The 509487-nt window shown below is 47.3% G+C and overlaps 9 protein-coding genes and 2 non-coding genes across 11 annotated transcripts; 6 read left to right on the top strand and 5 right to left on the bottom strand.

Annotated features, from left to right (window-relative positions):
* The first annotated feature begins 35731 nt into the window (after positions 1-35731).
* NAT8L (N-acetyltransferase 8 like) lies at positions 35732-103140 on the top strand. The gene is made up of 3 exons (XM_060236291.1): positions 35732-35996; positions 59472-59636; positions 102751-103140. The coding sequence occupies exons 1-3, from the start codon at positions 35732-35734 to the stop codon at positions 103116-103118; spliced, it is 798 nt and encodes a 265-aa protein (XP_060092274.1). The 3' UTR covers positions 103119-103140.
* Positions 103141-129490: 26350 nt separating this feature from the next.
* Positions 129491-171583, bottom strand: MXD4 (MAX dimerization protein 4). The gene is made up of 6 exons (XM_060236750.1): positions 171333-171583; positions 170425-170512; positions 165977-166006; positions 149168-149282; positions 137489-137648; positions 129491-132459 (listed from the first exon to the last, which is right to left on the bottom strand). Exons 1-6 carry the CDS (start codon positions 171394-171396, stop codon positions 132311-132313), a joined length of 606 nt encoding a protein of 201 aa, XP_060092733.1. The 5' UTR covers positions 171397-171583; the 3' UTR covers positions 129491-132310.
* Positions 171584-178454: 6871 nt separating this feature from the next.
* ZFYVE28 (zinc finger FYVE-type containing 28) lies at positions 178455-232399 on the bottom strand. Its single transcript, XM_060236749.1, has 13 exons — positions 232286-232399; positions 223162-223302; positions 221243-221380; positions 217998-218200; positions 210126-210215; positions 208492-208581; positions 206275-206376; positions 196555-197874; positions 190406-190560; positions 189555-189671; positions 185299-185403; positions 181529-181632; positions 178455-178784 (listed from the first exon to the last, which is right to left on the bottom strand). The coding sequence occupies exons 1-13, from the start codon at positions 232328-232330 to the stop codon at positions 178653-178655; spliced, it is 2742 nt and encodes a 913-aa protein (XP_060092732.1). The 5' UTR covers positions 232331-232399; the 3' UTR covers positions 178455-178652.
* Positions 229604-229676, top strand: TRNAG-GCC (transfer RNA glycine (anticodon GCC)). The gene has a single exon. It is a non-coding gene; the product is annotated as a tRNA-Gly (tRNA).
* A 13591-nt stretch (positions 232400-245990) lies between the features above and the next one.
* On the top strand, positions 245991-310221 carry CFAP99 (cilia and flagella associated protein 99). Its single transcript, XM_060236329.1, has 16 exons — positions 245991-246121; positions 248093-248235; positions 251675-251819; positions 257841-257935; positions 260528-260640; positions 262364-262532; positions 267945-268025; positions 275383-275451; positions 284516-284575; positions 286227-286315; positions 289835-290039; positions 294060-294201; positions 296331-296482; positions 297866-298071; positions 301096-301267; positions 309826-310221. The coding sequence occupies exons 2-16, from the start codon at positions 248125-248127 to the stop codon at positions 309982-309984; spliced, it is 1968 nt and encodes a 655-aa protein (XP_060092312.1). The 5' UTR covers positions 245991-246121; positions 248093-248124; the 3' UTR covers positions 309985-310221.
* A 3315-nt stretch (positions 310222-313536) lies between these two features.
* Positions 313537-345599, bottom strand: TACC3 (transforming acidic coiled-coil containing protein 3). The gene is made up of 17 exons (XM_060236290.1): positions 345351-345599; positions 340413-340507; positions 336211-336373; positions 334170-334312; positions 331145-331693; positions 329217-329298; positions 326816-326945; positions 325698-325750; positions 324194-324318; positions 324025-324118; positions 321402-321563; positions 320671-320747; positions 320106-320149; positions 318952-319112; positions 314455-314561; positions 314240-314360; positions 313537-313668 (listed from the first exon to the last, which is right to left on the bottom strand). Exons 1-17 carry the CDS (start codon positions 345597-345599, stop codon positions 313603-313605), a joined length of 2421 nt encoding a protein of 806 aa, XP_060092273.1. The 3' UTR covers positions 313537-313602.
* Positions 345569-363377, top strand: TMEM129 (transmembrane protein 129, E3 ubiquitin ligase). Its single transcript, XM_060236748.1, has 4 exons — positions 345569-345802; positions 352555-353029; positions 357068-357227; positions 362541-363377. Exons 1-4 carry the CDS (start codon positions 345598-345600, stop codon positions 362787-362789), a joined length of 1089 nt encoding a protein of 362 aa, XP_060092731.1. The 5' UTR covers positions 345569-345597; the 3' UTR covers positions 362790-363377.
* A 9758-nt stretch (positions 363378-373135) lies between these two features.
* Positions 373136-390466, top strand: SLBP (stem-loop histone mRNA binding protein). The gene is made up of 7 exons (XM_060236747.1): positions 373136-373513; positions 377719-377847; positions 378792-378896; positions 383728-383787; positions 385396-385527; positions 386609-386761; positions 389988-390466. The coding sequence occupies exons 1-6, from the start codon at positions 373482-373484 to the stop codon at positions 386742-386744; spliced, it is 594 nt and encodes a 197-aa protein (XP_060092730.1). The 5' UTR covers positions 373136-373481; the 3' UTR covers positions 386745-386761; positions 389988-390466.
* A 9330-nt stretch (positions 390467-399796) lies between these two features.
* On the bottom strand, positions 399797-427713 carry SYDE1 (synapse defective Rho GTPase homolog 1). Its single transcript, XM_060236289.1, has 8 exons — positions 427632-427713; positions 419554-420228; positions 414492-415205; positions 409383-409600; positions 408361-408487; positions 407289-407440; positions 401629-401872; positions 399797-400247 (listed from the first exon to the last, which is right to left on the bottom strand). Exons 1-8 carry the CDS (start codon positions 427711-427713, stop codon positions 399814-399816), a joined length of 2646 nt encoding a protein of 881 aa, XP_060092272.1. The 3' UTR covers positions 399797-399813.
* Positions 427714-434578: 6865 nt separating this feature from the next.
* On the bottom strand, positions 434579-505223 carry ILVBL (ilvB acetolactate synthase like). Its single transcript, XM_060236746.1, has 16 exons — positions 505134-505223; positions 496797-496955; positions 494711-494912; positions 494509-494636; positions 485032-485170; positions 479444-479555; positions 475620-475719; positions 473237-473334; positions 472430-472566; positions 470346-470480; positions 470064-470178; positions 443397-443566; positions 440265-440335; positions 439954-440025; positions 438225-438330; positions 434579-435245 (listed from the first exon to the last, which is right to left on the bottom strand). Exons 2-16 carry the CDS (start codon positions 496929-496931, stop codon positions 435067-435069), a joined length of 1899 nt encoding a protein of 632 aa, XP_060092729.1. The 5' UTR covers positions 496932-496955; positions 505134-505223; the 3' UTR covers positions 434579-435066.
* Positions 474918-474992, top strand: TRNAN-GUU (transfer RNA asparagine (anticodon GUU)). Its single transcript has one exon. It is a non-coding gene; the product is annotated as a tRNA-Asn (tRNA).
* Positions 505224-509487: the final 4264 nt, after the last annotated feature.

Here is a 509487-nt window from a genome sequence, read left to right as displayed (position 1 = left end):
GATCTGAGTCCAACGGTAGCAAGATAAAGAAATTTTACTTAGAAAAATAGAAGTACATTTTACATGCCATATCCACATAGGTACGTTTAAATTATTGTGAACAGATTAAATTTCAAAAAAAGTTAGCTTGCTGCAGCTCCAAGCCCAGGTAAGAGAGAGAAGAAGAGAGGTCCCATATAAGATGAAACAGAAGGCAAGCAAGGGCCAAAGGGGCTCCGCATCTAACCGGTAAAGAGGGTGACGAGGCCAACTGCCAAGTGTACCCGAGAGAGAGAATTCTCCTGGTCCTTTCCTTTCCAGATCCTTGTCCATGCAGAGTTACAGCATCCAAGAGCTTTGACTCTTGACATCTCATACTCCGAAAATTGTCTCCAAGCTGCTCCTGGGACTCCAATCTAGCTCTAGACCAATCTAGACCAGCACAGCTCCCCTCTGGAACGATCTCAACTGAAATAATTGTATATTGATTGAATTATACAAAGTACAGGATAATAAAGTAACGAACTTAGAACAAGTAAAGCAGTCAGCCATTCACCGATGTGAGACTTTTTCTTTTTCTGATTTAGGCCAGCATAGTTAAGTTTACTAGCGCTCCTGAACTGATTTTAAAGCTTCAGTTTTTGATGCTTTTTATGTATTTTATTTTGTATATTTCACCCACCCTGTAAGCCGCCTTTAGTTCCATAAGGAAAAAAGTTGGCTGCTAAATGTTTTAATTCAATAAGAGTAATGAATGAAATAAATATATTAAGGGAAGTGTCAGTATACAGACGCAGAACGGGGCAGAAGAAAAACATACGAATTTAGCAAACGGTTTCTCCATTTAAGAAAAATCCCAGCATTTCAGTAACTGTTGACGTTCTACTGACTAAGGCAGGGGTCCTCAAACTACGGCCTGCGGGCCAGATGCGGCCCACTGAGGACGTTTATGCGGCCCGCCGGGTTATGGCAAAATCAGACCGGAAGTGACGTTCGACCTAAACTCGCGTTAGCAACGCACACTTCCGGCACTGGGCTGAGGCGGCGGAGACAGAGTGTGAGGCGATACCGAGGTGAGGTGAGTTCCCAGGCCGGGGTGTGTGGTGTGGGGAAGGGAGAGAGATGCAGAAGACGGAGAACTGACGGCCCGCGGCCTTGTACAGTAACGGCAGTCCGGCCTTCCAACAGTCTGAGGGACAGTGAACTGGCCCCCTATTTAAAAAGTTTGTGGACCCCTGGACTAAGGGGTCATTGGAGCACTGCTGATTGTTAAAATCAGCTTTAGCCACCGACAACAAAAAGAAGTCATATTTGGCTTAAAAGGAGCTGAGAAGTTCTGAAATTGTTTCAGCCATCACCTGCAAGCCCTCTGGAATGGGCAGTCTTTTGGAAGCTCACTTGCAGGTTCTCAACACAGGTGTCTGCGGATTGGTTTGTGGCCATACCTTTATCTTACCTCCATATGGTGTCACTTGCATGATGTCTGATACCTTTTGGCTAACTTGTCTAGAGGGACACAGAAGACGTCCACTTCCCAGTTTTGGTAAATAACATTATGGAGGGACACTGCATATTTCTCTAACCCAGATGGCCTAGGCTAGCCTGATCTTCTGAGGTCTAAGCAGGGTCAGCCCAGGTTAGTACAAGGAAATCCAGGGTCTGACCACAGAGAGAAGCAATGGCAAAGCCACCTCTGAATGCCTCTTTTCTTGAAAAATCCATGCTATGTCAGCTTAGGCCAGACGGCACTTTTGACCGCTAAATACTTTTTTTTTAAAATGTCAATATCTTTAGATTGCTGTGAGCTGTTTCTAGGAATTTGTAAAAAACTTTTGGTAGCAATTATTGTCTCTACTGCTTCCAGCACTTACCTCCGTTTTCTTTTCTGACTTGTGGTATATTCTCGTTCTTCTACATTTATTTTCAAAAGAACCAGTTCAGCGGGGAAATGTCCACCTTTGTGTTCAAAGTGGAAATGAGATTGGAACCAGGGTTGGCAAGGCAGTTAGCAGCAGCATCATTCAGCTCCTTCATCCGTCGTTATCTGTTCTTCTAAAGAAAGACTCTGCAAGCTTCTAAAAATGTGATTGTCTAAAATGTAAAATAATCTGCTAACATCCTGCTAGGGTTGCCAATCCCCAGGTGGGGGCAGGGGATCCCTCGGTTTGGATGCCCTCCCCCCGCTTCAGGGTCATCAGAGAGCAGGGGGAGGGGAGGGAAATGTCTGCTGGGAACTCTATTATTCCCTATGGAGATTTATTCCCATAGAAAATCATGGAGAATTGATCCGCGGGTATCTGGGGCACTGGGGGGGCTGTTTTTTGGGTTAGAGGCACCAAATTTTCGGTATAGCATCTAGTGCCTCTCCCCAAATACCCCCCAAGTTTAAAAAATATTGGACCAGGGGGTCCAATTCTATGAGCCCCAAAAGAAGGTGCCCCTATTCTTCATTATTTCCTATGGAAGGAGGGAATTGAAAAGGTCCCTTTCAATGTGATGGCCAGAACTCCCTTTGGAGTTCAATTATGCTTGTCACAGCCTTGATCTTGGCTCCACCCCTAATGTCTCCTGGCTCCACCCCCAAAGTCCCCAGATATTTCTTGAGTTGGACTTGGCAACCCTTGTTCCTGGCTCCACCCCAATGTCTCCTGGCTCCACCCCCAAAGTCTCCTGGCTCCACCCCAAAGTCCCCAGATATTTCTTGAGTTGGACTTGGCAACCCTTGTTCCTGGCTCCACCCCAATGTCTCCTGGCTCCACCCCCAAAGTCTCCTGGCTCCACCCCCAAAGTCCCCCGATATTTCTTGAGTTGGACTTGGCAACCCTTGTTCCTGGCTCCACCCCCGAAGTCTCCTGGCTCCACCCCCAAAGTCCCCCGATATTTCTTGAGTTGGACTTGGCAACCCTTGTTCCTGGCTCCACCCCAATGTCTCCTGGCTCCACCCCCAAAGTCTCCTGGCTCCACTCCCAAAGTCCCCAGATATTTCTTGAATTGGACTTGGCAACCCTTGTTCCTGGCTCCACCCCAATGTCTCCTGGCTCCACCCCCGAAGTCTCCTGGCTCCACCCCCAAAGTCCCCCGATATTTCTTGAGTTGGACTTGGCAACCCTTGTTTCTGGGTCCACCTCAATGTCTCCTGGCTCCACCCCCGAAGTCTCCTGGCTCCACCCCCAAAGTCCCCCGATATTTCTTGAGTTGGACTTGGCAACCCTTGTTCCTGGCTCCACCCCAATGTCTCCTGGCTCCACCCCCAAAGTCCCCCGATATTTCTTGAGTTGGACTTGGCAACCCTTGTTCCTGGCTCCACCCCAATGTCTCCTGGCTCCACCCCTGAAGTCTCCCGGCTCCACCCCCAAAGTCCCCCGATATTTCTTGAGTTGGACTTGGCAGCCTTGCATCCTGCCTACAAAGCTCTTGTCTTGCTGGTGACACACATCTGGTCGGAAGGTGCCCGGCTCCGGAGCCTGCTGGTAGCTCAACTCCGCTGTTGTCTGGAATCAGAAATGAGAGTATGTCTAAAGACACCTGCGCATTTCCAAGTCAGGGGGACAGCAGAGCTGAGGTTTGAATCATATTGTTCTGTGCCACAGCCCCAATCTTTACTTTGCTTTATTTTATTTATATCTGAATTGAGCTCCCTTGGAAAGCGCAGAGCGCTGCAATTTTGTAAGAAAGTCAAATCCAAAACCTGTGCTGTTAGGACATAACAACACTCTGTATGTTCTCAGAGTCTCCCATACTTCATTTTTTTACTTTGTTAAGTGCTGTCAAGTTGCTTCCAACTTCTGGTGACCCTCTGAATTAATGACCCACAGAAGGTTCTGCCATCAACAGCCTTTCTGACTGAGAGCACTCGTAGGGTTGCCAAGTCCAAATTAAGAAATATCTGGGGACTTTGGGGGTGGAGCCAGGAGACTTCGGAGGTGGAGCCAAGATCAAGACTGTGACAAGCATAATTGAACTCCAAAGGGAGTTCTGGCCATCACATTTAAAGGGCCATCACCTTTTCAATGCCTTCCTTCCATAGGAAATCATAAAGGATAGGGGCACCTTCTTTTGGGGCTCATAGAATTGGACCCCCTGGTCCAATAGTTTTGAAACTTGGGGGATATTTTGGGGAGAGGCACTAGATGCTGTACTGAAAATTTGGTGCCTCTACCTCGACAAACAGCCCCCCCCCAGAGCCCCAGATACCCACGGATCAATTCTCCATTATTTTCTAGGGGAATAAATCTCCATAGGGAATAATAGAGTTCCCAGCAGACATTTCCCTCCCCTTCCCCCGCTTTCTGACGACCCTGAAGCGGGGGGAGGGCCTCCAACCCGGGGGATCCCCTGCCCCCACCTGGGAATTGGCAACCCTAGGCCCTCGTGGTTTTGTCGATCAAGTCATCCCCATCTCCAGTTGGGCCTGCCGCTTCCACTTTTCCCAGCGTTCTTGTCTTTTCCAGCGACTCTTGTCCTTTCATAACATGACTGAACTACAATCGCCTCCGTTGAGTCATTTCGGCTTCTTAATTTGATGATGTAGAATTTTTATTGTATGTATTCCATAGGAAACGTTTTTACTTTACGTATTCCATATCTGAGATTTGCCTTGGGGATGAGTAAGTTTCCTTTTGAAAAAAATCCAGTCTCAGACCCTGATCTTTGCTAGACTTCCATAGTGTTCTGCACACTCACAAATATGTTAAAGTCACGAGAATCCCTCCAGCACATTCCAAGTATATTTACTAGGAAGTAAGGCCCACTGAACTCAGTGGGGCTTTACTTCAGAGTAAACGTGTTTAGAATTAGGCTCCAAACAAACCGGGCCCCGCAAAGAACTCACAATGGGAAGGGAGTGCTCATGGCTTCCTTATCTTCTCCGTCCTGGTTACCACCTGTACCGGGGCAGGGGTGGCGGCTGGGGAAGGAAGCGGAAAGCAGTGCCGTTCTGCAAAAACACAGTATTCTCACTAGTTTGTAAGGAGTTTCCTTGTAACTGGTACCAATACATGAGTGCAGTCTTCAGGGTATCACAAGATGAGCTGACCATTGTTTTGTTGTGAAATAAATGTAAAGTTTTAAAAGAGTCTTGTGTGCATGTTCTCTAACCTGTGGTGCACGGTGGTGTAAAGTGGGGTCTCAGCAGCATTTAATGGCTAAATCAGATTCTAATTTTTCTTGTTCAGAAAAACTGGGCAAAAAGGCATGAATGACAGCACGTCTGCTTATTTCTTCATGTTGGAATATCACCTATAAATCAATGGAAAGAGAAGAAATTACTACCTTGCTGTAGACATCGTTTCTCGTGATTTCAGTAGACTTTTGATCCAGTTCCACATAATATTCTTGTTGACAAATTGGTAAACTGGTTTGAATATTATTACTGTTAGGTGGATTTGTAACTGGTTGACAGATCGCACCTAAAGAGTGCTTGTGAATGGTTCCTCATCCTCTTGGAGAGGAGTGACAAGTGGAGTGCCTCAAGGATCTGTCCTGGGACCTGTTTTGTTCAACATCCTTATCAATGATTTGGATGAAGGAATAGAGGGAATGCTTATTACATTTGCAGGTGATAGTAAATTGGAAGGGGTTGCAAACACAGTAGAAGACAAAGATGGGATACAGGGTGGTCTTGACAGTAGACTTTTCAGTAGACTTTTGATCCAGTTCCACATAATATTCTTGTTGACAAATTTGTAAACTGGTTTGAATATTATTATTGTTAGGTGGATTTGTAACTGGTTGACAGATCACACCCAAAGAGTGCTTGTGAATGGTTCCTCATCCTCTTGGAGAGGAGTGACAAGTGGAGTGCCTCAAGGATCTGTCCTGGGACCTGTTTTGTTCAACATCCTTATCAATGATTTGGATGAAGGAATAGAGGGAATGCTTATTACATTTGCAGGTGATAGTAAATTGGAAGGGGTTGCAAACACAGTAGAAGACAAAGATGGGATACAGGGTGGTCTTGACAGGCTGGAAAACTGGGCTAAAACAAATAAATTGCATTTTAGGTAGGAAAAACCAAATGCATAATTACCGGATGGGGGAGACTTGTCTTGACAGTACCATGTGCAAAAACAATCTAGAGGTCTTAGTGGACCATACACTGAACATGAGTCAGCAGGGTGACCTCACTAGAGTATTGTGGTAGCTCAAAAAGTGAATGTGAGTTTGGGCTGCATTAACAAAAATATGGGGTCCAGAGCAATGTTCCCTCTAAGCTGCAGAGTCTTATGAGCAAAAATTCTACTTTGTGAGCTACTGTTATCCAAGTTGTGAGCTACTGGCATTAAAGTTGTGAGCTACTGCAGAAATTATTGTGCTCTGGGGCAGTGTTCCCTCTAAGCTGCAGAGTCTTGTGAGCAAAAATTCCACTTTGTGAGCTACTGGCATTAAAGTCGTGAGCCGCTGGCATTAAAGCTGCGAGCTCCTGCATGGATTTTTGTGCTCTAGGGCCATTTTTTCTGAGCTAAGACAAAAATGTGTGAACCAGAGGCTAAAAATCTGTGAGCTAGCTCACGCTAACTCAGCTTAAAGGGAACACTGGTCCAGAGCATGCAAAATGATTTGACATTGCTTTACTTTGCTCTGATTTGACCTCACTAGAGTCTTGTGTTCCATTCTGGGCACCACAATTTAAGAAGCATATAGACAAACTGGAATGGGTCCAGAGGAGGGCGATTAAGAAGGTGAGGGGTCTGGTGACGTCCTATGAGGAAAGGCTGAAAGCACTGGGAGAAGAGATGACTGAGAGGTAATATCACCATCTTCAGGTACTTGAAGGGCTGTCATATAGACAGCGTGGAGTTGTTTTCTGTGGCCCCAGAAGGTCAGAGCAGAACCAATGGCTTGAAATTAAATCAAAAGAATTTTCAGCTAAACATTAGGAAGAACTTCCTCACATCGTGGTTCCTCAGTGGAACAGGCTGTTGGAAGAACAGACTGGCGATGGCTCTTAGTCCTCAAAGACTACAAACACCATAGAGCAAGCTAGAGAGGTAGGTTCAATATCAGTCTCCTTCATGTCTGCTTTCACTCACCCTCTCTAATTGGTAGAATGTGATCTCAGGGAACTCCCTTCCTGTTTGTTCTCCTCTTCCTTCTTCTTTCCTGCATGCATCAGGAGGAACAGCATGGTGTCTCTCCTCCTGATATGAACTAAGCAGATGGCCTACTATAATTCAAAGCCATCCAGTTAGCTAGAATAGTTTAGTCACGCTCTCCACTAGTTATATGTTACGTTTCTTTTAAATAAATCCACAAGTATTGGTTTCTTAAATTAAAGCAAAGTCTCTCTGTGAATTGCCCAGCATGAGATGGATGGACTCAGTCAAGAAAGCCACAAAGGCTCTTAGTTTGTAAGACCTGAGCAAGGCTGCTAGTGAGAGGATGTTATGGAGGTCATTCATTGAGTCTTCGTAAATTGGAAGCCACTTGACACCACAGAAGAAGAAGAAGAAGAAGAAGAAGAAGAAGAAGAAGAAGATGATATTGGATTTATATCCCGCCCTGCACTCCGAAGAGTCTCAGAGCAGCTCACAATCTCCTTTACCTTCCTCCCCCGCAACAGACACCCTGTGAGGTAGATGAAGATATTGGATTTATATCCTGCCCTCCACTCCGAAGAGTCTCAGAGCGGCTCACTATCTCCTTTACCTTCCCCCCCACAACAAACACCCTATGAGGTGGGTGGGGCTGAGAGGGCTCTTACAGCAGCTACCCTTTCAACGACAGAGTCTCAGAGTGGCTCACAATCTCCTTTACCTTCCTTCCCCACAACAGACACCCTGTGAGGTGGGTGGGGCTGAGAGGGCTCTCACACCAGCTGCCCTTTCAAGGACAGAGTCTCAGAGCAGCTCACAATCTCCTTTCCCTTCCTCCCCCACAACAGACACCCTGTGAGGTGGGTGGGGCTGGAGAGGGCTCTCCCAGCAGCTGCCCTTTCAAGGACAACCTCTGCCAGAGCTATGGCTGACCCAAGGCCATGCTAGCAGGTGCAAGTGGAGGAGTGGGGAATCAAACCCGGTTCTCCCAGATAAGAGTCCGCACACTTAACCACTACACCACACTGGCTCTGCCTGCGTGCTGGTTATGAAAAGCCCATTTGTTAGGGGCTTTTGGAGGAAGAGGAACCTGAAGATATAAAGCTAAAAATTTAAAATATTTTTCATATTTAATAAAAAAAATATTTCAACCTCCCCACAAGATTTACCAACCAGAATGTAATATGAATTTATATCTATGCTACACACACCTAGGAAACATACCTCTTAATGTATTCTTATATAATATCTTCTGTTACCTAGCAAAGAAATGCGTGGGCACCTTGAATAAAACTTCGTCGATCTTAAAGGTGCCACTGGACTTTGTTATAGTAAAGAACAATTATTTTATTTAGATTTATTTGAGAGCCAGTGCGGTGGTGCGGCTAGAGTTTTGCACTAGGATCTGACGCCTACAAGTTCAAATCTCTGCTCTGTGATTGAAGTTTGCTGGGCGACGTAGAGCTTTTTTGGTAGAAAAATCCCAGCAGGGACTTATTTGCATATTAGACCACACCCCCTGATGCCGAGCCAGCCGGAACTGAGTTCCTGTGCATTCCTGCTAAAAAGAAAGCCCTGTGGGTGGCCTTGGGCTAGTCACTCTCTCTCAACCTAGCAGAGAGGAGAATGATGTAAGCTGCTTTGGGTTCTTGTTGTGGGAGAAAGGGAAGGTATTAAAGTAAGTCGGTAAGCAAGTATGTTTTGAGGCGTGTGACTGGTACCATAGAGTTTTCCCTCCCAAAATGCTAGAGCGTCCGGGAAAACCATAGAGTTTTCCTGGAAATGCCTAGAGCAGCTGGCACACGACGTCGCTGGCAAGATGACTGGGGGGGGGACTTGGCAACCCTACATAAAGTCCAGCTTCCAAAGCAGCAATTTTCTCCCAGGGAGCTGATCTCTTGTCGCCTGGTGATCAGTTGTAATTGCAGGAGAGGTTGGAAGCTGGCAAACCCTACCGTTAGGTGTGCCAGTTGTAGGTTTACTTCCCCTCGAGGTTGGCTCAAAATTGCCCCCCTCCCCACATACTGTGTAAGGAAGGTCTGAGCGCCTGCTCCGGCTGCAACACCACTGAGGATGTTCTCCGCAGCTGAGAACGAAACGTCTGGAAGGAAAACTTTCTCCAGTAGAACACGGCACTTGAGCCCGAAAGATTCTACAAACCCTAATGAAGGATATCTTCCCTACCACAGGGCAAAGCAGTCCTAGAGAGTATCCCTTAGCTACCTGAGGGCCAGGCAGGCCACCTGTGACTGATTTGGGCAAGTTACACTGCAGACACCCCAGGTCCCCACACCCAGGGCAGTCAGAAGGTTCAGCCGGCAGACAGAACACCTAATAAATGTCAGCAAAGGTTCATTGAAGTTCCCAAATGAGCAGACTTGTTATTTGAAACAAAGTTGCATTTATTGTATACTCCAAAGTTACTCCAACATGACAGGGATTGGAACTGATGGCGAGCAGTTCACATCAGTGATATTTAACATTCTACATCAAAGCAATCGCATCTGCCCCCCAATTTCCCAAACAAAGGCTGCCTTTGCATGTGTGAATCTTCACACAGCTTTCCCCTTATCTTTTTCCGTTGGTGGTTACGGCGGCAATGTCCTTGCTGCCTCTAGGGGGGAGGTGAGAATCTAGCAGACTGCCCAACATTCTTGGGAAACTACTCCTCGGCTATTCCCTACTTGGCCGCCGCCCCCCCCCCACGGTTCTGCTATCATAGGTTAGTGAGCATATAGGTGCTTGATCCATATGGTTAGTAATCAGCATTTAGCAATAGTATCAATGAACAGAGTCTAACATACTGCCCCTCCCCCAAGCTCAATGAACAGAGTCTGACAATAAGAACATCTCAAAGGGGTCAATATCCCTGTTAGTAAAAATGAGGATGATGCAGGTTGCTAGCCCCATCTACTGGGAACTTCAGTATATGGTCTGAAAATGGGTTCTCATGCAAATGTTTGTCTGTATGGGAGATGATGTATGCTGTAGTGGTTAAGAGCAGTGGACTCTAATCTGGGAGAACAGGGTTTGATTCCTCACTCCTCCACATGCGGCTGCTGGTGTGACCTTGGGTTAGTCACAAGTTCTCTCAGAGCTGTCCTTTCAAGAGCAGTTCTTTCAGAGCTCTCTCAGCCTCCCCACCTACCTCACACTCAAAAGGGCAGGGTATAAATCCAGTCCCCCTCTCCTCCTCCTTCAGCAGAGTTCCCCACAAACACCTTTGCTGGTGCCCAAGAATTGTTTTCAGAAAGTGAGTGGGGCCCGGTGAGTTTTTCGCCCAACAAGGCTTTGGATTGGCCACTGGAGATTGATTGGCTGCGTAGATTTTTTTTTTTTTTAAATGTTGCTTTGGAATCAGCTGATTCCACAGCACAAGGATTTTCACAGCATGACTGAAGGTAAGCTGTGGTGGCCATTTTGTGGCCGGCTCTGTCTCCTGTGGCAACCATTTTGTGGCTGTGCCCGCCATGCTGCGTCAGAATTCCAAAGATGCCCACAGGCTAAAAAGGTTAGGGATCCCTGCTCAAAAGGAAGACAAACATGCAGATTTCTGCTTGACTCAGATTGAGAGAGATGGGGTCACAGAAGCGTTTGGAACTGAAATAACTTGTGCTGTTTTTTATTCTTGATGAAGTGGGGGGAAATGGCGATTGTTCCAAAATCATACTTCTGCTTGCAATGTATATGCGGGCATTACTCCTGGAACTGGGGTTGCCAGATATCCCCTTACTGGGAGCAAAGCGAGGCTTAGGTTGGTGCAACTGGTGATGTGGCAACCTCAATTCCAGCACGCTTCAGAGGTGACATCATCACATTGCCAGCAATGTCGGAACACTCTTGTATTTTGGTAAAAACTCTATGGTGGGAGTAATTTTTACCATAGCGTATTTGCCCAAATAGCACAGAAGAAGAAGAAAGAGATATTGGAACAGCCAGGGCCAGAGCCTACGGAGGCTAAAACAGGAGGAGGAGACAAAACAGTTTATCTGCAGGCATCCTCAACTTGGAAGCAGAGACCAGTCATTCGTCTTCTAGGGACTGAGATTCTGTGAGGGGCGTAGTACCCTATAACTGTTGCATGGTGCCTTGACACTGTGACCTTTCACAAGTATGGGAGTATCACGAGTTTAGCTACCCAGACAAAAGCCCAGCTGGGACTTTCGAAATGTGGGGAAACAGAGATGTTCTTATGTCTGTCACCTTGAGACAAGTTATTTCTGGATAATTGCCATGGTAGATTTCGGTAAATGTTTTGCATGTCCCTTGTGCGAGTCTTGTGATTGTGATGACAAAATCTGAGACCAAAATCCTATAAAAATAAAGACTGCTGGCTTGCAAGCTGAGCAATTGTTCCTGGACACGTGTCTTGTGTGGTTGCTTCCTACAGAGGGGGGTGATTGCCCGAGTACCTCGTAAAACTACAATTCCCAAGGTTCTGTGTGGCACAAAACTACAATAAGTTTAGAGTGCAGATGTAACAATAAATCTGAAAAGGATAGATTCAGGCAGGTAGCCAAGTTGGTTTGAATTTTATTTTATTTTTATTTTATTCGATTTTTTAACCTGCCCTTTCCATTGAACAAGCTTAGGGCCGGTTACATCATAGAAACAGTCAACAGTAAAAACAATAAAAGACCGGTTTAAAATATATAAAATAGATAAAACTTGAAGCAACAGAACAAATTTTGAGTCCCGTGGCACCCTTAAGATCAACAAAGTTGGGGCGTGGCGTCGCGCGCGGAGGAGATGGACGCCTGAAAACAGAGCTCCGTACTTACCCGCGCTAACCCCACTCATTAAAGCACCCAGCGTTGCTTTCACTTCCTTTTTTTTTTCTTAAAGTAGTATGGGAACAACAGATGGTCAAAAATCCAGACCAAAAAGAAACACAAAGAACTCTGTAAAAGATTATTTCCCGAAAAAATCTAAGGCTAAGGCCTCGAGAAAGACAAACTTCCCAGCAGGCAAGATGGCGGCGGAAGGCGGGAAAACCACAACGGATGAGCTAGCCTCATTTCGTTCGGAGGTAATGGAAGCCTTTCAAAAACTTGAACAAAACACGACTGATAAAATCTCTGCCATGATCCAGCCTTTATCTGCCCAAATGGTGGAATTTAAAACATCTTTGGAGAAGGTGGCAGAGACGGCAGATTCTGCTTTTAATGTGGCGAGTGTGTCGCAGAAGGATGCACGATATTTTTAAAAACGAGATGAATGGGCCACTGATAAGATCATTGCACTGGAAAATCAACTGAAAATGGGGAATGTTAAAATTCGGGGTGTCCCTGAGAATTCTGCCTCACCCTCTGACCTCAAAACCCTTATATCCTCCTGGCTATCAAAAGCAATGGGTTTTTCCGAAACTGACCTTTATGCCTTGGAGGCTGCATATAGCATTGGTCCAGTGCGCAGACAAAAATCGTCGCTGCCTAGGGACATCCTAGTTCGATTTGCATCCAGCTCCGTCAAAGCTAAACTTTTACAAAAAGCCCGGGCTATAAATCCACTTATGCTGGGAGACCACAAAGTGCGACTCCTGCAAGATCTGTCGTCGGAAACCTTGCAAAAGTGAAGGAATTTGAAACCAATCATAGAAATTCTGAGCAAGGAAAATATCAGATATCATTCGTTTGCTTTGTACAAACTACAAGTTACACTGCAAGATCAGTCGTTTTTGGCTGGGGATCTAGATTCAGGAATTTGTATGCTGCGTCACTTAAATCTTCCTATTTCCAACAGTCTTCTGGAAACAGCCTCTCAAGTCCAATCATTATCTTCTGACACTAGATGGCGCTGTGTGCCTATGAATCGTCCTGATCGGCCTGTCCGCCCTAGAAACTAAGCGGCTGGATCTGATTATATGCTGAGAACTGTCTATTTGGCCCCTTTTCTCTGTTTTTTTTTTCCAGGCAAAGACTGAACTGCTGTTACACTAGAAGTACCTAAGAATAATCCTGCCATGTCCTAAATAATGGTGTTGGTTATTTTGTATTTGTTGCATAGCATACTTATGTGAGAACGTGTCTTGTTTTTGGGGGGGGAGTGAAACACTATAAATGAGGGGGAAATGCTATTTTAAACCAACTAGCTAAATTAAATTTTCTTGGAAACATGTGTATGCTTGGGTTGCATAGCATGCTTATGTGAGAACGTGTCTTGTTCTTTGGGGGGGAGTGTAACACTATAAATGAGGGGGAAATGCTATTTTAAACCAACTAGCTAAATGAAATTTTCTTGGATACATGTGTATGCGTGGGTTGAAAGATGGTGGGATCTGGAATGCAGGGTTTAATCTAGGCTTCCCAACCCTCACGCCCTGGTGGGGGACCCCAGGATTTCCACCCTCTTCCCCCGCTCCCCAAAACAATGGAAGCGAGGGGAGGGGGGAAACGGCGCCGGGGAGCATGGCGAGCCGCCCGATCCTGGAGCGGGCGAGGCCGCTGCACCGCTGCCGCCCCCTCCCCGCCCACCGCAGCTGCTCCTCTGAGATGGGCCCAGGCTGAGCCCATCTCGGAGGAGCAGCCAAGAGGCGGCGGCAGCGCAGGCAAAACCAGCGAGGCAAAACCAGAGAAGGGGAGGGCGAGGCAGGCCAGGAGCATGGCGAGGCGCGAATCCGGGCCCTTCTAGGACCCGGACTCGCAGCTCGCCACGCCCCCGGCTCGCCTCCACCCCCCCTCTGATTCCACCCCAGAGGCGGAGCGGGCGAGGCCGCCGCACTGCTGCAGCCCCCCCCCCCCCCGCAGCTGCTCCTCTGAGATGGGCTCAGCCTGAGCCCATCTCGGAGGAGCAGCCACAGCGAGCAGAGAAGAGGCAGCAGCCGCGCAGCAGCGTTGCCCGCTCCGAGACGGGGCGGCTCGCCACGCTCCCCGGTGCCGTTTCCCCCTCTCCCCCCTAGCTCCACCCCAGTGTCTTCTGGCTCCACCCCCAAAGTCTCCTGGCTCCACCCCCAAAATCCCCAGATATTTCTGGGATTGGACTTGGCAACCCTAGTTTAATCAGTGGGTGGCATTAAGACTTTGATTGGGGAAGTTTGGCTGTGGGTGTGTGTGAATGAGAGAGAGAGGAATGAAAGGTGTGACTGGGATTGTATAACATCATAGTGACCTAATGAACTTCTAGACCCTTATTTAATGCTTTATTAATTCTTTACTAATTGTTGGTAGTGATTGGATGTGTGAGACAGATTAATAGTAGGGTTGGTGTGAGTGAGACAGATTGTGTACTATTCTCTGAATGCTTGGAGATTAGTTTCCCTCATTATTATTTCTGGCTTTATATTTTTGCAATTGCTTAAATGAAAGTGTGGAGTTTGTGTAAGTTTGCATTTGAATGTGGTTGTGTTACTGTCAAATGTATTGGAAGGAGATATAGTATTCCCTTTTTTTTTGGTCTTAGGGCAGACTTTTAGTAAACCTGACGTTGTAAAGGTATTTCTAAGTTATTATTATGATTTAAGATGTACTCTATGTTTGCTTTAGCCTCTTAAATTTTACAATAATTCTGAGGGAGGGACTAGAGGAGGATATATAAAATACATCAATCTGCCTATTTATATTTTCCCAAATATCTGTATTTTTGTTGGTAAGAGGAACAGATCATACCGTATGTGGCCTTTTGGTTATTTTAATCTTGATTTGTTCACCTCTTAATTGGCCAGTTATTATGAAAACCTTTATGCTAGGCTTTGCGTAATTATGCCTACAAATTTCAATTACGCTGGGTTGAAATTGATATTTATTATCACTTTTGGTGAGGTGGGGGGAGAATGGAGTTGTTCGGTTTTATACAGAGCTCCTTTTGGTAGTTGCTGTCTCAAGTAGTTCTGCGGTGTCTCAAGTTGTGAGACTTACCGCTTCAAATTCATTTTTCTATGCAAATATTTGTTGTTTACCCAGTCTTGGGTTAACAGAGCTGGTGGGTGTGTTAGTGGCTAGTGACTGTAAATGCTAGACCACTGGAGTTGGTTGTGGCTGATTTTTATGTTTTGGGCAGCGTAACTGTACAGTATTACTATGCTTTTGTGTTTAAATTCTTTGACTTAAATTTTGTCCTTAGGACTTTGAAATGTGATCTACAAGGTTTGTCTCGTTAACTTTGTGGCGCTCCAGATAAAAGCTATGGATTGTAAGATTTTTGAGATTCATGTATATTTCCTCTTTTAAGTATGGCTGAGTGTCATCTGAAAGTCTTATCTTTAATGGGCTAAACAATTTAATTAAGAAAAAACGGGTTTTCTCTGTTATTTCACGTCAGAAACCAGATATATTTTTTCTGTAAGAAACTCACCTTAAGGGTAATTAGCCCAAGGTCTTCCAATCAAATTTTTTTGCTTATCAATTTCAGGCTTACGGGTCCTCCAAAGCAAGAGGAGTGGCCATTTTGAAAAGTAAATTATTTATATTGGGATTTGGAACGTGAACGTGAACGTGGGATTTGGAACGTGACGACCTGGCAACAGTGATTCATGCTACGGTCACCTCGAGGTTAGACTACTGTAATGCCCTCTACATGGGGCTACCCTTGTGCCGGACCCGGAAACTGCAGTTGGTGCAGAACGCTGCTGCCCGGCTGTTATTAGGGCTCCCAAGATGGGAGCACATTCGGCCGGGGCTCCGGGATCTGCACTGGCTGCCAGTAATATTCCGAGTCCGGTACAAGGTGTTGGTTATTACCTTTAAAGCCCTATATGGCCTAGGACCTGTCTACCTTAGGGACCGTCTTTCCCCACACGTTCCCCAGAGAGTACTACGCTCGGGTTCACAAAACCTGTTGGTAGTCCCCGGGCCAAAGGAGGCCCGTCTAAAATCCACCAGGGATCGGGCCTTCTCAGTAACGGCACCTTATTGGTGGAACCAGCTGCCGGAGGAGGTGCGGGCCCTGCGGGACCTAGGGCAGTTCCGCAGGGCCTGTAAGACAGCCCTCTTCCGGCAGGCCTATAATACTGACTGACAAGGAAATCTTTTGGATGGAACAAAATGCATCTGTAGACCGCCGGTTTTTATCTATCTTGCTTTTATTAATTTATGGTTTTAATTTTACTTGTAAGTGTTTTAAATTGTAGTATTTGAATTATCATGTTGTAAGCCGCCCTGAGACACTTCGGTGCGAAGGGCGGGGTATAAATCCCAATATAAATAAATCCCAATATAAATTAGTCCGCTTCACTTTGGAAAGTTCTTCAATTGACCCTAGGGGTCGATATATTTTTATTAATGGGATCTTTAATTACAGTTTTTACACCCTGGCATCGGTGTACGCACCAAATAATGGGCAAATTGCGTTTATTGAAGACACCCTGTCACAACTTCAAACTTTTCACACAGGTCCCATTATCTTGGGAGGAGATCTTAATTACGTTGTCAATCCTTCTTTAGACAGATCTCAAACATGTCCTTCACTCTCCTCTGCCAAAAAAGGCTCTCAGCTTAAAGGTTTGAATGGTCATAAGGACTTTGCTCAAGTTTTTTGTTCTTTCAGCCTGTCGGATATTTGGAGAATTAGGCATCCAACTGAAAGGGACTACACTTTTTTTTCCTCTCGTCATCAAACTTATTCCAGAATTGATTTTCTTCTAGTTTCAGATTCCATTTCTAACGTTTTTTCTAACGTAGAAATTGGCCCAATGATTTGGTCTGACCATGCATGGATGGAAGGTTCTATGTCACGAAATACTAATAGGACATTTTCTTTTAACTGGAGACTGGATAGTAAACTTCTTTCTATGAAGTCAGTTATGGATTCTATTGAAAAAGACATTAAAGAATTTTTTCAGTTCAATTCGGACTGTGGTGTCCCCCAACACGTAGTTTGAGACTCTTTTAAGGCTGTCATTCGTGGCAGATTTTTGGCTATTGCCTCTTCGTATAAAAAAGAAAAGGAACAGATTAGATCTAATTTGGTTGCCAACATTACTAAACTGGAGGGAAAATTTAAGAAATTCGATAGGGAAAAAATTTATTCAAAACTTCTTATTGAAAGGAAAAAATTAGACTCCATTGAAGTCTCCAATATTCAAAAACAAATGGCATTTGTCAAGCAAAAATACTGGTTTTGAACTCCTCAATCTCTTAAACTTTTCTCATGGAAGGTAAAAAAAAGAATATCCTCAATGACTATACCTTCTATTCGTTCCAAATCTGGTTTATTGAAGCACTCAACTAAAGACATAGTAAGAGTCTTTAAAAGTATTATTCGACCCTTTATACTTCTCGGCACCCATCATCAGATCTTATATCATCTTTCCTAGACTCCCATTCAAGCCTTAAACCTATCTCTCCTGAGATTAAATCCTTTTTGGACCAACCTTTTACAGCACTTGAAATGCAGGAGACTATTAAATCTTTGAAATCTAATAAATCTCCAGGCCGGGACAGCTTTATCCCAGAATTTTATAATTTTTTTAATGTCTTGCTAGCCCCCATCTTGGCTGATGCCTGTAATCAGTTTGCACAGTCTGGCTCTTTTCCTGATACCTGGTTACAGGCAAAAATTATAGTCCTTCCAAAGAAAGGTAAGGACTTGTTGGATCCTGGTTCTTACAGACCGATATTGCTCCTTAATTGTGATTATAAGATTTTCAGAGCAGCGTTGGTGTCTAGGCTTAATACTTTTATTGGGAAATATATTCACCCCAACCAATCGGGATTTATCCCACATCAGGAGTTAACAGACAACACTAGAAAGGTCCTTAATATAATTCAATATTGCAGGAAATTCAATATAGAATCTTCTTTTATCTTATCCATTGATTTTGCAAAAGCCTTTGACTCAGTTGAAGTTCCTTACCTTATCACTTTATTACAGAAAATGGATTGTGGCCCAAACTTCATCAAGATAATTCAATCCTTGTACAAGTCGCCTTCAGCTATTCTGAATATTAATAACTTAGATTCAGAAGAATTTTATCTCTCCAGAGGGACTAGGCAAGGTTGCCCCTTGTCTCCTCTTCTTTTTGCGATTGCAATTGAACCTCTTGCAAACGCTATTGGTAATACTACTACTATTGCAGGCATCCCTATTAAAAAGAATTCCATTAAGTTGTCTTTGTTTGCTGATAACGCTTTTTGTAACAAAACCTGACTCTTCTCTTCCTGCTATCTTTGATTTATTATCTGCATTTTCTTCTATATCAGGCCTTCGAGCTAACCCATCCAAAACTATTCTTTATCCCATCACAATTTCAGATACTCTCCAAGATTCCATCTATTCCAAGTACCACTTTAAAAAAATTGATAGGTTTTGGACATATTTGGGGATTAATATTCCTTTAAGATTGGGTGATATTTTTAAGGTCAACCATCATCTTTTATTTTATTTATTTTTATTTATTTATTTTATTCGATTTATATCCCGCCCTACCCCACCGAGGTTTTGATTAAAGACATCCTTAACCTGCAAAAGAATAAGAATTCTTCCATCATTCCCTGGAACGAAAAAATTCAGATTATTAAAACTTTTATTTTCCCCGAATTTTTTATTTTATTTTGAGCCACTCCTATTCTTATTCCCAAGGATTTATTCACTGATTGGCGGCGTTCGTTCTTAAGATATATTTGGAATAAGGGCTTATCTAGCATAGGGTACTATACCCTTATTCGTTCTAAACTCTCAGGTGGCTTGGTTCTTCCCGACTTACACAAATTTTATGAAGCTGCCATTTTAGGTGGTCTTATCAGATACTATGATTTTGCTTTGTATCCAGATTGGAAGGTTCTGGAAGACACTTATCTAGGCAACAAATCATTTCACTCTACATTATGGGAATCTCTGAAGAACAGATCACCAAATATCCCATCCAATCTTTTTCTTAAAGCTATTTTTCAGATTTGGGACAAACGTCGCCTTTCTTTAGCCCCCCGGGGTCTCCGCTTTCTCACTTCCTAGATATTTCTTGGTTTCAGACCGGGTTTTTATACAAGTCTTTTCCAATTTGGAAACAATCTAATTTATGTCGGTTTGTAGACATTTTGTCCAATGGAAATATGCTTGATAAGAAATCCTTGGAGGACAAAATTGGTGGAAAAGCAATCCCATGGTTTGAATATATGCAAACTAATAATTTAGTGACATCACTTTCAAAGAAATATAATTTCAATCGTCCTCTCACTTTTTTTGAACATTTGTTATTCTCACCTTCTTTAAACCGGAAGGGATTGATTTCATTTATTTATAAAGGACTGCTTGAAATTGATACCATTGATTCGCTTTCTTACCAGGAAATTTGGCAATGGGATGGCTTAATCAATTTTAAAGAGGAGGTTTGGCAACAAATCTGGTCTTCCCCTTTGTACACTTCAAATGCATCTAACACCCCAGAGTTTGAGTCACATTGCGATTAATCAATCTTCCAAATGTTGGAAAGATTGTGGAGATGAGGGCACGTTCATTCATTGTTGGTGGTCGTGCCCGGTGGTGCATTCCTTTTGGGGCAATGATTGTAGCAAAAATCAAAGCTATCACGGGCTACAGTTTACCCTTAAGATCGGAACTCATATTGTTAGACTGCTGGAAAGGTATTCCTATCACGTCACTCAACAAATCCCTGATATCTCTCTTGCTAACTGCTGCTAAAATGGTGTTGGCTCAATTTTGGAAATCTCCCAATATTCCTTCGGTTAAAACCTGGTATGCAAAAATCTGGGAGGTTTATGCAATGGACAAGATAGCTGACGGCTTACGTTGTACAAGTGACCCAGAAGACAACAATTCCCTGATGTACAAGTGGCTTCTATTTCTTGAGTTCTCTTTTGGCCCAGTAGATCAAGCGCGTTCACATATACCTTGTAGATACTATGATATTATCAATCTGATGTAATCTGGATATGATCAAAATAGTTATCTATTAATTCAGCTGCCAATTATGTATTTGTTTTGTTTTTATTTTGTGTATATTATCATTTTATTGTTTTTGCTTATTCACAAAGATTGGTCATTGATTGCCTTGTATATGCTTTTATTAAGCTCAATAAAATGTTTTTGAAAATTAAAAAAAAATCAACAAAGTTTAATTCTGGGCACAAGCTTTTGTGTGCAGACACACTTCATCCCTTCATGGAGAGCCAGTTTGGTGTACTGGTTAAGTGTGCAGACTCTTAACTGGGAGAACCGGGTTTGATTCCCCACTCCTCCACTTGCACCTGCTAGCATGGCCTTGGGTCAGCCAGAGCTTTGGCAGAGGTTGTCCTTGAAAGGGCAGCTGCTGGGAGAGCCCTCTCAGCCCCACCCACCTCACAGGGTGTCTGTTGTGGGGGAGGAAGGGAAAAGAGATTGTAAGCTGCTCTGAGACTCTGTCCTTGAAAGGGCAGCTGCTGTGAGAGCCCTCTGAGCCCCACCCACCTCACAGGGTGTCTGTTGTGGGGGAGGAAGGGAAAGGAGATTGTGAACCGCTCTTAGACTCTTCGGAGTGAAGGGCGGAATATAAATCCAATACCTTCATCTACCTCACAGGGTGTCTGTTGTGGGGGAGGAAGGGAAAAGAGATTGTAGGCCGCTCTGAGACTCTGTCCTTGAAAGGGCAGCTGCTGTGAGAGCCCTCTCCAGCCCCACCCACCTCACAGGGTGTCTGTTGTGGGGGAGGAAGATAAAGGAGATTGTGAGCCGCTCTGAGACTCTTCGGAGTGGAGGGCGGGATATAAATCCAATATAAATCTTGTGCTGTAACTTGCAGTTTGTCCAATATCTTCTTCTTCTTCATGAGGTTGACGAACTTCTATTCCAAGTTCATCTGAAGAAGTGCGTGCGCGCACATGAAAGCTTGTACCTTGAATAAAACTTAGTTGGTCTTAAAGGTGCCACAGGACTGAGCCTTTATTCTTTTAAAAAGATTACCACCTTCATTATCACAGTGTTCTCAAAGGATGTCTTCAATCCATGCATGTCAATTCAAGTTCTCAAACAGAAATTATCTATTTTTTTAACTGTCAGGGCAGTTGCTCCCTTGAAACCCCCCTCCTCCCAGGATCTACCAGGACAAGCTGCCCATGGGATTTTGTGGTATGAAGATAACCTACATGCACCGAGGCTTTGTCTATACAAGTCCCAAACGATGTTCTGTCTAAGCTGCAAAGTCTTGTGAGCAAAAATTTTACTTTGTGAGCTACTAGTATTAAAGTTCTGAGCTACTGGCATTAAAAGCAGTGAGCTGCTGCATCAATTAGTGTGCTCTGGGGTCATCCTTCCTGAGCTAAGACAAAAATGTGTGAAATGGAGACTAAAAATCTGTGAGCTAACTCACGCTAAGTCAGCTTAGAGGGAACACTGCTCCCTACCAATAACAGAGTTCTATAGATGTCTATAAGTGTTGGACAAGAGCGCATTCCCTTTGTTCGTGAGGCACAGTGGTTTGGAATGGAGCAGGTTTACCAGCACATGAAAGAGCTTCGCTGCTTCTGTGTGGTTTGTTTGTTTTTTTGCTTAATCAGCCTACTCCCCCTCCTGGAAGACCTCCAAGTACGAATCAATCTCCAAGTACATAGGATATTTGTTTAGAAGACGACGACATTGAATTTATATCCTGCCCTCCACTCCAAAGAGTCTCAGAGCGGCTCACAATCTCCTTTATCTCCCCCCCCCCCACAACAGACACCCTGTGAGGGGGGTGGGGCTGAGAGGACTCTGCCCTTTCAAGGACAACCTCTGCCAGAGCTATGGCTGACCCAAGGCCATGCCAGCAGGTGCAAGTGGAGGAGTGGGGAATCAAACCCGGTTCTCCCAGATGAGTCGGCACGCTTAACCACTACACCAAACTGGTTTAGACCTTTTGTACCGATGTTACCATCATATATTAAGAACACCATTGATTTTATGAATGAATTAGCTCATCTGAAATATGTTAGTGCCAATGTTCTAGTAGGTCTCCTTGTATACAAACTTCAGGTCTCCTTGAACATCCCACAACAAGAAGCACTGTCAGTTATAGAAAATACATTGATGAAAAAACAAGATTCACTATCCACCTATATTTCTTGTGGCAATGTCTGAATCAACGTTAACTAAGAATTATTTTTCATTCAGTGACACTGGGGAGGGCAGATTCAGGGTACTGCCATGAGGTCCTCTGTGGCTTTGGAAACTGCTAATTTATATATGGGTAAATTTGAGGAGGAATTTGTCTATTCGGAGAGGAACCCTTTTCAAATATTTGTATCTGTATGTTGGAGATATACTGATGATGCCGATGTCATAGTATGCCTAGGGTAAAGGTAAAGGTAAGGTAAATTTATTTTTATATCCCGCCCTCCCCCGCCAAAGGCGGGCTCAGGGCGGCTCACAGACATGGAATACCATGATTTGGATAAAATACAATGTAAACAGCAATTTAAAATACAATTCAGTTACATAAGTTAATTAAAATGAATAAAACAGGTGCTATAAATCACAAGCATGCATAAGATGGCTAGATGGCTACAGGTCAATTTAGCCAGGTTCTGTCTTAAAAGCAAGCTGAAAGAGAAAGGTTTTGCAAGCCCTGCGGAACTGATTCAGGTTCCGCAGGGCTCGCATCATCTCTGGAAGTTGATTCCACCATCGAGGGGCCATTGCTGAAAAGGCTTGCTCCCTGGTTGTCTTCAGTCTAGCCTCTCTTGGCCCAGGGATTTTTAAGATTTTGAGAGCTAGATCTCAGTGCTCTCTGGGGAACATATGGGGGTCCAAAATATCTTGGGCCAGCATTGGGTCACCATACTAAGTAACTTTGGACTTGGGGATGGCCATACTGAAAAGGTTGGGAATCACCGCTCTGACAAATGGCTCACATCGTTTAAGGGCCTCAAGATCTGGAGAATGACTCAGGGCAGCCAAAGTTCAGACAGGAGATTTGCACGAAAGTCCCTTGAGTGAAAGAGAACACTTCCCTCCTCCCGTACCATGAATAGAAACAAATGGGACAGCAGCTGACATTATCTGGGATGCTATTTCACACAAGCCCAGCTGCTGCAGCTGTAGGCCTCTTCTTCCAGGCTTAAATAAGAGTCAACGACAGACTTACCCGATTCCTCCCAAGATATCCCATGTCCACTACATTCCAGAGCTCAGGGAAGAATGTGGCTGGGCCGTTCACGGAGGCTTTCAGCTCAGCTAACAACGGGCTCAGGACCAAACTGGATGATATGTCTGATGCGACTCCGTTTGGGGGGTCCCCAGACCGAATTTGCAGTCACAAATCACATTGGAAAACTAACATTCTTTTGAGCACCTTTGGAATTCTGACACAGGGTGGTGGGCACATCTGCAAAATGGCTGCCCCGTACGATGGAGCCACTCTCACAGAGGAAGAAGCCCAAGTGCTGGGGAGAAGAGGGGTCATTAAAAGAATACACTGGGAAAGAGAAGAAAACAAACACTGCGGTGGTAGCTGCCACTGAAACGTTCTTTCAATCCGCATAGCTGAATAGTGGCCAATCAGCAACACAGCTGGCCAAGGGTCCCACCCTTTATAAAAAACACTCGCGGGTTCAAGAAACATGTCAGCAGGTGCCATGGTGCCCACAGGCACCTAACTGGGTGGGGACCTCTGGGCTAGGGAGTTTCAGTGATGGGCTGCCTGGCCTCATGTATCTCTTGACCTTATGACCTCTTGCAGGTCTCAATGGAGCTAATGGGGCTTACTCACATGCATGTGTACACTGGATCGCAGTCTTGAATACAAGAAGCTGCCTTATACAGAATCAGATCCTTGGTCCATCCAGCCATGCACTGTCTGCTCTGATTGTGAGCGGATTTCAGCTATGGACTTTTCTCAGCCATCGCAAGAACCTTCTGCAATGGGAACACGGACTCTGCCAGTGAACATACCCCGATATCTGGGGAAAAAGTGGATCTGAAAAGGTGTGGGGTGGCTCATATGAACTCAATCTTGTCAGATCTCAGAAGCTAAGCTAGGGCTGATCCTGGTACTTAAATGGGAGACCACCAAAGGAAGTCCAGGGTTGCCAAAGCAGAGGCAGGCAAAGGCAAACCACCTCTGACCTTCTTTAGCCTTGAAGACCCTGCAGGGTCACCATAAGATAGCTGTGGCTTGGTGGTACTGTCAAGTCTGTGTTAACTCTGGTCAAGCCTGACCTCAATCTTTGGTTCAGGAAAGAAGCATCCTGGGTAAAGCCATACTGTATGCCAATGCTGCTAGCTTGAACTCTCCTCTCCCCCCTCCTTTCCTTTGTTATGTAGCTTTGCTTTGAAATGGGAATATGTGAAAGAGATTATAGTGCCTTCTCAGGCCGGGCATCGGGGGAGGTTGGCGACGCTCAAGGCCAAAGCAGGCCTGAAAATGAAATTGTAACATCAATGTGTGAATGTGCCTTGCATAGTACCCCTCCCTCAAGAATCCTTTTGAAGTGTACCTTATATGATTGCATTTTACTGTATGATCTTTAGTCTTTCAATCTCCTCGTAGTTGAGAACTATGATATCAATAAACTAGCTACTTTGTATCAACAAAGCCTCGTTATTGAATCTGCCGACTTGACAGGTACTTCCCAACACTGCCATAAACTCTTTCCACCCAAACTGTGTCTTTAGGGTTCCACCGAGCTCCTTGTCCTTGGAGAACCTGCCAATCCTCCTCACTTCTGAAATGAATTATTTGGGACAGGGACTCAAACAAGTCTTGCATCAGCCCTTTACCGGCAACTGCACACGGTTTGTGGCAAGTGGAAATTGCAGTCTTTGTTGCACGTCACCACCCAGCTTGCACTGCAACGTCTTCTGACTTGTAATTTCACATCCTGCAAAACAGCACGAACAAAGAAAAAACCATCTAGGATTGGTGCATGTCAGCCCTTAGCAGCTTCTGGTTTGCATTCTTCCAGTTCTGTAATCCAAATCATAATGCACTATTTAATTTAATCTGATGCTGGCTGATTGAACTGTCTTCTGTGATTTGTTATCCGCTTTGAGTCTTGGTGAGAAAGGGAGACTACAAATTGAACATATGAAGCTGCCTTATACTGAATCAGACCCTTGGTCCATCAAAGTCAGTATTGTCTTCTCAGAGTGGCAGCGGCTCTCCAGGGTCTCAAGCTGAGGTTTTTCACACCTATTTGCCTGGACCCTTTTTTGGAGATGCCGGGGATTGAACCTGGGACCTTCTGCTTCCCAAGCAGATGCTCTACCACTGAGCCACCGTCCCTCCCCCAAGATTATGAACATATGAAGCTGCCTTATACTGAATCAGACCCTTGGTCCATCAAAGTCAGTATTGTCTTCTCAGACTGGCAGCGGCTCTCCAGGGTCTCAAGCTGAGGTTTTCCACACCTATGTGCCTGGACCCTTTTTTGGAGATGCCGGGGATTGAACCTGGGACCTTCTGCTTCCCAAGCAGATGCTCTACCACTGAGCCACGGTCCCTCCCATAATGAAGCAAGTAAAATACAATTTTGGTTTTGAATTGCCCCATATTTATTTGTATTTTGTGAGAGATTTTTTCACCAGAGGGTCTTCCTGTAACCGTCTAGTTTAGCTGCAATTTAACAAATCTTGCTTAAAACAATTTTATTGGTAACATACGGTAATAAATCTATTTCTTACATCTTTAAAAACTTCTTTTATCTACCCCATATATTACTTTCTACCCACCCCTCCCCCCGTTACTTGACCCCCGCCGGTGTTATTTACTTAAAATGCAAATATTTAAAGGTACCCTTAACTATTAAAGCAAAAATTTATATTCTTTTTTTAAAAACTTAATCATTATCAAAAATTGTCCAATGTCCTTTTATTTTCCACATATCTTTTTTCTACATATCTTCTAAACTTTTTCCACTCTGTCTTACAAACTTCTAAATCATAGTCTCTTAATATTCTTGTTAATTTGTTCATTTCACTCCATGTCATAACTTTTATAATCCAATCCCATTTCTCTGGTATTTTTTCTTGCTTCCACAACTGCGCATATAATGCCCTAGCAGCTGAAAGCAAGTACCAAATTACAGTTCTATCTTCTCAATTTAACAAATCTTCATCAGCCTACAGATTTCTCCGTTGACAGTGAGACATTAATTTTCTCAGTTGTAACTGTCAAGTTCCGATAGTCCCAATAACGATATCCTTTGTTTATTCCAAATAGATTCATTTATTAAGACCTAGAGATGCTTACAAGACAGGTAACTGAGAGAACTGAAGAACCAAACTACATACAGGGATATGTAATATGGGTTCACAACCATTACTACTTTGGCGGGAACTTTTACCTTAAAGGTCAAATGTTACCATAATAAACAACAAAGGGGAAAGAGCGACGTATCAAGGAGATAAGGGCTTTGAAGCCACTAGAGCATTCCTTCTCACACTCATGAGACAAAACAGTATTTCGTGGGAATCTAAACATTCCATGGCCCGATGGCTATGGCTATTATGTAGTAAATACCAAAGATCGGCTTTTAAGGGAAAGATATATCCAGGAGCTTGACAGTAACCTCCGCACCTTTAACCCCTTAGCATCCCTGAACAGTTTCTTCATCATGAACAATAATTCCCTAAAAATTCAGGAGAATGTCTGGGATGGTTGTATGTGCTGCGGGCACGCTCTTGAACATGAGGTAGCAATGGTGAACACCTACATTATTGGCACAGAGTAAATTGACTGGGAACTGTGGAGTATTCCAAGAATCCTCTGTAAGGCACAGCCATTCTATGGCCAATATGCAGACTTATTTGGTGTGCGAGTTATTATAGAAATAGCAGCTCTCCAGCAGCCCTGGCCCCACTCAATGCACAGCAGCCAAGAAGGTCTGAGAGCCTGCTCCGGCTGCAACGCCACTGAGGATGTTCTCCGCAGCCGAGAACGAAATGTCTGGAAGGAAAACTTTCTCCAGTAGAACACGGCACTTGATCCCGAAAGATTCTACAAACCCTATTATAGAAACTGTTTCCAAAGCTTTAAATAAAAAGATCTATTGATGCAAAGCATGCATATTGGCTGTGGGACGCACTTCTGGGTGGCGGGGTATGTGTGAATAAGATATTGGGGAGCAGGTGGAACATAAGTTAAATATGAGCAGCCAGTGATGGTAGTGGCAAAAAAAAAAGCTAATGCAGTTTTCGGATATATCAACAGAGCATAACATCCAAATCACCGGAGGCCGTAGTCCCGCTGTACACTGCATTGGTCAGGCCGCACATGAAGTATTGGGTGCATTTCTGGAGGCTTCGTTTCAAAAAGGATTTGGACGGAATGGAACAGGTACAGAAGAGGGTGATGGGGATGATCAGGGGCCTGGAGACCAAACCCTATGAGGAGAGGCTGAAAGACTTGGGAATGTTCAGTCTGGAAAAGAGGAGGCTGAGGGAGGGACCTGACGGCTCTCTTGAAGTATTTGAAGGGCTGTCACTTAGAGGGCAGGGAGCTGTTCCTTTTGACAGCGGACTCCTTTAGTGGGTTTAAATTAAGGGTGGGAAGGTACCGGCTGAATATTAGGGAAAACTTTTTTACCGTAAGAGTAGTTCAATAGTGCAACTCAGTGCCTAAGAAAGTGGTGAAATCCCTCTCATGGCAGTCTTCAAGCAGCAGGCTGATCCTGCATTGAGCAGGGGGATGGACTGGATGGCCTCGATCGTGCACTTCCAACTTTATGGCACCTTTAGAATTCTGAAACAAAATGGCTAACACAGAAAGATGAAGATACTGGATTTATATCCCACCTTCACTCCAAATCTGAGTCTCAGAGAGGCTCACAATCACCTTTCCCTTCCTCCCCCACAAGAGACCCTGTGAGGTGGGTGGGGCTGAGAGGGCTCTCACAGCAGCTGCCCTTTCAAGGACAGAGTCTCAGAGCAACTCACAATCTCCTTTCCCTTCCTCCCCCACAACAGACACCCTGTGAGGTGGGTGGGGCTGAGAGGGCTCTCACAGCAGCTGCCCCTTCAAGGACAGAGCGGCCTACAATCTCCTTTCCCTTCCTCTCCCACAACAGACACCCTGTGAGGTGGGTGGGGCTGAGAGGGCTCTCACAGCAGCTGCCCCTTCAAGGACAGAGTCTCAGAGCGGCCTACAATCTCCTTTCACTTCCTCCCCCACAACAGACACCCTGTGAGGTGGGTGGGGCTGAGAGGGTTCTCACAGCAGCTGCCCTTCCAAGGACAGAGTCTCAGAGCGGCTCACAATCTCCTTTCCCTTCCTCCCCGACAACAGACACCCTGTGAGGTGGGTGGGGCTGAGAGGGCTCTCACAGCAGCTGCCCTTTCAAGGACAGAGTCTCAGAATGGCCTACAATCTCCTTTTCCTTCCTCCCCCACAACAGACATCCTGTGAGGTGGGTGGGGCTGAGAGGGTTCTCACAGCAGCTGCCCTTCCAAGGACAAAGTCTCAGAGCGGCTCACAATCTCCTTTCCCTTCCTCCCCCACAACAGACACCCTGTGAGGTGGGTGGGGCTGAGAGGGTTCTCACAGCAGCTGCCCTTCCAAGGACAAAGTCTCAGAGCGGCTCACAATCTCCTTTCCCTTCCTCCCCCACAACAGACACCCTGTGAGGTGGGTGGGGCTGAGAGGGCTCTCACAGCAGCTGCCCTTTCAAGGACAACCTCTGCCAGAGCTATGGCTGAGCCAAGGCCATTCCAGCAGCTGCAAGCGGAGGAGTGGGGAATCAAACCCGGTTCTCCCAGATAAGAGTCCACGCACTTAACCACTACAGGACAATGGCCAGCCACAAAATGGCTGCTGCAGTTTACCTTCAGTCACACTGAAAAGATCCTTATGCTGTAGTGAAAGCTGCTGCCATCAAAGCAACATTTTTAGAAAACCATGCAGCCAATCAAATCTCCAATGGCTAATCAGAAAACTCGTTGTGCTAAGCCTCATCTGGCTCCACCCACTTTAGAAAAACACTTTGTGGGTGTTAGGATTGGTGTTGATGGGCACCATGATGGAGACCCCTGGGCTAGGGGGGGAAATCTCCAGAAATCTTATGAGCTTAGACAGGCCGCATAATTTCTTTAAGTAGTTGTACCTTGTCTTATGCCATGGTGGCTTCACTTCCCCTGGGGTTACAATTACTTCCCCTGGGGTTACAAGGTGATGTATGACGCATTTGGAATGAATAAAACCTTATCTTAAAAAGCAGAAATATTTGATAGGAGTTTCAGCACCACTCAGAATTTCACAGATTGTTTTAGGTAGGCAGCCATGTTGGTCTGAAGTAGCAAAACAAAGTCTGTCCACTGTTCTAGTAGGAGACAACATAAGACGAAGAGCCCTGCTGGATCAGGCCAGTGGTCCATCTAGTCCAGCATCCTGTCTCACACAGTGGCCAACCAGTCCCTCTGGAGGGCCAACAATGGGGCAGAGAGGCCAAGGCCTTCATAAGAACATGAGAAGAGCCTTGCTGGATCAGATGAGTGGTCCATCTAGTCCAGCATCCTGTTTCACACAGTGGCCAACCAATTCTTCTGAACAGCCAGCACCAGAGCAGAGAGTCTGAGGCCTTCATAAGAACATGAGAAGAGCCTTGCTGGATCAGATGAGTGGTCCATCTAGTCTAGCCTCCTGTCTCACACAGCGGCCAACCAGTTCTTCTGAACAGCCAGCACCAGAGCAGAGAGTCTGAGGCCTTCATAAGAACGCAAGAAGAGCCTTGCTGGATCAGATGAGTGGTCCATCTAGTCCAGCCTCCTGTCTCACACAGTGGCCAACCAGTTCTTCTGAACAGCCAGCACCAGAGCAGAGAGTCTGAGGCCTTCATAAGAACACAAGAAGAGCCTTGCTGGATCAGATGAGTGGTCCATCTAGTCCAGCCTCCTGTCTCACACAGTGGCCAACCAGTTCTTCTGAACAGCCAGCACCCGAGCAGAGAGGCTGAGGCCTTCATAAGAACACGAGAAGAGCCTTGCTGGATCAGATGAGTGGTCCATCTAGTCCAGCATCCTGTTTCACACAGTGGCCAACCAATTCTTCTGAACAGCCAGCACCAGAGCAGAGAGGCTGAGGCCTTCATAAGAACATGAGAAGAGCCTTGCTGGATCAGATGAGTGGTCCATCTAGTCCAGCATCCTGTCTCACACAGTGGCCAACCAGTCCCTCTGGACAGCCAACAAGGCACGAAGGTCCAGACCTTCCCTGGATGTGGCCTCCTGGCTCTGGGATTCAGAAGCTTAGTGCCTCTGTGCCTCTGAACGTGGAGGTCCCCCTCAGGTACTGACAGATCTATCCTCCATGAATCTATCTAATCCCCTTTTAAAGCTATTTATCCCTGTGGCCACCACTTCATCCTTTGGCAGCAAATTCCACATTTTAATCACTTCAAGCATACGCTCTCCATCATTAGCTGTTACCTAATTACTAACATCACACACTTTTTTTTTTGCTGAACTGCAAATTAAAAATGCTAAATATATATATATATATAAAGACAGTGGGAAAAGGAGGGGAAACAAGAGGATTCATGCCTTGTATAATGTTTTTTCGCCTCAGCACAAGGTGCGGTATCTGTGATTTATACTGGGAAGGAAATAACCACAGGCAAGACAGATGGTTTTCGTTAAGAAATAATACCGATAATCAGGAATCCCTGCCAATCCAGTTTTCGCTGCTGATCACACACTCTCTTCAAATATATCTACCCCATGCTCTCCGTAATAAGCAGTTTGGCTTGCAATGGCAAATTAAAGCAAGAATAATACATTAAAAACCCCAAATTAATTGACCTGCAAGAAGTATTATATAAACAGCTGCGTAACATTTAAAAAAACACCGGTCATTTATTTTCAGAAAATAGATCATTATAAAAGGATAGCTTCAAGTAAGTATTTCTACTGTCGGCACACTGATATATTACAATATGTATTGTTTTTTAAAAAGTATTCTTAACATTTAAGAAAAAAACAGCATACCAATTAAGCATAGCATAGAAGCAGCAAAACTATCTTAAAAGTCAGTAACAATAAAAATCAATTTCAATAAAAATCTCAGTGAAAACCTTCTGGAGGGCACCTCAACAAAGTCTTCAGAGAGCAGAAACCTGCTCCCTCGGCGCCTTTGGCCGATCTGGTCAGGCTCTGCAGGCAAAGAGTCCGATTTCGCACCAGGGCTTGTTCTGGGTGGAGAGCCCCTTTGCCCCCCCCCCCACAAGCTGCCCTGGAGCTGCGGCAAACAGAAACGGTTTGTAAGAGGATCTTACTTGCTGCAGAAAAGCGGTGCAAATAGAGCTACTTGCAGCTCCGGGGCAGCTTGTGAGAAAACCAAGAAAAGTGCCGGGAGCAAAAGGGCTCTCCACCTGGAACAAGCCTAGTGCGAAATTGGTCAGAGTTTCAAAGAAAAGCTCTCTTTTGTCTTGTCTTTCAAGGCACACAGAGTGGCGCCTCCTAGGATTCTGACCAGTCCCTTCATCTCAGGCAATGTAAGGCTTTAAAGGTAAGAAGCAGCACTTTGAATTGCACCTAGAAGCACCTTCACAACTGGTGAGAAGCTTTCAGAACCATCCGTTCCAGTTTGAACCAGCTGACTCTTCCAGTCTTCAAGGGCAGCCCCATCCAGAGTGCACTGCAGTGGTCCAGCGTGGTCGGGACCAGACTCTGGCTAACCATGGTGGAATCACTGCCTCAAAGAACTACACCTGCACCCAGGCAGAAGCTGCTGAAGGACACTATGAGCGGCTGAGCGAATCCCCACCTCCCTCTTGCAACCCTTTGCTGTGGAGCCGCTGCCCACTGGCCGAAGGCGGCTAGTTGCGTTCCTTCTGCGGTAGGCATTTGCTCTGTTCTAATGAAAACTCCTTGAGCGTGGAAAGAGAATCTCTCTCACACTATCAGCTGCAAGCCCAAGAAAAGGGGCAAGCAGCTACTGAGAAGCCTGTGAGGGCGGCGTGCCGCTAGGTATCCCGTGGCATTTCCATATTTGGGGAGGGGCCGTGGCTCAGTGGCAGAGCATCTGTCTCGCAAGTAGAAAGTCCCAGGTTCAATCCCCAGCATCTCCAGTCATAAAGGACCAGACAGGAGGTGAGGGGAAAGACCTCAGCCTGAGACCCTGGAGAGCCGTGAAGTGGGGCCGTGGCTCAGTGGCAGAGCATCTGTTTGGCAAGTAGAAAGTCCCAGGTTCAACCCCGGGCATCTCCAATGAAAAGGACCAGCGACGTAAAAGCGCTTTGTCTGAGAGCTGCTGCCAGCCTGAGTAGACAGTTCTGACCTTAATGGACCCCGGGGGGGTCTGATTCAATAGAAGGCAGAAGATTCCTGCGTGTTCATCCATAGCCAGCCAGCATTGGGCTTTCTTTCCTATCGAAAGCCTAGGCGTGGAGACTGGCGTTTTCAGAGGGGGGGGGGGCAAGCCCTGGCTGGGATCCTGCAAACAGAGCTGGAAATCGTTTGGAAGACGAGAGGGATCACTTCCTCTGGAGAAAAGGTCTGCTTTGGAGAGTGGCGTCTAGGCACTGTGTGTCCTGCTGAGCGCCCCCCCCCCCCCCGCCGCCCCCAGCCTCCACTCCCAAGCAGCGTCCCCTCTAAGCCGAGTCGGCGTGAGCCAGCTCACAGACTTTTAGCCTCCGGCTCACACCTTTTTTGCCTTGGCTCAGGGAAAAAGAAGCCCCAAAGCTCACTTCATTGATGCAGCAGCTCGCCACGTTTTAGGCTTCCCAACCCTCCCGCTCTGGCGGGAGTCCCCTGGGTTTGCAGCCTCATCTCCCGGTCTTCAAGAAGTGGGAAGCGGGGGGGTGGGGGGTGGAGAGAACATACCTGTAGGCTTCATTATAGAGCTCCTGAGCCGTTTGTAAAATGTCTGCCGCTTTAAGGCTGGGCCGGGAGCAGGAAGGGCTTGGGAGAACAGCCCCGCCCTTTCTTTTGCTTTCACTTTCACAGCAAGAGTTCTCTGGAAGAAGATCTGGTAAGTGTGTGTGTGTGTGTGTGTGTGTGTGAGGGAGGGGGCAGGGGATTCCCTGGTTTGGAGGCCCTCCCCCCTTTTAGAAAGCGTGGGGGGGGGGAGGGAAATGTCTACTGGGCATTCTATTATTCCCTATGGAGAACGATTCCCATAGGGAATAATAGGGAATTCATCCGTTGGTATTGGGGGCTCTGGGGGGGCTATTTTTTGAGGTAGAGGCACCAAATTTTTAGTAGAACATCTAGTGCCTCTCCCCAAAATACCCCCCAAGTTTCAAAACGATTGGACCAGAGGGTCCAATTCTATGAGCCCCAAAAGATGGCGCCCCTATACTTCATTATTTCCTATGGAAGAAAGGAATTTTAAAAGGTGTGCTGTGATGTGATGTGATGGCCAGAACTCCCTTGGAGTTCAATTATGCTTGTCACATCCTTGTTCTTGGCTCCACCCCCAATGTCTCCTGGCTCCACCCCCAAAGTCTCCTGGCTCCACCCCCAAAGTCTCCTGGCTCCACCCCCAAAGTCCCCAGCTTTTTCTTTAATTGGACTTGGCAACCCTACCACGTTTATTGCCAGGAGCCCGCCCAAAGCAGGATTTTTGGTTCGCAAGGCTCTGCTCCCAAGTCTCCAGGAATTGCCCGAGCTGGAGCTGGCAACCCGACGAGCCGCAAAGCACCTGCTCCCCCCCCCCCCCCCGCGGCCGTCCAGGCGAAGCGGGTCGTCTGGGCCGAGCAAAGCTCCCCCGGCCGGGCCGCCCTTCCAGCAGCCCAGACGCCGCTCCCCGCCCCCTTTGCCTTCAGCCCTCGGGCAGGCAAGCCGCCTTCCGTCCGCGCCGCGCCGCTCCCTGCAGAGCCGCCGGCCTCTCTCTCTCTCTCTCTCTCTCCCCGGGCCCCGACGGGCGCCGCTGCAGGCGCTCCCCGCCCGGCCACCTGCACCGAGGCGCCAGGGCGCATGCTCCCGTCGGAGGGCGGCGAGAAGGGGGGATCCCGCGGGAGAGGAGCCGAGCCACGCGCCCCCTGCAGCCTGGCTCCGGGCCCGGGCGCGGCACGCGGGAGGGGGAGCGGCGGCGGGCCCGTCGAGCGGCCAAGGGCTCTCCCTCCGCAGCGGGGAAGCCGACGGGCGGCCCAGCCGAGCAGCTGCACGAGGCGGCGGGCGGGCCCGTCGAGGCCAGCCTCCCCAAAGGCGCTGCGGAGGCGCCCGAGCCAGCGGGGCTCGCCTCGGCTCCTTCCCCCGGGGAGGTGGCACCCGGCCGGCCCAGCGGACTCCTTTCACCCCCCCCCCCCCTCCAACCCGGGACGCCTTCTCGCCCAGGCTCGGCGTCCCTTCGCCCCCCCCCCCCGAGGTCGCGGCGCCCTCTTGCACCAAGGCGCAGGCCTCCCCCCCCCCTCTTGGCCTAGCCTCCGGGGGGAGGATAAAGCTGGGCCGGGCGGGGGGGGGGGGCGGCTTGCAATGCCCGAAGGAAGCCTCGAAGGACGCCCCAGAGGTCGACGTCCACGCCTCGCCAGCGAAAAGCCGCAACGGGACGGGCAGCCGCGGCGCGGGCGCTTCTCTTTGCAAGCGGGAGCACTTTGCAACAGCGCCCGAGCGCGCGCATGCCGAGCGCTTGCTCAGCACGCCCGCCGCTGCTCCTCCTCCTAGGGTTGCCATTCCCCAGGTGGGGGCAGGGGATCCCCCGGTTTGGAGGCCTTCCCCCCGCTTCAGGGTCGTCAGAAAGCGGGGGGGGGGGGGGGGGGAGGGGAGGGAAATGTCTGCTGGGAACTCTGTTATTCCCTAGGGAGATTTATTCCCATAGAAAATCATGGAGAATTGATCCGTGGGTATCTGGGGCTCTGGGGGGGGGCTGTTTTTTGAGGCAGAGGCACCAAACTTTCAGTATAGCATCTAGTGCCTCTTCCCAAAATATCCCCCAAGTTTCAAAATGATCGGACCAGGGGGTCCAATTCTATGAGCCCCAAAAGAAGGTGCCCCTATCCTTCATTATTTCTTATGGAAGGAAGGCATTGAAAAGGTGTGCCGTCCCTTTAAATGTGAGGGCCAGAACTCCCTTTGGAGTTCAATGATGCTTGTCACAGCCTTGATCTTGGCTCCACCCCCAATGTCTCCTGGCTCCACCCCCAAAGTCCCCAGATAGTTCTTAAATTGGACTTGGCAACCCTACCTCCACCCCTAATGCCTCCTGGCTCCACCCCCAAAGTCTCCTGCCTCCACCCCCAAAGTCCCCAGATATTTCTTGAATTGGACTTGGCAACCCTACCTCCACCCGTAATGTCTCCTGGCTCCACCCCCAAAGTCCCCAGATAGTTCTTAAATTGGACTTGGCAACCCTACCTCCACCCCTAATGCCTCCTGGCTCCACCCCCAAAGTCTCCTGCCTCCACCCCCAAAGTCCCCAGATATTTCTTGAATTGGACTTGGCAACCCTACCTCCACCCCTAATGTCTCCTGGCTCCACCCCCAAAGTCTCCTGGCTCCACCCCCATAGTCCCCAGATAGTTCTTAAATTGGACTTGGCAACCCTACCTCCTCCGCCCCGGGGCTGCCCAGACGCCCCCTCGAGCAGCAGCAGCAGCCGCGCGCCTCCCGAGGCCACATCAAAGCGGCGGCGGCGGCGAGGGGGCGTTCCTCTCTCTCTCTCTCTCTCTCTCTGCGGCCACATGGCGACCCGGGGCAGCCAATGGCAAGGACGCTAGGACCCGGCGGGACCCGGCGCCGCCGCAGCGCCTCTCTCTCTCTCTCTCTCTCTCTCTGCCGCATTATAAATACCTCTCCGAAATGCGGCGCCGCTCCTTCCTGCCGCCGGCTCCGCAGCGGTGAAGCGCGCAGTCGCGGCTCGGCGAGGGCTCCCGCTGCCTGCCCGCCCTCCCCCCCCCTGCCCCTCGCCCGGCCCGGCCGTTTGCATGCATTGTCTGCCGCCCGACATGGTGTGCGAGACCAAGATCGAGGCCGGCGACCAGGAGGGAGGCGGCGGCCAGCAGCAGCAGCAGCACAAGCAGCCCCCCGCGACGCCCCCGGAGCCCCGCCGGCCCGCCCCGGACGCCGTCTCCATCCGCGACTTCCACCCGGCGCAGCGCGAGGTGGCGCGGCGCATCTTCTACGAGGGCATCCTGGAGCGCATCCCCAACACGGCCTTCCGGGGGCTCAAGGACCAGCCGTGCGCGCAGCTGCTCTACGGGGCCATGGCCGGTAAGTGGGGCCGCCTCCGCCGGGGCCCCGGGCCCGCTGGCTGCATGGCTCGCAGGGAGGGAGGCTGCCCACCGACGGCGGCGGCGGCGGGATGCCTTGCAGGGAGCGGCCCTCTGGTGGGCCCCGTCCCAGGCCTGAGCCTCTGGAGGGCGCCCGGGGAGCCCCCTGCTTGCAAGAGGAGCTGCGCGGCTGCAGGACGCTGACCCAGCCGGTCCAGCGCTCTGTGGGGCCCAAACCCTCCCTCCAGCCTCCGGCAGTTCAGAGCGTCGCTGCTTAGGCTGAGCGTTCCGGCTAGACCTTGCGGCTAAGAGCCGCTGCGGGACCTCTGCTCTGCATGCGGGCCGGCCCTAGGCTGTCTGGCGCCCTGGGCAGGGTACCCCCATGTGACTTCTGGCGCCCCCCCTTCCCCCGCACTGACAATGCCATAGAGTCGCATGGGGGTACCCGATTCAGCACCCCCAGGAGGCCAGCGCCCTAGGCGATTGCCTAGCGACAGGGCTGACCCTGTCTGAAGAAGACCACCAGAGAAGCCATGTTGGATCAGGCCAGTGGTCCAGCCAGTCCGTGGCACACAGTGGCCAAAACTCAGGGGCCCTCAGATCCACCAGTGGGGCCCCGAACTCCAGAACCTGCCCCCCTGTTGCCCCCCAAGCTCCGGGAAGACAGAGCATCACTGCCCCAAAGTGTTCCATCTCTACCTTGTTTCTGCTCCGTAGCCAGTCCCTTCGGGAGCTGTCTGTGCCTGTAGTCACCGCCGTTTCCTGCAGCAGCGAATTCCAGGTGTTGGGCGAAGAAGGACTTTGTTGTCACCTTTATAAGCCCACTTTCTCTCTTTTTACATTCCGGGTGATTCTGGTTTGGCCTGGAATGCCAAACCGGAATCACTGGTGCAGCTGGCCTCATGTTAGAGCAGACCCCCAAGGGCCTGGCCTGGCCACATGAAACCAAAGGACGGCAGGGAGGAGGAGGAAGTCCAGCCTGCTGGCCGTCTCAAGACCATGGAGAAGGAGGGGTGGAAGCGACCTCTTGCTGCTTCTTTTGTGGCAGGTTTAGTGCCTGCCTGGCACTTCCTGACCTATTTGGGGCAAGTACTTACAATTGAAAAGCCCCATGGCACAGAACAGTAAAGCTGCAGTACTGCAGTCGGAGCTCTCTGCTCACGACCTGAGTTCAATCCCGGCGGAAGCTGGGTTCAGGTTGCCGGCTCATGGTTGACTCAGCCTTCCATCCTTCCGAGGTTGGTAAAATGAGCACCCAGCTTGCTGGAGGGAAAGCGTAGACGACTGGGGAAGGCAATGGCAAACCACCCTGTAAAAAGTCTGCCGCGAAAATGCCGTAATGCAATGTCACCCCAGAGTCAGAAACGACTGGTGCTTGCACAGGGGACTACCTTTACCTTTTTTACTTACTACTGATCTGTGGGGAGATCCGAGGTCTCCGGATCAGGATCGCCTCTGGCATGGCAGGGGAAGCGTGCCGTGCCAGAGGTGAGCAGGGGGGAGGGGGGTGTCTCTAAGACCTGAGCTGCCTTCAGCTGGTTTGGGGAAGGCAGGAGGCTCCGAAAGGGAAGAAGTGCTGTTTGTCGCAGCTTGGGATTGGTGGCACCCACGATCCGCAGAGGCAACCCTTTCTTGCTGACTGCTGCTTAACATGGCTCTTGCTGGGGAAGTTTCTGCAAAAGTATGAAGTCAGCGTGGATGTCTTCCGGTTTTCATTCATGCCCGCACCACATCCACTCACAAAAAAATAAGCCAGGATTGCATGTTGGTAAAATGAGTACCCAGCTTGCTGGGGGGAAAGTGTAGATGACTGGAGAAGGTAATGGCAAACCACCCTGTAAAAAATCTGCCGTGAAAACGTTGTGAAAGCATAAAAGGAAGTACTTCTTGACCCAAAGGGTGATTAACATGTGGAATTCACTGCCACAGGCTACAAGCATAGCCAGATTCAAGAGGGGATTGGGTAAAATAAGGAGCAGAGGTCCATCAGTGGCTATTAGCCACAGTATATATATATATGTGTGTGTGTGTGTGTGTGTGTGTGTGTGTGTGTGTTTGTGTATATGTATATATATACACGCACACACATATATTTTGGCCACTGTGTGACACAGAGTGTTGGACTGGATGGGTCACTGGCCTGATCCAACAGGGCTTCTCTTATGTTCTTATGTGACACAGAGTGTTGGACTGGAGGGGCCACTGGCCTGATCCAACAGGGCTTCTCTTATGTTCTTCGGTAACACAGAGTGTTGGACTGGATGGGCCATTGGCCTGATCCAGCATGGCTTCTCTTATGTTCTTATGTGACACAGAGTGTTGGACGGCATGGGCCATTGGCCTGATCCAACATGGCTTCTCTTATGTTCTTCGGTAGCACAGAGTGTTGGACTGGATGGGCCACTGGCCTGATCCAACCTGGCTTCTCTTACGTTCTTCTGTGACACAGAGTGTTGGACTGGATGGCCACTGGCCTGATACAACCGGGCTTCTCTTATGTTCTTCGGTAACGCAGAGTGTTGGACTGGATGGGCCATTGGCCTGATCCAACAGGGCTTCTCTTACGTTCTTATGTTCTTAACATCTTAGAAAACCTTGACTGATTCCCCACTAGCCTTATGCCGCTCTCATGCGTCTCTTCTCTGCGGGGCTCCCGTCAGATTTCACGCTGTCTGCCCCGGGACTGCAACTCACTCCGCCTTTTTCATGCGACAAACAGAAAAAAACTGGTTTTTAGAGGTTTCTGTTTGCCATGTGAAAAAGGTGAAGCGGCCCCGGGGCAGATAGTGTGAAATCTGACGGAAGCCCCCCTGAGAAGAGGAGCGCGAGAGTGACATAACTCTAGTGGGGAATCGGTTTCTTGTCTAAAACCTTACCCTTTGAAGGAAATGTACAGAAACAGGAATCTCGCAGGATTTGAATTTTGATGCTCAGATGGGAACTTTGATTAGCATATAAGCAAAATGTTGGCCACTGTTCTGCCCCCCCCCCCCTCCCGCCATACCTGGCTATGCAACCCTACGAACTCTTTCCTCAGAATCAGCCACATTGAATACAGTGTCGGACTAGGTTCTGGGAAACCCAGGCTCAAATCACCACTCTGCCGTGGCAGGTTGCCGGGTGACTTTGGGCCAGTCACGCTCTCTCAGCCTAGCCTGCCTTGCAAGGTTGTTGTGAGGAGAGTGTGGGGAGAGAAGGAGAATGAGGTAAGCCACTTTGAGTCCTGACTGGGGAGAAGGGCGGGGACTAGCCTGGCTTTGTCAGATCGTGGAAGCTAAGCAGAGTCAGATCTCGGAAACTAATCCAGGTCATCCCTGGCTAGTGTTTGGGTGGATGCGAGACCTCCAAGGAATACCAGAGTCGTGCTGTGGAGACGCACAACTGCAAGCCACCTCCTAGCGTCTCTTGCCTTGAAAGCACCAGAAGTCCGCTGCGACTTGAGGGCACTTCCCACCACAAATGAATAAACGGGGACATTTGCTTAGGATTGCTGTCTGGATGCTCAGAGTCGTTGGGCAGGAGCCCCCCGGTCTTAAAAGAGGCTGAATCTGGGTCCCTGAGTGGACCCCCGGCTCTCCGTAGGCACCCAGATCTGGGGAACAAAAGCGCAGCACAGACCCTGCCCTTTGCCAGAGGGTGGCGTCTTTCCCTTTTGCTCAAGAAAGGACTTGTGGGCAGGTGACAAGAAAGAGTTTACTATAAAAACGCACAGAAATAAATTCAAGCAGTGAAAGTAGCATCGCCAGCACAACAGAACGCTCAGCAGAGTTGGGGATCGGTCCCAAGCTGGATTTAGAGGGGCTCTGGGATTTATTTCAACTGCTGTTGGAAGCCACAAGAGAGAGAGAGCAGCTGGGAGTGGGGGGCTGTGAGCTCAGAGGCAAGCCCACGGAGTCTCCCGCAGCAGCACTGGGAGTGGGGGGCTGTGAGCTCAGAGGCAAGCCCACGGAGTCTCCCGCAGCAGCACTGGGAGTGGGGGGCTGAGAGCTCAGAGGCAAGCCCACGGAGTCTCCCGCAGCAGCACTGGGAGTGGGGGGCTGAGAGCTCAGAGGCAAGCCCACGGAGTCTCCCGCAGCAGCACTGGGAGTGGGGGGCTGAGAGCTCAGAGGCAAGCCCACGGAGTCTCCCGCAGCAGCACTGGGAGTGGGGGGCTGAGAGCTCAGAGGCAAGCCCACGGAGTCTCCCGCAGCAGCACTGGGAGTAGGGGGCTGTGAGCTCAGAGGCAAGCCCACGGAGTCTCCCGCAGCAGCACTGGGAGTGGGGGGCTGAGAGCTCAGAGGCAAGCCCACGGAGTCTCCCGCAGCAGCACTGGGAGTAGGGGGCTGTGAGCTCAGAGGCAAGCCCACGGAGTCTCCCGCAGCAGCACTGGGAGTGGGGGGCTGTGAGCTCAGAGGCAACCCTGCAGAATGCCTGGCAAAGTGGGCGTGCAGAGCAAGCTGGCTCCTTTAGGTGCATTTGTCTGGCTTCAGTCCTCCTCTTGCAGTCCCTAATGTAGTTAATATCATCCTCGCTCTTTTGAAGGCTGGTGATGCTTGACCAGGGCTTGCTAGTAGTGAGACCTGTCAGGTGGGGTTTCCCCGAGTGCCGTGGTTTGGCCCCAAGGGGGACTGTGGGATTCCCTCCGAGCTTTAAAATACAGGTGGGGGTGGGGGTCATGGTGGGTTCGACAGCTTTCTCTGAGTGGGCATCATTGCCGGAAGAAAAATAAAAGACAATTCCAGGTGGATCGGTGGGAGCGCACAAATACTCGAACAAATGGAACAGAAAGAAGTGTGAGTGGACTCTTTGAATACATTCAAAAGGGTGAGATGGGAGAATAAGCAGTAAATTCTCCATTGGGAAAGAAATCAGGGAAAGGGTTCTGAATATCAGAGCGAAGCGAGTTATAGGAAGGTGGGTGGAGACCTGCAAATAACCTGTGCACATTCTCACGTGTACCTATTGCACACACTTTTGTGTTAAAAAAAAAGATAAAGGTAGTCCCCTGTGCAAGCACCAGTCGTTTCCGACTCTGGGATGACATCGCATCACAATGTTTTCTTGGCAGACTTTTTACGGGGTGGTTTGCCATGGCCTTCCCCAGCCCTCTACACTTTCCCCCCAGCAAGCTGGGTTCTCATTTTACCAACCTCGGAAGGGTGGAAGGCTGAGTCAACCTTGAGCCGGCTCCCTGAACCCAGCTTCCGTCAGGATCGAATTCAGGTCATGAGCAGAGAGCTGGGACTGCAGTGCTGCAGCTTACCCCTGTGCCACGGGGCTCCTACACTTTTGTGTTAGGGATGTTCATAATTGCAGAGAGTGCACAGGGAACAAATGCCTTTGCCATTTCTCTCCATTCGCACTGGCAGTGGAAAATGCTCTCAAGTTGCAGCTGACTTCCCCTTCTTTGGTATTTTTAAAATGCGTTTGTCCATGCACGTGAGTGTGCATCTGCGCCTGGAAGTCATATTGACTTCTGGTGACTGACCCCCCTGATGGGAGTTGTAGGCAAAAAATATCTGGAGACCCAACGTTCCCTAACCCTAGAAGTCGCTGAATAGAGCCTGCCCTTCCTGCCAACTTGGTATTTCACAGAAGTCTCCCATCCAAGTCCTAACCAGAGTTGAACCTGCTTAGTTTCCAAGATCTGATGAGATCGGGCTTGCCTTGGCTATCTAGGCCAGGGCAAATCACAGCTGACTTTTGGGGACCCCTCATGGGGTTTTCAAGGCAAGAGGCATTCAGAGGTGGTCTGCGTCGTGACCCTGGATTTCCTTGCTGATGTCTCATCCAAATACTAACCAATTACTGACCCTGCTCAGCTTCCAAGATCTGGGTCAGGCCAGGGATAGAATTCTAGCAGGAGCTCCTTTGCATATTAGGCCACACATCCCTGATGTAGCCAATCCTCCCAGAGCTTACAAGGCTGTTTTTTGTAAGCTCTTGGACGATTGGCTATATCAGGGGGTGTGGCTTAATATGTAAAGGAGGTCCTGTTAGAATTCCACCCCTGGTCAGGGCTATAACAAATGGTGGGATGTAAAGAAAACTGGACTTCTCAGAATATTAAAACAGTAGTAAACACTCTTAGGAAGTAAATCCTGTTGCCCTATATCAAGCGTACTTTTGAGCAAGCATATTTGGGATCTGGCTAAGAGAATCACCACCAAACTAACTTATTGCTTAAAAAAATTAAAAAGGAAGGCTGTTGAACCCTATTCTCGTTTTGGTCCCCCAGTGAAATGAAGAAACCTGAGCTGCACCCCAAAGGGGCTGTGGTTACCCATTTATTCACAGTGTCTTCCGAAAGGCTCTCTGGGACTAGAAGGGCAAGAGATGGAGAAAAGGAATCAAGCAGTTGCTGAAAGTGTTAGTGTTTTGTGAGGCTCCAATTTCCAGGCAATTCAGCAGTCAGCGTCCCTGGGTATTTAGGCTGTGTGTGAATGGCACTGAAACAGCCATTCCTGTGCAAAAACCAAGAGAAGAGCAGGAGAGCCAGTTTGGTGTAGTGGATAAGTGCGCGGACGCTTATCTGGGAGAACCGGGTTTGATTCCCCACTCCTCCACCTGCACCTGCTGAGCTGGCCTTGGGCCAGCCATAGCTTTCGTAGAAGCTGTCCTTGAAAGGGCAGCTGCTATGAAAGCACTCTCAGCCCCACCTACCTCACAGGGTGTTTGTTGTGTGTGTGTGTGGAGGGGGAGGTAGAGGAGATTGTGACCACTCTGAGATTCAGAGTATAGGGCAGGATATCAAATCTTCTTCCTGCATTTTCCCCCCGTGGCCAGCTCAGCTTTCCGCTGCCTTCACATTCCAGTTCTGTCAGTCTTGCTCTTTCCTTCCCTGCATCCCTCTGCCGGGTTGGCTCCCATTAATTTTTTTTTAAGCACCTCATTCTATGTTTATTTTTAACAAAGGGGGAAAAAAGTTCCAGAATTGCTTGGGGAGGGAGGGAGGGGGCAGGGGACTGCGAAACTACTGGCTGCCCCCAGCTGTTCAGAGGAGCATCGCTCCACTTCTGCAAATGGCTAGACTTCTGCCGCACAGAAATGTGCAGAAATGATGTTCTATGAGCTAGGCTGCAACTCAGGCCGATTTTGCACTCGGGCTTGTCCTGGATGGAGAGCCCTTTTGCTCCTGCTCTTCTCTTGGTTTTTGCAGCTGCCCTGGAGCTGTGAGTTGGCCTGCTGCTTTCCCACAGCAAGGCAGAAACCGCGTGGAAGAGGATCTCGCTTGCTGAGGAAAAGCGGCGCACCAGCTTGCAGCTCCAGGGGGGGCAGCTTGCGTGGAAACCGAGAGAAGCGCCGGGAGCAAAAGGGCTCTCCACCCGGAACAAACCTCGTGTGAAATCGGTCTCGGTAGGGACGTGCTATGTGGAGTTGGTGGGTGTGCGTCTAGAGCAGCTCGTGTTGCTGGTGTGCCACCTTCAGATGGGAAGAACTCGGGTGCAGTGTGGTCCCTGTGTTACATCACCCAAAAGAACGTGGGCAATACTGTCAGTAGCCTTGACTGAATACCTTGCAGTGCAGAGCTGCCCCTCTAGCTTTGGGTCGCAATCCTGTTCAGTCAGCGTCGACAGGAATGTGTGACCAACTTCGCACTAGACCTTTAACCCTGGTTTATCCCTGTCCCCAAGCTGACATTCTACACTAAAATCATAGAATCATAGAGTCACGGAGTTGGTTTCTCTGATTCTAGTGTAGAATGTCAGTTTGGGGACAGAGTTAAACCAGGATTAAAGGTCTATTGCGAAATTGGTCTGTGTTTGGTATGTCATCCTCCTTTTCCCTTGTGAATGGGAGGGAGGGAGGCTTCCCTACACATGAGCACTCGTGAAGCTGCCTTACGGTGAATCAGACCTTTGGTCTTCTTGTCTACTCAGACTGGCGGTGGTTTTCCAGGGTCTCAGGCTGGCCCTTTTAACTGGAGGTCCTTTCACCAGCTGCCTGGTTGGAGGTGCTGAGAATTGAACCCAGGACTTTCTGCAGGTCAAAACGTGAAGCGAGCAAGCACTGTTCGGGGGCTCTTGCATCTACACCCCTCCAGAAACTAGAGTTGGAATATTCCCGCTCCTCTGGCTTGGTCCCAAACCAGTTAACCATATGGGTGGTGATGGGGAATGGCAAAGGGCGAGTTCTTCCGCAGTTTCAGTTTCTCTTTTCATGGACGATCCATGCAGGGATTCTGGATAGTTCTGATGAATGGGGAAATGCGGTGGCCTGTCTGCTGTACGTCCTTGAGAGCGAACACTTCTAAGAGATGAAGCCATGAGAAGAGGGAGGCAGGAAAGGAGAGAGAGGGCTTCCCCCTGGAGAGGACGGGAGGGATAGGCGTTTATTTAAAGGGTTATCGCCACCCACTGCCCTCATCTGGGTGGTCCCAGCTAGCCGGATCTCATCAGATTTCGGAAGTGAAGCAGGGTCAGCCTTGGTTAGTGTTTGGAAGGGAGACCACCAAGGAAATCCAGGGTTGCTACGCAGAGGCAGGCCACAGCCAACCACCTCTGTTCGTCTCTTGCCTTGAAAACCCTCTACAGGGTTGTGACCTGAGGGGACTTTCCACCCCCACCGTGCCATTCCATCAAATGACGGGTAATGCTTTGTTATTGAACCTTCTTTATCACAATTGAGAACAAGGTATACATTGCACAATATCCTGACCAGGGCTTTTTTTTAAACAGGAACGCATAGGAACACAGTTCCAGCTGGCTTGGTGCCAGGGGTGTGGCCTAATATGTAAATAAGCTCCTGCTGGGCTTTTCCTACAAAAAAGGGCCCTGATCCTGTCTAACGGCAGACCTGTTTCATGTTTCTCTCCCTTCTCATCATGGGAATGCAGGTTATGAATTTGTGGGGTCCTTGTGGATGAGAAAAGAGCCCTGTGGCGCAGAGTGGTAAAGCTGCAGTACTGCTCTGCTCACGACCTGAGTTCGATCCTGCCGGAAGCTGGGTTCAGGTAGCCGGCTCAAGGTTGGCTCAGCCTTCCATCCTTCCGAGGTCGGTAAAATGAGGACCCAGCTTGCTGGGAGGAAAGTGTAGAGGACTGGGGAAGGCAATGGCAAACCACTCTGAAAACATGGTCATGCGACGTCACCCCAGAGTCGGAAACGACTCGTGCTTGCACAGGGGACTACCTTGACCTTTGTGGACGAGAAGTCACATGGTTTGAGGGTCCTGGATGAGGGAGGGGTGAAAGAGCCCCCTCTTCTGCCTCTCTGTCGGCTCCATTGCCTCCCAGCACCAATGGCTGCTAATCCTCTCAGAGCTTTTGACTTTGGAAGAATATTTCCTGGGAGGTGGAAGCGACTGCAGGAGTGATGCAAGGGCTGATTATCTGGGGAAAAGGAACTCTCGAGAGGGAAATGAAGGAGAAACACATGGGGGGAACTTTAAACATTTGTTGAGAGTTTTGCTTCCATGAAGAGGTCCTGGAGCCCCGTTCTGTCGTGTTCCCCCAGGCAAAAAAAAAGCCCTGGAAGTGAGGACGATTAGCGTTCCTGTAATTAAAGATTTCAGGTTTTCACTGCTGGCATCATCATTAGGGTTTGTAGAATCTTTCGGGCTCAAGTGCCGTGTTCTACTGGAGAAAGTTTTTCTTCCAGATGTTTCGTTCTCAGCTGCGGAAACAGATAAGGAAACTTATCACCACCCTTCCAGGAAGCCCCACCAACAATGGGCACATCCACAAACCAATTGCCCTCTCACCACACCCCCTCCAGCCTAGAAATAGCAGCTCCCCAGCAGCCCTGGCCTCACTCAATGCACAGCAGCCGAGAAGGTCAGAGCGCCTGCTCCGGCTGCAACGCCACCGAGGATGTTCTCCGCAGCTGAGCATGGAACGTCTGGAAGAAAAACTTTCTCCAGTGGAACGCGGCACTTGAGCCCGAAAGACTCTACAAACCCTAATGTTCCTGTAATTAACAGTAATTCAGCTCTAACCCAGTGTGCCTCATGTAGCGCGTACAATCATGGTGGTGGAAAGTGCTGTTGAGTCACAGTTGACTTATGGTGACCCCCATCGGATTTTTAACGCAAGAGACATTCAGAGATTGTTGGCCGCTGCTTGCCTCTGCCTAGCGACCCTGGACTTCTCGGTGGCCTCCCATCCAACCAGGGTTGAACCTGCTGAGCTTCTGAGATCTGATGAACTCAGGCCATCCTGCCAGGGCCACCCAGCTCAGAGAAGTCTTTCTTAGCCCAAATAACCTCCCTTTTCTTTGCGGCAACCTTGATGTGATTTCCCCAGCTGCCCAAAGCTGAGGGCTAAAGAAGCCGGAGTGACCAAGTCTGGCCTGCCTTGCCGTATTACAGCAGAGACTTGGGGGAAGTGGGGAGTCAGATTTTGCTTAAAATGAAAGGGGTGTGGGGCTGAACATTCACATGCCCACACCTTGCCTCTCTGACTCCCCCACTTTCCCCCCTACCAGTATCCTTTTGTAGCTCAGCTGAGAAGCTGAATACCTGGGGGCTGGCCTGCAGCTACAAAGGGGCCTGTGGGGGCCCTGCCCCTGGGCTTCCTGTTGGGTGCCCCTGATCTCCCCTCCCTTCCCCTGCCATTGCCTCCCCCACAACAGACACCCTGTGAAGTGGGTGGGGCTGGAGAGGGCTCTCACAGCAACTGCCCTTTCAAGGACAGAGTCTCAGAGCGGCTCACAATCTCCTTTCCCTTCCTCCCCTACAACATGCACCCTGTGAGGTGGGTGGGGCTGAGAGGGCTCTCACAGCAGCTGCACCTTCAAGGACAGCATCTCAGAGCGGCTCACAATCTCCTTTCCCTTCCTCCCCCACAACAGACACCCTGTGAGGTGGGTGGGACTGAGAGGGCTCTCACAGCAGCTGCCCCTTCAAGGGCAGAGTCTCAAAGCGGCCTACAATCTCCTTTCCCTTCCTCCCCCACAACAGACACCCTGTGAGGTGGGTGGGGCTGAGAGGGCTCTCACAGCAGCTGCTCTTTCAAGGATAGAGTCTCAGAGCGGCCTACAATCTCCTTTCCCTTCTTCCCCCACAACAAACACCCTGTGAGGTGGGTGGGGCTGGAGAGGGCTCTCACAGCAGCTGCCCTTTCAAGGACAACTCCTGCCAGAGCGATGGCTGACCCAAGGCCATTCCAGCAGGTGCAAGTGGAGGAGGGGGGAATCAAACCCGGTTCTCCCAGATTAGAGTCTGCAGTCTGCACACTTAACCACTACACCAAACTGGCTCTCCCTTTTGTTTAAGTGCCTTCTGACTTTTTTACATGCCCTCCCCAACTTTTGAAATCCTGGCCTGGGGGAGGTCGGGATCTGGGAAGAGGACAATATTGATATTGGAGCATCATTTTCTCATCATTGTTGATTTGCCCTGTGATAGGTTGGCACACCTGTTTCCTTTGCTGTTCAGTCTCTGTGTCCCTTTTCATAGTTTCGAAGTTGGGCGTCATGAATGCTTTGGTGACACCCAGTTCCACATTCTCTGTATCTGAGGCGGATTCCTCACTAGCAGTTGTTCTGCCCTCAGGCTTCTGCTTTTCTCGGCTCAAGCGATCAATTCCCCACCAGTTGCTACATGTGGCTCCCTCCAGTTTCTCTCACAGCTTCTGGATCTCCAAAAAACAAGAGTAGGAAGCCACCAGGGAAATTGGATGTAGCCGCGGATCAAAATGTGGCCCCGCAGCGACTGGTGGGGAATGGATCGCTTGAGCCAGGGGAAGCGGAAGCCCTGGGGGCGGAGCCGCTGCTAGTGGGGAGGAGTCTGCCTGAATCTCCTGGTGATGCTGCGGAAGTCTTGAGCCCCTGCTGGACCGCTGTAGGCAAATGGCTAAAAGAGAACAATCTGGAGACAGCTGTGATGCTGGTTTGCGAAGACTGAGGCCTTGAGGGGCACTGAGTTTCCTGCTTACTATAGACCTCGGCTGGCTCTTGCTGACATGGTTAAAAGCCTCAGAGTTACACCAAATCCAGCATTTCTGTGGAAGAAGCAAGTTAGTGTAGCTCCATTAACAAACCAACAAAAAACTTCCTCCCGTCTTTGTCTGGCCTGGGAGATATCCCCCAACCTTAGCTCAGTTGATCTGGCTGCCTGAATTCATGTCACAGTAACATTGAGCCTAGATTGTAGTAATGAATTCTACAGATGTCTGCCCCTTGAAGTCAACTCAGATATACTCCAGCGGGTGCAGAACATCACAGCTTGGTTACTATCAGGAGCTAGATGGATCATGAGTATTTCACCCATTCTCTAGTCACTTAGTGGGCTGCCCATCAGTTACTAGGTTCAGTTCAAGATTCTAACCATCACATATGAAACCCTTTGTGGCCTTGGCCCTTCATATCTGCAAGGCTGCCTCCCTTTGTCCGATTCACCGTAACAGCTTTGCTCATCCGAGCAGGGCCTTCTACGTGTTGACCCTGCAAACGGGAGCAGGGGGCAACTGCCCTTACATGGCATCCTCTGTTGTGGCCCCCACCTTATGTAACGGCCTGCCTGATTGGTTCAGGAAGGCCGCTGTGTGTCTGTTATTCCGCAGACGGTGTGAAGCAGAATTGTTCAGGAGGTCTTTTCCGTCAGTTAATTGGGCTCCACTGTAGCAGAAGCTGGGTGGTTCAGATAGCTGGCTCAAGGTTGACTCCATCCTTCTGAGGTCGGTAAAATGAGTATCCAGAGCTTGCTGGGGGGAAAGTGTAGATGACTGGGGAAGGCAATGGCAAACCACCCCGTAAAAAGTCTGCTGTGAAATGACTGGTGCTCGCACAGGGGATTACCTTTACCTTTACAGCAGACTTGTTCAGTAAAGTGCTTGTAAGAGGAAAGGGGCACTGTGTGTAAGGGACGCGTGATCTGTTGCTGTATTTGCTATCCTGCTTTCTCTGCATTTTTTTCTACTGCTGTCATCATTTTTCTTCATATCTGCCTATTGCATCATTTCTAATGGCCTGTGCTTGCTTCAGATTTCTGTAATCCTAGCACATTGCTTATGAGAGGCCTCATCCTGCTGATTGCATTGCCTTACACTCTAATTGCCTTGAGTCTCAGTCAAAACGTTGGACTGTCAATATAGAAAATAAGCAAATTGCTGGTACTCATCCCTTGCCTCTTTTGCGTGTTCTGCACCAGTGTGGTATACTTGTTAGGGGGGTGGTAAACCACCTCCGAGCATCTCTAGCCTTCAGAACCTATGCTGACAGATAGAAATTGGCAGTGGCGTTCCACAAAAAAGAATATTGAAAAATAATTTAAAAAATCAGAGGAAGCCAGGAGAAGAACTGTGGCACTTCAAGTCTAGTAGCAGCGGCAAGCCTTTTTTGGCATAAAACAGATTTAGCAGTAAACTAGCGATATAAGTAATATAAAATCCTAGATAATAGAGTATGTAGGGAAGCTAATATACATAAAATAAGTAAAATATATATGAGTCAAGTTTAGCCAAATTAAATAATTAAAACAAATAAAATGTGGTCATTCCAGAACCATTCTCTGTCGGATTTCCATGGCCTGTTGAAGAAATCTAGCAACCGTTAAAGTTACCTCAGCGCAAGTGTCATTTAAAAGTTTGTGGACTTTGCCTGAATCAGCACAGCCCAACATATCTGCTAAAGTATCTTTCAGGTATATACAACGAATATCATCATAAAGGGGACAGTTCAATAATACTTGGGAAATAGTTTCAATACACGTGGGATTACAAAGACAATGTCTATTAGAGTACTCAATCCTGTTAAATCTACCAAATAAGATAGCAGATGGTCTACCGAACCTACGAATGTGAAAGATGGATAGCTCATATCCGAAAGGAAATTAGACCAGTTCTTTTATCATCAGACTCTATTTAGAAAGCATTATGATTTTTGGACAATAGCTGTGTTGTGCACCGGATGATTTTCTAACTGCGTTATTGTATTGTATTATAATTTTTCATGAATTGTTGAGGATTATTTACATTACACAGAGAAATTATTTTGAACACAGAGAGATTTTGTTGTTTTTCTCAGTCAATGCATGGTTCTGCTACTTGCTGAAGTCCAAGTAGACAAAACAGACCTTGATAGACCAGTGTCCTGTCTCTGCAGAATGCATTTTCGTGTGTTTAAGCAAAAGAGAGATTATTTGGGTTTAGAACTGATATGTAGATCTCAGTGGTGTTACTAATAGGTTGGAGAAAAAGCCGTTGAAATAAATATTCTTATGTCGTTTCAAGAGAGACAGTTCGGGTACTCAAGAATTCTCATAGGCTTTATTTTCAGGACCATTATGTGTGATGGCTTGTTGAACTAATTTAGGCTGGGCCTAATAAAAATGTTTAGTGAGATAACAGCATGCAAAGAAACACAGTTCAGAATCAGAAGTTTACATAATGAGAAGACTGAACTCGGCCACTGTAAAAATTAAAATATGAGTCAGTTTGCTATTGTAATTAGATGAGTCCTCTGGATACTGTTGGTCAGGATAGTTTCAGGACTTGGTCACAGTGTTTTAGGGCCCATGAAATGAATGTTGCCCCTGTTTCTGTTAGGTCTCGTGTCAGAACCCCAGAAGGAGGGTTAACAGATGCAATCCCCCCGAGCCATTCGGAAGGGTAGCCGTAAGTGGAGCCAACATATTAGACTTTTTGCTTAGCATACAGGAAAGCAGAAAAATGTGTAATAGATTCAACAACCTGAGCTCCGCAGGGACATAACTTCTGCTCCCTTGGGATTTCTCCTAAATCTATCAGTTAGCTCTGCTAAAGTGGGGGGGGGGGTGGTGGTGGTGTTAAAACAGGCTAAGGAGAACAGCATGCAGTAAGGAGGAACTGTGAGACGGGGGAAAAATGTTTATTGGGGGGAAGGGAAATGAAGGAACAAAACCCAGATAAATAGGTGAGCAGACTCACTTAATTCGAGCTAGGAGCACTTGCCAGTCCATCTCTTCATATTCAAGAATTTGCAGGTAACATTGAAATCTTCAGTCCTGTGTTGTCCTGTACAGTAAATTGTAAGTGCTGTAAGTAGAGCACTTACGATTTACTGTACAGGACAACATGTAGAGGGAATTGGTTATCATGAAATTTTTACTTTCATCCCTTGTCTTAGGGTTGCCAAGTCCAATTCAAGAAATATCTGGGGACTTTGGGGGTGGAGCCAGAAGACATGGGGGTGGAGTCAGGAGCAAGGGTGTGACAAGCATCGTGGAACTCCAAGGGAGTTCTGGCCATCACATTTAAAGGGACCGCACACCTTTTAAAATGCCTTCCTTCCATAGAAAATAATGGATAGGGGCACCTTCTTTTGGGACTCATAGAATTGGATCCCATGGTCCAATCCTTTTGAAACTTGGGGGGTATTTTGGGGAGAGGCACTGGATACTATACTGAAAATGTGGTGCCCCCCGCAGAGTCCAGATACCCACAGATCAATTCTCCATTATTTCCTATCGGAATAAGTCTTCATAGGGAATACTAGAGTTCCCAGGAGACATTTGCCTCCCCCCATCAGCTTTCTGATGACCCTGAAGCGGGGGGAGGGCCTCCAAACTGGGGGATCCCCTGCCCCCACCTGGGGATTGGCAAATAAGGGGGGGAAATCGCTTATTTGTCCCCTACCTGGGGATTGGCAACCCTACCTTGTCCCCAGCTCAGTAAATAATATATGCTTGAAAATACTAATCTCTCATTGGAACTGGTGTCTAATCCATCCCTTTCTTCTCATTCTGGCCTTCTACTTTGAGCTGCGTGGACTTTAGGAAAGTTCTGCATAATTTGAAGCATGTTTCTCAGGTCTCTCTCTTGATGCACGACAGAAGACACTGGAGTCAGTGTTCCTAGTCATTTCAACATCCGCTGCATCTCATACCAGTTCTCTAGCTCCTCTCGGAACCAAACCCAAAATCACTGTACTTCTGGTTGGCTTCATGATCTATGGCTGCAGTGCCTAGAACCTTTATTTCCTTCATTGTGCGACGGTTTGCCTGAGGCTGTTAGGAAGGCCCCCCACAGTCCTTTCAGCATGTGGCAAAGTATGCAAAGCAGAACAGCTGAGGAGGTCATTCTTGGAGAAGGAGCAAAGGTGTGATGTGATGGTTCAGCTCAGGAGGTGACTTTTATTAAGGATAAAGGCTTTCCTTTGCTGATTGTCTTGTTTCTTTAACAGCTATGCCTGTTATGCTGTACTGATTGTCTCACTGCCTGAAAACATAAACTCGCAGGCTACCATGATAGTCTTAAACAGAACTGTTCTTTTTAAAAAAAAAAAATCTGTTGCAGATCTCTGCTGTGCATTACTCTACTTGTGTGGGAAGCATCTGAGCTCTTTGTTTTGAATGCCAAAGGCTGCTTCCACGCGCTGTTTCTATAGGCAGAGAAAGTTAGAGGTATGAGGGGCTTCCAGCCACTGGGCAAAACAGTAGCTTATTAGATGTTACTGGTTGTTGAATGGGTATGCTTTCTTTTTCCATAATTACATTATTTAACTAATCTGACCAGCTGTTTCCCCTCTCCAACTCCTAGGTAAAAACAGTTATAATTCTAGATTTTTAATTAAAAGATGGTGTATAAAAATACCAAAATTCACCTATTTCTCAAATAATATCATGCTCCTTTTTAATATGTGCTTCCCAGTGCATTTGTTTTTACTAACGTGATGAAATACTTTCTTCCTTGGATTATTAAGTATGCAAACGATCTGAAGAAGTGGGCATGCACACAAAAGCTTATACCGAGAATTAAACTCTGTTGGTTTTAACGGTGCCCCTGGGCTCAGACTTTGTTCTATCCAAACCATTGTTAATGGACCAAGCCCTAGGAGGAAAGGCTGAGGGTCTTGGGAATATGCAGTCTGGAGGAAAGGAGGCTGACGGGGGGACAGGCATGCTCTGAGCATGGGTGGCCAAACTGTGACTCAGGAGCCACATGTGACTCTTTTGCACATATTGTCTGGCTCCTGAAGCCCCCACTTCAGCCAGCTTTGAGAAGGCATTTCTCTCTTTAAATTACTTCTCCAAGCCAAGCCAGCCGGCAGCTTGGAGAGTGCATTTAAAGTTAAAGTTGCTTTCTTTCTACCTCTCCCTCCCCCACCTACCTGCACTGAGCAGGGGGTTGGACCCTTCCAGCTCCGTGATTCTGTGATTCTAAAATATTTTCTTAAAAGACAAACTAAAAAGACTAATAATGCACCCTCGAGAAAATAAAAATTCAGGAGAGCAACCTCAGGAATTATTTGGTGTATTTGACCTGTAACTTAGGAATAAAGGTTCTCATCATATAACATCTACCGAATCTCTGACTTAATTGCTTCAGTCAGTATAGTTAATGAATTACAGAGTTTCACAGTTCCCCAGCCTTCTCTCCCTCTTGTTAGAGTTTCTGAAGAGAACTTCCATAATGCTCAGCAAGCGAAACTGAACTAGTTGGCATGAATACAGTGTAATGAGTGGGTCAGTTCTTGTTTATAATTCTGAATGAAACTGTTTCAAAAGACCTTCTCCCCTTACACACACCATTTCCCACGTTTTGTCACCATTCCTCAATTTTTCTATTTTAGGTCTTGGGAGGGTGGGACCTAGGGTTGCCAAGTCCAATTTAAGAAATATCTGGGGACTTTGGGGGTGGAGCCAGGAGACATTAGGGGTGGAGCCAAGATCAAGGCTGTGACAAGCATAATTGAACTCCAAAGGGAATTCTGGCCATCACATTTAAAGGGACGGCACACCTTTTCAATGCCTTCCTTCCATAGGAAATAATGGATAGGGGCACCTTCTATCGGGGCTCATAGAATTGGACCCCCTGGTTCAATCTTTTTGAAACTTGGGGGGTATTTTGGGGAGAGGCACTAGATGCTATACTGAAAATTTGGTGACTCCACCTCAAAACACAGCCCCCCCAGAGCCCCAGATATCCGCGGATCAATTCTCCATGATTTTCTATGGGAATAAATCTCCCTAGGGAATAAAAGAGTTCCCAGAAGACATTTCCCTCCCCTCCCCCTGCTTTCTGACAACCCTGAAGCGGGGGGAGGGCCTCCAAACCGGGGGATCCCCTGGCCTTACCTGGGGATTGGCAACCCTAGTGGGACCTCTCCCAGTTTTCACCTTGTGGGATTTCACCCTTCTACAAGGCTAGGATCCTGATAGTTTTCCAGTCCTGTACCTGGTGTGATAGCTACAGATACTGGGTGACGGTGGATGGTGATGGGAAGTGTATCAAGTCATAGCCGACGAGGCTACTCCACGGGGTTTTCAAGGTGAGAGACTGACCAGAGGTGGTTTTCCATTGCCTGCCCCTGTGTAGAGACCTTGGATTTCTTTGGGGGTCTCCCACCCACGTACTAATCTGATGAGATGAGGCTGGCGTAGGCCATCCATTTCAGGGTGCAGGTAGCCATGTAAATTAAGGATGGTCACAAACCATACTATGGAGCAGAATTTGTTGCGAATTTTGCCCTGTTTGCGGTTTGCAAGCCTAAGTTTTTGGGGGGTCTGCCATCACGAACCTTTAAAGCAGTTTGTGGTGGTTCATGGATAGAACATAAATTAGGGGCCTAAAATCCCTGTAAACCTTTGCTTTCTGTTCCCCATGAAAGCTGCAAAACCCTCTGAGCAGTGGGGAAGGGCTCACTCCCGCTCAGCTGTTTCAGGCTGTCTTGAGCAGTCCCTTTAAATATTAAAGGGACTGCAGAAGAAAGGCCCCCCCATCACAGTGGCAGGGAGGTGCTCTCAGCTGCTCAGAGGTTTTGGGCTGTGTTCTGCATTCCCTTTAAAGTTTAAAGGGACTGTACAAGACAGGTCAAAACAGCTGAGTGGCAGGGAGCAAGCTGCTCCCCATTGCTCTGCTGTTTTGGGGACTTTCTGCAAACCCCATTTAAAGGGGCTATAGTCCCTTTCTGTGGGGTTTGTGGGGCCACACGCCAGTCAGTTCACGGTTTGGCCATGAACTGCATTTTTCCAGTTTGTGCTCATCCCAAATGTAAATCCAGTAAACCCTTCAATGTTTCAGACAGAAGCTCTGTTTAACAGAATGTCTTTTAAAATGGAACATGTTGTTTAAAAATATTTCCTTGCCGTATGCACAGCTTATCTTCAGTCGATCATATAAATAGATCTTAGTTGTGTTAATTATTGGGGCCAGAATTCTGAAGCGGCTTCTTTCCATACTTAACTATTAGGCGCTAGAGATGTTCCCTATGCGGTTCAAGGGCACAGCTCAGAACCAGAATTCGGTGCCCAACTCTGTCATGTGGTAATAGTAATCATAGGAACAGGGTGTTTTGAATAGTGCTTGGATGTAGGCTCTCTGGGGCCTGAAGAGGCCTAGAGCCGAAAGAATTATGGCCTTAGGATCTAGTAGTACATCACCACCCTGGAGCAACTCTTCTCCACTGCTACTCGGTAGAGCAGCAGGTGGAAACAGGCTGACGCTAGTGCCATGAGGTCACTTACTGTGCAAACCTGTAAGCGATGGCGCAGTTGCATTGGCACAATGTTCTAGAATCCTAGAGGATTGCACCTGCCCAATGACATCACTTCACCCTGCTCCCAGATGCTCAGGGCTTTTTTTGAGCAGGAACACAGTTCTGGCTGGCTTGGCATCGGGGTGTGTGGTCTAATATGCAAATATTTACACTGGAGGTGACATCGTGGCACTGGTTCAGTACCGATTAGCATGACCCCCCCTACTAAACCTCTCACTGGTTGCTTCAGGGGGCGACTTTAACTGGAGGGAGGGACTGTGCCTGTATGCTCAGCAGCACAAAACCAGGCTGTCTAATACATTTAACATTACTTCATTTATTACACGTTCAGTTTAATGAAAAATAAATGGTAGCAGCCCACCGGTTGAAAATAGCTTGACAGAGCAGCAGAATAAAATACTGTCTGCTTATTTTTCCCTTTGATCTTTGTACATCGAAGTGGTAATTATATAGATGCAGAAAACAAAAAGCTCAGAATTCAAGGAAGGTCTATGCAATGTCTTTTCGTCAACCAGTAGCAGCAGCCCTGGTACCCAAATAATTTCACTGCTGCAGAATGTTAATCAACGCATCATGTTATCCTATTTTCAAGTCTAAACATGTTGTTTTAGAGGGCCTGAGTGGTGGTTATGCTCCTTGGCACCATGTTTGGCCGATATATATACTTTTTACCGCCTTGCCTTGTATCCATTTTAGACAGGGAAATGGGATAGAAAATAACAAGCAGTGAAAAGCTGGCCATGTATCAACTGAGCATTTCCTTGGGACAATGCACAATTTTGTCCATTCTTTTCCTCCGGAAAACGGGGGTCCCCAACTTTGGGCACCCTTAGAATTCTGACACGCGATGGTGAGTGCAACCACAAAATGGCTGCCACAAGAGGCAGAGCCAGTTGCAAAAATGTAACTCATCCAGGGCTCATTTTGTCGCTGGAGCTCCTCTGCATATTAAGCCACACCCTGCTGATGTAGCCAATCCTCCAAGAGTTTAGGGCTCTTATTACAAGGCCTACTGTAAGCTCTTGGAGGACTGGCTGGGCTACATCAGTGGGGTGTGGCCTAATATGCCGAGGAGCTCCTGCTACAAAATGAGCCCTGAAGTTGTCAATATTACTCTTCAACCCAAAGAGTAAGTAACTCTTTAATATTTCACACAGAAGATCTGTTTAGCAGGATACTTTTTAAAATTGAGATTATTTTTAAAAAAATTTCTTGCATAAACACAGCTTACCTTCAGTCAGGGCTTTTTTTTGAGCAGGAACACAGTTCTGTCTGGCTTGGTGTCAGGGGTAGGGCCTAATATGCAAATGAGTTCCTGCTGGGCTTTTCTCTAAAACCTGTGATGCCAGGGGTGTGTGGCCTAATATGCAAATAGGTTCCCGCATACAGTGAAGATCTTTGTTCTGGAGTGGCAGATGCTGCCTGAGCAACCTGTTAGAATTTTTCATCGCCAGTGCCATCTCCCGTGGCCAATCTGAAGCCCTGCTGGGTAAAAGCCCCCCCTGCCTCCTCGCCCCACAGGACTCAGGAAAGGTGTCAGCCAGTGCCGTTGTGCCCATGGTAGGCACCATGTTGGGGGTCCCTGGCATAGCCTCTATAGGGACAAAATGAAAGATGTACTTCATGTATTTAAGATTTCCCTTCCTTGTTCCTTTAATGTGGTGGGAAAGTGGATGCTGTGATTTTTATCCGTGCCGTAGTTGGGGGAAGGGGTACTTACCATTTCTCATGGGTAGTTATCCTGATAGAAATTGCTCCCTCCCCCAGATTTTTTTCTGCTCACAGTGGAAAAGAAATATAGGCCTTGTCAATTTGGGATCTGAGAATTCATGGCCATCCCTGCTGTTTAAGGTACCTCACCATCTGCTGATAACTAAATCTGAGCCTTTTTTATGTCAGGAGCAGGTAGTTAATGGTGGTGCTTCTGCAAAGCTTTTTGCAGATTAGAATCTCTCAAAATATGTTCTGATTAAGATGCTGGTTGCAACAGCTCTGAGATGTGTAATGCATTGTGTAGTTTGTCTACGTCTGCTCTGTTTATGGACCATTCCAACCAAATTACATCAATGGCTGGTGACAGGACCTTGGGATCTTTGACGGTCACCACTTGTGATCTGAATCCTTGCCCATTCTTGTAGCCAAAATCTTGTTCGTTAATGGGTGACCTTAGGACAATCACACACTCTCACCCAAACTTACTTAGGACACTTCTCACAACATCCCTGTGTTGTAGGTTTGGGTGAGAGTGTGTGACAAGAACTCGTGGGCATTCAATGTAATTGCTGAGCAGTCGGGTTAGAATGGATAAAAGAAAGTACTTCTTCACCCAAAGGGCGATTAACATGTGGAATTCACTGCCACAGGAGGTGGTGGTGGCTACAAGCATAGCCAGCTTCAAGAGGGGATTGGATAAAAATATGGAGCAGAGGTCCATCAGTGGCTATTAGCCACAGTATATATATATATGTGTGTGTGTGTATGTGCACTGTGTGATACAGAGTGTTGGACTGGATGGGCCATTGGCCTGAGCCAACATGGCTTCTCTTATGTTCTTACGTGACACAGAGTGTTGGACTGGATGGGCCATTGGCCTGATCCAACATGGCTTCTCTTATGTTCTTATGTGACACAGAGTGTTGGACTGGATGGGCCATTGGCCTGATCAAACAGGGCTTCTCTTATGTGACACAGAGTGTTGGACTGGCTGGGCCATTAGCCTGATCCAACATGGCTTCTCTTATGTTCTTATGTGACACAGAGTGTTGGACTGGATGGGCCATTGGCCTGATCCAACATGGCTTCTCTTATGTCCTTATGTGACTCAGAGTGTTGGACTGGATGGGCCATTGGCCTGATCCAACATGGCTTCTCTTATGTTCTTATGTGACACAGAGTGTTGGACTGGATGGGCCATTGGCCTGATCCAGCATGGCTTTTCTTATGTTCTTATGTGATGCAGAGTGTTGGACTGGATGGGCCATTGGCCTGATCCAACATGGCTTCTCTTATGTTCTTATGATTGCCCTAAGGTCACCCAGTGAGAGTTGGGATTCAAACCCAGGTCTCTCAGATCCTAGTCTGACACTCTTAACTACTGTATGTATGTGGCAGTTGACACTTTTACTCTGATTTCATCATGTTTGCTGTTAAAAGGATAGAAGGATGATAAGTCTGGTGGATGTGATGACATTCGCAAGTGCTGGGAGAAGGAAGTGGGCATATTGACAGAGGAAGTAAGAGCTCTCTTGAGCTTGAACTAAAACCTCATGTTCTCTACTCAGATTTGATAACTCCTGTTGGTAAGATTCAGGTCTCTTTTCTGAACTTGGTTATGCCTTTTCTTGGGTGAGTGAACCACCTGCTTTAACACGGCATGTTGGACTCTCAGGTGAATAAAAACAGCACACGGAATTGCTCTGAATATTGATGTCTGTGTTGAGATGATGCAGAGAATCTGATTTTTAAAAAAATAATAAAATAAAAAATGGTTAATTGGATCTGTAAAGAGTTTAAATGATTGAAGCACATTTTGAAGGATCCCTGCGTCCCAACATATCCCTGTGTCCCTGCTACAGCCATCAGGCAGCCATCTTGTTGGCTGTTCCATCATTGGGGCTGGGAGGGGAGCTGGCTGACATTGACCAAAGCCGCTGGCCTTTTCTATCATGGCTCTGGATCTGGAAGAGTTGAGGGTGGGCTCCTTGGAGATCTTCAAGAGGCCTTGCAAGGCCTGCCTTGTTTGCCAGGGTTTTTGAGGGGGATTGGCTTTTACGGTGGGGAGGAAGGGAGCTTTTGGGGGTTATTTTATTTTTGGTTTGAATAGAAAATGTTCTTAACTAATCTTGTAAGCCACCGTGAACCACAAGGAAAGGCAAGATGTATATCAATAAATAAATAATTGTTCTTTTTAAAAAAAAATTAAATACCTCTATGCAGAACAATAATCACCTATCGTACACAAGAGTCTTGCTGATATTAAAAAACTGTATAAATGTCTGTGACTTATGGGTTTGTATTCCGAAACCAACACTCAATTCTCTTTTCTGACAGGTATCGTTTATTTTTCTTCCTTATCTCCATAGTCATATGCTTTGTTGTGACCAAGTCCTTGCTGGTGACCTGCTGTTTACCCATCTTTCTAATGGGTATGAGGTACTACTTCAGTAGAAAAGTTATCCTCAGCTATCTGGAGTGTGCCCTGAATACGGACATGTCTGATATTGAGCAATATTACATGAAATCACCAGGTGAGTAAGAAGTCCACGGAAGGGGGTTGATCACCAAGCCCTGCTTTGTGAAATAAGATATTGAAACGTCTTTTTTTTTAATGTGTCATCGTGACCAAGGAGTCTTTAAATGCTAACAAAGCAGTTTGTGTAGACCGCCCAGATAAGGAGCAGAGCTTTAATTCTTAAACTGGAACGCTAAAAGGATGGGAACACTCCTTCACTCTCCTTTTTTCGTACTTGGGCTAGCAGGATAACATCAGAAGCTGGGAACTGTGTGCGACTCCCTTTATTGTATTGTTATTAAGCATATAATATTGGAATACTATTTACTGAACAATTTTTCTGTTCGATAGAACTTTCTCTCCATTCTGACAGCTGAGAGAAGTGGCATGTAAAGTTTTAAAAAGAGGCGAAATGAGGAAAACTGTTGGAACAAAAATGTATAAAGCTGCCCCTTTGCTGTTTGTTACCTTTTATATATTCATGTTCAAGGAGGTCTTCCACATCTAGCTGTATAGAAGGACTCATTAAGCCTAGGGAATACTCACCTGCTTACAAAAACAAGTGGTTTCCAAGCTCCACTGCAATAGGGGCAGGTGGGTGCAATAGGTACATGGCTCTCATTTACCTGGTAGGCAATGTTTATGTGTTTTTTCCAACAATCACTGAATAAGAATTCCTGGATTTTTTTTAAAGCCTAGGATATCTTTTAAGTGTGCGGACTCTTACCTGGGAGAACCGGGTTTGATTCCCCACTCCTCCACTTGCAGCTGCCAGAATGGCCTTGGGTCAGCCATAGCTATTGCAGAGGTTGTCCTTGAAAGGGCAGCTGCTGTGAGAAGCCCTCTCCAGCCCCATCCACCTCACAGGGTGTCTTTTGTGGGGGAGGAAGGGAAAGGAGATTGTGAGCCCCTCTGAGACTCTTCAGAGTGGAGGGCGGGATATAAATCCAATATCTTCATCTACCTCACAGGGTGTCTGTCGTGGGGGAGGAAGGTAAAGGAGATTGTGAGCCACTCTGAGACTCTTCGGAGTGGAGGGCGGGATATAAATCCAATATCTTCTTCTTTTTCTTAATGTGTAGTGTTCTTTAAAATCCGGTTTTGGGTGTAAACAAATGTGAGAAGTGCTAATGATTATATGGCCTCTTTGTTTCTTGTAAGCATATTGAACCATCCAAATAATAGGGAAGAGCCTTATGTTTAAATGTGGCATTTTGCATAAAGGAAGACAGATGCAAAGAAGTGATAATAAAATAGAATCTGAAGTTGCAGTTCCAAGTATGTGCTTCTCTGTAGGATTTCTCTCTTCTGAAAATGTGTACGGTATCATGTTGAAATAATCATAAGATTGCTCAAGTGAACCGTTATTAGATATTAACATTTGCAATTGCTTAATTAGTGACCGTGGCCTAGGGTTGCCAGCCTCCAGGTGGCCCCAGGAGATCACTCAGAATTCCAGCTGATTTCCAGGCAATGAAGAACAGTTTCTCCGAAGCAAATTGCTGTCCTGGAGGGCAAACTCATTTGGTGTTACACCCACTAAGGTCACTCCACAACCCCTGCCCTTCCTAGACTCCACCCCCCCAAATCTCCAAGAACTTCCCAGCCTGGAGTTGGCAACCTAGCAAAGCATGTTCAGTTTTTTATCCTAGGAAGAGAATAACGTCCACTGTCATGTATGACTTGGGGTATGAGAATTCGCTTTGTCCTAGTATGGACTGCTTCAGATTCTGGTTGAACATCAGCTGCAGTTAACAAGGGGGAGAGCTCACAGTCCGGGTGCAGGGGGGTATTTGCTTTTGGGAGGGCAGGGGTCATGGAGAGTAAGGGATCGTGTGTTCCCGAGACTGAATCTACTGTTAGTCAGGGGGAGGGGTCATGCTGAGGATATTGTCAATACCTCACCGTCAAGAAGGTGGAAACAGTCCATCTCAGTACGGGGAGGAGGGATGTGTGGGCCATAAAACCCCACAGTGTGGTAGGACGATCTGCTGAAACATGACTTGGAATAAAGATAATTAAGAAACGGGACACCACGGAAGGGTTATAATAAGCAAAAAGTCTGTCAAATCTCAGAGTGGATTAAGGACATAGCCTATGTAAGTGGGCGTGAGAACGTCGTCATGATTGAGAATGTTTGGATCGGGGTGGCCAGATTGTGGCTTGCGAGCCACATGTGGCTCTTCCACACATATTGTGTGACTCGCAAAGCCCCCACTGCCTGATCAGCTGGCTTGGAGAAGGCAGTTTGATGTAGTGGTTTTGTGTGTGTGTGTGTGAAAGAGAGAGAGATGTTCATCTGGGAGAATGAGGTTTGCTTCCCCACTCCTTCACTTCCAGTTGCTGGAATGGCCTTGGGTCAGCCATAGCTCTTGCAGAGGTTGTCCTTGAAAGGGCAGCTTCTGTGAGCCTCACAGGGTGATGGTTGTCGCGGAGAAGGGTAAAGGAGATTGTGAGCCACTCTGAGATTCAGAGTGAAAGAGGGGATATCCAATTTCTTCTTCTTTAAATCACTTCTCCAAGCCAATGCATTTAAAGTTAAAGTTGCTTTCTTTCCACTTCTCTCTCCCTCTCCCCTTCCTCCCCCCCCCCCCGGTTTGTCTACATGTGTGCATATGGAGTGATACATATACAACTACTGATTAATAACCCAGTACTAAGAAAAACAAATGGGTTCCCCTCTTGCAGTTTTAATATTAACGTTAAGGATCTGTTCTGGAGATTGTGCCTGGGAGAAGACATGGGGGCACCATTTGAACAGGAACTCTAAATGCCCTAGGATGCATGTGGACCTCTGGGGGAGAGGGGTGTCTGCCACCTCTTCCCATTGGGATGGAATTGCAAATGTGAGCTGGCTTTACATTATTACAGAATCATAGGATTCGAAGGAACCTCTGGGATCATCTAGTTCAACCCCAAGGTGATGTTTCTGGATAAACTGGGTGCAGAAACTCCGTGAGAAATAAAAGGTCTGTTACCACCTTGCAACTTAAAAGGCTGTTTCATGCCTCGGAACATGGAGGCAGACCCAGCACTGGCATGCGCTGAGGTGGGGCCCACTGCCAAGACCCACCACGCACCTCCCCCGCAACCTGTCTGCTCCTGTCTTCTGCACCTCACGGTGTCGCTGAAGGAGAACTTGTGGGGATACACAGTGGATGGCAGCGGCAGAAGCACTCCCAACTGCACCCAGGGACCAGTGCTCTTGGGGGAAAGGGGTGCAGGGGGTGCGGGTAGCTGGGCATGGGCAGTGGGAGAAGGGAGCATGGAGAGGTGGGGTGTGTGTGGAAAGGATGGCAAGAGGCTGGCCATGCTGGCAGTGGGCGGATGGGGGCCATGATCGCTGTCTGAGCAGGGTTCCGCAGAACCTCAGATCAGCCCTGCATGGAGGCGTCACCTGGCTGTCAAGGCTCACCCACCTCTTGAAAAGCCATCCAATTCTGTGGACATTGTTCCATCTTGACACAGTGTCTTCCATAAGTTCAGCACTGTAAGAAATACTTCCCTTGGTCTGTGGCACATTAATGGCATCAGATGCCCCCAAGCTCTAGCATTCTGAGGACAGGGAGAGAATTCTCTCTCACACACACACACACACACACACTTTTGTAAAACTTCTTACTGCTCTACTTTGAAAATGAAAGGTTCCAATTTCTTTAGACTTTTCCTTCTACAGGGAAGGAACATGGTTTGTTTTAGTTGCATTTTTTAATCCTCTTTTCAACTGTACAGTATCCTTTTTGAGACTCAGTAATGTGAGCACAGTCTTCCAAATACTGCTTCGTGATAGACTGGCACAAGAAGTGGCCAGTTCATTATTTTTATTCCATTTCCCAATAATTTGCTTCCCCCCTACCCCAGGTAGACATTCTCCATGACCTCAGTATCCTGTTCCCCCAACAGTCTCCACAAGCCTTTGACAAAGGGGCGGGGGGCTTTGACTTTTAAAAGGACATACCCCCAAAATCTTGTTCTCTAAAGTACTACTGGATTTGAATCTAGCTCTGCTATTGCAGACCAAGATGGCTACTCTCTGAAACGGTTTAAAAGTACGGCTTTTTAGGCTCAGCGTGCCTAAAAATGAACATTTACTGTTCCATTTGTCTTCATCCAGCTTGTTCTTCATAATCAGCTGTAGTCTTCTTTACTATCTTGAATAATTTAGTATCATCTGCAAATTTGGCCTACTCGCCTCAAATTGCAAATTATTTATGAACGTTAAATACAAATACATTTCCCCACTGCTTTTAAATTCACCCAGGCGCCTTTGGCGAGTGACAATCAGGCACATAACAGGTGTTGCCTTATCCACATGTTTATTAACACGCTCCAAGACTTTCAGAAGGTTGTGGGGGTAGAACTTCTTTGCAGAAGCCATACTCATTTTTCCTCAGTGGAACAGGCTTCCTCGGGAGGCGGTGGGCTCTCCTTCTTTGGAGTTTTTTAAACAGAGGCTGGATGGCCACCTGACAGCAATGCGGATCCTTTGAATTTAGGGGGAGGTGTTTGTGGGTTTCCTTCATGTGCAGGGGGTTGGACTAAGTGACCCTGGAGGTCCCTTCCAACTCTATGATTCTACTCTGTATGCTTAATAATTCTGCCTTCTGTTTATCGTTTCCCTGTTTCAGACGTTAGATTATTTGGCCTTCAATTTCCTGGATCATCTCCAAATCTCATTTTAAAAACCACCCTCCAGTTAAAACTTTCATGTAACCCACCCAGGCTTAGGGACTTGTCATTTAGCCTGGAACATCTCTATTTGATTTAAGTTCTTCCAGCAACCCCCCCACCTCCAGTATGTCAGCAAAGGATTCATTGAAGTTCCAAAATGATCAGACTTGTCTTTGTTCAAAACTAAGTTTCATTTATTGATTGCAACAATGTTACTCTCTACATGGATGCATTGAAACTGATAATGGGTAGATGTACCCCTTGGCATTTATGTATACACTTCAAAGGACTGGGCTTTAAACTACTTCTCATAATAAAGTTACATTTGGCCCTGCAAGTGACTCCTTCACACGCCCGCTTATCTGTTACCGGTGATGGCTGCCTTCTCCCCCCTGGTGATGTCCTTGCTTTGCTCGGGAGGCGCCAGAGAGGCGAGCTTGGCGCTTTGCGCTTCAAAGGCGGCGCTGGCCTTTGGAGTTCTGGCAGCTCCGTTCCCACCCTTCCTCCTCTTCTTGCGGGGCACAGGTATTAGCGCTACAATATTTTATTCAGACATAGGGTTAGTAGCATAAGGCATCAATAACTTCCATGAAACATTTCCTGACACAGAAGTGGTTCCTGCCTGAATATCCAGCTTCTGAATTTGTTCAGCTTCTCTAGTTTCCCTGTCCTCATTTGTCACTCTTTTTGCTTCTCTGTTGTCTAGCTGTCCAGCTGTGTCCATGGCTGTTTTTTTTTTATGTATTTAAAGAAAGTTACATTCTTTGTCTCAATTTTTAGCAATATATTTCTCAGATTCTGTTTAATAACATAAGAAAAGCCATGTTGGATCAGGCCAATGGTCCATCCAATCCAACACACTGTATCACATAGTGACAAAAACAAAACAAAACCCAGGTACCATTAAGAGGTCCACAAGTAGGGCCAGAACTTGAAAAGCATTCCCACTGTTTACTTGCTCGACTTACTTTCTCCCCAAAGCTCTAACTGGCACCAGACTTCTACTTTTCTCATGACACGTACCCCATCTTCTTTGGCTCAGCGGTACCTCTTCAAGTCAAGGTATCTGAGCTTCAGTTGTGTGTGTCCTACATGCTGACAATTTGCTTCCAACTTGTGGTGATTCTATGAATGACCTCCAAAACGTCCTGTTGTTAACAGCCTTGCTCAGGTCTTGCAAACTGAGGGCTGTGTCTTCCTTTATTGAGTCAGTCCATCGTACGTTGGCTCTTCCTCTTTTCCTTCTGCCTTTTCCTAGTATTATTGTATTTACCAGTGGGTCTTGTGTTCTCGTGATGTAACCAAATGACAATAGTTTCATTTTAGTCATTTTAACTTTTAGGGAGAATTCAGACCAGATGTGATGTGGAACCCGCCTATTTGTCTTTTTGGCAGTTCACGGTATCTGTAAAACTTTCCTCCAATACCATATTCTGGACCACTGAGAAGGAAGATTCACAGTGAGACAAATCTTCCATTCTTCCTGTTAGATTTCTTCCGTGTCCAACTTTCGCATCATGTCAAGCATCGATATTTCTCAATAATCAAGCTTTTGTTATTGAATCAAAAGCTGCTTTATTGTAAAACTCCATAGCTTTGTCAAGGACAGAATCCTTGGAAGTAATGACGTATACAGATTCAAATAGTTACTTTATAGTAAGGCTTCAAAAGGATAACATGCAGATGCAATTTGAGTCACGGGTTCAAAGGCTACTAGCTAGTATCTCTTTTATTGCTAAGGAATGCAAGCTAATAAAAACATCTCCCTTTCTCACACTTTCTCGGAGAGTAGATAAGACCTGGCTGTGTGAATCTGGGGGAGAGGCACATTACACTGTTACTACAAGGCTAACCTAAACATCCTCGGGCCAGATGGCTTTATTATGCACCCTTTATTGTAAAGGTGGGGGGAGCAGGCCAGAGTGGTGTTCTGCTCTGTGTCTGTTGAGCCTACATGGCACATAAAAATATGCATGCTTGACACATCAATATGTAGGAATGGGGAGTATTAAGGTATGAATTATCTTGGAGACTGAGTCGCATCATCCCCATGTGCCTTCTGCAGAAATATCAGAAATAACAATATCCTGCTCATTGTTTTTTCCAGTTCTGACAAACTCCTGAAACACCCTCTGTAAGTTATCATTTAACACCAAATACTTCATCTTGAGATGTGGTCATGCACACTAGATAATGCACTTTCCATCCACTTTCAAAACATTTTCCATCTGGATTTTGCTGTGTGAACACCAAATACGTTTGATTCAGAGCATTAGCAAATAAAACCTGTGTGTCTTCTTCCTTTTCCCTTCAGTCCTTTGCGTGATCATTTCTCAGTTACAGTTCTTGGTTCCCTTTCAGCTTTTGTCACTGCTTTCCATACATTTTCTAAGTTTAACCCTGTCCCCATTTACTTGACCTGGAATATTTACACCATCCGCCCCGAAGAGGGGAGTATTCCCAAATGAGATGCTTAGCACTTCCCCCTGGAAGTTAGTTTATGTTGTTCTCTGTGATTCCTTTCATATGAATGGTCATTATTCCAGTTCTGTTTTGTTTCAGGTAAGCCTGTCTCTTTTGTACAGGGTCAGTTTTTAACCATGCTTCCTTTAAGGCCCTGTATATCAATATTCTACTTAGCAATTTTTTCCTTGCAGAACCACACAACTGCAGGCCCAGAGTTTTCAGTGCCAACTGCTGATATATGCCACAGCCACTGACTCCCTCTTGGCACTACTGCCGTGATGCATGAATGGTACCCTGTGATCAAAACACCCATCCCAAACCCATAGGCTGTCTCTGTTCCTAATTATCAAATCTCCAGTCACCAAGAACATGCCATCTTGGCAGAATGTCCTTTACATGGAAGGGTTAATGACAAAGGATAATTTCCTGTGAGCTTTCAGGATGGGAGTGAGATGCTTCAAGAAGGCCCTTGGAGATCTCACCAGAAACCTTTGCCCCTTCCAGCCTCTTGGGTCAAATTATCTTGTCCCCAAGGCCATTCCACCAAGCATACACCACAAACCCACAATTTGTGCCTAGTAGGCAAAACGTAAGAAGAGCCCTGCTTGATCAGACCAGTGGTCCATCTAGTCCAGCATTCTGTCTCACACTGTGGCCAACCAGTTCCTCTCTCGGGGACCAACAGCAGGGCAGAAAGGCTAAGGCTTTCCCCTGATGTTGCCACCTAGCACTGGTATTTAGAGGTTGGCTGCCTTTGGGCATGGAGGTTCCCTGAGTAGCCACTAATGGACTTGTCCTCCATGAATCATCCATGACCAACTATCCTCCACAAATTGATACACTTGAGGGCCCCCATCGGCTTGCTTGCATTCTGCCTTTGTGACTGGTTCTCAGCACAATCCTACGTATGTCTACTCAGAAGTAAATCCCATGACTTTCAGTGGTGCTTACTCTCAGGTAAATGTGTACAGCATTTACACCCCACCTTTCCTCATGGTTCAAAGCGGCAATCAGTGTTCCCTCTAAAGCTGTGGAGTCTTGTGAGCAAAAAATTCTACTTCTTGAGCTACTGGCATTAAAGTTGTGAGCTCCTGCATAAATGATTGTGCTCTGGGATCATCCTTACTGAGCTGAGACAAAAATGTGTGAGCCAGAGGCTAAAAACCTGTGAGCTAGCTCACACTGACTCAGCTTAGCCAGGAACACTGGCGGCAAACATTAGCAATTAAAAAGGGGTTGAGAGCCAGTGTTGTGTAGCTGTTTGTATGTTGGATTAGGATCTGGGAGCCCTGGGTTCAAATCCATTCACTGCCATGGAAGCTTGGTGAGGGAATTTGTACCAGTCGCACGCTCTCTCCTTCACAGGGTAGTTGTGACGATGACATGGAGAAGAAGAGAACAGTGCTTTGGGTCTCCCTTGGAAAGGAAGGAAGGGTATAAATGTTGTAAAGGTGAGATATCTGGAAGTCATCTACCGCCGATCTTTTATATTTACCCAGTATCCAATTCCTGCAACAGACATGATCATCCTGTTCTTCTCCGTATGGATGGGGTTTCCTTACTTTGTGTTGGCAGAAGCATCGTTTTTAAACTGTCCAGCGTTTGATCATGCCACTCTCCCTTTTAGGCCGTTCTGGTGAAACCTGAGGGCATGTTTTGCAGGGGACAACTGAGCAGTCTTGTCCATGGACACACGTTCTGTTTTCTCTCATGCAGAGAATGAGTAGAGCTCTTGGAAGCCCTGGCTTGCCAGTGAGGCTTCTCATATGTAAGGGAAATCTGGCTTTCAACCTTTATTATTGAGTTACTCTGGATTTTATTTATCTAATAAATAAAATCTTCCCATTTCTAGGGAAATTTTTTTTGGGGGGGGGGGTGTTTTGTTTTTGTGACTCTGACCTCTTTCACCTCTTACATTTTGCAGAGAAGCTGGAAGTGTTCCCGTTTTGTTGTGTACCAGATTTTGTAATGTAATTTATTTTCCCCATCAACCCCCCCCCCCCCCTCACTGCCGTGAATGACGCTCACAGCTGGGTTTTGTGTATGTGCTCTTTACTGGAAGTCTGCAAGTGGGGTTTGAGGTGGTGGCAGGTCTTGGGGTAGCCCCTCTCTTCTGAGCAATGGGTCCTCAAGGAAATCCACTTGGTTTCCAGATTATATGTAGTTCTTTAGTGGGCCAATATTTCCCTCAAAGGAGCATCTTCATTTGTCTTGCCCCTTCCTACAAGAATTACTTGGAATGGGGGGGGGGGGGGGAACAAGTTGCTGTGAAAAAAAATGTGCTGCTGCACCTCATAATGGTAACTTCATCATGCAAAAAGGTGCGCACACACACATGAAGCTGCCTTCTACTGAATCAGACCCTGGGTCCATCATAGTCAGTATTGTCTACTCAGACTGGCAGCGGCTCTCCAGGGTCTCAAGCTGAGGTTTTTCACGCCTATTTGCCTGGACCCTTTTTTTTTTTGAGATGCCGGGGATTGAACCTGGGACCTTCTGCTTCCCAAGCAGATGCTCCAGCACTGAGCCACTGTCCCTTCCCCAAGATTATGAACATATGAAGCTGCCTTCTACTGAATCAAACCCTTGGTCCATCAAAGTCAGTATTGTCTTCTCAGACTGGCAGCGGCTCTCCAGGGTCTCAAGCTGAGGTTTTTCACGCCTATTTGCCTGGACTCTTTTTTCTTGGAGATGCCAGGGATTGAACCTGGGACCTTCTGCTTCCCAAGCAGATGCTCTACCACTGAGCCACCGTCCCTCCCCTAATGTGACATCATGGTGCTTCTGAGCTTCCATCCACCAAAGGGGAGGCGGGACTGTGAAACTCAGAGCAGAATGAGCTCACATCATCACACCTTTGGTTGGTAACAGGATGGTTCCTAGGAGCAGGGGAAGAGGTGGGGCCTTGATTGGTGGGGTGGCCTTGATTGGTTGAGGGGCTTGGCAGTCACAAGGAAGATGGAATTTGAGGGTCGGTATGTCCTTGGCAGTTGAACCAGTGTGGTAGGAAACTTCTTCCTTGCGAATTTATTTATATATTTAAAACAGGATTAATGCTGCCTTTCTACCCAATCAGAGTTCACAAGGCAACCAACATAAAAAAAATATGAAAACATTTCAGCAATGAAAAATACTATTAATGTTATGTAGCTGTGCCTGTTGTGTGGCGTTAAGGGTCAATACTGTGAATGGTAGGCATCTTTTGACACTTGTTTGCGCTTCTGTCGTCTCAGCTGCTTCCCCGAGCAGTTATTCCAGCCTCAGCCTCTTCCAGTCATTCTGAGGCGGTAAATGTGTCCCACTGTGAAACAATTGTTTTCCCGTTCTGACACATCTCAGTATGATAAACATGATCACAAGCATTTATTTATTATGTTTATAATAATAATAATAATAATAATAAAATTTTATTTATATCCCGCCCTCCCCGCCGAAGCAGGCTCAGGGCGGCTAACAACATCCATAAATATACAGTACAATAAGTATACAGGCTTTAAAATTAACATTATTTAAAAACAATTCAATTCACAGTTAACTTAATCTGACAGTAACAGTGATGTTCCTGGCGCTATTTCTGTCAGTTTACATAATAGCGAGGGTCCCTAAGCAAAATCATGTTGGCGGATCCATTTATTTAACAATCATAAATCAGCAGTCCGTAAAAGCCAGCTTAAAAAAGGGTGGTCTTGCAGGCCCTGCGGAACTGGTCAAGGCTCCGCAGGGCCCGCACCTCCTCCGGGAGCTGGTTCCACAGGCATGGGGCCACGATGGAAAAGGCCCGTGCGCGAGTGTTCTGCAGTTTGGCCTCTTTTGGCCCAAGGATGGTCAGCTTGTTCTTCCCTGCTGACCTCAGTGCTCTCTGGGGCTCATATGGGGAAAGACGGTCCCTCAGGTAGGCCGGTCCTCGGCCATATAGGGCTTTAAAGGTAATAACCAGCACTTTGTAGCGAACGCGGTATGTAACCGGCAGCCAGTGCAGTTCGCGTAGCCCTGGCTGTATAAGCTGCCACTTCGGGAGCATTATGCATAGACATGTTCACGATGCTGCTCTAAGACAACTGTTCCCCAGGAGTTAGGACTGCTGGGATGATTACTGGTCCTACACTTCTTGCCTGAAGTGTTGTCTCCTTTTCTGTTGTGACTCTTTACTGCTTTGATGCGATGCCATCTTTTTTTCCTCCAAATCTTTCCTCGTGACCGTTTTTTCCTATGAAGCTTTTAGCCTAATTCCCTGGGTTAACTGCTGCATTCTTCTCTGTTACCTTTCTTCTCTTTCCTCCATGTCAACATGTGAAAACAAAACAACACCCACAGCCTGCAATATTAGTGTACCAATGTCAGCCAGAAAGCTAAGTGACCACTCAGCTGCTCCAGTAAAAAAAAGAGTCCAGGGTGACGTCAAGAAATATGTGGAAGTGGAAGAAAGCATTGGTTTGGTGATGCTGTAATTCGCTCATGAGAAGACACAAGTAACGGTTTTACTTGCATAGACAAGAGAAAAGTCATCGATTTATCTATTGTGGGTCGATCTGCAGATATCTAAATCCACTGATGTGGCCCACACTGAAAGAAATTAGTTTGTCTCCAAGCTAGGGTCACCCGCAGGCTTGCAGAAAAATCTTAAAACTGTAAAAAATACATTTTGGGAGGGGGTCAGTCCCCCCTCAAACAAAAATGTAGTCTGTGCATGCACAGAGTGCTTGCCAGACAATGCAGCTCCTGGCGACTGGGGTGAGGAGAGAAGCAAGGGGAGAGAGAATGAGGTAAGGGAAGGTTGACATAGGAACATAAGAGAAGCCATGTTGGATCAGGCCAATGGCCCATCCAGTCCAACACTCTGTGTCACATAAGAACATAAGAGAAGCCATGCTGGATCAGGCCAAGGCCTATCCAGTCCAACACTCTGTATCACACAGTGGCCAGTACACACACACACACACTATGGCTAATAGCCACTGATGGACCTCTGCTCCATATTTTTATCCAATCCCCTCTTGAAGCTGGCTATGCTTTTAGCCGCCGCCACCTCCTGTGGCAGTGAATTCCACATGTTAATCACCCTTTGGGTGAAGAAGTACTTCCTTTTATCCGTTTTAACCTGACTGCTCAGCAATTTCATTGAATGCCCACGAGTTCTTGTATTGTGAGAATGAGAGAAAAGGACTTCTTTCTCTACTTTCTCCATCCCATGCATAATCTTGTAAACCTCTGTCATGTCACCCCGCAGTTGACGTTTCTCCAAGCTAAAGAGCCCCAAGCGTTTTAACCTTTCTTCATAGGGAAAGTGTTCCAAACCTTTAATCATTCTAGTTGCCCTTTTCTGGAGGGATGAGGGAAGATTGATAGATAAGATGTGGGTGCAGAAAGAGAGGGGGGAACACTGGCAGAGAGAGGGGAGAGAGAAGGAAACGAATGTTGGGGGGTCCCCACCAACCTCTCCCCACTCGCATATTTATGAAGTGCAGCAGCAGAAAACATTCAAGTCCACCTGAACAGGTGAATACCTGGAGCTGATTTATATTGAAGCTGAATAGAGTTATGCCGTTTTATGCCCAGGGTGCCATTCTGTTTAGGATGGCACTGGCAGTGTAGAAGTTGCACTGAAAACTTTGAGGTTCCTGGTCCAGATCTCAACTCTCTCTGGGTTGCCTTGGGCAAGTCTTCAGCCCATCTCTTTCTGCAGGAGGGATGTAAAAAGTTGTCCTGCCTCTCCAGACTGTTGTGAGGACTGCATCAAGGTAGTGTTACATGTAGAGTGTTTTTGGGAGTGTTAAGACAGAGAGGCAAAGCTGAAAGATTTCTAGCTTGGCAGCTGATGTACTGTAGCCATCAGAGTTGGAGGAGGATGTGGGAGACCCAGGTTTGAATCCTCATTGGAAGCTCACCTGGGTGTCCTTGGGTCCGTCACTCTCTTACCTACCACAGGGTTGTTGTTATTGCAGAAGTTGATGAATACAATAAGAATAAAAGGGAATGTACCAAATACATGGAAAGAAGCTGTTATTTCCTTGATACCTAAAGAAGATAGAGATGCCACAAATGTGAAAAATTACAGACCAATCTCGCTACTGAATAAATAATGACTATAAAATATTTACAAGAATTCTGGCAGAACGACTTAAAACAATATTTGATAAATTTTATATAGGAAGATCAAGCTGGTTTTCTTCCCAAAAGACAAGAGACAATATTAGGACTGTTGTAAATATTGTAGAATATTATGAACGACATCCAGAAAAAGAAGTAGCATTATTCTTTGCGGATGCAGAGAAAGCATTTGACAATTTAAACTGGGACTTTATGTTTGCAGTAATGGACAAGATGGAGCTTGGAGAAAGCTTTATAAGAATGATAAAAGCAAATTTTCTCCCCATGAAGGAGAAAACCTGGGTATGAATATCTAACTAATGATTTCTGTCAGTTACACCAAGATTTGCAGCTATTGCAAGCACATAATTAAGAATAAATATATTGTATATGATCATTTTTTGTTGTTTCAAAGTCAACCATTTTCTGTATCAGATTTGCAGTGTGAATAAACTTTTAAATGATCCATCAACATCCTAGCAAGAATTTGGGAGAATGCAAGAAGTTATGAAAGGCAGGAAACGTGGTTTGTGATTTTTAATTTACTCTTACAAAGCACAACCACTGTGCATAATAGTAATCTTAAAAAGGGATAATTGAGACAAGGAGCATTTATTAAAAATTTGCGCGCGCACAGAGAGCCCATCATAAATCTACTTGATGTATTTTCCCCTGTTCTCTAGGGGAGTTGGCATCACTTCAGGGGGGGAAAAAGACTGAAAGAAATCCCTGAATGGACTGTTCACATTGGTTGTGATGGTGGACACAGTTTTTAAAAATTTTACTGCACTGGGAAATTTGAATTTTGTAAGGAGGAAGTGACATCACACTATGCCTTCAGTTGAACTTTGACCTGGGAGTGACATCATAAAACCACACATTACAAACTGATTATATCCTTGCTGAGTTCCGCCCTCTCCCACCACTACTTCAGATATCTTAAGCAATTTTCTTAGCCTCTTTTGACATTAAGGGACAAAGCAGTATATGACCATATTAGAATATGTTAATGGCAACCATTGGGGCCTCCAAAGTAGGAACAGGGCATTTATACTCATGGGAAAAGTTATGAGTTTAAAAAAAAAAAAAAAAGACACAAGAAGGGGGCGGGGCTTAACCCAAAAGGAATTGCATTAAGAACCAAAAGTTTAAAGTTAGAATGCGAGGGCCTAATAGTTCTCTACCTAAACTTAAAACACAAATATTACCAAATATACAAAAACGTGTATTTATTACAAATTAGATAAAAACAAATGTAGGCCTAAATAGCCTCAGATCAGAATAAAATCGTACAGTTATCTCAAACATGGGCCATTTTTGACCCTGACAAACGTGTTTCGGCTGCTTGGCCTTCTTCTGCGGTCAAACAAGGTTGGAACACAACAATTTAATAATACAGTTATTTCTTAAACTTAGACCAAGCTGAGATTGTTTTATAATCAGTATCTCCTTTTGAGATGCAGTCTAGAGCCAATAGTATGCAATTGTTCTTTAAAACCATTTACCTCCCCCCCCACAGTTATCCCAATTTAAATGAACCATAGGGGATGTTAATCTGCTTGGGCAGGGGAATGTAAATATTAGGAATGGGCACAGACCCAAACCCAAGCCAAAGTTTGATCCAAACTTTGGGTGGTTTGTGAACCCTGGACCAAGGTTTGGGGAAGGTTTGGTTCGGTTTGGATGTTGGACCTTCCCTAGGGTTGCCAATCCCCAGGTGGGGGCAGGGGATCCCCCGGTTTGGAGGCCCTCCCCCCGCTTCAGGGTCGTCAGAAAGCGGGGGGGAGGGGAGGGAAATGTCTGCTGGGAACTCTGTTATTCCCTATGGAGATTTATTCCCATAGAAAATCATGGAGAATTGATCTGCGGTATCTGGGGCTCTGGGGGGGCTGTTTTTTGGGGTAGAGGCACCAAATTTTCAGTATAGCATCTAGTGCCTCTCCCCAAAATACCCCCCAAGTTTCAAAAAAGATTGGACCAGGGGGTCCAATTCTATGAGCCCCAAAAGAAGGTGCCCCTATCCTTCATTATTTCCTATGGAAGGAAGGAATTGAAAAGGTGTGCCGTCCCTTTAAAGGGGATGGCCAGAACTCCCTTTGGAGTTCAATTATGCTTGTCACAGCCTTGATCTTGGCTCCACACCTAATGTCTCCTGGCTCCACCCCCAAAGTCCCCAGATATTTCTTGAATTGGACTTGGCAACCCTAACCTTCCCCCCCCCCCCCCCCACTTCTGGGTGGTATCAGTGCTATCAAGTACTATCTTTGCTCCAGTGCTTCCTGCATCAACTGGAAGTGACATGAACATGTATTTTGACGTACTGTCATATCAAAGTTCCGGGTAATGCAGGCATGTCAGGGGCAGCACCTGATGTATGTTGGGGAGCTGACACACTTGCAACCTTCCAGATGACACAGGCATGCCTGGGGCTACACCCAGTGTAGCCTGGAAGTGATGTGCACGTTGCCAGAGGAATCCTGAACTGGTTCGGTTTGGTTAGTGTTTGCTTGGGGGTTTGATTCGGGGCTGCCCAGTTTGTGAACCCTGAACCATGCTTTCCCAGTTTGTGCCTACCCTTATGCCGTTCTTCTAATTTTTCCACTGCAAGGAAAACAAATGTGGTTGAGTAACAAATTAGAAACTGATGCGAGAGGAACCCTCCACAAACATTACAAATGCCTCCAGTGTTCCATTTTATTCCCCCACCCCTGCCATATGCAGTTGCTATTGACTGATGAGAAACAGCAGGATATTCATGGACTTTTCACCATGTCCATGTAAATTCCGGTATAATTTATTGAAGCCATGTTTAGATATTACATTTTGTGGGACTCATTACCAGCTTCCCTGAGCTAAGGAGCAATGATGAGATTGCCAGAATCTATAAAGCCCCATAAAAATAGCTGAAGAGAGAATTTTTTGCTTGTATCCATTCCTAATGACCACAGTGAATTGGATAGCTATGTTTGTTCTCTGGTATTAATTGGTTAGCCGTACCATTTTCCAAAATGGTGAATACACAGATGGGGCTAGGTAATAAATAACTCACGAGCCAACTAATTTTGAAGCCCTCTTTTGATAGCAACATTTGTGGGATCCCATACTTCAAAGGCAGGAAGACAAAATGGCCTATTACCACTGTACTGAGAAAAGATCTTACACAATGTACCAATGTCAAACAATAAAAAGCAGGATACTGTACCTTTCCTTCCGCATCGTCATGTAATCCTCGGTCCTCTGATTCCTCATATATTCCAGAGGCAGCAGTCTTAGTCATATTTTGGGCTGTATCAACAGAAGTATAGTGTCCAGATCACATGAAGTGATGGTATTGCTTTAATTTGCTCTGGTAAGACCTCACCTGGAGTCTTGTGTTCAGTTTTGGGCACCACATTTTAAGAAGGGTACAGACAAGCTGGAATGGGTCCAGAAGAGGGTTACAAAGATGGTGAGGGGTCTGGAGACCAAGTCCTATGAAGAAAGGCTGAAGAAGCTGGGGATGTTTAGCCTGGAGAGGAGGCAGCTGAGAGGTGATATGATCACCATCTTCGAGTACTTGAAGGGCTGTCATTTATCTGTTTATTTATTTATTTACCTTAGATTTATATCCCGCCCACTCCAGTAGTGGACTCAGAGTGACTAACAGGATTGTGAACATATCACCTCTCAGAGGATGGTGCAGAATTGTTTTATGTTGCCCCAGAATGTAGGATTGAAATTAAATCAGAAAAATTTTCAACACAACATTAGGAAGAACTTCCTGACCGGTAGAGCGGTTCCTCAGTGGACCAGGCTTCCTCCTTGGGAGGTGGTGGGCTCTCCTTCCCTGGAGGTTTTTAATCAGAGGCTAGATGTCCATCTGACAGCAATGAGGATCCTGTGAATTTAGGGGGAGGAATTTGTGAATCTCCTGCATTGTGCAGTGGGTTGGACTAGATGACCCTGGAGGTCCCTCTGTGTTTCTATGATTTTATATGCTGTAGTGAATACACATGCATCTTGTGTGTGTGTGTGCACAGTCTGTTTGCAACAAAGAGCCTATGCGCATTCACTGTACCATTGAAACTGAGGATCCATACCTGGATAAACAAGCTGTTTCAATCATTTGTTCAGCTGTACATGCATTGCATATAACTTGAGAATTACACGAATGCACATATAAAGAAAAAATCCAGCATGACTCATGAGCAGGGACAGTATTTCTTGGGACAAGGGTGGAGATGAAAAGTGTTTTGAGAATGTTCATTTTATTTACAAAGGTACGAAGAGAGTGTAGGGGAAATCAAAGCACAACTGCTACGCGGTATCCCGTCCCCAGAGAAAGACTCCCCTTGCATTCCAAGATCTTTCACTTTTAGCCAATTCGAGCCGCTCTGTCTGTCTCTCCTAAATTTCCAGTTTTTCTATTTTCATCCATACCTCCTCTCTCCCCTTAGCTGACAATGAAGGTGACACTCTTTCCTGATGGGTAAAAAGTTGGAACACATTGATTGTTCTCTGATAGATGGGGATGGATGGGACCTGGGTTTTCTCCTGGAAATTCAAAAGGATCCTTTCAGGGGTGTGTGCATATGCCCTTCTCAGGAGGCGTAGCTCAGACATAAGATTCATTAAAGATTTCAGGTTTTCACGGCTGGTAACATCATTAGGGTTTGTAGAATCTCCAGTAGAACACGGCACTTGATCCCGAAAGATTCTACAAACCCTAATAAGATTCATTGCTGAAAAAAACTTTAAACATCTCTCCATTTTAAAGAAAAGTTTCCAATCTTTAAAGAACCAGTACCCATTCCAGAGAGAGGTGTAAAGTCTGAACAAGTGAAGTCAAGCCAAATGGGGGGTGGAGCAGAGTATTTAGCTCAGGTTCGCTTTCAGCAAGTCCCAGAAGGAGGCTGAGCTGGTTCTAGAGCAGGGAGCCCCAGCGTTTTAGAGGCCGTGGACACCTTTGGAATTCTGACAGTGTGGTGGGCACAGCAACAAAATGGCTGCTTCCGCTTACTTTCAATAATACACTGAAGATCCCTGCGCTGTGGTGACAGCAATGTGGAAACATTTGTATGTGGGGAATGTCACATCTTGTGCTATTTGTTAGTACAGGGGTCCCCATACTTTTTCAGTCTACAGGCACTTTTGGAATTTTGACACAGCAACAAAATGGCTGCCGCAGGAGGCAGAGCCAGCTACAAAATGGCCACCACAGTTTCCCTTCAGTTGTACAGTGAAGATCCTCGTGCTACGGTGGTAGCTGCTGCCATAGCTACATTTAAAAAAAACCCAAACTGTTCAACCAGTAAAATCTCCAGTGACCAATCTGAAAAATCTCCAGTGACCAACTGAAGCCTTGCTGGATTAAAAAAGCACCCTGCCCTTACCCTGGGGTTGTCAGGTCCCCCCTCTCCCTCCCCCCCGCCCGGCCACTGACAGGGGATGTGGGGGTACGGTTGACAGTTCCAGACCAGGTTGAAGTTTCGGGAGTGGAGCTTGAGGAGTACAGAGACCTCAATGGGGTACAATGCTACAGAATCCACTGATCCACTGGAGATGAGCTCTAATTCTGGCACCCCTCTAATTCTACCCACTTTCTAAAAAAACCTGGTGGGCACCAGGAAAGGTGTTGGTGGGCACTGTGGCACCCATGGGTACCACAATGGGGACCTCTGTGCTAAGGGCCTGCCGCTAAGAACTGCATTCCACTGTTGTATTGTAATGGCAAGATGTGGAGTAGTAATATGTGAATACCCACTGAGCCATTATGCTTACTGCATGATCTAGAGCCAATCACGGCCTCCCGGGGCTAACCTACCTCAGGGTTATGGGAGGAACCACCTATGCTTGCTTCCACTCGTCGTCATAATAATCCATGCAAGCAATTCTAATACTCACACGTTGTTTTATCACATTTATATCCTGCTCTCTCTCTGCAAGCAGACTCAGGGTTGGTACAACCAAATAAAACGATAAAAGCAGTGAATTAAAATACATTGCAGTAATCTAAATCAAAAGCGAATAATTCCCAAGATGGCAATCAAATGATGATATACAAAGGAAACAGTTAGTGGGCGAAGGATTGCTGCTGGAAGCCCAGCATCATTCCAGATCTTTAAATGGAATAATGGCTGGTCATTGCAGAGGAGAGCAGCAGAAGTCTGTGCCCAATTCTGACCCTCTCCCACCCCCTGCCTATTTCTCCAAAGATTTATGATCCTTGTTTGCCAGCCCCTCTTGTCTTTTTAAATTGACAAATATTAGTGAGAAGTTGTTCTGTTGGTGTGGACTGAGTATAGATAATATTTCCATTTCTCGAAGGAAGGAGCATCTTCCTCCAGGATTATTGTCCTTGCTATTGAATCGTGGTTTTTCTCCCTTTCTTATGTAAAGTAGATAGGAGGGGGAGCTCGTAAAAGAGAAAATGCTCTGTTTTTTGTAAGTGGAGCGAGAAATTGCTTTGGCTCCTTTTCCCTGACTGCCAATAAAGAGGGATCACTATGCCAGTGAATCTCTGTGTGGCCTCCTGAAAAACTGGGCTCTGTCCAGAAAATCCATTTAGGTCCTGCTATGTTGTTGTCTCGAAGGACCAGTTTAGACACAACAGTTTTAAAAGAGTTGTGTCTGATGGACATGTGCTCCCCCCCAAAAATGGGCAAATAAGTCCCCGCCCCCAGAAACACAGCCCCGGGAGGGCTGAAGTTCTCCCCCCCCCCTTGGCCTGGTACCTGGTCCCAATCCAAATCGGATACTTGTGGTGTTTGAGAAATTATCAGTATTAAACGCAAGCTGTTAAAATAGGATTGCCGGTTACAGGTTGAGAATACCTGGAGATTTTGGGGATGGAGCCTGGTGGGATTTAGGGAGGGAAGGGAGTTCAATGGGGCATAATACCATAAAGTCCACTTTCCAAAGTGGCCATATTCTCCAGGTGAACTGACCTCTCTTGCCTGAAGATCCATTGTAATCCCAGGAGATCTCCAGCCATCACCTGGAAATTTGGTAACAACGGGAAAAAAACACGGGGTTGAGATCCTGAAGAAAACCATGTAATATAATTAATTCTCTGATTGAGTTATAACGCTAGTTACTGATATTGCATTTCCTGTTTATGAAAATATCAAAATAGAACAATTCAACAAAAATGACAAAGACTCAACAATTGACTGAAAACTCATTCCAACATTTCATTCCAACATAAATTGCAGTAATAAAAGCCCACATCCACTGATTAAAAAATACAATTGCCAAGAGTCCACAGGAACTCTGAATTAATCCTGAAAGTGCTAGTGGATGTCTTCAGAGATGATGATAAGATGTTAGTGGACACGCTTTCCACTAACACCACGCTTTCCAGTACATTGGCATGTTTTGGTGGCATTCTTAGTCGAACACAGTTATTTCAGTTCTTTGGAACCAATGCTCAATTTAGTACAACGCGTTCGTTTGTCAATTTCCTCAGCTGAGAACCGACATCGGGGTGTGGCTTAATATGCAAATGAGTTCCTGTTGGGCTTTTTTGGTAGAAATTGTCCATAATCTGGGCCAGAAGAAGAGACCAAATGGCAGAGCTCTTACCTGCTAATGGCTGAAGGCCAAGTATAATGAGCAGGGCCTTTTTTGTAGCAGGAACTCCTTTGCATATTAGGCCACACACCACTAATGTAGCCAATCCTGCTGGAGCTTATAGTAGGCCCTGTACTAAGAGCCCTGTAAGCTCTTGGAGGATTGGCTACATCAGGGGTGTGTGGCCTAATATGCAAAGGAGTTCCTACTACAAAAAAAGCCCTGCTTATGAGAAATTTAAGAAGGATCTAGACAAGCTGGAAGGTATCCAGAGGAGGGCAACAAAGATGGTGAGGGGTCTGAAGACCAAGTCCTGTGAGGGAAGGCTGAAGGAGCTGGGCATGTTTGGCCTGGAGAGGGGATGGCTGAGAGGTGAGAGGATCACCATCTTCAAGTACTTGAAGGCCTATCATGTAGAGGATGGAGTGGAATTGTTTTCTGTGGCCTCAGAAGGTCAGATCAGAACCAACGGGTTGAAATTAAATCAAAAGAGTTTCCAGCTCAACATTAGGAAGAACTTCCTGAGAGAGCAGTTTCTCAGTGGAACAGGCTTCCTTGGGAGGTGGTGGGCTCTCCTTCTTTGGAGATTTTTAAACAGAAGCTAGATGGCCATCTAACAGCAATGATGATTCTGTGAACTTAAGCAGGTCATGAGAGTAGGAATGTTTGTATCAGTGCTTAGGCTTAGTACTCATGGTCCTTTCACCACTTTGGGGTCAGGCAGCAATTTTTCTCCGGGCCAGTTTGGCCAGGGATTCTGGAAGGTTTTTTTGCCATCTTCTGGGCGTTGAGCAGGTGTCACCAGATGTGTGTGTGTAAAAAGGTAAAGGTAGTCCCCTGTGCAAGCACCGTCCATGGGGTGACGTCTCATTATGACGTTTTCTTGGCAGACTCTTCATGGGGTGGTTTGCCATTGCCTTCCACAGTCATCTCCACTTTATCCCCCCAGCAAGCTTTTACCAACCTTGGAACAATGGAAGGCTGAGTCAACCTTGAGCCAGCTACCTGAACCCAGCTTCTGCCGGAATTGAACTCAGGTTATGAGCAGAGCTTGGACTGCAGTGTGTGTGTAGAGGGGGAGACATTTGTGAGTTTCCTGCATTATGCAGGGTGTTAGACTAGATGACCCTGTAGGTTCCTTCCAGCTCATCAGAGAGAAAAAAGGGGGGAAAGTCTGTGAGTCAAAGTCCCCTCCTTGTAGTCCAAATATATCACAGATCAACATGTAGTTCTTTATTTAAAAAATTAGTTGCAAAATCTGGAAGGCTCATATGGTTGTGTTCTAATCTTGCCAATTGGCTGATGTTAGAAGTCACAAAGGTAGGATCCAAAAAAGAAAAGGGAACGGTCTCTTTTGAAGTGCTACTGGACAGATCTGGTGGTTCTTCTGCAGACCGACATGGCTGCTGTCTAAACATGGTGAACGGCTCAAGGACTCGTGTAGTACTTCAAGAACAAGGGGGTTACATTACATTGAATTGACATTACATTACGTTGAAGCAATCAAGGCGGTTACATTAAAGCATTCTGAAAGAGGTTTAGGTGTGAGGATTTCGGGCTCGCAGACAAATGAAGAGAGGGGAAATGCACTCACGTTGCTGAATATAGAATGAAGTTTGGGTCCAGTGACCAGCAAAGTTTAATTCTGGGATTATCCACTTTCATATGCATGCAACACTCAAACTTTATTCCAGCGCTTCAGGCACAGTTAACCACCTGAATTTATTGCTGAATATGAAATTAATTCAAACATAAAAAGCCTATGCCCGGGCAAACAGGAAGGGGGTCCCCAGAAGAGTGGGCACCAGTGTTCCCTCTAAGCTGAGTTAGTGTGAGCAAGCTCACAGTTTTTTAGCCTCCAGCTCACACATTTTGTCTTAGTTCCGGAAAAATGGCCCCAGAGCAAACTGATTTAGGGAGCAGTTCACAACTTTAATGCTAGTAGCTCACAAAGTAGAATGTTTGCTCACAAGACAACAACAGAAGAAGTTTTGGTGGGCACTGCCAACTTGTTCCCCTCCCTGAGCTCCCTTCTATTTGGGAGCCAAGTGGGAGAGTGTTGTCTCCCAAGTCATGTGGCCAGCCCATTCATGTGTCCATTTACAAGATATTAGTGGCTGAAAGACATGATCCCTCCCCCAGTTGTTGCTTTTCTGAGGGTTTCTTCTTGTGCCCCCTTTCCCGTTCTGTGGAGAGCAGCTTAACCCCCACTGCCATTCCAGGCTTCCTTGGGCCAGGTGAGCAGGAAACAAGGAAGGATGGAAGGGCAGATAGCACAGTGGTGGTTGCCTTTCCCCCCCTAACACCATCTCACAGCCTACCACCAGAGACAGAGGTGGCACTGTGCCATCTCACCTGCCTCCACTACCATGCTGGAAGCAAGCAGCCCATGTGGCGCCAGCTCCCCTAGCTTCTCAGCTATCTCCGCAAACCCTGATGTATCAGCAGGGCCTGCACAAAGGGGCGTGGAGCAAGGAAGGACACGGTGGAGCACTGCTTTACCAGTCGTCTGCTGGGTCAGGGACGCTCTCTGGAGTGGTCAATGTGGAGTCAGTGGGCACCAGGGCACATGCCAGTACTTCCCTTGGCACCTATCAAGCTTACCAGAAAGTGTAAGGCAGGGCTTGTTACTGGCTCCCTTCATTCAAATGAAATGGCTGCCGAGTGGCGAGGGAAGTCCGACTCTTGCTTCCTACTCTCGCAGCAGCCATTTTGGGGTGGTGCTCTCAAAATTCCACTGGTGCTGACATGTTCAAAAAGTTTGGGATCTCTGGTGGGGAGCAACAGTACCAGTGAGAACCTTGAACTGTTTTCACTCGGTGTGCATTAGGAAAACCAGCTGACTGCATTACCACTGAGCTTGTGAGATCATCTCAGGACTTTATTAGTAGTTTATTAGATGTCTCATTAACCAACAAAATGTGACTTGGTTTGAGGTGAATTCACACTCCTTTTAGTATAGGGGCATTTGGATCAGTTTGTCACTATAGCCAATAAGTATGGAAAACTTTCCTCCTAGTCCTAGGGTGAATGTATATGGAAGTCCCTGTTTTCAGCCATGCATTGCTAGAAAACACACTGGAAGGAAGCCCTTTTTGTATCCAGGCTAAAGCTGGGTAAAGCCACCTTGTTCTTCTCCAGTTGGGTGAATAAATTTGGCAATTTCCTGCTAACTACCCACCATGTTTTTGGAATCTCAGTTTGTTCCACTGTAGTGCATAACTGGCATTTCATGCACAACATGTTTCAATAACGTACTCATTGTGTTCTGGATGTTGTCTGTTAGTTGTATCAGAGTGGGTCCATAGAGAGAATTTCTTTGTTTGCAGAAGTCATTAGCACTGGTGGAGAAGACAGTGGCAGTAACAGCACCTCTGTTAGTGGTTCTTCACATACACACACACCATGGACCTTTTACACAGGCTGAAGCTCCTTTAACACGGATCTCTCAACTGTGAGGTGCATCCTGGACGGCGGATGGGAAGGGCCCGTCTTCTGTCAGCGGCCACCAGCTCTCCTCAGGTAAGTACATGGGTTCTTAAGTAGTAGGCATAATGAGGAGATGAGGAGCTTGAAATCAAAAGCTGTGAAAGGGGGTGTTTGAAGGAGAAAGAGAAACAATAGGCTTATTTGGGTGGGGTGTCTTTGACAGCTTAGGATAGACATGGCAGGAGATGACGAGGGAGGAGACTGGAGATTTATGCGTTTGAAAGCTGCATAGCTTGAATTTTTTCTTTGTCTTTTTAGTTGCAGGAATAAAGAGTAACATCAAGCTCTTCAGGTGCTGGTGGATGAGGTCAGTGTGTGTAGGAACATTTCTGTGGGGAGAATGTCATGTCTTGTGTTATTTGTTAGTACAGGAGGCCCCAATCTTCCTGAGTCCACAGGCACCTTTGGAATTCTGACACAGTGTGGTGGGCACAGCCACAAAATGGTTGCTGCAGGAGGCAGTCAGCCACAAAATGGCCGCCGCAGCTTACCTCAGTCACACCCTTAACAAAAGAGCCCCCGCCTTCCCAACAGAAACCAAGGCTTCAGCTGGCAACACTGTTGTGGTTGACTTGCGATGCCTATAGAGAGGTTCTTTTCTTAAAGCTACAGCTTCTATTATTTGGGGGGAGGGATTTAATTCCCCAATTGGCCCTGGCCCGGATTACCTAGACTGCCTGATCTCATCAGAGCTCAGAAGCTAAACAGGATTAGCCCTGCTTAGTATCTGTATGTGAGAGAACACTAAGGAAGTCCAAAGTAGGTATGCAGACGCAGGCAATGGCAAACCACCTCTGAACATCTGAACATCTCTTGCCTTAAAAACCTTGCTAGGTTGGCTGCAACTTGATAGCACTTTCCATCACAAATCCCCCAGTGTTAGATTTCAGATTTTTCTTTAAAGCTGAGACTTTTCTTTCTTGCAGAAAGATCTATTGTGTCCATTCATGGCTCCAATGTCTGGATTTAAGCAGGGCTTTTTTTGAGCAGGAACACACAGGAACACAGTTCTGGCTGGCTTGGCGCCAGGGGGTGTGGCCTAATATGCAAATAAGTTGCTGCTGAGCTTTTTCTTTAAAAAAAAAAAGCCCCGGATTTAAATATCCAGATTTGGCCATGTTGTGAATTAACTATCACCGTTTTCCCACTGACCTTACTCCGGAGCAACGTCCCTCTTCACCGCGCAGCGTCTGCGCGGATTTCCCACCAACTGCTGCGCACAACCAGGAAGAACCGCGGCTTTTGCGTCGCAGTTGTAAACTGGTTTTTAGCGGCTTACATCTGCGACGCAAAAGCCGCGGCACTTCCTGGTTGTGCGCAGCAGTTGGTGGGAAATCCGCGCAGACGCTGTGCGGCGAAGAGGGACGTCGCTCCGGAGTAAGGTCAGTGGGAAAACGGCGATAGTTAATTGTTATTAACATTAAATATAGAATGATAGACTTTTTAAATTACCAGAGTTCCTCTCAGTACGTAGGATTAACTCTGCGCCCCAGAACAAAGTTTGAGTCTAGTGGCACCTTTATACCTTAAGTATAAGCTTTATACCTTGAGTGAAACTTTGTTGGTCTTAAAGGTGCCCCTGGACTCAAACTTTGTTCTGCTGCTCTGGACCAACGTGGCTGCCCACCTGAATCTGTCTACCTACTTCTGCAAATAGGGTTATCTTTTAATACACGTGCTGAACCTTTGCTAGCCCTTGTAGATCTGGAGTAAAGGAACTGCAAGGCAGACTTAGGAAACAAAAGAACGTGCAAGTTTTCAGGTTCTCCAGAACTTTCTCGGAATGAGTATTAAAAATGCATTCCCGTGTTAAAATTTCTTTTCCTGTTCAACTCAAGCACTGCAGGAGACAGGGCAGTTAGAACCTCTCGACATGTGGAATTCCCTGTTTGCAAAGAGTTTTGTTTCATGGATTAGCATTCAACAGTATTAAATTCTGTTCCATAACCTCATTCAGCGGCATATGTGAACCCTTCCTCAAACATAGATACCTGATCCTCTCGTCTGACGAAGTGTGCTTGGAGAGGCACACGAAAGCTTACGTTCTGAATAAAATTTGGTTGGTCTTAAAGGTCCAGCTTGACTCCTGTTTGTTGTGCTGTGTTTAAATTAAAAGTGTTAGTACTATCTTGGCCCAGATGCAGATAGCCTAGGCTAGCCAGATTTCATCAGCTCTCAGAAGCGAAACAGGGTCAAGTCCTTGTTAGATGGGAGACCACTAAGGAAGTCCAGGGTCCCTCCACAAAGACAAGCAGTGGCAAACAAAACATCTGAAGGTCTCTTACGTTGGCTGTGACTTAATGGCTCTTTCCACCAGCACCAGTTTTATCTTGGGCCTGTATTAAATGCAGAAATTATCCCACCTTCTGAAGAACTCCTCCAATTTTTCCCTTCCCTCTTCACCACCCACAGTAGGGTCAGATGGCTGGATAAGCCACCACATTCAAAGCTACACCCCCCCCCCCCGTGAAAGCACTAACAAGTTTCATCCTATGAATGTTTACTCAAAAGTAAGTCCCACTTTGCCCAACAAGACTTAACTCTTGGGGAAGTGTGCATGGGACCGAAGACTTAAGTGTGCCTTGCAGATGTTGAGGGAGTTTAGAAGACATCTGAAGCTCACAGTACAACAGACCAGCTTAAAACTCTGCAGGGGGAGGACACAGGAAGTGCTGAACTTTCCTCTGCAGAGCCCAGTTGCTTGGACTCAGCCAGCATAAGAACGTGAGAGAAGCCATGTTGAATCAGGCCAATGGCCCATCTAGTCTAACACTCTGTGTCACAGAAGAACATAAGAGAAGCCATGTTGGATCAGGCCAATGGCCCCTCCAGTCCAACACTCTGTGTCACATAAGAATATAAGAGAAGCCATGTTGGATCCGGCCAATGGCCCATCCAGTCCAACACTCTGTGTCACAGAAGAACATAAGAGAAGCCATGTTGAATCAGGCCAATGGCCCATCTAGTCTAACACTCTGTACCACACAGTGGCAAAACCCCCCACAAAAAACCAGGTGCCATTAAGAGGTCCACCAGTGGGAGGAGCAAGGAGCCAGAAATGGCATGCGCTGCAGGATAGGGTTGCCTGCCTTCAGGGGGATACTTGGAGATCTCCTGGGATCACAAGTGATCAGTTCACCTGGAGAAAATGTCCACTTTGGAAAGTGACTCAATGGCATTATATCCCATTGAAGTCCTTCCCCTATCCAAACCCTGGCCTCTTCTGGCTACCCCCCAATCTCCAGGTATTTCCCAGTCTGGAGTTGACAACCCTATCTTTAAGGGGTAGGAATGTTCAGCACAGACTTTAAGAGAGTAATAATTACCAGAGTTTTTTGGTGTTCTTTAATATGTGCTGTGCTGCGCAGCTTTCAGAAGTCTGGATGGACCCTGCATATGATGTTCTTCTACAATGAATGATGTTTCAGAGGGTCGCCATGCTGGTCCACAGTAGAACAACTTCAGGAGTTCAGGAGCACCTTCGAGATCAACAAGCTCTTTGGGGTTTGAGCTTTCAAGAGTCAAAAGCTCTGACAAAGGTAGTTTTGTTGGTCCCTTAAATTGCTCCTGGTCTCTGGTGGATAAAAACGACAAGTAACAAAAATGGATTCTTTTACTGACTGCGATTATAATAGATCCATGTCACGGATCCTTTTTTGAAAGGGGAACAAAAATAAGCAAGAGGACCTGGAATGGGAAGGTTCAATATTGCATTTGAGCACCAGCAGGAATCATGGCATTTTGTTGTTGTTTTTCTCCTAGGACTGCCAGCCTTAACGAATGAGACGAGGAGGGCCGAAGTCTCGCCACGGCTTCTGCTTCAAGGCTCCTTTTCTCCCCTGAAGGGATTGTTTTACTGACTAAAGACAATGCACGTCTGTACTATTTATGTTTCAGACTTTTCCAAGTTAATTTTTCTAAGTCAATTTCCCCAAGGTATTCTTCTGCCTTCCCTTTTTGTATTAAAAAAAAAAATAATAAATGGTCTGTGTTCTGCCCCCCCAGTTTAACTTATTTAGTGGACGTCCCCAACCCCCATTTCTGTTTCCCCAGCCTCTTATTACCCTCTTCCCAACACTGCTGGTGTCCTCACTGCGTTTCTCTGCACAACCGCTGACAGAAGGTTAGCATTACCCGCAAGAGCAGTTTTGTGAATCTAACCCGTAGGCCCAGAATGTAGGAACTGGAAGGCCCTCCGCCTTCTATATGACCCTGGCTTCCTCAGAGGGCCTGTTTTGGATGGCTGCGCATCAGAGCCTAGATAGGCGTAGAGAGGACCTTCTGTTTGCTTTGAAAATCTCTGCTGGAAGTCTTAGGAAGAGCTTGGCTTACAAACTGGGAACTGATTCCAGAACCGAGCAGAAGACAGAGACATATACCAAATTTCAGCTAGGATGCGACTGGGTGACGGTTGTCAATCAGGTTGACAAAAATAACGTGTAATAAAAATGAATTCTTTTGCTGGTGTGATTATAATAGATCCATGCCACAGACCCTGTCTAAATGGAATACCACACACGCAGGAAGAATTCACCCATGTGATGTTGCACATTCCTTGTGACTTTGATACGTCTGGAAATAACCTCTGCTTACTAGGAATTAATATCTTTAGAGAATGTTAGGGATATATAGGGAGCAGATTTAAATGGGAATGGTTAGAAATGGGTTTAATGGATAAAGATAAAAGATTTCAAGATCATGGAATTATCTTAAAACAAAATCAGTAATGATACCTGGGAGTAACAACTCAGATATGGGGATATCTATTTTAAGTCAATAACTTAGACTTGGAGAAGATTATCAGGAGGGATTGGACATGAAGAATTCATGTATAGGCTAAATATCTCTGATCAGAACAACTTCTGGTTCAGTTCACTTCAATTTTGTTGCATAGGGCCAATGGCCATTACAGACGATTAACACTAGGGATGGGCATAAACCAGGAAAACGGTAGTTTGTGTTGGTTCATGGTTCATTTGATTTCTCAAACCAGTTCATCTGGTTGGTTTGTTTTGGGAGGTGGTAGAACTGCCCCCTCATGAGTTAGAGATGCCAAAATCTTCAGCAGACTCTCCATCAGCCCTCTAAGTTTGACGAACATTAGATTTAGGATGTCTGAGTTGTTGCGCCCACAGCAGGTGCCCACAGGGAAGCTCAGCTCTAGCTTCAGGCAAGAAACACCTTCCCAGCCGGTAGATGTGTTTAAAAAATTGGCCCACTGTGTCAGGGGAAAAGGAGTCCCTCAAAACCTCCCCTAAATCAGCCACGTAGCAAACAACAACTGAACTCATTAGGGTTTGTAGAATCTTTCGGGCTCAAGTGCCGTGTTCTACTGGAGAAAGTTTTTCTTCCAGACGTTTCGTTCTCAGCTGCGGAGAACATCCTCAGTGGCGTTGCAGCCGGAGCAGGCGTTCTGACCTTCTGAACTAACTCTTGAAACGAACCACGAACTGGCCTGGTTCCTCCTTGAACCACAGTTCATTTCTTGGTTCGTGCCCATCCTTTGTTAACAATGAAAAAATTGTATATAATAAAATACAGTGCTGTGAGACTGAGTTAAAATACTATAAAATTACATTTTAAAACTTGTTTCATAGGAGAAAGGAATGACTCCAGTAAGCAACTGACCTATGCTGACACTAGCTTGGCCTAAATTTAACAACTTCTGGTGTAGTGGTTTTGTGTAGTTGTTAAAAGTGGCGGACTCTAATCTGGAGAACCCACTCCTTCACGTTGCAGCAAGCTAGGTGACCTTGGGCAAGCCACAGTTTTCTCAGAGCAGTTCTTGAAAGAGCTCCTTCAGATCCACCTACCTCACAGGGTGTCTGTTCTGGGGACAGGAAGGGAAGGAGATTGTAAGCCACTCTGAAACTCCGAGTGAAGGGTGGGGTATAAATCCAATCTGTTCTCTTCTTCCTCTTCTTGCTTAAAGGTAGGCTTTCTTCCCATCCTTTCCTAATTAAATCTCAAAAACTAAAATAAAAGTATGGAACGATACAGTGCTAGTTTTTATCTGATTAAACAAACATTCAAGGACGACAAGATGAACATATGAAGCTGCCTTCTACTGAATCAGACCCTTGGTCCATCAAAGTCAGTATTGTCTTCTCAGACTGGCAGCGGCTCTCCAGGGTCTCAAGCGGAGGTTTTTCACACCTTTTTGCCTGGACCCTTTTTTGGAGATGCCGGGGATTGAACCTGGGACCTTCTACTTCCCAAGCAGATGCTCTACCACTGAGCCACCGTCCCACCCCATGTATTCAGAAGATGTATTCAGAAACCTATTAGAGAGATGACATTAGTTCCTCCTGACTTTACCATGCTTTATTTTTTCTTATGAACTCTCTACTATTGTAGAGGTTCCAAAAATTTGATAGAAAGAATTAGAGCAGAGGTGTTTCAAAATCTCATTGGAAGTAAGCCATGAGGCAGTGTGAAATACAAGTCTGCTTAAAAAAAAAAAAAGTTGGAGTACATTAAAGTAAGTGGTTTCTCACATTGCACTGGAGATTTCAACAGATAATATTGTAGGCAGTTTTTCTAAACAGATTACACTGCTGATAACTGGATGTCGGGATTTTTTTTTTTTTAATTGAGCAGTTCGGTAATTGTGATGATAATGGGAATAGGCGTGGTAGTTTTTTTCATGAGAGGTATTACATACTAATGATGAAGTGTCAAGGTAAGAGAAGTGAAGTGTCTGAGAAATAGCGAATTTGAACAAATAAGTTACTCTCTCATGGTGCTTACACACTGCTTTGATTCAGAACCAGCTTGTAAGTGTGAAACCCTCCTCCCCTTAGAGGTACAGCCTGTAATGTGAATACCCAAGGGGAATGGTTGTGTCTTCCCACTCAGTTGCTTTTCAGCCACAACAGCAGTAGCTTTTTTGGAACACTCTCCTCAAAGACGCCTCTCTCCGCTTAAACACAATAATGACATTTTTCTCCGTCAGAACTATGTTTGAATCCAGAGTTTTATTTAAAGTATAAGCTTTTGTGTCCATGCACACTTCAGATATCTAAAGAAATGTGCACGCACACAAAAGCTTATTCCTTGTCTAAAGAAATGCAAATCCTCTCTCTATACATGCCCTATTAGATGTTTAAATATAGGACAGGCTCCTTAGCTTAGGAAATCACAGATCTGTAGACTTTACATTACCTTGGAGCTTTCTCCAGCTCTCCAGGCCAACACATGGCCAGCGGCCGCCTCTTCCAGATCTGTCTGCTCTGATTGACTCAGAATCTAAGAGAGCTTCCTCTTTGCTCCCCTGAGTTTTATCACCTCCCTTTTCCCCACCCTCTGACCAGGTCAGGCCAGGTCAAAGAAGTTTTTTTCTGAAGTTTCTGGAAATTTCCTTTCTGAAGTCTTTGTAGCATTAAATTCCTCCAAATCTCTGTTCTCTGCTTGGGAAAGGGGGAGAGAGCCTGACCCACCAACTATTTCTTCTGCTAGCACTGTTAGCATTTGTATGAAGGTGGGTTGAACTATGTCTGGAAAGCAATTGAACTGACCTCCCCTCTTTCTGCCTGCTCTCTGCCAGAGAGGGGAAAAAAACTTGTAATACTCACAGTGAAGGTTTGCTAATTTCAAGCCTCCAAAGGGGGAAAAAAATGCATTTTACCCACTTATATTGAATCCTTTGCTCAATCTGGTGCTGTACTAAAACTATGCTTGTGAACATTTTCTTTTTAATAAATACTTTATAACTTTGGGTGCTGGTGGTGGTTCTCGGTACCACATAGAACTCAGCCATCTTGGACACATTTTTTAAAAAGTGGCTATTCCTCCAAGGGTGCACAAAGTAGTAAACTGTCCCCGTGGTGACCAGGCGCTGGGCAGTGGGAGACACAGAGGCAAGGCCTCAGAACTGGGAAGGGAAGCTGGGAGTCCTGACCCTCCCGGTGGGTAATTCCTTACAAAGATCAGGTGGTGGCAGTGGGTTAACTGAGAGAGAAAGAAAAGCCTCTCCAGGTGTTGGGAAAGCTTAGAGGGCAGGGCGTTGGGAAAGCTTAGAAGACCTTGAATACAACTTCGCTGATCTTAATGGTGCCCCTGGACTCCATACTGGGCAATTGTAATGTGCTTTATGTGGGGTTGCCCTTGAAGATGACATAGAAGCTGTAGTTGGTGTAGAACAGCAGCTAGACTGTTAACAGGTTAAACGTTCCAAACATATCACCCCAAGTGGAAGCCCATTCACCCCGGTGATTCAGTACAGGGACGGGATTCATTGATCTGTCTGATGTCTTCTATCCTACAATACTTTCTTTACCTACACTCTCTAGATCTGGCACACTAGGTTCTCAAGTCCATCTAATGAGCTATAGTGACATCACGTCTGTCATTACAGAGGTATCCAGCCTCTCGTGAAGCCGTTGTGAAAGGGAATCATCAGTCTTCACCATCCCATCATCATGGGATCTCCACCTGATCCTCACCCAGCTAATGAGGGGAACCCTTGAGTCCTTGACCACCTGCCATTTGAGGCTTCTCATGTGCACAGTGGGCAGTCTGCTTGCCAACAAGGGCTAGCCATCCCAGAATTCAAATCCTCCTTTTCTCTCAGTTCTCAAAGATGCCAAGACATCTGCCAGAAGTTGTCTTATGTTCTGGTCTGGACAAGATGGACTATTGGTCTGGTCCAAGCAGGGTCTTCTTAAGTTCAGGGCAGGGGATCTCCTGGTTTGGAGGCCCTCCCCCCCACACACTTTAGAATTATCAGAAAGCAGAGGAGGGGGTTGAATGTCCACTAGCCACTCCATGATACCCTATGGAGATTGGTCCCCATAGGGTATAATGGAGAATCAATCTGGGTATCTGGGGTTCATGGTGGACTTTTTTGAGGTAGAGGCACCAAATGTTCAGCATAGCATCTGGTGCTTCTCAAGCCCACTCCCAAGTTTCTAAAAGTTTGGACCAGGGGGTCCATTTCTATGAGCCCCCAAAGAAGATGCCCCCATGCTCCATTATTTCCAATGAAGGAAGGCATTTAAAAGGAGCTTTAAATGTGGTGGCCCTTTGGAGTTTAATTGTTCTTGTCAAAACCTTGCTCTTGGCTACACCCCCAAAGTCCCCAGATATTTCCTGAGTCAGACCTGGCAACCCAAGGCTTGCTTCACCTCCTGCAGTGGCTATTTTGTGGCTGTTCCTACCAGGCTGTGTCAGATTTCCGAAGGTATCTGCAGGCTGAAATGGGTTGGGGGGGGGGGGCTGCTTTAGCCCATGGACATGTGAAGCATTCTTGTATTGAACCTATCCAGTTCAGTGTTGTTTACTGGCAGTGACTCTTAGGATCTTTCCCTTCAGCTATCACCAGATAATTTTAACTGGAGATGCCAGGGACGGATCCTGATACCTTCTGCATATGAATGAAGTGCTTTACCTCAAAGCAGAATCGCTTCAAAGAGGGATTCCAGCTTCAGCAGGCTGTATAGGCATTTATATGCTGATTTGACATGACCAGTCTTGCACTCAGTGGAACCTGGGGGTGATAATTAGCTCACAACAGAAAGTAATAGTCTGTGGTGAAAGGCGTATGTGCACTATTTGATTTGTCAAGATTGCCTGTTGGCAATCTTGACTGAATTAAGGGAGGCAGTGCGGCTCAGGTAGAGCATCTGCTTGGAACGCAGAAGGTCCCAGGTTCAGTCTCCATGTAAAAGATTTGGCTGTCGGTAATGTGGAAGACCTCAGCCCGAGACTCAGGAGAGAGCCAGCTGGTTGAAGTAGACAATACTGACTTTGACCGAGGGTCTGATTCAGAATAAGGCAGTTTCTTGGGATTTCTCTTTTGACTTTTAAAGTTTTGTCATATGCCCTTCTCTTGGTTGATTTGACCTTCCAATCATATTTTATAACACCTTCTCTTCTCTCTCTCTACTGTTTCTACATGTGTGTGTGTGTGTGTACTTACGCCAGTCTTCAAGATGCTTTTTGATGTAATAAAAAAATCTTAATTTGAAACAATCTCTTTGTGATGGTTTATAGGAAAAATTATGAACAGTCTACGTAAGTCTTGTATTGTAAGTTGCCTCAAGCAAGACTCTGAAGAGGCGGCATAGAAACGTCCCACATAAATGAGCCTGTCTTTATTGGTGGGGTCATCTATGGACTTCTATTTGCTGACCTGACCAGTTGTGAACTGTGATTATTAAAATTCTAGCACTAGTTTATTTCCACAGAAGTTTGTCTCTCCAGAGAGAAAGCAGACCTGGCCAAAACTGAGTCTGCTGTTACTTCTCTACATCCCTGCTTTACAAGCAAAAAAGAAAAGGCCTGTAATACCAAGTCTATGCTTTCAATCCCAGTCATGAGTCTGAAATCTGTTAAATTTTTAAAACGGACTCGGTATACTTACAGCAGTTTCACCAGGAACCATTTTTGTCTCCAACAGGATCATAGTCGTGCATTTGGATGACTTGAGGAAAGAAAAGTAACATTTCCCCCATTCTTTCTTCCCAAATTAAGCTGTCTTGTTGGAGTTCTTTTCCTCCTTCCTGTCCCAGTGCCTACAGACCAAACAAAACAGCCCTGTGAGGTCTCTATGTCTTACTAGCTTCTCTTTTCTAGTCCATGGGCTCAGCTGGTTCTTTTAAAAAACCTTTTTATTATTGAACTGGAAATCGTAGCACGTTTACAAAAACAGTGTCTCAAAATACAGGAACCAGGGCTACTGTACAAAGGCATGCATCTTTTGCATTATTGTAAAGATGGAATGGCCCGGCCCAGGCTAGCCCGAGCTCATCAGATCACATTGGGTGCTAAGCAAAGTCAGCCTGGCTTAGTGCTTTTGTGGAAGATGACCCGGGAGAAGTGCAGAGTCGCTATACAAACAGGCTGTGGCAAACCACCTCTGAACATTTCTTGCCTTGAAAACCCCACAGGGCTGCCATAAGTCAGTTGTGACTTGATGACACTTTCCACCATTGCCAAAGACAGAACATAAGATATTGCAGAACGACGTTTGAGTCCAGTGGCACCTTTAAGACCAACAAAGTTTTAGTCAAGGCAGGGCTTTTTTATAGCAGGAACTCATTTGCATATTAGACCACACACCCCTGACATCACCATTGTTTCACACAGGGCTTTTTGGTAGAAAAAGCCCAGCAGGACCTCATTTGCATGTTAGGCCACACCTCCTGACACCAAGCCGGCTGGAACTGCATTCCTGCTCCGAAAAAGCCCCGAGTCAAGGTATTTATTTATTTAGATTTATATTCCTTCCTCCCCACCAGCGGGCTCAGGGCAGATCACAAAGACAGAAATAAAAACATACCAATAGTCAAAACGAGCTAAAACAGTTAAAACAAATTAAAAACAGCACTAACTAGCAGAACACAAGAATTTCCAGCCGGCGTATAAGCTTTCGTCTGCACGTGCCTGTCTTCAGGTAGATTGGAATTGTGTGTGCACACAAAAGCTTATGCCCAGAACGAAACTTTGTTGGTCTTAAAGGTACACTGGACTCATACTTTGCTCTGCTTCAGACCAACACGGCTGCCCCACCTGAATCTAGTGTGATTACAGTTAAGGATTTGTCAGTACTGCAATATGTCAGGTTGTGATACATAACAATAGCTTTTAAAAATTATACAGTAAATTTATGCAATAATTTGTATAATTTGCTTCTGACTTATGGTTGCTTCCAACTTGTGGCGACCCTATGAAGTCATGTCCTCCAAAACATCCTATCATTAGGTCTTGCACGCTGCGGGCCCTCGTGGCTTCTTCCGTTGAGTCACTCCATCTCCTGTGTTGCCTTCCTTTTTTCCTTCAGCTTTTCAAATTTCCCTGATATTACTGTCTTTTCCAAGCAGTGTTGTCTTCTCATTATGTGACCAAGGTATGACATAATGAGAAGTCATTATGGTTCCTAGGGAGACTTCAGGCTTGAGTTGATCTAGAACAGGGACCTTTTTGGCACCAGAGACTGGTTTTATGGAAGACAATTTTTCCATGGACCGGTGGTGGGGGGGGCGATGCTGGGGGTTTTGCCACCCCAGGCTTCCCCCCCCTCCCCCGGTGCCCAACCCTGCCCCCATCGGGGGTCTTTAAATGGGGGGGAAGACTGGGACTGTTTCTGTCATCTCCCCACTAGGTCTCCAGGCATCTGCCTCCCCTGCCGATCACCTGATTGGCGGGGGTCTATAAATGAGGGGTAGACTAAAGTCGCAGAAGTGCTGCCCCTTCCACCAGCCTGGGACCCAGGCGGATGAAAGAGACAGTGCGGCCTCACTCCAAGGCTGCTTTGCCTGCAAGGGGGGAAAACTTCAGAGCGAGGCCCCACTGCCTCTTTCGTTCGCCTGGGTCCCAGGTGATGAAAGGCGCTGTGGGACTGCTCTGACTTGCTTCGCAGCCCAGTTGCTAGGAGGCCACGGATCGGTACCGGCCCATGGCCCAGTGGTTGGGGACCCCTGACTTAGAATCCACTTAGTTGTCTTTTTTAGCAGCCCAAAGTATTTGTGAAACTCTCCTCCGATACTGCATTTCAAAGGAATCCATTTTCTTGTCAGCTTTCCTCTTTGCTCACCTTTCACATTCATACATAGTGATGGTGAATACCATGGCATGAATTACCTTCAGCTTGGTTGCCAGTGACGTATCCTTACAGCAGAATCTTTTCTAGCTCCTTCATAGATGTCTTTCCCGGTCCCAATTTCCTTCTGACTTACTGGTTGCAGTCTCCCATTTGGTTGATGATGGAGTTAAGAAATAGAAAATTTTTAACAATTTCAACCTTAAAGGTGTGCGATTCATGATGTTCAGCTGTAATCCTGCTTTACTTTCTGCTTTAACTTTCAGCAGTAGCCGTTTCAAGTCTTCACCGGGGCTTTTTTGTAGCAAGAATTTCTTGGCATATTAGACCACACCTCCTTGATGCAGCCAATCCTCCAAAAGCTTACAGTAGGCCCTGTATTAAGAGCCCTGTAAGCTCTTGGAGGATTGGCTACATCAGGGAGGTGTGGCCTAATATGCAAAGGAGTTCCTGCTACAAAAAAGCCCTGGTCTTCACTATTTCCTGCCAGTAATCTCAAATTGTTAATGTTAGTGTTCTTTCCACCAATTTTCACTCCACCTTTACCTAACTCTAATCCAGATTTCCTGGTATGTTCAGCACACAGATTGAACATAAAGAGAAATTTAAAAAAATAATATATCCTTGTCTGATATCTTGGAAACTGGAAACCATTTTGTTTCTCCATATTCAGTCATAACAGTATTCTCTTGTCTGGAGTACAGGTTTACACATCAAAACCATCAGATACTGTGACACATACATTTCTTTTAAAACCAACCATAGCTTTTCATGAGCCACACTGTCAAAGGTTTTGCTGTAATACATGAAACACAAACTGATTTTCTTCTAAGTTCTCTCTTATGATTCTGTTACCACAGTAAAAATGCAAAATGCTCTCTAGTCCTTCCTTTTCTGTGAATCATATGGCATTTCTCATTCCACATATTGTAACAGTATTTGTCATAAGATTTTGAGTGTTTACTTGTGTGAGAAATGCAACTGATAGTTACTGCAGTCTTTGACATCGTCTTTGTTTGGAACTGGAGTGTCAGTACAGCATTGCCAGTTTGTGGACCTTTGTTTTGTTTTCCATATTTGCTGGCATGTTCTTGTTCCGATTTTGATGGGCACCATTTTTGTGGCTTGGATAGGGTTGCCAAGTCCAATTCAAGAAATATCTGGGGACTTTGGGGGTGGAGCCAGGAGACTTTGGGGGTGGAGCCAGGAGTCATTGGGGGCGGAGCCAGGAACAAGGGTATGACAAGCATAATTGAACTCCAAGGGAGTTCTGGCCATCACATTAAAAGGGACAGCACACCTTTTTAAATGTCTTCCTTCCATAGGAAATAATGAAAGATAGGGGCACCTTCTTTTGGGGCTCATAGAATTGGACCCGCTGGTCCAATCATTTTGAAACTTGGGGGGTACTTTGGGGAGAGGCACTAGATACTATACTGAAAATGTGGTGCATCTACCTCAAAAAACAGCTCCCCCAGAGCCCCCGAAACCTCCAGATCAGTTCCCCATTATACCCTATGAGAATCGATCACATAGGGAATAATGAAGTGCTCAGCAGACGTTTCCCTCCCCCCCTCCCACCCCTGGCGACTCTGAAGCGAGGGACTGGCCTCTCTACTCACGAGTTGCTGCCAGCTTCTTCAAAGTAACACAGACACACCGTACCAAGAGGAAGCCTTTCAATAGGAGACTGAAGCCTTCGGAGGTGGAAAGGCACATGGTCCTGTGGGGGCGGGGCTTCCCACCACTGGCCAGCTGACTGGGGGCGGGAAGGAGCCTGGGAAAGTGGAAGAACCCCCGCTGGGACCTGGGGATTGGCAAGCCTAGGCTTGGAATACCTGTACTGATAACTCCTGATGATTTCTCCAAGTTGCTCTCAATGCTGTTTTTCCCTTTGCTTTCTAAAACTGTAGTTTCCTTAGAAATTTCTTCTTGGAAAGAATCTGTCATCCTTTCATCTCTTCCCGTATAGTTAGTTCTTCAGTGTATTGTTCCCATCTCTTCCTCCTCCATCAAGTTAATGTAGTTCCATGTTAAATCTTTCAGCAAACCTAACCCTTGGTTTAAATTTCCCTTTGATTTTTTTAGGGATCTCTTGGAACAGATCTCTTGCTCTTTTTGTTATTCTCTTCTGTTTCTTTACACTGGTTACTATGATAGTTATCTTTGCTTCTACATGCGAGTTATCGGAGCGCTGCATTTAGACCTGTATTTCTGTCACCTTTTAAGTTTGCTTCTTGTCTGTCTTCAGTCATTTTAAGAGTTATCATCAGTCATCCATTGAAGCTTTTAAAATTTATTTTGGTTACAAGAATAGTCTTTGCACATTCTTCCTTGATAATATAGCTGATTTCAAGCCATAGTTCTGGTTTATGACAAGTAGACAAATATCTCCTTAAATTTAGATGGGCTTATATCATATTCGTTCACTGTTCATGCATATAAAATTAAGGGGAGCCATTTTCTAAGAGGCCTGAGATATAATTAGGGTTTTCCATATATTTCAGTTGTGTTGAGATCTGTTCCACTATCACGATTTCCTGAATTTTATTCTACCAGCTTCTGATGTTAGATAATTTTTTCCCCTTCCAGCTTTTTGCCTCTAGGAATTTGGTTGCTATTAATAGTAGTACAATGAGTTGTCTTTGGATTTAGGTGATTGTTTTATTGTCTAAAACTCCTAACAGATTTGCTTTGGTCATAGGGAAATTGTTAGTTTACTGATACGATGTGTGTTTAGCAGGGGTGGAATTCTAGCAGGAGCTCCTTTGCATTATTGGGCCACACATCCCTGAATCTTGGAGGATTCTCCAAGAGCTTACAAAAAAGAGCCTTGTAAGCTCTTGGAGGATTGGCTACATCAGGGGTGTTCGGGTGTGCGGCTTAATATGGCAAAGCAGCTCCTGCTAGAATTCCACCCGTGGTGTTTCGTATCCCAAAAGCGTAGCATCTTGGCACCTTCTCACCAAGTATGAAAACAAGAATGTGTTTTGCTGCACTTCTTCCAGCAAGACACTGAATATTGACTTGTAACATGATGTAATTTTGTCGGAGTTGGATATCTGGCATACATTTTAAATGTAAGCTCTCCTACGGTAATGGAAGATGAAAAAAAAAACCAAATAGAGGCCTACAGTTGAGGATTTACTTGTGAACCAAAATCCCTTTCTCATTTAGATATCTTCTGCCCGTATATGTTCTTTCTCCTAAAATTTTATCTATTACAGATATCGCCTGTCGCAGATTTTTGAGCCTGTTTTGTAAAATGGCCTCCAGATTCACTGGGATCTCTGTTAAGCTGCCTTCTATTCATTGGACTGCTTTAAAAAATTGTACATTGAGATGTGGATACCAAGAAATTTGTTTGTTTCCTATCTTTAATTGCAAGAGTTGTTTTGATAACATTCTTTAATTTATAACGATCTCATTTATTCTATGTGCCTTTTCCCTGTAAAGACCCTTTAAATACATCAAGCAGAAAAGACACCCTGGCTCAAAAAAAAAGTTTGTACTACAGATAGAACTGGTGCCAGAATTTTCTGCCGTTTGTCCCGGCTCAATAATGTTGCCTGTAAAAATGGGTTTGTCAGTTATTTATTTTGCTCAGCTGGTTCTAAGAGGCCAACATGTGAAGCCAGGGCCGGTGCGTGGGAGTAGGCAAAGTAGGGCCTATTGGGCACCACTAGGCGCCCCCTCCCTGACGCATTACTCTGGCTCCTGACCACTGTCACCTTGTCCTCTCCCATCACCAAGCTGCCCTCTACAAAGTCAAGCCACCCCTCTCTCCCCGATGTGTGACTGGGCCTCCCACCTCATCCTATCCTGCCACCCTCCTTCCTAACACGATAGGGTTGCCAATCCCCAGGTGGGGGCAGGGGATCCCCTGGTTTGGAGGCCCTCCCCCCGCTTCAGGGTCGTCAGAAAGCAGGGGGAGGGGAGGGAAATGTCTGCTGGGAACTCTGTTATTCCCTATGGAGATTTATTCCCATAGAAAATCATGGAGAATTGATCTGCGGGTATCTGGGGTTCTGGGGGGGGCTGTTTTTTTGGGATAGAGGCACCAAATTTTCAGTATAGCATCTAGTGCCTCTCCCCAAAATACCCCCCAAGTTTCAAAAAGATTGGACCAGGGGGTTCAATTCTGTGAGCCCCAAAAGAAGGTGCCCCTATCCTTCATTATTTCCTATGGAAGGAAGGCATTGAAAAGGTGTGGCGTCCCTTTCAATGTGATGGCCAGAACTCCCTTTGGAGTTCAATGATGCTTGTCACAGCCTTGATCTTGGCTCCACCCCCAATGTCTGCTGGCTCCACCCCCAAAGTCTCCTGGCTCCACCCCCAAAGTCCCCAGATATTTCTTGAATTGGACTTGGCAACCCTATAACATGGCCAGCAACCAACGCTCACAATTTTTTTTTATAACATCACTTTTTTTTTTTTTTGAAAAAATTAAAATTAAACATCAGTAAATTACAAATGTGAAAAGTTTCAAATTTGGCACTCTTCAGTTTTCCCATTTTTAAAAAAATGGGGGGGGGCGGTAGTCGGTGATTCGCCTAGGGCGCCAGAAAGCCTAGCACCGGCCCTGTCTGAAGCAGCAGCGTGAGTAGGTATGATTCCCATGAAGTAGGTTGCCAGCCTCCAGGAAGGGCCTAGAGATCTCCTGGAATTACAACTGATCTCTGGCCTACAGTTGTAGGCCTACCCCCATAGAAAATGGCTGCTTTGGAGGGTGAACCTTTTTGGCATTGTACCTCCCCCTCCACAAGTCCTGCCCTCTCCAAGCTGCACTCCCAAATCTCCAGGCTCTTCCCAACCTGGAGGTGGCAACCCCACATGAAATGTCATCTTACTGGCAAGCAGGCAAAGATTAGAAGAGTGTGTGAGTGAATGAGAGAAACACATGTTAGATAGGGAGGAGAGGGGGCCAAGGATTATTGGATTGTAAAAGGGACATAGAGTAGTTAGCTGGGTTTGGCACCCCTGTCCCTTTTAATGACAAGGCCTCGCTCACTCAGAGTTATTGGGGTTAGGGTCTCAAAAGCATATTCCGGTCATAGGCTGCCACAATTTATTCATTTCCTAATATGTATATTAGATACACCCTCATCCCAAGGTATTGACTTGTGTTTGTTTCATTCCCTGAGACACACCATTGTGTTAAACTAGGGTTACCATATTTTGAAAAGCAAAAAAGAGGAGATATTTCCCAACTACTTCAACTGAGTGATGCCTATGAAAAATCTCATTTTGAATACCTTTCCTGTTGACGCTGTGATCATTGCTACTTACCTTCCACCTCCAAAAGAGGATATTTTCATCAGTTTTTTAAAAAAGCCCCAAAGTGGATGGACATCCCAAAAAGAGTCACCGCTCACGTCTTCCGACATGGCTGCTTTTCAGCTTTCACTCTCACTAGCGTTCCGTCAGTTGCCGTGGATTAATTGCTCGTAGGGAGAGGCAGAACCAAACTTGTCGGCAGGGCTTTTTTGAGCAGGAACGCAGTTCCGGCTGGCTTGGCATCAGGGGGTGTGGCCTAATGTGCAAATGAGTTCCTGCTCAGAAATGACAGGCAGACAACCTTTACTGGCGTATCACAGAAATGAAGTCAGGTCATGTCAGCTCCTATCTTGCAAGTGAAGACTTCTGACTTACACTCATTCCAGGCTACCAACTCTGTTTCGGGAAATTCCGGGAGATTTGGGGTGGAGCCTGGGAAGGGTGGAGTCTGGGGAGGGGAGGGATCTCAGTAGGTTATAATGCCATAGATTCCACCTTCCAAAGCAATCATTTTCTCCAGTGGAACTGATCTCTGTCACCTAGAGATCCATTTTAGTTCTGGAAGATCTCTAGGCCCTGTCTGGAGGTTGGCAACCCAAGCTCATTGGGCAGATGGGGGCATTTGTTGGTTTATTAGCACATTATTTCCACTGTGCCTGCTTTGCTTTGAAGCAGCACGTTAGAGAAAACACCAAGACATTGGGCGTTTTCACACTGACCTTAATCGGCAGCGACGCCCCTCTTCACCGTGCAGGATCGGCGCGGATTTCGCACTAATTGCCGCGGAGCACCCGGAAGAGCCGGAAAGTCCCATGGCTTTTGCGGCGCAAACGGAAACCGCCAAAAACCAGTTTCCATTTGCGCCGCAAAAGCCGTGGGACTTTCCGGCTCTTCCGGGTGCTCCGCGGCAATTAGTGCGAAATCCGCGCCGATCCTGCGCGGTGAAGAGGGGCGTCGCTGCCGATTAAGGTCAGTGCGAAAACAGCCATTGTGTACGTGCAAAAGAGCTTTTCCCCCTTCATCTTCACACGGTGCTTTGTACCCGCAGGTTCCTGCTTCTGGGTGGCAATGCTGAATGGCAACGTGGTGGGCATCGTGGCTGCCCGAGGCAATGAAGAAGACAACACACTGGAGCTGCGTCGGATGTCTGTCGACTCCAAATACCGCGGTAAAGGGATTGCCAAAGCCTTGGGTCGCAAGGTGCTGGAGTTTGCCGTGATCAATAACTATTCTTCTGTTGTACTGGGAACCACAGCCGTGAAGGTGGCAGCCCACAAGTTGTATGAGTCTTTAGGATTCAAGCATGTGGGTGTGGTTGAACACTACACTCTACCTGGGATGACGCATTCTCTACTCGAGCGAGTATTTTTCCAGCTTCGCTACCACCGCTACTGCCTCCAGCTGCGTGAGGAATAAAAAAAAAAGCGCCTCTCATTCATTTTGTTCCTCCCCCAAATCTTCTCTGATGGTGTTTTGTGGGAGTTCTTGGTCATTGTTTGCCATTTTCCTTCCCCCCCGCCCCCGCCCGCCCCCATTCATTTCATTTTGTTCCTTTGCTTTGTACAGATTGCTTGTACAAACTAGGGTCCTCCTTTTCTGACACGCAAGTAGAACGATGGTGCTAAAGCTGGAGGTAAGGCTGGCTGTCCTCGGGGCGTACGATTGTTCAGTAGCCCAGGAGGTCAGGACGGGACTCCCTTTCGTCTCCCTCTCCTTCTCATCGTATATTGCCCGGGTTACCTACATAAAGCACATAAACTTTCAAACATGTAACAATACTGCTTGCCTGGAGTGTGTAAATAGTGTGTGCCCTTCCCCCTGCCCAAAGTATATATAAAAAAAATATTGATAGACTTCATGATACAGCTAAGTGCAGCGATTTGACTTGACCGCATCTCTCAGTATTTTACGGATGAGTGTACACATTTATTTTACCGTACTGTATTGGCTAATAATGCTGAAAGAAAATGTGAAAAAACCTGCTTGCGCCAATGCATGAAGAGGAAGGGTTTGCATGCATATTCCAACACGCAGCACTTGCCAAGCAGGCTCCGATGTTGCACTTTTGGGATGCATCTCAGAATGAGTCCCCGTGCATCCAAGCGTTATGACTCATTCCTTGATCCTCATTTCCTTCCTAAGCCAGCAAGACAGACTTGAAGCGTTTTGAACCCTGAGCCCAGTGTAACGAATGTAAATGTGTATATACGTACAACCTGCAGTCCTGTGCCAGACATCTATACATGCAGTAGAATTCCTTTGGGTTACGTTCGACCTTCATGTATGATTTTTATTTATTCTTGTTATTATTTTTATTCCCTCATCAAGTTCTAACTTTTGCCAACTGGTTTAACTGAAGCATAGTGAGGCTCCAGTTTCTTTGGCGACACATTTGTACGCTAACATTTCGCACCAAATCTAAATGCTTCATAAAAGCAATATATTTTTTAAAAAAAGAGAAAAGCTGAAGGCGGCGGGAGAAGCCGGGACACTATTTTAAATCAGTTGCTTAGCAGAATAGTCGGCCTGCCATGCAAAGTAGTTGCCGCTTTAACACAACCAGATTTGTGAATTGTACAGTATGATGCAAACAGCAATGCAACCTAGATATGGCATGGCTCTCTCCCTAGCCTGAATGCAAAGTGCCTGCCACCCAAAGGGATAACCACCAAGGCTACAGCTTCTTCTAGCTCAAAATGCCAATTTTATATTTTATTTCAATATAACAGCGACTTTGCATGTAGTATATCTTGGCAGAGATCAGCAGCTTTTATGTTTTTTAAAAAAGTGATATATCCTAAGAACATTTCTGGTTGCACTTAATTTTGGGTGGGTCAGAAGATACACCTCTTTAAAGGGAAGCCCCCTTTAATGTATTCGTTGTAAATAAAAGATGACAGAAGTTAGGCAAGGGGGGGGTAACATTTTAAAAGTCAAGTCAAGAGGAGGGTTGCTGTCTCGAGGTTAAGTGATTTGCAGGGCAGATCCTGGGAAGGGTGGGGCTTGGAGAGGGGACGGATCTCAGCATAGCATAATGTCATAGACTCCACCCTCCAAAGCAGCCATTTTCTCCAGGGGACCTGGTCTCTGTTGTCTGGAGATCAGTTGTAATTCCAGGAGATCCCCAGGCCCCACCTGGAGGTTGGCAGCCCTAGTCAAGAGGAGATGACGCTGTCATCCGATGGAAACACCCATATGCTGCATTCAAGAGATTTAGCAGTGGGCAAACCAACTCCTGTATTGCTATTAGATGTTGCTGAAATTCAGCAGTCTGAAAACAAGAGTCAGATCTCTGACTACTGGTAGATTATCCAGGCCAGCTCCTGAAACGAAACTGGTCAAATCTAATTCAAGCACCAAGACGAAGCCCTCAGCAATGCCCACAATGATTCTGCAGAGTGACTTGGAGGAGACAGAGAACCTCCAGGAGCGGGCCGTTGTTATGAAAGAGAGATCCCACCACTCAACTGAGCCAGGAGCACACAGGGAAGGAGAAGCAATGGTGACCTCCACGGACGTTATAAGAGCACAACCAAACAGGCATCCAGAATCCCCCCCTGTAAATTAGCAGATGCCTTGACAGGGCTGGTTTTCTTCTCGCCACAATCTGCATTAACCATAGAGTGACGATGGCATCAGCTTGTGTCCCAGCAATAAACAAACATATCAGTAATATCCGTTGAATTTGATTTCTAGAATGTACCCGTTGGAATGGAGTGAGTGTGGGCGTGGAATGTATTTTTTTAACTATTTCTATGCTGTACATTTCTCCTGAAGTTGAAATGTGTATTGTTGGAAGGTGTAGGATAGAGGTGTATAGTGTACAGAAATTGGTATAATATTTTTAGCTGTTTTTTGGTGATTTCATTAATCTCTGCATTACACAGAATAATATTATAAAATGCTAGGAAAAAGTGAAAAAAAACTGCTTGTGCCTTTTAATTATGTTTTTTTTTTTTGTTCCTCTGTTATCATTGCACTAAATGATTTCTGGAGAACCAATACCAGTATCTAGATATTCTTTATCTGAAGGACCTATCGCTGGATGAAACATGATATCTAAATTGACTATTGTTCTTACCTGAGGCACTTATTTTTATTCCTATGCCTTTGTCGTTGACCTCTTTCATATCTGAAAAGGCCCTCAGAATTCGAGCCGTGTCCTTGAAATCTGTCAGTTAAATGTCACAATATCAGAATACCTGTAAAGAGAGCATTTTGGGACAGGTTTTTGAAAATAGATGGCTTTTAAGTGCTGTTTCTCTTGCTAGGGAAATGCAGATAGGCGTCACCTCTCTCATTAATCTGTTTGTATCTCCCTGCAAGTCTTACTCCTGTCCTGTTTCCTTTTTTTGGAAAGCAGAGAGCTGATCCTGCTGTTCTGTTTCTGAAATGGTACAGTCCTCTCGGGTGGAAAATGCATTGGAAAAGGATGTGGGGCAGATTTGATTGTAGAGCTGCTTTCGAACAAGAAAGCCTCAATTATTATTCTGAGCTGCTATTGGTCCGCAGCAGGACTGTACCAACTTTGTCCAACACCATCATCCCTCCTTTCTTCTTCTGAGTTGTGGCCAAACGTCTGGAAAGATGTGTAAATTAAACTTGGAACTGGAGCAAAACACCCTGCAGAGGACTGCACAAAAGAAGCCTTATTAAGTGAGTCAAAAAGTCTGAGGAAATAACTATGCACAAAACTGAACACAATGTGTAAGTGTTTAAACCCAAATTAGAGGTGCCTCAAAATAAAAGGGTAAATTAAGAAGGGGTGTATCAGAAACCTGATGGATCCATGAGAAACAAAATGCTTCAGTTGTCACTGCATATAAATCTGAGAAAGGAAACAGAATATGAGGTGTTGTCAAAGAAAAGGCATAGCATGCAGTGAAGGTGTAAAGTTATCTGTGGAATCTTTGTAGAAAAAGATACAACTTCAAAAGTGTAAATAGTCTCGTCAGCTTCACACTTCACGCAGGGTCAGATCCCAAGTTTTGCCAAGGTACATCTGCATCCAGCGTTTGCATATGACATGTACTGTTTTCCTGGGCATACTGCACATTTTGCTCCTCACAGAATATCTGTCTTCTGATACAGATCTCCATCCAGCTGTGCCTAATGTAATGAGCTTCAGGGTATTAATAGTGATCTGGAATGCCTTGAAGTTGGCCTTCTCAGGGTCTTTATGAGGATGAGCTGGCCTCCAGAGCAAGCTCCTGGGGTCATCTAGACATTGCGGGCGTATGGATTGTCTCCACATGGACCACATTGAACCCTGAGGAGCTCTTGAATGAGATACCTTTCCCAAACCTTTGTAGGAAGAATCCTGTGCTGACATTTTGTTTTGCAAGTGGTGTGGAGGCCTTCCTTCTGAGGAAAACAGAGTTGATAAAGTGTTCAAGCTTCACAGCATAATGAAACAAGAAAAGGGTAAATTTTTAGAACTTGGTTCTAAATCCTTCACACTTCTGTCCAAAGCCTGTGGGTGAGTCTGCTGAATGCAGAACTGGCCAATACCAGATGCTGCGGGCAGAGGTCTGCAACCTTTTTGAACCTGCAGGCCACCTTTGGAATTCTGACAGAGCACAGTGAGTGGAGCCATAAAATGACCGACGCGGAAGAGTTGCCACAGGAGGTGGAAGCAACCATAAAATGGGTGCCACAGCTTACCTTTAGTCACACACTGAAGATCCTTGTGTTGTGGCAACAGCTGCTGCCAAACCAACCTTTTGAAAAAATCTGCACAGCTGATCAAATCTCCAGTGGCCAATCAGAAGCCTAGGTGGGCACCACAGTGCCCTCCTCCATCACACTGGGAACCCTGGATGTAGAGTCACATTGTCCAGTTGCAGTATTGCTAGAAGAAGAAGATATTGGATTTATATCCCGCCCTCCACTCCGAAGAGTCTCAGAGCGGCTCACAATCTCCTTTACATTCCCCCCACCTCCACAACAGACACCCTGTGAAGTAGATGAAGATATTGGATTTATATCCTGCCCTCCACTCTGAAGAGTCTCAGAGCGGCTCACAATCTCCTTTACATTCCCCCCACCTCCACAACAGACACCCTGTGAAGTAGATGAAGATATTGGATTTATATCCCGCCCTCCACTCCGAAGAGTCTCAGAGCAGCTCACAATCTCCTTTACCTTCCTCCCCCGCACAAAACAGACACCCTGTGAGGTGGGTGGGGCTGAGAGGGCTCTCACAGCAGCTGCCCTTTCAAGGACAGAGTCCCAGAGCGGCTCACAATCTCCTTTCCCTTCCTCCCCCACAACAGACACCCTGTGAGGTGGGTGGGGCTGGAGAGGGCTCTCACAGCAGCTGCCTTTCAAGGACAACCTCTGCCAGAGCTATGGCTGACCCAAGGCCATTCCAGCAGGTGCAAGTGGAGGAGTGGGGAATCAAACCCGGTTCTCCCAGATAAGAGTCCGCACACTTAACCACTACACCAAACTGGCTCTCCACACGCTGTCCAGGCTTCGTTTAGCAGATTGAGAGGCATCTTGGCATTTATGATGAAGCTCGTGCTGACCATCTGGTGCATGATCTACTTTATAAAGCAAAGCATTTGGGGGCAAAGAAAAATTATCTATGCTAAACTGAATATCCTCCAGTGTATGATTTACAAGGACCCAGTCACCAATGAACAGGAGTTTTCTTGTAAACTTTACCTTAATGTGAAGCTGATGTTGCCGCAGATCACACAGATCCCCATTTCGGATACCTGCACATCTGTCAAAGTTTTGGGGTGAAAACGGATCACAACCAAGAAAGCTGAAGCCGTGCCACAATTTTGTTAGTGTACCATTATGGAAACCTCGTGAGAAATCACCTTCTATTTTCCTGGCCATCTTGCTATTATAACACTTGTGAAAAACAACACCTGTCTTGTCTGGAAAGCCAAATTTGTAGAGACATTTCCATATGCGTAGGTTTTTTGTGATGTTCACATGTGTGTCGTATATAGCTCATGGGCCTTTCCTTCAATTCAATACATTAAAAAAAAACCCTTACCCACAGGAAGTTCACTATCACAGATAAAGAGAATGATTAAAAAAAGACATGAAACTATGAAGACCAGCGCAACAGTTTTCCCTGCTATAAAAAGAAAAATCTCACCATGGTTGTTCTTGATGGCTTTGTTTCCTTCCTTTTATGTAGATTAAGGATGTGATGTCTGTGCACATGTGACCTTGTTAGTTAATGGAATCTCACTTGAAGCCTGAAGACATTTATGTAGACAGCTACTTGAAAGCCTTGATCTCTCTCTCTCTCTCTCTCTCTCTCGGCTTGGCTTCGCGAACGAAGATTTAAGAAGGGTGCAATAGTCCACGTTTGCTGCAGGCTCGCTGGTGGCTGACAAGACCAATGTGGGACAGGCAGGTCCGGCCACAGCGGCTGCAGGGAAAAGTCTGATTTAGGGTTGGTCCTGTAGCAGTGCGATTCTTCCTCAATCTCCTTTTGTCCTCAAGACCAGCTATGCGTGTGTTCTCAAAGGAAGAGACAGCCTGGTGGATGGTGTGCCTCCATGCTTTGCGATCTGAGGCCTTGATCTAAAGAAATACAATAGCACAGGCACCGGTGCATTTTTGTATATTGAGCTAAAGAAAGGTCATTGGCCATTCTCTCGAATAAGTGCCGTCAAAAGAGGTTGATTGTTTCGATAGAGATAGGCTATTATTGAAATCTCTGGAGGCTTTCAAAAGGCTCCATCAATCAAACAAAACTACTACCTTGTCTACAGGTATCCGATTATCACCTACTATAGGAGCATCAGCTGAAGTCCAGGGTTTGTGCCATCTTTCTCAGCCATTTCCTAATCCTCCTTCAGTAATCCTTTTACCCCTTGGTCATCCAAGGGCCCCACTGCCTCCCTGGCTGGTTTCCTACTTCTGATGTATTTGAAATGTTTATTGTTGGTCTTTATGTTTTTTGCAATATGCTCCTCATAGTCCAGTTTTGCCTGCCTGATAAGAGACTTGCATTTCATTTGCCACAGCCTGTGTTCCCTTGTATTAACCTCGGACTAGCTTTCCACCGCTTAAAAGAATCCTTCTTACTTTTTATGGCTTCCATTACTTTAACCATGCAGGCCTTTCCTAACCTGCTCCTAGGATTGTAGTTTTAAGTAGTACTCTCCTCCAAGCTTCTCCGTGGGTTTTGACCCTTTTTAACCTTTCCTTTCAGTTTCCTCTTCACGTGCCTCCTCATTTCAGAGAATTTACCCCTTTTAAAGTTAAAAGTGGCTGTGTTGGTCTTTTGGGGCAACTCCCTATTTATATAAATTGTGAACTCAGCAACATTATGGTCACTGTTCCCAAGTGGTGCAATCACATTTACATCTCTCACCAGGTCTTGGGCATTACTTAGGACCAAGTCCAGGATCGCCTCTCCCCTGGTAGGTTCTGTGACCATTTGTCCCATAGCACAGTCATTCAGAGTGTCTACAAACTCAGTCTCTTCCTCCCAACTTTGAACACATATTGACCCAATAAGTGACACAGTTTTTACAAGAAGAAGAAGATGAAGATATTGGATTTATATCCCGCCCTCCACTCCGAAGAGTCTCAGAGCGGCTAACAATCTCCTTTACCTTCCTCCCCCACAACAGACACCCTGTGAGGTGGGTGGGGCTGGAGAGGGGTCTCCCAGCAGCTGCCCTTTCAAGGACAGTGTCTCAGAACGGCCTACAATCTCCTTTCCCTTCCTCCCCCACAACAGACACCCTGTGAGGTGGGTGGGGCTGGAGAGGGCTCTCACAGCAGCTGCCCTTTCAAGGACAACTCCAGCAAGAGCTATGGCTGACCCAAGGCCATTCCAGCAGGTGCAAGTGGAGGAGTGGGGAATCAAACCCGGTTCTTCCAGATAAGAGTCCGCACACTTAACCACTACACCAAACTGGCTTCCAACAAGTACTTAGAGGAATCAAAATTAGTATTGCATGCAATGAGAGAATTAGTCCTTTTTGCAAGAAATTAGAGAATTAGTCCTTTTTGCAAGAAATTAGAGAATTAGTCCTTTTTGCAAGAAATTAGAGAATTAGTCCTTTTTGCAAGAAATTAGAGTACTTTTTACAGGCTGTGTGTGCTCATGTCAGTCTCCTGGAACACTGTTAGTGAGCTCAAACTCAGTATGCTTTGAAAGAAATTGTCATTGGAACATGACATTCCGCTTCCATAAAAGGCAAGTGTTGTGTTCCAAGTGCCCCTCAGCTTGAAGTAGGTCGAATAGCATCTTTAAGACCAACAACATTTTATTCCGAATGTAAACTTTTGTATGCATACAGACTTCTTCAGACAAGGAATGAGGTACAGTGAGCAGAGTTACATATAGCTGGTGGGCAGTGGTTTAGAATGCAAAGTGCTACAAAGTTAAAATCCAATTTGAAAGAACATTTGGTCTGGATAGAATTTGCGTGGGAAACCAATAAAACAATAACATGTGAGATTGTCTGTTAGTTACTGTTCTAGGAGTGTCTCATCCAAGTCCTCTGCTTGGCGATCTATAGCAGACTCCTACCATAATATCAGTATTATTTCTTACTCCTTTTATTTTTACACAGAGACTCTCAACTGAACTTCCATGCTCAGATTTAAGTATTTCCTCAGAAGTATGTACCTCTTTTAGATGTAATGTGACTCGTCAGCCCTTCCTTATTTGTCCATTTTAAATAAATTGTATCCCTCAGTCTTAATATTCCAGTTGTGAGTGTCAGCCCACCAAGTTTCAGTAATGTCTATTAGGTCATAGTCCTAATTAGGTCATAGTATTAGGACTTCCAGTTCCTCCTCCTTTTCCCTAGTCTGCGCTGTGTAGAAACATCAAAATCCATGTTTTTGCTCCCTGAGGTTTTCATCTTTGTACTAACCTGCAAGTTAATGTTACCTAGCATATGAACCGCTCCCTGCAAAACTTTAGCATTCTCTCCAGTTATGGGCATCATACCAGGCATTAAATTTTTGTCTCCTCCATATGATCTAGTTTAAAGTCCTCCTTATTAGGTTTGCAAGGCTCTTACCAAACACATTTTTGTCCTACCTTCATGAGGTGCAAACCATCTCCTGATAGAAGAACATCTCAAAAGCATAATTCATGGTCCAGAAATCCAAACCTTTTGTGATGACGTCTACATAGCCAATCAGTTATTTGCAGTTTTCTTCTTTTCCTTCCTAAGCCATGGCCTCCGACAAGAAGAACTGACGAAAACACAACTTGCACTCCGAGGTCCTTCACCTTCCTACCCAGGGCCACATAGTCTCTTTTAATGCATTCTGGGCTGTGGCAGGCAGTATCATTTGTTCCCACAAGGATCAGCAATAATCCCTTGATGAGTCTTCCTACCCTTTCAGTCATGTCCTGGATGCATGCATGCAGTAGACAACATACTTCTTGAGACAACAAGTCCTGTCAGCACACTTTGGCCTCTACCCCTCTGAGTATGGAATCCCCAATTACCAGCACCCATCCTCTATATTGGGGAGCAGAAGCTTGAGGCCTGAGAAATTTCCTTCAAGCTTTGTGGAGGCTGAGAAAGAGTCCCTTGTTCCAGTGGTCCAGAATCAATATATATGGGGAGATCCTGGAACTGATTGCTTCGTAACACAGGCTTAGAACAGGGGTGTCAAATGTGTGGCCAGTGGGCAGGATCAGGCTCCCAAGCAAATGGCTGCCATATGCTTCTTTCTCTCTCTCTCTCGCTTCCTTCTGCATCACAGCTTGCTTTGCCAGGCTTGCTTAATTGCACAGGAGCTACAGCGCAAAGCCTCTATTTTCTCCATTGACTAACCAGCACATGAAGCACTTTATGTACAAAAGCTCAAAAAGCCCAGCCGTTTCATGTTTTCTTCTGAGTCTTAGGCTCAAAGCACTGACAATGAGATTTCTGTAATGAATGTCAATGAATCAAAAATAGGCTTGCAACTTACAGATACACACCAGAACAATACCTGAACAGCATACTCAAGATTGCTACAGCACACATTGTCTCCCGTTGTTGATGCAATAATTCAGAGCAAGAGGTGTCAGTTATCAGAGACTGTTAAATAAACAAAATATTGTAAGCATGCTAATATTTTAAGCATGTTTTAAGGATTATTTTTTAAAAAAAAACCTTTGTGTTTGTCTGCGTCCTTTATAAAGTTTATATCTCCACTACCTGGCATTAAATTTTATGACACACATGGTGCATCCCAACGAGGTTTAATTTTGTCTGATCTGGCCCTCGTAACAAATGAGTTTGACACCCCTGGCTTAGAACATCTTCTGATCATCCTGCTTCAGTGGGTTAGCTTTTTCCATGTGCCCTCCTCCTGTGTTGGGTGCTCTCCCATTTGCTGAGGTACCTTTTCCTCTTCCTCCTTTTGCTCTTTCAAGAGCACTTGATGGATTCTGTCCCTGAAATCTTCACCTTCCCTCATAAATTGGAGCGTGGACAAACATGCCTCAGGTCCCTGTATCTTCTCCTCCAGCGGGGCTACCAACTTACACTTGCTGCAAGTATAATTGCTGTTACCCTCGGAGAAGAATACAAACATGCCACAGACTTTGCATGTTACTACCTCTTCTCCTTCACCAGCCATGCTGCTGTAATCCATTTCAAATTTCGAATCCAGTCCAAATTAGTTCTGTTTATTTTGTACCTTCCTAATAACTTCACTGCCAAGCTGCCTCCCAAGAGGAGTTGTGAATAGCTACTTACCTTCCTACAGGGCCCTCAGGCTAAGAGCTAAAGGGCAGGAGCCTTTGCCGAGGAGGAACCTTGCAATTTAAAGGCTCACAGCCCCCATCTCTGACTCAACAGCTGGAGCAACAGTATAGGGCAGGGCCAGCAACCACACTCAGGCAAACAGGCCCTCCTCTCTCAGCAACAAACCAGACAAAAACACACAGAAGCAATCGGAAACTCCTCTCCTGCAGGCTCCAAGCACAGTTCTCTCACACAGCAACCTCAGTTAATGCTCCCCAGCAGTTAGGAAAAGCAAAATTAACACTCACCTCGCCAGCAGCTCTGTCCCAGCAACTTGCCCCAGCACAGCTGAGTCACTTCTCGGTTATGTTCAGAATGTGTTTGCTGTGCATGCACATCTGTTGGTATTGGTTTCGCTATAATGTAATCACAATGCTCTATGCTTTAATCGGGTGCCATTTGCTCTTAGGTTTATTTAGGGGTGCCAGTTTGAATTAATATGTATGTGCTTCTCTTGAATCTGTAGTCCCAAGCCTAAACAGAGTTACTGCCTTCTAAGTCCACTGATTCCTGACATGGGATGGCCTGATCTCTTCTGCTCATGGAAGCTAAGCCAGGCCAGCTGTGATTGGTGCTTAGATGTGAGACCACCGTTGCTGTGCAGAGGTAGGCAATGGAAAACCACCTCTGAACACCTCTTGCCTTGAAAACCCCACGAAGGGTACCCATAAGTGGGCTGCAGCTTGCTAGTTCTTCCCACCCCCACTCCCACTGAAGTCAATGGCAGAACTTCTCTTCAGACCGCATGGTCAGTGTAATCTTTAAGGCAAGGTGGAACAAAGACACCTGTGTACTAACAGGCCATACCTAATGCTATTTTCGAAACTACTGGATCACAGATGGGAAAACAGCCTGGGGTGTTAACTAGTAACCAGAGATGTTAATGTTTTGCACGCAGCCAGCCAGATAGTGGGTTTTTAACACATTCCCCATAGTCTTGCTCAGTTCTTTTGTCGGTTTGAATATTGACTATTTCTCACTTCCTACAGTGAGAAGAATGCAAATGGACAAGAGCAGGTCCCCCTTTGCCAGTCTCCCTTTTGGCGTGCATTCTCCTGGGGTGGCAATGCCTGGCAGCATCCCAGCTTGAATACAGGAATGCACCGCATGGCGGGGTTCCCCTGTGACGTGTCAGGGTGCTTCAGCTGGCACGCAGAGGCAACTAGGTTAAGAACAGAAGAGAAGCCCTGTTGGATCAGACCAATAGCCCATCCAGTCCAACACTCTGTGTCACACATAAGAGAAGCCATGTTGGATCAGGCCAGTGGCCCATCCAGTCCAACACTCTGTGTCACACATAAGAGAAGCCATGTTGGATCAGGGCAATGGCCCATCCAGTCCAACACTCTGTGTCACACATAAGAGAAGCCCTGTTGGATCAGGCCAATGGCCCATCCAGTCTAACACTCTGTGTCACATAAGAACATAAGAGGAGCCATGTTGGATCAGGCCAATAGCCCATCCAGTCCAACACTCTGTGTCACACATAAGAGAAGCCCTGTTGGATCAGGCCAATAGCCCATCCAGTCCAACACTCTGTGTCACACATAAGAGAAGCCATGTTGGATCAGGCCAATGGCCCATTCAGTCCAACACTCTGTGTCACATAAGAACATAAGAGAAGCCCTGTTGGATCAGGCCAATAGCCCATCCAGTCCCAACACTCTGTGTCACATAAGAACATAAGAGAAGCCATGTTGGATCAGGCCAAGGGCCCCTTCAGTCCAACACTCTGTGTCACACATAAGAGAAGCCCTGTTGGATCAGGCCAGTGGCCCATCCAGTCCAACACTCTGTGTCACACATAAGAGAAGCCCTGTTGGATCAAGCCAATGGTCCATCCAGTCCAACACTCTGTGTCACATAAGAACATAAGAGAAGCCCTGTTGGATCAGGCCAATAGCCCATCCAGTCCCAACACTCTGTGTCACATAAGAACATAAGAGAAGCCATGTTGGATCAGGCCAATGGCCCATCCAGTCCAACACTCTGTGTCACACATAAGAGAAGCCCTGTTGGATCAGGCCAGTGGCCCATCCAGTCTAACACTCTGTGTCACATAAGAACATAAGAGAAGCCATGTTGGATCAGGCCAATGGCCCATCCAGTCCAACACTCTGTGTCACACATAAGAGAAGCCCTGTTGGATCAGGCCAATGGCCCATCCAGTCTAACACTCTGTGTCACATAAGAACATAAGAGGAGCCATGTTGGATCAGGCCAATAGCCCATCCAGTCCAACACTCTGTGTCACACAAAAGAGAAGCCCTGTTGGATCAGGCCAATGGCCCATCCAGTCCAACACTCTGTGTCACATAAGAACATAAGAGAAGCCCTGTTGGATCAGGCCAATGGCCCATCCAGTCCAACACTCTGTGTCACATAAGAACATAAGAGAAGCCATGTTGGGTCAGGCCAATGGCCCATCCAGTCCAACACTCTGTGTCACATAAGAACATAAGAGAAGCCATGTTGGATCAGGCCAATGGCCCATCCAGTCCAACACTCTATGTCGCACAGTGGCCAATATATGTGTGTGGGTAAACACACACACACACATTGTGGCTAATAGCCACTGATGGACCTCTGCTCCATGTTTTTATCCAATCCCCTATTAAAGCTGGCTATGCTTGTAGCCGCCGCCACCTTCTGTGGCAGTGAATTCCACATGTTAATCACCCTTTGGGTGAAGAAGTACTTCCTTTTAACCTGACTGCTCAGCAATTTAATTGAATGCCCACGAGTTCTTGTATTGTGAGAAAGGGAGAAAAGGACTTCTTTCTCTGCTTTCTCCATCCCATGCATAATCTTGTCAACCTCTATCATGTCACCCCGCAGTCGACGTTTCTCCAAGCTAAAGGGCCCCAACCACTTTAAACCTTTCTTCATAGGGAAAGTGTTCCAAACCTGTAATCATTCTAGTTGCCCTTTTCTGGACTTTTTCCAATGCTATAATATCTTTTTTGAGGTGCGGTGACCAGAATTGTACACAATTAATGGTTACTGCTGAGCAGGCCATGGTCCTAAATATTTGTGCTATTTGCCATTTTTTACAGTGACAAAAAATGGGGGAAGGAGTTATGTTTATTCTATACTCAGCCTAGTAGATCCTGTGCTTTCTAAAAGGAAGAGGCGATGAGTCCTGTGTACATATTTAAGAGAGCAATAATTTCAATTGTAAAGAAAAAACAGTTTACAGGATCCTGGTGTGGAAAGCAGTGGGGTAAAACAGATAGGGCAGAAGTAAAGCAGATAGGGCGTGGAGGGCTGCTGGAAGACCAACTCTTCCCAAGGGTGAGACTCTTCTCAAAAGTGATGCTTAAGCTGGACTTTTTGTTTCTCATGTCAGCCATTCAAAAGGTAAACCTCACACTAACCCCTGCTAAGAACCTCTACTTTCAAAAATTCCTCCTTTCTGCATTCTTGCTGCTGGATGTTCACTTGAAACCGACAAGGCTGGGGTTCGTTAGCTGCGAGAACATCTTAAGTGTTTAGTGGATTGGAATGGAACTGGCAACCGAAGGGAGATTTGAAATTAATGGAAGCAGCCAGCTCTTTAGAAGTGTTCTAAACACTGGAAAAGACGGAGACGATTCTGACCCTTTCACCCAACTGTAGAGCACCCTGGCAAGGTACCTAAAGAAAATGCCCAGCAGACAGCTCCACCAGAAACCCCACAAGCGTCCAGACTGAAATATCTTCCTGCCGGTACAGATTCCTGACTCCTGCATGACAAAGCAACAGTCAAATATAAATTGAATGTATTTTTTTCTCCTGTGGCAGTCAATAATAAAGATAATTGATGCTTGAGAACTGAGCTTGCTAATATAATTCAGTTACTATTGCAGGCACCGGTAGGTGTTCAGTTTCCAAGCTGTTCATCCATATATTTTTAGACGCTGCTGTGTACCGCCTCTCTCTTTTCCATTGACGGAGCACGGAAATCCTTGTGGAAGATATGGCTTAAATGCGAGTTGTCCGCTCCAATGAACAGCGGTGTACATGAATGACTAGATATTTTGCTCTTGATGGCCGCAGTAACTGTGAAGAAAACCCCAACCAGTTTTATTGTGATGAAAGCTTGATTATAGAAGGGTTATTAGGTTAGATTTCACTAAACAAAATTCAAAAAAGACGAAAGTATTACGAAATTCACTGCTGTAAAACAATGTATGAGTGACTAAAGTCTTAAGGGTTATACCGTTTAAAAAAAAACCCCTCTGTAATAAGTTATGAGCGAAAAGTCTGTATAACTTTGCCCAAGCAATTTACAACAAAAATAATAATATATGCTCTGCTGATTCATTTATGATATGTATTTAATAAAAATTGTGCCACTAGTAGATTTTATATTTTTCACATATTGAAAGCAATTTCATATCAATGGGAAAGAAGCTGAGAGGAATTTAGAAAGAGTTGTCTTGGGGTTAATTGGTTAACATCGGAACATTTATATGCATTGTTCCATCGTGACTGGCAGCTTAATTCCTTACGCAGTGACCTTCTTTGTGAAGATTCCGCAGAAGAAATATGAATTTCCATATTTACTGTGAAGATCAGAGCAGGAAAGCATCTACGTTCTTCTGGAAGTAAATAAACATGAAGGTTGTGGGGTGGGGTTAGATGACACACACAACGTTCGGGGAATGTAGCAGATGTTTTAGGGTGGTGTATCTAAAGGGACAATGAGAAAGGAGCCGGAATTTCCCATGGCAACCCTGGTGGGAGGGAATGAGAGTTTCAAGCAGGGCCTGATGGTGGGCAGAGGAGAAGAAGGGGGCCCCTGGAAACTCTCACTCCAGGAACTGGCCACGGATGGCACTGGAGGCATTCCTGCTTCTGACCAGGTCTGAGCAGAGCTAGCCAATGACAGGACAGGAGGAGGCTGTGAGTGGACTTCACTACACCCAAAAAGTCATGAACACATGGAATTCACGATGCCAGGAATCATAGAGTTGGAAGGGACCTCCAGGGTCATCTAGTCCAACCCGCTGCACAATGCAGGAAACTCACAAACACCTCCACCTAAATTCATAGGTTCTGCATTGCTGTCAGATGGCCATCTAGCCTCTGTTTGAAAAACTCCAAGGAAGGAGAGCCCACCATCTCCCAAGGAGGAAGCCTGTTCCACTGAGGAACCACTCTAATGGTCAGGAAGTTCTTCCTAATGTTGAGCCAGAAACTCTTTTGATTTAATTTCAACCCATTGGTTCTGGTCCTACCTTCTGGGGCCACAGAAAACAATTCCACATCATCCTCTATATGACAGCCCTTCAAGTACTTGAAGAGGGTGATCATATCACCTCTCAGCCGCCTCCTCTCCAGGCTAAACATCCCCAGCTCCTTCAACCTTTCCTCATAGGACTTGGTCTCCAGACCCCTCACCATCTTCGTCACCTTCCTCTGGACCCGTTCCAGCTTGTCTATATCCTTCTTAAAATGTGGTGCCCAAAACTGAACACAAGACTCCAGATGAGGTCTTACCAGAGCAGAGTAAAGTGAAGTGGTGGCAGCTACAAGAGCTTCCAGAGAGGATTAGGTAAATGTTTGGAGTGGAGGTCCATGAGTGGCTCTCAGCCACAAGGTGCAGATGGGACATTCTCTCTGGGGCAGTGATGCTCTGTATTCTTGGTGCTTGGAGTCAACAGCAACCCTGGAGTTCTGGCCCTGCTTGTGGACCTCCTGACAGCACCTGGGTTTTGGCCACTGTGTGACAGAGTGTTGGACTGGATGGGTCACTGGCCTGATCCAACATGACTTATTTTATGGAATGGTTGCCCTAGCATGTGATACTAATGCTTTAAGAAAACCCATACACTGACAATTGTGTCTTTGAACTCTAGGACATCATGAGTTTTCTTGGGGTGGAAGATTGTTTTGCCTTTTCATTCCAAGGTTCAGCCCAACCCAGGTAGTATGGGCAGGAACAATCCCCTGCGGGGTCTCTGCTTACCAACCAGTATCACCTGTATTCAAGTTTAATCTCTTATCCCTCAGTCAGTGGACAACAGTATCTCAATAATGGTCCAGTAGAGGCTTATTCAATCATATTCAGAGCTAAGTGATGACATTCAGGCCTTCTTCCAATCACACTCAGCATCTAACAAAGCCCCCTGCCAAAAAAAAAACCAAAATGGTGCTCACGGGTGCCATGATAACCACCCACATCTTTCCTGGTATCTCTGGAAAGACTGCAACTGTCAGCGAAGGGGCATTGAAGTTTCAACAATGAACAGGCTTAGCTTTGTTAAAAACAAAGTTTCCTTTTATTGATTACAGCAATGCATTTCACTACGCAAGTTCGTTGATACTAAGAACGAGAGGGGTGCAAGCATGAGCATATATGGATACACATCAAAGCATAGGGGTTTTAAATCATTTCCCATAATAAAACTGGGGCTCCTCTGTTGAGGGTAGCCAGGGCGCCTATCTGTTATCTCCCACCTACATAGCTGTCTCTCCTCCCCTGCTGTGGCCTTGCTCGTCTCTGCTAGGCGCCTGGGAACCGGTTAGATGTTTTGCACTTCAAAAGGCCTTTCGGCACCTCGGCTCCCCCCCTCCCGGCCATCCTTCACATTCCTCTACAACACTAGGGTTAGTCCAGCAGTAAGCATGAGGTTAGTTAGCAGTAAATAAACAGTTCAGGTAATAAAGCAAACTTCAATGCATACAAGCTGACAGCAATAGCATCCTCTTCCTCCTGACCATGGAAGAAAGAAGCATACTGCCTCTGGTACTGGAGGGCATAGACCAGTAGCCATTGGTAGTCCTGATACTCTCGTGATGTCCTGGAGTTCAAAGACACAATTGTCAGTGTATGGGCTGATAATAATATATTTTAAGCGCTGGGAGCTCTGTTCATGGAACTCCTCGCATTTTATTTGGTTTGGACTTCCAGAAATCCTTTGCCAACTGAAAATTATTATTTATGATAATAAAATGGAAGGTGGGAGATTTTGCCTGCAGAGTATATACAGACCCAACGAAACAGAAGGCAAAGCACGGTAAGCATCGAGAGCCAGTGGAGTGGAGTGGCTAAGAGTGTCAGGCTAGTATCTGGGAGTCCCAGGTTCAAATCCTCATCTGTTTCAGGAAAGCTTGCTGAGTGACGTTGGGCCGTTCACAGTCTCAGCCTAACCTCCCTCACAAGGTTGTTGTGAGGATAAAACAGAGGAGAGGAGAATGATGTGATCTGCCTTGGGTCCCCCCCCCGCCCCCCGGGGAGAAAGGCAGAGTATAAATGAAGTAAATAGGAATTCAGTCAAGTACTGTGGCTATGTACACTGGGATCTGAAACATGAATGGAGGTCTCTAATGGTGGTGCCGTCCAAGAAAACCAACAGGGAGGGGAGGCCTGCCTTACAGGAAATGTTAATGTCTGATCTGAGTTACGATGACTACAATGATATTGGATGTATACCCTGCCTTTCTTTCTGAATCAGAGCCTCAGAGCAGTTTACAATCTCCTTTACCTTCCTCTCTCACAACAGACACCTCATGAGGTTGGTGGGGCTAAGAGAGCTCTCACAGGACCTGCCCTTTCAAGGACAGCTCTGTGAGAGCTATGGCTGACCCAAGGCCAAGTGGAGAATCGAATCTGGTTCTCCCAGATAAGAGCCCGCGCACTTAACCACTACACCTGGGCTTCGGCCCAGGTAATGTTACCTGAGAGCATGGCACCCTTAACACTTTTTCTGGGGTCTGCCAAGTTATAAGGAAATGGGCAGGGCCAGGTGGCGCTTTTGCTTAGCCAGGTTTCTGACTGACTACTGGAGATTTGATTGGCTGTGCAGATGTTTAAAAAATGTTGTTTTGCCAGCAGCTGCTGCCCCGGCCCAAGGATTTTCACTGTGTGACTGATGTTAAACTATGGCAGCCATTTTGCGGCTGGCTGCACTTTTTGTGGCAGCCGTTTTGTTGCTGCACCCACCGAAGCGTTAGAATTCCAAGTGTGCCCACAGGCTCACCTTTGCCTGCCTTAGAGAAAAGGCAGGTCCAGAGATGCCCACTGCGCTAAAACCTTTGGGGCCATCTCTTACTGCGAGCGGAGAGGGAGAGATGGGCACACAGACTCGAGGTCCAGCTCCGCAGTTGGTCCTCACTGATCTCAAACTTCAAAAGACAAAAGCATTCTGTCAAATCAAAGTACAGGAATGGAATGAAGCTTGGCCTTCACAAAGGAGAAAAGCCTTGACAACAACATGTGCATCCGTTCACTTCTCATGAGACAGGCCATCCAATTCCAAGGGGTTAATGTTGTTGGACTTCATTGCTCACATCCTACAATCTAGTAATAAACAGCAGCAGCCTGCCGATCACCTCGGCTGAGAGAGAAAAAGAGTTATAAACTGGTAGAAGCCAGTTTTTAAAATCGTGGCACAGTTGCCTAGGGCTAAAGACAAAATGAAGTGAGAGAAGTTCACATGTGAGGGATTAGAGGTGCTCGGCAAGTGGGATCCTGCAGAGCTGTTGCCTAGCAATCCAGTCAGGAATGAGGACTCCATCTTCCACCTCTTGTGACATTGCAATAGTTAACAGCGATTTCCCAAGGATTCCAAGGAAATACAGAAAAATAATTTCACTTACGATTACCGGATGTCCTCTGTTCAGATGACATGTCAGCTTTTTGGAGGTAGCTGCCCTTTTTTCGGGCTCTTTTTAAAAACTTTTGGTGTTGGAAGGTAAGGAATATTCCTAGTTAGTAGCAGGTTCAATAAGAGGGGTATTTAAAATGAGATTTGTCATAGTGATAACTTGTTTGAAGTAGTTGGGAAAGATCTCTCTCTCTCTCTCTCTCTCTCTCTCTGCTTTTTAAAATATGGTAACTCTAATTAGGTCCCCGAGGCTCTTTTCCCCCCCCACTCCACTTCCAGTCCTCAGCATTTGAAGCTCCAAGGCTTACCAGCCTCTGGCACTGTCTACCAGTCTCTGGCACTGGATGGCCAGGGGAAAAGCTAGTCAGCCAGTCTCCATGACTGGATTGCCAGGGGAAAGGCACTTTACCAGCCTCCAGGACTCAATTGTCAGTGGAAAAGCTAGTCTGCCAAATTCTGGCACTGGATTGCCAGGGGAAAAGCAAGTCTGCCAGCCTCCAGGATTCGATTGCCAGGGGAAAAGCTAGTCTGCCAGTCTCTGGCACTGGATTGCCAGGGGAAAAGCAAGTTTGCCAGCCTCCACGACTGGATTCCAGGGGGAAAGCAAGTCTGCCAGTCACCATGACTGGAAAAGGTATTCTGCCAGCTTCTGGCACTGGATTGCGAGAGGAAAAGGTACATTGCCAGCCTCCAGGACTGGATTGCCAGGGGAAAACCTAGTCTGCCAGCTTCTGGGACTGGATCGCCAGGGAAAAAGCTAGTCTACCAGCCAATGGCATTGGATTGCCAGGGGAAAAGCTAGTCAGCTAGCCTCCAAGACTGGATTGTCAGAGGAAAAGGTACTCTGCCAGCCTCCAGGACTGGATTGCCAGGGGGAAAGCTGATCTGCCAGCCTCTGGCACTGGAATGCCAAGGGAAAAGGTACTTTGCCAAACTCTGGGACCGGATTGCCAGGAAAAAAGGCACTTTGCCAGCCTCCAGGACTGGATTGCCAGGGGGAAAGGTGCTTTGCCAGCCTCTAGGACTGAATTGCCAGGGGGAAAGCAAGTCTGCCAGTCTCCAGGACTGGATTGCCAGGGGAAAAGGTACATTGCCAGTCTCCAGGACTGGACTGCCAAAGGAAAACCTACTCTGTCAGCCTCTGGGACTGGATTGCCAGGGGAAAAGCTGGTCTGCCAGCTTCTGGGAAAGGATTGCCAGGGGAAGAGCTAGTCAGCTAGCCTCTGGGACTGGATTACCAGGGGAAAAGGCACTTTGCCAGCCTCCAGGACTGGATTGCCAGGGGAAAAGGTGCTTTGCCAGTCTCCAGGACTGAATTGCCAGGGGGAAAGCAAGTCTGCCAGTCTCCAGGACTGGATTGCCAGGGGAAAAGGTACATTGCCAGTCTCCAGAACTGGATTGCCAGGGGAAAAGGTACATTGCCAGTCTCCAGAACTGGATTGCCAGGGGAAAAGGTACATTGCCAGTCTCCAGAACTGGATTGCCAGGGGAAAAGGTACATTGCCAGTCTCCAGGACTGGACTGCCAGCAGAAAACCTACTCTGTCAGCCTCTGGCACTGGATTGCCAGGGGAAAAGCTGGTCTGCCAGCTTCTGGGAAAGGATCGCCAGGGGAAGAGCTAGTCTCCCAGCCAATGGCACTGGATTGCCAGGGGAATAGCTAGTCAGCTAGCCTCTGGGTCTGGATTACCAGGGGAAAAGGTACTTTGCCAGCCTCTAGGGCTGGATTGCCAGGGGAAAACTAGTTTGCCAGTCTCTGCCACTGGATTGCCAAAGGAAAAGCTAGTCTGCCAGCATCTGGCGCTGGATCGGGGAATTCCTGGAGATGAGAGGGGTGGAGTCTGGGGAGGACAGGGGCCTCAGTTAGGGTTGCCAGCTCCAGATTGGGAAACACTTGGAGATTTGGGGGGGTGAATCTTGAGGAGACCGGGGCTTGAGGAACAGAGGAGGTTTAATGGGGTATAATCCCATAGAATCCACCTTCACAAAGCAGCGACGTTCTCCAGGTAAGAGTTACGTTCTCCAGATCCAAGAGTTACGCCCCCCCCCCCCAAGAGGATGACCTTTGTCCAATTAATTCAGTGGTGGAGAAGAACTTCTTGGAGATCAGATTGCATCTAATTTCTCCTGCATTCGGATGCTAGTTTTATTCAATTTTTCCGTGGGCATCTACTGTCGGGGCCAAATCTCATTGGTGGCATTTGCAAAGCTGATGAGTGTCAAGCATGATAGTTCTGGTTATTGAATCAATGTGTAGTATTGACCCCCCTTTCTCCTTTCTGTATTCCCGCTCTGCATAAAACTGCTCTTCAGTGCTTCCCCCCTGTTGCTGGTAACTCTAAAGGATTCAGAATATGCAAGTAACCTTGTCTTTCTAAGTAATTTGCCTCTCCCACCAGTTCCCATCCATATGCCTTATCAGTAAACCAAGAATGTGTGGAAACTAGGAGACCAAATGAATAGTTGATAGTACCCTTTGAACTTTCCCTGCAATTCAGGGAAAGTTCAAAGCTTTTGAAGCTATCTGCTATGTTCCCGTTGAAGTAACCTTTAAGATTCCTTACCGTGTGAAATTCTGTATCACTTGCAAGGTATCATTCCTTGGAGCAAGTATTGGATTATCAATAAAACGAGTCTTTGATTTAAACAAAAGCTTGGTTATTCGAAATGCTGATGCTTGACAGGGAAAGGAGGTCCAAATCTGGTCTTTTGGAAGAGGCGGACACTATGCCAGTTAGGTCAGGGGACAATTTAGATGGGATGACTGAATGCTAAAAATAGTCCTAAACAGGGCGGAAGTTATGGATTAGGGAAGGCAGAGGAGAAATGGGATGATTGAGGCATGACAGTGGAATTACCCAAGTGGTAGATTTGATGTGTGTCTGTTAACAAAGGCCGGGAGAAGGCTGAGGGCCTGGACTTTATTTCCCTGGTTTCCAAGGAACTCTGCAACTGTAAGGTTGATTCCAAAACAGTCCAAGGAGGCAGGTTTCTTGTTCTGCAAACATCTTATTATTCATCATGGCCTGAATTTTTATGATAACTCAAGAGTAGAGTAATTGAGAGGGGAGTCCAGGCCCTAAGGGGACCCTGGCTACTTCCTTGAATTCAGTACCCTGATTTCTATGCAGGCTGGGGGGGGGCTGTGGGGGCCTGCCCCCTGACTTCCAGTTGAGACCACCCCCCACCTGCAGCTACCCTCCCCACCATACCCCACAGTTCAAATCCTGCAAGAGAGGCGGCAGGAGCAGCCACAGCCTTCCCCAACCATTTAAAAGGTAGCCTTTTAAACACTCAGGGAGGCCAGCAGCTGCTCCTGCAGCTCCTCCCATGCACTTTGAAGAAAGGCTGCAGGTTGGGTTGTTGTAGTTGGCCAGAGAACTCTCCAGCTGGCAGTGAGAAGCTGGAAGACTGGGCCTGTGGGGTGGCCTCCTTCCTGGATGGGCGTAAGAGCCTGGGGCAAGAAAAGCAGAGGTGAACATAAAAACAAGAGAAACCATGTTGGCTCAGGCCAATGGCCCATCCAGTCCAACACTCTGTGTCACAGAAGAACATAAGAGAAGCCATGTTGGATCAGGCCAATGGCCCATCCAGTCAAACACTCTGTGTCATATAAGAACATGAGAAGCCATGCTGGATCAGGCCAATGGCCCATCCAGTCCAACACTCTGGGTCACAGAAGAACATAAGAGAAGCCCTGTTGGATCAGGCCAATGGCCCATCCAGTTCAACACTCTGTGTCACAGAAGAACATAAGAGAAGCCATGTTGGATCAGGCCAATGGCCCATCCAGTCCAACACTCTGGGTCACAGAAGAACATAAGAGAAGCCATGTTGGCTCAGGCCAATGGCCCATCCAGTCCAACACTCTGGGTCACAGAAGAACATGAGAAGCCATGTTGGCTCAGGCCAATGGCCCATCCAGTCCAACACTCTGGGTCACACAGTGGCCAAAAAACCAAGTGCCATCAGGAGGTCCACCAGTGGAGCTAGAAGCCCTCCCACTGTGCCCCCCCAAACATTCAGAATACAGAGCATCACTGCCCTGGACAGAGATTTCCAACAATACGCTGTAGCTAATAGCCACTGATGGACCTCTGCTCCATATGCTTATCCAATCCCCTCTTGAAGCTGGCTATGCTTGTAGCCCCCACCCCCTCCTGTGGCAGTGAATTCCATGTGTTAATCACCCTTGTTGGTGTTGGTTGAGGGAGCTCTCAGCCTGCCCCTCCCCTCTCCCAGCCATCTGAGGCTGTGGGACCCACGGTGCCCACATGGAAGGGGAGGAGGGGACTGCAGAAGGGGCTCGGAGGAGACAGGAGGGGGCAGGGATGTTCTCTGCCAGGCAGCCTGGGCTCACGCAGCCCAGAAGAGGCGACATCGGTGACTGCAAAGTTTACCTTTAATTAGCTTTAATTATATCGTGCCCTCAGAGAAACTTAAATGCCCCCCCCCAACATTTGAAATCCTGGCTATGGGCCTGTAGCTATGGTAGCCAACCTTCAGGTGGTGGCTGGAGATCCCCCTAGGATTACAACGAATCTCCAGGTGAAAGAGATTACTTCACCTAGAGGAAAAGCCCACTTTGGAAGGTGGAGTCTATGGTCTTATACCCCATCAAAGTCCGTCCCATCCTCAAGCCCCACCCTCTCCAGGCTCCACCCCCTAATTTTCACATGCTTTCCAAACCGCAGCTGCCAACCTTCTGATTGCTTGGGACAGGTCTTCATTTCACAATTTTAATATCAAACGTGGAGTCTCTCCCACAATCTCAGACATCTTATGGCAGTGGTTTGAAAAACAACCGCCCCCCCCCCCCCAACTTGCGGCTATCCTCCCCGCCACACCTCTCAGAACTTTTCGGGTTGCATCTCAGCCCAGCGGCTTCTGGTGAGCAGGTATGATTCACAGGGGTTTGCCACCTAATGGAGCTTGGAGGTTCAACTGTAGACGGATGCTGTTGCTATTCTAACAAGCTGCACTTGAATTTATGTCAACTGAAACCTGCGTCATGTTTGAAAAAGGGAAAGGAAGGCATAATTTTTCAGGCGAATGGATTCTGTCGGTTTAGCAGTTCAGTTCCAGACTATCAAGTGTACTACTAGTTGTGGTTTCTTGGATGAATATCAGGTACAAGGACTTTGAGAATGCTGCCCAACAGAACCCTCATACTCTGAAAATTGGGGTATCTGAAGATGCTCCTGGACACTCTACTGCAGACAAACATGGTCATGCTCTGAAAATACCTGCATTATAACTGCACAGAGCCAGAAGGATTACTGGGCAGAAGGCAGGACTTGGAAATACCTCACTGCAGTGTGTGTGTGTGTGTGTGGTCACTGCCTAACTTGAATGAGAGGCACTCTTTAAAAAGGTAAGGGTGTAAGCGCCAGTCGTTTCAGACTCTGGGGTGACATCGCATCACGATGTTTTCAGGGCAGACTTTTTTTATGGGGTGGTTTGCCATTGCCTTCCCCAGTCCTCTACACTTTGCGCCCCCCCCCCCGCAAGCTGGGTACTCGTTTTATCAACCTTGGAAGGATGGAAGGCTGAGTCAACCTCGAGCCGGCTACCTGAACCCAGCTTCCGCTGGGATCGGTCGTGAGCAGAGCTTAGGACTGCAGTACTGCAGCTTTACCACTCTGTGCCACGGGTGTGCTCTGAGGCACTCCTTACCTTCCCCCATAAGACGACTTCTGCAATGATACTCATAACCATCATCTAGCAAATATTCTTTGGGGGCATGGTGCTCAAGCAAAAGGTGGCTAGACAGCTTCACAGATAACCAGTCTTTTTTCAAGAGTGTTTTTTTGGAATGGATTAGCCCAATGGGAGAGAGTAGGCTTTTAGAACCACTGTCCATGCAATTCTCATCCTTCCCCCCCCACCCCCCACCCCTGCCCCAGAAGAATCAGGACGGACAAAAGGAAATATTACTTTACACAGAGAGTGAATAATATGTGGAATTTGCTGCCAGAGAATGTAGTGATAGTCTAAATTACACAAACTACCAGTTGGCTTCTGGCCCCCGATTCAATGTGCCTCACATGGTCTGGGATCCAGCTATTGGAAAGATTCCCTACTGCCCTACGACTCAAAGGTTGAGCTGAAGGCCTTTTCTGTGTGTGTCACCATTCCACAAAATGAAAGCCAGGTCTTTTCCAGGGACGCTACCTTAGCACAGACCACCGACACATTGCAAACAGTGTGCGTTTGCAATAAAAAAGGCCAACGCCATGCTGGGAATTATTAGGAAGGGAATTGAAAACAAATCAGCCAGTATCATAATGCCCCTGTATAAATCGATGGTGCGGTCTCATTTGGAGTACTGTGTGCAGTTTTGGTCGCCACACCTCAAAAAGGATATTATAGCATTAGAGAAAGTCCAGAAAAGGGCAACTAGAATGATTAAAGGGTTGGAGCACTTTCCCTATGAAGAAAGGTTGAAACACTTGGGACTATTTAGCTTGGAGAAACGTCGACTGTGGGGTGACATGATAGAGGTTTACAAGATAATGCATGGGATGGAGAAAGTAGAGAAAGAAGTCCTTTTCTCCCTTTCTCACAATACAAGAACTCGTGGGCATTCGATGAAATTGCTGAGCAGACAGGTTAAAACGGATAAAAGGAAGTCCTTCTTCACCCAAAGGGTGATTAACATGTGGAATTCACTGCCACAGGAGGTGGCGGCGGCCACAAGCATAGCCACCTTCAAGAGGGGTTTAGATAAAAATATGGAGCACAGGTCCATCAGTGGCTATTAGCCATAGTGTGTGTGTATATATAAAATTTTTTGCCACTGTGTGACACAGAGTGTTGGACTGGATGGGCCATTGGCCTGATCCAACATGGCTTCTCTTATGTTCTTATGTTCACCCACCTCTGCCAGTCCCAGAGTGGCCTCAGTTTCGAGAGGTAGGTAAAGCCTCTGTTTATTAATTTTTTTTATTAGATTTGATTTTAATGTGACATTTTCCGGCTGGTATTCTGAGAATCCATATTTTTAAAAACAGTCTGTAAGTAGGCCGCGCATCTTTGGTGAAGAAAGCAGGAAATGATTTTTCTTTTTTGAAATGAGCCAGTTCACATACACAATGGCAACTGACTCCATCATGGATTCGGCCCACTCGGAGGACCCTGATTGGGTGGAAAGATGGTATTAAAATGTTTTACATAAATACAGAAATACGATGGCAGACAGGAATTTCCTGTCCCTACTCCGTGCAATGAGAAGCAATAGGTAAGATTCACCTTCATGAATCCACTTATACAAATCCCCGAGTCCCCGACCATCTAGGAAAGAGGAAAGCCATTTCAAGGCCAATGATCAGTTTTAAACTCGCAGTATAATAATCAAGTGCGTTTCTGTTTGGCAGGCATTATCACACCAATGAATCCCTTGGGGGGGGGGGGGACGGGAGAGATCAGAAAAAGGCAACTTTCATTTTAACTTGCTGTCAGAATATTGGAGTAATCTTTATTGAAAATATAAGATCTACAAAGCCACTGACACCCAGTCTGGAAGAGTTCATTAAATTGTGCACATTCATTACTAAGACAGAACGTCAGAGTGGCATAAAATACAAAGAAGTCATTCTGAGATTTCCCCCCCCCCTCCATGATGAGGGGCTCTGCTCAAGAGCTGTTCTTCACAAAGGAAATGTTTTACAAGCCATGAATAATAGTTGAACGCAAGCAACGACATGACCCAGTGTTTCTTCCCATTAACGTAAATGTTTCACAATTTCATGATTTGGAAATTTATTTATGCACCAAACGAGATAGTAATTCATGCGGCTTGCCAGCTACACATGCTAAATATTGCTATGTCTCTTTCTCCACTGAGGCTTTCGGTAATACGCAATGTGCACAGCACACACCCAATGGCATCCCACAAAAAGGTGTACGGCGTTCAAATTCAGCTGCCAGGATCCATAACCTTAGGCCCCCTCCGAGGACTGAAGCAGGAGTGGCTACAAAGTAAATTGATTTTAGAACGATACTTTTCCTTGTCGGCAAGTTCCAGGCTGTCAGGGGAAGCAAACAGCGTAAAGCAGCAGCTGCCAGAAGTACAGTCGGTGTTTATTTTCTGTACAGTCAGCACCAAGGGGAAAATACGTATACTTAAAAGGGCTACAGAAAGCATTCTCATCAGCAGACGCCATCGTCCGTTAGGTATGGGAATGACAGAGCACACCTCTCTCGCTGCTTCACCGGAGGCGAAGGACTACAGCCAGCCCAGGCTCTTTGCTTGTTTGCTTGTTTGCAACACGTCAAGAGGCAGACACATCAAATGGTGACCAAGGCACAGCAGGACGCCAGTCAAGAGTCCCTCCCTGAGACTCTGGTCTGGGTTTATATCATTCCCTTTCACTATACAAGTAAGAAGAGTTAAGAAAAATATAATACAAAATCTTTTACAGGATATATTTACAGGAAACACACTACTTGTCTGAAGCATGTATAAAGCTTTTTAAATCTTTTTTTCCGTTTAAAAAAAAGACCTTTATTTAAAGTAGTAATGCAAAGATTGGTCCATTTTTTAAAAAAACCAAAAAAACAAAAAACCCCAGCAAGCAAAGGTCTAACGGCTTTCACTAAGCTTAAACTGTATTAAAATACACTTCTGCGGTATTGCTACATTTGGGGTAAATACGTCTTAAGCATCCTGACGAATTCCTAAACAGGTCAGCAGTTCTACAGCGTTTGGTAAGGAACTGAAATTGCCGCTATGGAACGATAATGCTTGAAAGGAATATTGTTCCAGGAAGGTAGCCGTGTTAGTATGTAGTAGCGGATTAAAACTTCAGCCCAGTAGCGTCTCAAAGACCGACACAATTTAAGGTGCCACTTGGCTTGACGATTGTTCTACAAGAAATAATAGTTATTTAAACCCATGCCTTCCGTTCAGCGTGCTGGCAACTATATACAGGGAAAACACAACACTCAGGAACGTCTACCTCTGGGATCCTAGGAACTCTGAACGCACTGACAAAACACTTGCCGTGTATTGTTCACTGTATGGTAACCGCTGCGTCAACTGGCAGTTTCACCGTAAAGAACCGGGAAGGTTACTATTTGGATAAGGAACATGAAACACAACAGGCCCTGGTCTAGCTCAGATGATTCTGTGCAGACGAATCATGGATCCAGACAGAGATATCTACTGTCTATCAGAGGCATCCAGCATTTAATAAGGACCGCCACACATCCCGCATGTGCATGGATCAGCTGCCTAAACGGCTCTCTGATTTCTTACGCTATGAGGAAGCCTTTTAAGCAGATGCGTGGCACAGTCTGAAAAGGCAGTAGGTATACAAGCAAATTAAAATTCCTGAGAGCTGAATGCTTACTATAAATACGTCCTTTAAGCATTTAAAGGAAGGAGAAAAATATGCGTAATAAAATGGCTGCAGATGGCAAATGGGAGGCAGTTTTTTTGTGTGCCTTAAAAAGCGCATACCACAATAAATTCACACTTGGAGGTGGCAAATCCCGCCCCCCCCCACCCCTCCCCAATCTTAAAATGACTAGCTTTCTAGAATTAGTGCTGGAAAACAAAGAAAGCTGGGATAATTGCACGTTGATTAAGCCATGATCAGAACCGGCTTTTTCACCCTTCTATCAAATTAAAAAAAAAAAAAAAACCCAACAAAATTTAGTCTCTCAAATGTTGAAAGGATTTCTTTCTAACAACCTTTGGCTAGCAAAGATTTAAAAAAACAACAACGATTAAATACTCTAAAAGGCCTGTCACTTCCTGCAGCTTGCACTCCTTAATCTGCTGGGGGCCCCAATCCCAAGAAGAGGAGCCGGCTGCAGCCGGAGAGGGGAGGAGGGGACTGCCTGCTGCCGCTTCCCTCCCTTGCTGCTCAGAGACACAGCAGAAGACGAGGCCCACAACTCACCTCTTTCTGCTCTTAAGTTCTGACATCTAAAAACCAGCTGAGGGGAAAAAATCAAATTAATTATGCTGTTTTTAGCTCAATGTTCTGACAGGTTCCCTCCCTCACCATCAACAACTTATACAACGCCGACGTGAAACAACTTTAAGCCACAACTGTGTCTAATCTCACACTACAGGGGAGGAAAAAAAACCCATGATTCACAATTTATTTAATCATCTCTTCATCGTTTGGGGAACCCCGGAAAAGCAACCTCCTTTTGGAGTGTCTCGGCAGTGGCAGTCAGCAACTGGGGGTTTTTTTTGTTTTCCTTTTTGTCTAAGTGCTTCAATCCAATGGCCCTGAGTTGAGTGGTTTATCCAAGCGCTACACCAGCCTGGCGCTCAGTCTGTGGGAATGTACATAGCCTGTGTCGCTGGAACTGCCTTGTAAACTGTACTGGTCTTCTGCATCGCTGGAGCTTCCGCTGCTGTCCATCTCTGCTGGTGTGAATTCAATTCCTTCAATGTCTACCTCTAAAAGAGAGACACAAGAGAGAAACAGTCTCTTAAACACCGGAGAGTAACATTCCAGAGCCCCTCAGCAACAGGACCATTCAAAAAGCACTTGGCCTTGATACCGAATGTTGAAATGTACCGTGTGGGGATGTGGTTAGAGATGGGTTGCCGGGTCCCCTCGGCCTCCACTGACGAGGACCTCAGTGGGCTACAAAGCCAGAGAGTCCACCCTCAAGGCATCCGTTTTCTCCAGGCAAAGTCATCTCTGGAGTCTGGAGCTGTGATTCTAGGGGATCCCGAGATCCCACCTGGAGGCTGGCAGCATTATGTGGGAGACACAGCTTCACATTCCGAATCAGCCAATAAAAAGGCTCACTGGGTAACCTTGGATCAACAGCAGCAACCCAACAACGTTTGGTAATACCCGGCCTCAGAAACGTCCATCTGGCCTTGATGAGGGCCCAGGGCCTTTTCAGCCCTGGCCCCCGCCTGGCGGAATGAGCTCCCCCTGGCAATCCGGGCCCTGGAGGATCCGCTCCAATTCCGCAGGGCCTGTAAAACGGAGCTCTTTCGGCAGGCTTTCCCAGCTGAGGCAGTGGACGTCACTTGTTACCAGCCTCCCCCCTTCATTCCATCCCAGTGCTATAAGATCTGCTGGACTTGGACAAGAGGCCATGCTTGTGAGGCAAAATTTGCCATTTTAGTCTCTACTGTCACTCTGTAATTTTAAATTTCATATATTTTAAATTGATCTTTTATTGTTTTTGCTGTTGATTGTTTTTAAGATGTAACCTGCCCTGAGCCTGTCCTACGGGAAGGGCGGGCTAAAAATCAAATCAAATAAATAAATAAGAATAAAATAAACCATCTCTGTCTCAGCCTAACCTACTTCACAGTGATGTTCTTAGGACAAAAACAGAGGCTGCCCTGTCTTCTTTGGGGAACAGCTGTGCTAAAAATGCACAGATGATTTTGTTCTCCTCCAACAACTATGCTGTGAGAATCACAAACATGAAGCTGCCTTCTGGAGAGCCAGTTTGGTGTAGTGGTGAAGTGCACGGACTCTTATCTGGGAGAACCAGGTTTGATTCCCCACTCCTCCACTTGCAGCTGCTGGAATGGCCTTGGGTCAGCCAGAGCTCTCGCAGAGCTGTCCTTGAAAGGGCAGCTGCTGGGAGAGCCCTCTCCAGCCCCACCCACCTCACAGGGTGTTTGTTGTGGGGGAGGAAGGTAAAGGAGATTGTGAGCCGCTCTGAGACTCTGTCCTTGAAAGGGCAGCTGCTGGGAGAGCCCTCTCCAGCCCCACCCATCTCACAGGGTGTCTGTTGTGGGGGAGGAAGGGAAAGGAGATTGTGAGCCGCTCTGAAACTCTGTCCTTGAAAGGGCAGCTGCTGGGAGAGCCTCTCAGTCCCACCCACCTCACAGGGTGTCTGTTGTGGGGGAGGAAGGGAAAGGAGATTGTGAGCCGCTCTGAGACTCTGTCCTTGAAAGGGCAGCTGCTGGGAGAGCCTCTCAGTCCCACCCACCTCACAGGGTGTCTGTTGTGGGGGAGGAAGGGAAAGGAGATTGTGAGCCGCTCTGAGACTCTGTCCTTGAAAGGGCAGCTGCTGTGAGAGCCCTCTCAGCCCCACCCACCTCACAGGGTGTCTGTTGTGGGGGAGGAAGGGAAAGGAGATTGTAGGCTGCTCTGAGACTCTGTCCTTGAAAGGGCAGCTCCTGTGAGAGCTCTCTCAGCCCCACCCACCTCACAGGGTGTCTGCTGTGGGGGAGGAAGGGAAAGGAGATTGTAGGCCATTCTGAGACTCTGTCCTTGAAAGGGCAGCTGCTGTGAGAGCCCTCTCCAGCCCCACCCACCTCACAGGGTGTCTGTTGTGGGGGAGGAAGGGAAAGGAGATTGTAGGCTGCTCTGAGACTCTGTCCTTGAAAGGGCAGCTCCTGTGAGAGCTCTCTCAGCCCCACCCACCTCACAGGGTGTCTGTTGTGGGGGAGGAAGGGAAAGGAGATTGTAGGCCATTCTGAGACTCTGTCCTTGAAAGGGCAGCTGCTGGGAGAGCCTCTCAGCCCCACCCACCTCACAGGGTGTCTGTTGTGGGGGAGGAAGGGAAAGGAGATTGTAGGCTGCTCTGAGACTCTGTCCTTGAAAGGGCAGCTCCTTTGAGAGCTCTCTCAGCCCCACCCACCTCACAGGGTGTCTGTTGTGGGGGAGGAAGGAAAAGGAGATTGTAGGCCATTCTGAGACTCTGTCCTTGAAAGGGCAGCTGCTGGGAGAGCCTCTCAGCCCCACCCACCTCACAGGGTGTCTGTTGTGGGGGAGGAAGGGAAAGGAGATTGTAGGCCATTCTGAGACTCTGTCCTTGAAAGGGCAGCTGCTGGGAGAGCCTCTCAGCCCCACCCACCTCACAGGGTGTCTGTTGTGGGGGAGGAAGGGAAAGGAGACTATAGGCTGCTCTGAGACTCTGTCCTTGAAAGGGCAGCTCCTGTGAGAGCTCTCTCAGCCCCACCCACCTCACAGGGTGTCTGTTGTCGGGGAGGAAGGGAAAGGAGATTGTGAGCCGCTCTGAGACTCTTCGGAGTGGAGGGCGGGAGATAAATCCAATATCTTCTTCTTCTTCTCCTCCTGAATAAGACCATCAGCCCATTGGTCAGTATCACCTACCTGGACTAGTGGTACCTCTTCAGGATCTCAGGCTGAGGTCTTTCCCAACACCTCTTCCTGGTCTTTTCTTACTGGAGATGCCAGAGATTCAACCTAGGACCCTCTGTATACAAAAAAGATGCTCTTCCACTAAGCTACGCCCCCCTGCCGCAAGAGACGCTCTGACCTTTGCTACCTTCTCCCTCTTTCTTGCTTCTTTCTGCATTGCTTTGCCAGGTTTGTTCAATCACACAAGAGCTACAGAGCAAAGCCTCTATCTTCTCCAGTGGCTGAGGAAGAGGGGAGGGAGAGCTTGCTTTGCTGGCTCTCTCAATCGCACAGCAGAGCTGCTGAGCCAAGCCTCTCTTTCTTCTATGGCTGAGGTTCCTCTCCCTCCCCATCCCCTGGGGAGGGAGGGAAAGAGCCAGAGCTTCCTTTGCCTGGATCCCACGGAAGAGATACAAAGAAAGCACGTTTAAGACCAACGAGTGGTAATGTTTTAAGCATGTTTTATTTTAAGTTGAATCTTTATGTTTGTGTCCTTTATAAAGTTTATCTCTCTGCTACCTGGCATTACATTTTATGACACACATGGCCAGGCCTAACAAGGTCACATTTTATGTCATAACAAAAGAGTTCAACACCCACGGGTTAGAACACAGGAAGAGCCCTGCTGGGTCAGATCATGGTCCATCTAGTCCGACCTCCTATCTCATACAGTTCCCCTGGACGGCCAACTGTCCAGTTCCCCTGGACAGTTCCTATCTCAACCAGTTCCCCTGGACGGCCAACTAGAGGCTGAGGCCTTCCCCAGATGGTTGGGTCCAACTCTATAAACACACATATTGCTTTATTTCATATAGCATGTCTAGGGCATTTTACTATGCTAGTTTTCAATTAGTTATAATCGCAACAGACCTGCGGGGTAAACTAGACTGACTGCAAACGACAAAGGCCCATAGTTTAGCATGAGGCTATTATGGCTCTTCCATGAATTAATGCATTTTTCACCTAATAAGGTCACTTCTTGTACTTAGAGTTTTTCAAAGGTTTTTCAAGAGCCAGTTCAGACAGGAAGAACAATTATTTCGATGTTTTAGAGGTGGGAAGATTTTAATGCGGGGTTATGTTAAAATGTGCAGTTCTGTATGTATCTAAGCTAGCAAAGTCCTGTGCAAGCTGCATCAGTGTCCTTGCCAGGGCGTGATTAGCCTTTAATGTCTCAGGACAATGTTTCTCAAAACTCTAAGACGGGAGATGTGAAAAGGGTTGCCAAGTCCAATTCAAGAAATATCTGGGGACTTTGGGGGTGGAGCCAGGAGACATTAGAGGTGGAGCCAATATCAAGGCTGTGACAAGCATCATTGAACTCCAAAGGGAGTTCTGGCCGTCACATTTAAAGGGACAGCGCACCTTTTCAATTCTTTCCTTCCATAGGAAATAATGAAGGATAGGGGCACCTTCTTTGGGGGCTCATAGAATTGGACCCCCTGGTCCAATCTTTTTGAAACTTGGGAGGCATTTTGGGAAGAGGCACTAGATGCTATACTGGAAATTTGGTGCCTCTACCCCAAAAAACAGCCCCCCCCCCCCAGAGCCCCAGATACCCACAGATCAATTCTCCATGATTTTCTATGGGAATAAATCTCCATAGGGAATCACAGAGTTCCCAGCAGACATTTCCCTCCCCTCCCCCTGCTTTCTAATGACCTTGAAGCGGGGGGGAGGGTCTCCAAACCGGGGGATCCCCTGCCCCCCACCTGGGGATTGGCAACCCTAGATGTGAAGCTTCTTAGTCAGAAGCCTGGTATTGAGATTTCTCAGAATGAAAGCTGAACACAATGCTGGGATTGTTGAAAAAGAGGGAAGCAAAATCACAAACCATTCTGGTTGCTATAAAGCCCATCTTAAACTGGACCTGGAAGAACATATTCACATATCACGGCAATAGGATTGGAGCCATTTCCATATGGATGGACTCCATTCTACTTTACAAACATCTACAGGAAGGTAACATGTGAACCGTAAGAAATGTTCCTCTGACACTCCGTTGGAACTTGGAAACTAAAGCACTGAGTCCAATTAATTTGAAAGCAATACATTTGACTCTCGCCCTAGGCCAAGGCCGCATTCCCAGCCAGGGCACCATGGATAGCTTTAGATCATTTATGGATCTCCCAACATGACACCATGGTTTAGCCATCATTCTCAGTTCCTCCCTTAATGCCTCATCTTACCTTTTAATACTTCCCTTAATGCTTCTTGTCTGGAAGTTATTCTAAAGCAGTCAGCCAGTTCATCCAAATCTAAAACAATCAGTGTCGTTCCTTGTGCAGGAAACTGTCTTTAGCTGCCGCTACAAGTTTATATATTCAAGTAACCGCGGCATTAACAAACCTGAATTCCACCTACCTTGTTCAGAATCGGTAGATATCGTTGATCCCAGACTATCCGTGCGGATTCGTTCCAGACCCTGCATGGAGAGTTGTTCCAATCTACGCTTGAGGTATCGATGTTCTCGCTGTAGCTGTTCCTTAATATTTAGAGCTTTCCGGTCCTGTTCTTCCAATTTCTAATGAAACCAATGGAATCCTTTTATTTCTTATTGTTTGATTATTCTTGCGCACATGAACATGCAACACTAAGCATTCTGCCAGGTAGAGAGCTTCTGCACACTGATCTCTTTGTTGTCATCTATGCCAGTAGAGAACAACAACCACAAAAAATCTCACAAAGCAAAAGCAGTTTGTTTGTTTTTTTTACCAGTACTAAGAAATACAGTTAACTTTTGTCGTTTGAAAGTTGTAGATCGATTATAGGAAATACAGAACAGCCCCAAGCATGCAAACTATGGCAACACTACTGACAGACAGGCCTCGGATTCAGTGGGAGCTCACAGGAGCACAGCTCCTGAACCTTTTTGAGAGTTCCTGTCAAGCAAGCGGATCTCAAAGTAACCAGTCCTTGAGTTGAAACAAAGTATAGGTTTATTGATAATCCATGTGCTTCTATTGAGCCAAGAATTGGAACTGATACAGAGTAACAGTAGAATGCATATTTTAAAGATGGCACATCAAAGGTTCTATAAACAAAACTACAATTACTAAACAGTCCTGTATTCACGTGTGAAAGTTCACACAGTGCTTTCCTTTATCTCCCTGTGGCTATACTTCCTGGGTCCAGGCTTGGCCTGGGAAAATGTCCCTGGAGGCTTTATCTTCAAAGAGCAATTCCTGCATTTGTTAGTAAAAGCGAAAGAGGCGCAGGGAGGAGGTGACAGCCAACTTTCTACTTTGATGTGCCCAGCTTTCTTTTAGGGTTAGTTACATTTACAGCCTGGCAGTACAATCAGATAAACATAGACAGTTATGGTAGTTATATTCTAATAAACACAGACAGTTATGGGAAGATAGAACATTGCTTGACAGTTCCACCTCCTCCTTCCGACCCTGTCCATTGAATAGTAGGTGCAGCTGCATAAAAATCCCTGGATGAGCTCCACCACCTGTTTTGCTACAAAGCGACCCCTGCTGACATATATTTTTACAAATATTTAGCGCAGGGGTGGCCAACGGTAGCTCACTAGATGTTTTTGCCTACAACTCCCATCAGCCCCAGCCATTGGCCATGCTGGCTGGGGCTGATGGGAGTTGTAAGCAAAAAAAACATCTGGAGAGCTACTGCTGGCCACCCCTGATTTAGTGCGGCCAGATTATACTTTCGTTGTACATCACCTAGATGCTGGCACTGGCTGGGATGGAGCGATTCACGATCCACAACAACGCCACAATGCAGCCTGTAGCTGGGGTGGGCGTTTGCCTCAACAGCCCGATGGAACTTGCTGAGGGGCAAGGAGCAGACTCAGGGCCAGAGCCGGCAAGCCCTCCCTGCCTCTTGTGCTCCTTCTCATGGCTGCCAGGTCACGTGGGGGGTTAAGAAGGCCTTGGCTGCTCCTCCACTGCCTAATCCCTCTCCCTGCTTGGTTCTCGCCTGGGCTTAGGCTTCCCAATCCCCAGGGCCCAGAGGGGGATCCCCTGATTTTACAGGCTTCCCCCCTCCCCCAGCCAGCTGGCCGGCGGGGGAAGCCCCACCCCCAGAGCCATCATGCACCTCCATGAACGATTCCCATAGGGAATGATGGGGAATTGATCCGCGGGTATCGGGGGCTCTGGGGGGGCTGTTTTTTGAGATAGAGGCACCAAATTTTCAGTATAGCATCTAGTGCCTCTCCCCAAAATAGCTCCCAAGTTTCAAAAAGATTGGACCAGGGAGTCCAATTCTATGAGCCCCAAAAGAAGGTGCCCCTATCCTTCGTTATTTCCTATGGAAGGAAGGCATTTAAAAATTTGTGCAGTCCCTTTAAATGTGATGGCCAGAACTCCCTTGAAGTTCAATTATGCTTGTCACACCCTTGCTCTCAGCTCCGCCCCCAATGTCTCCTGGCTCCACCTCCAAAGACTCCTGGCTCCACCCCCAAAGTCCCCAGATATTTCTTAAATTGGACTTGGCAACCCTACCTGGGCTACGGCAGCAGCACTAAGCAAGCAGTTGAGGGGGGCATGTGGGGCTGCTGCCCGCTTCACTGCTGCTGGCTCGGCCACAACTTTTCCCTTTCTTTTAACAGCTGGATTTGAAATTGTGATCCCCTGACAGCAACTCTTTTGAAATAAAGAAACAGGGCCTATTTTTTCAAAGATATGCATCTTTAGCATTATAAAGTCGAAAAGTGAGATTTTACAACGGAGTGCTTGTCAGCAGAAACTGGTATGGTCATACATTTACAATATATTTTGAAAAACAAACATGCAATAAAATTGTATTTTTTATTTTCTCTTAGTATATACCTATTTGCTTCAAATGCAGATTTTCTTTATGCCATAGTCTTTCACGGAGTCTTTATATGAAATAAATGGGAAACGATTTCTAAAAAATAGGAGCTATAACTGGGATTTTTCATACATTTCAGTTGCCATTATCATTACTCAGTTGTGTCCACTATCATGATTTCCTTAGTTTTATTATGTTAGATTGTGATTGTAGCTGATTCTCTCCCCGCATTCCTATTTCCTGCCGTTAGCAGTTCGGTAAAAACTGTGTTAACCAGCAAGTCTAGTTAACAACCCTGATCCTGCTTGGATGCTGGTCAACAACGTTTCAATTGTATTAAAGCATAAATAAACAGTCAACAGAAGACAGCTTCATCTATGGTCACTATGCACCTTCCTCAAATCTCAACTCTATTATGGTTTCAAACTTTCCAAGCCATTTGAATGACACCAGATGGTTTTCTGGACAAGTCAAATGTGGACAAGTAAAATGTCATTCTTCACAAAGGTTTTGACTTTTTAAATGTCATCTCTAAAAGGGCAGTGTAAAAACTCTGTGGGGGATCATGGGTTTCACAGAAAAGACAAGGTGGGGGGGGGAGGGAGAATCAGCATTATGAACTCTAGTTCAGAATAGTCCTTAACCATACCTGGAGGACTATATATCCATTTCTTTTGAGGGGCAATTCAAATGGAAACCCTATGCTGTATTTGGTTCTTCTAACAAGAGGTGAAGATACAACAAATGAAATAGTTGCGGGAGTAAGTTTTGGACCAAATCCCGTTTGATTTAACTGGAGAAGAAGATGGAACTCGAACTATGACTGACATCGCTTGCATGGTAGAGCACAGGTTGGATTCTTACTTTCTACTCCAATAAGTGCCACAGGAGGAGGAAAAGGATGTCATACCCTTACCAGATGGCATCATTGATCAGCTACAAGACCTAGGTCCGTAACTGAAGTATTGTAGCTGCAGTTCCTGAATAGTCAGCAGATCCTAGCAATACCACATCAGCCAATGTCAAGTTCTGCTATCCACTGACAAATTTCAGTGTACAGGAAACTGCAGCCTCAGGATCTCTACTGTAGCCTCCCAGCGCCCTCCAGAACAAGTGCCATATCATCCCCCCTGCTGCAGCACTGAGCAGTGGAAGTGGGAGGAATCGTACCCTGCACCCTCCCACACAGGACCCAGAGCAGTGGGAGGAATCGTACCCTGCACCCTCCCACACAGGACCCAGAGCAGTGGGAGGAATCGTACCCTGCACTCTCCCACACAGGACCCAGAGCAGTGGGAGGAATCGTACCCTGCACTCTCCCACACAGGACCCAGAGCAGTGGGAGGAATCGTACCCTGCACTCTCCCACACAGGACCCAGAGCAGTGGGAGGAATTGTACCCTGCACTCTCCCACACAGGACCCAGAGCAGTGGGAGGAATTGTACCCTGCACCCTCCCACACAGGACCCAGAGCAGTGGGAGGAATCGTACCTTGCACCCTCCCACACAGGACCCAGAGCAGTGGGAGGAATTGTACCCTGCACCCTCCCACACAGGACCCAGAGCAGTGGGAGGAATCGTACCTTGCACTCTCCCACACAGGACCCAGAGCAGTGGGAGGAATCGTACCCTGCACTCTCCCACACAGGACCCAGAGCAGTGGGAGGAATTGTACCCTGCACCCTCCCACACAGGACCCAGAGGTTCAGGCTGTATTTGTGACCTGGCGACTGTCAGTGTATTGAGTCCTCCTTCCACAGCATGACAGGAGCAAGAAGAAGCAGGTGGATCTATCTGACAGGTCAGGTCAGATCAACCTTGTGAGCCGGTTCTGGCTGGACTGTAACCAGGGGAAAGTACCTGCTGAAGTCAGCAACTGTATGGACTGCCATGATTGGCAGAGCTGTATATATAAGGACTACTGTGCCAGACAGTATTTCTCTCTGTCGAGAGTTGGTTCCTGGCGTAGCACTCTGTCACTCAGTTTAATGTTTTTCACCGCACTAGTTGTACTGTATATAGTTTGTAAATACACTACTTTTATACTAGGTGCTGGTGTGTGGCTCAACTTCTTCCCGGATTTTACTCTTGCACAGTTCTCTGTTTTACCCTCTGCACATGCACCGCCAATAGCGACAAGATATGTTATGGACCTTACAGCCACGTATACAGAAACCAAACTAGCGTTTTTCTTTGAAAGGGCCAACAGCAGTCTGCACACCAACTGAGATGCAAAGAAGGGGACTCCAGATCTCACTAGATGACGAGAGCCATTAAAAGAATGGTAGAAAATAAAAGAACCTGTAACTACAGGGATTAATCATTAAAAGGAAGGAAGAGCATGTGAAAAATCCAGTTGTAAGAGTGGCAGTGACTCACGCAGCTAAAATGGAATAAAAGACCACCAACCGGTGTTCCCTCTAAACTGAGTTAGTGTGAGCTAGCTCATGCTTTTTTAGACTCCAGTTCACACATTTTTGTCTCAGCTCAGGAAGGATGACCCCAGAGCAAAATAATTTATGCAGTAACCAAATCGCTCGCTCACAACTTTAATGCCAGTAGCTCACGAGGCAGAATATTTGTTTATTATTTATTTATTTATTCATTCATTCATTCATTCTGCCCTCCCCACCAAAGCAGACTCAGAGCAGCTAACAACAATTTAACATCAAGACAATAAAAGCAATAAGCAAACAATAAATTAGTAATCCATTACCACTTAAACAATTAAAACAATTTTAAACAGTTGAAAAGAATTAAACATTTTTTGGTGCTAAAGTTGGTATAGTACATTCAGCGATGTTGGGCATCTACGTAGTTAGGCTGAATGCCAGTCGAAATAGAGTTGTTTTGCAGGCCTTGCGGAACTGGGCAAGGTCCTGCAAGGCCCTTACTTCTTCTGGGAGTTGGTTCCACCAGTGGGGGGCAGCAACTGAGAAGGCTCTTTCTCTGGTAGCCTTCAGTTTCGCCTCCCTTGGCCTGGGGATTGACTGTAGATTCTGCGATCCAGATCTAAATACCCTCTGGGGAACATGTAGGGAGAGACGGTCCCTAAGATAGACAGGTCCTCGGCCATATAGGGCTTTAAAGGTGATAACCAGCACCTTGTAGCGAATCTGGAATACTATTGGCAGTCAGTGCAGTTTCCGCAGTCCTGGATGTATGCGTTCCTTGGGGGAGGGACGGTGGCTCAGTGGTAGAGCATCTGCTTGGGAAGCAGAAGGTCCCAGGTTCAATCCCTGGCATCTCCAAAAAGGGTCCAGGCAAATAGGTGTGAAAAACCTCAGCTTGAGACCCTGGAGAGCAGCTGCCAGTCTGAGAAGACAATACTGACTTAGATGGACCAAGGGGCTGATTCAGTAGAAGGCAGCTTCATATGTTCATATGTTCTGTATAGAGATACCCAGTAACAGCCTTGCTTACGAGACTCCACAGCTTAAAGGGAGTATTGCCACAAACCCACGTCGCTTGTCACAAAGGACTCACCAGGCTCATACAACTGAATATTTCAGACCATAAGCGAAAAGGAAGTCTACTTTCTAATCACTCCCCAAACAACTTGAGAGTGCAGAAATTTAAGCTGGCAAATACAACGGCAACAAGGTCAATGTCTGTAGAAGTGCCAAAAGCAGGAAAAGCTCAAAGGCTATTAAAGAAAAGGGTGGGTTGAGAAGCAAAAAAATTTAAAAAGGAAAAAGTTAACCAAAATACAGGTAATACAGATCATTCTTGAAGGATCCTTGGAGTGAAGAGGCATGCGAAAAAATGAAGTGGCTAGCTTCTACATTAGTAATTGCCAGCACTCAATTTTTTAGAATGAAAAAATAAACATGATTTTTAAAAATTAAAATGCTACGATGATCTTGTGAAAAGCCACTACTAACTGAGTAGTGCAAAGCACCCAGAGAGACATTTGCCAAGCTCATCAGATGGTAACTGCTGCTGAGCACAGGCTGATTACTATGTGAGCTTCCAATATGAGAAAGCTACATCCATTGGGGAGATGAATTGTGCAAGGTGTTTCTCGCAAGGATAAGGAAGCAGCGCTGCCTTGTTAAAGACACTGGTGAAGTCACACTTGGGATAGCATAGGGTTGCCAAGTCCAATTTAAGATGTATCTGGGGACTTTGGGGGTGGAGCCAGGAACTTTGGGGGTGGAGCCAAGATCAAGGCTGTGACAAGCATCATTGAACTCCAAAGGGAGTTCTGGCCCTCACATTGAAAGGGACCGCACACCTTTTCAATTCCTTCCTTCCATAGGAAATAATAAAGGATAGGGGCACCTTCTTTTGGGGCTCATAGAATTGGATCCCCTGGTCCAATCCTTTTGAAACTTGGGGGTATTTTGGGGAGAGGCACTAGATGCTGTGCTGAAAATTTGGTGCCTCTAACTTAAAAACAGCCCCCCCAGAGCCCCAGATACCCGCGGATCAATTCTCCATTATTTTCTATAGGAATAAATCTCCATAGGGAATAATAGAGTTCCCAGCAGACATTTCCCTCCCCTCCCCCCGCTTTCTGACGACCCTGAAGCGGGGGGAGGGCTTCCAAACTGGGGGATCCCCTGCCCCCACCTGGGGATTGGCAACCCTAGCCTGCCCATATTTGGCCATAGCCCAGATCTGTACTGGCACTTCGGTGGAAATCACACCCAACTAAAAGGCCATCATAATACAAAAGGGGTCAGCACTTCATCATACGTGGCTGAAGCCTATCCAATAGTTCTCCCTTTAGAAATTTACACTTCTGGAATAACATCCTTGGAAAAGTTACGGGAGCAGAGAACCCACAAGCTTCGAGGCAGGACTGCTACTTCTGAAGGGAATAAGGCAGCCTCGGCAGGACATTTCAGGGAGAGTTTGATTTCCCTGGGATGCTGAAAACTGCCCCATGAAAGAATATATGGCCATCCGGCACTCACATTTCCTTGTCACGGATATTTCTGCTCGTGAGTCAGGCCCACAATGGGAAGGGCGCCTTTCTTTTCAGATTGTAGCTTGACTCATTTACGAGACCATCTTGAGAGATTTGCCCTGTGGATGCCTTTTCTAAATTGCACGAGCAAAGGCATGTGGCACAACCTAATCTCCCTCTAGGGCAGCTCAACAATCCTGGGCTCAAGTAAAGTACACTAGATCGGGATCCCCAGCCTTTTTGAGCCTGCCGCTGCCTCTGGAATTCTGGCTCCGCACAAAATGGCTGCCACGACACTGCAGGATATGGAGCCAGCCACAAGAAGGCTGCTGTGGCTTACCTCCCATAGTTTTATCTGAAGAAGTGTGCTTGTGCACAAAAGCTCAAACCTAGAATAAAACTTTCTTCGTCTTAAAGGTCCCACTGGACTCAAACTTGATTCTTCAGTCACACGGTGAAGATCCTTGTGTTCTGGTGGCAGCTGCTGCCAAGGCAATGCTTTTAAAAAGCTGCACAGCCAATCAAATCTCCAATGGCCATTCAGAAGCCTTGCTAGACAAAAGCCCCACCTGGCCTCACCCACAGGCAGCATATTGGGAACCCCTGCACTAGATGACCTTGTAGTCCCTTCCTCTCATGCGATGAAATCTATTTGTAACTCCTGAGAATGCTTATCTGGAAAAATAATTCGGCAACCATTTTACTTGACTTAATTTGAAAAATTAACTAAATTAAAAAGCACCAATTTTGTTTTAAATTGCAAATTATTATGTCTTATCGTTTTATATCTGAAACGGAGATATTGGGTTTTATTTTCATAGAATCATAGAGTTGGAAGGGACCTCTAGGGTCATCTAGTCCAATCCCCTGCACAATGCAGGAAGCTGCATTTCTTGCACAATGCAGGAAATTTTTATTGTTAGCCGCCCTGAGTCTGTTTGGAATGGGCAGGATAGAACTGGAAAGCAAATAAATAAAATAAAAAATCACACTTGCCACTTTCTAATTCAGATGTCCCAAAATTAACTGGAATGGTCAGTTTTATCCAGAAGGGTCACATGATTATACTAAAAATTACCGTATATGGATTTTGAGAGATTACAAGCCAGTCCAGCAACTCTACTGCACACGCATGCCAAGTGATTTGTAGTCTGGGTTTAGTTCACTACTACTAGAACTGATTAGCAAGCTAAGAAAATTCTAGTCTGCAAAGGTTCAGTGTTTTGTATACAGGCATGCTTTCTGCCTCACCAGCTCCAAGGCTTTTTGCCTAGCAATTCATGCAGTAGAAAACAAGTTACACTCTAACGTTTAGCTAGGGCTCTTGGGCTGTTTGGTTTCAAGATCTAGTGAAATAATATAGTTGCTACGTTCTTAAAACTTAAGTCTGCCACTTAACGTCAAGAGCGTCACACCCATCATTTATACGCCAGGGACTTGGACAGTCAAATCTGGATTTTACTACCACTTAGGTGAAAAAGCTATTTCATCCAGTAACTCAAACAGTGGAGATGAATAAGTAGTACAACATGGATAAACATCACTGATGCTCCCTTATGTGCTAGTTCAGCTTGACAACTGCAATCAGCCAAGTTGAACATTTAGTGAAATTGTCCACTGGTGTTCAAACGCATCTGAGAAAGAAACTCATTTGCAAGGAGCTATCACATTCAGGATCCCGCTCTCCCAACAGCTACCACGGCTGTAGTATCTGATGAAGGCGTACAGAATACTCCAAGGAACATCCAGTTGTCCAACAGAGCAAACAGTTTTGTTTATCAGCATCTTGAGATGCCTCCACTCAAAATCACGATGAGCTGAGAACTGGCTGCCAGTAAAACACTAAGGTAATAAATACTTTACATCCATGTTGGGCGACTGCTCCTATTAAAGGAACATTACATCACATCTCCCACCACACACCTCATCTACAATAGTAAAACATTTCATTCCAGCAAGCTAATCACCTTAAAATGCCATCTACTGTAGGAACGATATAACACTACCTACAAATTGCTTTATCAAGCCATATGGATCAAGACATACGCGTAACTTCATGTTCTTTTTTTCTGTGATGGTAACACTATTCACCCTATCTGTAGGCCCCCCACAAGTTTAAATATGACGCCTGCACTTTTCATTTGACATAAATTCTCCTTTAACCTATCCAATACTGCAAAAGGTACGTTCCTACAACCATGAATAACTGGGGGAACTGATGAATCAACATATATATGGTAAAAACCTTCAAATTCCCCAAGATCTTCAAGATGTCAGAATACATTGGAAACAATTGTTCTCATGACACAAGTTCAGCTGGATGTATAATATCAACTGCTCAGATCCACCACATTCTTATTGTTAAAGATTGCTCCAAAAATCTCAGGGATGCATCGTTTGTGTTTTGGTGCCAGTACCAGCCACATGATCTGGTGTTTCTAACAAGGAGAGGCAGGCAAATTGTTCCAATCAGAAATATGTAGCATATGCATAGTTGTCAAGAAAGGATTTCTTGCCAATAATTTTATGTCAGCTGATCTCCAATGTTAATCTTTGATTCTGGATATATGTAACGTAATTTTGCCTTTTCTGATGCATCTTGCTGACCAGTTATGATTTTGCTTTGCTCATTGTTTAACACATGTAATCTTATAATGGAATATCAGAACTACTGGAAGAATGGTTTGAAGTTTCATTTTCAAAGAAAAGACACTTAACACTGGTGGGGGGGGAGAGAACTGGGCACATATATTTCAAATGCTTTGCTGCTGCTTTTTGCCCTTTGGATTGCTTATGTCATTACCTGCCATGCCTAGTGTATAAGTATCTGGCCCTATCCTATGAGGTCAGTTGTAACAAGAAACGTCTTTGCTGTGAACATGTATATCATCATAACCTGACAACAGTGACCTTAGATATATATTTATTACACCCATCCTCCAAAAAATCCCGGGAAGATCGAAGGAATGGTTTGCTTCTTGCAAACTTGCAAATTTGGACAGAGTTGCCAGATTTTGTGCACCTGCCAGAGTCTACTGAGGTTTAATGTTGATTCTATGAAAAACACACAAGTAATGGAAGACTGTATATATCAGGGGTGTCAAACTCGTTTGATCTGACATAAATGAGACCTTGTCGGGCTGGGCTGTGTCAGGCCGGTCCTTATGTGTACCTATTTAAGATTAGGTAGCAGAGATATAAACTTTATAAAGGACAAAGACAGACACAATTTAAAAAAACAACAACTTAATACATTAACACTCGTTGGTCTTAAAGGTGCTTTCTTTGTATTTCTCCCATGGGATCCAGGGAACTGTGCAAAGGAAGCTCTGGTTCTTTTTCCTTCCTTCCCCAGGAGACCAGGAGGGGGAGGAGCTTCAGTCAATGGAAGAAAGACAGGCTTGCCTCAGTAGCTCTGTTGTGTGACTGAGAGCACATGGCAAAGCAAGCTCTGCCCCCCCCTTCCTCCCCAAAGCAGGAGTCTCAACTAATGGAGAAAATAGAGGTTTTGCTCTGTAGCTCCTGTGCAATTGAGCAAACCTTGCAAAACAAGCTGTTATGCAGAAGGAAGCAAGACATAGGGAGAAGGAAGAATATAACAGCCAGTTGCTTGGGGGTCTGATAGGAGCCCTGTAGGGGCTTGACTCGGCCCCTGGGCCACATGCTTGACACCCTGATATATATGTTCTGAGAACCACTCTGCTAATGTATTGTTTTATCCTCCTGGTCTATGACTGTAATAAGAGACTGTTTGACTGCACATACAAACACATTTTCATTTTAGTAAGTGGGAAGGGAAAGCCCTATGACTCTTTATCCTGTTCCACAGCCAAGACTTGCTCCAACTGGTTATCTTCTAGTGCTTATGATCCTCTAGCCACCCAGCAGCTTCTGCACGAAGGCCCATTAAACAGCTACCACAGAGGTGAAAAAGTGCTCATAATTGCCTTCAATTCAAACAAAAACTACAGAAGGACTCAACTGTCACGTAAATGAAATACTTTGATCACAGTAAGTTCAGATGCCAACTTTGTTCATTTGAAGTCCTCAAAATACTTAATAAATAATGTTTTAGAGGCAAACTCTTAGGACAGGATACTCCCACAAGTCTATCAACATAATAGGAAAATATATTAAAATTACACTTCAGACAGACACATCCAAGCTAATCGCAGAACTGTCTGGATGTAAGCCAGCGTGCAATGGCGTCTACCCCACAGCTTGTAGCAGAATATTCCATACCTACAGCTGAACAAGAAATGTAAGGCATGGGTTATACTTGTCATTAAGAAAAAGGAATCCTCAATTCCTATAAGCGAAACGTTCAAAATAAAATATTCTACTTTACCTTAATGTGCGTCTTGGCCCTTTTCAGGAGGCTGAGTGTTGTATGTCTGGTGCTCTCTGGCCCAAGGGGGACGAGTTGCTTTAGTTCTTCCAAATACAGCCGAAGCTTAGCCCGCCTGAAAGTGGTAGACATCAGAGTATTATTTCCCCATTCCCACTGTCTGATGAAGTCTGCTTAGAGCATACGAAAGTTACATTCTGAATGAAACTTAGTTGGTCTTAAAGGTGCACTTGTCTACCGCTTTGTTCTAATTCCCCCGCAGTAACCTAACACAGCCAGCAATTTCTTCTGTTTGCTACCTTCTGCACAGGATTCACTGCAGTAACGAGGGGTTTTTCACATTAGAATCCAGTACAAGAACCCCTTTATCTTACAGCGCAGTTCCTAGAAAAACAGATTCTAGGGACAAAAGGAAAAAGGACACAGAGAGCTGAGGGATAAGAACTAAGGCTGTTCAGCAAGCGTTAGTGGGGTTTTTTCGGTTTTGCGGAGTAAATCTGGTTGTAGAAATTTACTCCTCAAGATGCAAGATTCCAAACTGCAGAGACTCACCCAAAGTAAACTCATCCCAGAGGAAAGGATGCTGATTTGAAGTACTCCTATCATAAATTGAGAAGCCGGTGGGGCGGGGTGGGGGGAGGAGATCACAAGCATTACATCACGGGTTCAAACAGAGCTGTCCAAAGCAGCCAAAACTCATAAGAGTATGGAGAGATAAACAATGCACAGCTGGGTGAAGTATCTGCAAATTTACAGATTTTTTTTTACAACTCCCTTAAGCAACAAACCCCGCTAACGTTAAGCCCTGAAAGAAATCCTCAGCCTAGAGGCTGCCACTAACCTTGACTTTATTAAAAGAAAAAAAATTTGGGACTGCAATTTTCTTTCAAAGGAACCATTTTCTTATGCCACACAGATGTCAGAGAGGAGAGAGAAGTGGGATCTCAGAACTCACACACACATGGAGTTGCCTCATATCCTGACTCATCAGACTCTGGGTCCACAAAAGGCAAAAAACATGAGCCCAATGGCCCAGGGGTCTTGCAGACGGTTCTCCTGTACATAACTGTCACACGCCAGGGACAAACCAAGGCGGCCTAAACAAATTCAAACCTGGGCCGAACTCAGGACTTCCGATGTCATTGCTTGAGGTGGGGGCTTGAGCTGCAGGACAAAAGGACAGTCTTTTGGTATTGATGGACTGTGGGGGTCTCTGGGAAGAGGATGCATCGTAGCTTCTCAACGCCGTTGTCACAGAGGCCTAGAGTCTATAACGCAAGTATCCACCTGAGACAGAGCACAATGCAGGGGTCAACTGGAACAAGGGCACTGCATGGTAAAGACCCCCCACACTCCAGGACCGGATCTACATGTTTTTTGAGGGGGGGGGGGCTCAAGATTTAAAAATGGTGCCCCCCTTATGGGCCATTCTATCTTATGGTGCCATAGAATACAATGGACTCCATGCCCAGTTTGGCCCCCCCTTCGTTAGCGCCCGCCCGAGGCCCCCCTAGATCCAGCCCTGCCCCACTCTGATCCCAATGGTGTGCTTTGGGACTTTGCTCCCTTCCCGTGCCTCCATAGGAAACCCAATCCTCCAGGAGGTCCTGGCCTTTCTTCCACCTGCTTCTCACCTTCCCAACCAGTGGCCTTTGGTCCACTCGTTTTGAGACGAGAGGAACTATGGCATGAAGGGGCCGTCGCTGAATGGTACAGCATCAGCTTGCACACAGATGGCCCTGGGCTCTATCCCTGGCACCTTCAAGCTAAAGGATAAGGTAGCAGGAGAACCCTGGAGAGGGGCTGTCAGTCTAAGTAGACAGTACTGACCTTGATGGACTAAGGGACTGTCTGATTCAGTGCAAGACAACTTCATGTGAGGTCTGAGACCCCACTTCCACCTCCTTTTTCCTCACTGATATCTGTACTTCTCCCTGTCAGCTTTCCCCCGGACTCTTTCCCTTCCTCTGCCAGCCCTCTCCCTTCAAGTCTTTTCCTTCCAGCTGCTGAACTTTCCCTCCGCCATCCTGTCTCTTCACTTCTTCCATCCATTCCGTTCTTCCCCCCCCCTCTTCTACCCTCACCCCCAAGGCAGCGGACCCTCTTCCCAACCAACTTCATTGGGCCAGAAGTTCAACAGCTACTGGTTACCATCCAATGAAATTACTGACTTTCACTTGTGCCAGCCCACCCCAGCAGGAAGTCCTTGGAGCTGCTTGCCTGTAACCCCAACCAACCATGGCCTCTTGGGCACCCCTGGCACCAGGGCGGATAGAGCCAGCCCTTCTCCCTTGTGGCCGTCTTTATTCTAGCTGCCTGACCGCCCCATGCCCCAGTCAACCATCTTCACCACTGGGAAGGTTAAGCTGCCACACAAAGCCTAAGCAAATCTACATGCTTCATACTGCTCGCGTCGGTGGTGTTCCCTTCTGCCCCTCAGTTGGGCTCTGAGACCCAAGAGCTCACTCTGCTGAGGCTGAGATACTTCCAAGCTCCTGAGTCCCTTCTTCCAGGTGATATCAAATAGCATTTCTTTCCACATCCACACAACCGTGTCAGAATGATCACAACGCCTTCCACAAGGCTGCAGAAACGAGAACGAGCGACGACAAACTCATCTCTTGGTTTGCGGAACGTTATCAGGGCGGGAAGCGATGAGGCGGCTATGGAAAGGCTGCACGTATCCCTTCCGCCATGTTGTGAAACAGCAACAAGAAACAGTTCAGCACAGAAATGGCCACGGAAAAGGGTTTGGGGTTGAGGAGCTGGTGACACATGGAACGATCATGGATTTCTGGGAATCAGTCCTTATCATGATGAAGTGACCCTGGGGCGGGGGAAAGGCTCTTCTTAGCTACCATGGCTGCAGCCATGGATGACACAGGACTTACAGTGAGGAACAACTTTAATTAATCTTGGAACACATACAGTGTTTAAAATGCCTTTTATGCAACCTGCAACCTTCAAGCAAGTAGCTAAAGACAGATCAAGTCAATTCAGAGTTGAAAATGGTACTAAATGGGGTACCAGTTGTGCTTTGATTATTAGAATTTAACAGTATATTTGCATGTGAGTCTATTTGAGGTCTAGAGGTTGGTACTGCTGAAAATATTTTAAAACACAAGTTAAAAATGATTAAAGTTAGATGAATTAACCATTACAAAACGAACAGACACACGCCAGTATCTGTAGAGACGGAAGCTCCTTGATGCCTGCCCACATCAAGTTCTTGCTAATGCCTCCCCTGCATACCCCCCCACACACACTTTATGCATCATTCTGGTCTACTCAAAGCAAGTTCAGTCACTGTATGAAATGTCAGTTGACCTTGAAATCTGCAGGAATGGTGGGAGTTTTGTCAGATTCATCTCTTGCTTATATCAAAAGGAGGGGGGGGGGCTTCTCACGTTCAAGTGATCTCCCCTCCCCGTTTCAAATTAAGTTTATTGATGTATTCGAGAATTAACATCGTATAATTCAAGTGGTTTCTTTTTAACATTCCCATTTAAGCCAGAGCTGCCTCTCCGAGGCTAACCAATTTGCAATTCATTCCCATTGTGAGATGTCTGCTTTGAGAGTTACCAGAGTTGCTGGGTACAGCAAAGGCAGGTCTGTGCCTGAAGTAACAAGGGTCAGTCCACCAGATAAGCCTACTGAAAAAGAAGCAGAAAGCTTCTCCTGTGAGCCAGCCACTGAGTGGAAAGGAGCAGTGAAGAGGCCAAAACTTGGGGATCGGAACTAGCATGATAGCTACTCCCGTGAGACCTCACAGATCAGAGGCACTGCAGTCAGACCCTGGACGGATTCTGCGGTTTGTCCTGTCTGAAGGAGAATGGCCCTCACAGAGACAGAAGGTCACAACTACAAAGTGGAAACTTCTTCCAGTGTATGGGGATGGGATCTGTGTTGATTTGGAGATACAGAATAGCTAGTATACGCCAAGTAGTACATTCATGGCAAAAAGAGGAAAAGGGGACTGCAAAGAGCCAGTTGCCTGTGTAAGGAAAAACTCTTCTTTGGACATAATAATAATAATAATACTTTTTATTTGTATCCCGCCCTCCCCGCCAAGGCAGGCTCAGGGCGGCTCAGAACATATAAATGTAAATACAATAAAACCATACATAGTGATTACAATTATAATTATAAAATCTTCATTAAGTCAATTTACAAGTTGTATTAAAATTAACATTGCGGTGCTATAACTTGGTCTTTAGTAAAATTCAGTGGCAAAAAAAAAACCCATGTCCAGCGGCACTTTCTAGGCTTGGTATTAGGTGAAGGCTATTTTGAAGAGGTAAGTCTTACAGGCCCTGCGGAATTGGTCTAAACATCGCAGGGCCCGTACCTCCTCCGGGAGTTGATTCCACAGCAGTGGAGCTGCACTGGAGAAGGCCCGATCCCGGGTGGTCTTCAGTCTGGCCTCCCTTGGCCCACAACATGAAGGTTGTGTTGCAAGCACCCTGGGAAAACTCTTGAGAAGACACGGCTGAAGGGCAAATATTGTTGTATTGGTAACATGTACCTTCCACTGTGATACTGAGGATAAAATGAGATGGGGAAGTACATGCTGAGCTCCTAGGAGAAAGGATGGGGCAACAGCCAAGTACTGATCCCAGCCTCCATGGCAGCATGTGCGTCCCCAAGAGGAAGGGTCAAATTCATCCCATTTTTCAGGGAAATGTACAAGATACTGGGGCTGTCTATACAATCTCAATGAAGAACATCTGGAAAACCCATGACAAAATCTGTCTCTACAAGGTACCTACGTGGGATGGTTCAGGATAAGGCAGAGGTATCGAGAGTTAACCAATCACCCTTCTGAAAGAAGAGCCTGCTGGATCCACATCAAGGTGATCGTTCCTGATCCACGGAACATGCACAAGGAATAAGGCCCTGCAGTTTTCCCAATACTGATTCCAGAGGTTACATTAACCAGACCAGATCTGTTAAATGGGGAGAAACGACCAGGAAAGTAAGTGGGGGGATCAAACCCTCTGTCATCTGCTTTGGGCTAATGTTCCTCTTGCGTTTCCTCATCTTCTACAGAGGCTGATTTTACACTTTAGTGGCCTGTATTATTCATGACTCGTGTGGCAGATGGTCCCAGTGTTAGAAGCTGAGCTGCAGGTGCCAAAACCAAACGTGCCAGTTTCAAAGAGGATGATGTAAACTCACCTATTCCCAAAGCACTGCTTGGAGCCTCAGTGATCAATTCCACCCTGCTCACTTTGTAAATTTTTCACAAGCTCCCAGTTTATAATGGCCACTGGTTGAAGGTTCCCTCTCCCCCCAGTGAAACCTACACTAAAAAGTTGAGCAACCTGCCATCAGCATATTGGGTGGTGAAGGAGGAAAGATTTCACCCACTGGCACAGAAAGTCAAAGGAACCTGAGAACGAGCCCCATCCCACATAAACAAGAACTGAGCAGAAAGCCATATATTTTCCCCCTTGGGCACCTGTGCCACTGAGTCAAGAGCACTGCTTCATCTGGAACCCAGCTCTAACAGTATCCACATCAAAGTTTTGTGCAGAACCAGAGCCCATGAGCATGATACACAGAGACCAGGAAGAAGAGAAGGTGGCTTTGCTGTTACTTGCTTCCAAGCAGCAACCACACAAACAGAAGATGATGATGACTTTGGATTTATATCCCACCCTCTACTCTGAATCTCAGAGCGGCTCACAATCTCCTCTACAACAAACACCCTGTGAGGTAGGTGGGGCTGAGAGGGCTTTTACAGCAGCTGCCCTTTCAAGGACAGCCTCTATGAAAGCTATGGCTGATCCAAGGCCATCTCAGCAGGTGGAAGTGGAGGAGTGGGGAATCAAACCCGGTTCTCCCAGATAAGAGAGCTCTGGCTGACCCAAGGCCATTCCAGCGGCTGCAAGTGGAGGAGGGGGGAATCAAACCCGGTTCTCCCAGATAAGAGAGCTATGGCTGACCCAAGGCCATTCCAGCAGCTGCAAGTGGAGGAGTGGGGAACCAAACCCGGTTCTCCCAGATAAGAGAACTCTGGCTGACCCAAGGCCATTCCAGCAGGTGCAAGTGAAGGAGTGGGGAATCAAACCCGGTTCTCCCAGATAAGAGAGCTGTGGCTGACCCAAGGCCATTCCAGCAGGTGCAAGTGGAGGAGTGGGGAACCAAACCCGGTTCTCCCAGATAAGAGAGCTATGGCTGACCCAAGGCCATTCCAGCAGGTGCAAGTGGAGGAATGGGGAATCAAACCCGGTTCTCCCAGATAAGAGAGCTGTGGCTGACCCAAGGCCATTCCAGCAGATGCAAGTGGAGGAATGGGGAATCAAACCCGGTTCTCCCAGATAAGAGAGCTGTGGCTGACCCAAGGCTATTCCAGCAGGTGCAAGTGGAGGAGTGGGGAATCAAACCCGGTTCTCCCAGATAAGAGAGCTATGGCTGACCCAAGACCATTCCAGCAGCTGCAAGTGGAGGAGTGGGGAATCAAACCCGGTTCTCCCAGATAAGAGAGCTATGGCTGACCCAAGGCCACTCCAGCAGGTGCAAGTGGAGGAGGGGGGAAATCAAACACAGTTCTCCCAGATAAGAGAGCTATGGCTGACCCAAGGCCATTCCAGCAGCTGCAAGTGGAGGAGTGGGGAATCAAACCCAGTTCTCCCAGATAAGAGAGCTATGGCTGACCCAAGGCCACTCCAGCAGCTGCAAAGGGAGGAGTGGGGAATCAAACCTGGTTCTCCCGGATAAGATTCCGCGCACTTAACCACTACATCAAACTGGTTCTCTAGAGCACAGAACCATGCTTAATCTGCAACAGCTACGCTCAGCATTGTTTTGATGCTGGTTCTACACATCTCGTGGAGAGGAACCAAATACACACGCCTCCTCTCAAGAGGCGAAGGTGCACCTCGCACTCAGTTCTGCTCTAATTGCAACACAGCAGAAGGTCATTTATAGTGGGAAAGTTAAACAGGCTGTGCAACCGCAGAGGACCACTCAGACACCACGAACGATAGGTAAATTACAGGTAGGCCACACGCAGGGGAAAAGATTCAAGCTCAAGGGTGTTTGTGTGTGTGGAATATGTACAGTATAAGAAACGAAAGACTGTATGGCCAAATGCAGCATTCTTCCTGGCTCTCGTGGTTTATGAATACACAAACTTGAGGCAAGGAGGCTGTGCTGCAGAGCTCAGGAAACGATGCCATAGGAAGATGCCACTGACGTCATGTTGTGGAATTCACCCAGACAGGCCCAAAAAGTGGAGAGTGTGTCGAATAATAGCACTGCCCTCAATGTAGTGACCCAATAACTAAAACACTCAGTGGATACTCTATAGCTCTCCCGAGTACCTTTGTGACATAAAAAACTAGGTTCTTTCCTTAAGCCTTAACACAAAAAGCTGAAACTCTGGAAGTCTCTACGGAATACAGAGCTTGTTCTGCATGCAAAGTAGGCTGCAAAGACAATGACTTGGTGAATGCAAAAATCAGATACCACCTCAGGGAGGAACCCTATGCTGGAGTGCAGGATCGTCTTAACTTGGCGCGTCTGAACACAAGCCACACACTGTTCATTCACACACACTGGAGCAGTGAGAACATGAGCAATGCCACCTTTAATGAAAGCAGGTTTAAGTCGTGCCAGGTGAATGTGTCAACACGCCTTGTCATCAACTGTGAAAGGACCAGTTGTCATTTCTATGAAAGAGTTAAGGTCTGATCACATCCTTCAAGAACTGCTTCATTAGAATTGCAGGGGGGTGGGGTGTTTCCAATCACCTTGCAGCGCAAGGCCAGAATATCAACCAGTAGTCAGTCCATGGAAGTGCAGACGAAGTAATAATTCAGAAGGAGAACAGTGAACAGCATAATAGGTAACTGCAATGCTTGGAAAGCAAATTTGCAAAATCCAGTTCCTTTAGTGTGAATGCTTTAGAACTTCCTATTATTGAGATGCAGTGTTTGGAGCCACTTAGAGGGATCTTGGGAGTGCATCCTTCAGGTACTAGAGCAAAGCTGTCAATTTCTAAAGACAGGCATTGGTCATAAATACAGCATGTCATGGTTAGGCAGTTTTTGTTGCGGTTTACATGATTTTCCAGTACTGCAATCCCAGTCCTCCATCATTGTTTACTCTGTGTGTGAACTCTGCTCTCCGACAGAACTACTCTTTAAAAATTTTGTATCCCATCTTGAGTCTCAGTGAGGAAGTCACCAAGCAAATAAACCTAAAACAGTTGCAGCGTGAGGAGGGAAAACAAAGTAGTCCCCTCAGGTACACTAGTGGGGCTAGCATAGAACAATACAGAGAACATGCAACCGTTCTGGATTATGAATGTAAACAGAGGTTTTGACATTTTTGCTGAATGGAGGCTAAGATGCTGGATGCAAAGCACCATCTGAAGATGGCACTACAGGACACCTGGACACAGGTGGGCCTTTGCTGAGCCTCCTCAAGGGGGACGAAGGCCACTGTCCACTTCTTAGTGAGTTAACAATTATGTGCTTGGTGAGGTGGGGACTGAATTTCCTGGCATGGAGCTAGAGATTCTGCTCTGCCAGCAGGCGAAGAATGCCACAGACGTATACTGAGAGATGGTCTGCGTCTGCCAGCTAAGCGCCATCAAGTCACTTGCAACTTATGGCAATCCTATGAATTAATGTCCTCCAAAACAGCCCTGCACACTTGGATTATCATGCATATATTCTCCCGGCTCTTCCCAGAGCAGTGTATGAACGGTAATGTCTTGCTTGTGGGAATAACACTACACCACTCTGATACAATTTGAGTGGTGCTCTTGACAAGCCAAAAGGGAGAATTCAAGTGGCAGTGTTTTTTGACAACTGCAAAATGGAGGAACTTCAGATGCCAGGAGCAAATAGTGATAGGTCTGAACTACCTCATGCCCAATGAACATCTGGTGGGATGAGGGAGGGAGAAGATGGTTGAGAGGTGCGCCGTTTGAAACGTCTTTCTTCATGTGTTGATGCCGCTGAGACCTAGGTTCAGTCTTAAGCCCAGCCACTCTATTCACATATCCAAAAAGGACTCGTTTCAGATGGTAGCTGTTTTGAAGTGGAGTTGCAAAATTTGTGCCCAGTAGCGCCTTGGAGACCAACTAGATTTTTAGGGGATGTGAGCTTTCAGGAGTCAAAACTCCCTTCATCAGATACCCCAAAATAACCCTCTCCCCATGATGCAGAGGCACATGATACACCAGTCATATTTATTTGGGAAATGTATATGCTGCCCCTCTAGGCACTGTAAAACACACAGCCATTACGAACAAGTGAGGGCATAAAGACATAGAAATAATCAGCCTGAAGGGGAGGAAAGTCCTCAGACCTGGTATAGACCCTTGACCTACCAAAAGAAAGCCTGGATAAAGAAGATATTGGATTTAAATCCCGCCCTCCACTCCGAAGAGTTTCAGAGCAGCTCACAATCTCCTTTCCCTTCCTCCCCCACAACAGACACCCTGTGAGGTGGGTGGGGCTGAGAGGGCTCTCACAGCAGCTGCCCTTTCAAGGACAGAGTCTCAGAATGGCCTACAATCTCCTTTACCTTCCCCACCCCCTCACAACAGACACCCTGTGAGGTAGATGAAGATATTGGATTTATATCCCGCCCTCCACTCAGAAGAGTTTCAGAGCGGCTCACAATCTCCTTTCCCTTCCTCCCCCACAACAGACACCCTGTGAGGTGGGTGGGGCTGAGAGGGCTCTCACAGCAGCTGCCCTTTCAAGGACAGAGTCTCAGAATGGCCTACAATCTCCTTTACCTTCCCCACCCCCTCACAACAGACACCCTGTGAGGTAGATGAAGATATTGGATATATCCCGCCCTCCAGTCCGAAGAGTCTCAGAGCAGCTCACAATCTCCTTTACCTTCCTCCCACACAAAAGACACCCTGTGAGGTAGATGAAGACATTGGATTTATATCCCGCCCTCCACTCTGAAGAGTCTCAGAGCGGCTCACAATCTCTTTTCCCTTCCCCCCCCTCACAACAGACACCCTGTGAGGTAGATGAAGATATTGGATTTATATCTCGCCCTCCACTCCAAAGAGTCTCAGAGCGGCTCACAATCTCCTTTACCTTCCTCCCCCACAACAGACACCCTGTGAGGTAGATGAAGACATTGGATTTATATCCCGCCCTCCACTCTGAAGAATCTCAGAGGGGCTCACAATCTCTTCTACCTTCCTCCCCCACAACAGACACCCTGTGAGGTAGATGAAGACATTGGATTTATATCCCGCCCTCCACTCTGAAGAGTCTCAGAGTGGTTCACAATCTCCTTTACCTTCCTCCCCTACAGCAGACACCCTGTGAGGTAGATGAAGATATTGGATTTATATCCCGCCCTCCACTCTGAAGAGTCTCAGAGTGGTTCACAATCTCCTTTACCTTCCTCCCCTACAACAGACACCCTGTGAGGTAGATGAAGATATTGGATTTATATCCCGCCCTCCACTCTGAAGAGTCTCAGAGTGGTTCACAATCTCCTTTACCTTCCTCCCCTACAACAGACACCCTGTGAGGTAGATGAAGACATTGGATTTATATCCCGCCCTCCACTCTGAAGAGTCTCAGAGTGGTTCACAATCTCCTTTACCTTCCTCCCCTACAACAGACACCCTGTGAGGTAGATGAAGATATTGGATTTATATCCCACCCTCCACTCTGAAGAGTTTCAGAGCAGCTCACAATCTCCTTTACCGTCCTCCCCCACAACAGACACCCTGTGAGGTGGGTGGGGCTGGAGAGGGCTCTCACAGCAGCTGCCCTTTCAAGGACAACCTCTGCCAGAGCTATGACTGACCCAAGGCCATGCTAGCAGGTGCAAGTGGAGGAGTGGGGAACCAAACCCGGTTCTCCCAGATAAGAATCCGCACACCTAACCACTACACCAGGGGTCCTCAAACTTTTTAAATAGGGGGCCAGTTCACTGTCCCTCAGACTGTTGGAGGGCCGGACTGTTGTGGTGGCTGCCGTTACTGTACGAGGCCGCGGGCCGTCAGTTCTCCGTCTTCTGCATCTCTCTCCCTTCCCCACACCACACACCCCAGCCTGGGAACTCACCTCGGTATCGCCTCACACTCTGTCTCTGCCGCCTCAGCCCAGTGCCGGAAGTGTGCATTGCTAACGCGAGTTTAGGTCAAACGTCACTTCCGGTCTGATTTTGCCATAACCCGGCGGGCCGCATAAACGTCCTCAGCGGGCCGCATCTGGCCCGCGGGCCGTAGTTTGAGGACCCCTGCACTACACCATACTGGCTCTCCATCAAAAAAAAAAAAAGGAATGTTTGATCTTAGCACTTAAAAGAAAGTGAGGTAAGCCCCAGGTGAGCCTCAAATGGGAGGGCACTTAAAATATGAGCTGCATCTACTGAAAGATCCCTATCCAGGGTTGCGCCCACCTCACCTCCTAAGGCAGGGGCACAGAGAGCAGGCTTCAGAAGCTGAACTGGCAGGATGGATGACACTGGCAGAGGAGGTCCCCTTCAGGTACCCTGCCCCCAAGTCCCTTTAGGGCTTTAAAGTCAAGGACCAGCACTTCCCTTGTTCTGGGAAACAGACAGGCAAGCCAGCACAGATCGTTTGGGGCACAGGTAGCATGATCCCTATATTGACGAGCCCCAGGTAATATAACTTGACTGCTTCATCTGGGACCAACCGATATTTCTGAATTGTTTTTGAACGGAGCCCTATGTAAAGCACTATTAAAGGAATGTAATCTGGATATAATCAGAACTTGGATCACTGTGGCCAGCTCACATGTTTTGAGAGAAGGCTGAACCAGACAGGAGACCTGAACCCCTGTTGTAGGCCAGCATCCAAGAGCATCTGTTCCCTCTGGGGAAATGCAACCATCTCTGGGACAGGCCAATTCTTGAGTCCTCTTCAAGTTCGCTGATCAACAGCACCTCAGTCCCATCTGGACTATATTTCAGTTTACTGGCCCTAAGGTACATACCCCTTAATTCCTCAGCACATGAGAGCTAACATGCTCATGTCTTTCACAGGCCTCCCTGCCCTAACCCTATGAAGGTTCAATGAGAAGAATATAAGAACATAAGAGAAGCCCTGTTGGATCAGGCCAGTGGCCCATCCAGTCCAACACTCTGAGTCACATAAGAACATAAGAGAAGCCCTGTTGGATCAGGCCAGTGGCCCATCCAGTCCAACACTCTGTGTCACATAAGAACATAAGAGAAGCCATGTTGGATCAGGCCAGTGGCCCATCCAGTCCAACACTCTGTGTCACATAAGAACATCACAGAAGCTATGTTGGATCAGGCCAGTGGCCCATCCAGTCCAACACTCTGAGTCACATAAGAACATCAGAGAAGCCCTGTTGGATCAGGCCAATGCCCATCCAGTCCAACACTCTGTGTCACATAAGAACATAAGAGAAGCCCTGTTGGATCAGGCCAATGGCCCATCCAGTCCAACACTCTGTGTCACATAAGAACATAAGAGAAGCCCTGTTGGATCAGGCCAATGGCCCCTCCAGTCCAACACTCTGTGTCACATAAGAACATCAGAGAAGCCATGTTGGATCAGGCCAGTGGCCCATCCAGTCCAACACTCTGTGTCACATAAGAACATAAGAGAAGCTATGTTGGATCAGGCCAGTGGCCCATCCAGTCCAACACTCTGAGTCACATAAGAACATCAGAGAAGCCCTGTTGGATCAGGCCAATGCCCATCCAGTCCAACACTCTGTGTCACATAAGAACATAAGGGAAGCCCTGTTGGATCAGGCCAATGGCCCATCCAGTCCAACACTCTGTGTCACATAAGAACATAAGAGTAGCCCTGTTGGATCAGGCCAATGGCCCCTCCAGTCCAACACTCTGTGTCACATAAGAACATAAGAGAAGCCATGTTGGATCAGGCCAATGCCCATCCAGCCCAACACTCTGTGTCACATAAGAACATAAGAGAAGCCCTGTTGGATCAGGCCAATGGCCCCTCCAGTCCAACATTCTGTGTCACATAAGAGAAGCCATGTTGGATCAGGCCAATGGCCCCTCCAGTCCAACACTCTGTGTCACATAAGAACATAAGAGTAGCCCTGTTGGATCAGGCCAATGGCCCCTCCAGTCCAACACTCTGTGTCACATAAGAACATAAGAGAAGCCATGTTGGATCAGGCCAATGCCCATCCAGCCCAACACTCTGTGTCACATAAGAACATAAGAGAAGCCCTGTTGGATCAGGCCAATGGCCCCTCCAGTCCAACATTCTGTGTCACATAAGAGAAGCCATGTTGGATCAGGCCAATGGCCCATCCAGTCCAACACTCTGTGTCACACAGTGACCAAAAAAATTATACACACACACACACACTGTGGCTAATAGCCACTGATGGACCTCTGCTCCATATTTTTATCTAACCCCCTCTTGAAGCTGGCTATGCTTGTAGCCGCCACCACCTCCTGTGGCAGTGAATTCCACATGTTAATAACCCTCTGGGTGAAGAAGACAGAAGATGTAAGCTGGCAAACAAAATATGAATCAAGCAATAAAGCTTTTTTTAAAAAAAAATCCACAATATACATACAAGATGAAGTACAGAAACGAAGGTCTTATTTTAGAAGTTAATATTTCCCCCTCTCCCAGTGCACAATTGACTTGAACAAGCAGAAAAAACACTACATACAATTTTGGGGAGGGACTGTGGCTCACTAGTAAGGGCATCTGATTGGTATGTAGAAGGTCCCAGGTTCAAACCCCAAAATCTAAAGCTGAAAGGTTCAGGTAACAGGTGATGTGAAAGACCTTTGCCTGAGACCTGGGAAGCTGGTGTCAGTCTGAGCAAATGCCAACACTGATGGACCAAAGGTCTGATTCAGTAGTTTCCTATGTTCAACAAACCCAGGAAACTGAGCATGAGAAATTTCCAAAGATTTCCAATGGAAAAAGGCTTATTTGTTTTATTTATTTATTTATTTATTTATTTATTTAGATAATTTATATTCCCCCCTTTCCCAGATGGGCTCAGAGCGAATAACGACATTTTAAAACAGCAAAACAGCAATTAAAACTGATAAAAGTAAACAATACTATTTGGCAGCTCAGTTGCGCACATCGTAATATACTGAACATCAGATAGTATAAAATCAGTATTTCAGCAGAGGTGGTGTTGCAGTATAGGGTCAGCCAATGGGATAGGACGCCTGCCGCCTCAACCAAATTCCTGGTGGAATAGCTCCGTCTTAGGCCCTACGAAAAGGTAACAATTCAGTAAGGGCCTGGATCTCTGAGGGGAGTTGATTCCACCAGGCTGGGGCCAAGGCCAAAAAGGCCCTGGTCGAGGCTAGTTGGATGTCCTTCAGGCCAGGGATGGTCAGCAGACGTGGAGTGCTAGATTGTAGTGTTCTCCAGGGCATATGTGGGGAGAGGCGGTCCCATAGATATGTTGGTCCCAGGCTGTGTAAGGCTTTGAAAGTTAAAACTAACACTTTGAAACGGATCTGATACTGAATTGGTAGCCAGTGCAGTTTGCGCAGCATAGGCTGGGTGTGTGCCCGGCTAGGCACTGTTATCAACAGCCAAGCTGCTGCATTCTGCACTAGCTGGAATTTCCGGATCAGTTGCAAGGGTAAGCCTGTGTAAAGCAAGTTACAGTAATCTAACCTGGAAGTGACCGTTGCATGGATCACTGTAGCTAGGTCCTGGAGGGATAGGTAGGGCGCTAGCAGCCTGGCCTGCCAAAAGGCAGACTGAGCAATAGCTGTGACCTGTGCCTCCATTGAAAGTGAGACACCCAGAGTCACTTCCAAGCTCTTCGCCTTCTGAGCCAGCATTAAAGAGGTTGGGAGCTGGATTCTCGATCCTAATCCCCCGGCCCAGGTACAGGACCTCCGTCTTAGCGGGATTAAGCTTGAATCGTTTTCGCCTCACCCATCCTGCCACAGTTTCGAAGGCTAAGGTCAGACAGCCCGGGGCCGAGTCTGGGTGGCCATCCATCAACACATAGAGTTGGGTGTCATCTGCATATTGATGACAATCCAGCCCAAAACCTCGGGCAATCTGGGCGAGGGGGCGCATGTACATGTTAAATATCATTGGCAAGAGAATAGCTCCCTGAGGTGCACCGCATTCCCACGGGCGCTGCATGGAGATCTGCTTGCCAAGCACCACCCTTTGTCCCCGGCCACGGAGAAAGGAGGAGAACCACTTTAAGGCAGTCCCCTGGACTCCCAATGTCAACAAGGCAGAGGGCCATTAGATCATAGTCCACCATGTCAAATGCGGCTGATAGATCTAAAAGTAACAGTAGTGCTGACCCTCCTTGATCCAGATGCCTTCTGAGGTCATCTGTGAGGGCAACCAAGACCGTTGACTGGACTCAGTGTAATTTATCAAATCAAAAGGCGCATCAGGCAACTAAGTCAAGGACATTCTCACAAAGAGATCAGAAGTACAACATAATGGATCAGCGGAGGTGGTTGCTTCTGGGAGAGCATTATAGTATACTAGGAGCAAGGTCTGTTGTGAAGAAAAATACAACAGGCTCTAGAAGGAGGCTCCAGGTGAGCGCCCCCCCCCCGCTGTCTTCCCACCCACCCAACTGAAGGCATTCACTCCCCCCCCCTACCTCCAGGGGAGCTAATCTCAGCCACCCGTAATTCTGAGTGACCTCCAGCCCTCACCTGGAGATTGGTAACAGTGGTTCCTCAGAGGAGAATGGCATTGTACCTGTCTGAGGTCCCATCCCTCCTCAAATCCCACCCTCTCCAGCCCCACCCCTTAAATATCCAGAAATTTCCTAACCTGGCGATCCTATCTCCTTCCCTTTATCTGCCCCTCTGAATTCAGTTTTCCATCTCCTTCCCCCTCCCTGCAGCCTCTGCATAGGCTGTCTTTCTCCACAGTGTGTATGTGTGGGGAAACCAAAGCGGCTTGCATCATTCCCTTCTTATTGCCCCGTGAGCGGGCTGGAAGTCTGTGACTGGTCCAAAATCATCCAGTCAGCTTCCACATCAAGAACCTGGGTCTGGCAGACCCCACTCTGAAGCCCTATGCCTTCCTCAAACCCCACCACAAAATCTCCAGGAATTTCCCAGCAACCTGGAACTGACAGCCATAGTCAGGACTGGTCCCAGTGAGTTCTGCCTCAGAGGCCTTTATTGATACATTTCAGACCAATAGTCTGTCTCTAACTTTCTCTGCTGTCTCCCTCCTCCTTCCTCCCTCAGCCAATCGAAGGAAGTTTTTCTTTCTCTTCTCTTTGCGACATGTGGTGCAGCCAATGGGGGAGAGTACAGAGAGCAAATAACTGCCAAATCTAAGGTTGGTTGCATTTTACTGACAGAATCAGCTTTGCTGGGTAGCAACAGCCACTCGGGTGGGAGAGAGGAGAGGACTCAACCAATGGCATGCAAGTACTCTTGATAGTTTGAGAGGCCAAAGGTTGATAAAGTGCAGTCCCAACAAATCAGGATGCTGGGATTTGCCAACATGAAACCAGTTTTATATCTATAATAATAAGACTGCAATGTCTACTGAGTAAACCAGCCCCGTTTAACTACAATTCAGTATTTTATAATTTTGTAACCTTCTCTTCTGTATATGTCAAACTTTACACAGTTATGTTGTCTTAGACACCTTTTTTTTGTTTGCTCACATTGTTTTCCAGTTGTTCATTGCCCTGCTTATCAAAAATCTTTGCTGTTCATTGAATTGTTTTGATCATGATTTGTAATCCACCTTGAATATTAGTAACAAAGGTTGGCAATAATAAAAATTCCCATGCAATCATTGAAGTTTGTGGAGGCTGCTAAGTATAATAGTTCTACTGCATTACTGCTACTTACCTATGCTTCTCTAGTTCATTATGCGAAGACCTTTAAAAACAAAAATGGAATATGTTAAAGAAGTATTACCTGCTGAAAAAAGCCTGAAGATAAACCAAAAGAAAAGAGAACATTTCTGAGGCATTAATTTTGACATGCATGCTAGTGTAGTATTTGCTTATTTCCCCACGTTTAATGAAGCCCTGGGATTAATCTTGAATCTTTTTGATCTGAGCATTCAAAAATTCCAACATACCCTGTATAAACTACTTTGGGGCCCACGGTGGAAGGGAATTGAAAACAGGAAAACATGCAGGAAGGGAATTGAAAACAAATCAGCCAGTATCATAATGCCCCTGTATAAATCGATGGTGCGGTCTCATTTGGAGTACTGTGTGCAGTTCTGGTCGCCGCACCTCAAAAAGGATATTATAGCATTGGAGAAAGTCCAGAAAAGGGCAACTAGAATGATTAAAGGGCTGGAGCACTTTCCCTATGAAGAAAGGTTGAAACGCTTGGGACTCTTTAGCTTGGAGAAACGTCGACTGCGGGGTGACATGATAGAGGTTTACAAGATAATGCATGGGATGGAGAAAGTAGAGAAAGAAGTACTTTTCTCCCTTTCTCACAATACAAGAACTCGTGGGCATTCGATGAAATTGCTGAGCAGACAGGTTAGAACGGATAAAAGGACGTACTTCTTCACCCAAAGGGTGATTAACATGTGGAATTCACTGCCACAGGAGGTGGTGGCGGCCACAAGCATAGCCACCCTTCAAGAGGGGTTTAGATAAAAATATGGAGCAGAGGTCCATCAGTGGCTATTAGCCAGTAAATAAACGAAGGCAGACATTTGAGAATCAAATTGCTTAAGGTGTTACAGTCAGAGAAGCAGCCACGTTAACACCAAGAAGTTAATCTAGTATTTGATAACGCCTTCTTATAAATGACAGCAGCATGGATTTAATTCGGCAAGTACAGGGTGCTGTCAAAGTTAAAGAATTATTACTATTATTATTACAACTACTCCTAAGGGTTCAACACTCTGCTTCCTGCCGGGGGGTGGGGGGGAGATTAAACTCTAAAACTTGTCATGCATGTTCAACACCTATTGCATCTTCTCACCTAAGTGCTACTTGTGCCGAACTCAGAAACTGCAGCTAGTGCAGAACGCGGCGGCCAGGCTGCTAGTGGGACTGCCCCGGTGGGAACACGTGCGGCCTAGGCTGAGGGAACTGCACTGGCTGCCAATTGTATTCCGAGTCCGCTACAAGGTGCTGGTTATTACCTTTAAAGCCCTATATGGCCGAGGACCTGCCTACCTTAGGGACCGCCTCTCTCCATATGTTCCCCAGAGAGCACTGAGATCCAGCTCCCAAAGTCTTCTAAAAATTCCTGGACCAAAGGAGGCCACACTGAAAGTAACAAGGGAGCAGGCCTTCTCAGTAATGGCTCCCCACTGGTGGAATCAACTACCAGAGGAAGTGCGAGCCCTGCAGGATGTTAACCAATTCCGCAGGGCCTACAAAACTACCCTCTTCCAACAAGCTTATAGGGAACTCTGAATGTGACAACTAGCCATCTGGATAGACATCCCACTGAAAATAGCACCTTTAATTTATTATGGTTTTGTAATTTTTATGTAACTTTTAAACTGTATTTTAACTGTATCTTTTATGAATTGTGTAATTGATCATGGTATACCATGTCCTGTTAGCCGCCCTGAGCCTGCTCCGGCGGGGAGGGCGGGATACAAATAAAACTTATTGTTATTATTACTTAAAGCTGCCAAGTTCTATCAATGAGAGGCCTATGACCATTACTTGCCTATCGAGTGGACTGAAATCAGTAGGAGAGTGGGTGGGAATTCCACTTGGTCCTCCGCGAGTGAAACAGCAACCCAAAATCAAACCTTGCACTGCTGCTGCCCATCACCATGACTCCCTCCCCTATGAACACAGAGCCAATGTAATGTTAGTGATGGAAGTGCTATTCTAGGACTAGGGAGACCTGGGTTCAAAACCAAAGGGAATTAAAAGGGCAACGCTGGACAGTCGCTCTCTCTCAGTTCAACTTAATTTGCAGGGTGTCACAAGCTGTGAAGTGGAGAATGGTGGGGCAGACAATGAGACTGATCACCTGAGGGGAAGGCTGGCATTCCCTTTCCCCCCTTCATTGCAGAGTTGACTGCATTTTTCAATCAGATTATTGAAGATGTCTTCTTCATAAGCACGGATGGCTTTAAAAAGAAATTAGGCATGGCGGTCTAATGGAGGTCTATCAGTGGCTATTAGCCACAAAGACTACAGAGAACCTTCACATTCAGAAGTTGTAAACCTCTGAATATCCGTGATAAAAGGCAGCATCGTGAGAAGAACTTGACCTGCCATCTTCTTGTGTTCTTATAACCAGCTAGGAGACAGTCCAACAAAACAGTGGGAAGATTAGAATGGTGTTGGAACTTGGAAGAGCATCAGGAAGGCGAGTTCTCTGCATCCAACTTCACTGAGCACTGAAGAATCTATTGGGCTGACCAACCGTACTAAAAGAGAAGGACGTCTAAACAGAGTAAGGGTTTTTGAGATTAACTGACAAATTAAGGAATATGCTCAAGCCCAATAGCACCTTAGAGACCAGCACGATCTTCAGGGTATGAGCTTTAGAGAGTCAAAGCTCCCTTGGTATCAGATACACCTGAAAATCTTGCTGCGTTTCTGTGAGTGGACTCAAGTCTAGGTGGACTCAAGTCTAGCTCTTCCTCTGTAGACTAACAGGTCTACCCTCTCAAACTGACAAATTAAGACATAATTATGGACTATCGCATACTGTGGTGTATAAATGACTATAAGTAGGATCTTATTTATGCAATTTCTTTATTGCTTAACGTGTCACATGAATACTTATGCCACGCTTCACTTCTTTCTGGGGGTTCCAGACTTCTAAATCCTAATGCATTAGTTACTGAATGTCCCATTTTGTTGACTGTACTGGCTCGCTGTGTGCAAACTACGAGTCCCTGTAAGACAGGCAGGCTACAAATAATATATATTAAAAATGAAACAACAGATCTATTGTAAACATGCACATTGCTAAAGCCCTCCTCCTGACTAAAAGGACTGGAAATGAGCAAGCATTAAAAAAAGATGCTTAAAAAGCATGCTGAGCGAGTCAGAAGACATTACATGCCAGTTAGTCCAATGACTCTTCCAAAGGAAAATACTTTTTAAAGACATCTATCTGCACTATATACAGCATTTATCTGAAGAAGTGCGCATGTATACAGAGGCTTATACCCAGAATTAAACTTTGGTGGTCTCAAAGGTGCCACACTGTGCATGCACACAAATACTTATAAGGCACAAATACTGATACCCATCTGAATATATCAATATTTAGATAGCAATGCCAAGCATGTCTACTTTGCATTCTGTTTAAGGTCTACCCAATGGAATAAAGTTTGAGTCCAGTGACACTTCTAAGACCAACAAAGTTTAATTCTGGGCGCGCACACACATTTCTTCTGATACTTGCACAAAGTCTGAGTCGATAAGCACCTTTAAGACCAACCACAGAATCGTAGAGTTGGAAAGGAACCTCCAGGGTCATCTAGTCCAACCCCCTGTGCAATGCAGGAAACCCACAAATACCTCCCCCCTAAATCCACAGGATCTTCATTGCTGTCAGATGGCCATTCAGCCTCTGTTGAGAAACCTCCAAGGAAGGAGGGCCCAATTTCACAGAATCGTAGAGTTGGAAAGGAACCTCCAGGGTCATCTAGTCCAACCCCCTGCGCAATGCAGGAAACCCACAAATACCTCCCCCCTAAATCCACAGGATCTTCATTGCTGTCAGTTGGCCACTCAGCCTCTGTTGAAAAACCTCCAAGGAAGGAGGGCCCAATTTCACAGAATCCTAGAGTTGGAAGGGACCTCCAGGGTCATCTAGTCCAACCCCCTGCTCAACGCAGGAAACTCACAAACCCCTCCCCCTAAATTCACAGGATCCTCATTGCTGTCGGATGGCCATCTAGCCTCTGTTTCCAAACCTCCAAGGAAGGAGAACCAAGTCTAATCTTTCGTGTGCATGCATATACAAAACGTGCATGCACACAAAAGCTTATATCCGGAATTAAACGTGGTTGTTCTTAAAGGTGCCACCGGATCCCCCCCCCCAACTTCGTCCGAGGCAATATTCAGAGAGCAATTCTAAGCAGGTCTTACTCTGAATTGTGCTAAGGTCTCTCTAACGGGGCTTATAGGAAGGAGAGCCGCCCCCTCCCATGCATGGCCTTCCCCTCATTTCACACACACACCGCCCCCCCAGAGCAAAGCTTTATCGCAGTCAGAGCAGCAAACACGGCCCGGGGCAGAGCCCCAGCAGCAGCAGTAGCAGGCGCGGCGCTGTACGCGTGGCAGCCCAGCCCCGAGAGGGGCCACAACATGGCGACGGGCGGCCCGGGCAGGACTCACCGGCTGCTCTGGGGCTTCCGGGCGGGCCTCCTCCTCCTGCCGCAGTCGCTCTCGAAGGGCAGCACCGAGGCGTAGCCGTGCTCGGCTTCTGCGGGACAAGAAAAGGGCCGGCCGTTAAGGAGGAGGCGGCGGCGGTTCCCATCCCCCGCGAGGGAGAAGCGGGAGGGCGCCCACCTGGGGTTGCCAAGTCCAATGCAAGAAATTCCTGGAGACTTTGGGGGTGGAGCCAGGTTGGCATGAGCCTCCTCGCGCTGCAAAGCGCTGTTAAAGGGACCGCGCACCTTTGAAATGCCTTCTCTCCCCTGGGGATCATGAAGGATAGGGGCACCTTCTTTGGGGGATCCCAGAATTGGACCCCCTGGTCCGATCCTTTTGAAACTGGCACGGCGGTTTGAGGAGAGGCAACGGATGCTATGTTGCAAATTTGGTGCCTCTACCTAAAAAATCAGCCCCCCCAGAGCCCCAGATACCTGCAGGGACGGTGGAGGAGGGAGGGACGGTGGCTCAGTGGTAGAGCATCTGCTTGGGAAGCAGAAGGTCCCAAGTTCAATCCCCGGCATCTCCAAAAAAGGGTCCAGGCAAATAGGTGTGAAAAACCTCAGCTTGAGACCCCGGAGAGCCGCTGCCAGTCTGAGTAGACAAGACTGACTTTGATGGACCAAGTGTCTGATTTAGTATAAGGCAGCTTCATATGTTCAGATCAATTCCCCATTATACCCTATAGGCGAGAATAATGGAGCGCTCAGCAGCCATCTTCCCCCCCCCCACCGCTTTCTAATGACCCTGAGGCGGGGGAGGGCTCCAAACCGGGAGATCCCCCGCCCCCACCTGGGGATTGGCAACCTTACCCCCACCGGGCCTCGGCCTGCAGCACAGGTCGGGCCTCCGCGGCAGGGGCCTTCACGCACCTCGCTCCCGCCTCTCGAGGTACTCGGCGGCCTCCAGGAGCATCAGCAGGGAATTCCACTCCATGTCGTCCTCAGCAGCCCCGTCGCCTGCCTGCCTGCCAGCCCCGCACTTGGCACGTTACTCTCCGGACGGGCAGCCGGCGGGGCCAGTCAGCGTCGTTCCGCGGAGGCCTCGGAGCCAATCGGGGGCGTCCTTCCGCAAGAGGCCCATGTTGACAGGCCCCGCCGAGCCTGGCGCGGGGAGAGGCCCGGCCTGCGATAGCAACCCTGGCGAAGCCGAAGCTTAGCAACAGCACGTGAGAGACCAACCCCGCAGCTCGCCCATTGGCCGACGGGACCCATGCAAAGCAAAGGGAGGCCCGTGATTGGGCGCGGCGAGGCTATGCAAATGAGGGTGTGCGGATGCTTCTAGCCAATGTTTCGCTAGGGGTGTGTCTTCGGGGGGCCTGAAGCGGCGATGGGCGGGGCGGGAGCGGTCCCCTCCAAGAAAACAGATGACGTCATCGCAGCAGTGCGACTGCGCGGACGGAGCAGAGTGAGAGGCTGCGGTTGCCAAACTCCTGGCGGGGCCTGGAGAGCTCCCTAATTTCCGGACTGCAGAGGTCAGGTCCTTTTAGGGTTGCCAAGTCCGACTCAAGAAATATCTGGGGAGCTTTGGGGGTGGAGCCAGGACTTTGGGGGTGGAGCCAGGAGCAAGGGTGTGACAAGCACAACTGAACTCCAAAATGAGTTCTGGCAATCACATTTAAAGGGACAGTGCTATTTTTAAATGCCTTCATTTGGAATAATGAAGGATAGGGGCACCTTCTTTTGGGGATCATAGAATTGGACCCCCTGGTCCAAGCCTTTTGAAACATGGGGGGTTTTTTTGAGGAGAGGCACCAGATGCAATGCTGAAAATTTGGTGCCTCTATCTCAAAAAACAGCCCCGCCCCAGATCCTCACCGATCAATTCTCCATTATACCCGATGGGAATCAATTGTCATAGGGAATAATGGAGTGCCCAGCAGACATCCCCCCACCCCCGCCTTCTGATGATCCTAAACCAGGGAGGAGGGTCTCTAAACCAGGGGGGGGGGATCCCTTGTTCCTACCTGGGGAGTGGCAGCTCTAAGTCCCTTGAAGAAAATGGCTGCTTTGGAGGACAGGCACTATAGCATTGTATAGGGTTACCATATTTCAAAAAGCAGAAAAGAGGTCATATTTCTGGACTGATTCCTTCAAACAAGTGATCCTCACTATGAGAAATCTCATTTTAAATTGAAGCTGTGATCATTGCTACTAACTTTCCTAAGCTTCCAACCCAAAAAGGGGACATTTTCACCAGTTTTTTTTTTTTAAGAGCCCAAATTAGGACTGACACCAAAGAAAAGGGGACCTGTCCTCTAAAGAGAAGCTACCTGGTAATAAGTCTGCATAATACCCTGGGAAGCTCCCCCCCCTCCCCAGACTCTGGGATCTTATCTTCATGGTAAAGCCATAGTATACCATGCATAGAGTTTCAGTGGAATCCTAGAGCATCTCCCAGACACAGTGAAATAATTTCTGGGTTTGTGCTGGAAGTGATGTCACGCTGTTGCAGTGACCACAATTAACATGTGGAATTCACTGCCGCAGGAGGTGGTGGCGGCCACAAGCATGGCCACCTTCAAGAGGGGTTTAGATAAAAATATGAAGCAGAGGTCCATCAGTGGCTATTAGCCACAGTGTGTGTGTATATATATGTGTGTATAAATATATATATATAAAATTTTTGGCCACTGTGTGACACAGAGTGTTGGACTAGATGGGCCATTGGCCTGATCCAACATGGCTTCTCTTATGTTCTTATATGCCCCTCACTTTCCACTCTCTCAGTTTGGTGTAGTGCTTAAGTGCGCACACTCTTATCTGGGAGAACTGGGTTTGATTCCCCACTCTACTTACAGCTGCTGGAATGGTCTTGAGTTAGCCATGGCTTTCGCAAGAGTTGTCCTTGAAAGGGCAGCTGCTGGGAGAGCCCTCTCAGCCCCACCCACCTCACAGGGTGTCTGTTATGGGGGGAGAAGATATAGGAAATTGTAAGCTGCTCTGAGTCTCTGATTCAGAGAGAAGGGCGGGGTATAAATCTGCCGTCTTCTTCTTCCTGCCAGTTGCCAGTGTTGTGCTGGCAACGCTTCTTTTAGGTCATCGGGGGGAAGCAATGTTGAAACATCACTTCCCACTGATTTTGAAGAAAAGTTGCAATGGTCTAGGAATTCGCCGATGTCGATGGTAAAAACCATAAAGATCTGGAGGATTTTTGGAGCACTGCAATAACGAGGCGTGGCTAGCAGTGACATTGTGATGTTCCTCTTGCCCCGCCCCTTTGCTTCTGCTGGAGCAAAATGCCCTGGCAGGGCTTGGAGCCTGGGGGTCAGAATATGCCAATGATAACCTTCAGGTGCTGGAGATCAGCAACAGACTTGCGGGTTTCAGCAGCTCCATCATCCAGTCCTGAGAGCCAGGCTTCAGCTATAGCCGGTCTGGCTGCGACTTAATTAACAAGAGATTTTCTAAGGTGGGTAGCTGTGTTGGTGTGAAGCGGTGGAACAAAGTTTGAGTCCAGTGGCACCTTGAAGACTGGCAAAGTTTAGAAGAAGAAGATATTGGATTTATATCCCGCCCTCCTCTCCGAAGAGTCTCAGAGCGGCTCACAATCTCCTTTCCCTTCCTCCCCCACAACAGACACCCTGTGGGGTAGATGAAGATATTGGATTTATATCCCGCCCTCCACTCCGAAGAGTCTCACAGCGGCTCACAATCTCCTTTACCTCCCCCCCCCACAACAGACACCTGTGAGGTGGGTGGGGCTGAGAGGGCTCTCACAGCAGCTGCCCTTTCAAGGACAGAGTCTCAGAGCGGCTCACAATCTCCTTTCCCTTCCTCCCCCACAACAGACACCCTGTGAGGTGAGTGGGGCTGCAAGGGCTCTCACAGCAGCTGCCCTTTCAAGGACAGAGTCTCAGAACGGCCCACAATCTCCTTTCCCTTCCTCCCCCACAACAGGCACCCTGTGAGGTGGGTGGGGCTGAGAGGGCTCTCACAGCAGCTGCCCTTTCAAGGACAGAGGCTCAGAGCGGCCTACAATCTCCTTTCCCTTCCTCCCCCACAACAGACACCCTGTGAGGTGGGTGGGGCTGGAGAGGGCTCTCACAGCAGCTGCCCTTTCAAGGACAGAGGCTCAGAGCGGCCTACAATCTCCTTTACCTTCCTCCCCCACAACAGACACCCTGTGAGGTGGGTGGGGCTGAGAGGGCTCTCACAGCAGCTGCCCTTTCAAGGACAGAGTCTCAGAGCGGCTCACAATCTCCTTTCCCTTCCTCCCCCACAACAGACACCCTGTGAGGTGGGTGGGGCTGAGAGGGCTCTCACAGCAGCTGCCCTTTCAAGGACAGAGTCTCAGAGCGGCCTACAATCTCCTTTCCCTTCCTCCCCAACAGACACCCTGTGAGGTGAGTGGGACTGAGAGGGCTCTCCTAGCAGCTGCCCCTTCAAGGACAGAGTCTCCGAGTGGCCTACAATCTCCTTTACCTTCCTCCCCCACAACAGACACCCTATGAGGAGGGTGGGGCTGAGAGGGCTCTCACAGCAGCTGCCCTTTCAAGGACAACCTCTGCCAGAGCTATGGCTGACCCAAGGCCATTCCAGCAGGTGCAAGTGGAGGAGTGGGGAATCAAACCCGGTTCTCCCAGATAAGAGTCTGCACACTTAACCACTACACCAAACCGGCTCTCCGGTTTGGACTGCTTGCTTGTGTTTTTGACTCTCGGCCTGATCTTGACCCAGCTTCTTGTTCCTGTGGTCGTATCCAGACTCCTGACGCCACACTGGGAATCAGCCAGGAGAACTGAAAGGTGGCGATCTCTTGGGTTGATACTTGGTAGGAGTTTGACAAAATGGGGGACACACCTGTCTCATCCTTCCCCTCCCAGGCCTGCTTAAGCCCACTGAATTAACTGATAAACACAGTTATTCCTGAGACGTGGTATCGGGTGGGTGACCCAATTTCAAGCTGATAAAGATGTCAACCGTCATCTGTTACAGGAAACAACAGGAGAGCAGGTAGAGGCTGGAAGTTCTGGCATTTTATTTCTTTTTTTAGAAGACCAAAGTCTTTCTCCAGGCAAATATGTATTATAATTGATTGTGCTTTTCATTAAGAGACTCAGGAGTTATTACGTAAAAAATAAAACATCTGACATTCTTAAGCTATCATTTGTAAATAATAATTCTGTATTGCACCATTTACAAAAGTAAACCAGCTTTCATAAATAATATTCATTAGATTATGTTTTTTTCTCCAAAACAACTCTTGGTATATATTCATTTCACAGTTGGGAGTTCATTACACTTTGTTTTTAATCCTAGAAAGAAATAATAAATATCTTTTTTATATAAGAATAAATCTTTAACAAACATTACAATGTAAAGCCTGAGATTTAAGCTTTAATAAAGTATCTTTTGCTTTGTAATTTCCTCCCGATTAGCATTGCCAGTCTGTTCTCAGCTAAAATGTGAACGGAGTTATTCTGCTTTGGAGCGTCTTAGGAACAGACGTCACGACAAATTAAAGAGGGACGTCACACTAAAGCATAGTTTGTCCATAGGGGGCAACAGGAACTCGGCGTGATTTTCCTTATTCTTTAAAAATTAAGTAAACGTTTTTATACCATTATATGGTCGATGCGTACAGGATATAAACCACATAGCAAAGAGTAAATCTGTGAAGTATACAGGCATGACTGTTCCCAAGTAAGGATTCTCCTTAGACAGTCCCCCCCGCCTTTTGGTACTGCAGTCAGCAGCACATTGTTATAGCTCTGATAAGAACGCTTGTGCCTCAGCACTGACTGAAGTGTCTCCCTTGAACACATGCACGCGTGGATACCGGAAGCTGCCTGCTACTGACCCTTGATCTCTGAAGGCAGATCAAGAAGAAGTGAGCGGTGACTCCTGAAAGCTCCTACCCTGCTACAAATTTTGTTACTCTTTCAGGTGCCATTGGACTCTTGGTTCTTTTCTGCTGTTCTCAAGGTAAGGATTGCCCGCTCTGACTGGCAGCAGTACTCTAGGGTCTCAGGCAGAGGTCTCTCCTTCCTTGGAGGTTTTTCAACAGAGGCTAGATGGCCATCTGACGGCAATGAGGATCCTGTGAATTTAGGGGGAGGGGTTGGTGAGTTTCCTGCATTGTGCAGGGGGTTGGACTAGATGACCTTGGAGGTCCCTTCCAACTCTATGACTCTGTGAAATTGGGCCCTCCTTCCTTGGAGGTTTTTAAACAGAGGCTAGATGGCCATCTGACAGCAATGAGGATCCTGTGAATTTAGGGGGAGGGGGTTGTGAGTTTAGAGCAGTTCCTCAGTGGAACAGGCTTCCTCGGGAGGTGGTGGGCTCTCCTTCCTTAGAGGTTTTTCAACAGAGGCTAGATGGCCATCTGACGGCAATGAGGATCCTGTGAATTTAGGGGGAGGGGTTGGTGAGTTTCCTGCATTGTGCAGGGGGTTGGACTAGACGACCCTGGAGGTCCCTTCCAACTCTGTGATTCTTACAACATCCAATACTTAATCTTTTAAATGGAGCTGCTGCTGGGGACTGAGCCTAGGAACTTCAGTTCTTAGCAGATCTACTGAAAACAAGTCCCATCTCATTCAATGGGGCTTACTCCCGGGACAGAGTCTTTAGAATGGCAGAATTAGCCTCATTAACAAAGGTATTACTTATTCTTTGCCATCCACCCCATACCCCTAACCATTCTGGCTTCTAATAATGTGTTAACTATATATTCTTGGGTTCTTTTTTTCAAAGTACAGCTACTCACGTACTATCTGTTTCGAATTATATTCTCTTGCGTGCTGCAAATGAAGTTAAGGAAGCCACCATGTCGCAAGCTACTTGTGCAGAAACAGCGCTGTTAAAGTTTATTTATTTTGCTTTGGTCATCTTTGTTTGAAGAAGGGTTCCATGTAATGAAGAGAAAAAAAAACATTTCCACATCTGATGGGAAACGCTCCACGCTATTTTTTTTTCAGGGGGAGGGAAGTAAAGAAAGAAGCACTAAGCTTTGATACAGAGCTCCCTAAGGTGCTTGTAGCGTCTTACTCCGTTTAAAACCTTTATCAGGGTAAAAAATGGGTTATGCAGATTCTGGAACATGGCTCAGATGACAAAATAAATTGAAATGATGGAAATACAAAAGAGTAAGTGCTAAAATCTTTCATGCCTTGTGTACATTAACTAACCAATATAAGTTTCCCCCTCGCCTAGATTCTACAAGAGATTGTCCTGAATTTGTGCACAAATCACAAACAGCCCTTCCTGGGGGGGGGGGGGGAGGATTTAAACATGTAAAAAGACCAAGTGTTTCTCTGGCAGGACGCCACTGGGCAGGAGCAGTTTCTGATGTCTGAAAGGAAAACACCTAGTGTTTGAATGAAGAGAAATGTCCCTTTCCTCCTATCCCTTCTCTGTATTTTGTCTGTGAATTTCAGGGATTCAATGCACATCAGTTCTTCTTGTTCTCTGCCTAGTTGAGAGGGAGATCAAAACTGGTCACTGTCAAAATAGAACTGGCTTTGGGTGAGACACCCCCCACCCAAGTAGAACCAGTTTGGAAGGGGGGGGGAGCACTGCGCTTTTGCAGGAAAGGTAGTGGTGCTAGAAGCATTATGAGCTACAGGACTAGAGCAGCAGGGTGTGGAAAGGTGTGCAGCTCTCATCAAAGAAAGGCAGGTGAATGAATGATGGCTTGTTGGGGCACAGGTGGTGGCTCTGTGGGGGCACCGTGAGCTGCAAAGGCTACTGTTTAATGGGCTGCAAAGCCTGGCACTTAATGGGCTGCTCTGATATGTGAATGCAGATGTAATTCAGGAATGAAACTTGCTACATCAGGATTGGCAAAACTAGGATGGGCCATGGATCACATGCATTCTGCAGGCCGCAAAAGCAGTACAAATGGCGAGGACTGGGACAACAGAAAAGCCACCCACATTGCCCAGTTCTGAAATCCCTCTGTCAATGCTGTTTACACGCTTTGGATATGCACACGTAAGCACTGCATTAAACGCGGAGGACTGGGATATCGTTTGAGCCACGATTGCCTCACATTCCATTTCACCAGTTTAATAAAACGCAGCGATAAATAAACGAATAAACTAAAGAGCTAAAACAAAAGGTCAACTTGCTTTCATCCACTTGCCCTTCCAAACGTGGTCTTCCTTTCAAGTTCATTCTCGGCCTGGGTCGAAGGCAGCCCCTAAGCAAGTGACAGTGCAATAACAGTTTGTGGCTCTTAAGTTTTCATCAGACGTCCCATTTGTCTCTGTAAAAAGGAGTCACGTGGAACACGTAGCAATGGGTGCAAACCCGAACAGGCTTCATCTGGCCATAGTGAGGTAACGGAGCAGAATGAGAAGAACAGCGAGAGCAAAAGATCTGAAAAGACACAACAGAAATGGAGGTCCAACGTGTTTTATTTTCTACGTGTATATTTTTTCCCCCAGCTCTGCTAACAGCTGCACATTAACATTCTCTCTGGCATTTCAACTCACACGCCCGCCCCTTCAGAAAGGCCTTTCATGTCTATAGTCACTGGCTTGGACCCCCATCTGGAACTTCCACGGACAGAAGGGAGTTCTTGAAGGGGAGACCCCTGAATAATTAATGAATAACTCTATAAAATAATAAATGAAAATATGCTCTCGTCTTTAAAAAAGCAAAAAGGGCGTCTGATGTAATGTTGAAGCTGCAATGCGATAAGAAACCAGGCAGGCCTTCAGTGGGTGTGAGTCACAGATGTGTATTGATGGCAGACACGTTTCTATAAGGAAACTCCTTGCTGAATAGATAAGCAGACACACTGGGAAACTACCAGGGAGAAAGGGGAGGGGGGAAGTGAATCTGATAACTGTGAGGGCCGGCTCGCAGGCCTGGTTTGCTTAAAGGATGGTTTGAGAAGTGAGCGGGGGTTCATTATTTTTGGGAGCTTTGCTGCTCAAATGAACCTTGCTATTGGTGCCGAATAGTAAAATACCTCGTTTTCAGTCAGTAAGTGTGCGGCCTCGTTATTCGACTGTTACATTCTACCCAAGGAAAATGATGTCGCTGCAGGCCACGCTGGGCTTCTTCTGGGGGAACAATATGAAGGGGGAGTTGGAGGTTGGGAGGGGGGGATCCACCTGCCAGAAATCCTCTGCAAACACTACTTTGCAGGGATGGAGAGGTGAAGAGCACTCATTATCATTATGGAGAAACTCCACAGAGAAAAAGTACATAGCCAAGGGCTATCATCCACACTGCCTCCTGCCTCAGTTAACATCTACACGGTCATGGAAAATTTATTTATTACGTTATTCCCCTTCAGGGAAATAGCCGTCATCCGGGAATAGCTGGTTCCTTGGGAGATTTTACAAATATTTTTGAAGCCTCACCCTGTAGACAGAGTTAGGAATGCCGTGGGTGGGGGCACAGACCAGGGGCTGGGATTTAAGTGTCCCCCTCCCCCAAGGAGCAAGCTTAGAGTCTGTGGATGCAAGTAGATCCGGGCTTACAAAGAGAAGCAAATTTCCCCTTTCGTTCGCAAGAGTGTCCATCCCTCACTCGGTGCACAGTGGCCCTTTACTGACCTCTCTGTTGTGGGACTGAACTGGCTAGCACTTCCCAGGGGGCAGCCATGGGCTCTAAGGAACCACTCCCAGCAGGGCCTGGCCTCCCTAGTTATTTCTGTGGCCCCTGGAGGCTGTGTGCGCTGGGAGGCCTCTTGTGAGGCCACAGTAGCTCTGCAGCCCTTTCTGAGACTGGCTGACAGAACGGACACAGAGAAGACTTGGAGATGTGGCTGTCTCTGAGGTAAGACTGCTTTCAGCAGTGTGTTCAACATTCCTGGGCCTTCAGGTGGGAGCAAGGGAATCAGTCAATGGGAGGCCAGAGACGGTGACTGATGTGTGATGGGGCAATAGTGTGTTCTCACAGTAACTGCCAGAACTATGGTTGGTTGTTTTTTATCAGCTTTGCTAGCTAACAACAGCCACTCAGGCAGGAGCGAGGACCGGACTCAGCCAATGGCACGCAAGTACTCTTGATTGATAGTTTGACAGGCCAAAGGCTGATACCCCAGTCCCACCGAGCCCCAACCAATCAGGATGGTCAGATCTGCCACCATGACAGGAGAATTATTACTAAAAGATAGACAGAGCGAATAGAGAATTAAGATGTACCAGTTGTAGGTGAAAACTAAAATATAGTCTCCTTCCCCCCCTTTTTATTTTTCCTAATTGTATTTTCTTTTGTGTATTTTCATTAAATTTTAATATATATATTTTTAAAAAGAGAATAAAACAGCTGGTATTGTAATGCCCCGGTAGAGATCCATGGTGAGGTCTCATTTCGAATACTGTGTACAATTCTGATCACCGTATATCAAAAAGAATATTGCAGAGCCAGAGAAAGCACAGAGGGCGGGCAACCAAGATGGTTAGAGGGCTAGAGCACCGTCCCTATGAGAAAAGGCTGAAGAGTCTGGGACTTTTCAGTTTAGGAAAGAGATGACTAAGGGGGGGACATGATTGGTGTTTACAAAATTTTACACGGGGTGGAGAACACTGACAAAGAACTTTTTCTCCCTCTCCCACAAAACCAGAACTCGAGGGCACCCAGTGAAGCTGACGGGCAGGAGGTTCAGGATAGACAAAAGGAAATACTACGTTGCACAGAGAGTGATTGAAATGTGGAATTTGCTGCCAGTAGATGCAGTGATAACCACAGGAATGAACAGCTTTTAAAGAGGATTAGGTACGATTCACGGAGAATAAGTCTATCAATGGCTCCTAGCCATGGTGACTGAGGGGAACCTCCACATTCAGAGGAACTAAAGTCTCTGAATCCCAGAGCCAGGAGGCAACACTAGGGGAAGACCTCGGCCTCTCTGTCAATGGACAGCAGGGTTCTTCTTATGTTTGATCTGCACAGTGAGGTCATCTCCGTGGCTATTAGATCGCAAATGTGCAGCTCCAGGGGGCACAGAGCAAGGCTTGCACAGAAAGACGCCTGCGCAAAGCTTTCTTCCATGTCCAGATCACTGTCCTTGGGCTGCAGCGCAACCTTTTGCGAGTACAGGAATTTTGGCCCTCTGCACATGCCTCCCAAGCTGGCAGTGCATAAAACAAACTGAAAAGGCCTACCTTTCCGCAGCTCCTGCAATGGTGCTTTCTGCGAATGACAGTGAAGGGTGCCTTGCACGCGGTACAGCAGCTGCAGGCTTCGTCCGGCACCCAGTCAGGAGGATCTGGAGGGGAACAGAGCAACAAAAGATCTGGATTTCACATTAAACTGATGGTTTATGGAAACAGTCATCAGATTATTGCACATAAATAAGCTAATCTTAAAGAGGCAGTGGTTCGTCTGCTTTTTAAAAAGCCATCTTTAGACCTGGTTGTCTTGGCCAATTACCACCCAGTTTCGAATTTACCGTTCCTGGGTAAGGTAACTGAGAAAGCGGTGGCAGAGCAGTTCCAAGCTTTCCCGGAGGATGCCTCTATCCTCGGTCCCTTCTAAACTGACTTTCGTTCTGGCCATGGGATGGAGACTGCTTTGGTCACCCTCACAGACAACCTTAGAAGACAGCTGGATCAAGGTGGGTCAGTGCTGCTATTGCTGTTAGACCTTTCAGCAGCCTTTGACACAGTCGACTACAATCTAATGACCCACCACATTGCCGACATTGGAGTTCAGGGGGGAGCCTTTCAGCGGTTCTCCTCCTTTCTCCGTGGTCATGGACAAAGGGTGCCGGTCAGACTTCCCTGCGGCATCCACTTGAATGTGGTGTACCGCAGGGAGCCATTCTCTCGCCAATGATGTTTAACATCTACATGCGTCCCCTTGCCCAGATTGCCCGAGGTTTTGGGATGGGTTGCAGATGACCCCCAGCTCTATCGGTTGACGGATGGCCATCCAGACACTCGGACTATCTGACCAGGGCACTAGAAGCTGTGGCTGGATGGCTGCTGGCTGAACTTAATCCAACTAAACTGGCTGAAGCTTAATCCAACTAAGGAAGAGGTCCTGTACCTGAGTCAGGGGGATTAAGATTGGGCATCCAGCTTCCCACCCTGGATGGTGCTTCTTTGGTGCCAGCTCAGAAGGTGAGAAGTCTGGGAGTGATACTGGATGCCTCCCTTTCCATGGAGACCCAGATCACAGCAGTTGCGCGATCTGCCTTCTACTATCTTCGGCAGGTCAAATAACTAGCACCCTATCTGACCCCCCAGGATTTAGCTACAGCAATCCGTGCAATGGTCACTTCCAGGTTGGACTACTGTAACTCATTCTACGCAGGCTTGCCCTTGGGGTAGATCCGGAAACTCCAACTAGTGCAAAATGCGGCAGCACAGCTGTTAACTGGATTGCCTGTACGGGCAAGCAGTCGGTCGATGCAGTGCAAATTGCACTGGTTACCAACTGAGCACTGGACCTGTTTCAAGGTTCTAGTATTGAGATTTAAAGCCTTGCGCAGTCTCAGAAGGTGAGAAGTCTGGGACCAACATACCTGTGGGACCGCCTCTCCCCATATAAGCCCCGAAGACTGTTGCAATCCGCCAATCAAAATCTTCTGGCCATCCTCGGCCCAAAGGACATCCGTCTTGTCTCAACCAGGGCCAAGGCTTTTTTGGCCCTGGTCCCGACCTGGTGGAATCAGCTCCCCATGGAGATCCGGGCCCTACCAGTCTTGTTACCATTCCCTAGGGCCTGTAAAACGGAGCTGTTCCGCCAGGCCTTCGGTTGAGTCAAGCGGGAGTCCTCTTCTCTTATTGTCTAAACCAGGGGTCCTCAAACTACGGCCCGCGGGCCAGATGCAGCCCACTGAGGACGTTTATGCGGCCCGCCAGGTTATGGCAAAATCAGACCGGAAGTGACGTTCGACCTAAACTCGCGTTAGCAACGCACACTTCCGGCACTGGGCTGAGGCGGTGGAGACAGAGTGTGAGGCGATACCGAGGTGAGGTGAGTTCCCAGGCCAGGGTGTGTGGTGTGGGGAAGGGAGAGAGATGCAGAAGACGGAGAACTGACGGCCCGCGGCCTTGTACAGTAACGGCAGTCCGGCCCTTCAACAGTCTGAGGGACAGTGAACTGGCCCCCTATTTAAAAAGTTTGAGGACCCCTGGCCTAAACCATCTACTGCCTTCCCCCGCAATGACTTACCACCCGAAACCAATATTTGGGCCGATAACTGCGTTTAATCTGCAAAATGTACCCGGTCCTGCCTGTATTACATTTTTATTGAGTTATGGGGTGTTGCTTAATTGTAGAGTATTGATTTTATTGTTGTGTTTTAACTGTTTTTATGCCTGTGATCCGCCCTGAGCCCACATGGAGGGTGGAATATAAACCCGCTAAATAAACAAACAAACAGAACACTATGCGCAAGAAGCTACCAACATGGATAACACTCATTTAGCACTGAAACACTGTACTCAGCAGGCCCTCTGTTACTTCATAGGTGGGCTGGGGCTAGAGAATAGGGGAGGGGTGTGTTCCCAGAAGGGCAGTTCCCTGCACCCCAGACCTTTCCCTGTGCCCCAAGACTAGGGATGAGCACAAATCACATTTTCACAGATTGACTGGTTTGGGAGGAGATTGGTTCACAAACCACCCTGCTTGCAAACTGGGTTGTGAGCCATTTAAACTCCTGCTTCCTGCGGCCACAGCTCAGCTGTTCGAAGCTACTCAGAGCCATTTAAACCAAACAGCTGTTTTTCAGGAACAGCACAAAGTGCCATGAACTGCACCAAACGTCGTGGAAATTTTTGGTGGGTCTTCAGTTTGCTAACATAGCTTCGCAAGCAATGAACAGGCCAAACTGGGGCTCGTAGAATTGGACTCCCCTGGCCCAATCTTTATGAAACTTTGGGGGGGGGTGTTTTGAGGAGCACTGCATGTTATGCTGAAAATTTGGTGCCTCTATTTCAAAACACCCCTCCCCCAGATACCCACTGATCCATTCTCCATTATATCCATTCTCGATGGTGCGGTCTCATTTGGTGTACTGTGTGCAGTTCTGGTCGCCGCACCTCAAAAAGGATATTATAGCATTGGAGAAAGTCCAGAAAAGGGCAACTAGAATGATTAAAGGGCTGGAACACTTTCCCTATGAAGAAAGGTTGAAACACTTGGGACTCTTTAGCTTGGAGAAACGTCGACTGCGGGGTGACATGATAGAGGTTTACAAGATAATGCATGCTATGGAGAAAGTAGAGAAAGAAGTCCTTTTCTCCCTTTCTCACAATACAAGAACTCGTGGGCATTCGATGAAATTGCTGAGCAGACAGGTTAAAACGGATAAAAGGAAGTCCTTCTTCACCCAAAGGGTGATTAACATGTGGAATTCACTGCCACAGGAGGTGGTGGCGGCCACAAGCATAGCCACCTTCAAGAGGGGTTTAGATAAAAATACGGAGCAGAGGTCCATCAGTGGCTATTAGCCACAGTGTGTGCGTATATATAAAATTTTTTGCTTCACTTATGTTCTTATCCTACAGGGCTTCTCTTATGTTCTTATGTGACAGAGTGTTGGACTGGATGGGCCATTGGCCTGATCCAACATGGCTTCTCTTATGTTCTTATTATGCCCTATGGGAATCGGTCTCCCATAGGGCATAATAAGCAGGCATTCGACCCCTCCCCCTCCCTCCTCACTTTCTGATAACCCTGAAATGAGGAAAGGGCCTCCAGACTAGGGGATCTCCTGCCTCCAGCTGGGGATTGGCAACCCTAACCCAGGCTGGCAGTGGCTCTCCAAAGTCCTTAGGGAGAGGTCTTTCACATCATCTACTGACTAGTCCTTTTAACTGGAGATTGCAGGGACAGAGCCTGGGACCTTCTGTATGCCAAATCAACAACCTTTCTGGTATGCACAATGCAGTCCTTGTGCGTTTTCACAGAAACGATCAGGTACCTTCAAAGTCCCCGCCCCTAGGTTTTGCTGCAAATTCTGAAGATGACAAAGTCTCCTGACACAAAGCACAATCTTCTAGTGCTGCACTCCTTAAACAAGGATTGACTGGAAAACACAAGAAAATGAAGCCATTACCATTTGCACCAATAATGAACTGTTTCGTATTAATTTATTAGAATTCATACTATTACCATGCCTTATTGTACCACAGGTCATCAATTTTTAAAGCACCGTAATGTATCTAAAGAAGCAGAGTTTCATACCGTTATTATTTGGTTGGAGATGTACAATTAAGTTCAGTCACAATGCAAAAACACAGGTTAATTAAACAAATCACAGTCAACCATTTAGTCTATAGTTATTTACAAAACTGTAGTTATTCGTACTTCCGGTTTCCACCTCAATTCAACTAGATGCCTTTCAACTGTGCTCTGTCACAGATAAGTATTACTTTGATTGATTTGGTTTTAAAACAATTTATTAATAACATATGGTAACAATATCTAATTATATCATTACTATCCCTAACCCATATGATATTTTTCTAATCCCCCCTCCCTCCTTTACTAGACTTCCGCCAATGTTATATACTTAAGTTCACTTATAAAGGTACCCTTAAACCATCAAGGTTCAATTTCTCCCTTTTCTTAAATTCATTGTTAAAAAATTGCCCAATGTCCTTTCAAATTCCACTCTTTTTCTATATATCCTCTAAATTTCTTCCATTCCCTTTTAAACACTTCCAAATCATAGTCTCTTATTGTTAGTTTATCCATCTCACTCCATGATAAAACTTTCACAATCCAACCCCATTTTTCTGGTATTTTTTCTTGTTTCCATAACTGCGCATATAATGTCCTAGCAGCTGAGAGCAAGTACCAAATTAGAGTTCTATCTTCTTTTGGAAATTTTTCCATTTGTAATCCCAACAGAAAAGTCTCTGCTACTTTCTTAATTACTTTGATTGATTTGAATTGGTTTTTAATTGATTTCAGTTTCTCAGTGAAATAGTCTTCATATCTTGTTTTATTAACTCTCGCCCTCCACTGAACTTTGTTGTACAGACATGATGGCTTTAATTTCTGTATGCAAACGGAGGCTGAAACATGTTTGGTCCTGTTTTAATGTGGTTCAAGGTTATCAACTGAGATGTAATGGATTATTAGTCCTGTTTTATCAGTTCAGGGCTTTTAACCTAGAAATATCAAAATGTGTTAGGTTATACAGATTCAGAACTTCTTAATTCAAATATTCACCCCTTCCAAGGGGGGACTGTGCCAACCTTTTTAAAGTTCAGTTTCAGGGTACTTTGTAATAAATACATGTATTTTGTTTATTTCTCAAAAAAAAATTCTCACTCAAACTTTGTGTATTCAAAGATTTCAGGTTTTCACGGCTGGTAACATCATTAGGGTTTGTAGAATCTTTCGGGATCAAGTGCCGTGTTCTACTGGAGAAAGTTTTCCTTCCAGACGTTTCGTTCTCAGCTACGGAGAACATCCTCAGTGGCGTTGCAGCCAAAGCAGGCGCTCTGACCTTCTTGGCTGCTGTGCATTGAGTGGGGCCAGGGCTGCTGGAGAGCTGCTATTTCTAGGCTGGAGGGGGTGTGATGAAAGGGCAATTGGTTTGTGGATGTGCCCAAACAATAGGCACATCCACAAAACAATTGCCCTTTCATCACACCCCCTCCAGCCTAGAAATAGCAGCTCTCCAGCAGCCCTGGCCCCACTCAATGCACAGCAGCCAAGAAGGTCAGAGCGCCTGCTCCGGCTGCAATGCCACTGAGGATGTTCTCCGTAGCTGAGAACGAAACGTCTGGAAGGAAAACTTTCTCCAGTAGAACACGGCACTTGATCCCGAAAGATTCTACAAACCCTAATTTGTGTATTCAACTTTGTTGCTTCTTAAGGTTGGGTTTTCCCCCCTTCTGTTTTACTTTGCAAATGGTACCAGCACATTCAATAATATTCAGCTGCAGAATGACCAAACCTGACGATTGCCTAAGCATCGTAAAACAAAACAATAATAGGAGAAATTTATAAGGCAGTGATTTGGGCCCTGCTGTATGTTACATCGGCTGCATTTCTTTTGCCTAGTGAATCAATGACCTCATCAAAGAAAGACGAAACTTTTAAAAAACAACCACAGTTGCCTGCAAACAGTTGCACCTCTTCCCTGCACACCAGGAACGGCATGCCTCAAGTTATTTAAGCATAAAATATTGCCTTCATTCTTGCACACAACAGAGTTTAAAATCTCTTGAAACCAAGTGGATTTCAACAGCCTGTGTGTAAGATTGAAACCACTGGCACAAGTAGAGGTGTCCATTCTGTATGTATCTGAGTCAAAGGAATAACTGAACTCAGCTGGTTTTGCATTGGCCTGGAAACATGTGAAATAACACAAAACACTCCTGAAATTCCAGGCGTTTTTTTAAAAAAAATGTCTCCTAGGATTTCAGGAGTGTTTCAGGGAGGCCCAGAAGTGGGGAAGGAAAGCCAGAAACAGTTTAGGAAACAGCTATTAGTTGTCATCTCTCTTCCCAAGGGATGCCACCAACAGCTGATGGTCAGGTAGACTCAATCTTCACCTATGACTCTTTAAATGTCAACAGGGAAATGACCAAACTAGGCCCAGACTTATCATGCTGGCACCATGCCCATTGGAAGTTCCTCCCTGCTGCCAGCATTGGAGGTGGCAGAGCCCCCCACAGCCCACAAATCGAAGATGAGCTCACAGGGCACTGGCCTCTTGCGAGGCTTGGCAATCAGTGACCCTCTTCCCCTGCTATTGTGGGACTTGTTTTTTTAAAAAACAATTGGCGACAGAATAGTATTATATTGATATCACACTACAGCAACATATGAAGACAATGATATTGGATTTTGATTTGTTGATGTATATTATATTTTATGCTGTGAGCCGCCCTGAGCCTGCCCTGGCGGGGAGGGCGGGATACAAATAAAAAGTATTATTATTATTATTATTTATATCCCGCCCTATGCTCTGAATCTCAGAGTCTCGGAGCAGTCACAATCTCCTTTATCTTCCTCCCCCACAACAGACACCCTGTGAGGTGGGTGGGGCTGAGAGAGCTCTCCCAGAAGCTGCCCTTTCAAGGACAACTCTGTGAGAGCTCTGGCTGACCCAAGGCCATTCCAGCAGCTGCAAGTGGAGTGGGGAATCAAACCCATTTCTCCCAGATAAAGAGTCCACGCACTTAACCACACCAGGTTCTTCCTAGCTTTCATTTAAAAAAAATAAATAAAATAAAAAATGCACCAGGCTCTTACCAGATTTCATTTCTTTTTTTTTTTTTAAAGTCTCTAGATCCTTCCTTTTAGGACATATGCCTTTTCTCTGCAGCAGAAGGAGCTAGAAACTTTTTTTTATTTTTGCTTTAAAACGCCTGGGAAACAGCAGAGATGGTTGAATACATGAAAGACAGAGGCCCTGTGATGGTGTGGGGTGACCCAGGGTAGAGGTGCCAACTCCCAGCTCCGGATAGCATCCCACTAACACCAGCATCAGCCTTCAAGAGCCTGGTTGTGCTCCTGGATTCCTCCTTATCTATGGAGGCCCAGGCAGCAAATGTTTCCAGGCTGGATAGAAGTAGAAGATGATGATGATACTGGATTTCTATCCTGCCCTCCACTCCGAAGAGTCTCAGAGCGGCTCACAGTCTCCTTTCCCTTCCTCCCCCACAACAGACACCCTGTGAGGTAGATGAAGATATTGGATTTATATCCCGCCCTCCACTCCGAAGAGTCTCAGAGCGGCTCACAGTCTCCTTTCCCTTCCTCCCCCACAACAGACACCCTGTGAGGTAGATGAAGATATTGGATTTATATCCCGCCCTCCAATTCTCAGAGTAGCTCACAATCTCCTTTATCTTCCTCCCCCACAACAGACACCCTGTGAGGTGGGTGGGGCTGGAGAGGGCTCTCACAGCAGCTGCCCTTTCAAGGACAACCTCTGCCAGGGCTATGGCTGACCCAAGGCCATCTCAGCAGGTGCAAGTGGAGGAGTGGGGAATCAAACCCGGTTCTCCCAGATAAGAGTCCGCACACTTAACCACTACACCAAACTGGCTCTCCTGTTGGTGAGAGAGTCTGCCAAGACACACCATTTACTGTTGTCCGATGACTGAGAAGATCAACAGAAGACATGTAGACCACTGCTGCTTCTTATTTAGACTCCATAGATCTTGATGCCGCAAGAATGAATGGCAAGGGGGGGAGGGGGGTCACGTTCACCTTTCTTTTGTGCCTTCTGATCCTCGGCATCGGCTTTAGTCGCCATAACTTCAAACAAGGTTTTCAAAATACTTCGCAGATCACAGGCATAGTTGGTCTGGAGCTGGTCAGCTACACCTAACCGATTTGGGCAACAGAATATTTACTTAGAAAATGGAAACGCCTTCTCTCCAAAGACCTACTTGAAGTAGCTCGGAAAGTACAAATGACAGCAACACCCATAAAATTATCAACAAGCACCCAGGCTGTTAAAGACAGTATTAACAATCAAATAACAATCCTGAGCAGCGTCAACACCTTTCAGGAGATTTAAGTGTGTAACTCTGCTTAGCAATGCACAAACATATTTGTCACTAAACCCTCCCCCCCCCCGCCACCCAAGATCACAATGAAATTTTACAACTACTAAAGACTTTATGTCTTTAAAATGCTGTTTCATTAATATTAAAATGGCTAAACCTTTTGATCTGAATTTTATTAGAAACAATGCACAGTACACAGTGGTAACTATATTTCTTTTTTGTCCTGCTACTGAAAGTGTAATTGGTTTTACACCGTTTTCAAAATATGGTTTGGGTACTGCTCAGGAGAAAAAGACGTATTTGAAATAAATAAAAATATTTTCATTCAGACAACGCTATTCATTAATACTATGCTAATTAAATCAGTTCCCCGTTAGAAATGTTACTTTTACACTGGTTGCAAATGCGTGCTCCCCCAAAGATCCCATCATTTCATTTCAACTGGAAAGTATGATCCTCTAGTCTAGCATTAATTTCTTGCTCTCATTTCAAAACTTGTTTTACAAAGCATTACATTAAAAGCAGTCCAAACAAAAGAAAGCTTGACACCTGAGATGCAGACAAAGAGCCTATGAATGAGGTCGTTACTGCTCTGAAATCGAGATCGGATCTTTTCTCTCGTAGAAATTTCAGCTGCTTGTAAGGCAAGTTGGGTTTCTTCCGGACTGGTTTCATCGGACGAACGGGAACGTGCCATTAAATAGCTGGAGGGGGGAGCAAGGATTAAATCAGAAGTGAAATCTATTTTCACAGCATTTCAAGCCAGTGAAATATTGTGTGCTAGAATATTCTAAGGTACAGCACTAAACAGAGTATTTGTTGCACTAACTGAATTGGGCTTAAGTCCTTCTAAGTCAAGAGTCTCCAAAATTTTTGAGCCTATGGGCACATCTGGAATTCTGACATAGCCTGGGCACAGGCACAAAATAGCTGCCAAAGGAGGTGGAGCTGATCGCAAAATGGCTGCCAATATGTAGGGAAAGGACATGATTTCACCAATTTTAAATTTTTTGCCATATACTTGGGCAAAAATGATATGGAGGACGTTCAAAAGGTTCTACTCCAACAGGAACGTCCGTGGATACACAAATTAAATAGTGTCACCCCTATGGACTGAATTTATCGTTTGACTTGTGTTTTTTAGGAATTGCGATCTGATAGATAAGTTCCTATGTATAGTATTATTCTCAAATTGGCTCAACAAGTGAGTGATTAGGACTTTAAAACTTGTAAGACTGAGCCATTTGAGCGAGTTGCCTTTTGTAAAGTACATTTGGAGATCTCTGATCCCAGTCCAAATTTTATGAATCTTTAGCTTCAGCGCTTTATGTTTTATAATGGTGCTACTGTTTCTCTTTGATAATGGACAGTATAGTGCGTGGTTTTGCTTTTTGTAATCCTTTGTCTGATCAAAGAATACTGAAACAAGAACCATGCTGACACTCTTATAGCAACTATTTGGTGAACAATGCCATCCAGTGAAGTTGACCCTCACTTTTTTTGCTTTTAAAGTAGGTTTTTTTTTAAAAAAAATTATCTACTGAAGAACTAGAGTTTGAGTCCACCAAGGAGCACCTAGGAGACCAATGAGATTTTCAGAGTATGAGCTCTAAAGAGGCAAAACAATACAAGAGGATACAAGACAAAGGGATTCTTGTCTCTTGAAAGCTCTTAGTGTGGAAATCTTGTTGGTCTCTGTGGTGAAACGCCATTTTAGGCTAGGGTTATCTGTGAGCTGGCAGGAAGAGGCTGTCAAATTCAAAGAAGGCTTTGGCCTAGTCTATTTCTCCTTCCCCTTCTGTCTGGAACCAGCAATTCTGAGGAGGCCTCCTAGAGTGACAAGAAGTCTTTCAGGCTGGTTTCCCAGAAGGCTGCAGCAGGGTAAACCAGTTCCTCGGTGGAAACTGGGTTTTATATTGAAGATTTTGGGCGGGAAACCCTGAGTTTGAGTTCAGTCAGTTCAGTTGAGTTGGTGAGTCTGTCTGTTCTGGGAGGTATGGTCAAGGTAAGCATTAGAATAGGGAGAGAAGAAGCGTTTTTTCCTGCTTCTGTTCACTTTTTTAAAAATGCCTGTAAATAGTTATATAATGTAAATAAATGTTTGTTTATTATAGTCTTGAGTCCCTCTGTGCCACCTAGTTTCCCCAGCCGCCTTAGACCACGCTACTGCAAGAGCGGAGTCCAGGGAAGGGAGAAGGCATGCAGTTGGCCAGGGTGCCAATCCTCCAGGGGTCTCCCAAAGAAGGACTTTGGTCTCTGTGATCACCAGGTGCTGGGTTGGCAGAGGACCTTGAGGCCAGGCCTCAGCACTGGCAGGAAGGGGGATTGGGAGTCCTGTTCCTCTCACTCAGGAACCCCTAAATTGAGCAGGTGGTGGCAGCGCGCCCTAGTGGCCGGAAGAAGATAAGCTCCCTCCAGGAGTTGGCAACCCAAAAGGGAGTTGACGGGACTGGGTCTGACGGTCTAATCGGGCGCTTCCATCACAGTCTCTAAGGTACAACAGGACTCAACTCTAGATCTTCTCCTGCAGACCTCAGCAACCTTCAAAAACTATGTCCTGAAGCCGTAGAAAAGCGCCAGAGTCCAGTAGCACCTTGAAGACTAACAAAATCTGTGGCAGGGGAGGAGCTTTTGTGAGTCTTTAAGGGGCCACTGGACTCTTGCTCTTTTCTACTGCGACAGACAGACTAACACAACTACCCATCTTGATCCATCCCCGGAAAGACACCCATCTATGGTTTGCAGTCACAGAAAAAGCAAGGAAGCAAAGAGGAGGCAAAGGCTGGACAGTGGTTCTTCCTTACTTGACCATACTCCACTGGTTGTGACCAAAGGCTGGCTGTGAAGGAAGACAAAGAAAGAAACAAAAAACATAGTGCTGCTGCCCACCACCATCTCAGCCTGCCATCCTCACAGACAAACCCGCTCCAGGCTGTATTCATTCCTTCGCAGTGAAACTTGCCCTAGTCCACACTCATTGAAGAAATCCTTCTCGACTCCCCATGGCATCTTAGCCCAGATCCCAAGAGAAGCTGTGTGACTGCATTAAAGAAAGGATGTATTTGTGTAGGATTTCCACCCATCACAGTACTCAAATGAGGAGTAGCAGCACTTACCGATCTTTCCCTTACCTATCTCTTAAAGGTGCAATGAGGAGCAGATCCGGCAAACTTTAGTTCTCTGGCTCACATTCCTTTAGCTTCTTCTATCTTTGCTTTTCCAGCAGTGAGTTCATAACCCCCCTCCTAATTCTAGGCTGCAAAAGAGAAGACTTTGTCTGCAGCCCTCCCTTTTTCAACTCCAGGCCTCCTCCGTCTTGTTCACAAGTCCCTGCTTTTTCCCTACCTCCAAAGAGTTGGCCCTGGTTACCACTTGGAGGGGAGATCACCAAGGAAGTCCAGAGTTGCTAAGCAGAGCCAGGCAACTGGCAAACCACCTCTGAATATCTCTTCCTTTGAAAGCAGTACAGGACTACCATGTCGGCTATCACTTGACAGCACTTTCCAGCAACACCTCCCGTAGGCAAATCTGTAATCTTGTCCACTACAAGCCCACCGACTGTAATCTTGCTTTTTGGACTCTCTGCCTCCTACCCGAGACCGTTTCTCACTCAGCCCTTCTCCTTTACCCACACCACTGCTCACGTCAACTTTCCGAAGGCTTCAGTCCCAAAATGCCTTCTCACTTCCCTCAAAAGTTCCTCCGAGTAAACATTTCATGTGGTATGTTTTATTCTTCCAGTATTCTTCGTTCGGTTTAGTTATACCCCCCTTTTCTTCTCAATGAGGACCCCAAGTGGCTTACATGTCATTCTCCCCTTCCTCATTTTATCCTCACAAACACCACCCAGCAAGACAGATCAGGCTGAAAGGGAATGACTTGGCTAAGGTCACCCAGCAAGCTTCCACGGCACAGTAGTTTCCCCATCCTAGCCCAACACTGCCATTTTCACATATGCTGAATAACGCACTTTCAATCCACTTGGCAAAAGGATTTTCCTGTGCGGAATAGCAAAACAGTGCGGAAGTGCATTCTTCAGTGTGTGCGAAACCACCCTGTCTAGCCATTCTCTGCACCAGGGCGGCTCTTCAAGAACATTCCATAAACCTCTTAGTATGGATTCTTATGCATTGGCCGTGATGGCCAAGCTATCCCCATCTCATCAGATCTCAGAAACAAGCAAGATCAGCTCTGGTTTCTACTTGGACGGGAGACCACCAGGGAAGCTCAGGGTTGCTATGCAGAGACAAGCAATGGCAAACGAGCTCAGAACATCTCTTCCTTTGAAAACCCTACAGGACTGCCAAAAGTCAGCTGTCACTTGACATGACTTTCCACCACCTCCCATTGTTATAGGCAAAACTGTAATCTTGTCAGGTACAAGACCCCAACGATAGCATGTCTCACTGTATCCTCCTGCTGAACAATATATGGTATCTGCATCCTGAACTGTATTGCATTTCTAACAGTATTGCCTTTGCTTATGACGACTCTGGTTTTTTTGTACTCGTATTTAACAAGTGTGCTAATCCTTTATGTATTGATATAGTCTAGAGCAGGGCTTTTTTATAGCAGGAACTCCTTTGCATATTAGGCCACACCCTCCTGATGTAGCCAATCCTCCTGGAGCTTACAGCAGGCTGTGTACTAAGAGTCTTTAGCTTGGAGAAATGTCGACTGTGGGGTGACATGATAGAGGTTTACAAGATAATGCATGGGATGGAGAAAGCAGAGAAAGAAGTACTTTTCTCCCTTTCTCACAATACAAGAACTCGTGGGCATTCGATGAAATTGCTGAGCAGACAGGTTAAAACGGATAAAAGGAAGTACCGTATTTTTCGGACTATAAGACGCACTTTCCCCCCCAAAAAAAGTGTGGGGGGGTGCGTCTTATAGTCCGAAGGTACGTACCTTCAGGGTGGGGGGGCGATCTGCTGCCTCTTCCTCCGATCCGGCGCTTCCCCGCGCCTGCCTGCCTGGCTCCATCTTCTTCAGGCAAGCGCTGGGATCGCTCCACGTGGCCCCAGCGCTTTGCAAGCGCCGGCTGCGGAGGGGGCAGCGTGCTTCCTACTTGCCTGTGTCCCTGCCCTCAGCTGTGATGTTTAAAGCAAGCACTGGGATCGCTCCCTCCCCCCTCCAATCCCAGCGCTTTCTTTAAACATCACAGCTGAAGGCAGGAACACAGGGAAGTAGGAAGCACCCGCCCCCTCCGCAAACGCAGCGCTTTGCGAGCACCAGCTGTGGCAAGGGCAGCGTGCTTCCTACTTCCCTGTGTGCCTGCCTTCAGCTGTGATGTTTAAAGCAAGCGCTGGGATCGCTCCCTCCCCCCTCCGATCCCAGCGCTTGCTTTAAACATCACAGCTGAAGGCAGGCACACAGGGAAGTAGGAAGCACGCTGCCCCCTCCACAGCCGGCGCTTGCGAAGCGCTGGGGCCACGTGGAGCGATCCCAGTGCTGGCCTGAAGAAGATGGAGCCAGGCAAGCAGGCGCGGGGGAAGCGTCGGATCGGAGGAAGAGGCAGCGGATCGCCCCCCAGGAGGAAGGTGCGTCCTATCCTCCGGAGCGCCTTATGGTGCGAAAAATACGGCACTTCTTCACCCAAAGGGTGATTAACATGTGGAATTCACTGCCACAGGAGGTGGTGGCGGCCACAAGCATAGCCACCTTCAAGAGGGGTTTAGATAAAAATATGGAGCAGAGGTCCAACAGTGGCTATTAGCCACAGTGGGTGTATATATATATATATATAAAAAATTTTTGCCACTGTGTGACACAGAGTGTTGGACTGGATGGGCCACTGGCCTGATCCAACATGGCTTCTCTTATGTTCTTCTGTGACACAGAGTGTCGGGCTGGATTAGCCATTGGCCTGATCCAACATGGCTTCTCTTATGTTCTTATGTGACACAGAGTGTTGGACTGGATGGGCCATTGGCCTGATCCAACATGGCTTCACTTATGTTCTTATGTGTGACACAGAGTGTTGGACTGGATGGGCCATTGGCCTGATCCAACATGGCTTCACTTATGTTCTTATGTGTGACACAGAGTGTTGGACTGGATGGGCCATTGGCCTGATCTAACATGGCTTCTCTTATGTTAATAGCCTTGTTAGCTCCTGCAGGATTGCCTACATCAGGGGTGTGTGGCCTAATATGCAAAAGAGGTCCTGCTACAAAAGAAAAAGCCCTGGTCTAGAGTGTTAATTACCAATTGGTTGCATCATCACTTATAACTTCATACTGTTATCTTAGGCATATTAATTAGCATTGTCTGTTCACTTTGGAAAGAAAGAGACCCAGCTGCAGGGAGAGAGTCTGGCCTAATCTAGTCTCCCAGGTAACAAGGACTGATATCGACTGGAGATGTCTGAGCCATTGGAATGTGGCCTTGCGGGAGAGTGCCACTAAGGCCTGGGAATATAATTCAAAGCCTTTACATGGGAGTGGGTTAGGCAGGAAAAGGTGCTGAGCCCTTAAAGGGTAGGCTATATCTGACCTGGAACTTTTGCTTGTTTTTTAGTCTGGCAAGGCATAACCTTGCGAATGCATGCTAACAGTGTTTGCTACCTGATCTATTCATAAAAACTTCTTCAGCCTGCACTCAAGGAGTCTTATGATAGTATCTGGGCAAAACCTTACAAATCAGTTATTTTGTACTCCATTTCCGGGTCAGTAAAAACTGTAAGAAGTTCTTACTTTGAATTTGTTCTGGATTCTCCATCCTTTAATATTCTTTCATTCTTCTCTTTGCTAACCTCCGACGACTGTTTACATGCCTGTCTTCCTTCCTCACATTTAGGTTGCTGACCGAGGGTTTCTTTGTGTCCTTTGGGCCCATTCTCTGCTCTCAGATGGGAAGCTGAGGAGTATGCTGAGCCCTTAGAGGGGGTGGAAAGAGCTCGCTCCTCTCTAGGAGACTTCCTATCTGCTAGCAAAATGCAGGGTTCAGTTTTTGATACTTCTTGTACAGAGACTGTGCTGTCTGATTTATCCAGCTGATTTTTTTCTTTTAATGTCAGTAAACTGGAAGAGGAATTTATAATTTTCCCTGGGAAACTATTAGTCTTTAAAGCTCTGCTGTCTTCCCTGCCACCATCGCAACTCCCACAACACACACAGGAACTGACAAGGCAATTTGTGGCGGCCACGCTGGGCTGCTGCGACTCTCCCTCTTCATCAGCCAAATGCGAGTCCCCAAAAGAGCAAGTCTTAACTACTTTAGATGATTCGGAGGATTCCGAAGGGGGAGATTTTGGATTAAATATAACAGTAGCAGATATCTTCATTCCTCCAGTCCGGTGAGCGATAAGTTCCGCCGTTTCTGCGTCATGAGTATACGCATCCCAGCCATTGAGGTACAAGTGAGGATCGGGACCGTCAAAACAACTGCAGGAGTTTTGAAGTGAAGTATCAGCCAGCGGCTTGCCTTCTTTGATGTTGTTATTGTCGAGATCGCTCTCCCCTCTCCCCTTGAAGAATACGACTCGCTCAGGTTGGTGACCATACTCGTACAACGCAGGGTCGCCGCGCGAGGCTCTATGCTTCAAAGCAGGACAGGAATCACAGAACACGTCGCTCAATGAACCTGTCCCAGAGAGCGCTTCCACTTGCCCATCTAGGTCGTCGATGAGAAACACGCTCTCCTCTTCGTTACGCAAGCTGCTCAGGAGAACCATCTCTGGAGAGCCCCTTCTGCAGCCGCATGCGTTCCTCACACTAGGTCGGCAGTCCCTTGGCGGCGAGAGCAAGGAGGACATCTCATCCCCTGCTCTGTGAACCATCCTACTCAGCTGCTCCAGCTCTTGCTCATCGTACTGTATGGAACAGGCAAGCTCCACGTCACTATTTGGAGGTTTTTCTGAAAGCTCTTCCGATGGCAAAGCTGCCATAAAGTTTGGTATGATGACAGGTGGCACTTGAGTATCTGTTCTCTCAGGGAAGTCAAAATCCTGGGATATACAAAGGTTACACTCCAGAGTATACAGCTCCTCATCTGTGAGAGTTTGTAGTAGATCCCTAGGAAGTGAGCAAACAATGCGGAATGTTGTAAGAGCTACATTTATTTATTTAATTTATATCCCACCCTCCCCGCCAAAGGCAGGTTCAGGGCGGCTCACAGAGCGAGGGTCGACGCAAGCACGTTAGTGTGACCGACAAGATAAACAATAATAAAACATAAAAACAGTTTTCAAATATTTGCATGTGCTACTATCATGACTTCAGGCAGCGATTAAATTCTGGTGGTTAGCTGTACTCAGAGGTCTCAGGATCGCCACAGCGTGGCGAGGTAGGCCATTAGTGGTGTTCTTACGGGCCAGTCCCGTTGCTGCAGTTATTACCATCACGTAAATGCCTGGCGGAAGAGTGCTGTTTTGCAGGCCCTGCGGAACTGTGAAAGCTCTCGCTGGGCCCTAACCTCCTCCGGCAACTCATTCCACCAGCTAGGGGCAGCAACTGAAAAGGCCCCGGCTCTCGTGGTTTTGAGCCTCACTTCTCTGATGCTGGGGACTGTCAACAGGTTTTGAGACCCAGACCAAAGTGCTCGTTGGGGGATATGCAGGGAAAGGCGGTCCCTAAGGTATGCAGGGCCCTGGCCATATAGGGCTTTAAAGGTAATGACCAGCACCTTGAAGCGAATCCGGTACCCTACATGAGAATTCATATTGTTTACAACTCTTTAGCCACAATATAAAAGCAGTATTAAACCCAAATAGTGCAATAGTGCCACAACAATTCAAAAACTCTAGAAGCACAATTCACATGTGTTAATTACAAATGAGTGACATACAAAGTACACAAGAACATTATCTGGCACATTCCAAAGTTCGCATGAGAAATCCCAGGTCTTGTTCCGGTCACCTTCATCAGTGAACCCAGTAAGATGCAGTAGAAAATTAATAATATAATGCTGAATTCTGTGTAATTAATTCACAACTATGAATTACTGTCTTACACCATGTTGTAGCCTCCCGTGGTATAGCTTTATACTGAGGCTACACCACAGTTTAAGACAGGACTTCAGTTATGCGCAAATAATTGTGATAGTGCCCATGAGAAAGTAATTCACAGTTCTTGTAGAGCTGTACCTGGGATTTCTTGTGTGACGTTTGGAATGAAGTTTGTGAACTTTGGAATGGATTTTATGAACCTTGGAATGGGCTGAATATTTTTGAACCTGGCAAGAACTTAGAAATTTCCTATTTGTGTAATGTATAATGACTTATTAGTAACGACTTATTACACTTATTAGTTCCCACATAATCTGGAATGTCCTCCCATCTTCCACTACCACCACTCTCGCCCCACGGCAGAGTGTTTGGCAGTCAGCAAAGCCACTCAGGCCTGTCCCCCCACAGCTAGCCAGCCTTGAGGGGGAGGGGATTCCCACCCCAGAAAGGAGGAAATGGGGTGGAGATGGTCCAAGGGGGAAGCCCAGCTGCTACCGGGAAGGGAAGTTCCCAGTACCTTCTCTGCCTCTGAGCACTGTGGGAGGATCATGCGTTCAGCATGCCACCTGGTTCAGCTATACTCTGCAACGTCTGCAGACACATAGAACACAGGCTTCTTACACTCATGGTTTAACCGCATCTATCCTTGGTAAATTGCTAAGTTTGCATTAAATCTTGTAGACGTGACCTCCTGGTAACTGGGCAGAGGTTTCCTGTTTGAGTGACTTCAGTGCTGCCCTTGTGCCGAACCCGGCGGCTGCAGCTGGTGCAGAACGCGGCGGCTAGACTGTTTCTGGGGCTCCCAAGGTGGGAGCACATACAGCCGGGGCTACGCGGACTGCACTGGCTGCCAGTGGTATACCGAGTTCGCTACAAAGTGCTGGTTATCACCTTTAAAGCCCTATATGGCCGAGGACCTGCCTACCTGAGGGACCGTCTCTCCCCATATGAGCCCCAGAGAGCGCTGAGGTCAGCTGGAAAAAAACAGCTGAATGGCCCTGGGCCAAGGGAGGCCAGATTGAAGGCCACCCGGGATCGGCCCTTCTCTGTCGCAGCCCCGCTGCTGTGGAATCAACTCCCAGAGGAGGTGCGGGCCCTACGATGCTTAGATCAATTCTGTAGGGCCTGTAAGACCCACCTTTTCAAGATAGCCTTCAACTAATGACAAGCTAGGAAGTGCCGCTGGAAATGCTTTTACTTACTGAATTCTATTGAAGACCTAATGTTTATAGCACCATATTGTTAATGTTAATTTTAATAACCTGTAATTGTTTTAACCATGATTTTATAAGTATAACTGATGTATAATGTATTTTATGTTGTGAGCCGCCCTGAGCCTGCCTCGGCGGGGAGGGCGGGATAGAAATAAAAAATTATTATTATTATTATAGTGTGATTGCAGCATGTTTAAAAATAAAGGGACCTTGCTGACAGCGGAGAGGCTGCTTCTCCTCCGAGCAGGCTTTTCCTCTTGGAACGCATGTCGAGTGATCATTCCTACAGAGCACCTTCTCTGACTCCCCTCTGTCCCTCCTCCTCCTCTCTCGCCCTGGATGGCAGCCAAGTGAGCCTCCTGAGGACCATGGCGGGCAAGTGTGCCAGGGCAGGATGCACCAGCAGGTGGTTTGGGGGTGGTGGCACTGGCACTCTAGGCTGCCTCCCACCCAATCCACCTGGAAATTGGTGGGGTTGGGCCTCGATGTCTCCATGGTGGGGCCAGGACCCTGTGGGCCCCACCATGGCTACAGACCTGAACACGAGATGGATGGACTCTGTCAAGCACTCTGATTCAGTTAGAGGGAAATGGCTGAAGTAATAGCCCTGGGTATCGTTCCGTTAAAGCCCCCCTCTTCTCAAGTTCCTGGAGCCATCCGGCAAGTGATGTTGACTTGAAAGAAGTGTCTCGCTTTGTTCGCCCACACTCCCCCAAAGAATCCCAGGATCCGCTTGGTCTTATCTTGGCCACAGGCTGGCGTTAGAAGGCTACGGCTAGGTAGAGGGAAATGACTGCTTTGCCCTTTGAACTCTGAATTCCAAACGTGTCTGCCTGTATCTGTATAGCTGAATGTAACTGTGCCTTTTGTAGTCTTCTCAAAGACAAAGTCCTTTCTGCAACATGGAGTTTCAATAAAGACGTACTCTTGATTAAAAACAAAGGAGTCTATTTTTGAACTACCTGTGCTTGACAGACTCAGTCAAAACAATTCACAGCTCTCCGTTTGCAAGATCTGAGCGAGGCCGTTAACAGCAGGACATTGGGAAGGCCATTAATTCAGAGGGTCACCGTAAGTCAGAAGTGACTTGATGGCACTTAACACGGCAACATGAGACCTGCAACGCTTTTTAACACATTTCCGTTGTGAAAACAGAAATGTCTGTTTCTTTGTATTGATTTTGCCCATTCAAAATCCACTAATGGTCAGCTGAGAGACAGTGACTCACCCAAAGTAACACAGCAAGTTTATTTTATTTACTTCATTTACACCTTGTCTTTCTTTCCAACGGGGACCTAACATGGTGTACACTGTCTGCCTCTCCTCCATTTTCTCCTCACAACAACCCTGTGACACGGCAGCAGCAAGTTCTTCACCTAAGCAAGGATCTGAGCCGTTCAAATCCACCACTTTACTTATTATTCCACACTGGCTGTCCTATACATGCGTGTGAACTGATATTTCTTTAGAACAGAAAAACCACCCTGCTGGATCAGACCAATAGTCCATCTAGCCCAGAATCATTTCCCACACAGTAGCCAATCAGTTCCTCTGGAGGTCCAACAACAGGACACAGAAGCCAAGACCTTTCCCCGATGTTGCCTCCAGGCTCTGGGATTCAGAGGTTGAGTTCTTCTGCATATGGAAGTTCCTCTCACTCACCATGGCCAGAAGCCACTAAAAAGATTTATCTTCCATTAATCTATTATTCCTGTGGCCATCACTATATCTCCGACAATGAATTCCACATTTAACTACTCTCCGTAGAAAGTACTATTTCCTTTTGTCTGTCCTGAATCTACTGCCCATTAGCTTCATTGGATGCCCTTGAGTTCTAGTATTTTGGGCAAGGGAGGACAAATTCTTTGCTTAATGACATGCTGCTGAATGCGTAGGCAGGGCCGGTTCACCCACTAGGCAAACTAGGCGGTTGCCTAGGGTGCCGGCAGGGTGGGGGCACCAAATCTGGCCTTCTCTCCTCCCCCTAGGCAAACGCCTAGTTTGCCTGCTCCCCGGCCTCTTCCTCCCCCACCAGGTCTATTTCACTGCCCAGGAATGGGCGGTTGAGCGCAACGCTCCCAGGCTATTTAAAGGTGCTCCCCCTGCGAATCAGCTGATCGACAGGTAAAACCGTGCAGTGCGCTCACTGTCAGTGCTGGGAAGGACCATGAAGCCAGAAAGGGCGGCTGCAGCACTGCCACTTCCCCACTTCCTGAATGGGAAGGAAGTGGAGAAGAGGCAGTGCCATGGCCTCCCTTTCAGGCTTCGTGGTCCTTCCCACTGCTGCTTGTCTGCCCCGGCACTGACAGTGGGCATGCCGTGCGGTTTTACCTGCTGATCGACGGGGGGTGAGTGGCTTTAGATAGCCCAGGAGCGTGGCGTTTGACCGCCAGTTCCTGGGTGTTGAAATACACCTGGTGGGGGATGGAGGGAGGAGGTCCGGGTGGTGTGGGCTGCTAGTCTGCCTAGGGCGCCATGTGCATTAAGGCTGGTCCTTTGTGTAGGAATTGCCTTTTCTGAAAAACAGCATGCTTTGTGATGATATGAAAACTCTGCCTGCTATGTTTTATCTGAAATGGGTTTTTTAGATGTCGCCACCATTTGCTCTAAAGCAGGGGTGTCAAATATGCGGCCCAGGGGCTGAATCAGGCCCCCAGATGGCTCCTATCAGGCCCCCGAGCAACTCACTGTCATTTGCTTCCTTCCACATAACAGCTTGCTCTGCAAGGCTTGCTCAATTGCACAGGAGCTACAGAGCAAAAACCTCTGTTTTCTCCATTGGCTGAGGTTCCTGCCTTGGGAAGGAAGGGAGGGAGGAATAGCTTGCTTTGCCAAGCTCTCTCAATCGCACAGCAGAGCTACTGAGCTAAGCCTCTCTTCCTTCTATTGGCTGAGGCTCCTCCCCCTCCTGGGGAAGGAAGGAAAGAGCCAGAGCTTCCTTTGCCCTGTTCCCTGGATCCCATGGGAGAAATATCAAGAAAGCACCTTTAAGACTGAGTGCTAATGTTTTAAGGATTTTTTTTTTAAATCTTTCATTGTGTTTGAATGTGTCCTTTATAAAGTTTATATTTCTGCAACCTCTCTTAAATAGGTACACACATGGCCTGGCCTGACAAGGTCTCATTTATGTCAGATTCGGCCATCATAGCAAATGAGTTCGACACCCCTGCTCTAAAGGGATCCACAACTTGGGGCCTGTGGACAAATTTAAAATTCTAACACAGGGTGGTGGGCACAGTCACAAAATGGCTGTCAGAGAAGGGAATCACACACGCACAGAAAGCCCAGTTTAAAAAAAAATACACTGGGAACAAAGGGAAAGACAATAAAACCAACACTGTGTTGATAGCTTCTGCTGCAGCATTATTTTAATCTGCACAGCCAATCAGATTGCCACTGGCCAATCAGAAGCCTGGCTGGGCAGGAGCCCCGCCCTGTCATGCGTACTTTATAAAAGCACTTGTCTGGCACTAGGAAAGGTGTCTGCGGGTGCCTACAGGCACCGCTTTGATATGATTATGATATGATACTGGATTTATATCCTGTCCTCCACTCCAAATCTCAGCCTCAGAGCAGCTCACAATATCTTCCTCCCCCACAACAGACACCCTGGGAGGTGGGTGGGGCTGAGAGAGCTCTCACAGCAGCTGCCCTTTCAAGGACAACTCCTACAAAAGCTACGGCTGACCCAAGGCCATTCCAGCAGCTGCAAGTGGAGGAGTGGGGAATCAAAGCCAGTTCTCCCAGATAAGAGAGTTATGGCTGACCCAAGGCCATTCCAGCAGCTGCAAGGGAAGGAGTGGGGAATCAAAGCCAATTCTCCCAGATAAGAGAGTTATGGCTGAACCAAGGCCATTCCAGCAGCTGCAAGGGGAGGAGTGGGGAATCAAAGCTGGTTCTCCCAGATAAGAGAGCTATGGCTCACCCAAGGCCACTCCAGCAGCTGCCAGTGGAGGAGTGGGGAATCAAACCCGGTTCTCCCAGGTAAGAGTCCGCACACTTAACCACTACACCAAACTGACTTTGGGGACCCTAAAACATGAAGTCACAGCAAGTGACAGGCCACAACAGGCAAGAAGAAGAGTTGCTGCTATAAGCACTACCTCTTGCCTCCCCCTGTCCAGAGCAAAAGTGAAGGCTCCCGAGCTTTGTAAACATTCAGACCAATTTGCTGTTATGCCCATGTATACTGGAGTCTCTTTCCTCCCCATAAACTGGGGTGCCAAACCAGGATTAAACAATGGTTTAGAATCAAAGATTTCAGGTTTTCACGGCTGGTAACATCATTAAGGTTTGTAGAATCTTTCGGGCTTAAGTGCCATGTTCTACTGGAGAAAGTTTTCCTTCCAGACGTTTCGTTCTCAGCTGCGGAGAAATCCTCAGTGGCGTTGCAGCCGGAGCAGGCGCTCAGACCTTCTTGGCTGCTGTGCATTGAGCAGCCAAGAAGGTCTGAGCGCCAAGAAGGTCTGAGCGCCTGCTCCGGCTGCAACGCCACTGAGGATGTTCTCCGCAGCTGAGAACGAAACGTCTGGAAGGAAAACTTTCTCCAGTAGAACACGGCACTTGATCCCGAAAGATTCTACAAACCTTAATAATGGTTTAGAATTCCTGCTTATGGGGAAGAAACTATTTGCCCCCAAACAGCAAATGAGTTTGACAATTTCAGTAATCAGGAAGTCTTTGCCAGGACTCCACAGAGGATAAAGGTCTGTGTGAATGCAGAACAACCCATGTTCATGCCTGTCGTGATGCTTGAATGTAGCCAGCGTGGCTTAGAATCCTAGAATCACAGAGTTGGTAGGCCCATATAGGCTACCTCTGCTTAATGCAGGGTCAGCCTAGAGACTCCTTTTTTTTAAGTTTAAACAAAACTTTTATTGATAAAAAAACCCAAACCGCTAAAATCATGCAGCGATATCACATACATCATTAAAAATAGATCAAGCTAGAATATACAGGATTTTAAGGTAAAATATTTTTCTTAGTGAGATAAGTGACTCCAGGAAACCAAGGTACCACCACCTTTCCCCCCCCCATAAACTATAGGAGAAGTATGAGAGGAAGAATAAGCCACTTTTAATTAAAATAAAGTAGTCCCACATTTTGGTCTTCCAGCGCTTCCTTCCACTTTAAAGCCAGTTCAGTTTTTGCAACCGATAACTGCGACTGACCCGAGGCATTCAGCAGGTGCATGTGGACGAGTGGGTTCTTCCAGATTAGAGTCCGGGCACTTAACCACTACACCAAACTGGTTCTCAGTGAAAAGTCACGGCTCCTCTGTGAGTGGGGGGAGGCTGGGAGAGGGGGAGTCAGAAGAGGGCAAATTTGGTGAAGCTGTCGATTATGGCTCAGCCAGAGATACAGAGAAACTGAGACTGGACAAGGTATCATGCGTTAGGCAGGCCGGTCTGTCAAGCATTGTCTATTTCTTTGTCTATTTCTTTCTGATTATAGTTAACAAATTATAGGAATGTTACTAACCATGAACTGAGCTATGCACATCAAAGTAGCGAACCCACCTTTTGTTCCTTTCGCTTTAACTAACAAATGCAGGAATGTACTCTTTGAAGATAAAACCTCCTGGGACTAATTCCCATGCCAGCAAGGCTGGAACCCAGGAAGCGCCAACCGCAATAGAGATAAAGAAGTTTCAGTGTGAAGTTTCTCACATGAATGTAGAACTGTTTAGAGAATGTAGAATTGTTTATAGAACCTTTGATGTGCCATCTTTAAGTATGCCTTTCACTGTTACACTGTATCTGTTCCAATACCTTGCTGGGCTGAGCCACATGGATTATCAATAAACCAAAACTTTGTTTCAAAATCCAAGGTTTGGCTATTTTGAAATCTAATGCTTGACACAGTCAAGCTTAGGGAGGCAGTAGGGTAGGGACAGGGAAGAGGATCAAGGGAGTACCCTGAGACACTAGCTAGCCTTGTCTTCAGGGTCTGTGTCAAGGGGTGACCAGACTGGGGAACTGCACGGACTAAATGGATAAGGAGTATCCCTGTCAACGTGGTGAAGCCAGTAGCAAAAGGATCAGGGATCCCCAGTGCTTAATGAGCCCCTCTCAGATAAAACCACTCCATCTCTTTCACCAGGAGAAACAGCCTGCCTGGGGATTCTTACAAGAAGTGTGTCCCGGATTAAGTGTGAAAAAAGTTACACTTATCAACAAGAGAGGGAGGGGGGAGGGAGAGAGAGGAAGAGAGGGAGGGGGGAGGGAGCATAGCATTATGATTGAACAACTTGCCTTATCTTCCGTAGTAAGGTATGGAAAGGTCTGAAAAGCTCAGACATCTCTTCTTGTTTACGATCAAGATTCAAAGGTCCTTCTGAGTAAACAACAAGCCCACTGCAATGCAAAAGGTTACAAAAATCAAAGCTGACGTTAGGTATGTTTACAGTTCCAATGCTCTACAGGCCCTCTTCCTCCTTGATGAGGCCACAAAGCTGACAGGTCGGAACACCTCGTTCTTTTTTACGGTCCCGTAAGCAAATATAGACCAACGGTTCTTGAACTAAATTGCCTTACTATTAGCTAGGAATAACTGGGACAACTGCAGGTGATGTATGGAAAGAGCAAGCTTATCATGTATGCAGACTGATAAAACGCTTGCAGTGCAAGACTCACTACCAATCAATTCAATACAACACAACACATCTAAAGAGAAATTCAACAGGCAATAAATCAGAATTAACTGTGATCTGGTGGAAATCAAGCCCTCACTTTTCAGGTGAGCTGTTAAAACCCATGAAACATATTGAGTATGAGATTAATAGTGACCTGACTAAGTTCTTGTCTACCGCAGACATTAGCATGGACTCTCGGAGATATGGGGCAAAGATACCTGTATCTTTTGCAACTATCTCAGCAACCGAAACACTGATTTGTAACACTTCTACTAGTAATATCTGGAAAGAACAACTGACGAGCTCAAAAGTCATCTTAGCTAAAGGTTTAGAAGAGAGCAACTCCGCTCAGATGGACAGGGACAAACTCAAAGCTGGCTACTATTTTAAAATAAAGGAAGGAGAAGTCTCAAGGTCCCAAATATTCTTTCTAGTTATACTCCTACTCCAACTACTTGGATATATGAGTGGCTTCAATAGGAAGAACTTTCACAGCGTCTCTCAGAATAAAAGCTGACCTCTACTCCCTTGAAAAACTCTTCTTTGGCCAAAGGAGAAAGAAAAATAGTTCATTAAGGGTAAAATATTAACTACAAATTGGGGGGGTGAGAGGAAGAGCTCTTTCAATGGTCAGAAACAAGCAGTTGCTATCTGCTCAGACACAATCTTTTTATTAATTTCCACAGGGATTTCCCCCTTTTGAAATAATTCATAAAAGAAAAAAAAATTCCAAACTTTTTTAAAAAGAAGGAAAGAAACGTATAGGGGTAGTTTGTTGTTTGGTCATTCCCTTCTCTATGGTAAAAACGCTTCTACCACAGAGTTTTTGCTCAAACATCATAAGAACATAAGAGAAGCCATGTTGGATCAGGCCAATGGCCCATCCAGTCCAACACTCTGTGTCACAGAAGAACATAATAGAAGCCATGTTGGATCAGGCCAGTGGCCCATCCAGTCCAACACTCTGTATCACATAAGAACATAAGAGAAGCCATGCTGGATCAGGCTAATGGCCCATCCAGTCCAACACTCTGTGTCACATAAGAGAAGCCATGCTGGATCAGGCCAATGGCCCATCCAGTCCAACACTCTGTGTCACATAAGAACATAAGAGAAGCCATGTTGGATCAGGCCAATGGCGCATCCAGTCCAACACTCTGTGTCACATAAGAACCTAAGAGAAGCCATGTTGGATCAGGCCAATGACCCCTCCAGTCCAACACTCTGTGTCACATAAGAACATAAGAGAAGCCATGTTGGATCAAGCCAATGGCCCATCCAGTCCAACACTCTTGTGACACAAAGTGGCCAATATGTATATATTGTATATATACATATTGGCCACACACACACAAATATGCATACATACATATATACACACACACACACACACTGTGGCTAATAGCCACTGATGGACCTCTGCTCCATATTTTTATCCAATCCCCCCCTCTTAAAGCTGGCTATAAAAACAAGAGTGTCCCTGTGTCACTATGACATCACTTCCCGCATGCACCATCACTGGTGACATCACCGAGATACTAGGGTAGGCCTCCCCCTCTGCTGGTAAGCCCCTCCCATCCCTCTCTGGTTGTCAAGGGGTACCTGGCAACCCTATTCCCCACTCACTACTACACTGTGGTCTGGAAGGGAAATGAAACTAAATGCAAGAGTAACAAATGAAGAAAAGGAATATAAATTTCAGCCTCAAATTCTACCAAATTTAAGAGAAATGTAAAAAAACAAAGATGAACACAGTAGAATACAACGTACGACTTGGGAGACAGTGGCCAGGCCTCAATGGAAGTTGCTATGTGCATTTTTAAAATGGACTACTTACCAAACAATGGCTAATCTTGGAATAGTAAACATCAATGCCGGTTCATAGTCGTCAATCATGTCCTGTGTAAGGTATCCCAGTTTCAAAGCTCTAGGCAGAAAAGAATACTGAATCATTTATTTAAAATGCTTTGGAAAATCTCCATCTCCATAACAAGCACATGACACAAAGGTATCCCATGTATTGCATAAGACTTAGGACAAAAAAACTGTTCCACCATGCCTGAAAAGATGGGTGAAAATCCACAAGAAGTCAAAAAAGGTCCTTCGTCACAGCAACCTTCTCCAATCCTCTGGCTACATTTCCTAACCTTGTCTCTTGTCACCATAATAAAATATAATATTTTACATGATCAACTGAATACTGAAATTTGTAGTATAATTCCTATTATATTTTTATTCTGTAAGTTATCTTGGGCAGGTTCTCTGGAGATGCACTGAAATACTCTAAATATATGAATGAATAACGACAAGCAGAAAAAGAAACGTCGAGGGCAATGATTAAGAGGAAATGCCGACTGTTGCGCATGCATGACAGAAGCAACTGCACAAAATATTTGGCAATGTGCAGGACTAACAAATGCCAGTTCAGAGTTGCAGAAGTGGGATCCCCTCATTCTACTGAGGTGGACAAGTCTCTCCCCATCTTTGAGCAGGTTCTGCCCCTTGTCACTGAATTCCCTCAGGAAGTACTAAATGTCTGTGCAGAGGGACTTACCCCAGAACCAGCAGGCCTGTTGGGCAAAGGTGGATGATTATTATTTATTAAATTTATGAATCGCCTCATCCCGGCCGATGCTGGGCTGTAGGTGGTTATCTTCTTGAAACCTCGCTTCGTCCCACAATGCCTCGCGATTTGGGCTCTAAACCTCTGCCACCTCCCCAACCTCAAAAGGGAGATTTGGCTCTGTTGGCAGCTTCATCAGTTTCAGTTCCACAGGGCATAAGCCTGACAAGACCAAGAGGCCCTCCTCAGATTCATTCTCAAATCCTAAAAACTTTAAGAAACCTTGTCATCACTTGGCCACTCACTGAGGAAGTAATGTGCTTCCACACAAAAGCTTATACCTGGAATAAAACATTGTTGGTCTTAAAGCTGTTTTCTCTTTTTTTCTCCAAAAGAGAAGCAGCAGCCCCGGAGAAGGAAGCAGAATTTCTGTGTGAGACCGGGGGGGGGGGGGGAGGGAGGAGTTTGTCTTTGTATGTCTCCCACACAAAGCAGCCACAGAGCGCGCTCTCGCTCTCTGTGCCTCTATGTGTGTGTGTGAGAATGAGAAAAGAAATTGAGGGGGGGTGAGTGAGGCAAGAGGCAGGGAACAGAAAGGAATGAGCCACTGAGGGAGCTGGGGAAAAGGCAAGCTATGGTGCATTTGCAGTAGCACTTCTGGAAAAGGAAGAAGGAGAAGGAAGCTGATTAGGGAACGGATTTGAGTCCTGCGTGGGTGGGATTCAGCCCATGGGTCACATGTTTGACACCTTGTTCTAGTCTCTCTCCCCCACTTCTCTTCATGTATACAAGCTTAGGAAGGTTACCTTGAATTTTTTTCAGCAGCATCACAAAACAACTTGGCCTTGACTCACAAGTAAGAACTCGGGTCAAAAGCAAAGAATGAAAGATTGTTAAAAACCGCTTACCTCTCTACTGTTTCACAAAAAAGGACGATTACTTCTTGCTGCACATAGTACTCCTTTGGTGACTTTACAGGAACCATGGCGGACACGTAACTATGAAAGACAAAATGAAAGATAATATGCTTTTCAGTCCCTTTGGCAACTTGATTTTTAGTGAACTTGCTGCAATGGAGGGTTAAAAGCAAGCTGGGAAGTTCTCATTTAGTCACACATTGGGTTGATTAGGCGAGGCATGTCTTATGTTCTCTTCACTTCCAACCCCCTCTTCGGGAGAGCCAGTTTGGTGTAGTGGTTAAGTGCGTGGACTCTTATCTGGGAGAACCGGGTTGGAGTCCCCACTCCTCCACTTGCACCTGCTGGAATGGCCTTGGGTCAGCCATAGCTCTGGCAGAGGTTGTCCTTGAAAGGGCAGCTGCTGTGAGAGCCCTCTCCAGCCCCACCCACCTCACAGGGTGTCTGTTGTGGGGGAGGAAGGGAAAGGAGATTGTGAGCCGCTCTGAGACTCTTCGGAGTGGAGGGCGGGATATAAATCCAATATCTTCATTTACCTCACAGGGTGTCTGTTGTGGGGGAGGAAGGGAAAGGAGATCGTGAGCCACTCTGAGACTCTTCAGAGTGGAGGGCGGGATATAAATCCAATATCTTCATCTACCTCACAGGGTGTCTGTTGTGGTGGGGGGGGAAGGGAAAGGGGATTGTGAGCCACTCTGAGACTCTTCGGAGTGGAGGGTGGGATATAAATCCAATATCTTCATCTACCTCACAGGGTGTCTGTTGTGGGGGAGGAAGGGAAAGGAGATCATGAGCCACTCTGAGACTCTTCGGAGTGGAGGGCGGGATATAAATCCAATATCTTCATTTACCTCACAGGGTGTCTGTTGTGGGAGGGAGGAAGGGAAAGGAGATTGTGAGCCGCTGTGAGACTCTTCGGAGTGGAGGGCGGGATATAAATCAAATATCTTCATCTACCTCACAGGGCGTCCGTTGTGGGGGGGGGGGAGGGAAAGGAGATTGTGAGCCGCTGTGAGACTCTTCGGAGTGGAGGGCGGGATATAAATCAAATATCATCATCATCATCATCTGGCAATACAGGGATAAAAAAGAGACCACCTTCACAGGTGGCAGAAAGGATTCTTGAGATCATGTGAAATTTGGGAACGAGTTGTCTGTAATTGCTGTAAACACGATTACTTATTATGGAGCTGCAAGCAAAGCGCCATCAAATGGAGCACATTTTACCATTCTAATGCTGAACATTCTCTTTATACTACACCTTAAGACAATTTACACTATCAGTAGGCCTTTGAGCGGGAATGCACAGGAACACAGTTTTGGCTGGCTTGGTGTCACAGGCTGTGACCTAATAGGTAAATGAGTTCCTGCTGGGCTTTTTCTAAAAAAAAAAAAAAAAAGGTCTGGTGTAAAACCACGGAGCGATCAGGGGGTGTGGCCTAATATGCAAATTAGTTCCCGCTGGGCTTTTTCCTACTAAAAAGCCCTGGCTATCAGCATAACTTTGGCGCCATCAGTTGTAGATTGACACTTTACATACGAACATCTTTCGCCTGTCTTTAAGACACCACCCCAGACTACATGGCTACCCTCTGAAACGAGGTATTATGATGGTCGCAAGGCACCTGGCTTCAGGAAACGTTAAAAACAAGAACAACAAAACCTCAAGAAGCCCCACCAAGGGGGAGGGGCTTTCCGAAGGAAGGCAAAGGTGCCTTGACCTGAGTTGACCAGGGTCAAGGGGGAGGAGACACAGATTTGTTAAAACTGCCCTGTAAATGGAAGACAGCCTCTTTTTTTCCCTTGGGATGCTGAGCTATACAGACCTCGTCTGAGGGTGGGAGCAGGCCTCCATTTCGGATCACGCAGCTTGCCTAGAGAGGTAATGAAGGTTCGATAGACAGAGGTAACCTTGAGGTAATGAAGATTCAGTAGACAGTTGTAACTTACTACAGCTAAAGAACCTCTGTCTTTTTTGCCTTCCCTTAGCTGCTGGGCAGAATTAGCAGCGGTTACTGTGTGGGAGGACACCGTTTGAGGGTGGGTGGGTGTGTATAGCCTGCTGGAGAGCAGTGCCCGTTTGAGTAAGCCTTCTTTCTGTTTGTCTCTTTTACCTGGGTTGCAGCTGATTGCGGAAGGTGACTGCTGTGCCTGGGGCTGCTTGCTGGCCCCTCCGTCCGCTGGGTGAGCCCTGAACTGTGTAAGGCTCTTCTTTGCCAGAGGAGCAAGCCAAAGTGATCTGCCCTGTGATCCCTAGCTTGGGGGCCCTGTAAGAAGCTCAGTAGCTCTTACATGTTAAGCTTTTTTGCTTCTGCAAACCTTCTACAAGTAGCCTTGTGAGGCAGTTTGACTGGGGAATTGTCAGGGAAGTGCAAGATAAACTGAACCACTTCTGCAGTGGATTACAACAGCATGGCTGGAGAGAAGCCGAGGCAGTGACGTGCAAAGTCTGGGGCACATTTGTATTCTTACCTGAGGGTGACAGCAATTACACTTGCAGCAAGTGTAAGTAGGCAGCCCTACTGGAGAAGAAAATACAGGGACTTGAGGCACGCTTGTCCATGCTGTAGCGTATAAGGGAAGGTAAAGACTTCATGGACAGAACGCAAGAAGCACTCTTGAGAGAGCACCGGAAGGAGGAGGAAAAAGTACGCCAGCAAACGGAGGAGCACCCAATACATGAGGGCTCGTGGAAGAACGTAACCCAAGTAAAGAGTTCACTGGAACCTTATTATAGGTTGGAAGAAAACTCCACCCCCTGGACTATTATTTCATTATTTGTTGTATTTATATCCCAAATTGGCCCAGGGTGGGTAACATCAGAATATATAACATTAAAAACCAGTTAGTATGTAATTATTAAAACAGATAAAACGACTAAAAAGATGACAAAATAGGCGTTATAGTTCCAGATTCCGAATCCCACATGAAATGGACAGTTGAGAGCAGGAGTTACTCCAACTCACGCTACATCAGGACTCCGTATGGGCAGACAGTCAAGGCAGCTTCTATGCAGGCAGGCCAGGATGCCCACCACCTCAACCAAAAGCCTGCCCCCCCCAGCTTCAGTTTTTGTGTTAATGTGCAGTTCGTTGCAATAAAGCAGTGGTTACATTTAGCAATTTAGTTCATAACCGCCGTAAAATCACAAAAATCAGGAGACGTTCTGAGCCTCTGTTCCTTATCAATTGGTTCCAGGATCTCCCATAGATACTGATTCTGGACTACTGGAACAAGGATTGCTCCCCCCAGCCTCCCCAAAGCTTGGGAATTTCTCAGGCCCTCATGGATTGAAGGACTCAAGCTTCCGCTCCCCAAAATAGGAGGTGTGAGCTGGTAACTGGGGATTCCCTACTGAGAGGGGTAGAGCCCAGACTTGTCATCTTGAGAAATATGCTGTCTATTGGGTGCATGCATCACGGACACGACTGAAAGGGTAGGAAGACTCATCAAGCCCACAGATTATTATCCTTTCTTGCTCATCCATGTGGGAACAAATGGTCCAGCACAATCCAGAATGTATTAAAACAGACGTGGCTCTGGGTAAACAGCTGATGAACCTGGGAGCACAGGTTGTGTTTTTGTCAGTTCTTCCTGTCAAAGGCTGTGGCTTAGGAAGGGGAAGAAGAATGCTCCAAGTAAATGACCAGCTACATAGATGGTGTCATCAAAAAAAGTTTGGTTTTTTTGGATCAGAAATTAAGGTCTTCTCCCAGGAGATGGTTTGCACTTCACAAGGGCAGAAAAAATTTGATAAGAGTCTTACAAATCTGATAAGGAAGTTGTTAAACTAAATCTTATGGGGAAGCAAGACAAAAATGTAAAGCCTAGTATGATGCCAATAACCAGAGATAAGAACACTAAAGATCTAAGGGGAATGGAACATATGCTAGGAATCATTAACTCGCAGGTTTGGATCCTATTACGAAGACGGTGAAGGGTCCAGACACCAAGTCCTTTGAGGAAAGGTTGAAGGAGCTGGGCATGTTTAGCCTGGAGAGGAGGCGGCTGAGAGGTGATAGGATCACCAGCTTCTAGCGCATTAAGGCAGGGGTGTCAAACTCAGGACATAAATGAGACCTCGATGGGCCAGATTGGGCCAGGCCATGTGTGTACCTATTTAAGACAGCAGAGATATAAACTTTAGGTAGCAGAAATATAAACTTTATAAAGGACACTGACAAACACAATTTAAAAAAAAAACATGCTTAAAACATCAGCACTCATTGGTCTTAAATGTGCTTTCTTTGTATTTCTTCCATGCGATCCAGGGAACTGGGCAAAGGAAGCTATGGCTCTTTCCCTCTCTCCCCAGAGGACCAGGAGGAGGAAGGAGAGGCTTGCCTCAGTAGCTCTGCTGTGCGACTGAAAGAGCCAGGCAAAGCAGCCTCTGCCTCCCCCGTAAGAGAGGAGCCTCAGCCAATGGAGAACAAGTTCTGTGAACTTGTTTTGTTCTGTGATTCCGAGCAAGTCTGGCAAAGCAAGCTGTGATGCAGAAGGAAGCAAGAGAGAGGGAGAAAGAAGCAGACGACAGCCAGTTGCTTGAGGGCCTGATAGGAGCCCTCCAGTGGCCTGATTCGGCCCCCGGGTCGCATGTTTGACACCCCTGCTCTAAGGGCTGTCATACAGAGAATGGTGCAGAGTTGTTTTCTGCTGCCCCAGGAGGTCGGGCCAGAACCAGTGGGTTGAAATTAAACCAAGAGTTATCACCTAAACATTAAGAAGAACTTCCTGACAGAGCGGCTCCTCAGTGGAAAAGGCTTCCTAAAAAAGTGGTAGGCTTTCCTTCCTTGGAGGTTTTTAAATAGAAGCTGGATAGCTATCTAACAGCAATGCTGATTCTGTGAACTTAGGCAACTCATTTTCCCATGTCTCCCCCTCCCCATTTCTTTTAAAGTTCTGCTGTCAATTCCTGTCAAGTGCATGTGTGTTTTTTAAAAAAAATATTTTCCCATGATCTAACAAAGTAGTAAAAGGATGCTTCCCTCCATCCTTTACATGCATAGCAATGACACATGAATCTGTTTTAGTGGTTATATATGTGGAACAGAAGTTAGAACTCACAGTTCAGGTCCTGGGTGATTATTAATACGCGATAGTGGAAGATCTAATAAGCCTTTTGCGAAATCTACTTTGCTATACAAAGGTGACAATATTTTTAATGTCACTGAAAATTAGATTAGGAGAGCCAGTTTGGTGTAGTGGTTAAGTGTGCAGACTCTTATCTGGGAGAACCGGGTTTGATTCCCCACTCCTCCACTTGCACCTGCTGGCATGGCCTTCGGTCAGCCATAGCTCTGGCAGAGGTTGTCCTTGAAAGGGCAGCTGCTGTGAGAGCCCTCTCCAGCCCCACCCACCTCACAGGGTGTCTGTTGCGGGGGAGGAAGGTAAAGGAGATTGTGAGCCGCTCTGAGACTCTTCAGAGTGGAGGGCGGGATATAAATCCAATATCTTCATCTACCTCACAGGGTGTCTGTTGTGGGGGGAGGAAGGTAAAGGAGATTGTGAGCCGCTCTGAGACTCTTCAGAGTGGAGGGCGGGATATAAATCCAATATCTTCATCTACCTCACAGGGTGTCTGTTGTGGGGGAGGAAGGGAAAGGAGATCGTGAGCCGCTCTGAGACTCTTCAGAGTGGAGGGCGGGATATAAATCCAATATCTTCTTCTAGATTCATAACAAGTGCCCCAACGGGGACCCAAACCTGCATTGTTCTTCTGTCCTCCATTTATTCTCAGAACGACCCTGTGAGGTACGTCTGACTAAAAGTAGGTCACCCAGCAACCTTCTACAGCAGACTGGGGATCTGAGTATTAGAGACACACGCCAAGTTGCTTAAAAACTCTCTTATCACGTGTTGCCTGTCATGAAGAAAATCTGGTTCACAGTGTTCTAAATCCCTTCATTTTTGGCACTGTAATTTTGGTCATCATTCTGGTGTTGGTGGCTAGTTTTCAAATGTGTAGCATAATTTACTGATAAGTTATGCCTGCCACAAACAGGGACTCTTTGCTTCCATTGCAAACAGCATGGTGCGGTTGTGGTTTTTCTCACCTGGGCCAGGATTTTCATATGCTTTTTAATTTGGGCCCGAGAACTTCAACAATTATCCAGAAACTGGCGGCCAGTTTTGAGTATCCTAGCGTTATTCTCTTTATGAGTTATGCCTGCCATAAATGGACAGATGGACAAGAGAGGCCAATTCTTTAATTACTTTAGGTTTATCGTAACGACATGCAAAGTGATTTGTTGCGTTATGATATTTGGTTTGTATCAGGGACTTGTGGGGGGGGGGGGCGGAGGTAGAATCTTTGTCCAGGGACCTCAGCTGTGAGTTAAGCAAAAATCACTGGATACCAGATTCTTAGGAACAGAAATGGATCTGCCAAAGTTTGTTAACCATCGCTCAGTGGGATGCTGTCACAGACATACCAACACATGCTGAAACAGGAATTGTATTGATGTTAGTTACTGTAAAGCACAGACTTAAGACTCTAGAGAGCAGACTCCATATTTTTAGTTCTTGTACTTTATACAGGGGAATGGGGATCTCCGCATGAATTAGCTTACAAGAAAATTGTTATAATATATGCAAGAGTTGATCCTTCCTTGTCTTTCCCAAGCAGCCTGCCGCTTGTCCCAAAACTCCTCTGAGGATCTTGAGAAGCCTGTAAGTAAAACTGCACCATAGTACAGGGTGCTGTTGCCCTGAGGGAGAATCCAGCAAAACTGTCTCTCTCCCACTCATGGCTTCCATTAGTGGAGGAGGGATCAAATTGTAAATGCCTTCCCACCTTTTTGTTCGCTACGAATTCCTCTGTCCAAAGACTATTTTTACTTCATGGCTATAAGTATGAGTCAACTCCTGTGACTGCATTTGAAAGTCAATTTTTGCTGGAAAACAGGGATGAAAATTGAGGGCTGAATTCAGCTAACCTCTCCACTGGCACCAGGAGCAACAAGAAAAAGAAGAAGATATTGGATTTATATACTGCCCACCACTCCGAAGAGTCTCAGAGTGGCCTACAATCTCCTTTCCCTTCCTCCCCCACAAGAGACACCCTGTAAGGTGGGTGGGGCTGAGAGGGCTCTCACAGCAGCTGCCCTTTCAAGGACAGAGTCTCAGAACAGCCTACAATCTCGTTTCCCTTCCTCCCCCACAACAGACACCCTGTGAGGTAGGTGGGGCTGAGAGGGCTCTCACAGCAACTGCCCTTCCAAGGACAGAGTCTCAGAGCAGCTCACAATCTCCTTTCCCTTCCTCCCCCACAACAGACACCCTGTGAGGTAGGTGGGGCTGAGAGGGCTCTCACAGCAACTGCCCTTCCAAGGACAGAGTCTCAGAGCAGCTCACAATCTCCTTTACCTTCCTCCCCCACAACAGACACCCTGTGAGGTGGGTGGGGCTGAAGAGGGCTCTCACAGCAGCTGCCCTTTCAAGGACAACCTCTGCCAGAGCTCTGGCTGACCCAAGCCCATGCCAGCAGGTGCAAATGGAGGAGTGGGGAATCAAACCCGGTTCTCCCAGATAAGAGTCCGCACACTTATCCACTACACCAAACTGGCTCTCCAAACAAACCAAACAAGGGCAATCCTGCCCTATTTCTCTTCTCACTGTAGATACATCTCCTATAACTTTTTGACCACATAGATCACACAATCTGGGCGGGGCCCTCCCACCCTGCTGGGCCAATTAAAACATATTATGTCATAAAGCCGTCACAAATAACTTTAAAAAGCACCTTTGTTTGGTGAACTGGCCGCAGAACTGAAGAAGCAGCGATGAAGTTAAAAGAAAAACCTGAGGGATTTTTCTGCATCAAAACATGTAACGTTCATGAAAGATATATTTCAGCTACGTTACCTCAGCTCAAATTCTGCAAAGAGGACATCGAACTGTTTGAGTGCTTCTTTCATCTTTCCTGTGTAGAGGTTCAGATCCCGAAGGGCCTGGTCACGGATTATGTTCCTGACTTCTTCCAGGCTGTGAGTCAGATTCTTGGCCAGCGGTCTCATTGCCATGCTTTCTATTTCACGGTTCATAATAATCGAACCTGCAGCCAAGCACTAGAAAGAGGTTTTAAAAGATGTTAGATTTATGCTTTAAAACAAGCTTCAGGATGCAATATTACACGCTGCTGGCTTCAGTAAGGTACCAGACCTGAACGGTACTACTCTGAAAGCTCAAATCAACAGGATAGTTAAAAGGGCCAAGGCAAAGAACATATACAGCTTTGTCCCACTTTCCACTATGAAAGCACTAAGGAAAGAGGAAGTTTAAAGGGAAGTCCAACTACAGAAAAGCAAATGGAAAAACCAGAAAATCCGAAGTTATATACTTACCTTCCTGTTATAATCAAGGTTTTTAAATTAATCTTTTTATTAAAACAAACAAATAAAATAATGCACTATTACAATAGATACAGATTTAGCAACCTACATTTGGAGGGGATCTCCCCACCTTTATGACATTTCATCATTCCCTCCAAATATGAAATAAGAGTCATCCACTTGTCCAAAAAATGAGATAACTCTGCAGATTCAGATTCGAGGTTAACTATTAAACAGATCTCCTCCCAAACCATAAGATCCCAAGTTTTAAGACGACGATTATATTGGATTTATACCCTGTCCTAGAGAGCCAATTTGGTGTAGTGGTTAAGTGTGCAGACTCTTATCTGGGAGAATCGGGTTTGATTCCCCACTCCTCCACTTGCACCTGCTAGCATGGCCTTGGGTCAGCCATAGCTCTGGCAGAGGTTATCTTTGAAAGGGCAGCTGCTGTGAGAGCCCTCTCCAGCCCCACCCACCTCACAGGGTGTCTGTTGTGGGGGAGGAAGGGAAAGGAGATTGTGAGCTGCTCTGAGACTCTGCCCTTGAAAGGGCAGCTGCTGTGAGAGCCCTCTCCAGCCCCAATCACCTCACAGGGTGTCTGTTGTGGGGGAGGGAGATAAAGGAGATTGTAGGCCGCTCTGAGACTCTTCGGAGTGGAGGGCGGGATATAAATCCAATATCATCATCATCATCATGTCCTACACTCTGAATCTCAGAGTGGCTTACAATCTCCTTTACCTTCCCCCTCCCAACAGACACCCTATGAGGTAGATGAACATAAGAACATAAGAGAAGCCATGTTGGATCAGGCCAATGGCCCCTCCAGTCCAACACTCCGTGTCACAGAAGGACATAAGAGAAGCCATGCTGGATCAGGCCAATGGCCCATCCAGTCCAACACTCTGTGTCACAGAAGGACATAAGAGAAGCCATGTTGGATCAGGCCAATGGCCCATCCAGTCCAACACTCTGTGTCACACAGTGGCCAAAAAACCCAGGTACCATCAGGAGGTCCATCAGTGGGCCAAGACACTAGAAGTCCTTACACTGTTGCCCCTCCCAAGCACCAAGAATACAGAGCATCACTTGCCCCAGACAGAGAGTTCCAACAATACGCTGTGGCTAATAGCCACTGATGGACCTCCGCTCCATATGTTTATCCAATCCCCTCTTGAAGCTGGCTATGCCTGTAGCCGCCACCACCTCCTGTGGCAGTGAATTCCACGTGCCCCTTTGGGTGAAGAAGTGCTTCCTTTTATCCGTTCTAATCCGACTGCGATTTTATACTTTATTCTCTTTCTACTATGTAATTTTATCTAGATTTTTGTTACATTTTCTATTTCTATTTTAACTGGAGCTTAACTTGGATACCCACGTACCTGATAATGTTCTTGTCAGTCGGTTCTGGTCACTGACCACAATAAAATCAATTCAATTCCACTGAGTACCCGCGAGTTAAAATTCTAGATTTCCCCCCTCACGCTGGCTTTTACACTGGCCAGATGTGATGCCATGCTGACCATGATTTTGGAAGGGAGACATAAGAAGACTGCATACTCTGAGAGGATTTGCCCCTGCTCTTAGCACAGGTGGAAACAACAGGACATGTTTTTTTTTCTGCTGCCCCCTCTATAAACAAATTCAAGAGGAGACAATTTTTTTTCCTTGTAGACAGTTCTGTGGTAGAGGACGACCAGATATGCTTAGATAAATTATTAACAGATGAAACCTCAATTATTACCAAGCTAACTGCTAGATTCTGTGCACAGGTGATCAAAGTGCACAATAAATTTCAGTCTTGCCCTTCTGAGCCTTGTCTTAGATTTCATCATGACGTCTATTATATAGCATTTGATTTTTAGAATCCAGATTCAAATGTTTTTATTTATTTTATTTCTATTTGATTTGGTTTATATCCCGCCCTTCCCGTCGAGGCAGGCTCAGGGCGGGATTTTAAATTATTTTATTTTAAATATGGCTACCTATTGTGTTATTTTATGTATTTTATACACCAAAGAGCCAGTTTGGTGAAGTGGTTAAGTGTGCGGGCTCTTATCTGGGAGAACCGGGTTTGATTCCCCACTCCTCCACTTGCAGCTGCTGGAATGGCCTTGGGTCAGCCACAACTCTGGCAGAGGTTGTCCTTGAAAGGGCAGCTGCTGTGAGAGCCCTCTCAGCCCCACCCACCTCACAGGGTGTCTGTTGTGGGGGAGGAAGGGAAAGGAGATTGTGTGCCACTCTGAGACTCTATCCTTGAAAGGGCAGCTGCTGTGAGAGCCCTCTCAGCCCCACCCACCTCACAGGGTGTCTGTTGTGGGGAAGGAAGGGAAAGGAGATTGTGTGCCACTCTGAGACTCTGTCCTTGAAAGGGCAGCTGCTGTGAGAGCCCTCTCAGCCCCACCCACCTCACAGGATGTCTGTTGTGGGGGAGGAAGGGAAAGGAGATTGTGTGCCGCTCTGAGACTCTGTCCTTGAAAGGGCAGCTGCTGTGAGAGCCCTCTCAGCCCCACCCACCTCACAGGATGTCTGTTGTGGGGGAGGAAGGGAAAGGAGATTGTGGGCCGCTCTGTGACTCTTCAGAGTGGAGGGCGGGATATAAATCCAATATCTTCTTCTTCTTCTTTCTACTATGTATCTAGATTTTTGTTAAATTTTCTATTTCTATTTTAACTGGAGCTTAACTTGGATACCCATGTACCTGATAGTGTTCCTTTCAGTCGGTTCTGGTCACTGACCATAATAAAATCAAAACTGAATAAAACATTAAAAATATACCTCTGCTCCAAACCAAAGTTGTCCTGCAAGGTTGTCGTGTCTTATTTCCTCTGGAAATTTAACATAAAAATCACGGTTGGCTCGCTCGTGTGGAATACATTCATCCATTATTTGGTTTATAATGTTTAAAACATTATCCTAGAATACAAATGCCATAGATTAACACTAAACAAATATTTACACAATAGCATATTAGAAATTCCTGAACACATCCCGCACTTTATCTCTTTAAAACATCTGTTCACTGCCTTTCTCCCTTGTGAAACTCAAGGTGGCTTATGATACAAATAAAACATTCAAAAAACCCCAATAAAAACTGTAATTTTAAAGCCACAGACTAAAAATGCCATTTGGGACTGCAAATAATAAAAGCTAAATCAATCAAAATGAAGTCCTAGATAGAAATGTCTTCATCTGCCTCCTGAAGACCTGCAAAGAGGGGGCCAAATCCACTTCCCTGAGGTGGTAGTTCCATAATTGTGGGGCTGCCACTGAGAAGGCCCTCACTCATGTTCCCACCAAATAAGAGTCTTTAATTGTGAGACAGTATGGAGGGCAAACGTAATCTTTGCAGCATTTACCATTGTTCACTGAAATGCAGCCTTTCCTTGACCTTATTTTTCTGCAAGAAATGCCTTAGCGTCTCCTCCCCACGCAAAAAAAGTCATTCAAGAAAACAAGGACGAGACTGGAGAAATGGCAACTTTTGAAAGGAGGTGTCTCCCTCTTTACTGCTCCTTAGGCCCCAGGAATTTCCCAAACCAGAGCTGGCAACCTTAGCAGCAGCTGGGATAAGGCAAGCTCGTCCTCTAGCCTCAGTCCCTCATTTGTAATATTGGACTAACCCTGGGCTATTGGAAGGGCTTCATGGATCATGCATACTAAGTGCTTTGAACACTAACAGCACTGTGTGCATGCTAAGTATTACACTACCATAACCAGCCACAATCGGTCGGTTGGATCCAATCAACTTTCTTCCCAGTGAAGAAGCCTAGCTGGTGACAAAGCCTTTCTTTCCTAACTGCCAAACACATAAGACTGAAACTTAAATCGCAGTTTAGGATTGCTTTAATCAAAAGCAGTTAAAACTAAAACCACTTTCAGCTGCCTCCTAAAATACCCAACAAAAAATGCAAGCTAGTGACCAGTTTACTAAGAAATATATGGAAACCAGTCCAAATGTCCAAAACGTGTACATCTGTGCCTTTGAAGTTAGCCTGCCCAAGGCGACCAGTGGGTAGTTTCCTGGGAGCCAGATAAGGGAGGTATGGGAAGCGCCGACTGTCTCTGAGAGTGTGAAAACGCTGTATTGTTTCCCTCCTTTGAAATGTACAAAAAGGCAAGGCCCGGCCTTGAAAGTTATCAAACTCAACTTGCCTCTTTACTAGACTGATTGTTCTCAAATAAATGGCTTAATTTTGAAATACTATGATCCGTCTTTGTTTGAAGTTCCTCGTCTGACATTCAAGTCCAAAGTAGTGTGGTGACAAGCCAATCAATTAAGTACTTGTTTCTTTCCAGTCTTCGTCAGACCCGGCACCAATATTGATTCAATTATATAGATTCTTTACATGATTTTTAAAAAAGGGGACGCAGAGCGTCTCCAACAGCAATTTCACATCGGCTGCAGCTCAGTATGAGGTATTTGGGAGTAACGTCCAGCTAGCAAAGCTATCAGCATAGTTTGAAAGCAAACGGACATAAAGGCTATTCTGAGGTTATGGAGGGAGATATTAACAGGTAGGAGGCTCTAGCATGTTCCCTTTTAATTAGTTTGAAACAGGTAAGCCACCAAATGCCCTGACCAACTGACATTCCACCTTAGGAGACAAAAGCTTTAAAGAAAGTTACCTTCCCTCCAAAAGGCATCATTCCTTTGCATAAATACAAGAGTTGCAATGAAAAGGTGCACCAATTACCTGACATGAGCGAAACTGGTTGACCAACAGAGTGCATTTTTGTGGATCCTTCCTTCCATCCAGGCTGTCCAGTTCAGCGGCAATTTGATTGAGTTCTTCGTCTGCATAGTAGAATTGAGCAAGAAGCTGTGGGTCTGTCCTCTGCAATGGAAACGCATGCACACATAAGACACGTAAGGCTGAGAGGCCTCCCAGCAACATATGCTTCACAATGACGGCACTGTGGGAGAAAAAGACAAGGAGCAAGGCATGACAGATAAGTGAAAAATTTAGTGTCATCTGCAAACTTGGCCACTTCACTGCTCACTCCCAACTCCAAATAATTTATGAACAAGTTAAAGAGCATGGGGCCCAGTACTGAGCCCTGCGGCACCCCACTGCTTATTGTCCTCCACTGCGAAGACTGCCCATTTATTCTCACTCTCTGCTTCCTATTAATTAGCCAGTTTTTGATCCACAAGAGGACCTGTCCTTTTACTCCATGACTCTCAAGCTTCTAAGGAGCCTTTGATGAGGAACTTTATCAAAAGCTTTCTGGAAGTCAAGGTAAACAACATCTATTGGGTCACCTTTGTCCACATGTTTGTTCACCCCCTCAAAGAAATGTAACAGGTTAGTGAGGCAAGATCTTCCCTTAACAGAACCCATGCTGAGTCTTCCTCAATAACTCGTGTTCATCAATGTGCCTACTCATTCTGTCCTTGATAATGGTTTCTACCAACTTTCCCGGTATTGAAGTCAGACTGACTGGCCTGTAATTTCCGGGATCTCCTCTGGAACCATTTTTAAAGACGGGGGTGACATTTGCTACCTTCCAGTCCTCAGGAATGGAGGCAATGAAAGATTATATATTTCAATGAAAGATTTTTTTTTCAGAAGATCCACGAGTTCAACTTCGAGTTCTTTCAGAACTCTTGGATGTATGCCATCCGGACCTGGTGACTTATTAGTTTTTAATTTGTCTATCAGTTGTAGGACCTCCTCTCTTGTCACTTCAATCTAACTCAGGTCTTTCAACACCCCTTCCAAAATAAGTGGTTCTGGAGCAGGCAAACTCTTCTCATCTTCCACAGTGAAGTCGGAGGCAAAAAATGCATTCAGCTTCTCAGCCATTTCCCTATCCTCCTTCAGTAATCCTTTGACCCTTTGGACATCCAAGGGCCCCACTGCCTCCCTGGCTGGTTTCCTGCTTCTAATATATTTGAAGAAATTTTTATGGTTGGTCTTTATGTTTTCTGCAATACGCTCCTCATAGTCCCTTTTTGCCTCCCTGATCACACTCTTGCATTTGATTTGCCACAGCCTGTATTCCCTTTTATTAATCTCACTCGGACTAGCTTTCCACCGCTTAAAGGAGTCCTTCTTACCTTTTACAGCTTCCATTACTTTGTTTGTCAACCATGCAGGCCTTTTCTTATACCTGTTTGTGCCTTTCCTAACTTGTGGTATATATTTTATCTGAGCTTCTAGGATTGTAGTTTTAAATAGCCTCCAAGCTTCCCCAAGTGTTTTGACTGTATTTACCTTTCCTTTCAGTTTCCTCTTCACATGCCTCCTCATCTCAGAGAATTTACCCCTTTTAAAGTTAAATGTGATTGTGCTGGTCTTTTGGGGCAACTCTCTATTTATACAAATGGTGAAATCAATAACGTTATGGTCACTGCTCCCAAGTGGTGCGATCACTTTTACATCTCTGGTCTCTCATTCAAGTGATAACCAGGGCTGACCCTACTTAGCTTCCAAGATCTGACTGACATGAGCTTTCCAAATCAGGGCTGTGTATTTCTACACCAATCAAAATTCAACATGCAAAAGAAGTCCTACGTGTTTGTGACGGCAGAGGCCAACGTCTTTCATAACACTAAAACATTCAGAGCTTGAAAGCATATTTTGACCAGTGTTTCCTCTGAGTTAGTTTTTTGTGTGTGAGGATAGCATGGAGGAGAGAAGTGTGAGCTAGATCACAGTTTTTTAGCCTCCAGCTCACACATTTTTGTCTTAGCTCAGGAAGGATGGCCCCAGAACAAACTAATTTATGCAGTTGCCAATTTGCTCACTCATAACTTTAATACTGGTAGTTCATGAGGTAGATTTGTTGGTCACAAGACTCCATGCCTCAGAGGGAATGCTGATTTTGACTCAGTTTCTTTTGAACAGATTTAACCCTCCTCTTTTGCATAGTGAGTAACACACACCAGTATGGCTCCTCCCTGCTTACTAAGAGGAAATGTATTTAATTCATTTGTACCCAGAAATTCTCCCCAGCGGGAACCCATAGCTGCTTAAACCATTCTCTTCTCCTCCATTCCATCTTCATAAGAACATAAGAGAAGCCATGTTGGATCAGGCCAATGGCCCCTCCAGTCCAACACTCTGGGTCACAGAAGAACATAAGAGAAGCCATGTTGTATCAGGCCAATGGCCCATCCAGTCCAACACTCTTGTGTCACATAGTGGCCAATATATGTGTGTGTATACACACACACATATATACTGTGGCTAATAGCCACTGATGGACCTCTGCTCCATATTTTTATCCAATCCCCTCTTAAAGCTGGCTATGCTTGTAGCCGCCACCACCTCCTGTGGCAGTGACTTCCACATGTTAATCACCCTTTAGATGAAGAAAGACTTCCTTTTATCCATTTTAACCTGACTGCTCAGCAATTTCATCGAATGCCCACAAGTTCTTGTATTGTGAAAAGGGAGAAAAGTACTTCTTTCTCTGCTTTCTCCATCCCATGCATAATCTTGTAAACCTCTATCATGTCACCCTGCAGTCGAGGTTTCTCCAAGCTAAAGAGCCCCAAGCGTTTCAACCTTTCTTCATAGGGAAAGTGTTCCAGACCTTTAATCATTCTAGTTGCCCTTTTCTGCACTTTTTCCAATGCTATAATATCCTTTTTGAGGTGTGGTGACCAGAATTGTACACAGTATTCCAAATGAGACCGCACCATCGATTTATACAGGGGCATCGTGATACTGACTGATTTGTTTTCAATTCCCTTCCTAATAATTCCCAGCATGGCGTTGGCCTTTTTTATTTTATTTGAGATTTATATCCCGCCCTTCCCACGAATGGCTCAGGGCGGCTTCCAACAATTTTAATCAAACATAAAATTTAAACAATATTAAGTATAAAACAATTAAATATTTAAACAGTTAAAACTTTAAAACAGAATATTGCAATCGCACACTGTCTTGACATTTTCAGTGAGTTATCTACCACGACCCCAAGATCTCTCTCTTGGTCAGTCTCTGCCAGTTCACCCCCCATCAACTTGTATTTGTAGCTGGGATTCTTCGCACCAATGTGCATTACTTTGCACTTGGCCACATTGAACCTCATCTGCCACGTTGACGCTCACTCACCCAGCCTCAACAGATCCCTTTGGGGTGCCTCACAATCCTCTCTGGTTCTCACCACCCTGAACAATTTAGTGTCATCTGCAAACTTGGCCACTTCACTGCTTACTCCCAACTCCAGATCATTCACAACAACACTGTCAGGCAAGTTAGCCTGAGAGTGTGACTGACCCAGGTCTCCCAGACACTAGTCCAGATCTCTCTCTCGCTCTTGGCTTGACTTCGTGAACGAAGATTTAAGAAAGGTGCAGTAGTCCACGTCTGCTGCAGGCTCGCTGGTGGCTGACAAGACCAATGCAGGACAGGCAGGTCCGGCCACAGTGGCTGCAGGGAAAAGTATTTTTCGACCGCAAGTAAGGAAGCCCGTTGACCGCGGCTAGCCAACTGGGGGGGGAGGAGACGAGCTTTGTTTAGGCCACCTTTTCTAGGCCCCTCTCCATACAGAGCAAGCAGTGCTGTCCCTAAATAAGGCTGCTTGGTCGTTCAGGGTGCTGCCAAAAAATGCTTTCGTCTCCGGGTCAGCATCAGGCGACCAATACCCTGAACCGCCTACATGCAGGATCGGGACTGCGGCTTCCAGTGGCATCTTCCACCTGCCATTTCGCCCCTTGCCCATCGCTGCAGGACTTGGTATGTTGTGGGTTGTGGATGTGGATACCCTTCAGGCCTCCGCAGAGGAATTTTTAGGTGAAGCGCAGTGTGCGCAGTACTGGCTCCACCCTTTCACCTTGGGGTCATCTGCCATGGCCCAGTAAGCCGGGACGCCGGCAGCGAGTCCTCCAGGTGGTAGGTGTTACATTAACGAGCTCTGTCTGCCCGGGACTAGTCCAGATACTTAACCACTATACCACTCTGGCTCATGGTACAAAAATGTGTGGCCACTTTTCTGTGAATTCTTACTCCCCCCCCCCCACCCAAAAAAAATCACAATGGTTATACCTAATACAAACCAAGGACTAGCAGATGGTGAAAAAAAAAAATTATCTTCCTGCTCCTGTGATTCTGGAGGAAAAAAGTAAAAAGGAGGAGAGGTTGTGACTTCACTGCAAGTATTAGTGGCTGCGAAGAATCCATGCTAGTGCTCCATGGTGAGACCATGGTTTATCAGCATTCCCCTTAACAGAAGTAGCCAAATGACCCCAGTGGCTGAAGTGGTCAGTCAAGGTGCTGCTGTGCTCTCCATCAGGTGCTCTTCCTTGTCATTTTCTTGCTTCCGTTTGTTGAATCATGTCTGACCACTTCTGGGAATATCCCCAAGAAAATGGCTCTGTGCATACAGTTTTGAAACAGGAAATGGGTGTAAGAAACCCCTGAAGAGTCTCATGGTGGAGTCTTCAATGTCAACAAGAAGCCCGTTAATTATTTCACTTTGGGCTTTCATGATTACGGAAGACCAACAAGACACCAAAGGACCTGAGGCCAGAAGAGAACGGGGGTGGGGGAACGCCCTCTGTTTGGACCCCAGCTGATATGCTCACAGTCTGGAGGAAGTGTAGACATCAAAGATTTCAGGTTTTCACGGCTGGTAACATCATTAGGGTTTGTAGAATCTTTCGGGCTCAAGTGCCGTGTTCTACTGGAGAAAGTTTTCCTTCCAGACGTTTCGTTCTCAGCTGCGGAGAACATCCTCAGTGGCGTTGCAGCCGGAGCAGGCGCTCTGACCTTCTTGGCTGCTGTGCATTGAGTGGGGCCAGGGCTGCTGGAGAGCTGCTATTTGTAGGCTGGAGGGGGTGTGATGAAAGGGCAATTAGTTTGTGGATGTGCCCATTGTTTGGTGGGGCTTCCTGGAAGGGTAGTGATAAGGAAACTGGCTGTTGAATGTGACCATTGTTCTGTGTTAATTGCTGGGAAGGTTGGAAGGGGTTTGAAGATAAGGAAGATGGTTGTTGACTGCGCTGATTGTCCTGTGGAATTTGCTGGTTGTTCTGAGACTTTCACAAACCAATCCACAAACCAATTGCCCTTTCATCACACACCCTCCAGCCTACAAATAGCACCTCTCCAGCAGCCCTGGCCCCACTCAATGCACAGCAGCCAAGAAGGTCTGAGCACCTGCTCCGGCTGCAACGCCACTGAGGATGTTCTCCGCAGCTGAGAACGAAACATCTGGAAGGAAAACTTTCTCCAGTAGAACACGGCACTTGAGCCCGAAAGATTCTACAAACCCTAATGAAGTGTAGACAGATTAAGTCACTGAGTCCAACTTGTGTTGTTCCCCAAGACATCTCTGGGAGGATTGGAGACTCCTCCCCACAAAGTTTACATCCATTTCATGAAAGGGAAAAACCTGCCAATATGCTCCTTTTCCTTCCCTTGAGGGCCAGTGAGGTTCAGTAGTTCACCCACTCTACCTCGGAAGCTGGCTGGGTGACCTTGGGCCAGTCACACGCTTACCCTCACACACCTCACAGGGTTGCTATGAGGATAAAACCAAGGAGAGAGGAGAATGTTGTAAGGCTTGCTATGTCCCTATTGTGGAGAAAAGGGAGGGAGGGTGTTTGATTGAAACAAGTAACTGAATATTCTTTGGAGGAACAGTGGCTCAGTGGTAGAGCATCTGCTTGGTAAGCAGAAGATCCCAGATTCAATCCCCGGCATCTCCAACTAAAAAGGGTCCAGGCAAGTCAGCGTGAAAAACCTCAGCTTGAGACCCTGGAGAGCCGCTGCCAGTCTGAGTAGACAAGACTGACTTTAGGGAGGGCCGGTGGCTCAGTGGTAGAGCATCTGCTTGGTAAGCAGAAGGTCCCAGGTTCAATCCCTGGCATCTCCAACTAAAAAGGGTCCAGGCAAGTAGGCATGAAAAACCTCAGCTTGAGACCCTGGAGAGCCGCTGCCAGTCTGAGTAGACAAGACTGACTTTAGGGAAGGCCGGTGGCTCAGTGGTAGAGCATCTGCTTGGTAAGCAGAAGGTCCCAGGTTCAATCCCTGGCATCTCCAACTAAAAAGGGTCCAGGCAAATAGGTGTGAAAAACCTCAGCTTGAGACCCTGGAGAGCCGCTGCCAGTCTGAGAATACTGACTTTGATGGACTGAGGGTCTGATTCAGTAGAAGGCGGCTTCATATGTTCATACTGGAGAGGGATGGTGGCTCAGTGGCAGAGCATCTGCTTGCCAAGCAGAAGGTCCCAGGTTCAATCCCTGGCATCTCCAACTAAAAAAGGGTCCAGGCAAATAGGTGTGAAAAACCTCAGCTTGAGACCCGCTGCCAGTCTTAGTAGACAACACTGACTTTGATGGACCGAGGGTCTGATTCAGTAGAAGGCAGCTTCATATGTTCATATTCTTGACTTCTACTCATTCTCTCTCCTGCTGTGAGCCACCACTGATGCAGGAGGCCATGAGCAAGCTCTAGGCCCTTCACTTCCCTCACCTGCACCACTACGAGCTTGTCGATCCATAATGATGGATCCCAAAAAGGAGAGTAAGTTCAGGAGTTAGTTCTGCTTTTAAAAACTTAAAAGAGAATCAACGCATTACGTTCATCTAACTTGAGCGAAGCAGCCCCGTGGTGCAAAGCGGTAAAGCTGCAGTCCTGCAGTTAAAGCTCTCTGCTCACGACCTGAGTTCGATCCCGGCGAAAGCTGGGTTCAGGTAGCCGGTTCAAGGTTGACTCAGCCTTCCATCCTTCCGAGGTCGGTAAAATGAGCACCCAGCTTGCTGGGGGGGGGGGGAGTGTAGAGGACTGGGGAAGGCAATGGCAAACCACCCCATCAAAAAATCTGTCATGAAAACGTCGCGATGTGGCATCACCCCAGAGTCGGAAACGACTGGCGCTTGCACTTTTTAACCTGAACAAAGTTTGAGTCGAGTGACACTTTGAAGACCAAAAAGTTTAACTCCAGGTATAAACTTTCATGTACACTAAAGAAGTGTATCTGAATTAGCGCGCATGCACACAAAAGCTTCTACCCAGAATTAAACGTTTTGGTCTTCAAGGTGTCACGGGACTTAAAACTTTGTTGTGTCGCTTCAGACCAACATGGCTGCCCACCTGAATTCATCTAATCTGGCATGAGTCATCCCAAGCTTGTTTTTATCTCATATATATATATATATATATATATATATATATATATATATATATATATACACACACACACACACACATACACACACACACTGTCACTGTCAGATTAAGCCATAAAAATTTTAATTATATTGACTGGTTTTTAAATGATGTTAAACTTAAAGTTTTATATTTGTTAAATTTAAAGTTTATATTTATCATTGTATGTTTTATGAAATGCTGTTAGCCACCCTGAGCCTGCCTAGGCGGGGAGGGCGGGATACAAATAAAATTTTATTATTATTATTATACTGTATTTGCCGGCGTATAAGACGACCCCCCCAACATTTCCACTCAAAATATAGAGTTTGTTATATACTCGCCGTATAAGACTACCCCCTCTTCCGCACACCATTGTACGGCCGCAGCGCGACCGCAGCACCTCCAGCCCGCCCCTGCATCTCCCCGTGACCGGCACTAGTGCGCATGTGCGAGCTCTGAGTAGACAAGGGGCGGGTCGGAGTGCCGCTGCTTCCCGCCGATCAGAACGGGCCGGTCACGCCGAAAAGGCTGGCACCCCTCTTCTCACTGCTGATGCTCGCCGCAGCCACGCTGATGACCCGCCGTGGCCGCGCTGGATACCGCGCGATACTGGACGGTATGTAGAATGAGGTGGGCGGGCATCGGGAGGCCACTATGGGTAGCTATGTCTATCCCAACTGAAGTGCACCCGGCGTATAAGACGACCCCCCCCCACACTTGGAGGCATGTTTTTCAGGGCAAAAAAGTAGTCTTATACGCCAGCAAATAGGGTATATAGATGTGCTGTCCAAATGGGTGCATTCTGAATATTATATGAACTTTTTATTTCCCAAGGAGCTAGCTTCCTAAGTAATGGCACGCAACCAAACACTCCAGAGATATGCACTGCGAAGAAAAAGAGGAAAAGGAGGAAGGAGGAAGCACCTTTCTTGGGATAAGCCAGCTGCTGCAAGCTCCACAAGACGGGCCTTTTTCTTTCCCCATCCCACGGGCACCCCGAGGCAGACACCTGACCTGGTGGGGCGAGGAGGGAGAGGGGGAGAAACCACCTCCCTCGGAAGGGGCGAGGATTGGGTCTAAAAATACTGGTTGCCAGGAGACATAGGGGGCCCACCCACAGCTATAAGGCTATCCTTTCATTTGTGTGAGAAATAAAATAAAATTAAACCAAAAAAATAAGTGTGGGGGGGGGGGGAAGGTACAATTAAAACTTTTGCAATATATATTTTTAGCAACAACAGTGCGGCACATATTACTGGCAGTCTGCAGTAGACACTAAATGTAAATACAGCCTGCATTTTCTCCAGGGGAGCTGACCGCTGCCAGCTGGAGGTCAGCTGCAAAAGAGGGAGATCCCCAGGCCCCACCTGGAGGCTGGCAAGCCTAAACACCATGCAAATTTTAGCTGCATTGCAAGGAACATCCCTGGGACTTCTATTACATTTCCGAGCTCATTCACATCTTTTTAACACGCCGCCTAATGATTAAGGGGGCCCCACTCCACCAGGGGCCTGCAGGGTCCACTTGCCACCGGGCAAGCTGACACCCTGGCCGGTCCACCGTGACTCGGCCTCTGCCGCAGCGGGCTGGACCCTGCTGCACCACCCGCCAGCCCCGGGCCGCTCCTCCCGCCGGCAGGGCAACGAGGCCCGGCTCTTCTGCCAGGCTCAGCCCGCGGCGGACAAGGCCCCGCTCCCGCCGCGAGACTCACCTTCGGCCTGTAAAGCCACCTCCGCAGCCGGCTCATCATCATCATCGTGAGCGTCGGCGCAGGCCGCCCTTTCCCGCCGGCTCCGGGCGCCGGACTGCTGAGGAGAGAGAGCCCGAGAGCGCCGCCTCCCTCCCGCCCCTTCTCTTCGCGCCGATTGGCGCAGCCCCAGGACACGGCCCGCCTCCTCGGCCTCTCCCCTCTTGCGATTGGACGCGCCTCCGTCTTTGCGCGCTTAGAGGCGGGGCTGCGGGAAGCGAGACCCCGCCCCGGAAATCGGAGGGACTGTGCAGTTGCCAGCCGCCAGGTGCCACCGGGAGATCTCCTGGAATTCCAAGACATCTCCAGACGACAGAGCCGTTTACCTGGAGGGCTACAGCGTTGCCAGCTTCCAAGGTGAAGAACTTCCTGACCGTGAGAGTGGTTCCTCAGTGGAAGAGGCTTCCTCGGGAGGTGGTGGGCTCTCCTGCCTTGGAGGTTTTTCAACAGAGGCTAGATGGCCACCTGACAGCAATGAGGATCCTGTGAATTTAGGGGGAGGGGTTTGTGAGTTTCCTGCATTGTGCAGGGGGTTGGACTAGATGACCCTGGAGGTCCCTTTCAACTCAGGAGGTGGTGGGCTCTCCTGCCTTGGAGGTTTTTCAACAGAGGCTAGATGGCCATCTGGCAGCAATGCGGATCCTGTGAATTTAGGGGGAGGGGTTTGTGAGTTTCCTGCATTGTGCAGGGGGTTGGACTAGATGACCCTGGAGGTCCCTTTCAACTCAGGAGGTGGTGGGCTCTCCTGCCTTGGAGGTTTTTCAACAGAGGCTAGATGGCCATCTGGCAGCAATGAGGATCCTGTGAATTTAGGGGGAGGGGTTTGTGAGTTTCCTGCATTGTGCAGGGGGTTGGACTAGATGACCCTGGAGGTCCATTCCAACTCTAGGATTTTTCAGGAGGTGGTGGGCTCTCCTTCCTTGGAGGTTTTTAAGCAGAGGCTGGATGGCCGTCTGACAGCAATGCAGATTCTGTGAATTTAGGGGGAGGTGTTTGTGAGTTTCCTGCATTGTGCAGGGGGTTGGACTAGATGACCCTGCAGGGCCCTTCCAACTCTATAACTCCTGACCGTTAGAGCGGTTCCTCAGTGGAAGAGGCTTCCTCGGGAGGTGGTGGGCTGTCCTTCCTTGGAGGTTTTTAAACAGAGGCTAGATGGCCATCTGACAGCAATGAAAATCCTGTGAATTTAGGGGGGAGGTATTTGTGAATTTCCTGCATTGTGCAGGGGGTTGGACTAGATGACCCTGGAGGTCCCTTCCGACTAACGCCTCAGGGAACCAGTTCCCTAAACCTAGTTGCTGGGTTGATGCCAATGGCTTCCATAGTGGTTGAACTCATACCCAGTAACCTACTTAAGCTTTTAAACTGGAGAGCCAGTTTGGTGTAGTGGTTAAGTGTGCGGACTCTTATCTGGGAGAACCGGGTTTGATTCCCCACTCCTCCACTTGCACCTGCTAGCATGGCCTTGGGTCAGCCATAGCTCTGGCAGAGGTTGTCCTTTAAAGGGCAGCTGCTGGGAGAGCCCTCTCCAGCCCCACCCACCTCACAGGGTGTCTGTTGTGGGGGAGGAAGGGAAAGGAGATTGTGAGCCACTCTGAGACTCTTCGTAGTGGAGGGCGGGATATAAATCCAATATCTAAATCTAAGTGGGAGCTGGAGTTCTGGTATTACAATGTTTTATTTAGAACACAGTTTTACTCCAGTGGTACCTTGAAGACCAACAAAGTTTAATTCAAAGTACAGCTTCCATATGCAGTACTTCAGATAACATTGAAATGGAAGCTACCCGTCCATACGTAGGACTGTGAGCAGAAAATCAGCATGCACTCCACTGCTGTTAATGTTGGCACTCATTAAAAAAGACCCCTAGATGGTTAAATCGTTGGGTTGCCCTTGTGCCTTCTTAGCATGCTTGGGAAGAAGAGCTCTTTCATACAATATGGGCAACCACCAAAAGGTTTCAGGCATGCTGAGCATCTGAGTGAACCGGTTTACAAGGTTACGGAGGCAGCTCTTCTGTGATGGGGCAGCGTAGGAGACATATCACACGAAGCAATTCTTTCTCCCATTTTGAAAAGGATCCAGAGAAATCCAGGGACTTAAAGCTAAGTTAGCCTGACATCTGTTCTCTGAGTAAATTGATTGATACTGTTTTTAAAGGAAGAATTATTAAGCAAATAGAATTATTAGGCCATCCTGAGACAGAGTCCTCGTGGCTTCTGAAAAGGCTTTTGAAGTTCTTCAGGTTTTTCGGAAATGCAGAAATGAGCTATCCAGTAGAAGACATTACATAATTGAGGACCAGGCCCTCCTGCTGATATTAATCCTACTCTGACCATCTATCAGCAATTGGGAGTGGTGCTCATCCACTTTGATTGGTTCCCTCTTTCTGTGGGAATAGATGCCCCCCCCCAGGTTCTTCATTAGTCTTTTCCAGGTGAATATGGAGAGGAATGAAGACTGTGGGGATTTCAGGGTGCTCAGGTGGGAGCTGCTGGATCAGGCATCCTCCATTGCACTTTAAGGTCACTTTTGAATTTGCTATCGGTATTTTCTAGGTGAAATGGGGTTTTGACCCATCATTTGTAATCCTCTTTTACTTTAAACACTGTTTTTGAAATTGATTTTTAGATAATATTTTGAATATCTTGAATAAGTGTGTAGTTGGTTCTTTGGGTTACACATTTACCATGTGTTCTTTCTTTGGGTTGCAGAATCTCCAGGTGGAGCCTAGCAATCTCCTGGAATTAGGACAGGTCTCCAGTCCACAAAAATCAGTTCTCCAGGAGAAAATGGCTGCTTTGGAGGATAGAACTGGGGCTGATCTGTTTTCCCATCTGTTAGCTCCTGCCATCACAGAATTCCTTAAAGCATGAACTACATCTCCAAAGTTTTTTTTAGGGGAGGGGTGGTTTCCTGTCAGCTTGACTTCCACAGAACTTGTCCCAAATCCAATCCCCTTCCACTCAAGTGTATGGCTCACCATAATTGCCTCGTCATGCTGATGGTGGGCATAGGCAAATCACACAGCATCCTTATGGCGATCTCTTGAAGAACGTTGCAGTAGAAGCAGTCTTTCTCTGTTTTGTTCTGGAACTGGCAAGAGTCAGGCTTAGTTGGGGAGGAATGGTTCTGTCCCTGGCCTGCAATAAGCCAGTGACCTTGAATTTACCCATCACAACATGGGCATCCAGCATCCCCCAGGACATATCCTGTTACATCTCAGACTGCAGAACCAAGAAGGTGATTTAGTTATTTGACTTTATACCTCATTTTTGTCGCCAAGGGGAGAGCCCAGAAGTGGCTTCCATCTAGGACTGCCAATCTGTGGACGTTGGGAGGAAGAGGATCCTCCGGTTTGGAGGCCCTCCCCCTGGTTCACGGTCATCAGAAAGCAGGGGGAGGAGGGAAATGTCTACTGGGTACTCCATTATTCCCTATGGAGACTGATTCCTGTAGGGCATAATGGAAAATTGATCTGTGGGGTTCTGGGGGGCTGTTTTTTTGAAGTAGAGGCACCAAATTTTCAACATAGTATCTGGTGCCTCTCCTCAAAATACCCCCCAAGTTTCAAAAATATTGGACTGGGGAGTCCAATCTATGAGCCCCGAAAGAAGGTGCCCCTATCCTTCATTATTGCAAATGGAGGGAAGCATTTAAAAGGAGTGTGGTCCTTTGAAACGTGATGGCCAGAACTCCCTTCAGAGTTCAGTTGTGCTTGCCGCACCCTTGCTCCAGCTCCAGAGTCCCCAGATATTTCTTGAGTCGGACTTAGCAACCCTACATCCATCCTTCTCTTCACCTTCATTTTATTCTCACAGCCAGCACTCTGTTGGGATGAGAGGTTGTGACTGGCCCAAGTTCACCTAGCAAGCTTCCATGGCAGCATGAGAATTTGAACTTGGAGCTCTCAGACCCTAGACCACGGATCCCCGATCTTTTTGAGCCTGTGGGCACCTTAGAAAATCTGACACTGGATGGTGAGCGCAATCACAAAATGGTCACTGAGGGGAGGCAGAGCCAATCATGACCACAGAGGAAGTCAAAGCTGAGGGGACAACACTGTAGCAGCAGCTGAGGGCAGCCAATCAGATTTCAATCTAAAGCCTTACTGGGCAGGAGACCACCTGCCCCCCCCCCTACTTTCTAAAAAAATGTCAGCAGGCACCACAGTGCTCCCGGGCACCATGTTGGGGACATCTACCCTAGTCCAACATTCTAACCACTACACCACGTTGCTCGTGGCAGCCAAAGGGGTGCTCTGGTGTTCCATTGGGCAAACCCTCCCAAGGAAAGGGTCCTGTCAGAGAAGTAAGTAAGTAAAATTTTATTTGTATCCCGTCCTCCCCCACCGGAGCAGGCTCAGGGCGGAGCCTCTGCAGAGGCATCTTTACCTGTCTGGCAATTGCAGGAGGCTTGACAGCAGGTGCTTATTCCGGGTTGAAAGCTGAAAGGAAGATAAAGGACCACCAAGAATGTGGTGAGAGAAACTCCAGCCTGTTTTATGACCTCCCCGCCCTCCCTCCCTCCCAGGAGATTTTGGCATTTTACTCCTCCTCCATTGTTAGCCATACAACCACACTGTGAGGTAGGTTACACAGAGAGTGACAGTGTGTGTGACCGACTCACAGTCACCAGAGAGCTTCCATGGCACAGTGGGGATTCGAACCTGGGTCCCCTGGATCCTGGTCTGATAGCTGTTACGGCATGCTGGCTCTCAGTGGGTCTTTCTCCATGAGGAGAAACGGTAAGCCCCAGAGCGCAGCTGCCCGTTCAAATGATCCACCCATCCCTCCATCTCCACCAGCCTCCGTCTCCTCATCAGCAGGGTGCACTTTGTGCTGCCTGAAGCCGCCCAGGCGGTTTCTTATCTGCGGGAGCCTCTTTCCTGCCATGTCAAGATTTTTTACTCCTTCCCCGTCAGTCTCCAAGCCGTCAAAGGCTGGGTGTTCTTCACGAAGCATCCCTTGAGGTTTTTCACAAGTCGGAGCCCAGAACAGGAAGCAGGTCAGTCAGAGATGGGATACCCCCTCCTGTTTTATGTGCTCAAGCCTCCTCCACACACACCCCAGACTCTGCAGAGATTCAGTGTTCTGGAAAAAGGAGTATCCTAGGCTTGGTTGCCAGTTCTGGTTCAGGACATACCTGGAGATTTGTGGGGGGTGGGGAGGGGGACCTGCTTGCTGAATATGTCTATAACAATAGCATGCATAGTTCACAGTTCTCACTAGCCCCTTTCAGGCAATAAATGGATACCAAGGCAAACTGTTCCCTGAGCTACCAGAGGAGGGGAGGACTCACCCTAACCCACAGAATTTCTGGACTGGTGGTGCAAAACTGCAAACGGCTGGGAAGCCATTCAACAAAATTTGAATCAAGGCTCAAGCAACGTATAAAGAACAGTATGACAAAAAACACAGCAAAGTCAACCCCTTTGAACCCAGGGACGTTGTCTACGTCTCCACGTTTCCTAGGACTCCCATTCCCACCGGGTTCAGTAAGGGGTGTGGGGAAGAGACTGGCAAGAACCCCATAATTTAAGGGGGGGGGGGGGAGAAAAACCGGTCCCAAAGTTAAAACCATTTATTAAAACCATAATGCAGAAACCTCCCAAACATATTAGAATTCTGGTATGCAGCATACAACAGTAATTCAGAATTTACTACTTAAACACTGTGCACAGTATTTTATAAAGAATATCCTCGGATGCTTTCATCATAGCCCAGAGAAGCAGGATTTTGGCAAGAACAGTAATGAAGAAAAATAAAATCCTACATTAAATACTTTTTTCTACCCATAGGAGCGAATGTAACTGTCGGCCAGCATACCTGAGCATCTGGCATACCTGACAAAACCCAACCCCTGTCATAGAGTTTGGCGTGAACTTTGACTTACTGAAAAGAATTTCTGTGAGGTCAAGAAACCCCGTCTCTCTGCCAAGTTCCACACTATTCTCTGTATCGGTTTGATGGAACCTAATGGGATGTGTGCCTAGGTTGCTTAGTCTTCTGGAGAAACGAAAGTTCACTTGCTTGCCTCCTAAGAGCTACTTGGTAGCAAGGTCACCCCTCCCCTCCTGGGATGATTAGGTAGAAGGCTTGGTAGTGTGTGTGTGTGTGTGTGTTGTAGCTGCTAGATTTGATCTGTTTTCGCGCCCTAAAATAAGGTGTGCTTTTAACAACCCTTGCAAAGGTATATACACTGCCTATGTGTCAGTGCCAATATAGCCCGCCTTACAAATCCAAAACATGGAGAGTCATCTTCATTGAAGGTAATCTGGGAACTCGACATTCTTCCGCTAACAATCTGCATCTTATTCGTTAGTGGCGCTCTCTGTGTCAAGGGCAAACCATAGATATTATGGTTCCAAGGCTGAAACTACAAGATGCCAACAATTTTTCTAGCGCAGGGTGTACTGACGGAACAGGCCATGCTGGAGAGAGATGCCAACTTTAGGGGCAAAAGAACCAACCAGACCTGGCTACCAGACAGGAATTGGCCCAGTCTTGCTTGGAATGGGTCGTTAAGGCACGTTGGACTCTTGCTTCAGACCACCATGACTACCCATCTCGATGATCATTGTTGTCCTCTTCAGGACAGGGATAGGTGACTCCATTCTATAAGACAAAATAATGGTAAAAAACATTTATCTTCTTGTTCTTCTTCTTTTCTTCTAAAACGACCAACAATGGGTTCTCTCCAGAACGCTTTGAAACGGTTGTATCAGTTACTGGGAACACAACCAGGCTGTTTGCTCTTAGATGTAATTTTTTCCTTTAAATGCACATTCACATCTTTAGTGCTTTTGCTTTAGGGTTGCCAGGTCTGTGTTGGGAAATACCTGGAGACTTTAGGGGTGGGTCTGGAAGAGAGCGTGGTTTGGGCAGGGGAGGGGCCTCAGCAGGGGAGAATGTCATAGAGTCCACCCTTCCGAGCAGCTATTTTCTCCAGAGGAGCTGAGCTCTGCTAGCTGGAGATCAGTTGTAAAAGCAGGAAATCTCCAGGCCTCGCCTGGGGGCTGGCAACCGTGAAGAAGAATTGAAGAATATAGCATGTCAAGTGGCCCATGACCTGTTCAATACTCTTACTCTACCATTTACACACACCCCTCCTCCGCACAGTGTCCTTCAGCACTGTGGTTGTGGCAACTCACACCTATGCACTTTATTTTAGAAAATCTTTTCGGCTTTAAGAAGCTACATTTATTCCAAACAAACCAGACCCATACATCGAATTACCTCTGGCCCTATAGGGACTTTAACATTGCAGATCCATCAATTCATTGCCCAATAATGACTGCTATAGACCACCAAGTCACTCAGAGGACTTGGGTGAGATACTTCTACAGCAGATTGCAAAGTTCTCCAAAAGAAGGGATACAGTAATCATGGGAGATTTCAATTACCCAGACATCTGTTGGAAGTCCAACTCTGATAAAATGAAAAGTCAAATAGATTCCTGACTTGTCTTGCTGACAACTTCCTTTTCCAGAAAGTGAAGACGGAAACAAGGGGATCTGCTAACTTGGATTTGATTCTCACCAACAAGGAAGAATTGATTGAAGAAGTGGAAATAGTAGGCACCCTGGGCAGTAGTGACCATGTGATTTTAGAATTCACAGTCTTAGGGAAGGGGAAAGCTATACGTAGTCAGACTTATAGGTTGGACTTCAGAAAGGCAAACTTTGATAAACTTAGAACTATACTGAGTAAAACCCTATGGTCAGAAATACTTAGGAGGAAGGGGGTTCAGGAGGGGTGGGAGTTTCTTAAAAGCGAAATACTGAAAGTGCAATCACAGACGATTCCTATGAGAAGAAAAAATGGAAAAAGCCTAAAGAAGCCGAAGTGGCTCCATAAACAGCTCTCTAAAGACTTGAGAAATAAAAAAGACTCCTTTAGGAATTGGAAGGAGGGCCTTATAACCAAGCATTAATATAAACAAATCACCAATGCTTGTAGAGAAAAAGAAAAGCTAAAGTTCAGCATGAGCTTAGGCTGGCCAAGATGCTAAAAACAACAAAAAAGGGTTATTTTCTTATGTTCAGAGTAAGAAAAAGAGCAAGGACACGGTGGACCCATTGCGAGGGCAAGAAAGTGAAATTGTAACAGGTAATGAAGAGAGGGTGGAACTGCTCAATTCCTATTTTTCCTCAGTCTTCTCTTCTGAGGGAAACGGTGCTCAACATGGCAAAAACAGAACATATAAGGAGGGTATGAAGTTCCAACCTAGGATCAGCATAGGGGTAGTACATAAACACCTAGTTTCTTTAAATGAAACTAAGTCCTCAGGGCCAGATGAATTGCATCCAAGGGTTATAAAAGAGCTTGTGGATGTAATTTCTGAGCCTCTGGCTATTATTTTTGAGAATTCTTGGAGAACAGGAGAGATGCCAGAAGACTGGAGGCGGGTGAATGTTATCCCCATCTTCAAGAAGGGGAAAAAAGACGATCCGGGTAACTACCGACCCGTCAGCTTGACGTCTATACCTAGAAAAGTTTTAGAACAAATCATCAAACAGTCAGTCCTGGAACATTTAGAAAGAATGGGTGTGATTACTAAGAGCCAGCATGGATTTCTCAAGAACAAGTCATGTCAGACTAACCTGATCTCTTTTTTTTGAGAAAGTGACTACCTTGCTGGATTGGGGGAATGCTGTAGACATCGTTTATCTTGATTTCAGTGAGGCTTTTTATAAGGTTCCACATACTATCCTTGTTGACAAGTTGGTAAAATGTGATTTGGATCCTGTTACGTTAAGTGGATCTGTAACTGGTTGACAGATCGCACCCAAAGAGTGCTTGTGAATTATTCCTCATCCTCTTGGAGAGGAGTGACAAGTGGAGTGCCTCAAGGATCTGTCCTGGAACCTGTTTTGTTCAACATCCTTATCAATGATTTGGATGAAGGAATAGAGGGAATGCTTATTAAATTTGCAGATGATACTAAATTGGGAGAGGTTGCAAACACAGAAGAAGACAGAAACAGGATACAGGATGACCTTGACAGGCTGGAAAACTGGGCTAAAACCAATAAAATGAATTTTAACAGGGATAAATGTAAAGTTCTGCATTTAGGTAGGAAAAATCCAGTGCATGGTTATAGGATGGGGAGACTTGACTTAGCAGTAGTATATGCGAAAAGGAACTAGGGGCCTTAGTGGATCATATGCTGAACATGAGCCAACAGTGTGATGTGGTAGCTGAAAAGGCAAATGCAATTTTGGGCTGTATCAACAGAAGTATAGTGTCCAGATCACGCGATGTGATGGTATCGCTTTACTCTGCTCTGGTAAGACCTCACCTAGAGTATTGTGTTGTTTTGGACACCACATTTTAAGAAGGATATAGATAAGCTGGAACGGGTCCAGAGGAGAGCGACAAAGATGGTGAGGGGTCTGGAGACCAAGTCCTATGAGGAAAGGTTGAAGGAGCTGGGGATATTTAGCTTGGAGAGGAGGCGGCTGAGAGGTAATATGATCACCATCTTCAAGTACTTGAAGGGCTGTCATATAGAGGATGGTGTGGAATTGTTTTCTGTGGCCCTGGAAGGTACTGTAGGACCAGAACCAACGGGTTGAAATTAAATCAAAAGAGTTTCCGGCTCAACATTAGAAAGAACTTCCTGACTGTTAGAGCGATTCCTCAGTGGAACAGGCTTCCTCGGGAGGTGGTGGGTTCTCCTTCCTTGGAGGTTTTTAAACAGAGGCTAGATGGCCATCTGACAGCAATGAAGATCCTGTGAATGTAGGGGGCAGTGTTTGTGAATTTCCTGCATTGTGCAGGGGGTTGGACTAGAGGTCACTTCCAACTCTATGATTCTATAATGCACAGGAACGTAGTTCCAGCTAGCTTGGCATCAGCGGTATGTGGCCTAATATGCAAATGATTCCTGCTGGGCTTTTGCTACAAAAAACGTCCTATGTGAAACAATAGTGATGTCAGAGGTGTGTGGCCTAATATGCAAATGAGGTCCTGCTGGGCTTTTGCTGCAAGTCGATTAAATTTTAAATGGTTTGAGTCAATGCTTTACTGTATTGTTTATTTAATTATGTAAGAGCCCCGTGGTGCTCCTTAATTATGTAAGAGCCCCTGAGTTCGATCCCCAGCAGAAGCTGGGTTTTCAAGTAGCCAGCTCGAGGTTGACTCAGCCTTCCATCCTTATGAGGTCGGTAAAATGAGTACCCAGATTGCTGAGGGGAAAGTGTAGATGACTGGGGACGGCAATGGCAAACCACCCCGTAAAAAGTCTACCGTGAAAACCTTGTGAAACCAACATCACCCCAGAGTCGGAAACGACTTGTGCTTGCACAGGGGACCTTTCCTTTTCCTCTGAAAAGAGCCCCGTGGCACAAAGTGTTAAAGCTGCAGTACTGCAGTCCTAAGCTCTGCTCAGGACCTGAGTTCGATCCCCAGTGGAAGCTGGAGTTTCAGGTAGCCGGCTCCAGGTTGACTCAGCCTTCCACCCTTCTGAGGTCGGTAAAATGAGTACCCAGATTGCTGGGGGAAAGTGTAGATGACCGGGGAAGGCAATGGCGAGCAACGTCACCCCAGAGTTGGAAACGATGGGTGCCTGCACAGGGGACCTTTCCTTTTTTGAGTGAGACGAGTCCTGCAGAAGAGAGCAGTGAGTCAGGAAAGCTCAGACACACTCTCTCTACCATGAACTCTGTGAAGTCCTTTAAGGAGCTACTTAGGATTGCCAATCCCCAGGTGGGTGCAGGGGATCCCCCGGTATGGAGGTCCTCCCCCTGCGTCAGGGTCATCAGAAAGCGGGGGGAGGGGAGGGAAATGTCTGCTGGGCACTCATGATTCCCTATGGAGACATTCCCTTAGGAAATAATGGAGAATTGATCTGCGGGTATCTGGGGCTCTGCAGGCCCTGTTTTTTGAGGTAGAAGCACCAAATTTTCAGCATAGCATCCAGCGGCTCTCCCCAAAACACGCCCTAAGTTTCAAAAAGATTGGACCAGGGGGTCTAATCCTATGAGCCCCCAAAGAAGGTGACCCTCTCCTTCATGATTTCCTATGGAAGGAAGGCATTGAAAAGTCCCTTGATATGTGATGGCCAGAACTCCCTTTGGAGTTCAATGATGCTTGTCCCCCCCTTGCTCCTGTCTCCACCCCCAATGTCTCCTGGCTCCACCCCAAAGTCCCCAGCTATTTCTTGAATTGGATTTGGCAACCCTAGGGCTACTGGATTCTTTTGTGTTAGTTAGGGTTGCCAATCCCCAGGTGGGGGCAGGGGATCCCCCGGTTTGGAGGCCCTCTCCCTGCTTCAGGGTAATCAGAAAGTGGGGGAGGGGAGGGAAATGTCTGCTGGGTACTCATGATTCCTATGGAGACTTATTTCCATAGAAAATAATGAAGAATTTATCCACGGGTATCTGGGGGCCCTGTTTTTTGAGGTAGAGGCACCAGATTTTCAGTATAGTATCCAGTGGCTCTCCTCAAAATACTCCTTAAGTTTCAAAAAGATTGGACCATGGGGTCCAATTCTATGAGCCCCCAAAGAAGGTGCCCCTATCCTTCATTATTTCCTATGGGAGGAAGGCATTTAAAAGGTGTGCCGTCCCTTGAAATGTGATGACCAAAACTCCCTTTGGAGTTCAATGCTGCTTTTCACAGCCTTGCTCTTGGCTCCACCCCCAATGTCTCCTGGCTCCACCCCCAAAGTCCCCAGATATTTCTTGAATTGGACTTGGCAACCCTTGTTCCTGGCTCCACCCCAATGTCTCCTGGCTCCACCCCCAAAGTCCCCAGATATTTCTTGAATTGGACTTGGCAACCCTTGTTCCTGGCTCCACCCCAATGTCTCCTGGCTCCACCCCCAATGTCTCCTGGCTCCACCCCCAAAGTCCCCAGCTATTTCTTGAATTGCATTTGGCAACCCTTGTTCCTGGCTCCACCCCAATGTCTCCTGGCTCCACCCCCAAAGTCCCCAGATATTTCTTGATTTGCATTTGGCAACCCTTGTTCCTGGCTCCACCCCAATGTCTCCTGGCTCCACCCCCAATGTCTCCTGGCTCCAACCCCAAAGTCCCCAGATATTTCTTGAATTGGACTTGGCAACCCTTGTTCCTGGCTCCACCCCAATGTCTCCTGGCTCCACCCCCAATGTCTCCTGGCTCCACCCCCAAAGTCCCCAGCTATTTCTTGAATTGCATTTGGCAACCCTTGTTCCTGGCTCCACCCCAATGTCTCCTGGCTCCACCCCCAAAGTCCCCAGATATTTCTTGATTTGCATTTGGCAACCCTTGTTCCTGGCTCCACCCCAATGTCTCCTGGCTCCACCCCCAATGTCTCCTGGCTCCAACCCCAAAGTCCCCAGATATTTCTTGAATTGGACTTGGCAACCCTTGTTCCTGGCTCCACCCCAATGTCTCCTGGCTCCACCCCCAATGTCTCTTGGCTCCACCCCCAAAGTCCCCAGATATTTCTTGACTTGGACTTGGCAACCCTTGTTCCTGGCTCCACCCCAATGTCTCTTGGCTCCACCCCCAAAGTCCCCAGATATTTCTTGAATTGGACTTGGCAACCCTTGTTCCTGGCTCCACCCCAATGTCTCCTGGCTCCACCCCCAATGTCTCTTGGCTCCACCCCCAAAGTCCCCAGATATTTCTTGACTTGGACTTGGCAACCCTTGTTCCTGGCTCCACCCCAATGTCTCCTGGCTCCACCCCCAAAGTCCCCAGCTATTTCTTGAATTGGACTTGGCAACCCTTGTTCCTGGCTCCACCCCAATGTCTCCTGGCTCCACCCCCAATGTCTCCTGGCTCCACCCCCAAAGTCCCCAGCTATTTCTTGAATTGCATTTGGCAACCCTTGTTCCTGGCTCCACCCCAATGTCTCCTGGCTCCACCCCCAAAGTCCCCAGATATTTCTTGATTTGCATTTGGCAACCCTTGTTCCTGGCTCCACCCCAATGTCTCCTGGCTCCACCCCCAATGTCTCCTGGCTCCACCCCCAAAGTCCCCAGATATTTCTTGAATTGGACTTGGCAACCCTTGTTCCTGGCTCCACCCCAATGTCTCCTGGCTCCACCCCCAAAGTCCCCAGCTATTTCTTGAATTGGACTTGGCAACCCTTGTTCCTGGCTCCACCCCAATGTCTCCTGGCTCCACCCCCAATGTCTCCTGGCTCCACCCCCAAAGTCCCCAGATATTTCTTGAATTGGCCTTGGCAACCCTTGTTCCTGGCTCCACCCCAATGTCTCCTGGCTCCACCCCCAAAGTCCCCAGATATTTCTTGAATTGGACTTGGCAACCCTTGTTCCTGGCTCCACCCCAATGTCTCCTGGCTCCACCCCCAATGTCTCTTGGCTCCACCCCCAAAGTCCCCAGATATTTCTTGAATTGGCCTTGGCAACCCTTGTTCCTGGCTCCACCCCAATGTCTCCTGGCTCCACCCCCAATGTCTCCTGGCTCCACCCCCAAAGTCCCCAGCCATTTCTTGAATTGCATTTGGTAACCCTAGGGCTACCGGATTCTTTGTGTTAGTGCATATTCTTAAGCTCGTCCGCGGAGCAGGTGGGCAGCTGGCGATCTTTAGCCGTCCCTGCTAGCGAACTGGCAGAGGCCTGCCCTGCCCAGCCAGGCGCCGCCCCGGTTGCTAGGCGACGCGAAGCCAACGGGCGCCGCCATCTTGTCTCGCTCGCGGGGTCCCTCCGAAGGGGGAGCGGCAGAGCGGACGGAGAGCAGCCCGCGGGGCTGGCGGGAAGGAGCCGGGGAACCGGGAGCGGCATGGCCCGCGCTCGCTGTCCGCCGTGCCGGCGCTTTGCAGAGCACAGTTGACACAGCTCGTGAGTCAGTCCTCCTGCCTGCAAAGCGACCTTTCCGCGGGGGGTGACAGCCCAACAAAATGTAATGGGGGGCATGAGCTCTCGTGGGCCCGCTTTTCTTCACACACCTGAGCAGAGGCTGCATCCGGTGGCACCTTGGAGACCAGCAGTGTTAGGGTTGCCAATCCCCAGGTGGGGGCAGGGGATCCCCCGGTTTGGAGGCCCTCCTCCCGCTTCAGGGTCGTCAGAAAGCAGGGGGAGGGGAGGGAAATGTCTGCTGGGAACTCTGTTATTCCCTATGGAGATTTATTCCTAGAGAAAATCATGGAGAATTGATCCGCAGGTATCTGGGGCTCTGGGGGGGGCTGTTTTTTGAGGTAGAGGCACCAAATTTTCAGCATAGCATCTGGAGCCTCTCCCCAAAATATCCCCCAAGTTTCAAAACTATTGGACCAGGGGGTCCAATTCTATGAGCCCCAAAAGAAGGTGCCCCTATCCTTCATCATTTCCTATGGAAGGAAGGCATTGAAAAGGTGTGCCGTCCCTTTAAATGTGATGGCCAGAACTCCCTTTGGAGTTCAATGATGCTTGTCACAGCCTTGATCTTGGCTCCACCCCTAATGTCTCCTGGCTCCACCCCCAAAGTCCCCAGATATTTCTTGAATTGGACTTGGCAAGCCTAAACAGTGTAATTCTGGGTATTTCTGTCTGGAACAGATCCAAGCGTGCAGCCGTGTTGGTCTGAAGCAACAGAACAAAGCAGGAGACAAGTGGGCACCTTTAAGACCAACAAAGTTTTATTCAGAAGGCAAGCTCATCAGACAAAACTGGAATGGCGAGCCATCTTTAAGTGTAGAGAAAGGGGGCAGTGAGCTGGTATGTAGAGCCATGGGAATGTGTTTTAGCAGATTAAAAGAATTGCAAATTGGGGGTCTGTGTTTGTTTGTTTAGTATAGTTAATTGGGCTGCAACAGCAGTGGAGGGTGATAAAAAGCAGACATGTCATAGGTCTGAAGTGCCTGGGTGTCATTCTGGCTTCTTAGTTTTGGGTTTAAATGGAGGGCGTTAGTATCTCAAGAAGTTATAGCAACATTATAGTTTGCCATTAGAAGAAAAGAATGCATTAGGATATAGTGGAAGATGGGTTAGTATATGTAATAATATATGTTGCTATAACTTCTTGAGATACTAATGCCCTCCATTTAAATACTAATACTAATGCCCTCCATTTAAACCCACAACTAAGAAGCCAGAATTATACCCAGATTTATGGCACTTCAGACCTATGACATGTCTGCTTTTTATCAGCCTCCACTGCTGTTACAGCCCAGTTAACTATACTAAACAAACAAACACAGACCCCAATTTGTGACATGTCATAAGTCTGAAGTGCCATAAATCTGGGTATCATTCTGGCTTCTTAGTTGTGGGTTTAAATGGAGGGCATTAGTATCTCAAGAAGTTTTAGCAACATATCTTATTACATATACTAACCCATTTTCCACTATATTCTAATGTAATCTTTTCTTCTAATGGCAAACTATAGTGTTGCTATAACTTCTTGAGATACTAATGCCCTCCATTTAAACCCACTACTAAGAAGCCAGAATGACACCCAGATTTATGGCACTTCAGACCTATGACATGTCTGCTTTTTATCACCCTCCACTGCTGTTGCAGCCCAGTTAACTATACTAAACAAACAAACACAGACCCCAATTTGTGATTCTTTTAATCTGCTGAGAACATTCCCATGACTCTACATACCAACTCACTGCCCACTTTCTCTATACTTAAAGATGGCTTGCCATTCCCATTTTGTCTGATGAAGTCTGCTTAAGAGCATACGAAAGCTTACATTCGGAATAAAACTTAGTTGGTCTTAAAGGTGCAACCTGTCTATCTGGAACAGTAATTACATTTATCCACTGAAACAATAAGGCTATTACATTTATATACACAAATTAATACTTGTATTTTCTTCACTTGCAGTTTAATGGTTTACAAAACTCTGCAAAGAAAAGATGGCTGGCCAGTTGAAACATATTGTAATAGTGATCCAACAGCTTAATCAATTCAGTCCTGAAAATGCGTGTGTTCAGGATTTCTTGGATAAATCAGCAAAGGATTTAAAAGTAAGTTAGCATCACCCTTTTTGGGGAGGGGGGGCTTTCCTTTACTTCTGATGTTTTTAGTCCTCAAGCATTGGAGTTGGTTTAGGCATGGTTCTTCTGCTAATCTGCACTCCCTCTGTATTTTCACAGTTGTGGAGTCTTTTCTTCCAGAGGATTTTCAAGGGAGTCGTCATCAGTGGTCTCATCAGTGGCATCAGAGCACCTCCCCTTTAAAAACAGAATTAAAATATAGCTATATCAAGAGCATTGTAACAAGTAATAATAGGTTAAGCAGATTTTCTGAGCTTCTAGCTTTCATTTCAAAAGACAAGCCTCTTCCCTTGCAGAGATGTGAGAAAAAGACATTTCTGTGAAGGAGCTAGAGATACACTCTTTTTAAAAAGCTGGGAATTCAGAGAATCTGCTAAGTCTGTTGTTTACAGCACAGTAGTGCTATATTGATATTTGAGTACCTTTGGGGAAAAAGAAAAGCCACTCAGCTTCAGGACTGGGGAGAGGAGAGGTAGTGGTTTGGCCTCTACAGTACAGTCATCAAAAAGTAGGCTGGAGGTCTGTGGTGGGCAGGGCTTTTTTGTATCAGGAACTCCTTTGCATATTAGGCCACACATCCCGATGTAGCCAATCCTCCAAGAGCTTACAGGGCTCTTGGTACAGGGGTTACTGTAAGCTCCAGGAGGATTGGCTACATCAGGGTGTGTGTGGTCTAATATGCAAAGGAGTTCCTGCTACAAAAAAAAGCCCCGGTGGTGGGATTAGTTAGGGGAAAGAAAAATATACAGGAGGGAACAAGCAACTCAGAATCAGCCTCTCCTAAAAAACCAGGGTAAAAGTCTCAAAAGAAGGGGAGGGGGAAAAGGAAAAGCAAAAAGACAAAACCGAAGGACAAAAATGTATGTGGAAACTGGGGGATAAACCAAAGCAGTGTGGGGCCAGAACTGACAAAAAGAAATGCGGCAAACCTCTTGGTTTGTTTGGAATTCTAAAATTGTAATACACATTGGCAGACTTCCTGTAGCAGACTTCCCACTCAGAGATGGGAAGGAACCAGGAACTTTAGCAAAAACAGGTTTTTTTCCTGAGGCCCCTAAGAAGCTCCTGTGATATATTTACGCCATGAGAATGAGTAAAATGCTTCTTAAAGCAAGTATTTTTACACTCAAAATGTACAGCATGAACAAAGTCTGATGACTTTTTAAATTTTTCCAACAAATAGATAGGGAAACTGTGAGGAGCACTGAAAAAAAAAACCTGGTATGAAATATTTGTTGCAGTAGAGCAATGTCTTGTATACAAAGAAGAAGCCCTGCAGGGGGCAGCAAGCTCTAGATAGGCAGGTGTGAAGTGGAGTATCTTGCTAAAGGGGGTCTTTCTGTCAAGCATAGGTATTTCAAGTAATCAAGCAGTTGTTGGATACAAAGACTTGGTTTATTGATAATCCATTGTTGCTCAAGGTGCAGCACCTTGAGAGTGATACAGAGTTGCTCATGGCATGGTGTTTTAAGCATTACATCAAAGGGTATAGGAAAGATAGCTTCAAGGCATAATAAACATGTGTGAATCGTTACAGCTATGCAAAACTATTATCTGCGGTTGAAACTTTCCTCGGACTCGCACATTCTTGTCCCTGTTGATAAACAATGAATGGGAACTGTTCAGGGGGGGGGGGAGGCACCTCCTTTCTTTCTATCATCAAAGTTATAGCATTCCTACATTTGCTACCCAGAGGTGGGAAAGAGGAAAGGGAGGTGAGAAGGCAAGAGTGCGCGGGGGGGGGGGGCGGTTGAGCTTTGATATGCAGCTATGAGAAAGGACAGTTGTCAGGACTATAGAGGAAGAAATCAGAATCCAATAATGCACAGAAATAGCATGCTTGACAGTATACAAAGAAGAAGTCCTGCAGGGGGCAGCAAGCTCTAGATAGGCAGGTGTGAAGTGGAGATCTTGCTAAAGGGGGTCTGCCTGGTCTGTCTGTAGAATACCAGTCTTATGCTTTTCTTCTAGGAACTCTCTGCACTAGTAAGGCAGCTAGGTTTGTCTCCTATCTTTCCTATCCACTTCATTAGTTCCTAAATAAAGCTTTCTAAACCTTTAATCAGTTCTGTGTCCTGAGTGTTGCACAGGCATTCTGTCAATGATATCTTCTCCGTTGGAATGAAAAAACAACCTTGTGTTACAAAGCATTAACTCGTTCCAAATGCACAGCGTGAAAAAAGTGTAAAGGACTTGCTCAGGTTTTTTTTTTCAATGCAGTGTTGGGGAGCCCTGAAAAAAGAATAAACTACTTATATTGTAGACGTATACAATATGTTAAGGTTTTTAGTGTAATAATTTGTGCAACAATTAATATGCTAAATCATGTTAAGTGATAATACGTAGAGTTCCGTGTTTTAATATCCGGACAGGCTGGTAATCCTGCATATTGTGAGTCTATGGCAGATTTTCTGTCCAAATAATGCACTTCCTTTTGTTTATTGCAAAACATGTTTTCTATCTTTTCTTATCTCCCAGATGACAAAAACTAAAGATACATGTACTTTGATAGCACAGGGTGCAACAGCTCTTTCTCAGGTTTCCGGTATACTTGTGATTTTTCTTGTAGAGAATTGATATATTTATATTTTAAATTCTAAAAATAACAAAATTAGTGCAATTCAATATGCCAAATTATAAATGGTGGCTTTTGTGTTAAATTAGTAAAAAAAAGTTTAGCCCTGATCGGAAAGTAAGTATTGCACATATTTTGTTTTTTTTCCCAAATGTCCATGTTTTTTTGCCCTGCGGCTTGAAAATTTCCAGAAATTTGATCTCTGTTCTCCCACTCCCTCCTCATGCTGTTCTTTAGGGGCCATTATTCTCCAGCTCCTAGCAGCCCCGTGGCACAAGTTGTAAAGCTGCAGTACCTCAGTCCTAAGCTCTCTGCTCATGACTTGAGTTCAGTCCCTGCGGAAGCTAGATTCAGGTAGCCAGCTCAGAAAATTGATCTGAGATCAAAAAAGAGATCAAATTTCCAGAAATGTGATATCTCTTCTCCCACTCTCTCCTCATGCTGTTCTTTAGGGACCCTTATCCTTCAGCTCCTAGCTGCCCCATGGTACAGAGTGGTAAAGCTGCAGTACTGTTAATGTTGAGCGTTTTTTTTCAGACTTGCTGGTTTTTTGTTTTGTTTTTTTTGCCATCAAGTCGCAGCAGACTTGTCGTGATGCTGCTGCAAGGGTTTTCAAGGCAAGAGATATTTAGAGGTGGTTTACCGTTGACTTCCTCCGTGTCACAATCCTGGTGTTCCTTGGACGTCTCCCATCTCCTGTCCAAATACTAACCAAGGTTGAGCCTGCTTAGCTTCCAAGATCTGATGACAAGATTGGGCTTGCCTGTTATAGCAGAACGATAATAGCTGATCACGTGCGTTCATATTGCTTACGTTAATGTTTTATCTCTACAGAGCTTTAATGTCGACGATGAAACCTTTTTGATGGAGATTTTGTCTGGTTGTATAGAATATAAACCTTTATTGGATGTGGTAGTCAATGCATTTTATATCCGTGATGGAAAACATTGTATGTTGTCTGATCGTAATCTGTATGTTGGTAAGTATTATTATTATTGCTTTGTTGCTTTTATTGTTTTATGAATTTATGTTTTTATGGATTTTATGTTGTAAGGTGCCCTGAGCCCACCCACAGGATAGGGAATAATAATAATAACAGTAATAATAACAATTCTCAGCTTTATGCATACGTACTGTTTCATTTTAAGTGCTGCTCTGTAAACAACTTTGATAAGTTATGACTGAGGTGCTAAGCTCCCCCCCGCCTTCCTCAAGCTCCGCCCCCAAATCTCCAGGAGTTTCTCAGCACAGAGCTGGAAACTCTATTTTCAACTCATTTAAAAAAAAAAATGGCCGCTATACTGAAGTACTACAAAAGATAGGAGTTCCTTTTCAAAATACTGTTGCCAAAGCCTTTGTTCTCAGTAGTTCATAGAGTAGATTGCAAAAGCTGCCAGGGGTGGAAAGTGCCTTCATATCACAGCCAATGTAGGGCAGGATGTTCAAGGCAAGGGACCATTGCCTGTCTCTCTGTAGTAACTCTGGACTTCCTGTGGTCCCCGACCCTTAAATAAGCTTGTTTTACCTTCCTTGCTGTAAATCTGCAAGGAACTGAGTAGGGCGCAATCCAAAATTACTCGGCAAACTTCTTCTACAGTATATATAGTCAGAATATTTATTTATTTACGTTATATTTATATCCCACCCATTCGATGCAGACTCAAGGCAGCGAACATAAAATACACAATAACAATAAGCAATATTAAAACAGCAAAACAATAACTCAATCAAAATTACAATGGTGCTACTTCAGCTGTTCAGGCGGATCATATAATATTTTCCTTTCTCAACGCGTACAGATTCCAGGCAGTTGGTACTGAAACGTGATGGATCCAGATGCAGTAGCAGCCCTCTCCCGTTAGATGTTACATGGCCAGGGGTGGCCAATGGTAGCTCTCCAGATGTTTTTTTTTGCCTACAACTCCCATCAGCCCCAGCCATTGGCTGTAGTGGCTGGGGCTGATGGGAGTTGTAGGCAAAAAGCATCTGGAGAGCTACCATCGGCCACCCCTGTTATATACCATCCAAAACAGTTCAGTCTTGCAGGCCCTGCGGAACTGATGGCTTTTGGGAAGGGTGTTCCAGAGTATTGGGGCTGCAACCAAGAAGATTTTTGCTCTGGTGGAATTAAGCCTAGCCACTTTTAGCCCAGGGACAGTCAAAAGATTTGGAGAACTTGATCGAAGTGCTCTTTGGGGGACATGTGGGGCAAGATGGTCCCGCAGCTAGGTAGGTCCTAGGCCATATAGGGCTTTGAAGGTTAATACCAGGACCTTGAAACGGATTCGGTATGCAACAGTCAGTCAGTGCAGCGCTCTCAGCACAGGCTGAATGTGCTCCTGCCGAGGAAGCCCCATTAGTAGCCGCATTCTGCACCAGCTGCAGCTTCTGAATCTGAGTCAAGGGCAGCCCCATGTCGAGAGCGTTACAGTAATTGATTCTCGAGGTGGCCGAGGCGTGGCTCACCATTTCTAAGTCGCCGCGCCCAAGGTAGGTGGTAAAAGGTGGTAAAAGGGTGGTAAAAAGTGACTCTAGCAGTGGCTGCTACTTGGGCCTCCATAGTTAAGGAGGACTCCAGGAGCGCTCCCAAGCTCTTAACCCTCAGTGCTGGCATTAGTGGCACCCCATCAAAGGTTGTTAAAGGGATCACCCTTCTCGAGCTGCTGTGACTTAGAGAACCTCCATCTTCATTTAATTCCGTCTTTGTTTAATTCAAGTCATTTTAAGCTTAACGTTTATTCTGACTATATTTATACACTGTAGTGTAGAAGAAGTTTGTTGAGTAATTTTGGATTGTGCCCTACTCACAGTTCCTTGTTCTGTCTTGGTTTCTATTGGCTGTGATTTTCCTGTTTTGTAAATCTGCAAGAACCGTTTTACAATAACAAAGCACGCTATCTTCTTAAGCTGCTTTGCACCCACCAATGAGTCTCGCTCAAGGGGAAGGGGAGGCAGCAGCCTTCCCAGCAGGCCTTGGGAGGTGGCAGTCAAGCTGCTGAGGCCACGGGTGTGACACAGCGACTCAGTGGCTGGTGGGACATGGCACCAGCAAGTCATCACACTCCAGCTGCTCCATGTTCCAATATCTGCACGCCTGCTTGGTGCTGCTGCGGCTGTGGCCCTGACACCTCCTTTCTTCAGTTTAGTAGACTGTGCACCTTGTGTTTCTAAACCTACAGGAGAGGGGGAAAAAATCAAGTGTAACGCACATGGTGCTCATGTATTGGTCAGGATAAGGTGATGCACACTGGGACAAAAAAACCCCCCAGTTTCAAGTGTAGGCTAATAGAGTATGAACTTGTTAATTCACTGCCACAGGAGGTGGTGGCGGCCACAAGCATAGCCACCTTCAAGAGGGGTTTAGATAAAAATATGGAGCAGAGGTCCATAAGTGGCTATTAGCCACAGTGTGTGTGTATGTATAAAAAAATTTGCCACTGTGTGACACAGAGTGTTGGACTGGATGGGCCATTGGGCTGATCCAACATGGTTTCTCTTATGTTCTTATGTGACGCAGAGTGTTGGACTGGATGGGCCACTGGCCTGATCCAACAGGGCTTCTCTTATGTTCTTCTGTGACACAGAGTGTTGGACTGGATGGGCCACTGGCCTGATCCAACAGGGCTTCTCTTATGTTCTTATGTGACCCAGAGTGTTGGACTGGATGGGCCACTGGCCTGATCCAACATGGCTTCTCTTATGTTCTTATGTGACACAGAGTGTTGCACTGGAGGGGCCATTGGCCTGATCCAACATGGCTTCTCTTATGTTCTTCTGTGACACAGAGTGTTGGACTGGATGGGCCATTGGCCTGATCCAACATGGCTTCACTTATGTTCTTATATGACTCAGAGTGTAGGACTGGATGGGCCACTGGCCTGATCCAACAGGGCTTCTCTTATGTTCTTATGTGACACAGAGTGCTGGACTGGATGGGCCACTGGCCTGATCCAACATGGCTTCTCTTATGTTCTTCTGTGACACAGAGTGTTGGACTGGATGGGCCATTGGCCTGATCCAACATGGCTTCTCTTATGTTCTTATGTGACCCAGAGTGTTGGACTGGATGGGCCATTGGCCTGATCCAACATGGCTTCTCTTATGTTCTTAGACTGAGAGGGAGAAAGTTCTTGGGGTCATAATGGATAGCTCCATGAAAGCGCCCACGCAATGTGCTCCAGCAGTGAAAAAGGCAAACTCTAGCAGGGATTAGTAGAAAAGGGACTGAGAATAAAACGGCTGATATTGTAATGCCCCTGTATAGATCTGTGGTGTGGCCTCATTTGGAATATTGTGTACAGCGCAGAAAGGACATTGCAGAGCTGGGAGAAGTGCAGAGGAGGGCAGCCAAGATTATTCGGGGGCCTGGAGCACCTTCCCTCTGAGGAAAGGGGGAAGAGCCGGGGCTTTTCAGTTTAGAAAAGAGGTGACTAAGGGAGGGCATGGCAGAGGGTTTACAGAATTATGCATGGGGTGGGAAGGGTTGACAAAAAGAACTTTTTCTTCCTCTCCCAAAGTGCTGCACCAAAATGCTAGAAAATGTGGGATTTGCTGCCAGAGAATGTAGTGATAGCCACAGGAATGAACAGCTTTAAAAGGGGATCAGATAGATTTATGGAGGATAAAGTCTATCTGTGGCTCCTAGCCATGGTGGCTGAGTGGAACCTCTGCATTCAGAGGCACTAACAGCCCAATCCAGACATAAGCGGCGGCCAGCCATGGTGTAGCTGCCGCGCCGCTAATAGACTTCCTGAGGACTTCGGCACGCTGGAGCGTGGGGAGGGGAGAGGCGTAGCTTGCCGTGAGGGAGACGGTTGCCATGGCAACGCCGCTGGCATAGGCACGCAAGGGAGGCGGAGGCAGCCAGAGGAGAGGGCCAGCCCACCCTCCCCCATTGGGCAGTCCTGGTGCATGCACCGCAGCTTGTGACGGTCAGGAATGGGGAGAGCCCCAGAGAGGCTGATAGCCATCCCCAACCTGCCCCCAAACAGAGAATGGAGCCAATGATGGGCAGACCATCAAAGGAAAAGGAGAGACGTCCCACCAGCATGGGGAGTGAACAGGAGTGAGACTGGGCATGCCTGCACGAGAAACCTGCTTGGTGGCGAGGCAGGGGTGGAGATGAGGGCGAGACAGGCCCGCATGGCACCACGGAGAAGCCATCAGTCACCTCACACCCTCCGCTGTCAGAGACTCTGCCAATGGCAGGCAGACAAGCAGGAAGTACCAAGTGCAGGAGTTCACTGTCATAGACAGTGGCTGGAATGTGTGTCTGGGAGCCCAGCAGCAGACACCCCCCACCTAGAGATCCCCTGTGCTGCCCTGACGCTCCCTGCCATGTGCTCGAAATACCTCCCCTGCGGGCTGCAGAACTCAGAGTGCGAGTGCATCAGCCACAGAACTCTGAGTCCACTTCATCAGCCCCCCCTTAGTGCCCTGCGCACAACAGCCCTGCGGGGTTGGGTAGGCTGTCAGCCCAGGCAGGCTGAGGGGCGGCACTCCCCTCCCTTGTCCAGCCACATGGGGTGCAGTGTGGCAGCTCATAGAGCGTTCCCCCCCCCCCAAAACCAAGTCTGCCCACCCTCCCAGGCATTCCCTCGGAGAGGCCACTAACAGAGGGGGGGTTGCCCAGGGAACGCGCAGCAGTTGCCAAGCAGGAGAGACAACAGAGGGCACAGCTCACACACACAGAAGCCTCTGTGTTGCAGTCCCACCTGCAATACAGATACAGAGTTCAAAAGCACCTGCAGGGGCGGCAGCTGGAAGAGCAGAGTGTGTTGCAGCCGGGCGCTCTCTTAAAGGGACAGTCTCTGACCCACCTCCCCGCATCGGGGCAGTTGCCACACACACACACCCTGCCCTTCCAGGGGTTAGGAATGCAGCAGAGGGCAGACCAAGGGAAGGGAGCAGGCGGCAGCACAGGGCAGTGGGGTCAGCAAATGCTCCCTGCCGGAGCCCACTGGCTAGTTCAAGTGCCAGAGACGCTCGCACACCAAGCGGTCGAGAGCGAGGAGAGGGGGAGGCCAGGGGGGCAGTGGAACTTACCCAGCCATGGGCGACAATCCTCGCATGCAGAGCCTCCAGGAGCCCAGAACCCGTGGAGACCTGGAAACAAGAGCAGTTAGTCCCAGGGGAGAGACCTCTCTCCCCCTTGCAAGTCAAAGATACTGTCAAATCAACCGCGCAGTGCAAAACCAGTCACCAACGTGCCTGCCTGTCCCTCACTCTAAGTCTGTATGGTGGGGAGCTCGCCGGCAGAGCTTTCCGCCATGCGAACCTGTCCCTAACAACTGAGTTGTGCGAGGCCAGAGCTGAAGTATTTCTAGCAGGGGGTCACGATTGGGCGCCGGTGAGGAGGCTTGCCAGGCCGAGGTGCGAGGGGATTGGTGAGGCAATCACGCCGCTCCCCAAGGGGTTTGCGAGCTTCCACGGTGGCGGAGGTGATCTTTGTTTTTGGTTTCAACAAGTGTCTATGGGACATGCCGCTATTTTTGCCGGCGTGACGTTGCACCTCTCGGGGTGGGGGGGCGTGTCATGAGCCAAACTGCTCAGGAAGCCGCCTAAGCCTGGCCACACCCCCAACTCCACTCCCTCCTCCACCCTAACAGCGCGCTCTGCCTCACTTCCGCCCACGCTTGGGCGCAGCCCTCAGACGCCGCTGCCCTTGTGCGGCCCCCCGCCCACGTAACTCCCCTCCACTGTGGCGCCGCCGGTCGTACACACCCTTCCTGCGCCCACGTAGTGGCTCGTCTGCTCCCAAAAGACTTTTCGCACCACCTCTCTGGATTGTGCTGTAAATCTCTGAATCCAAGAGCCAGGAGGCAACATTAGGGGAAGGCCCGAGCCTCTGTGCCCTGTTGTTGACTGTCTAAAAGAACTGCTTGGCTGCTGTATGAGACAGGACGCTGGACTAGATGGTTCTGATTCATCAGGGCTCCTCTCATGTTCTTATTCATATTGCTCTGGCCAGTATAATTCTAACGCATTTCTCTTTCCATAGTTGTCTGTTATCTGGCCACTTTTCAGCTGGAGGGGCTTGGGCTTCAGCAGTTCAGCAGAATGGTCAAGTCACTGAATGCTGCTAAGATATGTAAGGTAATTAAAGTCATTTCAAGCAAAATTTGAAACAAAAACGTGCCACTATTATTTAAGCCTCTGCGCACACGTGTGTGTGAGCAAGAAATCTGATTAGATTTTAAATTATATGTTTCACTTTTGTAAACCATGTAATGCACCTTGAGTCTCAAGTAGAAAATTGGTAAATAACTAATAAAATATAAATAAACAAAAAAAGAAGATACCACCTCTGTACCCCTTTGCCCCCCCCCCCTTCATAAAATTTTTCTGGCTATGGGCCGGGGTGGCTTCCTTTGGCACTTCCAGGGGCTGGAAGGGATAGGGCAGGGCAAGTTGTAACTGCTCTTCCCTCAAGGAAAGCAGCCTTCCCCCCAGGGCATCTTTCTTTCTCCTTTCTCTTTTTTCTATTGCCTTCTGCAGGATTTTTGCCATCACTAGTTTGCAGAAGTCTGGGATGACAGGGCTTTAATAGTGCATGCGCAGCACACAACACAACAGACTTGAACGACAGATGTCTCCAGGTGGGGAGACATACTGTCAGTCAGTTTAGAGATATCATGCCCTGGGTGGTGTTTTCCAACTCAACTGGGCACACCACCTCATTTACATCTTTTTGCCTGTTCCACTCATCACCAGAGTGTTCAACAGAATAGCCCAGAAGGACACAAATTCTGGTCCCTTCCTTTTGACTGTAAGCAGGCTTCGAATTCAGCAGGAGCTCACAGGAGCATACCTCCTGAATCTTTCTGAGGGTTCCCCCTCCTCCTCCACACCTACCTTGTCCATTGAATAGGAGGTGCAGCTGCATAACAATCCCTGGATTAGGAGAGCAGGCAGCCAACCAGCTAGCAGGAGCTTTGCCACGCCCCCAGCAGCCCTCATTAACCCCTGGAGAAGCCCATGCCACCCTTTCTCCACTTCTTATGTGATTTTGGGCGGCTTGCTGGCCTTTTGACTGGGGCGGGAGCAGCCCAGGAGAGCCCCAAGAGAGCGAGGCCTGCTCGGGCTGGCTGGATCTCTAGCCAGCCCAAGCAGGCCTTGCTCGCCCAGGGTTCTCCTTTCTTGCTTTTGGCTGGGGGTGGCGGCGTATGCTAATGAGTTATGCTAATGAGCTCCACCACCTGTTTTTCTACAAAACGACCCCGACTGTAAGCAAGGTTGGTTTACAAAGGTACTGCCGTTTGCTGAGGGCCTTCAGTTCCTCGTTAAGCATACAAGTTCCTGTTGCATAATCATAGCATAATTCTACATACAGAATTGCCCAAGCTGAATCTGATTGCAAAATTGCTTGATAATTACCTCCCATCAGTAGTAGAAGAAGAAGAGCAGGATTTTACACCCTTCTTTTCTCTGCCCTAACTTTAGTCTCAAAGTGGCTTACAATTCCCTTACCTTCCTCTTCCCACAACAGGCACCTTGGTGGCTAATAGCACTGATGGACCTCTGCTCCATATTTTTATCCATTCCCCTCTTAAAGCTGGCTATGCTTGTAGCTGCCACTACCTCCTGTGGCAGTGAATTCCACATGATAATCACCCTTTGGGTGAAGAAGGACTTCCTTTTATCCATTCTAACCCGACTGCTCAGCAATTTCATTGAATGCCCACAAGTTCTTGTATTGTAAGGGAGAAAAGTACTTCTTTCTCTACCTTCTCCATCCCATGCATAATCTTGTAAACCTCTATCATGTCACCCCGCAGTCGACGTTTCCCCAAGCTAAAGAGCCCCAAGCGTTTTAACCTTTCTTCATAGGGAAAGTGTTCATGGGTGGGGTTTGTTCATGGGTGGGGTTTTCTCTCATCCCCATAACCTCGGTCCTAGAATGCTTGCTGCATTTAGATTCTTTAGGTTAGAAATATTCTTTCCTGAGAGAAATCCTAGCTGTGGCATATAGTGCCACTGACCAACTGGTTTGTATAGTGACTGATTAGAACAATGGTCAAGCGCTGTGCTACCAGCTTAGAAAAATCAAAAGGCAAGCAAAAAAGAATCAGTATCCTGTTGTACTGAACGGTGTGATAATATCATAGTCCACAGTCTCAAAAAGCTCCAAGAGATCCAGATGTACGTAAACTTGTAAAAATGTCCTTGTCACTGTTCAGTTAAATTTTGTCCCTCTTACTGCTGTTATCCATTTTTGTTATTGGTAAACTCCGTCATTCATAAGAACATAAGAACATAAGAGAAGCCATGTTAGATCAGGCCAATGGCCCATCCAGTCCAACATTCTGTGTCACACAGCGGCCAAATATATATATATATATATATATATATACACACACACACACACACACACACACACACACACACTGTGGCTAATAGCCACTGATGGACCTCTGCTCCATATTTTTATCTAACCCCTTCTTGAAGCTGGCTATGCTTGTGGACGCCACCACCTCCTGTGGCAGTGAATTCGTACACGGTAACCTGTGAACACAACATAATTTGAATGTTTACATGGTAACCTGTGAGCACAACATAATTTGGACTTGTTTGTACATTGACAATACAAGTATCAATGTGAAGCACGATCAGTTAATGATCAGCTACTGTTTTATCTTTTTTGTGCAGTTCAGATAATCAGTCCCTTACCATTTCAACCGTGTCTAGTTTCTCAGGTTCTTTTTCAATCTCATGAATCTGAGCACATGGATAAAGGACGAGTGGAGCCAGATATATGATTCTGCTTATGTAACAACTACTTGGATGGAACCACTGCTGAGGCAAGTGATAATATGTGTTATATGTTTAGCAGTTGGACAAAATTCACCATTGTAGCCCGACACTGTAACTACCGAAATGGCTGTGGCATTGCCATATTAATTCTGACATTCATATGAACAAAGTCCAGAGTGGTGGCAGTTTCAATAAAACAAACTTCTGTAAGATATAATCTATTTCTTCAGTTATTACAAGCTCTCCGTAAAAACTCTTTTCACATCTACTGGGTTCATACAGTAAGTTAAGCCCGTGGTCAACCAACTAAATTTGCCAGTGGTCTTATTATTTAGTGCCAGTTATAGTTTTGAGAGGCCAGTCTTCACACTCTTAACCCTTGCCAGTGCACTGCCGGTATCACCAGCATTACTCATTTGAGTTTTAATTATCCACAGGGTCGGCCCTAGGGTGCATAGCCCCCCAGGCAGCCTCGCTGCCCCCGCTGCCCCTCTTGTTGTGCCACCTCCTTCTTCCTCCCTTCCTCACAATTTTAATGCCCGGGAACTGGCAGTAAAGGGCTGCGTTCCTTGGGCTCTTTAAAGGTCTCTCCTCCTGCTGATCAGCTGATTGGCAGGGGGGCGGCCTTTAAAGAGCTCGGCGCTTCACCACCGGTTCCTGGGCATTAAAATCGAGAGGAAGGAAGAGGCTGGGGAGGCAAATAGGCATTTGCCTAGGGGGCGGGGCAGGGGGGAGGCCGAATTTGGCGCCCCTGCCCTGCTGGCGCCCTAGGCAATTGCCTAGTTTGCCTAGTGGGCGAGCTGGCCCTGATTATCCATTTGATTCTTATCCTGCCCTTCCTCACACATGGAGTGGCCTTCTACTGAATCAGACCCTTGGTCCATCAAGGTCAGTATTGTCTACCCGGACTGGCAGCATCTGAGGTTGAGATCTTTCACATCACCTATTGCCTGCTCTTTTTTTAAATGGAAGATGCTGGAGATTGAGCCTGGGACCTTCTGCGTGCCAAGCAGAGGCTCTTCCACTGAGCCACAGCCACAGCCCCTCCTGCAAGCCGATCAATGTGAGGAAGGGGGCTTGCAGTCTCCCATTCATCATCCTGTCTTCTTTGCGCTCCCGCATTAGAACTCCACCTGCGCAGACCAACCATGAACATTCCAACAGCACCTGACAATGCAAGGAAGTCTCCTGCTACCCTTCAGAGCTATTTCCTGCCAGCAGCACCTATAATGGGGAGGTGTCAGTCCATTTGTGCAACTTTGGCTAAAGCCCAGTGTGGTTACGTAAAAGATGATGGTTACGAGAGAGCATTTTGAAATGGGCGAGTTAAGTACTTGCTGATTCCCACTGTTGAAATCAGTGGCGTTTAAAAGTGCTCCATTCTGGCTGGATGATGCACAGATTCTCATCACAATGCATGCTGCTTTGGAAACCCCGCTGAACCTAAGCGCCTGTATCCCTTAGGATAGTTTCAGGTGGGTAGCCATGTAGGTCTTCAGCAGAACAGCTCGATTTGAGTCCACTGGCACCTTTGAGACAAACAAGGTTTTTTGAGGGTGTGAGCTTTTGAGTCAAAGCTCCCTTCATCAGATATCTGACAAAGCTTATGCCCCCAAAATCTTGTTTTCTAATGGACTCAAATCTAGCTGTAGCTTCCTCAAATTATTCAGTCTGTACAGAGTTTATGCTCGTTTCAACCGAAGGCAGAGGTTTTTTTAGGAAAGCATCTAGGAAATAAAACAAAAATACTATTATCTATTTTTTTTAAAGATGGCAACCCAAAGTGCAACAACTTATTGATCAACTTGATGAAAAACTAGCAAATGATATTTCTTCATCGTTAAAGACAACTGAGCCAAAGGATTTTAACTTGACAGTCCCTAATCCACGACCTGTGCTGATCCCTGAGCTAATTACACAAACAAAATATACTAAGCATGTGAGTGACTTCTGTTTTTACAAAGTAATTTATAATTTGATTTGTCTGATTTGACAGTATCTGAATCCGAGATTATTGTAATAAGTGTCAAGCCCAGGTAGTTGCAATAATAAAGTCCTTTATTATGTTTCAAATGAACTTCTTTATTAAACTCCAAGGTGCATACAGAACATTGTCTTTGAGAAGACTGAGATATTAGAGGCTACAAGATGCTATATAGGGTATCATAAAACGTTACAAAAACACAGCATTCAAATCTGGGGTTCAAAGGGCACAGCAGTTAATTTCCTCTACCTAGCAATAGCATTCTCTCACCAACCCGTGAACTGATAAGGCCTGTGAAGTGCCTGGAATTGCAGGGGAGTTTGGGCATTGGACATAGCAAGACAGTTTCCGTTAGGTAAACACCCTTTACCAGATGGCAGAAGGGACGTGTGTCAAGCATGCGATTTCAAAATAACCAGTCCTTGGATTTTGAAACAAAGTTTGGTTTATTGATAATCCATGTGGCTCAGCCGAGCTAGGTATTGGAACTGATACCTTGTAACAACAGATTACATGCTTTAAAATGGCACATCAAAGGTTCTATAAACAATTCTACATTCATGTGTGAAATTCACACTCTAACTTCCTTATCTATGTTACGGCTGGCGCATCCCAGGTCCAGGCCTGGCTGGGCCTGAGAACAAGTCCCAGGAGGTCTTATCTTCAAAGAGGACATTCCTGCATTTGTTAGTAAAAGCGAAAGGAGTAAAGGAGGGAGTTTACTACTTTGATGTGCCTAAATTTAATTCATGGTTAGTAACAATTCTATGATTTAGCCATTGCAATAAAAATTGAATATACAATGCTTGACAACGTGGGAAAGGGGGGGTGTAGGGAATGGAGGAAAAGCAGGATTCCTGCTTGACATTACTTCAGCCATCTTAAAGGGGAAAATAGCTGGGCTTGACAATAAGTAAAACCTCAGTTGTTGAAGAAGCAATTACATTTTAATTCAATTTCATATTAGTGACAAAGCTTGTAAAAAGAAAATCAAGCCGTTATTCCTGTGTCCTCTTCAGTATTTTTTAATACAAGTGAGCTTGCACAGCACCTTTACCTTTTCCTGCTCTGTAAAGAGAATGCCCTTGGGTTGGATCTGGGAGGGGGGGGAGTAATGCCACCAAGGAAGAAAATTCAAGAATCAGAGGCAGGAAAAATATCTTTCCTAATTTCTGGCTTGATGGCTCTCTGATCCTAGAGTGGCAACCTGCAGGGGATGGGGTTGGCTTACCAGGACTGGGAGGGAGGTCCAGGCGACATAATTGGTGACATATACAGTACTCCCTCTAAGCTGTTGAGTCGTGTGAGCAAAAATTCTACTTCATGATCTACTGGCATTAAAGTTTGAACCTTTCAGTTGCCTGGTACAGGGATCTGCCAAGCCCTGTTGGAATCCCTCCTGCAGCAAAGCCTCTTTCAAACAAGTATACCAGGCGTGCCCCGATGGTTTCAATCCGTATAATGCTTTGTGCAATCGTAACACAGCATGCTCAGTATTGTCCTCGAAACCTGGAATTTGCTGCATATACAGCTCCTCTGAAATAGGAGCATTTAAGTAAGCTGTTTCGAAGTCTATATGGTGCACACTTTTGTTTAGTGACATTAGATGATCTACCATGCTTAACTTGTAAGCTATCCAGTCACTAAAGTTTGAGCTGCTGCATAAATTAGTTTGCTCTGGGGTCATTTATCCTGAGCTGAGACAAAAAGGTGTGCGCCAGAGGCTAAAAAACTGTGAGCTAGCTCACACTAATTCAGCTTAAACGGAACATTGGACCTATGTACATCATTTCCCATGTGCAGCGGAAGTGACATCATCCTGTTGCACCATCGCAGCAACACTCTGGTATTTGGGCAAAAACTCTATGGTTCAAATAGTTCCTTAAAGAAAAACAAAGAAGGGAAAGAAACTTCACCCAAAAACTGGAGTAAGAAACCTAAAAGGTTAATATGCAATTAAAGGGCCAAACATTAAAAACAAAGTGTAAAAAATCATAAATCAACATACATGTAGTTATTGTTGAAAGCTAAAACCTTTTAAGGGCCCATCATAAGCCTCTATCCTATGTACAATCATAACACCTCAATGGGAACCCACTCAACTTGACCTGACGCGTTTCGACCTAAATTGGTCTTCTTCAGAGATCAGAAAGGTAAGTACACATATTGTCTCATAATACCTCTCGGCTTGACTTCGCAAACGAAGATTTAAGAAAGGTGCAGTAGTCCACGTCTGCCGCAGGCTCGCTGGTGGCTGACAAGACCAATGCGGGACAGGCAGGTCTGGCCACAGTGGCTGCAGGGAAAAGTCTGGTTTGGGGTTGGTGCTGTAGCAGTGCGATTCTTCCTCAATCTCCTTTTGTCCTCAAGACCAGCTATGCGTGCGTTCTCAAAGAATGCTCATAATACAGAACATAACAAAACATTAGAACAATGCTGGACCACAAGGAAATATAGTGAAGTGACAAAGGCTTAGAGATATTCTTGAGGCCTCTTGTTCTATAGCCTTAGGTCTTAATCAAGAGCATCCCTATAGCAGTCAGTGTTTCTTTGTATGCCTCGTGGTCCAGAACTGATCAAGTAAAGTCAGAGCCTATGTGCCAAGAGCTGCACACACAACTCACGGCCTCAAGAACAAGAGGCCTCAAGAATATCTCTAAGCCTTTGTCACTTCACTAAATTTCCTTGTGGTCCAGCATTGTTCTGTTGTTTTGTTCTGTTCTGTATTATGAGCCAATATGTGTACTTCCCTTTCTGACCTCTGAAGAAGACCAATTTAGGTCGAAACACGTCAGGTCAAGTTGAGTGGGTTCCCATTGAGGTTTTATGATTTTACATAGGATAGAGGCTTATGATGGGCCCTCAAATAGTTTCTTACCATAGAAGTTTTGCCCAAATACCAGAGTGTCAGCCAGACATTGCTGGCATGATGATGTCACTTCCTGTGTGTGCTGAAATTGACACCACCACATTGCTAGCAATGTTACCTGGGCCTTCCTCTTTCTCCTGCAATGCCCCTCCACTGGCCAGCTGATCAGCGATGAGCAGTGGGGCCTGGCAGCAGGGGACCCCCATCTCCACTGGGGGGCTGGCAACCCTATCTGACCCCCTTAACAGGAAGTGACTTTGAGAGCTCTCTTGCCCTGCACCTTCATAGTGCCGCATAGAGACGGTATAGTGTGCTTTGTAAGAATTCCTTTAAAAATGAAATGTAGAATGTCAGACCCATGATATAGCTTCCCAAGTCTCCCTAGGCCAGCAGCCCCATCCTACAAAAACTTCCCAATAGCACCTTGAACATTAACAAAAAAAGGAATGTTTGAGAGTTGGGCAGCTCATCAGGAGGGAACTGCAGAACTGACTAAACGGCACCAGGGAAGGGCAACAGAAAGGGAAGTTCTTGATTGAATTCTAATTGAAGATTACGGAGATGAAGACATGAAGCTGCGTTGTACATTCAGTCAACCCAGGAGTGGGATTGGGCTGGGTTGTCATCACCAGTATGCTATATCTGCTAATGGACTGCCAGCCGCACTCCGGCCTGGACATTTTGGTTAGGGCAGTGGGGGCTGGGGCTGAATGGTTACAGTTAGAACCGGCTGAAACTTAATCCATCTAAGGCAGAGGTCCTGTTCCGAAGACATGGGGGGGGATCTGCCACCCTTCCCTTGGCGGGGCACCACTGACACCAGCACCAACAGTGGCGAGCTTGGGAGTGACTCTGGATGCCTCCCTTTTCACGGAGGCCCAGGCTGCTAATGTTGCCAGGTCAGCCTTTTATCACCTTTGGCTCCCTACCTTTCCTCTCATGACTTGGCAACACTGGCCACTTCCAGGCTTGATTGCTGCTACTTGCTCTAAACAGGCCTGTTCTTAAACTTGACCTGGAAGTTCCTGCTGACTGTGATGTCTGTGTGGGCGCACATTCAGCCAGTGTTGCGCCAGCTGCATTGGTTGCTGGTTGAGTTCTGAGTCAGGCTTAAAGTTACGGTGCTAACTTTAAAGGCCGTTTGGTGCCTGGGGCCAGCATACCTGTGGGACCGCCTCTCCCCGTATGTGCCCGAAGACCCTTGTGCTCTTCAGACCTACACCATTTAGCAGTCCCTGGCCTTGCCTCGACCAGGGTCAGGGCCTTTTCAGCCCTGGCCCCACCTGGTGGAATGCACGCTGGATTGAGATAAGGGCCCTGCAGGATTTATTGCAATCCCACAGGGCCTGCAAAATGGAGCTGTTCCACCAGGCCTTTGGTTGAGGTGGCAAATGTCAAATAACATCGGCCTCCCCTATTCGAGTGACCGTAGCATGATCACCACCTTGGGTACCTAGAGTGACCGATCTGTTTAAGCAGAACACACCCTGCCTCCCCTGGCATAAGCCCAGCGGGCACTGAAAGAAGAAGAGACTATTAACTGAGCTGCCAGTCGATTAAATTTAAAATGGTTCGAGTCAATGTTTTAGTGCATTGTTTATTTAATTATTGAAGAGCCCCGTGGCGCAGAGTGTTAAAGCTGCAGTACTGCAGTCCTAAGCTCTGCTCACGACCTGAGTTCGATCCCCGGCAGAAGCTGGGTTTTCAGGTAGCCGGCTCGAGGTTGACTCAGCCTTCCTTCCTCCCGAGGTCGGTCAAATGAGTACCCAGCTTGCTGGGGGGAAAGTGTAGATGACTGGGGAAGGCAGTGGCAAACCACCCCGTAAAAAGTCTGCCCTGAACACGTGAAAGCAACATCACCCCAGTGTCGGAAACGACTGGTGTTTGCACAGGGGACCTTTCCTTTCCTTATTTAATTGTATTATATTGTATTGTGTTTGTATTTAATTTAATTGTATTGTATTTAATTGTATTAGTTTGTTTAATGGATGTATGGTTTAATTGTTGGGTCTGCTTGTGGGGTAAGGTGGGATTAAACCCCCCCCCCAAAAAAAATAAAAATAAATACATAGATGAAATATCCTGGTCCCCGGCCATTTGGTGGTAGTGGAAAGTGCCATCAAGTCACAGCTGACTTCTGGTGATCCCGAAGGGTTCAAAGGAAGAGACTTTCAGAGGCTGTTTGCTGTGGCCTGTCTCTGCACAGTGACCCTGGTTTTCCTTCATGGCATCCCATCCAGATAATAGGCGGGGCTGCCCTTCCTTAGCTTCTGAGAGCTGAGGGGACGGGGCCATCCAGGTCAGGGGCCTCAGCCATTTAGGACTTGGGAAATCAGGACCTGCAAGGATTCCTTTTAATAATGTCGCTCACAGCGCTGTGGACAAAGTGTTGGAAGATATGATTTCCACGTACCTTCTCGCTTTTTTTTTTTTTAAGTAATACTTTAAATTGAATTAGGTTCATTTAAATAACTGTAAATTATTGGGTTTCATTAAAGGTTCCTGAGGCCATTTATAAACCTCCTAAACTGGAGCAGTACCTCAAAGAAATCAAACTGAAGAATCGCCAGAAAGCAGAGGCAAGTTCAGTATTAGCTGTTTGTAGCCTATTTTCTGAATTCTGTCTATGACAGTATTGTGTTAGCTAGCTTAGTATGCCTTCTGTTCTTATGGTTTTTGTAATTGCCTGTTTTGCAGTTGCCTGTGGCTCTTCAAAAATCTGCCAAAATCCAGATGCTTTAGGTCTGTTCTTCCTGATTCTGTTCTTTTGTCTTCAGATTTAGGTCTGCTCTTCCTGATTCTGTTCTTTTGTCTTCAGATTTAGGTCTGCTCTTCCTGATTCTGTTCTTTTGTCTTCAGATTTAGGTCTGCTCTTCCTGATTCTGTTCTTTTGTCTTCAGATTTAGGTCTGCTCTTCCTGATTCTGTTCTTTTGTCTTCAGATTTAGGTCTGCTCTTCCTGATTCTGTTCTTTTGTCTTCAGATTTAGGTCTGCTCTTCCTGATTCTGTTCTTTTGTCTTCAGATTTAGGTCTGCTCTTCCTGATTCTGTTCTTTTGTCTTCAGATTTAGGTCTGCTCTTCCTGATTCTGTTCTTTTGTCTTCAGATTTAGGTCTGCTCTTCCTGATTCTGTTCTTTTGTCTTCAGATTTAGGTCTGCTCTTCCTGATTCTGTTCTTTTGTCTTCAGATTTAGGTCTGCTCTTCCTGATTCTCTTCTTTTGTCTTCAGATTAAGCAGCTGCTCTTATGGAGTTGTGTTCTGAGGCAAAGAATAATGCTCAAATATGTTGGGTCCAAAATAACTCTGACTACGAAATCTCCAGGTCATAATAGTCAGCTCGTTGAAAACATCAACTCTTAGGCAGTGATGTTAAGGCAAAATAGATGACAAGAAAAACAGGTTGCTTTCCTGTAACTGATGATCTTCGAGTGATCATCTGTGCATTCACACTGTTGGGATGATCGGCGCCTGCGCCGACCCCGACGGTGATCTAAAGCTTCTAGTTCTTTCTGCGTTCTCCTACTGGGCATGCCCAGGAACTCCACTGCGCATGTCCAGAGGAGGGCGTCATTATACCGCCAGTTTCCTTCTTACCGCCAACCAACCAGATACAAGACGGCTGACAGCAGAGGGGAAGGAGGGCGGGTAGTGTGACTGCACAGATGACCACTCGAAGATCATCAGTTACAGGTAAGCAACCTGTTTATCTTCTTCATGGTCTCTGTGCTTCACACTGTTGGGAGAGTAGCAAGCTAGGTCCTACCTGGAGGAGGGTGCTGCCAGGCTTTCTTATCGAGTAGATGACAGAACCGACCGACCCGTTATGGCCCTTTGCTTGGCACGGGTATCCAGAGCGTAATGTCTGACAAAGGAGTTGGGAGAAGCCCACGTAGCAGCATTGCATATGTCCTGCAGTGGAACTCACTGTAAGAAAGCCGGCGCTGCGGCCATCGCTCTAGTTGAATGTGCCCTCTCTGGGCCAGGAAGAGGTCTCTTAGTTAAGGCGTAGCACAGTTTCATTTTCTCGACAATCCACTTGGAGAGCCTCTGTGCTGAGATCGTAGCTCCCTTCTTATCCTGTGCATAAGATACAAAAAGATGGCTGGATTACCGTAAGGGTTTAGTCCTGTCAAATAGGACAAGAGCGCTCATCTAACGTCCAAGGAATGCCATCTCCTATCTGCCACAGCCTTAGGATTCGAAAAGAAGGTGGGAAGGTGGATAACCGACCGAAGATGGAAGGAAGAAACCACCTTAGGAAGAAATGTGATGTCAGGCCTCAGAGTGACCCCTTCTGCATGGAAAGTAAGGAAAGGTGGGTCATGGCGGAGCGCACACAGTTCACCCACTCTCCTAGCTGAGGTTACAGCTATCAGCAGCGCCGTTTTCCATGACAGAAGATGTAGGCTACACGTGGCCATCGATTCAAAGGGCTTGCGTGTAAGCATAGTAAGAATCAGTTGTAAGTCCCAAGGCACGGAGGTTTCTGGCTCTGGTGGATACGTATGTACCAGTCCCCTCATAAAGCGCTTACAGTCTGGATGGGAAAACACTGAACCACCATCAACAGGGTTGTGGAACGCCGACACTGCTGATAAGTAGACTTTGACTGAAGAATGGGACAGATCCTTCCGCCTTAGTGATAGTAGGAACTCAAAGGCAGATTGCAGGGAACAATCCATAGCCCACAGTTCGGTCTCCCTATGAAAACTCTGGAACTTTTTCCATTTATCCAAGTATGATGCCCTGGTTGACGGCTTCCTGCTGTTGGTGAGGACGTCCTTTATCTCAGAAGAGAATGGTGTCAGCGAACCAACCACGCCGTGAGCTTCAGATGCAGAGCGTCATGGCGGAGCACCAACCCCTCTTGGTCCGTCAGGATGTCGTGTGCTTGAGGGAAGTGGAATGTTCCTGCTCAAGTGTAGGAGCATTGGAAGCCACAGCCGGTGTGGTCACCATGGTGTAATGATGATGCAATGAACCTCCTCTGCAATCATTCTGTGCACCACCTGATTTATCAGCAGAATTGGTGGAAACAGATAAAGGAAATGTTCTGTCCAGGCAATGAGAAGTCCATTGCCCAGCGACTCCAGATCCCTGCCATTGCGAGTGCGGAACAGAGGACACTTTTTGTTCGCTCTCATAGCGAAGACATACACTTGTGGGCTCCCCCATTCGTGGAACACTGGACCCGGGAATCTGTTGTTGAGCACCCACTCGTGGAGGGTCGCCCCCCCACCCACAGCTGAGGAAGTCCACCTGCACATTTAGGTCTCCTGCAGTGTGCACAGCTGTGAGATAGATCCCGTGAAGAATACACCATTCCCAAATCTGTAATGCCAGCCCACGTAGGCTTCTGGATACTGTCCCTCACTGTCTGTTTATGTAACTGAGAGCAGTGGTGTTGTCCGTCTGAACCATTACTGTTTTCCCCTGGAGGGTTGGAAGGAAGGATCTCAGGGCAAACCAGATGGCCATCAGCTCCAGGAAGTTGATGTGGCACTGCGTGAGATTGGATTCCCATAATGCTCCAACTGACATGCTCCTGAGATGGGCCCCGCATCCCTCCAGAGACGTGTCCGTAGTCACCATCTCCGACAGGCTTGGCTTTTGAAATGGGGCACCACCCAGAAGGTTGGCTTCCACTGTCCACCACCTCAGAGCAAAGATAAGAGATGTAGGGATCGTCATGATCATTCTCTGAGAGTGTCTCGTGGGTTTGAAATGTTGCAAGAACCACAGTTGTATTGGCCGGGCAAAGGGTATCACTGACGTGGTAGCTGCCATCAGTCCTAACAGTCTCTGTCTCTGAATGGCTGGAACTGATCTTATCCGTAAGACCTCCATCGCTGTCCTGCTTAGTTCCTTTACTCTTTCCTGTGGGAGGAAGCCTCGTGTTGCCCTGGAGTCCAGGAGAGCTCCTATGAAGTGCACTGATTGTGAGGAAGTGAGGTGGGACTTTTTGTAATTGACTTGTAGTCCTAGATGATGGAGGAGCATCAGGGTGGCGTCGACACTCTCCCTCAGTTGTGGCTCTGACTCGGCTACTAAGAGCCAATCGTCTATATACGGGAAGACGATTATCCCTTGTGGCCTGAGGTGAGCATCTACCACCACCATGGACTTCGTGAAGACTCTGGGTGCGGTGCATATGCTGAAAGGAAGGGCTGTATACTGATAATGGCCCTGACCAATTGCAAACCTCAGGTATCTCCTGTGATTTGGGCGTATCCTGAGATGGAAATATGCATCCTGGAGGTCGATGGTAGCCATCCAGGAGTTTGCTTGGAGAAGAGGTAGGATATGCGATTGTGTAGTCATACCGAATTTTTTTTGTGAGAATGAAGTTGTTGAGTGCCCTCAGGTCCAGGATGGGCTGCAGGCCTCCATCCCTTTTGGGTACCATGAAGTATCTTGAATAGAAGCCGCTGCCGATCTGATGGGGGGGGGGGGGGTGCCAGCTCTATTGCCCTCTTGCTCAGTAGTGATGTGACTTCTTGGGCGAGGGTGGGGTTGGGGGGCATGACAACTACTCTGGAATCCGAGGGTAGTTTGATGAACTTGATCGCATATCCTTGCTGTATTATGGAAAGGACCCATGCATCGCTTGTGATATTCTGCCATGACGTAAGGAAAGGGAAGAGGCGAATAGGAGACAATTGGAGCGGCACTGTCTCGGAGTCAAAGTCTCTGCTTGGGGTTTTTAGAGGACTTGCCCCCATTCTGTTGCTGCTGTGACTGAGAATGGAACTTAGTCTTCTGCTGGAAGGATAGACGTTGGGATGACGAGTAAGACTTCGAACACCAGGATCCCTCTGGTGAGTTATGTGCTGATCCTCTTCTGGACCATGGTCTTGGCCACGAATGCTACTTGTGCTGTTTAGAAGTAGATGAGACATTTTGGTTGCGAGATGCCTTTATACTCTAGTCTATGTCTTGGAGTACCGTGTCTGTAGTGGAGTGGAAGAGACCAACTCTGTTGAAGGGGAGGTCTTCTATGGTGGACTTCATGTCAGGGTTGAGGGACGCGGATCTAAGCGGATTGAATGTCTGCACAGGGCAACAGCAGATGTTAGTGTCTTAGCAAAAGCGTCCAGGTTATGTTTAACTGAATTGACTTGTTGCTTCGCCACCGCCATGCCTTCCTTCTGTATCTTCTTGACCTTACTTTGGGTTTCCACAGGTAGGGAAGGCAGGATTTCAGACAACTGGTCCCAGAGGGCGTACTGGTATCTGCTGAAGCATGCTAGATAATTTGCTTTTTGATTCCAAGAGCTGCCATGGAATAAAACTTACATCCGAAAGCATCCAATTTCTTTCCCTCCTTGTCTGCTGGCATGGATGAGTCATGTTTGCCCTTAGATGAAGAAGTCACTGCCAGGAAATTAGGCTTGGGGTGACAGAAAAGGAATTCAGCTCCCTTCTCCTGTATCTTGTACATATGATTCAGTCTTCTAGAGGATACTGTAGTGGATGCTGGCTTGTCCCAGGTAGTCTTGGCAGCCTGCAGTAGAACTGAAGTCAACGGCAGTGCCACGGCTGTAGAAGTGTCCTTCTGGACAATGTCATATACCAGGTCTATAACCTCTGGTTGTGGTTGCACTATTGAAAGTTCCAGTGATGATGCCATCCTTTTAACCAGGTCCCCATAGGACTTCATGTCCTCCGATGGTGATATTGGGGCATCCTCAGTTACCGGGGTAGACGGTGTTGGTTCCTTAGGTGAAGAGTCTGACTGCTCGGAGTCTGATCCCTGGTCCGATGATAAAGGGTCTTCCTCCGGCACAGATTTCCCTGACTCTGACTGAGGAGAGAGGCATTTTGGCTTCGGTACCGATGGTTCCTCTGTTGGTTTCTTTTTGGGTGCCTTGGGTCTTGGGGAATGTGGTCTGGTTGAGACCAAACACATGTCCCAGTCCCTGGGAGGTCCCCATGGGTAGAATGAGGGGTAAGGTCCGTATGGGTAACCCCAAGATCTCTGGCCCCACTATTGCATTGGGGGCATCGGAGACCATCGGTATGGATCCGGAGGTGGACCATCGATATGGATCCGGAGGTGGATCCAGTCTGTATGGATCCAGAGGTCGGCACGGATTGAGTGGCGCATGAGGTTCATCTGGATTTCTGACCGGTTGCTCTTCAGGGCACTTAGGGGGGTCCAGGTCTACTGGATCCCTTCTCGGCATGGAGGGTCTACTATCCGACGCCGAGTCGGAATTGGGGTTGCTTGGCTGCGTGAGGTCAATCTGGTCTATGTCGACCCCTGCGGAGTCCGCCTCCATGTCTTGTCCCTCCTCCGGGGAGTCCTCCTGTCTCATCAGTGTCTGCAGGATGGGTGACGGAACCGACGTCGAAAAAGACAGGTCCGGAGTGGGTATCAATGGCCCTTGGCAAGACCTAGTGAATGGACTGTGCGGTCTCTTACTGGAGGATCGAGCAGGTTTGTCCTCCTTAGATCTATGTTTGTCCTTTTTACGCTTCTTGGCTGGCAAAGCCAAAGACGACTGGGATGATGTTAGTGGCCGTTTCGGCGTCATAGCCCCGGTACCGAGATTTGTCAGGGTCGATACCGACGCCGAAGCCTTCGATGGCATATTTAGGTGGGAAGTAGCTACCGCTGACGCCATAGGTTTTTCCATGTCGGGCCGTTTTTCAACCGCTCTCTGCGGTGCAAGGGCAGAGGTGAGGAGCGCAGCCTGAAGATGGGCAGCCCGATTCTTCCTGGTCTGTTTGCTGAACTTGAGGCAATGGTGGCAGATGTCTGTTCTGTGCGACTCCCCTAAGCAGAGCAAGCAAAGGGCGCGGCCATCTGCCGGCGTGAGCTTGCTCCCGCAATGGGAACTTTGCTTAAAACAGCCCCATATGGGCCGGGAGGCCCAGGGTGGGGAGAAACGGGGGAAGGGATGGGAGAACTGGGAGAGAAAATAGCAAATGGAATGGAGAGATCACCGACCGGAGTCCAGGGAAATGCGTCCAGCTACAGAAAGAAACTGGCAGGATAATGGCGCCCTCCTCTGGACATGAGCAGTGAAGTTTCTGGGCATGCTCAGTAGGAGGACGCAGAAGGAACTAGAAATTTTAGATCACTGTCGGGGTTGGCGCAGGCGCCAATCATCCCAACAGTGTGAAGCACAGAGACCACGAAGAAGAACTATGCTTCCTGATTTGCTGGCAGAATCAAGTGCTCTGGCTGGAAATATATCCACAAACCCCTTTTGTATTGAAAATCCTTACGTTTTAAACGCTCTGATTCACTTGGCCCCTTCAAACCGAGGCAGCAGCAGAGGCACTACTATCATTTTCAAGGGCAATACCTGTTATCAGTCATACAGGTACCAGTACAGTTCAGCAGCAAAGCAAAAGCTTGCTCTTTAAGCTTGCAGCCTCAGAAATCCACTTCAGGAATTCTATGATTATTTGATGTGGGGTTTTTTTTGTGGGTGTTAAGTGCTTCTGACTCACGGTGACCCTGTGACTGAGTGACTGCCGAAACGACCTCCAAAAATGCTAGGACTGTCATTGATGGCCTTGCTCAGTTCTTGCAAGCTAAAGGCTGTGACTTCCTTTACTGTTGACCCCTCTCGCGGTGGGTCTTCTCTTTTCCGACTGCCTTTAACTTTTCCTAGCAGCGATCTTTTTCAACTGGTGGCATTTTGAAGGTTTGCATTATGCTCTTTTTGTTATCTGCCAACTACTGAGTTTTGATTCCAAACAAAGAAGCAGAGAAAGCTAGCCATCTGTGAACCCTTTAAGACTAATACGGTTTTTTTCGATGGAATCGCTTCTCTGGATAATAGTGCGATCTGCAATAATACAGTCTCCAGTTGGCCTTTAGTCTAACACTGAGTAAATCTTTCAGTGGTTTTGTATTTTGTATTTTCTACATCTGTTTTAACCTCCGGATTGTAATGTTAAAATCGTCGCTTTCTCCTTTAGGAGCTGTTGCTTGAAGCAAATGTTAATAGCTTCTCTTGTGCGGCCCCGAAGCCTGAATATAAAAGCATAGTAAGTAAAATGCAGCGGGGGGAAATGAATGCGGTAGTGTGTGAAAGTGGAATAAAATCTTATTAGGAGTTAGAATTTGAGCAGCAGTCATAGCTTTGTGTGAATAACAGCAGCACGACTAGCCTAGAGCTCTGGGAGTCCCCAGCTGAGATCTCTCACTTCAGCCACAAATTCACTAGGCAAGTTGCTACTCTCATACCTTGTAATCTGTAATGATCTATTTTAAAGTATTTAGATATCATTTGGATCAAAGCAGTTAGCATAATAAAAAACATCAACATATTAACAGAAAAAAACATTCTCATTAAAAGTCAGTTCAGTTCAGTTTTTATTACGCTCCACAACCACATCCAACTGACAAAAAACATTATCAGGTATATAGGTATTCAAGTTAAGCTCCAGTTTAAATAAAAATAGAAAATTTAATAAAACATCAGATAAAATTACAACAGGGCGGGCACCTCCTAACCCACCCCTCTATCTCTTCATCCATTCCCGACCACCATACATAGCTCCGCCCCAGAGCTTTCATACGCACTATCCCCGGGTGTGTCTCGTGCAAGGCTTCGAGCACTTGCTTCCGGAGTGGGGGCGGGACCACCACCCTGCTGCCCCAAAGTAAGGAAAGTTCTTCCCGGCGGGAAACAGTCTGAATTCAGTGTCCAATTTGCCCATGGGCCAACCCCTCCCCACCCAATTTGAAACGCATGCAAGGATGCGGTCTCTGCCCGTGGACCTGGCTACCTCAGCTGCGTGGAGGGGCGCTTTGGTAGAGACTCTAGGAGCATCACGTGGTGGGCTGGGGTCAGATCTGGGTCCATCTCTAGTAGTGGAAGGCGGCTGAGGGCGTTTGCGTGACCCATTGCCTTGCTGGGGCGGTAGACGAGCTTGTAGGTGTATGAGTTGAAGAACTTGTTCCACTGCAGGACCCGCTGCAACAGTATCTGCGGTGTCTGGCGATCTGGGGTGAGTAGGCCGAGCATTGGCTTGTGGTCTGTGGCAATCATGAATCACCTACCATATAGGTAGTCATTGAATTTGTATACGCCCGCCACAATTGCCAATGCCTCCTTATCTATTTGGGCGTAGTTGCGCTCAACCTGGGTCAAAGTGCGAGAGTAATAAGCCATGGGGACCTCTCTCCCGTCCAGGAGTTGGTGGCCCAGGATGGCACCCACTCCATAAGGGGAAGCATCGCATGCTAAAATCACGGAGAGGTACTCGTCAAAATGGTGGAATACCTCATTTGAAACCAAGATGTCCTAGACCGCCTGGAAGACCACGGCCTGCTTTTTCCCCCAGACCCATGGGGCGCCCTTATCTAGGAGTCTGTGTAGGGGTTTGGCCAGGGCTGCTTTGTGGGGCAAGAATGAGTGGTAAAAGTTTAGGAGCCCCAAAAAACTTTGTAGCTCCGCCTTGCACGTTGGGGCCAGGGCCTGTACTATCTCCCTGGTCTTGTCGACCGTTGGGTGAATTCCTGCGGTGTCCACTGCAAACCCCAGGAACTCCACCCTTGGTACCCCAAGCAAGCACTTCTCCCGCTTCACCTTGAGACCCGCATGCTGGAAACGGCGGAGCACCTCTCAAAGGCGGCAGCAGAACTCGTCGGCGTCAGGTGCCGCTATCAAAACATCATTGAAAAAGGGTTGTACTCCAGGAATCCCTTTAAGGAGAGAGTCCATTAAGCTTTGGAAAATTTCTGGAGCCACGCTGACCCCAAATTATAGCCTCCGCACCTTGAAAGCACCCCGGTGCGTAACGATGGTCTGGACCTCAGCCGTTTGCTCATCCACCGGAAGTTGTTAGTATGCTTGGGCAAAATCCAACTTCCCGAAAATCTTTGAACTGGCCAGGGAGGCGAGGACATGGTTGACCACCGGGATGGGGTATCGGTTGTCCTGTAGTGCTTTATTAATTGTGCATTTGTAGCCTGCACAGATGTGCACGTCCCCATTCGGCTTGACTATGGGGGTTTCCCAAGTGGCGTGGAAGACGGGCTCTAGCACCCCCTGGGCCGCAAGGCAGTCCAGTTCGGCTTCGATTTTTGGCTTAAGTGCAAATGGAACCCACTAAGCCTTCAGCCTTAAGGACCTAACCCTGGGGTCCAGCTGCAACGTGATAGGTGGCCCCTTGTACGTTCCCAGAGCCCCATCTGTCAGACTTGGAACTTCAAAGTAAAATGGACCATCATTTGTAGCAGATTAATCCATTTATTTGAGAACTAGTTGTCTAGGACAGGGACGAGTTGATACAATTCAAAGCAAAGCATGCCATTTTAACCTCTAACATCAAAAGCTAAACAATAAAACCATTCTCACACTTTCGGGAGGCAATAGCCAGTTCTCAGGCCTCCTTATCTCTTTCTCAAGGAAGGAACCCTGCTGGTTACCTTGAGGCTCACTATCTTCAAAGCCCTGTTACATTTGTTAGTGCTATGCAAGGAATTCCCATGAGAGTTAGTAACTGTTGCAAAAGTGTTTGAAATGCAAACCTTTATTCACAGGGTTAGTAGAATCATTCAAAATGGAGTTAGTTAGGGCAAGGGGACATGAACAGTTTAAGGCACATTTAAACAGGTAAGTTCCAATGTCTGACACCATCGAATGCTTCCGGGAACTCCCGGCATACTTGGTTGAAATTGTGGGCCTGTGTGTGGTCGTCCCCTACAATTTTGATGCCCAGGGTCTTAAACCAAGCCAGTCCCAATAGTGTGGTGAGCTGGTGTTTTACCACAAGTATGTCCAGGGCCCCTTAAAAATTTTTTAACTCCACCCTAACTTTGGCCCACCCCATGATCTGCACTAGATTCTTTTGAAAGTCCCACAATATGGACTTCAGAGGCTGCAGGGCTGGCCGGGTGTGGGGGCAGAGTTTGGGATGTAAAAGGAAGATACAAATGATCCTAAGGGACCCTTCACATCTGGGCCATTTGCTATTTGAGATCTTACCGTCAGGTAGACGATATAGAGTGTTGAAGGCTAGGACAAACAGATTTAAGGACAGTTTCTATCCAAGTGCTGTGGTTAGGCTAAATGCAGGGTTATGAAGGATTATCTGTTTTAGATATATTTAAATGGTTTTAATGGTTTTAATGGTTTTATGAATGTTTATCTGTTTTAGATGTATTTAAATGGTTTAAATGGTTTAAATGGTTTTAGATGTATTTAAATGGTATGAATATGTGTGTGTTTGATGTGTTGGTATCTGTTTTAGATATATTTAAATGGTTTTAATGGTTTTAATGGTTTTATGAATGTTTATCTGTTTTAGATGTATTTAAATGGTTTAAATGGTTTTAGATGTATTTAAATGGTATGAATATGTGTGTGTTTGATGTGTTGGTATGTTTTGTGGAAGAGCACCTCATTTCGTTGCTCTCTTTTTGTTGAGAACAATGACAATAAATTTATCTATCTATCTATCTATCTATCTATCTATCTATCTATCTATCTATCTATCTATCTATCTATCTATCTATCATCTATCTATCTATCTATCTATCATCTATCTATCTATCATCTATCTATCTATCATCTATCTATCTATCTATCTATCTATCTATCTATCTATCTATCTATCTATCTATCTATCATCTATCTATCTATCATCTATCTATCTATCTATCTATCTATCTATCTATCTATCTATCTATCTATCATCTATCTATCTATCTATCTATCTATCATCTATCTATCTATCTATCTATCTATCATCTATCTATCTATCTATCTATCTATCTATCTATCTATCTATCATCTATCTATCTATCTATCATCTATCTATCTATCTATCTATCTATCATCTATCTATCATCTATCTATCTATCATCTATCTATCTATCTATCTATCTATCTATCTATCTATCTATCTATCTATCTATCTATCTATCTATCTATCATCTATCTATCTATCATCTATCTATCTATCTATCTATCTATCTATCTATCTTCTATCTATCTATCATCTATCTATCTATCTATCTATCATCTATCTATCTATCATCTATCTATCTATCTATCTATCATCTATCTATCTATCTATCATCTATCTATCTATCATCTATCTATCTATCATCTATCTATCTATCATCTATCTATCATCTATCTATCTATCTATCATCTATCTATCTATCATCTATCTATCTATCATCTATCTATCTATCTATCTATCTATCTATCTATCTATCTATCTATCTATCTATCTATCATCTATCTATCTATCTATCTATCTATCTATCATCTATCTATCTATCTATCTATCTATCTCTCTATCATCTATCTATCATCTATCTATCATCTATCATCTATCTATCATCTATCTATCATCTATCTATCTATCTATCATCTATCTATCTATCATCTATCTATCTATCATCTATCTATCTATCTATCATCTATCTATCTATCTATCTATCTATCTATCTATCTATCTATCTATCTATCTATCATCTATCTATCTATCATCTATCTATCTATCATCTATCTATCTATCATCTATCTATCTATCTATCTATCTATCATCTATCTATCATCTATCTATCATCTATCTATCTATCTATCTATCTATCTATCTATCATCTATCTATCTATCTATCTATCTATCTATCTATCTATCATCTATCTATCATCCATCTATCTATCTATCTATCTATCTATCTATCTATCTATCTATCTATCTATCTATCTATCATCTATCTATCTATCATCTATCTATCTATCTATCTATCATCTATCTATCTATCTATCTATCTATCTATCTATCATCTATCTATCTATCTATCTATCTATCTATCTATCTATCTATCTATCTATCATCTATCTATCATCTATCTATCTATCTATCTATCATCTATCTATCTATCTATCTATCATCTATCTATCATCTATCTATCTATCTATCATCTATCTATCTATCTATCTATCATCTATCTATCATCTATCTATCATCTATCTATCATCTATCTATCTATCTATCTATCTATCTATCTATCATCTATCTATCATCTATCTATCTATCTATCTATCATCTATCTATCTATCTATCATCTATCTATCTATCATCTATCTATCATCTATCTATCTATCATCTATCTATCTATCTATCATCTATCTATCATCTATCTATCTATCTATCTATCTATCATCTATCTATCATCTATCTATCTATCTATCTATCTATCTATCTATCATCTATCTATCTATCATCTATCTATCTATCTATCTATCTATCTATATCTATCTATCTATCTATCATCTATCTATCATCTATCTATCTATCTATCTATCATCTATCTATCTATCATCTATCTATCTATCTATCTATCATCTATCTATCATCTATCTATCTATCTATCTATCTATCTATCTATCTATCTATCTATCATCTATCTATCTATCATCTATCTATCTATCTATCTATCATCTATCTATCTATCTATCTATCTATCTATCTATCTATCATCTATCTATCTATCTATCTATCTATCTATCTATCTATCTATCTATCTATCTATCATCTATCTATCATCTATCTATCTATCTATCTATCATCTATCTATCATCTATCTATCATCTATCTATCATCTATCTATCATCTATCTATCATCTATCTATCTATCTATCTATCTATCTATCTATCTATCTATCTATCTATCTATCTATCTATCTATCTATCTACTGAGTCTCCTCCGAAATAATGGAGGTGGAGGATCCAGTGTCCAATTCCATCAGGCAGGGACCCCTCTCGATCAAGACCTGCACTTTGACGTCGGGGGTGTCCTGGGGCAAGTTCATTACCTGGCCGTTGTGTGTGCATCTGTCGCGTTGTGTGTGCGGACTGAGGCCTCCTGTTAGTTCTGGCCCTGCAAGCTTGGGCGATGTGGCCCACTTTTCCGTAGCTTCTGCAGTCCGCGTTACAGTCTTGGCGCTCGTGTGGGTCCCCACAGCTGGCGCCCTTGGTGCTTGGCTTCTCTGCTGCCCGTGGTTGGTTTGGTGTTTTCAACCCGCTGTGTGGCTGGCGGCAAATAAAATCACATTGAGCCTTTTTCAGGAGCAGCAGAAGTCTGGTTTTGGGTGTCTTTTTTTTGCAAACGGACTTAAAAATGGGGAGGGTTCAGATTTTGCTGCTCTGGCATGGTGTCAGACTGAGCGGAGCGGTAGACTGGGGAGTTCTGGGTGGGGGGGGGGGTAATTCCAGTTAAGTCTTGCCTAACCCACTGGAAGCAAAACCAACCTGGAGAGGATATGAGAGTTCCGCAGCCAACCAGCCCTTGCCAGAATTTAGAAGGCATTAAAGTTAAGACATTAAATTAAGGCTTTTTTAAAAAAAAATCAAATTTAAAAATTAATTTAATTACCACCCGCCTCAACACCCCCTCTCAAAGAATTCCTGCCTATGGGCCTGCACTTCTTTCTCCATAATGGGGACCTAAAACAGTTTACATCACTCTCTGCTCCTCCATTTTATCCTCGGAACAACCTAGGGCTGCCAAGTCCAATTCAAGAAATATCTGGGGACTTTGGGGGTGGAGCCAGGAGATATTAGGGGTGGAGCCAAGATCAAGGCTGTGACAAGCATAATGGAACTCTAAGGGAGTTCTGGCCATCACATTTAAAGGGATGGCACACCTTTTCAATGCCTTCCTTCCATAGGAAATCATGAAGGATAGGGGCACCTTCTTTTGGGGCTCATAGAATTGGACCCCCTGGTCCAAACCTTTTGAAACTTGGGGGGTATTTTGGGGAGAGGCACTAGATGCTATGCTGAAAATTTGGTGCCTCTACCCCAAAAAACAGCACCCCCAGAGCCCCAGATACCCGCGGATCAATTCTCCATGATTTTCTATGGGAATCAATCTCCACAGGAAATAATAGAGTTCCCAGCAGACATTTCCCTCCCCTCCCCCTGTTTTCTGATGACCCTGAAGCGGGGGGAGGGCGTCCAAACCGGGGGATCCCCTGCCCCCACCTGGGGGTTGGCAACCCTAGAACAACCTTGTGTGCAGCAGCAGATTTGGAATGAAAAAGGGCCCCTCCCCCAGGTCCTAGCCACAGTAGCAATGATACCAAGCAGCAGGGCCTGGGTGACTCATGCAGATGGCCCCACGGTTAGAACATAAGAACATAAGAGAAGCCATGTTGGATCAGGCCAACGGCCCATCAAGTCCAACACTCTGTGTCACACAGTGGCAAAAAATGTTATATACACACATACACTGTGGCTAATAGCCACTGATGGACCTGTGCTCCATATTTTTATCTAAACCCTTCTTGAAGGTGGCTATACTTGTGGCCGCCGCCACCTCCTGTGGCAGTGAATTCCACATGTTAATCACCCTTTGGGTGAAGAAGTACTTCCTTTTATCCGTTTTAACTTGTCTGCTCAGCAATTTCATCGAATGCCCACGAGTTCTTGTATTGTGAGAAAGGGAGGAAAGTACCTCTTTCTCTACTTTCTCCATCCCATGCATTATCTTGTAAACCTCTATCATGTCACCCCGCAGTCGACGTTTCTCCAAGCTAAAGAGTCCCAAGCGCTTCAACCTTTCTTCATAGGGAAAGTGCTCCAGCCCTTTAATCATTCTAGTTTCCCTTTTCTGGACTTTCTCCAATGCTATAATATCCTTTTTGAGGTGCGGCGACCAGAACTGCACACAGTCCTCCAAATGACACCACACCATCGATTTATACAGGGGCATTATGATACTGGCTGATTTGTTTTCAATCCCCTTCCTAATAATTCCCAGCATGGCGTTGGCCTTTTTTATTGCAAACGCACACTGTCCTGACATTTTCAGTGAGTTATCTACCACGACCCCAAGATCTCTCTCTTGGTCAGTCTCTGCCAGTTCACACCCCATCAACTTGTATTTGTAGCTTGGATTCTTGGCCCTAATGTGCATTACTTTGCACTTGGCCACATTGAACTGCATCTGCCACGTTGACGCCCACTCACCCAGCCTCAACAGATCCCTTTGGAGTTCCTCGCAATCCTCTCTGGTTCTCACCACCCTGAACAATTGCAGCACCAGGGCATTACACCAATGAGTCTTCCCTCGAAGGCCAAAGCAGCCCGGGAAAGGGCCCTGCTCCCTCCCCTTGTTTTTTAATGACAGAAACCAAACCTGGAATGCCGTTGTGGTTGCCTAGCAATGGTCACCAAGAGCAATTGTTTCTTAAAGTGACAGGCGCTTTGGGGGTATTTTTAATCCCTTTATTTATTCATTTGTATGATTTCAGATTTTTCTGTAAACCTGGGTTTCTTTCCAGGTTGTAGAAAGATCTGTCCTTTCCATTTATGGCTCCAGTCTCCAGTTTTAATTATTCTCAGATTTGGCCAGGTTGAGAATTAGATACGCCTTGAAAGACTTCCATATGACTCACGGAATTTCCTGTCCTGCCGCAGATCTTTAGCCTTTAAGTCATTCTATCCAAATGCAAGTTCCAAAAGGGGAAGTTGGACAGCCGGTTCAGGGTGCCTGCCACTGGTCTGGTCCAGGGTCTTTCTTGAGCAAGCTGAAATGGAACATTGGGTGAATATTTTTTAAATTCTTTGACAAATCCAGTTCAACAGTCACATTGTTGATCAGCCTCTTCACTGAGAATGGACCTAAGTGTAGTTTTTTACACAGTTGCCCTCCGCTTAAGTTTTTTGTGGAGTCATACACAGAGTCTCCTTCTTTAACGTCCCGTGGGGTTACTCATTTGCAGTCTGCAATTTTTTTATAATCCTCCTTTCCCAGTTGTGCCTCATACCCATGGGTGCTAACGCAGCTGCATAGGAGCATGGGTCTCGCTTCATAGGGGTCCCATCCATCTTGCTCAAATCTTATGGCTTCTTGGAGTTTGATTAGCTCCAGTCCAAGCCTGGTAACTAGGGTTGGACTAATTAAGTCTGTACTGCACCCTGAGTCCAATAATGCCCGAACGCAGATGTAAGATGAGCTGGACGTTTGCTCTTTTCTGTTGCTTCAATTTCTTCAATTATTGGTCATGTATAATCTGATTTTGTGAATGACATTGATGGAACTGAATAATTTATGAACACAAGGATAATTCTTTTATAGATTATAAATGAGACACCAAAGCTTGCAGAGAGATTTCGGGCTCAGAAGATTAAAGGAAAGGTAAGTAACGTGCTTGAGGCTTCAGTTCCAAATGGTTCAGAGATAATAGACTGAAATTTTCGGCAGAAGTCTCTAAGTGAAGAGTTTTACAACAGAAAGAGGTGGACCTATTTAATTGAGAATATAGTTTTTATTCATAGGATGCTATGATATTTCTGGAACAGGTACTGTGTGTGCTGCTGCTTATTGCTGAATATACGTAGTTATAATTATATAGGCTGATTTCTAGGAGTTGATATTTTTAATGCCTCATGGATCTTTCCTTTCATGGATCTTTCCTTTAAGTCAAGGATGAGCACAAGATAATTTTCAGATTCCAATGGCATGATTTTCTACTTTTGTAATTATTTTTTACATGGTTTATGTCATATCGTGTCTGAGCCTCCTTTTTTTGCCATTGTTTGTGATCCTAATTCTGTTTCATTTTAGTTGGATGTCTTGTCCTATTTGATTGCATTATTTTACACTGTGTAATCTGTGGTGAGAAATGGATGCCTCGTTAAGCAGCTTGTATACATTTAGAGTCTATAGCAGGGATGTCAAGCATCTATCCATCCAGGGCTCTTATCCAGCCCACAAGCAACTGATTACCTGTATTGGAAGACGACAGAGGTTGTGCATTATGTCCCTGTATACTGCCCCAGTTCTCATGCATAGTAAGCAGAGGAATCATAGAATCACAGAGTTGGAAGGGGCCTCCAGGGTCATCTAGTCCAACCTCCTGCACAATGCAGGAAACTCACAAACCCCTCCCCCTAAATTCACAGGATCCTCATTGCTGTCAGATGCCCATCTAGCCTCTGTTGAAAAATCTTCAAGGAAGGAGAATCATAGAATCACAGAGTTGGAAGGGACCTCCAGGATCATCTAGTCCAACCCCCTGCACAATGCAGGAAAATCACAAATGCCTCCCCCTAAATCCACAGGATCTTCATTGCTGTCAGATGGCCATCCAGCCTCTGTTTAAAAACTGCCAAGGAAAGAGAAAAACCTTCAAGGAAAGAGAAGTGCAAAGTTGGGCATAAGGGAAATATTGTAAGGAAATACATGTTTTAAGCATGTTTGAGTAAACAATATTGTTAACTGGGTTTGCCTGTGTCCTTTGTAAAGTTTATATCTCTGGCACCTGGCATTACATTTTATGGCATACATAGTCTGGCCCAACAAGGTCTCATTTCTGTCAGATCTGGCCCTCATAACAAATTTGTTTGACACCTCTAGACTATAGGGTTCCTCCAATTTATTTTGTTAGTTATATCTTTGCAAGGTTTCATTTTTTTATTTTATTCATTGTTGCCTGTACAATTTACACCTCTGTAAAATGTAAAATGGTGCAAAATGTTAAAGCTGCAGTACTGCAGTCCTAAGCTCTGCTCACGACCTGAGTTCGATCCCCGGCGGAAGCTGGGTTTTCAGGTAGCTGGCTCAAGGTTGACTCAGCCTTCCATCCTTCTGAGGTCAGTAAAATGAGGACCCAGCTTGCTGGGGGGAAAGTGTAGATGACTGGGGAAGGCAATGGCAAACCAACCCGCAAAAAGTCTGCCGTGAAAATGTTGTGAAAGCAACGTCACCCCAGAGTCGGAAACGACTGGTGCTTGCACAGGGGACCTTTCCTTTCCTAAAATGTTTTATGCCCTTTGTTTTGTGACAGACAGACAACGCATCTATTAAGTTAAATGCGACAGCAATCTTAAGAGAAGGTGTCCTGTATCAACGAAAAGTGGAACAGGAATTAAACAGGTACTTATGGCTTTATTTGTATTTGCCCAATTAAATGTTTCTTCAAAAATATCTGGATCAGGAAGCCAGCCAGGGAGGCGCTTGTACCTTTGGAAGACAAAGAATGAAAGGATTGCTTAAGGAAGATAGGGAGATGGCAGAGAAACTGAGCAAAATGTTTGTCTGTTTTTATTGCGGAAAATGAAGACCATGCTGTTTTTAGGGAGTGTCAGACGTGTAACTTAGGTATAGTACTGTAACTGGTAGAGTGTAACTGCTTGACATGACTAACCCCATATTGTATTTTGCTATGCTATACTTCCTGCTTTTACTAACCGTGAGAACAGCAACATGTATCTTTCCCCAAGGCAATTCCTAACCGCAAGGAGAAGAATTTCACACTAGGCCTAGAAGCCATCTGGGCCTTTGAAGTTAGCATATTCAAGGTAACCAGTGGGTAGCTTCCTGGGAGAAAGATCAGGAGGTATGGGAAGCGCCGACTGTCTCCAAGGGTGTGAGAATGCTGTATTGTTTCCCCTCTTTGAAATGTACAAAAGGGCACTGCTCAGCCCTGCCCGTTATCAAACTCAACTTGCTACTCCACCAGACTGTATGTTCTCAAATAAATGGATTAGTTTTGCAACAATATGATCCGTCTCTGTTTGAAGTTCCACGTCTTGACAGGGAGGGTGTCTGAAAAACTGAGTCAAACTTTATTGATCTGCTCCTTCACTTTTACTGGGCAGATATTATAATCCAAATATTGCTTTTCTGTAAATCCAGCAGATGAGAATCCCTGTTGGAGGGATCAGGACAAATGCAATCATTGCACGGTACTTGACGGGACAAAGTCTGAGTCCAGTGGCACCTTAAGACCAACAGAGTTTAATTCTGGGCATAAGCTTTTGCGTTGCTCGAAGTCAGCCAGGAAAATGTTTGAATTCTGTGACTGAAGCTCCTGATGGTTTGTAGCCCATCTTTGTGGGGGGGATTTGTCGTATAGAGACTGCAGCTGTAGCTGCCTCAAGCAGTCAGTTGTGTCTCTTAAGCAACTGGGTATGCAGTTGGAGCCCATGTCACCAGGCACCACCCCGCCTCCGCCCAGAGCAGTAGAGTCAAAACCCGGTTGGGAAGATGGAGCTTGGCCGTCAGTGCTCTGTTTGAGCGCTGCTGTGGTAGGACTCCCGCAGGCATAGACAGCGGAAATAGGCCTCCAGATCACCACAGCGCAGATGATACAACATTGACTAATTAGCTGCTTATAGGAAGCTCACAGGTAATAAGGCAGCCACTCCCCTATTTCTCCCTCTAGGAACTGGCACGCAGATGTACTTTGCATCTGTGTATTTAATTGTCATGTGTAAGGATGGTTGATAACTGTATGCATTAGTGATTTGCCTAACAATGACCAAGCTTGGGATCATCACCGTGTCTTATGACAGTAAACTTCATATCTGGTGTCTTCGAAGCGACCGTATCTGAACTCGGTAGCAAAAAGTTTTGTCAAGTTGCCGCTGACTTATGGTGACCCCTCATGGCATGCAGACGGTCCCAGGTTCGATCCTCAGCATCCCCAGTTAGATCAGGTGGTAGGTGATGTGATGACCTCTGCGTGAGACTCTTGAGAGAGGCTGTCAGTCTGAGTAGAACACACTGGCTTCGGTGGACCAAGGGTCTGATTTAGTACAATGTAGTGGGTACTCAAAGGTTGAGTTTAGCAGTCTAAAGAAGAAGACTGTAGATTTATACTCCACCCTTCTCTCTGAGTCAGAGTCTCAGAGCAGTTTACAATCTCCTTTATCTTCTTCCCCCACAACAGACACCCTCTGAGGTGGGTGGGGTTAAGAGGGCTCTCACAGCAGCTGCCCTTTCAAGGACAACCTCTGCCAGAGCTATGGCTACCCAAGGCCATTCCAGCAGCTGCAAGTGGAGGAGTGGGGAATCAAACCCAGTTCTCCCAGATAAGAGAGCTATGGCTGACCCAAGGCCATTCCAGCAGGTGCAAATGGAGGAGTGGGGAATCAAACCCGGTTCTCCCAGATAAGAGAGCTATGGCTGACCCAAGGCCATTCCAGCAGGTGCAAGTGGAGGAGTGGGGAATCAAACCCGGTTCTCCCAGATAAGAGAGCTATGGCTGACCCAAGGCCATTCCAGTGGGGAATCAAACCCGGTTCTGCCAGATAAGAGAGCTATGGCTGACCCAAGGCCATTCCAGCAGGTGCAAGTGGAGGAGTGGGGAATCAAACCCGGTTCTCCCAGATAAGAGAGCTATGGCTGACCCAAGGCCATTCCAGCAGGTGCAAGTGGAGGAGTGGGGAATCAAACCCGGTTCTCCCAGATAAGAGAGCTATGGCTGACCCAAGGCCATTCCAGTGGGGAATCAAACCCGGTTCTGCCAGATAAGAGAGCTATGGCTGACCCAAGGCCATTCCAGCAGGTGCAAGTGGAGGAGTGGGGAATCAAACCCGGTTCTCCCAGATAAGAGAGCTATGGCTGACCCAAGGCCATTCCAGCAGGTGCAAGTGGAGGAGTGGGGAATCAAACCCAGTTCTCCCAGATAAGAGAGCTATGGCTGACCCAAGGCCATTCCAGCAGGTGCAAGTGGAGGAGTGGAGAATCAAACCCGGTTCTGCCAGATAAGAGAGCTATGGCTGACCCAAGGCCATTCCAGCAGGTGCAAGTGGAGGAGTGGGGAATCAAACCCGGTTCTGCCAGATAAGAGAGCTATGGCTGACCCAAGGCCATTCCAGCAGGTGCAAGTGGAGGAGTGGGGAATCAAACCCGGTTCTGCCAGATAAGAGAGCTATGGCTGACCCAAGGCCATTCCAGCAGGTGCAAGTGGAGGAGTGGGGAACCAAACCCGGTTCTCCCAGATAAGAGTCCATGCACTTAACCACTACACCAAACTGGTATTACTGGTATTTATTACACTCTATGACAATTGAAAATATAGAAAATACATGAAAAATAAAATGCAATTTTTCAACAGCAATATTAGCTCCTTTGGTTTGTTTGGTTTAGTACAACATAGCTTCACGTGACATTGGGAGGGACAGTGGCTCAGTGGTAGAACATCTGCTTGGTAAGCAGAAGGTCCCAGGTTCAATCCCCGGCATCTCCAGCTAAGAAAGGTCCAGGCAAATAGGCTTGGAAAACCTCAGGTTGAGACCCTGAAGAGCCGCTGCCCGTCTGAGAAGACAATACTGACTTTGATGGACCCAGGGTCCGATTCAGTATAAGGCAGCTTCATATGTTCATATGCAACAAGATTTACAGAAAGTTTTAAAAGACTGGCCATGTGTCTTCAAGCCCTTCCCTAATAATTCTGAACACGGACATTGCCCTTTTCATTCCTGCTGCACATGGAGAGTTCATATTTTCAGTGAGCTCCCCGCTATGACCCCAAGACCTTTCCTGGGTAGCCGCAGCCAATTCAGTCCTTCATTTTCTGAGGTTAGTATTCTGAGGTTAGTTATTTTGCACAGCAGCGTGGCAGGTGTATCCGGTCCCTCAAGCCAGCTGTTTCCTTTCCCATAACAGACTTGAACATCTTCTGCGAGGAGCTCGGGATCCATCTGAATTCCTGGACTGGCAAAAGCAAATGCGTGAGAATGACCTGCATCAGCGGCTGGCAGAAGCCGAGTGCAGGAGGCTGCAAGGGAAGCTGAGCTATGAGGAGGCCATTCTAGCCCATCAGAACTGTGCTCAGAAAAACCAGGAAAAGGCTGAACAGGAGAGATTAGAGGTACTGCATTAGAACATTATTCACATTGTAACTGGGCATCATTTCCCCTACTTTCAACCAGGGTGCGGTGTGCGCGCCAGGCAGGAAGTCAGAGCTGATTTAAAATGACCGCCGCTTTGCCCTGGTTTTCCAGCAGTATGTGAAGATCCCACGTATGCACAGCTCTCTTGCTCTCTTCAAACGCTGACAGCACAGAAGTACATACTCCGTTGCCAGATTTAGAAGTGAGACTGCAGGAAAGCAAGTGGCCCGTGACTTAAACTTCTCTTCTGAGGCTTAATCATGAAGGGGAATCGAGGTCACAGAACACCCACAACAGTCCCCGCCCCCTACACCTCTCAAAAAGAGGTGGGGCATTACATTTCAGTTCAAAGGACTGGGAGTCGAAGGTGAACTGACTGAGAATGGTCAGGGGCTTCCAGAGCCCTTACATTTCGGGCCAAAGTAGATGTGACTGTTCTTGAAGCCACACAGCAGCTGCAACGAATGTTAGTTTAAAAATGAGGAAGAGCCTGATTCAGCTCAGACCTACAGCAGGAGGAGAGGGAGGGCTCTCGCTTTCCCCTCGGTGTAGTTGTCTCGCGCTGAAATGGCCCAGCTGCAACCCCCCTCCCTCCAGTCTCCCTTTCAGCTTGGGAAAACAGCAGGAGGAAGAAGGCAGGAGCCCCTCCCACCCCCAGATCACAGGTCTGAGCTGAATCAGGCACTCTCTTTTGAAAGGGACATTCCCTGCAGCTGCTGTTTGGCTTTAGCGAGGGTGTTCCTGGCCTGTTTTTTTATTTTTAAAGATACAGTTTCCAGTTTGGCCTTTAGAGTGCATTCTGTGGGAAGCAGTGCAGCCTGAATAGGCGGCATCTGCGTTGTGTCTTCGGATGTATGGAGCGTTACGTGATCTACGCGTGGGAGCCTGCTGCTGCCCAAATGAGTTTGATAACAAGAAGGAAATGTGAGTGGAGAAGGAGGCAAATGCAGCTTCTTTCTCTTTATTCCCTCTAGTGGAGAATGGAACTGCTGAGCATGCACAGAGTTCTTCCTAACCCAAACTCCTGTCCTGCACCTCATCTCTCTCTCTTGCCCCAGGAGAGGATCATAAGAACATAAGAGAAGCCATGTTGGATCAGGCCCATCCAATCCAACACTCTGTGTTCCACAGTGGCAAAAAAATTTATATATACACACATACACTGTGGCTAATAGCCACTGATGGACCTCTGCTCCATATTTTTATCTAAACCCCTCTTGAAGGTGGCTATGCTTGTGGCCGCCACCACCTCCTGTGGCAGTGAATTCCACATGTTAATCACCCTTTGGGTGAAGAAGGACTTCCTTTTATCCGTTTTAACCTGTCTGTTCACAATTTCATCGAATGCCCACAAGTTCTTGTATTGTGAGAAAGGGAGAAAAGTACTTCTTTCTCTACTTTCTCCATCCCATGCATTATCTTGTAAACCTCTATCATGTCACCCCGCAGTCGACGTTTCTCCAAGCTAAAGAGCCCCAAGCGTTTCAACCTTTCTTCATAGGGAAAGTGTTCCAGTGTTCCAGGCCAGTAAGAAATTTGGTAGGACTGCCGCAGCTGTTTGGAACACCAGTCTCTTCTGAAAGGAGCAAATGAAACCCCCGTGTTAGGTGGAGGGCTTAGTGGTTGAGCTTGGCATCTAGGTTCAATCCCTGGCATTTCCAGTCCCCCCAAAAGGATCAGGTAGTAGGTGACGTGAAAGACCTGTGCTTGAGACTGGAGAGCTGCTGCCAGCCTGAGTAGACAATGGAGAGCTGCTGCCAGCCAGAGTAGACAATGATAGGCCAAGTGTAAGGCAGCTTCATGCGTTATCTAAGAAGCAAATCTGTTAAGTACAGAGGAGGGCAACCGAGGTGATGAGGAGGTTGGACCAGCATCCCTGTGAGGAATGGCTGAAGCTTTTGGGACTTTTCAGTTTAGAAAAGAAATTACTAAAGGGGCACATGATAGAGGTTTATGGAATTGTGCATGGGGTGGAGAGGGCTGACAAAAAAGAACTTTTTCTCCCTTTCCCAAAAGACTAGAACTCGAGGGCATCCAAGGAAGTTAATGGGCAATAGGTTCAGGACGGACAAAAGGAAATAGTATTTTACACAGAGAGTGTCTGAAATCAGCTACCAGGGGATGTAGTGATGGCTATAGAAATAAGCAGCTTTAAAAGGGGATTAGACAGATTCATGGGTTCATGGAAGGTAAGTATCAATAGCTCCTATCCATGGTGACTGAGTAGAACCTCCACATTCAGAGGAACTCATCCTCTGAGTCCCAGAACCAGGAGGCAACATAAGGGAAGGCCTGGGCCTCTATGCTCCGTAGTTGGCTGTCCAGAAGAGCTCGTTAGCCACTGTGTGACTCGATGGACTATTGGTCAGATCCAGCAGGGCTCTTCTTATGAAGGTTTCAGCCTCCCTACCCTGTTGTTGGCCCTCTAGAGGAATTGGTTGGCCACTGTGTGAGACAGGAGGCTGGACTACTGGTTTGATCCAGCAGGGCTCTTCAGATGTTCTTATGATTGTGACATGTGGCAAGTGGGGAAGATCCCAAGGAAACAGTCTTGCAATGAAAATTTTTCATATTTACTATAAAAGGACTCTTGTGTCTTTGCTCCATGAGCACTTCTCTCCAGACACTGCAGTGGCAGTCCTCTGTCAGGGCCGGCTTGGTCACTAGGCAAACTAGACGGTTGCCTAGGGTGCCGGCAGGGCTGGGGTGCCGAATTCGGCCTCCCTCTCTCCCCCCTAGTGCTCCCCAGCCTCCTCCTCCCTCCCCCACCATGTCAGTTTCAAACGCTGCTCTCCTCCGCGATCTAAAGGTGCCCCCTCCGCTGATCAGCTGATCGGCGGGTAAAATCGCGGCACATTCACTGTCTGTGCCCGGAGCAGGCCAGCATCAGTGGGAAGGGTGAAGTCTGAAAGCATGCTGCTGGCGCTGCCTCCTTCCCAGTGGCTGTGCCAGACCAGTGTTTCTAAGCGCCTAATGGAAGAGGAACATGCCCCAAAGCCCTCAGGTGGAGCAAAAAGTCCTTTACTCAGTAGGAGAGAGAACAGAAGCCAGTAGGAGAGAGGTCTCAGACTAACAGCCAGTAAAATAGAATTATGCAAACAAAACTCTGACATCTGATGTATAGAAAAGCATCTGAAATAAAAGACCTGACAGTTAAGTCACTGAGGTCACATCTGTTTATAGGTAGAGAAGCAGAACATTTCCAAAGGAAATCTGTAAAACCCTTAGATCGTTTGTGGGTGTGGAGAAAAACATCAACAGGGCGATCCAGTGCCTGCCTTTGCCCCCAGCTTCCTAGCGTCAGACAAAGGGAGCTCCACATCCAGATGTTAATTAGCAAGAGAGAGTGAGAAGTGTATAGTAGCGACATCTGAGTCCAGTAGTGCCTTAGAGACCAGCAAGATTTTGAAGAATCTAAGCTCCTTTTGTCAGGTCTCTTATGAAAGGAGCTTTGACTCTCGAGAGCTTCCACCACCAAAATCGTGTTGGTCTCTAAGGTGCTGCCAGACTTGAATCTTTTTTTATAGCGAGATAGCTAGCCCAGCATTTAAATTGGGGCTCCGTCACACTGCTCCGTAAACCTTTTGCCAGACTGCACAAGCAAAGTGGGAAGGAGCTACAACAAAAAAAGAAACAGAGGAGCAGAATAGACACTTGGATGGATTCACACTTCAGCATATTGCACAATCTCATTTTTTTTTACATGGAGTTCATTCATTTTTGAAAAATGAAAGAACAATTAATATTTTAGTGTCTGGAATGCCTATATGGTGTATTTGCTGTATCTAGTTTCTTTGACTGTGTTAAGGGTGCATTCGCACGACATTCAAATAATGTGTTTTGCAACCGGATTTTTCCTGTGGAAGAATAGCAAAAATCCACTTGCAAAATGCATTATTTAGTGTCGTGTGAATGCACCCTAAGACACAGAGGAAACGACCTGATTCCAGCCCTGTAATCTGTGCTGCTTTATCAATGTAATTTAATTCGGCGTTTAGGAAGTGAAAATACAGCAACAATTAAAAGAAGTGCGCGTTCAGGAAGAACGGGAAAAAAAGAAACTGGTGCAGCAGGTGGCAGAAGGACGCAAAAATGCAAAGCAAGCCCTGGCAAAGCTCCAAAAATACAAGCATCAAATAGGTAATACAAACTGAAATCTCTCAACGCTGTGCAAAAGCCATTTGTCCGCTTTTCAAAGCATTATTAAGGGGGAAAGGGGGGACAGAGAGAAATATTTATGCTGTGTATAAAAATAAACAGGTTGCTTACCTGTAACTGATGATCTTCGAGTGGTCATCTGTGCAGTCACACACATGGGTCTTGCCGCAGGCGACTGCACAGAGACCACGAAGAAGATCTTTTAAATAGTTCCTCTAAGTGAAATCATGACGAGAAATTCTCCTGATAATTCTCCTGATATGTAAAATCAAGCTGCGATAGCTCTTTCCTCTCTACAACCAGATTGCTCTTCTGCTTTTTGACCTTCCTGCTCCAACCAGCTTTTGACTTTTTCTGCAAGATGACGAGCATAGTTTGCTGACAATACTGAGCAGGGGTCGTTTTGTAGAAAAATAGGTGGTGGAGCTCATCTAGGGATTGTTGTGCAGCTGCACCTACTATTCAATGGATGAGGTGGGGAGGAGGAGGGGGAACCGTCAGAAAAGTTACAGAACTGTGCTCCTGTGAGCTCCTGCTGAATTCAAGGCCTGATACTAAGTAAACTAATTGGCCTGTAGTTCACAGAATCTTCCCTCCATCCTCTTAAAGAATGGAACTAAAATTGCCAGGCCCCAGTATTTAGGGATATGGTCAGAAGATTAGTTGTTGTCAATTTTCCTCGCTGCATGGCCATGGTCTTGGCATTGTGAGACCTGATGTTTCGCCAGCAACTGTGACTGGTATCCTCAGAGGTATAACTCAGAAAACTGGAGTTCTCTCTGGGTCAAAGTGAGAAGAAGATGGTAGGCAGGTAATTTATATCTACTCAGGCAGGTGGGGTAGGGCTGAGTCATTCTCTTGTAGGAGCTTCCCAGGCTGTGACATGCTAATGGAGGAGCTTTCCTGAGTAGGTTATTTTGTATATGTGTGATGGGAAAAGCAGCACTGGGCCCTTTAACGACACAACTGGCCACGAGCTCACAGCTGGAGGGGATGGACAGGTGGGAAGTTAAAAAGGTTAGCGGAATTAGGAATTAGGGCTTGTTGGGTGCAGAAGGAAAGTAAACTGAAACTGCAGGCACAAGTGAGTCCAGTCTGCTTCTTTGTCACAATATGGATTGGCTATTGAAATTCTAACCTTATCTGTAGTGCTGCTGTAAGATGTAAAGCATTTTGTGTTTTTCAGGACTGGAAACCATGCCCTATTCATTTTTAAACTCTCTTCCTTCCTGTTGAGATTGTGTTTATGTTTATGGATTTCAATGACTTCCATGTGTAATCTAACATGGTAATTGGATGCGTTGTCCACCATTACAGTGTCTTAGAATAAAATGCTGCGTCTTGTTTTGAGTTATCTCCTACAAGATAATGACTCAGCCCTACCCCACCAACCTGAGTAGATATAAATTACCTGCCTACCATCTTCTTCTCACTTTAACCCTGAGAGAACTCCAGTTTTCTCGGTTATTCCTCTGAGGATGCTAGTCACAGTTGCTGGCAAAACATCAGATCTCACAGTGCCAAGACCACGGCCGTATAGCCCGGAAAATTGACAACTAATGAACTCTGGCAGTGAAAGCCTTCGACAATATATGGCCAGAAAAGTCAATATAAGTTAATATTGATGCTAAAAGTGGCGCCCACCACTGTATTATTCTTTAAGCGCTGTAGGGGAATGCAGTCTACACTGAGAGTTTTTCCTCTTCTAAACCGATTTCTAAGTGATTTGATTTTTCCTATAGATAGCAGGGGCCATATGAGTAGATCTTCTAACTTTTACGGAGGGGCTGGGTCATATGAAGAATCTTCATATATCTTCGCCCACTTTGATGTTTCACTGCTGTGTCTCCAGCTTGTTTACGAGCACAAAGCCAGAGATACAACAATGAAATATCAAAGGGGCTTCTAGAGGGTGGAAAAATGGGTAGAAAAGGGAGGGGGGGAATGACACACAGGCATAACAAGGGAATAACATGCACAGGAAAGCCCTTTATGAGCAGGAGATCTCGAGAACTGGGCTGATTGCGGTGCTGCCTTGCCAGCCTGTTTCATTACCTGTTTATCTTTGGTTGTGTTACAGAGTTGTTTTTCTTCCTTCTTTCGCTTTACAGCTCAGGAAGTGTCTGAAGAAAGTCGGGGACTCCTCCTTCAAGTTTTAGAACGAGAAGAGGAGCAATTCAAAAAAAGATGCGAATTGATTCAAGAAATAAGAGCTATGGAGTACCTGCCGTTCCGTAAAAACAAATTTGTAGATTTGACACAGGTGAGCTAAAGACGACAACGTTCAGTGGAGGTATTTCTTACCTTTGTACCTTGCCCTTCCTCCAAGGATCTCACAGCAGTGTTTAATTTCACAGCAGCCTTGAGAGGCAAGTTAGGATGTTCCGGTAGTGATGCCCTAGTGGTGCTGTAATTTCTTGCTCCACTTAGTCTGATATAGGCACATGTTCTAATGCCTCTCAAAACAACACTAGTTGGCAACTCCGTTCCTAGTAGACATGAGGACTCTGCAGAAAGCAAAAGTTGATCAAACTGTGAAATCCAGAAATTAGGTAAGGCTTTCACGGAGGTGGGAGGGAGGGGACACATCACCTAACAATGGAGAATCTGGGCAAGGGCTAGGGGTGCCACCTCTGGATCGTGGAATACCTGGAGATTTGGAGGTGGAGCCTGAGGAGGGTGGAGTTTGGGGAGAGGAGGGACTTCAGTGGGGTATAAGGCCATAGATACCACTTTACAAAGCAGCCATTTTCTCCAGGTGAACTGATCTCTGTCACCAGTTGTGAGCAGCTGCATCAATTAGTTTGCTCCGGGTTCATTTCCCCTGAGCGAAGAGAGATCTGTGAGCTGGAGGCTAAAAAACTGTGAGCTAGCTTGCATTAACTCATCTTAGACAGAGCACTGTTGGCAGCCCTAATAATGGCCCAAGTATTGGTGTCGGGCAATGGAACTTCAAATGAAGCAGACTTCATTTGTTACAATGTTGAGACTTTATTTGATAGTTCATAGTTTCTGAGCGCAGCAAGATTGGAACTGATACTTTCTCCTAGGAGCATAGATATTTTAACGAGTTGTACATCAAAGACTTCTAAACAAATCTACATTCCCACAGTAGAGTGATACATTTCACACAGTGGTTTTCTCTTATCTCGTCATGGTTCCCATTCTCACAGGAACGGCTCTACCGGCCTTCCCTGGGGCATTTTATCTTCAAAGGGAGGTTGCCTTTGTTAGTATCAAGGACAGGAATTCACACTTGTGTTAGTAGCAGTTTCACTTCTACTTTGATATGCAAGGTTTCTACACTGGGGTTAGTATCACATGTTAGAAAATGGAGTTAGTTAAGCTAAGCAGTTCATCACAGTTTAAACCTAGCATCACATCATATCATGATAACTTTCCAGGGTCTGACAATTGGAACCTGAAAAGAACAGCTCATGACATTGTTGTAGTTCGATCAGATCTGCTTCTGCAGTCAGAGTTTAGCTGCCTTATGGCGATTGCTGGACATCACCCTTTATTTTTTTCACCCACAGAAAGTCCACCTTCCAAGTTAAAACTAAAAATGTGCTTCTTACTGAAGGCAGAAGGTTCCATCTGCTTGTGTGGTACTATTGTTCACCATTTACCTCTTTGTTTTCTACAGACAGCCAACCATGGCGTTTTTGGTGAAATGTCAATAGTGGAACTGCAAGAACGCTTAGCCTTGCTGAAGGAAGCGCAAAAGAAGGCAGAAGAGGAGAAGAGGGATTCAATAATACGTGAAAAATGTGATAAGGAACAGCTCCTTTTAGACAAACTGGAGCAGATCTCCATGTTCAGAGAAGCATTTGGAAGGACAGCCGCACTAAAGTTAGTTGGAAGCTCTGCAACATTTGTAATAGTACATTATTCGTTTCTTTGTTAGGTCAGGTCACGCCTCTGGCTCGCTCGGTAGGCAGGAGTCTACTAATTAACCCAGTCTTCAATTAGACATCAAGGGGAGGGCATCCTAGATCTCCCTCTCTTTGGGTCTGAGTTCTTAAATGGCTGCCTAGGTCTTTTGATGCTGACCGGTCAGAAGAGATCTTTAAGGAAGGTCTCCAGATAAAATGACTGTCTAAGCCTAGCGGTGCTGATGAGTCAGAAGAGAGCTTCAGGGGAAGGTTGCTGCCCCGCATGTCTCTGCTCCACTTCCAGTGTCTTGGGATCTTAAAGTCCCAGCTTCTTTGTCTTTGCGTTCCCGTTAAGGAGAGTCTTGCCCTGTGTGGTCCTCCCAGCACCCATGAATACAGGTCTTCTTCTCTCTCCCCCCACCCCGTTCTTAGAACAACGTCTTAAATAATAAAACAAACAAAAAAACGTATATAAAACCCATGTCTAAAAACACCTCTCTTTGAGACTTCTCTGCAGCCTCCTAGAGCTCAAATGCATGGTCGTGCCTCACAGCCTGATAATCTAACGGAGTGATTTTGCCTCACGAATATTCTGGAACTTTATTCACGGCCTGCATTGCTATCCTTACCCAACTCCCTGTCTTCTTTGATGTCTCTTGCAGCAGACTGTGGAATGAAAGGCTCTCGGGGCAGCGACTTACTGTTGTTGTTACTGTGCAAAGCACTGAGCATGTGGGTAGTGCCATCTGTATTGGACAGAACCTTGTTCCTTTTAGATATTCGTACCCCTTTCTCTCCCTCCCAAAGCACCCCAAAGCAGCGGGGTGACATGATAGAGGTTTACAAGATGATGCAAGGGATGGAGAAAGCAGAGAAAGAAGTACTTTTCTCCCTTTCTCACAATACAAGAACTCGTGGGCATTCGATGAAATTGCTGAGCAGACAGGTTAAAACGGATAAAAGGAAGTACTTCTTCACCCAAAGGGTGATTAACATGTGGAATTCACTGCCACAGGAGGTGGTGGCGGCCACAAGCATGGTCACCTTCAAGAGGGGTTTAGATAAAAATATGGAGCACAGGTCCATCAGTGGCTATTAGCCACAGTGTGTGTGTATGTATAAAATTTTTTGCCACTGTGTGACACAGAGTGTTGGACTGGATGGGCCATTGGCCTGATCCAACATGGCTTCTCTTATGCTCTTATATCACACCAGTCTCCTCTCTTCCATTTCATTCTCTCAGCGACTTAGGAGGGGATCTCCATGGGACTTGCCCTGTGCACCTGGGGTGTTACCTTCTCTTGGGAGGCTCATGAGCATCTCCGGCACACAAGTCCAGCTGCGCTACTTTTCTCCAGGGCCACATGCACACGTTCCAGGAGTACAGGCAGCCTGCCTGCATACTTCTGAAGTGGTGCAGTGGTATTCCGTCTACATCTAAGGTGCATATGTGGATCTTCCACAGCAAGCGCTATTTGCCATGTTGCATTGTGTGTTCAGCACAAAACCAAGTGGAGAGGAGGAAGGCTTACATGGTGGCCTACAGGAATTGCATCCTATGGTTGTAAAGCTGTACCTAGATATGCTGGAGGGATCAGATGAAAATGTGTGATGGACTGCTTCTTCCTGTTGCATAATAATAATAATAATAAACTTTTATTTATACCCCGCCCTCCCCGCCTAGGCAGGCTCAGGGCGGCTAACAAGACATTTATGCCCCCGTTTTCCTCACAGTTCAAGGTGGTTTACAAGGATTTTTTTGTTTAATGCTTAAATTTTTTATTAATTTTCAACTCCAACCACCAACTTTACAATACAAAATATGAAACAATAAATAAATACAAACATCATACATAAGGCACTGTTATCATTAATATTATTCACAATGAGTGTACTCTTACGTTCTTCTAACAATGTATAGTTATACAGTTATCGTATATATTTCGGCTCTACCATCTTTCCTTATATTATATTACTTTATGAAAACGAGTTTCGATAGAACGAAAAGTTTATATATTTTTTTGGAACTGTGTTTTTCAAATTCTTCTTCCGAGTTTATATAATCAAAAAAGGGGAACCGTTTCTCTATAAAATTGTTGTCCTTGTGCTGTAAGTCAATAGCCCTTATTTGTATAGCTAATTTATCTAAAGCTGCTACTTCCCATACTTTGGACATCCATTGCTGCTTATCAGGAGACACATCACACAGAAGTTTGGCTGCCATCAATAGTAAAGTTGCAAGCTCTCTTTTCAACGAAGAGAGTTTTATATTTGGCCAGTAGTTCAAAAGAATTGATTCCGGAGTAAAAGGAATAATGCTCCCTACAATGTTGTCTACTACTTGTTTAATTTCTTTCCAAAACTTATTCACTTCCGGGCATAGCCACCAACAATGCAAAAATGACCCTTCTTGCCTACACTTTTTCCAGCAATCTGGGGTGGGCTTGAGATGTGATAGAAATAGCTTTTTAGGTGTCAGGTACCACCTTGAGAACAGCTTATAATTTTGAAGTTTTAAATTCAATGAATAAGTATTCTATAGCGGGGACTCCCATATATTCCGTCATTCTTCCAAAGTAAATACCCTTCCACAGTCTTTCTCCCAGGCTTTTTGCTGGGCTGTAGGTTCAGACCAATTTTTAACATTAAGTAGGTTGTAGATAGTTAATGTTAAAGTTTTAGCTTGCTTTGGACTCTTTTTCAACAAGTTTTCATATGGTGTTAATGGTTTGTCTATAATGTCTACAATTCTTGGGTTTATAAGGATATTTAAAAAGTATTTCCAGTTAAAACTAGAATAAAGTAACACACTACCATGTATTCAACACCAGAATTAACTCCCAATATGATTTTTATTTTAATAAATAAATAGTTTTCCTAAAAACCGGTAAGGTGCCAAAATCTGGCTGGTACATGCTCTTCTTAAATTATTACCATTGCTGCGTCAGTGATTTTACATTTCCCTCTGAACTGATGGGGTTTTTTTCTTCCTCACATTCAGACAGGAGGAAAAGAAAATCAAGCCTCAGCTGAGTGAGGGCGTTCTGAAAGATGAACGCGTTTTGGATCTACAGAAAAAGATTGCCGAAAAATCCAAGGAACGTAAAATGCAGAACCAGAACCTCACGAGTGTTTTCTCAAAGTACAACGAAAGGTCAAAGAAGTTACCAAGAGTAAGAAAGATAGGGTTTTTAAAAACATTGTTTTACACCACAATCCAATATCAGTTTAATCTTGCTTAAGCCTATTAACTTCAGTTTTTCAGCGTTCTGTTGGGTTGAATCTCCAGGGTGAATTCTGACATCACGATCAACTGTGCTTCTTCTTTACCGTGATCAACTAAAGCTAGTTGACCAAATGGATCATGGTTTGTTGGAGGATGCTAAATGACAGTTCTAAACTGTAGTCTGTACCTGGCTTATTAATTGAGGTTAGGATTAAGATATGGTTTCTCATCCTGTCCAAATCCAGAAATTCCACTTGAACATATGAAGCTGCCTTCTACTGAATCAGACCCTCCTGGGTCCATCAGTCAGTCTTGTCTACTCAGACTGGCAGCGGCTCTCCAGGGTCTCAAGCGGAAGTTTTTCACGCCTATTTTGCCTGGACCCTTTATTAGCGGAGATGCCAGGGATTGAACCTGGGACCTTCTGCTTCCCAAGCAGATGCTCTGCCACTGTCCCTCCCCATACTTTTTCCAGTAGCCCCTGACCATCTCAGCATCATGTCCACCAGGGGTCTCCACCATGATGTCCATGGGTGTCATGGCCACCCACCACCACCTCTTTTGGTGCCAAGTGTTTTTAGAAGGTGGGTGGGGGCGGGTGGAGCTTTTTCCTAGCAGGGCATCCAGTTGGCCATTGGAGTTCTGATTGGCTGGGCAGTAGCTGCCACCACAACACTGCATGACAGAACAGAAGATATTGATGTAAGAAAATACTTTTCAAGATACGTTCATTGTAAATGGAATCCTGTTAAGCAGAGCAACTGCTATTACTCACTCCTTGATTTATTGTGGTTGGCTTCGTCTCCTCTGGTGGGCATTTTGTGGCCATGTTCACCACTATGTGTCTAAATTGTAACGGTGCCCTCAGGCTCCAAAAGGTTGGGGGACCCCGATGTAAAGGTTACCCTACCTGTTGTCTTCAGCTAATACGGGGAGTGTCTCAGCACATGCCCTCCCCCAGGCCTTTTCTCCATGGCCAGCTCCCCCCTGATAGTGACTGGGCCTTGGGGGAAATGCTGAAAGGCAGCAGGGCAAACAGTCTCACTGAGTGCCACGTTTTCATTCAGCTTGCCAACATACACAAGAGGAACTGTTTCACGCAAAATATTGTCCCTGCCAAAGGCATTCGCAGCCTACCACCATACCCTTCTCCCTAAAGAACGCTTTGCATTAAAAATAAAACAATATTACGTTTCTTCACCAGTTTTAATTTTATTTCTGGGAGAAAACTAGTGTAGGAAATAATGGAGCCAAAGACGGGTGAGATGAGAGGTATGTGCAGGCCGCTTATCTCACAGAGCTTAGATGAGATACGGTATGTAGTCATCTAAAATCCACTTCTTTCACTGAATATCTAGGTTGCATAATCTAGGTTGAATATAGATGTGTTTTATTTAAAAAGAAATCAGGCTTATAGGAAGGAGAATGAAGTTTTCCATACTTCATAATGAATGTAATGATGATGCAGGAAACATATTTATAATAAATTTGGTTAACTTCTTCCTAATAAGAAAACAGTATTTTTTCTGCATCTGATAATTCAGAAACCCAAGAAGAACAGGCAGGTGAGTTGAGTGATTAACGGAGTTCATCGTGTTTTGAAACAGTAGCCTGGATTCAGGATATGAAATATTTAGGATCCTTTATTACTGCTTTTTTTAACCTGACAGTTCCTACGTAAGCTGCTTGAATCCTGCACAGGATCAGACACTGAATAGCAAAAGCTGCACTTTTTTCCAGATTTTCATTTCATGGGAAGCTCTGACTTTGCAGGGGAGAAATGGGGAGAGCAGGGGGGAAGAGCGGCCTGTGGCTCCATGGCCCTTGTGGGTGGGGTCTGCAGGCACTGTGGAACCAAGATTTTTTAGGGAGTGTCTGCAAAATGTTTTTAGAAAGCGGATGTGGCCAGATAGGGGCTACTGCCTCAGCAGGGCCACTGATTGGCTAGGGAGATCTGATGGGCTCTGCAAATTAAAACAACATTTTCAGCACAAGATGCTACCATGGCGTTTGTTTTATTCGCTCCTTCCTCTTTTCTAGTGTTTTTTTTAAAAATTCCTCTTGCTTTATTCTCCTGTCTCCTTTCCTTTCAAGCACTTTTAAGGTTCAAGAAGTTGGGTGAGCTGTAAGTCTTCTCCAAGAGTTCTCTTCCAAACTAGACATCAGATGTATCTTGACATACAAATTCAGCTATTTGGAGAGACCGTAGGCAGGCAGAACAAAACAATACTAGAAGTTGCTAGTTAGATTGCTTTACAATGTAGAAGCATGCCCCCCTACCCCTGAGATGTACTGTGTGCAATTCTGGTCACCGCACCTCAAAAAGGATATTATAGCATTGGAAAAAGTGCAGAAAAGGGCAACTAGAATGATTACAGGTTTGGAACACTTTCCATATAAAGAAAGGTTAACACGCTTGGGGCTCTTTAGCTTGGAGAAATGTCAACTGCGGGGTGACATGATAGAGGTTTACAAGATTATGCATGGGATGGAGAAAGTAGAGAAAGAAGTCCTTTTCTCCCTTTCTCACAATACAAGCATTCAATGAAATTGCTAAGCAGTCAGGTTAAAACGGATAAAAGTACTTCTTCACCCAAAGGGTGATTAACATGTCGAATTCACTGCCACAGGAGGTGGTGGTGGCTACAAGCATAGCCAGCTTCAAGAGGGGATTGGATAAAAATATGGAGCAGAGGTCCATCAGTGGCTATTAGCCAGTGTGTGTGCACGCATGTGTATATATATATTGGCCACTGTGTGACACAGAGTGTTGGACTGGATGGGCCATTGGCCTGATTCAACATGGCTTCTCTTATAATCTTCTTCGTGGTCTCTGTGCAGTCCCACACATGGGTTTTCCCGTCAGGACGAACCCTACCTCGGAGATTTTAAAAGCTAGCCTAGGCGTTATTTTTGGCGCGCACTCCCTTTCGCTCTGGGGAGCAGGCATCCACTGCGCATGCCTGGAGCGAGAGGGAGGCGCCCCACCCACTCAGTTTCTTTCCAACCGCCGCCCGGGATAGTCTTACCTCGCTGCGCTCCTCGTTTACCTCAAACGTCTAGCCTCCGTTTTTCTTCACTTTTCCTCTTCATTCTATTTCCCTCGCTATTTTTCTTACCAAGCCCGCGGATTTGTCACCTTCCGAAGGGGCAAAGACATACTTGGACTTGATTGCCAACATGGCCTCTGCACTTAACGTTACCCTTACCTCAGATGCACCCAAGGTAACAGACGTGGTACACGACTTGGTGCACTCAGATTTACCTGCTGGGTCTTTTCTGCCGATGTTACCGGTACACCTAGAGGCCATCAAAGAAGCTTGGGACAACCCAGCATCTATTCCCCCGACTTCAAAACGAATTGAATCTCTTTACAGGATCCAAGCAATGGAGTCGAAATTTCTATTTAGCCATCCAGCCCCGAACTCTCTGATAGTTCATTCTTCTTCTAAATCGAAACAGACTCGTCACCCTGTACCTCCTGAGAAGGAAGGCAGGAAATTAGACACCCTGGGAAGGAAAATGTATTCAATTTCTACGGCAAATGCCAAAATCAACAATTATTTAGCATACTTCGCCGCGTATACCCACAATATCTCCTCCCAACTAAATACGCTCGTCTCTGCCCTACCTGAACCTTCCCAGAAACAAGCCTGCAAGCTGCTACAGGAGCTCAACAGGGTTTCAAAGCAACAGATAAATACTATCCGCCACTCTGTGGGGTGCACTTCAAAGGCGATGGCTGCCTCAATTGCCCTAAGACGACACGCTTGGCTTCGGTCCTCTTCGTTGCAACCTGATCTTAAGTTTAAAATCGAAGACCTTCCCTTCGACGGCCAAGGTCTCTTTAATGCAACGACAGACGATATATTGACCACCGTGGACGACAGCCGCAAACGAGCAAAAAGGCTCGGAGTAGCGCAACAACAACAACAGCAGAGCTATAAGCCCAGACCATGGAAACCAACGCCGTTTAAACGTTCCAGATCTCCTCGACAATCTGAATACTGGAAACGTAAGGCTCCTCCTCCGAAGCAATCTTTTAACCAGAGACAGCAGAGACCACAACCACCTAAAAAGGCTGCGTCTTCATCAAAGCAGTCTCTTTGACTTCCTACCTTTACCAATTCAACACATTTCAAGACTTCTTCCATTTCACGAGAACTGGCAACAAATAACCACGGACAAATGGGTTTTAAACATCATTTTGAGAGGCTACTCGATAGAGTTTCAAACACCACCAACAAAACATCATTTTGTCTCAACTCCACCATCCCCTTCCCTTCAGGAAGAAATAGACACCTTAACTGCCAAAGCGGCTATAGAGCCTGTCCCAGACCAGTACCATCGGACCGGATTTTATTCCCGGTACTTTCTAGTTCCCAAAAGGGATGGGGGACAGCGCCCGATTCTGGATCTAAGAGCCCTAAACAAATTCATCCGTCACAGAAAATTCAGAATGATCACCTTACAATCGATTCTGCCCTTAATCCCCCGAAACTCTTGGATGGCACTGGTAGATTTACAGGACGCATACTTCCACCTGACAATACACCAATGCCACAGAAAGTTCCTGCGTTTCGCCGTGGGCAGCAACCACTACCAGTTCCGAGCCCTACCCTTCGGACTCTCCACAGCACCACGGACATTCACGAAATGTATGGCGGTAATTGCGGCATACCTCAGACAACGCGGAATTGCAACCTACCCATACATAGACGATTGGCTCCTCGTGGGAGCTTCAAAGGCACAGTTGATGAAGGACATTTCTATGACACTTGCGCTCTTAGCAGAACTGGGCCTCCAGGTCAATCATCAAAAGTCACACCTGACCCCAACTCAAGACATCCATTTTATAGGGGCTCGCTTGTGCACCACGGACCACAAGGCATACCTTCCTGTAGACAGGATATCTTCCATTCAGACACTGGCCACACAAATAATACAACAACCCAAACAAACGGCCTTCAACATTCAGCGCATGTTAGGACTTATGGCAGCGACGACTGCAGTTTTAACACACGCGAGACTACGCATGCGAACCCTGCAAATCTGGTTCGTCCGTGCGTTTCGGCCCCAACGCCAGTCTCAAAGAACCATCCTCACTGTTCCAAACCACATCCTCCCCTCACTCGAATGGTGGACAGTACGAGCTCACCTGCTTGCAGGAATGCCATTTTTAAGGCCAAGCCCATCAGCAGTAGTTACAACAGATGCCTCGAGGTGGGGCTGGGGAGCCCATCTCGACATACTCACTGTCCAGGGGCAATGGACACCGTACGAACAGTCGCTCCACATCAATTGTTTAGAGCTTCTAGCTGTTCACAGAGCTTTAAAATCGTTTCTCCCATCTCTTCAAGGCCGGCATGTACAAATTGCCTCAGACAATGTGGCAACAGTTTTTTATATAAACAGGCAAGGAGGGACTGCTTCCACCCGTCTTTGCAAAAGAGCAATGCACCTTTGGCACTGGAGTATTGCTCACCAGATCCATCTCACTGCGGTACATCTTCCTGGCGTCCAGAATGCTCAAGCGGACAGGCTGAGCAGACATCTCATCAACGACCACGAGTGGTCCCTCCACAGGTCATATCTTCTGCCAGTATTCCGGAAATTCGGAACCCCCTCAATAGATGCGTTTGCTGCACCAGACAATGCACAGTGTGCTATCTTTTTTATGAGAGGTCCGCCCTCACAACAGTCTGCAGGGGATGCCTTCATACAGACATGGACCGGTCCACTACACTTCCTCTTCCCACCCTTCCCACTGATAACACGATGCATACAGAAAATTCAACTAGACAACACAGATTGCATTTTAGTGACGCCATGGTGGCCACGCCAACCATGGTTCACAACCCTCCTCTTTCTGTCGAAAAATACTTACCATCACTTTCCTCCAGCACAGAACCTCCTGTCTCAGCAGAACGGCAGGGTTCTCCATCACGACCCGAACAGGCTTCGCTTAACGGCTTGGAGGATATGTTCTCAGACTTTCCTGAAGGAGTAAGACATGTTCTCTTAAATGCGAGGAAACCATCAACGAGAAAGTCATACTCCATGAAATGGAAAAGATTTTCCATCTATGCTACCAAGCATAACTTCAGACCTTTATCGGCTTCCATACCTCAAATCTTGGCATATACACTGCATTTGTCAGAAAAGGGCCTTACGTACTCCTCTTTAAAGGTGCACCTTGCAGCAATCTCAGCTTTTCACCCGCATGTACAGGGTCGGACTGTCTTTTCACACCCTGCTGCGAAATCCTTCTTAAAAGGAATCTTACATTTGCACCCACCATTGCGGCAAATGTATCCTAGCTGGAGTTTATCGCTAGTGCTAAGCCAACTAGTAAAACCGCCTTTCGAACCTATGGCTACGATACCGCTTCACCTTCTCTCATGGAAAACGGCACTATTAGTCGCACTCACCTCTGCTAAGAGAGCAAGTGATATTTGTGCGTTCAGAGCAGACTCACCTTACACCATTTTTCACCACGATAGGGTGGTGTTGCGGCCAGACCCTGCCTTCTTACCCAAGGTAGTTTCCGCATTTCATTTACACAGAATCACAACCTTACCTGCCTTTTTCCAACGTCCTACGGACAAGGGGCAAGAAGCTCTACACTGTCTAGATGTTAGAAGAGCACTCGCTTACTATATAGATAGAACAGCATCGTTCCGTACGGACTCCAGACTTTTTGTGGCCTACGGCCGCCTTAATAAGGGCAAAAAGATATCTACACAGAGACTGTCAAAATGGTTGGTTGCTGCTATAGAGCTGTGCTACAAACTCGCAAAGCAACCAGTCCCATCTGCCATACGAGCTCATTCCACAAGAGCTTTGTCAACGTCATCTGCCCTTGCCAGGGGTGTATCCATGGAGGACATTTGCGCCGCTGCCGCCTGGTCTTCCCCTTCGACCTTCGCCACGCACTACGCTTTGGACGTTCGTGCTAGGCGAGATGCATCCTTCGGACAGGCAGTGCTCCGCTCCATCTTTGACTAAGGAGGCGGTCTCGGCTTGGTGAGTAATTGCTTGCCTTGTAGCCTGTTATGTGCTGACTGTGTTGCACTAACCTTTGTGTTATTCTTTTCTCCAACTCTAGTGCCAGCACCCACCACCTTGCAGGTCAGCTTATCAGTCACCCATGTGTGGGACTGCACAGAGACCACGAAGAAGATAAACAGGTTACTCACCTGTAATTGATGATCTTCGAGTGGTCATCTGTGCAGTCACACACGCCCGCCCAGCCGTCCCCGCTGCTGGCTACTGGTCCTATACTACCGCTCATCTACTATGTCAGCGGCGGGGAAAGAAACTGAGTGGGTGGGGCGCCTCCCTCTCGCTCCAGGCATGCGCAGTGGATGCCTGCTCCCCAGAGCGAAAGGGAGTGCGCGCCAAAAATAACGCCTAGGCTAGCTTTTAAAATCTCCGAGGTAGGGTTCGTCCTGACGGGAAAACCCATGTGTGTGACTGCACAGATGACCACTCGAAGATCATCAATTACAGGTGAGTAACCTGTTTTTCTTAAGGCTCCCCCCCCCACAGTCATGACACCTTTACAAAGGCTTGATGAAACCTTGAAACAAACGAACAAAAAGTACACACCCCCTTCTCCTTTATTTGTTTCCCTATAGTTTGAAAGTTCTTTCTAGGCTGTTCGGAAATTGGGGGCACCGATTCAAAATTCCTTCCAAGGAGACTTTTGTCCAGTCGGTTCTAAACTTCAGGTGAAAAGCCTCACCCATCTGCCAGATCAGAGCACCAACTATGTCTAGTGCTAAACAAGCAATTACCTCCACACACACACCCCTCCAAGAGGATTAAAGGCAGTGAAAGGAGGATCAGTGGTGGTGTCTTGGTGGAGAGCCTGTTTCCTCCTCCCTTCCGTCATACCAGTGCAAAACTGCCATCTGCCTTCTGGGGAATGTAGCTTGGGATTTTATGGCTAACATAGACTAACATAGACTTGTCTTCAAATGGTATAAATCCATCCATAACAGAGAGCCAGTTTGGTGTAGTGGTTAAGTGTGCAGACTCTTATCTGGGAGAACCGGGTTTGGTTCCTCACTCCTCCACTTGCAGCTGCTGGAATGGCCTTGGGTCAGCCAGAGCTCTTGTAGTTGTCCTTGAAAGGGCAGCTGCTGTGAGAGCTCTCCCAGCCCCACCTACCTCACAGGGTGTCTGTTGTGGGGGAAGAAGATAAAGGAGATTGTAAGCTGCTCTGCGACTGATTCAGAGAGAAGGGCGGGGTATAAATCTGCAGCCTTCTACTACTATGGGAGGAAAAGAAAATCATTCCTGATTCCTTGGGGCAACGGAGGTGCTCAGTGAACCCCAATATAAAATCAGTAAGTTATTTTGCTCCTAGTGAGGCTATTCCACCATTTTTTTTTTCATTTTCACAGCTGCAGTGGCCCTTTTATGATGTCTCAGACAGTCGCACTATTTTACTGAAGGTTTTGAGTTAACTTTTGGCGGTCTTGTGTTTTGCTTCGACAGAAATGTCTGCAAGAAGATTACTGGAAGGAGTTAGAAGAAAGTCGGCAGCAGCAGTTCAAGACGCTTCAGCAAGAGCTCATGTCCAGAGAAGTCGCTCAAAACACAATGGCGCGCGAGGCCAGTAGAGCTGGAACCACCGTTTGTATATTGCGTTCCTAAGCAGACAAAACTGTTTCTTGCACATTTCTGTTGACATGACATGGCAATAATACAATATCAGCCTTTCAACTCCATTTCTGGAGTTGCCCATAGAGATACTGGAAAGTAGTTTTAAAACCGAATACGCCATTCTACTAAACTTATTAGCAGATGATCTTGTTTCACGCCAGTTCACGCTTTGTTATCTGATCAGAGCCTTAACTTGACATACATAGTTGCATATAAAAATGGGGAATGTATGAATGTTGATGTGCATGCTATTATTTTTCAAAGCGATTTCCCAGAAGCACTTTGCCTCCTCAGTTATGCTACACTGGACGAATTTCTAGCTTTGTTTATATTGCTTCGAATTCCGTGAAATTCATTCCGTGCGAAATGTAAGATTATTAAAACGCCAATACTATTGTCATGTGGACATGGTTCCAGTGTGCAGTATGATGAATGGGAGTGTGACTTAAGCTTCAGTGCAAACAGAAATGATGGGAAACCCTTAAAAGGCTTTCTCTGGAACTTGCAGGTTCTTTTAGATGCAGGATGAAGCAATGCATGAGCCACATCTAGGTGGCAGACAAGAAATCTTTGTATTCATTTTAAGTTCACAGTACTCATCCACTAGCTACGGCATAGCCAACAAGGCTGCAAAAGCACAGCTGAAACACAACCCTTCACTATCTTTGCTTTGCAGAGTTCCCTGGAAGTCACTGCTCACACACTGATTTTCCCCACATTTCACTTTGGCTCGCCACAGCTTCAGCCAATGTAGAAGACAGACTAGCTTTTGCCTCCAGAGTTCAGCCTCATCTAGCCAAAGCTTTCCTACAGATTTTTGCCGTTGTCTTATAATTTCCACAAAAATGGGAATCACAGACGGTAATAGAATCACACAGAATGACAGGAAACAATGGATAGTTCTCACAATAGAAGGAAATAAGCCGTGGGGTCCCACAAGGATTGGTATTGGGGCTGGCGATATTTTCTTTATTCATAAGACATCTGGAACTAGGGGTGAGTCATGTGGTGGCAGTTTGCAGATGACACAAAATTATTCAGGATCGTGAAAACCGAGGATAACTCTGAAAAGCTCCAAGAGGATCTTTGGTGGTCAAACTGAGCCTGTTAGGGGAGGGTGGGATATAAATATAATAAACAAAATGTGGCTCTTTCATACACATTGTGTAGCTCTTGAAGCCACCACAAAGTGGCTTGGAGAGTGCATTTAAAGTTGCTTTCTTTCCACCTCTTCCTCCTCCATCTATTTGTTTTCCTTCCTTCCTGTTTCATAGCTCTCAAACATCTGACGTTTTTGTGTGGCTTTTATGTTAAGCAAGTTTGGCCAACCATGCCCTAAGACCTTAAATAAAAATATTCATCAATACCTCCTTTGATGAGGATTTTGAAAGAACACCCCATTTTTATTAGCCCAAAAGGCAAACTCCTTGCCACTGAGAACCCCAAAATATATGGCTCACAGTGCAGGAATCTCCTGCCAAATGTGACAAGCCAAGATAGCAGGCAGGGAGATGAGCTGAAGATTATGTTAGCTACAGTAGTTCTCTATGGTCCTGGGATTTTTTTTTACCAATGTGTATGTATAGAAAGACCTCTTGTCCAATGATCTTTCACCTACAAGCAACCACTTTAGACTTTTCTACCTTGCAGATTCCAGAAGGGAATCCCTATTTTCACACTTCACTTTTGAGGAGTGACCTACTGGGACAGCCTGTCTAATTATACTCATGAGCTCCCCACAAGAATAAGAGGGAGCCAATCAAAGGTGCACCTTGGGGGTTCAGGACATGGGGTAAAAACAGGAGGAAAAAGGTTAAAACAGAAGATGATATTGGATTTATATCCCGCCCTCCACTCTGAAGAGTCTCAGAGCAGCCTACAATCTCCTTGCCCTTCCTCCCCCACAACAGACACCCTGTGAGGTGGATGAAGATATTGGATTTATATCCCGCCCTCCACTCCGAAGAGTCTCAGAGCGGCTCACAATCTCCTTTCCCTTCCTCCCCCACAACAGACACCCTGTGAGGTGGGTGGGGCTGAGAGGGCTCTCACAGCAGCTGCCCTTTCAAGGACAGAGGCTCAGAGCGGCCTACAATCTCCTTTCCCTTCCTCCCCCACAACACACACCCTGTGAGGTGGGTGGGGCTGGAGAGGGCTCTCACAGCAGCTGTCCTTTCAAAGACAACTCTGCCAGAGCTATGGCTGACCCAAGGCCATTCCAGCAGGTGCAAGTGGAGGAGTGGGGAATCAAACCCGGTTCTCCCAGATAAGAGTCCGCACACTTCACCACTACACCAGACTGGCTCTCCAGGACATAAGAATGCCTACGGACAAGGTTGAACTTTAATTCAGAGGTGTTTGAAGTTAAAAAGGGGGGGGGGAGGTTTCTCCCCACCCTTAGTGAGTTATATTAAATCCTAGTGAAGCATTTAGGATTTAGAACTGGCTCTTAACTTGACCAGCAGGGTGAAAGGTATCTTTTTTTAGACCCAGCTTGATTGCCTATTGGGATGCAAAGTGGCTTCAACATCTAGGCTAGACGGAGCGTGGCTGGCCTGTGGTAGCCCACCTTGAGTTCCGCCTTGGAGGAACAGCATTATTAGTCCTACTGAATAACTGGACAATTAGACTGTAGAACTTGCAGCAGACTGTAGGACTCCAGGAGTCCTGAGCAAAGACCACTGAGCCTTATAACTACAACAAATCTGTTTATGCAAGCTGAACCTCTTTTCTTCCAGTCAAGGCAGCTGTCATGATGGACTGACTCAAGAAAGCCACACAAGTCAGGCATGTTGTGTTTGTTAGCAAGGGATGGGCACAAATCAATAAGCAAATGGCAACTCAAGGGTACAAATTGGGCTGATTCATGCTTTCTTGAGAACCAATTTATGGAATTGCATCATCACCGGTCCAAAAATGAAATGCATTTCTTTTGAAGTCTTATCGTTCAATTTTCATGGTTTATTTGCAAGATTGCCTGGCACCGATTCAATCAATTCCTAGGCAACGTTGGAGGTTTGGGGGAAGGGGGGTGCTATAACTTGTACATTCCAGATCTAATCTTTGCCAAATTTTGAGGGCAAGTGGAGAAGAGCTTGAAGACTTCCAGTGAGTTTGACACCTCTAACTTATATGGGGGCTGGTTCTACACCTCTCAAACCAACAGAACAACAAACCAGTATGGGAACTCAAACAAATCACCATTTCCCCAGTCTCTACTTTTTGCCAAACCAAATGGTGGTAATGGTCTCCGAAGGAGTCTGTCTCCTTTCATAGGGAAACTTGCTGCAATTTCTTCCATGAAGAACAGCAGCTGCTCTTGATCTTCGCCAAAAGGCCAAGAAGCGATAGATGCAGAACAGCTACAAATGCTGAAGTTAAGTTTTATTTACAAAAGCAAATGTTTTCAAGATTTTCAGTTCACATTTATTACTTTAGAGTGACTTTTATCCCGCCCTCTCTGCAAGCAGACTCAGGGCGGCTAACAATCGGTTCAAACATCTATAATTACAATTTAAAACCAATTAAATACAATTAAAAACATTTTTTAAAAACACTTTCATTTTAATTAAACAAAAAGAACTATTTACAATGCATATTAGAACAGATTTACTTTTTCTCCATCCTCGAAATCAAGTCGTCACAGATTTTTGTGAGTTCGTCATTTTCCTTCACCTGTTAAAAAGAGTTGTATACAAATTACACCAAGAATCGGCCACCCGATCCTAAAACAGTTACCTACAGATCGACAAGGGGGGGGGGTTGCTATAGATAAAGAGCCTTATTTTTAACCGCCAAAAACATCAGTCATGTTGCCAACTCACAGCTGAGAAATTCCTGGAGATTTTGGGAGCGGGGCCTAGAGTGTGGGGTTTGAGGAGAACTCAGATATAGAGTCCACCATTCAAAGCACCTATTTGTCTGCAAGTGAACAGACCTCTCTAGTCTGAAGATATAATTCTGGGAGATCTCCAGGCCCCACCTGGGAGGTTGGCAGCTGTATCCATAAGGGATTCCAGAAGGTCCTGTGGACTACAAGAATGAGGGGAAGGCAGTAAACGCTTACGAGGGTTCATCTGTCAGCTTTATCTCCTTAGTCTTTATCTGTTCTCCAAGCGGAAGAGAGAAGTCCTCTTCCGACACATCCATGGAGCTAGATTATTTCATATGACACTTATTCCCTTGCAAGTCTGGAACACTTCTATCTAAGAGTGGTCTAGGACCATCACCGGGACTTCAGACTGACCTTCTGCTCCATAAGCCTCTCCAGTGACTGGACTCTCACTTGTTCCTTGCGCAATGCAGCCTGCAGTGCCATCACTTCTGCTTTCGCTTTGCTGCTTACTTCAGCGATCTCTTTATTAGCTCTAAATTGAGAGTTATTGAGGCCCATCAGTCATGCCAGATAGACGAAGACCACAACCCACGACACAGCCAGATCCCCCACAATCTCTTACGTACTGGCATAGCTTTTCTTCTGCATGTGCTTTCAGGGCCTGGTACCTTTGCTCTTCCTTCTTAGCTCGGGCAGCATAGTCTTCAACACACTTCTTCAGAGCCTCTTCATTCTATTATTAGATATTGATATACAGAATTACATACAATGGCATTCCTCAACCATCAGGCACTTAGGATGTCTAACTAAAACTGTTACCAATTTCAGCGCTCAAAAACAAAAGCAGACGGGAAAATAGCAGAGAGCCAAGAGAAAACCTATTTCCAGAGGAAGAGACGACACAGGATAGGCAACAGCCTATTGTTTTCTGTGGCCCCAGAAGGTAGGACCAGAACCAACGGATTGAAATTAAATCAAAAGAGTTTCTGGCTCAACATTAGAAAGAACTTCCTGATCGTTAGAGTGATTCCGCAGTGGAACAGGCTTCCTCGGGAGGTGGGGGGGCTCTCCTTCCTTGGAGGTTTTGAAACAGAGGCTAGATGGGCATCTGACAGCAATGAAGATCCTGTGATTTTAAGGGGAGGTATTTGTGAGTTTCCTGCATTGGACTAGATGACCTAGGGGGTATCGTTTCTAACTCAAGCCTTTAGGGCTAAAATGCTGTCCCAGGACTGTTTCAGAAACTACTCAAAAGCAAAATTGTCAACATTCTAGCCAACAGCCAACAGAAAGGATTTCATGGAACAGTCCTTTCCTTTCCACATGTAGCCACCTGCACTCCCCACAAAAACCAGGTTGCTTACCTGTAACTGATGATCTTTGAGTGGTCACCTGTGCAGTCACACACATGGGTTCGGGCCCTTGCTCGAAGCCGTCCTCGGAGAACTCCAATAGCAGCGTAGCGTGTTTTGGCGGGCTCCTCCACTCTGGGGAACGGGCACGCAGTGCGCATGCCTAGAGCGGGGGAGGAGCTCCCTCTCCTGCTCAGTTTCTTCCAGCCGCCGCCAGCAGGTCCCGACAGGAAAGAAGCAGGAAATGCCAGTGGTGGGGAAGGCTGGGCGGGTCGTGTGTGACTGCACAGGTGACCACTCGAAGATCATCAGTTACAGGTAAGCAATCTGTTTATCTTCTTCGTGGTCCCCGTGCAGTCCCACACATGGGTGTTTAGCGAGGTGAAGTACTTGGATGGCGGGTGCTGGCAAATGGAAAGCCAACCTAGAAACAAGCACAGCTTAGCAGCTCAACTGTACGGTGTCTTATAGAGTAACAGACAGGCTCACCTGGAATCCGTTGCAGGATCATTAATGGAGCACTGATAACACTGATGGGAGGAAGAAGGACGTGATGAGGAAAAATATGCTGAGGTAAGGAGCGAAAACAACGAGGTCTGGCAAGGCTGGTGGCGAAAAAGAAACTGAGCAGGAGACAGAGGCTCTCCCCCGCTCTAGGCATGTGCACTGTGCACCCGCTCCCCAGAGTGTAGGAGCCTGCCAAAACACGCTATGCTGCTATTGGAGTTCTCCGAGGTCGGTTTCAAGCAAGGGCCCGAACCCATGTGTTGGACTGCACAGGGACCACGAAGAAGATAATTGCATTTTTTTTCTACTGATACGTTAGGTCCAGGCTTTCCTCTTGGTTCACGACAACTTACACTAAAGCCCAGTAAGCACAAGTGCTCATCACTGTGCTCCATCTACTTTAGTAGTGCACTGAGTTCCTGTCTTGAAAAGGGTTTTGGAAGCCATGTTGAGGGGTTAGCAAGGAGCCAGCCACAATGGGGCCAGATAGGTCAGCGGAAACTACCGCAGTCTTGCAAAGGTCAAAGAACGGCGACACATCCAGCAAAGAAAAACGAAGGGGAAGCATCCTCCAGAAACAAGGAATGTCAATGAAGTTGAAGTGGGCAAGAACGGATCTGACCCGTGGACCCTGGGGAGAAACCCACCCACATTCTGAGTTTTATGTGTGGGAGATTTTTCTCTCTGGAAGTGGCAGGGAACCAGTACAATGGCCTGCTAGATTACATCTATCATATATATACTAATGGCCCTGGTAGGAAAACCAACTAAGGACTTTGGTGCTAGGAAGTCTCCAGGTGATTTCCCATAATGCCTTCCAGGAGGGCAACCTGTACAGGTCAAATCAAGGGGGTGGATGAGTGGTGTAAAGTGGGTGGGGATAGGGGGTTTCCTTGCAAGGGAAAGTTGCTCTCTTTTCCTTTAGATGCTGAGCTGGACCGACCTCTTTGCCTTGAGGATGGAAGCAGGCAACCATCTGTTCTGTGCATGCGGTCTTCCCAGGTAATGCAATGTCGACCTTGTCACTCTTTAAGGTTATTAGTGCCTGTCCTGATTTAACATCAGTTAAAGTGTGCATAAAACAGGGACAGTTTTCTTTAGAAATCCATTTGCAGATCTAGTGCTGTGCTTAAGGATGCCTGTAAGTATTTTCTTTCCAAAAAACCATTTCTGACTTTGGACTTTCAATAAATCTTTTGGTTTTACTTTTTTACTTAGTCTCTGTACCATCGCGATCCCCCAGTCTTTTTTTTTCAGTTTTATAATTTTATTAATTATTGATTGAAAGAACAAACAACTAATAAGTGACAAACATTACGTACAGTATGTACAGACCATAACAAGGACATCAACACACATAAGGGTAAAGGGAACAGTAATATCTCACTATCCACCCTCTTATATACAACCTTGTAATTTTAAAGTAAAAGATTAGAAATATCAAAAATCAATCAATATCACCTAGTTAGCATGACAAATTATCTATTCGTTTTTTCTGACAGATCCATCTATCTTTCTAGTTTTCGTCAGCATTTCCCCTTCGTCATCCATTCATAGAATAAACTCCAGTTTTTTTCGACATACTTCCTTGGTTTTGATCTGAACAGATTTGAAAGCGTATCCATCTCAGCTGTATCCAATACCTTGACAATTAACTCACCCATTGTTGGCATATCTGTTTTTTTCCAAAACTGAGCTAACAATAACCTCACCGCAGTATTGACATGGCCTATCAAGTGTTTCTCTGCTTTATCCAATTTATCTGGCAATAGGTTCAAGAGAAAAAACTCTGACACCCAACCTTTGTGCGCTGGCACTTCTCAGCTCTCCCAATGCATACCACATCAGCCCCTGGCCTGTGAACCACCAGTCAACAGAACTTGTGTGCCATTGGTTGGGCCCCCTCCTCTTCCCCACCCCCTGCCCAAACACCTGTCTCTCCAGAGCAGGACACTTCTCCTGCGTCTCGATCACTGTAGGAGACCGCCTCTTGCAGCCCTCTGCCTCTACTGCTTCTACACTGCCTCAGCCAGCAAACATCACCAGCCCCTGCCTTGCTCTGCATAGTCTCCTGCACTCCCTGCCTCCCATCCACAGCTTTAGGAGATACAGCCGACGGCTACCAAGGCCAACAGACCACCACTCTCCTCTCCCTCCAGCTGAATGCCCGTCCAATTTCTCCATCCACTGCCCCCCCCCCCCGGGGACTAACTGTCACGTGGCCATCTGCTCTCAGGATGCTTCCTCTGTCAGTTCTATGCTGGTCAAGGAAACACCCTCCTTCTGCTTCCCTCCTGGCTGCCAGGCTGGATACTAAGGTGGGTGAGCAGCTGGGAAGGGAGCCTTTCTTGACTGGGAGAGGGCGGGAGACAGGTGGAAAGCACAAGAGGTTTTCTGAAGGAGGGGGGAGCCCTGAAGTCCTGGGTGCCCAGCAACATCATCCCCCTGACCTCCCACCCTGAACCAGCAGCCTGCCATCACAACACACCAGAACAGTGTCTTCCTAAAAAAACAAACAACTCTGAGTCCCTTCATGCTTAACAGTCAATCCCTTTGTGATGACTGGGTCCATTTAAGAACTGCATCTCTTCACTGGCGTTTCACATACATGCCTCTATACACACTCCAAACATACCTCATTTCCATTCCTATCTTCAGACCCAGGTAGGGTCTCACCAGAGTAGAGGCAGGTGAGTGGCGGTGTTGGTCAGCAATACAACAAAATCTCCACTGGCACCTTAGAGGCCACTAACAATTTATTGAAGGTATGAGCTTCTGTGTGCCTCTTCGCATGCTTACAGTCCACTGGCACCTTTGTATCTGAAGAACTGTGCTTGCCCACAAAACCTCATACCTTGAAGAACATTTTCTGGGTCTCAAACATGCCGCTGGTCTCAAACTTTGTTCCACAGAGGAAAAAAAGTCCACCTTTCCTGAGAGGGAGATTCATCAACCCCAGCCTCTTTCTTGAGTCTGTTGTATTTCTCCCACCATGGGCCTTACTCTTAGTTTACAATAAAAATGTCGAGAGAGGAGACCAAGGGACAGCCAAGCTCTCCATTGGTTGGGGATCAAAGCCAAGGCTCAAGTTATAAGCTTCAGAGAAGAAACGGGGGCTATACGGAAGGATGGAAGGGGTCTGAAGAAAGCTGACACCACACAGTGCTCTGGAAGAAACATAAGCTACAAGGAAGAATGAGGTATTTGTTTAGGGGTCAGAAGCCACTCTCAAGTGGCTGAAGGCAAGAGCTGAGAGGGACTCACCTTTTGAAATCCTTCTATGGCCTCTTTCCGTTTCTCAGATCGTTTGAAGAGGTCAGCAAACGATTTTTCCATGGAATTCAGCTCAGAGAGTAATTGCTGTTTTTCACCTAGTACTTTCTGCAGTTCTTTTTTGGCATGCTCCTTTTGGTTTTCAGAATCCTCTAGAGAAAACAAATTGGCGGAGCAACTGATACAACTGCTTCTTCTTTGTACTCCAGAAGAGACTGGTGCTCACAAGACACAGTTTCTGTGTAAGCTGTTCCATTTCTAAAGACCTGCTCCTTGTACCAGTGAAACCTGGTCTCTACCATGTTAACGAACGGGTTCCACAAAACCAGTAGCAGCCGATAAACATGGCCTGTAGGGATCTGGTTTCACAACATCTAAGTAGCCCAACAGTTTGCCAAACCTTCCTTCATTGCTAATACATGCAAGCTTCTACTGTCCACACTTTTACTCCTCTGAGCATTTCTCTAAGAATGAGAACATTAAGAGGTCTCAACACCATCAGTGGTGGCAGCTCTGTGCTAATACACAAATCCAGCATATACAAGGACAGTTCCAAGTTCAGACAGTACATGGCACTTCTAGCTGAAGGGCATTACCTGGAAAGCCTTGGAAAGACCATTCAATCAGACCTCAGCTACATACAGCCCTTTGGTGTAAACCAGGGGTCCCCAATGTGGTGTGACACGACTGCCCACTGACACCTTTTCTGGCACCTACCAAGTGTCTTTAGAAAGTAGGTGGGGCCAAATGGGACTTTTGCCCAGCAAAGTTTCTGATTGGCTGTGCAGATTTTTAGAAACGTTGCCTTGGCAGCCGCTGCCACCACAGCACAAGGATCTTTACTGGATGACTAAGGGTTAAGCTGCGGCAGCCGTTCTGCGACAGGCTTTGCGGCTGCACCCACCACCCTGCGCCAGAATTTCAGCGGTGCCAGCAGGCTCAAAATGGTGCGTTTAAATATTCAAACATAAGAGCAGCTATGTCAGATCAGATCAGCATCCTGAATGTTTGGATAGGGCTGGTTCATGCATTTAAACCCGATTCATACATTCAAATCTTGGAAGCAAAACACAATGTCAATTGCCTCGGCCCCAGAAGACAAAGTATTAAGATCTCAAAAGTTATGTTTATAAATTTGCACTTACCCAGTATTTGCGTTATGGTGCCTTCAAATCCCACAAGTATTTTTCTAAAGAGGAAAACAAATTAAGCTTCATAAGTTGCTAGGAAGTTTACAATATTTCACACACTCAAAAGAGTAACCCTGCTCAACCCAGGCTATTTAGACACACCTCTTTATCATTCAAGTACAGAAGTGGATTAGAATCAAGACAATATCTTCTTGTCTGGCTAGGATCTGAACGCAACATATACATTCTCTGATACAGTGAGATCATAAAAGTTAATGCAGAGTAGCTGAGTGTTGGTCTAGGATCTAGGAGACCCAGGCCTTAATCCCTCACACTACCTTACAAGGTTGTTGTCAGAAGATGAAATGAAGAATGAAGCAAGTTATTTTGGGGAGCAAGGGACAGCATGAATGAAGTGAATAATAAACCACAAGGGAAACAAACTCCTCTCTCTTTCCCATGACGCATTCCAAGAACACTGTCTACTCTCAGCATAATGTCTCAAACTGAAGTGTTTAGGCAATATTTAGTCCTTCTGAGAAAACGGCTATATAGCTTGGATTTACCTAATCGTACGTACCTCATTTCTTGCGTTTCAATGGACATTTTGTCATACTTTGCCTTCCACTCCAAAACTTCACTCTGTTTTTCTTGCACCTGAAAATACAAGATTCTTTAGGCACTTAGCATAGACTGGCACACCTTCGCATCTAGGACAGAAACAAAGGAATACAGCTGGTGAGAGACAAGACTACACTGCAGTCTGCCCAGTACGACAGCTATAGTATTTGACAAGCAGGGGCTCTGCATGGACTTGCAGTGGGGCATCTCCTTTTCCTCTCCCATTATTTCTTCAGCCTCTCTTCTGAAAGGCCCCATAGCCTGTCCCCTTTTCCTGATTCCTTTTCTTCTCGCCACTCACCAGCCAACCTATCTTTAAAAGGTCAAGGTAGTCCCCTGTGCAAGCACCAGTCGTTTCCAACTCTGGGGTGACGTCGCATCACGATGTTTTCACGGCAGACTTTTTATGGGGTGGTTTGCCATTGCCTTCCCCAGTCACCGACACTTTCCCCCCAGCAAGCTGAGGACTCATTTGACCGACCTCGGAAGGACGGAAGGCTGAGTCAACCTGGAGCCGGCTACCTGAACCCAGCTTCCGCTGGGATTGAACTCAGGTCGTGAGCAGAGGGCTCGGACTGTAGCTTTCCCACTCTGTGGCACGGGGCCACCTACCTTCAATCCATCTGTTCAGATGCAGCAAACAAACTACCACCTACTTATAGCCCATCAAAAGATTCCAAAGAAATTTACCTCCGAAGTAAGCTTTTGAACAGCTGCATCCATCTTTTCCACAGCGGCATCCATGTCTTTCTGGCTATATTTCAACACATCTATAATAGCTTCAGTAGGCACAGGAGCACAAGAGAACTGGGAAAGATCATTGGAGATTGGGATGTCTAGAGACGCTTCAGCCTGCAGTGAAAAAATGTAAGATGTTCACAGTAAACATTTCAAACCTCATCTGCAACAGCAGATGCTCAGAATACTAGACTCTACACTGAGTAGTTGAACAAGTAAAGGAAAAGCAATGGCTTCGGAATTACTGCCACCTTGGGGCCACAAGGACCTCACCAGACACTATGCTTTAACAAACACAAACCCACTGCCTGATCACAGACCAAGAGAATTGTCGACTGGGTTTACCACGAGGAAGGGCAACAGGAGAACGTTGCTTCCTGTGGTTGGGCTAGGAAAAGCGTCTTGAACATTTGACCCTGGGGTGGGGGTACACCTCATACTTTGGAGATGGCTAGAGTCACTAACAGTACAAAAACAACTTTAAGAAACCATCCTGGTGCTAACCTGTCACGATGAAAGGCTCAATTTATGTACAGAAGATACAAGAAAGGCCTCTTTTCTCCAGACATAAATCGTCCAGGAGGGACTGCCTTGGGCTGCCTGTGAGGCAGACAGCAGGCACACCGGCACAGCCAGCAAAGGACCAGAACCAGCTGGCAGGGGATGGGTAGGCAGGACAGACACTTGGGATGGAAGAGCCACTGGCTGCATCAGCACGAGGCCAGTCAGTCCGTTTCTCTTGCATAGAGCAAGCTGTCTTGAATCAAGGGAGGAAGAGATTCAGGGGAGAGGGAGAAAAGTCTGACTTCTTTGGGGGGGGGGGGGGGGGGGAGCCATTTGCCCAAATGGGAAAGGAGAGAAATAAGCATCAGTGGCTGGGTCTACCTAAGGAACTTTAAAGAAGAACTGCAGCTATCGGAAACCATTAGACTTGTGAACCATACTGAAACCAGTGAGCTTCTAAACAAATCCCATGCTTGAGAACAGCTGTTTTATTGAGAACAGGGGATCCCCTTTGACCTCAGAGCCACCCTCACACGCTGACCGTTCTGTCACTTTACCCGATAGAACTAAGCCTTCCTGTTTGGATCCAACTGAGAATTTTAAGACAAGAGCCTTTGATGGGAGTGAAAATCACTAAAAATAGTATATAACCGGCAGCATAACACACATTCCCTCAGAACAGGGAGGAAGGTGCCTTTAAAAGAGTTACATACAAGGGGTCTCAGAAAAAAGGCAAAAACTTGCAAGCTTAGGCATAGTATTTCATATAATTTAATTTTACAAAAACTCCCATTTTTCTGTACAGTGCGTGCGCACACACACGACCAAAGGTCAATACAGTTACAAAGAGAGTGCATCTTCTTGCTGGCCCACGGCAGACACAGTGACACCAAAGGCTTTGTGCTAGACTGTCTTGGAAGACACAGAAGATTTGCAGTGAAGACGTTTTCATGGCCTCCAATGTTTCTTTTACACCATGCAAAAGGCATTGTAGCCCTGACTTGGATGGCCCAGGCTAATCTAATCCTTCTCAGATCTTGGAAGGTAAGGAGAGGCAGCAGTGATCAGTAGTTAAATGGGAGACCAAGGAATACCAGGGTCACGACGCAGAGCCAGGAAAGGCAAGCCACCTCTGGAAGTCTCCCGGTTGCCATTAAGTGAGCTGTGACTTGACAGCAAAAAAAAGCAGGCAATGTATTTCCAGAAACAGACACATCTTCTAGATGCCAACATGACCTGAGTAACAGAGAAACTCTGAATACCTTCTTCGTTTCCAACAGGAGACAGGGTGGGATACTGGACCTTGAAGCTGTCACCAAGATAATCCATGGAGATTTGATTGATAGCTCTATAAATACAACTTCCTTAGATAACAGGGAGTCACTCATCTCCGTTCTCCTCACCCAGATTTCCTGATATTTTTGCATTATCACTGGTGTGGAAGTCTTAACATCAGTTTGGACTTCACACTCCTACACCTGTGGAAATCTGACTTGGGGGGAGGGGAGGCAAACAAATCCAATTTGGGAGTCTCAAATTGGCAAACTTCTAGGGCGGAAGTTCCAACTGAGAGACAGGTTAAAACGGATAAAAGGAAGTCCTTCTTCACCCAAAGGGTGATTAACATGTGGAATTCACTGCCACAGGAGGTGGTGGCGGCCACAAGTATAGCCACCTTCAAGAAGGGTTTAGATAAAAATATGGAGCACAGGTCCATTAGTGGCTATTAGCCACAGTGTATGTGTGTATATAAAATTTTTTGCCACTGTGTGACACAGAGTGTTGGACTTGATGGGCCGACCAGTACACAAGCTGCACCCGCTAACAGCTGGGAATGTCCAGCCCTATCGCCAACAGATGATGGCGGGAACACCCCGTGTCAGAGATGGTCTTCCAAGGAAACAGCTAACAAAGCAGCAAGTCACATCTTACTGCCACGCATTTTTCAAGCAGAGAGTGAAACTAGCCATTCACTGCAAGGAACCGTACAAGAAGTCTGCGAACGTCAACTCTTGAGATCACAAAAGTGCCGAGGGAAGAAGACTACTGGAAAAATCCAGACAATACTTACCAGGCCTAGGGGTGTTCCTAGAAGGTTCATTTCTAATAGCTTCTTGTTGATTTTAGGAGTTCTTATTTCATGAGGAGGTATTTCAGTACACTGTCTATTAAAATTCAAATACGGAAAATTAGTATATGTCGTCCATTAAATAGAAAACAAAGTTTCTGTTTATGCTTACTCCGATAAAGCTGGAACTGGAGGTACAGCTGCAACTTTTGGAGAACCAATTTTCTTGGGACTTTCAGTGAGCAGAGGATCAAATTTCAAATAGAGAGACTGCTTCCTCCAAGCAGATTCCTTGAACTGCAAGAAAAATCAGACACCACTTACAGCAACCATCCTATTTATCTAACTTATAGTCCTCTCTTCCTCCACAGAGGGGTCCCCAAAGCAGCTTACCTCATTCTCTCCCCCCCACACACACACGTGAGGTAAGCTAGGCCAACAGTGTATGACTGCCTCAAAGCTTCCTTGGCAGAGAAGGGATTCAAACGGGAGCTGCCCAGATGGCAGCTCAACACTCTAATCACTTGCTCTGAAACTCAAGACTTCCAAAGACAAAGTCAGAGTCCCATGGGGCCTGAACCTATGACCTCTGCCTACAAGACCAGCATGATAACCCCCTAAACTATGCTGCATTAGAGCATTTGCTGGACTATTCCTCCTTGTGCCTCTCTCAAGCAACATCAACAGTCTCCAAATGAAGACAGCAAGAACTAGAGAGGCACTGTGTGCCTGGACAGCAATGCCATCATGACTGCAGGATAGGCAGTGGCCTTCTATGAAGAGGAGCTAGTCTCCTGCAGCAGAGTCACTGAGCTCTGAACACAAAGCTATTCTGCGCAGCCATAAGCATTTAATAATATATGAAAAAAATATATATTCTGGGCTTCACTCTGAACATTGCTTGCTCCACGTGCAATAAAAAAAAATCTGCTGAAAGCAGGATCGCATGAAATTCAGCTGTCAGGAGTGTAGATTGTTGTCAGGAAAACTCGAAAGCAAAGGAGGGGGGGGAGGGGAAGATGGGTTGACACAAATCTGACCAGGAATACAATAAAAACATCTTAATTCCATACTCATACAAGGTGACTTCCTCTGGCAACATATAGGAAATTGGAACAGGGGTTGGGTAGGATACCATATGGAGATGCTACTCATTAGACTGGGTTTATATCAGCAGGAACAGTTTTGGTCTTCTCCTAATAATCACACAGATCCTTAAGCACATCTTGTCAGGATCTGCTCTCCTGCCAGTCTTTCGTATGTGGAGAACATCCCTTTATAGTTTAGTGCAGGTCATAAAAGGCTATCTAAGTTCTCTGGGAATGTAGGCACCACCAGCCCTCCACGAGAACAGGAAAAAGGAAGGAAAGAGGGAGATGGGGGGTGTGTGCTTGGGAAAAGTGTTAATAGAACTCTGTGACAGCCTATTGGCACTCTGGCAAAGTCCAACACTCTAATCGCTTGGTAAAAGGAATGATCCTGTAATGACTCAATAAACTTTACCTATGTTTTCATGCAAGAAAGTAGTATGAATATTACTTAGCAAACCTTACACATCTGCTGCACCCACAATATGTCCAACTTGACCGAAGCGGTTGACTACGCTTCAGGGGCTATTCTGTAATAGTAACCAAGTGCCTTAGAACGCTGAAATTATTTCAGGGATCTATTCTTACCGAGGCCACACCAAATTGTTCCAAGTAGTCCAGCTCCATGTTCATTCCTAGAACTAGAACGAAAGAGTTAATGGCTACAGAGTCAACGACAGCATATTGTCTTTAGATGGGTAGCCGTGTTGGTCTGAAGCAACAGAACAAAGTCTGAGTTCAGGGGCACCTCAAAGTTTAATTCTGGATAGGAGCTTTCATGTGCACACGCATTACAGCTTATACCCAGAATGAAACTTTGTTGGTCTTAAAGGTGCCACTGGACTCAAACTTGGTTCTAGTAGTACTATAGTACTGATACATCCCAGCAAGATAAATAAATTTCACAGGAAGACTGTTTATTATCTACTTATTTACATCCATTACCTGGATTTATAGTATTGTCTTTTAACCTTCGCCAGCCCTGAGTGTATCTTAGGTGAGAGGAAGGGCTTCCTCTCTGCCTTCTTACTCTCTCTTCAGCATGAGGCACAGCCGCTCAGGTGACAGCGAAACAGCTGAGACACCCAAAGGGCAGCAAGCTGGCTGTGGGAAAAGGGGATTCAAATCACTATCACCCACTGTGGCCACAGCTCTCCTGAGAGCTGCCTGGCACTAGGAGGAGGGCATGGAGGCTGCTCAGAAGCACGGAGATCCCTTTACTTTCACCCCTGGCATGAGTCACAATTTAGCCCATCCTTCTGTCCCTTTAGCGGTGGCTGCTTTAAAGTGGGTGCCACTTGCCAACTACAATAGCCTTGCCCACTTTCCCGGAACACTGCCTCACCGGGCACGCTCAACAGTCACAGGTGGCTCCCAAGCCACTGGGTATCATTGTGTTATTCGTAAGCTAGCCTGGCCTATTAAGACTACACTGCACAGAAGTACAGCGCCCTCGGGATAGGACGCCATTCAGTATTCCAACTGTTATCTTAGGCACTGGGAGAAAAAGTCCACACACAGACATCTACAAAGCAACCTTTGTCTTAATCGCGAAGAGTTCAAAAATGTTTTAGCAGTCATTGGCAAACATTCCTTTTATCTCCTTTTTCTGTGTTTCAAATAGCAGTTGCTTAAAGCTTGTTAAAATCCTTATTTATTAAAGGACCTAATTCCAAAACTTTTGCAGGTCGAGTCATAGGCCTTACTTTCTCTGGGTGACCTGAACTCATTTCCTGGATTCACAGCCATTTCAGAAATTCCACAAGAAGTTTTAGACATTAAGTGATTCTTTCTTAATGATGCATCACCATCACCCAAGGAGGCACTTTGGTTCACCTATGAAGCAAACAACAGTTCTATGAAATTCCCATAAGGTACAAAACACTGTACAGTTTGTATTTAACTTGGTCCCCCCATCCCGTCAAGTATTTTAGTATTGCAGCAATGGCCCCAAATAGGCAACCAGATCAAAAAAACAGGACAGGTGGCCTGCAAATTTTAGTAGCGAGATGCGTCTATTAATGCTTCTAGGAAAAATGTATTTCATCTTTTACTTTTTTTTGCTAGTAGCCAATATATAATATAACTGAGAGGAAAAGCTCAGTTCTTTAAATTCCCAAAGAGCCACATTCCAGATAATGCTACTTCAATCCAGAAATGCCAGTAGAATAACATGATCTTGATTATGTGATCTACTAGAGAAGAGGGGGCCAAACTGCGGCTTGGGAGCCATATGTGGCTCTTTCACACATATTGTGTGGCTCTTGAAGCCCCCACCATACCATTGGCTGGCTTGGAGAATGTATTTAAAGTTAGTTTCCTTCCTTCCTGTTTTGTCGCTCCCAAACATCTGACATTTATGTCTTGTGGCTTTCAAACATCTGACATTTATTCTTTGTGGCTCTTTATATTAAGTATTTCATGCTGTTTAATTGAAACGGGGGGGGGGGGGGAGAGTTCCGTGGAGTGGATTCCATGTTAAATCACGACTCAAGCAAGGCATTTCAGCCACTGGAATTAACTTTCTCTCTTCTCTTCTCCCACTGTAGCTCCATGAGCTGCTCTTGTTCCCCAAGAGACTCCAGGAATAACACAGAATCATAGAGTTGCAAGGGACCCCCCTCCAGGGTCATCTAGTCCAAAACCCTGCACAATGCAGGAACTTCACAAATACCTTCCCCCCACACATACATCCCCAGTGACCCCTGCAGGCTCCATGCCCAGGAGATGGCAAAAACCTCCAAACCCTTGCCAAAGTGGCCTGGAGAAAAACTGCTGACTGACCTCAAAGTGGCAATCAGCATTTCCCTGGGTGTGTAAGAAAGGGCCACAAGAACTAAGCACTGATGCAACTCTTCCTGCCCTCCTTCTCATGATCTGCCTAATTCACAGAATCAGCATTGCTGTCAGATGGCCATCTAGCCTCTGTTTAAAAACCTCCAAGAAAGGAGAGCCCTCCACCTCCCAAAGAAACCTGTTCACTGAGGAACTGCAACAGTCAGGGAATTCTTTGTAATGTTGAGCTGGAAACTCTTTTGATTCAATTTCAACCCATTGGTTCTAGGGCAACAGAAAAAAAACTGCACCAGCCCTTCAAGATGATGACCATATAACCTCTCAGTTGTCTCCTACCCAGGCTAAACATACCCAGCTCCTTCAACCTTTCCTCATAGGATTTGATCTCTAGACCCCTCACCGTCTTCATTGCCCTTCTCTGGACAAAACACTATAGGTGAGCAGGTAACTAGAGCAAAGAGATACCATCACTTCATGTGATCTGGACACTATATACTTCTGTCGATACAGCCCAAAATGGCATTGCCTTTTTACTTTACTTTACTTTATTCGATTTATATCCCGCCCTACCCCACCGAGGCGGGCTCAGGGCGGCTATTTTTAGCCATTGCATCACACTGCTGACTCATGTTCAGTGTATGGTCCACTAAGACCCCTATGATCTATAAGCACATACTACTGCCAAGACAAGTCTCCTCCATCCTAGAATGATACACTGGATTTTACTTACCTAAATGCAGATCTTTACATTTATCCCCATTAAAATTCATTCTATTTGTTTTAGTCCAGTTTTCCAGCCTATAAAGATCATCTGGTATCCTGTTTCTGTCTTCTACTGTATTTGCAACCCCTCCCAATTTAGTATCGCCTGCAAATTTAATCATCATTCCCTCTATTCCTTCATCTTAATCAAATATCAACAAATGTCACACAACATGCCTTTCCATTAACAAAAAATTAGTGTGGAATAAGTTGGTATTCTGAGAGCTCATAGTTTGAAGAAAACAACTCTCCAACCTTCAGCACAAATAGGCTTCAAGCAACAAGCGAGTACGAGTAGGATTTCCAGTGGCCAAGGAAGGGTATGGGCTACTTTACATACTTTCCTACTTTACGCAGCTGTTTGCCCAATAACCAGCAAAAGGAACTGTGCAAAATGAAACAAAGGCCTAAGCTGAATACTCATCATTTATACATGTTATAGAAATAACTTTTGACACAATTGAAATTGTGCTGGTACAGAGTATATTTAGTGTAGCTCTGACACAAACCTAAACACAAGAATGATATTATCATACTTGGACCCCATACCTCCTGCTCCTTTGAAGGCTCAGACTGAGTTTCTGCTTCAGCCAGAGCTTGGTTTTCAGTTACCAACTGCTCTGTCTTTCCCCTAAAGAGAACCAGAAGAAAAGTCTTACAGCACTTGACAGTTAAACATATCTCAATATGCTTTAAAGTGTCTTTAAACATTTATGCTTCCCACTTCTGCCCTCAATAGATATTGCCCCTAGTGCCAACTAAACTTAACAGCTATAGATCCAGGCGGGCAGCTGTGTTGGTCTGAAGCAATAGAACCAAGTTGGAGTCCACTAGCGCCTTTAAGACCAACAAAATTTGAGAGTGTGAACTTCCATGTGCCAAGCATACTTGCTCAGATAGTATGAAATGGAAACAGAATCTTACATATTTTACACATAATGGGTGGGTAATAAATTAGCATACAGAATAATTAAAATGTTTTTACCAGATTAAAAGAATAATAAGTTTAGTTATATGGCTATCACCTGTTAGACAGGGGAGAACATCACAAGGATATAGATATATCAGAATTGGAGATTGATGTATCCTTGATGGTGAGTCTGTCATTAGGTTTAATTGTAAAGAGTAATGAATTGAGAGTCTCGTGTCATGCTCTACTGGTCTCTTCTCAAGCATGGGTTGAACTAACAACATCCTTTTCTCGGAGTTGTTCTGTTGGAGAGAGCTCTACTCTGATATTCTCAGAGTAATACAATGTCAGAAACATTGATACCTTACAATGCTTACAATGTTCAGCCATTTAATGTTTTCCTAGACTCAGAGCAGAGCCAATTTGGTGTAGTGGCATAGTGCACGGATTCTTATTTGGGAGAACTGGGTCTGATTCCCCACTCCTCCACGTGCAATTGCTGGAGTGATTTTGGGTCTGTCCTCACTCTCTCAGAGCCGTTTGCTCAAGAGCAGCTGACTTCTCCGAACTCTCTCAGCCCCACCTACCTCACAGGGGGGGTCTGTTGTGGGGAGGGGAAGGGAAAGGAGATTGTAAGCTGCTCTGAGACTCCTTCGGATATAAATCTAATCTCTTCTTCATCTATATATATTTTTTTCGTTTATATTTTTAGCTTCTGCTGTGTTTTTTGTGCTTTTTCTCGAGGTTTTATTCTTAAGAATTCTATTGCCAAATCCCACCACTTTCCATTTTAGGCAGCAGGGCTGCCAGGTTCCCCTCTGGCCACCAGCAGGCGAGGAGACAGGGAGGGCTGCCAAATCCATGCTGGGAAAACTCCTGGACATTTGGGGATGAAGGGACTTCAATAGGTACAATGCCCTAGAGTCCACCCTCCAAAGCAGCCATTTTCTCCAGGGGAACTCATCTCTGTAGTCTGAAGATGAGCTGGAATTCCTGGGGATCCTGGAGGATGGCATCCCCACTAGGCAGGCATCTTTTAAGGGCTGGGGGGGGGGGACCTTTGGAAGGCATCAGATATCGAAGACTGTTAAATACACATTATATAGCAAGAGTGTTACTGTTTAAAGCATGTTTGTATTTTAAGTTTAAAAAATAATATCTTTAGTCGCATCTCTCGGTTTTCTTTTATAAAGTGTTTATCTCCTCCACAGGCATAACATTTTATGACACACAGACTGACAACGTCCTATTTATGTCAGATCCGGCCCTCATAACAGATGAGTTCGACACCCCTGATTCAGGAGGTGCCACAAGGCCTGCCTGTTTGTCATGGCTTTGGAAGGGGTTTGAATGGGTTACATATCAGAACCCAGACTACTAGGCAGTTTGAAATAATTATCATAGGCCACCATGGTTTTAGAATAGGCTGCTTTTATGTCCTTATCTAGTGACCTGCCATGTATAATTTTAGATTAAACCAAAAAAACCTTGTAAAATGAGGCTTTTCATGGGGTGTATATTACTTTTATCAATTCCAAGACTGTTTCAAATTCAAGAAAACACTTACTGTGGCTCAGGTGGCATATCTACAGCTTCAGATTCATCTGGAGAACTATACTGCTGTATTGGAGAAAGTTCTGCTTTTGCTGGGATGTTGTTCTCTCTAACATTTGTTCTCTCAATACGAAGCAAAGACTTCTCAGCAGAATTCTGAATTTTGCAACCACCCAGCAGCATCAAGTCAGGATCACCAGAAATATCCTCATCTAAATGTGAAGATGCCTTGCGGATTAAACTCTCCTCTGTCCCAGTCTTGCTTTCCCCCTCAGTCTTGTCCAGCACATCCTTGTTATTTGAATCTGGCTTCTGGGATGGGGTCTTTATATCCACTCTCTCACTTAGTTTTCCTGGAGATAATTTGACCGAAGGTGTCCCAACAAACTCAGATTTTATTGATTCCAGTTTTGAAGTATTGGCATCTTTCTCATTTTCTTGCAAGGTTTTGTTTACAACTGGAGAATTTGGCGGCTCTGAGGCCCCTGCTTGGAAGGTAATGATTTCCGAATAGTTGTCCTTTGTATCAGCAGCGGTATCTAACTCAACAGTTTTTTGACACCTGTTGAAAAGCAGAACCATTACTCCAGCCCTTTGAAGGAAAGGAGGCTCAGCTGGTTAGCTCAGACTTTGTAGGGATAATTAATCTACATTGGCACTCATTTCCACTTACAGAAAAGTTCAAGTATAAGAAGGTTTCTATCATCCGGATTCAATATGCACACCCGCATATAGAAGCCTCCTTTTTAGCTGGCACACATGAACTCAAAGAAAGCAAAAAAACCCTTGGATCTTAAGTATTCAAATAAATGAGATTTCCAGCACTTCCCATACATCATGATCTGAAAGAGCAATTTTCAATTTTAAGAAAAATCTCTTGAGACATAAATATACCACCAGGGCTGCAAATGACTAGACAAGTACGCCTCCAACTCATAACTTGCTGGTGACACCAAATAGACTCCTATATCTTAGGGCAGGGAATAAAGCTGACGACGTGAACTCCTCCTTGATGTGCAATACCTTGAGACCTCAGCTGGCTAAATTCAGCCAGCATCCTCCAAGAAGATGGGAAAGTCCCTGCAGCACCCATTTTGCCCTTTATTATGACACTTTCAAGAACTCCTCTATTACTCTTGAGTGCTGGAAGAAATGTAAGCAGGAAGGATCCTTTTTGCATTGTTGGTGGCTGTGTCCAGAAATCAACAAATTTTGGAGTGAAATTAAACCCATAATAGATAACATTGTAGAGGGAGATATTCCTTTTAGTCCCGAATCCTTTCTCTTAAATTACTGGCCTAATATAAAACTATCTCAGTTGAAAAAAGAATTAGCAACTCTTTTATTGATGGCAGCAAAGCTTTTGATTGCCTAACAATGGAAACGAGATGGGTCCCCTAACAAACAACAATGGATGACCAAAATATGGGAGGTAGCAGCTTTAGATAAATTAGCCATACAAATCAGAGTATTAGACGTACAGCAGAAGAAATAATTTTGTTGAGAAATGGTTCCCCTTTTTTAATTATATAAATTTGGAAGAAGACTTTGAAAAACATATTCCAAAAAAAATATTAATTTCTCATATTATTGAAGACTCTTTATTGTAAATCTCTGGTTATATAATGACTGCTTATGTATTGGAAATTTAGATGATATATGTAACAATGTGAAATGATAGAAAGATTTAGAGGTGCTCTACTTAATATGAATGCTAATTATGCCATGAATGTAATGTATGTATACTATTGTAATTGTTTTGTTGTTGAGAGTGTATTAAGGTTGTTAGTTATGGTTGGAAAAATTAATAAAAAAATTTAAAGTTTAAAAAAAAAAGAACTCCTCTATGTTCCCAGAGCCCAACAATTACTTGAGAGGAGCAAATGAGAACCGCTTCACAGAGGACTAGCATGCGTCACTGGGAAGAATGATCATGCACTTTCCATCCTGGGGAAAGTTGACTAGACACATACACTGGAAGTGCTCTTGGGCTTCAGTACCAGGGCTGTAGGAGGGCCAGGCTTCTTCTGTGCAATGTCAAAGCAAATTTCTCTCCCTGGGCTTAAAGCAAGGGGTAACCCAAAAGAGGGGGGAAGAGAAACTAAACCAAGCAAGCAAAAACCTCCAAAGGAAGTTTAAGAGTTCTAGTAAGGGGCCCAAAGTTTAAAAACATCAATAGTTACAGACAAAAGTACACATTTATTAAAAAAAAATAAAAACCTTGTAGGGGCCCAAATGAAGCCTTATAAAATCATCAAAGTGACAAATGCACAAAAAAGAACCATATAAGCCCTAACGCGTTTCAGCCTTCTTCAGAGGTTAAATAGTACAAATTACAACACGCAACAAAGTCCCTGTTACACTTGTAAGGCAATAAACAATTAAAATAGGACCCAAAACTGAATGTTCCAATCTGAAAATGAATTACACAAAATGTGTTGTTGGGAGGCCACAAATGTATCTGGCTTTATGTCAGCAGCAATTATATACACTGGAAATAATAATATTGCCAATATAAACCTTCCAGTTTAGGTCCTAAAAGTACAAGTAGAATTCCCTTATCAGGGCCAGTGTAACATCAGCATACCTCAGGGATAACTGGGTTGAATCCCTAGTAGAAAACATACAGCAGCACGACTGTCAGTTTTGGTCTTGAGAATAAGGCACACCTGCTGTGAAACACCAGAGTCGCCAACCTCAAGGTGCTGCCTGGAGATCTCGTGCTATTACAACTGATCTCCAGGCAACAAACCAGTTCTCCTGAAGAGAACAGCTGCTTTGGAGAGTTGATTCTATGGCATTACATACCAAGGAAATCCCTCCCCTCCCCAAGCCTTGCCTTCTCCAGGCTCAGCCTGCAAAATCCCCAGGTATTACCTAACCCAGAGTTGGCAACCCTGATATTCTAGGAAATCATTGGTAGATTCTGCTCATTTGAAAGTGTCAGCCTACCCAACTAAGCAGCAGTCTTGTATCTTACCATCCATTCTGACGAGAGTTGCACACAACTGGTACACAGCAAACTATGTTTTACTTACACAGAACTGGGTATAGGCAAGTCAAAATCCTCCAGAGCCTCTGCATAGTCTTTGATTAGAGGATGCACTTCAGTTTTTTTCCTCGCATCTGGACTCAGAATCCTGCAAGTCTGAAGATCCCGTACTGGAGTTTGAAAAGTTACCTTACGGAAGAGATTTAAGTAAATATAACCAAACATAACAGGTTGTGCTGCACTGCTGGAAGTTACTGGGTGCCTGGCATTAGGCAGAACAAAAGACAGCAAAGGAAATAAATTCTGAATACGACTAACAGCTTTGTTCATACATCTGGACTCATCTTTCCCATGTCCTTCCCACATTCACTGCATCCTTTCTCCTAGCTACTCTTTCTGAACAGGTAACTCTAACACAAAACTACATCGTTCAATGATGTCAACATTCACCCAGAAACTGAAGCAATGCATTTCTCTTTTTTAAAAAGTATGTGAGAAGGCTCAAGCATTATTTCTCTTGATGCTATTATTATTATTATTATTATTAAATTCAATTTACTGAATCCAGAGCTTTTTTGGTAGAAAAAGCCCTGCGGGAATAATTTGCATATTAGGTCACACCCCCTGCTGCCAAGCCAGCTGGAACTGTGTTCCTGTGCGTTCCTGCTTTTAAAAAAGCCGTGGTCCTATCCTGGCCTAAGCCGGGCTCTGGCCAATGTACATCAAGTAAAAACAGCACATAGATTAAAACAATACAAATTAAAACAATAGACTTCAAAACCCCCAGTGGTGTCCTAGCAATTTTGTTCTTTGTCCAGAATACTGGAGTGGGGGGAAGGAGGGAGCGTCAGGGTGCGAGGAAGGAAAGGCACCAGCCTTCACTGCCCTCAATTGAATGTCTGGCAGAACCCCTCTGCCTTACAGGCGCTGTGGAATTGCATAAGATCCCGCAGGGCCCAGATGTCCTCTGGCAGAGAGTTCCACCAGGTAGGAGCTAGAGCTGAGGGCCCAGATGTCCTCTGGCAGAGAGTTCCACCAGGTAGGAGCTAGAGCTGAGGGCCCAGATGTCCTCTGGCAGAGAGTTCCACCAGGTAGGAGCTAGAGCTGAGGGCCCAGATGTCCTCTGGCAGAGAGTTCCACCAGGTAGGAGCTAGAGCTGAGGGCCCAGATGTCCTCTGGCAGAGAGTTCCACCAGGTAGGAGCTAGAGCTGAGGGCCCAGATGTCCTCTGGCAGAGAGTTCCACCAGGTAGGAGCTAGAGCTGAGGGCCCAGATGTCCTCTGGCAGAGAGTTCCACCAGGCAGGAGCTAGAGCTGAGAAAGCTCTGGCCCTTGTTGAGGACAGCTGGACCTCTTTGGGGCCAGGAATCACCAGCAAATAGCTGCCAGTGGAGTGTAACTCTCTACCAGGGACATAGCAGAGGAGATGGTCCCACAAACTCAGTGTACCTCCTCCACCAATTCATTCCCACACATATTCTCAAGAGTCATATAATGGGGGGGGGGGGGAGTTCCCCATTTCAGCAGTGCCTTGCAGTCCCTAGCCTAGCTCCCATTTCGCTCCCCATCCTTGGGTCCTGGAATCAAGCAACGAGTAACAAGTTATCCATTAAGCCACCAGCGCTCCATTACAACGTGAGCATTTGATCCCACAAAAAAGATATGCTGGATATCAACATTTTAAACTTTTTATAGTATTTATTCATTTTTAAGATAAACCATCCTAACCATTATAGACAATGGGAAAGCAAGCTATAATCCAATAAATTACTGCCTTTTACCTGTTAATTTAACTACCTGATCCTCCCTTGATAGAAGTTCATGTTTACCTCAATAGTGTGATGGGCAAACACGTTAGTCCATCTGTAGCCACAGAGAGGAGGAAGAGTCCAGTAGTACCTTAGACTAACAACATGTGTGGCAGCTCACACCCACAAAATGTTGTTAGCTTTTAAGGCACTACTGGCCTCTTGCTCTTTTCTACCTCTATAGCAGTGTACAGAAAGTAATCTAACTAACCAAACCTTACTACCCACAGTCCACTTGTTGCAATATTTTGTTATTATTAAAACTTTTTTTAAGACGACACCTTGACATTCTTCACTAAACCCTTGGGTGGCACATTTTCTTTCTGCGAAGGGCAAAGAATGGAAGACCTGCCGGTGGCCTCTGAAGGTGGAAAAAGGAAATCAAAAGTTTCTGCAAAAGAACCATTTCCAATATTTTCGACATCAGCAGTTTGCAGACTCATTCTGGAAAAGAAAACAAAGGCAGAATTACGTAATTTACTTTCAAGTAACTACAGCTTTAGCCCTCTGGGCTTTACAAAGTGGTAGAACTAAGAACAAGGAGAACCTTGCTGGACCATACCAGTGATCCATCTTGTCTCACACAATGGTCAGCCAGTTTCTCTGGAGGTCCAACAACAAGGCACAGAGGCCATGGCCTTCCCTTGAAGCTGCCTCCTGGCACTGGAGGATCCCATTTAGTCACTATGACTAGTAACCACTAATAGATGTTTCCTCCATGAATCTGTCAAATCACCTTCTAAAACTGTCTATGCCTGTGGACAGCACTACATACTCTGGCAGCAAATTCCACATTTCAGTCACTTGCTGTGTAAGTAGCAATTCATTTTGTCCATCCTGCATGAATTTTATTGGATGCCCTCAGGTATTTTGGGAGAGGGAGGAAAAGCTTCTCTTCCTCCAGTCTCTCCACCGCATGCATAATTTTACAAATCTCCATCATGCCAGCTCTTACTTTTCTAAACCAAAAAATGTCAAGACTCTTCAGCCTTTCCTCACATTGGCAGGTGCTCCAACTTCCTAAGCATCTTGGTTGCCCTTAACTGAAATAAAGAGGCCCCCTTAACAGGAAATGGTTCCCAATCATATACAATCAAATTTATGCCATCAGGAACCAGGAAAGTAGTATAGATAAGGAGCACATATACAAGGAAAGCTAAGAAAGGCTGCTTCTAAACACGGAGAGGGACAAGACCACAGCCTGAGGAGGCAGCAGACTTCCAGGCAGACCTCAAGTGGAAGAAAAGAGCATCAACTGAATTGATCTCCTAAGCAAATCTTACTGCACTGTTTGTTCAACATCCCATCCTGTTGAACGTGTTTAGCTTGCACCTTGACTCTCAGCAAGAAAAGCCAGCGAAACACATTATAAGGAAATACATTATGTTATAAGAACCCCTCTCTACAAGTTGACTGGCTTCTTGAGAACACAGAAGCCAACTAACCTTTCTGCTCCCTATCAAGGTGTCAGTCTGTAGCAGCAGAAAAGAGCAAGAGTACAGTAGTGCCTGAAGGACTAACAACAGTAGTGGCAGCAGGGATGAACCCACTTCTGAGCAGTGACAAATTTTGTTGGTCCTTAAGGACTCTTGCTCTTTCCTCTCTATCTCTTGTTCTTGTCTACCCATCCATCATCTAGATGGGTAACCCTGTTGCAGTAGAAAAGAGCCAGAGTCCAGTGGCATCTTAAGGAGAACAAAATGTGTGGCAGGACATATGCTTTCGCGAGTCACTGCTCATTTGTTCAAAGACTAACAAATTATATGCTCTGCCACCCATTCTGTGCGTCCTCCAGGTGCTACTGGACTCGTGCTTTTTTTCAGCATAGCATTCAGTGCCTCCCCCCAAGTTACAAAAAGATTGGACCAGGGGGTCCAATTCTATGAGTCCCAAAAGGAGGTGTCCCTCTCCTTCATTATTTCCAATGGAGGGAAGGCATTTTAAAAGTGTGCCGTGCGTCTCAATGTGATGGCCAGAGCTCCCTTTGGAGTTCAATCGTGCTTGCCACACCCTTGCTCCTGGCTCCACCCCCAAAGTCCGCAGATATTTCTTGAATTGGCCTTGGCAACCCTTGTTCCTGGCTCCACCCCAATGTCTTCTGGCCCCACCCCCAAAGTCCCCAGATATTTCTTGAATTGGCCTTGGCAACCCTTGTTCCTGGCTCCACCCCAATGTCTCCTGGCTCCACCCCCAAAGTCCCCAGATATTTCTTGTCTTGGGCTTGGCAACCCTTGTTCCTGGCTCCACCCCAATGTCTCCTGGCTCCACCCCCCAAGTCCCCCGATATTTCTTGAATTGGCCTTGGCAACCCTTGTTCCTAGCCCCACCCCAATGTCTCCTGGCTCCACCCCCAATGTCTCCTGGCCCCACCCCCAAAGTCCCCAGATATTTCTTGAATTGGCCTTGGCAACCCTTGTTCCTGGCCCCACCCCAATGTCTCCTGGCTCCACCCCCAATGTCTCCTGGCCTCACCCCCAAAGTCCCCCAATATTTCTTGAATTGGCCTTGGCAATCCTTGTTCCTGGCCCCACCCCAATGTCTCCTGGCTCCACCCCCAATGTCTCCTGGCCCCACCCCCAAAGTCCCCAGATATTTCTTGAATTGGCCTTGGCAACCCTTGTTCCTGGCCTCACCCCCAAAGGCTCCTGGCCCCACCCCCAAAGGCTCCTGGCCCCACCCCCAAAGCCCCCCGCTATTTCTTGAATTGGCCTTGGCAACCCTATCCTGGCTCCACCCCCAAAGTCCCCAGATATTTCTTGAATTGGCCTTGGCAACCCTTGTTCCTAGCCCCACCCCAATGTCTCCTGGCTCCACCCCCAATGTCTCCTGGCCCCACCCCCAAAGTCCCCAGATATTTCTTGAATTGGCCTTGGCAACCCTTGTTCCTGGCCTCACCCCCAAAGGCTCCTGGCCCCACCCCCAAAGGCTCCTGGCCCCACCCCCAAAGCCCCCCGCTATTTCTTGAATTGGCCTTGGCAACCCTATCCTGGCTCCACCCCCAAAGTCCCCAGATATTTCTTGAATTGGCCTTGGCAACCCTTGTTCCTAGCCCCACCCCAATGTCTCCTGGCTCCACCCCCAATGTCTCCTGGCCCCACCCCCAAAGTCCCCAGATATTTCTTGAATTGGCCTTGGCAACCCTTGTTCCTGGATCCACCCCAATGTCTCCTGGCTCCACCCCCCAAGTCCCCCGATATTTCTTGAATTGGCCTTGGCAACCCTTGTTCCTGGCCCCACCCCAATGTCTCCTGGCTCCACCCCCAATGTCTCCTGGCCCCACCCCCAAAGTCCCCAGATATTTCTTGAATTGGCCTTGGCAACCCTTGTTCCTGGCCCCACCCCAATGTCTCCTGGCTCCATCCCCAATGTCTCCTGGCCCCACCCCCAAAGTCCCCAGATATTTCTTGAATTGGCCTTGGCAACCCTTGTTCCTGGCCCCACCCCAATGTCTCCTGGCTCCACCCCCAAAGTCTCCTGGCTCCACCCCCAAAGTCCCCAGATATTTCTTGAATTGGGCTTGGCAACCCTTGTTCCTGGCCCCACCCCCAAAGGCTCCTGGCTCCACCCCCAAAGTCCCCAGATATTTCTTGAATTGGGCTTGGCAACCCTTGTTCCTGGCCCCACCCCCAAAGGCTCCTGGCCCCACCCCCAAAGGCTCCTGGCCCCACCCCCAAAGGCTCCTGGCCCCACCCCAAAGCCCCCCGCTATTTCTTGAATTGGCCTTGGCAACCCTTGTTCCTGGCCCCACCCCAATGTCTCCTGGCTCCATCCCCAATGTCTCCTGGCTCCACCCCCAAAGTCCCCAGATATTTCTTGAATTGGCCTTGGCAACCCTTGTTCCTGGCCCCACCCCAATGTCTCCTGGCTCCATCCCCAATGTCTCCTGGCTCCACCCCCAAAGTCCCCAGATATTTCTTGAATTGGCCTTGGCAACCCTTGTTCCTGGCCCCACCCCAATGTCTCCTGGCTCCACCCCCAAAGTCTCCTGGCTCCACCCCCAAAGTCCCCAGATATTTCTTGAATTGGGCTTGGCAACCCTTGTTCCTGGCCCCACCCCCAAAGGCTCCTGGCTCCACCCCCAAAGTCCCCAGATATTTCTTGAATTGGGCTTGGCAACCCTTGTTCCTGGCCCCACCCCCAAAGGCTCCTGGCCCCACCCCCAAAGGCTCCTGGCCCCACCCCCAAAGGCTCCTGGCCCCACCCCAAAGCCCCCCGCTATTTCTTGAATTGGCCTTGGCAACCCTATCCTGGCTCCACCCCCAAAGCCCCCCGCTATTTCTTGAGTGGGACTCGGCCACCCAACTGCACACGGAGGCCGGCCCGCTTCCTCCACAGGGCAGAGCCCCCCACCCCTGCTCCCGGCTCGGACCTTGCGCGGGCGGGTCGCGTTTCTGAGGGGAAAGGAGAGGCCTCTGGCTCCTCGGCCGCCGAGGAGAGGAGAAGGGCCGCGGCGGGGACCCCCCTCAGGGCTCGGGCTCTTTACCTGCCGACCGCTCGTTCCTCCAAAGGCAAAGCCTCAACGACGCTGCACGATTTCAAACGGCGCCTCGACTCGGCCGGACCAATAAGAGGCCGTCGCTTCACGGACGTCACAGGTCACGTGCTGCCAGCGCTACTGGGCGTGCGCCTAGGAGTCCGGCGCTGGGCGGGGTTCGAGCCACAGAAGAGCCTGACAGTCTAAGCGACTCCTTAAAGTTGCAGCGCAAATGTTTTCGCGCTGCCTCTAAGGACTGCTTTAAAAGCATCCCAGATAACATGCAAATAACACCTCTGGAGCAATGTTCCCTCTAAGCTGCTGGGTCTTGTGAGCAAAAATCCTACTTTGTGAGCTACTGCATAAATTAGTGTGCTCTGGGGCCATTTTTCCTGAGCTAAGGCTACAAAAATGTGTGATCTGGAGGCTAAAAATCTGTGAGCTAGTTCGCGCCGACTCAGCTTAGAGGGAACACCGCTTTGGAGTCAAGTTAAATTTGAAGTAATCAAGAATTCCTTTACCCAATAGTTTGGAAATCTTTATCATAATTTGTTTAAACTCTATTTTTGTATGTATTTTATTGTATATGTGTGGATTCTATGTATTTCCTACCGTATCGTTTTAATGTTTCACTATTTGCTGCAAGCTGTTTACAGTGTCAATAAAAAAATTATTTATCTCAAAAAAAAATGTATTTATGCTGAACTCAGTGAGGTTTGCTTTCCAGTAAGCAAAGCTTTTCTGCTTTGAAACAAGCAATGAGTCAACAGCAGCCCTAGAAAAAAAATTAACTTCTTCCAGTCCGGTAGCATCTTATGAGACCGACAAGGTTTGTAGTGCATGAGCTTTGTAGAGTCAAAGCTCCCTTGGTTGGATACAAGTCAGAAAGGAGGGGGATCTTAGAGTCCTCCTTTACCAGTCAGAAGGCTGGAGAGGTGTTGTGAAAAGAGAGGCCAGCCTCCAGGTGGAACGGGAGGATCCCCAAAATTCCAGCTCACTTCCAGATTACAGAGATCAGTTCCCCTGGAGAAGATGGATGCTTTGGAGGACAGACTCTCACCAAGATCCCTGTCCTCCCCAGGCTCCATTCCCAAATCTCCAGGCCTGGATCTGGCAACCATACCTGCTTCTCTCCCTCCCACTGGTGGGGGGGGGGAGAAAGACCTGACAACCCTACCTTTGCAAGCATTGCAATGCTTGCAAAGGCACCATGCATATCGTAATCAGCTTGATTAGTGCAGAGGGGAAAGCCCTGGGGGGGAGAAAAATTGCACCAGTAGTGAGACAAGAACCCTAGGTCCATATTCAGCCCACAAGTGTGTGTGTGTGGGGGTGAGAACTGTGCAGAACTTGACATACAAGCCCCAGAGCTGGAAACGACTTGTGCTTGCACAGGGGAATAGAACCTTGGAGGACTTATGCTTACAGCTTCCCCATTTACTTACTTGGTTTATATGGGTCTGTGGCTCAGTGATAGAGCATCTGATTGATACACAGAAGGTCCCAGGTTCAATCCCCAGCATCTCCAGTTAAAAGATCAGGCAATTGGTGATGTGAAAGACCTCATTCCAAGACCCTGGAGAGCCACTGCCGGTCTGCGTAGACCAGCGCTCCCCAACCTTTTTGGCACCTGGGACCGCTAGGGTGGAAGACAATTTTTCCACGGGGGGAGGGGGGCGTTTGTTTCAGGAAGATACAGTTGTGCACTTTATTTTTGTGTGCTTTGATTCCCCATTCCTCCTGGAATGGCCTTGGGTTAGTCATAGCTCTCGCAGAGCTGTCCTTGAAAGGGCAGCTTCTGGGAGAGCTCTCTCAGCCCCACCCACCTCGCAGGGTGTCTGCTGTGGGAAAGGAAGATAAAGAATATTGTGAGCCACTCTGAGATTCAGAGTGGAGGGCAGAATATAAATCCAACACTGTCGTCTTCTTCTTTTCTTCTCCTCCTCCCCCTCCTTCTCCTCCAACATTGTAATATGTAATAAAATAATTATACAACTCACAGCCCGGTTGCTAACAGACCATGGACCAGGGGTTGGGGACCCTTGGAGTAGACAAAACTGATTATAATGGGCCAAAGTCTTCATTCAATATAAGGCAGTTTAATGTATTCTTGCACCCCATCATTCTCCTCTCCTCCATTTTGTCCTTACAGCAACCCTGTGAGGTAAGGCTTAGAGAGTGTGACTAGCCCAAGGTCACCCAGGCGGGCAGCCATGTTGATCTGAAGCAGCAGAACAAAGTTTAAGTCCAGGGCACCTTGAAGACCATAAGAACATAAGAGAAGCCATGTTGGATCAGGCCAGTGGCCCATCCAGTCCAACACTCTGTGTCACACAGTGGCCAAAAAACCCAGGCACCATCAGGAGGTCCATCAGTGGGGCCAGGACACTAGAAGCCCTCACACTGTGCCTCCCCAAGCACCAAGAATACAGTGCATCACTGCCCCAGATAGAACCAAGGGTGGCCAAACTGTGGCTCAGGAACCACATGTGGCTCTTTCAGACGTATTGTGTGACTCTTGGAGCCCCCACTGCCCTGCCCCATCAGCCGGCATTTCTCTCTTTAAATCACTTCTCCAAGCCAGCTGGTAGCTTGGATAATTCATCTGAAGTTAAAGCTGCTTCCTTCCCATCTCTCCCTCCCCCTCCTCCCCATCTATTTGCCTGCCTGCCTGAAACCAACGAAGTTTCATTCTGGGCATGGGCTTTTGTGTGCACGCATGCTTCTTTACACACAAACGCTTAAACCCAGGATTCAATAGAATGTGTTTTCACTGGATGCTCTTCAGTATGACTGATCCTTGGTCCTCTATTTTATGAATTACTTTTTTTCCTGGTTTTTTTTTTCAAATTTGTTAATTGTATCCTCACTGAGGCTGCATTATTTGAGGTAACAGATTACAGTATTCTTTATTGTAAACTGAAAATCAGTTAATAAAAATCTTTAAAAAAAAACAGAATTAAACTCTGTTGGTCTTAAAGGTGCCACCGGCCTCAAACGTCGTCATGTGCCTGACGAAGTGGACTCTGCTCGGCACACAAAAACAGATGCCCTGACAGATATACCAAGAGCCCCAAATCTTGTCTAGAGGGTTCCTAACCCTTGCTTAGGAAATTCCTGACAATTTGGGGGGGGAGAGCTCAGCGAGGCACAAGTCCACCACTTCTCTGAAGCCTGTGGATTTGTGGCACCTTTATTCTTTTATTCAATTTAAAACATGTTTATGCCACCTTTACACCCATCAGCGTTCCCAAGCTGATGAGCATTAATTGAACAGTAAGGCACAACCTTTAAAATGATAAAACAATTCAATTAACCCCACCCCTACACACAAACAATACCAGATATTTAATCTGGGAGATCTCCAGGCCCCACCTGGAGGGTAGGGATCCCTATAACTTGTAAGGAAAGGGATGCCCCTGTGCTAGGCTTGCCGGATCCCCTGGGCAACGGCAGGGGTTGCCAGATCCAGGCTGGGAAACTCCTGGAGACTGATGAGGGAGAGAGCTGGGGAGGACCTGGGGACGATGCCGCAGAGTCCAGCCTCCCTGGGGGAACGGATCCCTCTGGTCTATTTTAGCCAGTGTGATTGACTGCTCTGATGCACTTAAGGTCCATAGACTCTTGAATGATTTTTCTATCAATATTACTGAGAGGTCAGCCAAGTTCATCTACTCTGCTCTAAAGTCATAAGAACATAAGAGAAGCCATGTTGGATCAGGCCAGTGGCCCATCCAGCCCAACACTCTGTGTCACATAAGAACATAAGAGAAGCCCTGTTGGATCAGGCCAATGGCCCATCCAGTCCAACACTCTGTGTCACATAAGAACATAAGAGAAGCCCTGTTGGGTCAGGCCAATGGCCCATCCAGTCCAACACTCTGTGTCACATAAGAGAAGCCCTGTTGGATCAGGCCAATGGCCCATCCAGTCCAACACTCTGTGTCACAGAAGAACATAAGAGAAGCCCTGTTGGATCAGGCCAATGGCCCATCCAGTCCAACACTCTGTGTCACAGAAGAACATCAGAGAAGCCCTGTTGGATCCGGCCAATGGCCCATCCAGTCCAACACTCTGTGTCACAGAAGAACATAAGAGAAGCCCTGTTGGATCAGGCCAATGGCCCATCCAGTCCAACACTCTGTGTCACAGAAGAACATCAGAGAAGCCCTGTTGGATCAGGCCAATGGCCCATCCAGTCCAACACTCTGTGTCACAGAAGAACATAAGAGAAGCCCTGTTGGATCAGGCCAATGGCCCATCCAGTCCAACACTCTGTGTCACAGAAGAACATCAGAGAAGCCCTGTTGGATCCGGCCAATGGCCCATCCAGTCCAACACTCTGTGTCACAGAAGAACATCAGAGAAGCCCTGTTGGATCCGGCCAATGGCCCATCCAGTCCAACACTCTGTGTCACAGAAGAACATAAGAGAAGCCCTGTTGGATCAGGCCAATGGCCCATCCAGTCCAACACTCTGTGTCACAGAAGAACATCAGAGAAGCCCTGTTGGATCAGGCCAATGGCCCATCCAGCCCAACACTGTATCACACAGTGGCCAATATAGACACACACACACACACACATATATACACTGTGGTTAATAGCCACTGATGGACCTCTGCTCCATATTTTTTATCCAATCCCCTCTTGAAGCTGGCTATGCTTGTAGCCGCCATCACTTCCTGTGGCAGTGAATTCCACATGTTAATCACCCTTTGGGTGAAGAAGGACTTCCTCTTATCCGTCTTAACCTGTCTGCTCAGCAATTTCTTCGAATGCCCACGAGTTCTTGTATTGTGAGAAAGGGAGAAAGGGACTTCTTTCTCTACCTTCTCCATCCCAGGCATGATCTTGTCAACCTCTAAGTCGCGCCAAAGGATGTCCCAGTAATAATTTCTGTCCCTACAAGTGTGCATGAAAGTTGTGTTTCCCTTCTGTTTTATACGACACTCATCTCTACGACATGTCCTCCATTCATGTCGCACGCACCGCTCTTTGCCTGCCAAGAGAGGCTGACTGGGCTTGGTGCGCAGATGTCGATTCCGGGGGATGCCCAGGCAGGCCCCATGTGGTTTGGAGGCGGCCGCAGCCGCTGCTTCCCTGGGCCGGGCCGGCCTCCTTGTGCGGCGCCGCCCCGCGAGGGCGCAGTGGGGCCGAGGGAGGAGGCGCGGCCTGGCCGTCCCGGGGCTGCCATGGAGAGCCCGGCGGCGGCCTTCACGCTGGCCTACGTGGTGCTGGCCGTGTGCTTCGTCTTCCCGCCCGACGAGTTCCGCTCGGCCGGCCTGACGGTGCAGAGCGTGCTGGGCGCCTGGCTGGGCAGCGAGGACGCGGCCTTCGTGCAGTACCACCTGCGGCGCGGCACCGCCACCCTCCTGGCCCACGCCCTGCTGCCCCTCGGTGAGCCGCCCCGGAGGGGAGGGAGGGGAGGGGCGCCCCCAGGCCGGCCCGCCCTCTCTGGGGTGCCCCGGGCGGGGGGTGGCAGCCTGCCCACGGGCCTGGCAGGAGTCAAGGTGGCAGCAGGCCTCGCCGCTTGGGCCTCCCCACAGGCTTCAGGTGCTGCTCCCCTAGGCTTGCCAAGCCCAAGGCAAGAAATATCTGGGGACTTTGGGGGTGGGGCCAGGAGACTTTGGGGGTGGAGCCAGGAGACATTGGGGTGGAGCCAGGAACAAGGGTTGCCAAGGCCAATTCAAGAAATATCTGGGGACTTTGGGGGTGGGGCCAGGAGACATTGGGGTGGAGCCAGGAGACATTGGGGTGGAGCCAGGAACAAGGGTTGCCAAGCCCAATTCAAGAAATATCTGGGGACTTTGGGGGTGGGGCCAGGAGACATTGGGGGTGGAGCCAGGAGACATTGGGGTGGAGCCAGGAACAAGGGTGGCCAAGCCCAATTCAAGAAATAGCTGGGGACTTTGGGGGTGCGGCCAGAAGACTTTGGGGGTGGAGCCAGGAACAAGGGTTGCCAAGCCCAATTCAAGAAATATCGGGGGACTTTGGGGGTGGAGCCAGGAGACTTTGGGGGTAGAGCCAGGAGACATTAGGGTGGAGCCAGGAACAAGGGTTGCCAAGCCCAATTCAAGAAATATCGGGGGACTTTGGGGGTGGAGCCAGGAGACTTTGGGGGTAGAGCCAGGAGACATTGGGGTGGAGCCAGGAACAAGGGTTGCCAAGCCCAATTCAAGAAATATCGGGAGACTTTGGGGGTGGAGCCAGGAGACTTTGGGGGTGGAGCCAGGAGCAAGGGCTGCCAAGCCCAATTCAAGAAATATCTGGGGACTTTGGGGGTGGGGCCAGGAGACATTGGAGTGGAGCCAGGAACAAGGGTTGCCAAGCCCAAGGCAAGAAATATCTGGGGACTTTGGGGGTGGAGCCAGGAGACTTTGGGGGTGGAGCCAGGAGACATTGGGGTGGAGCCAGGAACAAGGGTTGCCAAGCCCAATTCAAGAAATATCTGGGGACTTTGGGGGTGGGGCCAGGAGACTTTGGGGGTGGGGCCAGGAGACATTGGGGTGGAGCCAGGAACAAGGGTTGCCAAGCCCAATTCAAGAAATATCTGGGGACTTTGGGGGTGGGGCCAGGAGACATTGGGGGTGGAGCCAGGAGACATTGGGGTGGAGCCAGGAACAAGGGTTGCCAAGCCCAATTCAAGAAATAGCTGGGGACTTTGGGGGTGCGGCCAGGAGACTTTGGGGGTGGAGCCAGGAACAAGGGTTGCCAAGCCCAATTCAAGAAATATCTGGGGACTTTGGGGGTGGGGCCAGGAGACATTGGGGGTGGAGCCAGGAGACATTGGGGTGGAGCCAGGAACAAGGGTTGCCAAGCCCAATTCAAGAAATAGCTGGGGACTTTGGGGGTGCGGCCAGGAGACTTTGAGGGTGGAGCCAGGAACAAGGGTTGCCAAGCCCAATTCAAGAAATATCGGGAGACTTTGGGGGTGGAGCCAGGAGACTTTGGGGGTGGAGCCAGGAGCAAGGGTTGCCAAGCCCAATTCAAGAAATATCTGGGGACTTTGGGGGTGGAGCCAGGAGACTTTGGGGGTGGAGCCAGGAGACATTGGGGTGGAGCCAGGAACAAAGGTTGCCAAGCCCAATTCAAGAAATATCTGGGGACTTTGGGGGTGGGGCCAGGAGACATTGGGGTGGAGCCAGGAGCAAGGGTTGCCAAGCCCAATTCAAGAAATATCGGGAGACTTTGGGGGTGGAGCCAGGAGACTTTGGGGGTAGAGCCAGGAGACATTGGGGTGGAGCCAGGAACAAGGGTTGCCAAGGCCAATTTAAGAAATATTGGGGGACTTTGGGGGTGGAGCCAGGAGACATTGGGGTGGAGCCAGGAACAAGGGTTGCCAAGGCCAATTCAAGAAATATCTGGGGACTTTGGGGGTGGGGCCAGGAGACATTGGGGTGGAGCCAGGAGACATTGGGGTGGAGCCAGGAACAAGGGTTGCCAAGCCCAATTCAAGAAATATCTGGGGACTTTGGGGGTGGGGCCAGGAGACATTGGGGGTGGAGCCAGGAGACATTGGGGTGGAGCCAGGAACAAGGGTTGCCAAGCCCAATTCAAGAAATAGCTGGGGACTTTGGGGGTGCGGCCAGGAGACTTTGGGGGTGGAGCCAGGAACAAGGGTTGCCAAGCCCAATTCAAGAAATATCGGGGGACTTTGGGGGTGGAGCCAGGAGACTTTGGGGGTAGAGCCAGGAGACATTGGGGTGGAGCCAGGAACAAGGGTTGCCAAGCCCAAGGCAAGAAATATCTGGGGACTTTGGGGGTGGAGCCAGGAACAAGGGTTGCCAAGCCCAATTCAAGAAATATCTGGGGACTTTGGGGGTGGGGCCAGGAGACTTTGGGGGTGGGGCAAGGAGACATTGGGGGTGGAGCCAGGAACAAGGGTTGCCAAGCCCAAGGCAAGAAATATCTGGGGACTTTGGGGGTGGAGCCAGGAGACTTTGGGGGTAGAGCCAGGAGACATTGGGGTGGAGCCAGGAACAAGGGTTGCCAAGCCCAAGGCAAGAAATATCTGGGGACTTTGGGGGTGGAGCCAGGAGACTTTGGGGGTAGAGCCAGGAGACATTGGGGTGGAGCCAGGAACAAGGGTTGCCAAGCCCAAGGCAAGAAATATCTGGGGACTTTGGGGGTGGAGCCAGGAGACTTTGGGGGTGGAGCCGGGAGACATTGGGGTGGAGCCAGGAACAAGGGTTGCCAAGCCCAATTCAAGAAATATCTGGGGACTTTGGGGGTGGGGCCAGGAGACTTTGGGGGTGGAGCCAGGAACAAGGGTTGCCAAGCCCAATTCAAGAAATATCGGGAGACTTTGGGGGTGGAGCCAGGAGACTTTGGGGGTGGAGCCAGGAGCAAGGGCTGCCAAGCCCAATTCAAGAAATATCTGGGGACTTTGGGGGTGGGGCCAGGAGACATTGGAGTGGAGCCAGGAACAAGGGTTGCCAAGCCCAAGGCAAGAAATATCTGGGGACTTTGGGGGTGGAGCCAGGAGACTTTGGGGGTGGAGCCAGGAGACATTGGGGTGGAGCCAGGAACAAGGGTTGCCAAGCCCAATTCAAGAAATATCTGGGGACTTTGGGGGTGGGGCCAGGAGACTTTGGGGGTGGGGCCAGGAGACATTGGGGTGGAGCCAGGAACAAGGGTTGCCAAGCCCAATTCAAGAAATATCTGGGGACTTTGGGGGTGGGGCCAGGAGACATTGGGGGTGGAGCCAGGAGACATTGGGGTGGAGCCAGGAACAAGGGTTGCCAAGCCCAATTCAAGAAATAGCTGGGGACTTTGGGGGTGCGGCCAGGAGACTTTGGGGGTGGAGCCAGGAACAAGGGTTGCCAAGCCCAATTCAAGAAATATCTGGGGACTTTGGGGGTGGGGCCAGGAGACATTGGGGGTGGAGCCAGGAGACATTGGGGTGGAGCCAGGAACAAGGGTTGCCAAGCCCAATTCAAGAAATAGCTGGGGACTTTGGGGGTGCGGCCAGGAGACTTTGAGGGTGGAGCCAGGAACAAGGGTTGCCAAGCCCAATTCAAGAAATATCGGGAGACTTTGGGGGTGGAGCCAGGAGACTTTGGGGGTGGAGCCAGGAGCAATGGTTGCCAAGCCCAATTCAAGAAATATCTGGGGACTTTGGGGGTGGAGCCAGGAGACTTTGGGGGTGGAGCCAGGAGACATTGGGATGGAGCCAGGAACAAAGGTTGCCAAGCCCAATTCAAGAAATATCTGGGGACTTTGGGGGTGGGGCCAGGAGACATTGGGGTGGAGCCAGGAACAAGGGTTGCCAAGCCCAATTCAAGAAATATCGGGAGACTTTGGGGGTGGAGCCAGGAGACTTTGGGGGTAGAGCCAGGAGACATTGGGGTGGAGCCAGGAACAAGGGTTGCCAAGGCCAATTTAAGAAATATTGGGGGACTTTGGGGGTGGAGCCAGGAGACTTCGGGGGTGGAGCCAAGATCAAGGCTGTGACAAGCATCATTGAACTCCAAAGGGAGTTCTGGCCATCACATTGAAAGGGACAGCACACCTTTTCAATGCCTTCCTTCCATAGGAAATAATGAAAGATAGGGGCACCTTCTTTGGGGGCTCATAGAATTGGACCCCCTGATCTAACCGTTTTGAAACTTGGGGGTTATTTTAGGGAGAGGTACCAGATGTTGTACAGAAAATTTGGTGTCTCTACCTCAACAAACAGCCCCCCCCCCAGAGCCCCAGATACCTGCAGATCAATTCTCCATTATTTTCTATGGGAATAAATCTCCCTAGGGAATAATAGAGTTCCCAGCAGACATTTCCCTCCCCTCCCCCTGCTTTCTGAGGACCCTGAAGGGGGGGAGGGCCTTCAAACCGGGGGATCCCCTGCCCCCACCTGGGGATTGGCAACCCTATGCTCCCCTCCTCCCTGGCGCCTTGAAGATCAACAACACACCCTTGTATTCTGGGCATAAGCTGTCCTGGGCAGGCAAAGATCCAGGCGGGCAGCCGTGTTGGTTTGAAGCAGCAGAACAAAGCAAGAGTCAAGTGGCACCTTTAAGACCAGCCAAGTTTTATTCAGCATGTCAGCTTTTGTGTGCTCCAAGCAGACCCCAACTTGTGATCCTTTGGATCTGCTAAAAACATTCCCATGACTGCATACTAACTCACTGCCCACTTTCTCTCTATTTAGAAGAGCTTTTCATTCCATACTGTTGTCTGATGAAGTGTGCTTAGAGCACATGAAAGCTTACATTCTGAATAAAACTTGGTTGGTCTTAAAGCAGGTACAACTGGACTCTTTGTGCAGGCAAAGGTTCAGGTGGGAAGCCTCGTGGCTCTAAAGGAGTGAGCAGTGTCTTGGGAAAGCTCGTCCCCGGCCGCAAAGGGTGTTGCTTCTGGACTCCCGCTCTTTTCTACTGCTACAGAATGGCTGCCCACAAAGGGAGGGCGAGGGGGGAACCAAGCACAAATGTATTTTATTTATTATTTCGATCTAGAGTCCCCACAAGCAGGCTCAGGGCGGATTACATCAGATAATAAAAAGACATCATCATTTAGTAAATTAAAAACAGTTAAAATATAAATAACAGACAGCTCTCTTTCCTTGGAGGTTTTTCAACAGAGGCTAGATGGCCGTCTGACAGCGATGAAGATCCTGTGGATTTAGGGGGAGGTATTTGTGGGTTTTCCTGCATTGTGCAGGAGGTTGGGCTAGATGACCCTGGAGGTCCCTTCCAACTCTGTGATTCTATGGGCTAGGGTACAAGAACCCAGCCAGAGCTGCTGGGCAATAAGAGAGAGAGGCTGCAGTAAGGGAGACCAACTCTGGCAGCAAGTATTGTTTAAACACTTATCCTTGCTTAAAACATTTTCTTGTGTTCATCATGCAGCTTGCTCTCAATCATGCAGGGGAGGATCCTCATGTTTGCAGTAGCGGCTGCCGCCGAAGCATCTGTTTAAAAATCTGCACAGCCCAGCCCTGCTGTGCAAAAGCTCTGCCCAGGGTCGGATCTGGGGGGGAGAGGGGGGGTGCTTACCTCAGGTGCCGACGGAGGGGGGCGTCAAATTGGGTATGGAGTCCATTATATTCTATGGGATCATAAGATAGAATGGCCCATAAGGGGGTGCCATTTTTTAATTTTGCCCCCCCTCAAAAAACATGTAGATTCGGTCCTGGCCTCACCCACTTGCTAAAAACAGTCGGTGGGCACCAGGAAAGGTGTCGGTGGGTGCCATGGTGTCCACAGGCTCCACACTGGGGACTTTTGGGCAAAGCACCGAGAAAGGTATTGATGGGCACCATGGTAGATAGATAAATGCGTTTGGAGACAGAAGTTGGACTGTTTGAAATTTTTCCTCCTGAATCAGACTCGGAGAGCTCCTGTTGGAGACCAGATATCTTCCGTGTGGGTGTCACGGGCTGGGGCCGGGTCAGGCAAAGTCCAGGGGCAGTCCAAGGTCTGTAGCTGGTGAGCAAAGAGGGTCCAAGGCGCCAAAACCGAATCACAGTCCAGGTATCACAGGTCAGAGGTTCAGAAGTCAAAGTCAGGGGGTCCAGGAGTCAAAGCCAAAGTCAGGGGGTCCAGAAGCCAAAGTCAAAAGCCAGAGTGGATGCTAGAACGTCAGGCAACTGACTAGTTGCTTCCACAAAGCCTCCTCCCAAAGCCCACAGCTATATAGCCCTCTGCTGTCTGTTGCCCATTTGGGCTAATGGCTGGCTCAGAGAGGCAGCCAGGATCCTGCTGAGACTCAAGCATCCTCACTCCTAGAAGGGCCAGAATCCTTTCAAAACTCAGGGCTCAGGGAGCGTCTTGCTCGTGAGCGTGCCGCCCTCCTCCGATCCCCGAGGTCCTGACGAGGGCGGTCATGCACACGAGCCACCCGAGAGGGCAAGGCAGGGGGGCTTGGATCTTCTCCAGCAGGAGGCAGGGGCACTGGTGCAGGTGGCAGGGGCACAGTTTCTTCTGCAGGCTCAGCTTCTTCTGCAGGGTCCCCAGCACAGTTTCTTCTGCAGGCTCAGCTTCTTCTGCAGGGTCCCCAGCACCCATGACAGTGGGAGGTCTCTCGTGGAGTTCCTTCTGGTACAGTCTTATCGCCCATGCTCTAAGCTTTATGTACCTGAGTTGTGTGCCTGAGTGTGCATGTCAAGGATTTGCTTTCTCTTCTGAAAGTTCCTTTCCCCCCCGCAGGCTACTGTGCCGGCCTTTGCTTTGCCGCACCTGAGACGAAGCTCTGCCGTTTTGACCAGGCCCCGGACCCCTGGCGACTCTTCTTCCTCTTGGCTGTTCTTGCGGCGGCAGCTGCTGGCCTCCTGGCCTATTACTGGTCCCGAAACGATTGGAACAACCATCCCTTGGTCCGGACAATTTCTTTTTACGCGCTCCCCCAGTCCGGCTGGAGAGCGGTTGCGTCTTCCATCAACACAGAGTTCAGGAGGATCGACAAGTTTGCTACGGGGGCCCCCGGAGCACGAGTCATCGTGACGGACACCTGGATCATGAAAGTGACCACATACTCTTTACGTGTCGCCCAGCAGCAAGACATCGATCTCACAGTGGTGGATTCAAGGCAGCACGAACTCTTGCCGGACTCAAATATGCCTGCCCAGTTCCTCACCATCCGGGTTGGCACCACTAACCCCCACGTGAAGCCTTTCAATATCCGGTAAAACCAGCTAGCTTTTTAACCCCTATTTCATTTCCTATCAAGGGTGGCAGGGCTGATACTAGGGCCTCAGGCACCCCACACCAGCACCTGCCTCACCGTCACATCCCTGCCTGCGGGGAGGGCAGGTTCTGCATGAGCCACACGTGCGGTCTCAGAGGTGCTCCAAGCTGCGGCAGCCATTTTGTAGCTGGCTTCCCCTCCTGTGGCTGCACTCAGTGACCTGTGTCAGAATTCCAGGGGCGCCCACAGGCTCAAAAAGATTGGGGATCCCTGACCAACATCTCCATGCTGTCTTTTTTCCTAAGAAGCAAGGGGAGGGTTAGCCTTTTGATCCAGCACAAAGAGTTGGTAAATTGATAGGGCAGATAACCGTTGGATATCTGTCAGGTATTTTTAAGTGTTTTACACATTTTAATCTCTGTCAACTTAATATTAATGCTCTTTACAAACCCCCCTCCCCCCCGTTATTTTAGGATAATCTAATTAATTTTTAAAAATTGTTATGGTTATAAACTTTTAATAGTAATGGGTAAGGTTTTTGTTAGGGTTGCCAAGTCCAATTTAAGAAATATCTGGGGACTTTGGGGGTGGAGCCAGGAGACTTTGGGGGTGGAGCCAGGAGACATTAGGGGTGGAGCCAAGATCGAGGCTGTGACAAGCATAATTGAACTCCAAAGGGAGTTCTGGCCATCACATTTAAAGGGACGGCACACCTTTTCAATGCCTACCTCCCACAGGAAATAATGAAGAATAGGGGCACCTTTTTGGGGGCTCATAGAATTGGACCCCCTGGTCCAATCGTTTTGAAACTTGGGGGATATTTTGGGGAGAGGCACTAGATGCTGTACTGAAAATTTGGTGCCTCTACCTCAAAAAACAGCCCCCCCAGAGCCCCAGATACCCACAGTCAATTCTCCATGATTTTCTATGGGAATAAATCTACATAGGGAATAATAGAGCAGACATTTCCCTCCCCTTCCCCCGCTTTCTCACGACCCTGAAGCGGGGGGAGGGCCTCCAAAACGGGGGATCTCCTGCCCCAGCCTGGAGATTGGCAACCCTAGTTTTTGTAGATGTGAACAAAAACTTGAAGCTTAACTGGTGGTACTTTTACCTATGTGGCAACTCGTAGGGCTAGTACTGTGTTAGTCTATTACAGGAAAAAACAAACAGGAGCCTTATGATGTGTAAAGATTAACAGTTTTTACTCTTAACTCAGGCTTTTGCTAACTAGAGCCGACTTGTTCAGATGCAGCGAAAATGTATGCTAGCGTAAAAATTAATTTGTCTTTTAAGGTCCTGCAAGACTCTTGTTTCCCCATGTTATTCACCATACAGTTCTTCTTTTCTTTGCCTTCTGTCCTGCAACAGAGGGATCCCCAGCCTTTCTGAGCCTGCAAACATGTCTGGAATTCCGGCACAGGATGGTGAGCGGAGTCCCAACATGATTGCCACAGGAAACGGAGCTAATTATAACATGGCTGCTGGAGAAGGCAGAGCCAACGTTCAGCAGTAACAAGAAGTAATTTTTAAAAAATGTACTGGGGAAAAAGGAGCAAGAGACTAAAACCAACACTGTGGTCGCAGCTGAAGCAACAATATTTTAACCTGCACGGTCAATCTGATCTCCAGGGACCACTCGGAAGCCCCGTTGGTGCACAGCTCCATGTGGCCTCAGCCTCTTACTAAAAATGCTTGGCAGGCACCGAGAAAGGTATTGATGGGCCCCATGGTAGATAGATAAATGCGTTTGGAGACAGAAGTTGGACTGTTTGAAATCTTTCCTCCTGAATCAGACTCGGAGGGCTCCTGTTGGAGACCAGATATCTTCCGTGTGGGAGGTCTCTCGCGGAGTTCCTTCCGGTACAGTCTTTTCGCCCATGCGAAAAGGGATTATAATGGAGCCAGCATTGCTGATGATAAAGGAGGTTCGTGTGGCTGCAAGAACACTTTCTTCCAACTCAGTCCAGCTCACAAAATGCCACACATACCCCCACCTTGACTCAGCTCATCTGGCAAACGGGACCGCGATGCCATGGTAACATCAAGATTAGACTGCTGTAATCCACTCTGCATAGGTCTTCCCTTGAAGTCTGTTTGGAGACTCCAGTGAGTTCAGAACGCCGCAGCTAGGTTAATGCTGCTTGGCGGAACATACACCTCACTCCCATTCTGCAGTCACGCCACTGGCTGCCCATCAATTACTGGGCTCAGTTCAAGGTATTGACTATTGTATACAAAGCCCTTTATGGCCTTGGTCCGTGGCCGTCATGTGGGAATAGGCGAGGTCCATTAGGCGGGGGCGCTGCAGGGCGCATTCTTCCCTCCCCCCCCCCCCCCCCGCCCCTCTTGGCTGAGAGCAGCTGGGCTGTATGCATCAGCCATCTAGTCCAACCCTCTACACAGTATAGGAAATTCACAAGTTCTTCCCCCCTACACACACACCCAGTGATGCACTGAAGACCATTCTCTTCCCCCCCTCCCAATATTCTCCTTGTTCTTTTGTGCTCAGCATTTCTCAGAATGCTTCTGGTTTTTTCCATTCCAGAAAACTGTATCAGAGGTCACAGAGTTGGGTGGAGGGGCTCAGAGCGCCAGGCTACCTGCAGCTCTTTACCAAAATCTTTTACAAAAATGATATAGCTCATACTTCAGTTCAACATTTTTTGGATTTCTGTTTATTTTCAGAACCCTGTAGCATTGCTGGCAATGCAGGCCATTCTGGTGTTTTGTAAAAACTCTATGGTAAAACCTATTGCTACCATAGAGCTTTTTGCCCAAATATCAGTGTCCCATGTTGCCAGAGATGTGATGATGTCACTTCCTGTATATTCTGGAAGTCATGCTGCTGCTACGTAGGCCAGCTGATATCGAGGGGGCAGAGCCTTGGCTGCCCTGTTGATGAAAGAGGGGGAGACCCATGTGCTGTGATAATTTCTGGAACCTTCTGTGTTTGGCCTACGTATATCCAAGGGGTGGCCAAATTGTGGCTTGGGAGCCACATGTGGCTCTTTCACCCACATTGTGTGACTCTCAAAGCCCCCACCATCCTGTCAGCTGGCTTGAAGAAGGCTTTTTTCTCTTTAAATCACTTCTCCAAGCCAGCCTGTGGCTTGGAGAATGCATTTAAAGTTAAAGTAGCTTTTTTTCCACCTCTCCCTCCCTCCCCCTCCCTTCCTTCCAGCTCTCAGACATCTGACATCATGTACTGCAGCTCTCAACCATCTGATGTTTATTCTATGTGGCTCTTAATTTAAGAATGTTTGGCCACTCCTGGTATATTCTGTCCCTTTTCCATATAGAAAGAAGTGCCCGTGATTTATACTGGACCAGGCCACGTTGCCTTTATGTAGACTTACATTTAAATTAGAAAAATACATTTCTATGTATACTTTCACAAGCGGCTAATGCCGGGGGCTCAACATGGTGCCTGTGGGTGTCGGGGCACCCCACTGACACCTTTTCTGTCACCCACTGCGGGGTGCAAATCTTCTAACTGCAAATCCAGCAAATATTCTAACTGACTACTGGAGATCTGATTGGCTGTGTAGATTTTTTAAAATGTTGCTTTCGCAGTAGCGGCCATCTTAGCATAACGATCTGTACTGTGTGACTGAAGTTAAGCTGTGGCAATCGTTTTGTGGCTGGCTCCCTATTAAATACTGGGTTCAAAACGCATGGCAGTGAAACTGCTCTGCTTTATTAAGTGAAATCAGCCAACTGCCCTGCTTGTATGCATGCAAATGATCCCACCCAAATCCCATCAACTCTTAACTATAGGTACAAGTACTGGCCATTGACTCCTGATGGACCACCTCCCAGACTCCAGGCGACTGTTGTTTTGGAGTCTCAAGCTCAGCAAAGTCTCTGGTAGCACAGCGTTCCAGTCTCAATACATAACACTCCCCCTCCTGTGGCAGCCATTTTGTTGCTGCATTCACCATGCCGTCAGAATTCCGGATGTGCCCGCAGGCTCAAAAAAGGCTGGGGACCCCTGGGCTGGCATGTCGTTCTGATAAATGTTGTCTTCCCCAGTTTGAATTCAACAGAATATGGGGAACTGCGAGAGAAGCTCCATGCTCCCATCCGTAATGCTGCCAATGTGGTGATTCATCAGAGCCTAAGCGACTTGTTTCTGGAAACCTTTACGTCACTGGTGGAGATGAACCAGACCTATGCTCTTCCTAGCAACCAGGTAGGGACTTCTGTGTTCTGATTTACTCGTGTTGCCAGAACCTACTTTTTTTTTTGTGTTGAGTGTTCCGACAGTTCATCGTGCATTTAAACAGAGAAGATACCACTTTTGCTTATGCAATAATAAGTTATTTAGTTAATAAGGAGACTTTAACAGTAGCGGGATCATTATAGAGGTTGCTTGCTTACAACTGTCTTCATGCCTGGGGCTAGAGATGTGAAGGCCTGGGAAAGGCGGGACTATTGGGGTAAAGTGGTTTTGTAGTTAACTGAGACCAGTCAGAGTGAGATCGGAATGAGAAGAAATTTAATAGAAGCCGACTGCAGTTTTATATCCCGCCCTTCTCTCTGAATCAGAGACTCAGAGTGGCTTACAATCTCCCATATCTTCTCCCCCCACAACAGACACCCTGTGAGGTGGGTGGGACTGAGAGGGCTCTCACAGCAGCTGTCCTTTCAAGGACAGAGTCTCATAGTGGCTCACAATCTCCTTTACCTTCCTCCCCCACAACAGACACCCTGTGAGGTGGGTGGGGCTGGAGAGGGCTCTCACAGCAGCTGCCCTTTCAAGGACAATTCCTGCGATAGCTATGACTGACCCAAGGCCATTCCAGCAGCTGCAAGTGGAGGAGTGGGGAATCAAAGCAGGTTCTCCCAGATAAGAGTCCACACACTTAACCACTACACCAAACCGGAGCGTAAAGGGTGCACACATTCTTTGCAAGAGAAGTGACAAGTGGAGTGCCTCAAGGATCTGTCCTGGGACCTGTTTTGTTCAACATCTTTATCAATGATTTGGATGAAGGAATAGAGGGAATGCTTATTAAATTTGCAGATGATACTAAATTGGGAGGGGTTGCAAACACAGAAGAAGACAGAAACAGGATACAGGATGACCTTGACAGGCTGGAAAACTGGGCTAAAACCAATAAAATGAATTTTAACAGGGATAAATGTAAAGTTCTGCATTTAGGTAGGAAAAATCCAATGCATAGTTATAGGATGGGAGAGACTTGTCTTAGCAGTAGTATGTGCGAAAAGCATCGAGGGGTCTTAGTGGATCATACGCTGAACATGAGTCAACAGTGTGATGCGGTGGCTAAAAAGGCAAATGCAGTTTTGGGCTGCATCAACAGAAGTATAGTGTCCAGATCACGTGATGTGATGGTATCGCTTTACTCTGCTCTGGTAAGACCTCCCCTGGAGTATTGTGTTCAGTTTTGATCACCACATTTTAAGAAGGATATAGACAAGCTGGAACGGGTCCTGAGGAGGGCGACGAAGATGGTGAGGGGTCTAGAAACCAAGTCCTATGAGGAAAGGTTGAAGGAGCTGGGGATGTTTAGCCTGGAGAGGCAGCAGCTGAGAGGTGATATGATCACCATCTTCAAGTACTTGAAGGGCTGTCATATAGAGGATGGTGTGGAATTGTTTTCTGTGGCCCCAGAAGGTAGGAGCAGAACCAGAAATTAAATCAAAAGCGTTTCCGGCTCAACATTACGAAGAACTTCCTGACTGTTAGAGCGATTCCTCAGTGGAACAGGCTTCCTCGGGAGGTGGTGGGCTCTCCTTCCTTGGATGTTTTTAAACAGAGGCTAGATGGCCATCTGACAGCAATGAAGATCCTGTGAATTTAGGGGGAGGTATTTGTGAGTTTCCTGCATTGTGCAGGCAGTTGGACTAGATGACCCTGGAGGTCCCTTCCAACTCTAGGATTCTATTAGGAAGAACTTCCTGACCGTTAGAGTGCTTCCTCAGTGGAACAGGTTTCTTTGGGAGGTGGTGGGCTCTCCTTCCTTGGAGGTTTTTAAGCAGAGGCTAGATGGCCATCTGACAGCAATGAAGATCCTTTGAATTTAGGGGGAGGGGTTTGTGAGTTTCCTGCATTGTGCAGGGGGTCGGACTAGATGACCCTAGAGGTCCCTCCCAACTCTGTGATTCTATGAATGCGCTGTACATTGGTCTCCCCTTATAATCATCTTGGAAACTCCAGTTGGTGCTGGGATGCCATGGCTGGGCTATTAGCAGGAGCCAGACAGAACTTGCCTGTTAGCCCCATTCCACAAATGTTCCATCGCTGCTTCATGGGCTGCCCGTTTGTTCTTTGTCCTTTGCGTAGGTCGCGGCGGGCCAGGAGGGGAGATCTCCCTACCGGCCTTTGACGGTGCGTCACTGATACCAGTGCGCAGGGTCAAGAGCTTGGGAGTGCTACTAGAGTCTTCCTTGTCAATGGAAGCCCAGATAGCTGCCACTGCTAAATCCGCCTTTTTCCACCTTAGGAGGGCGAGGCAGTTGGCTCCCTTCTTGGAGCGTAGCGACCTGGCAACTGTGATCCACGCAACGGTCACCTCGAGGCTAGACTACTGTAATGCCCTCTACATGGGGCTGCCCTTATACCGAACGCGAAAACTGCAGTTAGTGCAGAACGCGGCGGCCAGGCTGTTAGTGGGACTACCTCGGTAGGAACACATGTAGCCTGGGCTGCGGGAGCTGCACTGGCTGCCGGTTGTGTATCGTGTTCGCTATAAGGTGCTGGTTATTACCTTTAAAGCCCTATATGGCCGAGGACCTGCCTACCTTAGGGACCGCCTCTCCCCATATGTTCCCCAGAGAGCACTGAGATCCAGTTTCCAAAACCTTTTAAAAATCCCTAGACCAAGAGAGGCTAGATTGAAAACAACGAGGGAGCAAGCCTTCTCAACAATGGCCCCCCAATGGTGGAATCAACTTCCAGAGGTGGTGCAAGCCCTGCGGGACCTGAATCAGTTCCGCAGGGCTTGCAAAACCACCCTCTTTCAGCTCGCTTTCAAGATAGAACCCGGCTAAATTGACTTTTAGCCATCTTATATATGACCGTGAATTGTAGCACCTTAATTACTAACACATAACAGCTGTTTTATCTCATTTTAACCTAATTTACAACTGTAATTTAATTGTATTTTAATTTGTCTTATCGTATTGATTGTATTTTATTGAAATCATGGTTGTTCCATGTCTGTGAGCCGCCCTGAGCCTGCCTTTGGCGGGGGAGGGCGGGATACAAAAATAAATTTATTATTATTATTATTATTTAAGGTATTGGCTGTCCCATACAAAGTCCCTGGCTGTGGTCCTTGTTATTTGCGAGACCCTGTGCTCCGCCATGACAGCTTTGCTCATGTCGACAGGGACCACTGTGGGTACCAGCTTGCGTAAGGCCAGTATCAACAACTGCCCATTTTTTTATTTTTTTATTTATTCGGGATTTATATCCCGCCCTTCCCACGAATGGCTCAGGGCGGCTTCCAACATTTAATCAAACGTGGGCTAGATGACCCTGGAGGTCCCTCCCGATTCTATGATTCTGTGTGCTTTCTCTGTGGTTACTCTCACTTTGTGGAGCAGCCTGCCTGAGGAAGTAAGGAAAGCTTGCACTCTCCTAGCCCACAAACTATGCAAATTGAAATCTTAAGGAAGTAAATGTCAGACGTTGGAGTTTCAAAGTAAACGGACCTCCATCTGTTGCAAAAGTTAAGGCGTTTATTTGATATCTCAAAGTTCTGAATAGGCAGTTATTGGAACTGATACATTGGAGCGGTCAGCCCAAGGTTTTAAACTCTTACCTCAAAGCAATTCTAAACAATAAGGCATTCTCACACTTCTATGCTACAAGTAACACTTTTCCCTCCGGCTTATCGCTTGCGGTTCCACGGAGGAGCCCTGCTGGCTCTCCTTGAAGCCTGTTACCTTCAAAGGGCTGTTGCTTTTGTTAGTGCTATGCAGAGTAATTCACAGTGGGGGTTAGTAACATCTCTAAAGCTGTTTGATATGCAAGGTCTCTGTCTCACGGTTAGTAACTAGGATTCAGAATGGAGTTAGTCATGTCAAGCAGCAGGTTACAGGTTACATTCAGTATGATATTGTAACCATATTCTCCAATGTCTGACAGTAACAGGGTTGCTCTGCACATAATACTTCACAGACTTGCTTGGATAAATTCAGGTGGGTAGCCGGGTTGGTCTGAAGCCAGTTTGAAACTTTGTTCTCTTATTGGGGCTGAAGTATATATGGCTAAAAGGTCAAGGTAGTCCCCTGTGCAAGCACCAGTCGGGGAAGGGACGGTGGCTCAGGTGACCTCTCAGGTGACCCAGTTCTGACGCTGATGTGGATGCTACTGATCTATCTACCAACAAAGGCAACTTTCTGAGCACATTGGAGGTCTTCCTTACTTGAGGATAGTCCCAGAGCTAATAGGCTGCTGCTGCCAAAAGCCATGTTCTGAAAAATCTGCACAGCCCATCAAGACTCCAGTGGCCAATCAGAAGCCTTGCTGCGCAAACGCCCCACTGGACCCCTCCATCTTTCCAAACAGATTTGGTGGCACCAGGAGACATGGCAGCAGGCACTATGGTGCGCCCCTGGGCAACGCATCGAGGTGCCCTAGTGATTCTGGAGAGCCAGTGTGGTGTAGTGGTTAAGTGTGCGGACTCTTATCTGGGAGAACCGGATTTGATTCCCCACTCCTCCACTTGCACCTGCTGGCATGGCCTTGGGTCAGCCATATCTCTTGCAGAGGTTGTTCTTGAAAGAGCAGCTGCTGTGAGAGCCCTCTCCAGCCCTACCCACCTCACAGGGTGTCTGTTGTGGGGGAGGGAGGGAAAGGAGATTGTGAGCCGCTCTGAGACTCTGTCCTTGAAAGGGCAGCTGCTGTGAGAGCCCTCTCAGCCCCACCCGCCTCACAGGGTGTCTGTTGTGGGGGAGGAAGGGAAAGGAGATTGTAGGCCGCTCTGAGACTCTGTCCTTGAAAGGGCAGCTGCTGTGAGAGTCCTCTCCAGCCCCACCCACCTCACAGGGTATCTGTTGTGGGGGAGGAAGGGAAAGGAGATTGTGAGCTGCTCTGAGACTCTTTGGAGTGGAGGGTGGGATATAAAGCCAATATCTTCATCTACCTCACAGGGTGTCTGTTGTGGGGGGGCGGGAAGGTAAAGAAGATTGTGAGCCGCTCTGAGACTCTTCGGAGTGGAGGGCAGGATATAAATCCAATATCTTCATCTACCTCACAGGGTGTCTGTTGTGGGGGAGGAAGGGAAAGGAGATTGTGAGCCGCTCTGAGACTCTTTGGAGTGGAGGGCAGGATATAAATCCAATATCTTCATCTACCTCACAGGGTGTCTGTTGTGGTGGGGGGGGGGGCGGGAAGGTAAAGAAGATTGTGAGCCGCTCTGAGACTCTTCGGAGTGGAGGGTGGGATATAAATCCAATATCTTCTTCATCTTCCTCTTCCATTGTACAATTACTTAAACTGATAATTGTGCATTTTTCTGTCTTTTCCCAGGAGCTGGAGCCGTGCATTGGGTGTATGCAGACTAATGCAAACATCAAGCTTTTGAAGAACTGTCAAGAGCCTCACGAAGGGGAGTGTGAGCAGTGCTATTGCCGCCCCATGTGGTGTATGACCTGCATGGGCAAATGGTTTGCCAGTAGACAGGATCAGCAGCACCCGGAAACCTGGCTGTCAAGCCATGTGCCTTGCCCCACGTGCAGAGCCAAATTCTGCATTTTGGATGTTTGCGTTATACGGTGAAAGAATCCGAGGAGTCCCTTACCTTTTTTATCTGGGATGTACTTTTGAACTGGACAGACCTATGGCTTACCTTCCGCGCACCACCGCGTTCTGATTTTTCTGACACCGAAGCCAACTTTAATTGCCGTAACCTAAACAACTGAGCCCCCGCCCCCAAATTCTCTGTACTTTTGTGTCCTTCTCCAATTCTGCTCAACCCTGAAAGATGTTCTAGGATTGTGTCAGACTTCAGTTAAAGCAGTCTTTCAGCTGCAGCTGCTGCACGGTTTCTTTAAAACTGCTATGTTCTTCAAAAACGAATTAACCGAAGGCTACACGTGATTATAAATCAGTCAAGTATGGTGTGACATGGAGTACAAATGGTGACTCAAAACATGATTTTTATTACTTTGTAAACCAGTATTAATCTTCAAGAGATTTATGCCTTTCTTATCTTTAGAGTTTACCTGCATCAAAGAAGGCAAGCGATTCTGCTTCAGAATCAAGGAATTCGACTGTTATTTCTCTGAATTGCCTCTGAGTAGCTTTCCCTTGTTTGGTTTTCCTGATTTGTTTCTTTGTCAATGAAGTGTTGTTTAAAAAGCCTAACAAGTTTTCTGCAGTTCATTTGTCCTCCTCACGTTAAAAAGGTAAAGGTAATCCCCCGTGCAAGCACCAATCGTTTTCGACTCTGGGATGGCATTGCTTTCATGTTTTCACGGCAGACTTTTTACGGGGTGGTTTGCCATTGCCTTCCTTAGTCATCTACACTTTCCCCCTAGCAAGCTGGGTACTCATTTTACCGACTTCGGAAGGATGGATGGCTGAGTCAACCTCGAGCCGGCTACCTGAACCCAGCTTCCGCCGGGATCGAGCTCAGGTCGTGAGCAGAGAGTTCAGACTGCAGTACTGCTGCTTTACCACTCTGCGCCACGGGGCTGTCCTCCTCACATTACTGTTAGGTAAAATAATATCATGAGCCTTAGTCATGACTTTGTTATTCCAGGATACTAGGAAAGCCTGAGCTCTGCTTCATAAATTGATCCATAATTCTGGCACCTTAACCGTATAACGGTTGTCTTTTCCAAGGAACTGATGTCCTCAAAGCTTTTGACAGCCAGAAGAGTTTGGTTCTGTAGGCACTGTCTTGCATTGTATTGCACTGTCTTGCATTGTATTAGACACCATTAAAAGAAGAGTAACAGTGTATTCCAGGCTGGGTTCTGTAGGCCTATTTTGGCCTTCGAGGGAGGACTCATTATGGTCAGGCCTGACTAAGGCTGCCAGCTTCAGGTTGGGAAGTTCCTGGAGAATTTGTGGTACAGTCTGAGGAAGGCAGGGAGGGGCCTCGGCCAGGTATAATGCCATACAGTCCACCTTCTGAAACAGCCATTTTTTCCAGGGAGACAGATCTCTGTTGCTTGGAATTCAGTTGTAATTCTGGGAGATCTCCAGGTCCCACTAGGTTGGGAAATTCAAGAGCAGCCACTCTGAAAGCCAGTGTGGTATAGTGGTTAGACCTTCAGAGACCCAGGTTCGAATCCCCATCTTGCTGTGGAAACTCACTGGGTGGTTTTGGATCAGGTACATATTTTCAGACTAGCCAAAACCACAGGGTTGTTGTTTGGATAAGAAGGCAAGGATAATGTAAGCTGATTTGGTCTCCACAGTAGAGAAAGACCGTTGTTTTCCTCAGCAGAGGCTGCGGAGGAAAAGAAGACTGAAAGCTGAGGACAGAGAGGCAGATACAGATAGATTGGCTGTTGGGTCAGAATCATAGAATCATAAGAGTTGGAAGGGACCTCTAGGGTCATCTAGTCCAACCCCCTGCACAATGTAGGAAACTCACAAATACCTTCCCCTAAATTCACAAGAAGGAAATGAGGTTGTCAGCTCCAGGGTAACAAGCATTTCCAACTTCCAAGAGATGACTGGAGATCACTCAGAATTACAGCGGATCTCCAGATGACAGAGATCCATTCCCTTGGAGAAAACGGCTGCTTCAGAGGGTGGTATCTATGGCATACTCTGCTGAGGTCATTTCCTGCCCCAAACTTCATTCTCCCAAAATCTCCAGGAATTTCCCAACCTAGAGTTGGCAACTTCCAGGGAAATGATCTCTGCAGTTGGGAGATCTGTTGTGATTCTTGGGAAGCAGCTGCTGTTGGGGGGTGGAGGAAGCTGGCAGGCAGCTGGGAAGGGTGAAGGGGCAGGGAACAGAAAGAGAAAGAGTGATTGGGGGGACCGACAGAAAGAGAGAGGAAGTGACAGGCATGATGGAGCAAGGATAAGAAAAGGGGTCGCAGGAAGGAGAAAGTGTGAGAGAAGTAGGAGAGGGGGAAGCAAAGGTAGGAGTGAGAATTCTACTCTTGCAAGCTTTTTGTGGGTCCCTGTATATAAAATCCACAAGGCTAATTACCAGTTCTTTCTTTCTACTCCTGCAGATTCTTCCTTATTTAATGTGGCAACCATGGAAAACACAGAACATATAATGAGGGTATGGAGGTGCAACCTAGGACCAGCATAGGGGTAGTACATAAACACCTTGTTTCTTTAAATGAAACTAAGTCCTCAGGGCCAGATGAACTGCATCCAAGATTACTAAAAGAACTTGTGGGCACAATTTCTAAGCCTCTGTCCATTATTTTTTAAAATTCTTGAAGAACAGGGCAGGTGCCAGAAGATTGGAGGGAGGCAAATGTCCTCATCTTCAAGAAAGGGGAAAAGGAGGATCCGGGTAACTACTGACCCATCAGCTTGATGTCTGTACATGGAAAAGTTTTAGAACAAATAGCCAGTCATTGAACATTTAGAAAAGATGGCTGTGATTATTAAGAGATTCTCAAGAGTAGGACAACGAAGATGGCGATGAGTCTGGAGACCAAGTCCTAGGAGGAAAGGTTGAAGGAGTTGGGTACGTTTAGCCTGCAGAGAAGATGACTGAGAGGTGATATGATAGAGGATGGTGTGGGGTTGTTTTCTGTTGTCCCAGAAGGTCAGACCAGAACCAATGGGTTGGAATTAAATCAGAAGAGTTTCCGGATAAACATTAGGAAGAACTTCCTGACAGCAGTTCTTCAGTGGAACAAGCTTCCTCAAGAAATGGTGGGCTCTCCTTCTTTGGAGGTTTTTAAACAGCAACTTGATCCACCTACAGCAATGCTGATTCTGTGAACTTAGGCAGAACTTAGGGGTGGAGGCATTTGTGAATTTCCTGCATCGTGCGGGGGGTTGGATTAGATGACCCTGGAAGCCCCTTCCAACTCTATGATTCTATGACTTATCTTACTGTACAATTGACAACTAATCTCTCCTGTTAACATCCCAGTTTAAATCCATAGAAGGAGATAGATAATAGTGGACACGTTAACAGACACTTTTCTTGAATGAGCACAAATTTTATGTAAAAGGAATCTTCTGTAGTAAATCATCCGGGAGCTAGGATTTTTTTATATGGATTGTAAATCATATAAAGTCGACAAGCTAGGGGCTTGTCGACTTTATATGATTTACAATCCATTATTTCAATGATGGTTGAAAGGTTTCAGAAGAAATCCAAGCCTCATTTGAGCATAATAATTCCTACAGGTACACTATCAGATTGTCCAGTTTGGGGGCCATCTACAGGGTGCACTTCTGGATCCAAGAACGCCCTCTGTTCATCTCAGCATTCTCTCAGAAAGGTGCTTGACACTGTCTGTTTCTGAAGGTGAGAGAAAGGAAAGAGATGTGCCTGCGTTCCACTGGTTCAGGACCTATCTTCTGTTCAGCAGCTGCAGTTCTGAAGTGCCTCGAGACAAGTTACTAACAACTGCCTTCCTAGATGCATGTTGTCTGCCCTGACTCCCATCTTGATTAAACACACACCTTGGCAGCCATTTTAGAAGCCAGCAATGTCTCACTTTGGCTCTTACCTGACTTAAGGAGAGCAAGGCTTTAACTCTCCTTAAGCCAGGCTATGCTAAAAAGGAGCCAAAACCTTGAGCAGGAGACAGACCCACTATTAGGGCATCTGTGTATCTTACCCAGGCCTTGAATTTAGCAGGAGCTCACAGGAACACAGCTCCTGCACCTTTCTGAGGGTTCCCCCTCCTCCTCCCCATCTTTGTCCATTGAATAATAGATGCAGCTGCATAACAATCCCTGGATTAGGAGAGCGGGCAGCCAGCCAGCCACCAGGGGCTTTGCCAAACCCCCAGCAGCTCTCATTAACCCCTGGAGAAACCCGTGTCACCCTTTTCCCACTTCTTATGTGATTTTGGGTGGTGGGTGGCTTGATGGCTTTTTGACTTTGGGGGTGGTTGGCCAAGGAGAGCCCCAGGTGAGCTAGGCCTGCTTGGGCTGGCTGGATCTCTAGCCAGCCCAAACAGGCCTCACTCGCCCAGGGCTCTCCTATCTTGCGTCGGGTTGCTTTTTGTCTGGTGGGAGGCAGCATATGCTAATGAGTTATGCTAATGAGCTCCACCACCTGTTTTTCTACAAAACGATCCCTGGTCTTACCCATTGCTGCAGGGCTTCAAAGCTGGGCCTTGTTCTATCAATGTAAGCGTGTCAGCAAATGCAAGTCCTCTTGATAGCAAATGCTAATTACTATCAAGCCGCCAGCCCAAGTAACTCTGCCTCAGGTGTGGGCAAAGCCAGGACCTTTCCCGCACTTACGTCAAATTCCTGTATTTTACTGCTTTTTGGTTTTTTTGCTGATTCCTATAACTATCACTTCTCTGCCAGCCAAGGGGGCTGTTGCCTTTTGATTGCTCAGGGGCTCTCAACGTTCTTTTAGGAACTTTGGGACATTTCCTTGCCGCAGAGGAGCATCCTTCTGCTGATTGACACTATTATTTTGGGGAGAATCTGTGGGAATTCTACTTAAGTCCAATACTATTCTACCATTGCCCCACAGGCATAAGCACTCTGGATTTCTGGATCATCACCCTTCAGATTAGTGGACCCAGCTCTGTAAACCTAGGATAGCTAAATTCCTGCTTTGAGGGATTTGGAATTTTTCATTTCTTTTCTCTCAAACTCCCTCTCTGTCCCCCTCCTCTTCCTCCTAACAGTTTCTCAGTGCAGTCAGTGGTTTGACTTCCTCTCTATCCATTTAATTCTTCATACACATGTCCTTCTTGATGCAATCTTTTCACTAGTTCCTCAAGCAGGGGAGTCAAACATAAGGCCCACCGGCCAGAACTGGCCCATCCAAGGCTTTTATGCAGCCTCACAAGCAACTGATGCAAGGGAGGAAACCAAAGACTGCTTCGGGAGGGGAATGACTGGAGCTACTCTGCATCTTCAGCATGGCAGAACAACCTTGTCTGCAGCGGTCAAGCAGTGTAGGAGTGACTGCCCAGTGCTGCACCGCTGTCTATACAGTCTGCCCATATGGATCTTAATTTGCACACACACACCCCCCCAGCCTGTGGTGCCTTGCAGTGAGAATACACCAACTCAGAACTTATGAGCTGCTGTCTTTATACAGTCTGTATCTCCGGTACATGGCATTACATTTCATGACACATAGGGCCCAGCCCAACAACGTGAAATTTATGTCACATCTGGCCGTTGTAACAAACCTGGCCTAAAGTGCCTTTCAATTCCTGTACCTCTATATTCAATTAAGTACATCTAAACCATATTTTGGAGAAGATTCGGTTGTTTCATGGTTACTAATGGTGTAATACAGGGGTTTCCAACCCCCGGGCTGTGGACCAGTACCAGTCCGTGGCCTGTTAGCAACTGGGCCACAATTATTTAATTATATTTTACAACGTAGCAATAATAATAAGACGACAATATTGGATTTATATCCTGCCCTCCACTCTGAATTTTAGAGTCTCAGAGCAGCCACAATCTCCTTTACCTTCTGCCCTCCCACAACAGACACCCTGTGAGGTGGGTGGGGCTGAGAGGGGTCTCACAGGAGCTGCCCTTTCAAGGACAACCTCTGCCAGAGCTATGGCTGACCCAAGGCCATTCCAGCAGCTGCTAATGTAGGAGTGGGGAATCCAGCCCGGTTCTCCCAGATAAGAGTCTGTGTACTTAACCACTACACCAAACTAATAGAAATAAAGTGCATAATTGTATCATCCCGAAACCATTGCCCCTCCCCCCCAGTCCCTTGAAAAATTGTCTTCCACAAAACTGGTCCCTGGTGCCGAAAAGGTTGGGGACCACTGGTGTAATAGATCTCCATCCCCTCCAAACACACCTTGAGGTTGGCAAACCTTAAATTTACAACTATTTAAATTTTAACATTTGAAACTATAAGGCCACAGTAGGACATAGCCATTGTTCTGGTGGGAACGCATACAATATCAACCAAATCCCTGAAGACTTGAAGCTCCACAAACTGGGTGAGTGGCCGACAATGTGACAAATGAAGTTCAGTGTTGGTGAGTGCAAAATGATGCACATAGGGACAAAAAATCCCAACTTGAAGTATTGGCTAATGGGGTCTGAACTTGCTTAGAGGGGAAAAGATCTAGGGGTCATAGTGGACAGCTCAATAAAAGCATCAATCCAGTCTGCCGGAGCGGTGAAAAAAGCAAATCCTGTGTTAGGGATTATTAGGAAAAGGATTGAGAGTAAATTGACCAATATTGTAATACCCCTGTATAAACCTATGACATGGCCTCATTTGGAATACTGTGTGCAGTTCTGGTCACTGTGTCTGTAAAAAGAGATTATGGAACTGGAAAAAGTGCAGAGGAGGGCAACCCAAGAGGATCAGGGGGTTGGAGCACCTTCCCTAGGAGGAAAGGCTGAAAAGCCTGGGACTTTTTGATTTAGAAAATGTACAAGGGATATGATAGAAGTTTCTAAAAGTATGTATGAGGTGAAGAGAGTTGACAAAGGGAAAATTTTCTCCCTTTCCCCAAATACTAGAACTTGAGGGCATCCAACAAAACTGATGGGCAGTAATTTCAGGACAGAAGAGATTAAAACATGGAATTGGATGCCAGAGCATGTAGTGGTGGCCAGATTCAATGTGTTACCATCATCCATCGTCTCTGGAAGATGTAAAAAAAAAAAAATCCCCTATGAATGTAGATGATGCCCATGTAGTCTGGGCATGATTGAAACTGTTTCTCATGTTTTATTAAACATTTACATTAAGACCCAAGAAAATTTTTGAACTCCTTTCTTTGTACTTGGTGTGGTACAAGGCCAACGCCATGCTAGGAATTATTAGGAAGGGAATTGAAAACAAATCAGCCAGTATCATAATGCCCCTGTATAAATCGATGGTGTGGTCTCATTTGGAATACTGTATGCAATTCTGGTCACCGCACCTCAAAAAGGATATTATAGCACTGGAAAAAGTGCAGAAAAAGGCAACTAGAATGATTACAGGTTTGGAACACTTTCCCTATGAAGAAAGGTTAAAACGCTTGGGGCTTTTTAGCTTAGAGAAACGTCAACTGCGGGGTGACAGAGGTTTACAAGATTATGCATGGGATGGAGAATGTAAAGAAAGAAGTCCTTTTCTCCCTTTCTCACAATACAAGAACTCGTGGGCATTCGATGAAATTGCTGAGCAGTCAGGTTAGAACGGATAAAAGGAGGTACTTCTTCACCCAAAGGGTGATTAACATGTGGAATTCACTGCCGCAGGAGGTGGTGGCGGCTACAAGCATAGACAGATTCAAGAGGGGGTTAGATAAAAATATGGAGCAAAGGTCCATCAGTGGCTATTAGCCACAATGTGTGTTTGTGTGTAAAAAAAAAAAATCCCCTATGAATGTAGATGATGCCCATGTAGTCTGGGCATGATTGAAACTGTTTCTCATGTTTTATTAAACATTTACATTAAGACCCAAGAAAATTTTTGAACTCCTTTCTTTGTACTTGGTGTGGTACAAGGCCAACGCCATGCTAGGAATTATTAGGAAGGGAATTGAAAACAAATCAGCCAGTATCATAATGCCCCTGTATAAATCGATGGTGCGGTCTCATTTGGAATGCTGTGTGCAGTTCTGGTCGCCGCACCTCAAAAAGGATATTATAGCAGTGGAAAAAGTGCAGAAAAAGGCAACTAGAATGATTACAGGTTTGGAACACTTTCCCTATGAAGAAAGGTTAAAACGCTTGGGGCTCTTTAGCTTAGAGAAACGTCAACTGCGGGGTGACAGAGGTTTACAAGATTATGCATGGGATGGAGAATGTAAAGAAAGAAGTCCTTTTCTCCCTTTCTCACAATACAAGAACTCGTGGGCATTCGATGAAATTGCTGAGCAGTCGGGTTAGAACGGATAAAAGGAGGTACTTCTTCACCCAAAGGGTGATTAACATGTGGAATTCACTGCCGCAGGAGGTGGTGGCGGCTACAAGCATAGCCAGCTTCAAGAGGGGGTTAGATAAAAATATGGAGCAGAGGTCCATCAGTGGCTATTAGCCACAATGTGTGTGTTTGTGTGTGAGTGTGTATATATATACACACACACATACACTGTGGCTAATAGCCACTGATGGACCTCTGCTCCATATATTTATATATATATATATATATATATATATATATATATATATATATATATATATATATATATATATATATATATATATATAAATTTTTTGCCACTGTGTGATACAGAGTGTTGAACTGGATGGGCCATTGGCCTGATCCAACATGGCTTCTCTTATGTTCTTCTGTGACTCAGAGTGTTGGACTGGAGGGGCCACTGGCCTGATCCAACAGGGCTTCTCTTGTGTTCTTATGTGACACAGAGTGCTGGACTGGATGGGCCATTGGCCTGATCCAACATGGCTTCTCTTATGTTCTTCTGTGACACAGAGTGTTGGACTGGATGGGCCATTGGCCTGATGCAACATGGCTTCTCTTATGTTCTTATGTGACACAGAGTGTTGGACTGGATGGGCCATTGGCCTGATCCAACATGGCTTCTCTTATGTTCTTATGTGACTCAGAGTGTTGGACTGGATGGGCCACTGGCCTGATCCAACAGGGCTTCTCTTATGTTCTTATGTGACACAGAGTGTTGGACTGGATGGGCCATTGGCCTGATCCAACATGGCTTCTCTTATGTTCTTCTGTGACTCAGAGTGTTGGACTGGAGGGGCCACTGGCCTCATCCAACAGGGCTTCTCTTGTGTTCTTATGTGACACAGAGTGCTGGACTGGATGGGCCAGTGGCCTGATCCAACAGGGCTTCTCTTATGTTCTTATGTGACACAGAGTGTTGGACTGGATGGGCCATTGGCCTGATCCAACATGGCTTCTCTTATGTTCTTCTGTGACACAGAGTGTTGGACTGGATGGGCCATTGGCCTGATCCAACATGGCTTCTCTTATGTTCTTATGTGACTCAGAGTGTTGGACTGGATGGGCCACTGGCCTGATCCAACAGGGCTTCTCTTATGTTCTTATGTGACACAGAGTGTTGGACTGGATGGGCCATTGGCCTGATCCAACATGGCTTCTCTTATGTTCTTGTGTGACACAGAGTGTTGGACTGGATGGGCCATTGGCCTGATCCAACATGGCTTCTCTTATGTTCTTCTGTGACACAGAGTGTTGGACTGGATGGGCCATTGGCCTGATCCAACATGGCTTCTCTTATGTTCTTCTGTGACACAGAGTGTTGGACTGGATGGGCCATTGGCCTGATCCAACATGGCTTCTCTTATGTTCTTATGTGACTCAGAGTGTTGGACTGGATGGGCCACTGGCCTGATCCAACATGGCTTCTCTTATGTTCTTATGTGACACAGAGTGTTGGGCTGGATGGGCCACTGGCCTGATCCAACATGGCTTCTCTTATGTTCTTATGTCTTCCTGATTGTATTAAGGTACAGCTATTACTTTCTGGTCCTAACTTTTTCATAACCTTGAATGTTGCCTGTTTTCTTCAGTCTAAGATCTGAATTAGGGAAACCATGAACTGATTAATCTTATTCTGGCTAGTTTTACAATTGTTTTGACTATCTTTAAAAAAAAAAGCATTTTAATGTATTTTTTTATCTTTGATATGCCAATAAAGGTCAGTTTGTCTGTCTGATTAAAACGTGGGATTCCCTGCCAGAGGGTGTGGTGGTGGCCACAAGAATGACCAATTTCAAAGGGGGTTAGAGAGATTAATGGAGGAGAGGTTTCTCAGTGGCTCGTAGCCATGGCGACTGAGGGGAAAATCTGCCTTCCAGAGAGGGACGGGTTGGCCTCTGTGCGCATGCGGGGCTAGAGGGCCGCGGGCCCAACAGGGCTCTTCCGGTGTTCTATGAGGAAAGTGAACGAGATCAACCCTCCTTGCGCGTTCAGACTTTCCCGCCAACGGAGGAACCTGCGCAGGGGGCGGAGCCTTTCCGAAGGCGGGGAGGCGGGAGACAAAGAAAGAAGAGCGCGCGCTCCGCACGGGAGGCGGGGTCTCGGGCGGCGGAATAGTCCATCGGCGCCTTTATGACGGGGGAGCCTCGGAGCCACTACTCCGCAGAAGACGCCTCAAGGGAGGGCAGGTCCGTGGCGGGGCAGAGGTGACGTCGCTCCGCTTTCCCCCGTGAGGTCCGCGCCGCGGTAATATCGAAGCAACGTCCTCTCAAGTCGTGGTTGTGTCCTTTCCTACCCCCCCGCCGCATCTTAAGGATGGCCGCTCCCGGGTGGGCGGGGTCTCCTGCGCGCGCAGGAAGTGGCCGGCGGAAGGTTTAAGCGCCGCTCCCGCCCCTCGGTGGTCGCAGATCCGGGCTCGGCAGCGGAAGGGGAGGATGGCGGCGTTTCGGCAGCGGAGCCCTCTCAGGTGAGCCGGCTGGGAGAGGAGCGGGATGTGCGGAGGGTCTTCCCGCGGGTGGCCCGTCGGCTCCTCTAAGCAGCAGTGGCCAGACTCGCTTAACCTTTAAGAATAAATGTCAGATGTTTGAGAGCCGCAAGACGTCAGATGAAGGAGGGAAGGGAAAGAGAGAGGGAGAGGTGGAAAGGAAGCAGCTTTTATCTTTCAGTGCCACCAGCTGGCTTGGTTTGGAGAAGTGACTTAAAGAGTCAGCTTTGGAAGCCGCGCAGTGCGTGTGAAAGAGCCACAGATTGGTCACCTCTCCTCTAACCCGAGCAGAGGCTGGAATCTGTTGCAGATGGAGACGCGTTTTAATTCCCGGGTCTCTAAAATATTCCTGGACTCTTACATCCGTTTTTGTTTTTTAAATGGGCGGTTTTTGCACGCCCGGGATGACGCGCCTTGCATTTGCTCTCAGCGCGGTTTTTGCAAGTGGGCTCTGGGCTCTCGTTTCAACTTTTTGGCGCTTTCGCACGCACTAGATGAGGCGCTTTGATTTGGCTTCTAATTGCCTGCTTCCTTGTGTTGGTCTCCGTGTTTAGTGCAGCACTCAGGGTTACCAACTGTAGCCTGGAAAATCCATGAAGGTTCTGGGGCAGGGTTTGCAGATTACAGATTAGCCACTACTGGATTAGGTGCTCTTTACGTTGTCTTCCCGTGTGTGCTTTTGCAAGTTATAGCACAGGAAAAGTTCTGCTGTTCTCGCACCTGTAAAATCCCTTTGCGAAGTTGGATTTGGGAATGTATTCTTCAACATGCGTGAAAGTGCCCATTTGCTTCCATAGACGAGGGTGGCTTCTGCCCCGGAATAATTATAATTATCCCTGTGGCCCATGTTGGGGAAGATTCTAGTGCCCCTTGGAGCCTTCTGAAGCCAATTCCGCACTAGACTTTTAATTCAAGTCCAGCCCTATCCCCCAACTGAAATTCTGCACTAGAATCACAGAAACCAACTCTATGAGTTTACGATTCTAGTGTAGAAAATCAATCTAGGGCTGGACCAGGATTAAAGGCCTAGTGTGGAACTGGCCTTAGTTTCTGCCGTTTCGCGAAACAAAGCTAATGAGTCGAAACGGAAACCATAAAGGCACCCTTTGTAAGGAGCCTTGCCCCACCCCCGAGTTTATAGAATAATCTGAGGTTCATTTATAAACTACCTGGAAGGTAATGTTGTCAAAATGGTGGGATTTAAGGAGTGTTTTGGATTATTTTTTTTTATAGTCTGCTGTTCTCACGGACAAGGGGTGGGCAACGTAGGTTCCCAGTCTCTTGCTTGATAGGGCCTGGAATCAAAACGGATCTCCAGAGAGCCGTTTCCTTCAGAGGATGGGCTTCAGAGGAAGCTTCAGAGGATGGGCTGAATGGTATACCGTGGATTCCTGGTGAAATCCCTCCCTAGGTTCCCACCTCTGCAAGCTCTGCGCCATAACCTTCATGAATTTTCCAGGCTGGAGTTGGTAACCCTGAGTGCTGCACTAAATATGGAAACCAACAGAAAGAAGCAGGCAATTAGAAATTGGGGGAGGGGGGGATCCTATTTCCCCTTTCTTTGTGAGGCTCCTTAACTCTGGAGCCAACAGTTTTTGTGGTGCAGAGAGTGGACCCAAAGCAGTTTACGGTACCGGAGTATCAGACTGGGACTGCGACACATCCGGTTCTCTGCTTTGTTATTGAGTTTTCTGGGTAACCTCGATCCCAAGCCTTTTCTCTCCGCCTGGCCTGTTGTGCTTCACGGCATTCTGAGGAAACCATGACGGAGGGGGCGGAAGGACATGCTAAATTAGCAGTTATGGTTGAGTCCAGGAACACCATGGTTTCAGTTTCAGGTTATGAGCTGTTGACAATCAAAGCTCTTCCTCGGACAAGAATAGAAACAGAGATCTCTGAGACCTTTTCATCTGAATAATGGATGCCCCAGGGCTAAATAGAGATTTAGGATTCTTGCCTCACTACAGAGGCTAAATTTTCTTCCTCTATGATCTAACCAAGCTAATTACATTATGCATTGTACATTTTGCACCCATTACAACATCCCTCCCGCCTTCTGACTAGATTGGGGGGGGGGGGGGACAAACTGCAGCTCTGGAGCCACATGTGGCTCTTTTGCACATATTATGTGGCTCTCAAAGCCTCCACTTCCTGTTGGCCAGCTTAGAGAAGGCATTTGTCTCTTTAAATCGCTAAGCCAAGCCTGCCTTCCTGTCTTGCAGCCTTCAAGGCTTTCAAACATCTGTGGCTCTTACTTTAAGTAAATTTGGCCCCCTCCATTTCTACTAATCTCACTAAGTGAGCTTTAACTCTTGAGTGCTTACACCCTAAGCATCTTGCTAGTCTCAGGAGTTATTGGAGTTGGAGCGAACTGTTTTACTACAGACCCAACAGGATTATCCCCTTAAACTAGGTTAGGGGGTGGGTCCCTGTTTGTGGTGCAGCTGGTAATACATCCCAGCAGCGGGACTTATAGGGCAGGTTTCCCTATCCCTCAATAGTGGCTATCACAACCAGCCAAATCCTAGGCTACTGGTTTTTCCCCCAATTTAATTTTTGTTAAAAAAATTGGCCTCTCCCTGATTTATATACCACTTACTATTTGGCAGCCCATTTGAAATATATAAGGGGTGTCAAACTAATTTGTTAGGAGGGCTAACTCTGACATAAATGGGACTTTGTGGGGCTGAGCCATGCGTGTCCTAAAAAAATGCCAGGTAGAGGAGATATAGTCTTTACAAAGGACACAGGCAAACGTAATTTAACTTAAAATACAAATATGCTTAAAACTCTTGCAATGTTTTGTTTAGAACAGAAAGGTAGGGGAATAGTGGGATTTTGCAGTGCATTTTTAAAAATAAAACATTCAGGAAATACCTGTTTTTTAAATCTCCAGGTCCTTTTGTTGTCTTCTCCCTTACCTTTGCAATAGAAGGGACTGAAGAAGGGGTGTCAAATGTCCAGCCTGCCCAGGGCTTTAATCAGGCCCCTGAGACTCTCTCCCTCCTCCCCTTATCCTCACCACATTTGAGGCTGACAGAAGTTCGTTCCCTTCTCTTTCAGTCCCCTGCCTTTTCTGCCTTGTCTATGCAGGCTGTAGTACAGGCAAAGCTGCAAGTAAAACATGGAATAGATTCTTCATCAAAGCTGTGGGGAGAACGTGGAGTGGATTTTTCATTAAGATCTCTGGGCCCAGATAGATAGGGCCCAGAGACTTTGATGGAAGATTCATTCATGTTTTCCTTGCAGCTTTGTCTTTCAGTGGAGTGGAGATCAGTTTCCTTTCAGCTCTCCTGTATAGACAGCTGGAATTCAGGTTTCCTGACGTTATGTCCTTGCAAATCAAGGGTTGAAGCTTTGAGCCAGCTTGTCTCTGCTGAATGGACCTGACCTAGTGAGCACTCTAACTTTGGAACCACAACCACAGGGGCATATTTCACTGGAGAGCCACTACCATTCTGAGTGGGGGGGGGGGGAGGCATAGAAGCTTGCAATGCCATTTCACTGTTTTCCTGGGCTCAGAGCATTTGTATTTTTAATTTTTGTTGTGAACCTTGTGGATTTTTTAATGTTTTGTTTTAGAAAATTGCATTGCCAAATCCCACTATTCCCCCACCTTTCCATTTTAAACAAAATATTGCAAGAATTTTAAACTTGTCCCGTGGTGCAGAATGGTAAAGCTGCAGTACTGCAGTCAGAGCCCTCTGCTCACGACCTGAGTTCGATCCTCGCGGAAGCTGGTTCAGGTAGCCAGCTCCAGGTTGGCTCAGCCTACCATCCTTCCGAGGTCGGTCAAATGAGTACCTAGCTTGCTGAGTGTTCAGAAAACCTCTTACATCCTGTTTTAACATTATATTGATATTCTGTGACTGATTTTAAAAAAACCCCACCCCTATTGGCAGGTGGAGGAAATGGCTGCTATGGGGGACAGCAACAGATGAAATGGCTGCTATGCGGGCAGGAAAATCTGAATATTCCTACCTGTGTGTCAGCCATCCAGGCTTTACTGCAATCGTTTGGCTGTTCTTGTTGAATCAAAATATATATCCTTCACCCTCCATCCTCATTTGTTAAGTCTTCCTGGGAGTTAAGTAGAACATTTAAGTTGTTCAGTTTTGATTTGTTTCTAGTGAGCTCATGTACACTTTGGCTCTCAGCCTTTCATTTTTTGTGCTGTTTCCTGACAGGCCACCAGCTCCCTGGACTCAGGGAAGGAAGCGAGGTGCAGATGGCAAACACAGAAATGCACATGATCTAAGCTCACCTGCTTTTCACAGTGCAGATACGTGCAGTGTGGCGGACAGCCGGCCGGACAGGTACGTGCCTTGAAATATTTTCTCTAAAAGGCTTAAGTATGGTGATATAGTATGTGACATGGAATAGTTCATGAGTGCAGGTTGGACGAAATGCTCACTAGCTGTGTGTGTGCTGCATCAACATGTTTATTGCAAAACGTGTAATTAACGTGCTTATTGAGTTGGATTCTACCAGCTTTTCTCCTCAGTCGTCAGATTCTCTGCCCTGCAGCCCCCGTTTAGCTGGGTTCATTTTTTGAAGGGAGATTGTGTGGTTGAGCCTCAGCATTTCCAGTGGTCAGAAAGATCCCACCTTTCTTTTGTCTTTGGAGACGCTCATAGGATTTGATTGTGTATTTTAACGTGTGAAGAGGCAAGTGCATGAGCACACATGAAGCTGCCCGATATTGAAATCAGATCAGTGAACATATGAAGCTGCCTTCTACTGAATCGGACCCTCGGTCCATCAAAGTCAGTCTTGTCTTCTCAGACTGGCAGCGGCTCTCCAGGGTCTCAAGCTGAGGTTTTCCACACCTATTTGCCTGGACCCTTTTTAGTTGGAGATGCCGGGGACTGAACCTGGGACCTTCTGCTTCCCAAGCAGATGCTCTACCACTGAGCCACCATCCCTCCCCTAATAACAGAACATATGAAGCTGCTTTCTACTGAATCAGACCCTCCTTGGTCCATCAGAGTTGTCTCAGACTGGCAGCGGCTCTCCAGGGTCTCCAGCTGAGGTTTTTCACACCTATTTGCCTGGACCCTTTTTTGGAGATGCCGGGGATTAAACCTGGGACCTTCTGCTTCCCAAGCAGATGCTCTACCACTGAGCCACCGTCCCTCCCCAAAGTGGTCCATCAAAGTCAGTATTTTCTACCTGGACTGAATTCAGGTCACTTTATAACGGTGTGCGTTTTAAGTATTGCGATGAACCTGTTCCATTTTTATGGGTGCCTGGTTTGCAGTTTCACAACTCCTGAAAGCCATAAACCTCAATCGAGGTGCTTGGACTGGGCAGCCGCCGTTGAAGAGGATGAAATGAGGACTAACGTTAATCAAGAAATGGCAAGGTACGGAAATGTTCTAACTGCTGCTGTAGAACTTCCTGAGCTTCTTGCTCTGTGGCACATATAAAACCCCAGTGCAACAAACATGAGGCTTTTGGAATTCAAGATAAAGGAAAGCACCAGTCGTTTCCGACTCTGGGGTGACGTTGCTTTCACAACGTTTTCACGGCAGACTTTTTACAGGGTGGCTTGCCATTGCCTTCCCCAGCCATCTACGCTTTCCCCCCAGCAAGCTGGGGACTCATTTTACTGACCCCGGAAGGACAAAAGGGTGAGTCAATCTGGAGCCGGCTACTTGAACCCAGCTTCCGCTGGGATCGAACTCAGGTCGTGAGCAGAGCTCAGGGCTGCAGCTTTAACACTCTGCGCCACGGGGCTCTTTTGGAATTAGGGAGGTGCTATTACAGATACGGTCATACACAGTAGAACAAAGTTTGAGTCCTGCCGGGGCACTTTTAAGACAAACGTAGTTTATTCATGGTATAAGCTTTCATGTGCACTAGAAGTGTGCGTCATAGGAAAGCTTATTCCTTGAATAAATCTTCGTTGGTCTTAAAGGTGCTTTGAACTTGAACTTTGTTCTACTTCTTCAGACCAACATGACTACATACCTGGATCTGTACTCAGTAGTTAGTGTGAAAAGATTTAAATCCAATCTACAGCATTAGGTAATTCCTACATGTACTGTAGTTTCAAGGTTGAGTGTTAACAAAGTTTAAATCAAGGGTGTCAAACACGCGGCTTGGGGGCTGAATCAGGCCCCAGGAGGGCTCCTATCAGGGCCTTGAGCAACTGGCTGTCATCTGCTTCCTTCTCCCTCTCTCTCGCTTCCTTCAGAGCCAGTTTGGTGTAGTGGTTAAGTGTGCGGACTCTTATCTGGGAGAACCAGGTTTGATTCCCCACTCCTCCACTTGCAACTGCTGGAATGGCCTTGGGTCAGCCATAGCTCTTGTAGGAGTTGTCCTTGAAAGGGCAGCTGCTGTGAGAGCCCTCTCCAGCCCCTCCCACCTCACAGGGTGACTGTTGTGGGGGAGGAAGGGAAAGGAGATTGTGAGCCACTCTGAGACTCTGTCCTTGAAAGGGCAGCTGCTGTGAGAGCCGTCTCAGCCCCACACCCCTCACAGGGTGTCTGTTGTGGGGGAGGAAGGGAAAGGAGATTGTGAGCCGCTCTGAGACTCTGTCCTTGAAAGGGCAGCTGCTGTGAGAGCCCTCTCAGCCCCACACCCCTCACAGGGTGTCTGTTGTGGGGGAGGAAGGGAAAGGAGATTGTGAGCCGCTCTGAGACTCTGTCCTTGAAAGGGCAGCTGCTGTGAGAGCCCTCTCAGCCCCACCCACCTCACAGGGTGTCTTTTGGGGGGGGAGGAAGGGAAAGGAGATTGTGAGCCGCTCTGAGACTCTGTCCTTGAAAGGGCAGCTGCTGTGAGAGCCCTCTCAGCCCCACCCACCTCACAGGGTGTCTGTTGTGGGGGAGGAACAGAAAGGAGATTGTAGGCCGCTCTGAGACTCTGTCCTTGAAAGGGCAGCTGCTGTGAGAGCCCTCTCCAGCCCCTCCCACCTCACAGGGTGACTGTTGTGGGGGAGGAAGGGAAAGGAGATTGTGAGCCGCTCTGAGACTCTGTCCTTGAAAGGGCAGCTGCTGTGAGAGCCCTCTCCAGCCCCACCTGCCTCACAGGGTGTCTGTTGTGGGGGAGGAAGGTAAAGGAGATTGTGAGCCGCTCTGAGACTCTGTCCTTGAAAGGGCAGCTGCTGTGAGAGCCCTCTCAGCCCCACCCACCTCACAGGGTGTCCGTTGTGGGGGAGGAAGGGAAAGGAGATTGTGAGCCGCTCTGAGACTCTGTCCTTGAAAGGGCAGCTGCTGTGAGAGCCCTCTCCAGCCCCACCCACCTCACAGGGTGTCTGTTGTGGGGGAGGAAGGGAAAGGAGATTATAGGCCGCTCTGAGACTCTGTCCTTGAAAGGGCAGCTGCTGTGAGAGCCCTCTCCAGCCCCACCCACCTCACAGGGTGTCTGTTGTGGGGGAGGAAGGGAAAGGAGATTGTGAGCCGCTCTGAGACTCTTCGGAGTGGAGGGCGGGATATAAATCCAATATCTTCTTCTTCTGCATCACAGCTAGCTTTGCCAGGCTTGCTCAATTGCACAGGAATTATGGAGTAAAATCTCTATTTTCTCCATTCATTGAGGCTTCTCCCTGTCCTGGTCCCCTGGGGAAGGAAGGAAAGAGCCATAGCTTCCTTTGCCCAGTCCCCTGGATCTCATGGGAGAAATACAAAGAAAGCACCTTGAAGATCAACGAGAGCTAATGTTTTAAGCATGTTATAAGTCTTTAAAATATATATTTGTGTTTGTCTGTGTTATAAAATTTATATCTCTGCTACCTAATCTTAAATAGCTACACACATGGCCCAGCCCAACAAGGTCTCATTTATGTCAGATTCGGCCCTCATAACAAATGAGTTTGACGCCCCTGGTTTAAATGGATAGCCAGATAGGCTGGTGGCTCACCTATACCGGACTGCTCAAATTAAGAGTGCCAGGTCCTGTCTGGTAACTAGTTGGGGGGGGATCAGACAGGTCAGAGGGAGCGCACCAGCAATGTGCTGTTGTCACTGATATGGGCAGTCCGGGCGAGCCTGAAACGAAGCAGTGTTGGCTTTTACTTGGTTTTGTACTTGGATGGGAGAGACCACCAAGGAAGTCCTGACCTCTGCTTGTCTCTGCCTTGACCTGGATGGTCGGGCTGGCCCAGGATCAGCCTTGGTTACGTCTTAGATGGGAGACCACCGAGGAAATCCAGGGTTGTTCCACAGGGCAGGCGATGGCAAGCCACCTCTGAATGTCCCTTGCCTTGAAAAGTTTGTGGGGTTACCATAAGTCAGCTGTGACTTGACGGCACTTTCCTCCGCCCCCAGACGGCTTGGGACCCTTCCCTTTCTGTCCAGGCAGCTACTTAAGATCTTTCCTTCACCAAGAGGTAAGGTGGGTGGCAAAGAGACAGACAGAGCTTCCTCAGTAGTGATGTCTTGTCTGTGGAATGCTTCCCCCCACAAAGCTCGCCTGGCAACTCTGCCCACTATTTGGAACAGGGCTTTTTTTCATAGCAGGAACTCCTTTGCATATTAGGCCACACAACCCTGATGTAGCCAATCCTCCAAGAGCTTACAGGGCTCTTAGTGCAGGGCCCAGAGATAGAATTCTAGCAGGGGCTCCTTTGCATATTAGGCCCCACCCCCCTGATGCGGCCAATCCTCCAAGAGCTTACAGGGCTCTTAGTACAGGGCCCAGAGATAAAATTCTAGCAGGGGCTCCTTTGCATATTAGGCCACACACCCCTGATGGAGCCAATCCTCCAAGAGCTTACAGGGCTCTTAGTGCAGGGCCCAGAGATAGAATTCTAGCAGGGGCTCCTTTGCATATTAGGCCACACACCCCTGATGGAGCCAATCCTCCAAGAGCTTACAGGGCCCAGAGATAGAATTCTAGCAGGGGCTCCTTTGCATATTAGGCCCCACCCCCCCTGATGGAGCCAATCCTCCAAGAGCTTACAGGGCTCTTAGTACAGGGCCCAGAGATAGAATTCTAGCAGGGGCTGCTTTGCATTTTAGGCCACCCACCCCTGATGTAGCCAATCCTCCAAGAGCTTCCAGGGCTCTTAGTGCAGGGCCTACTGTAAGCTCTTGAAGGATTGGCTACCTCAGGGGTGTGTGGCCTAATATGCAAAGCAGCCTGTGGGGCGTTGCAGTGAGAATACACCAATGAGCTGCTGTCTTTATACAGTCTGTATCTCCGGTACATGGCATTACATTTCATGACACATAGGGCCCAGCCCAACAAAGTGAAATTTATGTCACATCTGGCCGTTGTAACAAACCTGGCCTAAAGTGCCTTTCAATTCCTGTACCTCGATATTCAATTAAGTACATCTAAACCATATTTTGGAGAAGATTCGGTTATTTCATGGTTACTGATGGTGTAATACAGGGGTCCCCAACCCCCCGGGCTGTGGACCAGTACCAGTCCGTGGCCTGTTAGCAACTGGGCCATAATTATTTAATTATATTTTACAACGTAGCAATAATAAGATGACGACGATATTGGATTTATATCCTGCCCTCTCCACTCTGAATTTTAGAGTCTCAGAGCAGCCACAATCTCCTTTACCTTCAGCCCTCCCACAACAGACACCCTGTGAGGTGGGTGGGGCTGAGAGGGGTCTCACAGGAGCTGCCCTTTCAAGGACAACCTCTGCCAGAGTTATGGCTGACCCAAGGCCATTCCAGCAGCTGCTAATGTAGGAGTGGGGAATCCAACCCGGTTCTCCCGGATAAGAGTGTGCACTTAACCACTACACCAACTATGCAAAGTAGTTCCTGCTACAAAAAGGCCCTGATTTAGAACAAAATGTTGTGTGTGAGCTTTTTAGTTTAGTTGTTATGACCTGCATGTTGCTGTGGTAACTACTTTTTGTGACCACCGCTGGTTTGTTGGCACTCTTAAATGATTTTTTTTTTGCTTGGTTTAGTTTGGGTTGGCCCACAATTGTAAATGTCAGAATTTTGGAGAAGTAATTTATGGCAGCTGCTTTGATTAGATAAGGAACAATTAACCCTCCTTATCCCTTTAGCAATTGCATGTGGATCAACAGTTGAATCCATTGCCAAAAACTTAGAAACCAGTAAGTGTGAAGGAGGAGTAACTCTGTATAGGACTACAGTAAATGAGTTAAATGTCAGGTAATGCTATGCCAGCAGTTAACAGTCTTGTATGAAAATATTAATATTGCAGCAGAACTGCAAAGATGAAAATGGTTGTGTGCTAAAATCAAAACTGTTTTGCAGATACAAAAGGAAGCTCTTGATGAATGAGTTTGGAAGAGAAAGGAAGCTGTCTACAGGAAGGTAAGAATAAAACTCATTGTAGGATTTATTGAAATGCTTCGAATGTGATCTTAAAAGTCGTGAGAACAATTCTTGTAATTTGATAGCAAACAGCTGATAGCACCCTGAAACACTTCAAATGTCCGTTTTTCTTTGAGGTTTCTAAATGGGAATGCCAAGTATTTTGCGCATGTACAGTTATCACACTAGGTGAACAAGAGAAACTTTCTCAGGAGGAAGCCATAGTTTCCCCTGTTCCCTCCCTTCTCATCCTACCAAACAAAGCCAGAAAAAAATGCTTGAAAAAGAGATGCTGGGGTGGTTATTTGGCCCGCCTGAATCTTGGCTAAGCTGAGGGGAAGACACTTCACTTGGAACAGTGATCTTTTTGCTCCTCTGAATGCACCTCTTTGGGGGAGGGGAGTAGAGAGTGCTTTAACTTGGCCACAAGTATTGTGTGAACACAAATGCTTGGGAGCTGTTAGGCAAGCTGGAAGCCTTCATATTGCCCGGGCAACTGTGCAGCACTTTGGGCATGGCATTCGTCTGGGTGCCTTGCTCTACAACTACGTTTTAATCCTATGTGTTTAGGAGGCAGTTGACTTTAATGGTTTTTAAACATTATATTTATAATGTATGTTTTAAATCGTTAGCTGCCCTGGGGCCCTTGGGAGGGCAAAAAAGGCCAATGGAAGAACAGAAAGTTGGGGGCAAATTTTGTAAATGAATTGGATAAATAAAAATAATTCTGGTGCCAGTAGCTGTTACTGTCCAGCCGCCCAGTATGGGTAATGCTGTGGACTGTACACATTCCAGTTTGGGTGAAAATGTGTTTTTGGTGCCAAAAGATGCAGTGACGGCCACAGGCACGGACAGCTTTTTAAAAAGGGATTAGACAGAGTCCTGGAGGTATCATTGAAGTCTATCAAGGGCTTCTAGCCATGCTGGCTGAGGGGAACCTCCATATTCCAGGACACTGAATCCCAGAGCCAGGAGGCAGCATCCGGGGAAGGCCTTCGTCTCTCTGCCCTGTTGCTGGCCATCCAAAGGAACTGGTTGGCCACTGTGAGACAGAATGCTGGGTTAGATGAACACTGGTCCAGTCTAGCAGGGCGGTTCTTACGAAGGCCTCAGCCTCCATGTCCTGTTGTTGACCATCCAGAGGAACTGGCGGCCACCGTGACCCTATGCTGGGCTAGATGGACTATTGGTCTGATCCGTCAATTTTCTTGGCACAGGGTCTTTAAAAAGGTCAAGGTAGTCCCCTGTGCAAGCACCAGTCATTTCCGACTCTGGGGTGACGTCTCATCACAGCGTTTTCGTGGTAGGCTTTTTTATAGGATGGTTTGCCATTGCCTTCCCCAGTCATCTGTACTTTCCTCTCAGCAAGTTGGGTACTTATTTTACCGACCTCAGAAGGATGGAAAACTGAGTCAACCTTGGGCCGGCTACCTGAACCCAGCTTCTGCTGGGATTGAACTCAGGTTGTGAGCAGAGAGTTTGGACTGCAGTACTTCAGCTTTACCTCTCTGCCTCACAGGGCTCTTGGCACAGAGTCTAATCTTTGTTAATTCCTCATGGCCTGAGACTATAGGCTAAACATTGAAGTCAACGTGTTGTTTTTTTCAGCTCTGATTCCAAAGAGTCCTCGGGAGCCATGGAACTTGAGACAGATGAGGTTGTTTTAATGAGGAGACAGAAACAAATAAATTATGGGAAGAACACACTGGCTTATGACAGATACATTCGAGAAGTTCCAAAGTAAGTTATATAAATTAACTAGCAGTGTGAGTTATTTTTTTTTACTATTTTATTTTTAGATCTCACTGATGACCAACCTAAATGAAGCGTTCATTTCACAACGTCTTCTATTTTCTATGTCCTGATCATTATGGAATTTAATGCAGGATTTTTCTCAGTGTTAAGATCATGCGGGCTTTTCTATTGGCTCATTTTGACCGGTTACACTTAGGGGAATTAACAACTCAGTGAGGGGAAAATTGAACAGTTAATGTGTAAGGATGTAGAATTCACATAAAGTCTAATCTAAAGCCATGAGTGAAAAGATGATACTGGTTTTTCTACCCCGCCCTTCACTCTGAATCTCAGAGTCTCAGAGCTCCTTACAATCTCCTTCATCTTCTTCCCCCACAACAGAGGTAGGTGGGGCTGAGAGAGCTCTCCCAGAAGCTGCCCTTTCAAGGACAACTCTGAGTGCTATAACTGACCCAAGGACATTCCAGCATCTGCAAGTGGAGGAGTGGGGAGCCAAACCTGGTTCTCTCAGATAATAGTCCGCACACCTAACCATTACACCAAACTGGCTTTAGAAGGGAAATTGAAATGTATGCAGTGTTTTCTTTTAAAATGTAAACTACTTAGTTTAATTTAAAAACCTAAAGTGCAGCAACAATTAAAGTTTGGACAACATAACTACTCTTTGGTGCATTTATAGAATGTAAAAATATACATGTCTGTTTTCTCTAAGAAAAATTGTGAGCATACCCGGTACTTGAGGGAAAATTGCAAACTGCTGCACCCTATACAGCAGTGGCACACATACATAATTTTGCAGGTTAAACTTTATAACATTAAACACTGAAGTTGCTAATATATTATTAATATTATATTAATGTTTAATATCATTAATTGTTGCCAGAATTATTCATCGCATCTCTTTTCTGTGTTAAATTGCTAATAGTGCTATACTATTAGTGATATACTAAATTACAGCTGTAAAATGGCAATCCTGGCTATATTAAAAATAGCTAAAATTGTATTTGTTCATAAATTTGGTACGGCCAGATCTGTTCAAAACTCCAATTTCCATTGTGTTCCCAAGGAGCCTTCGAGTTCCAGGAGTCCATCCAAGGACTCCGAATAAATTCAAGAAGTACAGCCGAAGGTCTTGGGACCAACAAATCAGACTTTGGAAGGTAGCTCTGCATTTTTGGGACCCTCCTGCCGAAGAAGACTGAAACACACCAAGTGTGATGTGAGTAGAAGCCGTGTTGTGGGATTGATAACATGATTTTTAAAATATGATTTGGGGTGCTCGTTAAAAAATACACTTGTAATGTTTGTAATGATGAGATTGCCGGACAGCGTTACTGATGTAACTAACACGAATTTGAGCAAACTTCGGAGGATGGTGGAAGACAGGAGGGCCTGGCGTGACTTGGTCCACGGGGTCGCAAAGAGTCGGACTCGACTGCGACTGAACAGCAACAATGTTTGTCTTTAAAGTAGCCAGGTTTAAGGTGTTCCCATTCAAATAATTTTAAGGCAAAGCTTAGCTTTAAAGTGTACCAGATGGATGTACAGAGACCGATGTCAGTGGTAGATTCCAAACACCTTTCTTTTAGTGAAACAGGTAGGGTTTTAAACCGTTTACCTGTCTCTTGCTAATGTCCAAACAGTGCGGTTTATCGAAGTAACTGTGTTCTAGTTATTCAACAACCAAGAGTCCGCTAGTTTACAAGCAGTCATCTGAAGGCACCTTCTCTAAGCTAAGTGAATCAAAATCTGGTCAGTGGGAAGAGAGAGACCGGATATGAAAGTAGCAAATAAGGAAATATGCCTTTCTGCAAAACATTTAAAACTACATCTGATATTTTATAGTAGCCCTATGTAGAATTAGCCTGGAGGTGACTGCTGCATGGGTTGCTAGGGCAGAATCAGATGGGTAAGGGAACCAGTTGCCTGACTTAGCGCAGCTGAAAAAATGCCCGCCTAGCAACGTTTGTCGTCTCCATTTACAAGGAGGCATCCAGAATCATCCCCATGCTCTCTTGACAGTCGGGCGCACTGTCAAGATCCAGGAGTCGGCATCCCAAACCCATGGCCCCTCCACCCAGCCACAGAACCTCTGTCTTGTCAGGATTCAGTCTCAACCGACTCCGCCTTAACTACATCGCAATGGTCTCCAAATGCTCAGTCTGGTTTGCAGGGGTGGTGTCAGACAGGCCACCCATCAACAGGCATAGCTGGGTGTCATCAGCACACTGGCAACATCCCAGCCTGAAGCTCTACACCAATTGGATGGGGGGGGGGTGCATGTAGATGTTATTGGGGAGAGGATTGCCCCCTGAGGAACCCCACATATCAGTGGGTGCCTAGTTAACTCCCTGTCTCCCAGTGCCACCCTCTGTCCCTGACCATGGAAAAATGAGGTGAGCCACTGTAAGACTACCCCACAGACTCCTACATTGGCAAGGTGGTGGGTCAACAGATCGTGGCCAACCGTGTTGAATGCTTCTGTAGGATCAATAACAGCAGTGCCAATCCTCCTTGGTCCAATTGGCTGCAGAGATAGCCTGTGAGGGTGACCAGAGCTGTCTCCGTCCTGTGGCCAGGGTGAAAGCTGGACTGAATCGGGCTCAACAAGGATGTGTCATCCAGGAATTTCTGGAGTCGTTCCAGAAATACGTTCCCTGAGGTAGCCTGAACTATTGGCACTTCTTCATCAGCACGGTGACAAGAAAAGATGTTTATTAGCTAAAGGCCATCACTTTCTTAACAGTTCAGAATTGTAAAAAATTAACAGCAACCTGGTGTGCAAACAATATAATGACTGTTTAAGCAATATATGCATTTTTACAAAAAGTGAAGAACGTGGGTTGTATAATATCAACTCCGTGGCGCACCATAAATAAGTGAGCTTTTCAAAACTTTGGGGATTTTTCTTTTGGACCGACAGGAGTGTAATCAACAAGCCAGGCTCAAATCCCCAGAGGTTTTGTTGCTAATATAATTAGCTGAAATCTTAAATGATGCCCAGTTTAAATGGCATGCAGATCCTAGCAGAGTAGTTTAGACTATCATTTGCATCTGCTAAGTTTTGGTTCTCATTGTGATTTTAATTTCAGGTGCTATAGTGTGAAGGCAAATTACAGAAGCATTTAGAATACACCGTGGGGGCACAGAATGTACCAACGAAGCTGTTTAAAATGAATCTCCTTGCAACATACCGTATTTTTTGGACCACAAGACTCACTTTTCTCCCCCCAAAAAGTGGGGGGGAAAGTGTGTGCGTCTTATGGTCCGAAGGTACGTACCTTCGGGGGGCGGGGGGGGCGATCCGCTGCCTCTTCCTCCGATCCGGCGCTTCCTCCACGCCTGCTTGCCTTGCTCCATCTTCTTCAGCAAGCGCTGCGATCGCTCCACGTGGCCCCAGCGCTTCGCAAGCGCCGGCTGCAGAGGGGGCAGCGTGCTTCCTCCTTGCCTGGCTTCAGCTGTGATGTTTAAAGCAAGCGCTGGGATCGGAGGGGGGAGGGAGCGATCCCAGCGCTTGCTTTAAACATCACAGCTGAAGGTAGGCACACAGGCAAGGAAAAAGCACGCTGCCCTCTCCACAGCCGGCGCTCGCAAAGCGCTGCATTTGCGGAGGGGGCGGGTGCTTCCTACTTGCCTGTGTGCCTGCCTTCAGCTGTGATGTTTAAAGCAAGCGCTGGGATCGCTCCCTCCCCCCTCCGATCCCAGCGCTTGCTTTAAACATCACAGCTGAAGCCAGGCAAGGAGGAAGCACGCTGCCCCCTCCACAGCCGGCGCTTGCAAAGCGCTGGGGCCACGTGGAGCGATCGCAGCGCTTGCTGAAGAAGATGGAGCCAGGCAAGCAGGCGTGGAGGAAGCGCCGGATTGGAGGCAGAGGCAGCGGATCGCCCCCCAGGAGGAAGGTGCGTCCTATCCTCCGGAGCGTTTTATGGTGCGAAAAATACGGAAACTAGTTCACACAACACAGTTCATCAATGTGATTGGCTTTAATAGCCGATTGACATAATACTTTCAGAAACGCACTGTAGAACACTTCAGCCTCTCAGGACCACTCAATGTGGGGGACCTCAAAGTTGCTATTTTATTACTAAGGAATTTCAGAAACATTAGAGTGGGAGATTACAGATTATTACCACACTTGAGAACAATGGAATTCCAGGGCTGAACTGAGATAAAGGCTTCTTTATATTTCTCATTACTGCTAACAAGTAGTCGGTATGCCTTGGTATCTATTCCAGGGATCAGAACCCTTTTAAATGAATGCCTGCTAAAAACATGTTTTCCTTCACCCAGCTGATGCTGCAAACAGACTGTGATGTCCGGTTGAGACTTCACTGTAGAAACGAGAATGCACGTTTGTTTTGAAGAACCGAAGCGGTCTGTAGATGAAACTGTCTTTAATCTTTATTTTTAATATTAATATTTGTCTTTAATATTCATTTTTGTAGAGTCCTGTTTGTTTTGGTGATATGGAAACCACCATCTGTACAAAGTAATTTTGCTGGGTCACACGCAGATTCCCAGGACAGCTGCGTAAGTAGCTTGAATCTCGCAACTAAATTGCTGAAAAGCAACCAACTAGCCCACCTGCGGACACATCGGTCTTTGTGGAACACAGACCCAACTTCAGTACTGGACTCCAGTTCTTGTTTTACTGAAATAAACTTACTATGGCTCCCCCTCAGGATTACTTCCTACCAAGTCGGGTGGAAACGGTATTGAGCTGAATGCAGCCGTTTGGACAAGTGGCTGTTTCCAGAGCTTGTTGTTAACCTTGATACCAGTTCTTATTAAAAAGATAAGCTAGCGACAGTGTTGTAGAACAGTATCTGGATGTTCTGTTGGCATCAAGGCATGTGTTTTAAAAGAATGTTGTATATGCGTTTGCAGTGAAGAACTTCATATATTAAACACCAGTCTCTTTTCATTGTAGTTTCTCGCATTTTCATTGCATGTTACAGCACATACCACTTTGAAAGGGGAATTATGTCAGACTAAGAGTAAGGCCTATTGTGAAGAAAAATATAATGGGCTGTAGGAGGAGGCTCTGGTGAGTGCCAGCCACCCTAATTATCTTCCCACCCACCCAAGTGAAGGCATTGACTCCCCACCCACGGAGAGTTGATCTCTGCCATCTAGAAAGTAATTGTAAATCTGAGTGACCTCCAGTGGTTCCCGAGGAGGAAATGGCATTGTACCCATCTGAGGTCCTATCCCCCCTCAAATTTTCTAAACTGGATTTGGCAACCCTTTATCTTTCCCTTTATCTGACCAGGTTTCCATTGCCTTCCCCCTCCCTGCAGCCTCTACATAGAAAAAGACAGTCTTTCTTCACAGTGTGGGGGGAGAACAAAGCTGCTTACGTCTTTCTCTCCCCCCCTTTAATCTGAACAATAACCCTATGAGGTAGCTTCCACAGCAAGAACCTGTCTGGCAGACCTCACTCTGAAGCCCTAACTTGTATATCCTCCTCAAACTCCACCACAAAATCTCCAGGAATTTCCCACCAACTTGGAAAGGTACCATTAAAGGCCTCTGGGTGAATGAACTTCATATAACTTGAAATTAATTCATTAATTGCAGTACAATTCTCTGCTACTTTTCACAGCAATTTCCCAGGGTCTCAACCAAAGAAAAGTATGAAAAATAGCTGTCGAAAGATTTTCTTGAAACCAAGCAAGCTTGGTTGTAGCTTGAGGCAGGGTTTCAGTAGTAGCAGCTGAAGGAAGGGCCTACTAAATGTGTCAGCATATTTTGAGGTAGAGCAGCTGCCAGGGCCCAGTGAGGAAGGGGGTGTGTAGGGGGTGCAGGCAATTGTACATGGGCATTAGGAGTGCCTGAAAGCTGGAGAAGAACACACAAACAGGTGCATGCAGGTGTGGGAGTGGAAAGAGGACCGCCCACTTTCCACCCCTATTTTGGCTCAGCATGAGTTTCAGAGAAATTTTTCTGAAAATGAATTTACTTTCGAAGAAGAGGCAGGTTTGGGGGAGGCGGCTTGGAGGTACCAGCGACCAGCCTCTAGTAGTATAAACATCCCAGGCCAGATGTTTTTGCTACGTGCCCTCTGGGTTGTAAATAATGGGAGAGAGCCAGGGTGCCAGGGCATTGCTCCAGGGTCTTTTTGAAGTAAGCTGCAATGAAAGATTGGATGTATCTTACTAAACAATTTTGGCAATTCTAGTTCTACAGTCACTTTGTTGATTACACGTTTTATACAAAATGGTTCCAAAAACTTGTAGGCCAGTTTTTTAGACATTTGTGGTAATGGCAAGTTCTTGGTGGATAGAAACACTGTATCTCCCACTTTAAAATCCCAAGCAGGTGAGTGATGTTTATCGTAATATTTTTTTGTATGTCTCTTTAGCCAGTTCCAAATTTTCCTGGATGCTGCTCCAAGCTTTCCCCAATTTCCCCCACCATTTCTCAAAGGTGGATGGGCTTTCTGCTGTCAGTCCTCCTGGCAATTGGAGAAAGGGCTTCCCTTCATAACCGTTTACCACCTGAAAGGGGAAAGATTTGGTGGAGCTATGCATGCTGTTATTATAACCATATTCTGCAAAAGGGAGCAACTCTGCCCAATTCGACTGCTGATAGTTCACAAAGCACCTTAAATATTGTTCTAGCAATGTGTTCACCCTCTCAGTCTGTCCGTCCGTCTGAGGGTGATATGCAGAGCTCAGTCCCTGCTCAATACCAGTTAATTTGCAGAACTCCTGCCAGAAGTTGGCAACAAATTGTACTCCTGTCACTAATCAATTTATCTGGGAAGGAATGTATTTTCACCTCGTGTTGAAAGAATAAATTGGGCTAGTTTCTTAGCCGTCGGTATTTGGGAGCATGGGATAAAGTGTGCTTTTTTAGAAAAGATGTCCACTACTACAAGAATCACCGTTTTTCCCTGGGAAGGAGGGAGTTCCACCGACCAGGGTCAGGCTGCTGTCTCTAGTGGTTGTAATAATCCTGGCGGTTTTCCCCCTCGCCGTTTAGCCATTAGACAAATTGGGCAGGAGGCCACATACTCAGATATGTCCCTTTTCATAAAAGGCCACCAAAATTGTCTATTCACTAGGTGCAGCGTTTTGACATATCCAAAATGCCCGGCTTTCTTGTTATGGCAGGATTGCAGTACTTCTTTTCAGAGGCTCTCTGGCACGTAAAGTTTATTGTCCTTGTACCAAAAGCCTCCCTCCTCTTTTCACCCCCTCTGGATTTCCATCTCCTTCCTTTTCTACCTCTTTACTCAGCTGCTCCCCCACCATTGCTCTTCGGTCACTTCGCACTTTGATTGTGAGCGGGTGGTCACAGCTCCCCTCAAGTGGCTGGGGGAGATTAACAAATCGATCACTTCCTCTCTAGCTGTTGTGCTGGGGAAGGCGTGATAAAGCATCCGCTAAAAAGTTCTTATAACCCAGGATGTGTTTTAGCTTGAAATCGAATTTGCCGAAGAACCCCACCCACCGGATTTGCTTTTCAGTTAGTTTCCGACGCCCTGTTAGGGCCTCCAAATTTTTATGGTCTGTCCATATCTCAAACTGGACCCTCGCTCCTTCGAGCCAGGATCTCCATGTCTTTAACTTAATGCAAATGTTACAGCAAATGCCTCTTTGTCCCACCCCGACCAGTTCCTTTGGTCTTGGGAAAAATTTTTGGAGATGTAAGCACAGGGCTTTAGGGACCCCCCCCCCCCAATCTGGTTGCATTAGAACTGACCCCACAGCGACATCGCTGGCATTGCATTAAACCACAAAGGATTTTAATTCATTGGGGTGGATCAGGTTGGGTTCACTGGTAAACAGTCTCTTTAATTTAGTGAACGCCTCTTGGCAACTTTCTGTCCATTTCAGTTTGGCTTCAGGATCTTTCCCTTTGGTTTTAAGGAGGTCCGTCGGGGAGCATTGCTGGGGTTGGGGTTGTGGGGACGGTTGGGGTTAGCCGCCCCCCCCCCCCCCGGCGCTGGTAGTTGCAGTACCCTGTCGAGCTGCCTCCTCACTTCTTGAGTCATGAAGGTGTTGTTCGCTCGCATTTCCTCCCTGAGAGTTCTGGCCATCGCCACCATTTCAAACCTCATCATTTGGAGGAAATCCCGTGGGTCGGGATCTTGTTCCTCCTCTTCCTCGTCTGGGATCGGATCGGTACTCCAATCTTCTCGGCCGTCACCCCCACTTGCCTCAGATGTGCCTTGATCGCTGTCATCCCCCACCCGTGTGTGTAGGGGGGGCAGCGCTAAGATGGCTTCCCTCCGAGCGGGTGCTTCCATCCATCAGGCTAGTAGACCTTCTGGGACTCCAATCCTTTGGGGTTATGAATAGTTGCTGTATGTGCAGCGGGGACCCTCTCCCAGCCGGCCTCCTGGCATCGAGTATGTGCCACGGAGGCTGTCTCGGGACTGTATCTGGTCTTTGATCCTCGCCAACCGGCAGTTCTGGGTTGTCGGGGGCCTCTCCGTTATCTGGAGCTCTTTCCGCCATCACAGTAGAAAATTTCCAACTTCGGTTAAGTCCGCAGATGGGATTACTCCCAAAATGTCAAGCGCCGATATTTCCCAATAACAGAGTCTTTTTGTTTTGAATCAAAAGATAAGTTTATTGTAAGAAACTCAGGAGCTTTGCCAAGGACACAAGCCTTGGGAGTAATGGAGTCCCGACAGTTACACAGTTGCTATATAGGATCTCATCAAAGGCTACGTTACAGATGCATACTGGAGTCACAGGTTCAAAGGTTACTAAGCAACTATCTATTTTACTACTAAGGAATCTTAGGCTATTGAAAACATCAAACCTTTTCACACTTCTCTGATAAGGGTTGTCTGTGTAAAAGCGGGGGGGGCGGGGGGAAGAAGATGAAGAAGATGATACTGGATTTATATCCCGCCCTCCACTCCGAAGAGTCTCAGAGCGGCTCACAATCTCCTTTCCCTTCCTCCCCCACAACAGACACCCTGTGAGGTGGGTGGGGCTGGAGAGGGCTCTCACAGCAGCTGCCCTTTCAAGGACAACCTCTGCCAGAGCTATGGCTGACCCAAGGCCATTCCAGCAGGTGCAAGTGGAGGAGTGGGGAATCAAACCCGGTTCTCCCAGATAAGAGAGCTCTGGCTGACCCAAGGCCATTCCAGCAGGTGCAAGTGGAGGAGTGGGGAATCAAACCCGGTTCTCCCAGATAAGAGTCTGCACACTTAACCACTACACCAAGCTGGCTCTCTGGAGGCGGCTTTGAGGTACCAACAGCCAGGCTATAGTATAAACATCCCAGGGCCAGATGTTTTCGCTATGTGCCCTCTGGGTTGTAAATAATGGGGGAGAGCTGATGACTTGCTCTATACATAGTAAAATGTGGTCCAGAGATGAGCGCGCTTGACATGCTAAATGTTTTAAGAAACTACTGATAAGCTGACGCAGGCAGTCTCTAGGCTGTCTGATGAGGTGAGATCCAACATAACTTTTCCTACCTCAGCTCAGGCGGCGACCTCCAGGGATCTGTGAGTTCCTTCACATTGGCTGCAGATGGCTCTTTACCACAGACTGGGCCACCAAGGCAAAGGAGCAGAGAGCGACTGTGGAACTCTCAGTGCTTAACTTTGCAATCACATAGAGTGTTTCTCTAAATATGCCAGCACAGAGGCTATTTACAATCCTGGATATCTAAATGGCAGGCTAGCAGAAACCTGAGGAGTGTTCTTAAAGGTGCGAAACAACTCCTGCATTCAGTGGAAATGCTGAAACCACTTTCAGAGAGTCCTACTCACTTTTGAAAGTTCAGTTCTTTGATTCTGGCTCAGAAATCCAGCGTGATACTTAAGCGGATTTGCCCAACAAGAGAATTTATTAACTCAGAAATCATGCCTCTTGTACCCAATTTATGCCTTCCCACAACATGCAAAAAGGCAAATAGCCCTTCAGATGAACAAACTGAAGTGACACATCAAAACTATGGTTTGGGATGAGGCTCCAATAAACCGAACATTGTTCAGTTGTATAGAAACTTCTCATTGTCCTGCCTCTTTGCCCTTAGCAGTTCCATCAGACACTGAGTTCTTCAACTGTCAGGCTATAGGAGAGGAGTCTGGTTTCTACACCAAGGCTGCTGGTCAGCACTTCCCAAAGATTCTCAAGTGCTCAGACATAGAGCCTTTCATGGAATCAGAGTTGGAAGGGACCTGCAGGGTCATCTAGTCCAACCCCTGCACAATGCAGGAAACCCACAAATACCTCCCCCTAAATTCACAGGATCCTCATTGCTGTCGGATGGCCATCTAGCCTCTGTTTAAAAACCTCCAAGGAAGGAGAGCCCACCACCTCCCGAGGAAGCCTGTTCCACTGAGGAACTTCTCTGTCAGGAATCCTAGAGTTGGAAGGGACCTCCAGGGTCATCTAGTCCAACCCCCTGCTCAATGCAGGAAACTCACAGATACCTCCCCCTAAATTCACAGGATCCTCATTGCTGTCAGATGGCCATCTAGCCTCTGTTTAAAAACCTCCAAGGAAGGAGAGCCCACCACCTCCCGAGGAAGCCTGTTCCACTGAGGAACTTCTCTGTCAGGAATCCTAGAGTTGGAAGGGACCTCCAGGGTCATCTAGTCCAACCCCTGCACAATGCAGGAAACCCACAAATACCTCCCCCTAAATTCACAGGATCTTCATTGCTGTCAGATGGCCATCTAGCCTCTGTTTAAAAACCTCCAAGGAAGGAGAGCCCACCACCTCCCGAGGAAGCCTGTTCCACTGAGGAACTGCTCTAACGGTCAGGAAGTTCTTCCTAATGTTGAGCTGGAAACTCTTGATTTAATTTCAAGCCATTGGTTCTGGTCCTACCTTCTGAGGCCACAGAAAACAATTCCACACCATCTTCTGTATGACAGCCCTTCAAGTACTTGAAGATGGTGATCTCTCAGTCATCTCCTATCCAGGCTAAACATCCTCAGCTCCTTCAACCTTTACTCATAGGACTTGGTCTCCAGACGCCTCACCATCTTCGTCGCCCTCCTCTGGACCCATTCCAGCTTGCCTATATCGTTCTTAAAATGTGGTGCCCAAAACTGAACACAATACTCCAGGTGAGGTCTTACCAGAGCAGAGTAAAATGATACCATCACTTCATGTGATCTGGACACTATAAAGGTAAAGGTAGTCCTCTGAGCAAGCACCAGTCATTTTCGACTCTGGCGTGACGTTGCTTTCACGATGTTTTCACGGCAGACTTTTTACAGGATGGTTTGCCATTGCCTTCCCCAGTCATCTACACTTCCCCCCCAGCAAGCTTGGTACTTATTTTACCGACCTCGGAAGGATGGAAGGCTGAGTCAACCTCGAGCCGGCTACCTGAAACCCAGCTTCCGCTGGGATCAAACTCAGGTCGTGAGCAGTGGGCTCCGACTGCAGTACTGCAGCTTTTACCACTCTGCACCACGGGGCTCTTGCTGGACACTATACTTCTGAATAAATCGTTACCTAGAGGACCATTAGCTTGGTCCGCCTGATCCTCTAATGGAGCGCCCAACTCAATATAACCCACATCCACTAGAGCCAACTGTTGTAATGGAGAGAGGGGATACCAAGCTCACGAAACAATCCTGATCCATGAAGTTTTGCTGAAAGGAGAACAACAACTGAGAACTCGGACATTTCCATGAGTCTGTAGCACTCTGTACAGCATGAGGAGCTGGCCTCTACCCACTCCATTGGTCAGGAGATCGTGTCAACTGGAGCCTGGGACAATGTTATGACCAAGACCTATTTATTTGTTTTGGGTGATCCTTCCCGAATGCTAGATGGCTTCTAAAGTTGCTGTTTCAGATTTGCTCTAATTCGTTTCTTTGTATTGTTTGTCTGTTGGTTTCGGGTGTTGTCCGTGTGTGTGTGTGTGTTTTCAATGCAGGTGGTGTTGAGTGGTGTTTTCCTGTGGGAGAGTGGATAATGATTTTTGATAACTAGTCCTGTTGCTCTGGTGTGCGGCCTTTACGGGTTGGTTCCTTGTTTTGTGCTGAGTTAAGTAGGGGCTTGAGAGGAGGCCTCATTGCCCCTTCCTCCCCTCCTTCTCCGTGTTTCTTTAGTGGTTCTTGCATCCCTCCTTTCAACCACTTTATCATCCACCCCCCTCCATTTCTCTCGCTTGGCAGCCTTTGCTTTTCCCCACCTCTCCAATACACCCTTGCCTTATCAGTTCTGTTTCTCTCTTCCCACCCCATCCCATCACTAATGGATAAAAATATATAAATGTCTATGAAATATTTCAGTTTACGTGGTTTTATAATTAGAAGTGAAATTGAAATGTATATTTTATACTGTGTCCAAGCTGAATTGTATACCTTGGGGTTTTTTAATGCCACTTACTTTTCTTTCTTTTTTGGATGGGTCGCTGACAATATTAAATTTGACTATCCAGTTAAATCCAGAACAGAGCAGATCAAACCAGTGTGATCATCTTTAGACCGTTACGAAGCCAATTTAGACCTTTTCTAAACTGGTTTAAACAAGTTTAGACCATATAAGTAAGGCTTAAATCTGTTTACTTACATGTAGCTCCCTTTTAATTCAGTTTATACCATATGGAGCACTTTTAAACCATTTTACAATACTTTTAAATCTACCAGTTTAACGCCATTTAAATCAGTTTCAATCAGCTCAAAGCATATTGGAAATGCCTTTCAAACTTTAAATCAGTTCAAAGCAGACAAGACCAGTTAAACCTAGTATAAACCAGTTTAGAACATATTTAAACTAGTTAAAACCAGTATAGACCAATTTAAACCACTTCAGGCCACCTTTACACCAGTTAAAATGAGCTTAGATCACTTTTAAATCAGTTTGAACCAGTGCAAAATTTTCTTTGCTTGCTTCTAGAGTAAAAAAACGTTGAGGTTTCTAGAGTTTGTAAAAAGGATTTTTGGAGCCTGTAGAGTAAAAAACCAGTCTTTTGAGCATCTAGAGAGAAAAACCATCCTTTTCCAAACTTTTAGAGCAAAAGAAAAAGCCGATTAAAAGTTTCAAGTATGAAAAATATTATTTGGGGGGGCTTTTAGAGCAAAACATAGGGATTTTTTTTTGTTTGTTTGTTTCTGGAGTAAAAAATTGCCCCTTGGGGGGAAGAAAGAGTCAAGTTCATGCAAATTATTAAGATTTACAAATATTACTAATTTATTAAACACAAGAGCACACAAACTCAAAGCATATAATCAGGGCTTTTCCTGCCAAAAAAGCAGGGACTCCTATTAGGCCACGCCCCCTGGCACCAAGCCTGTGTTTCTGCTCAAAAAAAGCCTTGCATATCAGCCGTGACCATTCAGTGAAGGTGCCCCCAAGTTTATGCAGGGCTAGGACCAGGGAGACCCAACTCTGCCATGGAAGCCTCTTGGGTCTCCTCAGGGCAGCCATTCTCTCTCTGGTTGACCCAGAGAGAGAAATGATGGAGAAGGAGGGTGGATGCTGTCAACTTAGAAGACGACGACTGTGGATTTATACCCCGCCCTTCTCTCTGAATCAGAGACTCAGAGTGGCTCACAATCTCCTTTATCTTCCTTCCCCACAACAGACACCCTGTGAGGTGGGTGCGGCTGAGAGGGCTCTCACAGCAGCTGCCCTTTCAAGGACAGAGTCTCAGAGCGGCTCACAATCTCCTTTCCCTTCCTCCCCCACAACAGACACCCTGTGAGGTGGGGCTGGAGAGGGCTCTCACAGCAGCTGCCCTTTCAAGGACAACCTCTGCCAGAGCTATGGCTGACCCAAGGCCATTCCAGCAGCTGCAAGTGGAGGAGTGGGGAATCAAACCCGGTTCTCCCAGAGAAGAGTCCGTACACTTAACCACTACACCAAACTGGCTTAGATAGTGTTCAAGAGGCTTTGTGGTCCCTCTTTTTCTCCTGAGTAAAATTAAGAAACAGGTCCCAAGTGATCTTTAACGACACAGTCAAACGTAGTTGCAAAATCCTTCTAAATCAAAGTCTCTTGTGATAATGGGGACAACTTATTTCTGGCACTAAATCTTAGACCAATCAAGGCACGGTTCTCCCTTGGGACTTCTTTTCCTTCATCACGTAGCAGTTTCTTTCCCCTTCCAGACTACTCAAGTGAAAACGACCTTTAGCGAGGCTTTGGCTCCTTTCCGTCCTGCTCCAAGACAGATCTTTGGTCTCACAGACACAGGCTTTTTATAACTGGGAGGTTCAGATCTGACAGTTATAAACTCTGAACAGAACAAAAGCATTAGCCAAGTCCTTCCATGAGGCACCGAAAGATCTGGAGGTTCCCGGGTTTCACTCGGATATTCCAAGGAAAGATATCACAGGCAGACATTGATCTGTTTGCAGAGCTCCTGCTCCAGGTCCATCAGCAGGGCATCAAAGTCCTTCAGACTGATCCTTGGGCTGAAGGCATCTTCCGGGTCCTCCACCAAGGCAAAGCTGTCCAAGAAGATGCCCTGCCCGTGGCACATCAGACCATCTCTCAGGGCAGCCTCTTTGTCGTTTTCATTGTCACTCTCGCTCCCAGCAGCCTTCTTGTGGATGCCACTTTCCCTGGGGGGTGCCAGCGACAGGTGCTGCCCGCAAACGCTCCAATCCCCAGCATAGCGGTTGGTGGGAGGGCTTTCCGGGCCTCTTGAATGGCTCCGAACCACGACTGTGGGTTGCTGCTCTGGCAGATCCAGAGAAAGGGGCCACTGGTGGTGCTCAGTGGGCGGGATGAGCTCACCGGCTTCTGCCATCCTCTGTTGAGCTACAGAGAAAAAGGAGAACAGGTTAAGCAGCCCAGGAACTGAACGAGGGGTGGCTGGATTTCCAAACGTAAGAACTGAGGAAGGTCCAAGACTAAACCAGGGTACATCCACATAGGCAACACGGGTTAACAAGCACCCTAAGCACCTCTTCCCTATGAAGAAAGGTTAAAACGCTTGGGGCTCTTTAGCTTGGAGAAACGTCGACTGCGGGGTGACATAATAGAGGGTTACAAGATTATGCATGGGATGAAGAAAGTAGAGAAAGAAGTCCTTTTCTCTCCTTCTCACAATACAAGAGCTGGTGGGCATTCAATGAAATTGCTGAGCAGTCAGGTTAAAACCGATAAAAGGAAGTCCTTCTTCACCCAAAGTGTGATTAACACGTGGAATTCACTGCCACAGGAAGTGGTGGTGGCTACAAGCATAGCCAGCTTCAAGAGGGGATTGGATAAAAATATGGAGCAGAGGTTCATCAGTGGCTATTAGCCACAGTGTATATATATGTGTGTGTGTGTGTGTATATATATAATTTTTTTTGCCACTGTGTGACACAGAGTGTTGAACTGGATGGGCATTGGCCTGATCCAACATGGCTTCTCTTATGTGACACAGTGTTGGATTCGATAGGCCACTGGCCTGATCCAACATGGCTTCTCTTATGTTCTTATGTGACACAGAGTGTTGGACTGGATGGGCCATTGGCCTGATCCAACAGGGCTTCTCTTATGTTCTTATGTGACACAGACTGTTGGACTCGATGGGCCACTGGCCTGATCCAATAGGGCTTCTCTTATGTTCTTATGTGACACAGAGTGTTGGACTGGATGGGCCATTGGCCTGATCCAACAGGGCTTCTCTTATGTTCTTATGTGACACAGAGTGTTGGACTGGATGGGCCATTGGCCTGATCCAACAGGGCTTCTCTTATGTTCTTATGTGACACAGAGTGTTGGACTGGATGGGCCACTGGCCTGATCCAACAGGGCTTCTCTTATGTTCTTATGTGACACAGAGTGTTGGACTGGATGGGCCACTGGCCTGATCCAACATGGGTTCTCTTATGTTCTTAAGCACCCTAATCTAAGGGACCCCTTTTCCCAGTGAGGAAGACCGGCTTCCACTGAATATGCAAATGGAATACATGAACACATGAAGCTGCCTTCTACTGAATCAGACCCTTGGTCCATCGAAGTGTTGTCCACCATACTGGCAGCTGCTTTCCAAGGTCTTCCAGATCACCTAGTGCCAGATCTTTTCACTGGAGATGCTGAGGACTGAACCCGGGACCTTCCGCATGCTAAGCAGACCCTCTCTCACTGAGCCATAAGTTAGGACCCTGGAGCCCTGCACACCTCCCCCTTTGTGCATATCCCTCGCCACCTGCGCACTGCTCACCCGGCCAGGCCTGCAACAGATAGTGCAGCACTTCGATGTGGTGCTTGAAGTCCACGGTGCTGGAGACGGACGGGTGCTGGGAGTCGAGGCTGTGGCCCCCCGTCCTCCCCGGTCCCTGGCTGAGCAAAACGGGCCCAAAGCACACAGCAAGGTTCTGGGCGTTCATGCGGTTGAAGTCATAAAATGCAGCAACCAAACTGAGGTGGTCCAGCAGCAGCCGCAGGGTCGCCTAGGAAATGGAAGCATTGCGTTGCAGCAGCTCGAATAAATAACAATAATCTGAAAAACCTGGAGCTTGTCTCAAAGGGCAGCCGTGCTAGTCTGCAGTGGAACACCGGATTCGAGTCCAGCTGCACATCAGAGACGGGGTTTGAACCCTCGATAGTTGCAGTTCCCTTCCATCAGATACACGTAAGAGCTGTGCCTCTGTTCCTCTTTGTATCTGACAAAGGAAGCTCTGATTTGAAAGCTCCTGCCTTGAAAACCTTGTTGGTCTCTAAGCTGCTGCTGGGCTCAAATCCAGCTGTTTACCTTGAGAGAGGTGGGGTTGTCTGAATGGTCGCATTAATATATGTAATGAGTTAGAAGAAGAAGAAGATATTGGATTTATATCCCGCCCCCCACTCTGAAGAGTCTCAGAGCGGCTCACAATCTCCTTTACCTTCCTCCCCCACAACAGACACCCTGTGAGGTGGGTGGGGCTGAGAGGGCTCTCACAGCAGCTGCCCTTTCAAGGACAGAGGCTCAGAGAGGATCACAATCTCCTTTCCCTTCCTCCCCCACAACAGACACCATGTGAGGTGGGTGGGGCTGGAGAGGGCTCTCACAGCAGCTGCCCTTTCAAGGACAGAATCTCAGAACGGCCTACAATCTCCTTTACCTTCCTCTCCCACAAGAGACACCCTGTGAGGTGTGTGGGGCTGGAGAGGGCTCTCACAGCAGCTGCCCTTTCAAGGACAAAGTCTCAGAACAGCCTACAATCTCCTTTCCCTTCCTCCCCCACAACAGACACCCTGTGAGGTGGGTGGGGCTGGAGAGGGCTCTCACAGCAGCTGCCCTTTCAAGGACAGAGGCTCAGAGAGGATCACAATCTCCTTTCCCTTCCTCCCCCACAACAGACACCCTGTGAGGTGGGTGGGGCTGAGAGGGCTCTCACAGCAGCTGCCCTTTCAAGGACAGAGTCTCAGAGAGGCCTACAATCTCCTTTCCCTTTCTCCCCCACAACAGACACCCTGTGAGGTTGGTGGAGCTGGAGAGGGCTCTCACAGCAGCTGCCCTTTTAAGGACAGAGTCTCAGAGCGGCCTACAATCTCCTTTCCCTTCCTCCCCCACAAGAGACACCCTGTGAGGTGGGTGGGGCTGGAGAGGGCTCTCACAGCAGCTGCCCTTTCAAGGACAGAGGCTCAGAGCAGCCTACAATCTCCTTTCCCTTCCTCCCCCACAAGAGACACCCTGTGAGGTGGGTGGGGCTGGAGAGGGCTCTCACAGCAGCTGCCCTTTCAAGGACAACCTCTGCCAGAGCCATGGCTGACCCAAGGCCATGCCAGCAGGTGCAAGTGGAGGAGTGGGGAATCAAACCCGGTTCTCCCAGATAAGAGTCCGCACACTTAACCACTACACCAAACTGGCTCTCCAAACTAGTCCCTAGTGTGAACTGCAATCTCTGCTTTCTGTTGTTCAGCATCTATTTATTTATTGTATGGCTCAGTTGTTCAGTGCTTAGAAGTAATAATGACGGAATAAAGGTCAAGGTAGTCCCCTGTGCATGCACTTGTTTCCAACTCTGGGGTGACGTCGCATCATGACATTTTCATGGCAGGCTTTTGACGGGGTGGTCTGCCATTGCCTTCCCCAGTCAGCGACACTTTCCCCCCCAGCAAGCTGGGGACTCATTTTACCGACCTCGGAAGGATGGAAGGCTGAGTCAACCTGGAGCCGGCTACCTGAACCCAGCTTCCGCTCAGGTCATGAGCAGAGAGCTCAGAATGCAGTAGTGCAGCTTTACCACTCTGCACCATGGGGCTCCACCAAATGAAGTTATAAGAACTAATAATGTCTGCTTACAAGTAATATACAGTATGTCACAGAAGTGAGTACACCCCCTCACATTTTGTAAATATTTACGTATATCTTTTCATGTGACAACGCTGAAGAAATGACACATATATATATTGGCCACTGTGTGACACAGAGTGTTGGACTGGATGGGCCATTGGCCTGATCCAACATGGCTTCTCTTATGTTCTTATGTGACACAGAGTGTTGGACTGGATGGGGCATTGGCCTGATCCAACATGGCTTCTCTTATGTTCTTATGACGTATGAGTACTGCCAGCATTGCTACAGAGGTTGAAGGGGTGGGGGGTCAGCCTGTCAGTGCTCAGACCATACGCCGCACGCTGCATCAAACTGGTCTGCAGGGCTGTCATCGCAGAAGGAAGCCTCTTCTAAAGATGATGCACAAGAAAGCCCGCAAACGGTTTGCTGCAGACAAGCAGACTAAGGACACGGATTTCTGGAACCATGTCCTGTGGTCCGATGAGATCAAGATAAACTTATTTGGTTCAGATGGTGTCAAGCGTGTGTGGCGGCAGCCAGATGAGGAGTACAAAGACCAATGTGTCTTGCCTACAGTCAAGCATGGTGGTGGGAATGTCATGGTCTGGGGCTGCATGAGCGCTGCCGGCACTGGGGAGCTACAGTTCATTGAGGGAACCATGAATGCCAACATGTACTGTGACATACTGAAGCAGAGCATGATCCCCTCCCTTCAGAGACTGGGCCGCAGGGCAGTATTCCAACGTGATAACGATCCCAAACACACCTCCAAAATGACCACTGCCTTGCTAAAGAAACTGAGGGTAAAGGTGATACTGGCCAAGCATGTCTCCAGACCTAAACCCTATTGAGCATCTGTGGAGCATCCTGAAATGGAAGGTGGAGGTGCGCAAGGTCTCTAACATCCACCAGCTACGTGACGTCGTCATGGAGGAGTGGAAGAGGACTCCAGCGGCAACCTGTGAAGCTCTGGTGAACTCTATGCCCAAGAGGGTTAAGGCAGTGCTGGAGAATAATGGTGGCCACACAAAATATTGACACTTTGGGCCCCATTTGGACATTATCACTTAGGGGCATTCTCACTTTTGTTGCCAGCAGTTTAGACATTAATGTCTGTGTGTTGCGTAATATTGAGGGGACAGCACATTTACACTCTTATACAAGCTGTAGACTCACTACTTTACATTGTAGCCAAGTGTCATTTCTTCAGTGTTGTCACATGAAAAGATATACTTGGATATTTACAAAATGTGAGGGGGTGTACTCACTTCTGTGACACACTGTACATGCTGAAGGGCTCTGCTACTGGAAGGCCTACAGTTAACTGCGATCCTGACCTTACAGTCAATTTCACAGACTTCAGCTCTGCATTTGTGGGACTAGTTCATTTCCCCAGAGGTGTGCATGGCAGGTGGGTGGGGGGAGCAATACTCCCTCTAAGATGAGAAGTCTTGTGAGCAAAAATTCTTCTTTGTGAGCTACTGGCAATAAAGTTGTGAGCGACTGCAGAAATCAGTTTCCTCTGGGGCAATTTTTCCTGAGCTAAGACAAAAATGTGTGAGCCAGAGGCTAAAAAACTGTGCGCGAGCTTAGGCTAATTCAGCTTAGAGGGAACACTGGGGGAAAGCCCTGTTGGGCTCGAGATACTGGAAAGGTCTGATATTCAAGGGAAGGGAAGCATGACCCTTCCAATGGGGTGTCTGGTGGTGGTGAAAAGGGCCATCAGGTTGCAGCCAAATTATGACGACGCCATAGAGCCAGTTGGGTGTAGTGGTTAAGTCTGCGGACTCTTATATGGGAGAACCGGGTTTGATTCCCCACTCCTCCACTTGCACCTGCTAGCATGGCCTTGGGTCAGCCAGAGCTCTGGCAGAGGTTGTCCTTGAAAGGGCAGCTGCTGTGAGAGCCCTCTCAAGCTCCACCCACCTCACAGGGTGTCTGTTGCGGGGGAGGAGGGGAAAGGAGATTGTAGGCCGCTCTGGGACTCTGTCCTTGAAAGGGCAGCTGCTTGAGAGCCCTCTCAGCCCCACCCACCTCACAGGGTGTCTGTTGTGGGGGAGGAAGGGAAAGGAGATTGTAGGCCGTTCTGATACTCTGTCCTTGAAAGGGCAGCTGCTGTGAGAGCCCTCTCAGCCTCACCCATCTCACAGGGTGTCTGTTGTGGGGGAGGAAGGGAAAGGAGATTGTGAGCCGCTCTGAGACTCTTGATTCAGAGAGAAGGGAGGGGTATAAATCTGCAGTCGTCGTCTTCTTCAAGAGCCCCGTGGCGCAGAGTGTTAAAGCTGCAGTACTGCAGTCCTCAGCTCTGCTCACGACCTGAGTTCGATCCCCGGCAGAAGCTGGGTTTTGAGGTAGCCAGCTCCAGGTTGACTCAGCCTTCCATTCTTCCGAGGTTGGTAAAATGAGTACTCAGCTTGCTGGGGGGAAAGTATAGATGACTGGGGAAGGCAATGGCAAACCACCCCGTAAAAAGTCTGCCGTGAATCGTGAAAGCAACGTCACCCCAGAGTCGGAAACGACTGGTGTTTGCACAGGGGACCTTTTCATTCCCCTCCTTCAGTTCTCAAGGCAAGAGATGCTCAGAGGTGGGTTGCCATCGCCTGCCTCTGCAGAGGGCCCCTGGTATTTCTACGTGATCTCTTGTCCAAGAACACCTACCCTGAAAATCTTGACCTTGTTTACCTTCCACGATGATTGGGCCAGCCTGGGCTATCCAGATAGGGGCATGGGAATCTCAAATAATGTTATTTGCATGCCAAATTGTGCCCCTATTTTGGCCAACCAACCCCATGGCCTTGCCATTTTTCTGTTTCTGTATGCTGGATGTCTACGGCGTGGGGGAGGATGCACTATGCCTGCTCTGTCCGTTGTCACAAGCACAAGTGCCCGTTTCTACCCTCTGAAGCCTTTGTCTCAAGGACGCTTTCTCTCTTCTCAGAGACAGCTCAGACTGCTAGAAGACCTCGCCTGGTTCCGCAAGGCCTGTAAGACCACACTCTTTCGGCTGGCTTTCAGCTAACCTTTGAGACTTATAACAGCAGGAGGAATCCAAGAAATACGTCATCGTAACTGAATAACACCAAAATGTTATTAGCACCAACTGTTTTAAATTGTTTTATTAACTAATTGATTTTAGTTACCAACGAGCGTGTTAGTCTTTGATTGTTCTTATGACTAATGTCGTAAGCCGCCCTGAGGCTGTCTCGGCAGGGAGGGCAGGGTATAAATTTAATAAACTTAAACTTAACTTAAACTCACCTGTATAATGAACTAAAGGGGTTGGTGGGAGCCAGTTTGTACTGTGTTGCACAAGCTTTTTGCACTGCGGTTTTGGCAGGCTCCACAATAACCCTAGATAAGGCATATAGGACTGGCCACCCCAAAGATGAGCCAGTTCTGATACAGATGTGTACTGTTTCTATCTATCAATAAAGCCAGCTTTCTGACTGCACTGGAAGCCTTCTTTAATTGAGGACAGTCCCAGAGCTGACAGTCACGTCATAGGAAGTTATCCTTGGCCCTCAGCAGAGAGAACCAACAAACCCCAGGAAAAAAAGTGAAACTTGAAGCATGTCTTGGGCTCTTACCTTCTCAGCCTCCGGCAAGCAATCCAAAAACCCTGTTGTCTCCTCAACATCTTGGCCTGCTGCCCGATTAGACATGGCCTCTAGTACCACCTGGTAGAGATGGCTAGTGATGAGGGGTGTCGGCAGCTCACGCAAATAGTCTTTCAGGATGCCTGGGGCAAGGAGCAGAAAAACAATATCTCAGCCTTTCCAAATCAGCATTCCACTCCACTCAGACTCACTATTTAGCAGAAAGAATCAATGTCATGGTGGTGAGGCTTGTGCTGGTACAAGGTGCCCTCAAGAGCAACGGATGGAGTCACCTCACAGGGTGTCTGTTGTGGGAGAGGAAGGTAAAGGAGATTGTGAGCAGCTCTGAGACACTTCGGAGTGGAGGGCGGGATATAAATCCAATATCTTCTATCTTCTTCTTAAAACTTTGCTTCAGTTCTGTTTTTAGATTTCCGGTTGAATCAACAACCCTGACCCTCCTATTGCACAGTTCATGGAATGCCTCATCTATCAACTGCATCGACTCACCCTATGTAGTCCGCCTGAGTCCAAGCGAGAAATTACGTCAATGAATACAAACAAATAAATATTTGGTTTGTTATGATCATGGATAAAATCATCAGGTTAAAACAGGATTATACCAACAAGAATACCACTTGTGAACACTTCGTAGAGCATCGGTCTACGTTTATTGGAACTAGAGTTAGGACTAGAATTTTCCTGTGGGGTCGGCAAAAAAAAAAGAAAGTTCTGAATCTGATGTAATGTTGCGGAGTGCAACAAGAGGAAAAAACAGGAAGAATTAAAAGAATACTGGACATTATTACCACTCACCTCAAATTATGCATGCAAATAATTAAATGAATTCTGAAGTTCGAATTTAGTCAGTTTTCCACAATATTTATTACGATGGTAATTTTTGCATATTTTTAATAATAATTTTTAAAAGACTCATTTCATGTCATCCTCCAATGGGTATGAAAAAGACAGCTATTGGTGAGAGTACCGGTTTAGACCAGCACCAAGGAGTTGCTGGCTGGCTCTAAAGTTTCATAAAAGCAACTGGAGCTGGGCCGCTCACCTGTAATAGCATTGATATCCGGGTAGAACTCTTCCGAGAGCACCACGGCATCACTGTCCTTCTCAAAGGCGTCGCGCAGTTCCTTCTTCACCACTGCAGACCCACACAAGCGATACAGACCCACAATCTGCAAGCAGAACGACGCCGGTTACCGGGGCAAACAGGTATCCCTCCAGACAACAGAAGAGGGAACATTCTGTCATCTGGTTAGAAAAGAAGCTTGGTCTCTCCTGTCCTAATAGGCCCGGGTACTTTCGGGAGGGACGGTGGCTCAGTGGTAGAGCATCTGCTTGGTAAGCAGAAGGTCCCAGGTTCAATCCCCAGCATCTCCAACTAAAAAGGGTCCAGGCAAATAGGCTTGAGACCCTGGAGAGCCGCTGCCAGTCTGAGTAGGCAATACTGACTTTGATGGACCCAGGGTCTGATTCAGTAGAAGGCAGCTTCATATGTTCATATGTGTACATAGATGGAGGCCCTGACTTGGATGGTCCAGGTTAGCCTGATCTCATCAGATCTTGGCAGCTAATGAAGGATTGTCCCTGGTTAGTACTTTGGTGGGGAGACCACCAAGGAAATCTGGGGCTGTTACACAGATGCAGGCAATAGCAAACCACCTGGGGAGGGACGGTGGCTCAGTGGTAGAGCATCTGCTTGGGAAGCAGAAGGTCCCAGGTTCAATCCCTGGCATCTCCAAAAAAAAGGGTCCAGGCAAATAGGTGTGAAAAGCCTCAGCTTGAGACCCTGGAGAGCCGCTGCCAGTCTGAGAAGACAATACTGACTTTGATGGACCGAGGGTCTGATTCAGTAGAAGGCAGCTTCATATGTTCATGTTCACCTCCGAACGACTCTTGCCTTGAAAACCTGGCAGAGCTGCTCTAAAAGTCAGTTGCGAATGACGGAGCGCGTTACACACCTGCAGACGCGCCTAGAGGGAGAGAGGGCGCTCAGCTAATACATAACCAAAGACCTCAGCAGCCCATTCTGCACCTTCCGGTTTGCCAGGATCAGGCACGGCCGCTTACCTTCAGTCCTCGTTTCTCGATCTGATCCACACACTTCTGTATCAGCAGTGGCACTTTGAGGGCGGCCCTCTCCCTCTCCACCAGCTGGCTCAGCTCTACTCCAAAGACCTGTGGCTTGTCAACGCCGCTGGCCGGCCCCCGTTGATCCAGGAGGGTAAGCTTGATATACAGGAGTCCCCGGGGCTGCAGCTGCATGGCCAGCTGCTGAGACCTGGAGCCTGGAAGGCAGGAGGAGGAGGCTGTAAGGACTACCACATCCAGGGGTGGGATTCTAGCAGGAGCTCCTTTGCATATTGGGCCACACACCCCTGATGTAGCCAATCCTCCGAGAGCTTCCAAAAAAGAGCTTTGTAAGCTCTCAGAGGATTGGCTACATCGGGGTTGTGTGGCCTAATATGCAAAGGAGCTCCTGCTAGAATCCCACCCCTGACCGTGTCACTTTTCTCCAGCCAACCAACCCTGGACAAATGAACCCACCGGTCTGGACCCTAGCCTCTGCTTCCCCCATGCTCAGTCTTTGACCATTCCAGCAGTCCTCAAGCCAGCCATGGGGTCCCAGCCCAGGTGGCAGAAGATACAGTGGAGCTGTACCAGCTCTTTGGACAAGAGCTGAGAGGCAAGTGGGATGGGGAGGGGAATGGTCTTTTTGCCCACAGAAGTGGCTGCTTTGCACAGGCTATAACTCAGTCCCCCAGATCCAGGATGCCCACTCCCACCACTGAAACGTCAGAGGTCCCCAGAACTTCAGCCATCACACCTCACAAATGGGGGAGGGACGGTGGCTCAGTGGCAGAGCATCTGCTTGGGAAGCAGAAGGTCCCAGGTTCAATCTCCGGCATCTCCAAAAAAAGATCCAGGCAAATAGGTGTGAAAGACCTCAGCTTGAGACCCTGGAGAGCCGCTGCCAGTCTGAGAAGACAAGACTGACTTTGATGGACCAAGGGTCTGATTAAATATAAGGTAGCTTTATATGTTCATATCTTCAAATGTCCACCAAGCACTACAGGAGATCTAACTCTAAAAAATCAAGTGTTCAAAATGAAGGGATGCACATCCAAAGACCACGGCACTACTCAGTCTCTTCTTCACCACTGGCAAAGATGACCACCACAGTCATCTTGGGTGCTCCCACCTTTTGGGATCAGGCCGGTGGCAACCTGGGAGAAGGGTCTTCTCGGTCATGGCACCAAAGCTCTGGAACTCCCTCCCCGGAGAGATTCGCCTGTCCCTTTCTTTCCTCTTCTTTGGAACTCCCTCCCCAGGAAGATTCATCCGTCCCCATCTTCTGTCAGTGTCTGCTGAAGAATTCTTTGTTTCACATGGCATTCATTCAATGATCCCTCCACCCTAACCACTGTTTCTGTCAGACAATGGAACTTCAAAGTAGGCAGACTTCCATTTGTTACAATGTTAAGACTTTATCTGATAGTTCATAGTTTCTGAGCATGGATACATTGGAACTGATGCTCTTGGAATGGAGCATAGATGTTTTAACTAAATGCACATCAAAGGTGTTCTAAACAAATCTACATTCCCACACTAGAGTGATACATTTCACACATTTACTTTCTCTTATCTCGTTGTGGTTCCCATTCTCACAGGAACGGCTCTGCCGGCTTCCCCTGAGGCATTTTATCTTCAAAGGGTTGTTGCCTTGGTTAGTACCAAGGACAGGAATTCACAGTAGGGTTAGTAACAGCTTCACTTCTACTTTGATATGCAAGGCTTCTATTTGGGGTTAGTAGCAAATGTTAGAAAATGGAGTCAGTTAAGTCAAGCAACACATTGCAGTTTGAACACAGCATCCTATAATATTATGAAAGCTTTCCAGTGGCTGACAGTTTCCGTTGTTGTTTTTATGTTTTTATTTTAGCTCTGCTTTTTAGTCGTTTTAATGCTTTGAATTTTATTTGGAGGGCATTTTGATAAATGCAATTTTACATATATGTTTTAAATCGTTAGGCACCTCGGTAAGGGTAGTGTGGGGGGATACAGATTTTGTTAGTAACAACAACAATAATACCACTACTGGAGAAAGCAGCCCACTGAAAAGAAGGCTTCCAGCATAAGCTCTCTAGGCAGAGACACTCTTTATGTCCCGAGGTGGGAGCACATACAGCCGGGGCTGCGCGGGCTGCCAGTGGTGTACCGAGTTCGTTACAAAGTGCTGGTTATTACCTTTAAAGCCCTATATGGCCGAGGACCTGCCTACCTGAGGGACCGTCTCTCCCCATATGAACCCCAGAGAGCGCTGAGGTCAGCTGGAAAGAACCAGCTGAATATCCCTGGGCCAAGGGAGGCCAGATTGAAGACTACTCGGGAACAGGCCTTCTCTATTGCAGCCCCACTACTGTGGAACCAGCTCCCGGAGGAAGTGCGGGCCCTGCGGTGTTTGGACCAATTCCACAGGGCCTGCAAGACCTTTTTCTTTAAAATGGCCTTCCCTTAATGCTGAGCCAAGATAGATTCGCTGAAGATGCTTTTTAGCCACTGAATTTTATAGAAGATCTGAGTTACAGCACCATAATGTTAACTTAATATAAATCGATTTAAATGATGGTTTTATCTAATTGTAATTATTGTGTAGTATGGTTTGACTGTGTATTGTATTTATGTGTTGTGAGCCGCCCTGAGCCTGCCTTGACGGGGAGGGCGGGATATAAATAAAAAATTATTATTATTATTATGATAACTGCATGAGATCTGATATTGTACATAGCAGGACTGATATTGTACCTCACAGTACATCTGAAGCATGCATGGTGCCAAAGGGCCAACATTTATTTGATTATCAAAGATTTCAGGTTTTCACGGCTGGTAACATCATTAGGGTTTGTAGAATCTTTCAGGCTCAAGTGCCGTGTTCTACTGGAGAAAGTTTTCCTTCCAGACGTTTCGTTCTCAGCTGCGGAGAACATCCTCAGTGGCGTTGCAGCCGGAGCAGGCGCTCTGACCTTCTTCTCCCTGCACAGCTTATGACTCTCAATGCACAGCAGCCAAGAAGGTCAGAGTGCCTGCTCCGGCTGCAACGCCACTGAGGATGTTCTCCGCAGCTGAGAACGAAATGTCTGGAAGGAAAACTTTCTCCAGTAGAACACGGCACTTGAGCCCGAAAGATTCTACAAACCCTAATTTATTTGATTAAATGATTCTCCAAGCTCTGTTTGGGACCTCATTCCTGACACCCTATATAAGCTTTCCCAATAACTGCAGTGGTGAATTAGCTGGTCTACGGTGCAGATTCAATGGAGCGCCATGGGAGGGGAGGAGGTGGTAGGGCAAGTGGCCAGAAGAAGTACCTAGAGATCTGCCTTCTCCCTGCACAGCTTATGACTCTAGAATTCTATTTACCTGTTGTGAAGGTGGGGTTTTTAAATGCCACTGAAAAAGAAGCGGCCTGCTGTGTTGTTTGAGCAGGGTGGTTTCTACCCCAACCGCTGCCTGATGGACTAAACCCCAGTGGCTTCCGGAGGCAGGAATTCATTGAGGCCAACGAGCAAAACTAGAACTTTTATTACATTTGTGGATGGAAGAAGGTTGTTCAACAAAGAGGCCTGAAGCTTCATTACAAGTCTAACGCAGGGAATCTGCTGGGCTCACATAAGGTTTCAGTTGACAAGGCCGGAGGGCAGAGAGCCATTAGTAAGCCATCTTTTGAGTCCTGATGGGAATCTTTGACATTTCAGCAACCTTAGGAAGCTCACAGGGCAAGGCTGATCCCCTTCTGGAAATTCCAATAACTTTGCTTGCTGTCCCTGAATGCCAGACTCTGAGACATACCAAGGGTTTCTTTCTTTCATCGAAATTGGCCTGCTTTATCCCAAAACCCAGGCTTGGAGACATACCAAGTTCCCTGAGGAAGGATTTCTTCCAGCCTATCTACCCCCCCAAGGGCTTTTTTTGTAGCAAGAGCTCCTTTGCATATTAGGCCACGCACCCCTGATGTAGCCAATCCTCCTGGAGCTTATGGCAGGCCCTGGAATAAGCACCCTGTAAGCTCTTGGAGGATTGGCTACATGAGGGGTGTGTGGCCTAATATGCAAAGCAGTTCTTGCTACAAAAAGAGCCCTGATTAGGCCACCCCCCCTGATGCAGCCAATCCTCCTGGAGCTTACGGTAGGCCCTGTAAGAAGAGCCCTGTAAGCTCTTGGAGGATTGGCTATATCAGAGGGTGTGTGGCCTAATATGCAAAGGAGTTCCTGTTACAAAAAAAGCCCTGCTGCCCCTATAAAGGTGCAAACCCTCTTTCGCTCCGCTGGCAATTGAACAGGTTTTTCTTTTTCACTCATGTGGCTCCCTCAGCCTTCAATGGCTCCCGACAGGCTATTTGCCACTCTGCACGGGCATTTAGATGACTGGAGACTCACAGAAAGGGACAGGACTTCTGCTTCTCCATCACGCTAATACCAGTGTTCCCTCTAAGCCAAGTTAGTGTTTCAGTTTATTTCAATTTATATCCCGCCCTTCCCACCGAAGCGGCTCACAACATAAGATCTAACATTTTGGTTTTAAAAAATAATCTATTTACAACAATTTAAACAGTAAAATAATAAAACAAATAAAACAGCGATCTGTCAGAATACTACACTACAACCTTCTATAAAGTTTCCAATGCCAGTTAGTTATAGGCCAGCCAGAAGAGGGCTGTCTTACAGGCCCTGCGGAACTGGCCAAGGTCCCGCAGGGCCCTCGCCTCTTCCGGCAGCTGGTTCCACCAGTAAGGAGCTGTTACCGAAAAGGCCCTGTCCCTGGTGGATTTCAGACGGGCCTCTTTTAGCCCGGGGATAACAAGCAGATTTTGAGAGCCCGATCTCAGTACTCTCTGGGGAACATGTGGGGAGAGATGGTCCCTAAGGTAGGCAGGCTAGTGTGAGCTAGCTCACAGTTTTTTAGCCTCTGGCTCACACATTTTTGTCTTAGCTCAGGAAGGAGGACCCCAGAGCACACTCACTGATGCAGCGGCCAAATCACTCCCTCACAACTTTAATGCCAGTAGCTCATGAAGCAGAATCTTTGCTCACAAGACTCCACAGCTTAGAGGGAGCATTGACTGGTACCTGCTTGCATTTTCACTCCAGTCCGTCTTCCCGTTCTTGTGGTTCACCTTACCTTGAAAAATGTGGGGAAGGAGGATGGTGCCGCAGCAGCAGACCCGGTTCCTCTGCGCTGCAGGATCGCAGGAGAAGATCACAATTTTGAGGAGCCGGGAGTCTTCGAGCTCCAGCTGGAAAGAATGGTTGAGGCTGAGGGAGGCCGACCGGCATGGGAGCAGAGCCGTCCGGGCCTTGTTGACGGAGTCCACCTGGAGGACACAGAAGACCTCCTTGGCTTCAGCTCGGGGAGGCCTAAAGTCCTGCACTCCCAGCAGGTGGATGCTGACCAGGCCAGAGAGAGGCTGCAGACAACCGGGATGCTCTGCAAATCTGTACGGTTGGAAGGAGGTGCCTTCAAGTCCCAAGAAGCGGGCATCGGTCTTGGCCGGGAGCTCTGGGGAATCGCCGTCACTGAAGCAGTCCCCTTTGCTCATAGCTGCGTCCCTGGCTGGGTGGTGCCGAGAAGCCACACTGCTGTCCAAGTGGTAGCGGCTGATGACGTTGCGCGACTCCTTGGGGGACAAATTCCCCTCTGCCTCCTGCCCCCGGGGACGGAAGCTGCGCAGACTAAGCCTTCGCCTCAGCTCCGGCAGCTTCTTCATCTTCATGGAAAGGGTGCGCACGGGCCCTGAGGGCTTTGTCTTGTGGGGAGGATGGTCCTTCTTGTGGGCACTGGGGCTCTGGCCTGTTGCCCTTTCTTCGGGACCTGGACTCGTGACTGGCACCTTTCCTGAGAAGAGAAACTGTGTAAGGCAGGCCAAAGCAAAGGTGAGTTAACCTTGTGGGTACCCAACACTGCTTGAAACCCCTGGGCCCCTCGAGAGGAAAAGCTGATCTGTGGAGCAAGTGAAGAGGGCAGGGATGGGATATTGGGAAGTTTCCCAGAGGGGGTTATTTGGAGATGAAGAAGAACAAGTTTTTATACCCTGATTTTTTGTATCTTAAGGAGTCTCAAAGCAGTTTACAGTTGCCTTCCCTTCCTCTCCTCACAACAGACACCCTGTGAGGTAGGTGGGACTGAGAGAGTTCTGAGAAAACTGGGTCAGGCCCAAGGTCACCTTTATGTGAAGAAGCAGGGAATCAAGCCGTTCTCCAGATTAGAATCTGCTGCTCTTAACCACTACCGTGCTGGCTCTCCGGGGTGATTTGTCCTACAAAAATAATGAAAGTCCAGCACAATCTGGGAAGGAAAGATGGCCCAATCTTGTCAGATCTCAGAAGCTACGCAGAGTCAGCACTTGAAAGAAAGATCTCCAGGGAAGACTCTGCCGGGGAATGGAATGGAAATTCACTTCTGCTTAATCATTTGTCTTGGAAGACCCCAGTTGGGGTCACCATAAATCAGGTGGGACTTGACAGCACTTATGTACATAGAATAATGTGACTATAGTACTTATATAGTAACACAGCCTCCCTCCCTCCACATAAGAACGTAAGAGGGATGGGACGGTGGCTCAGTGGTAGAGCATCGGCTTGGGAAGCAGAAGGTCCCAGGTTCAATCCCTGGCATCTCCAAAAAAAGGGTCCAGGCAAATAGGTGTGGAAAACCTTAGCTTGAGTCCCTGGGGAGCCGCTGCCAGTCTGAGTAGACAATACTGACTTTGATGGACCGAGGGTCTGATTCAGTATAAGGCAGCTTCATATGTTCATATGTTCAAGAGGAGCCATGTTGGATCAGGTCACTCTGTGTTATACGGGCCAAAACCCAGGTGCCAACAGGAGGTCCACCCATGGAGCCAGAACTCCAGAAGCCCTCACATTCTTGCCCACCAAGAGCCATGAAGACAGAGCATTGCTGCCCCGCAGACATAAGAACGTAAGAGGAGCCATGTTGGATCAGGCCAATGGCCCATCCACTCCAGCACTCTGGGTCACGCAGGGGCCAAAACCCATCAGTAGGGCCAGCTGCTGATGTGCAAGTCATAGGAATGAAATGGGACGCTTTGCCCGACAGCCGACGCTGAATGAAACCGTCAACACCACTAACCCTCAAGAGGTGTGGCCATGCTGGGATTTCTAGATGAGGCGAGAGTTCTACAGTCTATACAAAGAGTTGGAAAGTAAGCAAAATCTACTTGCCTTCAGCAAAAGAGGCAGGCTGCCCCACACTAAACAGCCATACTGTGCAACAGTGTTCCCTCTGAGTTAGGGTGAGCTAGCTCACAAATTTTTAGCCTCCAGCTCACACATTTTTGTCTTCGCTCAGGAAGGACGACCCCAGAGCACACTAAATTACACAGCAGCTCACAAAGTAGAATTTTTGCTCACAAGATTCTGCAGTTTAGAGGTAACACTGCTATACAAGCAGCATTTCCTGTAGCCCAGGGATATCTGGCCATTTGCTGACATTTATTTCTTTATTTATACCTCACTTTTCTCCCCAAGGGGGACCCCTAAGTGGTTTGCATCGTCCTCCTCTCTGTTCTGTTCTCAAATAACCCTGCGAGGTAGGCGAGGCTGAGAGGCCCGGGTCACCCAGCAATTCCCATAGCAGAGTGGGGATTCGAACCTGGGTCTCCCAGATCCTAGAAGGACATTTTAACCACGGCACCATGGTGGCTCTCAAATTTTAACTTCGTTTACATAGAATCATAGAGTTGGAAGGGACCTTGAGGATCATCTAGTCCAACCCCCTGCACGATGCAGGAAACTCACAAATACCTCCTCCCCGCCCGCCCCCCGTGACCCGTTTCTGCCTTTCTAGCCCACGGAGACCCAAGATGGCTGACATCCTCCTCCTCTCCTCTTGTTTTAGCCTTCCTTCCCAGAGCACCAAGGGGGCTAGGGACCTGCTGTATGTCCACAGTACAGTTGCCAATCCCCAAGTGGGGACAGGGGATCCCCCAGTTTGGAGGCCCTCCCCCCGCTTCAGGGTCATCAGAAAGCAGGGGAGGGGGAATGTCTTCTGGGCATGACAAGCAATTATTCCCCAGGTCACATTATTCACTATGGAAACCAATTCCTGTAGGATATAATGGAGAATTGATTCAAGGGTATCTGGGACTCTGGGGGAGGCTGTTTTTTTGGAATAGAGACACCAAATTTGCAGCACGGCATCCTATGCCTCTCCTCAAAGCACCCTCCAAGTTTCAAAAGGATCAGATCAGGGGATCCAATTGTATGAGCCCCAAAAGAAGGTGCCCCTATCCTTCATGATTTCCAATGGAGGGAAGGCATTTGAAAGGTGTGTGGTCCCTTTAAATGTGACGGTTAGAGCTCCCTTTGGAGTTCAGTGGTGCCTGCCACATCCTTGCTCCTGGCTCCACCTCAATGTCTCCTGGCTCCACCCCCAAAGTCCCCAGATATTTCTTGAATTGGAGGTGGCAACCCTAGTCCACAACTGCCTGCTGCTTCCACACCCTGCAGAAAAGGATGCTCCGTTTGGGGTGAACAAGGGTGAGTTTCAAACAGCCAGACTTTTTTGTCCTGGAGCACTTTCAAGGCTGACAAGATTTTGGGGGTAGCTGAAGCTCCCTTCCTCAGGTACAAGCCAAAATGGAGATGCCTGCCTCCTTGAGTCTCCCAGGCTGGAGGGAGTTCCAAAGAAGGGAGTCAAGATGCAGCGTTCACTTGAATTCACTCACAGATCCAGAACCATGGATAACCCACCCCCCCGGCCAAGGACCGAATAGGGGCACAGGATTCCTATCTCACCTCAGAGGCTAATTTCCTGCGGGAAATCATTTCCGTTCTGGGTTGGTGTTTTTGTTTGGTTGCTTTCCTGTAGTTACCAAGCTGACTTTTGGCAGCTCTGCAGGATTTTCAAGGCAAGAGACGTCCAGAGGTGGTCGGCCACTGCCTTTTCTCCTCATCACAATGCTGGTATCCCTTGAAGGCCTCCCACGCAAATACTAGCCGGGGTCGACTCTGCTTAGCTTCTGATGAGACCCACACCAGGGCCAAATGCAGCCGCTCCCAAGGTGAATTGCACCTCTGGGTCCTGAGACTCCTCCCACTTTCAGGCTGGGATAGGAGGACTCAGGGATCTCCATTCCTGGTTGTATCTCACGGAGGGAACTTTGGCTCTGAAAAACACACACCTCCCAAATCTTATTGGTCTCTACGGTGCCACTGGACTCAAAGCTCCCTGTTCCCTGAATCTTCCAAAAGGGCACCTGCTGTAAGACCTCTCTCAGCCCCACCTGTCTCACAGGGTGTCTGTTTTGGGGGAGTAAGATAAAGGAGATTGTGACCGCTCTGAGACTCTGCGGTTCAGAGAGAAGAGCAGGGTATAAATCTACGGTCCTCTTCTTCCACCGGAGGCCAACCTAGCTCCCCTCTGAAACTTTCCAACAACCTCTGGTAGGCTTCTCAGTCACAGTCCTCTAAGCCCAGCCATGCAAAATCTGCGCTGGTTCTTCCTACTAGTTCACATGTAGCTAATGTGCTGTGTGTGTGTGTATGTGTGAATGTGTGTGCTAGGCCTCTGCACTGAGTTAGAAGATCTAAAGAGGAAAGGGTGCCTAGCTGCTGGTCTGTGAGGAGATCCAGCAGATCTCTAAGAAGCTGGACAGATGGGAACATAGCACCATTCGGGGTGGAATTCTAGCAAGAGCTCCTCTGCATATTAGGCCACACACCCCTGATGTAGCCAATCCACCAAGAGCTTACAAAAAAGAGCCTTATAAGCTCTTGGTGGATTGGCTACATTAGGGGTGTGTGGCCTAATATGCAGAGGAGCTCCTGCTAGAATTCCACCCCTGGCACCAGCGCAACAGCTGATGAAAGGGACCAGATTTAGCAAACTTATCAAGCTCTTTGGTACCCCGTTCTGGATTATTTGGAGCATCAACATGTCAGTAAAACGCATTTTTTCGAGATTTTCTTTGCTTTTGATGTTTTGACATAGACCTCTTTTTTTCTTTTGATAACTCTGATTTTTTTAATCCCTTTTGTATCTCGCTGGAAAAACGACACCTGCTGTATATTGCTTTCATTGATATTGCTCTATTCTGCAGCCCCCTTTGCTGTAACCCCTATCAGTTTCAATAAAGTTTTATTATTATTTGTTTAAAAAAAAAAAATCCCCGTTCCAGAGGAGGAAGTTGTGGGGACATGTAAGAAAAATGAATCCTCACCACGTGTCTGGTGCTGACGACCGACCCATTCCTCAGAAGGCACTGCTGGCTTTGACTGGCTTGGCGAAGACGGCTGTGACCCCCCAGCCGCGGCTTCCTCTTTGGGCTTCTTGTCCTTCGCCTCCTTGGTCCCTGCACTGCTGCCCTTTGTCCTGCCGGGGGAGGGGGGTTGCAGGTCCTCGTCCTCAGGGATGGGGTTGTACCAGATCTCCCCTTCACTACTGCAGAATGCTACGGCTTCCGTGAGCTCAGGGCTAGTGCTGGCAGCCGGCTCCTCCACCCCCGGGGCCTTCCCCGAGGAGAGCACCCACTCCCGGCTGCTCCTCTCCAGGCTCTGCAAGTAAGCCCCACGGCTGCTGCACCTGAGGCTCACGGTCGAGCTGCAAACCTCCACGGAGCCAGCCGGCATCTCAGTGGCCACCTCGGGCCTGGTGGCCCCCTCGCCGGAGATCTCAGGAGACGGCGTTTCGTCCTGCGCCACCGCTCCTCGCGGCGGCTGGGAGAAGCAAGACTCCCCGCTGCAGGAATCCTCCCGGACTCCCGACTCGACCTTGGCCCACTTTTGCTTCCGAGACACGGTGACAGCGGCAGCTTTCCCGCCTCCCTCGTCTGATGGGAGAGGCTTCCCTTGGGCAGCAAAGCACTCCAAGGTACCCGGCGACTCCAAGGGGCAATCTGGGAAGGGGGGCAAAAACACCAGCATGTTGAACTGTCCCATTTGTAGGGGTTCAAGAAAAGAGCCCTCAGATTAAATGTTGGTGACGGAAAGCGCTTGTCAAGTCACAGCTGACTTAGAATCAATAGAATCATAGAGTTGGAAGGGTCGTCTAGTCCAACTCCCTGCACGATGCAGGGAATTCACAAATAAAAAGGTAAAGGTAGTCCCCTGCGCAAGCACTGGTCACTTCCAACTTTGGGGCGACGTCGCATCACGACGTTTTCACGGCAGACTCATTTGACCGACCTCGGAAGGATGGAAGGCTGAGTCAACCTCGAGCCGGCTACCTGAACCCAGCTTCCGCCAGGATCGAAAGAGCCAGCGCTTCCTTTGGCCCATTCCCTGGATCCCATGGGAGAAATACAAAGAGAGCACCTTTTAAGACCGAGGAGTGCTAATATTTTAAGCATGTTTTAAGAACTCGCTTAGATCGTAGCGATACAGCACCCCGAAGTGGTTTTTAAAAGTTTAAATTGTAATTGTAATTATGTTTTACTGGTTTTTAACTTGAGAATATGAATGCTGTCAGCCGCCCTGAGGCCGCTTGCGGAGACGGCGGGAGAGAAGTTTAAAGTAATAAATAAATAAATGTTTCAAGTGTTTTAAAAATATACATTTAGAAGAAGAAGATGAAGATGAAGATATTGGATTTATATCCCGCCCTCCACTCCGAAGAGTCTCAGAGCGGCTCACAATCTCCTTTCCCTTCCCCCCTCCCCCACAACAGAGACCCTGTGAGGTAGATGAAGATATTGGATTTATATCCCACCCTCCACTCCGAAGAGTCTCAGAGCGGCTCACAATCTCCTTTCCCTTCCTCCCCCCACAACAGACACCCTGTGAGGTAGATGAAGATATTGGATTTATATCCCACCCTCCACTCCAAAGAGTCTCAGAGCGGCTCACAATCTCCTTTCCCTTCCTCCCCCCACAACAGACACCCTGTGAGGTAGATGAAGATATTGGATTTATATCCCACCCTCCACTCCAAAGAGTCTCAGAGCGGCTCACAATCTCCTTTCCCTTCCTCCCCCCACAACAGACACCCTGTGAGGTAGATGAAGATATTGGATTTATATCCTGCCCTCCACTCCGAAGAGTCTCAGAGCGGCTCACAATCTCCTTTCCCTTCCTCCTCCACAACAGACACCCTGTGAGGTAGATGAAGATATTGGATTTATATCCCGCCCTCCACTCCGAAGAGTCTCAGAGCGGCTCACAATCTCCTTTCCCTTCCTCCCCCATAACAGACACCCTGTGAGGTAGATGAAGATATTGGATTTATATCCCGCCCTCCACTCCGAAGAGTCTCAGAGCGGCTCACAATCTCCTTTCCCTTCCTCCCCCATAACAGACACCCTGTGAGGTAGATGAAGATATTGGATTTATATCCCGCCCTCCACTCCGAAGAGTCTCAGAGCGGCTCACAATCTCCTTTCCCTTCCTCCTCCACAACAGACACCCTGTGAGGTGGGTGGGGCTGAGAGAGCTCTCCTAGAAGCTGCCCTTTCAAGGAACCTCTGCCAGAGCTATGGCTGACCCAAGGCCATGCTAGCGGGTGCAAGTGGGGAATCAAACCCGGTTCTCCCAGATAAGAGTCCGCACACTTCACTACACCAAACACATTTAATTGTGTGTCTGTGTCCTTTATAAAGTTTATATCTCTGCTACCTAATCTTAAATAGGTACACATACTGCCCAGCCCAACCTGACATGGGCTGGCCCCAAAAGGTCTAATTTATGTCAGATCCGGCCCTCGTAAGAAATGAGTTCGACACCGCTGCCCTACAGGGTTGCCTTAAGTCCGCTTTCCTCCACCAACAACTCCCAAACTACCAATAATTTCACCTAAAGGCTTTATGTGAAGACTGAAAGGCAGGAATGAGCAGCCAACATCAGGGCTAACCGTTTAGAAATGCTAATGACCTCCCTGGCCAGAGACAGTGGCATGGTCAGTTCGGCTAGAAGCTGTCAGCTAATAGGGAAATGAAAACAGCTTTTACCTACAAAGGGTTTTTTCCCCCCTCAGTCGCTCTGTCTCTCCTACCAGAACAGACATGAGCACAATCAATCTTCTGGCCTGGCTGGACCAGAGGAGAGGGTGGGGAAGGATGGAAGGCTGAGTCAACCTTGAGTCAGCTACCTGAACCCAGCTTCTGCTGGGATCGAAACAGCCAGAGCTTCCTTTGGCTCATTCCCTGGATCCCATGGGAATCCTCTGGTAAGGGCCCTCTTGTAGCTACAGACCTGTCTAGGAGTGTCCCTAGGGGAGGGACAGTGGCTCAGTGGTAGAGCATATGCTTGGGAAGCAGAAAGTCCCAGGTTCAATCCCTGCCATCTCCAACTAAAAAGGGTCCAGGCAAATAGGAGTGAGAAACCTTAGCTTGAGACCCTGGAGAGCCACTGCCAGTCAGGGGAGGGATGGTGGCTCAGTGGTAGAGCATATGCTTGGGAAGCAGAAGGTCCCAGGTTCAGTCCCCGGCATCTCCAACTAAAAAGGGTCCAGGCAAACAGGAGTGAGAAACCTTAGCTTGAGACCCTGGAGAGCCACTGCCAGTCAGGGGAGGGATGGTGGCTCAGTGGTAGAGCATATGCTTGGGAAGCAGAAGGTCCCAGGTTCAGTCCCCGGCATCTCCAACTAAAAAGGGTCCAGGCAAATAGGAGTGAGAAACCTCAGCTTGAGACCCTGGAGAGCCACTGCCAGTCAGGGGAGGGATGGTGGCTCAGTGGTACAGCATCTGCTTGGGAAGCAGAAAGTCCCAGGTTCAATCCCCGGCATCTCCAACTAAAAAGGGTCCAGGCAAACAGGAGTGAGAAACCTTAGCTTGAGACCCTGGAGAGCCACTGCCAGTCAGGGGAGGGATGGTGGCTCAGTGGTAGAGCATCTGCTTGGGAAGCAGAAAGTCCCAGGTTCAATCCCCGGCATCTCCAACTAAAAAGGGTCCAGGCAAATAGGAGTGAGAAACCTCAGCTTGAGACCCTGGAGAGCCACTGCCAGTCAGGGGAGGGATGGTGGCTCAGTGGTAGAGCATCTGCTTGGGAAGCAGAAGGTCCCAGGTTCAGTCCCCGGCATCTCCAATTAAAAAGGGTCCAGGCAAATAGGAGTGAGAAACCTCAGCTTGAGACCCTGGAGAGCCACTGCCAGTCAGGGGAGGGATGGTGGCTCAGTGGTACAGCATCTGCTTGGGAAGCAGAAGGTCCCAGGTTCAATCCCCGGCATCTCCAAAAAAGGGTCCAGGCAAATAGGAGTGAAAAACCTCAGCTTGAGACCCTGGAGAGCCGCTGCCAGTCTGAGTAGACAATACTGACTTTGATGGACCCAGGGTCTGATTCAGTAGAAGGCAGCTTCTTATGTTCATATGTCCCTGAGTTGAAATTAAGTCATGCAGGGGCTTTATTGCCACCAGCATTTCCCAATCAACGCTCCAGGGTCTTCTTTAAGAGAATCAGAAACGGATTTTCAGATCACCTTCATCCATGGAGCTGATCTAAACCAAAGGCCTTCCCGCTGCCGAAAGAGGCACGCAAACATTTTACATTTGCGCCTCTTTTTTTTTTGTCTTTGTCATTTCACATCTGCTGCTGAGGCCGGGAAGCTGAGCTCTGCTGATCTCCCCGGAATGCAAACACACTGTAAGCGAAGCCGCTGCCAAGGACCATCTCCGAGGGAAGAGGAGGGAAAGGACCACAAAAAAAAGTCTTGCAGGGGCCGTGGGCCAATCAGATCCCAGCTTGGCCTGAGGTCTTGCAGCCCTGGCCTTCTTTCGACACAGCTGAGGCCAGGAAGTGCCTCCCCAAAGCTTCCAGCTGCTCCGTCCTGCTGCCAAATTGGATTTCCTGCTGTTTACTGCACAGTCCCTTCCCCGGCCAAGACACACAACAGCTCCCTTTGTAAGTCAGTCCCGAGTAGCTCAGCAAAGGAACAGCCCTTCCCCCCCTCCCTTTTGCATCTCAGGAATGAAGAGGCAAATCCCAGAGCGGGCAGCTGAGGCACCGCTACACCATCATTTCGGCCTTGCATTTCTGCATGCTGGGATTGGCCTCCTTCCGTTAGCACCTTCCCAAATGCCCCCAGCTCATCTTATCCTTTGAATGTTCCCCCTTCTTTCTCTCCGGGCCCTTTCTTGTCACATCGAATGCAGAAATTCTCAAGCGTATCACCGGAAGGCCAGCAGCGTCGATGCAGCTTATAAAATAAAGCTACCCATGTTTATAAGAAGGGCGTTTTCAACACAGACGGCCGCTTTGCCTTTTCAGCCTTGGGAGTTAGAGCGCTATCCTCGCCGAGACAGACTGGACTCCGTCTCCGTGACAAGACTCAGCGCAGAATAGCAGGAGAGTCCGGCAGCCCCTTCACACCAAAGTTTGAATCCAGCAGTGGCACCTTTTAAGACCAACAAAGTTGAATTCCGGGGACAAGCTTTCATCCGCATATCGGTTTGCGGGCAAGTTTTTGTTTTTGTGTGCATGCTCCCCAGAATACACTTGGTTGGTCTTCGAGGTGCCCCTCGACTTCAACTTTGCTCTCTCGCTTCAGACCCACACAGATATTTATCTGAATCTTCCTTCATTCCCCAAGCTTTCATGAGTCAGACCTCACTTCGGTCCAGGCCTTTCAGATTCAAAGAAACCTCATGAGAAATGCTGTTTTCTAAACGAAAACACATTTTAAAACGAGAGAGAAGAAGAAAGAAGACTGCATTTTTATACCCAGCCCTTCTCTCTGAAACAGAGTCTGGTTTCCAATCTCCTTTACCTCCCCCACCCCACAATTGACACCCTGTGAGGTAGGTGGGGCTGAGAGAGCTCTCACAGCAGCTGCCCTTTCAAGGACAATTCCTACGAGAACAAAGCAGTAGACAAATGCACCTTTAAGACCCACTAAATTTTATTCAACATGGCTGCCTACTGGGAACTCCTACGAGAGCTATGGCTGACCCAGGGCCACCCCAGCAGCTGCAAGTGGAGGAGTGGGGAATCATACTCCCAGATAAGAGTCTGCACACTTAACCTCTACACCAAACTGGCAAAGAGAGAGTCCTCATGACTCTCAGTGATGACAAAAGCTCTTAGAGAGCCAGTTTGGTGTAGTGGTTAAGTGTGCGGACTCTTATCTGGGAGAACCGGGTTTGAGTCCCCACTTCTCCACTTGCATCTGATGGAATGGCCTTGGGTCAGCCATAGCTCTTGCAGAGTTGTCCTTGAAAGGGCAGCTGCTGTGAGAGCTCTCTCAGCCCCACCCACCTCACAAGGTGTCTGTTGTGGGGGAGGAAGGGAAAGGAGATTGTAGGCCGTTCTGAGACTCTGTCCTTGAAAGGGCAGCTGCTGTGAGAGCCCTCTCAGCCCCACCCACCTCACAAGGTGTCTGCTGTGGGGAAGGAAGGGAAAGGAGATTGTAGGCCGTTCTGAGACTCTGTCCTTGAAGGGGCAGCTGCTGTGAGAGCCCTCTCCAGCCCCACCCACCTCACAGGGTGTCTGTTGTGGGGGAGGAAGGGAAAGGAGATTGTAGGCCGCTCTGAGACTCTGTTCTTGAAAGGGCAGCTGCTGTGAGAGCCGTCTCAGCCCCACCCACCTCACAGGGTGTCTGTTGTGGGGGAGGAAGGGAAAGGAGATTGTAGGCCGTTCTGAGACTCTGTCCTTGAAAGGGCAGCTGCTGTGAGAGCCCTCTCAGCCTCACCCACCTCACAAGGTGTCTGCTGTGGGAGAGGAAGGGAAAGGAGATTGTAGGCCGTTCTGAGACTCTGTCCTTGAAGGGGCAGCTGCTGTGAGAGCCCTCTCAGCCCCACCCACCTCACAGGGTGTCTGTTGTGGGGGAGGAAGGGAAAGGAGATTGTAGGCCGCTCTGAGACTCTGTTCTTGAAAGGGCAGCTGCTGTGAGAGCCGTCTCAGCCCCACCCACCTCACAGGGTGTCTGTTGTTGGGGAGGAAGGGAAAGGAGATTGTAGGCCGTTCTGAGACTCTGTCCTTGAAAGGGCAGCTGCTGTGAGAGCCCTCTCAGCCTCACCCACCTCACAAGGTGTCTGCTGTGGGAGAGGAAGGGAAAGGAGATTGTAGGCCGTTCTGAGACTCTGTTCTTGAAAGGGCAGCTGCTGTGAGAGCCGTCTCAGCCCCACCCACCTCACAGGGTGTCTGTTGTGGGGGAGGGAGGTAAAGGAGATTGTGAGCCGCTCTAAGACTCTTTGGAGTGGAGGGCAGGATATAAATTCATTATCTTCTTCTTCTTCCCCTGGCTGTCTCAAATGTTGTTAGTCTTGAAGGTGCTACTACCGGACTCTTGCTCTTTTCTACTGTGAGGAGATGCTCTGAAACCCGGCCACAATGCAACATCCCTCTCTAGGCCGAGCCCCGGCAGCAGCACCCGAAGTCAACCAGGCTGCCCCTCTCTGAGCTTGGGCTGCAGACAAGGCACTCCGGGGCAGTGTTCCCTCTAAGCTGAGCTAGTGTGAGCCAGCTCACAGCTCTTTTAGCCTCCGGCTCACACACTTTTGCCTTCGCTCAGGAAGGATGGCCCCAGAGCAAACCAATTGGTGCAGAAGCTCACAACTTTCGTGCAAGTATAGCTCAAGAAGCAGAATTGTCGCTCCCAAGACTCTGCAGTGTCGAGGGAGGGTTGCTCCGGGGACAGCCCTGTGCAGGGCCTTTTTTTCCAAACAGGAACGCAGTTCCGGCTGGCTTGGTGTCAGGGGGTGTGGCCTAATAGGCAAATGAGGTCTGCTGGGCTTTTCCTACCCCAAGTCCCACGTGAAGCAGTGACATCAGGGGGTGTGGCCTAAATGGCAAATGAGTTCCTGCTGGGCCTTTTCTACCCCAAAAGCCCCACACGAAACTATAGTCACATCAGGGGGTGTGGCCTAATAAGCAAATGAGTTCCTGCTGCGCCTTTTCTACCCCCCAAAGCCCCACGTGGAACAATAGCGACATCAGGGGGTGTGGCCTAAATGGCAAATGAGTTCCTGTTGGGCCTTTTCTACCCAAAAAGCCCCACGTGAAACTATGGTCACATCAGGGGGTGTGGCCTAATAAGCAAATGAGTTCCTGCTGGGCCTTTTCTACCCCCAAAGCCCCACGTGGGACAACAGCGCCATCAGGGGGTGTGGCCCTAATATGCTAACGAGTTCCTGCTGGGCTTTTTCTACCCCCAAAGCCCCACGTGGAACAATAGCGCCATCAGGGGGTGTGGCCTAATATGCTAAGAAGTTCCTGCTGGGCTTTTTCTACCCCCAAAGCCCTGAGAAACCGGGTCTGGACAGCCATGCCCTGCCTTCCCTCCCTCCCTGCTGCTGGCAGGCGCGCGCCCGGCCTCTCCCCCCTGCAACCTCCAGCGTTGCCCCCCCCCCGGCAGCCCCCCGCTCCCCTGTACCTCCGCCTCGCGCCTTGGGGCAGCCGCGGCTCTCCTTGCGGCGCAGGCGGGAGAGAGTCTTGCGGAGCAGGGGCTGCGCCATGGCCACCGCTGCCTTCAGCCCCCGCCCGGCCCGGCCCGGCCCCGCCTGCCAGGGGCGGTCCTCGGCCCGGCTGCAGGGGGGGCGGCGGCTGCTCTTTGCAAGGAGGGAGCCTTTCTCGCTTGTGGCCCCGCCGAAGGCTCTGCAGTGGAGACGGGCAGGCACGCTTCTTCCCACATGCTGGGCGGCTCTAGAAGCCCCCACTGCCCCAGCGGCTTGGAGAAGGCATTTCAAGCTGCTTTCTTTCCACCTCTCCCTCCTTGCCTTCATCTATTTTCTTTCCTTCCTTCCAAAGAGCCAGTCTGGTGCAGTGGTGAAGGGAGCGGACTCTTATCTGGGAGAACCGGGTTTGAGTCCCCTCTCCTCTACTAGGGTTGCCAATCCCCAGGTGGGGGCAGGGGATCCCCCGGTTTGGAGGCCCTCCCCCCCCCGCTTCAGGGTCGTCAGAAAGCAGGGGGAGGGGAGGGGAATGTCTTCTGGGAACTCCTTTATTCTCTAGGGAGATTTATTCCCATAGAAAATAATGGGAGAATTGATCCGTGGGGTTCTGGGGGGGCTGTGTTTTGAGGTGGAGTCACCAAATTTTCAGTATAGCATCTAGTGCCTCTCCCCAAAATACCCCCCAAGTTTCAAAAAAGATTGGACCAGGGGGTCCAATTCTATGAGCCCCGGTAGAAGGTGCCCCTATCCATTATTTCCTATGGAAGGAAGGCATTGAAAAGGTGTGCCGTCCCTTTCAATGTGATGGCCAGAATTCCCTTTGGAGTTCAATTATGCTTGTCACAGCCTTGATCTTGGCTCCACCCCTAATGTCTCCTGGCTCCACCCCCAAAGTCCCCAGATAGTTCTTAAATTGGACTTGGCAACCCTATCCTCTACTTACAGCTGCTGGAATGGTCTTGAGTTAGCCATGGCTTTCATAGAAGCTGTCCTTGAAAGGGCAGCTGCTGTAAAAGCACTCTCAGCCCCACCTACCTCACAGGGCGTTTGTTGTGGGGTTGGGAAGGTAGAGGAGATTGTGACCGCTCTGAAATTCAGAGTATAGGGCGTGATATAAATCCAAAATCTTCTTCTTCTTCCATCTATCTTGTGGCTCTCAAACATCTGACGTTCATGTCTCACAGCTCTCAAACATCTGACTTTATTCTATGTGGCTCTTATGCTAAGCAAGTCTGGCCACCCCTATCCCACACCAAAGCTTCGACCCAGCCAGGATTAAACTGGGTTGCTCTTCAAGCTGCCGCTGGACTCCACCTTTGTTCAGGTATCTGAAGAAGAGGCGCTTATACCTCAGCATTTGTTGAATTCAACTCTGGTGCTCTTCAAGGTGCCCCTGATAGCAAAAGAAGTGTGCATGTACGCGAAAACTCATAAGAATTAAACCTGGCTGGCCTCAAACTTTTTTCTGCCGCTTCAGACCAACTTATGGTGACCCACCTGAATCCATTTAAAGGCGAGATACATCTAGGTCGTGTTGTCTGTGCAGGCCAACTATGAAGAGCTCTGAGAGGACCTCCTTAAACTACTGAGTAGGTTACAATGCGGTAAATGAAATCCAATGTTGGTCAAATTTAAGGTAATGCACCCAGGGGACAAAAACTTCAATTATAGGCTATGGAATCTCCTGATGAGATTGGCTGTTCCACACCACAATTTATAATGCAACACCACACATTCCCCGTTGGTGTTCCCAGCCCGCTGTTACACACAGCTGTGACTCAGCTCTGCTTGCGAAATCCATCCCAATGCAAGCCTCTATCAGAGACTGAGAGGGAAAAGATCTTGGGGTCGTAGGGGGTAGCTCGGCAGCAGCATGGACCCAGTGAAAAAAACAAACGGTGTGTTAGGAAGTATTAGGAAAGGGACTGAGAATAAAACAGCCAATACCTATGATGCAGCTCCACTTGGAACACAGTGTTCAGTTCTGGTTTCCGTATCGCAAAAAGGACATCATAGAGCTGGAAAAGACAATGAGGGGGGTGGAGCACTCTCCCTGTGAGGCAAGGCTGAAGGGTCCGGGACTTTTCAGTTTAGATAAAAGATGAAGGGTAAGGGGGAGGGTTAGAGGTTTATCAAATTGTGCATGGGGTGGAGAGGGTTGACTGATTCACTTGTCATTCCCCGTCTGGATCCACGTACTCTTTCTTCTGGATCCTTGGAATATTACCCAAACCACTGTCTGGATTCCTCCTTAGCATCCATGCCTGGAACACCTAACCTTGGGGTTAGCTAGGCCATTATTGATTGACTAGCTTATTGTTGACTAGCTTATTGATTGCTTAATTTCATTTCATTTGAAGACAGTGACTGTAAATGCTCATTACGTTGATTGTATTGTATTATAATTTAATAAAAGTTGCTTATTAAAAAACACAGTTCAGGCTGCAGCCACTCAGGGGCACAAGGAAGTCTGAACATAGCAGAAAGCATTCTCCGATCCGCTAGCCTTCCCTTTCTCCAAGACTGACGCAAACTTTCCCTCTCTTGCTCGCCCTCTTTTCCATGCTTTCTCATTCATTTCTGTCTCTTCACCTAATTTTTCTGTGCGTCCCCCACCCACCACCTTTGTTTTCACATCTGGGTCTCAAGACCTTCTCACTCCTATCCTGTTTGGTGACAAAATGTATTTAAAAGTAGTATAGTAGCAAACCTTTGTTAATATTATAAACAGAAGGCACTGGCTTTGCCTTTGGATTCTGCTTTTATGCTTGACATCATCTGGCATTACCCTGGGTTCTGCTGGGCACGCTGTAATTGCACTGGTACTGCCGAGCTTGCAAAATGCCCCCCTCAGTTTCTACTGCAGGGATTCTCCGGACTTTAGTCCTTTGGAAGCAATGGAGGATGGGGGCACCTTCTTTGGCGGCTTGTGTCTTACCATCCAGTCTAGTGAAATTTGTAATCCCTATTTTGTGAGGCTTTGGCTACTGTTCATTAGTAAAAGTTAGTACAAAGGCAGACTCCTAGCTCTCAAAAATGGTAGATGTTTGGTATCGTCAGCTCTTCGGCTTCAAAATGGAAAATAGAAGCTCTTCCAAGTGCCTGAGCAGAGCATGAGTGGTGAAATGTTTTTTGGGGTTTTGTTTTTTGCCATCAAGTCACAGCTGACTTATGGCAACCCTGTAGGGTTTTCAAGGCAAGAGAGTTTGGAGATGGCTTGCCATTGCCTGCCTCCGCATTAGGGTTGCCAAGTCCAATTCAAGAACTATCTGGGGACTTTGGGGGTGGAGCCAGGAACAAGGGTTGCCAAGTCCAATTCAAGAAATATCTGGGGACGTTGGGGGTGGAGCCAGGATACTTTGGGGGTGGAGCCAGGATACTTTGGGGGTGGAGCCAAGATCAAGGCTGTGACAAGCATAATTGAACTCCAAAGGGAGTTCTGGCCCTCACATTTAAAGGGACAGCACACCTTTTCAATGCCTTCCTTCCATAGGAAATAATGTATAGGGGCACCTTATTTTGGGGCTCATAGAATTGGATCCCCTGGTCCAATCTTTTTTAAATATGGGGTGTATTTTGGGGAGAGGCATTAGATGCTATACTGAAAATTTGGTGCCTCTACCCCAAAAAACAGCCCCCCCCAGAGCCCCAGATACCCGCGGATCAATTCTCCATGATTTTCTATGGGAATAAATCTCCATAGGGAATAACAGAGTTCCCAGCAGACATTTCCGTCTCCTCCCCCCGCTTTCTGATGACCTTGAAGCGGGGGGAGGGTCTCCAAACCAGGGGATCCCCTGCCCCCACCTGGGGGTTGGCAACCCTATTCTGCATTGTCCCTACTTAGCTTCTGAGACCCGAGGAGACCAGGCCGAGTCATATGACTGGCACCCAGCAAGGTGCTATGGAAAGAGGGGGGGATTCGAACCTGCACTTCCCAGATCCAGCCCAGCACTTGAAACGCTACACCACACTGGCTCTCATGATGGAATAGCGGGATGGAATTATTTTTTTTGACCGGCATGATTATATATACAAAGTTAACAGGAGTTTTTCACTGTCTGCATTTCTTTTCTGGCCATCGAAACATGGGTCCAGTGGCACCTTTAAGACCAAACTTTGTCGCGTCGCTTCGGACCAACATGGCTACCCGTCTGAATCTATTTTCTGGCTATTATTTGTTTGTTTTATTTCAGGATTATTACTGGAAATAATGTCATATAGAGGAGGAGCCCTGATAGCCCCAGCTGATGCAGTCAGATCTCAGAAGTTCAGCAGGGTCAACATGGAGGCAGGCAAGGGCTAACCACCTCTGCATCTCTGTTGCCTTGAAGACCCCTTGAGGGGTCACCATAAACCAGCTGCAACTTGATAGTTAAAAAAACCAGAGGAGGAATTGTTAAAAATTATCCATCCCAAGCACCAAATAGGCTAGTTATGCCACCTCACAGAATATCTTTCTGATGGCCTTATGGCTGCAGTTTGGGTCCTTAATTGTGCTGGGTTATTTGGAGCTTCCTCAGAACTCTGGTTCCCATCGCCGGTTGTCCTGGTTATTTCCCAGAGATTCCCAAGCCCCATTTGTACCAGTCTTTTCCCAAATATTAAGAGACTTCCGCTCCCCCTTAGGAATGGTCTGCGCCGGTCTCAATAAGCCAGGCCACTGGGTGCTGTATTGCATGCATTTTTGTGTTGAAAAGCTTTGTGCCAGCAATCGCTGCAATGCCAGATCATGCAAACCATTTAAATTCCTTGCGTGCATTGGGATGGATTTCGCAAGCAGAGCTGAGTCACAGCGGTGTGTAACTGTGGGCTGGGACACCAACGGGGAATGTGTGGTGTGCAAAGAATAAATTGTGGTGTGGAACAGCCAATCTCATCAGGAGGCATCAGGAGATCCATTGAAACCAAGAAAAGACAGTTCAGAGATGCTGTTCAGAAGACTCCTTGGTCTGAAAGTAGATGCCTACGCTCTCAATAGCTCCCCAAGCCAAAGTATAGACAGTATCTCCCTCCATCTTCCCTCTTCTTCCCCTCTGTTCCTTGAGACAACACCACGTTCAGACAGTTTCAGAGGGCAGCCATCTTGGTCTCCAGTAGAACAGCTAGATCCAGGCCCAGGAGCACCTTCAAGACCAACACGATTTCTGGGCTCTGAGGTCAAAGACAAAGGGAGTCTTGACTTTCAAAAGCTCATCTCCCAGTAATCTTGTTGGTCTGTCGCACTGAGTGAACACTGCCTATAGGGAGCAGTGGGGCTATAAACAAATGTGGTCCTACACTTCCACTGTGGCTTCTATCAACCATCCTCTGATCCTCCAACTGTCCTGATCCTCCACAGTTCCCACCTAATTCCACTCTTGCACTAGCGCCCGCTGGACTGTGGGAAAGGTTCTTAAAACCAGCAGAATGAGGCTCCAACCAAGGTTTCTGAGCATGTGCCCTTCTAGGCAGGTACTGAAACCCACGTCAGCAGCTCTTGCCAGGACAGTAGTGTGAGCTGGCGAGAGGAGAGATTTCCCTCCTACCCCTGGCTGTGACTGACTTCACTTTGGGAAGGGAGCTCATACACATGGAAGGTATTTTCTTAAGATATAACCCCTCCTGAACCCACACATTCACTTTTCTCCCTCATGGGGGTCTGAAGGAGCTCAGAGAATTGTTCTCTCTTCCATTTCACCTGACAGTCCTGTGGGGCAGGCTAGGCTATGTGTGTGAGCGTCCCGAGGTCCCCCTGGCAGCTTACAACAAACATATATGTAAGTATATTACAGTGTAGAAAAGCAAAACAATACACAGTACAGTCCATGAATGGTTGAAAAACCTTCTCAGTCCAAAAACAGGTGTCCTACAAGAACAAATAACCCAAGGATACTGATGAAGCTTCTGCTCTGTGTGACTGCTGGAGGGTACTGTGTTCCATCTGAAAGAAACTGGGAATTGAGAAAGGACGGGGCTCTTGAGGAAGACACGACATTGCTTATATTTGAACAGGCTCAAGGAGCTTTCTCTCCTATTTGGAAGCTTGTCTCTTGTTCAAGAGAAATCCCATTAACATAAGAGAAGCCATGTTGGATCAGGCCAACGAACGGCCCATCCAGTCCAACACTGTGTCACACAGTGGCAAAAAATTTTATATATACACACACACTGTGGCTAATAGCCACTGACGGACCTCTGCTCCATATTTTTATCTAACCCCCTTTTGAAGGTGGCTATACTTGTGGCCGTCACCACCTCCTGTGGCAGTGAATTCCACATGTTAATCACCCTTTGGGTCAAGAAGTACTTCCTTTTATCCGTTTTAACCTGTGGCTAGTGGAAGAAAGAGGAGGAAAACCACTCCCTATGGGACTACATTTGTAGAACATCCATTTTTGGATCGAAAAGCTTTTTCAGATTCAGATTTCAGGAACTTTTATTGGCATAACGAAAAGGTTTTTCACCGTTCATGGACTGTACTTTATCTACATTGCTTTAATGCTCTACACTGTAATATATATATATATGTTCGTTGTGAATTGCATGGTCTTTTCATTGCTTTTGTCTAGTATGGAGACTGTGGGGCCTTGTGTTTGGTTAGCTTTCATGGCACAGCAGAGATCGTAGTCCAACCTGATGAGATATGTTAGGCTGGGAACATGTGACCAGCCCAAAGTCACCCAGCAAACCTCCAGGGAGCAACTGGGATGCAAACCTGGGTCTTGGAGACCCTTGTCTACTATTTTAACCGTTCTGTCTGTCTGAGCAGCTGATCCAGAGTCAATTGGAACCAGTATTATTGAAGGAAGGCACACAAACCTGACCCCCGTACAGGAATATTACGGACCCTCCCCTGGTTGGGAGGGCCAGAAGACCCTTCTGAAGGGAAGAAGGGCAGCAGAGTGGGGAGAACAGGTCAGGATGGAAAAAAAACAACAACGGCCTATTCAACAGCTCGGATTTATTTTGTACCCTTTTGAACCAAGCTTTACCTACCATGGTGGTCCTCTCAGCGCCAAGTGCTCAGGTGAGCACGTCCGTAACTGGCAGGCAGGCTGGGGAGCGTCACCGCCTTCTCCGGGAGAGTTGCTGGGTTGAGGGGTGGAAGGGAACTGCCCCCCAAGTAGATCCACCCCCACAGCTCCTCAAGAAACGGGTTAGTTCTACGACTGCCTTGGACAATACCCAGGGGGCAGGCCGCCCGCAAAAGCTTCAGCGAGACCGAAGGGACAAGAAAGTTAATGCAGACTGAAGCTTGCAGGAAAAGACCAGGGGAGGAACTGCTGAGGCAAGGCAGCCCTGGGCACCAACCCAAAGGCCGGGCCGTCCTGTCGGCCCACCTGCTTCCCGGGGAGCCATCTGGTGGTGTGTTGTCTCCATGGCAGAAGCTCTGCCGTCCGATTGGCTCCTCACATTCTGTGGGCCCGGCTTAACCTACACGGCGATGGATCCGTTGCGGAAGGTTGTCTTGCCGATGAGGGCGTTGATGAGGGTAGGCCGTCCCCTCCTGCACTCGGACTGCGCGGCCCGGATGACCTCGTCCATGTGCTCTTCGTTCTTGTGGGAGAGGAGGAAGCCTTTTCCACCTAAGCCTTCGGCCACCGTGTGGTAATCTGCGGAGGAGAAGGCGAGTTAGGCCCGTGTTGTTGCCAGCTCTGGGTTGGGAACCACCTGAACAGTTTGGGGGTTGGAACCTGAGGGGGGGAGGCTTAGGGACAGTGTTCCCTCTCAGCTGAGTTAGCTCACATGTTTTTAGCCTCCAGCTCACACATTTTTGTCTTAGTTCAGAAAAAATGGCCCTAGAATAGGGATGCCCAAACTGTGGCTCAGGAGCCACATGTGGCTCTTTCTAACATATAGTGTGGCTCTTGAAGCCCCCACCACCCCATTGGCCGATTTGGAGAAGGCATTTGTTTCTTCAAAACTTTTTGCCAAGCCAAGCCAGCTGGCAGCTTGGAGAATGCATGTAAAGTTAAAGTTGCTTTCTTTCCAACTCTCCCACCCTCATTTTCCTATCTTCCTTCTTCCCTCCCTCCCTCCCTCTGAAGTTCATTTCTCGTGGCTCTCAAACCTCTGACATTTATTCTGCATGGCTCTTACATTAGGCAAGGGTGGTGGACTCTTCATCTGGAGAACTGCGTTGGATTCCCCAGCCCTCCTCATAAAGCCAGATGGGAAGCCTTGAGCTAACCACAGCTCTCCCAGGACTATCTCAAACCCACCTTCCTCACAAGGAGCCTGTTTTGGGGGGGGGAGGAAGGGAAAGGCGATTGCAGGCAGTTTTGAGACTCCTTAAGGTAGAGGGAAGTGAGGTATAAAAACCTTTTCTTCATATCTAAAATAACCTCGTGGCTGGGGTTTGTCCAAAGCCTCCAAAGGATGGCAACCTCACAAACCTCTAGGTCAGGGGTGTCGTACGTGCGGCCCAGGGACCAAATCAGGCCCCTGGAGGGTTGTGGAGAGCCAGTTTGGTGTAGTGGTTAAGTGTGCAGACTCTCATCTGGGAGAACCGGGTTTGATTCCCCCACGCCTCCGCTTGCAGCTGCTGGAATGGCCTTGGGTCAGCCATAGCTCTGGCAGAGGTTGTCCTTGAAAGGGCAGCTGCTGTGAGAGCCCTCTCAGCCCCACCCACCTCACAGGGTGTCTGTTGTGGGGGAGGAAGGTAAAGGAGATTGTGAGCCGCTCTGAGACTCTGTCCTTGAAAGGGCAGCTGCTGTGAGAGCCCTCTCCAGCCCCGCCCTCCTCACAGGGTGTCTGTTGTGGGGGGAGAAGATATGGGAGATTGTGACCACTCTGAGATTCAGGGTATAGGGTGGGATATAAATCCAATATCATCATCTTCTCACCTGTCACAATGAAGTCCCTGGCAAGCTCTTTTAGTCCCCTTCCCCTCTAATGTTAAGCCCAAGAACATGCAAGGAACAAGTGAATATCCTTTCCCTGTTTATCCCCACCTCCATATCAAACTTTAGATTCGAAGTTCCTCAGTCGGGAGCGGTTTTGTATGCCGTGAAGTGCACACTGAGGGCATGCCTCCATTTCCGTACAACCTACACATGGCTTGGGTGTAAGGGCAGGGTCCCCCATTTTTCCTGGGGCCCACCAGGAGTGTTTTCAGAAAGTGGGTGGGGCCTGTTGGGCTTTTGCCTGGCAAGGCTTCTGATTGGCCACTGGTGATTTGATTGGCTGTGCAGATTAAAAAAAAATTGGGGGGGGGGGAGCAGCTGAGGATCTTCACCGTGTGATCGAAGGCAAACAGAAGCTGCCATTTTGCAGCTGCTCCCACCACACTGTGTCAGAATCCCTGAGCAGCTGGTTCCACTTCTGAACTACTCTGACCGTAAAAAAAAATTTTCCCTAATAAGCAGCCGGTACTTTTCTGCTGGCAATGGGCTCAAATTACAAGCAGAAAAGTACCAGCTGGATATTAGCAAAAAAAAAAAAAATTACCGTCAGAGTAGTTCAGAGGTGGAACCAGCTGCCTAGGAAGGCGGTGAGCTCCCCTTCATTGGCAGTTTTCAAAACGTGGCTGGATGATTATTTGTCGCAGATGCTTTAGGCTGATCCTGCATGGAGCAGGGGGTTGGACTAGATCACGGGTGTCAAACATAAGGCCTGTGGGCCAGATCAGGCCCCCAGAGGATTCCTATCAGGCCTGCAAGCAACTCACTGTCATCTGCTTCCTTCTCTCTCTCTTGCTTCCTTCTGTATCAGGCTTGCTCAATCACACTGGAGCTACAGAGCAAAGCCTCTATTTTCTCCATTGGCTGACCAGCACATGAAGCAACTTTCGTACAAAAGCTTGCCATGCCCAGCCATGTAACGTTTTCCCTGGGTCTTAAGTTCAAAGCATTGACCATGAGATTTCTGTAATGAATGTCAATAAATCAAAAGTAGGTTTGTGATTTACAGATACGTGCCTGAACAACACCTGAACAACATAGTCAGGATGGCTACAGCACAGACAAGAGGCGTCAGTTATCAGAAATTGTTAAATAAACAACATAATGCAAGGGTGCTAATCTTTTAAGCATAATTTCAACTTTAAAAAAATATTTAATTGTGTTTGTCTGTGTCTTTTGTAAAGCTTGTATCTCCACTACCTGGCATTCAACAGCCCCGTGGCACAGAGTGGTAAAGCTGCAGTACTGCAGTCTGAGCTCTCTGCTCACGTCCTGAGTTCGATCCCAGCGGAAGATGGTTCAGGTAGCCGGCTGGAGGTTGACTCAGCCTTCCATCCGTCCGAGGTCGATAAAATGAGTACTCAACTCGCTGGGGGGGAAAGCGTAGAGGACTGGGGAAGGCAATGGCAAACCACCCGGTAAAAAAGTCTGCCGTGAAAACGTCGTGACGTGAGTCGGAAATAACTGGTGCTCGCACCTCTACCTGGCATTGCATTTTATGACACACGTGGCCCGACCCGATAAGGTCTCATTTATGTCAGATCCGGCCCTCGTAACAAATGAGTTTGACACCCTGGACTAGATGGTCTGTACGGCCCTTTCCAGCTCTATGAGTCTATGATTCTAAGGCGCCCACGGGCTCCTGGCTTAAGACGGTCATCTGGATGCTGTCCGGACCAGTCAACTTACCCAGATAATCCAAGCTGCAGGCTACGTTGCTGCCCAACATTGGGACTTGCTCTCGAGAGATCTGGCTCCAGCAGGCGTCGTTCCCCACCAGGGCGATGACGGGCGTCTGGCAGAGCAAGAGGAAAGCCATACAGACCCAGAGCTGAGAAAGCCTGACCCGCCCGCCCTCCTCCTCCCGTTAGGCTGCTGCACACTGGCACGTGGCCAGTAGTGGGGGTGGGCTAGGCAATGAAACGACAGCTGAAGGGACCATCCAAAGTCCTTGTTGTGAGGAAAGCGGAAAGGAGCCGAGACTGAGCAGGGAAGAGTGACTCCGGGACCCAAGGCGGGCCTCCGAGGACCACTCCTCGCCCTGCCCCCCGTACTAGGCTCCTCCCCCTCTCCTCCACAGCATCCGGGCCTTATTGATTTAGTTGTTTGCTTCACTGCTTCATTCAGAGTGCTTTTAATCTCTCCCCTCTCCTGCACTGATCTTCACAACACTCCTGTAATGCAGGTTAGGCTGAGTGAGCGAGCGAGTGAGCGTGCTGGTCTGAGAGGAGAGGGGGGATTTTTAAATGCCTCCCGCCTCCCCAAGTCGTGCTCCAGCAGTTTGCCTTCCCTTCCCTTGTGGAGGCAGAGGCAGCAGACCTCCCAGAGAGAAGGGAAGGGGAACCAAACGGAGCAACGCAGAAACCACAGCTGATCGCAAACGACAAACCAGCTTGGTTAGGGATGAAACCTGGTTTGTCATTTGATTAATGCCCCAAGAAGGGACTGGACTCCCTGCTATGCCAAGTGGAACAGTCTAACTTCCTTCTTTTAGACTGAGCGGGAGACTAAGAGGTTCTAGCTGACCTTCTACTAAGGCAGGGGTGGCCAAACTGTGGCTCAGGAGCCACATGCGGCTCTTTCATACATACTGTGTGGCTCTTGAAGCCCCTACTGCCTCATTGGCTGGCTTGGAGCTATAGAGCAAAACCTATTTTTTTTTTCTCCATTGGCTGAGGCTCCTCCCTTGGGGAGGAAGGGAGGGGGAGGCAAAGCTTGTTTTTCCAGGCTCTCAGATTGCACAACAGATCTATTGAGCCAAGCCTCTCTTCCTTCTATTGGCTGAGGCTCCTCCCCCCCACCCCCTAGGGAAGGAAGGCAAGAGCCAGAGCTCCCTTTGCCCAGTTCCCTGGATCCCGTGGGAGAAATACAAAGAAAGCACCTTTAAGACCAAAGAGCGCTAATGTTTTAAGCATGTTTAAGTTTTAAAAAAATATATATATTTGTGTTTGTCTGTGTGCGTACGTGTGTTTGTCTGTGCCCTTTATAAAGTTTATATCTCTGCTGCCTAATCTTAAATAGGTACATACATGGCCCGGCCCGATATGGCTCGGCCCAACAAGGTCTCATGTCAGATCTGGCCCTCATAACAGATGACTTCGACACCCCTGCGCTAGATGGTTTCCCCAAAGGAACACAACCACTTCTAACAAGTAAAGTCTAAGAATTGTGGCGCTCCCCAGAGCACAGCCAATGACGTCTTTCTGTCTTAAGGCAGGGCTGAAGACGGGCCCCTGTGGGAGACGCTCTAGGAACCACCCCAAGATCACTGGCCCTGCCAGCCAACACGAGGAGCCCCATCCCAGACTGCTTCTCCCCGGACCACTGGAGAAGGTGAAATCCATACAGTTTTCTCTGAGCTCCTTGGAATGAGAATGAAATTAAGAAAAATGAAATGAGATAATCATAGATCATTCACCTTATGCCGCACGAAGGTGTCAAATTCCATTACGCTGAACCCAAGAGAGCCGTCTCCGTAAAGAATCCAGACCTGGCAAGGAGGAAAAAGGAGGGCAAGCGTAGTAGCTGGAAACCACAGTGGGGGTTGATATGGGAGCTCCCCAAAATTTCCCCACCCGACTGGGCCAGGGTGAGCCCTTGTAAGAGGGCTTCTTAACCAGCGACCGGAAAAGGGACCCAAGAACACGGCATTATCAACACAGGGATCTTTTTCCAGAGGGAAATCCCACCAGAACTCCCACTCGTGAGCTCTCAGCACGGAGTACGAACCTCAGATTCTGGTCTGCAGAGTTTGGCCCCCAAGGCAAAGCCTCCACCAACTCCTAAGGTCCCGAAAGCTCCTGTGATGAGAAGAGACGGTGAATCAGTAGGGAGCTGTCTAGTTCACATTCTCTACCCCCAACAGACTGTGTGGTGTAGAGGTTAAGGGCGGTGGACTCTTCATCTGGAGACCTGCGTTGGATTCCCCAGCCCCCCTCATAAAGCCAGATGGGAAGCCTTGAGCTAACCACAGCTCTCCCAGGACTATCTCAAACCCACCTTCCTCACAAGGTACCTGTTTGGGGGGGAGGAAGGGAAAGGTGATTGCAGGCAGTTTTGAGACTCCTTAAGGTAGAGGGAAGTGGGGTATAAAAACCTTTTCTTCATATCTAAAATAACCTCGTGGCTGGGGTTTGTCCAAAGCCTCCAAAGGATGGCAACCTCACAAACCTCTAGGTCAGGGGTGTCGTACGTGCGGCCCAGGGACCAAATCAGGCCCCTGGAGGGTTGTGGAGAGCCAGTTTGGTGTAGTGGTTAAGTGTGCAGACTCTCATCTGGGAGAACCGGGTTTGATTCCCCACTCCTCCACTTGCACCTGCTGGAACGGCCTTGGGTCAGCCAAAGCTCTCGCAGGAGTTGTCCTTGAAAGGGCAGTTGCTGGGAGAGCCCTCTCCAGCCCCACCCACCTCACAGGGTGTCTGTTGTGGGGGAGGAAGGGAAAGGAGATTGTGAGCCGCTCTGAGACTCTTCGGAGTGGAGGGCGGGATATAAATCCAATATCTTCATCTACCTCACAGGGTGTCTGTTGTGGGGGAGGAAGGTAAAGGAGATTGTGAGCCGCTCTGAGACTCTTCGGAGTGGAGAGCGGGATACAAATCCAAAATCTTCATCTTCTTCTTCTTATCAGCCCCATGAGCAAGTCTGCTTTCTTCTACCTCTCTCTTGCCTCCTTCTGTGTCACAGCTTGCTTTGCCAGGCTTGCTCAATCACACAGGAGCTACAAAGCAAAGCCTTTATTTTCTCCACTGGCTGAGGCTCCTCCCTTGGGAAGGAGAGGGGAGGAGGGAGAGCTTGCTTTGTCAGGCTCTCTCAATCGCACAGTAGTCTCTGAGCCAAGCCTCTTTTCTTCTACTGGCTGAGGCTCCTTCCCCTCCTCATCCCCTGGGGAGGGAGGGAAAGAGCCAGAGCTTCCTTTGCCCAGTCCCCTTGATCACACGGGAGAGATATAAAATCTTTGTGTTTTTTGTGCCCTTTATAAAGTTTATATCTCAACTACCTGGCATTACATTTTATGCCACACATGGCCTGACCCAACAAGGTCTCATTTATGTCGGATCCGGCCCTCATGAGTTTGACACCCCTGCTCTAGGTTATTTCCTGATGGGATCATTCTTGTAGCTACAAAGCTTTTCCTGATGTTCTCTCTATTCTCTCTTCATACAAAACGAATAAAACGCATCTTGCCCTCTTCTCCAGTCATCTTTTCTGGGATCCCATTACAAAGATGTTCCACAGCAAGGGTCCCCCCCAGCATGGTGCCCACAGCTGCAATGGCACCTTCCAGGTGTTTTTTTAAAAGAAAGGAGGCGGTGCCTGGTGGGGCTGACTGGCCAGGTGGGATCTGATGGGTTGTGCAGATATTGCTTTGGCAGCACAAGATCTTCCACCGCAGTGGTGTGGCTAGCTCCACGTCCTGCGGCAGCCAGTTTGTGGCAGCGCCCACCATGCTGTGTCACAATTCCAAAGGTGCCCACAGGCTCCAAAAGGTTGGGGGAGGTTCCCCTGTTCTAAAGATTAAGAGCCTGTCCCCGGATGAAGGCAAACATAGCACCTGATATCCATGGATTAGAGGCAGGCTCTTACATACCTAATTCTGATTCAGTTTGGTTTCCCTATATTTCTGGATTAGATAATCCGTTGTGGCTATCTAATTTGGCAAATACATGGTTTTTATTTATTATCTTAGCTTATTTTTTTCCTTTTTCTCTTCTCTCTTCTCAAATGAGAGCCAGTTTGGTGTAGTGGTTAAGTGTGCGGACTCTTCTCTGGGTGAACCGGGTTTGATTCCCCACTCCTCCACTTGCACCAGCTAGCATGGCCTTGGGTTAGCCGTAGCTCTGGCAGAGGTTGTCCTTGAAAGGGCAGCTGCTGTGAGAGCCCTCTCAGCCCCACCCGCCTCACAGGGTGTCTGTTGTGGGGGGGGAGAAGATATAGGAGATTGTAAGCCACTCTGAGTCTCTGATTCAGAGAGAAGGGCGGGGTATAAATCTGCAATTCTTCTTCTTCTTCTTCTTCAAATAAGCACAGGAAGCTCTAGTTTTTTTTCTGCTGACTATAAGGAAGAGACTTTGCACGAGTGAAACCTCGTTCTGCTCTCTATTAAGAGAAAACGCTCTACTGCGATGCCCACCAAAGCAGGTAAGCACAAGGCTGGTGTCGCTCCTCTGAGCATGCTGGGAGGGGTAGAGTGTGGCACTGCGTTGCAGTGCTGCAGAGAAGGGGGGTGGCCCAGGGGTGTTACTGCAAAGGGGGACACGCGGGCAGTAAGTCGGCCTGGGGAGCCACACGTCCTAGGGCCGGCCCTGGTTATACACCATTTTTCTCTCCCTGAAGGGGGTTCAGAACAGCTTACAATCACCTTCCCTTCCTCTCTCTACAACAGACATCCTGTCAGGTAGGTGGGGCTGAGAGAGTTCGGAGAGAACTGTGACTGGCCCAAGGTCACTGGCTTTACGTGGGGGGGGGGGGTGGAAATTAAACCCGGTTCTCCAGATTAGATTCTGCTGCTCTTGACACCAAACTGGCTCTCAGTTCCACTGGTGCCCGAATAAACTATTTGGTACTCCGGGTCTCTCTGCCATCCCAGATTGTTTGGTCCAACCCCCTAACTAACTGGATCAAGTGGGCACTCACACCAACAAATTCAACTCCGTCCACACCAATATTCTCTACTCAGCCTGGCAGTGGCTCTCCCAGGTCTCAGTCTCAGATCTTTCACGGCACCTACTGCCAGAGCCTTTTGTTTTCTTCCTCTGGAGATGTCGGGGATTGAACCTGGGATCTTCTGCATGCCAAGCAGATGCTCTGCCAGTGAGCCACAGCCAAAAAGGAGTTACCAGCCCACTCTTGCTAATATGTTACCTGGATCCAGCCAAGCCAGAGGACGAGTGGGCTGTACAATGTAGGCAGCGCTCCCCACGAAGTCTCCCCCATCCACCACCAGCAGGCTGTCTTCCGGCAGCAAGCGATCCACGTGATGCAGCAGCTTCAGGGGGTTGAGGTATCGCTCCACCGGCTCCTCTGCCTTCTCACTGTGGGGGGGAGGGGGGGACAAGGGTCAGGGGCCAGCCAGGACCACAAGGGCAGAGCTCGCTAACAGGGACTGCACGTCCTGCCGGGACTTCTCTTTTTAAAAAATGAAAACACTTCTGTCTCTCTGCCCCTTGCGTGATAACATCACAAAAAGGTAAAACAACAGAATAAGCAACACAGGATAAAAAGCATTATCATCATTATCAAAATTTATACTTTATTATAAATAAAACTTATTATTTTAACAAAAACAGGTTAAAATACACAGAACAATGACTGCCACAGACAGTGTTCCCTCTAAGCTGAGGTAGCGTGAGCCAGCTCACAGATTTTTAGCCTCTGGCTCATATATTTTTTAAGAACATAAAAGAAGCCATGTTGGATCAGGCCAGTGGCCCCTCCAGTCCAACACTCTGTGTCACATAAGAACATAAGAGAAGCCATGTTGGATCAGGCCAATGGCCCATCCAGTCCAACACTCTGTGTCACATAAGAACATAAGAGAAGCCATGTTGGATCAGGCCAGTGGCCCATCCAGTCCAACACTCTGTGTCACATAAGAACATAAGAGAAGCCATGTTGGATCAGGCCAATGGCCCATCCAGTCCAACACTCTGTGTCACATAAGAACAGAAGAGAAGCCATGTTGGATCAGGCCAGTGGCCCATCCAGTCCAACACTCTGCGTCACATAAGAACATAAGAGAAGCCATGTTGGATCAGGCCAATGGCCCATCCAGTCCAACACTCTGTGTCACATAAGAACATAAGAGAAGCCATGTTGGATCAGACCAGTGGCCCATCCAGTCCAACACTCTGCGTCACATAAGAACATAAGAGAAGCCATGTTGGATCAGACCAGTGGCCCATCCAGTCCAGCACTCTGTGTCACATAAGAACATAAGAGAAGCCATGTTGGATCAGACCAGTGGCCCATCCAGTCCAACACTCTGTGTCACATAAGAACATAAGAGAAGCCATGTTGGATCAGGCCAATGGCCCATCCAGTCCAACACTCTGTGTCACATAAGAACAGAAGAGAAGCCATGTTGGATCAGGCCAGTGGCCCATCCAGTCCAACACTCTGCGTCACATAAGAACATAAGAGAAGCCATGTTGGATCAGGCCAATGGCCCATCCAGTCCAACACTCTGTGTCACATAAGAACATAAGAGAAGCCATGTTGGATCAGACCAGTGGCCCATCCAGTCCAACACTCTGCGTCACATAAGAACATAAGAGAAGCCATGTTGGATCAGACCAGTGGCCCATCCAGTCCAGCACTCTGTGTCACATAAGAACATAAGAGAAGCCATGTTGGATCAGACCAGTGGCCCATCCAGTCCAACACTCTGTGTCACATAAGAACATAAGAGAAGCCATGTTGGATCAGGCCAGTGGCCCATCCAGTCCAACACTCTGCGTCACATAAGAACATAAGAGAAGCCATGTTGGATCAGACCAGTGGCCCATCCAGTCCAGCACTCTGTGTCACATAAGAACATAAGAGAAGCCATGTTGGATCAGGCCAATGGCCCCTCCAGTCCAACACTCTGTGTCACATAAGAACATAAGAGAAGCCATGTTGGATCAGGCCAATGGCCCCTCCAGTCCAACACTCTGTGTCACATAAGAACAGAAGAGAAGCCATGTTGGATCAGGCCAGTGGCCCATCCAGTCCAACACTCTGCGTCACATAAGAACATAAGAGAAGCCATGTTGGATCAGGCCAGTGGCCCATCCAGTCCAACACTCTGCGTCACATAAGAACATAAGAGAAGCCATGTTGGATCAGACCAGTGGCCCATCCAGTCCAACACTCTGCGTCACATAAGAACATAAGAGAAGCCATGTTGGATCAGACCAGTGGCCCATCCAGTCCAGCACTCTGCGTCACATAAGAACATAAGAGAAGCCATGTTGGATCAGACCAGTGGCCCATCCAGTCCAACACTCTGTGTCACATAAGAACATAAGAGAAGCCATGTTGGATCAGGCCAGTGGCCCATCCAGTCCAACACTCTGCGTCACATAAGAACATAAGAGAAGCCATGTTGGATCAGACCAGTGGCCCATCCAGTCCAGCACTCTGCGTCACATAAGAACATAAGAGAAGCCATGTTGGATCAGACCAGTGGCCCATCCAGTCCAACACTCTGTGTCACATAAGAACATAAGAGAAGCCATGTTGGATCAGGCCAATGGCCCATCCAGTCCAACACTCTGTGTCACATAAGAACATAAGAGAAGCCATGTTGGATCAGGCCAATGGCCCATCCAGTCCAACACTCTGTGTCACATAAGAACATAAGAGAAGCCATGTTGGATCAGGCCAGTGGCCCATCCAGTCCAGCACTCTGTGTCACATAAGAACATAAGAGAAGCCATGTTGGATCAGACCAGTGGCCCATCCAGTCCAACACTCTGTGTCACATAAGAACATAAGAGAAGCCATGTTGGATCAGGCCAGTGGCCCATCCAGTCCAGCACTCTGTGTCACATAAGAACATAAGAGAAGCCATGTTGGATCAGACCAGTGGCCCATCCAGTCCAGCACTCTGTGTCACATAAGAACATAAGAGAAGCCATGTTGGATCAGACCAGTGGCCCATCCAGTCCAGCACTCTGTGTCACATAAGAACATAAGAGAAGCCATGTTGGATCAGGCCAGTGGCCCATCCAGTCCAACACTCTGCGTCACATAAGAACATAAGAGAAGCCATGTTGGATCAGACCAGTGGCCCATCCAGTCCAGCACTCTGTGTCACATAAGAACATAAGAGAAGCCATGTTGGATCAGACCAGTGGCCCATCCAGTCCAACACTCTGTGTCACATAAGAACATAAGAGAAGCCATGTTGGATCAGGCCAATGGCCCATCCAGTCCAACACTCTGTGTCACATAAGAACATAAGAGAAGCCATGTTGGATCAGGCCAATGGCCCATCCAGTCCAACACTCTGTGTCACATAAGAACATAAGAGAAGCCATGTTGGATCAGGCCAGTGGCCCATCCAGTCCAGCACTCTGTGTCACATAAGAACATAAGAGAAGCCATGTTGGATCAGACCAGTGGCCCATCCAGTCCAACACACTGTGTCACATAAGAACATAAGAGAAGCCATGTTGGATCAGGCCAGTGGCCCATCCAGTCCAGCACTCTGTGTCACATAAGAACATAAGAGAAGCCATGTTGGATCAGACCAGTGGCCCATCCAGTCCAACACTCTGTGTCACAGAAGAACATAAGAGAAGCCCTGTTGGATCAGGCCAGTGGCCCCTCCAGTCCAACACTCTGTGTCACATAAGAACATAAGAGAAGCCATGTTGGATCAGGCCAGTGGCCCCTCCAGTCCAACACTCTGCGTCACATAAGAACATAAGAGAAGCCATGTTGGATCAGGCCAATGGCCCCTCCAGTCCAACACTCTGTGTCACATAAGAACATAAGAGAAGCCCTGTTGCATCAGGCCAGTGGCCCCTCCAGTCCAACACTCTGCGTCACAGAAGAACATAAGAGAAGCCATGTTGGATCAGGCCAGTGGCCCCTCCAGTCCAACACTCTGTCACATAAGAACATAAGAGAAGCCATGTTGGATCAGGCCAATGGCCCATCCAGTCCAAAACTCTGTGTCACATAAGAACATAAGAGAAGCCATGTTGGATCAGGCCAATGGCCCATCCAGTCCAACACTCTGAGTCACATAAGAGCATAAGAGAAGCCATGTTGGATCAGGCCAATGGCCCATCCAGTCCAACACTCTGTGTCACATAAGAACATAAGAGAAGCCATGTTGGATCAGGCCAATGGCCCATCCAGTCCAACACTCTGAGTCACATAAGAGCATAAGAGAAGCCATGTTGGATCAGGCCAATGGCCCATCCAGTCCAACACTCTGTGTCACATAAGAACATAAGAGAAGCCCTCTTGGATCAGGCCAGTGGCCCATCCAGTCCAACGCTCTGTGTCACATAAGAACATAAGAGAACTCATGTTGGATCAGGCCAGTGGCCCCTCCAGTCCAACACTCTGTGCCACATAAGAACATAAGAGAAGCCATGTTGGATCAGGCCAATGGCCCATCCAGTCCAACACTCTGTGTCACATAAGAACATAAGAGAAGCCATGTTGGATCAGGCCAATGGCCCATCCAGTCCAACACTCTGTGTCACATAAGAACATAAGAGAAGCCATATTGGATCAGGCCAGTGGCCCATCCAGTCCAACATTCTGTGTCATTTAAGAACATAAGAGAAGCCCTGTTGGATCAGGCCAGTGGCCCCTCCAGTCCAACACTGTGTCACATAAGAACATAAGAGAAGCCCTGTTGGATCAGGCCAGTGGCCCCTCCAGTCCAACACTGTGTCACATAAGAACATAAGAGAAGCCCTGTTGGATCAGGCCAGTGGCCCCTCCAGTCCAACACTGTGTCACATAAGAACATAAGAGAAGCCCTGTTGGATCAGGCCAATGGCCCATCCAGTCCAACACTCTGTGTCACAGAAGAACATAAGAGAAGCCCTGTTGGATCAGGCCAATGGCCCATCCATTCCAACACTCTGTGTCACAGAAGAACATAAGAGAAGCCCTGTTGGATCAGGCCAATGGCCCCTCCAGTCCAACACTCTGTGTCACATAAGAACATAAGAGAAGCCCTGTTGGATCAGGCCAGTGGCCCATCCATTCCAACACTCTGTGTCACATAAGAACATAAGAGAAGCCCTGTTGGATCAGGCCAGTGGCCCCTCCAGTCCAACACTGTGTCACATAAGAACATAAGAGAAGCCCTGTTGGATCAGGCCAGTGGCCCCTCCAGTCCAACACTGTGTCACATAAGAACATAAGAGAAGCCCTGTTGGATCAGGCCAGTGGCCCCTCCAGTCCAACACTGTGTCACATAAGAACATAAGAGAAGCCATGCTGGATCAGGCCAGTGGCCCATCTAGTCCAACACTCTGTGTCACATAAGAACATAAGAGAAGCCCTGTTGGATCAGGCCAGTGGCCCCTCCATTCCAACACTCTGTGTCACATAAGAACATAAGAGAAGCCCTGTTGGATCAGGCCAGTGGCCCCTCCAGTCCAACACTGTGTCACATAAGAACATAAGAGAAGCCATGTCGGATCAGGCCAGTGGCCCCTCCAGTCCAACACTCTGTGTCACATAAGAACATAAGAGAAGCCATGTCGGATCAGGCCAGTGGCCCCTCCAGTCCAACACTCTGTGTCACATAAGAACATAAGAAGCCCTGTTGGATCAGGCCAGTGGCCCCTCCAGTCCAACACTGTGTCACATAAGAACATAAGAGAAGCCATGTCGGATCAGGCCAGTGGCCCCTCCAGTCCAACACTCTGTGTCACATAAGAACATAAGAGAAGCCATGTTGGATCAGGCCAGTGGCCCCTCCAGTCCAACACTCTGTGTCACAGAAGAACATGAGAAGCCCTGTTGGAACAGGCCAGTGGCCCCTCCAGTCCAACACTCTGTGTCACATAAGAACATAAGAGAAGCCCTGTTGGATCAGGCCAGTGGCCCCTCCATTCCAACACTCTGCGTCACATAAGAACATAAGAGAAGCCATGTCGGATCAGGCCAGTGGCCCCTCCAGTCCAACACTCTGTGTCACATAAGAACATAAGAGAAGCCATGTCGGATCAGGCCAGTGGCCCCTCCAGTCCAACACTCTGTGTCACATAAGAACATAAGAGAAGCCATGTCGGATCAGGCCAGTGGCCCCTCCAGTCCAACACTCTGTGTCACATAAGAACATAAGAGAAGCCATGTTGGATCAGGCCAATGGCCCATCCAGTCCAAAACTCTGTCACATAAGAACATAAGAGAAGCCATGTCAGATCAGGCCAGTGGCCCATCCAGTCCAACACTCTGTGTCACATAAGAACATAAGAGAAGCCATATTGGATCAGGCCAATGGCCCATCCAGTCCAACACTCTGTGTCACAGAAGAACATAAGAGAAGCCCTGTTGGATCAGGCCAGTGGCCCCTCCAGTCCAACACTCTGTGTCACATAAGAACATAAGAGAAGCCATATTGGATCAGGCCAATGGCCCATCCAGTCCAACACTCTGTGTCACAGAAGAACATAAGAGAAGCCCTGTTGCATCAGGCCAGTGGCCCCTCCAGTCCAACACTCTGCGTCACAGAAGAACATAAGAGAAGCCATGTTGGATCAGGCCAGTGGCCCCTCCAGTCCAACACTCTGTGTCACATAAGAACATAAGAGAAGCCATGTTGGATCAGGCCAATGGCCCATCCAGTCCAAAACTCTGCGTCACATAAGAACATAAGAGAAGCCATGTTGGATCAGACCAGTGGCCCATCCAGTCCAGCACTCTGCGTCACATAAGAACATAAGAGAAGCCATGTTGGATCAGACCAGTGGCCCATCCAGTCCAACACTCTGTGTCACATAAGAACATAAGAGAAGCCATGTTGGATCAGGCCAATGGCCCCTCCAGTCCAACACTCTGTGTCACATAAGAACATAAGAGAAGCCCTGTTGGATCAGGCCAGTGGCCCATCCATTCCAACACTCTGTGTCACATAAGAACATAAGAGAAGCCCTGTTGGATCAGGCCAGTGGCCCCTCCAGTCCAACACTGTGTCACATAAGAACATAAGAGAAGCCCTGTTGGATCAGGCCAGTGGCCCCTCCAGTCCAACACTCTGTGTCACATAAGAACATAAGAGAAGCCCTGTTGGATCAGGCCAGTGGCCCCTCCAGTCCAACACTGTGTCACATAAGAACATAAGAGAAGCCATGCTGGATCAGGCCAGTGGCCCATCTAGTCCAACACTCTGTGTCACATAAGAACATAAGAGAAGCCCTGTTGGATCAGGCCAGTGGCCCCTCCATTCCAACACTCTGTGTCACATAAGAACATAAGAGAAGCCCTGTTGGATCAGGCCAGTGGCCCCTCCAGTCCAACACTGTGTCACATAAGAACATAAGAGAAGCCATGTCGGATCAGGCCAGTGGCCCCTCCAGTCCAACACTCTGTGTCACATAAGAACATAAGAGAAGCCATGTCGGATCAGGCCAGTGGCCCCTCCAGTCCAACACTCTGTGTCACATAAGAACATAAGAAGCCCTGTTGGATCAGGCCAGTGGCCCCTCCAGTCCAACACTGTGTCACATAAGAACATAAGAGAAGCCATGTCGGATCAGGCCAGTGGCCCCTCCAGTCCAACACTCTGTGTCACATAAGAACATAAGAGAAGCCATGTTGGATCAGGCCAGTGGCCCCTCCAGTCCAACACTCTGTGTCACAGAAGAACATGAGAAGCCCTGTTGGAACAGGCCAATGGCCCATCCAGTCCAACACTCTGTGTCACATAAGAACATAAGAGAAGCCATGTTGGATCAGGCCAATGGCCCATCCAGTCCAACACTCTGCGTCACATAAGAACATAAGAGAAGCCATGTCGGATCAGGCCAGTGGCCCCTCCAGTCCAACACTCTGTGTCACATAAGAACATAAGAGAAGCCATGTCGGATCAGGCCAGTGGCCCCTCCAGTCCAACACTCTGTGTCACATAAGAACATAAGAGAAGCCATGTCGGATCAGGCCAGTGGCCCCTCCAGTCCAACACTCTGTGTCACATAAGAACATAAGAGAAGCCATGTCGGATCAGGCCAGTGGCCCCTCCAGTCCAACACTCTGTGTCACATAAGAACATAAGAGAAGCCATATTGGATCAGGCCAATGGCCCATCCAGTCCAACACTCTGTGTCACAGAAGAACATAAGAGAAGCCCTGTTGGATCAGGCCAGTGGCCCCTCCAGTCCAACACTCTGTGTCACATAAGAACATAAGAGAAGCCATATTGGATCAGGCCAATGGCCCATCCAGTCCAACACTCTGTGTCACAGAAGAACATAAGAGAAGCCCTGTTGGATCAGGCCAGTGGCCCATCCAGTCCAACACTCTGTGTCACACAAGAACATAAGAGAAGCCATATTGGATCAGGCCAATGGCCCATCCAGTCCAACACTCTGTGTCACATAAGAACATAAGAGAAGCCATGTTGGATCAGGCCAATGGCCCATCCAGTCCAAAACTCTGTCACATAAGAACATAAGAGAAGCCATGTCAGATCAGGCCAGTGGCCCATCCAGTCCAACACTCTGTGTCACATAAGAACATAAGAGAAGCCATATTGGATCAGGCCAATGGCCCATCCAGTCCAACACTCTGTGTCACAGAAGAACATAAGAGAAGCCCTGTTGGATCAGGCCAGTGGCCCCTCCAGTCCAACACTCTGTGTCACATAAGAACATAAGAGAAGCCATATTGGATCAGGCCAATGGCCCATCCAGTCCAACACTCTGTGTCACAGAAGAACATAAGAGAAGCCCTGTTGCATCAGGCCAGTGGCCCCTCCAGTCCAACACTCTGCGTCACAGAAGAACATAAGAGAAGCCATGTTGGATCAGGCCAGTGGCCCCTCCAGTCCAACACTCTGTGTCACATAAGAACATAAGAGAAGCCATGTTGGATCAGGCCAATGGCCCATCCAGTCCAAAACTCTGTGTCACATAAGAACATAAGAGAAGCCATGTTGGATCAGGCCAATGGCCCATCCAGTCCAACACTCTGAGTCACATAAGAGCATAAGAGAAGCCATGTTGGATCAGGCCAATGGCCCATCCAGTCCAACACTCTGTGTCACATAAGAACATAAGAGAAGCCATGTTGGATCAGGCCAATGGCCCATCCAGTCCAACACTCTGAGTCACATAAGAGCATAAGAGAAGCCATGTTGGATCAGGCCAATGGCCCATCCAGTCCAACACTCTGTGTCACATAAGAACATAAGAGAAGCCCTCTTGGATCAGGCCAGTGGCCCATCCAGTCCAACGCTCTGTGTCACATAAGAACATAAGAGAACTCATGTTGGATCAGGCCAGTGGCCCCTCCAGTCCAACACTCTGTGCCACATAAGAACATAAGAGAAGCCATGTTGGATCAGGCCAATGGCCCATCCAGTCCAACACTCTGTGTCACATAAGAACATAAGAGAAGCCATGTTGGATCAGGCCAATGGCCCATCCAGTCCAACACTCTGTGTCACATAAGAACATAAGAGAAGCCATATTGGATCAGGCCAGTGGCCCATCCAGTCCAACATTCTGTGTCATTTAAGAACATAAGAGAAGCCCTGTTGGATCAGGCCAGTGGCCCCTCCAGTCCAACACTGTGTCACATAAGAACATAAGAGAAGCCCTGTTGGATCAGGCCAGTGGCCCCTCCAGTCCAACACTGTGTCACATAAGAACATAAGAGAAGCCCTGTTGGATCAGGCCAGTGGCCCCTCCAGTCCAACACTGTGTCACATAAGAACATAAGAGAAGCCCTGTTGGATCAGGCCAATGGCCCATCCAGTCCAACACTCTGTGTCACAGAAGAACATAAGAGAAGCCCTGTTGGATCAGGCCAATGGCCCATCCATTCCAACACTCTGTGTCACAGAAGAACATAAGAGAAGCCCTGTTGGATCAGGCCAATGGCCCCTCCAGTCCAACACTCTGTGTCACATAAGAACATAAGAGAAGCCCTGTTGGATCAGGCCAGTGGCCCATCCATTCCAACACTCTGTGTCACATAAGAACATAAGAGAAGCCCTGTTGGATCAGGCCAGTGGCCCCTCCAGTCCAACACTGTGTCACATAAGAACATAAGAGAAGCCCTGTTGGATCAGGCCAGTGGCCCCTCCAGTCCAACACTGTGTCACATAAGAACATAAGAGAAGCCCTGTTGGATCAGGCCAGTGGCCCCTCCAGTCCAACACTGTGTCACATAAGAACATAAGAGAAGCCATGCTGGATCAGGCCAGTGGCCCATCTAGTCCAACACTCTGTGTCACATAAGAACATAAGAGAAGCCCTGTTGGATCAGGCCAGTGGCCCCTCCATTCCAACACTCTGTGTCACATAAGAGAAGCCCTGTTGGATCAGGCCAGTGGCCCCTCCAGTCCAACACTGTGTCACATAAGAACATAAGAGAAGCCATGTCGGATCAGGCCAGTGGCCCCTCCAGTCCAACACTCCGTGTCACATAAGAACATAAGAGAAGCCATGTCGGATCAGGCCAGTGGCCCCTCCATTCCAACACTCTGTGTCACATAAGAACATAAGAAGCCCTGTTGGATCAGGCCAGTGGCCCCTCCAGTCCAACACTGTGTCACATAAGAACATAAGAGAAGCCATGTCGGATCAGGCCAGTGGCCCCTCCAGTCCAACACTCTGTGTCACATAAGAACATAAGAGAAGCCATGTTGGATCAGGCCAGTGGCCCCTCCAGTCCAACACTCTGTGTCACAGAAGAACATGAGAAGCCCTGTTGGAACAGGCCAGTGGCCCCTCCAGTCCAACACTCTGTGTCACATAAGAACATAAGAGAAGCCCTGTTGGATCAGGCCAGTGGCCCCTCCATTCCAACACTCTGCGTTACATAAGAACATAAGAGAAGCCATGTCGGATCAGGCCAGTGGCCCCTCCAGTCCAACACTCTGTGTCACATAAGAACATAAGAGAAGCCATGTCGGATCAGGCCAGTGGCCCCTCCAGTCCAACACTCTGTGTCACATAAGAACATAAGAGAAGCCATGTCGGATCAGGCCAGTGGCCCCTCCAGTCCAACACTCTGTGTCACATAAGAACATAAGAGAAGCCATGTCGGATCAGGCCAGTGGCCCCTCCAGTCCAACACTCTGTGTCACATAAGAACATAAGAGAAGCCATATTGGATCAGGCCAATGGCCCATCCAGTCCAACACTCTGTGTCACAGAAGAACATAAGAGAAGCCCTGTTGGATCAGGCCAGTGGCCCCTCCAGTCCAACACTCTGTGTCACATAAGAACATAAGAGAAGCCATATTGGATCAGGCCAATGGCCCATCCAGTCCAACACTCTGTGTCACAGAAGAACATAAGAGAAGCCCTGTTGGATCAGGCCAGTGGCCCATCCAGTCCAACACTCTGTGTCACACAAGAACATAAGAGAAGCCATATTGGATCAGGCCAATGGCCCATCCAGTCCAACACTCTGTGTCACATAAGAACATAAGAGAAGCCATGTTGGATCAGGCCAATGGCCCATCCAGTCCAAAACTCTGTCACATAAGAACATAAGAGAAGCCATGTCAGATCAGGCCAGTGGCCCATCCAGTCCAACACTCTGTGTCACATAAGAACATAAGAGAAGCCATATTGGATCAGGCCAATGGCCCATCCAGTCCAACACTCTGTGTCACAGAAGAACATAAGAGAAGCCCTGTTGGATCAGGCCAGTGGCCCCTCCAGTCCAACACTGTGTCACATAAGAACATAAGAGAAGCCATGTCGGATCAGGCCAGTGGCCCCTCCAGTCCAACACTCTGTGTCACATAAGAACATAAGAGAAGCCATGTCGGATCAGGCCAGTGGCCCCTCCAGTCCAACACTCTGTGTCACATAAGAACATAAGAAGCCCTGTTGGATCAGGCCAGTGGCCCCTCCAGTCCAACACTGTGTCACATAAGAACATAAGAGAAGCCATGTCGGATCAGGCCAGTGGCCCCTCCAGTCCAACACTCTGTGTCACATAAGAACATAAGAGAAGCCATGTTGGATCAGGCCAGTGGCCCCTCCAGTCCAACACTCTGTGTCACAGAAGAACATGAGAAGCCCTGTTGGAACAGGCCAGTGGCCCCTCCAGTCCAACACTCTGTGTCACATAAGAACATAAGAGAAGCCCTGTTGGATCAGGCCAGTGGCCCCTCCATTCCAACACTCTGCGTCACATAAGAACATAAGAGAAGCCATGTCGGATCAGGCCAGTGGCCCCTCCAGTCCAACACTCTGTGTCACATAAGAACATAAGAGAAGCCATGTCGGATCAGGCCAGTGGCCCCTCCAGTCCAACACTCTGTGTCACATAAGAACATAAGAGAAGCCATGTCGGATCAGGCCAGTGGCCCCTCCAGTCCAACACTCTGTGTCACATAAGAACATAAGAGAAGCCATGTTGGATCAGGCCAATGGCCCATCCAGTCCAAAACTCTGTCACATAAGAACATAAGAGAAGCCATGTCAGATCAGGCCAGTGGCCCATCCAGTCCAACACTCTGTGTCACATAAGAACATAAGAGAAGCCATATTGGATCAGGCCAATGGCCCATCCAGTCCAACACTCTGTGTCACAGAAGAACATAAGAGAAGCCCTGTTGGATCAGGCCAGTGGCCCCTCCAGTCCAACACTCTGTGTCACATAAGAACATAAGAGAAGCCATATTGGATCAGGCCAATGGCCCATCCAGTCCAACACTCTGTGTCACAGAAGAACATAAGAGAAGCCCTGTTGCATCAGGCCAGTGGCCCCTCCAGTCCAACACTCTGCGTCACAGAAGAACATAAGAGAAGCCATGTTGGATCAGGCCAGTGGCCCCTCCAGTCCAACACTCTGTGTCACATAAGAACATAAGAGAAGCCATGTTGGATCAGGCCAATGGCCCATCCAGTCCAAAACTCTGCGTCACATAAGAACATAAGAGAAGCCATGTTGGATCAGACCAGTGGCCCATCCAGTCCAGCACTCTGCGTCACATAAGAACATAAGAGAAGCCATGTTGGATCAGACCAGTGGCCCATCCAGTCCAACACTCTGTGTCACATAAGAACATAAGAGAAGCCATGTTGGATCAGGCCAGTGGCCCATCCAGTCCAACACTCTGCGTCACATAAGAACATAAGAGAAGCCATGTTGGATCAGACCAGTGGCCCATCCAGTCCAGCACTCTGCGTCACATAAGAACATAAGAGAAGCCATGTTGGATCAGACCAGTGGCCCATCCAGTCCAACACTCTGTGTCACATAAGAACATAAGAGAAGCCATGTTGGATCAGGCCAATGGCCCATCCAGTCCAACACTCTGTGTCACATAAGAACATAAGAGAAGCCATGTTGGATCAGGCCAATGGCCCATCCAGTCCAACACTCTGTGTCACATAAGAACATAAGAGAAGCCATGTTGGATCAGGCCAGTGGCCCATCCAGTCCAGCACTCTGTGTCACATAAGAACATAAGAGAAGCCATGTTGGATCAGACCAGTGGCCCATCCAGTCCAACACTCTGTGTCACATAAGAACATAAGAGAAGCCATGTTGGATCAGGCCAGTGGCCCATCCAGTCCAGCACTCTGTGTCACATAAGAACATAAGAGAAGCCATGTTGGATCAGACCAGTGGCCCATCCAGTCCAGCACTCTGTGTCACATAAGAACATAAGAGAAGCCATGTTGGATCAGACCAGTGGCCCATCCAGTCCAGCACTCTGTGTCACATAAGAACATAAGAGAAGCCATGTTGGATCAGGCCAGTGGCCCATCCAGTCCAACACTCTGCGTCACATAAGAACATAAGAGAAGCCATGTTGGATCAGACCAGTGGCCCATCCAGTCCAGCACTCTGTGTCACATAAGAACATAAGAGAAGCCATGTTGGATCAGACCAGTGGCCCATCCAGTCCAACACTCTGTGTCACATAAGAACATAAGAGAAGCCATGTTGGATCAGGTCAATGGCCCATCCAGTCCAACACTCTGTGTCACATAAGAACATAAGAGAAGCCATGTTGGATCAGGCCAATGGCCCATCCAGTCCAACACTCTGTGTCACATAAGAACATAAGAGAAGCCATGTTGGATCAGGCCAGTGGCCCATCCAGTCCAGCACTCTGTGTCACATAAGAACATAAGAGAAGCCATGTTGGATCAGACCAGTGGCCCATCCAGTCCAACACTCTGTGTCACATAAGAACATAAGAGAAGCCATGTTGGATCAGGCCAGTGGCCCATCCAGTCCAGCACTCTGTGTCACATAAGAACATAAGAGAAGCCATGTTGGATCAGACCAGTGGCCCATCCAGTCCAACACTCTGTGTCACAGAAGAACATAAGAGAAGCCCTGTTGGATCAGGCCAGTGGCCCCTCCAGTCCAACACTCTGTGTCACATAAGAACATAAGAGAAGCCATGTTGGATCAGGCCAGTGGCCCCTCCAGTCCAACACTCTGCGTCACATAAGAACATAAGAGAAGCCATGTTGGATCAGGCCAATGGCCCCTCCAGTCCAACACTCTGTGTCACGTAAGAACATAAGAGAAGCCCTGTTGCATCAGGCCAGTGGCCCCTCCAGTCCAACACTCTGCGTCACAGAAGAACATAAGAGAAGCCATGTTGGATCAGGCCAGTGGCCCCTCCAGTCCAACACTCTGTCACATAAGAACATAAGAGAAGCCATGTTGGATCAGGCCAATGGCCCATCCAGTCCAAAACTCTGTGTCACATAAGAACATAAGAGAAGCCATGTTGGATCAGGCCAATGGCCCATCCAGTCCAACACTCTGAGTCACATAAGAGCATAAGAGAAGCCATGTTGGATCAGGCCAATGGCCCATCCAGTCCAACACTCTGTGTCACATAAGAACATAAGAGAAGCCATGTTGGATCAGGCCAATGGCCCATCCAGTCCAACACTCTGAGTCACATAAGAGCATAAGAGAAGCCATGTTGGATCAGGCCAATGGCCCATCCAGTCCAACACTCTGTGTCACATAAGAACATAAGAGAAGCCCTCTTGGATCAGGCCAGTGGCCCATCCAGTCCAACGCTCTGTGTCACATAAGAACATAAGAGAACTCATGTTGGATCAGGCCAGTGGCCCCTCCAGTCCAACACTCTGTGCCACATAAGAACATAAGAGAAGCCATGTTGGATCAGGCCAATGGCCCATCCAGTCCAACACTCTGTGTCACATAAGAACATAAGAGAAGCCATGTTGGATCAGGCCAATGGCCCATCCAGTCCAACACTCTGTGTCACATAAGAACATAAGAGAAGCCATATTGGATCAGGCCAGTGGCCCATCCAGTCCAACATTCTGTGTCATTTAAGAACATAAGAGAAGCCCTGTTGGATCAGGCCAGTGGCCCCTCCAGTCCAACACTGTGTCACATAAGAACATAAGAGAAGCCCTGTTGGATCAGGCCAGTGGCCCATCCAGTCCAACACTCTGTGTCACATAAGAACATAAGAGAAGCCATGTTGGATCAGGCCAATGGCCCATCCAGTCCAACACTCTGAGTCACATAAGAGCATAAGAGAAGCCATGTTGGATCAGGCCAATGGCCCATCCAGTCCAACACTCTGTGTCACATAAGAACATAAGAGAAGCCCTCTTGGATCAGGCCAGTGGCCCATCCAGTCCAACGCTCTGTGTCACATAAGAACATAAGAGAACTCATGTTGGATCAGGCCAGTGGCCCCTCCAGTCCAACACTCTGTGCCACATAAGAACATAAGAGAAGCCATGTTGGATCAGGCCAATGGCCCATCCAGTCCAACACTCTGTGTCACATAAGAACATAAGAGAAGCCATGTTGGATCAGGCCAATGGCCCATCCAGTCCAACACTCTGTGTCACATAAGAACATAAGAGAAGCCATATTGGATCAGGCCAGTGGCCCATCCAGTCCAACATTCTGTGTCATTTAAGAACATAAGAGAAGCCCTGTTGGATCAGGCCAGTGGCCCCTCCAGTCCAACACTGTGTCACATAAGAACATAAGAGAAGCCCTGTTGGATCAGGCCAGTGGCCCCTCCAGTCCAACACTGTGTCACATAAGAACATAAGAGAAGCCCTGTTGGATCAGGCCAGTGGCCCCTCCAGTCCAACACTGTGTCACATAAGAACATAAGAGAAGCCCTGTTGGATCAGGCCAATGGCCCATCCAGTCCAACACTCTGTGTCACAGAAGAACATAAGAGAAGCCCTGTTGGATCAGGCCAATGGCCCATCCATTCCAACACTCTGTGTCACAGAAGAACATAAGAGAAGCCCTGTTGGATCAGGCCAATGGCCCCTCCAGTCCAACACTCTGTGTCACATAAGAACATAAGAGAAGCCCTGTTGGATCAGGCCAGTGGCCCATCCATTCCAACACTCTGTGTCACATAAGAACATAAGAGAAGCCCTGTTGGATCAGGCCAGTGGCCCCTCCAGTCCAACACTGTGTCACATAAGAACATAAGAGAAGCCCTGTTGGATCAGGCCAGTGGCCCCTCCAGTCCAACACTGTGTCACATAAGAACATAAGAGAAGCCCTGTTGGATCAGGCCAGTGGCCCCTCCAGTCCAACACTGTGTCACATAAGAACATAAGAGAAGCCATGCTGGATCAGGCCAGTGGCCCATCTAGTCCAACACTCTGTGTCACATAAGAACATAAGAGAAGCCCTGTTGGATCAGGCCAGTGGCCCCTCCATTCCAACACTCTGTGTCACATAAGAACATAAGAGAAGCCCTGTTGGATCAGGCCAGTGGCCCCTCCAGTCCAACACTGTGTCACATAAGAACATAAGAGAAGCCATGTCGGATCAGGCCAGTGGCCCCTCCAGTCCAACACTCTGTGTCACATAAGAACATAAGAGAAGCCATGTCGGATCAGGCCAGTGGCCCCTCCAGTCCAACACTCTGTGTCACATAAGAACATAAGAAGCCCTGTTGGATCAGGCCAGTGGCCCCTCCAGTCCAACACTGTGTCACATAAGAACATAAGAGAAGCCATGTCGGATCAGGCCAGTGGCCCCTCCAGTCCAACACTCTGTGTCACATAAGAACATAAGAGAAGCCATGTTGGATCAGGCCAGTGGCCCCTCCAGTCCAACACTCTGTGTCACAGAAGAACATGAGAAGCCCTGTTGGAACAGGCCAGTGGCCCCTCCAGTCCAACACTCTGTGTCACATAAGAACATAAGAGAAGCCCTGTTGGATCAGGCCAGTGGCCCCTCCATTCCAACACTCTGCGTCACATAAGAACATAAGAGAAGCCATGTCGGATCAGGCCAGTGGCCCCTCCAGTCCAACACTCTGTGTCACATAAGAACATAAGAGAAGCCATGTCGGATCAGGCCAGTGGCCCCTCCAGTCCAACACTCTGTGTCACATAAGAACATAAGAGAAGCCATGTCGGATCAGGCCAGTGGCCCCTCCAGTCCAACACTCTGTGTCACATAAGAACATAAGAGAAGCCATGTCGGATCAGGCCAGTGGCCCCTCCAGTCCAACACTCTGTGTCACATAAGAACATAAGAGAAGCCATATTGGATCAGGCCAATGGCCCATCCAGTCCAACACTCTGTGTCACAGAAGAACATAAGAGAAGCCCTGTTGGATCAGGCCAGTGGCCCCTCCAGTCCAACACTCTGTGTCACATAAGAACATAAGAGAAGCCATATTGGATCAGGCCAATGGCCCATCCAGTCCAACACTCTGTGTCACAGAAGAACATAAGAGAAGCCCTGTTGGATCAGGCCAGTGGCCCATCCAGTCCAACACTCTGTGTCACACAAGAACATAAGAGAAGCCATATTGGATCAGGCCAATGGCCCATCCAGTCCAACACTCTGTGTCACATAAGAACATAAGAGAAGCCATGTTGGATCAGGCCAATGGCCCATCCAGTCCAAAACTCTGTCACATAAGAACATAAGAGAAGCCATGTCAGATCAGGCCAGTGGCCCATCCAGTCCAACACTCTGTGTCACATAAGAACATAAGAGAAGCCATGTTGGATCAGACCAGTGGCCCATCCAGTCCAACACTCTGCGTCACATAAGAACATAAGAGAAGCCATGTTGGATCAGACCAGTGGCCCATCCAGTCCAACACTCTGTGTCACATAAGAACATAAGAGAAGCCATGTTGGATCAGGCCAATGGCCCATCCAGTCCAAAACTCTGTCACATAAGAACATAAGAGAAGCCATGTCAGATCAGGCCAGTGGCCCATCCAGTCCAGCACTCTGCGTCACATAAGAACATAAGAGAAGCCATGTTGGATCAGACCAGTGGCCCATCCAGTCCAACACTCTGTGTCACATAAGAACATAAGAGAAGCCATGTTGGATCAGGCCAATGGCCCATCCAGTCCAACACTCTGTGTCACATAAGAACATAAGAGAAGCCATGTTGGATCAGGCCAATGGCCCATCCAGTCCAACACTCTGTGTCACATAAGAACATAAGAGAAGCCATGTTGGATCAGGCCAGTGGCCCATCCAGTCCAGCACTCTGTGTCACATAAGAACATAAGAGAAGCCATGTTGGATCAGACCAGTGGCCCATCCAGTCCAACACTCTGTGTCACATAAGAACATAAGAGAAGCCATGTTGGATCAGGCCAGTGGCCCATCCAGTCCAGCACTCTGTGTCACATAAGAACATAAGAGAAGCCATGTTGGATCAGACCAGTGGCCCATCCAGTCCAGCACTCTGTGTCACATAAGAACATAAGAGAAGCCATGTTGGATCAGACCAGTGGCCCATCCAGTCCAGCACTCTGTGTCACATAAGAACATAAGAGAAGCCATGTTGGATCAGGCCAGTGGCCCATCCAGTCCAACACTCTGCGTCACATAAGAACATAAGAGAAGCCATGTTGGATCAGACCAGTGGCCCATCCAGTCCAGCACTCTGTGTCACATAAGAACATAAGAGAAGCCATGTTGGATCAGACCAGTGGCCCATCCAGTCCAACACTCTGTGTCACATAAGAACATAAGAGAAGCCATGTTGGATCAGGCCAATGGCCCATCCAGTCCAACACTCTGTGTCACATAAGAACATAAGAGAAGCCATGTTGGATCAGGCCAATGGCCCATCCAGTCCAACACTCTGTGTCACATAAGAACATAAGAGAAGCCATGTTGGATCAGGCCAGTGGCCCATCCAGTCCAGCACTCTGTGTCACATAAGAACATAAGAGAAGCCATGTTGGATCAGACCAGTGGCCCATCCAGTCCAACACTCTGTGTCACATAAGAACATAAGAGAAGCCATGTTGGATCAGGCCAGTGGCCCATCCAGTCCAGCACTCTGTGTCACATAAGAACATAAGAGAAGCCATGTTGGATCAGACCAGTGGCCCATCCAGTCCAACACTCTGTGTCACAGAAGAACATAAGAGAAGCCCTGTTGGATCAGGCCAGTGGCCCCTCCAGTCCAACACTCTGTGTCACATAAGAACATAAGAGAAGCCATGTTGGATCAGGCCAGTGGCCCCTCCAGTCCAACACTCTGCGTCACATAAGAACATAAGAGAAGCCATGTTGGATCAGGCCAATGGCCCCTCCAGTCCAACACTCTGTGTCACGTAAGAACATAAGAGAAGCCCTGTTGCATCAGGCCAGTGGCCCCTCCAGTCCAACACTCTGCGTCACAGAAGAACATAAGAGAAGCCATGTTGGATCAGGCCAGTGGCCCCTCCAGTCCAACACTCTGTCACATAAGAACATAAGAGAAGCCATGTTGGATCAGGCCAATGGCCCATCCAGTCCAAAACTCTGTGTCACATAAGAACATAAGAGAAGCCATGTTGGATCAGGCCAATGGCCCATCCAGTCCAACACTCTGAGTCACATAAGAGCATAAGAGAAGCCATGTTGGATCAGGCCAATGGCCCATCCAGTCCAACACTCTGTGTCACATAAGAACATAAGAGAAGCCATGTTGGATCAGGCCAATGGCCCATCCAGTCCAACACTCTGAGTCACATAAGAGCATAAGAGAAGCCATGTTGGATCAGGCCAATGGCCCATCCAGTCCAACACTCTGTGTCACATAAGAACATAAGAGAAGCCCTCTTGGATCAGGCCAGTGGCCCATCCAGTCCAACGCTCTGTGTCACATAAGAACATAAGAGAACTCATGTTGGATCAGGCCAGTGGCCCCTCCAGTCCAACACTCTGTGCCACATAAGAACATAAGAGAAGCCATGTTGGATCAGGCCAATGGCCCATCCAGTCCAACACTCTGTGTCACATAAGAACATAAGAGAAGCCATGTTGGATCAGGCCAATGGCCCATCCAGTCCAACACTCTGTGTCACATAAGAACATAAGAGAAGCCATATTGGATCAGGCCAGTGGCCCATCCAGTCCAACATTCTGTGTCATTTAAGAACATAAGAGAAGCCCTGTTGGATCAGGCCAGTGGCCCCTCCAGTCCAACACTGTGTCACATAAGAACATAAGAGAAGCCCTGTTGGATCAGGCCAGTGGCCCCTCCAGTCCAACACTGTGTCACATAAGAACATAAGAGAAGCCCTGTTGGATCAGGCCAGTGGCCCCTCCAGTCCAACACTGTGTCACATAAGAACATAAGAGAAGCCCTGTTGGATCAGGCCAATGGCCCATCCAGTCCAACACTCTGTGTCACAGAAGAACATAAGAGAAGCCCTGTTGGATCAGGCCAATGGCCCATCCATTCCAACACTCTGTGTCACAGAAGAACATAAGAGAAGCCCTGTTGGATCAGGCCAATGGCCCCTCCAGTCCAACACTCTGTGTCACATAAGAACATAAGAGAAGCCCTGTTGGATCAGGCCAGTGGCCCATCCATTCCAACACTCTGTGTCACATAAGAACATAAGAGAAGCCCTGTTGGATCAGGCCAGTGGCCCCTCCAGTCCAACACTGTGTCACATAAGAACATAAGAGAAGCCCTGTTGGATCAGGCCAGTGGCCCCTCCAGTCCAACACTGTGTCACATAAGAACATAAGAGAAGCCCTGTTGGATCAGGCCAGTGGCCCCTCCAGTCCAACACTGTGTCACATAAGAACATAAGAGAAGCCATGCTGGATCAGGCCAGTGGCCCATCTAGTCCAACACTCTGTGTCACATAAGAACATAAGAGAAGCCCTGTTGGATCAGGCCAGTGGCCCCTCCATTCCAACACTCTGTGTCACATAAGAACATAAGAGAAGCCCTGTTGGATCAGGCCAGTGGCCCCTCCAGTCCAACACTGTGTCACATAAGAACATAAGAGAAGCCATGTCGGATCAGGCCAGTGGCCCCTCCAGTCCAACACTCTGTGTCACATAAGAACATAAGAGAAGCCATGTCGGATCAGGCCAGTGGCCCCTCCAGTCCAACACTCTGTGTCACATAAGAACATAAGAAGCCCTGTTGGATCAGGCCAGTGGCCCCTCCAGTCCAACACTGTGTCACATAAGAACATAAGAGAAGCCATGTCGGATCAGGCCAGTGGCCCCTCCAGTCCAACACTCTGTGTCACATAAGAACATAAGAGAAGCCATGTTGGATCAGGCCAGTGGCCCCTCCAGTCCAACACTCTGTGTCACAGAAGAACATGAGAAGCCCTGTTGGAACAGGCCAGTGGCCCCTCCAGTCCAACACTCTGTGTCACATAAGAACATAAGAGAAGCCCTGTTGGATCAGGCCAGTGGCCCCTCCATTCCAACACTCTGCGTCACATAAGAACATAAGAGAAGCCATGTCGGATCAGGCCAGTGGCCCCTCCAGTCCAACACTCTGTGTCACATAAGAACATAAGAGAAGCCATGTCGGATCAGGCCAGTGGCCCCTCCAGTCCAACACTCTGTGTCACATAAGAACATAAGAGAAGCCATGTCGGATCAGGCCAGTGGCCCCTCCAGTCCAACACTCTGTGTCACATAAGAACATAAGAGAAGCCATGTCGGATCAGGCCAGTGGCCCCTCCAGTCCAACACTCTGTGTCACATAAGAACATAAGAGAAGCCATATTGGATCAGGCCAATGGCCCATCCAGTCCAACACTCTGTGTCACAGAAGAACATAAGAGAAGCCCTGTTGGATCAGGCCAGTGGCCCCTCCAGTCCAACACTCTGTGTCACATAAGAACATAAGAGAAGCCATATTGGATCAGGCCAATGGCCCATCCAGTCCAACACTCTGTGTCACAGAAGAACATAAGAGAAGCCCTGTTGGATCAGGCCAGTGGCCCATCCAGTCCAACACTCTGTGTCACACAAGAACATAAGAGAAGCCATATTGGATCAGGCCAATGGCCCATCCAGTCCAACACTCTGTGTCACATAAGAACATAAGAGAAGCCATGTTGGATCAGGCCAATGGCCCATCCAGTCCAAAACTCTGTCACATAAGAACATAAGAGAAGCCATGTCAGATCAGGCCAGTGGCCCATCCAGTCCAACACTCTGTGTCACATAAGAACATAAGAGAAGCCATATTGGATCAGGCCAATGGCCCATCCAGTCCAACACTCTGTGTCACAGAAGAACATAAGAGAAGCCCTGTTGGATCAGGCCAGTGGCCCCTCCAGTCCAACACTCTGTGTCACATAAGAACATAAGAGAAGCCATATTGGATCAGGCCAATGGCCCATCCAGTCCAACACTCTGTGTCACAGAAGAACATAAGAGAAGCCCTGTTGCATCAGGCCAGTGGCCCCTCCAGTCCAACACTCTGCGTCACAGAAGAACATAAGAGAAGCCATGTTGGATCAGGCCAGTGGCCCCTCCAGTCCAACACTCTGTGTCACATAAGAACATAAGAGAAGCCATGTTGGATCAGGCCAATGGCCCATCCAGTCCAAAACTCTGTGTCACATAAGAACATAAGAGAAGCCATGTTGGATCAGGCCAATGGCCCATCCAGTCCAACACTCTGAGTCACATAAGAGCATAAGAGAAGCCATGTTGGATCAGGCCAATGGCCCATCCAGTCCAACACTCTGTGTCACATAAGAACATAAGAGAAGCCATGTTGGATCAGGCCAATGGCCCATCCAGTCCAACACTCTGAGTCACATAAGAGCATAAGAGAAGCCATGTTGGATCAGGCCAATGGCCCATCCAGTCCAACACTCTGTGTCACATAAGAACATAAGAGAAGCCCTCTTGGATCAGGCCAGTGGCCCATCCAGTCCAACGCTCTGTGTCACATAAGAACATAAGAGAACTCATGTTGGATCAGGCCAGTGGCCCCTCCAGTCCAACACTCTGTGCCACATAAGAACATAAGAGAAGCCATGTTGGATCAGGCCAATGGCCCATCCAGTCCAACACTCTGTGTCACATAAGAACATAAGAGAAGCCATGTTGGATCAGGCCAATGGCCCATCCAGTCCAACACTCTGTGTCACATAAGAACATAAGAGAAGCCATATTGGATCAGGCCAGTGGCCCATCCAGTCCAACATTCTGTGTCATTTAAGAACATAAGAGAAGCCCTGTTGGATCAGGCCAGTGGCCCCTCCAGTCCAACACTGTGTCACATAAGAACATAAGAGAAGCCCTGTTGGATCAGGCCAGTGGCCCCTCCAGTCCAACACTGTGTCACATAAGAACATAAGAGAAGCCCTGTTGGATCAGGCCAGTGGCCCCTCCAGTCCAACACTGTGTCACATAAGAACATAAGAGAAGCCCTGTTGGATCAGGCCAATGGCCCATCCAGTCCAACACTCTGTGTCACAGAAGAACATAAGAGAAGCCCTGTTGGATCAGGCCAATGGCCCATCCATTCCAACACTCTGTGTCACAGAAGAACATAAGAGAAGCCCTGTTGGATCAGGCCAATGGCCCCTCCAGTCCAACACTCTGTGTCACATAAGAACATAAGAGAAGCCCTGTTGGATCAGGCCAGTGGCCCATCCATTCCAACACTCTGTGTCACATAAGAACATAAGAGAAGCCCTGTTGGATCAGGCCAGTGGCCCCTCCAGTCCAACACTGTGTCACATAAGAACATAAGAGAAGCCCTGTTGGATCAGGCCAGTGGCCCCTCCAGTCCAACACTGTGTCACATAAGAACATAAGAGAAGCCCTGTTGGATCAGGCCAGTGGCCCCTCCAGTCCAACACTGTGTCACATAAGAACATAAGAGAAGCCATGCTGGATCAGGCCAGTGGCCCATCTAGTCCAACACTCTGTGTCACATAAGAACATAAGAGAAGCCCTGTTGGATCAGGCCAGTGGCCCCTCCATTCCAACACTCTGTGTCACATAAGAGAAGCCCTGTTGGATCAGGCCAGTGGCCCCTCCAGTCCAACACTGTGTCACATAAGAACATAAGAGAAGCCATGTCGGATCAGGCCAGTGGCCCCTCCAGTCCAACACTCCGTGTCACATAAGAACATAAGAGAAGCCATGTCGGATCAGGCCAGTGGCCCCTCCATTCCAACACTCTGTGTCACATAAGAACATAAGAAGCCCTGTTGGATCAGGCCAGTGGCCCCTCCAGTCCAACACTGTGTCACATAAGAACATAAGAGAAGCCATGTCGGATCAGGCCAGTGGCCCCTCCAGTCCAACACTCTGTGTCACATAAGAACATAAGAGAAGCCATGTTGGATCAGGCCAGTGGCCCCTCCAGTCCAACACTCTGTGTCACAGAAGAACATGAGAAGCCCTGTTGGAACAGGCCAGTGGCCCCTCCAGTCCAACACTCTGTGTCACATAAGAACATAAGAGAAGCCCTGTTGGATCAGGCCAGTGGCCCCTCCATTCCAACACTCTGCGTTACATAAGAACATAAGAGAAGCCATGTCGGATCAGGCCAGTGGCCCCTCCAGTCCAACACTCTGTGTCACATAAGAACATAAGAGAAGCCATGTCGGATCAGGCCAGTGGCCCCTCCAGTCCAACACTCTGTGTCACATAAGAACATAAGAGAAGCCATGTCGGATCAGGCCAGTGGCCCCTCCAGTCCAACACTCTGTGTCACATAAGAACATAAGAGAAGCCATGTCGGATCAGGCCAGTGGCCCCTCCAGTCCAACACTCTGTGTCACATAAGAACATAAGAGAAGCCATATTGGATCAGGCCAATGGCCCATCCAGTCCAACACTCTGTGTCACAGAAGAACATAAGAGAAGCCCTGTTGGATCAGGCCAGTGGCCCCTCCAGTCCAACACTCTGTGTCACATAAGAACATAAGAGAAGCCATATTGGATCAGGCCAATGGCCCATCCAGTCCAACACTCTGTGTCACAGAAGAACATAAGAGAAGCCCTGTTGGATCAGGCCAGTGGCCCATCCAGTCCAACACTCTGTGTCACACAAGAACATAAGAGAAGCCATATTGGATCAGGCCAATGGCCCATCCAGTCCAACACTCTGTGTCACATAAGAACATAAGAGAAGCCATGTTGGATCAGGCCAATGGCCCATCCAGTCCAAAACTCTGTCACATAAGAACATAAGAGAAGCCATGTCAGATCAGGCCAGTGGCCCATCCAGTCCAACACTCTGTGTCACATAAGAACATAAGAGAAGCCATATTGGATCAGGCCAATGGCCCATCCAGTCCAACACTCTGTGTCACAGAAGAACATAAGAGAAGCCCTGTTGGATCAGGCCAGTGGCCCCTCCAGTCCAACACTCTGTGTCACATAAGAACATAAGAGAAGCCATATTGGATCAGGCCAATGGCCCATCCAGTCCAACACTCTGTGTCACAGAAGAACATAAGAGAAGCCCTGTTGGATCAGGCCAGTGGCCCATCCAGTCCAACACTCTGTGTCACATAAGAACATAAGAGAAGCCATATTGGATCAGGCCAATGGCCCATCCAGTCCAACACTCTGTGTCACATAAGAACATAAGAGAAGCCATGTTGGATCAGGCCAACGGCCCATCCAGTCCAACACTCTGTGTCACACAGTGGCCAAAAAAATTATATATATTCCGGCTGGACTTTTTCTACAAAAAAGGGACCCACAAACTAGCTCACAAACTAGAATTTCTGCTCACAAGACTCCACGGCTTAGAGGGAACATTGGCCACAGAACAAGTACAATTTATACACTCCAGACAAGAGCTGCAAGCTTTCCTCCACCTGCGTTCCAGATGTCTGCCAATCTGCTCATCCCTCATCCAAAAGGCCATCGAGGCTCACAAGGAGGGCAGAGGACTGCTAGCGACCACAATGTTGCCCACCCACCCATCTTCCCATTTCTCCGACAGGAACAGCCATCGGTGTTAGTTAGGAACTTCAAGGTCTGGATGCATCTGCCTCAAGGGCAGGGGTGGGGAACCTTTTTTCTGCCAAGGGCCATTTGGATATTTATAATATCATTTGCGGGCCATACAAAATTATCAACTTAAAGAACAGTGGAGAACAATTCAGGCCGGCAAAAGTAATGCATATAATTGTTTTTCTACTTTTTTTCTCTTTGAAGTCATGTGGGGAGAACCTAATTTGGCGCGCACACACACACAGAGCCCGCTGCCCTAGCAAATGCCTAGGTCCAGGGCTTTTTTTGTAGAAAAACCCCAGCAGGAACTCATTGGCATATTATACCACATCCCCTAACATTAGCATATTAGCCTTTTTCCAGGCCCCACAGTGATCCCGGCCGGCCAGCCAGCCCCAGGGAGGCTTCTGTGCAGCGTGGCTGGGCCCTGCGATCCCTGCCAGCCAGGGAAGCTGCTGCAAAGCGCATCTGGGCCCTACAATCCTTGCCAGCCAGCCGGGCCCCACGGAGGCCACTATGTGGCTCAGCTCAGCCCAGTATCCCCAAGGGCCGGATCAAGCGATTTCAAGGGCCGTAAATGGCCCTCGGGCCAGATGTTCCCCACCCCTGCTCTAGGGGCTGGGACCATTGTAACGTAAAAATCTGCGCCGTTTCTGACCTGTTTATTTTCTCCTTCACCCGATCCATCTCCTTCAGGCCCTGTACCCACTCCTGAGGGCAGGAGTATCCCTTCAGCCCTTTGTTCAACTGCACCAGGAAGGAGCCCGCATCCCCTGTAGGAAAGAAATTCCACAAGCCTGAAGCACACAAATCCGCACCGAGAAGTGGAGGCGCAGCTTTCTCCTCTGTACCCACCGGCCTCACTGTTGTCGCCCCCCCGGCAGTCCCGCTCTTCCAAACCCCGCAGTTCCCACGTCAGAGATCCCGGTGGGGAACTTACCTCTAATGGCCAAGTGGGGTTTCCAGAACAAATGTGAGTTCTTCAGCAGCTGCGCCCGGTCTCTGTTGACAGCAATGACTTTGCTACGCCTGCTCAGGACACGCCCAAAAGAGAGGCGGAAATCGCAGACAGTCCCTGCAGGAAAGAGTTTACAGGAAGAACATGTCAAGTCTCTGTAAAACTCTGGTCAAGCCTGTGTCCAACTCTGGCTCAGGCAAAAAGCCTTCTGGGTAAAGCCATAATGTATGACAATGCTGCTAGCTGAACTTTTCCCTAAACCCCCTCCTTTGTTATGTAGTCCTGCTTTGAAATGGGAATGAGAATACTTTATCTGAGCCTTCTCAGGCTGTGTGTCGGGGGAGGTTGGAGCCAAGAGACACTCAAGGCCAAAGCAGGCCTGAGAATGAAATGGTAACATCAATGTGTGAATGTGCCCCGCATAGTGCCCCTCCCTAAAGAATCCCTTTGAAGTGTACCTTAAATGCTTGCCTTTACTGTATGGACTTTAGTCTTTCAATTTGAACTTAACCAAGTACATCCTTATCAATAAACTAGCTACTTTGTTTCAACGACTCGTTATTGAATTTGGAGACTTGACAGAACAGGCGAACTGCTGTATTGTAGACGCCTCTGTGACTAGTCGCCCTTTTCTAAACACCTTCCCCGGTATCTCCAATCCTTCCAGAAAGGCCCCTTTTCCCGCCTGTCCCAACAAAGAAGTTCATCTGTTGGGCACACAAGAGACAGCCCTGGTTATGGAACAACCTCGCCGTGGAGGTTTGCCTCCCCCTCTCACTTTTCATCTTCAGGAGGCAGCTAAAGACGATTTTATTGAGGACTACAGATTCAGGTGGGTGGCCATGAAGCAGCAGAACAAAGTCTGAATCCTGGAGACCAGCCATTTTATTCCAGAGCTTCGTGGGTCTCAAAGGTTCCACTAGACTCAGACTTTGTACTTATTTAGGGCTGCCTTTGACTGATTTAGAGCAGCCCCGTGGCGCAGAGTGGGAAAGCTGCAGTACTGCAGTCCTAAGCTCTGCTCACGACCTGAGCTCGATCCCGGTGGAAGCTGGTTCAGGTAGCCAGCTCGGGGTTGACTCAGCCTTCCATCCTTCCGAGGTCGGTCAAATGAGTCCCCAGATTGCTGGGGGGAAAGTATAGATGACTGAGGAAAGCAATGGCAAACCACCTCATAAAAAGTCTGCCGTGAAAACACTGTGAAAGCAACGTCACCCCAGAGTTGGAAATGACCAGTGCTTGCACAGGGGACCTTTCCTTTCCTTGCTGGGGGGAAAGCGTAAATGACTGGGGAAGGCAATGGCAAACCACCTCATAAAAAGTCTGCCGTGAAAACACTGTGAAAGCAATGTCACCCCGGAGTTGGAAACGACCAGTGCTTGCACAGGGGACCTTTCCTTTCCTTGCTGGGGGGAAAGCGTAGATGACTGGGGAAGGCAATGGCAAACCACCCCATAAAAAGTCTGCCGTGAAAACACCGTGAAAGCAATGTCACCCCGGAGTTGGAAACAACCAGTGCTTGCACAGGGGACCTTTCCTTTCCTTGCTGGGGGGAAAGCGTAAATGACTGGGGAAGGCAATGGCAAACCACCCCATAAAAAGTCTGCTGTGAAAACACTATGAAAGCAACGTCACCCCGGAGTTGGAAACGACTGGTGCTTGCACAGGGGACCTTTCCTTTCCTTTCCTTGCTGGGGGGAAAGCATAGATGACTGGGGAAGGCAATGGCAAACCACCCATAAAAAGTCTGCCGTGAAAACACCGTGAAAGCAATGTCACCCCGGAGTTGGAAACGACTGGTGCTTGCACAGGGGACTTTACCTTTTTTTTTACTGATTTAGTGGGGGTTTTTATTGATAGTCCTAATAGGAGTTTTTAAATTGTGGCCTGTTGTGGGGTTTTTTTAAACACTGTTCTTTTATTTACATTGTTTCCATCATTGGGGGGGAGGGGTTTAACAATTTTATTCACCTTATAAGACACCTTGAACGCCACAAAGGAGGAGAGAGGTTTTTAATAAACAAATGAAATAAGTAAATAAAATTCCGCTCAAGGCTCTCAGTTACCTGCGAGGATGACCACATCTGCCTCCTTGAGTGCCTCTTTGCGATTCTGACGGATGTGCAGGGGGCTATTCTTTCCCAGCATGCCGCGGGCCATGCCGCCCAAGAAGCACGGAATCCCCAGCTCTTCTAGAGCAGCTCTGCAAGGAAAGCACAGAGGCTCTGAGGACACAAGAGGATCCGTCCGCACCGGCAGAGGCCCCTCTGGCTCGTCACCCACAGCTGCCCCTCTGCACTAATACGGACCCCACACTCCCCACCCCCAAGGCTCCCTTGGTTCTCTTCTTGCTCTGGCTACCCATTTTAAGACTCCCTCTCTCGTAAGCAGTGACGTATTCCTCTTGCCATGCTTTTATGAGGTAACCATTTTGCCTCAGTGCATTCCTGCTTAGCTCATCCCCCTCCTCGCTTGTTATGGGAACTGCATAGGCAAGCTGTCTCAGCCGTCTCCAAGATCAAACACTAGGGAAGTACAGATTAGACACCTGGACTCTAAGCTGGGGGGGTGGAAGAGGCCCCGCCAAACCCCTGGTTTCCGCTTTGCTTTTGCCGCGTTTGCACTCAAATTGTAACGGCTGGGGCGAGGGGTTAAAAGGAGAGCCTCTGGGCGAAGACATCAGTCTTAGCAAAGATGGAATACTGCCTTATGATGCTTATGGAATAAACTGCTGAACTTTTGGACTGTTATTCCTTGACTCGAGGTCCTGACACAGCCTACCACAAAGCCTCGTTGAATTCCAAATGCCAAGATGCTGACGGGATCTCTACAGAAGGCCACCTTTGCAGGCTGGGCCCCGGAGCACACCTCACCTGAGTTCCTCTACAGGCGTTGGAGGCAAAGTCACCTGGCTGCCGAGGAGGATGACGGGCTTCTTGGCTCGGCTGATAAGCTCCACACACTGCTGCACCTGTGAAGTGAACGAAGCTAGGTGAGGGCCACGCTGGGATGGGCCCTGCCTCTTCAACAGCCACCCTGTGTTGGGATGGGGGTGGCTCTGATCCTCTGGGGATCCCCGAATTAGAATTCTCTTAACATCAAGGGAAGGGAAACCAAAGACGCTGCACAATTAACATGCAGTGACACGTTCAACTAGCCTACAATGAACAACTGACCAGCTTAAACCAAGCGAAATTTGGTATTGCGTGTGGGAAAATGACAAAATTGCAGCTGAATCACCTCCACTTGGCATATCAACGACCAGCACTGGTCAACGACCAGCAAAAATAAACGCAATAATTAAGATAAAAAATGCAATACTACAAATCTGGGTTCCTTCATTCTTGGAAGCTGCCTCCATGCGGGTTAATTCCCCACTCCTCCACTTGCAGTTGCTGGAATGGCCTTGGGTCAGCCAGAGCTCTCTTATCTGGGAGAATCGGGTTTGATTCCCCCACTCCTCTACTTGCAGCTGCTGGAATGGCCTTGGGTCAGCCAGAGCTCTCTTATCTGGGAGAACCGGGTTTGATTCCCCCACTCCTCTACTTGCAGCTGCTGGAATGGCCTTGGGTCAGCCAGAGCTCTCTTATCTGAGTTTGATTCCTCACTCCTCTACTTACATCTGCTGGAATGGCCTTGGGTCAGCCAGAGCTCTTTTATCTGGGAGAACTGGGTTTGATTCCCCACTCCTCCACTTGCGGCTGCTGGAATGGCCTTGGGTCAGCCAGAGCTCTCTTATCTGGGAGAACTGGGTTTGATTCCCCACTCCTCCACTTGTGGCTGCTGGAATGGCCTTGGGTCAGCCAGAGCTCTCGCAGGAATTGTCCTTGAAAGGGCAGCTTCCTGTGAGAGCCCTCTCAGCCCCACCCACCTCGCAGGGTGTCTGTTGTGGGGGAAGAAGATATAGGAGACTGTCAACCACTATGAGTCTCTGATTCAGAGAGAAGGGCGGGGTATAAATCTGCAGTCGTCGTCTTCTTCTTCTTGTAAGTTTTCTTTACAGTAAGTCAACAGAGCAGTAAAATGCCAAGTCTTGAGTCCTTTCCAGCATCAGTGGTGGTGGCAGCGGAAAGTGCCAACAAGCATCAGCTGACTTACGGCAAGAGGCTTCCAGCGGTGGTCCGCCATGGCCTGCCTCCGCATTGTGACCCAGGACTTCCTTGGGGGTCTCCCATCTAAAGGCTAACCCAGGGCCCACCTGCTTAGTTTTGGAGATCTGACCCAATCAGGCTAAGGAGGCCAGGGCTCAACCTCCGCACACCCACCCCAGCTGTAGTTCATTCATAGCCTCCATCAACATGCGGTTCCCATGATGCACGGGGGGCAGCTTCCAAGAACGGAGGAAACATTGGCTCATTTTTGTGGGCAGAGGATGCTGGGAGGCAACAGGGAGAACAGTGCATGATTCTGCCAGGCTGAGTCTGCCATACTTGCTTTCTTTTCTATGTTCAGTTGCATTTCTCTAGTGCTGGCATGTAACCATACCTTGTTAAGTGGGTGCAGGAGAACAGAGACCTTGTTATCTACAGATCACTGCTGTAATGAGCTTGCAGGGGAGGGACTGTGGCTCAGTGGTAGAGCATCTGCTTGTTAAGCGGAAGGTCCCAGGTTCAATCCCCGGCATCTCCACTAAAAAAGGGTCCAGGCAAATAGGTGTGAAAAACCTCAGCTTGAGAGACCCTGGAGAGCCGCTGCCAGTCTGAGTAGACGATACTGACTTTGATGGACCCAGGGTCTGATTCAGTTGAAGGCAGCTTCATATGTTCATATATGCTTATCTATTTGTTCTAGCAACGGGCCCGTTTGGCTGGGGAATGCAACTGTAAACTTGGAAGCGGGAAGCCTTGGAAGATGCCTCACGCCTTGAAATACCAGCCTCTATGGAACTGATGGACCCAGGGGGTGGGGATGACGTTGGCCTGCACTTTTTGCTGTTTATAATTGGAATCAAGTTACTTGCTGGTTTATTCCTGGCAATGGCTTTCTAGCAGAAGGTTAACTTTCCTATCTGACTTCAATAAATCCTAATCATATCACATGAGCATGGATTTGTTGAGTCAATAACTGGCTGAACTTCACAGTTTCAGCCACAGAGGAAGCAGTGCCTTCTCCTTCTCTATAGGAGGCATGAAATGACCAATGAGCTGGGGGGCAGGATTATGCTCTCTGTTTCCCATCCTAATTTTGCCAGTTGAGCTCAGCAGGGTTTTGGACATGCTGGGCTTCCCTCTCGATGCCTTCTCTAGGAAGTCTCACCTGTCCCTTTGTGGCACGTGGCATCCTTACGGCCAGAGGTGAAATGTCCCTCACCTCCCAAGCCCCAGAAAACAGGTTCGCCAGGTAGTTTTGCAGATACCTAGGTGAGGGAGGAAAGAGGCCGCGGCCAATGAAACCAAGAAACTAACATAGTAGTAATGCACAGGAGAACAAAGTCCACAGTGGAGAAGACATGGAACCTCAGCTTCTGTTTTGCCGCCTAAAATACGAGCAGCCATGTTAGTCTCTCTGTACCACAGTCCGTCTGTATCAATAGAAAAGAGCGAGAGTCCAGTAGCGCCTTAAAAACTAACAAAATGCGTAGCTTTTGTGAGTCACAGTTCTTCATGACGAAAGCTCACACCCTGCACAAAAAAAAGGTTAGCCTTTGAGGTGCTATTGGACTCTTTGCTCTTTTTTTACTGCTACAAAATGAGTGTTTACTAATCACTCAGAAGTCTGGATGTTTATGGACGTTGGTAGAAAAGGACAGAATGCTGCAATCTCTAAGCAAAAATCCCCCCCCCCACACACACACAGTACAATAAGACAGATTTGACTGAGAACAAAGGATAAGCGTCTTGTTCTCTGCAGAGCCTAAAACTTTTCAGAGAACATATCAGAGAAGGCGGTCACAAAGAGATGTGGGTCCCGGACCCCTTAAGGCCTTGAAGGTCAATGCCAAAACTTTGAACCTGACTCAGAAGAAGAAGATATTGGATTTATATCCCGCCCTCCACTCCCAGAGCGGCTCACAATCTCCTTTACCTTCCTCCCCCACAGCAGACACCCTGTGAGGTAGATGAAGATATTTGATTTATATCCTGCCCTCCACTCCGAAAAGTCTCAGAGGAGCTCACAATCTCCTTTACCTTCCTCCCCCACAACAGACACCCTGTGAGGTGGGTGGGGCTGGAGAGGGCTCTCACAGCAGCTGCGCTTTCAAGGACAGAGTCTCAGAAAGGCTCACAATCTCCTTTCCCTTCCTCCCCCACAACAGACACCCTGTGAGGTGGGTGGGGCTGGAGAGGACTCTCACAGCAGCTGCCCTTTCAAGGACAGAGTCTCAGAGCGGCCTACAATCTCCTCTCCCTTCCTCCCCCACAACAGACACCCTGTGAGGTGGGTGGGGCTGGAGAGGGCTCTCACAGCAGCTGCCCTTTCCAGGACAACCTCTGCCAGAGCTCTGGCTGACCCAAGGCCATGCTAGCAGGTGCAAGTGGAGGAGTGGGGAATCAAACCCTATTCTCCCAGATAAGAGTCCGCACACTTAACCACTACACCAAACTGGCTCTCCACTGGGATCCAGTCAATGTTCCCTATAAGCTGCAGAGTCTTGTGAGCAAAAATTCTATTTTGTGAGCTGCTACATAAACTATTGTGCTCTGGGGTCATCCTTCCTGAGCTAAGACAAAAATCTGTGAGCTGGAGTCTAAAAATCTGTGAGCTAGCTCATGCTAACTCAGCTTAGAGGGAACACTAAGGGGAGGGACGGTGGTTCAGTGGTAGAGCATCTGCTTGGAAAGCAGAAGGTCCCAGGTTCAATCCCTGGCATCTCCAAAAAAAGGTCCATGCAAATAGGTGTGAAAAACCTCAGCTTGAGACCCTGGAGAGCCGCTGCCAGTCTGAGAAGGCAATACTGACTTTGATGGACCAAAGGTCTGATTCAGTATAAGGCAGCTTCATATGTTCATATGTTCACTGGAACCAGTGCAGTTGACGGAGCACAGGTTGAATATGTGCTGTCCGTGATGTTCCCATCAGGACCCGCACCCCACACCCACATTCTCAACCAGCTGCAGTTTCTGGGTCAGTCTCAAGGATAGGCCAGTGTTAAGCAAATTACAGTAGTCCAATCTGGAGGTGCCCTGAATTCAGAAGGTTGCTGCAAGGGATGAATTTTCCGAAATGTGGGATTGGCCTTATGGGGTTGCACAAGGTTCTATCTTATCTCCTATGCTACGTGAAACCCTCCAGAGATGTTATTGGTTTTTGAATAGGGTGCCATCAAATCACCTGGTGACACTACGGAACCAACGTCTGACAGTTGCAGCTAAATACCTGAAGCTGAAACCAAAGCCTGACAGAACAGAGCTAATGTCAACTGGACAGGCTGAGGCCCATTTTGAAAGGTCCAACTTTTCCCCACTGGCTCTGTTAAGAGAGGAAGGGTGATTCATCTCAGTCGAGCCTTATTGTTAGAGAAGCAAGCTGCTGCAGCTGCAAAAAGGATGCTCTACCAACTCCACTCAGCTCAGAAGACAATCTACTTTGAACATGGCTGGCCTAGCTACATACACCCATGTTACTGTTTTAATTTTAGTTTATTTTTTTTAGATTTATATCCCACCCTATCCCGCAAGCGGCCTCAGGGCAGCTTACCACAATAAAACAACAGAGTTAAAATAATATCATAAAAACAGACATTACAAAACAGGAGCAACGCAGGAAACAATCTTACAGACACAGGCAGTAAACAGCATGTGGCTGATGGCTAACAACATAACACCAAAATGGTGAAATGTTGGGGAAAGTGGTGACTTTCAAAGGATGCCTGCTGGATTAATTAAAAGCCTGGTGGAAGAGCTCTGTCTTACAGGCCCTGTGAAACCTTGGTAAGTCCCACAGGGCCCGGATCTCCAGCGAGAGCTCATTCCACCTGCTAGGAGCCCAGACCGAAAAGGCCCTGGGCCTTGTTGAAGCCAGCCAGGTGTCCTTAGAACCAGGGACTTTGAGAAGATGCTGAGCAGCAGACCTCAGAGCCTGGAGGGGGGTTCATATGGGGAGAGGCAGTCTCAAGGCTAGACTACTGTAATGTACTCTACGTGGAACTGCCCTTAAAGACTTCTCAGAAATTACAGTTAGTACAGAATGACAGGTTGCAGCTGCTATCAGGTGCCAAACTTGAAGAATCTGCATATCACTTTACCATTCTGCAAAAACTCTATAGTGTATCGGGCTCAATTTGTTTTAACTATGACTCACAAAACCCTTTGTGGCACTGGACTCATGTGACTGCACAGCCAACCCTCTTGCTATATTCCACGGTGGCACTTTTGTTCACCTGAGCACTCTGCAGCCAGGTAAAATGGGCACCATTCTTTGTGGTGACTCTCACATTACAGGGGAGAGAGTCCAAGACATTTAGGAAGACCCCCACACTTTAATCGATTTGCAACATGAGGAAGACAGAATTATCTCGGAGGGCATTCTTTCAGAAGAATAAAGCTGTGATGTAACAGATCAGCTTGCGAGGTGACCTCTATTGGGGATACTGCGATTTATTTTTTTGTCCTTCAATCCCAGCCTCACTGCATCAAGTCGCTTTTACCAGGAACTCTTGCTGTTCGACTCAAATATTGCTGTCCTTCAAATGCTATCCTTTCCCAATCAGCTTACTGATTTGACTGAATGGTTCTATCATGCCTGTTATCTGCCTTGAGCGCAGAGTGCTCAAGGCAGTCCAAGCTCTGCTCACAATCTGAGTTTGATCCCGGCAGAAGCTGGGTTCAGGTAGCCGACCCAAGGTTGACTCAGCCTTCCATCCTTCTGAGGTCGGTCAAATGACTACCCAGCTGGGGAAGGCAATGGCAAACCACCCTGTAACAAAAAGTCTGCCAAGAAAACGTTGCGATGTGATGTCATCCCATGGGTCGGTAACGAGCTGGTGCTCGCACAGCGGACTACCTTGACCTTTTAAAAATCTGCCTTGAGTCCCAGTGAGAAAGGTGGACGACAAACGAAAATAAGGAAAGAAGATCACTGACTGCTGGGCCCGCCCCCCTCCCAGAACAACACATCCAATAACAACTTTGCTGACTCACCAGTTCACAAGTTTTCCCACCAAGCCCTTGGGAGCCTCCGCTTTCAAAATCTCCTTCTTGACCAGATGATAGGGGTACAAGACGTCCAAAGGGAACTCCACAAAGACAGGGCCTGCAAGACAGCAGCCAGGGTCTCTTCACACATTTGAAGTACACACCTGATTCGTCAGGTAGCGCTCCCGATCATGAGGTCCCAGCAGCTTACTTGTCACATCTTACTTCCCCCTTCAATTATATCAAGTTTCTTTGCTTGCACAATTTAATGTCCTCCCATCAGCTCTCCTGGGGAGATCTGCAAATGTCCCTTATCATGGAAGATTCTACTTATGCAGAGATAGAAAGCTGGAATCAGTAGCCTGTATGTTGCTTTATTTTGTTTTCTATGTTAAAGTGCGGGATTCCTTAATTAGTCCCCTCTTGCATAATTTCCATGGCCATTCTGATGAGAGATGATGCGATAGAGATTTACAAAATTATGCATGGGACAGAGAAGGTAGAGAATGAAGCCCTTTTCTCCCTTTCCCACAATACGAGAACTCGTGGGCAATCAATGAAATGGCTGAGCAGTCAGGTTAGAATGGATAGAAGGAAGTCCTTCTTCACCCAAAGGGTGATTAACATGTGGAATTCACTGTCACAGGAGGTGGTGGCGGCTACAAGCATAGCCACCTTCAAGAGGAGATTGGATAAAAATATGGAACAGAGGTCCATCAGTGGCTATTAGCCACAGTGTGTGTGTGTGTGTGTGTGTATATAATATATATATATATATATATATATATATCAATTTTTTGGCCACTGTGTGATACAGAGTGTTGGACTGGATGGGCCATTGGCCTGATCTAACATGGCTTCTCTTATGTTCTTATGTGACACAGAGGGCGTTTTTGCACTTAGCATTTGCTACCGTTATTCCGCGGAGGTGGTGGCGGCTACAAGCATAGCCAGCTTCAAGAGGGGATTGGATAAAAATATGGAGCAGAGGTCCAGCAGTGGCTATTAGCCACAGCTTATCATTGGAACTCTGTCTGAGGCAGTGATGCTCTGTATTCTTGGTGCTGGGGGGGGGGGGCAACAGTGGGAGGGTTTCTAGTGTCCTGGCCTGATGGCACCTGGATTTTTTGACCACTGTGTGACACAGAGTGTTGGGCTGGATGGGCTATTGGCCTGATCCAACATGGCTTCTAAGAACATAAGAGAAGCCATGTTGGATCAGGCCAACGGCCCATCAAGTCCAACCCTCTGTGTCACACAGTGGCAAAAAATGTTATATACACACATACACTGTGGCTAATAGCCACCGATGGACCTGTGCTCCATATTTTTATCTAAACCCCTCTTGAAGGTGGCCATACTTCTCTTATGTTCTTATGTGACACAGAGTGTTGGGCTGGACGGGCTATTGGCCTGATCCAACAGGGCTTCTCTTATGTTCTTATGTGACACAGTGTTGGACTGGATGGGCCGTTGGCCTGATGCAACAGGGCTTCTCTTATGTTCTTCTGTGACACAGAGTGTTGGGCTGGACGGGCCACTGATCCAACATGGCTGCTCTTATGTTCTTAGAGGCTCGTCTTCCTCCTTTTGTCAGACCAGAGTCCTCATACTGCCCAGCTGGGCAGTCATGTTGGTCTAAAGCAACAGAACAAATTAGAACCCAGTGGCATATTTAAGACCAATACATACATAAATAAAATTTATTGTTTGTTGGTCTTAAAGGTGCCACTGGATGCTAACATTCTCATATTACCCATTTAGTAGCAAGCTATCGTCTTACTTTTATGAACTAGCTATGCAACTCTTAATAGCGGAAAACACCCTGAAGCAATCAAATGTTGAGAACTGCATTTCTTTTTTTCAGTATATAACAGGTGGTGGTATAAAAGGTGGTATGTGCTTTATCGAAAAAGTATTTAGACTTTGCCTTTCATTGATAGGATTCATTTTTTAAATATATATATATATGTTTTAAGAAGTTCTGGAAGATTAAGATATGCTTGGAATTATTTGCTTGTTTGTCAGATATATGTTTGCATAGTTAAAATCTGAATAAACAAAAAGTTATAAAGAAAAACCTTGGGTGACAGAGGAGAGACCAAAGAGTATCACTCTGTACTAGTACTTTTCAGTCTTCTACTACCAAACGGATAAATTTGGGAAGCTGCAACCGAACGGAAAGAGAGCCTCGTGGCGCAGGGTGGCACTGCACTCCAGTTCACTGCTCATGACCTGAGTTCGATCCAGGCGGAAGCAGGGTTCAGGTAGCTGGCTCAAGGTTGACTCAGCCTTCCATCCTTCCGAGGTCAGTAAAATGAGTACCCAGCTTGCTGGGGGGATCTGACTTTGAATGGAAATTAAGAGTTAAGTTTGGGCCTCTTATCTTGCTTTAGAAAATACTTACTATGATATGGTTAAGCAATGTTAGGAGCTTAACCATATCATACGAGCTGCGGCATTTGTTTACAGTAGCTACAGGCTTAATTCTCACATGTATGTATTTTCTAATGTCTTGCCTAATAAAAGAAAACTATTCCTTATTTTCAATTAAAGGTACTCTGTGAAGGCTTCCTGTCACGGTCTCCTGCCTCATTTGCTGGTCTTACTTTGAAGAACTGAACTCACAATTATCTCATTTGTACTCAGATGTAAAGGTTGATAAACAGCCTTTATAGAATCAGAGTTAGAAGGGACCTCCAACCCCCTGCACAATGCAGGAACTTCATAAATACTCCCCCCCCTCAAGTGTAGTATTCACCTGGAGTATTGTGTTCAGTTTTGGACACCACATTTTAAGAAGGATATAGATAAGCTGGAACGGGTCCAGAGGAGGGTGACGAAGATGGTGAGGGGTCTGGAGACCAAGTCCTATGAGGAAAGGTTGAAGGGGCTGAGGATGTTTAGCCTGGAGAGGAGGTGGCTGAGAAGTGATAGGATCACCATCTTCAAATACTTGAAGGGCTATCATGTAGAGGGTGGTGTGGAATTGTTTTCTGTGGCCCCAGAAGGCAGGACCAGAACCAACAGGTTGAAATTAAATCAGAAGAGTTTCCAGCTCAACATCAGGAAGAACTTCCTGACTGTTAGAGTGGTTCCTCAGTGGAACAGGCTTCCTCGGGAGGTGGTGGGCTCTCCTTCCTTGGGAGGTTTTTAAATGGAGGCTAGATGGCCAACTGACATTGGGGTTGGAGGGTTGGCCTTGCAATGGCTCTCCTCCTTCCTCTCAGGTCGGGGACAAGGGTGGCTATTGGGGATGATCCCAGAAACACACACTAGATTGTGGTGTGCCTCAGGGAGCAGTTCTCTCCCCAATGTTGTTTAACATTTATATGCGCCCCCTTGCCCAGATTGCCCGGAGGTTTGGGCTGGGTTGCCATCAATATGCAGATGACACCCAGCTCTATCTACTAATGGATGGACGGCCCGACTCCGCCCCAGGGAATTTGGACCAGGCCTTACAGGCTGTTGCGACGTGGCTCAGACTGAGTGGGCTGAGGTTGAACCCAGTGAAGACAGAGGTCCTTTGTGTGAGTCGCGGCGACCTGGGAGGGGAAATAGCTCTCCCGGCCTTCGACAGCGCACTATTGAAATCAGCGCGCCAGGTAAAGATTTGGGGGTTTTACTGGAGCCTTCATTATCAATGGAAGCCCAGATAGCAGCCACTGCCAAGTCAGCATTCTTCCATCTGAGGCAGGCAAGGCAGTTGGCCCCTTTCCTAGAGCGCCGTGACCTCGCAACAGTGATCCATGCAACGGTCACCTCAAGATTGGACTACTGTAATGCCCTCTACTTGGGGCTACCTTTGTGCCGGACCCGGAAGTTGCAGCTGGTGCAGAACGCGGCAGCCAGGCTGTTGTTGGGACTCCCAAAATGGGAGCACATGCAGCCGGGGCTGCGTGGACTGCACTGGCTGCCAATTACATACCGGGTCCAGTACAAAGTGTTGGTCATTACCTTTAAAGCCTTGTATGGCCGAGGACCGGCCTACCTGAGGGACCGTCTCTCCCCATATGAACCCCAGAGGGCACTGAGGTCAGCTGGAAAAAATAAAATGACTATCCCTGGGCCGAAAGAGATCAAGTTTCAGAATACCAGAGCACGGGCCTTTTCAATCGCGGCCCCTGCCCTATGGAATCAGCTCCCTGAGGAGGTGCGGGCCCTGCGGAACCTTGATCAGTTCCGCAGGGCCTGCAAGATTGTCCTCTTTAAACGAGCATACATCGACTGCTGAATTGTTGTCAGCTAAGGACCCGCCAACACGGTCCTGTTTTAAGGACCTATGTCATCATGGAATTTGTTTAAACTGGCAGAAACTAGCGTCAGAATGCCATCATTGCTGCCAGATCAATTCAAATTATGAATTTTTAAATACATCAACTGGTTTTTAAATAAAGTTCTTACTGTTAAATCTAATGTTTTTATTTATTATTGTATATGTACGAAATGTTGTTAGCCGCCCTGAGCCTGCCTAGGCGGGGAGGGCGGGATACAAATAAAATTTTACTTACTTACTTACTGACAGCAATGAAGATCCTGTGAATTTAGGGGAGGTATTTGTGGGTTTCCTGCATTGTGAAGGGGGTTGGACTAGATGACCCTGGAGGTCCCTTCCAACTCTCTGATTCTAAGTGACAATTGCTCCATGCCCAAAAGATGCCCCCCAGGATCCCTGGCCAATCTGGCTTGGAGAAAAATTGCTGCCTGGCCCCACAGTAGCAAACAGCATTTCCTTGGGCATGTAAGAAAGGGTCACAAGAACTAAGCACTTCCCACCTTCCTTCTCATGATCCGCCTAATTCACAGAATCAGCATTGCTGTCAGATGGCCATCTAGCCTCTGCGTAAAACTGCCAAGGAAAGAGAGCCCACCACCTCCCGAGGAAGCCTGTTCCACTGAGAACCCGCTCAGGAAGGTCTTCCTAATGTTGAGCCAGAAACTCTTCTGATTTAATTTCAACCCATTGGTTCTGGTCCTACATTCTGGTGCCACAGAAAACAATTCCACCCTATCCTCTATGTGACAGCCCTTAAAGTACTTGAAGATGGTGATCATAACACCTGTCAGCCTAAACATGCCCAGCTCCTTCATCAAGTATCTGAAGAGAGCTTTGACCTTCAAGAACTCGTACTCTAATAGAATGACTGGAATGCTTGAGAAGAAGGGGGGGGGGGGGCGGAATGACTGTGTGCATGCATAAGAAAAACAAGTCCCTGAAGCCAGCGTTCACAAGCACTGCTGCTACAGTCGATAAAAGAACTGAGTGGGATGATGCAACTCCTCCCTCGGGCCTGTGGAGCTGGGAATGCAAAAGGGGGGGGGGGGGGGGCAGGAATTTTCATGATTAAAAGCTAGCTGTAGACGTTTTCCAAACCAAAGCTCTGCACAGGCACAAAAGCCCCTCTGTGTGATGTGTTCTTTGTGGCGGCTTTACAACAGTGCCCCAAAGCTTTGACTTCCACCTTCTCCACCATCAATGAGAGAGAAAGTAGCAGGGAAGGACACAGCCATTTTGTGGGCTGCAGCAGCTTCTGTCTTGCTGCTCACCTATCCCGGGACAAGCGGAGGAGCCTTGCTGCGAGCCGGCGGCATACCTGGCGTGTCGCTCTGAGCGACGGCAATGGCCTCCCTCAGCACAGGGATGATCTCCCGCACGGTCTTCACCGTAGCACAGAATTTGCAGAGTGGCTTAAAGAGAGACAGCTGGTCGATATCCTGGAGAGCGCCTTGTCCCTGGGGGAGAAGAAAAGAAACCTCACTCAGGCCCCCACTGCATCTTTTCTACACATACCACATCTGGCCCTCAGACACAAATAAGATGCCTGCCAGCCAGAGAGCTACTGTGGAATCCGCCACCTCAGGGCAGTGATGGAGACACCAGACAAAGTCTGACTGCTTATTAAAACATTTCTATCCTGCCTGTCTTTGTGGTTCAGGGTGACTTACAATAATAGTTCAACTGTTTTCAGTAAGAACCAAAAATAAAACAGCAAACCCCAAATCCCTTCCCCCCTCCCCACGTTAAAAGATGGCTGCCACTTTGACCGCCCTCTAAAGCCCGGGCAAACAGGCAGGCCTTGCAGTTTCTCCTGAAGATCTCCAAGAAGCCCATCCACCACCAACCCAACCTCCGCAGGACCAGAGGCGCAGTGGAAAAGGCCCGGGGGCGGGGGGGGCGCCTCTGGTCGACCCCATACAGGCCACCCTAAGTGGTGGGAGAGCCAACAGATGGGCTGCCCGAGAACCGGATTTGGAGCACAGGAACACCCAAAAAGAGACAGCCCAAATATATGGGGCCCACTTTGTGAACAGTGTTCCCTCTAAGGTGAGTTAGGGTGAGCTAGCTCACAGATTTTTAACCTCCATTTCATACATTTTTTGTCTTAGCTCTCAGGAAGGAGGACCCCAGAGAACAATAATCGATGCAGCAGCTCACAACTTGAATGCCAGTTGCTCACAAAGTAGAATTTTTGCTCACAAGACTCTGCAGCTTAGAGGGAACATTTATCATGAAGGGCTTTAAAGGCCATGGGCGGCACCTTGAACTGAACTCAAACAAACTGCTGTAGCTGTTTCAAAATGGGCTACAAATGAGACTTTCAGTGAGAAGGCGTGGCAGTTGGTGGTTGTTCGGTTGCACAGTTGAGTTCGACTCTTCGGACAAAGTCACGCCAGGCCCTCCTGTCTTCCACCATCCTCCGAAGTCTGCTCAAATTTGTGTTGGTTACATCAGTAATGCTGTCGTCATCTCAACTTTTGCTGTCCCCTTCTTTTGCCTTCTGTCTTTCCCAGCATCAGGGTCTTCTCCAGTGAATGCTCCCTTTTCATTGGGTGGCCAAAAGGATTTGAGCTTCAGCTTCAGCATCTGACCTTCCAGGGAACAGTCTGGGTTGACTTCCCTTCAGACTGACTGATTTGATCTTCTTGCAATCCAAGGGACTCTCAAGATTCTTCTCTAGCACCACAGCTCAAAAGCATCTATTCTTCTGTGCTCGGCCTTCCTTATGGTCCAGCTCTCACAGCCATACAGTGGCAGCTGGACATCCCCACAAAAGCGGAGACAAAAACTAAGCAGAAAATTATCAGCTGGAGGGCAAGTTCCAGCACATCTTTTCCCCGGATCAAAGGGAGAGCAAGAGATTAACCACGTGTGCTTATAACGCAGCAGCTCCTCAAAAGCAAGCAGCAGAGGCAAAGACTTCTGCAGCTGCCAGAGAGTTCTGAGCACCAGAGACCCAGAAAACAACGTTGCTCATCAACTGAGGTGAAGTCTGGAGAGGACATCGAGAGGCACAGACCCTCATCCTTTTAACTTCAAAGGACCTAATTAACATTGTTGACAAAGATTTTCTTCTATGAAAAAATAAGTTATTTGTGGTGAAATAACTTGTGCTCTTTTTTCTTGAGGCTATAAAGCTTAACAGACTTTAGGAATTAATTTTTTGTGACTCATTCGCAGAAAGCTTTTTTAAAAATATATGAAGATAAGAAACTTACATGGACAAAAGGCTGGTTATAATTTTTTTCTCTTACCAATGGTGAATCCAGCGGCGTCACTAGGGCGGGGCCAAGGGGGCCATCGGCCCTCCCCCAGAGCATTCTCATTGGCCCCAGGCACTGACCCATGACCCCCCCCCCCAACAGGAAGGGGCTGGCCCTGGGACTAGAACGCTGCTGCTGTGTGTGGGCTGGCCGGGATTCTTAAACTGGGGCCGCGCTGCCGCCGGCTCAGCTAAAAGCGTGTGGGTGAGTGGGGGAAACTTAAATGCTGCAAAACTGGTATCTTGGATTACGGGGGCTGGTCATGTGACCAGAGGGTGGATGAGGGAGGGCCCATGTGAAGTGGGCGGGGTTGTGTGCGGAGGGGGTGACGCAGCCCTCCAAAAGGGGTGATGCCCAATGGGGGTGTGTGACTTGAATCAGTTACACCCCAGGGTGCAACCCACCCTAGTGACGCCTCTGGGTGAATCCACATTTGGAAAATGCCTACTGGCTGTGGAGACTGGAACAGATGTACACGAACTCCATATGTGTTTGTTTTTAGCGGGGATTTAATGGGAGATTCTTCAACGGCGAAGTGCAATCAGACCGGGAGACTGCCGTGGCAGCATCCCACGTTTTGAAAAACCACTTGATTTTGTGCTGCCGCCTATCCATCACAGCGTAGCAGGCCCGTGGCGGAAAGCTCGCATCGGCAACCACAGACCCACAGCAGAATTTTTTTTTAAGTCCCACCATGCGCGCACATAAGCAGACTCCTCTGAGCCAGCTTTTTACCAAAAGACAGCTGAAAGACAATGGACATGATCAGATAATCAGGACCTGTCTACTTGAGGGACCGTCTCTCCCTGCATGAACCCCAGAGAGCGCTGAGGTCAGCTGGAAAGAACCAGCTGAATATCCCTGGGCCAAAGGAGGCCAGATTGAAGTCCACCCGGGATCGGGCCTTCTCTGTAGCGGCCCCCCTACTGTGGAACCAACTCCCGGAGGAGGTACGGGCCCTGCGATGCTTAGATCAATTCCGCAGGGCCTGTAAGACCCACCTCTTTAAAATAGCCTTCACCTAAACCGAGCCAAGAAGTCCTGTTGGATATGTTCTATGTTTTATGTTTTAATCACTGGATTTTATGAAAGATCTTAATTATAGCACCATAATCTTAAATTGAATGTAATTTTAATGATTTTAAGGATGATTTTATATCAAAATTGTATATGAATTTATAATTGATTGCACATGGTTTTATTGTATACTGTATTCACATGTTGTGAGCCGCCCTGAGCCTGCTTGTGGGGAGGGTGGGATACAAATAAAAAGTTATTATTATTATTATTATGAATTTGCCACCGCAGTCTCCCAGCTTTGAAAAAGTCGGTGCTCTTTGAGGCGCAGTGCGGCAATCTCACAGCCCCACACTGCTGCCAGGAGAGGCATGGGCTGCACACGTACAGAAAGAGCATTTATACTGCTCTTGTGCATGTGTGGTGCATGCATTGTGCACCCCAGCCATTCAGATTGCTGGGAAATGCGCCATGCACGCGCTTTGGAGATCTGCTATCAGGCAGACCCCAATGGCTGTTTAATCCAGTCCCAGCCCGTCCCATGACAAATCATGGACGGGCAAGTTGTGTGTGTGGGGGGGCAAATGTGCACATGTGAACACACACTTTAAATCTAGGGGTGGGGGGTGGATATGGCAGATCAAATCTGCTGTGTGATCGTGCCAATGTTCACAAAAACCCTATTATTTTGGAGTACCTGGGAAAATGTAACAAAGATCAAGCAGTTTTGATTTTCCTAGATGCTGAGAAAGCATTTTAGTTTAAATTGGACTTTTCTGTTCAAAGTTCTGAAAGATACGCATTTTGGTCAGAATTTTATAAAGCGGGTGAAATCAACGCCCCCTTCACGGCCAAAATAATTGTTAATGAAGATTTAACTAAACCTTGACTCAAAAAGGAACGCAACAACGCTGCCCGTTGTCTCTATTTCGGTTCTTGAAATACTGAATAGAGACATAAGACGAGAGGATTGGAGGAGTTTAAAAAAATAAACTTACAAGTTAGCGAGCCTTTGCAGATGATACGGTCTTAATTCTGGAGGAATCCCTAAAAGGGATTGAAAAATTGATGTCTGAGAGAATTTGATGCACTAGTGGGTTTCAAAATTAATGAACAGAAAATGAAAATGATTTGAAAACGGAAGACCAAATAGAACTAATAAAAACAGGTTTTAAGGTTGAAAAGAAGGTAAAATATTTGGGTATTATATTGATGAATGTTCATTGTACGCCATTTCAAAATAATTATGACAAGTCATAGAAAGAAATCAAAAAAGCTATGTTGAGATGGGATAAATTGCAACGTTCTTTGTTGGGGAGGATATTTATGATTAGGATTAGTGTTTTAGGTAGAATGCTTTTCTTATTTCAGACAATAGCAGTTCCAAAAACTGATTCACCTTTTAAGTAATGGCAAAAGGATATTTCTAACTAAACGTTCATATGGCAGGGGGGGGGGGGGAACCAAGAGTGAACTATAAGGTATTACAAGATGCAAAGGAAAAAGGATTGCGTTTACATGATTTGAAATTATATTTTACTGCTTGTTGGATGAAAGAGTGGCTGTTGTTGAGAAATACAAGGCTACTGCAGTTGGAAGGACACAATCTGGGATGGCATGGCATGCATATTTGTGGTACAATAAAGTTAAAGTGGATTTTAAAACTCATTATATTAGAAGTGCCATTCTGAGAGCACGGAATAAACAGAAACCTAGACTGCGTCAGAAAACACTTCTATGGCTCTCAACACAGGAAACATTTTATAGGTGTGAAATGATAACTAAACAAAAGTACTGGGATCTACTAGACTTTTTGCAAGGGGATGGCAAAATGGAATTAAGACTCGATAGCTAAAGGCTATATGTGTCAATGGCTCTTTTATGTACAACTGGCAGAAAGGCTCAAATAGGTTTAAAAACTCTGGGTCTTTGAACAAAATAAGTTGGAATTTGAAACAGAATTATGTACAAATGATTACCACATTATTGCTAAAATATATAGTCTCCTGTTGAAATTGGAGATAGAAGAGCGAGCGAAAGACTATGATAAAACGGACTAAGGTTTTTGGGTATAATATACAAATGGAACAATAGGAGAATATGTGGATGAAAATGTGAACAACACGAAGGGACTTTTATCACCTTTGGTGGACTTGCCATAAAACCAAAAAGTTTTGGATACAAATTCATTTGTTAATGCAGAAAACCCTGAAGATTAATGCTCAATTTAAACCAGAGGCTTTTGTTGGGTCTGACTTAAGATGGCTGAAACTGGTCAGGCAGTCTTCCCATATGTTCCGCAGAGAGTACTGCGATCTGGCTCCCAAAGGAGCCCGTCTGAAATCCACCAGGGACAGGGCCTTCTCAATAACAGCCCCTTGCTGGTGGAACCAGTTACCGGAAGAGGTCAGGGCCCTGCGGGATATTGGACAATTCCGCAGGGCCTGTAAGACAGTCCTCTTCCGGTTGGCCTATAACTGACCGGCACCAAACCACTAAAGTACCAAAAACTGAAGGAAGTGTTTGGATTGCACGTTGTTGGATGGATGCACTGTTTTTAATGTTTTTTAATGTTTTAATTTCTTAACTATGTAAATTGTTATTATATTTAAATTTGAATTTTATGTTAGAATCTTTGTATTGTGAGCCGCCCTGAGCCCGCCTTGGTGGGGTAAGGCGGGATATAAATCAAATAAATAAATCCCTTCCCTTAGCAAAGTGCTCCTTCTGCGCTTCAGTGCAGCAGTGTGGTCTAGTCAGAGAGCCTTTGCTTTACATTAAGAAACCAATACTGGTGGGTTTATTTAAGGAAACATAACATACAAGTGTAATGGAAAGAAAGAGTGACTATCTATTCTAGCTAACGATGGATGGCTTTGGGTTGACAGCAGGCCACCTGCTCAGTTCGGATCAGGAGGAGAGACACCATGGTGTTCCTCCTGATGCATGCAGGGAAGAAGAGGAGAACAAAGAGTTAGGAGGTTCCCTGAGATTACATTCTACTGGCTAGAGAGGGTGAGTAAAAGCAGAGCAGACAGGAAGGAGACTGATATTGTCTCAGCTATCCAGCTTGTTCTATGGTGTTTGTAGTCTTGGAGGACTGAGCAAGAGACATCACCAGTCTGTTTTCTGACAGCTTTTTTACTGGGAATAATGGCTAGAGAGCTAGAAAAAGAGAGATGGTATTTTGTTTTTTTTTATAGGAGCCCCGTGGAGCAGAGTGGGAAAGCTGCAGTACTGCAGTCTGAGCTCTCTGCTCACAACCTTATGTCAAGCGTGCTTATTTCTGTAACATGGTTTCTTAGACAAAGAGCAGGTCACCAGCTCTCTTCTGCTCCCCCCTTATTTACAACCATTGGGCAAGTAATACATCCATCTGGCCCAAGGATGTCTATGCTACAGCCTGGCTGGTACCACTTTCAAGTCGCCTCTCACAGGTTCACACAGACAACTCTTATTTTCTGCTAGAGAAGTGTGAGAAAGAGAGATGTCCAAAGTATGGGAAATAGCAGCATTAGATAAACTAGCTATACAGATAAGGGTGAATGAATTACCACAGAAAGACAATAACTTTATTGAAAAATGGTTGCCTTTTTTTAAACTATATTAGTTTAGATGATGAATTTGAAAAATACATTCCAAAAAAGTACCTTCTTGTACTACTGAAGTTCTTCTTAATTTAAAAATATAAGATGATACAATGAAAGATAATATTTGAAATATGGATGGTAAATGCTTAGCTATGAATTAATAGAAGACTGTAAGAGTACTCATAATATTGTTTTTATGTATTTATTTGTGTTATTGTTTATTATGTTTAATGTCTATGAATATTTTGTTTAGAAAAATAAAAATTTAAGTGTTAAAAAAAGAAAGGGAGGTGTTTTTAATAGCCTAAATTCCTTTTGTTTTTTTTATAGGAGCCCCGTGGAGCAGAGTGGGAAAGCTGCAGTACTGCAGTCTGAGCTCTCTGCTCACAACCTTATGTCAAGCGTGCTTATTTCTGTAACATGGTTTCTTAGACAAAGAGCAGGTCACCAGCTCTCTTCTGCTCCCCCCTTATTTACAACCATTGGGCAAGTAATACATCCATCTGGCCCAAGGATGTTTATGCTACAGCCTGGCTGGTACCACTTTCAAGTCGCCTCTCTCACAGGTTCACACAGACAACTCTTATTTTCTGCTAGAGAAGTGTGAGAAAGAGAGATGTCCAAAGTATGGGAAATAGCAGCATTAGATAAACTAGCTATGCAGATAAGGGTGAATGAATTACCACAGAAAGACAATAACTTTATTGAAAAATGGTTGCCTTTTTTTAAACTATATTAGTTTAGATGATGAATTTGAAAAATACATTCCAAAAAAGTACCTTCTTGTACTACTGAAGTTCTTCTTAATTTAAAAATATAAGATGATACAATGAAAGATAATATTTGAAATATGGATGGTAAATGCTTAGCTATGAATTAATAGAAGACTGTAAGAGTACTCATAATATTGTTTTTATGTATTTATTTGTGTTATTGTTTATTATGTTTAATGTCTATGAATATTTTGTTTAGAAAAATAAAAATTTAAGTGTTAAAAAAAGAAAGGGAGGTGTTTTTAATAGCCTAAATTCCTTAGTAATAAAAGAGATAGTGTTTAGTAACCTTTGAACCCGCGATTCAAGTATGCGTCTGTAATATAACCTTTGAAGATATCCTATATAGCAACTGTGTAACCCTGTATACGTCATTACTCCCAAGGCTTGTGTCCTTGGTACAGCTTCTGAATTTCTAACAATAAAACAGCTTCGATTTAAAACAAAAGCCTGCTTATTGAGAAATATTGGCACTTGACACCTTAGTTCGATCCCATTGGAAGCTGGGTTCAGGTAGCCGGCTCAAGATTCACTCAGCCTTCCATCCTTCTGAGGTCAGTAAAATGAGTCCCCAGCTTGCTGGGGGGAAAGTGTAGATAACTGGGGAAGGCAATGGCAAACCACCCCGTAAAAAAGTCTGCTGTGGAAACGTCATGATGCGATGTCTCCCCAGAGTCAGAAACGACTGGTGCTTGCACAGGGGACCTTTTTATTTTGTTTTTACGTATGACAATGGCAGCAAGACTTTTATATGATCAGAAATGGAAGAATGTGATACTGCCTACAATAGAGGAATGGATTGTGAAGACAGAGTTAACCGAGATGGCCAAACTCACAGCGCTGATTAGAGAGAAGACATCATCCACATTTATAGCAAACTTGAAACCCTTTATCAACTTTCTGCATGAAACTGAAATTGATGGCTTGTAGCTTTGATGATAAAGTGAAGAAATGTCATAGAAAAATGGAACAATTGTGAATTCTGTAACTAGACCAAATCTTGTTGTGAAGAAAACAAAGCTTCTCCTTTATACTACCCTTTTTTCTTTCATCCTTTTCTGTTCTCTTCTTTTGTCTTTCTTTTTTAATTTTTTTCAATCTTTCAATAAAATTTGTTTATTTCAAAAAATGGGCTATAGAAGTTCTGAGTTATCTTCAAGGTTCAGCCCCATGTAGAGCGTGTTGCAGTAACCCAACGGAGAGGCTACAGAAGCACAGATCAGATGAGCCGGAAGCAACACGAAGCTCCAGCCACTCCTTCCTGCTCTGAATCCACAGCTAAGAACATGAGAAGCCATGTTGGATCAGGCCAATGGTCCATCCAGTCCAACACTGTGTCATAGAAGAACATAAGAGAAGCCATGTTGGATCAGGCCAATGGCCCCTCCAGTCCAACACTCTGTGTCACATAAGAACATAAGAGAAGCCCTGTTGGATCAGGCCAGTGGCCCATCCAGTCCAACACTCTGTGTCACAGAAGAACATAAGAGAAGCCCTGTTGGATCAGGCCAGTTGCCCATCCAGTCCAACACTCTGTGTCACATAAGAACATAAGAGAAGCCCTGTTGGATCAGGCCAATGGCCCATCCAGTCCAACACTCTGTGTCACATAAGAACATAAGAGAAGCCATGTTAGATCAGGCCAATGGCCCATCCAGTCCAACACTCTGTGTCACATAAGAACATAAGAGAAGCCATGTTGGATCAGGCCAGTGGCCCATCCAGTCCAACACTCTGTGTCACATAAGAACATAAGAGAAGCCATGTTGGATCAGGCCAATGGCCCATCCAGTCCAACACTCTGTGTCACATAAGAACATAAGAGAAGCCATGTTGGATCAGGCCAATGGCCCCTCCAGTCCAACACTCTGTGTCACAGAAGAACATAAGAGAAGCCATGTTGGATCAGGCCAATGGTCCATCCAGTCCAACACTCTGTGTCACACAGTGGCCAAAAAACCAGGTGCCATCAGGAGGTCCACCAGTGGGGCCAGAACACTAGAAGCCCTCCCACTTTGCCCACCCCTCAGCCCCAAGAATACAGAGCATCACTGCCCCAGACAGAGTTCCATCAATATGCTGTGGCTAATAGCCACTGATGGCCCTCTGCTCCATAATAAGAACACAAGCTGACAGCTGTAGAGCCTACCTTCTGCAGTGTGGCAGCTGCCCCGCCGATCAACAGCACAGGAGACTCTGCCATCTGGGCGTTCTTCATGGCTGTCACGGTGTTCGTCACTCCCGGTCCTGCTGTCACTGCCGCGACTCCCACTCTCCCTGTGCCAGAAAAGAGGAGTCATGCTGCGCTCCTGGCCACCAGCCGGCATCAATAACGGGCACAAAGGGGGTACCTGAGAGCCTAGCCATCGCATCTGCCGCAAACACGGCTGTCGCCTCATGCCTCGTGTCCACCACACGAATGCCCAACTTCTCACTGGCCACCAGGATGGGAGAGATGTGTCCTCCCACCAGCGTGAAGATGTGGTGGACTCCATGGGCTTTCAGCACTTCCGCCACGCTCTCTCCACCATGCCGAGGGCTCTGGGTGTTCACCTGGAAAAAAAAACACAGCATCTGGCTTGGCAACTGCTTCTCAGGAAGAAGAAAAAAAGTTGGAATAGAAATGTAACACGGGATGGGGGTGACTCCTAAAAAAAAAAAAGAGGGGCAAACAAATGTAATACTTTTCTAGTACACTTTTGATACTTTGATTATATTTTTGAAGATGTTTAACGTATTTAACATAAAATATGTCATTCATACCTTTTCTGTTGGCATATTTATTGAGCCACTTTGGTGCCGTGATTAAGTGCACCGACTCTTTTCTGGGAGAACCAGGCTTGATTCCCAAACTCCTCCTCCACATTCAGCTGCTGATGTGACCTTGGGTCAGTCTTAACTCTCTCAGAGCTGTTCTGCTCAAGAGCAGTTTCTGTCAGAGCTCTCTCAGTCCTTACCTCACAGGGTGTCTGTTGTGAGGAGAGGAAGGGAAGGAGATTGTAAACCACCCTGAGGCTCCGAGCGAAGGGTGGGTTATAAATCCAATCTCTTCTTCTTCTACTATAGGATTTGAAAGCATAAATGGTGGAAAGCACAACTCTAAACACCCTTCTATTACTGTTAGGGCTGCATTGTTAGATTTCTAAAAGCAGAGCTGTAAGGCATATGTAATTTATCGTTGCCGTTTGACTCCGGGTATAACATGAATTATGTGAGTAAAACTTTGTATTATAAAGTGTTTCATTCAATCGAAAAAAGGTGTGTTTTTTTCTTTCAGTGCTCCCCAGTTTTTCTTTTTCTTTTTAATTTTTATTTTCCGGGGCCTTTGCATGTCTAGTTGGGACCAGGCTCCCCAGGGTGAGAACAGAGCTTGCAGAACAAAGACACCTTAGATCCCCAGCCCTTCAGCAAAATTCCCCAGTGTGTTCGATTCTTAGTCCACAGTCAAACTCTAAAAAACAAACTCAAGATTCTTAGGAGCAGGAAAATGTTGCATCTGGCATTGTAGTATGCACACACAACAATTACAGTCCTACAAGTTTTAGAACAAGCCTTATTGGAACTAAAATATCCACCTGACCATATTTATTTACAAAATTACTTGGATTAATGGTAACACACCTGGGATCTATGTGACTGTATACAGTTTAGGTAAGATCCGACTATGTAATTTTTGCACCATTTAATGTGTCATGTTAAGACGTCTGCTTTGCTTCTGTTCCGTTTCTTTTTTAAGATTTTTTTTTTGTATCTGCAATCATTCTTTGTGTATAAGCATAGCATACCAGCAGAAAACAAAAAATATATATATATACAAAATACAAACAAAACAACACATACATACATTCACACACACATACATAATTGGCAGCTGAATTAAAAAATAAGTACTCTGTCCATATATTAATTACATCAAATTAATAATGTCATAATATCTACCAAGTATACATGTACGCATCTGATCTACAGGACCAAAAGAAAATTTAAGCAATGGAAGCCACTTGTACATCAGAGATTCGTTACTTTCTGAATCGTTTATATTGCATAAACTATCTGCTATCTTGTCCATAGCATAGACCTCCCAGATTTTAGCATACCAGGCTTTAACTGGAGGAATATTGGGAGATTTCCAAAATTGGGCTAACACCATTTTAGCAGCAGCTAGTAAAAGGGATATCAGGGATTTATTGAGAGAAGTAATAGAAATATCTTTCCAACAGTCAAGCAAAATGAGTTCCAATGACTCTCTCTGTGTGTCTTGCGTCTCAGTGAGAAAGGCAGACTATAATTAATGTTAACTGATTAACAAACATCAACACTACTGAATCCCAGGATCATAAATGTTGCCACACTTTGGGCCTACAACACTGAAACTATGTCCACCTTCCTGGGAGAGGGTGTTAGGTTTCTGAAAAATGGGAACTGCTTTCAGTTTACCTGATGCCGAAGCTGGTAGATTAATCCGAGTTTGTAAGCTGCCGTAAAAACTGCTAGCAGAATCCCTAGCAGTGCAAAGTGCCAGGGTGAGGGGCCTCCCAGCGCCAGAGCCGTAGCAGAAATTGCAGGATCCATTCAGAGTCAGCTACGAACACAGTCCTATCCCAAAAAGAAGACAAATGGGTAAGTGCCGTTCTCTGACCCACAGGCCTCTGTTCTAGCTGTGCATAACCCATGCAGACTCATGACTTAAGGGGTTTTTTATTCCCTGCGATGAACGACAAGGAAGAACAACTGTTTCACACAAGGGGCCTGGTATGGGGAGGGACTGTGGCTCAGTGGTAGAGCATCTGCTTGGTAAGCAGAAGTTCCCACGTTCAATCCCCAGCATCTCCAACTAAAAAGGGTCCAAGGAAATAGGTGTGAAAAACCTCCGCTTGAGACCCTGGAGAGCCGCTGCCAGTCTGAGAAGACAAGACTGACTTTGATGGACCGAGGGTCTGATTCGGTAGAAGGCAGCTTCATACGTTCATATATGCCCATCTTACCAAACACCTTGAGTCACAGAAACCTGCCGAAAGCTATTATATTATAACAGCACAAGAAACGGCATAGAAAAGCCAGCACGGTGTAGCAGTAATCTAAAATAAGAAACAGGAACTGAAGCAAAGCGGAAGTATTAACATGACAAGTTTGAATCCCCGCTCTGCCATGGAAGTTCACTGGGTGACCCTGGGCCAGTCACACGCCCTCGGCATAATCCACCTCACAGGGGAGAGGAGAAAGAGGTAAGCCGCTTTAAAGAAGTCTCTTCATTTCACAAACCACATCCCTGCAGCAATTGCAATGTTACCATTTGGGGTAACATCTTTGAAGGGAGAGTGGTCAGTTGTCAGTGAAGGAGAAGCAGTTAGAATCGCCTGGGATGCAGACACAAAAGCATTCCATATATATGTGCACAGTGCCGGCATGATTATAGCTATACATAAAAAGAACTTTGATACAAACAGCTTGTGTAGCATTTTGCTATGTAAATATTATGTGTGGGGTTCCCCCCCCCTGTGATTTAATGTGGGCTTTTTAATGCATGTTGCTGTTGCCTCTGAGGCCCAGGCTAGCCCGGGTAGGGTTGCCAAGTCCAATTTAAGAAATATCTGGGGACTTTGCAGGTGGAGCTAGGAGACATTAGGGGTGGAGCCAGGATCAAGGCTGTGACAAGCATCATTGAACTCCAAAGGGAGTTCTGGCCATCACATTTAAAGGGACGGCACACCTTTTCAATGCCTTCCTTCCATAGGAAATAAAGGATAGGGGCACCTTCTTTTGGGGCTCATAGAATTGGACCCCCTGGTCCAATGGTTTTGAAACTTGGGGGATATTTTGGGGAGAGGCACTAGATGCTGTACTGAAAATTTGGTGCCTCTACCTCAAAAAACAGCCCCCCCCAGAGCCCCAGATACCCTCGGATCAATTCTCCATGATTTTCTATGGGAATAAATCTCCCTAGGGAATAATAGAGTTCCCAGCAGACATTCCCCTCTCCTCCCTCCGCTTTCTGACGACCCTGAAGCGGGGGGAGGGCCTCCAAACCGGGGGATCCCCTGCCCCCACCTGGGGATTGGCAACCCTAAGCCCGGGGCATGAAAGAACACACTAAATAACACACTTTTAATCCACTTGCAAACAGTCACGGAAGTGGAATGAAACAGCATTAATTAGCATGTGTGAAAGTGTCTCTCGTCTCATCGAACCTTGGAAGCTAAGCAGGATCAGGACTTGGATGGGAAATCGCTACACTGAAGCAGGCAATGGCCAGCCACCTTTGGTCATCTGTCCTCCCCTGGGTGGGCCAGGCTAGCTAAGCAGAGTTGACCCTGGCTAGTACTTGGGAGACTACCAAGAAGTCCAGGGTTGCTAGGCAGAGGCAAGCCACCTCTGAACAACTCTTGCCCTGAAAACCAACATGAGAGGGCCAGCTGTGACGGGATGGCATTTTCCGTACCACCACAGTATGGGATGGTGGCTCAGTGGTAGAGCATCTGCTTGGGAAGCAGAAGGTCCCAGGTTCAATCCCTGGCATCTCCAAAAAAGGGTCCAGGCAAAGAGGTGTGAATAACCTCAGCTTGAGACCCTGGAGAGCCGCTGCCAGTCTGAGAAGACAATACTGACTTTGATGGACCAAGGGTCTGATTCAGTAGAAGGCAGCTTCATATGTTCATATGTTCACAGTAAAAAAAAAAAGTGGAGGGCTGAATGGATGTCGTGTTGTTGTTAATTTTTTATTAGGATTAGTTTATTTATATTCCGCCCATTCCCCACGGGGGCTCAGAGTGGGGTACAACATAAATAACAAAACCACAACAGAATGACAATAAAAACCGATTACAAAACTGGTTATGCTCGGATGGTAGCAGTACCCAAGGGGACAGAGTTGTTTTGAGGGGGTTGCAGTTAAAAAGGCACTGAGTGGGGGGAACAGATGGAAGGAGGCGCTACAGAGCGTGAGACAAAGCTGCATTCCTCGTGTAGAAGTCATCAGACGAAGAGGCGAGAGAAATTCCTTTGTGTGGAAGTTGTTAGCCTAGGCAGCAGCGGAGTAAAATACGCCTTTATGGCAAGGCTTGTTTAAAGAACTTTAGAGAAAGAAGAACAGTACCTACCTGAAACCAACCCACTCATGAACCATACTGAAACCATTGCTCTGTTATACTTCTAAATAAACTCTATTTATGTTTTAGGTAAAAAGAATTGTTTTATTCAGAACAAAATCTGAGTCCAGTGGCACCTTTAAGACCAACCAGGTTTAATTCTGGGTTTAAGCTTCCATGTGAGTGCATGCATGTACATGAAAGCTTAGGCCAAGAACTAAACTTGGTTGGTCTTAAAGGTGCCACGGGACTCCGACTTTATTCTGTTGCTTCAGACCAGCAAGCTACACACCTGAATCCGCTTTATTTAGAGTAAAGGATACTCTTTTACCTCAGAGCCACCCCAACAAGCTGATCGTTCCGTCAAGATAACAAAGCCATCGTGTGTCCTTTGAGTCTACAGTCTTTGGTGGCAGTGAAAATAAGGAATCGTGAAGACAAGAGGGCAACATAATACATCACCTCAGAACATTTCAGAGAGGTGCCATTATAGGTATTAAGATACACCTTGTCTTTCACAAGTTGCACTTTCTTCCATCTAAACTTAATGCAGAAATTGTCGGCTGCCTGACTCATCCGCATTTCCATAATCGCAAGGTGATTATACGGAGCTGTTAACTAGTGCAACTGGTTCAGAACGAGGTGCAGAACTTGGCAGCTCAAATACTTACATACACATTCTCCTTCAATCATATATGGCAGCTGCACTGCCACAGAATAGCCTCATACTGAATCAGGCCACTGGTCCAGCACAGTCAGTATTGTCCACAGACTGGCAACGGCTCTCCAGGGTCTCGGGCAAAGAGGTTTCACATCCCGTGGAAGCTGCTGCCAGAGGATGTAGCGATGGCCACAGGAACAAACAGCTTTATAAAACAGGATTTGAGTCACAGAGAACAAGTCTGGCAATGGCTATTAGCCACAGTGACTGAGGGGAACCTCTGCATTCAGAGGCCCTAATCCTCTGAATCCCAGAGCCAGAAGGCAACATCAGGGGAAGGCCAGTTTGGTGTAGTGGTTAAGTGTGCGGACTCTTATATGGGAGAACTGGGTTTGATTCCCCACTCCTCCACTTGCACCTGCTGGAATGGCCTTGGGTCAGCCATAGCTCTGGCAGAGGTTGTCCTTGAAAGGGCAGCTGCTGTGAGACCCCTCTCCAGCCCCACCCACCTCACAGGGTGTCTGTTGTGGGGGAGGAAGGGAAAGGAGATTGTGAGCCGCTCTGAGACTCTGTCCTTGAAAGGGCAGCTGCTGTGAGAGCCCTCTCAGCCCCACCCACCTCACAGGGTGTCTGTTGTGGGGGAGGAAGGGAAAGGAGATTGTGAGCCGCTCTGAGACTCTGTCCTTGAAAGGGCAGCTGCTGTGAGAGCCCTCTCCAGCCCCACCCACCTCACAGGGTGTCTGTTGTGGGGGAGGAAGGGAAAGGAGATTGTGAGCCGCTCTGAGACTCTTCGGAGTGGAGGGCGGGATAGAAATCCACTATCTTCTTCTTCTTCTCTGCTTCTATGTCCTGTGGTTGGCCCTCCAGAGGAACTGGTTGGCCACTGTGTAAGACAGGATGCCGGCCTACATTGACCCTCACTGGTCTGATCCAGCAGGGCTCTTCTGATGTTCTTCCAGGGGAAGGCCTCGGCCTCTCTGCCCTGTTGTTGTTCCTCCAGAGGAACTGGCTGGCCACTGTGTGAGGCAGGAGGCTGGACTAGATGGACCCTCACTGGTCTGATTCAGCAGGGCTCCTCTGATGTTCTTCTCAGGGGAAGGCCTCGGCCTCTTTGCCCTGATGTTGGCTGTCCAGAGGAACTGGTTGGCCACTGTGTGAGGCAGGAGACTGGACTAGATGGACCCTCACTGGTCTGATCCAGCAGGGCTCTTCTGATGTTCTTATGAAGGCCTCAGCCTCTCTGCCCTGTTGTTGGCCCTCCAGAGGAACTGGCTGGCCACTGTGTGAGGCAGGAGGCTGGACTAGATGGACCCTCACTGGTCTGATCCAACAGGGCTCCTCTGATGTTCTTCTCAGGGGAAGGCCTCGGCCTCTTTGCCCTGTTGTTGGCTGTCCAGAGGAGCTGGTTGGCCACTGTGTGAGGCAGGAGACTGGACTAGATGGACCCTCACTGGTCTGATCCAGCAGGGCTCTTCTGATGTTCTTATGAAGGCCTCAGCCTCTCTGCCCTGTTGTTGGCCCTCCAGAGGAACTGGCTGGCCACTGTGTGAAGCAGGAGGCTGGACTAGATGGACCCTCACTGGTCTGATCCAGCAGGGCTCTTCTGATGTTCTTATGAAGGCCTCAGCCTCTCTGCCCTGCTGTTGGCCCTCCAGAGGAACTGGTTGACCACTGTACGAGACAGGATGCTAGGATGCAGTCCTAGATGGACTCTCACTGGTTTGATCAGCTGGGGTATTTTGATGTCTGTATATTCTTATCCCTTATGGTCTGACCCTTTTAACCAGAGATGCTACTGGGGACAGAACCTGGGACTTTCTGCATGCCAAGCATATGTTCTAACAGAGCCACAATCTTTCCCCAAAGAAGAAGCAGAACTTGTTTAGTCTTTGAGAAATAACCCCAAGCAGCTCAGAGGGAAAGGGAAGCCTCCCTTACAGCTCCAGTATAAGGTTGCTGAATCAGCTTTCTTGGCCAGGGGAGGGGTGTTTGTTTCTTTCATTTGTATATCGCCTTTCTCCCCAGTGGGTGCTCAAAGCGGCTCACATTGTTCTCTTCTCCTCCACTCTACCCTCACAAGGGTAGGTAGGCCAGGATGCGAATACGTGACTGGCCCAAGGTCACCCAGCAAGCTTCCAGAGCTGAGTGGAAATTTGAACCCAGGTCTCCCAAATCCTGCACCTTTTCCACACCTCAGTGTTGCCACTTTTCCCACAGAGTTGAATGCCCAGCTGATGCTCCAGCTATGCGGCACCAATTTTGCAAAAGGGCATTTACTTCAGGGAATTTTTTTTTTCTCGAATTCAGATCTGCCCCTCTCGGTGTGTTCTGCATTTCCTTCAAAAGGAGGTTGTGTCTTGCCATTGTCATGTACTTCATCAGCAACAGAATCTCCTTTTTTGCACACTTGCAGTCACGTTATAACATCATAACACTGTGAAAAAAGACTGGATGTATCACAGGAAACAAAACGGTGCCACCATTTCTTCTCTCCCCCAGCATTCTTTTTTTTAAATTAAACTTTTAAAAACGATGTACGGCAAGTGCAGTCAAATAATCACAAAATCTTAACCCTTGCAAAGGTCCCTCACTCCTCAGTCACCAGCTAAGAAAATGGCTGGTGATTAACGAGCTGGATATGCCAATTCATAACACCGTTATTCAAGAGGTGGGGGGAGAATGAAGAAACAATACAAGCACATGGGGGAGAGAGGGGGAGAGAGAGCAAACGAACTCATGGACAGGTAATTGCAGAGAGAAGGCTAATGAAACTTCAGTGTCTGCTTTGCCTCAACACTAGAACATTGCTGCATTATACTGGGAAAAAATCATGTCACGATGCAATCAACGTTACGCTTTAAAAACCCTACAAATTGCTCAGGGGACACGCTGGGGGTGGGAGAGTGAACATGAAACACTGGCGACACTGGGAAACAAAATCTGAAATTGAGAATTCCTCACTGGAAAACTGTGGGTTCCCATCTGCAGGGGGGAAAATGTGGATTAGGAAAGATGTAGAGTAACGGGGCGTTCAATTCGGCTCTGCTCCTGGGGAGGCAAAAAGTTGAGCAGGAATTTTTACAAATGTCAGTTATTTAATAACACCGATGCAAAGGTTTGCATGTGTGGAAACGGTAGTCCCACACTCTCACCATTAACATCACGTGGGCTGCCAAATGGGTGGCAGCGGAAGGGTGGGGGGAGAATGCTGCCACGCGAGGTGTAGCAACAGAGATGGAGGCAAGGGAACAGAGCTACACAACACTGACCCTCACACCCAACTCTCTTATTTTGAAGACAGAGCCCAGCTTCACATACACCTCCTCACTCCAGTAGATCTTCCATATCATTTCCCATTTATTGGAACTTTCAGATACACAGAAAAATGCACTTCAGCGACTGCTTGCAAGCAAATTTTGCCACTTCACACAGTAAAAATACAGTTGCATTCACATATGCTGAATAGTGTACTTTCTACCTCCTTTACAACAAGATTTTTACTGTTTGAAACAGCAAGTTGCAAACAAATCACAAAAGTGCACTGAAAGTGCGTTGTCCAAGGTTTGTGAAAGCACCTTTGAGCGCCAGCAGAAGTTTACCTTTACTTTGGGGCATCCAGGAGAAAAACAACCAGACATTCACCGCCAGCATGCTTGGCTTGAGCACAATGCCCCCACCCCAAAGCAACTCCCCCCCACACCCAAAAATGCAATTACAGCCCCAGCAATGCTCCTTGGACTTTGCCCAGCTAACATGAGGCCACCTTTACGCTGCCAGCAAAGAGATGCACGGGCAAGGCAGCAGCCAACCTTTCCCCAAAGAAAGCTGAGGAGAGTCGCCAATCCCCAGGTCCCCTGGAGATCTCCCAGAATTACAACAGCTTCCTAGACTGCATGGACCCATCTCCTGCAGAAAACAGTTCCTTTGGAGGATAGACACTGGACTACTATGTCCCACTGACAACCCTCCAGTAGGTCTGCCAGCCCCCTCCCCCATCTCTGGCAAGGGAGGGGCAGAGTTGCCAGCTGCAGGTGAGGAAACTCCTGGAGATTTGGGGATAGAGCCTGTGGAGGACAGAGACCTCAGTGAGGTGCAAGGCCCTAGAGCCCCCCTTCCAAAGCATCAGTTTCCTCCTGGGGAACGCATCTCTGTAGTTTGGAGAGGAGGTGCAATTCCAGGGGATCCCCAGGTCCCACCTGGAGGCTGGCATCTCTCCCTCCTCTCTGCCTGGGAGGCCACTATGACCCAATGAGGATAGACACTAGACTACTATGTCCCACTGACAACCCTCCCCTAGATTTGCCAGGACACCCCCCCCCCCATCTTTAGCAAGGGAGGGGGGGCACGGTTGCCTGCTCCAAGTGAGGAAACTCCTGGAGATTTGGGGATAGAGCCTGTGGAGGACAGAGACCTCGGTGGGGTGCAAGGCCCTAGAGCCCCCCTTCCAAAGCATCAGTTTCCTCCTGGGGAACGCATCTCTGTAGTTTGGAGAGGAGGTGCAATTCCAGGGGATCCCCAGGTCCCACCTGGAGGCTGGCATCTCTCCCTCCTCTCCGCCCGGGAGACACTATGACCCAATGAGGATAGACACTAGACTACTATGTCCCACTGACAACCCTCCCCTAGGTTTGCCAGGACCCCCCCCCCCATCTTTAGCAAGGGAGGGGGGGCAGGGTTGCCTGCTCCAGGTGAGGAAATTCCTGGAGATCTGGGGATGGAGCCTGTGGAGGACAGGGACCTCGGTGGGGTGCAAGGCCCTAGAGCCCCCCTTCCAAAGCATCAGTTTCCTCCTGGGGAACGCATCTCTGTAGCTTGGAAAGGAGGTGCAATTCCGGGGGATCCCCAGGTCCCCCCTGGAGGCTGGCATCTCCCCCTCCTCTCAGCCCGGGAGGCCACTATGACCCTCCAGTCTCCGTACCCCAAAGCTCCAGGGATTTCCCAATGCAAAGCTAGCAACCTGGGCAGGACAGAGGGCGAGGCCGCTGCTCCCTCCAAGCCAAGAAGAGCCCTGGTGCAACCCAGGCTTACCTGGCCAGGTGAGCGTCCTCCTCAAGAAGAAGGCGGACAAGAGGACCAGCCCGGCTTCCCTTCCCCTCCCTGCCTGTCAGCAGCAGCTCCGCCAACCGGGCGCTGCCAGGGTTTTATGCCCCCCCCCCCAGGGAGAGAGGCGGGCAGGCCACGCGCTCTCCCCGCCCCTTCCGCCCCCGCGCGCTATTTCCGGGCCCCTCGTGCATCCCTCCTTCCCTCTCCGCGGGGGCGTGGCGAGGTTCTGGTCGCCTCGGCAACGCCTGGAGCGCTCTGGGAGGGCGGGGGAGGGAGCCCTGCAGTCTTTCTGGCCTTCCCCGCCCGGCTGGCGGGCGGAGCGAGACTCCTGAAGCGGCTGCTTGCACTGCAGCAGGCGGGGTGTGTGTGTGCAGCACTGTGCAGAACAAATGCTGAGTCCAGGGGCGCCTTCAAGACCAACAAGAGTTTAATTCCGGGCATAAACTTTTGCATGCACGCGGGCTTTAAAGGGTTAGAACCCTTTCCCTATGAAGAAAGGTTAAAGCGCTTGGGGTTCTTTAGCCTGGAGAAACGTCGACTGCGGGGTGACATGATAGAGGTTTACAAGATAATGCATGGGATGGAGAAAGTAGAGAAAGAAGCCCTTTTCTCCCTTTCTCACAATGCAAGAACTCGTGGGCACTGCATGAAATTGCTGCAGTCGGGTTAAAACGGATAAAAGGAAGTCCTTCTTCACCCAAAGGGTGATTAACATGTGGAATTCACTGCCGCAGGAGGTGGTGGCGGCTGCAAGCATAGCCAGCTTCAAGAGGGGATTGGATCAACATCTAAAGCAGAGGTCCATCAGTGGCTATACGGCGTATTGTTGGAACTCTCTGTCTGGCGCAGTGGTAGGGATCATAGCGCCTTTATTAAGTACAGCATAGCAATGGCTGAACTCAAAGACTGGAGAACTGGGCCAACGATATACACATCAAGGCTCCCATGCAAGGATGCCATTGGACCGTTCAAACCAGCAGGGGGGCCGTGATTGGAGCAGGGCAGCGGGGAATTGGATCCTCCTGCCCCTTATTCCTGAGTCCCCAAGCTCAGACCGAAGGGCTCCAATGAGCCAGGCAGGAAAACCATTCCAAGGGTATAGCATTAGTTCATATACACAACGGTCTCAAAGGTGCCATTGGATTGGGTTGCCAATCCCCAGGTGGGGGCAGCGGATCCCCCGGTTTGGAGGCCCTCCCCCCGCTTCAAGGTCATCAGAAAGCGGGAAGAGGGGAGGGAAATGTCTGCTGGGTACTCATGATTCCCTATGGAGACTTATTCCCATAGGAAATAATGGAGAATTGATCCGCAGGTATCTGAGGCTCTGCGGGCCCTGTTTTTCGAGATAGAGGCACCTAATTTTCAGCATAGCATCCAGTGGCTCTCCCCAAAATACCCCCTAAGTTTCAAAAAGATTGGGCCAGGGGATCTAATTCTATGAGCCCCCAAAGAAGGTGACCCTCTCCTTCATTGTTTCCTATGGAAGGAAGGCATTGAAAAGGTGTGCTGTCCCTTGATATGTGATGGCCAGAACTCCCTTTGGAGTTCAGTGATGCTTGTCCCACCCTTGCTCCTGGCTCCACGCCAATGTCTCCTGGCTCCACCCCCAAAGTCCCCAGCTATTTCTTGAATTGGATTTGGCAACCCTACATTGGATTCACATTCCTCCTGGGAACTAGCTCAGAGTCCTGAGGCAGGTTTTTAAAGCAGCTGACTGTGCACGGATTCGAGTGAAGGATGACTAATTAACTGGCTCTCCCTCACGCTCTCCGTATGCCTGACAAGAAACAACACCTCCTTCCTGCTCCAAGCTGCCCCTTTCGACTGCTCAGCTCCCTGAGTTGCCTGTGTGTCATGCTTCAGCCAGCATCTTGTGTTTACTTCACACATTTCTTGCAAAATTCCTGGACATTTCATGATCGGCTCTTGTGAGCTGGCACGAGCTGGCTCCAGCACACCCCTGGATGTGGACAATGTGCACAACTCTGATGGAATAAGAAGAGGGTATCTAACCTTTGATTTTCTGCAGCAGTTTTCCTGAGTGGCTTTTACAGCTGCTTCACAGAGCCACGGTGTCAAGCAAGCGGATCTCAAAGTAACCAGTCCTTGAGTTGAAACAAAGTATAGGTTTATTGATAATCCATGTACTTCTATTGAGCCAAGAATTGGAACTGGTACAGAGGCGCCGGCTAACTTTCTACTTTGATGTGCCCAGCTTTCATTTAGGGTTAGTTACTTTTACAGCCTGGCAGTACATTCAGATAAACATAGACAGTTATGGGAAGATAGAACATTGCTTGACATACTGTCCCCCCTAAGCTCCTGCTCGGGGTTTGTCTGGGTGCAGTAGGTAAAATCGTTTGAGGAGAAGGGGGGCCCTAAGGTCGGAGGATTTTACTCATTCATCACAGCTAGGGGGGAAATACTTCCAACGAACTAAGTAGTATAATACCCCCTCTTCTTCTTGGCATCCAGAACCTCCTGGACCTCATGATAACTCTGACCCTTCACTTGAATAGGTTTGGGTTCTGGAGGGTGGGGATGCCAGCTCGTAGCCCCCGGATCTTTCCGAAGAAGACTGCAATGGAAAACAGGGTGAATTTTACTAAACAGTTTAGGCAGTTCCAGTTCCACGGTGACTTTATTGATCACCCGTTTTATTTTGAATGTCCCCAAGTACTTGTAGGGTAGTTTTCTGGAGGTTTGTGGCAATGGTAAGTTCTTGGTGGATAAGAATACTGTCTCTCCCACTTTGAATTCCCACTCCGGAGAGTGCTTTTTGTCAAAGTGTGCTTTGTAATCCCTTTTTGCCACCTCCAGGTTGTCTTGGATCACAGCCCATCCTTTCCCCAACGTTTCCCACCACTGCTGACATAAAGTAGGAGGCTGGGTCCCATTGTTGCTGGGTAACAGTGGGAAGGGCTTTCCCTCATAGCTGTTTACACTGTTAAACGGTGTTGTTTTGGTGGAACTGTGGAGACTATTATTGTACCCATATTCAGCAAATGGCAATAACTCCACCCAGTTAGACTGTTGGTAGTTAACGTAGCACCGTAAATATTGTTCTAGAAGGGTGTTCACTCGTTCCGTCTGCCCGTCCGTCTGGGGGTGAGATGCAGAGCTCAGCCCTTGCTCCATGCCTGTTAGTTTGCAAAACTCTCGCCAGAACTGTGGCCCGCGGTCGCTAATGACCCTGTCCGGGAACGAGTGTACTTTAACAATGTGTTGAAAGAACAAATAAGCTAGTTTCTTAGCAGTGGGCAATTTTTTTCAAGGGATAAAATGGGCTTGCTTTGAGAAAGTGTCCACCACCACTAATATCACAGTTCGTCCCTGGGACACCAGTAGTTCCACTATAAAGTCCATAGAGACCACCGACCAGGGGTGTTCAGCTGTGGGGGTTGGCTGGAGGAGACCTGGTGGTTTCCCTCCTCTTTTCTTTGGCATTATGCACACCAGGCAAGTAGCCACAAATTCTGAAATGTCCTTCTTCATGTGTGGCCACCAGAATTGTCTGTTTACTAAGTGCAGGGTTTTTATATACCCAAAATGGCTGGACAGTTTGCTACAGTGGCAATGCTGCAAAACCTCCCTGCGTAAAGTCTTGGGAACATACAGTTTTTCGTCATAATACCAAAACCCTCCTACCCCCTTTATGAGTCCTTATGGTTTCCCTTCACCTTCGCGCTCCGTTTCCTCAATAAGTCTATTGCCCCCCCCCACGGTTTGGGTGGTTTGGGTTTTTTCCCCGATCATGTGGTCACCACACCAGCTATGGCGCTAGGGGGAATGATAGAGTCCACCACCTCCTCTTTCTGACTCTCATGCTGGGGCAGCCTCGACAGCGTGTCAGCTAAAAGGTTTTTCAACCCGGGAATATGTTTGAGAATAAAGTCAAATTTTGCAAAGAACCCAGCCCAACAAATCTGCTTTTCGGTCAATTTCCTGAGCCCTGTGAGCACTTCCAGATTCTTGTGGTCCGTCCAGATCTCAAATGGCACCCTTGCTCCCTTGAGCCAGGACCACCATGTTTTCAGTGCGTAAGTCACTGCGAACGCTTCATTGTCCCACACTGACCAGTTGCACTGTTCTTGTGAGAATTTTTTAGAGATATAGGCGCATGGTCTCACCCTCCCCTCCGAGTCTCTCTGCATTAATATGGCGCCTACGGCCACGTCGGAAGCGTCGCACTGGACCACGAAGGGCTTAAGCTCATCGGGGTGCATCAGCACTGGTTCACTGGTAAATAACCGCTTGAGCCGCTTTTTGACAAGTGGGGGTCCAGACCAATTTCGCCCCAGGTTTTTTCGCTTCGGGCCCTTTTCCTTTTGTTTTAACA

Source organism: Heteronotia binoei, chromosome 4, assembly GCF_032191835.1.
Source record: "Heteronotia binoei isolate CCM8104 ecotype False Entrance Well chromosome 4, APGP_CSIRO_Hbin_v1, whole genome shotgun sequence".
Taxonomy (NCBI): Eukaryota; Metazoa; Chordata; class Lepidosauria; order Squamata; family Gekkonidae; genus Heteronotia; species Heteronotia binoei.
The sequence above is the reverse complement of the archived record's forward strand: the minus strand, read 5'-3'. Positions and strand labels throughout refer to the sequence as shown.

Coding starts and splice junctions, on each gene's coding strand:
- NAT8L (XM_060236291.1), top strand. CDS start 35,732: ATGGTGTGCGAGACCAAGATCGAGGCCGGCGACCAGGAGGGAGGCGGC. Junction 35,997..59,471: donor GCTCTACGGGGCCATGGCCG/GTAAGTGGGGCC, acceptor TTATCTCCATAG/TCATATGCTTTGTTGTGACC. Junction 59,637..102,750: donor ATATTACATGAAATCACCAG/GTGAGTAAGAAG, acceptor TTGTACCCGCAG/GTTCCTGCTTCTGGGTGGCA.
- MXD4 (XM_060236750.1), bottom strand. CDS start 171,396: ATGGAGTGGAATTCCCTGCTGATGCTCCTGGAGGCCGCCGAGTACCTC. Junction 170,513..171,332: donor CCTCGAGAGGCGGGAGCGAG/GTGCGTGAAGGC, acceptor CTTGTCCCGCAG/AAGCCGAGCACGGCTACGCC. Junction 166,007..170,424: donor CGGAAGCCCCAGAGCAGCCG/GTGAGTCCTGCC, acceptor TTGTTTTTAAAG/GTCTTCGCATAATGAACTAG.
- ZFYVE28 (XM_060236749.1), bottom strand. CDS start 232,330: ATGATGATGATGAGCCGGCTGCGGAGGTGGCTTTACAGGCCGAAG. Junction 197,875..206,274: donor ACCTTACTACGGAAGATAAG/GCAAGTTGTTCA, acceptor CTCACTTCCTAG/GGATCTACTACAAACTCTCA. Junction 178,785..181,528: donor ATTGCAGGAGCTGCGGAAAG/GTAGGCCTTTTC, acceptor GTGTCTTTTCAG/ATCTTTTGCTCTCGCTGTTC.
- CFAP99 (XM_060236329.1), top strand. CDS start 248,125: ATGGCTGGCCAGTTGAAACATATTGTAATAGTGATCCAACAGCTTAAT. Junction 262,533..267,944: donor AAACAAAATATACTAAGCAT/GTGAGTGACTTC, acceptor GTTTCATTAAAG/GTTCCTGAGGCCATTTATAA. Junction 284,576..286,226: donor CTCAGAAGATTAAAGGAAAG/GTAAGTAACGTG, acceptor GTTTTGTGACAG/ACAGACAACGCATCTATTAA.
- TMEM129 (XM_060236748.1), top strand. CDS start 345,598: ATGGAGAGCCCGGCGGCGGCCTTCACGCTGGCCTACGTGGTGCTGGCC. Junction 345,803..352,554: donor CCACGCCCTGCTGCCCCTCG/GTGAGCCGCCCC, acceptor TCCCCCCCGCAG/GCTACTGTGCCGGCCTTTGC. Junction 357,228..362,540: donor ATGCTCTTCCTAGCAACCAG/GTAGGGACTTCT, acceptor GTCTTTTCCCAG/GAGCTGGAGCCGTGCATTGG.
- TACC3 (XM_060236290.1), bottom strand. CDS start 345,599: ATGGCAGCCCCGGGACGGCCAGGCCGCGCCTCCTCCCTCGGCCCCACT. Junction 329,299..331,144: donor GATATGCCACCTGAGCCACA/GTAAGTGTTTTC, acceptor GGTTCTCTTTAG/GGGAAAGACAGAGCAGTTGG. Junction 313,669..314,239: donor AGAGGCTTATGGAGCAGAAG/GTCAGTCTGAAG, acceptor TCTTTTTAACAG/GTGAAGGAAAATGACGAACT.
- SLBP (XM_060236747.1), top strand. CDS start 373,482: ATGGCGGCGTTTCGGCAGCGGAGCCCTCTCAG. Junction 373,514..377,718: donor CGGCAGCGGAGCCCTCTCAG/GTGAGCCGGCTG, acceptor GTTTCCTGACAG/GCCACCAGCTCCCTGGACTC. Junction 385,528..386,608: donor TACATTCGAGAAGTTCCAAA/GTAAGTTATATA, acceptor TGTGTTCCCAAG/GAGCCTTCGAGTTCCAGGAG.
- SYDE1 (XM_060236289.1), bottom strand. CDS start 427,713: ATGGCGCAGCCCCTGCTCCGCAAGACTCTCTCCCGCCTGCGCCGCAAG. Junction 420,229..427,631: donor CCCCAAGGCGCGAGGCGGAG/GTACAGGGGAGC, acceptor CCCCCTTCCCAG/ATTGCCCCTTGGAGTCGCCG. Junction 415,206..419,553: donor TCGTCAGCACCAGACACGTG/GTGAGGATTCAT, acceptor TTCTCTTCTCAG/GAAAGGTGCCAGTCACGAGT.
- ILVBL (XM_060236746.1), bottom strand. CDS start 496,931: ATGGATCCTGCAATTTCTGCTACGGCTCTGGCGCTGGGAGGCCCCTCA. Junction 440,336..443,396: donor TCTGGCTTGGCTGGATCCAG/GTAACATATTAG, acceptor TTCTCATCACAG/GAGCTTTCGGGACCTTAGGA. Junction 440,026..440,264: donor TCTGCAGACCAGAATCTGAG/GTTCGTACTCCG, acceptor CCTCCTTGCCAG/GTCTGGATTCTTTACGGAGA.